The 561536-nt window shown below is 37.2% G+C and overlaps 3 protein-coding genes and 1 long non-coding RNA gene across 4 annotated transcripts; all 4 read right to left on the reverse strand.

Annotated features, from left to right (window-relative positions):
• Window positions 1-43226: 43226 nt before the first annotated feature.
• LOC114490797 (developmental pluripotency-associated protein 4-like) lies at window positions 43227-44542 on the reverse strand. Its single transcript, XM_036020111.1, is given in 3 exon segments — window positions 43227-43826; window positions 43828-44263; window positions 44266-44542. Coding segments are annotated over 3 exon segments (843 nt in total). The 3' UTR covers window positions 43227-43696.
• Window positions 44543-57059: 12517 nt separating this feature from the next.
• Window positions 57060-364618, reverse strand: CNTLN (centlein). The gene is given in 28 exon segments (XM_036021559.1): window positions 57060-58308; window positions 70969-71046; window positions 73448-73633; window positions 92181-92366; window positions 92919-93056; window positions 94607-94733; window positions 96321-96418; window positions 100453-100463; window positions 102799-102861; window positions 102864-102978; window positions 136874-137091; window positions 137189-137282; window positions 141173-141353; window positions 153013-153551; window positions 162505-162596; window positions 179679-179779; window positions 195899-196018; window positions 197365-197486; window positions 205340-205465; window positions 207324-207503; window positions 247202-247396; window positions 254802-254964; window positions 263931-264064; window positions 282054-282233; window positions 282822-282956; window positions 302305-302389; window positions 356964-357052; window positions 364118-364618. Coding segments are annotated over 28 exon segments (4218 nt in total). The 5' UTR covers window positions 364478-364618; the 3' UTR covers window positions 57060-58206.
• On the reverse strand, window positions 155933-162357 carry LOC114504729 (28S ribosomal protein S36, mitochondrial-like). The gene is made up of 2 exons (XM_036020015.1): window positions 162353-162357; window positions 155933-156379 (listed from the first exon to the last, which is right to left on the reverse strand). The coding sequence occupies exons 1-2, from the start codon at window positions 162355-162357 to the stop codon at window positions 156049-156051; spliced, it is 336 nt and encodes a 111-aa protein (XP_035875908.1). The 3' UTR covers window positions 155933-156048.
• On the reverse strand, window positions 329517-346245 carry LOC118499658. The gene is made up of 3 exons (XR_004902164.1): window positions 346233-346245; window positions 343907-343910; window positions 329517-329613 (listed from the first exon to the last, which is right to left on the reverse strand). It is a non-coding gene; the product is annotated as an uncharacterized LOC118499658 (long non-coding RNA).
• Window positions 364619-561536: the final 196918 nt, after the last annotated feature.

Here is a 561536-nt window from a genome sequence, read left to right on the forward strand (position 1 = left end):
ACAGCACTAGATGTCTTCTAATTTCTGGTAATTAGACACTTCCTACAGTTTTTTGACAACTGGGGAACACATAGGAAAGAACTTGAATGCCGTCCCCTCCTAGGGACCAAAGTTACAAGGAAAAGAAGACGGAATGAGAGAAGCCAAGATGAGAGACATTGCCAAGGGTGAACAGGCACAGCATGGCAGGATGGAGTACTAAAAACCCCTCTCATTACCTCCACAGACCTCACCTCCACCCTCTAGCCAGGCTGCTTGGGCACAGAGTGAACATTTGTTCAAGGGGATCCTCTCTGTGCAGCAGTCATACCCTAGATAGTGGGAACAGAACACAGAAAAGCAGTCAGGCGGGTGGTGGTGGATAACGAAGCAGTAAGAGCACATGGGCTAGTGGCCCAGTCTACAGAGACGATCAGAGAAAAGGAGTAAACCTCCTATGTACCTTCTTTGTACATACATAGTAGAACAGCACTTTCCACACACCTTGTGGTTAAATGAGCACACATGACAATTTTCCACAAGTGGGTTAGGAAGAAAAGTGATTGTCACTTCTTGGCAGAGAATTTAGCTGTTGGTATGAGACGCTGCAAAGCTCTTTTTCCTCTGCAACAGTATTCTAAATAGCTGTGTTCTGTCAACCAGAATCCAGAGTGAAGACCAAGCAGGCAAAGTCACCAGCTGATGTTCAACAGACATTTAGCATGAATGATAAACAAACCCGAGTAATTTTAATTCACAGGGTCTGGAGTTGTTACCGTGGCAAAACCAGTTAGTGTACCCTGACTGCTGCACAGAAAGCACACACTTGCCCGAGGGGACATTTTCCAGTTCCTGTGAGGCCCACGTGTTTTGTAGTTGTTGTTGTTGTTGTTGTTGTTGTTGTTGTTTGTCACTAGATGAAGTTGCCTGCTTTACTCTTACAAAAACCCTTGCTGGAGTTGGGAGAGCTTTTCTCTTTCTTGCTGCCTCAGTGAAAAAGAGAGGCAGTGGGGAGACTCAGCCCCTGGGCCTGAGGGTCAGAGGGAACGGAGGCCCCATGCACTGACCACACCCTGAACTTTTACCCTGCGATTTCCTTACCAGCCAGAGAGGGTGAAGAGTCAGCTCTGGTGAGCCATCCTACAGGAATGCCAGGGCAAGGGGTGATCTGTGTCTCAGAGAAATGTCAACAGGGAAAGATAGATGTCCTGCCCATCGATAGGTGGTTCTACTGACCTATCCAAATCTAGAACGAACCATTAAAGTCTCCTGATCGGGGCCCCGTGAGGTGGTATGGCCAGAGCATGCCCACTCACCCATAAGGCCCACTTGATGATTCCCAGCTTCCTGACACTAGGAATCTTTGCAAGAGTCTGGACTTACTGCATGAATAGGTGGGGCTCTAGGCTAGAGAGGTTTGTGGGTTAGTTAGTGTTACAATGACTGCTTTTGTACTCTGACAGTTTGATGAAGCCTGTGTGTCCACACATACACACTCACACACATGCATTCACACAACACACACTCACACACACAAGACTACTGGAAATGCTAATAATGGTCATGCTGCTAGAACAGTTTTCAAACTTCAGTGCATCCAAATCCCCAGAGGGCTTGTTAAAGTGCCCATGGCCCAGACACACCCCAGTTCCTGACTCACCGGGTCTGGGCGAGAACTGAGGATGTGCACTTCAAACGAGGCCCTGAGGGAGCAACCCTGTGAAAGCCACTGGGCCAGTGCAGAGCTATTAGGAGGGAACTTTTTCCCTGATTCTCCAAATTTTTAAAATGTTTTTCTGTTTTTCCATTTCCTACATAATAGGAAAAAAGGATTTTATAATTAATTTTTTTCTACCTGACCCCTGATCTGAACAGTGGAACATTTTCACAGAAGAATGGGCTTTGGTCAAAGCTGCTAAGAGGGCAACTAGTCTGAGATTCATGAGCTCTGGCCTTTAACTGAAAGGTGTGAAACTGGGGACCTGAAGAATCCCCCTAGGTCTTTGAATACTTAGCTGAACCCTAAATTAAACAAAAACAAGTCTCTACCTACCCCTGGTTGTTCATTCACTAACTTGGAAGGCGTACCCTGCTGTCCTGCAGAGAAACTGCCTTGGGAGAAAAGACTACCCAGGGACCTCAAGTCCTTTGGGAACCATGGCTAATCCTTGCAGGTATCCTCTGGATCTCATGGGAATCCAGTATTTCTGCTGAGACCACAGTTTGCACCTATAAAGACCTTCGAGATGTTACCTATGAAAGAGAGCAACGGTTGAGCTCCTTTTGATCTGGCCAGCAAGGGCAGCCTCTACTTAGTACCAGGATCTAGGTTCTTGTCAGGCAAGACGCAAAGCACAGAAATTTATTAAAGTGATAGGATACACTGAAGAAATGAGAGCAGGCAGCCTTGGAGAACAAGACACCCTGATGGGGTCTGTGTGGGAAATTCTTATTAAACATGGGCCAAGTGGGGGGAGGGTGGCCCTAGGCTTCTGATATTGGTGGGGTGACTCCTGGCAGGCTTGTCCTTGCCCCTCCTCTCCAGATAGTGAGTTTTGGGTTTTCCCAGCACTGTCATGATGTTTCCAGTTGGGGGTAGGGGGTGATCCCAAAGCCACAGGGCAAATTTATTATAAAATGTTATAATGGCCTGGTTGGGGTTTTTTAGGTCAGTATGGCTGTTGAGTCTGGTTGAGACTGGGTTGTGTTGTTGTTGTTGTTGTTGTTGTTGTTGTCTCAACTACAGGAAATTGTGTAGGAGGAAGTGGGGGAACAGGTGGTCAGTGGTGGAGGGGTGTGCGATATTCCAGCTAAAACAGAGAAGGGGAAGGGGAAGGGTGGAAGTCTTTGTTCCCTGTTCTAACTTTGCTGCATCCCTTTTATTAGCAGGCATCCTGGGAGGAGGTTTTGGGGAATGGGAAGATGAGATGCCAGGACCTTGAACTCCAAGGAGTTTCTAGGCCAGCAATTCAAAAAGCATTTCTTGTAGACAGTTACTGTGACTTAATTACAGAGGGATGAGGGATGAATGCACCAGGCACTAAAAAGTTATTTTCAAACATGAGTGCCCTCTCGGGTTGCCCAGAAGCCAGGACAGTGGCTCTGTGGAGACACGTAGAAGCACAATGTAGGAAAAGGGAAATCTAAGGTCAGCGAGGAAGCATCTTGTTTAATAAGAGGTGGTTGTAACTCAATACGCTGCCCTCTCCTGTCCTGAGATCACGTCAGTGTAAAGTGGTAGGTGAACCTAGATCTGCTTTAAAAAGTTCCAATTAAATGAAACCCCTACACTGCACCACCTCACTAATTGAGCAGGAAATTCATGGTCAGCAATAATTCCATCACATCATTCATGCACTATTTCTCCATGCATTGTGACAAAGTTTCTGGCAAGCACCAGACCTCTGGTTTGCACAGTGCCCCTGCATCCCTGGCGACTTTCAGAAGGCCCCTGTCCCCAAGATGTAGAGGACAAGTGGCAACTCTCACCTTTTTGCCCTTCAGCCCCTGACACCTCCCTCTGGCCCACAAAAGTGCAGCATGCTCCCAACTTTGTGTGTAAGCTCATTAAACACAAGAAACATTGCAAAGCTAAGGCATTCAACCCCCAACTTTTTGTTTCACAGATAAGAAAACCGAAGCAATGAAAGGAAGTGACTTACTCATTGTTACTTTTTCTACTCCTGCCTCTAGCCTCAAATCAGGGAAGAACCTCCAGTCATTGTTGATAAATATAGATGGGAATGAATGAAAGGAAGATAGAACAATTTGTCACTGCCACCGTTGCTGTATTCTTGCCATATTGGGCTGATGCTCAACAGCCTTCACTTGAAATAGCCAGGACTCAATAGTACGAGGACTCAGTGCTTTTGGTGTGACTAGCATTTAACATGAGATTTTGTGCCTTTGAATGCTACTGGCCCCTACCCAGCCTTGGACCCCTACCCAGCATGGACAGGGCTCACAAGCCCTTTCTTTCCTAGAGATGGGAAATCAAGGGAAAGGCCATTATCTTTTTCCTCAGGTTTATCACCTACCACACCACCCTACAACAGATGCACAGAGAGAAACACTTTTTTGGCTCTTGGAGGTGGAATGTGTAGGTCCTTCTCTCTGCTTCCCCTTACCTTTCCTTCTCTCCCACACAGCCCTCCAACCCCAAAAGGGCAGAGGCCTTTTCCTGATAAAACTTGCTCTTCATTTAGATAAACCCTATTGACCCAATCACAGGAGGAGGAGGGGCCTCACTCAAGTGGGTGACTCACTTTAGACTCACATCTGGGCCTCTTTCATTATCTACATTCCCATGTGAAATGCATCTTACTTCCCCAGCAAACTCCTGCCATCGCCAATGCCCATCCTCAGTGCCTTTCCTCTGAAGTCTTTCTCCAGCCTTCTAACTGTGGAATCCTGCAGCCCTCATTGTGCACCTCTGCCATGACCTCGGTCTAACATGTATTGTAGATACTGAGATATAGTATCCGATTCTTAGCTCTTTAAGTGTAGGGTCTTATGTTTACTTTTACAACTCTTAGCAGATCATATACACACCCACTAGATATAGACTAACTAAAGTTTAAAAGCCTGACGAATGATATTTTTAAAAGTTATATCCAGTAGGGGGCCAGAAAGCCTGGAAGTAGCTGAGCAGAACAGAATTTCAATGGTCGTTGTTGCTGCTCCCTGACTGCGCCCAAGCCTACACCTCCAGGTTCCTGTCAATTCTGAGTGTTCCCAATGACCTTCCCATTAATTTCCCTTTGTTCATTTGGCTAAAATTGCTTTCTGTTACTTGCAATCAACACACTCTAAATGATATATCCCCTTCACCCCAACCCCTGCAATAATATTCTAATGTCAGTTCTATTTCTTATTCAGATCTAGCAGCTCATAAACAGCAATCTAGGCAACTACCATTCTTGCTAAGCACTTTATTCGGCTTCCTTCTCAGACAAGGATGGACAGATTGAGTGACAAGGAATGTAGTCCTTTAGTAAGTGTCAATTCTGCCTGTAAGACATTGACATTCTCATTTACAAATCAAACCTTTCGTTTATTTGATTAGTATGTGTCAAGCTGCCAGCACTGGAACCTCCCAAGCCCCTCAGAATTGACAGCTGAACAAATAAATAAATGTCAAGCAACTGGGTTCTGAGAAAGCAGCATCCATGTCTAGAATGAGAACAAACTTAACTGTAATCATTAGGGCATCTTCACCATTGGCTTACTCAATCTATTCCTGGATGGGTACTGCCATTAGGTATTCTGAAGGCATGCTGTTAACCCCGAACATAGGATCTGGCTAGTCCGCCTGTTAAAGCGTGTGTTTAAAAGGCCAAATTCTATTTTAGTATCTAGTTAGCCATGCAGAGAAAAGCTATTCCTTAGTCAAGTATGCATTCTACTCTGTCACATCAAGGGCACATTCTCTTAATTACAGAAAAGCCTAGTGAGAAAGAAATAATTCAGTTTAGCAAAAAAAAAAAAAAAAGCAACAATATGAAGACTGCAGAATACAACCTTCCAATATTCTGTCAGCATCAGATTTATATAGGAAAAAAATGTATTCTAATTTACTAGTTTTTAGTAAGACAAAATACACTTTAAAAGGAACAAAAGTATAAATACTCTATATACTTTAAATAGATCACTTATCTTTGATTATTTGGGACCCTTGTTTTCTTTGCCTTTTAAGAAATTACTGGCAGTTTTATTACATGTGCACAACTTGCATGTTCTCTGGCCCACATGTATAAAGCTGACTCCAGTGGTAGGTCACCTATAAAGCACTATTTTCAAACAGTGTTTCAAACATTTAAATTAACATTAAAACACCACCCTCTCAAGAATACAATTTTCTCTCCAGACCGAGTCACAGAAAGTTTGCCACGTTGGAAATTCCACCCTTTCAGGACTCCCTCCAAGGCCGACTTTGTTATTTTTCCCCTAAACCTTCCCCAAGGGCCTACTAACCTGAGGCACTCAGACTGTGGTCTGCAGATCTGCAGCAGCAGCATGCCCTGGGACTTCACTAAATTAGTGAATTACAGAGGCCCCGCCCTTGACGTACTAGACAGCAACTCTAGGGTAGAGCCTTGCCATCTGTGATTTAAGAAGCCCTCCAGGTAGTTGTGATGCATGTTCAAGTCCAAGACCACTGGTCTCCAAGTGGCAGTGGTCATGATGGGGCAATAGAGAGTGAATGTCTTGGAAATTCTCCCCAGGCCAGAAGGCTCAGGCAACTAAACTTTTCCCTTATAGAAGCCCATTGGATCATTACAATGGACAGGTATTATTTAGCTTTTTAATTCTATAAGAAACAAAATTGAGACAAAATTATTAAGCAGTTTGGCTAGAGATTTGAGGCCTGTATCAGTTTGCTAGGGCTGCTGTAACAAATTACTACCACCCTGGTGGCTTGAAACAAAAGAAATTCATTCTCTCACAGTTCTGGAGGTGAGAAGTCCAAATTCCAGGTGTCTGCAGGGTTGGTTCCTTCTGAGGGCTGCGAGGGAGAGTCTATTCTGTGCCTCTCACCCAGCTTCTGGTGACAGCCAGCAATCCATGGGGTTCCTTATCTTCTGGATGCTGCAGTCCACTTTCTGCCTGTGTCATCGCATGGTGTTTTACCGCCCGTGCATGCCTGTGTTTAAATTTTGCTCTTATAAAGACACCAGTCATATTGGACTAAGGGCCCACTCTATTCCAGTATTGTTACAGAACAAACAAGGGGGGCCTGGGACGATATACTATTATTGAAAGAAGCCCCTGGGTTCGTTATATCCGCTGCCCGACGAAAGACGTCTCTCAATGCCAGAGATTCGTGAAAAGGAAAGGAAATGTTTATTTAATGCTATACAAACTTAAAGTAGTGACCTAATGTCTTCATCAAAAATCTTAAAGTCCCTTAAAACACCCACAAACAGACACAGTCCTTCCTTCCTTCCCCCTTTGCCCAGTCCAGAGTACCGTATCTCAGGAAAGGAAATAGAAATCCATGGCTCAGGCAGTCCTCTGGTTATTCCCAGTTAGTACTCCATCTCAACTGGGAGACCTCCCTGGGTTCCCGGCACCCTCAGCTGAGTCACCGGGATCTCTGCTAAAACCAGGTGGTGGTTCCCCTTCCTAAAGCTGGGGGGGGTCCCCCACTCTGGCAAAGGCACGTGGTCCTCCTCTCTCCCTGGGCCACAGGAGTCCCCACTCTGCCAGAGCCGCGTGGTTCTCCCTCTCAGGGCTGTGGGAGTCTCCACCCTGTCAAGGCCGTGTAATTCTCTCCCTTAGGGCCTAGGGAGTCTTCACTCTGCTAAAGCTGTGTGGTTCTCTCTCCAAAAGCTGCTGCACCTCGGTTTAAATCCCCACACCCATCTTCCTCTGCAGCCCCATTTCCGACTCCTCCCACACTCGGCTTCACATGCCAGAACTCATACCCATCCAGCTTTACTGGACTGCCATTAAGAGTCTGGGCAGGTGTGGCCCCATGTCCTGGAGCCAATCTTCTCCAAGCTCCCACGCAGGCGCTGTTAACTCAGGGGACCTGCCTCCCAGTCCCATCTGTGGGGTAGTTACTTCCATTCCCCAGGCTCTGAGCGTGGCCACAGCTATTTAACATATCTAAGCGACCAGCCAAAGGCTATAGATATGTTACATGACCACACCAGAGGTTAGCTGCAAGGCTGTTGCTATGCGAAACAGCTCTCAAAGGCCCTGCTCCATTTGTCCCTTCCCCCAACCCACACCTGTGGGGGAAGGGGTGAAGACATCTTAAAATCTCCTGGACACCTTAAGTTCTGGACCCCATTTCAAATGCCTATTTGGGGTCCCCACTCTTGGCTGCACCCTGTAACAGTATGACCTCATCTAAATGTCGCTACTTGTATCTGCAAAGAACCTATTTCCAAATAAAGTCACATTCTGAGGTACCAGGAGGTTAGAACTTCCAAAAATCTTTTTGGGGAACAAAATTCAACCCATGACAGGACCCTGACTCAGGAGCACTGTTGAAAACACTTTTTATTCCTCAGCATTCTTAAGTCACCTCCCTGACATCGGGAACACTTGGCAGATTCCCTCACCAAATGGAACTGGCAGAGATGAGGTGGCAGAGAGAGGCACAAAGAGGGGCCCATTACTTATGCCCTTCATAAAGCACGTGTCCCCAAACCAGTGAGGTTTATGCCCCTGAGCGTAGGATATTTTCTGGCGCCCTTCTTCCCGATTCCGTATCTGGTATATGTAAACATAAATAGTTTTCTCCTGTTTCTTAGATCTATAGCTAGCTATTTAAAGACAGTTTAAAGGAAAGAACATACTATCCATCGTCCAGCTTATATGTCTCTGTGCTCCCCCTGGCTTTAGCCACATAAAACAACAAACTCCGGGCAGTAGGAGAGACTCATTAGGCCTACAAAAAGAGAATTTAAGTTCAGAAGGTAATATATTCAGAACTACTCTACAGTTTTGGCTAAGCCCACAGATCTTCCTAAAGAGAAACTGGAGATGTTTGTAATCCACTTATGTTGTGAGTAATTCTAACTTGTAAGCATTAAACAGCCAGGGGGAGATTTGGAGCTGGTGACTGAGTATCCACCAGCTCACTTCTTACACTCCGCCTTCTGGAAGCACTGTCAGCTGGGGGTGCACTTTACACCTCAGTGACTTCTGTTTAAGAATTCTGCGAGCCAAATAGCAATCGAGCATTCAGACCTAGATTTTATCATGAAATTTCTTTAAATACAATTAAACACTGAGAGATCAACACTGGGCAACATGAAAGGAAGAAAGGAAGAAAAAAGGAAGGAAGGAAGGAAGGAAGGAAGGAAGGAAGCAAGGAAGGAAGGAAGAAGCTCCAGTTATTTCTATGAGTGCAATTAAAGTGCCTAAGAAACTAAATGAAAGGATCAACCCCCAAAATAATTACCTCTTCTAACTTTCTCCATTACATTAAACATAAAGTATCATCAAGTTTTCAGTTAGATTCATTGAGGCACTGATGCCTCATGGAATTGAAGCATTCTCTCCTATTGTGTTTCCTTTTGTATAGTATTTAACATTATGTAAACAACCAAATATAAACTTTTAAATTTTCTAAATCTTTTTTAATACTTGTGAACTGATTATTCTCTTTATTTGTTGTGAGGACTCTGAAATATTAATTTTTCTCAAAATATTTTGTAGTGATAATTTACCCAAAAACTTTCATTTTCTATCATAAGGTATTCAGGACAAATTTTAACTATTTTAACAATTTCCAAATCAAAAACTAAGACTCAATAGGAAAATATACAAAGAATATTACCTCACTAAAGTCATATAAATAATTATATATTGCAAAACTTTAGTATCACTAGAAATGGGGTTAAATAAATAATTCCAATTCCACTAAATTGACAAAGATTTTTAGTATAATATTTATTTTGATGAAAGTATTACAAAACAAGTGTTCTATATACTTCCAGGCAGAGTAAAATTGGTATAAATAATGAAGCAGTTTGGCACTACATATGGACTTTTAAAATGTACCTTTAATTCGGTAATTTTATATCTAAAAAACACCATAATTAAATAGAAATTCAGGCAATTAGCCATCAGGGAAATGCAAATCCAAGTTATGAGATACTAATTCACACCCACTGGGATGGCTATAATAAAAAATAGGTAGTAAGCATTGGTAAGGATGTGGAGAGCTAGAAAACCCCTCGTTGCTGGTGGGGATATAAAGTGGTGCAGTCACTGAGGAAAGCAGTCTGGCAATTCCTGAAATGGTTAAACATAGTGACCATGTGACTCATAGTCCCACTCCTGCTTGTAGACCTAAGAGAAATGAACACGTGTTCATACTAACTTGTACATGAATGTTCATACCAGTATTATTCAAATTATCTAACAGTGGATACAATCCAATGTCCATCAACTGATACATGGAGAAAGTGTGGTACAGCCCCACAGTGTAACATTATTTCGCACTAAGGACGACGAGTACTGATACCTGCTACAGTACAGATGAACCTTGAAAGATTATGCTAAATGAAATAAGCCTGTCACAAAGGACTACCTATTGTATAACTTCATTTATATAAAATGCCTAAAATAGGCAAGTCCATAGAGACAAAACATAGATTAGTGGTTGCCTTGGACTGGAGGGAGTGGGAAGGGATCATGACTGATGACTGAGAAGAGTGGGGTTTCACTGGGGGAAAATTGATGCGGACCCCGGCTCATGGGGTCTGCCACATTGTGGATGAGACACGAGACATTCACATGGACTACCAAGTCCAGTAGAGGATAAGGAACAGCATGGCTTTTTCTGTCAAGGGGAGCAAAAGCCACAGCCTCCACAATGACAGGCCTTTATTGGGTTTCTTGGCACTTTACATGATGGTCCTCATTTACTATGCACAGGTCCACTTTAGGTGGTTACCTTTTACAGAAAACAAAGGAGCTGATGATGCTAATCAAATCACAGAAGGATTTTTGCAAATTAAAAGGGAAGAGTGGTTGAACTGGTTACACTTGTCCATGGAAGGTTTCGCACAGGTTTTAGGAAGTTATTTTGCAGTAAACATTTGCTGCCTCAATTCAGGGTGAGGGAGTTTTACCAAAAACAAGTCTCAAAGCAGTCTAGGCACATTGCAGTCCTGATTCCACACAGGAGAACCTATCTGTGGGTGTACGTTCTATGCATCTCCGAGTGGGAGCTGGGCCCACGCCACACAGAATGGTCTCCTACATTTCCCCCCTTGTTTTTAGTTAGGACCACTATAGATCCCACAAAACTTGCTACTTGCTGGTCTCTTATGCAACCCTGGGAAAATAATTTGCAAATGCATCAAAGTACACAATGCATTATTAGAATCAGTAAACAACTAGTGACTCCAAAGACTCACATTCTCAGGTTAATTCTGTCAAACCAATTTTGGGGGGTTTTCAGCCAGCCAAAGTTATCATGGAGGGTCTGAAAAACCTCCTGCTTGGTTAAATGTTGAATGTCCTGCAGCTGCTGATGTAGCTCTAGCTACAATTTATCAATTTGTCCTTTTAAATTGGTAGAAAAGTCCCTCTTAGGTGATGTTGATTATGGCTCCAGGAGTACTGGCCAGAATTCCCCTGGAGTGTGGTGACACATAGCTTGAAGGAGTCTGGATTGGGAGGGTCCAGTGGGGTGGAGGTGGGTCCGTGCAGCCAAGGAAGCCTTTTCTGTGATATGGCTTCACCATCTTCGCCAGCAGTTCCAAAGGTCATTCTGGAGAGCAAACACAAGCATACCCTCTTCCCCAAGTTAATAGTTCAACTGGGCCATTTTCCTTCCCCTAATGGGTCTTTGTATAAGAAAAAGGGGTATGGGACTGCAGACCTGTTTTGCACAAAGCGTTTGTCTAAAGGTGACTTTAAATTATCATCACAATTCAATAAATTAGACATATATATTGCCAGCATGGTTAAATTCTTGGGGGATACCTGTTTTATGACAAATTCCACATTGTTCTAAGAAAGCCTGAGTGGCTTATGCACTATATTCTAGGCCATTATTAGTCTTGGTTTCTTGTGGACAGCCTAAGTGGCTGATGGATTCAAGCTCTAACGTTCTTTGCAGGTTCCCTGGTGAGGGGAGGGGCCTGTGGAGCACCTGAGTAAGTGTCTGCTGGGATAGACAGGGCCCCTGCTGTTTCTACAAGCTGCAATGAGTTTGAGCAGCAAGTTAATTGCCCTGTTGCTCTCAGGACCTGGTACCTCCTAGGTTCAGAGTTTTCAAAGAAAGTGAGAAAGTTGCGGGGGAGGTGCTCTGCTTAAATATGTTTTAGACAAAAGTGGTTACATGCCAAGGGCCTTTTGTGACTCAATTGACTAACCATTCCCTCCAGGAGAATAGCCAGTTCTTCCCCAAGGAAAGGATCAGTGTTTACACGTACTGAGTTAAAAAATGGTACTTTGTCTTCCATGGAGAAGGGATGGTTCTCCCCAGGAGACAGTATACCTATATTTCATTTTTACAATAAAGGGTCACAGCTCCGGCATAAACAAGGAGGATTCTTAATATTTTTTTTTAACATATCACACCCCCCATCCCAATTACAGCATGCTTTAGATTGACAATTTATGATCATAACTTTCAGAATCAGTTTTTTTCTCTATTGGCAAATAAATTTACTTTTTTGTTGTTAATTCTTATTGATTATTGCATTCCTTGAGCGTGCTCAAAAGTGGGCTGTCTCATTGTCTAGTGCCCTTGACAACTTGAGGGAGGCTGGAGAAGAGGGAGGGAGGATGCTAAGCTCTACACGCCTTGTTCCTAGGACTAAAGCAGTCCCTGGGCCTCCATAAGGAGGACTCACAGTGGTTAAAAGACACATTTTCTCATTATTTTTCTTCCTGTGCTTTTTACTGTATGAGGGAAGTGAGATCTTTTTCTTTCTTCAAACAATCAATTTAAATTCTTTCTGAGTAGAATCCTTATGATGTAACAACGTTAGAGATCTCATTCTATTTACCAGAGATTTAGCAAAATATTTTGAGACTCAGCTGTTCCTTTCAAGACAAAAACAAAAACAAAATTCAAGCAAACCAGTATTTTCAAGTTAAATCCTCTAAAGGAGGGAGTGAGATACTAACCTTAGAATCTTATCTCACACCACCTGATGTTATTTCAACTTCTGCCCAACTTTTTCCTAAATAACTAAGTCCAAAGATCCCTTATCAGGGAGACATTCAGCAGCCCCCCAAAAGCTGCTGAACTAAAACCTAAAACATTGCTCTTGTTCCTTAAAGAGATCATTCCCCATGGTTGAGGATCCTTAGAAACCTTTAAATAAATTCCTGAACAAATAAAAGAACCTTTTCTGAAATTCCTCCTGCAACAAGCACAGCCATTACCAAACTAGTTTCAGTTTTGCTTTCACTCTGCCTGCACCCTCAGATCCTATTTCTTGCTAGTGAAAAGAATGTAGTGGGTCAAAAATGTGCTGTTGGTGGAAGACAGTCAGGGAAGGGGTATCAGATTTTCCTCGCACCCAACCCCTCTTATGCGTCTCAGGTCCTTCCCCAAGAGTTTAAGACTGCAAGGGGGAGCTCAAAGTGCTAGGTGATCAACCTTCACATCGCACTTTCCTGGATGAGCCAGAAGTGAGACTAAGTGGTGTTGGAGGTCCCTATAAGGCCCCTGCACATCTCAGGAATTGATACCAGACACCCTTGCACGGTTCTGAGTCACGTGGGAACACCCGATTTCTCGAGCCAAGGGGAGGAAGTGCTTTTTGTCTTCCGAGCTTGGAAAATGCCAAAAGCTCTCGTACAAAACCTGGAACTAACACTAAATTCTCCTGGAAAGCGATCTTCGGAGTCCAGTCGAAACCGAAACACTCGTTCACTATCCACTTTTCTTTATGCAGGCAGATGGAGAGAAAAGGCAAAATCAAAAGGACCGCAAGAGGTGACTTAAAAGAAAATTTGCTGAGATACTTATAAACTGTCCTGTAACTAGTTGATGTTTTTAAAGCTGATTAAAGGGAAAATCTTTGCTCTTTCTCGCAAGCCTAGACCTAGTTGGGGGTTATGCCTTGGGGATCAGCTCGTGGGTATTTTTACAGCATTGCGGCAAGGGCCCTTGCGGCTGTTCACTGCTCAACCTGTGCTCTCGAGGTTGTGGCAAAAGTTTGGGAGAGAGGGCAGGGCTCCTGCTTACTAAAGAAGGTACAGTTGCAAAGTGGTCCTAAGAGAGGGCGACCTAGGAGGAAAACACTTTTCCTCTGAAATCTAACACACCCTACTACCTCCCTGAAAAGCACTTGGGGTCGTTGGCCCTTACCTGGGCTGATGCATGCCTGTGTGTTGTCCACAATGATGGCTTGTAGTCCTGGGTTCCTGTTTGTGGGCACCAGCCGTCACGGACACTGGCCTGCAGTGTCCTCGGCGTTATGGATGAGACAAGAGACATTCACACAGACTACCAAGTCCTATGGAGAAAAAGGGATGGCACGGCTACTCTCTCAAGGGGAGAGCATGGCAACCCTTGTATTAACACGCTTTTATTGGGTTCAATTTGCACAGGAATACAGATAAAGCTCATTAATCATTGTCAGGCAGTAAGGATCAAACCATAGAGAGCATACAAAGAACTACAAGGGCTTATTCTGAGTCAGGGTCTGTTAGCCAAAGGGCTGCAAAACTTTGGGAAACAAACTCATTTCCTGCTCGGACCCTTATCATTATTTAATCGAGAGCATTCTTAGCAAAGCAGGTTTTACAGGATTTTATGTATTCTTTCTTAGGCCTGATCACCCGAGGAACCCACCCTTTCCAGCACAGGGCTGCACCACCCTCTGTCATTGTTTCAGGCTTAAGTCAGGCAGGGGAAGTAAGGCAGCCAAGAGATTAGGAGACTTCTCACAGGTGGAATGAGAACTCAGTCTATGTCAAAGCGGAGGGGCAAGGGTCCATCACCTTCTTTTGCTATAGCCCCCCAAGTCCTTCCCTGGGGCTCCCTGTGATTGTACCTGTCTTAGGTTGTTCATTCCTTGAGGAATCTTACCCATCATTGGCTAACTGACCAAGAATTAGGGACCAGGTAGGGTGAAGAAAAAGGAGCGAAGGCAGCAGCCCTGCCAGGAAGATAAGCTTTGTCTCCTTAGTGGCTTATGGTCTGAAGGTCGCTCACTCAGCCTTAGTCATGGGGGGGTTACAGCTTCTGAAACCAGGCAGGGCAGTTCCCAACACCTCCCCCCTTTTTGTTTTTGAATTCAATCACAGTTGTTAAGCCTGTGAAACCTACTATTTGCTGTTCTCAAATGCGACATTAAGAAAATAACACACACACACACACATCATAAAGCACAAATAAGGATTAAGACAAAGGGGCACCCAAGGGCTGCCAGGACCCAAACTTGCAAATTCAGTCCATTGAAAAATGTTGCAAATGCAAGGGAACAACAAGAGTAACAGGTCTGGTTACACTTCAGTCCTTGGGAGAATTAGCACAGACTTCAGGAAGCTACTTTATAGATATGCAGCAAGGGCTTGCTGCCTGAACTCTGGGTGAGGGAGTTTTAGCAAAAGCAAGTCTCAAAGCGGCTTAGGTACATTGCAGGCCTGATTCCCCACAGGAGAACCTATCCGTGAGCATGGGTCCTGTGCATCTCTGAGTGGGAGCTGGGCCCACACCATGCAGAACAGTGTCCTACAGAAAATGACAAAGCTGTAAAGGGACTGTGGTGAGGGATTCACAACTGGTTCTAACCCCCGAATTTGCCATTTTGTGGTTGTATGATTACCTCTGCCACTTGGAAAAATGTTCTCTGAAATCATCAGTTGCTTCCCCAAACTCCTTTCCTCCTCCCATTCTCAAGTCCAAGTGAAACTTCCCTCAACACCCAGCCTGCTGTCTCCCTCTACTGTTCTCTTCCGTCTGCCCCTGTTCTTTTGTCTTCCCCAGGACCCAGTTTGTGTTGCCATGCACATCTTCTAATTCTACAAAATAGACACCTGGGAACTGAGCCGGCCCAGGCACATGTCCCCTTCAAGCAGACAGACAAAGAGCTAGCAATGAAAATCCCCTCTGGCTAGTCCAGTATAGGAAGGCTACGAACACACACGTATAGTCATTTCTGTCTCCATCGTCACAACCCAGTTTTCAAAAGAGTCCAGAGGACTCATCTTGCCCTCTGGCCCTGATCTCCTCCCTGCCCTCTTCTTTCTTCCTTTCCTCTTCAGCCTGTATTTGGGTGAAATCAGCCTGCACGTGAGCGATACAGATGCTTTCCCTGATCAGCTCAGGTGGGGATGAGCCCAGCTTCCTTGGTCCAGCAAGGCTTGATCTGAAACACTTAAGTCACTTTTGGGATTCTTAATGTAGTTAGTGGGGAGAGAAGACAATGTCTGAGTTAAGGTTGAAACATACACTCTAAAACAGAACTTAGTTAAGAATCCATCAATGTGAAATACTAATAGCTTCCATTTGAGCATCTTCCTGTGCATGCCATTTTTTAGACATGGCCCCATTTAATTTCCTCATGATGTGTGGGTTCTCATGCCTATAGATGGATGAGGACGCTGCAGTTTGTATAAACTAAGTAATTTTCCCATAGTTACAACTTGATAAGAAGTGGTGCAGGAGCTCAAACCCAGCTGTGTCTCTAAGGACTCTTCTCCCACCAGCTCTGCATCTCCTGCCCTAGAACCACCTGCCAGGACAAAGGCTTGCCTTCCTGGAGAGAGAGAGCAGTGGAATGCAATGTGGAAAGGAAATTCTTTCAGGAGCTAAACAGATGAAGTACAAGATTGTACTTCAATCTTGTACAATCTTGTAGATTGTACAAGATGATTAGACTTGTAGTGGGCCCACATGATGATTAGACTTTGGTGGACCCACATGATGATTAGATTTTGAGGTAGATTAAGTTGGGAACAATCCTACATCCTTAGGGGATTTCCACTAAATGACAATTCTTCAAGATAGAGTTTTTTTGTGTGTGAATCACAGACAGTTGCTGATGTGGAGTAATTCATCTTCTCCATGTTGGTGTGACTTCTCCCCACCCAAGCTTGTCTACACCAGGGGATGCACCACGTTCAGATTTGCTCTTTTACTCACCCAAGTTCCCTAGCCCCTGTTACTATTCAGTGCTCTCCTGTAGGAATTTATTTTTCTTTTCTCCTATCGATGAACACTTGGGCTGCTTTCATTTGGGGACTGTTATGAATAAGGCTGCTGAGACCATTCTTGAATGCATCACCCATGGCACACACACACAAGCATACCTTTACCCAGGAAGAGAACTGTCTGTCACAGGAGAGTGTATGTTCAACTTTATTACAGAATGCCAGACAGGATGACAAATGGGCACACTGGTATACAGAGTCGCCAGCAACATTTGACAGTTCTTCGTTCCCCATCCTCACTGGAACTAGGTATCATCATCAGTCAGTTAGGTTAGCCATTCTATAACAGCATCTAAGGATTGTAATTTGCATTTCCCTAATTATTACTGAAGTAGAGAGCATCTGTTCATATTTTCATTGGCCATTGAATATTCTCTTTTGTGAAATACCCATTCAGATATGTTGTCTCTTCCTTACTGACTTGTAGACAATCTCAGTATATCCTAGGATCAACCCATCTCTCAGTTATGGGACACAGGACAGGACACGTTTCTCTGTTCCATAGTCTCTCAGTCCCTGCTCAGAAGTGAGACTGGCTGTAGTTTTCCTTTTTCATACTGTCCTTGTCAGGTTGCGGTATTAAGATTATGGTGGCTTATTAAATCATGTTGGGTGTGTTTCCTTTTCTCTTATTCTCTGAAAGAGCTTATATTAATATTTTATTTCTTCCTTAAATTATTGGTAAAATTAACTACAAAGGCCATCAAACCCAAAGTTTTTCTTTGGGGAGGTTTTCAGTTATAACTTTACTGTTTGCCAAACTATTTCTTTTTGTGTCAGATTTATTCTCTTTTTAAAGAAATTTATAGATTTCATATTAGAATTTTAAATATATTAGCATTACACTGTTTATTATACTCTCATATATTTAATGTCTACAAGTTCTATAATAATGTTGCTTTTTTCATTCCTGACATTGGTTATTTTTGCCTTCTCTTTCTTTTTCTTAATCTGTCTCAGAGGGGTTTATCAGTTTTATTAGTTCCTCCAAGGAAGCAATTTTGGGTTTATTCATTTTCTATATTTTATATTTGCTTTCTATTGTATTAATTTCTGTTATCATTTATCTTTCCTTTTCCTTTTATTTTTTTTTCTAGTTTCTTGATGTGAAGGGTGAGCTTGCTGATTTTCAGATGTCCCTCACTGCATCCGAAGTTACTGGTTTCCCATTAAGCATAGCTTTAGTTTTAGCCCAGAGATTTTCATGTGCAATGATTTAATTATTCTGTTCAACATATTTCCTAATTTCTATTATAATTTTGGTCTTGACCCATGAGTTATTTAGAAATATATTGCTTAACTTTCAAATATATGGAAATTTTAAAAATATCTCTTCATAATTGATCTTTAACTTCATTCTATGGTATATGTAGAACACAGTCTGTTTGAATTGAATATTTTGAAATTTGTTGAGATTTGCCTCAGGTCCCAGCATACAGACAGTTTTTGTAAATGTGCTGTGTGTTTTTGAAAATAATGTCCATTCTGCCATTGACGAATACAGTAGTCTATGTATGCCTATCAGTTGTTTGATAATTATATTGTGAAATCTTCTATGTTATTGATTTTTGTCCATATGTTTTATCAATAACTAAAAATATTGTGTTAAAGTGACCCACTATGAATTTGAATGATTCTATTTCTGTTAAATGTCACTTTATTTTAAAGCTATATTATTAGTTGAATGCAATTTAGGTCCATTTCATATTTCTGGTGAGTAAAACCCTTCATTCTATTAGACATGTTTTTTACCTCAAAAGCTTTTCTAATGAAAAATATTTTATCTGATATTAATACTGATAAACAATGACTATTTTACATAAGCTTTCTTTTGGTTAGTCTTTGTATTTTAATCTTTTTGTATCCTCATGTTTTAGGTGTATATTTTATAAACATTATATACTATTTTCAGTCTAGTCTGAATTTTTCCTTTAATTTGATCATCTACTTACATTTAATGTAATTTCTGATATACTTGTTATGCTAAGTGAAATAAGCCAGAGAAATACAATTACCATATGATTTCACTCATATGTGAAATCTAATGAACAAACTGAACTAACAAGCAAAATAGAGACAGACCTTTAGATAGAGAGCAGGCTGACAGCTCTGAGGGAAATTGGGAGGGTTGGAGAGATGGAGCAAAAAAAGAGGGAAAGGACTCATGGATACAGACAACGGGGTGGTGATTGCAGGGTGATGGGTAAAGGTGGAAGAGAGTGTAGGGGGGGTAAATGGTAATGGAAAAATGCAATAAAAATATAATGTAAATAAATAAAATTTTAAAACTATAATATTACTATGTGTTCTCTATTTGTTTTACCTGCTTTATTTTCCTCATTTCTGATCTTCTTAACTTGTTTGGATTGGCACTGTGTTTGTTATTCCAGTTTTTGATACTATTAGATTCAAAGTTATTAATATAAGCCCTTTATAATAGCTACACACGAGACTGTCACATACACTCATGACTCATTGTAATGCATTGCCGATGGGCACTCTTGCCCTTCTCTTGGGCAACTCAAGGGCTCTAGATGCCTGAACTCCATTTACCTGCCTCTGACCTAGATCTGCAAAACATTTTCACTACTGTCTTATACAGACAATATTCATTCCAGTTTATTCATAAATACCCCTTTCTCTTGCCCTTCCTATGTTCCTGCTTCTCCCACCTTCCATCTATGAACATTTTTATACTGCTTGAAAAATAGCCCATGGTATTTTTTTTAAGAATAGGTGTGCTGGTGGTGAATCCTTTAAGTTTACGTTCATTTGAAAATGTTTTCGTTTCAGTTGCATTCTTTAAGGATGAAAGTAAAATTTTAGGTCAGCAGTTATTTTCTTTCATTTTTTCCCATTTTCTTCTGCTTCCATTATTTCTCACGCAAATTCAGCCTAATTTTTGTAATACGAGGGTAATAATGTCTTCATGCCTCCCCACCCATGGCTGCTTTTAAGATTTTCTATTTGTCATTTGTTTTTGGCAGTTTAACTGTGATGTGCATAGGTGTAGATTTCTTTTTATTTATCCTATTTAGAGTTTGTAGGACTTATTAATTTATGCATTGATGATTTTCATCAGTTTTGTAAATTTCTTAGCCATTATTTATGCAATTACCTTCTGCTTTGTGTTTTTGCCCTTCTATCTCCATGCCTCTTATTTATCTTTTGTCAGCTTCTTTCCTATGTTCGAATTTCCACTCTTTAGTTGTTGATTTTTTCGATAATGAGCTTTTATTTAATGACCTTGTGGAATCCATTTATTAATTATAATAGTTTATTAGATATACTTTAGGATTTTTCTAAGAATGCAAACATGTCTTGTGTGAATGGTGTTACTTCTCCCTTTCCCATGTTTAATTTTTTCTTTGACCTAACTGTACTGACTAGAACCTTCAGTGAAATGTTGAATAGCAGTGGTACTAGCTAGCATCCTTTCTCTTTTCTGCTTTCAGGTGAAAGTTTTTAATATTTCTTCCTTCATTACTGTATTTGTTTACTCTGTTTTTGTAGACACCTTTTATTCTGTTTGAGAAATTTAAGAAAATGTAGTTTGCTAAGAGTTTATTACAAACATGGTTAAATTCTATCAAATGTTTTGGCTTCGTTATGAAATAATTTTTTCTTTATTCTGTGTTGAATTACACTGATTGATTTTCAAATATGTGAATAACCTTGCATTCCTGGAAAACAAACAACTTGTTCATGTTGTAAGTGTACATTTGTATATTGATGGATTGAATTTGCTAATATTTTATCTAGGGTTTTTTGCATCTATGTTAAGAGTAAGTGGCCCTTTCCTTTCCTTTAACACCCTTTTCAGGATTTTTGTTTGATTCTTTCAGACATCTGAAGGCACAAACACTCTGGAATCATCTTAATCATTTTCAGGCATAGAGATGGTTCTCAGCTGGCTGTGGCTCCTGAGGGCACCAGACTAGTCCCTGCCTACCTTTCCCCTTGGAGAGACCTTCTCGATGTCAAGCCCAAGCATTACTCAGCACCACTGAATTGTTGTCTTCCTCAACTCTGGAAACTTGAAAAAGTGTTACTTAGTTCTCAGCTTGTAGCTGTCTTTTCTAGAATTTGCAAATGTCACCGAGGAAAAGCAGCTCCAAAAACCATGTTCACTTTTTCCATCTTTCAGTTGAAGCATGCCTCTTCAGTCACATGTTTCCATCTTTTCCCAGGGTTATGGTCTGGTAACTTTTCATTGCCTTATGTCTTCAACGTTTTGAAGCAGATTTACAAAACTACTTTGCTCAGCACTACTAGTTGACCTTAGCAAAAGAATGACCCAATTTCTTTGTACACCATCACTGGAACCAGATGCTTTTAACTAATCTGGTGATTGCACAAAACAAGGTCCTGAGAGTCGCTGGTGGCCACCAAACAATTCACTTCACAAGAGCTGCCTCTCTCTAGCGTGGTGCCAGGGGCAGCAGAGACAAAGAAGAGTTTGAAAAAATATAATATGCCACTGGTGATGTGGATGAATAAGAATTTAAGTCATCTATTGAATAATTTTATTTAGAATAAAACAATTCTCCTAAGAGAGAAATCTGCTTCTTCATTGCTGAAGAAGAATCAAATGTGTTTGTAGTGCTTAGCTACAGTATTGAAGATTTAGAATTTTTTTTAATAGGAAAAGTATTAGGGCTGGATTGGGAGTAAAAGGGAGAAAACTGCACTTGAACAATGATTAAAATAAAAAAATATATAAAAAATAAAATAAAAAGATCGAATCCCCCCCAAAATAGGAAAAGTATTAGATTGACATTTATGTAGGCAAAATATAAATAAGAAACTACTGAAAAATTATGCCAGTACTATTAATAATATTATGAAAATAACCAAGTCCTTGACTAATTCCACAGTCACAACCCACAAACGTCCACACTAGGCTGGTGGGTAATGGCTCTCAATCCATTCTATTGTAGAAAAAAATAGTTAATGGCTCAGATTGAGAGTCATAAGTCACATCCCCCACCGCACCTCAGTCAGGAAAAATTAGAAAGTAGATATGGCAAATGATCATGTTCAACACATTCCCTTTTTTATATTGCCTTATTTTTATATCTTAAACAGGTGCTTCCTTTTAAGAAGATGTTATCTGGGGAAAAAAAAGAAGAAGAGGCCCAAAAGTCTGTGCAAATGGAGAGTATTGAAATAAGCCTCAGAGAAACAGCTTGGGGAGACTTCCCACATGATGATCCATAGTGCTCGCAGCTTCCCCTCCATCCTGCTGAGGAGCAGAGACAGGCTCTTGATGAGCAATAAACATATTCACAGATAACATCGCCAAATCCTTCACAGTCTCAAGAGTGAAAAATGAGGCTTTAAAAGAACCTTATGATCAACACAAGAAATATTGAAGTAAAACAAATAGGATCTTGGAAGTGGAAAATGAAATGACCAAATTCCCAGTATAACAGCACGTTGTCACAGCCAGAATATTTGAATTTCTACAGAGCTCTAATGCTGTAGGATAAAAGGATCTGTTCCAAGTACTGACCAATATAGAAAAATTGTGTCTTAGAAGGAAACTGAAGAACAGATGCTTCAATCTATACTATACATGTCTTATCATCAGTGTCAGCGAATATTAATTGAGTTCTCAGAGTGCACTCAGCCATGCCTGAAAACACTTGCAGTAAAAAACACATGGAAGACTCAGTCCTTCTCCCCTCAGACATTTCATTCAAGATGAGCAAGATGTACAGCTCATTCTCTTTCTGTCACTTTCATTTTTGTTCTCCAATATGGGATTCTCCATCCTCCAGATGAAGATCAAATTGAGAAGATTTAAATGTGCCTTTGAAGAAATGGAGAAGAAAGCAGACTTGATGCTATGTACAAAAATGTTGTTTCAATTGTAGGGAATTTAAGGAATTATGAATTGTAGAACGAGAGTTCGATGCGGGCGCAGGTTAAGAAACCAAGCTCCAGGGACACAGGCCAGAATACACATGAAAAGACAGGCACCCTCTCTTTCTGTCTGATGCATGAGGTCCTCTCAGAATTTTTGTGTCTTTAGACCTAGAAGGTGAGAGAAATATTTCTCTGTGTTAAGAAAATGTATTGGCAAGTCTGATGATAAATGGTAGGTAACCCTCATTCCCAGTGTAGGGAGTACATAGGGCACAGGGGCACAGGCAGATCCAGGTCTCCGGAAGTCTAAAACTCATACAATTGTGGAGGCTTCTTTATAAAAAAAAAAAAGTGCAGAATTACAAATACAACACTTGGTCAAGGGCCTTGGAGCAGCAGAGTCCTGACGCTTGAGCTCCTGTCTTCCCAACATGTGCTTAATGTCTTAAGGACGCAGCCTCTCCTCAACTCCAGCTGTTACCCTTAGGGAACCTGACCGGAGCAGCCAGATCTTCTGATATTTTTTAAATAGCCAGATATCTGGATTTTTATGGTGAATTTCCCCCATTTTTAAATGTTGACAAAAATTCAAATAAAAAAAAAAGAAACACGTTGTAAGACCCAGTCTTTGTTCATCATGTCAGCACCTCTGACGAATGAAGTTATTCAGGGATTGAGGTCAAAGGAAGATTGTTGTCCACAGCACTCAGCGCCCTCTCAGCTCTACACCCTGGAGGGGGCTGACTCAGTGGAAGCACTGGCCCATGTGGGAAATGCCTTGAGCTTAGATAACGATCCAGGATGAGGAGCTTGAGAGGAGGGTACGAACATAAGGAAAATGTCAGAACGTGGTGGCAGAAGGAGATGACAGACTGAGCGTGGGAGGAGAAAGAGAAACTACTTCCAGACCCCTTTCTTTGGAAATAGACTGAATTATGGCCCCTCGCAGTGATTTGACAGCTGGGGTGCATGGAAAATGTGGTCCACAGCCCTGGAAGTCCTGTGTAAGTCTCTGTGAAGGGGACCCAGCAATTCACTTTAATAAGCACCAGGCAATTCTTAGAAAAAATGGCATTTGAGAAACACTAGAGAGAATTTGTTTGTTTGTTTTTAAATCTAGCCAATAGCTGTCTATGGGAATGGATACATGCGGAAGCTCCCAGACTTCCAGTTATCAGCACTGGTACTTCTGTAAGGGGTTCGTCAGTTGGTCTTCAGCCATTTACTGCCTTATCCACGGCCCACACACTTTTATTTCTAAACCTGAATGGCTCCCCAGGCTGCCAACAGAACAAGCCACTGATACTTTTAGAATGCCGTGCAAGTGAAATAGCCAAGTCCCTGAAGATTTGACTCTCTGACTTCCTCCTTGACATTCTTGCTGATACAACGCAAGCTCAGCTATATTTTAGTGACACTTAGCAGCTGAAGTGTCCTGAAAACCAAAGAGGTGCTTTATATGAATTACAAAATGCTTACCAAGGACAATGTCAATACCGGAGCCTTCTTATTAACACATTCTTGATTATACTAACTTTGTTTCCAAGCCTTTTGAAAAAAAAATAGATTTCAGGTGTTTCTGTGCTGCAGGAAGAATGTGGGTCCCCATAGGCCCCACTCCAAGGTAAGCCCCTCCTCCAAAGTATCTCAAGCTAATTAGCAAACTAATTTGTATTAGCAAAGTAATACAGTCACATTAACGAACTCTTCAAATGTGGAGGGCTACATTCCCAAATGGTCCTGGCCCCTTTCTTAATAGTGGGTCTCAGCTTGTGTCTGACAGTATGTCGGTCACAGCAGGGCGGAGTCGGCGGCCAGGCCTTAGGCAGCAGCTGGGCAGCCTGAGATCACCGATGCTGCCAGTCTCCCAGTGCCTGGGAGGAAGTCAGAAATTAAAATGACTAGTGAATTGTTGGTACGTTTGGTGTAGTTTTTCTCAAGCCCAGCTGCACATTAGAGTCAACTGGACAGCTTTGAAAACTACCCATGATGCTTCTACTTACCTCCCACACCCACCAAATGAATTGACTCAGAATCTCTGAAGGTAAGGCCAGGGGATCTGCACTTTTCAGTTCTCCAGATTACTATAATGTGCAGCCAGGTTTAAGAAGTACCAGGTCAGAGGATACATTTCATTTTGTTCTTTGTCTTTGGTGGAGAACCTCTCTGACACAACCAGGGGCATTTTGCTGGTTACAAAGGCTCATTTACTGCTAGGCTATAAGACTTGAAAAATAGCATTGTAGACATTTAAAAATGGCAAAAGCCAAGTGTGTGTGTGGCCACACGCTCCCACACTCACGCACAAACACAGCCATAACTTATAGACATCGAAGCTCGGTTCCAGTCTGCCACAATAACACACATATCCCAATAAAGTGAGTTGTAATTTTTTTGCTGATGCAGGTCTTGCCTTTTTGTAAAACATGCAACATCTGTGAAACACAATGAAATGAAGAGGGAAAAAACCAACCACAAGGTATGCCTGTATTCATAATTGTTATCCTGTGCTGGTCCTTTCTGGTTTATAAAGCACTTTCACCAAAAGGGTCTCACTCAGTCATCATGGATACTTACTACAGAAGTCTTATTAGTGATGTTGCCCCCATTTTACAGATGAGAAAAGTAAGCTTCATGGAAGGTTATGGGACCAGCCTGCACAGGAGGTCCCTCCCAGGCAAAGCACAGTGGGGCTGAGGTCAAGCCGAGGCCTTGCTTTCCAGCCCTGCCACAGGGCATTGCCCACCCTGAGGAACAGTGAGTGAGTTCTAAAGCTCACACAAAGGCATGGCCTGTGCCAGTAGCAGGCCCCCAAAGTTGAGGGGCTGGATAGAAAGTCTGAAATCCCTGCCCACCACTGTGTACTGCAATGTCAGCCACTGGCCCACCAGGTGCCAGCATGCTGCTAAGGCCTGAGGACCGGGGCTTGTGCGCACTCTGGCCAGCAGGCTTGTCCGTGCTGCCCCCATCTGAAGTCCGGGATCTGGGGGCTGGCGCCTCCTGAGGCAGTGAGACATTTGCAGGAACACTAGTCTCAGGGTCAAAGTCTTCGGGAGTGCCCCAGGGTCATTACTGTCCGGGTGGCTGTGAGCACCGTGGCTAATTTCTCTGGGCTTCCGTTGCCCTGGCTGATCCCATTCTAACATTCTGAATGTTTTAACTTATTATTACTGGCTTCCACAAACGCTGTCCATTAAATCCCAAGTCTTTATAGGAAGGAACAGAGAGTGACTAGCAATACCACTCTAAGGAGGCATTCATTTCCCCTGCCAAACTAGGAACCTGCCCAACCTCAGAGTCCCCAGAGGTGAGACAGGGGCTTAAGCAAGGCCACACTTGCACCCCCCAGTGACAGCAATGCCTTTGCTTTCTTCTCTTTCCATTGTCTTTAAATTGCAAAATTAAACCCGGAGTGTGACATTTATTATTTGTTATCTTATGTAGTATATAGTTCATGTATAGAGTTAGTTATAGAACATACAATTTAAAATCTTAAAGTTATAAAATTGGATTTTTCTTCTCCTCCCACCTTAACTGTTTTGGAGGTAATGCCCTGTTTCCAACGTGGTATAGCGCTTGCTCGCTTGCTCGCTTGCTCCCTTGTGCGCTCTCTCTCTCTTCCTCTCTCTCTCTCTCTCATTCCGTGGAGAGGTCACAATGTTGTCTCTGTGACATACTTTTCTTCCAAAGCCACCACTCTGGAAAAAACCCACGAGCACAAGCCTGTGCTGAGCCTTGGCTCCAGGGCCAGAGTTGTATGCAAGGACTGAGGCTGCTCATCCCTGGATGTCCTAACAAGGAGCATGTGGTGGAGAGGGGTGTGAAGACACTGGCTCTAAACCACGTTCTGGTGAAGGTGACTTTGAATGCAAATACAATTAACCAGGTATCTTGCCTCTCACCATGAACAAGCCAGGTAGCACAATTTGTCTCCTGGAAGATTTTCTGATCGTGACTAAGATACAAGTTGAAAATACACAGAAGCATGGTAGTTAAAAATAAAATAATGCTGTTTTTCTTTTGACATGTATGAATCTTAATTAAGCCTGTCAGCATTCTCACCTTAAATGTTCACCTCTATCATGGAGTCTGCAATGCCACCAAGTTAAAAATGACTGTACAATGGCACACCTGCTTTGGGAAACAGTCTGGAAGTCCATCAAAAGGTTAAACGTAGAATTATCATATGATGCAGTATTTCTGTGCTTAGTTATCTACCCAAGAGAAATGAAAACATAAAACTTAAACATGAATGGTCATAGTAGCATTATTCAAAATAGCCAAAAATAGAAAAAAAAGCTAAAATATCTCCCAAACTATGAATGGATAAATAAAAATGCCCTATGTCCATACAGTAGAATATTATTCAGCAACAAACAGGCATAAGTTACTAATACATGCTGCAACATGGATGAACCTTGAAAGCATTATGCCAAGTAAAACAAGCCAGTCATAAAAGACCATGTTATATGATTCCATTTACATTTAATGCCCATGATAAACAAATCTACTGAGGCAGAAAGTAGATTAGTGGTTTCCTCGGGCTGGATGTGGAGAGAGAAGAGGGAGGAAAGGGGAGTGACTGCCAACAGGTAGGATTATTTTTAGGGAGGGGTAATGAAAATGTTCTAAAATTGATTGTGGTGATGGTTGCATTAATTCCATAAATATACTAACAGCCGCTGAATTGTACATTTTAAATGGGTAAATTGAATGATATGTGAATTTCATCTTAAAATGTTATTTTGAAAGTAACTATACAGCTGCAAACCACTGGTGGGAAGAAAATGGAATCTCCAATGCAACCTGAGTGCATATTTTTCTGGTGCTTTATTTGAACACACCCTAAGACTATCTAATGTCCACAAATGTCCACTAACTCTCTAGTTCAGAAAATATGAATTATCAAGTCTGCTGCTGACTGTGCTTTGTTGTGAAACATCAAAGCCCCAGGGACAGCTAAGATGGAATGGAATTATTTAAGAACGCCCAGCCCCATCCCCGCCTCAGAGCAAGATCCTGACTAAACCCTCTACCTGAACCCATCACCAACACTTTGTGAAAGAAGATCACATCTCAGGATCAAAAGCAGCTCATTGCAAAACAGTGTGTGTATGTGTGGGAGGGGGCAGGAGTGGTGAGGGTACTGAAGTTTACATTCTGCCTGAGTATCACAGAAGTAGAATACAAGACTTTCAAATGATAGCATGTTGAGAATGAAAGGAAATATGAATATAAACCTGGAGTTGCATGCCTAGGGCTGGAGGACAGAGATACTGTTAGCAGGAACAGGAAGCACCTATTGTTCTGTGAAGACAATAAGGGCTACTACACCCCCGGGGGTGAGGTCGCTCTCAGGGTGCTTTGGAACACCCAGGCAGTGGCTGCCAGCAATCAGACATACAGAAGTGAAGGCAGAGCTAAAGGCCAGAATTCAATTGTTGTAGGATCATCCTTCATCCACTTTTCTGCTCATCCAGTCATTCACCCACTCAGCCACTCACTGAATGAGCACTTGCTGAGTTCCTACTAAGTGTAATACTGTTCTTGTTCTGGGGAGAGAGAGACAAGGATATGACAGCTCTGCCATCTGGCCTCTTATAGCCTCATGGTCCAAGAGCAGTCCTTGCACCCAGAGGGCCCCTTTGCACCTGGGAAGGGTGATAGCTTCTTATTTTATGTTAGACCTGAGAGATTTCAGAAGTGCTCACTGGTACGTTCTGCAATCTTAACAAACAGGCAAGAAAATCATCACCACTCTGCACAGATGAAGAAATGAAGGATTTTTTTTTTACGGGATTCATTCCAGGTCTCTCAGTGGGGGTAAAGCTGGAGTAGAATCCAAGTCTTCTGAGTTCTTGTCTGATGTTCTTTCTATGGCCACCTGAAAACTGATAATCAGAAAAAGGAAAAACCCAGTGCCCGCAGTCCTACAGCACTGCACAAAGACAGGGAACTCGTGAGGAGGCACAGGAATGCAGCTGCAGCACCTTCCCCGCGTCCTCTTTGTGGCACCTGGGCAGGGCTGTCTTGGCAGGCACAAGGCAACCAGGCAGCCCGATGTGCTTGACAACTCAGTTTTTCTGACTCAGCGCATTTCCCTGGAGATGAGGTTGGGGCACCTCCTTGGTCATTTAACTCCCACAACTCTACAGAGCCAGCTGGACAGGAATCCACTATCCCTAACACAACACGATTGTGTGGATGCCACATGCTGGCTTGTCCAACCCCTTACTACCCTCCTCCTTAGTTCTGTTGTGGTCAATAGAATGTAAATGAAAGTCAGCTGTGGAGTCTCTAGAAAAGCTTTGAGATTTGGGGGTGCAAGTGCTACCTACTATCCCCCTTCCTTCTTCCCTCCTTGAATCCTGCAACCATGAGGACAAGGCCAGGAGGGTCTCAGCATTGCTGTCTCCAACATCCTGGAGCCATCGGGCCAAGCCAGCAGCCACACGACTTCACACCGCCTTCATGTGCGAGCAAACACACACCCCGCTGTGGCACACCACCACAGACAGACTCCATCACTGTAAGGGTGCATTTTTGATTAATGTAATGTGTGGTATTTGAAACCAGACATAGTCAAATGCTGACAAGCTGGAAGGTAAATTACCTGATTTCTTTAATCCTTAGTTTTCTCATCTGTAAAATGGGAATAATAAAGTAGCCTCTTAGAGTTTTCAGAAGGCTAAAATAAGGTAATCACGAAGGTACCTAGACTATTTCTGAGCACATGGTATGAGCTCCCTCCCCTTAAGAATCCTATTTTTTATAGGATTCTTAATAATAGTCCAATAATTTTGATAATTGCATTACTGCTTCTTTTTCTCTTAAGTACATTAACCTAATCTGTCAAGAAACTGTCAATGATTTTTTAAGAATACATTAATAATGAAGATATACTTAGATTTTAAATTTTTCTATGTTTTAGGGAGTTCATAAAAAAAATTTTCCTATTATGACATATAGTACAAATATTTCTGAGAAACTATTTCTGAGAGGGTTATCTTTCACCCATAATGAATATTTACTGAAGCAAGATAATGCTGAATAATATTAAAGCGGCTAATAAGCAGTTCTTAGACACCTTTTCTTGGTTCAGATCCCTTGCTAAATATTCTAAATGCTAAAAAGATAATTTAAAAGATGTGATTCTTCTCAGGAGATGATTGACTTAAAGTAGAGGTATATAACAGTTTCTTTAAAGTTTTTGTAAGCAAGAAGTAAAATTAAAACAGTTAAAGGCAAAAATCCCATTATAAATTTCAAATGAGACTGAAGTAGTTCACTGTAAAACAGTATTTTTGTTCCAATAATAATATATGCATTCAAACAATTTATTATAGAAACTGAAAATAACAGTTTTCTTTCAGTCACAGAGGAAACTGTATTTTTCTTTTTAAGAGTGTTAGAGCGTGATGGCGAAGAGCACAGCCTCTGGTACCAGACTACCTGGGTTCAGATTCCAGCTCTGATTCAGATACTTAACAGCTAATATGTACTTGGCTGAGTTATTTACCATTTCCGCCCGCCATTCCCCACCTGGAAAATGGAGATAATTGTGGCACTTTACCCTGTAGGGTCATTCTAAGAACTAAATGAGTTTTGAACAGGGCCTGACCCCCTGCAACCACAGCCAACTAAACACTCACTATTTTCCAGGATAAAACTGTATAGTTTGTACTTCTTTCCAAACAGCGTTTTAGCTGCTTGAAGATGTCTTTCTCCTGCACTCTGCAAAAGTTTGTCAGGCAGCTTTCCGAAGGTTTGAGGCTCGGCATCCTCCGATTACTGGCTGATTTTCAGTGATCTTCCCTACACCCGGCCCCTAGAATCAAAAGAACTAAGCCAGGAGCAGCTGGCAGAGTTAAGAAGGTGGCTGCGGCACCCCAGACTTCGCAGTGACAGGAAAGCCAAAGTGTGGGTGCCGCTGTGTGTCCCGCTGCAGCCGCTCTGCACAGACTTCAGTCCGACCGCCACCGCCCCAGTCCCGAGGACGGTGGGCTCCAGGCTTGTGCGGCTCTCCATCTGTTCACGTACCACAGGTGGCTACGGGCTGCTTCCCCTCTCCTCCCTGTTGTGCCTTTGACATACCTCAAGGTGACCACAGCCAGAAAGCAGAGGCCCCTCCAAGTCCCGTTTAGTCACCCCTGTCGCCCTGCCTGTCAAGGAGAAGCAGTTTGAACACACCCCTCAGGCCCAGCCTGTCTTCTCTCACACCGGGATCGCCCAACTCGTGAACCCAGACAGATACGAGCAGAGACAGGTTTTGGTGAGCCTACCATGAAGTGGGACAAAATGGTGAAAACCAATTTTTAAAAAGTTTGTACTAATTTTGAGTCTAAGAAGTAAAAAGGCAAGTAATTTCATTTGGAAAGCCCTATCAATTGTTGATACCTGAATTCACAAACTGAATCAGATCATCTGATTGACTCAAGATCCAAATGAACAACTGTACAGTATCTCTTGAACAACAGAAACTATTAGGAAATCCATTTTCAAAGTGGAGGCGAAGAAAACCAACATTTAATTGATTTAATACTAGCCTGAAGAAAAAAGTTGCACATGCTATGAGATACTGCCCTCCAGTGGCCACAGACATTATTGACGCGTGTATTTGACTTGGAAAGAACAGCACTCCGGCGGGGACATGCTGACTTTTCTATTAATTTTGATAGATGTTTTGGTTTGTTCAATGTTCAGTGAAGTCTCCCTGTCTCCTTAGGTTGAATTTATAGATTAGAACAATGAGCCTACAAATCGAGAGAGAAGAAACAGAACAAAGCAAACCTGGAAGTGTGAATGGGGTAACTCAAGGGGCTGGTTTGAATAATATTTGAAAAAGAGAAAGGACCCCTAATTCCCAGTGAAAATTACTCAGGAAACTTTCTGTAACTAAGGCTTACTTGTCCTCCCCCTGGCTCCATTGCTTTCCACTATTTCTTAGCATTTTCTGCCCTGAGGCTTCACAGAGACAGGTAATCGCCAGCTCATCAGTTACTCACCACTTAACAGATGGCAGGTGGCGGTCACCAGCTGCACCTACTTCACCTAAAAATAACAAAGGACATAGAGATGGCCAGTAGATATATGAAAAGATGCTCAGTGTCACTAATCATCAGAGAGATGCAAATTAAAACCACAATGACACACTTCCGGACAAGATGGAGGTATAGGTAGACACACTGTGCCTCCTCGCACAACCAAACTAAGGACAACAAAAATTTAGAAATAAAAAAACAACAGTACTGACAGAAAATTGAACTGTATGGAAGTCTGACAACCAAGAAGTTAAAGTAGACACATTCATCCCGACCGGTAGGAGGGGCGGAGTCAGGCAGCGGGGTTGAGAGGAGTTGCAGCAAAAAATGTGGTGGATGGCAGACCCCGGGGATCGGGGCAGCAGCGGGCAGACCCAGTGAAGCAGCAGATTGTGGAGGGGTGTGGCATGCAGGGCAGCTGGTGGACCAATTGGTCACACATTCATGTGCAGATAAACTAGGTGAAACTGGGGCATGAGACAGACCACATAATCCAGGGCTCCATCACAGGGAAATAAAGCCTCAAAACACTGATTGAAAATACCCGTGGGGGTTGAGGTGCTGGGAGAGACTCCCAGCCTCATAGGAGAGTTCCTTGGAGAGACCCACAGGGCCCTAAAATGTACACAAGCCAACCCGCATGGGAATCAGCACCAGAAGGGCCCAGTTTGCTTGGGGAAGCAGCAGAAGTGACTGAAATCTGGCAGAGAGCAGAGCAAGCACCATCGTTCCCTCTCAGACCCCATCCCCACATACAGCATCACAACCCAGTAACATGTGTTACCCCACTTGGGAGAACACCTAAGGCTCTGCCCCCACAAGTAACATGTGCGTGAAGACAAAAAAAATGGCCCAAGTGAAAAAACAGATCAAAGCTCCAGAACAAACAACTAAGTGACAAAGAGATAGCCAACCTATTAGATGCAGAGTTCAAAGCACTGGTGATCAGGATGCTCACAGAATTGGTTGAATTTGGTTGCAAATTAGATGAAAAAAAAATGAAGGCTATGCTAAGTAAAATAAAGAAAAATGTACAGGGAACCAATAGTGATGAGAAGGAAACTGGAACTCAAATCAATGGAGTGGACCAAAAGGAAGAAAGAAACCACCAAACAGAAAAGAATGAAGAAACAAGAATTCAAAAAAATGAGGAGAGGCTTAGGAACCTCCAGGACATCTTTAAACATTCCAACATCTGAATTATAGGGATACCAGAAGGAGGAGAGGAAGAGCAACAAGTGGAAAAGTTATTTGAATAATAATGAAGGAGAACTTCCCCAATCTGGCAAAAGAAATAGTCTTCCAGGAAGTCCAAGAAACTCAGGGAGTCCCAAAGAAGTTGGACCCAAGGAGGGACACACCAAGACACATCATCATTACATTACCCAAGATAAAAATGAAGGAGAGAATCCTAGAAGCAGCAAGAGATAAAGAGACGGTTATCTACAAACGAGTTCCCATCAGACTGCCTGCTGATTTCTCAAAAGAGACCTTACAGGCAAGAAGGGGCTAGAAAGAAGTATTCCAAGTCATGAAAGACAAGGACCTACATCCAAGATGGCTCTATCCAGCAAAGCTTTCGTTTAGAATGGAAGGGCAGATAAAGTGCTTCTCAGATAAGGTCAAGTTAAAGGAGTTCATCATCACCAAGCCCTTATTATATGAAATGTTAAAGGGACTTACCTAAGAAAAAGAAGATAGAAAACATGTATAGTAAAAGGACAGCAAACTCAGAATTATTAACAACCACACCTAAAACAAGAACAAAAACAAACACAAACTAAGCAAACAACTAGAACAGGAACAGAACCACATAAATGGAGATCACATGGAGGGTTAGCAACAGGGGAGTGGGAGTAGGAGAGAGGGGGGAAAAGGTACAGAGAATAAGTAGCATAGATGGTAGATAGAAAATTGGGGGAGGGCAAGAGTATTATGGGAAATGTAGAAGCTAAAGAACTTATAAGTATGACACAAGGACATGAACTAAAGGGGGGAATGTGGGTGGGGGAGGGTGTGCAGAATGGAGGGGAGTGAAGAGGGGGGAAATGGGACAACTGTAATAGCATAATCAATAAAAAATAGTTAAAAACACACAATGAAATACTGTAGCACCCCACACTTGTTGGGACGGCTATCATCAATAAATTAACAAACAACAAGTGCTGGAGAAAAGGGACTCTTTTGCACTGTTGATGGGAATTCAGACTGCTGCAGCCACTGTGGAAAGCAGTATGGAATTTCCTCAGAAAACTAAAAATGGACCTGCCTTTTGACCTAGCAATTCCACTTCTGGGATTACTCATATATGCAAAGGAAGACAAAACACTAATTCAAAACAACATAAGCATCCCCATGTTCATCACAGTGTTATTTACAATCACCAAGATATGGAAACAGCCCAAGGGTTTATCAGTAGCTGAGTAGATAAAACAACCACAGGACATTTATACAATGGAATACTACTCGGCTGTAAAAAGAAGAAAATTGTACCCTTTGCAACAGCATGGATGGACCTGGAGAATATATGCTAAGTGAAATAAGCCAGTCAGAGAAAGACAAATACCATATGGTTTCACTCATGTGGAATCTAATTAACAAACTGAACTAACAAGCAAAATAGGAACAGACTCATAGATAGCAGGATGACAGCTAAGGTGGGGGAGAAGGGAATAGAAGGATTGAGCAAAAAGGAAAAAGAACTCATGGACACAGACAACAGTGTAATGATTGCGGGGGTAGGGAGGGGTCTGTCTATAAGGGATTACATGGTAATGGGGAAAATACAGCAAAACATTTAAAAAATAAAATTAAATAAATGGATTTTTCACATTAAAAAATCACAAATGGATCTAAATGAGATCTGGGTATTTCCTTAGATCCCTGTGAATCTTATGTCAACTTTTAGTTACCAGGCGCTGCTCAAGGTCGATGTTAGGGTTTGAAGGCACACACATCCTCATCAGCTATGCTGACTCACCAAATATACCAGATGAGCCCATGTCCTTCTTAACTCCTTTGAAAGGAGCTCACAAGGCTGTCAAATGAAGATGAAATAACTCTACCAGTGTGTGTGGATGAGTGGGATTTGTAATCATTACATGTATAGAAATCATATTTGTTCTAAATTATATTTATTTTTTATGAGCCCCTATTCTGTTAGGCTGTTGGGTATTTTAGTAAAGCTTATTACCTGGGTTTCCTGTAATGCACCCCCATCCTAGCCCCAGAAATGTCTGAGGTCCTGAGGGGTCTTATGCAGAAATAGAACATTCAGGAAATGTGTACTGGTCTTTGATCCACATCTGTGGTCACACATATGCTGTGGGAATGGGTGGGAAACTGAGTCATAAAGTCATTAGAAAATTTGCTTCAATTTTCACAGCAAATCCTTAGGAGAATCACTGCTAAAAGTTGAGTTTTCAGGCCACTCATGGAAGCTCACATACTTTTTAAAAAATCATATTTTTATTCATCTTTTCGGAATTGTAACTCATAGTTCATAGCAAGTTTTGTTGCATTACTCACTTCACCCTTACCTCCTTCCCTCAAACTACTAATAATGCCCATCACTTACTGATCTGTGCTAAGTATTTTCCATTTATGATTTGATCATCATATCGATACTGTGAGTGTTTTTATCATCCCTATTTTACAGACAAGGTTCAGAGAAGTAAGTAATCTGCCCATGGTCATATCGCCAGTAAGAGGCAGAGTTAGATCTACACTAGACCTAAATTAGATCTTGAGTTTGTCTGGCTCTAAAACCTATGTATGTAACTACTATGCTATCTTGCCTTTTCTAGTAAAATTAGGAGAAGGGATGAAGTCATGTATTTTTTAAAGACTAAATTGAATCAAAACATTAGGTTTTTTTTTCTCTTGGGAGAATTCTAGGTATTGTTTTACAGAACCACTGGTTAAAGTTCCTATGTTACTCTTACCTTTCAGTGGCATGCTAGCACAGTGGGTACATTCATCTCCAAAATTCAAGTGCGAAATTATGGCAGATGTATGATAGTGATTTAGAACGAATATTCTCAGGTTTCTTGCAATGAAAATATTACCAATAATAATTTAGCACTCTTATAGGGCAGTGTGGGATACGTATCTTAGTTCCCATCCTAGTACAATGATTACCTACATGTACCTTTCCCTTTTATCTCCATTTTAAGAGGCTTCTAGGATCGCGTGATGGACTTTCATAACCTAAGAAAAATCTCACAGCCCTTGAGGAAACATGAAGAAAATAAAGATCAAAGAAACATAGGCAACTTTTTTAAAAAGCGATTCAAAGTGACAAAAACCTCTTGTAATTTCACCTTCAAAGAGAACTTCGGAGAAGCTAAGTTTAAAAATGGAAAAATTTTTTATTCAAGCCTGCCACCTTGAGGTCAAATAGAGAAATACTTAGCCTTTGGGGAGGAATTCGTTCCTTATCGTAGGAGCAGAGTTGTTGGGAATGAGATTTTTTTTTTTAACTGCAAGAATAAGTAGAAAACGTAAATTACTCTCAGAAAACATAAATCCAAAGCTCTCCACTGCCGGCACGCGAGCAGTCATCGCCGATCGCTCGAACCCGGGTTTCGCCGCCGTCCTCCAGCCAGAGGCTGCCGAAGCCTGCGGGAGCCGCCGCGGCGGCGCTGCTGGGGTGGCAGGGACCGCGCGCGGGACGCGACGCGGGGTGTCAGGAAAGACGTGTGATAGAATTTAAGGCTTAAGAAAACGGGCTTGGCTCTGGATTGGATGCTTACATTTGCGGAGTGCATTTGTACATCAGCCGGTTTTGGAGAATTTATATTAGCCGACACCCACGGTTTACTCCCGTGTCCTTTGCTTTGACCTGTCTCCAGGACCCCGTCCGGGCGCCAGGGCACACTTAGTCGTGGTCGGGTCTCCTCGGCTGCTCCCGGTGCGGCGCTTTCTCGGTGTCCCGGGTTTCCGGTGGCCTAGGCGGCCTTGCGGAGCGCTGTCCGAGCATTTTATAGGCAGCCACCGGCATTCGTCTAATGTTTAACTCACGATCGAACTGGGACGACGAATTTGGGGGAGGAAAGCCACAGAGAGAAAGTGCTATTTCTATAGCATCACACCAAGGGTGCCTGCGATCCGCACGGTTTGTCACTGCGGGTACCGACCTGCGTGCTGTGTGTCCTCTCCAGGCCCCTCCACTGCGCAGGCGCCCGGCCCCCGCCCCCCGCGGGGCGTTCCTGGAACCGAAGGCTCTCTGCGCAGCCCACACTGGGTTGGGGACCAGCCCTCCCTGACGCAGATTATCTACGTAAAGCGCCTAGAATTCTCTGCACAGGAGATTTGTCAGTTCTCCCCATTTACTTATTCGATTACTTGTTTGTGTTGGTTCAGACTAACAGATATTTAGTTTATACTTTGGGTTATGACCCAATACTACTCTGTTTAATTTTGTTGATCAAATTGTTCCACGTTTGGCCTTTGGAAGTTCTTCCATTCGGCTCCTGAGTCTCTCTGATGATCTCTATCCACACAGGGGTTTTTCTTTGTTTTTCTTTGAGCACTTTCTCACGTACTGGCACTACAAGATGCTCCAGGCTCATCTTATGAATCCCTGCTGCAGTCCTAAATCAGCCATTCCTCCACGCTGCCTGGGTCTTTTTATAAACTAGAAACCAAGATCAAGGTGCTGCGTGTGCTCGTGGCTGCTAGGATGGCATTGCTTCTGGGCTCTCTCAGATAACAGAGCAAGGAAATATATGCATTAGAATACACATAACCACATACATATGCTCCTCTATAGAGATTTCTCTGCGTAACCACCGGTAACTATATTAACCCGAGCATAGTTTACACTGACGTCTCCAACTCTATCCATCACCACCTCCCATTGGAGAATGGATCATTCTAACTTCCTCCCATTGGCTACCTGTAAATTCCCTCTCCAACAGGAAGAAACTTGGCTTTCACCATCTGCTATCCATTTTCTTAATTCTTCAGTTCCCGTGTACATAGATAGCAGTATCAGAATTGTTAACATGTATCCCTATGGGAAACAACTTTATCAAGTAGAGTACAATAAGAGCTTATATTTTAAGGATAAATTTAAGTCTTTCAGAGCATAGCCTGCTTGAACATTTTTAGCTTTTCTCTTAAGTATGAACTGTTAACAAACATAATTAAGCCTAGGTTTTTTAAGGGGATGGGGAGAGTTTGGAAGTAGGGCCATTTCAGGCTGAGAAGGTTCCATGGGAACTAAGGGGTTTGGTCTGTAAAGATGCTGCTGGTGTAACTGTATCTCTGGAACGCACCAAAGGCCAGCATTTGCTACTGGGGGCTTAACAAAGCCTCCCGATAACAGGCAGATGAAACTAAATGAGGCCTTTCTCAAGAACACAGCCCCCCCACCCCCAACAAAACAAACAAACAAACAAAAAACCCTTATTAGGTTTGATTTGGTGATGGGAGGCAAAGTTTGTCCACCAATACAGGTCCTAGGACTCCCCTATGAACTCCTCAGCCCCCAGGGTTGGCTCAAGGACAGAGCTGAGATATCAGAGACCTACATCTATCCTGTACTTAATAGACTGTCCCTTGTAGATAACACTCAAGACACCCAAAACAAGTAGACAGACAGTCAAGACCTGCAGACAGGTTATAGTTGAAAAACAATTGCATAAAGAAACAATAAAAATCCAATCAGACAACCTAGGAGCTTTATTCCTAGCAATACAAGATAAGCCCAATGCTGACAGCCTTTAATGAAGTATCAGAGCTTATTAAGTGTGAATTTCTCTTTCAGGAAAGGGCAGGCAGAGAACAGGCAGAGAAGAGCCGTCTCAAGTGTGTACACTGTTACTGATGTGAGGGTCCTGGTGCGAAGCAGGACCACTTCATCTGAACCTCAGCCAAATTCCTCGTTTGTTAAAGCCTTTCAGTCAAGGACCAGCAGGAGCAGTGAGAGAGAATGCACAGCATGGGAACTACAGGGCAACTGAGAAGTGTCAGAAAGAACTTATTACAGTGTTCAGGGAAAGTTTAAGGAACAGGGGCTTTACTCTGGATCGAATGCTCTCAGGACATGGGAGGGATTCTATGGCTGAGCATCTTAGTATGTCATAGCAAGTGGGGAGACTACAGTGAGACTTCGTCTGTGCTTGGTAAAGAAAACAGCAGTCCCTCCTATTAGCCAGGATGGAGGATATTTTGGTCATCTTCATGGTAGGCTATACTCTTGTTTTTGTCTATGTTCAAACATAACTAAAGGGTGGACTTCTGTTTTCTTGAACCATGATGGTTACAGAGTGATCTTGTTTGATTTTGACATTCTGTGAAATTGTTTATGTTCAATAGGAAAATATCAAGGCCAGCTCTGACCCTAGCACCAAGCCCTGGCTGACAGCATCAAACTAGCTCCCAGATGTCAAGGGGTGGCTTTACTCTCTTTTAAATGTTTAGGACCAAAACCTTGGAAACACACAAACATGCATGCACATATGAATGTCTGTGTGCATGCCAAGGTTTTATTCTTTTTTTTTTTAAATTGATTTTACTGAGAGAGAGAGAGAGAGAGCAATGGCATATGGGGGCAACACTTCAACCAACCAGGCTACCCAGCCAGAGCTCAAGGTTTTATTATTTTTTAATTAGACTTTACTGACTATGTTATTATAGTTGCCCTGATTAGCCCCCTAGTCCCCCTCTACCCTGTACCCCCACTCCCTCAGGCAATCCCCCCACCCTTGTTCATGTCCACGGGTCATGCATGTAAGTTCTTTGACTCCTGCATTTCCTATACTGTATTTTACATCCCCGTGGCTGTTCTGTAACTACCTACTTGTACTTCTTAATCCCCTCACCTCTTCACTGATTCCCCCACACCCCTCCCATCTCTTTATCTTTACCTTTGGCATTTTAATTATGATGTGTTGTGGGGTCGACCTCTTTGCATCCATCTTGTTTGGGACTCGCTGTGCTTCTTGGACTTGGATGTCTATTTCCCTCACCAAATTAGGGAAGTTTTCTTTCATTATTTTTTCAAATAGATTTCCAATTTCTTGCTCTTTCTCTTCTCCTGGCACCCCTATGATGAGAATGTTGGAACACTTGAAAAATTTTCCCAGAGGCTGCTTACACTATCCTCATCCTTGTTTTTTTGTTTTTTTGGGTTTTTTTGGATTCTCTTTTCTTATTGTTGTTCTGATTGGTTGCTTTTTGCTTCCTTATGTTCCAAATCATTGATTTGATTCTTGGCTTCTACCACTTTGTTGCTGTTTCCACAAAAATTGTTCCTTTTTTTCAATTAGTGGGTCCTTTGTTTCTGATTGGATCTTTTTTATGTTGCTGAGGTCCTCACTAAGTTCATTGAGCATCCTTATAACCAGTGTTTGAACTCTGCATCTGATAGATTACTTATCTCCATTTCATTTAGCTCTTTTTCTAGAGTTTTGAACTGTTCTTTCCTTTGGGCCATGTTTCTTTGTTTCCTCATTTTGGCAGCCTCCCTGTGTTTGTTTCTATGTATTAGGTAGAATTGCTTTGACTCCCTGTCTTAGTAGCACAGTGTAACGTAGTAGGTGTCCTGAAGGGTCCAATGGCACAGCCTATCACCCAAGCTGGGTACTTGAGGTGTGCTTTTTGTGTGGGCTGAGTATACCCTGCTCTTGTAGTTGAGGCTTGGTTGCTGTTGGCAGACCAATGGGATGGATTTACCCAGACCAGTCAGCTGCAAGGACTGGCTGTTACCACTGACCACCAACCTCCGCCCTCCATGGAGGATCAGTTGTGCAGGGTCAGGGTGGTGGTTCTCTCGTGTGGTCTGTAGCTATCCACTGGGTTCACTGACTTTGGGGTTTCATAGGTGATGCCAGCCAAGGTGGCACCCACCACCCTGTAGCCAGCACCCACCTGTGTTCTGGGGCCACCCTCCCTGAGCTACAAAGCAATCTGAGATGGCTGTTACTTATGCTGGGCTTGGAGATTCCCAGGCAAAGCCAACCTGTGAATCTAGGCTGCTAGTTCCAGGCCTTGGGCTTGTTGAAGTCCTCTATTACTTGTTTGAAATGATTTAGGCATTTGTGAAGCATGAGCCAAGACCAGCCATTCATATGGAAAAGCAGCTTGAGTGGGCCTGTAAATTGTGTAGGGCAGAGTCTCTGCGGATCTCCAAGGCAGGCCAAAGAGTGTTAGCCAGGTTGATGGAATCTTAGACACAGCACCAGCCTGCCAACACTGGGGGGGTGGGCAGAAAAGGGACTATGGCCTCTGCTCATCTTGATGCCAGACACCTCGGCCTCCCCCTGCATGCCGCTGGTGCTACTCAAGCCACCACCCTGGCACCAGAGCCCAAAGGGAATGAGTCTGAGTAGGTGTGTGGTTTCGTTAAGAGGAAGTGCTTGGGGCTCCAGCAGTTTTTTCTACTGACTCAATCCCCACTGGTTTTTGCAGCCAGAAGTTGTGGGGGATTATCTTCCTGGCACTGGAACCCTGGGCTGGGGGCCCTGGTATGGGGTTGGGACTCCTCGCTCCTGACATATCCCTCCCAAATTTTGATCCAGCACACATGGATGTGGGACCAGCCAGTTCTGTGTCTGCACCCCTGCTACCAGTCTGGATGGGTGTGGTTTCTTTAATTCTGTAGTTGTTGGACTTCTGTTTAACTCAATTTCTGTCGGTTCTGAATGATGGTAGTTCTATATTTTAGTTGTAACTTTATTGTGGTTGTGCAATGAGATAAGTCCTGTCTGCTTACCTTGCCATTTTGACCAGAAGTCTCAAGGTTTTATTCTTAAAATCATATAGCCAAGGGTGTTTTGATAGAGGTACTGAATCATAATCAACAAGAAACAAGGTTTTAAAATTTGTAACAATAGCTTTGTTCTTAAGAACCTTAACAAAAACTAAGGATAGATGTTTAATCTGATTAAAATGATCAGTAATGGAATATTGTAAAGGTTAATTTTGTCAACCTGAGAGGGCCACAGGGTGCCTAGACACCTGGTCCCACATTATTCTCAGTGTGTCTGTGCGGGTGTTTCTGCATGAAATTAGCATTTGACCAGTCAGCTGAGTAAAGCAGATTGTCCTCCCCAGTGTGGTGGGCCTCACCCAATCTGTGGAAGACCTGACTAGGACAAAAAGGCTGAGTAGGAGGACACTCCCCCTGCCTGTGCTCAGGATGGGAACAGGAGACCCCTGCCTTCGGGCTCATCGGCTTGCCTGGGTCTCCAGCAGCTGACTGCAGATCATGGAACTTCTCAGCCCCCATAATAATGTGAACCACTTACTTAGAATCTGTCTCCTTATCTCTTATAGTGCATCATATAAACATCTATATATGATTATGTGTAAAGCATGTGTGTATATAATATGTGTGTATGTGTATAGATATGTATACATATAGGCATATACACATGTAGCCTACTGGTTCTGTTTCTCTGGGGAATGCTGACTAATATGAGTATCACGTTGCTATTAACTGGTATGAGTTATACACAGAAAGTCTATTTACAAATGACTACTTCTTGAACCTTTCCCATTTTAAGAAACATTTCACACACTTGAAATAGGAGTAAAGGGGAAAAGCAAAGGACTTTGTGAAACCTGTTCTTAATGTTCTTTACAGAAAAGTTTCTACAGACCCACAGGGGTCCACACTGTACTGGCGGGGCACGTTCAACTGATGAGCGCTCCTTAATTCAAGCTTTAGCTGATTCCTCCAACTGTCGCAGAACTGAGCTTCTCCATGGGCATCTCTCTCTCTCTCTCTTTTTTTTAAAAGTGCATATTTTTTATTACACTGAAAAAATGACTACTAATAATCATGCCTTATGGCTTAATCCTACTGAGTTAAGAACACTAACAATAATTTGTATACAACAAAATTTCCTAAACACAATATATGATTTTTACTTACACATTTAAGACATATTATATATTTATGACTAAGAAATAACCTTGAATGTTTTAAACAGCAGAACCATACAAAAGAGTTACAACTGATAAGAACACTATAAAAGTGCCCTGTGTTTTTATCCCATAGATACACCATAGGAAACCAGGTTAAGAAAACTTTGAAAAATATTTTGTATATTAAGCACTGACTGGTGTGGCTCAGTGGATTGAGTGCCAACCTGTGAACCAAAGGGTTGCTGGTTCAACTCCCAGTCAAGGCACATGTCTGAGTTGAAGGCCAGGTCCCCAGTAGGGGGCACATGAGAGGCAACCACACATTGATGTTTCTCTTCCTCCCTTTCCCCCTCCTTTTCCCTCTCTAAAAGTAAATAAATTTAATCTTTGAAAAATGTTCTGTAGGCCCTGGCTGGCGTAGCTCAGTGGATTGAGCACGGGCTGTGAACCAAAGTGTCTGGGGCTCGATTCCCAGCCAGGGTACATGCCTGAGTTGCAGGCCATAACCCCCACCAACTGCACATTGGTGTTTCTCTCTCTCTCTCTCTCTATCTCTCTATCTCCCTTCCTTCCCTCTCTAAAAATAAATGAATAAAATCTTTAAAAAGATTAAAAACAAAATTCAGCAATCAAGATACATAATATTTTAATGCAATATTCTAAAAGATTGAAGTCAATGCAAAAAATTCATGACGTATAAAATATCAAAATTTTAAATAAAGATAAGATTGGCATGTAAAAAATGTTTTGTATATTAGCAATGAGTTTTTTGGGAGGACAGAGAATAACTGTTTTTCCTTTGGCTAAGACAGTCAGCAGTTTGAAGTTATTAAACCCAGAAGGCAGCAGCCCCCGGGGGAGCCAGAGTTCTGCGGCAGGAACCCAGTGTGGGAGCACGCCTGTGTCTTCACTCCCCGCACAGTGTTCACTTGAGGTTCCCGTCGTGAAGGAGCTGCTGCAGTCAATTCTGATTCAGAAGGATAGTCATTGGGTGGTGTGACTTTGTCATCTTATCCACTGTGATGAAGGATAATTTGTAAAATGCTTTTCCATTTTAAAATGTAAATGTCTATATCCCAACAGACGAAGTGGCAGGCATGCTGGGAGTCTGAAGGTAACACCCGCTCCCGCCAGTCTGTGGGCCCTGTGAGCAGGAAGCCCAGAGGGTGTCTGAGGAGCCTGGAGTTCCGCGTCAGTGACACCACGGAGTTCATCGTAGTCACCTTTCTACCGCTAACTGTAATCATAACTGTATTCTTTTTTTCCTTGGTATTATAATCTCACTGGAGGCTTTTCGTTAATACCTTATTCCTATGAACAAATTTGGAGCACAACATATCGTCCTCCAGGAGTGAGGGTGGAAGGCTGCAGGCAGGTAGCAAGAAGAGTGCACACACTTCCTTCCCCTCATTTTTCAGGAACCCAGCCTTGCCCAGCATAAAACTGTAGCTTAACCCAACCTTCTGTGTCTGCTGGGAGACTTTGCCCATGGACCGCACACCACCTGACAGCAGAGGCCGCTTGTGGTGACCGCACTGTCTCCATCTGCCCAGCACTGGCTGCGATTCTGCTCCAGGAGGCAAACACAGCTTCTGGCGGGGAAGTTGTCTCGACAACACTGTCCATTCCCTCAAGGAGAGCAGCGGCCCCTCCAAGACCAGGCATCCCCTCCTCAGGGGGCGCAGTCACTTCAGGAAGACTGAGACTTTCCAGAGTCATTCCCTCTTTTTCCATTTCCCATTTCCTTTTTGATTCTTTCAACACCCTGGCCTCCTTTGAGGAGACAGGAATACACTTTAGATCGGGGTAAGCATATTCACACAGCCTCTCATATGCTTCTACTTTAAGCCTTTGGTGCTCAGCTTTAACTTCTGGCACCAAGCCCTCAGGATGTCTCGGTGAAGCAGGTCAACTGGTGGCAATGTAAGGAACAGCAGGGGAATTGGTATCTTCTTCCAAATTCTGACTCTCTGACTGTTTTGTGCCATCTCTTGTGGAAAGGAAGTTTTGTCATCTTTCACAGATCTTTTCCGTTTGGTTTCCTTTCCTGAGGTTCTTTTTGGTCTTGATTCACCAGCAGCCTGATATTTCTCTTCAGCTTTTACTGGTTGGAATTTGGAAGCCATTTCCTCCGCTGCCCCGACTTCTTTGTGGACTTACATTTCTTGCCTTTCACATTTTGCATATTCAGAATAGAACATGAGGTTGATTAAAAGAAAATCTTACTTCTGATATGGCCCCTGGCCCTTTATGGGTGTCTCTTAAGAGATAAAGCTGACTCCAGATATTCCATGAACCGTTTACTGAGATATAAACGTAAAAGTTCTGGAAGTCTCATAGATACTAAGCAAAGAAAAAAAAAAGAAAAAAAATGTATGGAGGCCAAAAATTCAGAATGCACTCTGCTGCTAAATAAAGAAAAACAAAACGGCCCCGGCTGGGTGGCTCAGCTGATCGGGGCGTCATCCTGTCAACCAAAGGTTGCAGGTTTGCTTCCCGATCAGGGCGCATAGGAAGGCAATTGAATGATGTTGCTCTCCCTATCTGTCTCTCTCTCTCCTGTCTCTCTAAAATCAATAATTATGTTCCTGGGAGGATTTTTTAAAAAGCAAACAATCCATAAGATAATCTTCAAATTCATTTTCCATTGTTAAAAGTCAACGCAAAATTATATTCAAATTGATTTTTAGGTACGAAAATTCTTTAAAGAAACCCATGTGTATAACAAGCCCATCAGAAGTCACCTAAAACCCCTTTTCAAGTTTTAGAAACAATTTTTCAGCTAAAATTGTCTAAAGTTTATTAGACAAAGCAGTCTATACATATTGGAGTTTCCAGATTGGCCATAAGGATGTTCTTGAAGTGATCAAGTTGCAGCATCTTTAAGAGATTCTAGGCACCGACATTCTAAAGATTTCCAACTCATGTACACATCCAGGGGTGTGTAAGTACCTTTTACTCAATGATTTTGGAAACTGAGCTACCAAAATATATGCGGCAATTTAGAAGGAAGTGCCTGTTGAAAAGAGATAAGACCCCAGAAGTGGGGGCCAGAATTCAATAGGACTTGGAGAAATGGGTCCACAGGATTTTGTCAGTGTGCCATGCAGCTGACAGGAAAGACAGAGTAGACAAGGGCAAGTTAGATGTGAGTGGGTGCATCAACCCTTAGAATAAGGGTATTTAAAAATATCAGTGCATTTCTTTGTATTTTTTTCTCCTCATAAGTGTTGTACAAAAGGCTCAACGGCCTCGATATTTCTGTGCCTTAGGAGAAAGGTGGGCTCACCTCAGCTGCACGCAGGCCCAGACTGCCTTTCTGAGTCAGTCTTCATCTCTAGGGCTTGGCAGTGTTGTATTGTAGTTTCAAAAACTACGTGTGGTAAAGCCACAGGAATTCTTCTCCCCTAGGCATCCAGTCCCCCAAGTGACTCAGAGTCTGCCTGAGTTATGGTAGGATTTCTTATTTGGTTTGAAGAATCAAAATCAGGATGACACACTGGTAAAAAGTTTGAAAGTCCAGAGGTTAAATATCCAGCTCACCCTCATATTGGCATGTTGGCTGTGAGATCTCGGGCAAGTTAGTTATCTGGGCCTCACTATCTTTACAGGATTGCCTTAGGGATGAAACCAGTTAGCACAGTGTCTAGTTCATAGCTCAACAAACAGCCAGCCCATCCTTATTAACAGTACCTACGTTGAACGTATGGAGGGATAGCAATTGACATTTAAATGGCATCTACTATGGGGCAGGAAGTGCACTAGTTATTTTCATGCATTAGTTCCTCTAATCCTTACAAAGTCCCCGGGGGGATAAATATTCTTCTTCTATGTCATCAGAGGCTGGAACTGAGATTGGATCACAGCAAAGTAGAGTAGAAAATGCACCGAATGGGGGAGGGTGTCTTATTAGATGGTTGCTAATTCCTCTTTCAGCTAACAGGTCATGATTCTATGACCCCGTATGATAAAGTTAATATGGATGGAGTTATAGTCAGGTTTCTCAATTTTGACAAGAATTTTGAAGGGAAAAAATGCCTTTGGGAAGCTGCAGTTACAATGAATCAGCATTTGCAGGGGTCTTTTTAGAGTAATACTTGGGAGAAACTGTCAGTAATTATTATTTCAGAACTTGTCTTAGCAGTCCAAAATCTGACATACATTTTGTCCTGGAAGCTATGGCTTATAATGTCAGAGAGAGTCCTAACTACAGTGTTATTCAGTGCTTGGAAGGAACAGAGTTTTTTCCACTCTTCTGCTTACCTGCAAAGTTGTGAGTTGCCACCTGGTGATAGCAGAGTTCCACGCCATCCAAGAGGAAAGGGTGCTCCTAAATATGAAGGAAGCCACAAAAAAATGCTGATTGGTTTTTGTTCAAAGAACAGGCTTTTCTATTTTTTAAAAAAATGTCTAAAAACTAGGTTATTAATTAAATAAGTATTATTTACCTAGATATGCTCAAGAGTGAATTTGGGGGCAAATCTTACAATTGAGCAAGTCTCTTGCTAGTTCTTCTTGCAGGAACCAGCTAAATCATTTTTCCGTTCTGCTTCATTACAGAACCTGGTCACAGAGCCGTTCTCCTGGCTCACTTACAGCCTCCCTCCACCCCCTAGGCTCCCCTGCTATTCTCCACGTGCCATTTCCCTCTCTTTACCCATCACCCCACTGCCCCTTTTCTATGGCTTTTCTAAACCACAGGGACCTCTTTTCTGCCTTCTGGGAACTCTCAAACCCCAAATAGTATAGAATCTTTAATCAAAGCTTGCAGTTTTTATTCTTTGTTTAAAAAACATTTTGACAATTATCTCATGCTCTCCTTAGCTAGATTATTTGCAGATAAATAGTTTGAAAGGTCATGTATTTATTTTACAAATTTTAATTGCAACTCAGTATTCAATTCTAGTACAAATAATAATTCATGGAAAGTTTCATGGTTCAGACCTGAATATGTTTTAGAACCAGAAGAAGAGGTCAGTTTTAATTAATTTCTTTATTACACAATCAATCACTCAAAGGATTGCCATTGTCTAGCCTCGATTACAAAGGCTTTAAGGCCCAGGGGCTGCCCTGACCATTAAAATATGTGTTTTCTTTGTTAGAAACACATGTCTAAAATCTACTGGCAATAATTGTAGGGAAAATTTAAAATACATCAGCTGACATTTTTCTCTTAACAAAAGCATCATGTACTAAATTCAATTCCTGATTTTATCTTACCACTACTCTGTACCCCAATTATGAGTTAAATGAACAAACCCTCTTTTCAGTTATAGAGTTCTCTTTCCACTGTGTCATCTCAAAAAGGGTTATCTGGTCATCTCAAAAAGACCACCTCTCATTCCAAGGTAAAACACCATGTTTGCCAGAATGCCCTTCTGCATGGTTTATGGTTTGGTTTTGGTCACTAGAGGAAATGCCATGGCTAAGCCATCCTTCTCAGGAGGTCACAGTGGTCATTGGTGATGGCTTCTTGAACTTGTGCTAACTCCAGCTTTCCTCCAGGCTCCAGTTCTTCACGCTGAAATCTCTGGCGAACTATTTCTCTGACCATCCCCCTGCGTTCAGAGCCTCTCTCCACCAGCTACGCCACATCTGTGTAAGCCAAGCCCTATGCTAAGCCCTAACTCCTGTAATGCTTGCAGTGGCTCTGTTTTCTGGCCTGGACCTGTTTCCACAATTAAAACTTGTACAAATAGTTGTTACAGAAGATCAGGCAAAGAGAAAAGCTCACAAAGTCCAGCAAAAATGTGTCTAGTGATGAGGGCAAACTAATTAATGGAGCAAATGGGAAAGATGAGTTTTCTATTTTTACAGATGACTGAATTCACACAAGCAAAAGTAAAATTTGAATGCAAGTGAGGGTCCTGTGTTAGGTGTCTTTTCTGATAAAAATCCTGGATTTTTACTTTTGAAAACATTGCTTTTCGCTGCTTGCTCTCCTGCCCTCTCTGAGAAGGCCAGCTGCATTGCCAGGTTCCCAGGGATTGTTTAGCATATTCCCCAGCATGCCTCTTGCCTCGCCTCAGCTATACCTTAGCTTGATTTCCTGTTTATTAATAGCTGAAATAGAAACTCTACTGACATTTAATGCATTCCACTGACATTGGCTAGCAGACTTCTTGTAATTGTCTGACCTTCTCATCCTCTCTGCATGTTAAAATTACTTAAGGAATGGATGTGCTCGAAGTTCGGTGCCCTACGATTGTTGGAGGAAAAGGTCACACAAATCCAATAAACACATCATTTTATTTTTCACTGGTGCTGCAGTCCATGATCCAGTATCATATGCCTTGGAAAGAAAGTGGAGAAGATCACGTGGCTTTCAGGGAGGGCTGGCAGGTGTCCCTAAGTCCCATACATTCACTCACACATCAATCTGTGTTTGAATTAAATTTCTGTCTCAGAGTTCTGCAGTAGCGAACCTTGTTTCATGTATGTTTTAAATTTTAATATGTGATAACACCAGGAAGAAGTTAACTATTAAACACCAAACTCAGAAAAGTTATTTTATAGTTATGTTTTAAATCTGAATTGAAGATTTTCCTTTAGAGGACTAGGTTAAATTAAAATTTAAATGAGAAGAGTTAATTTTATGCATCTGACTTTTCTCCCCATGCAATACCGTGTTAGTCAGGATGGGACAGGCTTCTCTATAGTAACAAACAACTCCCAAACCTCAGTGGCTTTTCACCGCAGAAGTTTATTTCTCACTCACAACGTGGTACATTGTGAGCCAGGAGGGAGGCTCTGCCTCTCACTCTCTCTCTGGCCTCCTGGTCACTGGACACCCCATTGCACCCCGTTTTTCTAGAATCACAGGAGCAGGAGGAGGTGAGGCGGGGACTCATACACCTACTCTCAAAGCTTCTGCTTGGAGGTGACACACAGAACTTCCATTCACACATCAGTGCCTAAAGCAAGTCACATGGTCTTGATTAACTTCAAAGTGGGTAGATAATCATAATTTTATCATAGTCTGGAGGGAAAACTGGGATATGTATTCAGGAGCCATAACTTAAGTTCTTTTTCAGATTCCAGAAACATAAATATTTTATTTATTGCCATCATCAGATTTTATTACAATCTAGTGTGCGTGTACACCTTATCGATGGGGCAGTGTTCCCTGGGGGCTGAGGACTGGTTCTTTGGAGGGGGGATGACAATAAAACTCAGATATTACAGTGGCCTGTGGCCAACCAAAGGGCCACATTATATAAACAGATATACTCTATGTTAAATTCTTATTGGTGAGGGGACTGATTGGGAAAAAAGTCAAAGGAGGCTCCTTACACGGCTAATGAAAATAAAGCTGAGAAGTACTGGTGTAGGAGAAAGCATACTGAATGTGAGAATTAGGAAGTGCATGTGTTCTAACCCTGGCACTTAAGTAGATTAATTAATTGATCACTCAACTTGAAAACTTAGTTCTTCTCATCCTTGTATTAGTTTCCTAGGGCTTCAGTAACAGACTACCACAAACTGGGCAACATAAAGCAACAGAAATTCATTGTCTCACAGCTCCAGCAGCTAGAGGCCCAAAACCCAGAGGTCAGCAGAGCCATGTTCTGAAGGTCCTGAGGGGAAAACCTCCCATGTGTCTGTCCTGGCTTCTGCTGGCAGCTGGCAATCCTTGTCATTTCCTGGGTTGTGGCGATGTAACTGCAATCTCTGCCTCTGTCATCATGTGCTCCTCTTCTCTCGGTGCATGTGTATTCCCAGCTCTCTCTCTCCCGATGAGACCACTGTGCACTGGATTCCACCCACCCTAATCCCACATAATCTCACCAGAACTTGATGACATCTGCAAAGACCCCATTTCCAAATAAGGTCTCATTCACAGGAAATGGGGGGTTAGGGCTTCAACATATCTTTGCGGGGGGACACAATTAGATTCTCAATACTCTCTGATTCCACAACTCTGTGTATGTGACATTTTTCTCACAGTCTCCACTGCAGTCCAGGCTCTGTGTTTGAGGTAGGAAGACTCCTTTGCTGAAAGCATATTTATTTAGTCCCTCCTGTGTGCCAAGCATTGCTCTAGGCACTAGGGTTACAGGCATAGGGTAAAACAAACAAAAAACAGGTGAACAGTTTAACAAACCGTGGCACATCCATAATGGAATATTACTTTGCAATACAAACAACAAATGATTGATGCATACAAGTTGGATGTATTTACAGGAAATTATGCTGAATGGAAAAATTATAAATTTTAACTCCAAAGGTTACATACTGAAATTCCTCTGATCAAACACTTTTGAAATGACCAATTTTAGAACAGAGGAAAGTTAATAGTTGCAAGGGTTTAGGCAGGGGAGTCGAAGGAAAGGTAGTGTGGTTATAAAAGGGCAACATGAGGGGTCACTGTCATTATGGAGCTACCCACTGTCTTGAGTGCGGTTCTGAATACCTGAATCTAAGCATGTGATAAAATCAGACAGAGCTAAACACATATACATGCACCATGCATACAAGGAAAACTGGGGAAACTGAGTAAGAGTGGTGGACTGAATCACTATCATATCCCAGTTTTAATATTATACACATTATACTGTTACACTGTTGTTTGGGAGGAACTGGGTAAAGTGTACATGAGTTCTCTTTGTTGTTTCTCACAACTGCATGTGAATCTACAGTTACTGCAAAAAAATTTTTAATTAAAATTTTATCTGGAAAAGAAACTGCACAGTAAGAGGCTTCCAAAAATAAAACACAAATAAAACACTACTGGAGGAGATATATCTTACTAGATATCAAGAAGCAATGAGAACTAAACAGACTGCTATAGTACAAGGAGTCAGTAACATATAACAGAGAATCCATAAGCCGAACCATGCACATTTGAGACAGCGTATTATGAAGGCTGCACCTCCTAACATTCGGGAAAAAGGAAAGGTTACATGATAGAAAAGATATTATTAATTTGGAAAAATAGATCTTTATGTCACATAGCACATGAAATAATTCAAGATAGATTCAAATTAATGTATAGAGCAAAGCTATATAGCTGGTCTTAGATGGAATACAGGAGGATTTGAAAAAAATATATAACTTTAAGGTAGGAATGAGGTTTTGGAGAAAGGCCAAAAATGGGGGAGGGGCAAACTATTTTAAAGGAATTATTTGCATACAATTAATATATCAAAACACTTTTGTTCATTAAATGTGGTAAGACCACAGTTTTGTGAAACTTCACTGGCAGTTAGTTTGCTATTTTGCAATGCCTAGAAAATAATTGACTCGCCCAGGTAAACTAATCAATGTGCCTTCATAGACAAGTGATTCTATTGCAAAAAATGACACTACCCTGACGTATGACTTGGTGGGTCTTCAATAGCCAGCTCAGGATGGACAGCTGTGTTCTGGTCCCTTATACTTCGCAGTTGTAACTGGCACCTCTGCTTCATTTGCCACAGGCTACCACTTTTTTCCAAGTTTCAAGGAGTCATTTTTATAGCACATTAAGACCAGTCTCAGGTGTCCTTGGCAAGTTGTTAAATTATGAGTTACAGGAGAGTGTCACATGTCAACAAATTCTTCCATATCTGGATTTATAGTCTGTTTAGTACCCTCAAGACCCATTTCAGGTATGCTCTCCCAGTTCTTGCTGGCATTATTTTAGCTAGATTCTGTAGTTCTTCTGTGAAATGTCTCTTTACTCCTCAAACCTGGGCAGCACCTCCACAGGCGAGCCATGCCGCAGCTTGACAGTAATTACTGACCTCAGAGCAGTGGCGGGGAAGGGAAAGACCTTGAGGAAGGCAAGCATCAGTTTGAGAGACATTTGTCTCACGTGACATCTTTGCCTGGTCTCTAGGCAAAGGAGGGCTTCCCTCCTTCAGCAAAGGAGGAGGGGGCATCTTTTGCCAGGCCAGAGGGTTCAGAGGAACCTGAGAGTCCAAAATCCTCAACTGCATTTACTCTGACATCTCCTGCTTCGTTCTCAACATCCCACCCCTTCCCTTTCACTATGTGCAGGGGACCGTGTGTAGGAGACTTGCTGGGACATCGAATTTTTAAATGCAGGAGAGCTGCCTGGACTACGTATTCACAAACACATTTTTTTTTGTCAATTGTTACAAACAGATTCGGGACCTAATTTTCAGTCTTGTGTGTGTCCTGTTGTTGCAGGAGATGAAATCTCTTTAAATATTGCTAAATACATTTTCTGGCTTGTTGATAGAGGCTGGCATTTTCTCCCTTCAATGCAGCAGTACCACTTAGTAGAAGCCACCAATTCTAGTGTCCTTATTATATCTCCCTATCTTTCAAATCCTAGACATATTATGGAAGTGCATCCCTTCCCACTTGTATACCCTCCCAACTCACCACAGTCTCAGTAATTGTGATACTGCAGCATGTGGGGTTATCATCCCCAATTACTGCCAATATTGGGGGCTTTGCCATCATCTGGACAGTGAATGGTGCAATTCCAGAACTCTGTCCTGAAAATCTGCTTCCTATTATCATTTCTGATATGCCTTTTTAGTTGGGTTCTTGCAGAAGCAGACCTCAAAACAAAGATTTGAATGCAAGGAGTTTATTGGGGAGATAATTTCAGGAAATAGCAGTAAGGAAAATGCAAGATAAGGCCCTAGCTGGGTAGCTCAGTTGATTAGATCATTGTGCCAATATGCCAAGGATCCGGATGGGTTTGATTCCTGGTCAAGGCACGTACAAGAAACAGCCAATGAATGCACAAATAAGCCAAACAGTTGATATTTCGATGTCTCTCTCTCCCTCCCCTCCTGCCATTCCTCTCTCCCTAAAATCAATGGATAAAAATTTCTTTAAAAAGTCAAAGATAACCAATACAGTATGCCTTACCACAGAAGGTAACATTGTGGAAAACCTGAGTTTAATTCCAAAGGGGAGATTATGTAAATGTGTGCCTTAGAGTTTGTCTCAGAAGAGGTTGGGGAGGGGTACTTATAGACCACTTCTGCCAGGGTTAGCTGAGGGTTGTTCCCGAGTGTTAGTTTTCTAGCATTCTGGCTGCTAATGGTTATGGGGTTTCTCTGAGGGTGACAAAAATATTCTTGAAGTGGAGGGTTGCATGAACTTGTGAATATACTAAAAACCACTAAATTTCATACTTTAAAAGGGTTAGTTTTCTTGTAGGTGAACGAAATTTCATATAATATATGCAAATGGTCACTCCACTAGATAAAATGTATGTAGACTTAATGCATTCCATTTAATAGTGCACCATAGATAAGACGTTCACTACACAGTCAACCATTTACTAAAAGGCAGTGACATTGTTTATTGCTTTTTGTCTCTACAAAGTATTTGTATATATTTATTCCTATTTGTTTATGCTTTTATTCCATAAAGCAGATTCCCAAAAGGGCCATTTCTGACCAATTTTTAGCAGATACCTTAAGTTATTTTGCAAAAATTTAACAACTCACATTTTCTCTCAGCCATATATGAGAGAACTCACACACTCTCACCAGCACTGAATTTTTTTCACTCTGAGAGGTAAAAATTATTTTTTTATTTCCATTTGAGATTCAGTATCGTTATATATGTCTATTGGCCTTTTTCAGTTTCTACTTTTCTTATCATTTGTCTGTACAATTTACTTTATAAAACCTGTTAAATTTTATCATATGCCACAGTATTTTTCTCCTTTATTCTGTGGGTATAATGAATTATATTCCTGATTATTACATTTGGATTGAAAATAATTTGACCAGAAAGGCTATTATTTGAATAACGAGAATTTCTGTTTTTTACTTAGAATATTTATATTTCTTCTAGTAAATAACATTGATTTATACTTCTCTTTTTCACTTATATTTATCTGGATTTTCCATTTTGCCTATCTTTGCTTCATAAATAAGACTTACAGGATCTTCTCATCTTTTTTTGTGAATAGTTAAAATAACAGGAATCATCTGTTTTGTGAGACTAGATAGATTTCAGCGATAAAATCACCAGGGCCTGCAGCTTTTCTAAAAGGCAGTTAGCTGTGTTTCTAATTTGTTATATGGAATGGTTTATTTGACTTTCTGCCACTTGTTAAGTGAACCTGGTTTATTTATATTTTGCCAGAAAGTCATACACTTCCTTAAGATTGACATATATTTGTGCATATTTTTATAATTTTTAAAATCTTGCATAACTTTTACAGTTCTTAATGTTTCATGTTTTCATCTTCCGCTCTTTTATCCTTAATAAGGTTGGCCAGGGTTAACTAAATTATAAGTAACAGGTTTGTTTTTACATCTTTTTAAGTTGTTTTTCTTTTTGAGTTAATTCTACTTTCATGAATTCTTTCCTCCTACTTTCCTTTTCTAAGATAGATTTTAATTTATTTTTTAAAGATTTTATTTATTTATTTTTAGAGAAGGGAAGGGAGAAAGAGAGGGAGAGAAACATCAATGTGTGGTTGCTTCTCACATGCCCCCCAGTGGGGACCTGGCCTGCAACCCAAGCATGTACCCTGACTGGGAATCAAACCGGCGACCCTTTACATCACAGGCCCACACTCAATCCACTGAGCCACACCAGCCAGGGCTTTTTATTTATTTTTAGAGACAGGGGAAGTGAGGGAGAAAGACAGGGAGAAAAACAGCAATGTGAGAGACAGACATTGGTGGTTACCTCTCATACGCACCCAACCCAGACATGTGCCCTGACCGGGGTTGGAACCAGCGACCTTTTACCTTGCGGGACAACATTCAACCAATCGAGCCATACCAGTCAGGGCCCTCTGACTTTCTTTAGGTTTATTTTGTTTTTCTTTTCTATTTGTCAAGTTGTACATTTAGCTTATTTTCAGTTCATTTTTTTAAAATAAATGCTTTGAGTTATTCATTTTCTCTTAAATACAGCTTCAGCTGTGTCTCACAGGGTTTTTAATAACAAAGTTTTCATTTTCATTACTTTCTAGATAATTTTCCATTTCCATTTTATTTTTCTTCAGGGATGGTTTAAAAAGAGTTGATAAAAGCTGTCTTTAAATTGAAAGAGAAATACATGTCCATGGGAAAATACTGAAACAGTATACAAGGATGTACTGTAACAAGAGAAAACTCATCCTAATCAGATTCTGGTGTTTCTCCAGTAATATGAACATACTGTACAAATATATGTTGTGAAATGAATTCCTTAACTTTTATTTTATTTTGTTAGAATGCTTCCAAGGTCATTGGTATGGTATTTGAGAAGCCAAGGGCTTGTTCTACTCTGGTCTTGAATCTCTAAGCCCTCTTAAGGTTCAAACTTAAGAAAGGGTCATAGAATGGACTCATATGGTTTTCTAAATTTGTGGGTACTGGTTTTACTTTGTTTGCTGTGGAAATCTAGAGGTGAGAAGTAACTACCTCCTTAAATTCATCTGTTAAGCACCTTTACAAGATGGACTCCACTCTTGGTGGAAGGAGTTCCTTCCGTTTATGTCCTGTGATGGTGGTGCCAAGAGGTATTTTCAGTTTTGCAGCCCATGAACTCTGTCTTCCTTCCCCAAACAACCACAAACAAAAAATTATTCTAAGTAAAATCTATGCTTCTCTTTCAAAGATGGCTTCAAGGCAAATTCTCCAGCAGGCTCCCTTCATCTAGATCGCCTCAACACTTGCAGCTCCTGGAATGGTTCCTAATGATCTCCACATCCTGTTACTCACATTCTTTTGAAATCTCCTCCGTGTGCATGAGATGAAGCAGATTGCCATAGGAAGAACCCATGGTACAAAGAACTAAGGGCAACCTCTACCAATAGCTAGCAAGGAGCTGAAGCCCAAAATCTAACAGCCTGCAAAGAACTGCATCCCGCCAATTACCTGAGTGAGCTAGGACGCAGAGCCCTTCAAGTTAAGCCTTGATATGACTGAGGCCTCCTGAGAGACCTAGTGTTGGAGAACCCCTGTAGGCTGTGCTCATATTCCTTACCCACAGACACTGCTACTATCAATGTTGTTTTAAGCCACTAAGTTTTAGGGCAATCTGTAACAGAGCAATAGATAACAAATATACCAGTGTTGAACAAATTCCTTGTAAAACCTGTAATTACTGGGAGTTCTTTTTTCAGGTAATTGGTTTGGAGAAAAGAGTTATGTGCCTCACACAACCCCAATCACCTGTTCCCATCTCATACTTGTGAGATCACCTGTGCTCATACTCATACTTTCTGAAAGGCCACACATACAGATTTTGGAGATAAAAAAAAGAAACAAAAATGATAAATGTGATCAGGGAAGAACAAAACTTAGACAAATACTACCATTACACCCTATTAGAATGGCTAAAATACAACATATGAGTACCGCTCCCCAAAGACGGTGAAGAGCAGCCCAACCTCTCAGACTCTGCAGGTGGGACTGTGAAAGGGTATAGCCATTCTAGAGAGCAGTTTTGCAGTTTCTTGCCAAGTTAAAAACACAGCCCATGATCCAGCAATCACACTCATGAGCATGACATGATGGGTATACACTGGTATTTAAAAAGTTGTAGTATAGTATATTTGTGGCACTTGAAATGCTGTCAAGTTATAGCTATGTCACAGTAATTTGCAGTGTGCCAAGCAATAGTGCAAAGTGATAGTGCACCATACACAGTCTCTGCCATAACTATGCATCTCCACTGCTGCAGTGTGAACGCAACCACAGATAACACATAAATGAATGAGCACTGCTGTGTTCCAATAAAACTTTATTGATGAACACTAAAATTTGAATTGTATATAACTTTCACATGCTACAAAACATTATTCTCCTTTAAAAAATCTGACAATATAAAAACCATTCTTAGCTTGTAGGCCACAGAAAAACAGGGAGCAGGCCAGACTTGCCAACCTCATGGCACCTATTCTGAGGGTGGGAAGAATACCAAGAAAATGAGTGAACAGATAAAATAACTCTGTGTTAAAAGAAAATTAAATAGTAAAATGGCCAGGGATTGTGTATCTGAAGGAACACGTAAGATGAACCTGAACGGTGAGGAGCCAGTCATGAGAAAAACTGAGTACAGAGTATTCTAGAAAGACAGAATAGCAAGGGTAGGCTAGAGGCAGGCACAAGCTTTGTGAATTAAAGGAACCGAACAGGGATGGCATCGCTGTTAAGAATTTAACTCTAATTAGTTGACTACAGTAGAATTTAGACTAATTTTATACACTGGTTTTGTGGTCCCTTGCTGATTTATATGACCACACAAAGAATAATGAATTTCAAAAAAAAAAGAGAGAGAGAAGGAAAAAATGTATTTATTTTGCCAAATTGTTCTAGGAAAAGACAGTATCTCCTATATGATCCAAGTATTCAGAACAGATACAGTTGGACCACACAAGTTATTTCCTTAAATGCTCACCCTTGAGTTACGCTGCTTCACTTTACATTTGCTTACAATGCAAACGTTTTGCTCACTGGATGATTGAAGGCCATTCATAGCAGTTTTCTGTAAAAAGTCATTTCTTTATAAAACTTAAAAGATTAAATCCTCAGTTTACATTTTTTCTTTTTATATTCAGACCAATTTGTGTGTGCCAAGCTTGTTCTGATTTCTTCTAACGCACTGGAAGAAAAATCATTTTTAAGTTTGCATTAGTTGGTGGCAATATTTGCATTCCACAATCAAATGCTACAGTATTTCCTTTTAAATGGCTATCACTTAATTAGTTTCCCTTGTTCAGCAATTAATTAGTTTCAGAGAATTCTTATTCTGTTATTGAACCTGAATACTGATAGTTGGAGCAGACACTGTATTGGGATTGCAATGCATGTATTCCAATCACACCGCATAGAAAGTTTCCACATCTGAAGAAAAGTTCTTCATTGTAATATCATCTAATATCTTTCACAATTGTGAAATACACTTCAACTAGTTTCTTTTTTTCATTTATTTTCTCCAGTACTGCTTGTAGTAAATATGAGGCAAAAGGAAGCTGTAAGAGAAACACAGAAAAAAAGATGATCAAAACTCTATATTTTCTTCAGTGCAAAAAATATCCTAAATATCATTAAACCATTAGAACTCAGCTGTCTGCAACTTTGCAACCATTATGATACCCTACTGGGTCTCTTTTCAACTGATCCTGCTGGTTAGTGTGGGTAATTTTGTCTTTTATAATAAAAATGATAAAAGAGCTGAAGTAAAATGAAAAAAGATAAACGCCTTATTGAACCATTCATGGTTTACTGACCATGTTAATGATGTAATCTGCAATACAAGCAGCTAAGCCATTTATCTTCAATCAGCTGATCAATAGCAGGTTCCAGTCATCCCCAGGGCCCACAGGCCCACAGAAGTAGGACTGTATGTGCATCACTCATAAGAGAATGAGAGAGATCTATCAATAACCTTGTCTGTGTTTGAGCTGAATATCTCAAGTTGTAGGGGAAAATTTCAGAGGAAAAAAATGGCAAAAGTATGTTCATTGATTAAGTTGTTATAGAAAAGTTTGTTTGGCATATCAAAGTGTAATACACATGTTGCAAACTGCTGAGTTTATGAAATGTTGAGTATATTTTTAAATTTCATAATTTATATAACTTTCCTAGTAAAGTTTTATTGTTCCCTGCTTCACTGGGTTGCCTATAGTAAAGTTTTATTGTTCCCTGCTTCACTGGGTTGCCTATAGAACTCCAACTCATCCAATCTGAACTGTTCCCCAAGTACCTCCCACAGCCCTATCAACTTCCTGTTGTCCTTCTTCCCAGCTATCTAGTCTACATAAAAGGTTTGTAATAATTAGTAAGTTCATTAAGTCATTTCTTAGAGTTGTCCTTTTGATTAGCCAGGGAAAGAAAATTTTTGTTATCAATGAGAATGCCTCTCATGCCCAGACCACTTCCCTACAGAGAAGTAGCAGCAGGTCCTTTTTTGTGCTAGGATGACAGTCGGCTGTATCACTATGTGACCGAAGACACTTCTGTATGAGTTGCTTAGCTGTGCTCAGCTCCACCATGCTCAGCTAAGGTGATTACAATTAGCTAAACCAACCAGGATAATTCTTTTCCAACTTTGAACTGGAGTAAAAAAGAAAAGACAGGCCAGCAGCAGTGAAAACAGTCCAGACAGGCTCATGCACACACACAAAACAGATTACTAAGCCCATGGAGGAGGAACCGAGACCAAAGCTGGCCCACAGAATTGCATCAGATCCTAACTTGCTAGTTTAACCTCCTTATCTTTATAATAAATCGCCTTCTCCTTAAGGAATTCTGAGTCTATGTCTGGACAGGCTGTATCTTTAGTCTGTATCAGGAGCTTCACATATTTGTCTTACTGGAAACCTACCACAATAGAAAGCACAAGATACCAAAATATCATATATGTTCAGTTCTAAGATACAGTTAAATATAAGAAACACACATTGACTTTTTTAAAAACAGCTTTTTCTGGGATAAAAACTCTACCACTTGAATATACCCACACTTCATACACATCCCAATTTCAGAAATGTACAAATGTGGGGACAGTGCATCTTAGAATCAATGAAAAAAAACATAGATTTGGTAGATTTACAATCGGAACTATACCTAAAATATGATGTGTTAGAAAGTGCTTTAAAAATTCACATGGTGTGTTTGCCATATTTTTTTAAAAATAAAAATGTTTTTAAAACAATAAGAAGACCTGAACTTTCTAATACTTTGGAGTCCAGATTAAGTTAATAGTCAATTAAATTACCTCCCTGTGATCAGGAGGGGCTAAGCCTCCTTAGAACTCCCTCAGGCATAGAGAGGACACAACCATTCTTCTAGGGGGAGGATTTTGGAGTTAAAGTGGCAACCTGATGGGCAGACAGCAAAGATTCCTTCTCATTTACCCTATCAAATATATTTTAAACAACAAACCCAACAATTATGCTGCCTCGGGTTTCACGTTGGGTGGCATGTGCCAGGGACTCTGAAGTCCAGAAAGCCTGCCTGACTCTTCCTTTTACATCAAAAAGGAGACACAATACTTATAATTATGACAGTGTAGCGTTACATAAGCTTAAGCTCTTTAGCATAAGAAGAAAAATGAAAAGGTGAAAAGTTGATACTGCGTGAGATTTGTTAGTATGAAAATTCAACAGGGACATCAGAATAATAATTGAGAGTTTTGCTTCTCTACACTGCAGCATCAAGGTGGGTCTTCTAGTCATTCTTGCTGTCCTGTCGTAAAAGGTGTTTCCTATCAATGGAGGGAACTGGTTTTCAGATTATCAGTGTCTCTTACATGGGAACACCTGCAGATGTTTGTCTTTAGCAACTAGTAAGCCACGGACAATCGCAGATTTATCACTTAAGCTTACAAATTGTGGCTTGATGTGGAGGTGTTTCTGTATGAAGGTAAGATATGATGGTGGTTGCAGGTGTTTGAGGGCCGCCTGGGAAACAGAACAAAGCCTAGAGATCACAACTATAAAACGTACAGTTATATACCTCAGAGCATCAGCACTGGCTGGAATGTACTCCTAATGATATAAATTTAGAAATTTTGTGTCAAAAGAAAAACACTGAAATAAGGGTAATTTTTAAAACTACAGGACAAAATTAACATTTTAATTATTTTCATTCTTATTTTTGGTTTGAAAATTATTATTGAAAAGATAGATATTGCTTTAAAATACAAATGACTTCAATCCAGCTTGAGTCAGACTGCAAGTGAAGATATTAAATTTTATGTATTATATCTACTTTTACAAAAATGTGATTTAGTGAGACAGACTTAAAGACACCAATGTAGTTTGATTATTGTAAAATGAATGGTTCAAAATTTAGTGTAGATATTTATACATACACAATGTATATATAAACACATATCAGTTTACATTATGTATTTATATATGTATGTTATACATACATTTAAAGATAGGATACACTCTATTATAACTGAAAGATTAAACTTGTTAAAATAAGAATGATATCAGAAAGAACAATTTATAATTTAAATTTGGCACTGAATTTTGAGTTGTTTCCTAAATGTTACTTATATTTTTGGCACATATTATATATATATATATATATATATATATATATATATATATATATATATATCAGTTCTGCTGAAAATTGGCACATATGACATATATATGTATATATCAGAGTTCTGCTGAAAACTGACTCACAGGAAAGGCAGTATTTACTATTCTCAAACTTTGGTAAAGGCTATAATTTATTTTCACTTTCATTTTGGCCCCAATTTTCTATAGTGGTAAAATACACATAATATGAAATTTACCTTTTAACACTTAATCACATATGTCTTCCTCCCCGCCGCCGGAAACATGAAAATAAGCTTGAAATCATTAAATTAAAAAAATCTCAGCAAGACTTTAAATGGAGAATCTTAAACTTTTGTTATTTCAGCTAAGTGTGAGAAGCCTGCATGGGTGACTGGACTGGCAGGTTATAAATGTGAGCCAGGGACACTGAGAGCGAGAGAGTGTGTGATAATGCAGCACGGAAAGCCGGAGAGTAAATATGTTCAGAGCTGAAATGAGAAACTTTCAGTTAACCTTCAGGCAGGAAGTTACTTTATTTTTCACTTTTTATTTTTTTACAAAAGCCAGGGAGATTTACAAAATCCTTTTCCCTGCCATACTGCAATACATTCCATAGAAGGTAAGCATATTTTGCAGAGAGGACACTGGGGAAAGAGCCATTTTAAATTTCAGCATTTGCAAGATCTGAAGCAACTAAAAGCAACAGGGATATTTAAAGCTAAAATACCAGAAGTCTATATTCTAAATTCTCAACATAAGGTAGAAAGACAGAATTTTTTTATATTGTCCTTGTACAGGAAAATTTATTGGGACCACGTGGACTACAAAGGACTGAATTAAGTTCAGAAAAGGATTAGCAAATAACAGAGAATAAGGCAACAATAAAACCGCAATTAAGATATTTTCTAGCCATTCCTGGCTGAGGTTTTTTACACAAATCCTAGTGAAGAACCATGTTGTGGTTATAAATGTATATTATTTGTTTTAAACAGGTATGCATACTTTATACTCATAATTCTGTTACTTATTTAATAATTTTAAAATTTATATATTTTAACTATTTGTTTATTGTCTTCAACCCCCAGACATGTAAGCTCTTTGAGGACAGTGATTTTGTCTCTCTTGTTCACTGCTGTGCACCCCAACCTGACAATACCTGACACACAGGATGCACTCAATAAATTGTTTAATGGATTCCATATAATCAGCTTTATCTCTACTAATTCTTTCCATAGCCTTGATATATTCCCAAGTACAAAGTACACAGTATTATTCATAAATAACTGACTCCTTATTTGAATATATTAGGAGATAGTATCAATTATAGTGAAATACAGAAACATCTGTTCATATGTCAACTGAAATTAAGTATCTCATTTATATTTAGTTATGGCCAGTAAAAAGAAATTCAAGTGAAAATGCACTTAAGGCAATCTTTTCTAATGCTGGGGACATATTATATGTAATATAAGATCTTTATTGAAGTTATGTAAAAATTTTTTTTTCAGTTACAGTTTGTAGTCAACATTATTTTGTATTGGTTTCAGGTGTAAGCATAGTGGCCAGATAATTATATACTGCACAGAGTGGCCCCCTGATATTTCCAGTGCCCACCTGGCACCATACAATATTGCTGACCACACTCCCTGTGCTTTACTTTACATCCCCACGACTATATAGTAACCAATCAGTACTTCTAATCCCTTCACATTTTCCACCCAGCCCCAAAACACTTCCGTTCTGGCATCCTTCAGTCTCTTCTCTGTATAAGTCTGTTTCTATTTTGTTTGTTAGTTTATTTTGTTCAGTCGATTTCACATGTAAGTGAGATCACATGGTATTTGTCTTTCTCTGACTTGTTTCACCTAACATAATACCCTCTAGGTCCATCCATACTGTCTCAAATGGTAAGATGTCATTCTTTTTTAAAGGCCAAGTAGTATTCCATTGTGTAAATGTACCAGAGGTTTTTATCATCCACTCATCTACTGATGGGCACCTGGGCTGCTTCCATAGCTTAGTGATTGTAAATAACACTGCAATAAACACAGGGATGCATATATTCTTTTGAATTAGTGTTTTGGGTTTCTTTAGATATATTCCCAGAAGTGGAATCTCTGGATCATAAGCCAGTTCCATTTTTAATTTTTTGAGGAACCTCCACAATGTTTTCCACAGCGGCTGCACCAGTCTACATTCCCACCAACAGCACACAAGTGTTCCCATTTCTCCACATCCTCGCTGACACTTGTTGTTTGTTGTTTTATTGATAGTGGCCATTCTGACAGGTGTGAAGTGATAACTCAATGTAGTTTTAATTTGCATTTCTCTGATGATTAGTGATGTTGAGCATCTTTTCATATGTCCATTGGCCATCTGTATGTCTTCTTTGGAAAACTATTTAGGTCCTCTGCCCACTTTTTAACTGGCTTGTTTGTTTGTTCTGGTGCTGTCTGCGTTCTTTATACATTTTGGGAATTAATTCTTTATTGGATGTGTCATTGGCAAATGCTTTCTCCCATTCAGTAGGCTGCCCTTTTGCTCTGTCAATGGTTTCCTCTGCTGTGAGAACCGCTCTGGTTTGATGTTGTCCCCCCTCGTTTTCTTGCTCATTTGGTTCCCTCGCCTGGGGAAACCCATCAGAAAAACACTGCTAAGAGAAACATCAGAGATTTTACTGCCCATGTTTTCTTATAGGAGTTTTATGGTTTCCAGTCTTTAATCCATGTTGTGTTCTTGTGTGCAGTGTAAGAAACTGATCTAGTTTCTTTCTTTTTCTGCAATTATGTGTCCAATTTCGGACACACATTGTGTGTCCAATTTATGGAACACATTGTCTTTGTGCCATTGTATGTTCTTGCCTTCTTTGCCAATTATTAATTGACCATAAAGGCACGGGTTTATTTCTGTACTCTATTCCATTGATTTATGTGTCCATTTATGTGTCTATTCATGCCAGTATCATGATGTTTTAATTACTATATCCTTGTAGTATTTTTTAAAGATTTTTATTTATTTATTTTTAGAGAGGGAAAGGAAGGAGAGAGAGAGAGAGAGGGAGAGAGAGGGAGAGAGAGGGAGAGAGAGGGAGAGAGGGAGAGAGAGGGAGAGAGAGAGAGGGAGAGAGAGTGAGATCAATGTGCGGTTGCTGGGGGCCATGGCCTGCAACCTAGGCATGTGCCCTGACTGGGAATCGAACCTGCGATGCCTGGTTTGCAGCCTGCGCTCAATCCACTGAGCTACGCCAGTATTTTTTTTTATATCAAGTAATGTGATACCTCAAACTTTCTTCTTTCTCAATATTGCTGTCACTATTCAGGGTCTTTTGTGTTTCCATTCAAATTTTTGGATTATTTGTTCTAGTTCTGTCAGAAACACTGTTGGTATTTTGATAGAAATTATGTAAATCTATAGGTTGCTTTGGGTAGTATGGACATTTTAACAGTGTTAATTATTCCTATGCATGAGCATGATATATGTTTCCATTTATTTGTATCTTCTTCAATGTCTTATAATTTTCTGAGTAAATGTCTTTTACCTCCTTGTTTAAATTTATTCCTATGTACTTTATCTTATTTTTGGATGCAATTTAAGTGGCACTTTTTCTTAGTTCCCTTTCTGATAGTTCATTATTGGTGTATAAAAATGCAACTGATTTCTGATGATTTATTTTGTATCCTGCTACTTTACTGAATTCATTTACCAGTTCTTGCAGTGTTTTGTAGAATCTTTAGACTTCTCTATATGTACTACCATGTCATCTGCAAATAATAACAGTTTTATCTCTTTCTTTCCAATTTGAATACCTTTTTATTTCTTCCTCTTGTCTGCTTTCTGTGGCTATGATTTACAGTACTATGTTGAATAAGAGTGGTGAAAGTGGGATCCCTGTCTTGTTCCTGATCTTAAAGGAAACAATTTAGTTTTTCCCTGTTGAGTATGAAGTTAGCTATGGGTTTGCTATATATGGCCTTTACTATGTTGAGGTATGTTCCTTCTATTCCAACTTTGCTGATAATTTTTATAATAAGTGAGTTCTGGATTTTTAAATAGATCTTATTTATTTTTAGAGAAAGGAATGGGAGGGGCAAAGAGGGAGAGAAACATCAATATGTCTTTGCCTCTCACACATCCCTTACTGGGAACCTGGCCTGCAACTCAGGCATGTGCCCTGACTGGGAATGAAACTGGCAATCCTTTGATTCGCAGGCCAGCGCTCAATTCACTGAGCCATACCAGCCAGGGCTGTGTTCTAGATTTTGTTAAATGTATTTTCTGTATTATTGATATGATGATATGATTTTCATTCCCTCATATTGTTTATATGGTGTATCGCATTAATTGATTTGTCAATATTGAACCATCCTTGCATCTTGAGAATAAATCTCACTTGATCATGGCATACAATCTTTTTAATGTCTTATTGAATTCAATTTGCTAATATTTTGTTGAGAGTTTTTGCATCTATGTTCATCAGGGATATTGGCCTATAGTTTTCTTTCTTTGTAGTGTCTTTATCTGGTTTTGAAATCGGGATAATGTTGGCCTTATAAAATGAGCTTGGGAGTCTTCCTCCTCTTGCATTTACTGGAATAGCTTGTGGAGGGTAGGTATTAATTTTTCTTTGAATGTTTGGTCAAATTCAACTCTGAAGCCATCCAGTCCAGGAATTTTGTTTGTAGGATGAATTTACTTTTAAACGTATTCCATTTATTTCTCTTTCAATATGTCTCATATTAAGGAATTAATTTTTGAATGGAGATATAAGTCATATAACACATCATTCACTATTTTTAAGTATATAATTCATTGGTTTTTAGTATATCCATAACGTTGTGGGACCATCATTACTATCTAATTTCAGAGCCCTGTACCCAGGAGCTGCCATTCTCCATCTCCTGCCTCCCTGGCAACCATAATTTACTTTCCATCTTGATATATTTAACTATTCTGGATATTTCATATGAAGGAAGTCATATTATTTGTAGCCTTTTGAGCATGGTTTCTTTCACTTAGCATAAAATTTACAAAGTTTTGCATGTTATAAAATGCATGTATCAGTTCTTCATTTCATTTTATGGCTGAATGATATTCCATGTATGCATATACCACATTTTGTTTATACATTCATCAGCTAATTGACCTCTGATTGTCTTCCACTACTGAGCTATTATGAATAATGCTGCTTTGATCGTTCATGTAGAAGTTTTTATATGTACACATGTTTTAATTTCTCTTGGGTAAATACCTAGGGGGTGAACTGCTAGGTCCTGTAATCTCTATCTTTAACTTTCTGAGAAACTGCCAGACTGTTCTCCACAGAAGTGGCACCATTTTACATTCCCATCAGCAAGGTATGAGGGTTCTAATTTCTCCACATCCTTGTCAACATACATTATTGTCCTTCTTCTTTATTATAGCCATCTTACTAGGTATTAAGTATATATCTCATTTTGGTTTTTGTTTTGCATATTCCTAATTTTAATAATGTTAAAAATCCTCTCATATGCTTATTGGCTATTTGTACATCTTCTTGTAATATGTCTATTCAAATCATTTTCTTTTTGCTGTTTAGTTGTAAAAGTTTTAAATGTGTTTTTAAATAGTTGAATTTCACTGAGATAAGACATAAAGAAGACTGGGCTGAGTTAGTGGCAAATCACAAGTCCTTGAATATTGTTAATGAAACATACCTACAAATTTTCTATGACTTCAATTATTAACATCTCCTTTCTACCAAATCTGATCTATCTCTTTTAGTTGTTAATTTATTGTCTTAAAGTTATCGTTTTCTTTCTCAACATGTAGGGTATTAAGCTTAACCATCTCTGGTTTCTGCTTTCTGACCCCTTCATCTGATCTTATTACTACTGTTGATTCAGTCACTATGATGAGGATCACATCTATCTCATCCTTTCTATTTCTATGGCCAGGGCATATCCCAGCCCTCATTGCCCTTTGCCTAGACTGGTTTCTTGCTTGCAGCCTCTTCTCCCTTCAAACCATCCTACACACTGATCTCATGTATTTTTCTAAAGCACAATTCTGAGTACATCCTTTTCTTACTCAAAAGCTTTTATACTTTTGCCTAGACCCATTTTTCCTGTATCTGGTTTTTCTCCAATTCACTAAAACTAAAAAAAACCCACAAAAACCCACAATTAATTGGGGGGGGGGTCTTTCCATCCTATCATAATCATTAATTTGCTTTTTCTCCTCTGTCATAAATTGTAAGTTTTAAAAAACATATTAATGTAAAAAGAAATTAATACAAGAAGACGTGTTCAAAGAAATTATAAGGCAGCTATGCCATAAAAAATAAAAGTAGATATTAGGAATATTTTCTAGTGTGATTCTTATTACTAGAAATCTGTGGGGATAAAGGGTAAGGTCAGATAAAGATCGAATATATAAAAGTACCAACTGCATTAGAAGTACTTGAAATAATGAGGACATATATTTGTATTCTATATTAAATACAGGTAATTTAATGTTTTAGACCTTTTAGTTCTCATGCACTTCTGGCTAACAGTTGCAGTAGGTAATACATTATTGTGTAGTCCCATATTGCCACATAGCAGAACAGTATTTTTTATTTTGCAGTTAATATTTTATCAGTATAAATTTTCAACAAATAAATGCAGAGAAAGTTTCTTTAACAGAAAAAAGCTCTGTGGCTTAACTCTTACACAAAAGATAAAACCACAAAACCAGATAAAATCCTATCATCTCAGGATTCTATTACATAAGGCAGCGACTTTCAACCCTTTTCACCTCAAGGCACACATACACTAATCACTAAAATCCTGCAGTGCACCCAAAAATATATTTTTGCCAATCTGACAAAAATATAGGTATATTTTTTATTAAATTACAAAAAAATAAAAAGAATAGTAATTACCCTTATTGTTCCAAAGCGACTTTAAAGAAAATCAGGTGCCTATAGTTGTATAAGGATTTCTGGTACCAAGAATTAACCAATCAACCCTATAACGCAATGTGACCAGTACGATGTGACTCTATTATATGACCTATTTATTTATGGTTCAGCACAGGGCATTCACACCAGAGAGCTATCGTTGTCATTTTTTAATTTGACAATCTAAGAGAAGTCAGTGCCCCTAACTACATAGGTATTGCAGGTTCTAAAAATTCTCGTGGCACACTGGGTAAACATTGCTGACATAAAGCACTTGACCCAGAGGGAGGACAGAAAAGGAAAGATTTTCTTAATTTTACCTTCAAAATATTTTAATAATCAAATAACAACACTGAATTATTTAGTATTATTTTAGGGAGTGCACACAATGACCTCACAGCTTATAGGTATTGCAACATCAGATACAGAAAGCTGTCTGCCATAAATGAAACAACACGTATGAATGGGCATACTTACACTTGGCCCACACAGTGCTGTGAGCATAACTGAGACTCTAAAAAAACTGGTGGACAAAGAAACCCCTTTCTAAAATTCAGGAAAAATATAAACACTGGAATTGAGAGAGAAGAAAAGTAGGCTAGAAAAAAGGAGATGTTTTCTATTTTATAGATTTTTCCCCCCTTGGGCATCATTAGTATAAAGTGACAGTCAAGTGCAACCTATGAAGTTTCTTTTTTTTCTCTCACAAAATTCAAAGACATCAGCAAAACCACCTATGTCAGTAATAAAAATAAAAAGTCTTTGACTTTTTAAATGTTATCATACTGTCACAGTGGAATAAAATTAGCTTGAAAAATGGTCTGAAGGCACACGCTGCAGTTCATTACGTGTAACAGCAACAGCAGCGGTTTCCCAGCGTTCATAAAGGCTGCTCAATTAAATTTACCTCCAGTCAATAATTAGGAGTCCACAAATAAACCTGGGCAATTAAATCAATACTGCCAGGCAATTATATTCCAGAGTCCGGGCTCAGTGGCACAAAAAGGCACTATATCAAACTACAGTATTAAGCAGTCTAATGCCACTTTCAACAGGATATTTTTCAAGCTCACTGGCCAGAATAAGCATACACCCAGATCCTGCAGACTGTGTGTGTGTACGACCACACGTCAGTCAAAAAAACCAGGGCTGGTGTTAATACAGCTTTTGTAAAATGTAATAAAGATCTCTACATATGAATTTGTTATTTTTATGCTCATAACTGATGATAAAATTCCCTTATTGAAAGATCATTTGAGTAAGTTGAACATTTAAAAAAGTCATTAAAAAGTTTACTGTTATTATTTTCAACTGAAAAAAAAAACCCATAAGAATCATTACCGAACTCCTTTGATCTGCCAGGCACTGGCCTGGGTGCTGGTGCTGAGCATGCAGTATGATTCAGAAATGGCATTTCTTCTCAAAACCAAGTTGTCACTGCAGAAAGCTGTGTTTAGTACCTGCACGTCTGCACTTAAACAACTTTAAGAAAAAGATTGCCAACCACCTTCTATTACTATTGAAGTGATTCCCAATGCTGTTCAAAATTTATATTTAAAACTGATACTAAAAATATGAATAGTTCATATATTATTTACTTACTTTTGGCTTTTTCAAAAGCATAGGTACCTCTATTTGTTAATATAAGTGTGAAATAATTTTCATTTAATATCAGCTTTTATTTTTTAAATCTTAGTAGAGAAACATTTACAACTTTTCATAACTCACAGTACAATAATGATTTTTTTTGCTATTTTGAGAAACATGGGTTAGCCATTTTTATTCCAGTTCATTTTTAAAATAAACAATTAGGTTGAATGAAAAAACGATTATGAAAAAGTTTTAGAATACACCGCATGCTGTCAGTGATGTCAAAACAAAAGCTGGCCGACTAGAAAAGCAGGGCTCTCACCTGCCAATAAACTGCCCTTGATCACTTACAAGAGGGGCACATCCCAGCAGACTGTATGGGTATTAAAAAAATACTTGAAAGGGAAGAAAAAGTATCACACAGGTCACAGCAGCAGTCTCAATAGACCCCTCAGGGAGTTCCACTCGTCTTGGCCTTGTCATCCTCTATGCAGCTCTCCACTCGGCCCAGAAAACGTCGATAGGAAAATGTTTGAGGGGCCTCTGGTGGAAATTTTTTCATTCTTTCTGCATTGACAGGATGCCAAATCAATATTTACTTCCCACTAACAAGCTGCTCGAGGTCTCAGTAGAAAATATTGTAGAGAATGCGGGAAGACACAGTAATAAACAGCTGTCTGGCTGTGAGGAAAACATGAATTGACTGGAAACAGGTCCATAGTAAAAGGTCACTGAAACCCATGAACTCCTCAGGTGTCCGTATCAACAACTAACTTTAAAGACACATAATAAAGAATCTCTTTTCCTAAGAGAGGGGAGAGAATGGATTCTTTTCAGTCTAGCAAGCATAGAGGTTGACTCAGTAATTTAATTAATGCATTTGCTAAGATCCATGTTGGCTCTTTCCCGAGGTACTTGCTTCATTTGTTAAGTCTGGAAGTACAAATAGAGGGTTAACTTTCTGGCCTACCTACTGGAATACTTCTATCCCTACCAGAAGTAAATAATGTGTGTTTACAAAAAGTTAAGACACCTAGTGAAAATGTAAGGCTTGGAATTCTTATCTAGAAGTTTTCATATATGCAGTAGAAATGGAATACCTGTCCTTCAAGAAGTTTCTGAATGTACAGCAGCCATTCCTTATCATTTTCAGCATCTACCTTTGTCCTTTCCAGTTCCTAAAGGAGGAAAATATAAACACTGGTGTGACATGCATTTAAATGAAATTAATTATACTATTAGTTATTGAATAAATCTAGAGAGATATTGGTAAAACTGGATTCAACAAAGAGCAGCCTGGTCTTTTAATTGTAGAGAATATTTAAATCCATATTCTTTAACATTTAATTTATAAATATTTACATACATGTGGGAGATAAAGCTATATTTCTATAATCACAATATAATCCTAGGATATTTTATTTCTGCCTTCACAGTGGATTTTAAGGTAGGGACTGAGGCGAAAGTAAAAGCAATTAAAATAAAGTGAAAAATAAGATGGAACTGTATGAAAGAATCATTCATAAGTGACCCTCACAATATAGCAAAATCTTTCATCAGAAATGTGACTTGTCAATACATAACTAAAGAGTAATTGTTATAATTACAAACAAAATATAATATGGCATGGCTCTGGTGCATTAGAATGGCTGTTTATTTGAGTTATCCAATGGACAGACACTCCAACTTTAGTGTCGGAAGTCACTAAATATTATCAACTAATTATTGAGGTAAAATATTTCTGAAAGTATCATTTATTCACATGCACAGTTGATTATTTACTAAAATCATGATTAGCTTACCAAAAATGGACTTTTCAAAAAGGAAGGTTTGGGAAACTAACATTTGTTGAAATTTACAGTACGCCAGGTATCTGACTAGGCACTTCATGTAGGTTATCACAATTTTTTACATGAACTCACTAGAGTTTGATGTATAGCTTAAAGAACATAACTCAGGTAGTTTGGGCTCTGCTTGCAAGTCAGTCAACTCTTTCAACCTCTGACAGATGCAGGGATCAGTCTAAACGGGTCTGATCTGTAATTAAATCTAGTAAACATATCAAGGGGTGCCGATCCTTCTCAGAGCAGTGTGTTTCTACTCGAGTCCTTTCTCTTCCTGCAGGACTTTCATTTCAGCCTGTGTGATATACACGTTGCAGTGCTGTGTCCTCGGCTCCAGGCTGCGTCTCCCAGAGGCAGGGGTGCCATCTCTTCACAGGGTGTGTCATCTACTCTTTGGCACTATAAAGAGATCCTTTTTTAATTTGTCCAATCAGAGGGGGTGGTTTTTCCTACTTTATAAAAGAGGGCATCTTTTGGGATCACACAAAGGCGAGGGTCCTGTCTCTCAGAATATGTATCTGTGTTTGTGTTCACATGTGTTTGCACACACATACACAAAAGGGATTTTGCTAAATCTTCTTGTTTCAAAAACTCCTAACAGCAGAGTCCTTAACTTTAGTTTTTGTTAGGTAATTAATGTTATAATAAGGTATAGATAACACCTTTGCCAGAGATACTATTGTTTCCTCTGTGTCTTATATTTGATACTATCTCTGATAATATTCTGTATGTCAAAGTTCAGAATTGGGATAGGTGCTGAGAAGAGGAAACTGATAATTCACTATCCTATTCACCCACAGGACCAAAATAATCTCTGTAGGATTCCTTTGATTCTGTTCTAAGGATTGTTGGCAGTTTAAAACTCTTTGCAAGCTGTAGTTCCACTCTGCTCCTGAAGTTCTTTGAGAAGCTGATGGGAGGACTGGAGTGTGTTCTCAAACAAAGATTTAAGTCTATCGTTTTATTTGCTGAGCAAGTATTTATTGGGAAGCTGCTGGTGCCATCATCTCTTTAATTTTCCAAACAATGAAAATTTAAATGTTAATGTATAAAATTTCAGAGACTTAACAGTGGAATAGGATTGAGTATTGTCCACAGGTTTCACAGTAGACCATGCACAGGATGAGATTCTGCTGTTCATGAAGTAATAGCTATGTCGAAATGCAGTGCCCTTCCCAGGAGGTACAGAGATGCCGCTGAATGCTTATATGCATACAAATTCACTCAGAGAGGAGTGTTTTACCCAATTTAAAGGAATAAATATATTTTTATATAACTTGATCAACAAAATCTTGAATTTAGCTACAAAGCCACTAGATTTACTACTTTTTCAAATCTCATGCAGGAGGACGGAATCTTCAAATCAGTGGTGACCCAGCTTAACTAAATCCATTCAAACTGGCTTAATAAAAAATACTAGCTTATAAGATATATGATTAATTAAATTACGGAAAATGGGGGCAGACAGGGAATGATAATAAACATGAATAATAACCAAGCAGTTCTAAAGGTTATAAGTACTGCCTTTTTTTTCCATATTGCACAGTTACATTTCTCTGAAAGTTTTTGACTTGGTTAATACTTTTAATGTATCTTTTGTTGGTGCATTAATAATCTTACCTTCATCAGTATTATCTCAAAGATAAAATTGTAAGAGTTCTAAAACAAATAAAGATATGTATTTAAATTCAGGATGCAAAAAGCTTTTCATTAATAAATATCTAAAGGATCTTACCACCTCATCTTCTGTGTCTAATATTTCCTCCAGATCTGCTTGTGAAATGTTCAGGATAGAAGCTGCCAAGGTCTGGGCTTTATGAGTTGAGGTTTTATGAGCATCCTTGTTTCTCTGCATTTTTTTAAGCTCTCTGATCTGTCGCCTCGTTGTATGGACATCAATTTGTAACTCTTTGACCAAAGCCTGTAACATATTAGAAAAAATGTGGCCTTGTGTGAAAGTAATATGTGAAGATAAAGCACTGAAAACATAATAATGTGAAGATCCTAGCAAATCTTTTATTAGGAATACTGTGTATTTATTTGGGAACATAATGGATTGCTCTTTATTTATCATCAGTATTCAGTAAGAGCTTTCTTAAATGACCATTTAACCAATTGGCTGGATTACCAAAGCTCTCCAATCCCTCCTTTAGATTCGGCCACGGCTCTCCTGGTTGGCGAATGCTGCAGCAGGCAGGCTACCTCCCATCATGCCGGAGCACAGCTACTCCCACCAGCTGAGCTGATGCCAGGAGTCAGTCCTATTTATTCCTAAATGTGGATATATTAGTTGTAACAATTCAGTTACATAATTCATTTAATGATTAAACAAACTGCTGAGTTATGCCTGCAGAAAGAGGGTTGTTTGTATTTTATTAAACTGGATTAGAAATGCTTTAGAAGAACTCAAAGACAAGTTGGGTAACAGTGCAATTAAATTATGTGTGGGAAAGACAACATAGGATTTAAAAAATAATAAATATGTAGGATTACTTCACAAAAGCCTTTCAGTCCTCTCTTTGAGAGGTTTATAAATGCTAGCCCATACCATGCCTCTATGTGCATATGAAAAAAAGGGCCTTTAATCTGATGGTCAGAGCCCTGCCTAGCTTTGTGAGCTGAGAGTAGACCAGCTAGATGTTTGGAATGATTTTGGTTTTTTGACAGTTCAAGCAACGTTGCAATAAATAATGGTGTTCATATGTACATTTTGCAACTCTAGAATGTATCAACAGCAGTGAAATCATTGGACCAAAGGATGTGTGTAACTATAATTTTGAAAGCTGTTACTTAATTCTCCATGTTAATACCTCCACAAAGCCTGTATGAAAGCACCCTTTTCCATTCCATTAGCAGAACACTAATCTGGTGTTTCAGTGTAGTGTGTCGTTTTACTGTATTTTTAAGTTTCATTTCTCTCATTAAAAACAAAGTTAAGCATCAGCTTTAAGAGGTAATTATCTTCCTTTGTCACATTTTCTATTTTTTAGTGATTTATAGGAATTCTTTATATATTAGGGGAATAATATATTTGTTGCATATATCTAAAGTTTTTTATACTTTGTATTTTCTTTTGACAGTAATTATAGTGTTTTATGCCAAGGGGAAAATATTTTAAATTTTTTATGTATTCAGTGAGTCTTTTCCTTTCTTACCTTTGAAATCAGTGTGATACTTTAATAAGCATTATCCATAATAAGATAGAAACACAATTTCTAGCCATGATTTTTTCTGCTACCTTTAAGATTTTATTGTTCAGTTTTAATATTTTTATTTATTAGTAACCATGTGAAAAATTATTACATAAAATCATACTCAGTTGCCCCACCACCACTCATTAAAGGTCCATCTTTCCCTAACTGACTTCATATGTGTTTAGGTCAGTTTCTGGACTTCCTATTCTGTTCCACCTCTCTTTTTATTAGTAACACTTTGTGATACATTATAACTAGTGAGACTTTACAATGAATGTTAACATCTGGCAGGGCCTTCACCTTCTTATTACCCTTCATTTTAAGATTTTTTTCTCGGTAATTTTTGCTTGTTTGGTTTTCCATAAGAAATTCAGATTGTCTAGATTCCACTGTCTTAAAAAATCTCACTGGTAATTTTATTTGAATCATGTCAAATTTTATTTGGATCATGTTAACATTTTAGGATGTTTGGTCTTCCTAATCAAAGATGATGGTATTCCCTTTCAGTTGTTTATGTCTTTATTTGTTTCTGAGGATCATTTTTAGGTTTTCTCTCTATAGATCTAGTTTATTCTTAGGCATTTTACTTTGGGGAGACTGCTTCTAATAATGATTATTGTTTGCATATATAAAGATTGTTAAATATATTTAGCTTACTGAAGTGTCTTACTGTAGATTTTTAGCTCATTTCTAGAAATTGTCATAGATGAAAATATTGATAATTTTATCTCCTAATTTCCAGTTTTTACACTTATTTCTTTCTTTTCTTGTTGTATTGGTTATTAAGTTTCTCCTAAATAATATTACACAGTAATATTAATGAACATACTTGACTTGTTCACTTTAATGGTAGTCTGTCTACTTCCTAGGAAATACTATGCCAACTTTTGAGTTGAGAAACATATTTTAATATGTCAAAAAATAGCTAATGCAGTTAACTGCTGACTCATTTTACTTTTACTTCTTATTAAATGAATATCAAATTGCCTTAAATCCATTTTAACATCTAGATAAACTAACATATAATTTTAATCATAAATCAATTAATATAATTATTAATAACTTTCTTAGTATCAAATTATATTTGCATTTTTGGAATAAATTCCACTTGCTGTGATACATTATTTTTTGTTATGCTGCTAAATTCTATTTGCTAATATTTTATCTAGGATTTCTATATTAATGTGAGATTGAGTGGTTTTAATTTTGTGTAATCTTTCAAAAATTTAGAAGGATCTTTCTCTTCTGTCGTAGTTTTAATGAGATTGAATTTGTCTGCTCTTTACTGGTGTGGTAGTAGTTGTTTGAACTTGGCTTAATATCTATTGCACATTTTAAGGATTAGGTTTAGCAAGATTTTGACAGTGATCTGCATCTCTGTAGCCACTCCTTCCTCAAGATATAGAACATCTTCATGTTCCAGAGATTTCCCTGATGAAGCAACATCCTCCCCCACACAGACAGCAGCTGTTGTGATTTATATCATCTTAAATTTGCTTGTTCTAGATGTTACATAAATGAATCCTCATACACTATATACTCTTTCATCTGACTTCTTTCGTTTCTGGTGTTTTAAAGAGTCATTCATATTGTTTTGTGAACCTGTAATTTGTTTTTTCTTTTAATTAAACACAATAATTTCAACATATTAATTCACATATATATAACCAACAATATATATTTTTCTGAGATAATTTCATTTTCTTTTACTTCTTTGCTTTGTCTGCTAACTTGCTTTCGTTTGCTCCTGTCTCACCATCTTTTACCTAAATTATTACATTTACTTCCCCCTTAGACAAGTGCTTTTAAGAGGAAATTATTTCATTAATATCTATAATTTATACTAAAGTATGAATTTGCTTTGCGGCAGCATTTCAGTGGTGAAACTCCTTTTCCTGCCATTTACTTTTTCTTCTTATTTCCACCATTCTTACTCTACTATATTTTTATAGATACTGTGTTGCTTCATTTTCAGGATGTATTTTTGAAGAAGAAAAGTTTTTCCTGGACCACCTATTATGTGGCATAAGGGCCTATGCCATGTTCCAGACTGGTGAAATCTTTTCATATGAATTTAATTTTTTCTGATGAATTCTATTAATGGGGTTTGTTTTCTTTTTAGAATGTAAGGAATCTCTGTTTTGGGATGCTATAAGAAAAGCTGCCTCCTACAGACAGGCCTCATTTGTGATTCTTCCTTAAGCTCTGCCTTCTCTTCTCGTTGAAAACAAACCAGTTCTGGGACGCTCCTCTCACAAATCGTAGTGGATCCATTCCACTGTTGCCAACAGGGGTCTCAGGGTTTGCTCCTCATGGGACCTTCATCTTCCAAGGGTATATTTTTGCTTGATCTTCCAGAGGTCTGAGGCACCTAACTATTCTCCCTTTGGTGCCTTATTTCTGCTGCCTTTGCATGTTTGCATCTTGCCTGGTTTTGGCTGCTCTTCCAATGTATTTTATAGTAGAGAGTTTTAGCTGTGACCTAGGTTTGCTGGGAAAAGGAGTTGAAGTTTTGTTTCTCATTCTCCTTATCTGTTGCATTGTTCCAAGGGAGAAAAGGGGAGAAATGATTTTATCTCTCTACAATCAAGTCAAAATTCTTCAAAGTGCATTTTCTCTAATCTTTTATTATGAAAAATTTCAAACATGCAGAAAACTTTAAAGAAATGTATAGTGTACAACCATGTACCCACTACCTATATAGTACAGTTAACTCTTGCTATACTTGCTTTATTACATGTCTATCTACCCATTGACCCAACTGCTGTGTTGATGCATTTCAAAGGAATTTGCAGATACCTGTTCAGTTCTCCACTAAACTGTTCAGCACTCACATCATTAGCTAAAGGTCAATATTTATAATTCTCTTTACTACTTTTTGAGATAAAAATTATATGCCGTGAGATTCATCAGTGTTAATTGCATAGTTTTATGAACTTTTGACAATGAAAACATGGGGTACCCACATCCAGATCAAAGTAAAGTATATTTCCATTACTCCAGAAAGTTCGCTGTGTCTCTTCCTAATCAGTCCCAACCCCTAACCTCAAGAGGCAACCACTCTCTGGCATTTTTTTTTCTCTGTAGATTAGTTTTGCCTGTTCTATAAATTCATGTAAATATAATCACAGACTATGTGTTATTGTATTTTGTGTTTGGATTCTTTCACTTATAATGTTTTTGAGATTCATCTACATTGTTATATGCATAAGTAGTTCATTTCTTTTTATTGCTGAGTTGTATTTTATTATATAATTACAATGCTGAGTTGTAGACAGACATCTGGGCCATTTCCAGTGCTTGACAATTATGAATAAAATGGCAATAAATATTCCTGATAACACATTCTGTGTGTATATGTGTATACACATATTCATTTCTCTTTGAGTAAATACCTAGAATTGCTGAGTCATACAGTACATGAATATTTTATTTATCACAAATTTCTGCAGTTTTCCCCAAAATCTTACATCACTAACAATGGATGAAAATCTCCAGTCTCCAAATTTTTTCCAATACTGGTGGCTTACATGTGTTTTCTTGAATTTATTTCTAAGAATTTTATTTTTGATGCTATTATAAATTGAAGATTTTTATTTCCTTTTCTAATTATTTACTGCTAAGATATAAAAATACATTTGATTTTTGTACTGTGACATTGTATCCCATGAAATGGCTATAATCTCTTGTTAATACTAATTTTATAAATCTTTAGGATTTCCAATGTAAAGAATCATGTCTTATCACAGAAATGTAAATCACAACAACAAGATATCACCTCACACACATTAGGATGGCTACTATTAAAAAACAACAACAACAGAAAACAGCAAGTGTTGGCAAGAACATGGAGATATTGGGACACTTGTGCAGTCTGGTTGGGAGTGTAAAATGGTGGAACTGGATTCTGTCCTAAAACTCTATGTACCTATGTCTGCACTAATCACCCTGTTTTATTCACTACAGCTTTGCAGTATGTTTTGATGTCCGTTAAGGAAAATCCTTCTCTCCCTGCCCATTCTTCTCCTTCTTCAGCTGTCTTCATCCCTTTTCTTTTACTTATGCTTTGGAATCAGTTTGTCTATATCTGAACTGCACAGACATTTAGATTAATTTTGGAATGAATTCTCACATTTGCAATATTGATTCTTCTCATTCAGAAAAACAGTGTATCTCCCCAGTTACTTATGGTTTTTTAAATGTCTTTCAGTGTTTTACCATCTGCTTTACAGGTTTCTTCATTTCTTGAAATATTTACTCCTCAGTATTTGACAGTTATCTTTATTACTATATGTAGAAATTTAAAAATAACATTTTAAAACATTATTTGTAAAGTCTACTTTATTTTACATGTTGACCTCGTTTTGAATGTGTTGAATTATCTGGCTAGTTTTACTAGTTTACAATTTTATTCTCTTGGATTTTCAAGGTACATAAACATGTCATTGACAATCAGTTTGATTGTATACATTCCCATAATTATACATTTTTCTTGTTTCTTTGCATGTTCTAAATCTGTAGAACAAGTATCGATAGTAGCAATGAAAGAGGCATCTGTGCCTCATTCCTAACTGTAATGGAAATTCTTCTAATGTTGCACATAAAAAAATGATGCTTATGTAGATTTCTGGTAGGTACCTTCTAGCTCATATATCAGATAAGACACAAGTTTCATTGCTGTTACACGGTCACAAATAAAAGTAGCAAAATAAATTGGGATTTTATTTCATTTTTCTGTAAAAGTCTAAGCATAAGCATTCCAAGGTTATATAACGGCTTCATAAATTTGGGAACCCAGTCTTCCTTCTATGTTTTTGGTCTGTCATTTTTAAAAACAGCTTTTAACTAGATTTATTGAGACATAATATTTTTATACTACATACCTTAAAGCTTACCCACTTAAAGTAATGTATTTTTATTAAGAACTTTTAAAATAGCTGTCATTTACCTTTTTTATATAACAGGATGGTGTTAATTAAAATTTGTATTATAAAACTGCTAGTGAGGGGGGAGGTCAGAGGGTATAGGGATTGAGCAAAAAGGAAAAAGGACTCACGGACATAGACAACATGGTGGTGATTGCTGGGAGGAGGGGGATATAAGAGGACTAAATGGTAATGGGAAAATATACTAAAGAAAAAATAAACACACATATACACAAAAATGCTTATAAATTATAATTAAGAAGTGATGTCACCAAAATAGTGGAGTACAAGACCCAGACTCCTTCTTGCCACAAAGACCAACAATTAGCTATCCACATACAAAAGTCCTGTAGTACAAAACTGCTCAGAAGTCCACTTAAGAAACTTCAACAATGCAATGGAACAAACACTGAGAATAACTGTGTACAGAGGAAGGAGCTTCATTTGCCCACTGCATCCTATCCTTGAGGCCAGCACCGCTTATCGCCAAGATGGAATTTCCTTTTGTCAATAAATGGAGAATGAGGTGAGCAACCAGCTTCCCTGGCCTTTCAGGGCACTGCAGAAATGACCCACTTCTGTTTCACTCCACCCAGAAACTGGCAGAGCTGAGATGTGTAGAGATGGCTTGGAACAAGGAAGAAGGGCTGTGGCTACCAATATCTGCCATACAGTGAGAGCAACCAGAGTTCACAGTGGCCTGCTCTGTGGAGGACCCCAACAGCTTTTGCCACAGAAGAAACTAATAGCCTGGACAGCCACCACAGACTCCCTGGAGATTTTGCAAGTCCGAGTTTTTCTCTGTTCCCTGAATCCCACTGGACCCCAGGACCTGCACTGAAAGCCCCCCTGGCCTCTGCCACTGTACAGGAGCAAAATGCCAGCCTAGAGCTCACAGTTGATCCTCACAGCTGCGCATATACATGAGGCTAACCCTTCCAGCACCTGCTTACCACTGGTGTGACTCCTGTCATTGGCTCCCAATGACACGTGAATGCCTGTGGTACAAGCTGGTAGCCACAGGACTGCACACCAACAGCCAAGGCCCCCAGAGCTGTTGTGGGCCCAGATCTGGCCCTGTCTCTTGTCACTGGCCTGTACCCCTGGACTCACCTGCAGCTGGCCCCTCCAGCTGGGCTCCTGCACACTCCCAGCCCCACTGCTATCATGGGCCTCCACTGTCATGTGAGACTATGTATTAAGCAAAAAGATCTCAAATAAAAAATATAACTTTTCACCTTAGGAACAAGAAAAAATTAAAAACCCAAGCCCAAAGTTAGTAAAAGGAAGAAAATAACAAAGATCAGAGAGAAAATTAATGAAATAGAGATGAAAGAAACAATAGAAAAGATCAATGAAAACTAAGAGAGTTTTTGAGGGGATAAACAAAATAGATAAAACTTTAGCTAGATTTAATAAGAAATAAAGAAAGGACTCAAAGAAACTTAGAAATTAAAGATTACAACTGATACTGAAAAAATACAAAGAATAATTAAGAGGCCCCTATGGACAGTTATACACTAACAAACTGGACAGCCTAGAAGAAACAGATAAATTCTTAGAACATACAACCAATCAAGACTAAATCATGAAGAAATATAAAATACAAACAGACCAATAATGAGTAAAGAGAGTAAATCAGCAATCAAAAACCTCCCAAGAAAGAAAAGCCCAGGACACGATAACCTCACGGATGAATTCTACCAAATATTTAAAGAAGAATTAGTATCAATCTTTCTCAAGCGCTTCCAAAAAACCTGAAACACAGAGAATACTTCCAAATTCATTTTATAAGGCCAGCATTATCCAGACACTAAGCCCAGATAGGGAAACTACAAGAAAAGAAAACTACGGTCAATACCCCTGATGAACATGAATACAAACATTCTCAACAAAAAATTAGCAAACTAAATTTAACAACACATTAAAAAAATCATACACCATGCTCAAGTGGGATTTATCCCTGAGGTGTAAGGATGGATGGATCAACAAATGCAAGTCAATAAACATGATACACTGTATTAACAAAATACAGGATACAAATTCTATGATCATCTCAATAGGTGCAGGAAAAACAATGGACAAAATCCAAGATCATTTCATGATAAAAATTCTCAATAAAATGGGTGTAGAAGGAACATACCTTAACATAATAAAGTCCATATATCACAAGCCCAAAGCTAATATTATACTCACTGGTTAAAAGACAAAAGCTTTCCCTTTCTAATCAGGAATAAAAGAAGGGTGCCCACTCTCACCACTCTTATTCTACATAGTATTGGAAGTCCTAGGCAGATCAATTAGGCAAGAAAACGATAAAAGGCATCAAAGTCAGAAAGAAAGAAGTAAAACTGTCTTTCTTTGCTCATGACATGATCTTATAAATAGAAAATCCTAAAGACTTCACCTAAAACCTATTAAAACCAATCAACAGTTTCAATAAAGTTACAGAATACAAAATCAACATATAAAAATTAGCTGTGTTTCTATATGCTAACGACAGAACATCTGAAAAAGAAAACAATTCCACTTATAATAGTACCCAAAACAATGACTCTTAAGACTAAATTTAACCAAGGGAGTAAAGGTATGTAAGAAATTGATGAAAGAAACTGAAGAAGACACAAATACATGGAAAGATATCCCATGCTAGTGGAGCAGAAGAATCAATATTGTTAAAATGTCCATACTACACAAAGACATCTATAGGTTCAGTGTAATCCCTATAAAAAATCCAATGTCATTTTTTACAGAAATAGAGCAAACAATTCTAAAATTTATATGCAACCACAAAAAACCCTGAATAGCCAAAGTAGTCTTGAAAAAGAATGACGCTGGAGACATTGCACTTCCTGATTTCAAACTACGCACATTCATACAACCCACTAGCCAAAACCCAAGTAATCCAATTTAGAAATGGGCAAAAAATCTGGAGAGATATTTTTTCAAAGAACACATACTAATGGCCAACAAATACACAGAAAGATGTTCAACCTTGTTAATCATCAGGGAAATGCAAGTCAAAACCACAGTAAGATAATGTCTCATATCTGTTAGGAGAGCTATCCATAGTATCAAATGGACAAGAGATAACAAATGGTGTCAAGGATGTGGAGAAAAGGGAACCCTTGGGCACTTTTGTTGGAATGTAAATACCATACTTTTCACACCACAAGACACACCTAGCTTTTAGGGAGGAAAATAGGAAAAAAATTTTTGAAACAAAAAATGTGGTAAAATATTTAATAACATAATATTTCACCAATGTAAATGTAAAGAGAACTCAACAGCAGCATTAACAACCATTATTCATCCCAAATTTGGGCGGGGGGGGGAATGTGTGTCTTACAGTCTGAAAAATATGGTAGGTGCAGCAACTGTGAAGAACAGTATGGAGGATCCTCAAAAAAATTAAAAATAGAACTACCACATGATCCCTCAATCTAATCTCTGGGTATATATACCCAAAGGAAATAAAATCAAGACTCCAAAGAGATGTCTGCACTCCCATGTTCATTGAAGAATTATTCACAATAGCCAAGATACGGAAACCACCTAACTGTCCATCAATAGATTTTAAAAATGTGGTACATATATATAATGAAGTAGTATTCAATCACAAAAAAAGAAAGAAATCCAGCCATTTGTGACAACATAGATGGACTCTGAAAGAGTTATGCTAATTAGTGGAAGTCAGACAAAGACAAATACCATGTAATCTCACTTATATGTAGAATCTCAAAAGCTGAACTTATTTGCCAGGGGGGTTGGGGGAGGGAAATGAGACGGTGGTCAAAGGGTAAAAACTCCCAGTCATAAGGAGAGTGTGGTCCAGGGATCTAAAACACAGCATAGTGACTATAGTTAAAAATACTGTATTATATATTTGAAAACTGCTATGAGAGTATATTTAAATGTCCTCACCATAATTACAACAATAAAATGGCAAGTATGTGAGAGCTAACCTTATTGTGGTAAGCACTTCATCATACACCCGTATACATGTAGCAAATCATCACATTGTATCTTTAAAAAACAATGTTCCATGTGATTATATCTCAATAAAACTGGAAAAAAGGGACACTAAAAAATCTTAAGAGACCAGATCAGTGGCCCAAAGTATTAACAATTGTACATATAAAAATAAAATTATAATGCTCCACAAATGTTCTCAATGAAGAAGCAGGAAATTTATATGCCCAAAACATCTTACTAAATCTTACCAAAGCAAGTACATACTGATAATTGAATGATTTGAGTTTTAGGCTAAATATTGTTCTTTGGCTGATATTTATTTCACAGCTAACAAAAACCATTGAGAAGACGAAATTTGGCATATGACTCTCACATACAAGACCATTAACAAGCCTATATCAGGGCTCAATCAAACTGAGCAAATACTTCTAAAAATTCCCCTTGTGTGTTTTATTCAGTTATTAAGAGAATTCAAAGCCTCAATTCTGCCACATCTATCCAGCCCAGATGCTCAAAGTACTTGATTTTACTCCAGGGCATAATTCCATATTCAAGACTAGATCTAGAACAGATGGCCACTCCACCTCTTCTATAATCTTGTTGTGCCCTATGAATAAATGAAAAGACTAAAGGGAACACAGATTCTACAACAGGGCCAGAATAAACATTATTACTATTAATACTACTAATAATATTTATTAAGTACTTTTGTGTACATGGTACCCTAATAGCTCTGCACAGAATGAGTCTTGGTGATCTAATGTTCTATGTAGGAACTATGTACATTCTTCATGCTCACTAAAGAGTTTTCAGCCTAAGCAGTGATTAAATAAGTGTCCAGTACTATTCTTGAAGCAGATATAACATCAATTCTTCAGAACTTTAGTGAGACTTATTATGTGTAAGTGCTTTGCCAATAATGAATGACAATGTCTCTGCTCTCCTGTTGGCTATAATCTATTATACTTGAAATAAAAAGAAAAATATGACCTCACAGTTACATGTTAATTTATGTGGTACATACAATACATATTCAGGAGACAAACGAGAGCCAGAATACTACTACTACTACTACTACTACTACTACTACTACTACTACCTGACACTTAGATAGCTCTTGTGATATACGAGGCAATGTTTTGTTTATCCATGTTAACTTTTTAAAATGCTCATCTCAGGTATGTTCCATTATTACACTCATTCTATAAATGGGGAGACTGAGGTGCAGAGGATTAAGTCACTTGCCTGCAATAATATAGCTAATAACTGGAGGATTAGGGCTTTTACCTCTTTTTTTTTTTAAATATATTTTATTGATTATGCTATTACAGTTGTCCCATTTCCCCTCTTCACTTCCCTCTACTCTGTACACCCTCTCCCACCCACATCCCCCCTTTAGTTCATGTCTATGTGTCATATTTATAAGTTCTTCAGCTTCTACATTTCTCATACTATTCTTACCCTCCCCCTGTCTCTTTCCTACCTACCATCTATGTTACTTATTCTCTGTACCTTTTCCCCCTCTCTCCTCCTCCCACTCCCCTGTTGCTAACCCCCCATGTGATCTCCATTTCTGTGGTTCTGTTCCTGTTCTAGTTGTTTGCTTAGTTTCTTTTGGTTTTGCTTTAGGTGTGGTTGTTAATAATTGTGAGTTTGCTGTCCTTTTACTATACATGTTTTTTCTTTATCTTCTTTTCTTAGATGAGTCCCTTTAATATTTCATAAAATAAGGGCTTGGTGATGATAGACTCCTTTAACTTGACCTTATCTGAGTGAATGAAAGCTTTGCTGGATAGAGTAATCTGGGATATAGGTCCTTGTCTTTCATGACTTGGAATACTTCTTTCTAGCCCCTTCTTGCCTGCAAGGTCTCTTTTGAGAAATCAGCTTGCCATCAAGTCTGATGGGAACTCCTTTGTAGGTTACTGTCCCCTTATCTCTTGCTGCTTCTAGGATTCTCTCCTTCATTTTTACCTTGCCTAATGTAATTATGATGTGCCTTGGTGTGTTCCTCCTTGGGTTCAACTTCTTTGGGACTCTCTGAGCTTGTTACAGGGTGCAGCTAAGAGGGGGGACCCCAAATGGGCATTTGAAATGGGGTCCAGAACTCAAGGTGTCCAGGAGATTTTAGGATGTCTTCACCCCCCCCCCCCGCCCCCATCCAGGTGTGGGTTGGGGGAAGGGACAAATGGAGCAGGGCCTTTGAGAGCTGTTTCGCATAGCAACAGCCTTGTAGCTAACCTCTGGTGTGGTCATTTAACATACCTATAGCCTTTGGCTGGTCGCTAAGGTATGTTAAATAGCTGTGGCCATGCTCTGAGCCAGGGGAATGGAAGTAACTACCCCACCAAGGTGTAACTAGGGGGCAGGTCCCCCGAGTTACAGCGCCTGCGTGGGAGCTCGCAGAAGATTGGCTCCATGACATGGGGTCACACCTGCCCAGACCCATGATGGCAACCAGAAAAGCTGGAGAAGACAGCAGATTGAGGGCAAGTGTGCCCAAGTGTAGGAGGAGTCGGAAATGGGGCTGCAGAGGAAGACTGGCGTGGGGATTTAAACCCAGACACGGCAGCGACTGGAGAGAGAACCACGCAGCTTTAGCAGAGTGAGGACTCCCACAGCCCTGCAAGAGAGAATCACCATGCGGCTTTAGCAGAGAATCGCCACTCGGTTTTGGCAGAGTGGCGACCTGCCCCCCCCCCCCCCCCCGCCTTGCAGCCATTGCACAGGGGGAGAACCACGCGGCCTTGACAGAGTGGAGACTCCCGCAGCTCTGAGAGAGAGAGCATGCAGTTTTGGCTGAGTGGGGACTCCCGTGGCCCTGGGAGAGAGGACCACGTGCCTTTGCCAGAGTGGGGACCCCCACAGCTTTAGAAGGGGGAACTACCACCTGGTTTTAGCAGAGATCCTGGCAACACAGCTGAGGGTGCCGGGAACCCAGGGAGGTCTCCCAGTCGAGATCGAGTACTAACTGGGAATAACCAGAGGACTGCCTGAGCCATGGACTTCTATTTCCTTTCCTGAGATACGGTACTCTGGACTGGGCAAAGGGGGGAGGAAGGAAGGACTGTGTCTGTTTGTGGGTGTTTTAAGGGACTTTGGGATTTTGGTGAAGACATTAGGCCACTACTTTAAGTCTGTATAGCATTAAATAAACATTTCCTTTCCTTTTCACAAATCTCTGGCATTGAGAGACGTCTTTCCTCTGGTGGCGGACATAACAGACCTGGGGGCTTCTTTCAGTAATAGTATATCATCCCAGGCTCCCCCTTGTTGTGCTCTGTAACAAGCTTCCTGGACTTCCTGGAAGTCTATTTCCTTTGCCAAAATGGGGAAGTTCTCCTTTATTATTTGTTCAAATACATTTTCAATCTGTTGCTCTACCTCTTCTCCTCCTGGTACCCCTATAATTCGGATGTTGGAATGTTTAAGGATGTCCTAGAGGTTCTTAAGCTTCTCCTGTTTTTTTTTTGAATTCTTATTTCTCCATTCTTTCCTGTTTGGTTGTTTCTTTCTTCCTTCTGGTCCACTCTATTATTTTGAGTCCCAGTTTCCTTCCCATCACTGTTGTTGGTTCCCTGTGCATTTTCCTTCATTTCTTTTATGGTAACCTGCATTTTTTCATCTAATTTGCAACCAAAATCAACCAATTCTGTGAGCCTCCTGATCACCAGTGTTTTGAACTGTGCATCTGATAGGTTAGCTATCTCTTGGTCACTCAAAAGGATGAGTTCTGGGGCACTGATCTGTGCTTCTGTTTGAGCCATCTCTCTCTCTCTCTCTCTTGAACTGGTTGTTCCTGTTAAGGTGAGGGGTGGAGCCTTAGGTGTTCACCAGGGCTGGGCACCCCAGTCGCTAGATTGTGACGTTGTATGTGAGGGTGGGATGGAGAGGGAACAATGGTGGTAGCTCTGTTCTCCGTGGGATCTCAGTCCCTTCTCTGGGATCCTGGGTTGCGTGCTTTGCCTTGCTCCACAATCGCCGCCTCACTGGGTCTGCCAGCTGCCGCTTGCGTACTCAGGGTCCATCTGCTGCGATCTTGCGGGCCCCAGATGCCTTACACGCTCCCGGTTACCTTATGCGCACTGTTCTCCACACCTTGACCTGGGCCTGGCTGCTTATCTCCGCCCCTCCTACCGGTCTGGATAAACAGGTCTATTTCAACTTCTTGGCTGTCCGACTTCCATTCAGATAAATTTTCTGTCAGTTCTGGGTGTTATTCTGCCTCTAAATTGTTGTTGTTCCAATCTTGGTTGTATGTGGAGGTACGGTGCATCCACCTATGCCTCCATCTTGCCAGAAGTCCCCCCGGCTTTTACCTCTTAAACACAAAATTAAAGAAGGGGTTTGTGAACGAGGAAGGCACTAAACTGAATATGAAGGATTTAGAGCAAAGAGAAAAGAGGGAAAGGTATGTAAATAGAGAAGCAGAACTTGAGCAAAGGCAGCAATGGGCATAATATGGGTGAAAATAGGAGAGCTGTATAAAAGATTAGTTGTAAACAGAATAGGGTCAAATTATAAAAGGTCTTACATTTTTAAAAAGGTGTAAGCTTAGATGTAATGCAGTGGGGTTTAGAAAGTCACTGGCAGTATGTTACCCAAGATAGTGGCTCCTGAGCATGCCTACTAGTCCTAGGGCCATAGGTGCAAGGAAGAGAAGACTGACATCGTCTCATCCTGAGAACCACATATCCAGCCATTGCCAGAGTTTCAGTTTTGGCATTAATTTGCTGGTGGCTCTTTATTAGAAAAATTTATTAAGCAGCAGAAATGGTGCCAGTATCAAATGCACATTGTCCCTAAAACACAGTTAGGAAAAACAAATGTCAAACTACCACTAAAGGTCCTAAGTGGTAAGGGGTTAAATACCACTGATGTTGTTAAATACCAAACTGATATTTTGTTATAAAGATTAAATTCATAAAACAAAATGGCAGTGTTTGAAAAACTGTATTCTGCATAATAATCTCTTAGTTAATTTGTTAAATGAAGATTATTGGGCCCCACCAGTTGAGATTTTGAGTCAATAAATTTGGGGTCAAATATTATGCATTCTTATTTAAAGGCAATAAAATCACTGTGGTTAAAACCACAATGAAATGCCACCTCACACTGGTCAGAATGGCCAACATAAACAAATCAACAAATAAGTGTTGGAGAGGATGCAAAGAAAAGGGAACCCTAGTGCGCTGTTGGTGGGATCACAGACTGGTGCAGCCACTATGGAAAGAAGTATGGAATTATGAAGCAAAAAGTCCAAATAAAGTTTTACATCATGAATAAAATAGTGAAAATATTCAATGAATACTTATGAGATAAAGAGTGAGACAATTCAATAAGCATTTGGAAGAAATGACATTTTAAATCTGGAAAAGGTAAATTACATTTAATTTAATTAATATTCTACAATCATTTAGGGTCTTCTCAGTTAAGCATTATTGGTTTGACTTTAGACCACTTAAAACCTTTATTCAGAAATAAAAGAGATTAATTCATTTATTTTGTAGATATTTTTAAAATTAAAAAACTCCTGAAGTGTCTATGGTTTCCAAAGAAACAAAGGAAGGGAATTGTTCTAAATGGGGTACTATTAACACTGGCATAAAATTCTGTAAGTTACTAATTTAAAGGGATGAAGAATGTAGCATTATACATAAGCTCCAGTTATTTGCTATCTTATATCCAGTATCTAAGTCCAAGAACATTATATCTTAAAATTAAGGTCAATACCTAAGGGGATAAGGGGACTTGAAAATATTCTACTACAGGTTGACCAGTGGACTGTCTCCACTGGGACATAAGAGATCCCAACCTACTCACCTATCTAGGGAGATAACCCCAAAAAAATTTACTTGAAAAACTAATATATTAATATATAAAATAATATACTTTAATATATGAGGTCTGTCTGGAAAAAGTTTAGCCATTGTCAATATAATGAGAACAGTTTGCACTACATTGATGTAACCTGGCAGCCAAGGAGAGTGGACTGGAATGCGCATGTGTGAGCAATGACGACTTCACTGTACTAGTCAGTGGGAATGGTAGTTGCCCTTGATCGAGCATGTGTACTGTGTGGCCCTTGCATTCAAAATGACTGAGCAAGTAGAGCAATGAATCTGCATCAAATTTTGTGTTAAGCTTCAACATTCCTCTGTGGAAACTATTCGGATGATTCAGAAAGCCAGAGTTATGGGCAACTGGTGATTGGCAGCTTCATCATAACAATGTGCCCATTCATACATCCCATCTCAAGTGCAAAGTTTTTTGGTGAAATATCAAATCACCCAGGTGACTCAGCCCCCCTACAGCCCAGATTTGGTGCCCTGTGACTTCTGGCTTTTCCTAAAACTAAGATTGCCTTTGAAAGGGAAGAGACTTCAGACCATCAATGACATTCAGGAAAAAAATGACGGAGCAGCTGATGGCGATTGGGAGACCTGTGTGAGGTCCCAAAGTGCCCACTTTGAAGGGGACTGAGGTGTCATTGTCCTATGTACAATGTTTCTTGTATCTTGTATCTTTAATAAATGTCCCTAGTTTTCATATTACATGGCTGGACACCTTCTGGACTGACTTATATGTTTTATATATATATACACACACACACACACACACACACAGCAAGTACAATTGTGTACATTAAATAATAGTGGGATTATATGGGAAAGGAGACACTGGTGATGTTTTATTCCATTGGAGGACACAGTTTAACTTCATTTCATAAAGATTACATAAATTGAAAACATTTTATATATTTAAGTAAATTTCTACTGCTATGATATGCTAGTTTTTAATAATGCAAGCCATCTGAAAAGAAAAGTACTATGAGAAACTTAATCTCATCCAAGATTGCCTAAAAAAAAGGAAAAGAGCCCTGACTGGGTGACTCGGTTGGAGGATCTCCCAGAAAGGTTGTGGGTTTGATTCCAGTTGGGGCAGGTATGAGAGGCAACCAAATGATGTTTCTCTCTCACATTGATGTTTTTCTCTGTCTTTCCCTTCCTCTCTGTTTAAAAACAGTAAGTATGTCCTTGTGAGAATTAAAACAAAAAGAAAAGAACATTGTAATTTCAGGAGAGTCATTCTCCCACTTATTTTTATATTTTATTATTTTTATTTTATTTGTAATCCTCACATGAGTATATGTTTACCAATTATATTTGGCGGGGGGAAGAGAGAGGCGGGGGTGGGGAAAGACACACACACACACACACACACACACTAATGTGAGAGAAGAGAAACATCAATCAGTTGCTTCCCGTATGTGCCCTGACTGGCACATACCCACAACTTTTTTATGTACAGGACAGGGCTCCAACTAACTGAGGTCATCCAGCCAGGGCTTCAGTTCTTATTTTTAAAAGCCAAAAGAACTATTATTAAAATTTCACATTCCTAATGGAAATTTAATTTGACTAATTAGTGATCATTATAGCACGTGACTCTTTTGAAAGGTGCTATGGTGCACAGCGTGGGAGCAGAGATTAGTAAAACATGTCCTGGACTTTAAGGAATGCTGAATCTATCTAGTGGCAACAGATATTTTCGCTAAATATAATACACACCAGAATAAACAGTACTAAACAGAGGTGTAAACAACTCACAGTGGGATTAAAGGGGGAGGAGTGATCGCCAGATACCTAGCTCTCAGTACCTTGTTTCTCTGAAAGTAGAGCTGCTGCTCCTCAGTTGTTTTCCTGGAGAGTTGAGGGAGAAATAATGCCTGAGTGCATGGGACCAGAGGTCTAAAAGCTCTTTTTAAAGACTTTCAAACAAATCACCAGTTTAGGCTTATATCTGTCCTTCCTCCATCACCCTCCACTTCTGTGGTTCCTTGTGGAGCCAACTCCTGAGCATTTCTGGGGTTTTTCAGCTTTCAGATAATTTCTAGATGGGTATCCCGTGCATGCACCTGGGCTTGTCTCCTTTTGTTCTGCTAAGTCATTTGCCATTCCTCTATCTATTCCATGTCTTGATAGGTGATGGATTGGGATTCAGATGCCTCCTAGCTTTAATGAACAAGTTTCTGTTTGTTTTTGCTTGGATGATTTTCAAAAGGACAGTGCAATGGAAATTACTCAATTCTTTCATCTTAATACTTGCCTTGATTATATGATTACTATAATTTCACAACTAAGTTAACATTAAGAAAAATAGTAGTTAGAATGAAAAATTCTAAACTCAAGCTATAAAAAAATTTTTATAGAGAAATTTTTGAACAATGTGGCAAGTAGATTAGGAGAAGATGCTTTGTGGTGTAGGAAAGCAGAAAGAAACTTCGAAGTATTCCCCCAAATTGTCTGAAGTAGGTTTCTGCCTACTCTTCCAGGAGAAAAGTACAAATTAGTGAGGCATAAAAAATTCAAACCTTCACAAACAGGGTGAACTCTTCCACTTTGTCATTGGCTATCAGCAATTTCTTCTGTGCACCTTCTAGGGCCTGCTCACTTTGCAATGCTAATCCTTGAAGATGCTTAGATGCTGCTGTTTCAATTTCTGCCATTGCAGATTCGGTCTCATTTATTTTTGATACGAGGAGAGAAAGCTTGAGATCCTGCAAGAGACCAGTACTTACAGAATAAAAATATTTCATAAACAGCTTTGGAAGAGTTAGTTATGCATGTCAGATAAAAGGTTTCATGATTCTATATATGTTTTTATTTTTATTTGGGAAAAACAGGGTTTTTTTTGTTTATTTTCAATAACTTATCCGGAGTTATATTCAATAACTATCCTGTATATCCTGATTAATATACATATTCTTATATATGTATATTAATCTTTGAAATTAGTTTATGCTTTTTAAAATCATAAATATCATATATAAAATGGATATATTAAATTAGTTTATAAGTTTAGGTGTGCCTAAACAATTTATATCTACTTGTGCTAATTATTAAAAACAGTTGTCATTTTTAAGAAATTATCAAGACACAAAATCTGTTTCAGATACTTAATGTTTCACGTACAGATAAAAGTATTCTTTGGATTTATCTTAACATTTAAGTGGCTCATAATAGTTTGGGGCAGAAAAAAATAGCAACTTTAAAAATGAAAAAGGCATTGTTATATTCCATCTCGAAACTAAAATATCGTAAAAGCATACCTTTTTTTCTAATTCCTCTTTAGTTTTCTGATACATCTGTTCATACTGTGACTTCTCTTTAACAGCAACACTAAGTCTTTGCTTTAGTGAATCAATTGATACCTTCTTGTTGGAACACTCTTCAGTTAATGTCTTCACCTAGTAATGAAAGTATAAAGGTTTATTATTGGTAAGGGCATTCTAGTAGTATATTACATTTATTTCTACAGAAGCCAGATGAATACATGAATATGTCTAATTTCATTTATTTTCTCATAAATGATATCAAATTCAAGTATAAGATATGTAGAACTAATACTATGAATGAGATTAATAGTCTTTAAACCAACAGCAAAACCGAAAATTGCACAAAAGAAGTATAAGCAATAAGCAATGTAGTCTTCTACCTAAAGATATAATATTAATTTCAACTACATTTCCTTTAATTACTAACCTGCACTTCCTTAGGCAAGAATGATTGTTTTTGATTCTTAAACAAGCCAAGTTCCAAGTTACAGATAATTTTCAGTTGTACTTTTCAAAAATACATGTACTTTTAAGAATAATAAAAAGTGATACAACATATTTATTATATGTTCAAAATAGAAGAAATATATTCAAAATAGAAGAAATAGTTTTTCTTTTTCCATTTAGTATCACTAAAGGTATATACTTACTATATCTGAAATGATTCTAAAGTTAAAAAATGAATACATTTTAAAAGATAACCTTGGAAAAAAACCCCACAAGAAAGTAATTATATTTTATGTGGGTGTGTGACAGAGAAAGAAAATCTATATACATTTGTCTTGCTGGTATAAAATTTTCTCTCTTAAATCCATTTGAGCTGATAGATAGTTATATTTTTATTTCCAACAAGTAAAGTAAGGCAGATGCTCTTTCTGGAGTGGTAACATGTAGTGAATGCCAAAGCACAAGCTTCTTTATGAGTTGTGCAAATAGCACCTTTAAATACACAGGGTCCGGCAGAAGGAAGGCTAGCTTGAGTGTGGTTGGTAGGTTACATGAATGTCTTTCACTAAATGGACAGCAATTCGACCATTTCACCTAAAATGTCATATGGTGTGCTTGAGTGTGACATTGTTATATTATAGAATCACATGCTTATGATTTTGTAATAAAAAAGGGCTGTTATTTGTGCTGGATCCTGTATATATCCTTGTCAGCAAATTGCTGATTTCTACTTTGGGGTCAGATATTATGCAACTATTTTAAATACAACTCTCCTCCCAAGTACACTGAATTAGGTGTATAAAAAGTATACTTTTAAAAAATTGTGGTATTATACTTTTTAAACACTTTTGATAGTTATTGGTTCCCACTTTTTTCATTTAAAACCATATGCTTGATTCTATCATTAATTTTATAATTTAAATAAAAGAAAATGCTGAATAAAATGGAATTATGTAGCTCAGAAGTATTCAAGAATTTTTAAAATTAAATTTGATTATCTTCTCATGGTATGTTTACAAATAAAAAGAATGTGTGCTATATTATTTATGAGGATTCAGAGTCTTTAATTTTAATACAAATAATGTACTTTCAGAGCAAATAATGTAATTATGTAACAAGACCCATATATTCCATGAATACTTTCTATAAATTTTATTAAGAGGGAATATTTGAGTTAAAAAGGTACATACAAGGGGAAGTGATTTTTTAGTATCAGGGAACATAGAAGTTCATACCTTTTTTTCAAGATTTTCTAACATTTCATTAGTAGACTCATTACTTTCCAAATTTACTTTCTGTCGAAATTTCAAGTCCTCTATCAAATGTCTTTTCATGGTTATATCCCTTTCCATTCGAGACATCCTTAAAAGGAGAAAAAGGAAATTTCATAAAAAGGTATAGAAAAAACTCGAATACTGATAATGTATTTTTTACTGTTGATGAGTTACAGTTGTCCCACTTTTTCCACATCGCTCACCCCTGCCCCATCTCATAGTGATAGTATTTTACCCAAAGTCACACCTACCATTAATCTTCAAATGTCATCTGACATTAATGAAATTGCAAATAAATAAAATAATTGCATGGGATAAATATTGCTCTATTAATATTTTGAGTACTCATAAAATTTATAATCCAGTTTCCATTTGCTAATCATAGTGTTATATAAGCATTAAAACAAAAAGGAACTGAAAAAAATTAATAAAATTTATGAAAAGTCAAAGTTATATTTAAATTACATTCTTACACTGCTAAAAAAAGTAAAAGTGATATTTAGAGACTATCAAAAAGTATAACACTGATAAGAAACAATTCTAAAAACAAATGTAAAATTTTATAATATCATTGTAAAGGTACTAAAATTAGACATGATATCTTCTAATTTAATATCATATGGAATTGAATTAACATATTAGTTTGGCTTAAGTTCATAACACGTTAAGCATATAATGGTAGATGCAGTGACAACTACTGTTACTATTACTACTATAATAAGAGCAATAGCTAGCATTACATGCCAGTGTCTGTGATAAATGCTTTACACCTACTAACTCATTCAATCCTCCTAAGAACGTTATAAGTTAATACTACTAAATTAAGGTACAGAGCTAGCAGGTTGAGGAACCAGGATTCAAAGAAAATTTCTCTAGAGCTTTCAATGTTAAATAATAAGCAAGACTGCTTCTTAATAGGTAAATAAACTTCAAGTAGTCTGTTTAAAAAATTAACCAATCTTTTGTGTTTAAGTCATCTTCACATATAATGTAGTTCAGTATGTATGTATGTATGTAGAATATATATATATATATATATATATATATATATATATACACACACACATATACACACACACACCTATATATATAAAATTATTAAGGGCAGACTGGAACTCTAAACAGGTTACCACTTCTAAGCTCTAGTATATGTATAGAAGATATAGAAAGAAAATCATTTTGAGTGTGTGAGGTAGAACATTTTAAGCCTCTTTTGTTAATAACACAAAATATACACTTTCATAATCTTCCAGGTATTTTTAAATACAAACAAAATTTTCCCTTTTTTAACTTACCTTTATAGCTTAGGCGTTAAATCCAATGGAAGATTAATCTACACATATATCTTTGGTAGAATAATTACCACCTTCCAAAATTTTTGGTTCACAGTCTTTGGGCCATTAATTGATATTTTCTCAAAATTAAATGTTTACTCTAAGAAAGATAATCTAACTTTACATATTCTTATTCTAATTAAAAAACAGTAACCATGTTGATATCAACCATGCTATATATAATATTCCTTAAATTTTCATTTTATGTAGGCTTATGAAGGCTTTTATGAAGAAAGGAAAACAATTTTTGACATGTCGGTATTATTTCTTGGGGTGCATTTAATAGAGTAACTGCCACTAGGTGGCACCAAATACAATAAATAAAAATATGAAAAACCTACTTCTCATGCATTTCCTTTATATGTTCTTCTTTTGCTAGGAGTTCAAATTTCAAAGACTTCATGCTTGATGACTGCTTAGTGAGTTCATTAGTTGCGTTCTGGATTAAAAATACATGTAAAAACAAATACACTTTTCAACCTTGTTCAAAAGAAGCATAAAAACTAAATGCCATTCTCATGAAGAGTAATAAATTTTCAATTACAAATAAATGAACATTTAAGTATTTTAAATGCTTTATTTTATATTTCACAATAGAAATATTGTAGTACACTACAGTTTTTATATTACATGCCCAAGCCATAAAGGTACACAATCATAAAACAATTGCAAAGAGTACACACCCAAAATACATTTTTGGGAGATATGGATTATCTTTGTAAAATGCAAACGTACCTGTGATTGTGTACTTTCATGGTTTAACAAGGTAATTTAAAACTAATGCTGGATTGTTCTAGTGCCCTGTAACAGACTTAGTATGACCACGGTCACAAATGCTTTGCTGCTCTTCCCATCAAGACATGGAATCCATCGCCCAACCCTCTGAACCTAGACTGGCCTGTGATTTGTTTTGACCAAAAGAATGTGGCAGAAATAAAACAGTGCAAATATCAGATCCTGGGCCTAAACCCTTGCAGCATGCATGTGTGCCCTCTTGGAATGCTACCCTGGGATCATCTTCCAAAGAACATAGAGGAAAGGCCATTTGGAGGAGTACTGAGTTATCCCAGCTTACAACCAGCTGATCAATTGCCAGGCCCATGAGTGAGGTTATTTTGAAACTTCCAGGCCAGGTAAATCCTCGGTTTCAAAGAATGCCAGCATATTAGAGAACCCAGAAGGTCATAAGAAATAATAAACTAAGAAACTATTTAATTTCTCAGTTTATAAGGTCTACAGTTTCTTAGGTCATAAGAAACTACTATTGCTTTAAGCCATGACATGTTAGGATAATTTGCCAGACAGTTAACTGATAACTGATAACGGAATCTTATGAATATTAAATACTTCCTTGCTTGATCTTATTAATAAAACTACTTATTACTAATGTATTTATACATAATTATTAGTTTTTCAAAGTAGAACAGCTTCATAATACTTGTCATCTGCACAGCCTAGGAGCCAGATGTAGCAACTAGAAGGTTAAGACTTTCTTTCTTATTATTTATTTATTTATTGGGGTGACAATGGTTAATAAAATGATATAGGTTTCAAGTGTACAGTTCTATGATACATCATCTGTATACTGTATTGTGTGTTAATCACCCCAAGTCAAGCCTCCTTCCATCACTATTTACCCCTCCTTTACTCACTCCTCTTCTCTCCCCACCCCTCTTCCCCTCTGGTAATCACCATACTAGATCCCTAACTTTCAATTTTGACTCAAGTTCCAAGTAAACATGTAATAATCTGAGACCTCACTTGGTATTTTGGTTTTCCACTTACAAGATAGTGTTGATATAGATTAATTCATTTCCTAAATTTTTTAAGTATTACATTAATATAAGTGTTTTAAAATATGATAGCTTTAGAAATATCTGAATTAGTTATTTCATTAATCTATCTAGTAACTACAATCAATCTTTTCTATTAGAACTATTACCAGTTTTACTGACTCATGCTAAAAAATGGAAAGCTGACAAGACAAAACCATTAATTATATAATGTAAATATGAATCAAATTCACTAAACAGACCTTAACTATCTCATTGGTATAGCATATGTAAATTAAAAAACTGAAATAATTTTATAGTCAACCTCCTGGATAGTAATAAATAATAAACTGCCATTTTTAATATCATATTTTTATATTGAATGATATTAATTTTCTTAAAAAACCAAGGCTACTTCAACATGGTAACTGTACTGAGTATTAAAAGTTTTGACTAATATGCCCTGGCTGGTGTGGCTCAGTGGACTGAGTGCTGGCCTGTGAACCAAATGGTCGCTGGTTCCATTCCAAGATCAGGGCATATGCCAGGTGCCCAGTAGGGGGTGAGCAAGAGGCAACCACATATTGATGTTTCTCTTCCTCTTTCTCTCTCCCTTCCCCTCTCTAAAAATAAATAAAAATCTTTAAAAAAGAGTTTTGACTAAATATTTGTGTAATGCAATCTAAATGTCTACCATATTTTACATGTTTACAGTGATGAACAGTGTCTTATTTCTAGCATTGCAAAATAAGATGTTCCATACTAGCGAATTTACCAGATAATTGAAGCTTTTGCTTTAATTCATTAATCTTACATTCTTTCTGGATTGAATATATATTCTTTATTACTTTAATATAGTGATAGTACATTGTAAATATCACTATATTAATTATGTGTCATATTACTGTATCTACTATAGTATCAGTAAGTCATTATATAGTGATGCCTTTAACAACTATCATGATATAAATGGCTACTTACCCCTACTCTAAATGGTCCCAGACTCCTGCTTTTCTGATTTTGTATTTTTATCTTAATATTTTTATATTTCCTTTTTCTCTGTCATAATTTCTTGCTTCTGTCAATATTCCTGTGCCCAATCATCCTGCCCTTTAATATGCATATCTCTAATTTGCTGCTTTTGAGTTATTTTTTGCTGAGAAGCTGAACAATTAAACTTATAAAAGACAACAGGCAATAAATGCAGCCTAACAGTGGAATAAATTAAGTGAATTTTAAGATAGCTGTTTGACTCTTTTCCATTTAGACTTAAAGGCTGTTATTTTAGGTGGCTCAAATGCTATAACACTGATTTCTGGATAATTGAGACATTACCAAATTATAATAAATGAAACCATGTCAGCATGGTATATACTTTTGCCTGTATCTCTAAATCATACAGCTACTTCATTTGATCCTAAAAAGTCCTTATTAAGTGTCAAGAAAGGTACCCCTGCTTTAAACCTCTGGAGAAGTTAAGTGATTTCCTCTGTCAGATCCTACCTGAAGGTAATGGACAAAGGGCGATCAAAACCTAGGTCCTCTGACCCTTTTCCACTTCCCACTACATAATACTTATCTGCAGCATGACTTAAAATAAGGAGAACACATATTTAAAAAATGTCACGATGGTGAGAATCCATCCTGGTGAAAGCTTCCCTATCTAAGTTTCTTAAATATGTATTTTTACATTTTCATAGTGTAGCGATTAAGAGCATAGAATCTGGAGCAAGATGTCTTGAGTTCTAATCTCAGCTCTGCCCCTTAGGAGCTATGTTGCCTTGGACAAGTAACTCATTCTCTACGTGTCTCAGGTTTTCCCAACTATACAATAAAGGGAGTAACAAGACTTATGTCATAGGGTTAAAATGAGGATTAAATGAGTTAATACTTTTAAAAGGCTTAGAACTGCCTGGAAATAGATTATACATTAGGGAACAGTAGTCAAAAAACTACCATTGTTCATTAGTAAGTTACGGGGAAACTGGAAGAGAACAATGTATGCAATGAAGGGAATACTTTCAACAATTAGGAAGGCAAAGAACCACAAACATAAATTGGAGTGCTATCCAATTCAGATTGCATAAAAAGTACAAATTAAACTAAATATAAATTACTAGAAGGAATTTATAAGTCTCTAAATACTTATTATCTATCTGTATAAAGTGGGTACCTTGAAGAAACATGTCTAATATGTGTAAGCCAAAATGCACATGGACACTCTAATTGCTGAGTGAACCGTGTGCATCTGGGAAGCAAACCTAACAGTTTACATAGAGAAGTCTAAGATCAATTGGATAAAATAAAAAAAGATGTATGTAGACCTTTAATAGTTTAAATCTCACCAGTTTCCCTTAAGCATAAAAACATCAGCTGGAAAATAAGTAATTTTTTGGAAAATTTTGTTAGCAATTTGATACCTGGTATAGGCTGAATTGTGTCCCTTCAAAATTGTCATATTGAAACCCTAACCCCCAGGACCTCAAACTGGGACTGTATTTGGATGGGGTCTTTAAAGAGGTAATTACGGTAAAATGAGGTCATATGGTGGGCCTTAATCCAATGTGACAGGTGTCCCTACAGGAAGCGATCAGGACACAAACCACACAGACTGACATCCAACCATGTGAGGACACAGCGAGAAAGTGGCCATCTACATGCCAAGGAGAAAGGCCTCGGAAGAAGCCAAACCTGTTTATACCTTGATCTTGACTTCTAAACTCCAAGATTACAAGAAAATAAAGTTCTATTATTTAAGCGCCCATGGTATTTTGTTATGGCACCCCTAGCAACTAATACAATATGGAATAGCAATTTGTAGTAGCAGAGAGTGTTATATATTACAGGAGACTGGTCTTGTAGAATATTCCCCTACTGAAACATGAGACAAAACAAAGATAAAGATTTACCCCTTTTTTGTCCCTGTGTAGCCTATCCCATGTTAAGGGACTCCAGGCTAGATACGGACAGTGTCACTTCAACTTACATCAAGCATGGTTTAAGCTGCTTTAGGCATTCTCACTAGTCTCACCTTTGTGACTCACAGAATCCTCCACATGAGAGAGAATTCATAGGTGAATGAAAACTTACACCATGGGAAATCATTAATGCCAATACACAGATATTCATATGGGCCTGTTATTACCAAAACTAGGTTAGGCCATTAGTAGGAAGTAATTAAATAGGTAATACATAAATCAACTGAAATTTTAACAATTTTAAAAACTTTTAGAAGTCAGATTACACATTATTGGATCTAACATTCTATTTTTGGCAAAAACTAAAGTTATGTTAGGATCATCAGGACTTAAACATAAGAAGAATTCATAGAACTATGAAGTAAAGATCTGTAATAAATAAAAATATTTCAATGATTTTACTCTCTATATAGAAACATTCTATTTGAACATATAAATATGAAATGTATTTATACATTTTATTCTACTTTATCAGACACAGAAACACATTTTAAGAGAAGATACATGAACCAAAGTCTAAAACTATTTTTTCTCACATTTCTATTATGTAAGGTATTTAAACTTATAAAATGTAGTGGTTGAGGCAAGTTCTGCACCTAAACACTGTCTGAAGAAGATAGTATTCAACAAGCATCTAAATTAATGTCAGTGTGTAAATCTGGTTATTATTAACAAAGCAAAATATTTTCAAACAATGATACATTCATTTACTTTAAACTTAATCTTACTTTATTAATAGTTGTTCATTTAAAGATATTGGAGAGTGCACATTTCATATTTTGAATTGAAAACAATTGAGCTATTTGACAATTCAATATTCTGACACTCCCTTCACAGTCATGGTTATTCCACTCCTGACGTACTCGAGGCATTTCCACCCAGAGTTTTCTCTCTGGTGCTTCTCATGATAGTGATAGTCTCATACACACTGTCCCTCTGGCTTCCAGTTAGCAATCCCCACTGAAGAAAATAATCAAATATGTCAGGCATATATGAGTTTTTTAAAGCAGCATGAAAATGAACTTTCCAATTAAAACTCAGAAATCCTGTTTCATACAGGATTAAATAGAAGTTAACTTAAATGAACTTAACTTAAATAGAAGTTAATTCTATTTAACCTAAGGTCAGCCTTACTTTTAAATTGTTGACAGTTTCATCTAGACTTAGATACAATTCATTATAAATAAAAGGAACACTGCTTTTTATTCTTACTCTCAGGTTTAACTTACTGAAATCTATTAAAGCAACCCACCTTTGCTCTATATTCTCGCTTCCCTCACTCCCCTCACTTCCCTTTACTTCCCCACCTGCATCAACAACAACCAAATCACAGTAGTAGCAACTGTGTAAAAGGGAAGCATTCTGCGTAACTCAATACATTACATGTTTGAAAGGAATTCTGTTCAGTGGAAGGCGGGATGGGGGCAGAGAAGAACTGAGTAATGGAATAAATGACAATGTCCAGTTTCCATCATCCTCTAAATTAGGATATCATGGTCTGTTGTCATTTTTTTCAGGAAGTAGTGTTGTGAGTTACTAGACAGAAGACTCATGGACATGAACAATGGAGGGGGGATTAATTGTGGGAGTCGGGGGGATGTGGCAGGGGAGAGCAATGGGAAAGAGGACAACTGTAACTAAACAATAATTTAAAAAAAGGTGGAAAGATTAAAAAAAAACCTCACAGACAAACAAATTTATGGTCATTACCAGGCCAGGGGGAGGCAGGAGAGAGTAGAAGGGATAAATGGTGATGGAAGAGACATGACTTAGGTAGTGAACATGACTAAGGTGATGTACTACAGAATTGTTCACCTTAAACATATACAATTTATCAATCAATGTAACCTCTATAAATTTAATTAAGAGTAAACTAAAATTGAAAAAAGAATCTACCATGCTTAAATAGGAAGATGAGGTTGAATATAGTTTTAATAATTTGGATATTTATACCATAACTTAACCTTTATTATTAAAATTAAATTAGAATTAATAAGCATGTCTTTAAGGATTCAGTAACTTAATATATGTTTCACCATTAATAAAATTATATTCACCTTTAGTTTTACACTGTAGTTGCTTCATTTCCAAATCCATGCTCCTTGAAGGACCAATCGATGTGACTTGTATCCGGGAACTGTTACCTGGGAAACTTCTTCTGCCAAACTTGTGATTTCAGATGAGGACTCCAATTTCTTTAATAAGCCTTCTTTTTCTTTTCGAAGTTCAGCCAAATCCAAACTTAGCCTCTTTTTTTAAAAAAATAAAAATAAATGTAAATGTATTACAAAAGTAACTATATTTGATTTAACAATTATCAGCTATCACAGAAAATGCTAAGGAAGAGAAATAAATTATAAAAAGTTATTACAAAAATTACAACCTCTGTGAGTTTTCTATCAAGGTCTCAGGACTAGCAAAGGTTAAAACAAAATGGACCAGCTGTACTCTATAGCTTTTGGTTGGCTGGTCTTTACTCGTGATGCGCTGTTTCTTTGCCTTCACATATACATGGGTGAGCTGGAGATGCACATGCTCGATAACCTTGACTTCAGGGCTGATGTACTTAACTAGTGAAAGCCAAGCTGGAGCAGGATAAGATAACAGATGTTAGTTGTTTATTCCACTGGGTAGGTCTTACCATTCTATACTGCAGCCAAAATGCTTCTCATTTAGCAACATAAATGTTAAGTCCAATTAGAAAAAGAGGCTTATTAGAGATTTAGTTCAAATAAATAGCATATAAACAAATTCACTCACTCTTATGAATTTGATTGATAGTTGACAAGTCCAATATGTAATGCTGAAATAGACAGCACTAAACTCCTTATATTTGAATTTTTAACAACATATACATTTTACTAAATGACATAGTGCTAATGCTTTTATGAAACAGTGTAGAAAAAACTGTCTTCACGTTAGCCCTTTTCACACCAATCTGTAGGCAACAGAATGCCACCATGCTGTAATGGCATAACAGCTCTACGCTCCTTTCAAGAGTAACTGCACTACTATTTTATTATTCCAAAGAAGCTTATAGTATGGTGGTTTAACATAAGGAACAATTAGACAAAATGGTACTAAAATCTCTCAGAGGGGGTAGAGTCTGTCTTTGTTAAGAATTCTAATTAGAAAGAGCAAAAGATATAGCTAACATGTACAGTAATATAAATATGGGACATAATAACTGAAGTATTAACACTATACTTCAACACAACTAGAAATTACACAAATAAATCTATAATTGCATATGTACTTGTGTATGCATGTGTATACTGTTAAATATGAACATTTCAGATCATGGATCAAAACTAGGGCTTGGTATATGTGATATATACTATGTTTTGATGAAATAAAAGTATGTTTGATAAAAACTATTTTTGGCTACATTTTTAACATAATCTAAAAGTGTGGTTCTATAGAATCTCAGGAAATAATCATTCATAAATTTTCCCAATGGTACCTAATAATTAACATCTAAAAGCAAACTTAAAATTGCATAAAGCTGAGAATCTTCCTGGTTACCATCCCAGCTTGAATTAATCTCCTCTCTGTTTATTGATTTTCTACAACCAATCAATTATCAGGTTCTACAAATTATGTAATGTTTCTCATATTCATTCCCTTCTGCCACTCTCCATTTGTTAAATTGAACTTACTGAACTCATACAGGTTTCAGATGTGCAATGCTGTATCATCCGCCATTCTATGGTTGGTTTACCACCCCAGTCTCCTTCCATCACCCTTTATCCCCTAACTGACCTTCTTCTTCCTTTTCCTAAATCGCCCTTCCCTCTGGTAACACCATACTATTGTCCGTGTCCAAGAGTCTTCCTTTCTTTTTTTTTTACTTTGTTTAATCCCTTTACCCTTCTCTCCCAACCCTTAATCCCACCTCCTACCTCTGAGAGCTGTACGTTCTCTGTATCCACCAGTCTGTCTCTACTTTGCTAGTTTATTTTGTTCATTAGATTCCACAAATAAGTGAAATCATATGGTACTTGTCTTTCTCTGACTGGCTTCTTTCACTTAGTGTAATACTCTCAACATCCACCCATGCTGTTGGCAGAAGGTAAGATTCCCTTCTTTTTTTAAGACCCAGTAGTATTCTATCGTGTAAATATACCACAGCTTTTTTTTATCCACTCATTTACTGATGGGCTGCTTCCAAATCTTGGCTATTGTAAATAATGCTGCATTGAACATAGGGGTGCATACATTCTTTTGAACTAGTGTTTTGGGCTACTGAGAATGAAATTAAAACCCTCCCTGCAACTTTCCCTCATTCAAACCATCTTTTATACAATTTCCAAAATCAACACTGACCCATTATTCCCTTATTCAAAACCCCTTCAAGGTTCCTTACCCATGTAGCATAAAGCTAGGATGTTTGTGCTCATGTCAAAGCTCTCTAAGATTTACCTTCCACCTGTGTTTCAGTCAGACATCATCTGAAGTCACACTTGCCTGTCATTCCCCAAACTAGTCTGCCATTTCTCCAGCAAGGACTCCACACATGGTGTTTCCTTCTGCCAAATTCCCTCTTCTGTTCAATGAGCAGACTGTTATTTTCTCCTTTTTGAAAAATCCTCTGTTCTTACTCTTTTTCTTCAACAATGTATTAGTAGCTTCCCCATTCTCTTAGCTCCCATAGCACTGTGCCTGTCCTCAACCTTGAACCCTAGAAAATCCTCATAAGGACTGTGCCTTTGTTCATCTATGTATGTCCTATAGTATCTACAAATAATGCCTTCTATATGGTAAGAACCAAAAGAAAGGTTTCAAAAATTCAAGTCTTCCTATTTGCAGTACAGATGGTGCTAAAAGAATATAGTAACTTCAGCTGGTATTTATAATCTACTAGTTTATCACTCCATAAAAATATACTTTTATTAGCAATGTAATATTATTAGCTTTTACTTAAGTACTATGCACTGCAGCATTTATCAATCCTGCATCTAAGTTAAACTTCTGAGATTTTCATTTGATAAGACCTAACTCATGACTGTAATTCTAGGTCAGTCTCAGGCAACTCAGAAAACTAAATGATGAGGCTCTTGTCTTCCTGTGAATAGCCCCGGTGGCTTCTCTCATTTGTTAAATTTGCATGTCATTAGATTTCTGTCTATTCCTTCCATAGTGGCAGATCCAGACACTATGAATATACCCTTCATGGAGGAAAGACCAAGTCAATAAATATATTTCTCTAAAAGACATGTCTATGTAGATTTTAACTTCATTTAACAATATAAAAATTTATTGAATTAAGAAATACTGATTTTATGGATACAATAAACCAAATGACTCATAATATATTAAAATATAAATCATGTTTAGATAAACAATATTTAAAATCTACAACATTTAAAATACACTTCTAATACTAGTTATTTATGCCTCAAAATGCTGTAAGAGCACTTGTCGCAACAGAGGAAACAGGCCATCAATGTGGAATCCTTTGATTATCCCTTAGAATTTTGGACAAATAATTATGGCTCTATTAATCACTTTGCTCAGTTTAAGCATTCTATTTCTTATTTGAGAAGTACCATGGATGAGACAAGAAGTATAAATAAGCTTTCTTTGTCTATCTACACTTGGTTTGGCATGTGAGACTACTACTATGGTGATCTTAGAGATTCGCTATAAAATTTACCAATAAATTGAGATGACATATAAAATTGTCATTTTTTAATCAGAAACATGATTCCCATTTCATATTACATTTTCATCTACAATCAAGGATTTAAGAATAAATATTTAACTTATATTATACTGAAACCATAAATGATAAGAAAACATATGAAGGAGTCATCATTTCTGGACTCTAGTTTTGGGTCTACTGCTTACCAGCTGGGTGGTGCTGAGCTAGCATTTCACTTTCTTATTTAAAAAAAGGGATGATGCTGCTTACCTAGCAAAGACAATTGTGAGTACAGATTTTTTTAAAAAAATCTATGATAGCACTCGGTAAATTTTAAATGTACAGCATTATTGTTAGCATGATTATCTTGTGGTAAATGCAACCATGTAATCTGAGAAGTGTCTTAAAGGCTGAGGACCTGGATTAATAAAAGCCTTGGTTATGCCCTGGCTGAGTGGTTGTTGGAGCATCGTCCATACACCAAAAAGTTGCAGGTTCAATCCATGGTTGGGGTGCATATAGGAGGCAACCAGTCAATGTTTCTCTCTCCCATCAATATTTCTCTCCCCACCATCACTCTCTCTAAAATCAATTTTTAAAATACTCAGGTGAGGATTTTTTTAAAAAGCTTAGTTATGTATGTATGATAACCCTATAATTTCTCCCATGACAGAAATTTTATTTTTGTTGTAAGAATTATGTATTTTATCTTTATTTAGGATCCCTACTAGGCTACAAGCATGTCGCAGACAGGTGCTTTACTTGACACTCTATATTCCAGCAGTGCAATGGCTCCACAGTGCATAGACTATTTCAATTTAAAAGTTAACTTTAATGAGAATAAGTAGTGAAATTTGTATTGAGTTATGTATAGTCAAGTATTCTAACCAAAGGTTATAAAATAGAACTTGACACTATAGAAGTTTAAAACTAGACTATAGTAACCAGAGGGGTAGGGAGAGAGGGGTAATGGGGGGAAATAGGGAAAGGTTCATCAAGAAACATGTACAAAGAACACAGGGACAAAGCCAAAGGGGGTAGGTTCCGGGGTGGGAAGTGGGGACGGCTGGGGTGGGGGGGGAATGGAGGGAGGGAAATGGAGATAACTGTACTTGAACAACAATAAAAAATAAAAAATAAAACTAGACACTAGTTTTTATTATTTATTTAAATATAACATTGGAGAAGCTTAAGTCTCCAAAAAGGAAAGACCCTTCTAAGCAACTATAAGAATATACTGGAGAACCCATTCTTCAATAATGGGCACAGTGGTAGACAGAATCCCCAGGCAATCCCCAGTGACCTATCCTTCTAGAATACCCTACCCTTGTATGTGGGTGGGACCCATGAATATGATAGGCTATCACTCCAATGATTATATTATTTGAATTGTGTTATATGCTAAGAGGATTCAGTAGATGCAAATTATGGCCCTTAATCTCGTAAATTTGAGTTAATCAAAAGCAAGATAATCCTGGCTGTTCCTGACTCAATCAGGTGAACCCTGTAAAGGAAGGCCAGGCGACCTTCCTGAGGTCGGATTCTCCTGTTGGTCTTGAAGAAGTAACCTGCCATGTTTTGAGAGGAGTATGTAAGGGGCTATAAGTCAAGGATCTAAGGAAGGCCTCAGGTATTAAGAACAGTTCTTAACCAAGCAGCAATCAAGAAAACGTACCTCAGTCCTGTGATTACAGGACCTGAATTTTCCCAACAAACACCAGAACTTGGGAGAGGAGCCTGAGCTCCAGAAAGGAAGGCAGCCCTACTGGCACACTGATTGCATCCTTGTGATACTTGAGCAGGGATCTCATTAAGGTGTGCCAGACTCCTGGCCCACAGAAATGTGAGGTAATTAGTGTGTATGTTGTTTCGAAGTTGATAAATGTGTGGTAATTTGTATGTAGTGTGGAAAACTAATGAATGCTATTTTTTTTAAATCAACCCCTTTATTGAACCTATTCCCTGTTCCCTTATCGTTATCCTGCTCTACCTTTAGCAAGTATCCTGACCCTCACAGTGTATAGCTTATAGAATGCCCTCACCCTAGTTTAATTTTCTTTCCTCACCCATAATTTTATGTTAATTTTATTTTGACTGCCTTTTAAAAAAATTTATTGTGTTTTCCCATTACCATTTAATTCCCTGATAGCCCCCTCCCCACTTGCAATCACCACACTTTTGTCTGTGGCCATGAGTCCTTCTTCCTCTTTGCTCAATCCCTCCATCCCCTACCCTCTCCCCACCTTAGCTGTCATCCTGCTCTCCATCTATGAGTCTGTCTCTATTTTGTTTGTAAGTGTATTTTGTTCATTAGATTACACATATGAGTGAAATCATATGGTATTTGTCTTTCTCTGACTGGCTTATTTCACTTAGCACAATGTTCTCCAGGTTCATCCATGTTGTTGTAAAGAGTAAAATTTCCTTCTTTTTTATAGCTAACTAGTATTTCATTGTGTAAATATCCCATAGTTGTTTTATCAACTCATCTACTGATGGCCCCTTAGGATTTTTAAAAACTGTTCCATGTTCTGTGCTAGAAATATAAATTGCCTCTAACCGGATCTACACTTCATAGTTTTGTTTTTTCTTGAATTTTTATTTACTGAAGAGAGGGAGAGAATGACCTGCTATTTCACTTATTTGTGCATTCATTGATTGATTCCTAGCCCTGACCAGGGATTGAAACTGGAACCTTAGTGTATCACGACAATGCTCCAACCAACTGAGCTACCCAGCAAGGGCCAGATAGCACTTTGTGGTTCAAATGCCAAGCAAAAATCCTCTAGTCAGAAGCATGCTTCCTTTTGCTGCTTTCAACGGTAACTATGGAATCCCATGAACAGGGTAAATAAGCCTCCCATGACATCTCTCCCTTGTTCTCTCACATGGGAGTTCATTCACAATTTTTTAAAAATAATTTTTTAATTTTTTAAAGATTTTATTTATTTATTTTTAGAGAGGAAAGGGAGGGAGAAAGAGAGGGAGAGAGAGAAACATCAATGTGTGGTTGCTGGGGGCCATGGCCTGCAACCCAGGCATGTGCCCTGACTGGGAATCGAACCTGTGATGCTTTGGTTCACAGCCTGCACTCAATCCACTGAGTTACACCAGCCAGGGCCACAATTTTTTTTTTTATATGAGCCACAGCTTAACATTTTCTGGAAAATTTTGATATAGAATATCTAGATTCAAAAACTGACTCAATATCTGTCATTCATTCTTTTTATAGATACTATGTCATAGAAACTATACTCTTATGTTTTCAATAATAAACAAAAAAGTTATAATTCATGCCTTCAGGTAGCTACTAGTCTATGACCTAGAAATACATAACAATAAAATACATTAAATGCTCTGAAGAAATAAAACAGGAGGCGGAGGAAACTGCTGCTGCCTTAAATCCTGTCTGGTAAATGCTGGGTATCTCCTGATTTCTTTTGTCAAGTGTTTCCTGGATGCTAGGTAGAATATTAAAGGCCATGGCTATACCAACAACCACCCTGATTTCCAGTTTTTACTCTAGAGAAAGTATCGCCAGTAAGCTGAGGGAAGTCCTGAGGAGATTAAGGATCTCTTCTACAGCAGGGAGCCTCAGTTAATATTTTTATTTTCAAGAATGGGTTATTAGTAAAAATCAAAGGCTTATGGAAAATATTCTATCTGACAGTCCAAGTAAAAAGAAGTAATAGAAAAGGCTTTTGTGAAAAGGACTTAGGAAAAAAAATCTAAGGAATAATTTCCTTAATCACCTCACACATAATACATTTTTAGATACTCTCAGATCTTGTTATCTCCAAAGAAGAAAATACTCAATATCTGCCTATTCAATAGATATGCTTGCTAATTGTGGCACATGCAATGAACATGCTTTTGAGTATTCAACTAGTTCAGGGGCAGGGCTCCAAGGGAAAGGAATGGGACGTCATATAGCTCTTCACTACTAATAGGAGGCAGATTCTGACCTGACATTTTCTCTGAACAGTAACCACACTATAACATTGAAAGACACTGTTCGGTTCTCCCCATATGTTTTTCACCACTGGGCTAGAAATTTAAAGTCATGAATCATTTAAAATTTTTGGAAAACATCTTTAGTTGGGATAGTGGAATGTGAAAAGCAGATAAATAGAAATTCTGAAAAATCCACCTAAATGTGAGGGTGAATGTCAGGGTCACAGGAGCAGGGTTTCTGGGAAGTCAATGCAGGAAATAGTTGGTGGTGGAAGGACTCTTGGCAGTCCATGATGGGGCAAAGGCTGGATGTCAAATGTTGGAAAAGGTCAGGTCAATCAGTAACCAGAATAAAAAGTGGGGGTCAGTTCCCACCTATAAGAATAGGGGGATCTGTTGTTTTTCTTTCTTCTTTGAAACAAACCCAAAGGCCTTGAGAGTCAAAGCAGGGAAAAGCAATCATTAAGTGGGAATAGTCTGTTTCCAATTACCTCACCAAAATCTTTAATCTTGAATTCTGCACAGAACTGAGTGAATATATAAATAAATTCATTTATAGCTCACAATCAGATTATTCTGGTTCATACTTGAGTACAGGCAGTGATTTTAAAAATCTTGTTATTGTGATTTTTAAAACTTATAACATCATAATTTTCTTACCAGAGTTAAAGCAAAAGAGTCTGAAGAAAAAAATTCTAGTTGAAAAATATCTATGTAAATCCTATGGGCAAGAGCCTCCTAGAAAGTCACCATGATTTTATTGATCGTTCTCCCTCTGTGAATATAATCAACATTCTTTCATTGGGAATATTATTCTCTTATAAGGAATAAAACTTTTAAAAAATTTCTGTATGTTGTACATTTATAAGACTAAAAGCATAGTCACTTAATTAAAACATTATATGAGTTACAAAGAAAATTACATGGGTTTCTAGGTCACTAGAAGAATATTTTCCATACAAGTACTTATCTACAAAAATAAATGGTTTACATTAATAACTCTTTCAAATTAGTAACAAGTGTTTTAAATTTAAAACATGAGTTTTCCTTTGTTATGATACTCGAGATCTTTAAGAAAAAGAATTAAAAATTTAAAACTGGGACCAAAAAAGAAAAAGAACAAAGATCTTAGGCAGGGATGAAATTATTAATGTAACAAAATTTCTTATAAAAAATACACTGAGTTACTACATCACTCATTTATAAACCATTTTCTGACAGATGCAGTTATTAAAAACCTACAGTATGTTTCACAAAATGTCAAGCAAATGAAGGTAATATAAAGGACTTTTTACCAATGCGTTTGCTAGTAGTTAGACTTCAGTAGCCTTTAGAGACCATTAAGTACCCTTTGGCTAATTGGCCAATGGTAGATTAATCCCCTTTTCATTCTAGCAGCACTATTTTAACACCCTTTATACTCTGTCAGTGTAGTGTCTGAATGACAAAATAATATTGTACATGAATAATAAGCAGAAAAGTTAAATTAACATTTCATGTTTCACATGCCATACCCATGTGTCAGAAGAACTTTCTTTTTTAAGTCATTGACATTCAACTTTTTTAAACAATCTCATGTTGACATCTTATTGAGGTGAATCTTCCTAATTACTGCTAATTGCCTACCAGGAAAAAACCTCCGTTCGTGAAGTGCAGTTGTCTGGCACGAATGAAGCCAGCTCCAGTGTGCACGTTAAAGACAACGCATGACACTTAAGGTGCTACTTTGTTGTAAGGTCATACTAAATATGGTGTGCCATTAACAAAGCAGTTTTTTATGATACTGAAAATGCCAATCTGCTCTGATGCGTTCAAATTATACCCTATTAGAGAAATATGGATATGTGCATATGGATAAGAGATGCTACCCTCAGTAACATTCACGAGAAGCAAAATTAATTCAGTGCCCTTACACTTTGTAATATAAGTCCTAGGTAATGCCTAATTAAAGAGTAATTTTGTAAATATGTTTGAATATGATTTCTTAAAATGAAAATCACTATTTTTTCAAGTGTCAAATTGTTTTTAAAAGTTTACTAATACTTTAAGTTCTCAAAACATCTCCAGATACTGGAAACATTTAACATGCATCTTCTAATTTAATAGTTTTGACATTATACACATTTTAATAAATATTAATCTGTGACGCTAGCAGTATAGTGTGTTTCAAAATAATGTGAAAACTAAACTAATGAATATTAACTGAGGTGAAATTAAACCATATCACTTAAACTTCTATCCCCACAACTACTGAAAATGAATCAGTAAAAATATATGTGAACTGACTTTGAAGTATTCATGGAAAAACATTTGACATAATCACAGCAAGAAGAGCTCAACAGTAGGTTTGTTGTCATTTCAAATCCTCTATTCTAGTTATGCAAATAAAAACCCCCTTGAAAATGACATACCAAATACTAAATAGGAGACAAACATTAGAAACCAAAAGTATACGCAGAATAATTCATCATCATTACTACCATGAGAACTCAGTGTTCATATGGTAACAATATCAGTTCAGTCTCAGCCCCTCTTAGACATTTTATCTACACATGGCATTCTTACTGATAACCATCAAGTTGCAATGCATTCCTGATTCTGAATCCTTCCTCAACAGGAACGAGAGAGGATGGCAGTCCCAGGTGATGTCCCAAAGGATAAACTGAGCAATGTCTTTGTAAAGCTCTTTTCACTCTCCTTCCCCTGCTTTATATACACTCAGCTAATCAAATAGAAATATTTATTCCTCATATGTACTGTCTACACATATCCTCTTTAATTATATTCTCCTCAACCCCTTTGTCAATATTGTTTTTGGTAACTTAAGTTTCATGTAAACAAATTCCACCCCAATTAAACTACTCAAACAATGAAGAAGAAAAAAATAAACATGCCAAATCATCAAAAATATAAGTTGGTGTCTGCAACAACAATTCAAAAGAACCTATGCACCCCAAAGTTCATAGCAGCACAATTTATAATAGCCAAGTGCTGGAAGCAGCCTAAGTGTCCATCAGTAAATGAGTGGATCAAAACCCATGGTACATTTACACAATGGAATTCTACACAGCAAAAAGAAAGAAGGAGCTCCTACCCTTCTCAACAGCATGGATGGATCTGGAGAGCATTATGCTAAGTGAAATGAGCCAGACAGTGAAAGACAATGCCATATAATGATCTCACCTGTAAGTGGAACCTAATCAACGAAATCAACAAGCAAGAAAAATACAACCAGAGACATTGAAATAAAGAACAAATTGACAGTAACCAGAGGGGAGGAGGGAGAGGGATAATGGGGAAACTAGGGGAAGGGCCATCAAGGAACATGTATAAAGGACACAGGGACAAAGCCAAAGGGGGTAGGTTCGAGGGTGGGAGGTGGGGGTAGGTGAGGTGGGGGGCTGTGGTGGGATGAAAATGGAGACAACTGTATTTGAACAATAAAAAAATGTAATTCTATATGCCAAAAAAACAAGCTACAAATGTTTGTCATTTTGAAAATTGTGATTGGTTAAATAAAATATTTACTTTGGAAAAAATATTTAAGTTGGTGTTTCAGGGTGATATTAAGACTGTATCTGTACTGTATTTAAGTAAAAGACAGCCATAAAATTTCAAGTGAAGTTACAGTGATGGAGTTATCAGGAACTACAGAATATCTACAGAAGCCTCATGAAGACTGTCTCATTCTCCTCTGATTACACTTGGTTTTCCTAAGCAAGATTTGATTGTTTTTCCATCCTACTGGGGTGATATTACTTCTTGTATTATATTTTTAATTACACAAAAAGGTCTTTGTTGACTGGCCTGAGGATACTAATACTCACAAAAAGTATTGTTACCAAATGGAAGTGAAACTCTAGAAAATTAAATATTGCTCATAATACTTAATTCTTACAAAGACTTCAAAAGACATTAATATTCTCTAAAATAATTTTTGACTTCTAAAAATTTATGTTAGACCATGATACATTTCTATAATTCATATTTTTATAAGATAAAGCATTTTCAAATAATCAGTCTCTAAAAAGCATGTATATGAACATTAACTTTGTTCACTTATACTGGAATCAATTCATAAGAATAATGCATTATCATGCTAATATAAAATATTACCAACTTTTGGGTAATAAACCCAAAGGCCAAAAATTGTCATTTCTAGCTCCAACTTTGTATATTCAAACTAGTAAAATGATATATATTATAAGTAGGTAGTAAATATAAATAGCATGTTAATACTCAGAAATTGAAATATTTTACTGATAGGGTCAGTAGTTAACTGCATGTCTTTCCTCAGATGTAATACATCTAAGCTCTGAAAAAAATTTACTTGGATGAAAGCCAGTTGGTAAATGAAAAAAAAAATCCTACGACTCATTACAAATTTAACAGCAGCATTACTAAGTCTTCATATGATTTTGATTAATTGTATAAATAACCCCTACTAAAACTCTCAAGGGAAACAATAATGTTTGTCTCTATACCCTGTGTAAGTTTCAGAGAGTACAAAAAAACTAACATTTATTTAAAGGAGTAGTTTTCACAGTGTTTGAATCTGATAAAAGTTACTGATACCACTTAAAATAGGATTCTTGTCATTAAAAACTATTATGTATGAAAATTATGAAAAAAATTACCTTTCATAGCATAGAGCAGAAATTTCCTCTAAAGGAATAATAGATTCACAAAGCCTGGACTTAGAGTATACTATTCAAGATGTTTCTCATATTGTTTTAAAAAGCCCCCTTTTTATTGAATTTATTGGGGTGACACTGGTTAACAAAATTATACACGTTTCAGGTGCACACTCTACAACATGTCAGCTGTACACTGTACTGTGTGTTCACCACCCCAAGTCGTGTCTCCATCCATCACCATTTATCCCTCTGCCTACCCTCATCCCTAGCCCTGGCTATTACCATTACCACACTATCGTCCATGTCCCTGAGTTCTTTCTCTTTTTCTTTTTTGCTCAATCCCTTCACCCTGCCATCCTGCCCTGCCCCCACAGCTGTCAGCCTGCTCTCTATGAGTCAGTCTCTATTTTGCATGTTAGTTTATTTTGTTCATTAGACTGCACATACGAGTGAATCATATGATATTTGTCTTCCTCTGACTGGCTGATTTCACTTAGCATAATGTTCTTCAGACCCATCCAGGCTGTTGCAAAGGGTAAGATTTCCTTCTTTTTTTTTTTTTTTTTTTTTTTAGGTGAGTAGTACTCCATTGTGTAAATGTACCATGCAGCCTTTGTATCCACTCATCTACTGATGGGCACTTGGGCTGCTTCCAAATCTTGGCTATTGTAAATAATGCTGCAGTGAACACAGGGATGCATATATGCTTTTGAATTAGTGTTTTGGGTTTCTTCAAATAAATTCCCAGGAGTAGAATCAAAGTCCCCTCTTTTTTTTAACACAAATTTTTACATTAAAACTTCTTCCATTGTCCTTCACTTCATTTTCAAGTTAGAACTATCTTTGGTTTATCATTTTTTCAAGTACTAAGTCTTGACTTAACAGAGTGGTCACCCAGTAAATTATCTGAATCTCAGTCAGTTGTGCTATATGATTCGTATAGATCTTTAGGAAGAAAATAGTCTGGAGTTTTTATTTTTATTAATGCAGTTGGTTTCTCTGCTTTTCTCCTGTATCAGTGATTCTCAAAGAGTAAATACTGCCTACATATGTATTTTGGAAATTAATGGGGGCACTTTTGAGTACCACAATGACTGACACAGAAATGAGGGAGAGCCAGGAACACTAGATATGCTACAATGTGTAGTTCAGCTCCACCCAACAGAAACTGCCTGTACCCTACATGACTTCCAAATTTCCTGCCAATTATTCATGTAGGTGAAAAATATGCATATAACGAACCTAAATCTTAACTAAAAATTACATATAAACTGAGTATTTTTTCCTGTGGCCCTAGAAACTTACGAACCATGTAAATTAAGGGGTCTAGTATAAGGAAAGGATGTTACCACATAGCTAGTAACTATAAACATGGATAAAGCTAGTCTGAGCAGAAGAGATGTGAGATAAAGAGAAACATTAAAGATATTAGAACATTTGGTTCCAGTTATCACTATTCTTCCCAAGTCTATTCTCTTTAGTTCATCCTTTGATTTTTGTGAGCTTTTTAAAAATTGTATTAGTTTGAGTTCAGTTTCTATTACTTGTTATCTGAGTTCTGATAAAAAAGCATTCTAAAAATCATTGAACGATCTCTTCTTGGTTGTCCTATTTTCAATTCCCTTATGGCATTTGACACTGTTGACCGATCATTCTTTTTTTTGTTAAAAACCATCCCCTCCCTGTTCTTGTATTACAGCACTCTCCTACCTTCTCCTTCACTGACTCCCCTTCTGTCCATACACCAGATACTCCCCCACAAACTTATGCCTTGCTGCAAAGATTTGCTCCACCTCTAGCATTCCTTCTGTGGGATAATGGCATCAGTAGGTTTCTTCCTTCATTTTTATGAAATATTTCAAATATGCAAAAGATACATGAAGGGAAATCTAATGAACACCCATATATCAACCACTCAGCAAAGACAGTGGTTTACCAATACACTTGAAGGCCATGAATCCCTCATCAGACTCATCAGAAATAATCACTATTCTGAATACCTTTGATGTTTATAATTCCCCTATATTTCCTTACACTTTTAATATATTTATGTATTTCCAATAAGCACAACTTTAGGACATTCCTTTTTCATATTTTAACATCTCTAAGTTTTACATTTAAATATCCTACTGCTCACTTGATAGCTTCACTTCAGTGACAAATTACTGCTTGGTTACAATGATAAGCTGTCATTTATTTTAGCACCTAGGTATTTACAGTTTTCTTTTTTCTTTTTTGCAAGTTCTGATGTTCCTTTATAAGGCTTTTGCTATATTTTATCCAATATTCATATCTAATATGAAAGCAATTATACTTTCATATGAGGTTCCCACCAAAAATATTTAGCATTTTATATTTTCACAAATGCACTCCATAATCTACCTTCTAGTCACTTTAATTAGAATCCTGGCAGATGTCTCAAATATTTCATGTTTTTAAACCCCCACCCCCCATGTATGACTGGTCATCAAACTCTGTTATGCCACTGTAAAATAACCTTGGTTTTTCCCTAACTCTTTCTTCTTCTATTAGCATTGTCTAGATACTTAATCAACTTTTGCCTCAATATTTAACCAATCTCTTATCTAGTTGTTTATATTTAATCTCTGTTCTCTCAAACTGGAGTTTCAGTCCTTACTTTACATCAGAACCACCTTAGAGCTTTTAAAAACTAGCAAAGTGCAGGGACCACCCCCAGCTATGGATTTAATTGGTCTAGGGTAGGGTCTTGGGCATAGATATTTTTAAAAGCTACCAAGTGAGGTAGCATGCAGTTAGGGTTAAGAACCACAGCTATACCAGATTACTCACTATTTTCAACAAACCACATTTAAAACTGATGCCTTTTAAAACTTTCCATTTTCTAATGGCTTTTGTTCCACACATACGACTTTCAACATCAACCAAATGTTAAGTCTACAGCCAAATGCCATCGTCTTCAAAAGCCTTACTAAATAATGACAGCAATAAATGACTGTCTATTCCATCTACTACATGTCCATAGTAGATTTTACACACATGCACACACACCAACTATGCTACATGTATCTCAATGTCTTTGTATTATGATTTTCATGTCTAACTCCCCTATTAGTATCTTATATAGAACAAAACCATGTTTAATTTGTTGTGGGATGGCCTATTATTGGAGTGCTTTACATATGTTATATGCATTAAACTACATTGAATTGCAGCAAACATAACACATATATCTATCCATGTGCAAACCAAATTCTAAAATATATGCCTATTTAAATTTAAAAATCCCACAGTGAGAAAAATGTTATAATTTGTCACTTCTTGGTATGTTGCTTTCTAATGAGACATACCTGGATGTATATTGATGCAAAGAATAAAACCATTCCTAGGAATATATTATATAAGAATATAGGAAAATACAATGGTACAAAACATTATAACACTGTCCATTATAAATAAAAATAAATACTGTGCAATATATTATAACTCTGTTCATTATAAGCAGGAAATAAAATTTCTGACTGATCTTATTTAGGTCATACTTTCTTAATATTTTCTGTGGTAAACTCACAAGTGCTTCTGAAAACAGAGTGTTAGTATGATTTTATGGTACAGAGACTTCTAAGTGATAATCATTGTTTCTTACAAAGTCTAATAAAAGAGACAGACATTCTATTAACAAATATCACTCAGTTCATCTAGAAGATAGAACGTAGGAATAAGACAGTCACGCCCAATTCCACATGGATTCTCAGCTCAGATCCTGGTTTTTGCACAGTTTACCTTGTGAACATGATCCGAGTGACATTTCACAAATTCCTGGATAAATGTTGCTACACTCTGCTAGGAGAGAGACAGGCTATGTCATGCACAGATCAATAATAGCACTGTGTTTCATCAGCCTCAAAATCAAAAGTGCTTTATCTGGCAAAAGCCATGGCCCTGGAGAATCTGACATATATAAACTGAATACCCTCCAAGAAATGTATATATACTACACAAGCTTTGGGGGTAAAATAAAATTCTGGAGAGAGTTCTCCAGGCCATATTTTGTACAACATTCTTTCTCTTACTTTTGAAAATACTGTCATGCCTCTTTTTGTGACGCTAAACTTTGGGGAATACATATAAAGGGAGGAACAGCTTTGAGGTGATAAAAGGAGTACTCTCTTCTTTTAGAAAACTTATAGGGCCACTGTGAAAATCAGAGTCCAGAAAATTAAATGCCTGTAGGAACCAGAAAGGTAGCATAAATAAGTAATATAGGCCTAGTAGGGTTTGTGACAAACAGGAGATGGTACACCTCGTTCTCCTCAAAAGCACCATACCACTTACCTTACTAACTTTCATATCAAATTCCTACTTTCCAACATTTTCACGGCACTATTAATCTGTTAGCTGGTTTGTCAACTTTCTAGTTAGCTCCTTCAGTGTCAACAATGCCTTCACTACTTTAAAGTGAATGAATATTCACTCTTGACCTATATGTATGGATTACTCTTCCATACATAGTATGTGTGGAATCTGCTCTTCCATTTCTAACTCTCAAATTGATTTTCTAGTTTCTTCTTACAAAAACCTATAGAATACTTTCACTTACCTGTCAAATTACTACCTCAAACTTAATAGATTACAACAGGATTTTTTTTTATTTTATGTTAATCTTAAAAGAAGATAAAGGCTCTGGGAAATGTTGCATGCAGCAAGTGATACATGAAGCAGGCTTTGAGTGATATGCTGGATTTAGAAAAATGTAGAGAGGAAGGTTCTTGACATAGAAAATAATTTTATAATCTTTATAAAGTATATGCATTATCATATAAGTGACTTGGTAAAAACTACTCAATAAGTCAAGCTCCATCCTTTTATTGAGAATTTACTATGTCCTTGATTATAAAAGATTCTGTAATTATACTTTTCAAAGAAGTATAGCATGTGCTTTTTTGCCCTTAAAGAGCTAATTAGCTATTAGATACAACAAAACTAACATGTTAAACTTTAAAACTATTAAATGCAAAAGTGAATAAAAAATAGCTTACAAAAGTAGAAAGATTATGGACTTAGGATTGACAGATAGATGTAGCACTGGCTACTGTGGCTCAGTGGATTGAGTACAGGCCTGCAACCAAAGAGTTACCAGTTAGATTCCCAGTCAGGGCACATGCCTTTATTGTGGGCTAGGTCCCCAGTGGGGGATGTGTGAGAGGCAACCACGCACTGATACTCCTCACCCTCTTTCTCTCTCCCTTTATCTCTCTCTAAAAATAAATAAATAAAATCTTTTTTAAAATGAGAGATAGATGTAGATTATAACTCTAGAGCTACCAAATTAGCCTGACCTTGGAAAATTTATTTCAATTACTTAAGCCTTAATTGCATCATATATATATATACACATATATATATATACACACACACACACACATATATATATATATATATATATATATATATATATATATGAGGATCATACCCTCCCAATAAGGTAAAAAATAGGCCTAATTGTCATTGAATAAAGGCTAGCTGATATTTTTTGTGAAAAGCAGTAGAGTGTAGGGCTTAAGAGCATACGTTCTGGAATCACACTGCCTGGATTAATCCCCAGTGCTGACACTTATGAGTTCAATAACTTTGGACATGTTATTTTCTCTGCCTCAGTTTCTCCACATGTATAAAATGATCAGACAGAATACCTATTTCTTTGAATCACTGTTTCGGTTAATTAATTAACACAGGTTAAGCATTTAGAGGAGTGCCTAAATCATAAATCCACAAAAGCACTGGCTAAGATTTGAAAGAATGAATGCATCAGCATAAACAAGATTAATGACAGTTTTCTAGAAAATGGATATTTTTGTCATGGCGCTGGGGTTCCATGTGGGGAAACAGAGGACTATAACAATAGGTTAGTTGGGCAGATCATGTAAAATCTTGAATGCTGAGTAGTTTGGCCTTGAAATGGTCATACATGGTAATGAATTGTATGTTCTCTAAGTACATAATGAAATCCACATTCTAGCGAAATTACTCCAGCAATAGGACACGGGAAGCAATAAAGAAGAGACTAGAGAAGCCAGCTAGAAGAATGTTACAGTACACAAAGAAAAGGAGATAAATACCGGTAGGTAGTAGGAATAAAAATTAAAGAGGAAAAAAATAGGTTTTGGCTGTAGATTTTATTTAAGGGTAAAAATATATATAAAGAAGAGTCAAAGATGACTCTGAGGAAACACATTGGAAGAGGACATGGTTCAGGGAAATTTATTTTGTTTTGTTTTGTTTTGTTTGGAACATGGTGAGTCTGTGGTAATAGAGAACTGAAGAGATAAAACCTATAGTAACCTATGAACAACTCTTCAGTCTATCATGGGGAACTTCTGTTTTAAGAAAAAAAGCTTTATATATTAGCACTGTTGAAAAAGACTTAAAAGAAGATAAATAAGGTGTTGCCACTATGAATCCTTCTTTGTATATGTTTATTGCATAATTCCATGTTTGGTTCATATATTAAGCTTTAAGCACATTAATTTTTATCATTATTACCAAGTAAAGTTAAAAAATTTTCACTTTTGGCCAAGACAGAGGCACAGGTAGACACACTGTGCCTCCTCCCACAACCAAAATAAGGACAACAAAAATTTAGAAACAAAATAACAACCAGTACTAACAGAAAATTGAACTCTATGGAAGTTTGGCAACCAAGGAGTTAAAGTAGACACATTCATCAAGACTGGTGGTAGGAGGGGTAGAGTCAGGCGACCGGGCAGAGAGGGGTCACAGAAAAAAGGGTGGCTTCAGGTACCCTGGGTGATGGGCAGCGGCTGGCAGACCCAGCAAGGTGGCAGACTGTGGAGGGGCGCAGCATGCAATGTGGCTTGTAGAAAACTAGGAGGTCCCACATTCACAAGCAGATAAACCAGGCAAAACTGAGGTGTGAGACAGACCGTGCAACCCAGGGTTCCAGCTCAGGAACCCTGAGGAAATAAAGCCTCAAAACCCCCACACCTGTGGAGGTTGAGGTGCCGGAAGAAACTCCCAGCCTCACAGGAGAGGTCGTTGGAGAGACCCCCAGGATCTTAGAACGCACACAAACCCACCCACATGGCAATCAGCACCAGAAGGGCCCAATTTGCTCGTGGGAAGTGGGGGAAGTGACTGAAAACCATCAGAGAGTGGAGCAAGCGCCATTGTTCCCTCTCAGACCCCTCCCCCACATACAGCATCATAATGCAGTGACGTGGGTTGTCCCACCCTGGTGAATACCTAGGGCACCACCCCTCACTACATAATAGGCATGTCAAGATAAAAAAAAAAATGGCCCAAATGAAAGAGCAGATCAAAGCTCCAGAACAAACAACTAAGCGATGAAGAGATAGCCAACCTATCAGATGCACAGTTCAAAGCACTGGTGATCAGAATGCTCACAGAATTGGTTGAATTTGGTTGCAAATTAGATGAAAAAATGAAGGCTAAGCTAAGTGCAATAAAGGAAGATGTACAGGGAACCAGTAGTGATGGGAAGGAAACTGGGCTTCAAATGAATGGAGTGGACCAGAAGGAAGAAAGAAACAACTAAACTGAAAAGAATGAAGAAACAAGGTTGATCCTTCAAAAAAATGAGGAGAGGCTTAGGAACCTCCAAAACATCTTTAAACATTCCAACATCCAAATCATAGGGGTATCAGAAGGAGAACAGGAAGAGCAACAAGTGGAAAAGTTATTTGAATAATAATGAAGGATAACTTTCCCAATCTGGCAAAGGAAATAGATTTCCAGGAAGTCCAGGAAGCTCAGAGAGTCCCAAAGAAGTTGGACCCAAGAAGGAACACACCAAGGCACATCATAATTACATTACCCAAGATAAAAATGAAGGAGAGAATCCTAGAAGCAGCAAGAGATAAGGAGACAGTTACCTACAAAGGAGTTCCCATCAGACTGTCAGCTGACTTCTCAAGGGAGACCTTGCAGGCAAGAAGAGACTGGAAAGAAGTATTCCAAGTCATGAAATGCAAGACCTACATCCAAGATTGCTCTATCCAGCAAAGCTTTCATTTAGAGTGAAAGGGCAGATAAAGTGCTTCTCAGATGAGGTCAAGTTAAAGGAGTTCATCATCACCAAGCCCTTATTATATGAAATGTTAAAGGGACTTCTCTAAGAAAAAGAAGATAAAAAATATGAACAGTAAAATGACAGCAAACTCACAATAATTAACAACCATACCTGAAACAAAAACAAAAACAAATTAAGCAATCAACTAGAACAGGAACAGAACCACAGAAATGACAATCATATGGAGGGTTACCAACAGGGGACTGGGAGGAGGAGAGAGGGGGAAAGGTACAGAGAATAAGTAGCATAGATGGTAGGTAGAAAATAGACAGGGGGAGGGTAAGAATAGTATGGGAAATGTAGAAGCTAAAGAACTTATGACACATGGACATGAACTAAAGGGGGGAATGTAGGTGGGAGAGGGTATGTAGGGTGGAGGGGAGTGAAGGGGGGAAAATGGGGCAGCTGTAATAGCATAATCAATAAAATATATTTATAAAAACTTTTATCAAGTATTTTTAGAATATAAAAAACCAGAACCAGGCATCTAGATCTGAAGATATTTATAGAGCATTTCTCTATTTTCAAATAATCTATGATAATAAAGGGTCACTGCCTCAATCTTACAAAAAAGGGCAAGAGTAAAATAATAAATATATTTTTAAAAAGTAAATAACAAAGAACATAATAGTTATAGTTTTTTAATTCATTTTATCTACACAATATTTTGACTCTAGAACACTAAAATAAGTGTCTTTCCCTCCAATAATTCTGTATCCTTTTTTAAAAAATGATTTTATTTATTTATTTTTAGAGAGAGGGAAAGAGAGAGAGAGGGAGAGAAACATCGTAGCATGAGAGATTTTGTAGATATCTAGAGATACATAGTGTATCTACCTCTTTAAATCTATTTTGTTATTTAAAAACAGAAAAATTAATAAAATAACTCATATGAATAAACAATATGGATTATTCTGCTTAGTCTAAACACATTATTTCAAGAGAGAGCTTTCTTTTTTAAAGATTTTATTTATTTCTTTTTAGAGAAGAAAGGGAGGGAGAAAGAGAGACACATCAATGTGTGGTTGCTGGGGGCCATGGCCTGCAACCCAGGCATGTGCCCTGACTGGGAATCGAACCTGCGATGCTTTGGTTTGCAGCCCGCGCTCAATCCACTGAGCTACACCAGCCAGGGCTAAGAGAGAGCTTTTTAAAAAATAAATTTTATTCTGTAAAATTTCATAAACATTTACATTTGATATCTATCAGTTGATATATATATATATATATTATTTACTATCTAACATAAAACATTCAAAAGGTTTTCTAAAAGGTGCATTTATGGGCAAAGCTTCATTTTCTTTTTTATTATGGATTCTGGTAGTTTGCTTCTGTCAGTCAATGTTATTTATGTCTGCATGATGACACACAGACACATATTTGACTATAAAGAAGCTTCCATGGTCATAATACACTTAAACTAGTACTACTGGAACAAAAATGGTTGACATTTACATCTTGTTATTCTTAAGATTTGGGACTCATTTTCCACATTTCAGATGAATTAAGAATTAAGTCTCTTAAGTCAAAGAACTGAGCATTCCAAACTGGAAAAGCTGGTCATTATTATTAGGTTAACATATTTCTATTCCCTGTTCATTTTTGCAATAAAAAACTGAATATATTGGGGAAAGAAAATATATTGTCTTAATTAGAGACTAACTTTAAGAAATTAACCTTAAATATATTTTACTTTGTCAAGGTTAATAATAATTGAAGTGCTTCATGTAATAGTAGGTTCTTTACATATCTAAAAATGTTACATCACTCTTATATTCTACTGTAACATGTATTACCTAATAAATTATGTTGGCAGTAGACTTTATTAATTTGAATAATTACTTTTATTGTATTATTCTGTTACCAATTAATGTATTATCAGCAAAATTCATTCTGCTACTAATACTACTAGCCTTTTATTTTCCTATTTAAAACCAACATGTTTAAAAAAAGGGTTACTGAGTTATAAATTCACATAGCACATCATTCACCCACTTAAAGTATACAGATCAATGTTTTTAGTATATTCACAGATATGTTCAACTATGACCAAAGTCAATTTTAGAACATTTTCTATCACTTTACAAAGAAACCTGTATACTTGAGTAATCACTCCCATATTCTTCTGTCCCTCCCAGTCTGAAGCATTTACTAATCTACTTTCTATCTCTATAGATTTGCTTATTCCATATATTTCATATAAATAGAATCACATAATATGTGTTCTTTTGTGACTTGCTTTTTTCACTAGGTTTAATGTTTTTAAGGTTCATCCATATTGTAAGATGTATCCATACTTCATTATTCTTTTATGGTTTAGTAATATTCTCTTATATATACATATCATAATTTATTTATCCATTCCTTAACTAATGGGCATGTAGGTTGTTTATACCTTTTGGCTATTATTAATAATGCAGCTATGAACACTACTGCCTTAACACTTACTATATCCTATACAGAGCCTCGTGGTAAGACAGAGGTAAGAGCCTAGGTTTCCTCATTTCTTTCCTGAACATACACACAGCTCTATGAATGCATGTGTCCTCCTGATTCCCAGGAATGTGTCAGAGCCTTTCAAAACTTTTATGGAGATCTCATTCCCCAGTTCCTCCTTTTAAACTACTTAGTTAATGTATCCATTGACCTAAACTAGAATCCATTACCTCAGGCAGGCTAAAGTTAAAACAATTGCCTGTAATTGTTTTTGATAATACCATCTCCTCACCACTTCCTCCTCTCCCCCAGGAAGAAGGCAGTTCCCACTGAAAGAGATCAGAATCCTCTTTTTAAATGGGGTCTTCCAAGGAACCATCAGATAATGACAAGTTAATGATAATGATAATGGTAAATTATGACAATTATTTGGGAATAGGGTTTAAAGGTGTTCCAGCTCCATTCTCTTTTTCTGGAAACTTCCAAGCTATATGGGTATATAGACCATCATATTTCTCAGGCTACTGCTGAGCTGGGAGAATGGGGGATGGAACTAAAACATATTAAAATGCTACAAGTTTCCTGTTCTAATTTAGATTCAGCCGTTTTGTTTTGTTTTTAATGAACACTCCCTAGACTGTTGCAAGGGTTTGGTTAATTTCCAGAGTTTCAGGGAGGAATGTAAGTGTTCCTCAACATGTACAAAGTCTCAATAAAATGCTTTATAGTTTTCATGTAAAATACTTTCATTTGATTTTCAATCATTTTAATAAAAAATTTAATCTTCAATCATTTTATTTAATCTTTATTATACATTTTCAATTACCATTTAGTCCCCTTATTTTATTCAATAAGGGATTATAGACTTGTAACTTTGAGTCATCAGTTAATTGCCTTAAGAATATCACATTAACCCTTAGGAAATTAGATTATCTACCCCTCATTATGGAAATGTTGATTTTCTGACTATTTTTGCCTGTTTTTACTATTTTTACAGGGGAGTAAAGTTTCAAAGTCCTTACATTAATAGTAATACATTCTACAACATGGAAAATTTTGAAAACATTATGCTAAGTGAAAGAAGCCAGACACAAAGCCCACGAAGTGTATGATCCCATCTATATGAAATGTCTAGAATGTCTAGGCTAAACCACATAGATGAATGGTTGCTTAGGGCTTGGAGAGATGGGGGAATGGAAGAGTGATAGTTAAAAAGTATAGGGTCTATTTTGGAGGTTATAAAATGTTCTAAAATTGATTTTGGTGATAATTATATAACTTTTCCAGCATTATAGTAACCACTGAATTAAATGAGAGAATTGTATGGCATGTGAATTATTTCTCATCAATTACACAAATAATAAGAGTGGATGATTTCAATACTTCACTCTCAATAATTGGATATGGATAAGTTCAACATCATTATTAACCACTGAACCATATATGAGGTCTATCTGGAAAAAGTCCAGCAATTGTTAATATAATGAGAACTGTTTATGTGACATAAATGTAACTTGGCAGCCAGGAAGAGGGGACTGGAATGCTCATGCATGAACAATGACAACTTCACTGTACTAGTCTGTGGGAGTGGTAGACACCATTGAGTGAGCATGTGTACTGTGTGGCAGTCACATTCAAAATGACTGAGGAGATCCAATATGGTGGAGGAGTAAGTGGAAGCTACACTAACCTCCTCCCAGGAGCAACCTGGAATTACAACTAAATTGTGGAGAAATCATCCAAAATACCTGAACATAGAGGGAGAGACACTTTATAACCAAGGACAGACAGAAGAAACAGCTTCACCACAATATGACTGATAGGAAATGCAGAGGAGGTGCGAGAGGGCTGATTGGACTCCCACAGGTGGCAGGTGAAGTGCTGGAGGAATATTTCAGCAGCCAGAGTGTTCCCCCTGAGAAGTGTAAGGTTCAAACCCCAAGCTGGGCTCCCAAGCCTACAGCACCAGAGTCTGAAAAGTACCTAGATAACATCCAGCTGCGAAAAGTGGCAGGATTTCTCTCTGCCAGGGCCAGGCAGCTGGAGTCTCAGAGATCCTTTGAAATGGACAATGTATAAAATTTCATTTGCAGCCCCTTACCCTGGGTTCTGGCAAAGGGAAGGCAGAGAGGACTAGAGGCTTTTGAGGTGAAACTGGGGCTGGTGTCTTTGGGGAGAGAATTGAGAAAGCAGCTGTCACGATCCTGGTGCTGAGTCATTCCCCATACTGCAGGAGCCATCTTGCTCAGGCAGACCACCCCCCTCCAAGTGGCATCAGTCGGTGGCAGGGGAAGCAATAGCCCTGCCCACAGAAATTACTATGCCCCACTCAGTGGTGCTTAAGCCTGGCTGCTGATTACAGAGTGACTATATTAACAACTGAAGGAGTCAGCCACAGATGTTGGATCCCTGGTAGTCTTGAACAGGCTGCCTAAGGCCAAATTGGGACACCATCTGACATCACCAGAGGTGGATTCAGAAAGAAAACATGGTGGTAAATACTAGACTCTACCACGATGAAATCCATCCTGGTCTTCTTCATGATTTGTGGTACTTTCTCTCCTGCACAGTTCATTTCCCATCCTTCAAGTTTATGAATATTAAATTACTAGATTTTATATTATAGTTTATTTTAAATCTCATATTATGCTCCTCCCTTCTTTTACCCCATTTCACTTTCTTCTTTCCTCTTCTTATTTTCAGTTTAAATTTTTTTTCTTTCTTGTTACAACTTGCTTCCATTCTATACTCTTACTGTATCTCCCCCTCCAGCCTCTCAAAACCATTTTTCTTGTCATTGGTCATCTCGCATTCTTTTTTCCACTCTTAAAATACCTGTGTTCTCTTTCCACCTTTACCAATCTTTGCTCATTTGTTGCAAATAGCACGACTGTTGTTGCATTTCTTCAATTTTATCTCTAGATCTTCACTATTTTGGTATTTCAAATCTCAAATTTTACCATTCCCTTCTTCTACTCCATTCTACCTTCCTTTTGCTCTTTCTTTTTTTGTCTGTCTCAAAATTTAATTTTCCCTGTCTTAGCCTGGCTTTTGTTCTTCACTCTTAGTATTCCTTCTCCTTCTATCATCTCAAAAATCACTTCCCTTCCCTCTCAACATCTCTTAAGCTTTTCTTTCTTTTTTCCGCCCTCTTATTCCCACTTCACCTATATTAGTCTTAGGTCATTTGTTGTTGATAGTGCTGTGGAGGGTCTTTTGCCCCAACTTGGTTCCTATTTTTAGAAATTTATTTACTTTGTTTTTCCTTTTCCTTTCTTTCTCATTTGATTTTCTTTTAACATTTCTGTTTAACCTAATACTATATGGTTCCCTTCTCTTGCTCCATTCCATCTTCTTCACTCCTTTTTTAATTTACGATGTAAATTTTACTTTCTTTCACTCTTCACCTTGCTCTGATTCCCTACTCTTACTTTCCCTTCTCCATCTACCCTCTCAAAATCATTTTTCTTTCAGTTAGTCATCACATACTTGTTTCTCCCTTCTATAATAGTTTTCATCTCTTTACACCTTATAAATATTGGCTCATTTTCTGTTGATAGTGTAATTGTGGATGGGGGTTATTTTTGTGGTTATGGGTTTGTTTCCTGAGCTGTTTGGTTTTGTTCTGGCATTACCTGCACAACAGTGGTAGGCAGAGTGACCCTCAGTCAGTCAGCTGGAGGGAAGGATCCACCAGAGAATAACCAAAGAACAACAATCAAAACCCAATTACAACCAGAGAGCCAACATAAACAGCATAAAGGGCATCCCAAGATATCAAGTTCAGTAAATTAAAGAGACTGTACCACTGAATCCCACAGATCTCCTACCATGGAAATTCATGCCGCAAAGAAACGGAGTCAAAGCAGATCAATCTAAGAAGCAGAAACAAACCAGAAGTCTCCCCTAAAATGGGGAGACAAAAAAAAAATCGAAAGGAGAGGAGGAATGTCCAGGAGTGCTAAATGAAATGGAGGCAAGTAAACTATCACACACTGAGTTCAAAATAATGGTTATATGAAAACTCAGTGAGCTCAGTGGGAACTACAAAGAACTACAGGGAAGCTACAAGGAACTTACAGTGAACTACATCAGTATAAAAAAGGCTACAGAAACTATCACTAAGAGCCAGGAGGAAATGAAGAATACAATTTCTGAATTAAAGAACACAGCAGAAAGAATTAAAAGCAGGCTAGATGAAGCAGAGGACTGAATAAACAAGCTGGAGGACAAGGTAGAAAAAAATTCCCAGACAGTAACAAAATGAAAATAGCCTCAAAATGAATGAAGAGGGGTTAAGGGATCTACAACACAAGGTAAAACATAATAATATCTGTACCACAGGAATACCAGAAGGACAAGAAGATGAACAAGACATAGAAAACCTGCTTGAAAAAGTAATGACAGAAAACTTCCCTAACGTGATGAGAGAAAAAAATCATACAAGACTAGGAAATATAGAGGGTCCCAGTGAAGATGAATCAAAGAGGCCCACTCCAAGGCATTTCATAATAAAAATGCCAAAATTTAAACACAAACAGAGAATATTACAGTCAGTAGAAAGAAGGAAATAAAATCAGAGCAGAATTAAATGACATAAAGACTAAAAGGACATTTAAAAGGATCAATAAATCCACTTCTGGCAAGATGGAGGAATAGGTGGACGAACCGTACCTCCTCGTACAACCAAGATTAGAAAACCAATAATTTACAACAATAATTTACTATCAGAATAACATCCAGATCCGGCAGAGGATTTATCTGAATGGAAGTCGGGCAGCCAAGAAGTTGAAGTAGACGCATTCATCCGGACTGGTAGGAGAAGATGAGCCGGCGGGCGCGGGGCTGGCTTGGGTAGGCGGCGCGCGGAGGTCGGGGGAAGGTTTGGCGAAATCGGCGCAAAAGCCATCGGGCGCGTAAGAAGGCAGCGGTGATCCCTGAGTACGCAAGCTGCGGCTGGCAGACCCAGAGGGGCAGCGATTGTGGACCAGGGCAGAACTCACGGCCTGGAAGCCCAGACAAGGGTCTGAGTGCAGGGGAATGGAACTACCGCCATTGTTTTCTCCCGCCCCGCTCCCGCTCCTGCCCCGCCCCCACATATAACGTCACAATCTAGCGACCGGGGTGCCCAGCCCCGGTGAGCACCTAAGGCTCCGCCCCCCACCGTAACAGAGCAACCAGACCGGAAAAAAAAAAAGGAGAGACGGGGGAAAAAAAAAACCATGTTTTCAACAGAGCAGATCAGTCCCCCAGGACTCATCCTTTTGAGCGACCAAGAATTAGCCAATCTATCAGATGCGCAGTTCAAAACACTGGTGATTAGAAAGCTCATGGAACTGGTGGATTTTGGACGAAATTTAGATGAAAGAATGCAGAGTACCATAAAACAGATGCAGGAAGACACGCGGAGGAGAGCCTATAGTGAAAGGAAGGAATATGAGTCTCAAAACAATACAGTGGACCAGAAGGAAGATAGAATCAACCAAGCAGGAAAGCATGATGAAATAAGAATTCAAAAAATTGAGGAAAAGATTAAGAGCATCCAAGACACCTTTAAACGTTCCAATATCTGAATTATAGGGGTACCAGAATCGGAAGGGGAAAAGCAACAGATTGAGCACGTATTTGAACAAATAATAAAGCAGAACTTCCCCAATCTGGCAAAGGGAACAGTCTTCCAAGAAATCCAAGAAGCTCAGAGAGCCCCAAAGAAGTTGGACCCAAGAAGAAACACACCAAGGCACATCATAATTACATTAGCCAAGGTAAAAACAAAGGAGAGAATCCTAGAAGCAGCAAGAGGTAAGGGGACAGTAACCTACAAAGGAGTTCCCATCAGACTGTCAGCTGATTTCTCCAAAGAGACCTTACAGGCAAGAAGAGGCTGGAAAGAAATATTCCAAGTCATGAAAGACAAGGACCTACATCCCAGATTGCTCTATCCAGCAAAGCTCTCATTTAGAATGGAAGGGCAGATAAAGTGCTTCTCAGATAAGGTCAAGTTAAAGGAGTTCATCATCACCAAGCCCTTATTTTATGAAATGCTAAAGGGACTTATCTAAGAAAAGAAGATAAAGAAAAGACATGTATAGTAAAAGGACAGCAAACTCACAAATATCAACAACCACACCTAAAGCAAAACCAAAAGAAACTAAGTAAACAATTAGAACAGGAACAGAACCACAGAAATGGAGGGCACACGGAGGGTTAGCAGCAGGGGGGTGGGAGGAGGAGAGACGGGGAAAAGGTATAGAGAATAAGTAACATAGAATGTAGGTTGAAAATAGATAGGGGGAGGGCAAGAATAGTATGGGAAATGTAGAAACTAAAGAACTCATAAGTATGACACATGGACATGAACTAAAGGGGGAAATGTGGGTGGGAGGGGGGTACAGGGTGGAGGGGAGAGAAGGGGGGAAATGGGACAACTGTAATAGCATAATCAATAAAATATATTAAAAAAAGGATCAATAAATCCAGGAGTTGTTTCTTTGAAAAGATAAACAAGATTGACAAGCTCTTAAGCAGACTCATCAAGAAAAGAGAGATGACCCAAATAAATAAAATCAGAAATGAAAAAGGAGAAATTTTTCTCCTTTTTCCAAACATTCAAAGAAGAACTACCACTGATCCTTCACAAACTATTCCAAAAAATTCAAGACAGAGAAGTTTCCCAAATTCTTTTTATGAGGCCAGTAATATCCTACTTCTGAAACCAGGTAAAGACACAACAAAGAGAGAAAACTACAGGCCAATATTGCTGATGAATATAGATGTTAAAATCCTCAACAAAATATTGGCAAACCAGATCCAGCAATATATTAAAAAGATCATATACCATGATCATGTGGGATTCATCCCAGAGATACAAGGGTGGTACAATATTTGCAAATCAATAAACATAATATACCACATAAACAAAAAGAAAGACAAAAATCACATGATTTTATCGATAGATGCTGAAAAAGCATTTGATAAAGTATAACACCCATTTCTGATAAAAATGCTCAACAAACTGGGAATATAGAAAGTGCATCTCAACATAATAAAGGCCATGTATGAGAAACCTACAGACAACATCATACTCAATGGGTAAAATTTAGAAGCTTTCCCACTAAAATCAGGAACAGGACAAAAATGACCACTTTCACCACTTTTATTCAACATAGTATTGGAAGTTCTAGCCACAGTAATCATAAAAAAGATAGACATAAAAGGCATCCAAATTGAAAAGTAGGAGGTAAAACTGTCACTATTTGCAGACTCATGTCTAAATAGAAAAATCCTATGGGTTCCTCCCCGCAAAACTATTCAACCTAAAAAGTGAATTCAGCAAAGTAGCAGGATACCAAGTCAATATTCAGAAATTGAAGGCATTTTTGTACACTAACAATGAAATATCAGAAACAGAAACTAGGAAAAAAATCCCATTTACTAAATAAAGACGCAAAGAATAAACTTAACCAAAGAGGCAAAAGACCTGTACTCAAAAAACTACAAAACACTGAAGAAAGAAACTGAGGAAGATACAAAGACATGGAAGTATATACCCTGTTCATGGATTGGAAGAATCAACATCATTAAAATGTCCATACTACCCAAAGCAATCTATAGCTGCAATGCAATCCTTATTAAAATACCAATGACATATTTCACCCATTTAGAACAAATATTTCAAAAATTTATATGGAACCAAAAATAACCCCAAAAAGCCACAGTAATCTTGAGAAAGAAGAACAAAGTAGGAGGGATCACAATACCTGATATCAAACTATATTACAAGGCCACTGTAATCAAAGCAGTCTGACACTGGCACAAGAACAGACACATAGATTAATGGAACAGAACAGAGAGCCCAGAAATAAACCCATGTCTCTATGAATAATTAATATTTGACAAAGGGGGCAGAATCATAAAATGGAGTGAAAATAGCCTCTTCAATTAACAGTGCTGGGAAAACTGGAATAGTACATGCAAAAAAATGAAACTTGACCACCAACTTACTCCATACACCAGGATAAATTCAAAATGGATGAAAGACTTAAACATAAGCCATGACACCATAAAAGTCCCAGAGGAACACACAGGCAGCAAAATTTCAGATATCTCACACAGCAATATTTTTGCCAATGCATGGTCTAGAGTAAGGGAAATAAAGGAAAGAATAAACAAATGGGACTACATCAACTTAAAAAGCTTCTGTACAGCTAAAGAAAACATCATCAAAATGAAAAGGGGAGACCTCTCTGGTGTAGGTCAGTGGATTGAGCAACGGCCTGCAAATCAAAGGGTTACCAGTTTGATTCCCAGTCAGGGTAAATGCCTGGGTTGCAGGCCAGGTTCCCATTAGGGGGTCCGTGAGAGGCAATCACACATTAATGTTTCTCTCCCTCTGCCCAAAAATAAAATAAATAAAATCTTTTTTTTAAAAAGGAGAAGGGAACCAACCATCTGGAAAAATATGTTTGCCAATGATATCTCAACAAGGGTTTGATCTCCAAAATATATAACTTATGTTACTCCAAATAAAGACCTTATATTACTCAATGCCAGGAAGACAACCAATCCAATTACAAAATGGGCAAAGGGCCTGAATAGGCACTTCTCCAAGGAGAAGATACAGAGGGCCCACAGGCATATGAAAGGATGCTTAGTATCACTAGCCATCAGAAAGATGCAAATTAAAATTGCAATGAGATACCACTTCACACCAGTCAGAATGTCCACCATTAACAAATCAACAAACAACAAGTGCTGGCAAGGTTGTGGAGAAAAGGGAAACCTAGTACATTATTGGTGGGAATGAAGACTTGTGCAGCCACTGTGGAAAACAGTATGGAATTACCTCAAAACACTAAAAGTGGAACTACCTTTTGATCCAGTGATTCTACTGCTGGGATTATACCCCAAGAATCCTGAAAAGAACAATTCAAAAGAACCTATGTATGCCTCTGTTCATAGCAGCAATATTTATAATAGCCAAGTGTTGGAAACAGCCTAAGTGCCCATGGATAAATGAGTAGATCAAAAAACTGGTACATTTACACAATGGAAGAATACTATATAGCAGAAAGAAAGAAGGGGCTCCTACCCTTCGAGACAGCATGAATGGATCTGGAGAGCATTATGCTAAGTGAAATAAGCCAGGAGGCAAAAGACAAATACCATATGATCTCACTGATAAGTGAAACCTAATTAACAAAACAAACAAATGAGCAAAATAGAACCAGAGGCATGGAAATAAGGAACAAACTGACAAGGGATCAGAGGGGTTAGGGAGGGATAAGAGAGGAAAGAAGGGGAAGGGCCTAGTTAAAAAATATGTATGAGTGACCCATGGACATGAACAGCAGGGTGGAAATTGACTGTGGGAGTAGCGGGGTGGGTGGGGCAGGGGAGAGTAACACAGGAAAATTGGAAGTATTGTAACAGAAAAGCAATTTAAAAATAAATAAATAAAAAGAAAAAATAAATTAAGAAAAAACAAAATGATTGAGCGAGTAGAGCAATGAATCTGCACCAAATTTGCCTTAAGCTTGAACAATCCTCCACAGAAACTATTTGGTAAATCCAGAAGGCTGCAGCTGTGGGCACCTGGTGACTGGCAGCGTCATAGACAATGTGTCCACCCATGCATCATGTGTCGTGCAGTTTTTTGGTAGAACATCAAATCACCCAGGTGACTCAGTCCCCCTACAGCCTAGATTTGGCACCCTGTGACTTCTGGCTTTTCCCAAAACTTAAATCACCTTTGAAAGAAAAGAGATTTCAGACCATACATGAGATTCCGGAAAATGTGATAGCACAGCTGACGGCGATTGGGAGAACTGTGTAGGGTCCCAAGGTGCCTAGTTTGATGGGAACTGAGGCATCTTTGTCCTATGTACAATGTTTCTTGTATCTTATATCTGCTTCAGTAAATGTCTCTATTTTTCATATTACATGGCTGGATACCTTCTGGACAGACCTCCTATGTATGGAACAGGAATCAGGTTTGGGTATAAGGCTACCTTGGAATAAAGCCAAAACACTTCTTATTAGTATAACAAGTATAACATTAAGATTGTTTTAATTAAAACTATTCTGAGTATGACTTGAATCAAATCACTAGATACTGGAAGTAAAGAATGTAAGTAATGGGTTGGCCAAAAAGTTCGCTTATTTTTTATCCCATAAGATGGCTCTAATAACACTCAGCTGTCTTTATCTTCATTCTAAACAATTTTGTTAGATTATATTGTGATGCCTGTCATATCAGTGTGCATTAAAAAACATAAAAATTGGTGAATTTTGTTTAGACATTTTAATACTGAAGATGGAAGAAAATACACATTTTCAGCAATATTATGCTTTATTATTTCAAAGAAAGTAAAAACACAACTGAAACACACAAAAAAATTGTGCAGTGTGTGGAAAAGGTGCTGTGACTGACTGTATCAAAACTGATTGTGAAGTTTCAAGCTAGAGATATCTCAGTGGACAATGCTCCACGGTCGGGTAGCCCAGTTGAAGCTGACAGCAATCAAATTGAGACATTAATTGAGAACAATCACATTATACCACATGGGAAAGAGCCAACATACTCAAAATACCCAAATCAATAAAGTTATTGGTGAAAATGAAAAATATATCTTTTATTTTATGGAAAAAAACTTACAGACTTTTTGGCCAACCCAATATCATTAAAAAATTTTTGTGATTATGATTTAAATTTTTTTTTCCAGAAATGTTTGAAAAAATTCTGTGTAAAACAAATATCCAAAATTCATTCTTGATACAAATACCTTTAGGAATGAAGACTTAAAAAATCTTTTTCATTTGCTCTAGGTAAAAATTATGATAACCAGCAGTAAGGTATAATATCTCCAAAAATTGTTACAGAAAACTCAATTCACCTGAATTAAAGAAGCACAAATAAGTTATAGGAACACATTAGTATGGATATTTATATTAAAATCTTCACATTTTAAATTAGTAATTGCAAATAGGAACTAAGGCAATTACCAATCAAGAATGTGATTTATGAGTATAATGACAAATTCAAAGTTTTAGACATGAGCAAATGGGCACACTACATGCATTTATGGAGCCTATATTTAAAATAAGGTATAATGCAATATATCAAATTGTTAAGGTTAGAAAAACTAAGTAAAACAGATATGCTAATAAAGTGTTTTTGTCTTTTTGATGGGGTTCTCCCCCTCATCAAATTTGTTTGTTAATATGACCATATTTTTTAAAACCTAGGTATTAAAATATTAGTTTGCACTGCCTGGAAATTATTTTTGTACTGACAGACATGTCTAACACAAATACGAACCAAAAAAACACATGTAAAACAAAAATATGTACTTTTATAATATAGTCTTTAAAGTTCCCTTTACCTTTATTGTCTGCCTGCTTGTCTGAAATCGTTGATCTGATACTTGCTGCTGATGAAGAAGCTTTTCATTGACTTCTTTATATTCTTTAACAGATAATTCTGCTGCTTTTTTGGCATTCTGAAGTACACTGATTTGTTGTTGCAAGGATATAATTCTTTCTCGTAATAAAACAGTATTGCTTCTTGTTTTCTGCACATTTTTCCATTTTTCTCTGTTAACTGAGAATATGTAACTGTTATAGAAAAATAATGTTTGTAATATTTTTAAAATCACATTCAATTATGAAGACACTATTAATTACATATGCATTCTTACCTCTGCTAGGAACTGCTGTATGTGAACTCTTCTGAATATTACCAGTCTTCTTTTCAAAAGTTGGCTTTTTGACATTCTTGTAATGAAAATAATCCTAAATTAAAGGATTTCATAAAAATTAGATTGTTACTCAATAACAACATCAAGTGAACCAACATGATACATAATATTTCTTCACTTAAAATACATTTATTTATGTAATTAAAATGTTTAGATAAAACTCTATAATTGATACCAAAAACTCATAAATGAATATAATATGTACACTAAAGTTGACCTTACAAGGTGAAAGATACAAATACAAAATTAACCCCCAAAGTAGTAGTAATTTAGCCTAGGGGCTACTTAGAACCATAAGGGTAAGTACAATAAAAGCAACAAAAATAAAATATTCAATAACCTATTCTCTGGGAATCTAAGTCCTTTTCTCAAATACTGTTCTCTGTTGCATGGAGACTAATGAATCTCTTCTGACAAATAAAGCTAAAATGATGTCGATGATAATAAAGTAAGTTTTCTTGAAGCTGTGTTTTCCTAATGACATTCCAATATACTAAGATTGAATAAAATAAATCTATGTTGACTTCTGTTCCAAAACATTTCACCAATTTCAAAAAGCTTTTCCAAAGCAAAATTTTAAATAGGAATATGTTTCAAAATATTATAAATATTAATAATAAAACATGGTCTTGTTTATGACTTTATTGTCTGGGAAACAAGAACAATATCAATCTAGAACACTCTTAAATTTTTTCAGAAACGCTAATTCAGGGACAAATAAATAATTACAGTAAAAATAAAAAGAAAAAATAAATTTGACCCAATGGTACTTTGACAATGAGCCTTATATTTTATGCTGAGGGATACATAAATTATATATAAGGCATGTCTCTGAAGTAATAAAATTGATTTGCTAACACAAATTCTAGAAACCCCTATCTAAGATAACATTTGCCTTTGAAGTAATTACTTTCTTTTAAACTAACATTCATTTCTTAAAATATTTTTGAAATGTTTCATTAAAACATATCTTCCAAACCAGTATATAAGATATATTTTTAAAAGTTTCATTGTTTTAGTAAGATTCAATTAAAACTTAAGTGCTATTACTGAGTGCTGTAAAAAGATCCAAAACATAACTGCCCAAGTTAAATAGTAGTCATCAGACATGGTTTCAAATAAACTATACCTAAAATAAAAAAGCACTAGACTTCTTTTTCCAGTATTAACTGACTAGAAATTCAGAAAAATTCTCATATTTTGAAATAAGCACTGTTCAAGTGTCTTGGTAACATGGGGAGATTCTGGGGCCAAAAATGAGGTAAAAGTGGGAATCAAGAGACAAGTGCCCAACAAAGTGCCCAATAAATACAGAACAATTGATAATCTGGCAACCTTGAAATTCTATGTAAAGAGCAACACAGAGTACCAGATAACAGGAAAGAAAGCCTAGGTCCCATATCAAGATGAGAAATTTGAGGTCACAAAGCCAGGACACTGTGTGTATCAATAGTTCCTACCATTTATATTGCGGAGTGGTATTCCATGGTGTGAATGTATCGCAGTTTGTTTAAACATTCAGCTAATAAAGAAAATTTTGGTTGTATTTTGGGCTATTACAGATAAAGCTACTATGATCATTCATTACAGGTTTTTTGGATAAATATACATTTTCATTTTTGTGGGATAAGTGTCCATGGGTGAAATAGCTGGCTTGTGTAGTAAGTGTGGGATTATTAGGTTTTCAAAAGAAACTGCCAACTGTTTCCCAGAGTGCTGTACCACTTTATATTCACACCCGAAATGTATGAGAGACCCAGTATTACTACATCCTTGTCAGCATTTGGAGTGTCACTATTTTTTTATTTTAGCTGTTCTGCTAGATTTGGATTTCATCAGTATCTTACTCTGCATTTCTCTAGTTATTAATGATGTTGAATATCTTTATATATGTGTGCTTATTTGTTATCCATTTATCCTTTTTTGTTGAAATGTCTGTTCATGTTGTTTGCCCATTTTCTAATTGGATTGTTTTATTTTCTACTGTTGATAGCATTAGAATTAAGATGTTCTGTTCCTCAAAAGATTACATTAAGAACCTTGAATAGGTACAGTATGGAGTACGGCAAGGTATCTACAATATATATAAGTAGCCAGAGACTTATATATAGCATTTATAAAAACTCATAAAAATAAATAAGAAAAATATAGACAACTCATTTTTAAAATGAGCAGAGACCTGAAGAGGCAATTTACTAAAGAATTCCATATGGTCCTGGCTGGCGTAGCTCAGTGGATTGAGAGTGGGCTGTGAACCAAAGTGTCGCAGGTTCAATTCCCAGCCAGGGTACATGCCTGGGTTACAGGCCATAACCCCCAGCAACCGCACATTGATGTTTCTCTCTCTATCTCCCTCCCTTCCCTCTCTAAAAATAAATTTTAAAAAATCTTTTTAAAAAAAGAATTCCATATGGTAAGTAATCACGAGAAAGTATTCAACACTTTATTAGTAATCACAAAAATGTAAATTCAACCCATAATAATATACCTGAACATATATACAAAAGGGGCTGAGATGAGAAATATTAACATACCAATTACTGATGAGGAGCAGTAAAAATTTTCATAGTGTGCTGGTAGATACAACAAATTGGTACAATGCTCAGAAAACACCATTATCAAATTAAAATCTTAGAAAAACTTAATCTATGGTACATGCATAAGAATACTCATTGCAACATTATTTGCAGGAAATCCAAACTGAAGGAACCCAAAATTCAGCAGTACAATGTGTAAATTGAGGTATAGTCAGACAAGGAAGTGCAATAAACAACAATAAAAGTGAATGAACTCCACATAATATTGAACAAAAGAAGCCAGACACAAAAGAAGATATATACTGTATAGAATCTATAAAATTCAAAAACAGGCAAAATTAACTATAATTTTAAGAGAGATAAAATTATAAAGAAATGGAGTTAGCAATTAAAGTTAAAATAATGGTTATCTTTGGAGTTAGTGAGAAATTCTATATTTTCAAAACAAAATTGCTACAATTTGGTCAATGTGTCTTTTTTCTGACTGCAAACAATATACATAGATTTATTCAAAGTAGTTTATACTATATTCTCTTATATAAATGGGATTATGAGTTATTTTTTATTACAAACCCATGCTACACATAAATGACTACAACTAAGGAAAATTCCCAACCAAGTAATATGTGGCAAAATAGCAGCTTTTACAAAATCTATCTATTCACCAGTCACTCAGTGAATTAGCAGACACTTAGCATATAATTTTTCATCTGAACTTCATTCTGGTGGTAACTAAAATAGATTTTTGTCATCCTTGAGCTTTTTCCTTCCAAAGTCCTTACCAGACCTCAAAAATTAAATACTGCTGGATTTGATTTTAAAATAACACTATAGGTTAATTAAAAGATGATTTTTTACAAGAAAATTATCTTTCCTCTGTATTTCACTGATTTATGATGAACAAGTAAACCTTTGGGTGACATGATATATACACAGTAAGAATTAATGACTAAATTGTTTAGAACCATTAATTTCTTTAAGATTTGAAACATATTAGAAAATTAGGTAAATACTAGAAATTTATAGATTTACTTAAAGTAAATAATTTTATCATCACAAAGACTAATAAAAAAACAGTATTTTCCACACTTGGTATATTTCATATACCTGAAAAAAATGAGCTTAAAATCACCTTTAAATTTTTTAGCTGAAATATAAATACCTGAATATTTATATTTAGAAGAATATTTTTTATTTCCATGTTATCTATACAAAAATAGTGACAAATTGGAGTTGAAAAATATTAAGAAGTGTGTATTTGCACTGCAAATATCAAAGGTTCACTTTTTAAGGATTCAAATTAAATCACTGGCAACAAAATTTGATTTGTTACAAAGATAAGATAAAATTAAAAACATAGCTTAGAATTAAGCAAAATGTGTCATACCTTTGGGGGTTTGCCATCTGTATTTGAATATATTTGTGCTATCCTTTTTCCCTGCACTTGGCTGTCTTCTGTTTGATCACCTTCCTTCTGGTCTCTCTTATCTTCCATAGGACTTATTTTCTGGGATGTTTCTACAACAACTGTTCCCAAATTTTGAGAGATGTGAGTTTCAGAATCACTGCTTTTGAGAAAAAAAAGTGGGGGACACAAAACCCAAGAAGAGTTGTTAAATATATACCTCTTTTAAGTTCAAGATCAAAAAATAATATAGCATATACTATATTATTATTATTATTATTATTATTGCACATACTATAGTACAGTACAAAACTGTAAGTTTAATTTGAACACTTACGGGTTTTCAGTGGTAAGAAAGAAAATTAATCTATATTTTACAAAATTATAAAAATCTCATCAAGAAATTAGATTATCTAGAATCAAATGCATACTAGCATCACTTCTATAGTATTTTTACTAACTGTTAACTCAGGAAGCACAAGTTTCAACAGTTGTAGGGTTGGAGTACTCACTACTTTCTGAACCAGGGTGGAAAACTTGAACATTTCTAACAAAGTTCTCCCTTACTCTGGGACAAAATCTGAATCCCTGTGGCTTTCACCCAGTTACCCCAGCTTCATCTCTAAGGCTATTCATCATTCAATAAAGTACTTGTTAAGCATCAACCATGTGCCAGGCACTTTGCTAGACATTAGAGATAACACAGTAAGTAAATAAAGTAGATAAAAATGCCTGCTGTCATATAGCTTTCATCCTAGTGGGATGAGAGAGGGGAAAGGTAACAAATAGGAAGTAAAATATATAGTATGTTAGCAGTATGTGTTAAAAAGAAAACATAAAGCAAGGAAAGAAAGTTACAAATGCTGAGTTGAGCAGATCATGTTAGTAAGCTCAATCATTTTTCCACATGGATGATCTTTTAACTACCAAAACACAGTAACATGATGCCTGATTCATCTCTAAGAAAAACATCCCTAGCTTTTCAAATATTTCTAATATGTATGTATGCTTTCAAGATGCTTTCTTACCCTGGTCACACTTGAATGTGCTCCAGCTTATTCTGATGTAGCATTATGTTCAAGACACAGTTTCATATTCCAAGTGTATTATGAGAAGTGCTTAGTAGAACTCCAGTTAGGTACAAACTAAAATTTTGAAAGTTCTCTGACATGATTACTGTACTGTAGACTCATATAGGATTTAACAAAGCCTCATAAAATATATTTATGTACACCACTGCAAAGTCCCTTATTTTTCCCATTGTATAGTTGAGCAAATGACATTTTATAGCCAAGCGAAGAACCCTGTAGTCTTGTGTATAACTGTATCTTCCCAGTCTTTTCAGATCCTTGGGGATTCTGATTCTATTTTATAAAATAGTTTCCATCTCTTTCAATAGTTATGTTACCCACAAGTTAGATAAACATGCTTTGCTGAAATTGTTTTTCTTATTTGAGGTATTAACAACTCCTGATTATTACCTGTTACTGAATGGACATTGATAAAGGTAGTTTGTATATTGGGACCCACAAAACGCAGGCTGCCCCAATGGCCCGGCCCTTGTCAGAAATTTAAATCTAAGTCAGCCACATTTATGGGAAATGCCTCTGAGGGGAGGCAGAGTTTGACACCCTCAATTATACCTTTTGGAATAATTATTTTAAGCTTGTTATTTTCAAGAAACAAAAGACTCAGGAAAAAACTTTGACCTTTCCTCTTATGACCTGAAAGAATTTACATAGATAATGTCCTCCAGTGAGGAAGATATAGTTATAGATAACAATAGTTTCATATGAACGAGTGTTTGATACACAGGAGGACCTACTAAGACCCCTATGATCCAAGTTCTCCCTGTGTCCTGTTGTTAAAGATGGCCCAGCAAACATTTATTTTCCAAACATTTGCTTTTCTTTTTTTTTTTTAACATTTTTTTTAATTTCAATCACTGTTCAAGTACAGTTTTCTCCCCCCTACTCCCGTTCCAGCCCCTCCACCCAAACATTTGCTTTTCTATCTCCATGTGAACTGCTTTTCTTCCCTTTGAAGCCCCAAACTACAAACCCCACATTTGCATGGAACCCCTGTATGGACAGACACAGGGTCTGACACAGAGAACACCCCTTTTTATTCATAAAAATTTTTATTACAATATCATAAGATCCAGTTCTATAACATAACACTATCACACTCAAGCACACCATATGATATTTTAGATGAAATGTTCAAATTGCTGTCCACCTCAGGAGAGACATTCATGTGCCCTACCAACCGCACTCAATGGCGTTACTTCTACTGGACCTTGTGATAGGGCATTCAAGAGTTGGAAAGAGTTTAAAGTAAATGGTTAATAAGCCTACTAAGTAAAGCATATGTTAAAGCTATTGTTTCAGAAACTACAGATAAGGTCCATCCTGGCTCCTGGGAGAGAAAGCTGACCTCCTAGGGCACTGCTAAAAATTACCACCTGGGGAAGAAGTGGAGGCATCCATGCCATTGTGTTCCAGACACAGACAGACCACCACCCACCCCTGGGAATAGCTAAGTGCCCAGGACGAGAATACTACAAGTTTCTTTTATCTAATTTTCCTTGAATTTAAAAACTCCTCACTGCACCTCGTATATTCCCTGTTATGAAAAGGCTGGCTTGAAAGAAAATGTAAAATGGTCCCTTAGGGTATGAACCCACTGTCTTCTCAGATCATCAGCCATCTGAATAAAGTACCCATAAAGATTCAATCCCTGTCTCTGCTTATTGGGTTCAGTATGTGACAGACAACACGAATGCCAATCTTTTCCAGTTTCACTTGTATAATAGATTTAGTCATTTCCTCCTGTTGATCTGTCTCATGTTAATTTAATTATTAGTCCAGTCAGAAGAATTTAGAAGGGTAGAAGAAAAATGAATTTTTCCATTGTATACCTCACTGTCAAGGAAACCTAACTTACCCCAATCACAGTTCGCCAACTCAGCTTTAGCTAGCTCACCTGACCCTAGAAAATAGGACATGCTAGCCTTATTAGGAAACACTCAACCCCCCAGCCAACCACGCCCTGTTTCTTCATTGCCCTTCTAATGCTCTATGAAACTCTCTCTCAACACAATTCCCTCAGGAAGAGTGCTCCACTGCTCGGTAGGCTCTGTTAACCCCTACTCCATGGATGTTACCCCTTGAATAAAGGGCTTCAAACTTATTACTAAATGGTATTACTTTTGTCATTTGACAGCATGCTTTATAATACGATGCAAGTATAGGACATTAGTACTATAAGGTAATAATTACATAATATATTTATATATGAAGAACAAAGCTCTATTTTTCTCAATATCTAAGTAAGTTTCTTATGTGGCAGGAAAAGAAACTGCTCTCTGTAACACTTGCAAGTTTTGTCGGGACAAAAGCTAAGTAAAAGTTATTTTTAGGTAAGGAGCCAGCTAGCAGAGTTGCTAAGGAACGATTATCTGAAGGTCACTATGCCCCTGCTTCTGAATGCTTGCTTTCAGCAGCTGGTTCTCCCTCCCTTTCTGACTGTGTAACTGGTATATAAAAAGGAGCCCGAACCCAGCCTTTTCGGCTCAGGATTTGGGAATTAACCCCCCTTGAGCCCTGCGCGCGTAATAAAGTTTGTGCTTCATTATCTCCCGAGTATGGGTGGATTTTCCACAACATTTTGGTGCATTGGCCGGGAAACCCCTCACATGAGCAGGTATTTTGCCTCCAGTGAAGGCAACCGGGGGAGCCCTGCCGCAGGGGAGGAGCATGTACCCTGGTGATTCCAGGCTTCCCAGGGCAGAGACTCCCTGTGCCTCGTCCCCGACCACTCTAACACCCAGGTGGAGGGGAGAGATGAACCACGAACTGTCAGAGGCGCCAATCAGGTATCGGTAAGTGCCCCAGGGACCAGACTCGAGAATCAGGGAGGGGCTGATCACCCCTCAACTGGAAAATTCAGGAGTCTGGGCCAAGACCTAGACCATTGGACTCCTTCTCAAGGGAGAACTGTGTGACTGACTGTGTGTGAATGTGTTTGTGACTCCACGGAGCCGGCCAGGCTTACGGAGTCTGATTGGGCCCCCCACCTGCAGCGGGCGTGTGAAAGATCCCCTTTTCCTTTGTTTGCGTCAGTTGGTAGAATTCATCATAGGTTGGGGGGGTTTCTGCCACAGTACTATATTGCATGTATGTGGGTGTGCCGCCATTTTGGATAAAATGGAGGATGAGCCACATGAGTGCCCCCCCCAGGGTGGAGGTGCATGGTTGTCCTCATCTTGGATGATAGGTCACGTGAGAGCCCCTCCATCTTGGAACTGGGCAAGGTGCCAGGCTAAGGGCTCTCTCCAGACTGCATCAGCCTGGTTCTCTGTGTAACTGCTTCTGATAAGAACGGCTCTGAAGGACATGTACTGAAGTTAAGGAAAACATCTGGCCTGTAGGGTTTTTCAGGGTCTGAGCTTCAGAAAACTGCAGAATGTCTCTGCAAATCTAGGGAATTTTTAGTAGAAGATACCTGCAGTCCTAGGGACTTTCGGCTGTTCCTCCCAGAGTGGGAAAGGAACCAGGATTAAAAGAATAATGGTTAAATCTGAATGAGTAAAATTATGTATAAAGAATGTAAAGTTTTAAACCTGGAGTAAAGGAAGCCTCAACTATTTGTTTTCTGGTTTTGTGGGAAAAGAGCAGTGTTGTTTCTGATCAAAAACCCTTTGTACTTAAAATCTGTTTAAGGTTGCCTGTAACTGGTTGGGGAGGATGCCTTTGCCACTCGGGACCCAGGAAGGGTCATTTGGGACTGATAAGTGCTTCAGCCAGAGGCAAAGCAGCATGTCTCTGCCAAAAGACCAGGCCTGAAGGAGCATGTCTTTGTGTGAGAGAATGACCTTACCTGTATACTGTTCTAGAAACTCTGTGTTTTGGGTTTTGCTCTGCATCTGCTCTGAAAAGGAAATGAAGGATTCCAGGGAAGGTTAAAACTTCACACTCTGTAGAAAAGTAAATAATATATATATATATATATATATAAATGAAGAAGGTCGGTGGGAAACTGTACAGATAAATGAAAAAGTAAAAGTTTTGGAATTATGTGATGTTAGTTAATAATAAAAGGTATAAGGCATGGAAATACACTCTTGGTGGACATCAGAAAATGTATGAAAAAATAAAAGGGTTGTAAATGTTGCATAAGTCTGTAGAAGTAAAGGTTTTAAGAAGCCTGGTAAGTATCAGAAGGGAAAAGATTTTCCTTCAGGCTTTGTATTTTTCTCCCTACCTGATCCCTCCAGAATTTGGCATTCTGAAGGAGTAAGTGAAAACATAAGGTTTCTTTGCATAAGACCAATAAGACCAGTAGTTAATAGTGGTTTTGTCTGGAACGTCACATCTGATAGAGGCATGTATGGGTTCTGGTCGTCACCAGAAAGCCCTGAGGAACTGGGATTGACTTGTAAAGCTAGTGTAAGCCCACGAGAAAAGCCTGGTACTTTGGTTGGTTGTGCAGTGCATGGCAGTCTTTCCAGGGAAGGAATGAAGGTTGCTTTCATGAAAGATGGCCAAAAAGGAACCTGTGGGCACAATGAAAACCTCAAGGATCTGGGTAAAACAACTGGTACAGGCAAAGCTAGATGGCGGATGTGTGGCTCTGCTTCTGTGCCCTGAGGGGCGGACTGAGAAGTCAATCTGAAGGTTCCCTGTGTGAGTTCCAGCAAAGCAGAATAAAAGATCATAAGTAATTCAGGCTGCTCTTGGTGAGTTTATGCAAGCAAACAGTTAATAACAGTGAGGGTGATCTTAGGAGAAAAATTATGGTTCAAGGAGGATCACTGTGCTCAGTATTAAACATCAGAATAACACAGCTAACTGTCTTAAAAGTTTGTTTTCATTTGAAGGTTAAAACTGGTTTTGTAATATCATCAAAGATATACAATTTACAGGTATGAAGGACCTGTCAAATTGCCATTGCTGAATGTCATTGCAAAAAGGAACTTGCAACTGAATGCCTTCCCAAAAGACAGTCTCACAGGCACCGAGACTGGTTTGGGGACTATTGTGTAAATTAACCTGTGTGCTCTTCTGTTTTCATAGGACGTATGCCTATGACTTCATTACCTGAGTGATTGGTTGCAATACAGGCCTCACTTAAGGAACCCATTTTTCATCATCACCCCCTGGAGCTCAATGGTTTGGCTAAACTAAGTGGTTGGGTTAGTAAGCAGTTTGGGCGATCTGTGGGCTTCACTTTAAAACTGATTTTTCCTTTTCTGTCTTAGTGGCTTGAACAGGAAAGGTTTAGATATCTGAAAGAAGGGAAATCATAATATATTCCCTAAGCCTGAGTAAAGTATAATGGACCACAAAAGCTTTGGATAAGTGTAGCATGCCTTGTACACCTTCCTCCAGATAAGCCATACCTAAGCCCCTGCCTTTGTCATTTAATGGTTATGATTTAATTGTGCCTTCCAACTCTTTCCAAATCTGTCACCTCCAGAATAGGACCAGGATGCCAACGGTTCAGTAATACCAGCCTTTGGAAACTGAGCCTGTGACTTCCTGGTAACAGCCAACTGACTAGGATTCTGTAAGGTCCTTCCCCTGACAGGAAGGACTCCCTCCGTGCTGCACCCCCTTTCAGAGCACCCCAAACCCACGGGTAGGTAAAACAACGTCCATTTCCAGCCGGAAGCAGTTACAAGAAGATGAGACTTTCGTCCATTGTCCTTTAAAAGAATTTAAAGTGGATATATATCTAGAATGAAAAATTGTTACAAGGTGCAGCTAATGGGGGGGACCCCAAATGGGCATTTGGGACGGGGTCCAGAACTCAACGTGTCCAGGAAATTTTAGGATGTCTTCACTCCTTCCCCACAGGTGTAAGTTAGGGGAGGGACACACAGAGCAAAATATGCAAGGCTGTTTTGTACAGCAACAGCTTTATAGCTAACCCACGGCATAGTCATTTAACATGCTTGTAGCCTTCAGCTGGTCACTTGGATATGCTAAATGGCTGTGGCCATGCTCTGGGCCAGGGAGATAAAGAAAGACTCCCCTGCCCAGGATGTGACAGAGAGGCAGGTTCCCCGAGTGGGAGCTTGAAGAAGATTGGCTCCATAACATGGGGCCACACCTGCCCAGACCCATGATAGCAGCCAGACAGGAGTGGGTACCGACCTGTCCAGGATCTGTGGGCTGTCTACAAAGCAGCCAACAGCCGCCACCCAGTGGTCCCGAACCCGTACACCCTCCCGAGCCAGCTTCCCCCAACAGCAACGTGGTTTACCTGCCTTAATCTGAAGGATGCCTTCTCCTGCATTCCTGTGGCACCTTCCAGCCAACCCATTTTTGCCTTTGAATGGAAAGATCTGCACACAGCGGTCAAGACTCAGCTAACCTGGATTAGACTGCCCCAGGGGTTTAAGAACTCCCCAATCCTATTTGGGGAAGCCCTAGCAGGAAACCCCTCGCTAAGGGGGGATGGACCTGACGATTCTGCAGTACATGGATGACCTCCTCCTGGTGGCCCCATCCCAGAAACGGTGCCGGGAGGGAACGCACACGTTGCTGAAGTGCCCCCTACAGCCATCTGCACAGTCCTCTGTCATGGCCCTTCATGGTGCATGGTGCTCCGTCGGGTTCGCCTGCCCCAGTGGCCTGCAAGCTCCCCTGGCACTCCGGCAATGTCGCCAGGTACAGAGCTCAGCAACCAGGCCTGCCAGAAGTACTCGCAGTGTGATCAGGGGTGAGGACAGAAAATGGCAGAGTTGCCAACGCCCTCCAGAACCTTGTCTGATTTCTGAGGAAAATGCTCGTTTTCCTAAGGGAAAGCCAGCCTGCACCCTGCAGCTGTGGAACTCGGCACTACTACCAGGCTTTGAAGGGTCCGGACATTAAGAAAAAGCCTTCCAAAATATTAAGAGGTGCCTCAGTAATGTTCCTGCCCTTGGACTGTCAAAGCCGGGGCGGCCTTTTAATCTGTATACCCACAAGAGAGACAAGGTAGCCCTTGGGTCCTGACCCAGCCTGTTGGACCATGGCAACACCCGGTGGGGTTCACCTGTCTAAGTAGTTAGCCCATGACGCCACCGGCTGGCCACCTCGTCTGAGGGCAGTCACTGCTGCCATAACCCTCTTGCAAGGGGCATAAGTGGCTGTCGAACCCCAGACTGACTCAATACCAGGGCATCCTCCAAGGAAACCCGAGGGTGCATGTTAAGACCATGAAACAAGTCAATCCAGCCACCTACTTTCTGGCAGAACTTAGAGAGCTGGACCAAGACTGTCTTAGAGTAACCGAAGAGGTCCACGCCAGCTGGCCAGACATCCAGGACCAGCCCCCCAGGACCAGCCCCAGGCCCAACCTGATGTTGATGTCACCCACTACATGGATGGAAGCAGCTATATGGTTAAGGGCAGGAAAGTCGCCGAATATGCAGACCAGAAAACTGGACTGCCCTGGACAAACTGCTGCAGGAGTCACCCCTTGGATCTACTACAGCCAGGCCAAGACAGCAGTAGATCCCGAAAACCCGAGGACTAGGCCTGTGCCAAAAACCCACGCTAAGACACTGGAGGATGCCAACCAGTAAAAAAGACACCAAGGAATAGACCGTTGTTCCGCAGGGTACCTGACTTTAATTGGCACCTTCGCAGGAGCATTGACAATTGGACTAGTGACTGTGGCCCCTGAGGAATGGAATCCCTGCAAAGTGGGTCACCCTAGAAATAGTTTGTCTCTGTTTAATGTCTATATTTGGGTTTATTGTATGCTTTGCTTAACAAATGCGGCCCCTGTCTCAGCCCCAGCCTGCAAATGTAATACCCCCAGGCATAGGATTGTGCTCAGCGGTAAAGTGGTCTCTTACTATCTCCCAGGGTCAGCTTTCAGCTCCTCCACTGACATGCCATCGGGTTGCGTTCAGTCACAGCAATCCCTCTGCACTTGGGGAGGGAAGGTATACCGGACTGGAGTAACATCCAGGACCATGAAGTACCAGACCTGGAGGTGTCAGGCATATAGGACCCTGCATCCTCCGGACCTTAGTCCAACACCTAGGGCTACAGTGACTCATAGGGCAGCTGCCACAGTGCTAGCCCTCCAGTGGTACCAGCACTAATATCAGCAGTTGTAACCCTCCCAAGGACCTCAGCCTTATAGCCAGGTATTAGTAATGCTAAAAGGGATAAAACACCTTATAGCATCAAGGGGGGAATGTGGCAGGAAAAGAAACTGCTCTGTGTAACACTTGCAAGTTTTGTCGGGACAAAAGCTGAGTAAAAGTTATTTTTAGGTAAGGAGCTGGCTAGCAGAGTTGCTAAGGAACGATATCTGAAGGTCACTATGCCCCTGCTTCTGCATGTTTGCGTTCAGCAGCTGGTTCCCTCTCCCTTTCTGCCTGTGTAACTGGTATATAAAAAGGACCCCTAACCCAGCCTTTTCGGCTCAGGATTTGGGAATTAACCCCCCTTGAGCCCCGCGTGTATAATAAAGTTTGTGCTTCGTTATCTCCCGAGTATGGGTGGATTTTCCACAACACTTATATTTCAGGTTATGACAAACTAAGGGAAACAGAATGTTCTGAAGTCCTTAGGCTCCACTGTGGGATTTCTAATTGTTGAAGAATTCTTTGCAGCTGAGTGATTCCTGAGAATATTCTGTCAGGCAAGAAATGCAACATTTAATCCTCACAGTGTAAAACTGAATTTCACTGCGAAATAACTTAAATAACTTAACCCTGTTTTAAGAGATAGTGTGTGATATGTGACCTTCCGCACATATCCTAATATGATAAAATCAAAATTATATTACTTAACTTTCATATATTTATTCATACATACATGCTCACACATGAGTAAAGTAGACCACTATATTATGAAGAATGAGGTAGGTCCAACTGGCTGAGATAGTAGCTGAAACTAGAATTTCCTTGAAATATCAATAAGGGCTTAGTGGGTTTTAAGCTAACTAGTATTTTATTTCTAATTGCTTTTAAGAACAGGGGAAAGAAACCTTACTACACGAGTTAACAAAGAATGAAAATGCAGACTTCGTCCTTCTTCCTCACCTTCATATATTTGTGAATTTTTTACCTGCCTGATGATAAGGGGTTTGACCCAATGATCATTTATGACAGTGGTTCCCAAACTTGCCTGCATATTGGAATTAGCTAGAAAGCTTCAAAAAATTACTGAAGCTTGTACCTCACTCCAGAAGTTAAGATAGAATTGCACCGGGGTGTGGCTTGAGCTTTGGAATTTTTATAAGATCCTTAAGTGATTCTAATATGCACACAAGTATGAGAACCACATTTTAAGATAAGTTTCAGTTCTATGTCTATGCTTAAGAAAACTATCCAGAGATATCCTGAAGGGACCAAAGTTTTGTCACCCCAAAGTGTGACTTTTGTGACATTGATTTTAAGCTGGTTATAAAAAAAAAGACTCAAAAGGAACCTGTGACCCTCACCTTTTTGTGCCGAAAGGAATTCAGAGAGAAAAACATGCTTCAGGAAGGGAACCTGAGCGTATTCACCTTAGCACACATGAATAAGCACATATCTGATGGACAGGGAGAAATCCAACAGTGTGTTTCCTTCTGTGTCCCACTATTTCTGGATGGTCCAGCAAGAACTTGTAGACTATGTGTTTGCTCTTTCTCCTACCTGTTAATTACCTACTTCCTTTGGAATCCCAGACCCCTGCCCCACTTCTTTGTCCAGAATAGCGTGTTAAGCCTCAACTGCTCAATGCAGTTTAGGTCTCATATCTTATGATATGCCCGGCATGTACATCAGAGTAGTAAGTCTTGGACATTTTCTCCTGTCTGTCTGCCTCTATTAATTGGATGATTAGCCCAGATGCAAGAACTTTCTAAGTAGGAAAAAAGTTAATTTTTTTGTGCACCCACAATCCTAAATCTAAAACAGACCACTATTTGGGACTTTAAAAAAATATTTAGGAAAATAAAGGAAATATAAGCCATTATAAAACAAGACAGAATTATAGAAGGTTGTTCAATTTGTCTTAGCAATTCTGGCCACATTAAACTTTCCTCCTATTTAAGTCTAAAAAGGTGTTCCATTATCCACTTGCCTTTGTGGTTACTGAGGTGCTTCAAGAGCTTATATGAATGTATAGCCAGGGATAAGGGCAAGAAGTATTATAGATTTTTATTATTCTCCTGTTACTACTCACTAGGGGTTATTTAACTTAAGACTAGGAATCTGCAGAGCTATAACTTTAAAGAACTAAATTTTAACCACCATTCAATTAAAGTTAGTACAATGACTGCATAATACATACATGAAATAATTAGTGAAGATGGTTCTTAATTTAAAGGATGTTAAACAGCTTGTAGACATCTGGTAACAAGCTGAAATGGGTCATTCAAAATTTATCTAACTAAATTAAGGGGGAAAAATGTTTCTCCTCCCAGGTTGGCATGTCACAAGATAACTAAACCGACTTAGTAGGCTTGCCTGGGAATCCTTAGCTGTCAGTGGTGAATATGCAAAGGGCCAGCAAATTAAATCAACCTGCCAAACTGTCAATTTCAAGCCTCATGACTGCATGAAAATAGCATCACTGGAAGAAATCAAGCATTGCCTTCTTTTGGGTTTCCTGGCACCTATTCAAATACTCATGCAGTTGTGGCTAATTTTGCATGCAAATTTCAGTCAATAAGCTCAGAACAAGACCTCCCAAGATATTTCAAAGGATCTGACAGTATTTTTTCTGAATACCAAATCGACAGTAGTTGAAATTCAATCTCCATTTGCTTGTGCTTTACATATGCACAGTGTCCCCACCACAGAGCCAAGTTAATGAGAGCCTTACCTGCTTTCACTCACATCCTCCCAGTCCTTGTCCTTGTCGAGGTTCTCAAACACATTGCTCATAACCTTGATGGAGTGATTGAGAATAGTGTAGTAACGACCCACAGAGCGCTTTTTCTTGGCAGTTTTAAATTTAACCTTGGTAGTGGTTGTTTTACAATCACATTGTCCAGATCTCACTTGTGTGGTGGCCATCTCGGATTTAGCTTTGTCTGCTGAATGCTGCAACTTCTCCACTGAATTCATCACCTCTTCATTTTCATTTTTCAACCTATTAGTTTCTGCCACTTGTCTCCTTAGGGAAGTGACTTCTCTCTCCAGCTCACTGATTTTTTCTTGAAGACCAGCTTTGTGTTTTTCTACATCTTTACTTCCCCTTTGTAGCTGTTCTAGCTCTTCTTCTCTGGCCTCTGCATTTTCTTCCTGCTGTTTTAAGAGCGATTTCAGGAAATCATTTTCTTTTGTTAATTTTTTATTCCCTTCTTGTAATTTTCTTGACCTTTTCTCAAAAGATTTTAGACGATTTTCCAATTCAATGACCTAAACAGAAGAGTTTTGTTTATTCTTTTACAAGTCCCAAACCATAACCCATTGTATTTTATTATCATTTCTTACTTAAATAAATAAAATTACATTAAGCACAGGGATAATATAAACCTAAAGTATTTAATTTCTAAATAATTCTCAGGTAGTACAGATAAATACATTCTAAAATGTGATAATATATCTGTGAAATAAAGGACAGATGGTAAAAGAAGTTAAAATTCTATACAAAGTGACAGAGAAGTAGGTATGTTAATAAAGTTAGTGGATTTTTCTGAGATTCTAAGTTCTTTGGCTATACAGTCTACTCATTGTGAATAAAATTTTTTTCAGAGAAAACCAATTTATACAAAATAGGTACACAGAAACTTCATTAATAAAATATAATTTTTTTCAATACTTAATAGTCATATGAAAAACTTATGGCTGAAATAAAAAAAATTTATGAAGAATACTTATTTCTAAATTTAAAAAATATAATTTTAGTAGTAGTCATGGGATCCTTAGTTTACACAATAAAGGAACATTTTACAAAAAAAAGTCTAACACATTTAAATTATAATTATTTCAAGGTTGCATATGAAATTTTTCATTTACTTCAATAAACAATGTTTACTGAAGGATACAAAAATGATAACAGCCTGGCCTTAAAAATTTCAAAAACTATTTGGAAAGACACTGGCATTCATCATTCTGATAAAGGATAAAATTTAAGTGCTGTAAGTCTGGGAAAAAAAGAAATAGCAATTAATTCTAAGCTATGAGTTTCACTGAAGAGATTTCGGTTTAAATCTTGAAAAATAATCACTATTGTTTGGAAAGTAAATTTTACCATTTACAAAGGAATTTTATAGCCATGACCTCTTTCTGATCATCTCAAAAACATGTGAGATAAGTAGAGCCAATAATTGTATTCCCAGAAGAGGAAATGAGACTCTGAAAAGTTAAGTAACACACAGAGGTAAGTATTTACTGGTTTAAACTGGGATTCAAACCAGGATTTTGTGCCCCTCCTACTATTATGCAAGCCATACAGGAGAGGAAGAGTTACCCAGGTATACATAGTGGGGCAAAAGTAGGTTTACAGTTGTGAATGCGTGAAACAGTTTATTCTTGTATTATTATTTCTTACTTATTGTATTATTTTCCATACAAACAACTGTAAACCTACTTTTGTCCCATCCTGTTTATGGAAAATAAACATAGAACTAGAGTCAAGAAAACACTGAGTTAAGCAAGAAATGTAAAATGTTGAAAAACAATATAAACTGATATTTACTTTCAAAACAAAATTCTTCAAAGGAGAAAATATTTTTGATGTACTAACAACTAATGATTTAAAATAGTATTTCAAAAATACACAAGATAAAACTTATGCATATTCTTAAAACTTTCCAGTTTACTGGGCTTCACTTATGATGGTGAAGTTTCCTAAACATGAGTTTAAGTCATCTCTGATTTACCTATCCTTCTGTGACCCCTTTCCTTCTTGTGAGTTCAACACCCTTCATTTATTTATTTTTAATTTATTTTATTTTTTTTAAAGGTATGGGAGAAAATTTATTTCACTTTATGAGACTTTACTTTCACAATAATATATACTCTTGGCACAGGAAGACCTTTTTAAAGTTTCATAAATTACCTTAAGGTAAATATTTAGGTTGATTTTATGAAGCTTTCAGACATTAAGTTTGAGAAAATTAATGGTTACCAGGATTTGCATACATTATTACAATCAAAAGCAAAATAAACCAAAGAACAACACTTTCTTAATACCCCTAAAAACATAAGAAATTGCCATTTTTGGTCAAACATTTATACCTATACTGTATTCACGTTGATCTCTGATTTTATACTGATTTTTTTTTCTAAAAATAGGTGACAAATAATATTTTGTGTTAACTCCCCTGTCTTACTAGCACAAAATCACTGGTTTTACTTTGGCTATATTTTTATCTTTCAGAGTAGGATGTGCTTATTAAGCCAGTTATACTCCAGTAGCTTTGTGAATGAAAAAAATTTTAAGAGAATTAACAATAAATAATGGAGCCATTATTTCACTGACGCTCATCCAATTTCAGGAAAATCACTTCCAAAAAGCAGCAATTCTGCCTGATAAACTCATATCTAAACAGAAACTGAAAGAAAAGTGAAATTATGGGAAATCTAGGATAATTTACTAGACATCGTGTGCTTTTAATAGTTTAACACTAGTAATACTTAATAATCAAGAGTAAAATAATAGGCTAACATTTTAAATGTGTACTTTAAGTATAAAGTATATAAACAATTATATAAGCTTATGGAGGAGCTGACCAAGATACATAAATTATGGGATGTTATAAGTGTCCATCTGAATTTTCTATATAGTTTTTTGTTTACAGAATATTTATTAAGGTTGTTTAATGTACAATTTCTCATTTGTCACATTGAAAGTCCTTTATTGTAAAGACTATCCTTTTGTGTGATGACGAACAACAGCCACTATCAGTGATTATTCTGGACCTCCACGCTGGATAAATTCCATTTCTTCTTGAGACATAGATTTCCTTCTATATTTCTGAGGTAATGTTTTTATTATTTCTGCAGTGTCTGGTGGACCCTGATGCATCAGCCAATCTGGCGATTTACTTCCCTTAAAATGCTGTGAAATTGAAGAAGAGTGAGACGGTAGTCCTGCTGATCTCAGAACTTGTGATACATTGGGTTTAGGATGGTCTCTTCTGTTAGGGAACCTTATTAATGGAGTATGTGGCCTGACTACCTGAACGACCCTGCTAGCAGACGCCATCTTACTGCCTACGATGACCCCCAAGAAGAGGTAGCTTCAACACCCTTCATTTAATTCACTGTCATTTACTGATTAGTTATACTGTCCTAGAACATGAATATTTCCTAATACAATATAAAGAATCTCAGTGAATCTTAATCACCTTTTTCCCTAGTATGTTATATTCACCTACTATTGGACCTATGTCTTTATAGGGCTTACTCTTGACCTTAAGTAGAAGTATATGAAAAAGTTTTTACCAGGCTATGGTAGACAACCTCTGTATATTTCAAGACAAAAAAAACCTCTTGTCCCCTCTCAATGCAAATCGTGTTGAAGACCTGGACAATGTGACAAAAAATACAGTGTTCAAAAATACATGAACTCTGGCTGAAACTTTTTTACCTCTTTCCAATCATTTGATCTCCAAATTTTATTCTCCACTTAGTAAAAAATACTACAAACAAATAAGGAATATCACTTTTTACAACCTTTTCAGTTCCAATGGTCTTCAGTCACTGCCCAAAACATTATACTTGTCATAAAAACACTTAAAAGTATTTTATCATGTTAGATTTCAGGGTGATGTAAGGTAGACTGCATATTTTTAAATGTATTTTGTGCAAATAATCATGCCTTTTTAAAAATCCTGACTTTGACAGTGGTAGTGAAATGAGGTGTAGAGGATGGGGGCAGGAGGAGGAAGGGTGTCACAGAATATTCCTCACAAACCACAGTTTTGCCGGTGGGAGAGGTGGATGATAGAATTAAGATACTTTGCATGTCTATGGAGAACTGGTAGCTAGCTAATAGCTAACAGTGTTAGTAACTGTGTTACTGCCTCAGTGTTACAGGGTGTAGCCAAGAGGGGGAACCCCAAATGGGCATTGAAATGGGGTCCAGAACTCAAGGTGTCCAGGAGATTTTAAGATGTCTGCACCCCTTCCCCCACACGTATGAGTTGGGGGAAGGGGCACACAGAGCAAGAACAAGCAGGGCAGCTTTGCAGCTAATCCATGGCATGGTCATTTAACATACCTATAGCCTTTGGCTGGTTGCTTAGATATGCTAAATAGCTATGGCCATGCTCTAGGCCGGAGGATGAAAAGGGATCTCCTCCCACGGATGTGACTGAAGGTCCCCCGAGTTACAGTGCCTGTGTGGGAGCTTGGAGAAGACTGGCTCCATGATATGGGGTCACACCTGCCCAGACCCACGACGGCGACCAGAAAAGCCGGAAAAGACAACAGATTGAGAGCAAGTGTGGCCAAGTGTAGGAGGAATCAGAAATGGGGCTGCAGAGGAAGATTGGCACGGGGATTTAAACCCAGACATGGCAGCCATTGAGGGGAGAAGCACATGGTTTTGGCTGAGTGGGGACTCCCGTGGCCCTGGGAGAGAGGACCATGTGCCTTTGCCAGAGTGGGGACCCCCGCAGCTTTAGGAAGGGGAACCACCACCCGGTTTTAACAGAGATCCCAGCAACACAGCTGAGGGTGCCAGGAACCCAGGGAGGTCTCCCAGTCAAGACGGAGTACTGACTGGAAATAACCAGAGGAATGCCTGAGCCATGGACTTCTATTTCCTTTACTGAGATACGGACTGGGCAAAGGGGGAAGGAAAGACTGTGTCTGTTTGTCGGTGTTTTAAGGGACTTTAAGATTTTTGATGAAGACAGTAGGTCACTACTTTAAGTTTGTATAGCATTAAATAAACATTTCCTTCCCTTTTCACAAATCTCTGACATTGAGAGACGTCTTTCCTATAGATGGTGGACATAACGGACCTGGGGGCTTCTTTCAGTAATAGTATATTGTCCCAAGGCTCCCCCTTCTTGTGCTCTGTAACATCAGGGCAAAAGGTATATATGTGACTTTCAGACTGTATCCTGACTCCTGAGGTAGCCAGTGGAGACCCCTGCATCACTGAGTCATGCTTGCCCTGATGAAATACGGTGGCCAAGACAAGGTAGAACATTACAGGGAAATTGGCAAATGTAGCTCACTGGGGGAAGAGCTACATGGGACATCATGTAGGAAGCCCTGGGTCAGCATTTAAAACTAAGGGCAGGCAGCCGTGAGGGAGCTGCCATGTGGTTTGGAGAGAGCCATGTTGCCAGTAGTGAAGAAGGAGAGCCATGATGTAGCAGTTAGGCAATTTGTAGTGCAGCTGGTCTGCAGTGAGAAGGGAGAAGTAAGCAAGCCCCTGTGTAGTTTATAGTCAGGATCCTGTCATAGGGCCTGGTGAAGTAAGGAAGGAAACACACTGCTGCTCTGATCATGCCCGCTTGAGCCGACCCAGAAGCCATCAAGGACCCTGCCTTGCAAGACTCTGGCCTGTTGCCTCACAGACTCAGACTCGATGTAAACTCTTAGGACTTGGGCCCCAGCTGGTGTAGCTCAGTGGACTGAGCACAAGCCTGTGAACCAAAGGGCCACTAGTTCAATTCTCAGTCAGGGCACATTCCTGGGTTGCAGGCCAGGTCCCCGGTATGGAGCACTTGAGGGGCAACCACACATTGATGTTTCTGTCCCTCTCTTCTCCCTGCCTTCCCTTCTCTCTAAAAATAAATAAATAAAATCTTTAAATAAATAAATAAACTCTTGGGACTTGGGACATACTCTCTCTGGACTTGTACCTTTCCTAGACTTCATCATGGTCCAGTGTAACATGGCATATGCTTCCCTGGACTATTACATGGAGGATGATAAGAACATACCCCCAATCCTGAAGGAGAGAGTTGCTGTGAGACTGTGTGCACAGCCAGCATAAGTACAAATAAGGATAAGGAGAAATTTGGTAGCTTTTGGCTTATACCCTTTTGGGGAGCAAGGGAAGTGCTAGGTCTTGTAGAAGAACAGGGCTCTGAGCCTCAGTACCCCCAAGGTTGGAATATTGTAAATAAAAACCTGTTTCCTCTAGCATTATTTGCTGGGTCACACACCAAGACGCTATGTGAATGGGCCCCTATCTGCTTGATTATAGTAGTATAAAAATAATAAAAAGTGGTGTGGTCTATTGGAAATTTAATTTTGAGTCCAGTTTGGGTATCACTTCCACCTGTGGTTGCTTTACCTGGTAAAATATTTAAACTATTCTACCTTTAGTTTTTTCATCTGTGAAATGGAAACAGTAACATTCATCAAGCAGGTTATAAGTATTACATATAATAATATACTACAATTTACAGCAGACGTACATTCTACAATTTATCATCATCATCACCATTATCATCTCTATTATTCTTCCTAACAGTTATTTAATGAAATTACTTGAGCTGAAATATAATTACTTGTATTAAATATTGTTGAACTAGCTATTAAATCAACTTTGTAGCTTTGATTAAAATATAACATTTGGTAACATTTTTTGTTACCAAAAAAAGTAACAAATAAACATCTTAAATTTAGGATTGCAATTTTGGATATTGGCAACATATTTTTTTCTTTTCATTAAAATCCATTTAAGTCTGGGCACAACTCATGAAAATGTTATATATCAATGGAAAAATGTGTGTTATATTTAAAGTATGTTAACTCCCTAATGTAAATCAATGTTTAATCATAAGACGTGGCCAAATTTATTTGCATTTATGTTTAAAATGGAGGACAACTAACAAAACAGAGAAGCTACTTCCAAAGACTTTGAAGAGGAAAGTCCGTAGAACGCATTAAAGTGCTATTCAAGGCACACTCTCAAAAACTGTTGTTCAACTGATTTTAAATCTCCAAAAATAGAAAGGAAAACTTGAATATATATTTTGAGAATGGGAGTCCAGAGATTTGTTAAAGGCATTGTTCTGCATGCTGTAAATCAATTTAAGTCCATACTTTTCCTCCAGTACTGGAAATGTTTTAAATTTAACAAAAAGAGAGCTCCTTCCAAATCAAACAAAACATGTGATTTGTGAAGTGTGCGTGGTATATGCTTTTCTATGGGTACCTAGACCGGACAGTTTAAACCCCAATAACCTCCTTTTGACTTAACTCATAAAGACCCCCATCTCCTAATTCAGTCACATCCTGAGACATTAGGAATCAGGACTTTGACATAAGAGTGTGGGGGCACACGATTCATTCCATAACAGTGTTTAATGTTAATATATTATTTTAAAATCATGTACTTATAGGTTTCATTTCTACTATGCACAAATACTGTTTTCATGTTGTTACAATCCTTAAACCCACTCTGAATAAGTTTTATATAGATTGTGGGGGCATAAAAGTAATTTTCCTCCCACCTTCTAAGTGCTTCTAGCTGGGCTAATAATCAAATTAACAGACACAGCTTTACAGGAGAAAATCAAATTTTAATATGCATGCATGGGGACTTCACGTAAGCATGAAAATTGCAAAGACAGTGAGGCAAAATGAGGTATATATGTCATTTTGGACAAAGGAGAAAGGAGGGAAGAAGCCTCGGATTTCGAAGGGGAAAAAGGCAATTCACAGGTAACTGAGATAGCAGCAAAGAAATTCTTGCTGGGCAACTCAGAAACAACGGGACAGAGGGGAAGTTAGTAATGGGATCTGTTTCCATAGATCCCTCCTGTCTACCAGACTTAATTCACATGTGCTAAAGTGAATGGGCTACCAGGTGATTATGTTAAGGTTCCCTTCCTAAAGCAGCATTTTCTATCTGAAGGTCTTTAAGAAGAAAAAGTAGAGGTAAAAGAAAAACAAAGACAAACAAACAAACAAAACAACCCTATTCCTGAGTTTGTTGGGCTTAAAATGGTTTCAGGTCAAGGGTGGCACCTTCTGGGGAGATCCCCACAATATACATCCACTTAAAACAGGTAACTCGACTGAAAGGGGTTAAATCATGGGTCATACAATTAGCATTCAGTTAATATAAAAAGTGTCAAATTAGTATGTTAATTTGAAATATAGTCCAATGAAAATAATTCCTGTCGGCTTTTTAGGATTTAAATGAATTTCTGAATCTACTGCAATAATAGTCATTTATGGCAGCGGGAATGAAATCGTGAATTTCTTTAGAGTTTCTACCCCAAAGCAGTAAGTAGTAGGCTAGTATTACATATCCATAAAGATAAAAATTATATAAAACCTGGCAAACAAAAATATCGCCTTGAAACAAAGAAGACAAGCTAGAATAAAGTGTATGACATTTTAGCTGGCAGTGTATACATTATTTCAATTACTCATGCTACCTTAAAAGAAATTAATGTGAGCATTTGTTCTCTATTATTTTGTTAACCTGATAATGGTCACTCAGTAATGATGGAATGACAGCCTTTGTTACAGGACCAGGTGGCAAGTGTTAGAAGCAGAAGAAATCCTATCATCTGCTGTAAATCACTACATTTCCTACAAGTCAGTTCACAGATGTGGGGAATGTTAAGTAGCCAGATTTATATTTCAGTTTACATATTTGTACAATTTCAGCTTTATCTAAGTATTATGTAGCCAAATAACAGTCAGTTATAAGAAAAATCTATTTAAAGAACATTTTCTTTGTAATAATTTAAAAAACTGCTCAACCAACTTGAACTGGTTGAATTTAACTTGGTAACAATGTATTTATACACATCAATGTAAATTAAGTATAAAATTATAAATACAAATATTAAGATTTCTGAAAAACATTTTACTATTAATGATAGGCATGATCTAAAGTAACTACAGGGTTTTATTTACATGGATGTTTTTTATTAAAACAGGGGTAACTATACTAAATCATATGGGTACAAATTTTCATCCAAAATGAGATGAGTCATTATATTTTCAAGTTTAAAATTATAATTATAAACATATTTAGCTGAAGCTAAAGCTGTCTCATATTTTTTAATTTAAATACTGTAAATTCATATGCTTGCTAAAGTGTAACAGAGTCTCATATGTCCAATTTTAAAGTGAAACTGTTGTTATAACTAATTAACATATACTACAAATTTTTATGATTTCTATTGCTGTCATTCTCATTTCATCTTTGAAAATATTTTTAATCTATGTCAACAGAAACACAAGTATTTCCCCATTTATTTCACTAACATTGATTTTTTTACCTCATTTTGGCAAGCCAATAATTTTGAATTATGAATTTAAATTAAGGATTCACACAAGGTTTAAGTTCATGCACCCTCATTTTAAAATACAATCCTTTATGTTAAAATTCAGATTTAACTTGCTCAGCTCAATATCTTAAAGATTAGACTACCTTCTGTAATGTCTGCTCCAACATTTCTTTCCCATTCTTCTCTGGAGTACTCTTCTTGACCCCATCATCTTCACCACAGCTGAAGAGTTGTTCTGGTGGAGAATAAATAATGTATTTTGGTACCTCCTATACTGCTAAAATGCTGCCCTTTCATTTTGAGGAAAGGGGTTCTATGGTTTCCCAATGGTAAATAATCTAGTCTATTTTATTGTCAAGTATTTGGCCAATAAATAAATGTTGACTTTTTTAAGATTTTCGGTCACATAATTATGTATCTTCATAGAGTCACATTTTTTTTTGCAGTGTAAGATCTTCAAAGGTACAACAGATCTGCAGGTTAACAATGCTGTACTTTTATTCCTATTTTCAATCTTTTGTAGACTATGCCCCCTTTGCCTTAAAAGCAGAGTTCATTGCTTTTTTTTTTTAATCCACACAGGTCACTACTAGTTTTGTTCTCTGGATCTTCCTCCCTGCCAGGAGGATCAGAGTGATGCTGAACAAAGCAAACAGTAACAGAATTAGGGTGGACTGAAACTGTAACATTCCCTATCACACCCCCCGCTTTTTTTCATGTAAAAGATCATGAATTGGGCAGAGTAAACCATAAAACTCACATTTCCAGAAAAACAGTGACTTTATAACAAATAAAGACTCTCATAATGAATAAAATTATTTCTAGAAATCATTCCGATACTCACCAGGAATTTGACTTTGAAAGCTTCTCAACCAAGCAAAAATATACAAGCAACATATTAACTTTTAAAAAATCATAAAACTTCAGTTGAAATACATTAAAACCTATAAATAATATTTTTGTTATCAGATAAATTACTGTGACAAATTTAACTACTCTTTTCTTATGGAATTATTTTTGGGATATATTATTTCTCAAAGAATAAAAAGGGGGCAAAAAGAGAATATATAAATCTAAAAGTACACATATCTGTGTTAGAGTGAAATGTTTTTGCTTCAAAGTATGCTTGGCTGCTGTAGGTCAGTGTAAAACTTTGATTTATCAACAAAGGAAAAAAACAATATTATTCTCTGTAGAGTAGAAATCCTCTTGGTATAAACAGTGACTAACAAGTTTGTTAGAGTGAATTAGGCATTTCTTTTGTCTTCAAAACATGACATATCCAATTAAAACTTCTGTACTCATGAAATAAATAGAACACTATCCTAAGGATAATAAAAGCCAGAATAGGTAGAATTTGCCACCTGGGGAATATGTACCTTTACCTTGATAATAATATATTGGTTCCCAAGTTTCATTTCTAGTCCCTTAACACAGTGGTGCTGAATTCATTTACAGTACCCTTTCAACAATATAAAAATAATATGCAAATACAATTCATCTGTTCTAATCATTTAAATATCTGCTATAGTTCTAGGTGTGATATTTACTCTCAAAAATATGAAGAACATAAGAATGCAGAGAGCTAACAATAACTAAATAACTCCATTAAAATAAAGGCTGAAGACTGATTTAAAAATAAATTTGGCTGCTGCTTTGTGCTCCTGGGGTATGTACAAGGCCCACTGGTGGTCTGGTTGACCATGCTTACTTGTGGTTGTGTGCTAAAAAGTTTATTTCTCACAGTTGTGGATTTTATAAAGAATGATCAAGTAGATAGGTCCAGGCATGATGAAAAGAAAGAAATCAACTCTCTGCCCTTGATTCTTTTCCCTGTCAAGCATTTTGGGATTTGGAAAATGAACAAAGAAGTGTAGTTAGAAATACACACTTCTATTTTTTTCTATGATGGAAGTCACCTTACTGGAGATTTATTTATTTTTATTTATTTTATTTTTATTTTAGAGAGAGGAAAAAGGAGGGAGAAAGAGAGGGAGAGAAACATCAATGTGAGAGAGAAACATTGACTCGGTTGCCTTCTGGAAGTGCTCCAACTGGGGACGGAGTCCACAACCTTAGCCTGTGCTCTGACTTGGAATCAAACCGTGTGATCTTTAGGTTTGCAGGACGACATCCAACTGAGCTGCACTGGCTATGGCTGAAGATTTATTTTTAAAATTTTATTATATTAGCTTTCCTTTCATTTTCATTACTATAAAAGTTCATTCTGACTTATATTCCTTCTCAGAGTTTCATCTCTCTCTACTATTTTTTCTTAACTTTTAACTTTGCTTATTCATAGTTTAAATTTATTTTATTCTAGCTTCTATGGTTTTCCTTTTCTCTTAACTATTTTGGATTACATTAAAAATTAATCTAAACTGATCAAGATAGTGGTAAATGTGGTACTGACATCCTCCCACATCAAAATTACCACTAAGCTACAGAACAACTATCACTCAGAACTGCCTGAAATCTGTCTGAACACAAGTCCTATAATTAAGGAGATAAAGAAGAAATGACATCAAGACTAGTAGGAGGGGAAAAGACTCAGAATGTGCTGGTCCCTCACCCACATGTGGTGGTTAAAAATCAGGAGAGATATCTCAGCTGCAGAGGTTCCCCTGAGGAGCTAGGGGTCACAGCCCCATTAGAAGCCCCCCAGTCCAGGGTTCCAGTGCCAGGAAAAGAAGTTCCTATAACTTCTGGCTGTGAAAACCAGCAGAGATTATAGCTGAGTGGAAGGAAGAATTACTGAAGTCCAGGCATTCCTCTTAAAGGACTCCCACACAGAATTACGGGGTCTCACTTGCTCTGAACTCCAGTGTGGGACAGAAGCTTGAAAGGCACCAGGGACATATTGTGAGGAACTGAGTTGTCCGGCTTTGGGGCATCAATTGGAGGGGTGGCTTCCTGCTAGACAGAAGTGCTGGCAGAGGCCACTGTTCCTTTGCTGAGCCCTCCCCATAGAGTTGGACAAGGGGCACTACATCTGAGTCGCCATCAACCAGGCTCACACTGTTTGCCCCACCCTAATGATAACCTGAGATTTCCACCCATCCCCCCCCCCCCCCCCCCCAAGCACACACAACTTTTGGGCCCACCTAGGCGGTTTCCAGTGGCTTTTACATATAAATAGCCTACCTTGGCTCATGCTGTGGACTTTCCTGAAATTTCTGAAAGGTTCACAAGCTCCAAACAAGTAGTATTTGGCCTTGTCATATCCCATACCTCTTTCTAAGTGGCCCCAGGCCTGGCAGTAGTGGCAGCCAGCCTCAGTTCACAGCTTCGCCTTTTCTGGGTATCTCCAAGCCTAGCACAAACAGCAACCATCTGCAGGTAGCTCTGTAGCTCATGCTGGGTAGCCCCAGGCAGGGCACAGGAGGCAGCTGACCTTTATCTGCACCTCCTACAAGGCCTCAGGGCCAGTGCACCCAGTGATCAGCTTCAGACCACACCACAGCACTATCCAAACACCTCCATGAGTGACACACTCAAGGGGCAAAATCACTGGGCACCAGAGCCCCAGTGAAGCGAGTCCTGCTCTGTCAGGTTGGCCTCAGCACAGCAGCTCTTCCTCCACTGCGGTTGAGCCCGTCCTCACAGCCCAACAGACTGGGGGTAAATCCCTCCCACTGACATGCCAACAGCCTTGATTTCTTTAGGAAGGGGCTGGTTATCCTAGAAACCAACCATGTGATTAGAGTTTTGGAATTTTCAGCCACATCCAGGGAAAGGGAAGGGGGCTAAAAATTTAGTTCAGTCACCAATGGCCAACAATTTAATCTAGCATGTAATGAAGCCTCCATAAATACTCCTAAATGATTGACTTTGGAGGGCTTCTGTGTTGGTGAATACAAGATGCTGGGAGAGAGCATGGATACTCTCCACCTGGCTGCCCAACTCCGCCCCTCCTACTGGTCTGGATGAATATTTCTTCTTTAACTCCTTGGTTGTCGAACTTCCATACAGTTCAATTTCCTGGCAGTTCTGGTTATTTTTTGTTTTTAAATTTGTTGTCTTTCTTTTGGTTGTGTGAGGAGGTAAAGGGTATCTATCTACCTATACCTCCATCCTGGCCAGAAGTTTAACATTTTTATTTGTGTTTCTAGTTTCATGTATATTTCAAATCATAAAAATTAATTTCTTTTTGTTTCAATTGATTTCAATATTACCTTATGCTCCTAATATTAATTCTTTTGATTCTTTAAATACTATATCTTAATTTTTTTAAGAATTTTTATTTTTATTTATATTCAGAGAGAGAGGAAGGGAAGGAGAGAAACATCAATGTGTGGTTGCCTCTTGTGTGCCCCCAAGTGGGGACTTGGCCTGCAACCCAGGCACGAGACCTGACTGGGAATCAAACTGCTGACACTTTGGTTCGGTGCCTGCGCTCAATCCACTAAGCTATATTAGCCAGGGCACTATTTCTTAATCTTAAAAGTCCAGTGTTTAATTTTCTATTTCACTAGTTAATATTTATAGATATATATATTTTTAGAGCAACTCAAAGAAAGCATGACCTTAAGCATAAAAGCAGCAACCAAAACATTACACACATTTTATATTAGAATACATTTTATATGTGTGACATATATAGAATACTTTGAGGGCATTAAAGAAAAAGTGAATAAAGGTGTAGGACAACAGAGTATGCCACCCCAAACTATGCCTCTCTGGCATAAGAATTAATTTCAGCAGATGATTTTTAGAAACAGCAGACAAAGGAGAAGCTTGGAAAACACAGAAATTCACCTTCTGTAAGGGTAATTTACATTTATGAAGTAAATCCCCATTTGTAAGGGTATCTCCAGCTCATACCAGGAAGTGGATACCTAAAACACCAGAAACTCATCAATGAAGAAGGTGCTGATTTAACATCACATAATAAACCTTACTCTTTATAAGCCTATTTTTTCCTAGTCAACTTCCCACTAGCTTTCTTTCCTCATCCCTTCATTTTTTGTTTCATCTGAAGATGGAATTTAATTCCCAATTCTAAGCCACTACCTTGGGTTATTTATTACCCCAAGTGAGTATCTCCCATATATGAGGTCTATCCAGAAGGTATCCAGCCATGTAATACGAAAAATGGGAGAGAGGTGGGGAGCACTGGGGAGGTGGGCTGGAATGGGAGTAAAAGACAGAAAACTGTACTGGAACAACAATTAAAATTAAAAAAATTAAAATAAAGAAAGAAGAAAAAGGAAGGAAGGAAAGGAGGAAAGGAGGGAGGGAGGGAGGGAAAAGAAGGAGCTGACAGTAACCAGAGGGGAGGGGAGGGGAGGGGAGGGGAGGGGATAATGGGAAAAACAGGAAGGGTCATCAAGGAACATGTACAAAGGACATGTGGGCAAAGCCAAAGTGAGTAGGATGGAGGGTGGGAGGTGGGGATGGGTGGGGCAGGGTGGGAGTGGTGGAGGAAAAGTGCAGACAACTGTACTTGAACAACAAGGAAAAAAAAGTGTGTCTAAATATTACACATTTTTAATGTAAAAAAATAAAATAAGTTTCTAAAAAAAGAAGCATTTTTGCTCTAGAAAAATAGAGGCATTTATTGAAGAAAATACAAGATACAAGCAACACTGTAGTTAGGAAAATGACACCTCAGTCCTCTTCAAAGGAGGCACCTTGTGACCTCACAGAGTTCTCCCAATTGCCATCATCAGCCCCATTATATTTTCCTGAATCTTATAGATGGTCTGAAATCTCTTCCTTTTCAATGGTGATTTTAGTTTTGGGAAAAGCCAGAAGTCTCAGGGCACCAAATCTGGGCTGTAGAGGGGTTGGGTCATCTTGGTGATTTGATGTTTTGCCAAAAACTCTGCACAAGACATGATGCATGAGTGAATGCATGGTTATGGTGAAGCTGCCAGTCACCAGCTGTCCATAGCTGTGGCCTTCTGAATCATCCAATTAGTTTTTGTGGAAGAATGTTCAATTTAACACAAAATTTGATGTAGATTCGTTGCTCTACTCACTAATTTTGAATGTAATGGCCACACAGTACATATGCTCACTCAATAGTGTATACCACACTCACTGACAAGTACAGTGAAGTCGTCATTGTTTATGCATGGGCATTCCAGTCCATTCTCCTTGACGGCCAAGTTACATCAATGTTGCACAAACCATTCTCATTACATTAATAATAGCTGGACTTTTCTCGGATAGACCTCGTGTATCTATATGCCATATATATGCTAATATACTTGTTTTTTTTTTAATCTTGTGAATTTTCCTTTTGCTACAGGGGAGCCAGTTACAAATTTAGAAGAGTAGAGGGAAAATTATTTTTTCCTCCTCCACAAGGACTTCAAATAGGAGATCATATTCTAATCTAGTCATTAAAGCCTTTTCCAGAAGATAAGGAAGTCTTTTCCAAAAGAACTGACAAGGAAAGAAAGGGAGTACTATGCATAATGGTTCAGAAGTGTTCAATGGTAAAGCACACATGGGGTTTATCTTGTTGATTCTTCCATCCCAAGATAGAAAAACAAGGCTAAAAATATGAAAGATAAGGCTAAAGAGTTAGGCAAGAGCTGTATTACAGTGCTTTATCCTCTATCTGTAGGAAGTCACTAAAAAAGAAAACAATATGAGATTGAGATGTCTACTCATTGACATCCAAGAAGAGGACCAGAAGGAATGGTCTTGTGCTAGATCAGATAGCAAGTATAAGTGGTGTGAAGCAAAACTGCATTCTGACCTTTCCTTCTTTATAAAATGTGTTGCATAGGTTTAGAAACTTATTTATTCTCTCTAAACTTGTAGGTACTTAAGTATACCCTCAATACATTAATGACTATATAATTAAATTATGGACATAAAGAATTACTTAAGATTAATTATTCAAAGAATTAAATAATATTTTGACCCTTTTATTTGTTTTTAAAGAATTTGGCTGTATCTTGCCCTGGCTGGTGTAGCTCAGTGGATTGAGCGCGGGCTGCGAACCAAAGTGTCGCAGGTTCAATTCCCAGTCAGGGTGCATGCCTGGGTTGCAGGCCATGACCCCCAGCAACCACACATTGCTGTTTCTCTCTCTCTCTCTTTCTCTCTCCCTTCCCTCTCTAAAAAAAATTAAATAAATAAAATAATAAAAAAAAGAATTTGGCTGTATTTGAAAAAACCTGAATGTCTCCTTTATTCATCTAGGAGTGAAAGTCTTAGATGAGATTTTCAAAGTTTTGAATATTTCAAGGCCTGATTTTTTTTATCATGTCTTTTTGGTATGCATCCACCTGTGATCTTTCTTTAATGGTAAGTAAACTTGAGCTGTTTGCCAGAAATTGTAAGCTCAATTTTTATGCTACTCAACTGCTATGAAAGTCCCAGTGGTTTATTTTCAGGTAATATTTATTAAGGGAAATCTGAAACACGCAATCCATTTTTTCTACCTTAGATACTTTATTCCTGGATTAAGCCAGACCATCTAGAAAGCCACATATTGTAACATATATAACTTCCACAGCATACTTTTTTTCATTGCTTTATACTTTTATATTACATTATGCTAGATTATTATTCAGCAAATGTTTACTCCCTCCTCCTCTGCCTTCATGGGACCAGTATAGATCCTGTTTCACTGATGTTGAGCTTGACCAAATGAGTTGCTTTGACCAAAGGAATGTGGGTATAAATGAGAATGTGCCCAAGATAAGCCTATAAATTAAGTCAGTTTCTGCTCTCCCCTTGCAAGTTTCCAACACTTTGTAAAGAACATGCCCTGGTAGTCATCGCCCTCTTCAGCCTTGCCTGAGACTGAGATATGTAGAGCACTATCAACTCAGTATGAAGTCTGAAGCTGAGATGTCCAAGTCAAGCAACAGAACTATAGCCTGAAGCACATCTTCCCTGGTTGATCTGCAGAAACAATAAGCAAGAAAACATTTCTGCTACCTTACCAACCCTCTTTTTCCTGGATCCAATCTTCCACTCTCTTTGAGTTTCAAAACTCTTCCAGCTCCATTTGATACCTAATGTGAGGCTTCCTCCTTTTCTGGTTTAAGGCCTTGCTTGTAAGTACTGGGTTAGTACTTAGGCCTACAACATTGCTGTTCAGCTTAGGTCTGATTCCTTTTGGACCTGAACTATGGTGTTCCATTGGAATTGTATTATTCAGCTTCTGGCTGATTCCTTTGGAATCAAGTTATTCCCACTGGAATAGTGCTTGTGTTTAGCCTGCAGGCTGTTTGGGCCTTTACTCTAGAGAAAAGTCCTCTGAAAAGCAGGACTCCAATTATCTAAACATTTTGAGGGTGCACCACCCCACCCAACACACAGGGCCCTCAACCAATTTTATGTTTTAAAAAGGTGGTCCATCCCATGTGAATTTATAACTAAATAGACCAATGTGACCAAAAGTAATTTAGAATAACAATCACCATTATGGGGAACTTCTGAAATCACCAAACTTACTTTTCTTAAAGTCAAATTGGACAATCATAGCTCTATAATTTACAAAACTCAATGGAATGCCTATTTTGACCAGTATTTTGAGGCTTCCTAATGCTACCTGGAGTCTAATATTAAATGTCAACAGGAGTCTAATATTGCTTCTTTGAAAAATAAAATTTTAAGATTAGCTGAGGTAAACTAATGATTAAAGAAAAACTAAAAAGGTTTTGAAGTCTCATGTTCCTCTCCTCCTGCACCACTGTTCCTCTCCCTCAGCTTCTTTCTATAAGGCTCCGCCTTCAGTCCCTTTAAAATGAAGCCCTTCTGAGGATGAAAAAGTTAAAGCCCCAATATCTTATATTCTCTGAAATAAGCTTGAACTGTGATCAATATGCAAAGATTTCCTCAAAGTAAATGAGGATCCCCACAGTTCTGCTGAGAAATTTAATATAGTCATTCAAACTTATTAACTTAGTTTCTCAGACTTATGTTAGCTAGTTCACAGGCTTGTCCATGAAGTCCAGGTTCAGCATTGGATGAAAACTGTTAATTCAAAAAACCCTGGAAGGTCTCTAGAATTACTACCCGGAGACTATCTCACTGACTTGTTATATGATCAGGCAAAAGAAATCACTAACCGCCATCATCAGGCAATTCCTAAGGCTTTTCCAAAGCCTGCTGAGTGGAATAAAATTCAGACTTGTTCACAAAAGTCTGATAAACCTGTTCATGAGTATTAAATTGACTTCAGATTGTTTTCCAAGAAAATTCTGGTCTTCTTTCAGATGTTGATTCCACTCAGGTAGCTTTTAACTGTATGTTTATTAACAGGCTGAACCAAGACTTTTTCTTTTATTGGGTTGGCCAAAAAGTTCATTTGTTTTTGTTTTTTATCTGTAAGATGATTTAGTAGGGCTTAGTTGTCTTTAACTTCATTCAAAACAATTTTGTTAGACTGTATTGTGACAGCTGTCATAACAGCATGCATTTTTTAAAGTTATTTTATTGTTGTTCAATTACAGTTGTCTGTATTTTCTTCCCAACCCTCCCCCAACCCCCTCCAAACCCACCTCTCTCCCTTGCTTCCACCCTCCCCCTTGGTTTTGTCCATGTGTCCTTTATAGTAGTTCCTGAAAACCCTTCTTCCCACTGTCCCCTTCCCTCTCCCTACTGGCTATTAGATTGTTCTTAATTTCAATGACTCTGGTTATATTTTGTTTGCTTTTTCCTTTTGTTGATTATGTTCCAGTTAAAGGTGAGATCATATGGTATTTGTCCCTCACAGCCTGGCTTATCTCACTTAGCATAATGCTCTCCAGTTCCATCCATGCTGTTGCAAAGGGTAGGAGCTCCTTCTTTCTCTCTGCTGTGTAGAATTCCATTGTGTAAATGTACCATAGTTTTTGATCCACTCATTTGCTGATAGGCACTTAGGCTGCTTCCAACACTTGGCTATTGAAAAAAAATTATCAAAATTGGTGAATTTTTGTGTAGCCATTTTAATATTGAAGATGGAAGAAAATACAACATTTTCAGCATATTATGCTTTACTTTTTAAGGAAAGGTAAAAATGCAACTGAAATGCAGAAAATAAGATTTGTGCACTGTGTGGAGAAGGTGTTGTGACTGACTGAATGTGTCAAAAGTGGTTTGTAAAGTTTTGTGCTGGAGATTTCTCACTGGACAATGCTCCACATTCAGGTAGGTCAGTTGAAGATGACAGCAATCAAATTGAGACATTAACTGAGAATAATCAATGTTATATCTCATGGGGGATAGCTGACATACTCAAAATATCCATATAAATAAAGTTATTAGTTAAAATGAAAAATGCGTGTTATGGAAAAAACCTAAATGGACTTTTTGGCCAACTCAATAGTTAAAAGGAACAGGATGAAATGGGAAACTATGTCCACTCTAAATTTATATTTGGCAAATCAGCTTGCTCACACTCTAGATAAGGCACTAAAAGAAAGACCACTCAAGTTCTTAATTTTCAACTCTGGCAAATGAAGGCAACTACACAAAATCAAAAGCTTCTTAGTTTCTGCTATTATTGCAATGAGCCAGGACACCAGGAAAGAGACTGTCACAAATTTAAGCACTTCAGACACCCTCAGCCTTCTTACCAGTCCTTCTAGTGTCCTAACTTCCAAAGACAGGACTCCAAGGAATACAGGGGTTTCCTCCCAATACTCCTCTTATTCAACTCGGAGAAACCTCTCTCCAGAGTGTGAATTCATCTGTCTCTATTGACACAGAAGCTACTCTCTCGGTGGTCAACCCTACTGCTATGAAGCAGTTCTTGCCTTAAAGTACTAAAGCAGTTCAAACAGTGGGGTTCTCTAATAAACTTCTAGTAAGTTTTTGTCTTTGAACCTATCTATTCCTTGAGATCCTCACTATTTTCTCCTTAGTTCCTCCACCCCTATTAATTTATTATTAGGCCAAGATTTGTTATAAAAGTATCATGTTAGATTTTTTTTCTTCCAAAAGAGGGAAATAATTCTAGAATTTGATAGTAGCATCAAATTATACAATTGGATGAATTAAATGACCCTTGGACAACTTTTATATTCTCTGACAGTACTATAGCTGAATCTGGGAGCACTGGTCATTGGCCCCTATTAGTTTGGCTGCCATCGCTCTTTATGGGCAAAATCTTCAACTGATAGTAGTAGCATCCACGGTGCACCTCTTATCAAGATTAGATACCTTAAAACCTTTTTCTAGAATCAATCAATACCCTACAAGTAAAGTAGCCCTCCAAAGTATAAAGCTTATAATTGAAAACCACAAAACTCAGGTTTCATTATCCCTTGCACTAGTTCCTGTTGTACTCCTCTTTTATCTGTGAGAAAACCCAAGGGCCAAGAGTGTAGGTTTATCCAGGTCCTCCAAGCGATAAACAACATTGATATCCTTTGGCATCCTATTGCTCCTAACCCTCATCCACTGCTAACATCCATCCCAAATGAAAGTAAATTCTTCATCGTGACTGAGGTAACACAGTGCATTGTTTAGTATCTCAATTGATAAAGCTAGCCAAAATCTATTGGCCTTCACTTGGGAAAAAAGACAATTCATCTGGACAGTAATACCTCAGAGTTCTACTGAGAGCCCTTCTTATTCCTCCCAAATCCCAAAGGCTGATCTAGATGACATGAAGTTCCGTAGGGGTTCTACTTTGTTTCAATATGTGAGTGACTTTTCTCTTTGCTCTTCTTTCCAAATCTCCTCACAGAAGCATCCACCTGCTAAAGCTTTTAGCCTTTAAGAGACATCAGGGGCCCTTGGAGAAAATGTAGTTTGTCCAAACCCAAGTTTGATATTTAGAGCATCTGATATCAGAACCAGGGCTGTACCTAGATCCAGATAGGCTTCATGGTGTCTTGAAGTTCCCCAAATTCCAAAACTAAGCACCAACTGCAAGGTTGTTGTTTTTTTTTGGCTTAGTTAGTTATTGCTGAAATTGAATCCCAAATCTCTCTCTTATGGCCAAACCTCTGCATGTTTTACTGAAGAACAACAACCCCAACCCAATTTTACAGAAATAAAAGGACAACACAGCCTTTAAAGCAAATGTACCTGCCCTTGGGCATCCCAAATACCAGGTTCCCATTTTCCTTTTCACATATGAAAAGGAAGGGAATGCCCTTGGGGTATTCATCCCAAAACATGGGGACAGCCATCAACCAAAGGCCATTACAGCCACCAACTGGACCCTGTGGCACCATGGAAATAAACCACCTAGCCTTAGAAATCATTATGGGGTCCCCTAACCATATTTCTACTCCATGTAGTAGAGGCTCTCCTGAATTCTCATCATACTCAACAATTTTTCAGTCACTTGCCTCATCTCCTATGAAGTCCTTTTGTTAACTGCTCTTCCCATAACTCTTTCATGTTTTTATAACCGTAACTCTGCTGCCCTTCTCACCTCTATCACCAACAATGCACTGCACAACTGCTTTACCCTGATGGGTCACCTCCTGACCACTAGTGGTGATCTATAGCAGGGGTGTCAACCTCATTTTCACCTGGGGCCACATCAGCCTTGAGATTGCCTTCAAAGGGCCAAATGTAATTTTAGGACCATATAAAGGTAACTACTCCTTAACAGTTAAGCAAGAGTTTGGTGCTGCTGCCAGGTAGAAACAAGGTGGAGGGCCAGATTCAGCCTGTGGGCCTTGTGTTTGCCACTTGTGATCTATAGGAAACTACTTTGAGTAACATCGACTTCTCATGGTTCACTGATAGTTCTTTTTTTGGTATATTTTATTGATGATGCTATTATAGTTTTCCCAATTTTCCCCCTTTATCCCTCTTCTGCCCTTCAACCCCTAACCCTCCAGTACTCCCCACCTCTTAGTTCTTATTTAATAAGTCACTGATAGTTCTTATTAAAAAGTGAACATGCAAATATTTTGCTGGGTATGCAATATCAACACACTTTGATGTAACCTAAGTTTGCAAAGGCAAGTTGCCTTTGGCTACTACAGCCCAGTTCTAAAAAGCCTTATTATAAATGCTCACACTTAATACTAATAAAAGACACATTTTTGGAGTAGTAGCTCATGATTTTGGAATGTTGTGGAAACAATGTAGCTTCCTTACTTCCAGCAGAAATAAAATGTAAAAATGGCCCATATGTTCAGGAATTACTGAATGCTATGTTTACTTGATGATTTAGCTCTTATTAAGATCCCAAGGTATTCTAAACTTGACTCTCTGGAAGCAAAGGGAAACCACCTTGCTGACACTTTCACAAGAAATGCTGCCTTTTAAAGGAACTGACAGCATATAAGCCTTTGTCATTGTCCAAAGGGGCATTTTCCCAAATGATAAATTAGAAAATCCAGCTATAGAAGCCCAAAAATTTGCCTCAGAGAAGGAAAAATAAGATTGGAAATCCAACAATTGTTGGTTTGATAAAAAGAGAAAGCTCTAGTTCAGGCCAAATAACCCAACCCCACCAAAGATTAAAATTCCCACTTCTAACTACTATATATAAAGTAAACCATTAGTCCACTCACAAAATGATAGCCTTCATGAATCAATATTGGTGGGGAAATATTAATAAGGCTGCAAAATACACTTACCTCACTTGTCCTGCTTGTCCAAAGTACAACCCATTGAAGCCTGTTCACACTGCTCCCAGACATTTTAGATTGCCTAATGGACCATTTGAGGGCTGGCAAATGGATTTCATATAGCTTCCCCTGTCTCATGAATATAAATGTGTTTTAGTCATGGTCTGTATGCTTCCTCAGAGGACTGAAGTTTTCCCTTGTACACAGGTTACTGCCTCTTCTGTGGCTAAAATCCCTTTGGAAAAGTTCATCTCTACCTGCAGATCCCCTCTTGAACTCTACAGTAATTGGAGAACCCATTTCATATATCAGGTGCTTCGACAAGTCTGTACTATTGGCCAGTTTTACAACACTTATACTCTCTTACCACTCTCAATCTGCAGGTTGAGTTAAAAGCACTAACAGTATTATTAAGACTCAGTTGCAAATTCTGTAGAGGCTCTCCAAATACCTTCACTAAAAGCATTGGTATTGGTCCTTGAAAATCTCAGATCCACCCCCTTTCCAATTCATAAACTCTTTACTTTTAAGATAATCACAGGGCACCCTATACACCTGGTCCTTGCCTCTTTTGATCTACAGCTGATGAAAAGAGATACAATTCAATATAATAAAAGTCTAATATCTTCTATCAAACCATGTTGTGGTTGGCAGAGCCATCTTTTCACCGAGCAATCCGGGAAGATGAAGATCTTAAGCAGTGCACTTTCCAACCTGGAGATTTCATCATCTACTAGAAAAGACACCTCCAGAAAGATCCTCTTCAGCCTTCCTGGAAAAGCCCCTATCAGTTACTGCTAACCAACCTTTGTAACCAAACTCCAGGGAATAGATGCCTAAATTCACGTGATACATCTAAAGAAAGCATCTAATCCTGACCAGACTCACACACCATCTGACGAACAGATGATAAAGATTTCCCTGATTTTGAAGTAGATGAATTCTGATGAGACAGTTTTCCCAAGATGTCCTAACCAGAACTGACAGTTGCCTGCCAAACCTTTCATGTTGACTCAGTGCTTCAGATGATCTCCAGTGCCTATGACCATGATAACATATGAACTTCAGATAAAGAGTCCCTGAGACTTTTCCTTTTATCCTTCCTTATTACTCAAACATGACCACAATAGGTTTCCAGTCTCTGCACTTCTCCTCCTATGATCTTGTTGTTTGTTTGTTCTGGGGTGAGGGTAGCTTTGAGGACACGTTTTTGCATTTGGACTCAGTACTCAGCACTTTTCCTCTCCAGGTCCTCCCTCTCTTCCCTCATCCAAAACCCAGGCCAACAAAAATGCAGGAGACTTTTGTTCAGGGCTCCTTTGGCAGTGTGATAACCCCTATGTCTGTGCTAATCCAACTGGATGGTCCTCAACTGGAGTGCAGTTCCCAGGGGGGAGGTTGAACAGGGGGAGTTCATGCTTGCTCCACTTTCGCCTCTTCCATATAGAATACGTGATTAAATGCTTGATAGTTACTTTCTTTTTGTCTATTACCTTAAATCAGCTACTTGGACACCTGGCAGCTCAGCTCTCTCCAGCTCAATTGAGCTCCTAGTAGAGATTATGTGGGATTATATTAAAGATTCACTACAATATGAGTTGCAATTTTCAGTAAAGAGAAATTTAGTGTGGGACGGGCTTAAGGTGGTCTAGAGAAGGTAGAAATGATTTGAGAGGTAAGGCAATGAGTTGTTTTTTAAATGTGCTTAACTTTTGATATCTTGTAGCCAGGGAAAAACAAGTAGTAGGAAATAAGAAATATACATCTGGTACATGGAAATATACATTTGATACTTTCTAGTCATATAGATTCGGAATTTTAATCTAGGTAAAACATGTTCAATCATAATAAAAGTAAGCTAGAGGCACCAGGTTTACCCTTCTACTTGTTATAACTAAAAACTAGACAAAATATATTATATAAAAATGGTTTTCAGACATTGGGCATAAGACAATACAAGGTAGTAATCCCCAAGAGAGGGAAAACTCATGAAATGTGCTCTAAAAGACTACAGACTAAACAATTTGAATCCCTGAGATCACCCTTTCCAGACCAGAAGAACAATCTCTATTAGATGGACTGATATGAACATTTAACAAAACACAGATTTAAAATCCAGTCTGGAAGAAAACAGGTAAAGTAAACAGAGAAACTAACAAAACCCTTAGTTTAATAAAATATGAGCTCAGAAAAGAGATACTGTATTTTGCAGAGTATAATGTGCACCCATGTTTTTGGCCCAGACTTTCAGGGAAAAAAATCTTTCATTTTAATTTTTTAATTCAATTTTTAATTTATTTATATTTAGAAACAAAACTGATTATCATATTCCAGGGTAATTTTTTTGCATACAGATATCGTTATTGCTTTCTAGAGTTACACTTTTAATACATAAGCATAAAGAAAAGAATTAAAAACATCTGTAGGTATACAGAACTAGTATTACCTGTGTATAATGAGAATATTTTTCTCTCAAAAATTTGGGTAAAAAGGTACACATTATACATAGCAAAAATTAATATCTCTTGAAGTACCAAATCATTTAACTAAAGTTCAACAAAAGTTCCTTTACTTATACATCTGTTTCTTTTTATTTGGTTGGTTCCAAATAAAAATATGTAAATGCCTTTTTTAAAAAAGAGCACATATTACGATTCGCGTTTTTCACAATTTCTCTATCTAGGCTTCTTTCTATATTAGTATGAAGATATTTTTTATAATTATTTAATACTGAAATTCTGATACTTAAGTGTTTGTGAATAAGTTTTTTCTTTGTTTTCTTCTTTTTATTTTTTCTTAGTGCTTAAATGTTTTTAAATATTTTTTCCAAAAACAACATACTATTTTTAGGAAGTAAACCAAGGTTAAAGTAATAAAGAACACCAACAGTTAAGAAAAAAATGAAAAGAAGTTCCATTCTTTTCATTTCCATTTTTGGAAGACTGGGAATATACAGGAAAGTAGGAGGTAAAACAGAAAAACCAATGTTTCAGAAACCAATGAAAGAGTAAGCTTGAAATATAATATAAATCAACAGTGTAAAATAAAGGGGTTCAAATATTGGCCTTGACAAATCACCAGTGACTTATGCAGGAACAATTGGAACAACAATTTTAACTGGGACAATAGCCAGATAAGTGGTACAGGAAAAATTTAATTATTAAGTATAAATTACTAAGTTAATTGTTAAGTATAAATTGACAACACCTTAACAATTAAGCTGTAACAAGGTTAAATTCTGTCTCCAATATTACTTACATTTTTTTAATAAGTATAAAACCATTACAAAAGTATGGATTCATGTCTTACAATAAATATAGTTATCTTGATTTTATTAAAGGAATAAATTTGCAATTGGAATGGATATATTCCTTCTTACCGAACACTTTTAGACTATTAGGCAGGCTGGTTGCAGAACTGCAGATCCCCAAGTTTCATTCTAACTCTAAAATTTTGATTTCAGAACAACTGATGAGAACTAAACAATTACACACATAAACGTATAACTGATATTGAGTACAGTAACTATATTATCTATAAAATTTTAAACAATAAATAATTAGTAAAACTTTATCAATGAATAATAAAACATTATGTTTCCTCCTTATAAAACATCTCACTTGAATTCTTAAAGATGACTGACTTTCAGGTGTCCTATTTAATCTCATGACAAGTGAAAATGTTAATGAGATATCAATGAGTAAAGAAGTAGAAAGAGGGGGAAAATGTAAGGTTTTTAGGAGAAACTAAAAATAAAACATCAAGAACTAGATAATTCAAAAATGCATATATTCAATATTTATTCTCACAAAAAAATTTACCTTCTTTCTTCTCTGCTATCCATGTATTCAATTCTTGTATTGTTGCTTTGTCAATAGATGCACGTACTTTAAGTTTATCCAATTCTTCCTGAAGATTCATCCTATGAAAATTAACATAATAAATAATTAAAGAAATAATGTCACAAAGACAGCAGATTTAAAAATATATGAATTATACAATAGTAAAATAAAAGCAAAAATACATTAACAGTAACAAATCCTAGAAATTAAAACTGAATTTTAATGAGGACTTGGAAATTAAAAATTTTAAATGAAGTTTAACTTTATCTAAATAAATATGTTAAATACTTAAAACACAGACTATATGATTTTTAAAAATCATGTATGAGTTACCCGACTACCTTCTAACATACAGGTATGCTACGTAAAACAATAATAAAAATGTTAACATATACCACTGAAAGCAAAGATAGCAAATCTCTAGATGCCAACACAAAGACTCCTTACTAGTAAAACAGAATTGAGATACTGCAGTGAGATACCTGGATCAAGTACTGCCCCTGAGGACCTAGTGAGGTCCTAAGCGAGGACCCAAGTTGGGATGAAAGTTCATGCCTAAGGTACTTTATGACTGAGATGGAAAACTCGGCTAACTTCAGAAACCTGAGAGACAAAATATCGCTGCATGAAAACCTGGATATCAGAGCTTATATGGTTCAAGTTCTATTAAAAGAGGCTTCCTGCCCCAGTCTGAGGACAGGATAGGGTCGACCATCTGAGATCAGAATCCTAACCATATATGGCTGGTTTCAAAATTAAACCATATATATTTGCAGAGACATAACAAATCAATAACAATGTATAAACTGGTTTATGGCCAGTGTACATTGGAACATTCAGGCAGACACAATCATCTAATTCAGAGAGGTTTCCACAAGCTGAAAGAAAAGGATAGGAGAAACCACCAGAAAAAAATACTCCTCAAAGAAGTCAAGTTTGAAGGTAAGAATAATATATATATATATTATTCTTTTTGAACATATATATGTATTCAAATATATATGTATTTAATATATATGTATTTAAAATATATATGTATTTAAATATATATAATTCTTTTTGAACATATATATATGTTCAAAGTCATGAATGACAGCTTACATATTACCACTCCTAAAAGAAAAGAATGAACAACAAGGAAACAGAGATAACAGAACAATTAAAAATGATTTTTATTAAAATTAACATTTTTTAAACATCAAAAAAGAGGTGACAAACATATATTAAAATGAACAGGGATTAATAAAACAAAAGAAGACATTTATATGGAACCATAAACGACCCCAAATAGCTGCTGCAATTTTGAGAAAGAAGAGTAAAGTAGGAGGGATCACAATACCTGACACTAAACTATACTACAAGGCCACTGTAATCAAAACAGCCTGGTACTGGCATAAAAACAGGCACATGGACCAATGGAACAGAACAGAGAGCCCAGAAATAAACCCAAGCCTCTACGGTCAATTAATATTTGACAAAGGAAACAGCAACATAAAATGGAATAAAAATAGCCTCTTCAACAAATGGTGTTGGGAGAACTGGACAGCTACGTGCAAAAAAATGAAACTCGAGCACCAACTTACACCATATACAAAAATAGATTCAAGGTGGATAAAAGACTTAAATATAAAGCGTGACACCATTAAAGTCCTAGAAGAGAACGTAGGTAGGAAACTCTCAGATACTTCACGCAGAAACTTTTTTACTGACTTGTCTCCTAGAGCAAGGGACATAAAGGAAAGAATAAACAAATGGGACCTCATCAAAATTAAAAGCTTTTGCACAGCTAAAGGAAACAGTATCAAAATAAAAAGAGAACCAACTGTATGGGAAAACATATTTGCCAATGATACCTCAGACAAGGGTTTAATCTCCAAAATATATAAAGAACTTACACGACTCCACTCTAAGAAAACAAGTAACCCAATTAAAAAATGGGCAAAGGACTTGAACAGACACTTCTCCAAGGAGGACATACAGAAAATCCAAAGACACATGAAATGATGCTCAATATCGCTAGCCATCAGAGAGATGCAGATTAAAACCACAATGAGATATCACTTCACACCAGTCAGAATGGCCATCATAAACAAAGCAACAAACAACAAGTGTTGGAGAGGTGGTGGAGAAAGGGGGTCCCTAGTGCACTGTTGGTGGGACTGCAGACTGGTACAACAACTATGGAAAGCAGTTTGGAACTTCCTCAGAAAACTAAAAATGGATCTGCCTTTTGACCCAGCAATTCCATTGCTGGGACTCTATCCTAAGAACACTAAAACACCAATACAAAAGAACCTTTGCACCCCGATGTTCATAGCAGCACAATTTACAATAGCTAGGTGCTGGAAGCAACCTAGATTCCCATCAGTAAATGAATGGATCAAAAAACTATGGTCCATTTAGACAATGGAATTCTATGCAGCAGAAAGAAAGAAGGAGCTCATACCCTTTGCAACAGCATGGATGGAGCTGGAAAGCATTATGCTAAGCGAAACAAGCCAGGCAGTGAAAGACAAATACCACATGATATCACCTTTAACAGGAATCTAAACAACAAAACAAAAAAAAACTAGCAAAATATAACCAAAGACACTGAAATAGGGGATAGTCTGACAGTGGCCGGAGGGGAGAGAAGAGGGAATTTCAGGGGGGAATGGGTAGGGTTTACAGGAACAAATTTGGAGGACACATGGACAAAAACTAGGGGTGGGGGGTAATGGGGGGGGAAGAGGGGAAGGTTGGGTGGGTGGGCTGGAATGGGAGTAAGGGGGAGAAAACTGTACTTGAACAATGATTAAAATAAAAAAAATAAATTAAAAAAAAGAAGACAAATTAAAAAGAACCAAATAATAGATATAGAATGCTAAATAAAACTAAAATTAATCATAATAATAACATAATAATCGAAATTTAAAACACAGTGGATGTATTAAATAGCACACAGACAAAGCTAATGAAAATTGGTAAAAATCAGAGACCACACAAAGAAACAAAAAAAGGAAAAGAGTAACAATATATAAAGTGTGTTGAAATGAGAAGTCCAGAAAGCACCTAATAGAAATTATTCAAGGGCAGAACTGAGATAATGTGGGGATAGGGAGACAATATTCAAAATACAAGTGAAGATTGAGAACTGAGGAAAAGTATGAATTAACAGATTGAGAACATATCAAAAATTGCAAACAGAATAAATAAAACTACTTAGAAACATAGTGAAACTGTGGGACACCAAAGAAAAAGACAATTTTAAAATCCAGTGGATCACAAAGCAACATCAATTAACAATTGAAAATTTTGGAATGACAGTAGACTTCTCAGAAACAAGAAAAGCCAGAAGAAAAATAAGTAGTATTTTCTACACTTTAAGGTTTATTATTCATGTATCATAGATAAAATAAGAACTATTAAAAATATATATTAAAAAGAAAGAAAATAAATGCAACAAATCATACAAAATAGGAAATAATGATGCAAGATATTTGTAAATGCATACATGGAACTAAAAAACATTACTATTTGAAGCAATCATAATAACATTGAACTGAAGGTAAAGATGAACTAAGGTACAACTGAAGTTCTGAACAACAAAATGATAGAAGAACAAGGAAAGGGTCAGACTTAAAGCAGTTTAAAATCCTTCCATTGAGGTACTAGGATAGAGGTACTGATGAACTTTAGACTTTGCCAAATAAATGATGTATGTTGTAATTTCAAGAAAAAGCATTTAAAGAATGAAAAACAAATATAAAATTTTCAAATCAGAAGAGGTCAAAAACAGAAATAAATTGTAATCAAATCAAGTTCAGATTTAAGAACATGGAACAAACTGAAGCAAGATAGCCTCATAAAGAAAAAGCAGATATAGCTCATCTCAATTTAGTTTTCCTTGGCTCTCAAATCACTAACCCAGCAGAACACAGGCTACCGTTGTTGGAAACATTATTTCTTGCTTCTCTAGAGATATTTTATATTTACAGCTTGTGCTCTTTTAGGAAGAATTTACACAATCCCTACTTCAGATAGAACGTATTTATAAACACTAGAGGCCATCTTGTTCTCAAATCAAACTAACCTCCAACAAACCACATCTAACTGTGTGTTTGAATGAGGGGCTCCCAGAGGCAGTGCCCAGGTACTCCTGAGCTACAGGAGTATTGTCTCTCCACTAGCTACCCACTTAATCTGGTGTTTCAAACTTATTCCAAATTTGGTGCAAGAACCACAATTCAGAATCTACTTCTTACTGGACAAATGATATAAAATGACTATTTAGACACTGGACAAAAGGCAGCAGAAAACTATGATGTGTTAGAGGTATGAAACCAACAAAGAGTGAAACTCAGAATCCTTATGAGTGATTAAATTTGATTTTAAATCCTAGCTCTAGAAATTACAGTATCTCCCTCCACCCACACTTAGTTTTTTGCCCAGATAATAAGCAACCCCTGAGGCAGCAGAAGAGAGTAAGCTGAGACCATACTAATGGCCACATGGTCCAGACCTCTGGAAGGCTAAAATTAGCATCTTGACCTAAGTTATGTTTAATTTCCTAAACCCTAAGGTGGAATGACCCCCTGGCTACCTCCCCATGAGACTGTGTTAGCCTGGGTAGCTAGTTAGGTATTAACAAAAGAAAATGGAGCCAGACATCTAATTAAGCTGGATTAACTAGGAAGCTACAGCTTCACCCCAGGAGACAGCTACATCCTCTGCCAAAGGGACTTAATCCCTGAGTAGGCAGGAGCCTGCACAAGACAAGCTTTCCAAACTCCTTGGGGAACAACCCATCCATTCCCACAGACTAGGGATATGGAGAGTAAGAACCAGCAAGGGGGAAACTCCTTTGCTGGGCACATGAGCAGTAGAAGCCACGATGGTGCAGGGGGAGCTCCTTTCAATAAGTGCATGTGCAGTAGAAGCCAGATGACAAAGTAGAACTTTGAGGAATGCACACTAGGAGCCAAAATCGCCAAGAAAAGATCAGTTAAGATAAGGGCAAGGAACTCTAGGAGATCCAGGAAAGGGACTGGATGGGGGTGAGCCTTGCACAAGCCCCTTATGAATTAGAAAAGAGATTGGATAGTTTGAAAGAAAGCTGACTCTCTCCCAAGCCCAAAACAATATAATCAAAGCTTAACAAAGGCCCAAGGGGCATTCCTGCATTCTCTCTCAGTAGCAGCCACAGGGGCTGAGCTCATCATCAAAAGCAGGCTGGACAGGAACAGAGACTGTGCTGGACTACTACAGCCTCAGATGGCAGGCTAATGACATGGCAGCTCTGGGTTGTGGCCCTCCTCCTGGGCTTGGTGCAACCCCAGAGGCTAGACTTCTTCCACAGCTGAATCACCTGGTTGTGAATGAGACATTGGGCACCTGGGGGCAGTCCTTTGTTTTCACTCTAATAAATCTTGCCACCACATCTCATCCTCCTATGCTTATATCCTTGGAATGCATTTCCTTTAATACTGTGAAATAATCCTATTTCCCCAGCACAATGATGCTGAGATGTGATGCTGGACAGAGTGATGCTGGAAAAGACCTGAAGAAATGATTTATCACACATACCTAACCCAGAGTGTCTTGTGATTTTGCCCTATATCATGTGTAATCTACATGCCATCTGGGGAGTCTGTTTGGTTAGAACACTCACTCTCCATCTCAGTTGACCAATTAAATATTAAACTATTTAAGCCCTGGCTGGCATAGCTCAGTGGATTGAGCTCGGGCTGTGAACCAAAGTATCACAGGTTCGATTCCCAGTCAGGGTACATGCCTGGGTTGCAGGCCATGACCCCCAGCAACCGCACATTGATGTTTCTCTCTCTCTCTCTCTTTCTCCCTCCCTTCCCTCTCTAAAAATAAATAAATAAATAATTTAAAAAATATATATTAAACTATCTTTTCTTTCTCTACTGTAAACTCTCATCTGTGCATTTCTTTAAGCCAGTGCACTTAAGCAGGAAGACCCAAGAAAAAAATGGGGGTTCCAGTAACAAGAAAACCCTTAAAATGACAGTCAGACTTCTGCCATGAGACAGTTGCCATACCATGATGCAGAGAGAAAGGATCCTCACTGAGTTGAGAGGAGATTAGGGTTTGGGAAAGCTGAAGTGGCTAGAATTTGTGAAGCACAGTACCCAGAGAAGAGGAAGCTACAAAAAGAAAAACTTACAGAAATCTGCTTAGGAATTCTTTTGAGTCTGTGGCTAATATTTTATTGTATATGCATAATATGAAACTAAATAAAGCAGGCAGAGAACAACCAGCACTACTAAGTAAACTGGAGCTCACATAGCACTGGGAGACATTTGAATTCTGACCAACTACAGAGGAGACTCTGTTGAATACAAAGGCATTCAACAAAGAATTCCACAGGGTCATTCTAACTTGTAGGGATAAGCAAGCATCAAGTAAAGGAAAACCTAAACCTGGGTTAATGAGGTGTTTAAAAAAACCCTGACAATGTTCAAACTGAGTTTTTTTTTTTAACACACCTCTTTCAGTAGTCAATAAAAAAGTGGGTGGAAATCAGTAAGGGTATGGAATATTTGAAAAGTACTATGAAAACTCTTGACTTAATAGGCATTTATAAAACATTTCACCCAATAACAGCAAGATACATATTCTTTTCAAGTGCCATGGCATTTTTACCAAAGTAAAACTAGATGCTGGACCACAAAACAATTCTCAATAAAATTTTGAGTTCTAAATCACGCAAAGTATCTTCTGTGACCACAATATAATCAAAACCAGAAGGATCTCTGGAAAAATTCCCAAATGTGTGAAATTACAGAATCTACTTTTAAATACTTTTTCTTTCAATGAAGTCTCCACAAGGAATTAGAAAATATTTTGAACTTGCAAAATATTGAAACACAAGATTTCAAAATTTGCTTATATGGACATCTATAGTATATGCTTATATTAAAAAAGAGGAAAGATTTACAATGATATAAGCTTCAAATTAAAAAAAGAGAGAAACAAGACTAATCAATCTGAGCACATTTTCATATGTGCTTTGACCATCTGGATGCACTGTTTTGCTCATATTTGTGTTCAATAGATTGTCCCTTTATTTATTCATAGGAATTCTTCATATATTCTGGATACTAGTCCTTTGATGGACATATGAGGTCTGTCCAGAAAGTACATAATATGAAAAACAGAGACATTTACTGAAGAAGATACAAGAAACATTCTACATAGGACAATGATACTTCAGTCCCCAAGAAGTAGGCACCTTGCCATCAGCAGTCCCATTTTATTTGCTGAATCTTATTGACAGTCTGAAATCTCTTCCCTTTTAAAGGTGATTTTAGTTTCGGGAAAGAGAAGTCACAGGATGCCAGATCTGGGCTGTAGGGGTGCTGAGTCACCTGGGTGATTTGCTGTTTCACCAAAAAACTCCGCATAAGATATGTTACATGAGTGGGTACATTGCCGAGATAAAGCTGCCAATCACCAGTTGCCTATACCTGTGGCCTCCTGAAGCATCCAAACAGTTTCTGTGAAGGAATGTTCAAGCTTAATGCAAAATTTGATGCAGATCCCTTGCTCTACTCGCTCTGTCATTTTGAATGCGATCACCATGCTCACTCAACTGAGTCTAACCACCCCTACTGACCAGTACAATGAAGTTGCCATTGTTCATGTATGCACATTCCAGTCCACTATCCTTGGCTGCTGAGTTATACTGATGTCATGCAAACCATTTTCATTATATTAACAATGGCTGGACTTCTTACAGACAGACCTCGTATATACTGCAAATATCTCTTTTCACTCCGTAAGTTGCCTTTTAATTCATTAATTAGTATCTTTCAAAGAAGACAATAAGTTCTTCATATTAACATAATCCAGTTTATCCATTTTTAGTTTATATTTAATCCTTTTTAAATCTGGTTGAAGAAACTTTTGTCTACTACAAAGTCAAAAAGATGTTCTTCTGCCCTGGCTGGTGTAGCTCAGTGGATTGAGCATGGGCTGCGAACCAAAGGGTCGCCAGTTAATTCCCAGTCAGGGCACATGCCTGGGTTGCAGGCCAGGTCTCCAGTGGGGATCACGTGAGAGGCAACCACATATTGATGTTTCTCTCTCTCTCTTTCTCCCTCCTTTCCCCTCTCTCTAAAAATAAATAAATTAAAAAAAAAAAAAGATGTTCTTTTGTGTTTCCCTTCAAAAGCTAAACTACGTAATCTTTCACATTTAGGTCTGCAGCATATATAGAATGGTTTTAAAAACTGAAGTTCCTGGGACTTTTAGCTATATAGTTATATCATCTGATATTTTGGTTGTGTCCAATTTTTCATAATTATAAACAATGTTATAGTGAACATCCTTATATACATTCCTATATGCAAGATTGCTTCAGTGATTTTAACTAAAAGTATAATTACTGGGTCCTTGATTATAAACTTAAAAAAAACAGAAAATATTTCAAAAATTAAAAAAGTATGGAGAATAATATAACCAACATTAATGTACCAACCATCTGGATTTCAAAACACTAACATTATGCCATGTTTAATTCACAGCTTTTATTTTTGTGAGAAGTAAAATGATCTGCAAATAGTACTACCCCCCAAAATATAGTACCTTTTCTTCCCTCCCTAGAAATTATCAATATCTTTATTTGGTGTGTATATTTTTGCTTCATGTTTTAATACTATATATGTATGTGTACATCATTATATAGAATTATATTTTTGTGGGTATATATGTTTACATATGTATGTACACATAGATCCATATCCACAAAAGTATAGTACTGTTCTATGGTTAAAAGTACTATAATTTTTTTAGGATATATCATAGCTTATATACTATTATTCAACTTTCTTCTTTTAACTCAACTTTTGCTTTTGAAGCATTTCCATTTGAATAAAAATAGATCCAATTTATTCATGTTAAATGCCATATAGCATCACATTCTATTAATCAACCACAGTGTACTCATATTAGCTACTAGTAGACATTTACGTTGTTGCTAATTCTTAACTATTACAAAAATACAACAATGAACTGTTGGGAACCGCCCTGTCAGAAGCTGTAACCCCCACTAAGGCTAAGGCTGAGGGAATGACCTTGGACCATAAGCCAGCAAGGAGACAAAAGCTTATCTCCCTGGCAGGAGCGCCACTTCTGTTCCTTTTACTTCATCCATAACTGGCCCCCAATGCTTGGTTGGTTAGCCAATGGTGGGTAAGATTCTCCAAGGGGGGAACAATCTAAGACAGGCACGATCACATGGGAGGCCCCCAAGAAAGGACTTCGGGGGCTACAGCAAAAGGGGCTGATGGACCCTCGCCCCTCAGCTTTGACATAGCCTGAGTCCTCATTGTCTGTGAGAAAATCTCCTAATCTCTTGGCTGCCTTACTTCCCTTGCTCCACCTAAGCCCGAAACAATGACAGAGGGTGGTACAGCCCTGTGCTGGAAAGGGCAGGTTCCCCAGGTGATCAGGCCTAAGAAAGAATATGTAAAATCCTGTGAAACCTGCTTTGTTTAGAATGCTCTCAATTAAATGATAAGGGTCCAAACAAGAAGTAAGTTTGTTCCTCAAAGTTTTACAGCTCTTTAGCTATCTGACCCTGACTCAAAATGGGCCCTCAGAGTTCTTTGTTATCCTTGCTTGATCCTTGTTTGTTTGATCCTTGCTTCCTGCCAATGATTAATGAGCTTTACCTGTATTCCTGTGTAAACAAACCCAATAAAAGCCCACTGAGGAACAGGCTCATGATCCTTCTCCTCTGAGAGATCTGCCACCTTTCCTCCCCAAGCAGATCTTGTCTTGGTAGACTTATTCTCATCCATGGCAGATGGGGGGCTCTGCGGACAAAGCTCCCCCACAATGAACATCCTTATTCATCATCCTAGTTTACTTATTAAAAACGTCCCTAATAATCTATCTCAGGATGAAATTTTTCTCTCAAGGGTTTTATAGTACCTAAATGGAATTGCTAATATTGAGAAAAATTATTACCAAATTAAATGTCCTTTGACATCTGAAAATAATTTTACCTATAACATTCCTATATTAATGATATATGATATCATTTATTTCTTATGGATCCTAAAAAGCAACTGACCTACACTGAAAATATACTATCCTAAAGCCTGAAGTAGTTTTTAAAATAACTAAACATTTTGTATTAGTTACCTAAACCATTCAAAATAAAATTTGATATTTATATATAATCTTTAGAACTCAAATCAGATGTTCAAACTCAACGTTATTGATATCTTCCATAGAGAAAAAATGTTTTAAGACAGACTGAGTTAGTACGACAAATATACTTATAGAAAGTAACTTTGACTTATAGAAAGTACAATTGACTGTGTAATTCTTTAAGTAAATACTATGTTATTCTTTAAGTAATTTAAAACATGCATATTTTATGTATATTTATATTTTTAATATATAAATGTTGCCTCAAATATATGAAAACAAATTAGGGCTGCAATAAATTAATACTATATTTATGGTGCTATGATCCCAATGTGTGCATCCCCTAAAATTCATGTTGAAATTCTAACCCAAAGATGCTGGTATTAGGAGGTGGAGCCTTTGGGAGCAGCTTAGCTCATGAAAGTGGAGCTCTCATAAAGGGGACCCAGAGGGCTCCCTTGCCCTTCCATCATGTGAGCATAAGACACAAAATCTATGACCTGGAAAAAGGTTGAGGGCAGCCCACCTCGGCCTTTCAGCCTCCAGAACTGTGAGAAATAAATTTCTACTGTTATAAGTTACCCGGTCTGTTGGTATTTTGTTATAAGAACTCAACAGACTAAGACTTATAACCTCAAAAAATAAATACTACATGTATATGGTCTTAAATGTATCAAAACAATAAACATCAAAAGTTAATATAAAGAAGGTTAGAAATTATAACTCTGAACTACTGTTTCTATTTACTCCTGAAATATCTGCCAACAGATGCAAAACACTGTTTTTTCTTAGCTCACAATCTTGTTAAACCTATAGGGCAACACATAATGAAAAATGCAATAAAATGTAATAGCACATAGGTGGGACAACCCAAACATTTATTGAATACAATAAACAAAGTTGGTTTAAACATACAATGTAAAATTGTTCCACCTTAAACAGCAGAAAAAAATCGACATGCTATAACATGGAAAACCTTGAAAACATTATGACAAATGAGATAAGCCAGATGCAAAAAGAAAAATATTGTTAAGATTCCGCTTATATAAGGTATCTAGAAAAGGGGAAATCCATAGAGGACAGAAGGGAGAAAGAGACAAAGGGCTGAGGGAAAATGGAATAGGGAGTTACTATGAACGAGTACAGAGCTTCAATTTGAGAAGATGAATGTTCTGATGATGGTAGTTAGTACAACAATGTGAGTATATTTAATAGCACTGAACTGTACACCTGAAAATGGTTACAATGGTAAGTTTTATGTTATACATGTCTTACCACAAAAACCATGTCCGACCATAATTTTGACTGATTATACAGCAAACAAAATTATGAACCCATTTGTATACTTTAGCCACATGGGGTGGCAGGAAAAGAAAGAGGGTGAAAAAAAATGGAAAGAATCGGGAAAGCACAACATAGACAGGCAGGCATAAAAGAGCTTTATCTTCAAATTAATTTAAAGTTTGTAATTCTGTATTTTTGTGCTTATTGATTATTATTTGTGGTGTCCAATAAACTAAAGCACTGCGAGGCCTGGAACCATATGTTTTGCTCAATATTCTACCTCAAGTGCCCAGCATTTTTAGAATTAATGAATGAAAGCACAAACAATACAAAGGGTCACACAGATTTTGTTATGTGTAACTAATATCCAGTAACTAAATTTAGTATATGTAACTAAATCTCTATGTAAACATGCAGATTTAATATTACAAACCTCCACAGTTTAAAGACATATGTATGTATGTATGTATTTAGAAAGTCACAGAGTTAGAACAAGTGAGCCAAAGAAGAGATGGGTTCAGGAAATAAGTTACACCAAAAGAAGGGCCCTTTAGCTTGGAGGCAAAACAAGGGGGACAAGAGAGACACAGAGGGAGAGAGAATGAACAGGAACACCCTGGGGAAAGAAGAGGGTGGGGAAGCACAGAAGTGTTCCATGGAGAGAGCTGCTTAGAGGTTTTTGTAACATATTATTTACTTAGCTAAAATGGTTTACTGGCTTCAGGCCCCAGTACTTTAACAGTATCTTGAGTGAATTCTTAAAACCTATCTATAGGACTTAAGTTGCACCACATTCTGAAGCATTTTAGAGATAGAAAAAAGAATATAAGGGGCTCTGGCCTTTATGGCTCTAGCTCAGCAATGAATTAAGTTTTATGCTACTCTTGTTCTGAAACTTCCCACTCTTACCTAAGAATACTTAAGAAATGAGTTTACTTTTGAAGGCTCCGATCTTACTGGATGAATGTTGTCCCTGATTCTCAATCATAAAGTAAGTAAGATGTAAAGCCAGTTGCCACATAGCCTGGGAACCTATTACCTTTCAATGGATACTGATAACTTGTACAACTCTTAATTACATTAATGTCCCAGAACTTAGAGTCTTCTTTGCCCTTGGCTTATGATAACCTGTGCTGTTACATGTTGGACTGATTTCTTAAGGACAGTTATATTTAAATTCTCATCTTCTTATATCATCTCATTAACTTTTACATACAGTAATCATATAGACTGTTTGTCAAAGATATATAAATAATGTCTGGGACAACAGGATATTTGCAAGCAAAAGAATAAAGTTGGTCCCCTACACCATATAAAAATTTAACTAAAAATCTAAACATGAGTTAAAACTATAAAACAGGAGAAACTGTGGGTATAAATCTTCATAATCTTGTACTTGGTGATAGCCATATAGATGTGACACCAAAAGCATAAAGAATAAAAGAAAAAATACATAAATTGGACTTCATCAAAATTAAAAATGTTTGTGCATCAAAGGATAGTATCAAGACAAGAAAGAGACAACCCACAGAATGGAAAAATATATTCATAAATGTCTGAGAAAAAGAATATGCAAATAATACCACAATGAGATGTCACTTCACACTCATTAAGATGGTCATAATTTAACTGAAAGAAAGAAGAAGAAAATAACAGGTATCAGCAAAGATCCGGAAGAAGTGGAGTCTTCCCTTCATAGATTGGTGGTGGGAATGGAACATGATGTCATACTTTTCAGACTATAAGACACACACCCCGTAATTTGGGAGGAATAATGGTTGTTAATGCTGCTGTTGAGTTCTGTTCACATTTACATTGGTGAGATATTATGTTACTTATGTTATTAAATACTTTACCACATTTTTTGCTTCAATTTTTTTTTCCTATTTTCCTCCTCTAAAGCCCAGGTGCAACTTATGGTCCAAGAAAAATGGTAGCCTCTATGAAAAGTTTGGCAGTTCCTCAAAAAGTTAAACACAGACTTATCATATAATCCAGAAATTCTGTACAAAAAATTGAAAACAAGTACTTGTACACAAATGTTCATAGTTACACTACTGACAATACCTCCAAAGTGGAAGAAACCCAAATACCCATCAATGGATAAATGAATACATAACTTGTGGTATACATAACTTGTGGTATACAATATTACTCAGGTGCAAAAATGAATGAAATACTAATACATACTACAGTATGGATAAGCCCTGAAACCTATGCAAAGTAAAAGAAACCAAAGACAAAAGGTCATTATTTTGTATGATTCTATTTACATTTTTCTATACACACACTACATGAGTTACAACTTATAAAACTATATGCTAAAAAATCAATGTACTATATAAATTCTTAAAAAGGAAATAAATCTGCCCTCATTAGCAAAATGAATAAAAACAAATTTCAATAGTCTTATTTCAGTGAAACAAGACTTGTGTTTCATATGTTTTATTTCACCATGATACTTTGAGTTTTATTTTAACATCATATTTCATTAGAACATTTAAATTAAACATGTTTCCAAGGAAGTTCCCTGAGGGCAGAAAATGTGACTGATGTTCTCATTTCATTCACCTAGCAGAGCACCTGTCACAGAGCAATAGCTCAAACACACTTGTTAAGTGAATACATTTTTTTTATTTTAATCATTGTTCAAGTACAGTTTTCACCCTTTTACTCCCAATGAATACATTTTTCACAAAATAACTCAAGCCTCCCCCCACCAAATGTTAGTATATGATTTAAAGTTTATATCATTATTTAGGATTTTTGAAAGTTTATCAACATAAGCTTCAGTATGTTTAAGTTAAAACTTATACAAGTGGTTATCACATCAATGAATTTAAACAGAGTTCAGGAAGAAAAAGTTCCATGCTTTTAGTAATGACTCTTGTATTTAATTCAAAGAGCTCCTTGTAATGCAGTATGTACACTACTGAGTGAACAGACAAAGATTGTAACAGTTCCCTCACTTTCTTAAAAAGGCCTTATTACTTCTTCTTTCATTATACTTCATTAATGAATAAAATAAACCCCAAATAACCCTACTTAGAGCTAATCTCTGCTTGAAATTTTCTTGAGATTAGATCTTGAAACTAGTTAGGTCTTCTCACCTAATTCACTTTGTCCAAAATTAACTTTCATTCATCTAAACAAAAAGAACATTAAAGATTATCAGAGAAAGTACTGATACATACTACAATATGAGTAAAATTTATGAAAACATTATGCCAAGTGAAAGAAGCTAGTCACAAAGGAACATATATTGTATAATTCCATTTCTCTGAAATGTCCAGAATAGGCAAATTTATAGACACAGAAAGTAAATTAGTAGTTACCTAGGGCTGGGAAGTGTGGATGGGAGAGTTAGGGAGATGACAGCTAAGTTGTGTTACAGTTTTAGGGGGTTTTAATGAAATCTTCTAAAATGAAAAGCTTCTAAAATGATGCACAACTCTTTAAATATATTAAAATCTATTGAATTGTTCACTTTACATAGTGAATTATATGGGTTGTGAATTATATTTCAATAAAGCTATTAAAATTATCAGGAAATGTTTCTGAGACAAATTTATAAAAATAATTTTCAAGATAAGAGACTATTATTAGTGCCAAACATTTAGCACTACTAGAGTGCAGTACATTCTAAGAGGTAATTGAAAGTATACATTTAAATATATGATAATTTCCTCAAATTTTACAATTATACACAAAAGTGGTGATTTAAAGTTACATGTGTTATCGTATAGTAAATAAAATAAGATTTTGATTTTCCACTAAGATAATTCAATGATGTTTAATTACATCATGCTAAATTCTAGTAATCTAAAAGACATCCAGACTTTCAAAAAACTGCATGGTCTGAATGTCAAAAATTAACTCTAAATGAAGAAATAGTTAAGTAGCAAAAGAGGCTAATTATGTTGATCTCTCTTTTTTTTCCAAAAAAAAAAAAAAAAAAAGGCAGGGGGGAGTGTTCTTTCTTTTCCAAGCTGAATATAATAGCCTGTAGATTATAAGATCAAGGAAGCAAACTGTATGTTTTCTAAAATATGAGTATCCTTCATCAAGTTTTATATTTAGAGTAGCTAAAAGACCTATGTGAGGGATCAGCATTAAGCCCAAAGGACAGGCAGTGTACAGCAAGAAAGAAAGCAATTCCCCCACGGTTTCTGCAGGTCACTACCAAGGACCATGTTAGCAGATCTATACCAGACCCTTAACAGGCAGTTCTGCTGCTACCAGTAATTAGCTTGGACAGCTCTGGCTCCAAGAGTAGCAGCAAGGCTACACCATAATGAGCTCAGCTGGGATTAGCAGGACAGGGCAGGGAACCAAGAGAGCTCAGGCATTCTGCATTGCGTATATATCTAGGAGATCAAACAAGGATGGCTGGCTAGGTTATCCCCTCTCCACCTCATTCCAAAAATGAAGCACGGCAGTGTCTAAAATACAGGCTAATGAAGAGCGACACCTCCAACAGATGAGAGCCACATTAATTAACACAATCCCTAGATCATATTATACAGTTTCAGCTAGAGCTAGCAAATATGCAACTTCTTATTGCATTATACATACATATATTTTAAAAACTAGTCCTTTTTTCCCTTTAATTTTATTGGCAAAAAAAAAACCCAGATTATTTCATTTCCAAATTTTCTGAAGTTTTTCTCTCATGGCCTTTAAGCCACAAAAACTTTGTCCCAAATATTTATCTAAGTCCATATTATTAAAAAAAAAAAGAAACTCACTTTTGAAGCATTAGTTCCTGATTTTCCCTTTTGAAATAGGCCAGTTCATTCCATACAGCATCAGAATCTTCTTGTTGAAGTTGTCGGGGATCTGCTCTCTTTATTTTTCTGATTTCAGTCCTATTTTTAAAGTAAGGTTGTTTTCTTCCTTAATATGTTCAAAGTGCATTAAAGAATTATTTAAATAATCCCTACAATTTTAAAATATCTATTGACCAAATTTCTGATTCAGGCTCACTGTTTACAGAATGAATTCCCTAAAACCTGAGTACATAGATATTAATATCTTATGTAATAATTTCCTAAAAAGCTAAACTGTTATTATGGAAAGCAAACTTTCAAACAGATACATGATATTCTTTTTGTCTCATTCATGCTACTAGTAATAAAGCATACATTGTAGGAATGTCACGGTTTCTAAAAAAGGATATAAGCAATCAACTCATCTAGAATTTGCTATGAACCAACCTGAATGTTATATATTTGTTCTATACTAAAACAAGCTATTTATTATCAGTGAATATATCAGAAATTAGTTTTCATCCTTTTAGTGACTACTAAAATATCAGATGAGCACAGTCTAAATCCAGGAAAATTGTTTTATCAATGTTTTACTAACAAACAATATGAAACATTTTTATTCTTCAAAGGAAAAGATTAGATGTAACAATTGTCTACAAAATATGCCAAATGCCCTTTACATTTTAATTTTCTGTACATAAAACAAACTCTTCATTTTTATTTTGTAAAAGTGCTGTACTGTCCAATTTAGAAATGGTGTTTCTCTATAGAAAAGACGAATGAGTATCATCAACATTGCCCTAAAGGATCCCTCTCAAAAGATGAAAGGGTATATTTTCTGTACTCATTTAGTCCTTTACTCTCTGGTGATACTGTTAGCAGGAGAGCCACTTGCAACTAACCAAGATCTGAACACCTCAAGAGCAACTGAACTGAGACCAACAATTCATTCAGATAAGCTACAGAACTATCTGATGGATAGAAAAGATTTTCAAATTACATACTAGGCTGAAGTAGGTTTAAGATAGTTAACTATGTACAGGAATTTCATATTTCTCATCTTTCAGTTAAAACTTAAACACTTTTTGAGTTATAAGTATTGCAGCACCAGTCTTTTATTTATTTAAAATACTTTTCAATCAGATAACTATGAACTATTCTTGCTTTACGTTACATACATTTATTAAGCTGCACTGTTGATATAAATATACATAAAAATTCATAATTGCCCACACTTATGATTTATATAAATGATATAAAACCTGTATTTATTGCTAGCATATTTCTGTTTTCATTTATCATATTCCCTATTTAAAATTTCACAATAAAGATTTGACTACCAAATAATTTTTTTAAATAAAACAAAAGCCATTAAAACACTTATATGATGCTACTCCATTCCATTTAATATTTAGGAAAATGCCTTTATGAGCTATGTAACTCACATGCCACTGCCTTCTTCCCACTGTTTTAATTGCTCTTTTACTGCCCTGTAGTTGGTCTGTAACATCTGTAGCCTTTCCTTGCGTTTTTCATGGGCATCTCTTAGCTCATCATTTTCTTGGCTCTGTAGAACACAAAAAGTGAGTACACAAGTTTGAAGAAAGTATTAGTAAAATGTTACAAATAAAAGGTTGCCTATCTAAAAATTAAATTTAAATAAAAATAGAATATACACATGAATAAAGGAATTTATACTACTGATTTAATTTAAGGAGAAGAATTCCTAAAGTCACTACATAGGTTTGCTTGATAAATTCAACTCTCACTGCTTTTTTAAAAGCTGGTTAAGTAATTTCAAATTTGTGCTAGCAAATTAGTTTTCTTTCCCTGCCATTAATACATACAAATATTTATGAGCCACTCTTGCAGATACTTTAACTTTTTTTGTTTTCAGTAGACAAATTTTTCCATATAATAAGCATGATTAGTTGTTAGTTATAAGTACACATATAATTTGTGTAAGCGACTAGTAAAACCAATTCTTCAACCCAGGCATTCATTTTTAGTCTGTTATAAGGCACAAGGATAACATAAGAGAATGAAATCAGTTTGGACCTATGTTAGGAGTGGCATAGTTTAGCCTTTTGGGTTATACCATTATGAATTACAATAAAATGGGAAAGCTGAACTTAATACTTTTGAAAAGGTCTTGGAATAGGCAGGCCAAACATTACTAGGTTAAACAATTATAGTCAATGACTTACAAATGTCTTAAATAGAGCACATGAGATAAATCTTCACTTTTATATATAACCACAAAATAAATTTACAAGGTCAAATTTTCAGTTCAGAGAATGTATTTATATTATTTACGAACTGTGTTTCTCAAAATAAAGTAGAAAAATCCTTGCATTTTTTTATCCTCAAGAATTTCAGATTTGTTTTTTAAACCCTTTTTTTCATATTTCTGTATGAAGGAACTTGTATACTTATTTGGTGGGGTCAACAGGTACCATCTAATAGTTTAGTGAGGTGAGTTGAGGGGGCACAAGGCAATGAGAAAGATATGAACTCCATTCTTGAAGCTTTCTCCTATTAGCTGCATGCATAATCTTAAGAACACTATTTAAATTAATGCAATTTCTTTTTCTGTAAAATATTGAAAAGGACATAGAGGTTTAAATTATGATGACTAAATTACATGAGGTAATATACAGGTCAAGTCCCTGGCACTGTGATTGCCCCACAAAGGCACTAGGCAAAATCCAGCTTCCCCCGGCTGGCATAGCTCAGTGGATTGAGCGCGGGCTGGGAACCAAAGTGTCCCAGGTTCAATTCCCACCCAGGGTACATTCCTGGGTTGCAGGCCAGAACCCCCAGCAGCCGCACATTGATGTCTCTCTCTCTCTCTATCTCCCTCCCTTCCCTCTCTAAAAATAAATAAATAAGATCTTTAAAAAAAAAAAATCCAGCTCCCTTAATGCCCTTATCATTTAGAAGCCAAATTCACTGTTTCCTTGATTATCTATCTAGCTTATCAAGAGTAAGATAATACATTATTTTATTATAATTCGACCTGTCCCAACAGTATAGGTATTTTGTCATTCTGCTTTGAATATATGTATAATAACTTCAGTAATTCTCTTAAGTAGTTATCAGGAAGCATCTGAGTCTTGTGTATACCAAGTGGACTGTATGCCATATGGAAATTGAAGTGCTTGATAAAAAAGCATGAGAATCACATCACTTGAAAGGGGCGATCAGAACAAATGTTATCCTGACAAATTCCAGTGACAGCAAACTTGCTGAAAAGTAGCATAGTTTGAATACCATGGTTAAAAATTCAGGATACTGAATTCAGTTTCAACCGAAGAACCATATATTAAGAACTTATTACATGTCAGATGTTAAGTGTTGATAACAGTTCAATTCCTGTTGCTTAAAGTTACTAAATATTACTCTGACATAGCTACTTCAAGTCAGTGTGTCTCAGTTGCCTCATCTCTAAAATAGAGGCTATTTATATACCTTCTTCTAGCACATAAAGAATGATTTAACCTTGACCTTGAGTTTTCCATACTGTTGATAAACAATCCAAATATCATTTCATTTCTTTGAACAGTAAGTTTTCCAATCTTAAATATGGGAAATAGTGCATAATTTAAACTAGCCAAATAGAAGAATAGTAATTAGTAATGTTGATATCTTCTCATAAATGAACATAAGTTCATTTACTATAAGTTTACTTACTAGGATTCCTTAAGAATAATGTTTATTAGAAGTTTAAACAAGATATACTATAAAATTATGAATTAAATAATTTAATTATAAGAAATTTAGAGATATTAGAAAAGATTCATATCAAAACATAATTTAAAGTAAACATAATTAAAACAGAGTACTTTATTAAAAGCCTCTAAAACAGCTAAATATAAGTATTCTTCATTGAATCAAAGCCCTTCTCAATAAACTCTTATTTTACAACTAATGTCTTAAAAATTATTACATACAATTTCAGTGATTTGGAATCATTAAAAGTCTATGTTAGAGTCTCTAGAAACTCTGAATCAACAGAAACTAAAAGATTGACCCAAAAGTAAAAATTAATAAAGATATCCAAAGTTTTTTTGTTACCTTTTACAATAATCCTGTTGAATTAATTGAACAAACTGAGATTCCTGTTATTAGTACTGTCATTATTTCAGTATTTTTCCATATTACCTGAGCTACCATTAATCCCTGAATTTGTACCCAATATTTTCTCTCTCAAATAATTAACTGTTTGTTATCAATCCAAAGATTAAGACTCAATAAAAATTTTTTGAGTCCAATATGTCAGTTCCATGCAATGCATAGTGGTTAAAGCACTCAGTGTGGCCACCTGTAATTGTTAACATGTTAGTGTAAATACTCAATATTAGGAAATAGTTTTGACTTTTCTATAGTAATTGAAATAAGTGGCTCAGTCCATCAAGTAGTAATTATGGGAAAATAGTTCTGTAAATAAGCTTTAATTTTACATGTTACTATAAACATCATTTACTATACCTAAAACTAGAATGTTTACATAATTCTTATAAAATTATTAACATCTAAACTATTAAAGCCAAACTAGATATTATTTGATAAATCAATTGATGGACACAAAAAATTTACAATTTTTTAAAAGATTTTATTTATTTATTTTTAGAGAGAGGGGAACGAGAGAGGGAGAGAAATATCAATGTGTGGTTGCTTCTCATGCACCCCCTACTGAGGACGTGGTCCGCAACCCAGGCATGTGCCCTGACTGGGAATTAAACCCCTGACCCTCTGATTCTCAGCCCATGCCCAATCCACTGAGCTATACCAGACAGGGAATTTTATAATTATTTTAAAATGAAGTTTCATCCATGAATTTGTGCTTTATAATGCTGATATCCAATTGTAACACACGGGTTCAATCAGTCCTAGAGACCATTGTTCTTTGGCCTACTTCAGAAACAGTAACATTTTATATAAATACTAATATAAAATAGATTATATGTAGTTCAAAAAATGTTTTTCCTATTTTACTGCAAGAACAGATGCTGACTGAGGTCTTCAGTCAAAAACTGGATACCTCAAAAGAAATGTTTAAAAGAATAATCAAAATGTTTTTTATAATATTCCAACAAATACAGGTTACCTGTAGCTTGGATTAGGAATCCTTAGCTCCCACTTGACTTACAATAGCCTAAGTCAAAACAATAGCAATTCATTTTGGCATTATTATCCCCAAAGTTCTTACAACAAAATCAAACATAAGGAATGAAAAATATATTTAATATCACTAATTACTACATTTTCCTAAGAAGACACACAAAAGTATGCAATGAGCAGTCACTGAACTAGACTCATTTATTAGATCATTCAATAAAACATTTACTGAGTACCATTTACGGATTTACAATTAAACTAGCTAAACTAGAAGCTCTAACTTCTGTGTACAAACAAGTCTAAATAAATGACTAAAACATTAGAAAACAGGAAAGTTGTATCAACTGACTTTTCTCAATGATGTATGCAATTCTACTTTCAGATCATGATAACAGCAATGATTCTTAGTCTATTTTTGTAGTTTGGTCAAAGGCACCTTGACAGGTGTACTGAGGGCATAAACACTGTTAATGCAATAGTGACTCAGTCTTCATAAAACAACAGTAAGGTTTTTAATAAAGCCTTTTAGAAAATGCAAGGATTCCATGGATGTTGAATTTCAGAAGAATGTACAAAGTTCATAAATATGTTAACATTAAAAATATGACATACAAACTGTATTCAAAGGATATATTGAAGTTATTAAATGGCATAGAAAAATGCTTATAGGATCAAGTTGCCAAATGCATGAAAGTCAGTAAAGCAGAGATTTGTGGCATTAGTGACTTCAAGGATACCATGAATTTCAGAAAGCTCTGATGCATTACTTTCTAAATTAGACTTTGTAAATTGTTAGTTCACTAGATTCATAATCAGAATTTGAAAATTGGCAGGATTTTTATAACAGCTTTCATCACTTCTATTACTATTGGTTCTTTTATTACAACACTGGTCATCCATTTGAAAACATGTACAACTGGCTGCAGAAGTAAGCTGAACAAGATAATGTGTTAATATTTATACAAAACTCATAACTAGTATTAGAATAATGTGCATGACTTAGTATTGACATAATGAAGAGCCTCATTTCAATGTATCTATATATATACACATATATGTACATTTTATATATATACATAATTATATATATATATATATGTAAATTAAAAGAACCCTACAATCACTCTTCTTAGAATTGCTTTACAATACACTTTGGATTTATGCACTTCTTTTATTAAAGGCACTTGATTATAGTGCCCTTTTTAAATTAAATTCTTTTGTCCTTTTAAAATAAGAAATCTTGCCCTAGCTGGTGTGACTCAGTTGGTTGGAGCATTGTCTTGCACATCAAAATGTTGCAAGTTTGATTCCTAGTCAGGGCATGTTCTTAGGCTGTGGGTTCAATCCCTGGTCAGGGCATGCACAGGAGGCAACTAATCAGTGTTTTCTCTCCTACATCAATGTTTCCTTTTCTTTTCTCCCCTCGCCTGCCCTCCCCTACTCTCTCTGTCTCCCTCCCTCCCTCTTTCCCTCCCCCTCCCTCCCTGTCCCTCTCTGTAAAAGGAATGAAAAAATGTCTTCAGGTGTAAATAAGTAAAAAATCCTTTCCTCCCTGGCTTGTATGGCTCAGTGGGTTGGGTGTGGTCCTGCAAACTGAATAGTAATTAGTTCAATTCCCAATCAGGGCACATGCCTGGGTTGCAGGTCAGACCCCTAGTTGCAGGCATGAGAGGGGATGTCAATCAATGCTTCTCTCTCACATCGATGTTTCTCTCTCTCTTTTTCTCCCTCCCTTCCCCTCTCTCTAGGAATAAATAAAATCTTTTTTAAGGAAGAGAAAGAAACCCTTCCCTACTAAATAATAAAATGCAAGAAAAAATTGCTCCCATTTTTCCCTTATCTTGCAAATCTGTGACAGAAAATATACATTTGAAATTCATGATGATATAAATGGACTTGGAAAAGGCATACAGAAAAAGTATAAATGAAAAAGAAATTATGCCCTGGCTGGCGTAGCTCAGTGGATTGAGCGCAGGCTGCGAACCAAAGCATCGCAGGTTCGATTCCCAGTCAGGGCACATGCCTGGGTTGCAGGCCACAGCCCCCAGCAACCACACATTGATGTTTCTCTCTCTCTCTCTTTCTCCCTCCCTTCCCTCTCTAAAAATAAATAAATAAAATCTCTAAAAAAAAAAAGAAATTGTATGGAAAAGAATTTTACTCTGGAAATGAACCTGAGGCCTCATGTAAGAGAGGTGTATTTAGTTAAAAAAATGAGTAAATAAATTAGTATAATGCTTCTAAGACTTTCTGAAATAAGAAATTTGAAGAGATGGAGGAGAATAGATCTAAAAATGTCCAAGTTGCTCTACTCCTTCCTGCCAAAAACAAGGATCTACCAAAAATTCACAGAGTTCTTGGGCAAATGAATATAGGTCCTCTACTACTGAATGGCATGTACAGTGGTTAATTTTCTGTGTCAACTTCACTGCCCAGATATTCCATCAATCATTATTTCTGGGTGTATCAGTGAGGGTGCTCCTGTATGAATTTAATGTTTAAACCAACAGACTAAAAAAGCAGGTTGCCTTCCCTAATATGATAGGCTTCATCCAATCCACTGAAGGCCTGAATAGAATAAAAGGGTAAGAAAGAATTCTTTCTTTCTGCCTCTCTTTGAGCTGCAACACAGATCTCCTGACTTCAGACTCACACTTGAACTGGAATGGGAACTTACACCGTCAGCTCTCCTCGTCCTCAGGCCTTTGGACTCGGAGTGGACCTATTCCATTGGCTCTCCTGGATCTCCAACTTAATGACTATAGATCTTGGACTTCTCAGACTCCATAATAATGTGAGCCAACTCCTAATAGTAAATCAATCTCTCTCTTTACATATATCTATCTTTCAGAATAATGATGTCTCATTAAGGAAGACTAAAGGGTTATATATAGCCTATTGGTTTTGCTTCTCTGGAGAGCCCAGATGCATACAGGATAGAAGCTGTGGTGTGTAAATTTCAAGAACTATGCAAAAGGGAGGAAAATGATAAACTGATTTCCAAAATATGCCCATAATATCCTGTGATACCCCAGTGTTTATACTAATACACTACATTCTATTTACCAATTCAGCATTTTCTTATCTAGAGAAAGGGTCTTAAAGACAGAAAGTCATCTTTTCTCCTGTTGAACAAAAAGTGGCTAGCACATTGCTTGGCTAATTGCATTGCTCAATAAGTTATGGAGTAAACAAATAAATGAGCAAATAACTCCGGGTATATAAATTTCAAGTAGGCTAACTGCTACCAAGCTGAGGTCGTAATCTAATCATGTTGCTTCTGGTGGAAACAAGAGATGATCATTTTTCTTTGTTTTAGGACTAACAGTTCTAACTCTAAATAAATATAAGTTAACATAATGTTTAGTGAAAAGGCAAAAAATTATTAATTTTAGCTATCATTAACTATACCTTTAAACCACATTTTATTCTGGAGCACATATAAAGTAAGTCAAACTTTTTTTCCCTAAGAGTAATCTATTATATGACAAAGAATCTAATCTTTATATGTATTAGATTCTAATAATATGTAAATTAAGCTTTTCATAGAATGTCATAAAAATGTTTGAGATTCAGTTAAATGGCAAAAATCTCAAATAGTGCAGGCCTTCAGTGTAGCTGTAAATGAAGAAAAACAAGATTAGCCATATTAAATTTACAAAAAAGTAAAAGCCCTCAATAGGGTCACAAAAAATTGGTTTGATATGTACAACCAACTTCTTCTTTGAAAGAGAATTCACAGAGTATAACTTGGAAAGTATAAACTCTCAAAGACAGCCTGAAAGGTATAAGTTTCTTAAGCACTGGTGGAATGCTAATTCAAATGTCATGTATTCTAAGACAAATTCAATTGAAATGAAAAAATAATGTAAATTTATTAGCCATTTTGAGTATGTAATTTTTCTGTAAAGGGCTATTTTTTAGTGGCCTGAGCTACATTTGTATAGTTTTTAACTCACTTGTCTTTTTATGTTTATTATATACAAAAACACAAGAAATTGCTTTTTACTTGCCATAGTTCTATTTTTTGCCTGTGAGAACCTATAAGAAATTTAATCCAGATATTAAGCCAAAATATCTATAAATAATATGTAAAGTGGTGAACAGTATTCAAATAGCATTTTTTATTACTTTATAATCCTCAGAAATCTTAAAACAAGATCAACTGATCACACATTTCTATACATGTAATAACAGTAAGGGAAGTAAATGATAAGCAGTAATTTGTGAAGTAAATGTTTACTTTAGTATACCTTTACCTTTGCAAGGTTATTACTAAAGAAATTATTTTATGTTCACCTTTAGTTGTAGTGCCTTCTCTAAGTTTTCAATCTTTCTTTCAGCTTTTCTCAGCTTCTTTAGTTCCTCTGAGTCTGTGAAAGAGCTCTTTGGGGACAAAGACCTTGAACGTTTCACAGGTGGTTCCTTGAAAATTGAACAAGGACATGGTTGAACTAGTTGGAACACTGGATTATGAAAGACATGCAAAATTAAAGAACAAGTAATTTTGAATACTAATAATGAATTATAAAAAAATCTTGCATGGAATACCAGAGAAATAACAAGCGGAATTACCACAGTGCTACTGCTAAAGGTTTCTCTGTGACTCGTTAATGAGAATATTCATTTACATTTACATTGTTTCTTTCAGAATAATGATGTCCCATTAGGGAAGACTAAAGGGTTATAGACTCAGAAATGCAAGAAACCTCATTACAAAGGAGGGGATAGAGGCTGGTCTAATTGCTCTATAAGGGTCCAAGGTTACACTTGATAGGACAACCAGAAACAAGAGGGAAAGAATTTTTTTCCCTTTGAAATAGTTTAACACACTGTGAAGTTGAAGGAACAATATGCTTGAGGAATATAAATACAACAGACAGTAGATCTTATACCATAATGACCATATGGTCATTAACTATAATGTGGCTAGCTAGAGACATGAATGTGTGTTTATATTATGTACAGCTTCATATACCAATCTGGAGAAGGAATGTGTAAAAGCAACTATTAAGCCGGGCAACATATTGTTCAAACTTACTGAATGTCCTTTTGAAAGAAAAAATTTTGTTCAAAATATTCCTCTTGTTTTCTTGACATTTGTTAAAAGCAAGAAACATCAAATCAGTACATTTTTAAACTTTAACAATACAGCAAGCAACCAAATTAGGTCCTGTAATGTTTTCTCTCAATTTTAAGAATGTTTTATTTCATTAAATGAAGCTCAATGCCATTAAAGCATTGTAAAATTACAAGAAATGTAAAATGCAGTTATGTTTAAATTTTAAAAATATATACAATATATATACATACATAAAGCTTGTTTTTCTGTAAATTACTAATAATAGAGGGAGTAAATAAAAGTAGCACAGAGATCTGAGTCTAATTTTAAATGCTTTCTTAAGATAGTTTGTCCCACTCAAGAAAGATTGAAAAGAACCAAAAACAATTATCTTGAAAACATGGCTTACTATTTTTATTTTTATTTACTTATTTATATATTTATTTATTTGAGTTACTACTTTTAAAAACATTATTTTCTATTGCTGAAGTGACAAGTGTGAGAATATATGTCTAAAACTACTTGTTTTTAGGAAAGTATTACTTCAATTTGTCAAGAAATAACATATCTACAATGTGATATTATAAAATTATAATATTAGTCAATGTTCATAGAATTTTTTGCACCATAACAGATGTATTAATGAATACTACAAAAAGGAAAAGCTGAGATGTTAACAGATAACAAACATGTTACAAAATTGTTTACTTTTCAGTACTGCTATGCCTTTAAATCTGAAAATGTATAGCTATGCATATTAATGTTAAATTCCATTTAATAGTTTATAATCCACATCGGCAGTATGTAAATGTCTCTGAATAAAACAAAAATATTAAGATATATTTTTTCTAATTAAAATATTGAGTTAATGACTAACACATCTTTAAAATTTTAAAGTAGACTAGTTTATCTGTAGATTACATAAAGAAAGGATATTTGCCCAAACTTTTTAATATAAGAATATTAATTTACTGCAAAACAGGTGTAATAATACTAATATACTTCATTAATTAAAGTAGGACTATATATTCTATCTTTAAAAAAGGAAAAACAATCTACTCTGAACAATTATTTTATTGAGTGTTTGGCACATGATATTTTTTTAAAGTTTTCAGAAACATAAGCAGAGAAAGAAGTAAATGCAGCTGTTTGTTTTTTACTTCATTGCTTGCCTTACCAGCTTCATCCTGAGAAATTCACAAAATGACAAAATACCCTTACCTTTTGTTTCCTTTCAGTATTTGTCAAGACGCTCTTTTCTGAGGAACTCTTATTAGGAGGAGATCTGTTCTCTGAGAGTTTTTCATTTGCTATTTTCAGTTTTTCCTGTAAATACTCAATTTCAGACTTCTGTGAGACCATTAAGGTTTCTAAACTTGATAAAGATGGCCGTTGAAATACCTATTTCAAAAAGTATATGTACAAATACAATTATGTCTTATATTACATACATGCAAATATTTGAATATAATATATTATATCATAAGTAAAATATTCAGAAAAAGAAAACTTCATTTCAATAATAAACTGTAAACCAGCATTAGCTAAACTTCTATCATCCTAACAGAATGGCATTTTTCTACAAAATAACCAGGAATCTGCATAAACATTTTCATAAATAATACTGTCATACAGATTTGCAAGAGGAAAAAATGTAAAGAATAGTTGCATGATACACACGACTGACCTATATATTATTTCCAATTTAAAATTATACACATATGTATTTCCTCACGAAATACTCAATCCACCATCTGATCAAGTGTTATGCAATACTATAGAATATAAAACTGGGGAAAGGAAACCAACAGCACTATAGGTCTAATTTTCTTTTAATGTATCATATTTTACTAATAACAAACTCAAAAAACTCTGATAGTTTTAAAGTTTATACTGTTCACAGCATTCTCTGAAATTTATTCCTATGCCAGATAAACTGTTAATAGTAAATACCACATTTTAACAACAGAAATCACAGGAAAATTAAGCTTGGAGGAAACATGTTCATGAAAACCACCATTCTGCAAAAGTCTGTTGCCAGTTTGATATTTGAAACCATTAAAATCCATGTATATATGCTATTTCAAATTAACAACTTCATTTACAAAAATCAAAAACACTAACTCATAGTGAAAAGTTTTTTGTTGACTTCCAGCAGTGTCAAATTTCATGATTCTAATATTATTAATATGAATCCATAGCTCTGGAAATAGTTTCACATAAAATGTAGAGAGCCCCATACTTCCTAAATGATATTCATAAAGGCTATGAGAAAAATATATATGTCTAACCTTTCTGAACCAACATTAGGAAACACTACCCTTTTCTGGTTTTGCCTACATTTTTCGTTTCTTAGGAGATTGACAAAATTTTCTTAATTCTAAGCAGTAATTTTTATACTTAGTGGGAGCACCCCTGATTTTTACTATTATACTTCCCTCTTATGTAAATCACATGATTTGTTTCCCAACCTTTATTCTATCTTACTACTATATATTTTCCTCATTGTTGTTTATATATTGTACTATTACCACACTTGCAATACAATAAAAACTCCATTACCTTGCTTTGAATATCAAATTAAAAGTTTAAGCACTTTTATTCCAAACTCTAGAGGATTTTGCCTTATTCTTTCCTCCTCCTTTTAGTAACTGTTTGAAGTTTATCTGTTTTTTCTTCAAATTTTGTAAGGTAATATATGATGTTTATAAATACATCCGTTTTAAATTTTTTTCCTTTTTTGCTGAATTTATTAGGGTGACACTAGTTAACAAAATTATACAGGTTTCAGGCACACAATTCTACAACACATTATCTGTACACTGTATGTGTGTTCCGCATACCAAGTCAGGTCCCATCCATCACCATTTATCCCCTTTATCCTCCTCCCTCTCCCTCTACTACCCCCCACCCAGCAATCATATTCTTTGATTGGGCTACCAATCTAAACAATTTTCAAAGACTATCTGCTCTCATTCAGATTTCATTAAATAAAATTATGAAGAATATATCCAAAATCTCATCATTTCCAAAAATTTCTAAATAAATTGTTCAAGATCAAATAAAAACTAGAATAAAATGGAAAAAAACATAACTTTAATGTAGTGATGTATCTAATAAGCAGTCCTATGTTCTTTATAAGTGAGTTTTCTAAGTCTCATTGGATTAAAAAGCAATAGATAAAAATACAAAAAACATGAATATTCAGCTAAGAAGCTGCAATGATAAATAATTCAAATATTCATGGAGACATTAAAAATGTTCCAAAAGAGGATATTGTCACTGAAATAGAAAAAGGTTTCATACTTAGGCACCAGTCCTTCAAAAGACCTCAATAACTAACGACAAAACTTTAAAATTAAAAATACTAAAATTTAAAAATACTATGTAATTAGTAATTAATACAAATTGATATAGGAGCCAGGAAAATAATATAAATAAATGAATACAATGGGTTGTGTTTAGTTGGTTTTAAAATCATAGCTTTAGAATTCATTCAATAGGCACTTTGTATAAATATTAAATATGTATTCTTCACTCCCACAAGGAAACTTATACATGCTCCCAGTTTTTAAACAATGTGCTTGCTCTCTCTGCCTCTTTCTTTTGCATGCACACCTTTTATCCCTTTTGCTAGATACGTGCACAAGAAGTATTTCACATTTCTCTTAATACAACCATTTTTAAAAGTATAAGTGAAGTGTCAAATGACACTCAAACAGCCTTACTACAAACGAGTAAGAGGCTATCTGTAACAGTATTCTTCTACTCCACCAATTGTTGGCATAGAGAAATGTGGCCCACTACTGCCAGATCTACTGATTTTTCAAAAAAAGTGAGGGATTTGGATTTTTTTAAAAAATCCTAATTTTAAACTACTGTCCCGACTCAGTTTATGACTCTTGTATTTTGAGAACATTATGGTGAGAGTATAAACTGCTACAAATTTCCAAGGGTAATTTTAAAATATTCATCAAAGCACAAGAAAATGTATCAAGTCTTTGACTTGCCATTTTACTCATGCTGAGAGTTGATACAAAAAATTAAAAATGATAAATAGTTAAGTGAGATAAGCAGGTTACAAAAGAATATAACATAGTATGTACAAACTGACTTCACTAAATATGCACAGGAAAAACATTATAGTGTTATTTTTGAGAGGAGAAATTATATGCAAATATATTTTTCATACTTATCTAAAACATTTCCTTAAATTTTTTTACAGTGAATAAGTAACTAAATGTTTTTCTTAATCTTCACTGGAGGACATTTTTTTCATTGCTTTTAGAGAGAGAGGAAGGGAGAGAGAGAAATACAGATATGAGAAAGAAGCATTGATCAGTTTCCTCCTGTACACACCTGGAGCAGGATTTTACATGATGACGCTCCAACCAACCAGGGCACTAAATGTTTTTTTTTCATGTAAATTTTTCTGCAAATAAAAGGAATTAGAGTTCCATATAAAAAATAAGTATAGATAGGGGAAATACATGAAAGTCACTCCATAATCTCACCTGTCAGAGTTCACTAATGCTATACTATACTAATAATGATATACTCAGATAGATGAAAAGTCTGGGTAATATATCCATTACCAAAAACAAAACAACAACAACAAAAAAACACTGTATCTGCCCTGTAACCTGCTTTTTAAACAGAATTTATTTTTAGAACAGTTTTATACTTAGAGAAAAACTGAGTTCTCTTGTACCTTACTTTCCACTCTTACACACCCCGTTTCCCGTTATGCACCTCTAAAATAACATTCGTGATCCAAAATCGGACATTTTTTAATTGTTGACACTGTTACAGATGTCCCCCACTTCCATCCAGCCCCTGCGCTCTCTCCTCTGGCCTTCACTGAAGTTGATAATTTATTCAAATTTCCATAGTTTTTACTGAGTGTCCTGTTCTCTTCCAGGATGCAATCTATGATACCATAATATACTTAGTGTAAAGTCAGAAACTTTTGGTTGTGACAATACTTATTTTTGATAACAGTGATAGTTTTGAGGAGTACTATTCAGGCATATTATAGGATTCCCCAGCTGTTGGAATTTGTCTATGTTTTTCTCATGACTAGACTGGGCTTACAAGTTTGGGGCAGGAAAATCACAGAGGTGCCATTTAAATCATATCATAACAAAGGGTACATACTATCAAAACAATTTGATGGTTGATATTGATCAACTGGCTAGACTAGGTTCTGTCAGGTTACTCCATTGTAAAGTGATTCCTTTATCCCCACCCATATGATACTCAATTGACCTGCTTTTTAAACTTAAGAATTATATGTATAATTATATGTATAATATGTAAACTTACTTATCTTTTTAAAGTGTTGTTTTTACAGGCTTAGGAAAACCAAGAAAACCAATCCCCGTCTGTGGAAGTTTATTCTATCTATTGCCCTTAAAATCCAAGAGTCTTTGGAAAGTTAGCTCTTTTTGCTAAGAATTATTAGTACTTTACAAATAAACTTCTCTAATATCAAAAATCCTGTGCATCTTTTCAGTTTACAAACTTGGAAGATAATGGTATGATGCTAGACCATAGTTAATCTGATGACAAATGATCAGTGCAGTATGTGTCCAAATGCCTCCAATTGGAACTAATCTCTTTAAATTGACCATTATTAAAACATAACTTCTTTTTCACATTGATCCACAGAGGTAATTTTGACTAAAAAGTCCTGCAGAAGATACAGAGTAGGAGAGGGAATAAAAGAAGACTTTAAATGTTGTGCCCATTACTATTAAAATATATATATTAAATATGTAGTCATGTTGCATTAAATTCAAGCAACATTGTGTGATAATACAGTGGAGGCTGAGGAAATATTGTCTAATGAATTGAAAATAATTTTAAAGCTATAATAGTTGCAAAGAATCATAAGATCAATTGTTTTGTCTTATTAGTAAATTTTAATTAAATACATCAGTTTTTTTCCTACTCTACTAAAATAATAATTAGCACTTAGTAAAAAGGTATAGTAAAAAGGTATTGAGTTCCTAGCTGTAGGTAAGCATTTAGCATACATTATCTCACTTATTTAAGAAATTGATAATTCCAAATCTGTCAACATATACAGTCTTTTTCAAAAAAATGTTTAAAAAGAATATGATACTTCAACAAATAGTAATAGTAATATATCACTGAAAATTTAGTAGAGGTTAAACATGTATGTGTGTTTAAAATCTGTGATATCTGTATACATAAAATATCTCACACACACACACTATATATATATATATATATCAGAGAAACTGACATCGCAAATGTTCTCTGAAAAATCAACTGAAATTCTCTTGGAAGAAGACAGTGTTAAAAATGTAAAAATATGCATGTACTTTACTAAACAGTGTAAGTATTTGTGTATGTATATATGTATGCATATATACATAATTTTCTTCTCACAAAATCCCTGAATGTCTCCAAAAACTTGACATTTTATTTGAAATTGACTTTAGAAATGCAGAAGTATATTGCCAATTTATAAAACAAACATTATTAGCTGAATTATTCATAACCTGAAAATGGATGGCTTTAAAATAATTGTATATTCTTTTTGAAAAAGGGAAAAATAATATAGAATCAACACAATACTGTAAATCAAAATAGTCTTACCACAGAAGTTCACAAAGGGAATTACTTATATGTACCAGCTTAAACTCACACCTTACTTTTAGAAAAACTACTAAATTGAGTAATAAATATCTAAGATCAACCAAGTCAGCTTTCATCCTTTTAAAAAATAGAAATACTTGCATTTCTTCCATACACTCACTTTTAATCCTAATGCCCTTAGACTGCATTTAGAGATCACAGAATATACCAAAATTATTTACTACATTTATAAAATTTAACATATCATCATTTCTTTTCATAAACACCATCTTAATGTCACATTATAGCAAAATTCAGTACTATAGTCAATCGAATTAAACTTTCCTTTATTATAAAGGCTTGTGTGGTACAGCCAAATTAGTGAACAGCAAAATAAAAGGTAAAAATTTAATTTCATAAATTTAACAACTGCCATACATCATATAAAGCTTAACACTAAGTGAGTTATAAATGGATGTTCTATCGGCTTACAATGACATCCGGTAGATGACAACAGTATCTTCGCTACAACCACAACCTAGTTATTTCTTCTATGGCATAAATATCACACTGCACCAACAAAAATTAGTGGTATTTACATGTCACAGGATTATAGTATTAATTCTGTAATATACACATTGACTTTTGATTCTAATCCCAAGAGTAAACTGATCCTGGACTTACTTTAAAATTACGATAAAAACACTAAGTGATTTTTTTATAGATTTGTTTTTTTGCGTTAAATAGCAAGACTAAACACAATTGGGTTTTTTCCCAAAAATGTTAGATGCCTCTTACTCTGCCAGAATTCTTAATATTTAAAATATGTCTGTTTACAGTGTCCTAAAATGAATTCCTAGATTCACGAAATTCAATTTCCTCTTCAGTATATCTCTAAATATGTGACTTTTAGGGATGATCCATTACTTATTGTAATGCATACTCTAAGTTTTATAAATATTTGACACTTATGTCACCAGTAAAAAAAATCAAAATGTGTGCACTAATGGTATAAGCAAGGGACTGTGCTTGTTATGCATTATCATCTCTATACATTAAAACCTCAATCATACTCAAACAAATTCACTAAAGTGTGGTTTTCAATCTGCTAACTATGCATTCCATAATAGCCTGTAATTATTAAAAACTGACAAGAAAGCTACGCCACCTGTGTTTATGTGAAGCCAGGTAATGAAAAAAACAACAACGCTGTCATCACCTCTCAATTCCTGATTGCATTATCAAAACTGTAGCCGAGTTTGGCATCTGGGTGTGACCTTGTTAACTGCTAGGGTAATTAAATTTATTCTATTGGGGAAAAGGATGATAAATTATTAGCAAGAAGATTTTGTTCACATTTTATTAAATTGGCCTGTCAAAGGGTTGGCCAAATTATCAAGGGCCTCATTTATTGGAGGCCAGCCATATTGCCACATCTGTTACAATTATTTATAATTTCAGCAGTTGAAAACCAACTGAGTTAGGCATCCGCCATGTAAAGTAATTTACAAATTATCTGATGAGGGAGTGTTTTAGCTTCTCCCTTATTTCTAGCCAGCAGAAAGCCGCGCTGTAATTACAGAACACGATTAGGTTCTTTGGGGAACTTATCTTGCACTCATAGTCATAGTAAGATGCAGCAAGAACATATGGAGGAGCTTGTGCTTCTACTCCCTGAAGCTCGTGACCCGCCTGCCGCTGAGCCCTTGAGTTGAATTTGAATGAGAGTGCCATGGCTAATGTTCTACACATGCACCATTTATGCCACAAAACAAATCGGATCACTGTTAATTATGAAGCAGCTATAATCAGGCCTTCACATCTGTGTAATGTGAAGCGCAGTAGGCTGTATTCCAATAATGTATGACTACCTTTGGGTCGCAAATTGCGAGCCATATTGCCTCAGTAGTAGTTACTGAATTCAAAGTAACTCCTTTGATAAAAGCCCATCACATGGATATTTTTATCCAGCTTTATTTTAAAAAAAGAAAGAAAAAGCGAACTCACAAGCTTTTCTTTATCAGCTATTGACCAGAACAGTTAAAGCATATGGCACAAGTTCATTAATGAACAACACAGAGCACTCTAATTTAATGAAACCACTTGAGCCATAAAAATCAGATTTAGTTAATTCCCTCTTTCTCATTTTTTTCACATTTAATCTAAAACTAGGATATACTTAATTTTACAAGTTATCAAGACACAAAATGTATTTTTTACAAATTTAAAAAGAATATGAAAAGCTTGTGTTGTACCACTATAACCTTTAAAAAGAAAGGCAATAACAGAATTTTATATTTTACAGACTGAATTTCATCACAAATCTCATGTAAGAAAGCATAAACTATTTGTTTTTTAGAAAGTGAAGCCTAGCAGCTGTATCCTAACAAAAAATATAGTTTTTATTCCAAGAGAAATCTTTCTGTAGAAAGGCAACTAAACAAGCTGCACCCAGATGGCAAACCAGCTACAGTTTAATTAATCCACTAAAAGCCATTCAGATTTCAGTAAGGGTAATGTAATTTTGAATAATAGTAGGGAAAAAATCACTAAAACATTCTTAAGTTTTATTATAGCAGCAAGAGAAGTGCCACTATAGAGTAGTTAAAGTTGAGTTGCAGTTTCCATTATATGTGCTTACTTTCAAGGTTTTAATATCTTGGGCTGCCTCATTCTGCTTGGAACTTAAAGCAGGCCTAAAATATCAGAATATCTATTAAAGGCCTTTTTTTAAAAAAAGTTTATTTTCTTGCATGTTAGGGAAGTTCTATGATTATAACAAGTTCAAATCTTGTAAATATAATGCACTAATGCTTTAGGAAAAAAGTTTATAGCTAACACTTATAAAGATTTCAAATTTTTCTTTTAAGTAAAAATGTTCTTCATTCATCAAGTTTAAAAATTATAACATTATTTTATTGGTAAGTTGTTTTCTTATGATGATTGATTAAATATGAAACTGTCAAGAGATAACTTCCCATATACTTCTGTGACCATGTCCACCTATACAAATGAATTAAAAATATAAACTATGCAATAGTTGAGTTTAATTAAATCAGGCAATAAATTACAAAGCAGTTTTCACTTAATGCTGCCAAATAAATCAACTTTTCAAAATGAGTTTTTATATGTAAATTAAAATTTAGTTAAGTATGAAATAAAATGATGATATGCATTATTTAAAAGTACTTTATATATGACATCTTGTCCTAATATTTACAAAAATCATTTTTGATGTTGTAACAGTAAGATACCTAGGAAAAGTATAAGATTGATGTTATCCATGTTAGAAATACAAAAAAAGTATATTGAAATGACAAAGTAAAAAACCATAAAAAAGCTAACCAATGATTAACTCTGGCATAATTATTTCCCAACTACAGTATGACAAGGTTTAACAGCATTGTGAGCCTACATTAAGGTACTACAATCTGATATCCTTATCAACTGACAAATTAAGATACTTTAATTGATGCCAAATAGTCACTATCAATACTAGACTCTCTGACAAGAAAACAAAGCTAATACAGACATTTTTTTCTCCTTTGTTGTGTTAGAAAACTGTACGAAACCATTTAGCACTGCTAAAGAAAAGACAACAGAATTTCTAGTCCACATGTAACTATTCCACACCACTAGATAATCCCTTGTAAAAGTTGACTCATTAAAGCTCCCACCTTACTGGAATTGCAGTGTCCAAGAATTTGATCACTGTGGGACAGGTTAAATGGGTATAAAGCCACGGTACACATCTTTTTATATGTTTATTCAATGAGTATTTACTGAAATTAAAATATCAATCACTGGAAAAAGCAGTGGGGATAAAAGGAAAAGAAACCAAGCATCTTTGACTTCAAGGAACTGAGAGTCCAGAAGAGAGACAGACAAGAAAAACAATAGAGTTTAATACCTGCTAATTCACAAGAGGCACACACCTCAATCTCATGACAAAAGCTGCAAAAAGTTCTCAACAACCAAGTCTAGAAAGTTTAGACAGCATTAACAAGGTTGACAAACAATAAACTGTGAAAACACCTATGATAAATATTATATAGAGCTCATTTCCTTAATATAAATTTAAGAGGTCAGGTACATCAATAAACAAAACAAAGGAAAACAAAAATACAAACTGAAAAAAAATGTACTAATACAAAAGAAAACTAAGTGAAAAATCTCATGAGTTTCAAGAGAAAAAACAAAAAGAATGAATGGCAAGGCTGTTTTTAAATGGTAATAAAGTTCACAAGGTTATGAAAAATGAGCACTTTGATACACTCTGGAAAGATAATTTGGTATAATCTTTCTGGAATGTAGTTTGGCATGGTATACTCAACAGCCTTTGGTTCATAATGTTTCACATAAGGATGTTACTTTCAAGAGTTTATCATACAGGAACAACCAGAGATGAGAATAAAGACATACAAATGAAATGTTCATTATAGCATCAAAATAAGAGGAAACAGAAAAAAACATATTTGAAATATGTTAAATGTCCCAGGGTAGAAAAATATTTAGGTAAAATGATAGATTTCTATGTTAAACTATTAGGCAGTCAAAAAAACATTTTCAAATGTTTAATTACAATGAAATGGTAATTGTACACGCAGGATACAAATTTATATATTGTATGATTCCAATTATATAGACTATGTATTCTCTACTTACTTTGTATATCCATTTTACACACACAAAGCCACATTCAGAGTTCGAGTAAAACCACACTCAGCGACTATGATCATGCCTCTCTTAGATGAAGGACAGGACAAGCACTGGGTCTAAGACCTAGTCTCCATAGATCTCTACCTCGACGATCTACACATCAAGAAATAATCCTAGGCACAACCTTGTTTATTCCCAAACATGCCTGGTGGCATGTAATGTCACCATTACATGCCTTGAATTCACTAGAACTAACCTCTTTATGCCTTTCATCCTGATTTATGTGAGACAGAAAACTAAAAAGTGAACCACTAAGAAGCTTAAAGAGTTAAAGTCAAACTGAAGAGATTGGAAAAAGAACTATAATATAGCTGAAGATTTTTTTTAATTAAATGGAATTCAGTTCTTCACAACAAATGGAAATTCTACATAGGTTAAAGACTTACATGTAGAAGTTAAAACTATATGTTAGATGAAAGTATAGGAAAATATATGTTCAAAATAAGGTAAGATTTCTTAAACAAGAAAATAAACACCAAGTTTAAGAATATATAGAAACACAACTACATTAAAATAAACACTTTGCTTTTCAAAATACACCATAAAATAAGTGAAAAGCAAAGCCACAAGCAAGAAGGTATTGGCAAAAATTACATCCAATAGCTGAAAACTGTTGATCTCTGAACTCATTTCCTTTCTTTGGAAATGAACACTTACTGCCCAATATTTGAGGCTTCATATTTTCCTATCATCTTTACAATGAGACAACATGTGGTGAAATAATTGAGTTATGGCCAACAGTATGACAGTGCAAATGTTAGGTGCCACTTCCAAGCCTGATTCATAAAAACTTTCTTCTATTTAATTTTTCTTATATATTTTCCCTTACCATTTGGTCCTCCTATATGCCCCTCTCCCCTGCAATCACCACACTGTTTGTTGTTCATGTCCAGGAGTCCTTTTCCCTTTTTGCTCAATCCCTCTACCCTCTAACCTCCCCCCACCAATAGCTGTCATCCTGTTCTCCTTCTATGAGTCTGTCCCCATTTTCCTTGTTAGTTCAGTTTATTTATTAGATTCCACATGAGTGAAATCATATGATATTGGTCTTTCTCTTGCTGGCTTATTTCACTTAGCATAATGTTCAGGCCCATCCATACTGTTGCAAAGGGTAAAATTTTCATAGATGAGTACTATTCCATTGTGTAAATGTCCCATAGTTGTTTTATCCAACTCATCTTGGGCTGCTTCCATATCTTGGCGATTGTAAATAACACTGCAATGAACAAAGTGGTGTTTATGTCCTTTTAGTACTAATCTAAATCTTTTGGGTTCCTTCGGATATATTCTCAGAGGTAGGATAGCTGGGTCAAAAGGCAGATCCATTTTTAATTTTTGAGGTATCTCCATACTACTTTCTACATTGGCTGCACCAGTCTGCATTCCCACCAACAGTGCGAGAGTTCACCTTTCTCCATACCTCCCCCAGTGCTTGTTTGTTGAGTTGTTTATAGCCACTCTGAAAGATGTGAGGTGGTATCTCATTGTGGTTTTAATCTGCATTTCTCTAGTGATTTAGTGACATTGGGCATCTTTTCATATGTCTATTGGCCATCTGTATGTCCTCTTTGAATAAGTGTCTATTCAGGTGCTTTGCCCATTTTTTAATTGGGCTGTTTGGTTTTTTTTGGTGTTGAGTTTTGTAAGTTCTTTATAAATTTTGGATATTAATTCCTTATCAGATGTATCAGCCAATATGTTCTCCCATTCTGTGGGCTGTCTTTTTATTTTGATAATTTTCTTCAATGTGAAAAAAAACTTTAGTTTGATATGGTCCCATTTGTTTGTTTTTTGTTTAGTTACCCTTGCCTGGGGAGATATATCTGATAAAATATGGCCACAAGCAATGTCCAAGATTGTGCTGCCTATGTTTTCTTCTTCAATTTTTATGGTGTTGAGTCTAACATTTATGTCTTTGATCTGTTTTGAATTTATTCTTGTGTGTGGTATAAGAAGATGGTCTAGTGTCATTTTTCTGCATGTATCTGTCCAATATTCCCAACACCATTTATTGAATAAACTACCTTTAGCCCATTGTAAGCGCTTGCTTCCTCTGTTGAATATAAATTGGCTGTAAAGATATGAGTTTATTTCTCAGCTCTCCATTATGTTCCATTAATATATGAGCCTGTTTTTATGACAGTACCATACTACTTTGATTACTATAACCTTATAGTATAGTTTGATATTAGATAGTGTGGTTCCTCCAACTTGTTCTTCTTTCTCAGGATTGCTGTTGTAATAAAGGCCATATATGACAAACCCACTGTCAGCATGACACTCAAAGGGCAAAAACCTACAAGTTGTTCCCCTTAAGATCAGGAACAAGACAGGGACATCTGTTTTCACCTCTCCTATTCAACATAGTACTGGAAGTCCTAGACACAGCAATCAGACAAGGAGAAGAAATAAAAGGCATCTACATTGGAAAGGAAGAAGTAAAACTGTCATTATTTACAGATGACATGATACCGTACATACAGATCCCCAAAGATTCCACCAAGAAAGTACTAGAACTGATAAATTAATTCAGCAAAGTAGTAATATATAAAATTAATATCCAGAAATCAGTTACATTTTTATATGCTAATAACAAAGTAACAGAAACAAAAATTAAGGAAATAATTCCATTCATAGTTGCTACAAAAAGAATAAAATACCTAGGAATAAACCTAACCATGGACATAAAAGACCTGTACTCAGAAAATTATAAGACACTGAAGAAAAAAATTGAAGAAGATATAAGTAAGTGGAAGCACATACCAGGTTCATGGATAGGAAGAATTAACATCATTAAACTATCCATACTACCTGAAGCAACCTACAAATTCAAAGCAATTCCTATCAAAATTCCAATGACGTATTTCAAAGAACTAAAATAAATATTTCAAATATTTATATAAAACCACAAAAGGTCATAAAAACTTTTTAAATGTGATTCTCTGGGACCTTCTTCCCCTTTGCTAGCTGCGGAAGACATTTGTAGGACAATTTTGGGGGCCATATTTAAAGCTAGTGGATCCAAACAAGGAAAGGGGCCCAGACCTCTAAATCACTGCTTAGAAGCTGAAAATTCAAGTAATAACCATATGTGACTTATGTGAATAAAAAATAAATTATTTGAAGGTATAGGGGTTTGGGGTTTGTATAATGAGGAAGCTGACATCATTTTAAATAGTATAATAACACAAGATCAGTGTTCAATATAAAGAACTTCAATAAAAACACAAACATTTTAAATAAAAAACTAAGCAAAAGACACAAACAGGTATTTCACATACATAAATATAGATGCTCAAGCCCATTAGCTATCAAAGAAATACAACTGCAATCAAAATGAGATACCATTTTATCACTTTAAAAATGTAATTAAGGATGGGACTTCCAGCAAGATGGAGGCATAGGTGGACGCACCGTACCTCCACATACAACCAAGATTGGAACAACAACAATTTAGAGGCAGAATAACACCCAGAACTGACAGAAGATTTATCTGAATGGAAGTCGGACAGCCAAGAAGTTGAAATAGACCCGTTTATCCAGACCGGTAGGAGGGGTGGAGACAAGCAGCCGGGCGCATGTTGCAGTGTGGAGAACAGGCAGAATTGGGCGCATAAGGCAACCAGGAGCATGTAAGGCATCTGGGGCCCGCAAGATCGCAATGGGTGGACCCTGCGTACTCAAGCGGCAGCTGGCAGACCCAGTGAGGCAGCGATTGTAGAGCAGGGCAGGGCGCGCAACCAAGGATCCCAGGGAAGGGACTGAGGTTCCACGGAGAATGGAGCAACCACCATTGTTCCCTCTCGACCCCGCCCTCACATACAACGTCACAAACTAGTGACTGGGGTGCCCAGCCCTGGTGAACACCTAAGGCTCTGCCCCTCACCATCACAGGAGCAACCAGACCAAAAAAAAAAAAAAGAGAGAGAGAGAGAGATGACTCAAGCAGACGCACAAATCAGTGCCCCAGAACTCATCCTTTTGAGCGACCAAGAGATAGCTAACCTATCAGATGCACAGTTCAAAACACTGGTGATCAGGAAGCTCACAGAATTGGTTGATTTTGGTCGCATATTAGATGAAAAAATGCAGGTTACCATAAAAGAAATGAAGGAAAATGCACAGGGAACCAATAGTGATGGGAAGGAAACTGGGACTCAAAACAATAGAGTGGACCAGAAGGAAGAAAGAAACAACCAAACACAAAAGAATGAAGAAATAAGAATTCAAAAAAATGAGGAGAAGCTTAGGAACCTCCAGGACATCTTTAAACGTCCCAACATCCGAATTATAGGGGTACCAGAAGAGGAAAAGGTAGAGCAACAGATTGAAAACGTATTTGAACAAATAATAAAGGAGAACTTCCCCAATCTGGCCAAGGAAATAGACTTCCAAGACGTCCAGGAAGCTCACAGAGTCCCAAAGAAGTTGGACACAAGAAGAAACACACCAAGGCACATCATAATTACATTACCCAAGATAAAAATGAAGAAGAGAATCCTAGAAACAGCAAGAGATAAGGGGACAGTAACCTACAAAGGAGTTCCCATCAGACTGTCAGCTGATTTCTCCAAAGAGACCTTACAGGCAAGAAGAGGCTAGAAAGAAGTATTCCAAGTCATGAAAGACAAGAACCTATATCCCAGATTACTCTATCCAGCCAAGCTTTCATTTAGAATGGAAGGCAGATAAAGTACTTCTCAGAGAAGGTCAAGTTAAAGGAGTTCATCATCACCAAGCCCTTATTTTATGAAATGTTAAAGGGACTTATCTAAGAAAAGAAGATTAAAAAAAAAACATGTATAGTAAAAGGACAGCAAACTCACAATTATTAACAACCACACCTAAAGCAAAACCAAAAGAAAATAAGCAAACAACTAGAACAGGAACAGAACCACAGACATGGAGATCACATGGAGGGTTAGCAACAGGGGAGTGGGAGGAGGAGAGAGGGGGAAAAGGTACAGAGAATAAGTAGCATAGATGGTAGGTAGGAAATAGACGGGGGAGGGTAAGAATAATATGAAATGTAGAAGCTAAAGAACTTATAAGTATGATCATGGACATGAACTAAAGGGGGGGAAGTGGGTGGGAGAGGGTGTACAGGGTGGAGGGGAGTGAAGGGGGGAAATGGGACAACTGTAATAGCATAATCAATAAAATATATTTTAAAAAATGTAATTAAGGAGTGTGCAATATGAAACAACCATTTTGTCATACAATGTGGCCTTTTGTTATAAGCCTGACTATTTGCATATTCATGACAGGTGATTTCACTCGTAGCAATATATCCTAGAGAAAGTCTTGCACATGTGTGTCAGAAGGCATGAACTAGAAAGTTCATAGCAGCAGTGTGTAAACATTCCTATACCTAAAAACAAAACAACAAATAAGTTCCTTGACAAAAAGAATGGATAGATGAAATATACCTTATTTATACAATGAACTGTTATAGAGAGGGCAGAAAGAATTATAACTACACTCAGCAATAAAGTGCTATCTTACAAAAATAAAATTCAAGAAAAAAACTAAGTCCCAAAGCATCAACTATATAGAAGACGATATTTCAAAGTTTAAATAAAAGCAATACTAAACAAAGTTTAAAAAAAAGCAATACTAAGAAAATAGTAAGAAAACACTAAGCAATACTAAGAAATATTAAGAAAATAATATAAGAAAAGATAGTTTTAATTGGCAGAAATTAATAAACACAATATCCAACAGGGTGATTATCTTTAGGGAAAGAAAGATGGAATCAGAAATAAACTCACATCTTTATAGTCAATTAATATTTGACAAATGAGGCCAGAACATACAATGGTTAAAGATAGTCTATTCAATAAATAGTGTTGGGAATATTGGGCAGATCCGTGCAAAACAAAAAAACAAACAAACAACAACAAAAAAAACACTAGACTACCTTCTTATACCACACACAAGAATAAATTCAAATGTATTAAAGTCTTAAAGGTTAGACTTGAAATAATAAAAGTCGTAGAAAAAACAAAGAGGAAAATTTCAGACATTTCTGATAGAGGTATTTTTTTTTTCTGATATATTTCCTCAGGCAAAGGAAACAATAGGAAAAAGAAACAAATGGAACTACATCAAACTAAAAAGTTTTTGCACAGCAAAATGAAAAGACAACTCACTGAATAGGAGAACATATTGGCCAATTCATCTGATAAGGGGTTCCTATCCAAAATTTATAAATAACTTATAAAACTAACACCAAAAAACAAACAATCCAATAAAAAAATGGGAAACAACCTGAATAGACACTTCTCCAAAGAGGACATACAGATGACCAATAGACATGTGAAAAGATGCTCAACATCACTAATCATCTGAAAATGCAAGTTAAGAGAGGATGAAAGATGGCAGCAAGGTAGGAGTGAGCGGATTCCACTTTATCCTACACACAGGAAGAAAACCTAGCCAATCTACAGAGGAACAGAGCAAATAGCCAACAGTACCCCAGCACATATGAAGATAGGAGACCAAAACCTGCAGCGGACACTGAAAAACCAGATGGTAAGGAGAGTGCTTCAGGACAATAAGGTCCCAGGAACCAGCACGGGACCAGGGCAGCTGCAGCCACAGGCCCAGTGCCTGCCAGGTGTACCACAGTGTTCTTGGGAGAGAGCCAGGTTAACGGCTCCCACCCTGGCCAAAGAAGGTTTGAGCAGCACTGGGAGAGACCTGGTTGCTTGAAGAAGCAGAGAGGGGAATAAGGACTAACTGGCAAACACACAGGGGCTATGAGCACCCACGGAGTCTGTGGACACCAGCTGGGGAGAGTTGAGAGTCGGCCGTGACCGTCTCCGAAATGGATAGATAGACCTTGGTCTGGTTGGAGAACTGGGCAGTGTAAGAGGCCAGGCCTCTGTAGGAAGTGGCAGGCTTGAGTAGGAGGAATTTCTCAAAAAGAAAAAGTGAAAAAAGAGACACTGTTTGGGGAATTCTCCCACAGCAGCAGCTCGAGCCTCCTCCCCACCCAGCGGTCATTGCTCCTGAGGTGGCTTGGGAGGCCCTGGGCACGCTCATAGCCCTGGGAAGGGTGCGCACCAGAACCTGAGAGACTGGAGGCAGCCTGGCCAAGCACACACATGTGCAACCCGGGGAGAGTATGCTCTGTGGAATGCTCCAGCCCACAGCGGTAAGCCCAGGGAGAGTGCGCTCTGAGAAAGGCTTGGATCCCACACCCAAAGCCTGAGCGAGAGGTGCCAGGCTAGCTCTGGGGAGAGTGTGCACCCCAGGCTGACCGAGTGCAGATCAGTAAGAGAGAAAAGCAAAACCAATTGCCTCTCACCCTGCTGCAGCTAGCAAGACAAGCAAAACCAGTTTGGCCAGTTTGAAACCAGCAAGAGGCTTTTTTTTTTAAGTAATTCTTTATTTTTTTATTTTTTATCTTTCGATTCCTTTCTCCTCTTTCCTTCTTTCTTGCTTTATTCCTTCTTTCTTTCTTTCCCATTTTACCTCTTCTTCCTTCCTTCCTTCTTCATTTTTTTTTTTTAATTCCCACAAGTGAGACAAAAAAACCTGGAACTGTGAAAAGACCAGAGTTGGACCCAAAGAGGGGTCATCACAACAGTTGAGACAGTGAGACAAATTTCACTTTGCTATTACAGAGAATGTGCAAGTTACTGCATATTTGTATTCCTATTTTTCATTATTCTTACATCTTTTAATTTAATAGTATTTTTGTATTAATAGTATTTAAGAGTATTTTCTCACATATTATACCTACTTACTATTCTTTACTCTCACCTTACCTGAGAATCTGACCTCCCACAACCTCACTGCTTTCTAGATCCAACTCACAATCCTTCCCTCCCCAACAAGAGTCTTATCTTCTTTCCATCCTTTCTAAAAAGTGGCTATTTGGGTGGAATATCACGGTTAATATCACGGGTGGCTATATCACTATATATAGCCAAAGGATCTCCTATCTCTTCTCTACCTGCGGCTACTGTAAATATCACAGAATACACTCTTGCTGTCTTAAACCATTTCGCCTTCCCCCTCCAACTGATCACAAAAAAGAATAGGTGAAAGCTGTGAACACTGGGATACCCGCTGGAAGAGGAAACCCACCAACAAAGGAACCACCAACAGTAACAGCAAAAGAAGGTGAAGGAGGGAGTGGAAGCCACACTAACCTCAATCCAGGACCTATCTGGAAATACAACTAAATAATGGAGAAATTACCCAGAACAAACAACAGAAAAAAAGCAACAGAGAATCCTCAAAACCTTGTACACACAGAAGAACCAGCTTCAACACAACCTTCCCATACCAGCATAACAAAATACAAAAGGTGGTGGACAGAGTGACCCTCAGTTAACCAGCTGGTGGGAAGGATCACCAAAGAAAGACTCAACAACAATCAAAACCCAAAGACAAACACAGAGCCAACCTTAATGACAGCCTAAGGCTAGCGAGCTCAGGAGATCAAGGAGACTGCACCACTGAATCCCACAGGTATTCTACCATAGACATTCACACCATAAACCCAGGGAGTCAGAACAGATACATTTAAGAAGTTGAGGCTAACAAGAAGAGTCTTACAAATAATGGGAAGAAACAATCCCCAAATGAAATGAAAGGAGGAAACCTCAGAAAGAATGCTAAATGAAATAGAGGCAACTCAACTATCAGATATTAAGTTCAAAGCAATGGTTATCAGGAAGCTCAATGAGCTCACAGTGAATTACCAGAAACTACAGGGAAACTACAATGAACTCACTGCAAACTATATCAACATGAAAAAGGAAATAGAAACTATCAACAAGGGCCAAGAGTAAATGAAGAATACAATTTCTGAACTGAAGAACACAGTTGAAGGAATCAAAAGCAGGATTGATGAAGCTGAAGATCGGACCAGTAAGCTGGAGGACAAAGTAAAAAAAGCACCCAGAAAGAGCAAGAAAAGGAAAAGAGGCTCAGAAAGAATGAACAGGGATTAAGAGAAATGCAAGACAATATGAAACGTAATAATATCCATATAATAGGGATCCCAGAAGGAGAAGGAGAGCAAGGGATAGAAAACCTATTTGAAAAAGTAATGATCGAAAACTTCCTTAATTTGATGAGACAAAAAGTCACACAAATCCAGAAAACACAGAGTCCCAATCAAGAGGAACCCAAAGAGCCCCACATCAAGACACATAATTAAAATGGCAAAATTCTAAGACAAAGAGAGAATCTTAAAGGTAGCAAGGGAGAAACAGGAAGTAACACATAAGGGAGTCCCGAGAAAGTTAGCAGCTGACTTCTCAATGGAAACGCTCCAAGCCAGAAGAGACTGGCAAGAAATATTCCAAGTAATGAGAACCAGAGGCCTGCAACCAAGGCTACTTTACCCAACAAGGCTCTCAATCAAGATAGAAGGCCAAATAAGAAGCTTCACAAGTCTAAAAGAATACACCTCCTCTAAACCAGCTCCGCAAGAGATGCTAAAGAGTCTGCCTTAAGAAAGGGAAGGAAAGAGAGAGAGGAACGCAGGTACGGAAATGGTAATGAATAAGTACCTATCAATAATAACCTTAAATGTAAATGGATGAAATGCTCCAATCAAAAGATATAGAATAGCTGAGTGGATAAGAAAGCATGATCCACACATACGCTGCCTACAATAGACCCACCTCAGGACAAAAGACTACAGAGACTGAAAGTGAAGGGCTGGAAACAAATCTAAAACAATTTTCTAAGCAAACAAACAGGGTAAAAAAGCCAGGGTAGCAATATTCATAACAGACAAAATAGACTTTGAAAAAAGGTCCACAAAGAGAGACCCAGAAGGTCACTTCATAATACTCAAGGGAAGAATCCACCAAGAAGACATAAACATTGTAAATACATAAGCACCCAACATAGGAGCACCCAAATACATTAAGAAAATCTTAAAGGACTTCAAGAAAGATATTGGCAGCAACACAATTATAGTGGAGGATTTTAACACTCCACGGTCAAAAATGGATAGATCTTCCAAACAAACTATTAACAAAGATATTGTGGCATTGAAGAATACCCTGGATGAAATGGACTTAAATGATATATATACAGCCCTTCATCCCAAAGAAGCTAAATACACATTCTTTTCAAATGCACATGGAATATTTTCAAAGAAAGACCACATGATAGCACACAAAACAAGCCTCAACAAATTCAGGAAAACTGAAATCATATCAAGAATTTTCTCTAACCACAAGGAACTAAAAGTAGAAACCAACCTCAAGGAAAAAGCCCAAAACACTCAAAATCATGGAGATTGAATAGCATGCTATTAAACAATGAATGGGTCAAGAATGAGATCAAGGAAGAAATCAAAAAGTTTCTGGAAACAAACAAAAATGAACTCACAACAACCCAAAACTTATGGGACACAGCGAAGGCAGTCCTGAGAGGGAAATTCATAGTGATACAGGCCTACCAAAAAAAGATAGGAACATTTCAAACAAACAACCTAACACTACGCCTACAAGAACTCGAGGAACAACAACAAAGACAGCCCAGAGTAAGTAGAAGGAAGGAAATAACCAAGATCAGAGCAGAATTAAATGACATAGAGACTAAAAGAACAATTCTAAGGATCAATGAATCCAGGAGCTGGCTCTTTGAAAAGATAAACAAAATCGACAAGCCTTTAAGCAGGCTCATCAAGAAAAAAAGAGAGAGGACCCAAATAAACACAATCAGAAATGAAACAGGAGAGATTACAACAGATACCACAGAAATACAAAGGATTATAATAAATTACTATGAAGAACTGTATGCCAAGAAATTTGAAAACCTAGGTGAAATGGACAAATTTCTAGAAAAATGTTATCTTCCTAAACTGTGTGAAGAAGAAACACAAAGCCTGAACAGACCAATAACAGCAGATGAAATTGAAGCAGTAATCAAAAAACGACTGGCACACAAAAGCCCGGGTCCAGATGGTTTCACAGGAGAATGCTACAAAGCATTTAAGGAAGAGCTAACCCCTATCCTTCACAGTCTATTCCAAAAAATCCAAAATGATAGAAGACTCCCAAATTCTTGTTATGAAGCCAGCATCATCCTAATCCCAGAACCAGATAAAGACACAACAAAGAAAGAAAACTTCAGGCCAATATCACTGCTGAACATAGATACTAAAATCCTCAGCAAAATATTGGCAAGCCACATCCAAAAATACATTAAAAAATCATACACCATGGCCAAGTAGGATTCATCCAAGGGATGCAAGGATGGTTCAGTATTCACAAGTCAGTAATTGTAATATATCACATAAACAAAAGCAAAGACAAAAATCACATGATCATATCAATAGATTAGGAAAAACATTTCATAGGGTACAGCACCCATTTATGATAAAAAACACTCATCAAAGTGGGAATAGAGGGAGCATTTTTCAAAATAAAGGCCATATATGAGAGACCTACAACCAACATCATACTCAACTGGCAAAAACTAAAATCTTTTCCACTAGGATCAGGAACCAGACAAGGCTGTCCACTTCCACAACTTCTATTCAACACAGTATTGGAAGCTTTGGCCACAGCAATCAGACAAAAAAAAAATGAAATAAAAGGCACCCAAATTGGAAAGGAGTAAACAAAACTGTCATTGTTTGCATATGACATGATAGTGCACATAGAAAACCCTACAGACTCCGCCAAAAAACTTCTCAACCTAATAAATGAATTTGGCAAAAACAGTGGGATACAAACTCAATATCAAAAATCAAAGGCATTTTTGTATAGCAACAATGAAACAGCAGAAACAGAAATCAAGAAAAATATCCCTTTTGATATAGCAACAAGAAAAATAAAGTACCCAGGAATAAACCTAACTAAGGTAAAAGACCTGTACTCAGAAAACTATACAATACTGAAGAAAGAAATCAAGCAAGACACAAACAAATGGTAACATATAACATGTTCATGGATTGAAAGAATTAACATCATAAAATGTCCATACTACCCAAAGCAATTTACAGATTCGATGCAATACCTATTAAAGTACCAATGGCATATTTCACAGACATAGAACAAACACTTCAAAAATTTATATGGAACCATAAATGACCCCAAATAGCTGCTGCAATTTTGAGAAAGAAGAGCAAAGTAGGAGGGATCATAATACCTGATACCAAACTGTATTACAAGGCCACTGTAATCAAAACAGCCTGGTACTGGCACAAAAACAGGCACATAAACCAATGGGACAGAACAGAGAGCCCAGAAATAAACTCAAGTCTCTATGGTCAATTAATATTCAACAAAGGAGACAGTAATATAAAATGCGGTAAAAATAGCCTCTTTAACAAATGGTGTTGGGAGAGCTGGACAGCTACATGCAAAAAAATGAAACTCAAGCACCAACTTACACAATGCACAAACATAAATTCAAGGTGGATAAGAGATTTAAATATAAGCTGTGACACCATTAAAGTCCTAGAGGAGAACATAGGCAGGAAAATCTCATATATTTCACACAACAACATTTTCACTGGTATGTCTCTTAGAGCAAGGGACATGAAGGAAAGAATAAACAAATGGGATCTCATCAAAATAAAAAGCTTCTGCACAGCTAAAGAAAACAGTATTAAAATAAAAAGAGAACCAACCCTATGGGAAAACATATTTGCCAACGATACCTCAGACAAGGATTCAATCTCCAAAATATATAAAGAGCTCACACGACTCCACTCTAAGAAGAGAAGCAACCCAATTAAAAAATGGGCAAAGGACTTGAACAGACACTTCTCCAAGGAGGACATACAGAGAATCCAGTATGAAAAGATGCTCAGTGTTAGTAGTTATCAGAGAGATGCAAATTAAAACCACGAGATACCACTTCACACCAGTCAGAATGGCCATGATAAACAAAGCAACAAACAACAAGTGTTGGTGAAGTTGTGGAGAAAAAGGAACCCTAGTGCACTGTTGGTGGGACTGCAGACTGGTACAACCACTATGGAAATCAATATGGAATTTCCTCAGAAAAGTGAAAATGAAATTGCCTTTTGGCCCTGCAATTCCACTTCTGGGATTACATCCTAAGAACCCTGAAACACCAATCCAAAAGAACCTATGCACCCCAATGTTCATAGCAGCACAATATACAATAGCCAAGTGCTGGAAACAACCTAAGTGCCCATGAGTAAATGAATGGATCAAAAAAACTATGGTACATTTACACAAGGGAATTCTATGCAGCAGAAAGAAAGAAGGAGCTCCTACCCTTTGAGACAGCATGGATGGAACTGGAAAGCATTACGCTAAGTGAAATAAGCCAGGTGATGAAAGACAAATACCATATGATCTCACCTTTAACAGGAACCTAATCAACAAAACAAAGAAACAAGCAAAATATAACCAAAGAAACTGAAATAGAGAACAGGCTGACAATGACCAGAGGGGAGAGGGGAGGGAATTTCAGGGGAAAAGGGGAAGGGTTTGCAGCAACAGGTATAAAGGACACATGGACAAAAACAAGGGGGGGAGTGGAAATGGGAGGGAGGTGGGGAGGGCTTGGGGAGAGGGCTGGGATGGGAGTAAAAGGCAGGAAACTGTATTTGAACAATTAAAATAAAATTTAAAAAAGGAATGCAAGTTACTTGGGGCAGAGCCCATGGAGTGGGAACCAAGCCAGAGCTGGAAGCAGAACAGAAGCAAGTTGGAGATGAGGCCCTGGAGTGGAGCCAATTGTGGACTACATGCCCAAGACGCCTCCTGTACCCATAGGCCCTGAGGCTCTGGTGGCCACCAACAAAGAGGGCAACTGAGTCAAGCCCAGGCTAACCCCCAGCCCCGCTGCACTCCCCAAATACCTACCCAATTTGAGGGACCCCAAGGCTGTGTCCAGTTTGCCCTGACTCTGTGGGGCCATACAGCCTCCCATGGGCATTTCAGAGCTCTGGCCATGTGCAGGTCCTTGACCACCTCCTAAGCCTACTTCTCACCCCAGCCTGGGTGAAGGGGACTCCTCAAGCTTTGGGACTCAGTGAGTCATAGTAGCAGTCACATGAATGCCGGGACCACAGCAGACATGCTGCCACTCCCTGGGCCCCCAGAGGCTGGTCTGTTTGTCTCCTGGCACCATCTGACTCAGGTGACCAGCTGAACCCATCACTCATTCACTGACTCACCCAGAGTAACTTCTAGTCCTGCAAACTGCATTTCATGGTACCATGTTTGCCACAACTTCTGAATCCACTGAAAGACATCAGCATTTCAGAACATAAAAAATACTTGAATACAAGTAAAATGTTCAGGCAATTACATACTGAGCTCTTCCTATTATAACTAGTCTGTCAGGAACACCATAAAATTGTATGTTTTGCTGTCTTGGTGTTGTTTGGTTTTTTCCTCCCTGCTTCTCTCCGATACTGCATCTTAACCCTTACTGAGGAGACAGCAACATAAACAGTCTCAGAGGTCATCAGAGACTGGCAGCAGGGCACAGCTAATCAATACACTATCCCGAGAAACAGAGTGGTATGACTACTCACAGGAGAGCCACAAAAATACCCTTCCGCATCTGGCAGACCTAAAATCTGGGTTCAGGAACCCTAATAGGGGCTCCATCCTGCCAAGTGCAGGGAGATACTCCTGGACATACTCAAGCTAGTGGCTTGGGGAAAGGGAACAAACTCACCATCTTCCCTGAAGTCTGAAATGTACCTAACACAGGAGATCTAGGAATCACAGCCCCTTGTTTCCACCAGAAATAGTCTGATCTGTGACTAGTCTAAGACTGACAGCAGGTTAACAGGCAGAGACTTGCAGAGGTGGATCCTGTGGTGACTTAGGATATTTGCTGACACACACCTGGACACAGTGCTGATAAAATCCAGCTTTGCAGAGCAACTTGGCCCAACCTGACAGCAGCCAAGCCCAGAGAGTCAGCCACAAACTGTGGCTCTCCTGTAGTTTCCAAAAGGTGGTCCAGGGCCAGATGTGGACAGCACCAGATATTGGCTTATATCAGACTCAGACATCAGAGCAGTAGTACCAAAGAAAGAAACCAGAAGGCAAGATTTAAACTGTGCTGAGACAAATCCACTTGGCTCTTTTTTCATTATCTTAGCTACTTTTTCATTTTCATGGCCATTTTATTTATACTTTCAATCTATTTTTTCTTTTATTTTTGGTGCTCTAATTTTTCTTTCACATCTCCTATTCTGCTCTTATCTTAGAGTATTCCACTGTTCCCTTCTTCTTTCTGTTTATTGTTTTTGTTACCTTTACTGTGTTGCTTATCCCTGTTTTCCTCTTTCAATTCATTACAAATAGCTTTCTTCCCCTTTCTCCTCTAATAATCACTTTTCTTTCCTTTGGTATTCTCATATTCTTTTTCCCTTTCCCCTTTCCCTGCTATTCCATTTCACTCTTTGCTTTTATTATTCTTTGCTCTCTTGTTGATATTGCTGTGGTGAACAGCAGTGTTTGCTTGTTTTGGTGTTTTGTGTTGTTTTGCTTTGTTCTGCCAGTACCTATACAACAGTATACAACACGTGGTAATTGGTAAGGGTTGGGCCTCATAGCCCATCAGACAGAGGGGAGCTCCCACTAATGAACAGGCCAGTAATAATAAGGACACAAACACAACAGGAGAGTCCAGATAATCCACACAGAGCTCATTCCCAAAGCATCCAGATCAGGAGATCAGGGAGTCTGCACCACTGGGTCCCACAGGACTCCTAATACACTAGGCCACTCCACAAGACAGAGAGTCAAAGCAAATCAATACAATACATAGCAACAAACACAAAGGGACAAATAAAATGGGAAGACATAGAAAAAAACCCAAACAAAAAAAGGAGGAATATCCAGAAAAAATGCTAAGCAAAATTGTGGCAAGCAACTTATCAGACATAGAGTTCAAAGTAATGGTTATAAGAATGCTCAAGGAACTTAGTGGGACCTACATCAGCATGCATCAGCACGTATCAACATATAAACCTTAAACAAGAACCAGATGAAAATGAACAATGCAATATTTGAAATGAAGAACACACTAGAAGGAATTAAGAGCAGGCTAGAAAAAGCATAGGACCTGCCCTGGCTGGTGTGGCTAAGTGGACTGAACATTGGACTGCGAACCAGAGGATTGCTGGTTCAATTCACAGTCAGGGCACATGCCTGGGTTGCAGGCCAGGTTCCCCAGTGTGGGGAGTGCTAGAGGCAACCACACATTGATGTTTGTTTCCCTCTCTTTCTCCCTCCCTTCCCCTCTGTCTAAAAATAAATAAATAAATAAAATCTAAAAATAAAAAAAGAAAAAGAAAAAGCATAGGACCAAATCAGCAAGTTGAAAGACAAGGTAGAAAAACACACAATCAGAACAACAACATGAAAAAAGAATTAAAAAGAATGACGATAGTCAAGGGCAGGATGCCCAACCTTTTGGCATCTCTGGGCCACATTGGAAGAACTATCTGGAGCCACACATCAATTACACAAACACTAATGAAAACTGATGTGCAAAAAATAAAGTTTTAAGTAAATATACAATTTGGTGTTGGGCTGCATTCACAGCCATCCTGGGCCACAGGTTGGACACCCCTGGTATAAAGGAATTTTGGGACAACAAAGTATATTAATATTCACATCATAGGGATACCAGAATTAGAAGAAAAGGAGCAAAGGACAGAAAACCTGCTTGAAAAAATGATGGAAAACTTCTGTAACTTGGTAAGGGAAAATGTCACACAAGTCCAAAAAGCACAGAGGGTCTCATTCAAGATCAACCCAAAGAGGTCCACTCCAAGATACATTACAATCAAAATGGCAAAATTTAAAGACAAAGAGAGACTATTAAAGGCAGCAAGGGAGAACCAGCTACAAGGCAGCTGCGATAAGGTTATCAGCTGATTTCTCAGTAGAAACACTACAAGCCAGAAGGGATCGGCAGGAATATTCTAAGTAATGAAAAGCAAGGACCTGCAACCAAGACTACTTTGTCCATCAAAGCTCTCATTAAAATGGAAGGCAAAATAAAGAACTTCCCAGACAAAAGAAGGCTAAAAGAGTACATTTCCACCATGTCAGCACTGTAAGAGATGCTAAGGAGGCTGCTTTGAGAAGAACAAGAAATCAAGAGAGAGACAGAGAGAAGAATACAAGTACAAAGGGAAACAATGGCAATGAATAAGTACCTATCAATAATAACCTTAAATGTAAATGGATTAAAATGCTCCAATCAAAAGACATAGGGTAGCTGAATGGATAAGAAAACATGACCCACATATATGCTGTCTACAAGATACCCACCTCAGAACAAAAGATATATACAGGTTGAAAGTGAAGGAATGGAAAACATATTCCATACAAATGGACATGAAGAAAAACTGGGGTAGCAATACTTATATCAGACAAAATAAGACTTCAAACAAAAGCAATAACAAGAGACAAGGTCACTTCCTAATACTTAAGGAAGTAGTCCAACAAGAAAATATAACTCTTGTGAACATATATGCACCCGATAAAGGTGTACCTAAATATATAAATAAAATATTGGAGGACTTTAAGAAAGAGACAGCTCAACAGTCATTGTAGGGGATTTTAACACCCCACTGTCAATAATGCAGATTTTCCAAGCAAAAAGTCAATTAAAACATTGCAGAATTGAACAACATTCCAAATCAAATAGACTTAATTGATATTTATAGAACATTTTACCCCGAAAAGCAAAATACACTTTCTTCCCAAATACATATGGATCATTCTCAAAGACAGACCACATGGTAGGACACAAAACAAGCCTCAACAAATTCAATAAAACTGAAATCCTATCAAGCACCTTCTCAGATCACAACAGCTTAACACTAGAAACCAACCTCAAGAAAAAAAACTCAAAACCATTCAAATTCATGGAGGCTGAATAATAGGTTATTAAGTAATAAAAGGGTTAACAATGAGATTAAGGAAGAAATGAAAAAGTTTCTGGAAACAAATGAAAATGAACACATAGCAACCCAAAACCTATGAGACAGAGCAAAGGGACTACTAAGAGGAATGTTCATAACAATACAGGTCTACCTAAAGAACATGGAAAAATTTCATATAAACAACCTAACCCTACATACATCTAAAAGATCTAGAGGAACAACACAAAGCCAGAGCAAGTAAAAATAAGGAAATAATCAAGGTCAGAGCAGAATTAAATGACTCAGAGACCAAAAAAGACAATTTAAAGTATCAATGAATCCAGGAACTGGTTCTTTGTAAAGTTAAAAATAAATGACAAACTTTTAACCAGACTCATCAAGAAGAAAAGAGAGAGGACCCAAATAAATAAAACCAAAAATAAAAGAGGGGAAATAACAACTGTTACCACAGAAATATAAAGGATTATAAGAAATAACTATGAACAACTATATGCCAAGAAAGTGGACAACCTGGGAAAAATGTATAAATTTCTAGAACACACAGTCTGCCAAAACTGAATCAGGAACAAGCAGAAAACCTGAACAGAAAGATAACAACTAGCAAAATTAGCAGTGATCAAAAAACTACGAACTCACAAAAGCCTTGAACCAGATGGCTTCATTAGCGAATTTTACCAAACATTCAAAGAAGAACTACCACTGATCTTTCACAAATTATTCCAAAAAATTCAAGAAGAGGGAAGACTCCCAAACTCTTTTTAAGAGGCCAGTACTATCCAAATCCCCAAACCAGGTTAAGACACAACAAAGAAAATTGCAGGCCAATATCTCTGATGAACTTAGATGTAAAAATCTTCAACAAAATACTAACAAACTGCATCCAACAATACATTAAAAAGATGACACATCATGATCAAGTGAGATATATTCCAAGGATGCAAGGATGGCACAATATTTGCAAACCAATAAATGTGATACATCACATAAACAAAATGAAAGACAAAAATCATATGACCTTATCAATACATAAAAAGCATTTGATAAAATCCAGCACCCATTTATGATAAAAAACACTCAACAAAGGGGGAACAGTGGGAGCATACCTGAACATAATAAAGGTGATATACAAAAAACCTACTGCTAACATCATACTCAGTATACAAAAACTACAAGTGTTTCCCTTAAGATCAGGAACAAGACAAGGCTCTCCTTTCTCACCACTCTTAATCAACATAGTACTGGAAGTTCTAGCTAGAGTGATCAGGCAAGAAGAAGAAATAAAAAGCATCCAAACTGGAAAAGAGAAAGTTAAACTGTCATTATTTGCAGATGCCATGACAGTCTAAATAGAAAACCCCACAGGCTCTACCAAAAAACTACTCAACCTAGTAAGTGAATTCAGCAAAGTAGCAGGATACAAAGTCAATATTCAGAAATTAATGGCATTTCTGTACACAAAAAAATCAACTATCAGAAAGAGAAACTAAGAAGAAAAGCCCATTTACTATAGCAACAACAAAAAAGTACCTAGGAATAAACTTAACCAAGGAAGTAAATGACCTGTACTGGAAAACTATAGAACACTGGAGAAAGAAACTGAGGAAGACACAAATAAATGGAAGCATATACCCTGTTCAAGGATTTGAAGACCAACATAATTAAAATGTCCATACTACCCAAAACAATGTATAGATTCAACACAATTCCTATTAAAATACCAATGGCATATTTCACACATCAAGAAAAAATATTTCAAAAATTTATATGGACCCAAATAAAGTACCCCAAATAGCCACAGCAATCTTGAGAAAGAACAAAGTTGGAGCAATTACAATACCTGATATCAAGCTATACCACAAGGCTACTGTAATCAAAACAGCCTGGTAGTGGCATAAAAACAGACACATAGATCAATGGAACAGAATAGAGAGTCCAGAAATAAACCCATGTTTCTCTATTCAATTAGTATTTTTGACAAAGGGGACACAAGCACACAATGGAGTAAAAACAGCTTCTTCAATAAATGGTGTTGGGAGAACTGAAATGGTAAATGCAAAAAAATGAAACTAGACCACCAATTTACACTATATACCAGAATAAACTCAAAATGGATAGAAGATTTAAATATAAATTTTGATACATAAAAGTCCTAGAGAAAAACATAGGCATTAAAATTTCAGATATCCTGTGTAGCAATATTTTTAACAAGATACCTCCTAGGGCAAGAGAAATAAAGGAAAAAACAAACAAATGGGACTACATCAAATTAAAAAGCTTCTGAATGGTTAAAGAAACCATCATCAAAATGAAAAGGGAACCAACTGTATGGGAGACTATATTTGCCAATGATATGTTGGACGGGGTTTAATCTCCAAAATATATAAAGAACTCACACAACTCAAAACCAGGAAGATAAACAATCCAGTTAACAAATAGGCAAAGGACCTGAATAGACACTTCTCCAAGGAAGACATACAGATGGCCCAGAGACATATGAAATGATGCTCAGCATCACTAGCCTTGAGAGAGACACAAATTAAAACCACAATCAGGTTATCACCTAACACCTGTCAGAATGGCTATCATTAATAAATCAACAAACAACAAATGCTGGTGATGATGTGGAAAGGTAACCTTACTGCACTGTTGGTGGGAATGCAGACTGGTGCAACTACTATGGAAAGCAGTATGGAATTTCCTCAGAAAACTAAAAATGGAACTGCCTTTTGACCCAGTAATTCCATTGCTAGGAATATACTCTAAGAATCTTGAAACACCAATTCAAAAGTACTTATGCACCCCAATGTTTATGGCAGTGCTATTTACAATAGCCAAGTGCCAGAAACAGCCTAAGTGCCTATCCATAGATGAGTGGATCAAAAAACTGTGGTACATTTACATGATGGAATACTATCCAGCACAAAGAAAGAAGAAAGGGGTTCCTACTCTTTGCCAACAGCATGGATGGAACTGGAGACTATTATGCTAAGTGAAATAAGCTGGTCAGTGAAAGACAAGTACCATATGGTTTCACTCATGATTGGAATCTAATGAACAAAATCAGCTAAACCAAAATAGAGACAGACTCATACATAGAGAGAAGTCTGATAGCTATTGGGGATGGATGAAAGAGATTGAGCAATAAAGGTAAGTAGAGAAAAAAATTATGGACACAAACAACAGCATGGTGATCAGTGTAGGGAGGAAGGGTGCAAGGGAATTTAGAGGGACAGAGTCCCCCTAATGATGGTGGACAGAGACTTGGGTTGGTGATACACAATACAATAAACAGATGATGTGTTATAGAAGTGTGCATCTGAAACTGTATTACTTTGTTAAACAGTGTCACCCCAATAAATTAAGTAAAAAGAAGATGGTATCAAGGTGAAGCACACAGGTAGTATCAGGAGTACTGGTGACAGCTACTTATGTGTCTACAGACATTACATTTATTCTTTTGAGATTTAAAATATTTTAGTAATAAAAATTTTCTTAAAAGTGAGAATGTAAGGAAGGCAACATACAGAAAGCCAATTTTCTACCACTTCAAAAAGGAAGAAATAAAGTATGAAAAGAAATAAAAATAAACAAGCCCATGGTTAAATTCACAACTCCAATCTTGTCGTCTTCTGTTACCCACATGAAGTGTATCTCATTTACAAATAAATACAGCAATTTTAAGGCTTAGTTTCTCTCGTCCTCTGTTGCGAAGTATTTCTCCAAGGCAAGAAACTGTCCTCTGCATGGAGAAGATAAACAATCACTCTGAGATAAGAGCAGGCAGTCAATCAGAATTCAGCTAGTTAAGAGCATGGTGCTAAGAAAGCAAAGGTCACAGGTTTTAGTCCCATATGAACCAATTAGCTTTGCTCTTTTCTATGGCATAGGCTATAAGTTAGGTCACCAATAATTCTGATTATAAGTAAGATCAGGGGCAAAAAAAGAAGACAAATCACCACCATTACAGGAAAACACAATCTCAAATTTACTAACATGATATAATCAGTGTTTCTGTATACAATATTAAAAGCTAACATGTATTATTCTAAATGCCCACCATTCATTGCCCCACATAATCTCCATAAAACTCCTATGAGGTAGCTACTATAATAAACCCATTTTTCAAATGACAAAAGTGAGACTTACCTTCTCTAAAGTTAAGTAACTTGTTCGAGATAACATGAATAAGTGATTCAGATTTCAGAATTTATGTTATCTATTACTCTGTAAATATACCCTCCAAGAAACACACACAGAAAAGTCCTGAAAACAATGTTTGAAAAAAGTAATCTACAGATATAAGAAATGAAAGAATACACTTTTCCTACCACTTCCCCTCACTTGCCTACTTAGTCTTTTACTAATCAAAGGTTGATCCCTGGACCAACTATAACAGCATCATCTAAGCATGCAAGAGAAATGCATAATCTCAGACCCCAAGCCAGACCTACTGAATCAGAATCTGTTTTATAGTTTCCTATTCTTGTTGGCTTGGATACATATTAAAATCTGAATAGCACTGAGAGACTATTCTTGATAATCTTTCTCATTTTTAGGACTATGCTTCACCTCCAACAAGAAACTTCTCAATAATTTTCAAACTGACACATTCCAATTTTTCTTTGAAGCTTTGACATCACCCCTCCTCTCCACAAACCTGTTCCCTGCAAAGCTTCTCTTCATGAAGCTCATACTTAGCTAATACTCCCATTAGAGCATGTTCGATAATAATTCTTTTCCTGTCTATGTACCCATCTAAAAGACTCATAGGAGCAGACTGTCTTATTCATCTTTGTATCCCTTCACACTAAAGCAAGTACCTAAAAATACAGTAGGCATTTAATAAATGTTGACTATATAACTGAATAATACATGAATAAAGACTGAATGAATGATGAATGGATAAAAGAATAGATGGATGAAGAAGTGAGTCTAGTTGGACTACATCCTGAAGACTTAAAATGTCAATTATAATGTCAATATAATAAAGAACATGTTACTAAGTCATCCATTTCTCTCCATTCCTCTTACTATTTCCTTAATTAAAAGCTTCCACTTCTCTTTATATAATTTCTGTGTGTTCCTCCTTCTTGCTGGGAGAAATGCTAGAGTAATCTTTCTTGCCTCAGAAAATGGCAAATCCATTCATCTTGGTAGTTGGGCCTGGAAATAGTGAAGTTTTTAATTCCTCCCTTCTCACATTTCACATCTAGGCCATCTTCAAGTCTTATGGGCTCTGTCTTTGAATTGTTTCCAGAATCAAACTATGACCCGTAAGTTTCATCTGGACTATTACAATTGCCTCTTAAATTCGTCTCCCTACTACTATCTTTGCCTTTTTATACTCTCATTTCTGCATCACAGCCTGAGTGATCCTTTTAAAACATTAAGTTAGATCTTATCATGCTTCTTATTAAAACACTCCAATGGCTTCCATGTTGTCCTATTTAAAACACACCAATGGCTTTCCATCTCACTCAGACTAAAGCCTGCATCCTTATGGTGGCAACAAGACCCTAGGAAAACTGACCCTACACATCTCCCTCTCTTAGGTCACTCTCACTCTTCTCCCCATAGCTCTCTTAGATCTAGGCACAATGGCCTCCTTGCTAGACAAAGAGCTTTGCTCTTATTGATCCTTCTGCTTGGAATGGCATTCCCTCAAATATACAAATAGTTCACTTCCTCCAGTTTTCTTCTTAAATGTCACTTGATCAGAATAGCTTTCTCTCACCACGATACATGAAATAGCACCACCATTTCTCTATTAAGCTCTGTCTCATACTGCAAAATTTTTCTTCACAACACATCACCACATCATGTGTTTGTTTGACAGTGACTCCCTGACTGGAATGTATGCTCCATGAGTGCAAAGACATTGTTTTGTTCCCTAAAATTTCTTCATCACCAAGAACAGTGCCTAACACATGAGAGAATATCAGTATTTTAAAAGTAAGTTTAGATGTGTCAATCAATAGAGTTTTGGGTAATAATATAATTATGTCATTTTGCATGAAATTTTAAAGAAAATGTACTTAATATATCAAAAACACCAATGTTCAATGCAAAATTTCTATCTTTAACCATCTACATCATTCTTCCTACATAACACAAGAGCCATTACATAAACAGTCCATAATATGTATGTATTTTAAGGTCACCTCACTATTCAAAAATTCTTATTCAGAGAAACATGATCAACAATTATCTCACTAACATTCACTCACTTCATTTTCAAAGTCCAGTCATATAGGGTTGGGATAGAAAAATTATTGAATTTTTTTCTTCATTGTCTCAGCCTGAATTTGCTCAAAGTTAAATCTAAAAACTAAAATGACCAGGCCTGAAAAAATGTATTGACAGTTATATCAAGTATGTCATATGCCATTCTTGCACCTAATATTTATGAAAAACACGTAAATACTTTGCATATAATTATGTATATATTTATTATAATTAACCATTTCTGTCTTAACTATCCCACTAATGAATCTAATAATCATACTCAAGAGAACAACAAATAGCACTCTATAATTAAATCAGTGCAGATATAAAAAAGTCAAGGTAGATTTTGAGAAGGGCCAATCAATGTGACAGACTCATGGGGCACATACACTCCTTCTAAAGATAATATACATCACATTCCATTTTAAATGAGATTTATTTAAATTAATATGTAAAAATAATATTAATTACAAAAATAAACAAACCTGTACTTGAAAATTTACTCTTATCAACAGTTATTGTCATTTTTGTCTATTAAAATTCATATTTCAAAGACACGGCATCTGTAATTGCTGACTATTATGTCTTCATTGCCTGGAATTAGTCCATTCAAACTATGCCACAGAGGAAGGAGGAACATACTCAGCTAAGTTTCGGGAAAATATGGCTAAATTTTATATATATATACACACACACACACATATGTATACATACACACACATATACATACACACAACTTCTAAGCTTAAAGACAAATGTTTTCATGGCTTAAGTGTTGTCATGCCCCTTGAAACTAACACTCCAGCAGAGTAACCTGATTATTAGTATGAGTAACCTATATACAAAAATACATTATAAAAAGAAATAACAGTGGTGGGAAAAAAGAAGGTAGCATAGGAGAATCTAGCTTCCCTATTTCCCCACCAAGATTAACAATTGGACAGCTCTGGGAGACCAGTAGGGTCTATTTAGTTTTAGCAACACAATGGAACAACAACAACAACAACAACAACAAAAAACCTAAGAATAATATTACAAGAAAATAAGGAAGACAATTTCATTTTGCCTGCATCATCCAATCCCCTAAGTTGGCACTGTTCAGCACCATGAAGGAACTTCCCACCTAGAAAGAGTTCCTCGCACCAGGAAAGAAAGAACAAGATGACCAACCAGCTCCTACAACCTCTCAGAGCACTACAGAAAAGTCCTGTTTCTCTTTTACCCTACCTAGACCAGCAAAGCTGAGAAATATTAAGCTGACTAGGTACAAAGAGGAAAAACAGAGGCTATTATTAGCAGACAGGCAACAGGAGTGATGGACAGTTCACAGAGCCCTGCTTTGCACACAAACTCAGAAGCATTCACCACTGATGAAGCCAATAGTTACCAAAGCCACCAAGGAACCCCTGGAGATCTGACATGGCTTTGCCTCACAAGTTTGAGCAATAGCCTGAATCTCTCCCGTCTCCCTCTGCACACTATCACCTTTCCTGCTAAAACCTAGGACCATGCCAGAGACATCTAAGGTCTTTGTAGCTGCACAAGTGTAAGACACAAAATTGTCTAAGTCCCTTTTTTGATGGTGGAGGGCTTACATGAAGGTCAAGGGAGGCCTCAACTCACTGGCTTTGTCCAGCTTCATGTCACCTCACAAGAAAGAATTCAAGACCAAGTTAGAGAGATTCATCAAAGCACATAGATTTATTCATGTGACAGTACACAATCAAGAAAAAGGGGAGTGTGGGCAAACTCAGAAAGTAAGTTGCTCCAAAAAGATCAGAGAGGATGTTCTTATCAATGTTATGGGCAAGGGGAGGAAGTGAAGGTGGTTCGTGGTCTCTCATGCTCAGGGTGGTCACAGCTCCTCTCAGTCCTTTCTCTCCAGATGGTGACGAGCTAGAGGGTGGAGCAGCTTCAAAACCACGATGTGAGTCAACATGGCTGTCATCTCTGGCTGAGAATGTTTTACTATTTGTGCCAATTATTTCTTACCCCAGGAAATTGGGAGGGTGGCAAGGAGGGGGGACAGGTTTATAGCCACAAGTCACATCCACAATGCTCCAATCCAGAAGGGTAGGCAGCAGGGGAGTAAGTGTCTAGCAACAAGTCACATCTGCAATGCCCTAACCTAGAATTAAAAAGGAAGGGTAGAGCCTGGGGCCTCTGTTCCATATACTAACTTTCTTGCCTGACTTTGACTACACTGGGACACAAGACCCACACCCACAACTGGTTTGGCCTTCTGTAGCTGCACGAGTACAAGTCACCAGCACAGGCAAGTAGGCACAATCCTCACACTGTCCCTCTACCCAATACCAGGTTACCAGTATTTCCCTAAAAGGAGATTGTAGACAGGTCTGACATCCCAGTTTTTGTGTCTACAGACCAGGGGACACACCCTTTGATCATTTGGCTCTGATAGCCAGCAAAGCTTGCATTCATAGGTCCAACAGGATTGTAGCAAACAAACAAATGAAAAAACCCAGTTCTTAACTAGCTATCCCCCTACAGTTCAGTGCTGAGGCAGCAATCAGAAATACCCAACTCCCAGGCTCTCTCAAAGAGGGTTACTTGCACATCTTAAAAGCTATACAGCTTTAGGGTCACAATTCCAACTTAACACACATCCATGGGTCAACCACAATCCTCTCCAGCACTATTCCTCTAACTTACTCCTGGTATATGTATTGTAGATGATGTATTGTAGAACTATATACCTGAAACCTGTATAATTTTATTAACCAGTGTCACCCCAATAAATTCAATAAAAAAGAAAGCATGTAGTAAACTGAGAAAAAAATAATAGATGGGAACTTCTTTAATGTGATAAAGTGTATTTACAAAAAAACAAAAAAGCAAACACAATGTTTAAAGGTGAAATACTGTGAGTTTCAAAAATAGGCAAAAGAAATCAATAACAGAAGTCAAAATAATGGTTACCTTTGTGGGAGTAGCTAATAATCAGGAACATTAGGGAATTTTATTGGACACTTATAATATGCTGTATCTTGACCTGTGGTATTTATACAGAGATGTTCACTTTGTGAAATGTCACTGAGTTACACACTTAAGGTCTGTACACTTTATTTATATATTACACTTCAGTAAACAGTTTATAAAAAATATCAAGCTTTTTTTTTCAGGAAACTTTATAAATTACCCTAAAAGTTACATTTAAGTGCTAAGTCCCAACATTGTCAAGGGAGTTTAGAAACACTAAGGAGGTAGGAGACTACCAAATACAGACTTCTGAAGCTATACTAATTAAGACAATATAACATTGCAGAGGTACACAAACAATACAGAATCTTGAAAGAAATTCACAAACTGAACGAGGATATATGAGAGAAGTAGCCTAGCACTAAACTAGAAAAAGGGGGATCATTCAACAGGCTGAACTGGAAAAACTGGTTATTATTTAGGGAAAAATCAATTAAAAATGGGTCCTCACCTTATAGTATAGGCAAAAGACAATTCTGACTAAATTATTAATACAAATGATACAAGCAAAACTTTAAAACTCTTTGAGCAAAACAGAGGTGCAACTATTTCTGTCTTTGGAGCAGAGAAAGATTTTTAATGAGATCAAACACTAACTATAAAAGATTAATTTGTCTAAATTAAAATTAAGAATTTCTGTTCATCAAATGGCACCTTAATGAAAAGACACACAATAAATCAAGATATATGCCACACACTTAAACACACTAGAAATTAATTTCAAGAACACATAAAAACTTTTTCAAATCAATTTTTTAAATCCAATGTAAGATTTAAAAGACATACATAGACATTTTGCACAGGAAAGTACACATTTGGCTAGTAATCATTCGAAGATATGTTTGATCAGTGATATGTACATGAAGATCAAAATAAAATTACTTCATACAAAACAATTGTAACAAACTAAGAAGTCTGACAATTCCAAGTATTGAGGACGATGAGAATCAACCATATCTCTTAAATACTGTTGGTGAGAGTAAAACTAATGAAAATCACTTTGAAAAACAAGTTATCAGTATTTCGTGAAAGTAACTTTTCACATTCTAAACCTACACTTTTCATTCCTAGATATTTTTCCACAAAAATGTTTGTACATGTGTATCAAGAATCATGTGTGTACAAAAATATCAATTGCAGCATTATTCATTACAGCCCAAATCTGGAAATAATCAAAATATTCATGTACAAATAAATGTACAATGGTTATGATATAAGCACATCAATATTTTAAATCATAAAAATAAATTATCAGTTATGCCAAATAACATAGATGAGTCTTAGTAATGTAATGAGCCAAAACTGCCAAACTCCAAGGTAACACTTTTATAAATAACAATACTAAACAATATGCTATTTCCTCATAAATATATGTGCTAAAACTTTTAAAAATCATCAAAATAATAAGCAGTTTTATAGTGATGTCTGCAGAGAGAATCAGAGTACCAGATAAAGGAACATAAAGGTGAATGTAAGATATTAGTAATATTATGGTCCTTGGGTTAGTTGGTGGAACCAAGGGTGTTTACTATAATAAACAAACAAATTAATTAAATGAATAAAATAGGCCTATGCATGTAGCATAATATTGTATCATGATACAATTTTTCTGATTAATGAAATTCTATTAACTTGATGTGCAAAAAATGCAATATAATAAAATATAAAGTTAAGAATTGTGTTAAGGTTGAACTGTTAGTTAGCAAGACAAAATATGGTAGGTTCAAAAATTAGTATTCTTCAATCACAATAAACATTTAATCACACAATTACCAATTTGTGTTAATTCCATTTCTGAACTGAATTAATAAGTACTAAAATTTAAAGGAATACTGAATGACAAAAACACTTAAAATAAATTTCTAGAAATAAGATTTTTTTACAATATATATTTAAAGCTGACACTTACCTTAAATATTATCTAAAAAGAAGCACCAATGAATATTTGCTATATGCCAGGCTCTACATTTAATGTACATTATTAAATCATTATTAATCCTTAACAACTGCAACACAGATACCATTAATATCAACATTTATTTGTGAACAAACTTTGGCTAAAAGGGTTAAAGTAATCTGTTCAAGTTCACAAAGCTCACAGAGTTGTAATTTAATCCCAAGTTTATTTGAATCTTAAACCTGCGTATTTATATACACATTTATAGTACCTCACTTAATAGCACAGTATACAGATAGAAAGTTCAACTGAACCGTCAAAATCACACATCAAGATAGTGGCAGAATCAGGCCTTAAAAGGTATTAGGTACCCTACACCAGGCATTATAAAAAGCACTTTATGAGACTTCCTATTCAGTACTCTTCCCATGCTATTACCTCATCCAGTTAAAAGGTCTCAAAATGGACATGACCAATTCATTTTCTCTTCATTAGTGTAAATCAGCAAACTGTTTCATCAGAAACAGTTTATGGTAATAATTATACCAGACATAACCTGTATTTCTACATTCATTTCTCTATGAATCTATATTGTGTATATTCATGTATCCATATTCATGTATCCAAAGAGTGTAAAAATAGCACAGCATAAAACTATCTGCCACAATTTATACTCTAATACTTGCAAAATTATATGTTTTAGTCAATTGTAGGAGAGGATTTAATATGATATTGCAAAGGGCAATGTTTCTAGAAAACATCTCTCACCTGCTCCGAGTGGTCTGAGTCACTTTCTTGAGGTAAAGGATATGGTGCTCTTTGTGATTCCTGAAGCTTTTCTTTTAATTTAGCATTTTCTTGCTCTTTTTGAGATAGCTGATCCTGAAGACTAACAACACTTTGCCGGAGCATAGCTTCACTTGATTTTGTGGTTTCAAAACAAATATGTAACTCATTGTAAAGCTGTTTCAAAAAATACATTCAAATCTATTAATAATCAATTAAAATAGTTACATCTGTGTATATATACAATATATACACACGTGTACATATATATCAGGATTATATATGACATAGTCCTTGGCACTCAAGTTATTTTAACAGTCTAAGAGGGAAAACAAGATATAAACACAGAAAACTAAACAATATCAAATATCAACATAAAAACACAACTGATATTTTAAAAAGCAGTATGTATTATTGGCCAGCATGATATAGGAAAATGTGCCGTATTAACCTTGGAGGTCTCCTTAAAAAAAAAGGATTTGAACTGAGCCATGGTGGTATTATAGAAACTGAATAAAAATAAAAAGTCATTCTAAAAGTGGCAAAAATGTGAAAAAAATTATACAGTGATAGGAAAGGCCAAAAAGGGAGCATAAAATATATCAACCTGATTGGACTTAGTATGTGTATACTTTGAAAAAGGAGGAAAAACAAGAGTCTTACACTGAGAGTTTATCAGGTTTGTTCTTGACTGATATATACATATTATCATTTTATGATTATATAAATATATACTTTACATATTTAATATACATTTATATATAGATTTTATCTATGTATATATAAAATCAGTTCTTAACTGATTATCCCATTTAGGGTAAATTAGCATTTACTGCTTAAGGAGGGGAAGAGGGGCAGAAGGAATAATAAGAGAGACAAAGTCAGGCAATATGACTATGAATGGAACATAATGACACCTGAGTGCCAGGTTAAGGAGGATGGACTTGTTCCTATAGACAACAGGGAATCATTTACGACTCTGAACAGAGTGTGATTAAAATAGAAGTAATGTTCTAAAGGCATTAGAGATTACTAATTTTTCTTAGCTCAAAGCAACATGCATTAAACAAATTTAAAACTAGAGTTTATTAAAACTGTGAGACAGCATATGGTACATAAGTGGTATCATACAGAGAATCAAATATGGTTAACAATGGTATGCCTCCAATATTCATAAATGTATTTCTGATGAAAAATCTTAACTTTTGATTGTGATTTAATGAGGCATAATTCATTTTGTTAACTGATTTACATAAAGAATCCATATGTGTATTTGCTGATGAGACAAGGAAAGTGATCTAAGAACTAAGATTCATGTTGCTGAAATTTGTGTTATTATATATATATATATATATATATATATATATATACATACACACACATATATATATATGAGATCCCTATGTACATGGCTAACAGTAAGATTTTATAACAAAAGTAAAATCCCAAATGAGAGAATCTCAAAATTATGTAGTCAATTTAGTAGGTTCTTAGATGGATGGAGAGAATCTTCTATTACTGGGCCTTGCTTTATGGGAAGAAACCTAACTACACAAAAGATGACAGAGTACTTTTCTGTATGTATGCTATACTTTAATTTCTAAAAGTTTAAAATTTAAAAAAGGCTTGTGAAGTCTCTTTCCATCAGCTTTTTCTCCAACATATATTTCACCATAAAAACAAGACTCTCCAAACCATTCCTCTGACATCTAATTAGCTCAGGATACTTTTTAACTTTCTATAAGGGATTATGCCTCTATATTATTGTAGACACTTTAAATAATCCATTTCTCTTTACAACCAAAGTCTAAGCAATATTAATAAACTTGTGTATATGGCTTATAAAGAATTTCAGGACAAAAATTTGTGCTTTCCTTTCCAATTACCTTTACACCAAGGAGTATGTCCAATGTCCTTTCCACGGCTGATACCATGATACTCTAGGAGGGAAGAGAGAGTAGGAACCTGACAGCTTTGAAGAACAATGAAGGGATCAGAGCTGGCCCTATGGTGACCTACCTATGCTATCTTGCTGCTTTCATGATGAGTTCAGGGCAGAAAAGAAAAAAGCAAAATCTGGAAACAGATCAAAGCTGACTAGAAAGATTGGAAGCTATGATGAGTGAAGGTTTGCCCAATAGCATACAAACATTCAGTTTAAAGGTTATTTAACCACTTTCTCTTATTTGTATGCTTATTAGGACTAACCAATTTTACCCAGTCGGCACAAATTAATCTCTTTAGGGGAAAATGATGGAAAACAATATTACTAAAGAATTTACATATTTCAAATTATACATCAGTAATAAAACTTTAAAAATAGTGCACAGATTTTTAATATGTGAGCATCTCATGAACATTGGTAAGTGTCAGCAAACTCCTAATTTCCCTCCCATTGCCCAAGGTGCAAGCACACTGATAGTGTGTGGTCAGGACTGAGGATCAATTTACTGCCTTCAGTGCCAAGTGTACTGTGTACTTTTCTTTTGAGTGTCATGTCTTAGGATCTTCCTTCAGATATAATGCTCTGTGTCTAATCACTTACGGAAAAAGGCTATTTTTTCCCATAAATTACTTTATTGTTGTTCAATTACAGTTGTCTGCATTTTCGCCCCACCACTCCCCCCTTACCCCAGCCAATCACTAGCCATCAGAGAGATGCAAATTAAAACCACAATGAGATACTACCTCACACTGTGGCCATCATAAACAAATCAACAAACAAGTGTTGGAGAGGATGCGGAGAAAAGGGAACCCTAGTGCACTTTTGGTGGGAATGCACACTGGTGCAGCCACTGTGGAAAAAAGTATGGAATTTCCTTAGAAAACTAAAAATGGAACTGCCTTTTGACCCAGAAGGCTCTATCTTAGTATCTCTTCTTTGTCTCTTCTCCTCTCCCTTCTGCTTTGTTTCAATACAAATGAAGACGAACAGCAATCTCCTTGTGTTCTCTACTTGGCTCTCTCTGCCACATACTTTATGTGATTGTACTCCTTCTTATTCAGAAGTTGCCCTGACTTGATCTGATACGACTGGGTGGGCAACTCTAGACACTGAGGCAAACTGTCTTTCTCTGAAAAATATCCATGCTTCCAAGCAACAGATAAAAAAGAACTGAGAAAGCCTGGAACAGGTGATCTAGACTAGCCCTGCTCCAGGAACTGGAACAAAGCCTATCCTATCCCTTTTTCATATTCCAATGTACACATCCTACTTGCATATTTTTTTTGATAGCTGGTTGGCCTTCACTTATTTAATAAGACCACTTAGTTGTGAACTTAGAGTAAAGGACACAAAGATAGCCTTTAGCCATTTCTAATTCTAGGGCCAGCCTACCAGTAAAGTTGGCTAAAACTGCCTTCAAGGAGGTTAAGATTATTTTTATTTCTAAGTACTCTGTGGTGATAAAGCTTTAGGATAACAGAATATTTCTCCAGGAGATCTTGCAAGTATGCAAAGGTTTAGTGTGTTTCAGTCCCCTACTTAAATACCATCTTATTTTCATCTCATTAATAATAGTAGAATAAGTAAAAAAAAAGTTCTCAATTGAGTAAATTAGGTAATATAACTAATTCATTCACCTGCACTGGTTTAGGCATCTTGACTTAAGTTTTTCCCTATTAGCAATCACAATTGATTATAGCAGTTTTCAAAAAGGCTGTTTTCTCTACAATTTCTTTAACAGTCAGAAAAAAATGAAGTGGATCATAGTCTTTTGCAAGATTCTGGCCCATGCAAATATTTAACCATATATTCCCCTATATACTTTAAAAGTATCATCTTATAATACATGAGTAACTTATTATGCTACTATTCTTCATGCTATCTTTTGTTGAAAAGAAGTAAAAGGATCTCCAAGAAACAGAAAGCACGTTATCTCCAGAGACAGGACCCTAGTCCTTTCATTTTCAGGGGTTGAGACTACAGAAGTTTTTCACCCATATTTTCATTAGTGTGGTGGAACAAGATATTTTATTTACCTTAAAAATAAAAACATATGCTCTGTGACCCAATGACTAATTTGTTTAAAGAATATATTTTCCATAAATAGTGTGCAAGTATACTAGTTGCTACTCTGATTGACACAATAAATTCTTCAGGTGAAATGTAGACCTGCTCATAGTAGAAAAATAAGAAGGAAAAATTCAGATTTAATATGCAGTTTAAACTAAAAGTATGTATAACCTAACTCCTTATTTTTCTGGATTGATATTAGTTCATGTCATGTAATTATCATTAAATAGAATAAACAGGTGGTCTGGAAATTATAAATACTGATACAATTCCCATCTTTATTTAAATCATACCCATGTATATAAATGATGTGCAAAGGTAGAAAAATGATTAGAACTTAAATAAATGGCTACATATTCACAGAGAAAACGCACTAGCTTAACTAGATTTCACTTGGGTGTTTTTCTTCCAGAGAAGTCCTCAACATTACTTTTTAGGTACTATCTCTTATAAAACTAATGATTTGTTATAGAGATCTTTGGAAAAATATGACACACTTCTATCCTATGCTCAAAATTCTTCTTAGTTTTCTCTCTTCACCTTTGTCTCCCCTCCTCATACCCTCATCCTATCTTTGTGGGCAACTGTTGTTTTTTTTACTCTCTTCAGATAGTAAAATAGATGCTATGATATAAACCAACTTAATAAATTGGAAAAAGAAGGAGAAATGGGAGAAGCAAAAACAATAAAGTGAAGACAATAAAAGAATTGAGAGAAAGAGAGGACCAGAAACTACATTTATTATAAACAATAAATTAATAATACCTAACTCTTAAAGAAATAAGCTTTGGAAGAATTGGAGGTAAACTATGAATATAATATTTTAGTTATTTTTTCACCTGAGTCTTACAGTTAGGTCACAATTACTATTTAGAAAAAATAAAATTAATTTATGTGAAAATATATTTAAATATCTTAATTTTAAAGTAAATAATTTATCTCATTGAATGAACTATTAGATTATTCAATTTTATTGGGAAAATTTTAGAAAAATACATGTGTAACAGGAAGAAAGAGAAGTATTAAGTAAAATGCTCTAGCAAGAGAATGAATAATTTAATATAAATGAACACTGGAAGTCTGAACAGTAGCATACTGTTTATTTATGACAAATAAAGTAGTGTGATCATTCCCAAATTCAAAAATCCTGAACTCCAAAACTAAAACATTTTCTAGGAAAATGAAAACAAGTCTAATGAAAAATCTGCAGGTCAAAAAGTTAAAAATTGCAATGTTACAGGATAAAAAAAAAGCAAATCCATGCAATCAGTGGCTGAAGAATAATGATTGGGGCTGTTTTCACAGAGAATGGTAACAAGACTATATTTGAATATAAACTGCCGTGGGTATGGGGACATTAAGCAAAAACTAAGAAAGAAATGTTTGAGTTCGATGTACAAGTAAAAAAGAGAAAAAATTAAAGTTTCTAATAAGGCCCAATTTTTCAAGTCATTTTATCAATAGAGACTGGTTTAAAAACAAAAGCACAAAGGTACGAATTGTTTCTTCTTTCTTTCTGATGCGTAGTATTCCACTGTGTTAATGTCCCACAGTTTTTTAAGCCATCTATCTATCTATTGATGGGCACTTAAGCTACCCTTTGCGACAGCATGGATGGAGTTGTAGACTATTACGCTAAGTGAAACAAACCAGTCAGTGAAAGACAAATACCATATGATCTCACTATAAGAGGAATCTAATGAACAAAATAAACTAAAGAGAAAAACAGAACAGGAGACCTGGACACACTGAACAGCCAGGCAGCTGCCAGAGGGGATGGGGGAGGAAGGAATGGTAGAAAGAACAGGAAGGGATTAGTCAAATAACATGTTAATCAATGACCCATGGACATGGGTTGATTGTCAGGAGGTGCTGGGCAGAGGAGGGCAAAGGGGAAAAAATTGGGATAACTGTAATAGAATAAATAAGAATAAAAAAATTAGAAAGCAAAGTTTAAAAAAAATTTTGAAGACTGTAAACCATTATATTTAATCAAACAATCATGCTCTAATATTTGTTGACTGAAGACAATGACAAAAACCTTCATTTCCTTTGAAATTGATTTCATTGGAGAGGATATGGAAGTATATGTAGAACTTTGTAAAATAAAAGGAGCATAAAATTAAAAAAAGAAAAAAGAAACAAAAGCATAATGGACAATCCCACTTTAAAAATAAGATGGAGCTGGCTCTGTTGAAATGGAGAGGATAAGTTCTACCCTTCTACTTGTTATCATTCATGTCCTGAGGGACATCTGAAGGGAACACATAATATAGATGGAAAAGCATGGTTACAAAGCATCATTTAAAAGTATGTGTTTAGGCTCCAGACAGGTAGCGAAGGTTGCAGGTTGCGGGTTTGATCCTCAGTTAGGGCACATACAAGAATCAACCAATAAACGCATAAATAAGTGGATAAACAAATCAATGTCTCTCTTTCTTTCTCCCTTCTTCTCTCTCTCTCAAATCAATCAATAAATAAAGTATGTGTTAAAGTTTATTTAATGGCTATTTATTTCATATTAATTATAGATACTGAATTTTCATGATGTTTTTAGATTGAAAAAATCCCAAAATAACACAGATTGCTCTATTATCCTCTCTAAGCCTTTGGTTGCCTCAACTATTATGAGGGAGGAATAACATCAATTTCACAGGATTGACCTATACAGGAACTAAAACAAAACTATAATAGTGTCTATTTTAATTATTAGCTATAATAATTGCTTCTGAGTCAGTCAGTATCCCTAAATACCTGGGTAAGCCTTCTTGAGGAAATCCTTGAACAACTGTAAAGTAAAATGAATACTCAAAGAAAACACAAAATAAAGAGAGAAAAATCCTTGGAAAATATTGATTCTAAAGACCTTATCATTGATCCTAAATACGGATCCTAAAAACCCATTTGTATTTGTGCAAATTTGTCAAGTAAATAATGCACAAATTGCATAATGAAAGACCACGTTAGGTTATAAACTAGAATCACACTTGATGAATAATTTCTCATACAGAAGGTTAATTCCATTCTCCAAATACATTTTGGTTAGGGGACTACAGTCCTAACATGTTTTATAGTAAATATCAAAACTCAAATTTTTTTTTAATATTTTATTTTTATTTTTAGAGAGGGAAGGGAGGGAGAGAGAGAGAGACAGAGGGAGAGACAGAGAGAGAGAGGGAGAGACAGAAAGAAACATCAATGTGTGGTTGCTGGGGGCCGTGGCCTGCAACCCAGGCATGTACCCTGACTGGGGATCGAACCTGCGATGCTTTGGTTCTCAGCCTGTGCTCAATCTACTAAGCTACACCAGCCAGGGCTCAAAACTCAAATTTATAAAATAATATCCTACAGAATAAATTCACATCTATATTTTAAATGTTTGGCTTTAACAACCATAAAGAAAACTCACAAAATATTAAATATCACCAAATCAAATCACATTTCATTTTTAATTTTGAAGGAACATGTAACAAAGAAATGTTGAAATCTGAAAATATAATTGAATTCTACATATTTTGTAAGTTCATACATGTCAATTTACATTTTTATGACAGAATAAAAGCATACTTTTTGATATGATATACTTTCTGCTGTATGAACATCTTCCTGATTTCTCAGTACTTTCTGTGTGTCCATGTTCAGAAGCTGCAGCTGCTGGATAAGCTCTGCTTGCTGTGCTGTATGCGCACTATTCTGTTTGTAAAGGTTCTGCAGTTCCTGCAACTCCTTTCTGTGCAAAACAAGCAATAAATAGAGAGAAGCATGCATAAAGATCATCTCTGTTAAATAATTGTGTTCACTAAGGTTATAAATTATCTTCCATTTTTTCATCTATTATTTTTTACTGCAGGCAAAAATACTAATAAAAGAAATAACATATAATGTATTTAATATTTATCACATACACCTATGATGTACTGATAGAACTACTATGACTTTCAAAGCCAAATACTTATCAATTTTCCTTTATAGCTTGACAGTAATAAAAACCCTGAATATATGGAGATAGTACCACCTTCTTACTGAAATGAACTTACACTTCAGTTTCAAGAATTGATAAGTACTGAGGCCAATGACAGTTATCAGAGAGTTCTGAATACAGGATAAGTCAACCTTTCACTGTATATTATATATAACTTTAAATTTATTAAAAATAGTCCCAAAGGCAAATAAATGAAGTTTTCAAACCAAAGTTCCTTAAAGCACCATCAGTTTGTAACCCCAAGGCCTGGCCTGAAATTCCTGTGACTCCTCTAATCTAGGTTTAAGGAAATGACAAGGCAAAAAAGTAAGAAGGAAGGAAAGCAAAACAGGGCAAGCCCAGTCCCTCCAACACACCAAGGGTGAAATTGGCAAGTAGGAGGTCAAATAAAGAGGTGATGGTAGTAATGACACTAAAGGTCCAGGAAAACCACACCTCTGTGAATGAGATTTCTAGATTCCTATAGTAGTGAATCCTGTGTGATACATGTCATGCAAAAATAAAAAAATTGCATATTCAATTTGAAGAGAAAAAAATATATAAATATATATTTTACAAGAAAACACTTCATGGTATATATTTTGGAGACTATTTTTTAGTGGAAACTTTACATATAACCTCAACATGGTGATTCATTCATGTAAGATGAATCTTAAAAGAAAGAAGGAACGAAAGAGATATGCAGTTTTTAAAGATGGATAAATATTTATATGGGAGAAATGAGCTTTACTTTATAGAGATTTTGTATATTAATGTCCTCCTAACACAATAACCCCTATACCCACACAGAAACATGTACACAGACCATCTGCCCTAGTCATTTCCAGCTGCTATAAGAAAATATCAGAGACTGTGTCTACAAGCAACATACATTTATTTCTCATAGATTTGTAGTCTGGAAGTTAGAGGGTCAAGTGGTCCCTCTTCGGGGTCATGAATTTCTTGTATCTTCACATGGTGGAAAGCACTTGGCAGGCAGCCCAGACAGGACTCTTAAGAACATTAATACCATTCATGAGGACTCTACCCTTAGGACCTACACACTGCCTATAGGGAACTGATCAGCATGGCAATGGTGAATGTAGCCCAGTATTGATCCAGAAAACCAATCAATACAAGGTGCCACACAGGAGCCAGGTGTGTAGATCGGCTTTCCCATGGGAAAGCAGGCCTGCATTGTACAAAGACTGCTATGAGGCTTGCTTTTGCTAAAACTCTCTCACCCTGAGTTAAGACTGAGGATGTTTAATGTATATCTCTGAAGCAACTCCCTAAAGTCTGTGCTAAGACATCCCAAGGACAAAAGGTAACCCAATCAATCATTTTTATCATTCCCTTGCATTTGTAACTTTTTCTCCTTCTTTGTTATGTGTAAGAAGTAATCACTTAACTAAATCTAGAAATAATGAGAACCTTCTTTGATGTAATGCAGCTGGAAACCAATAAAAGCCTGTCCAGGCAAGGGTCGGCGCACTCTCTGCTTGAGAGAGTTGCTGAGGCACTCATAGTTGCTCTCCCCTTGAGAGAGTGGTTATGCTGTCCCTTTTTCTCCACAGGACTCAGTAGTCTGTGTGTGAATTTCTTGTATCCCATCCACAATGTTGCAGACCCCACGAGCCAGGGTCCACAATAACTGCCTAAAGGCCCCACCTCTTGATACCACCAAATTAAGCATTATGATTTCAACATATGAACTTTGGGGAGACACATTCAGACTAAATTACCATCTGTAACTATTCAAAAAACTGAAACTTGCAGAAGATAACAGCTTGAAAACTAGGGAGATGAGAAAGAAGGGAATAATGGCACAATGCCTCTAGGGAATATACAATAATATTCACAAAAGGAGGGGAGAGGTGACCCATAGTAATGCTTGCTAAGTATTCTTCAAAAATACTTAGTGTTATTCTTCTAGAAATCTATTCTTCAAAAATGCTAAGTGTTATTCTTCAAAAATAACATTGGTAAAAATTATCAAAGGAAATAGGCAAGGAATGTAGGACAAAATTCCATCAGAATATATAGTTAAGACATGTGTGAGCCAGGAGATCTAAGTAAATATTATATTAGAAAGGGGGCAAATGGAGATAAAAACATAATCTTTTTGACATACATGCTGGTATTTGTGAAAATATCGATGGGTCTTGAGACTATCATGATAAGCAAAATAAGTCAGATGGAAAGAGTCACAACTATATGATTTCACTCATATGTGGAATATAAAACTGAAATCAACAAATAAACAAGACAAACAAAAACTTATACACAGAGACAACAGTACACTGGTTACTGCAGGAAAAGGGGGATGAGAAGAGATAGAAAAGGTTAAAGGGGAGTGAAATATATGGTGACAAAAGAAGGCTTGATGTTGGGTGGTGAACAATGCCACATACAGCTGATGTTGAAACCTGTGTAATTTTATTCATCAATGTCAGCCCAACAAATTTAATAAAATTTTAAAAAAGCATTTGTTTAATACCTAACCCAAGGGAAAAAAACATATATTTCAATACAACATAAAACACAGCAAATTTATATCTCCTCCAATGCTAGGAAACATTTGTTATTTCTTAAAGAGAGGATCATCATCAGTAGCTGGCTTGCATTTAAGGGTCATGTAGAACAAAATATATGTATCTTTAATGAGAAGAAACACAACAGTATCAAGGTGTACATGATGTAAGGCACCAGAACATTAAAAATCAACTAAGAAAAGGGCATATTCTTGACATCTCATGCTGTCTTCTGGACATACATAGTCTAAGTGCAATGGAAGCGTAATCTTATGCTATATAGATATATTCTTTAATCTGTGTCTCCCCACACCATTCTCTGAAAAGCAGATGTGATAGGCTGTACACCAATGTTGCAAGTATAAAACTCATAACATAATCAGTATCAAAATAAGTAACAAGGCATACAAAACTCACACATCTGGACCATGGGAAAACACTGAATTTGCCTACATTTTGCATTTTTGCCTCATTTGAAATGAGTAAAGAAAAACTAGCAGGGCTCTTTTTAAAGGGATGTACTTAGAATTAAGAAAAAATGAATTTTATTGTGCATACTCAAAGGAAATGAATACCTCTGAGCAGGAGTTACTTAAGGAATTAGGTTTAGAAAAAGTATGGAAAAAAATACATTGCGCCTCTCTGAATTTACTCATAGAAGGCCAAGATGTGAAGATAATCTCAATAAAATCTCTGTCAAGTCAGAAACATTTTTATTTACTGCTATAAACAGAGCACCTAAAATAATTTCATTCCCTTACTGCATATTTGTTTTTGTATTAGACACATCTCATGTGACTTTTCAGATTCAGCCTCACTTGCCTTTAGGTTCATAGTCTTTAGCTGTACCTCAGCCTATTAACCATTTCAGCCTATGAAATTCATACAGTTTATGTGGTGCCATTACTCAAGGTCAACCACCTGCATGTCTAGCACCTTTGTCTCCTTGTACCACTTCCAGATTAGGATAAAATGTTAACACACAGTCATGGTAAGCAGTATATTTTGACCAATGGAAGACAAACCAGACATTTCTTTTTTCTTTTTCCATCTGATGGACTGCAATAGCTCAAAAACAACCTGGCTAGCTAATTCAGTGCATGTGCTGTCTCTTCATGGTTCACAGTAAAACATTTTCTTGAATTGCTGTTTGGGGGGTTTTTTTGGACTTTACAGAAGAACTCACTACTTTATTTCTCAGTGTGATTTCTATTATAAAGTTGGAGTTAAGCATGTTTGTTTTTCTTTGAAGTATATTTTATTGATTATGCTATTACAGTTGTCCCATTGTTTTCTCCCCTTTATTCCCCTCTGCCCTGCACCCCACTCCCACCAGCATCCCTTCCCTTAGTTTATGTCTATGAGTTGTACATGTAAGTTCTTTGGCTTCTCTATTTCCTATACTGTTCTTAACCTCCCCCTGTCTATTTTGTACCTCATTGTTGTTTTTTTTTTTTATGCTTCCTTGCCTCAGATTCTTCTTTGCTCACTGTGTTTTGCCTTGAAACTGAATGCCCCAAATAAGTAATCAGTACATAGTCCTTCACTCAGGCTCTGTTTTCTAGATTATATGGGGTAAGACAGACGTTAAATAGATGAAATAAAAAGGATAACATGAAGAACTGTCAAAAGGGAAGATGTAATAACAGCATTAAAATTCATAATAAGAGCAGTTATAAGTAAAATGAATGTTATGGAAAACAATTTTAATTGGTAGGTTCAAACTTGAGAATTTCCTCTAGACCAACTTGAAAAAGGAATATAGGGAAAGTGTGGGTTGAGCTGAGAGGATACCGAGAATGAACAACATTTCTTCCCACCTCAAGAAGAATCTTAAGTTTTGTTAAAAAATATTGTATTGCTGAAAGATAAATCCAATGACCCAGTTACAGTAATGCTATTTGAGGAATTGAATGAATGATGCGACAAATTAGGAAAATCTCTTTTTTAAAAATTATTGTTCAAGTACATTTGTGTCCATTTCCCCCATCACCACTCCACCCCACCCTACCCACCCCTGCCTCGCACCCTCAATCCTACCCCCTTTGGCTTTGTCCATGTGTCCTTTATACATGTTCCTTGACAACTTTTCCCCTATTTTCTCCCATTATCCCTCTCTCCTAGTCCCCTCTAATTACTATCAGTTTGTTCTGTATTTCAGTGACTCTGGTTATATTTTGCTTGCTTGTTTGTTTTGTTGATTAGGTTCCACTTATAGGTGAGATCATATGGAATTTGTCTTTCACTGCCTGGCTTATTTCACTTAGCATAATGCTCTCCAGACCCATCCATGTTGTTGTGAAGTGTAGGAGCTCCTTCCTTCTTTCTGCTGCATAGTATTCCATTGTGTAAATGTACCATGGTTTTTTTAAATCCACTAATTTACTGATAGGCACTTAGCTCTCTTTAGAGGTCAAATTTGATAAATAAGACAATGGGTTTCAGACAGTTTCTCTAAGTTATTCTAAAGTTTAAAAAAATCTTCATCGCTTATACAAAGATTTATTGCCTGCTCACATTATGTGTGGATTTCCTGTTTTCTAAGACCCAAAATAGAGCAATTAACTGTATTAAGAAGAAGCCACTCTACTGGCATTAAGAAAAAGCCATACTAGAGGGCAAAAAGCAAAGGCAAATCAAAACGATGATTTTTAAAATAGGATGTGGCATATGTCACTTTCACTTTGGTTCCATAGGCCAAAATAAGTCACATAGTTAAATATGCCAATGTGGGAGAAAGTGTACTCTAGCAAAGGGAAGACCCTGGTAAAAGTGGGCCTTTGAGATGAATTAAAGTACAGGAACGAATACATCAGGAGTAAAAAGTGTAGTTATGAGCACTTTAACAATATATAAAACCAGATTTAAACATTTTTGAACACTGTGATTATGCAAAAGGAGATACATTTTATAAATCTTGAGACACAAGATGAGAAATAGTTAAAATGTTTGCATGTATATCCTCATTTCCAAAGTATATATAGCAAGGTGTCAAAACCAACTAAAGATAAAATGTAGTTTTTAAACAACAGCATAATGATATCAAACACCAGTTTCTCATTTCTTTCTTTCTTATTTTTCTTTATAGAGATAAAAAGGTAATGATTTTCATGGAGAAGAAACAGCTGAGATTTAATTAATTCTCTTAATTTCACATCAGTGTCATTCCTCCATTACATCACAAAACTTAAGTTACTACTATTGAAAGAACATGTTCAACCCAGTCTCTTTAGTCTGAAAACTTCTATCTAATCTTCAATCTATAAATATGGATTTTAAAAATCTACATTGATTCTCACAAAATTTTAAGGGTATTATTTTGTGTGATTTTTCCTCTGTCTTTTTTGTACTTTTCTGTACTCTATGTATTTTTTATAATTCACGTATCATTATATTAAAATTAGGTATTCATTTTATTTGTTATATAAATGTAAACAATAAAGAATAGCAATATTAATTTCAGAGGAATTAGAATTCAAGACAAAGATCTACACAGAAAAATAAAAAGCACAACCACAGTAAAAATGAAAGAACTATGAACACTTTACCCACCAAATCATAACACATCAAAACATGTAGAGCAAAAACTATAAGCAGTTAAGAGAAAAATGAATCAGCAACTATATAGGAAAGAAAGACACCATTTAAAATAGTAACAAAAAATATGAACTTGCTAGGAATAAATTTTAACAAGAAGTGTCAAAAACTGGTATGAGAAACAACATAAAACATTCTGTAAGGACATGGAGGTACTGAAACAAATGAAATGGCATGCCGTACTATAAGACATGAAAACTGGTATCATAATGATGTCAATTCTCTTTAGGTTTACTTGTAAATCTGATGCGCTAATACACAGGTGGCAAACACAAGGCCAGTGGGCCGAATCCAGCCTTCCACCTTGTTTTATCCAGCCTGGCACCTGGTTTCCACTCAGCAGCAGCGCTGAGCTCTTGCTTAACTGTTAAGGAGTAGTTACATTTATACAATCCTGAAATTACATTTGGCCCTTTGAAGGCAACCCCAAGGCTGATGTGGCCCCCAGTAAAAATAAGTTTGACAACCCCGCAATAAGATCCTCAACAAAAAGTAAGCAAGTTTACTCTAAAGTTCACACAGAAAAACTAATAAGCATTAAATGTGCAAGAAAGCACTAAAAAAGAAATAGCAGAGAATGTGCCACATATTTTCTTACCCAATCATCTCTAACCTACTCTCTTGTACTCCAGCCTACTCTCTAGACTAAGAGGTCAACCTCTATAGACTACATTACAGTGGCTCCTTGTCCTTTAGGTTTGACTGACTTTGATTAGTTTGAAGTGCTAGCCTGTGGTAAGAGGGTAAAGGAGAAAGAGGTAAAAGTATTTCTTTCCCTAGCTCCCACTCAGCTGAACCACAGATGGCAGAGCTTCTGTTCCTTTAAGGATAATTCTCCTATAAGTCTCCTTACCCCTTCCGGTCTAGGGGTAGTAATGGTTTCCCATTAATTAATGATAATGTGAACCTCAATATCTATTTGAAGTGAACTGACATCTTCATCGTATTGAGTCTTCCAAACCATAAACTTTATATCCCTGCACACATTAAACCTTTTATTTCTCTCAATGATGTTTTATAGTTCTCTGTATAAAAGTAAAACATATTTAAAAATTTTTTTTTAATTCAATTTCTTTTTTTAAAAAATTTTTAAAAGATTTTATTTATTTATTTTTAGAGAGGGAAGGGAGGGAACTAGAGAGAGAGAGAGAAACATCAATGTGCGGTTGCTGGGGGTTATGGCCTGCAACCCAGGCATGTACCCTGGCTGGGAATCGAACCTGCAATGCTTTGGTTTACAGCCCGTGCTCAATCCACTGAGCTACACCAGCCAGGCTTGTAAAACATATTTTTAATTATACTTTTCATATTTTTAGTCATATTGTAAATTACATTATTTTTAAGTCCATTTCCTAACCTTTTGGTGGTAAAAAATGCACTGGAATTTTATACACTGACTTGTATCTACCAAATGTGCTAAGCCCACTTATTAATTTAAACTGTTATTATTGTTTTTAATATTCTATAGCTTAAAAATAATTGTACCATGAGTGAATAAGCTGACCAGTCTATCATATATAAAGTTTATACTTTTCCTCACCCCTCTGAAATGAAGACTTAAAATGTGACAAAGTGAATTTTGCTTGGATAACAGGATCATATATATACATTAACTATTATCCAAGAAAAATTCCTGCCCCAATATATCTTGCAATATGCTACACATATGTACATATGTAAATATATAATATGTATGTATACTACTGCAATTATATATTATATATATTAATTATATGTATTGGATGTAAATATATAATATACATGCTATATGTAGCAGCAGCTCAGAAGATAAAACTGCTTTGAGAGGTATATGATAAACTTTGCACACATACATACATGTGTACATGTTTATACACATGGCATGTATATGTTTATGCATGTATAAATATTATTTATTCTAACACTATTTTCTGATAAAGGTAATTATAAATTATACTTTTAAATCTTTCAAAATGCCTAAAAACACAAGTTTTACAAGTAATCCTACTTTATAAAGGGTACTAAAAAATTAACTACTTTGATATAGAATTTTACTTCGCAAACTACAACTATTTGGAACATAAAAAGTTAAAATAGGTTTTTCATTATAACAATAATAAATATTATATAATATATGGCTAGGAATTTAAAAAGGAAGCAATAAGTGAATGCATTATTCTTGTTAAAAACTGAAGCAAGGCTACTCTTGGAGCATGTTGTGCTAGTAGTGTCCAACCTGTGGCCTGTGGGCTGCTTGCAGCCCATGATGGCTGTGAATGTAACCCAACACAAAATCGTAAATTTACTTAAAACATTATGAGTTTTTCTGTGACTATGTGTCGCAATGTATTTAATGTGTGGCCCAAGAAGAGTCCTCTTCCAATGTGGTCCAGAGATGCCAAAAGGTTACCTACCCTTGCTAGTGAGTCCTGTGAAATCCCTGGTTCTCCCCAGTCAACTATTCCCAGTTTGATGTATATAATTCCAGATAGTTACAATGTACAACATATGTACCCATTGGAGACACATTTTTGTCATTTTGGGGTATTAATAATAAATATAAATGTTGCTGTTATGAACTAATAACATTTCTATAATATTAAATTAAAAACTGAATATACTTGCCTGACCAGGGTAATATCCATATCCTTTTGGATAAGTTCAGTCTGTTTATTAGTCAATTGTAATGACAGAGCATTATATTTGCTCTGTGAAACTTCAATTTCTTTCCTTGCTTCAATTAAATTGTCTTCAAAGGCCTGAAATTAGAACACATGAAAATCTAATATAATAAATATCAAATGAATAAAATAAAATATCTGTTGTGTTTAACTACTTAGTCTAAAAAATAACAGTAAAAAGTAGTGTTTTTTTTGTTTTTAAAGATTTTATTTATTTATTTTTAGGGAGGGAAGGGAGGGAAATAGAGAGAGAGAGAGAGAAACATCAATGTGCGGTTGCTGGGGGTCATGGCCTGCAACCCAGGCATGTACCCTGACTGGGAATCGAACCTGCGACACTTTGGTTCGCAGCCCGCGTTTGATCCACTGAGCTATGCCAGCCAGGGCTTAAAAGTAGTGTTTTAAATTTATGTTTTTGTTTTCACTTTATTAAAAAAATTTTCAGTACAAGCAACAACTTTATAGTAGTCAGATACTTTTTTCAGAAACTGGAAAAGTATCACGACTTCCTTGTGTGAAAGTTAAAGATTTAAAGCAAATAAACTTGAAATTCTATGTAGAAATTTACTTACTAAAATTAAAATAAAGAAATTATAATTCAATAAAAAGTTAATTCCATGAACAAAAAAATGAGCTCATTTACTTAAGCAGAACAAATGGCAGATATTTGAATTTTTACTCTATTTTAAATGTAGTCACAGAAAGATCAAAATAATTTTACAATGTTTGAGATTCATATCATGCTGAGTTCTCCCAACTGTAGTGAAATTTCACCTATAGTTCTTCAAAGTTGGCCTTTTCCTCCTGATAATTCTCTAAATATGTTTCCATTTAAAAACTGATGTTAGTTTTTCAGAAATATTTTCTCAAGAATATATTATACAATTAATGTAATTATTTTCATAAAGCATTAAGTAAATTTTATATCTAAAAATAGAGCATGCCCACATAAACACTATACGATAATTATTTCCAAAAGTGAGCACCAGGCTTTATGTCAAGTACTACAAATTTACCCTAGCCAAGCTCACAAACTTCATATATTCACATATAGTAGGGAAAGTAATCTTTTAAAAATAAAAATACTGGCGTTCAACCAAGGTAGCACTGTGAGTACTTCTTAAATTCTCATTTATTATAAAAAGAAGAATGACAGATAAATATACAGGTATCCCCAGCTTTTCAGAAGTTCACATTATGCCAATTCACTTTTACTAAAGACCTACATTTGTACCTGTTTTCACTAACTAAAAAAAAATCCAAAGACAATTTTCACTTCTATGAAAAAATGCTGTAACCACACTAACGTAGGTCTTTCAGAGAAGTGAAGTGGCATAATGTAAACTTTCTAAAAGTGGGAACTACTCTTCACTTACATTATTCCAGCTTATGAAAGGTTTCATTGGAACACTACTTTGAGAGAGATGGAGAAGAGAGAGAGGGAGAAAAAGCTAAACAAGAAGAAAGAGAACAAGAATAAGAAGAGGAAGAAAGCAAGAGATAAAGAGAGCAAGAGATAAGAGGAGCAAGGGGAGGAAAAGAGGGACAAAAAGGAAGGAAGGAAAGAAGGGAAGGAGGGGGGGAGGGAGGAAGGAAATAACAAGTGTTGGTTGAGATACAGAAAAATTGGAACCCTTGTGCATTGTTTGTGGGGTTATAAAGTGGTATAGCCTCAACAAAAAAAAAAACAGAAAAGAGTATAGGGGATCCCTCAAAACTTTAAAAATAGAACTACCATATACTCCACCAATCCCACTACTGGGTATACATTCAAAAGAATGCAAAACAAGGTTTTGAAGAGATATTTGCATACCTATATTCAGAGCAACAACATTCACAGTAGCCAAGAGGTAGAATATCAATCCAAATGTCAGATGAATAGATAAACAAAATGTGGTATATACATACAAAGAAACAGTGCAGCCTTAAAAAGAAAGAAAATCCTACTGTATGCTACAACATGGATAAACTTTGAGGGCATTATGATAAACAAAATAAACTGGTCACAAAAGGATGATTACCACATGGTTCCAGTTAGATATTTACAGTAGTCAAATTAATAGATATACAAAGTAGAATAACAACTACCAAGGTCTAGTCTGAGGGAACAATAAAGAGATAGTAATTAGTGTTGCAGGTTCAATTCCCAGTCAGGGTACATGCCTAGGTTGCAGGCCATGACCCCCAGCAACTGCACATTGATGTTTCTCTCTCTCTCTCTCTTTCTCCCTCCCTCCCCTCTCTGAAAATAAATAAATAAAATCTTTAAAAAAATACTTAACCTTTAAAAAAAAGAGAGAGATAGTAATTAATGGTCACAGAATTACAGTTCTTCAAGTCCAAGTAGTTCTAGAGATCTCTTTCACAGCAATGTAAATATACATAATACTATTGAACTGTACACTTAAAAATAGTTAAATTGATCAACTGTGTTATGTGTTTTTTACCACAATAAAAAAGGAAGGAAATTTTGACTTACATAATAGTATGGGTGTACCTTGAATTTATTATGTGAAGCCAAATAAGCCAGTTACAAAAAACAAAAATACTATGATTCTCTACAAAAAAATGGGGGTTCAGCTGCTTGTTGTCATCACAAAACCCAAACCATGGGGCACATGCTGGTGTAAAAAGGAAGGAGGTTTTATTCCAGTGCTGTATGGTCTGGGTGAGTGGCAGACTCTTGTCTACTAGCCCATCTCCTCAGCAAGACTAGACAAAAGGCAGTACCCAGAGTTCCTGATCCGGTTTAACATATATTTCTTTGAAGCCCACAGATAGCTGCTAAGCGGTCATCCAGGTAGTTTAGCTTGTTCCCAGCTTCTCTCCATTTCAGGCTCCCTCCTGGAGCCAGCATGTGGAGCCTACTCAGCTATGGGCCATGCAGCTGCTAGGGCTGCAAGACTGAGCAAATGCACCAGCAAGTGCATCACCAGGTAGGGGTAGGGGGTGGGGGGGAGAGAGAGGGAGAGAGAGAGAGACAGAGAGAGACAGAGAAACAGAGAGACAGAGAGATCCTCCTGTAGGCCATGGTTCATATGGATGCTAAAGCCACGTGACCCATGGAGAAAACAGGCCAGTGCATCATGAGAGTGCAAGTCCCCAGCCACAAGCCATGAACAAGCGAGGTTTCTCTGTTCCCATGGGGCTATAGTAGCTTGGGTGTGAGGCAGACCAGATAACTTTCTAATGCTTCTGATAGGTCCACCTCCGAACCATTCTCTTCTTTCCCCAGGCTAGACTGGTAGGCCTCTTTTGTCTGGTATCTCCCACTCCTGCCTTTTTAACTTCTCTGGCACAGCTGTCTACATTCCCCTGGTCCCACCCTAAAAATGGTATCAGAGTGGGAAAGAAGGGCTTTTTCCTCACTCCAATTATCTTGCTAGGTTTGCATGAGCTCAGTGGAAGATCCTCCCCCTGCCACAATCTTGGCTGATGGGGGAGATTCACCTGGTACTCCATCAACTCCATACCCCCCATGCCCTAGTCCCCACAGGCAGGAAGTTGTCTGTACACAAAGCCAACCTAAAGAGAGCGACCAAACAAGAGGTTTAAGCAAAGGAACCCTGGAAACCCCACATGGCCTCTCAGGCAGTGCCAAGGATAGCCTCAGTGGGAGCAGTAGGGCACCTGTAGCCACAGGCAGGACATCTACATCAGGGACTAAGCATCCACAAGGAATATGATCAATTATCTGGGCAACACAGCCTCAGGCCTCACAGAAGTGCAATATGTCACTGTGCTGCAAAACCCAAAGTCCTCTCCATGACTCTGGGTAGCTTGTGAAGGCGTTCTTTGACCAACTGCATGCCCTTGGTACTCCAACCTCCAACCTCTATCCCCAAAGAGCTGGGCTCAGTGCACAAGTGGCTCCCAGGTCCCATTCCCATGGCCTAATTCTATCCCCTCAGCAGCTCCTCCTGTTCCCCACCTTCAGCCTGCTCCCATCACTGCTACAATCCAGAGGCTCCCTGGAGGGACTGTTTACTGGTAACAATTCTCCTTATATGAGGTATCTAGTCAAACTCATTGAACAGAAAGTAAACTAATGGAGTCAGGGGATATGAAAAGGGGGAAATGGGGAGTTATTTAATGAGTGCAGTTTCACTTTTGGATGATGAAAACTTTCTGAAAATTGGTTATACAGCAATGGCAATATACTTAACACTACTGAACTAAATTGGGTAAGATGATAAATGTGAGGTTATGTTTATTTTAGCAAATCTTTAAATATAATAATAACCCTACAAAGAGACCCAGATATGATTAGATCAGATGTCAGACAACTTGTATCCCAGAACATTGTCAAAACCAATAGAAAAATCAGTAAGCAATGTTTGGAGACCAACAGTGATAGACATATTCACAGAAAGATCAAGAGAACAATCAGTGAAGAAGAGCTCTGCTAAAACCATCATGAACATGGCATTAATACAGGCTCATCCAAGTGTGTGTTCTCTGAAAAGCAACATTATATGCTGTACACTGCAGAGGAAATATACTTTACTAACAGGTCCAGCCAAACTACTAAACAACCAAATGAACAAACATCCTCAAACTCCGAGTACAGTGAGAAATGGGTACCCAAACTTGCTACAGTATATAATTGTAAATGTGCACTTACAACAAAAAGTTACAACATTCAAAGAAAGAAGACAATAAAACACACATAGGGAAAAAAAGGAAGCCGGCAACAGAAACTGCCCATGAGAGGATCCAAATATCAGACTTCATAAAGATCATCAAAATAGCCATTATAAATATACTTAAATAGCTAAAATATCATGCTTTACAAAATAGCGTATCTTAAAAAAAAACAGCAAAATGACAAGGCTTCATGCAAAAGGAAACACAAATAAAGTGATATAAATTATTTTAAAACATCCAAATGGAAATTCTGATGCTAAAAAACAATATAAAAAATAAAAAATATATTCATTAGAGGAGCTCAATATTTAATGTAAATTGACAGGAATAAGAACAAACTTGAACATAAAACAATATAAAGAATAATAAAAATCAATAACCTCAGAGAGATATGGAATGCTAGAAATGCAACAACATAAGCACACTGGGACTACAAAAAGAAAGGCAAGAGTAAAAAAACAGAAAAATTATTTGAAGAAATAATAGCTAAAAACTACCCAACAATGATGAAAAAGATTATTATACACATGCAAGTAGCTCAATAAACTCCAAGTAGTATGCACACAGAGATCCACAGTCACATCATAGCAAAAATGTTGAAAGTCAAAGACAAGGATAAAGTCTTTGAAAGCACAAAAAAGAAATGACTCATTTTTCACAAGACCTCAGTAAGACTAACAACTGACTTTTCTTTAGAAATAATGGAGGCTAGAAAGAGTGAGATAACATATTCAAAGTGCTAAGAAAAATGTTTGACAAGACAAAGTCCAGTAAAGGTATCATTTAAAAATGAATTAAAATATAATAACAAAAATGAATTTAATGAGTCACATCAACAAAGGCAAAGTGTGCAGTGCCAACCACTCTTCTCCTGGAAGAAACATAAAAAAAGAAGTATAAACTGTCAAAACCAATGTTAGAAAAACCCCAAAAAGCATTCAAAGATTTACAGAAACCAAGCAAATGCTGAACAAAGAAAAAAAGCAACGTGAAAATAGGGTGAAAGGTTTGAAGACTTTTTAATTGCCACCCACCACCACACCAATCCATCCCCAGCCAGGGAATCTTAAAGCACTAGAATTTGAGTGGCAGAAGCCCATGTTCCAGATAGGGAATTCTGGATGCTGATTTGGAAGGAAGAATAGACTCTAAGAGAAAATTATTATATGTGTTTGTTCTAATTTTTCTGGGGGCTACCTGAAGGAATTGTGGAAGGGTATTATTTCTCTTATGGCTCAAATATACAAGGTAAGAATGAGTAAACCACAGAAACAGGAGGCAAAAGATTATTGATCAATATACACAATGAAATACCTAAGGCATGGAGCAAAAACTATAGGACATTCTTTGGGTAATTAGGACATTAAAAAAGTACCTATACATGGAGAAGAGTTTAGGAAGTCATATACATACTCAAGGAAAGAAATGTGGTCAGAAAAGACCAGGGAAAATCCAATTGTTCACCCTAGACTAAACTCTGGGCTCTGCAATTTGGGTAAGTATTGAATAAGGGTCTGAGCACAGGACCTGGGAAAGGAATTTGTTTTGTGTCTGTGTGTATTTTGGAGGGTTTTCTGTTTGCTTGCTTTAGTTCCTGGCATTCAAAGAAATCTATGTCACAACATGACCAGAAAACAGCTAACGGATACAAACTTCAATGATCACACAAAACAAAAAATAAAGTATTTGGAAGACAATCTAAACTGACTACCACAGCCTTCAACAATGAAAAAAGTATCAACTCATCTGATTTCCAAAGTTACCACCTTCTATACTTAAATTTCAACAACAAAAAACACAAGGCATAAAAAGAATCAGGATACTTCAAGAATACATAAATTAACAGAAAAAATTTCTGGGAAACAGCAGTATCAACTTTATTTTTTAAGTATATTCTATTGATTATGCAATTACAGTTTTCCAATTATTTTCTCCCTTTTATACCCCCTCCACCCTGTATCCCCCAACCCTCCAGCATTGCTCAGTTCATGTCCATGGGTTGAACATACAAGTTCTTTCACATCTGTTTCCTATATCATGCTTAACATCTCCCTGTATATTTTACGCCTATCAACCATGCTTCTTATTCCCTGTACCTTTCCTCCCATTCTCCCCTTCCCCCTCCCCACTGAAAACCCTCCATGTGATCTCCATTTCTGTGATTCTGTTCCTGTTCTAGTTGTTTGCTGAGCTTTTGGTCTTTGTTTTTTAGGTTCAGTTGTTGATAGTTGTGAGTTTGTTGTCATTTTACTGTTAAGATAATTGTTGATCTTCTATTTCTTAGACAAGTCCCTTTAACATTTCATATAATAAGGGCTTGGTAATGATGAACTCCTTTAATTTTACCTTATCTTGGAAGCACTTTACCTGCCCTTCCATTCTAAATGAGAGCTTTGCTGGTAATCTTGGATGTAGGTCCTTGTCTTTCATGACTTTAAATACTTCTTCCCAGCCCCTTCTTGCCTGCAAGGTTTCTTTTGAGAAATCAGCTGATAGTCTTATGGGCACTCCTTTGTAGGTAACTGTCTCCTTATCTCTTGTTGCTTTTAAGATTCTCTACTTCTCCTTACCATTGGGTGACTTAATTATGATGTGCCTTTCTGTGTTCCTCCCTGAGTCCAACTTCTTTGGAACTCTCTGGGCTTCCTGGAGCCTCTGGAAGTCTATTTCCTTTTCCAGATTGGGGAAGTTCTCCTTCATTATTTGTTCAAATAAGTTTACCACTCTTGCTCTTCCTCTTCTCCTTCCAGCGCTCCCATGATTTGGATGTTGAAACACTCAAAGTAATCCCAGAGGTTCCTAAGCCTCTTCTCATTTTTTTTGAATTCTTGTTTCTTCCTTCTGTTCTGGTTGAATGTTTATTTCTTCCTTTTGTTCCAAATTGTTGATTTGAGTCCTAGTTTCCTTCCCTTCACTGTTGGTTCCCTGTATATTTTTATTTATTTCACTTTGTATAGCCTTCATTTCTTCCTTCATTTTGCTCCCAAACTCAATCATTGCTGTGAGCACCCTGATTACCAGTGTTTTGAACTCTGTATCTGACAGGTTGTGTATCTCCTCATCATGTAGTTATTTTTCTGGAGTTTTGATTTGTTCTTTCATTTGGGCCATATTTCTTTGTCTTGGTGCACCTGTTATGTTGCAAGGGGTGGAGCCTTAGCTATTTGCTAGGGTGGGCCAACCTTCTTTGCTGTGTTGTGGTGCTGTCTGTGGAGGAGTGTCCTGAGAGGGAACACCACCACTCACTCGCTCTGTTCTAGCCCCACTTTTTATCACTTCTCCCACTTCCCACAAGCAGATTGTGCCCTTTCACGTGCTGATTCCTGGGTCAGTGGGTTTGTGTGAGTTCTTGGATCCCGTAGGTCTCTCCAACAAACTCTCTTGTGGGGCTGAGAGTTTCTCCCGCCATTGCAACCCCCATAGGATTTTACATCTAGAGGTTTTGAGTCTTTAGTTTCTCTTCAGCCAGCACCTGCCTCCCCGACAGGGTCCTCTGCCTTGCTGCAGGTTGTCTGCCCCTCCAACTGACCTGCATGAATGCTTCTTTAACTCCTTGGTTGTCAGAGTTACACTCAGTTTGATTTTCTAGCAGTTCTGGTTGTTTACTGTTTTTAAAATGGTTGTTATCCTTCTTTTGGTTGTGCAAAGAAGCAAAGCATTTCTACCTATGACTCCATCTTGGCCAGAACTCAGTATCAACTTTATAACAACCGTCTTAAATATACTCAAAGCGCTAAAGAAAATGATGAAAAAGGAATTAAAGGAAATCAAGAAAACAGTGTATAAACTTTAAAAAAACAAAATAGAAATTATAAAAAAGAACCAAATGCCAGAGATAAAAAGCAAAATAACAAAAATTAACAATTCACTAGATGGTTCAACAAGCAATATAAGAAGACAGAAGAAAGAACCAGCAAACTAGAAGATATAACAAGTTACATTATTGAATCTGAGCAGAACAAACATGAAGAAAAATGAGCAGAGACTATGGAAACAGTGGCACTTTTAAGCAAACCAACATACACATTACAGGAGTTTCAAAAGGAAATGAGAGAAAAGAGCACAGAAATAAGATTTAAAAAAAACAATGGCCAGACACTTCCCAATTTTGATGAGAGATATGCATCTAAAAATTTAAAGATCTCAACAAGCTCCAGGTAAGATCAATAGAAAGACAATTGAAGACACCATAATCAAACTTTGAAATTCAGCTAAAAGCAAAGAAAGTGTTGAAGCAACAACAGAAAGTGCCATGTTATAGTCAAGAAATCATTAATGAGAGATTTATAGGTGATTTATCATAAGAAATCATGAAAGCCAGAAGGCAATAAGGTTGCATATTTAAAGAATAAAATAAAAGAATTGTTGACACTGAATTTTATACCCAGCAAAATTGTCATTCAAAATTTAGAGTGTAAGGTATTCACAGATAAGCAAAAACTGAGTGAGTTATTACTGGATCTGTGCTATGAGAAAGCTAATCATTCAGATTGAAATAAAAGGATGCAAGAGAGTAACTGAAAGCCCTATGAAGAAATAGAATCTCTATTACAGGTCAATGTGTGGGCAAATATAAAAGCCAATATTATTGCATGCTGGTTTGTAGCTCTACTTTTCATTTCCTACATGATGTCACTAACAAGAACATAAAATTACAAATCTAAGCTATACAGCACACAACCATAAAAGTTTAACTTGTGATAAAAATAACATAAAGGAAAAGCAATATTGGAGTAAAATTGAGTATGCTACAGAAGATAAATTGGTATCAATTTAAATTATATAGATGTAAGTTTAGCCTGATAAATGTAACCCCCATGCTAACCACAAAAATTTATATTAATAAAATATAAACCAAAGTGAGAAGAAAATAAGGTGGTGCTATAAATATTCAACTGAATGCAAAGGAAGAAATAGTGAAAATCAGACAGAAAAAATCTATCAGACTTAGAGCAAACATATTAAAAACTGGCAGAAGTTAGTCTCTCCTTACCAGTAATTATTTAAATGTACAAAGATTAAGCACTTCAATAAAAAGGAGTAGATTAATAAAGAATAAAGAAAATATACAACTGTATATTTAAAACAGACTAATTTTAGATAAAAACAGATTGAAAATTAAAAGGAAGGAAAAATATACAGGAAAGGGAAAAAGTAGGCTTACAGTTGTTCATGTAGAAAGTAATATAATAATTATTAAATAACAGTATAAGAAGAAACTATTTTGCATACAAATGTAAACCTACTTTTGCCATACTCTGTATTACATGAAAGTAACAACCCAATAAAGAGCTGAGATGGATATAATAATATTGAACAAAATAGATTGTTACAAGAGACAAAAGAGAACATTATATTTTAAGGAATCAATTCATCAAGATACAATTACTATAAACATACATGCACCAAACAACTGAGCCCTAAATTTATATATAAAGTAAGCAATTATAGAATTGAAGGAGAAAATAGACAGTTCCACAATAATAGTTGTAGGCACTCCATTTTAAATAATTATTAAAACATTTCAACATAATGTCAAATAAGAATATAGAGGGCCTGATCACCAAGATAATGAAGTTCAACTAACAGATATACATAAAACAAAACACTGCACTCCCAAAAAGAAGAATACACATTTTTCTCAAGTACACATGGCACATTTCCCATATTAAACCATAAATTAGTCCATAAAACAGCTCCCAATAAATTTTTAGAGGAGGAAAGGGAGGGAGAGAAACATCAGTGGGTGGTTACCTCTTGCATGTCCCCTACTGGGGACTTGGCCCATAACCCAGATATATGCCCTGACTGGCAATTGAACTGGTAACCCTTTGTTTCACAGATGGGTTCTTAGTCCACTGAGCCACACCATCCAGGACCTAATAAATTTAAAAACATTAAAATCATACTAAGGAGCTTCTCAAACCACAATGGAATGGAGCTAAAACTTAGAAACAGAAAAAAAACCTGAAATTTTAAAAATATGTGGTAATCAAAACACACACTCTTAAACAACTAATAAGTCTAAGAACAAATCACAAGAGAATTATAAAATATTCAGAGGTGAATGAAAACAAAAATACAACATATCAAAAACTTATAGGATATAGCAAAGGCAGTGCTCAAAGAGAAATTTATAGCTTAGCTATAAATGCCAACATCAAAAAGAAGATATATATTAAATCAATCATCTAATTTTAAATATTGAAGAAACACAAAAGGAATAACAAAGTAAATTCCAAGGGACAAAATAATAAAGAGTAGTGTGGAAATTTTTTTAAAAGAAAATAGCAAAACAATAGAGGGAAGCAATAGTTGATTCTTTAAAAAGAGCAACAAAATTAACAAATCTTCACAAAGACTGACAATGAAAAAGAACAGATTAAATAAATAAAAATCCAAAAATGATACTACTACTAACCATAGAGAAAAAGGATTATTAAAAATACTATAAACAATTGCATATTAGAAAATTAAATAACCTTCATAAAATGAACAAATTCCTAGAAACACATTTTCCCTAAACTAACTCAAAAAATAAGAAAATCTCAATAGACCTATAATAAGTGAGAGCTTTAATTAGTCATCAAAACTTCCCAACATAGGCCCTGGCCAGTACAGCTCAGTTGGTTAGAGCATCTTCCTGTAGAGCGAAGGGTTGTGGGTTCAATTCCCAGTGAAGGCACATACCTGGGTTATGGATTCAATCTCTGGTCAGAGCACATTTTGAAAACAAATGATCAATGTTTCTTTCATGTCAATGTTTCTCTCCCTCTCTCTTCCCCTCTCTCTAAGATCAATAAGCATGTCCTCAGATAAGGAAAAAAAAAACCTCCCAAAATAGAATATTTCATGACCAGATGGTCATGTAATTCTACCAAATGTTTTTAAAAAATTAATACCAGTCCTTGTCAAACTCTTCCAAAGAATATAAGAGGCAATGCTTTCTAACTCATTCTGTAGGGCCAGCATTATCCTGATAACAAAACCAGACAATGATATTCCAGCAAGCAGAGGTTAGTTTAACATTCAAAATCAATCAAATAATGTAATTCACCATATCAACAGAATAAAAGATAAAAACCATATGATCATTTCCATAGATGTGGGAAAAGCATTAGCCAAAGTACAACACCCTTTTGTGATTAAAAAAAAAAATCCTATCAACAAGCGAGGAACACAAAACAACTTTCTCAATCTGATAAAAGTGCACCAACAAAAAACTCAACTAATATACTCAAAGGTCAAAAAGTGAATCCTTTCTCTCTGAGATCAGAAATAAAACATATATGTCCACTATCTCCTTTTCTATTCAACTTTGTACTAAAAGTTTTAGCAAGGGCAACACACAATAAAATGAGATTTAAAAGCATCCAGATTAAAAAAGAATACTAAACATTTCTTCTTGAAGATGACATGATCTTACACACAGAACATCTTAAGGAATCAATCTGTTCAACAAGTTCATAGGTTAGATGATAAATATATAAAAATTAACTGTGTATCATACATTAAAAGTGCACCATCTTTTAAAAATTAAGAAATAATTGCATTTAGAATAGCAATAAAATTATTAAATATTTGCATTTAGAATAGCAATAAAAATTATTAAATATTTAGGAATACATCCCCCAAAGTAGTGCCAAGTTTTATTCCAAAAATACAAAACACTGTTGAAAGCAATTAAAGACCTAAATTAATGAAACATCCCATGTTTATTGATCAGAATATATGATATGGTTGACGGTAATACTCCCAAAATTGATATTCTGATTCAATGCAATCCTTAACAAAATAATCTCAGCTTGCTTTTTTTGCAAGAAATAAAAGAGCTGACTCTAAAATTCATATAGAAATACAAGACACCCAAAATAGACAATCCTGAAAAATAAGAATAAATGTGTAGGGTAAACACATCCCAATATCAAAACTTGCTATAAACCTATAATAATCAAGAGAATGTGGCAGAGACACTGGAGTAAATGTATAGTTCAAAGGAACAAAATTTAATTCCAGAAATAAACCCTTATGTTTAGAGTCGACTGATATTCAATAAAAATGCCAAGACAATTCAGTGGTAGAACAATGGTCTTTCACCAAATGGTGCTGGAACAAATGAATAACACATGTAAAAGAATGAATTTGGATTCCTATCAAACATCATATTCAAAAATCATATCAAAACGGATCAAAGGACTAAATATAAGATATAAAACTATTAGAAGAAAACATAAGTGTCCATCCTCACCATCTTAAACTACGTAATAGTTTTTCTGATATGACACAGAAAGCACAGGCATCAAAAAGTAGATAAATTCAATGTCATCAAAATGTAAAACATTTGTTTCCCAAATAATGCCATTACAGAAGAAAAAAAACATCTAAGACAACTGAAGAAAATAGTTTTAAAATTTACAACTAAAAAGAGACTTATATACAGAATATAAGCAAAAGAAATGAATACACATTTCTTCAAAGATATACAAATAGCCAATAACACCTGAAAAGACTGTCAACATCATCAGCCACCAAGGAAATATAAATCAAAACCCAAGAAGAAACCACTTTGCATCCACACGAATAGCTATAATTAAAAAGGCAGACAAGTCAACAAGTGTTGACAAGGACAGAGAAATCACAACCCTCATATGCTGCTGTCCAGTATGTACAATGGTTCAGTTGCTTTTTTAACGTTAGTATTAATAAAAATTCTAATTAACAACAACTGCCAATAATGTGCATAATGTTAATAACAGGTGGATACAGTTTGAAGTAATGAGATTGGGAAGACACTACTTCCTTTCTACTCCAAGAATTTCAAGAAACAGTTCATATGCTATGTCTTTTTAAAAACAAGCTTAAAAATCTCCTGAACCCTGAAACTATCAACAATACACAAATCCTTATCATTATTTTGGTGCAGCTGCTTTTGAAAACAATCAGACATTTCCTCAAACACTTAAGGACAGAGTTACACTACGACCCAGTAATCTCACTTCTTACTATATACCTAAGGAAAATGAAGATACACAAGTATGTGTACATATATATATACACACACAAAATCTTATACACAAATGTTCATAGCAGCATTACTCATAACACAAATGTCCATATACTGTTGATAAATAAAATGTAGGACATGTATGAAATGGAATATTAATCAACAATAAAAAGAAATCAAGCACTAATACAGTACCTGATACAACAAGGAAAAGTCCTGGAAACATTATTCTAGGTCAGGCACAAAAGACCCTAAACTATAATTTCAATTATATTAAATATTTAGAATAGACAACTCTATAGTGAAAGAAAGTAGATTAGTGGTTATATACCAAATCTTAGTGGAGCTAAGGGTAAATGAGGAATGATTGGTTAAGGTTACAGGGTTTCTTTTGGGGATGATGAAAATGACTTCAAAGTAATTGTGGTAATAGTTGCTCAACTATGCATAAACTAAAACCACTGAACTGTACACTTTCAATAGATTAAATACAATATATGTAAATTATATGCTAATTAATATTTTAGAGAAGAAAGAATCAAAGTTTTCTTATTGACACAACATAATTATATGATTTAGGAAAATGTACAAATTATTAGAACTAAGACATTTGGCAAAAACTGTTGAAAAGAAGCTTAAACTTCCAGCCAAGATGTAGGTGGTAAGCAGATAGGCTATGCTTCCTTGTACAACCAAAAGAAAGATAACGAACAATTTAAAAACAAAAAACAACCAGGACTGCTAGAAAATCGAACTGTACGGAAGTCCAACAACCATGGAGTTAAAAAAGAAACATTCATCCAGACTGGTAGGAGAGGTGGCGACAGGAAGCCAGGGCAGAGAGGACATGTGGCAAGGTGGCAGCTAGCAAAAAGGGCAGGTAAGGTGGCAGTTTGCGGAAAGGCAGTCCCACGTATGTGTGCAAATAAAATGGGGAGGGGAACTGGGGAACAAGACAGACTGTGCAACCCAGGGTTCCAGCACAGGGAAATAAAGCCTCAAAACCTCTGGCTATAAAAACCTGTGGGGGTTGAGGTGGTGAGAGAAACACCCAGTCTCACAGAAGAGTCCAATGGAGGCACCCAACATACATAAGCCCACCCACCCACATGGGAATCAGCACCATAAGGGTGCAATTCACTTGTGGGTAGCAGGGAAGTGACTGAAAGCAGGATGACAGCTGGGCAAGTGGCATTGTGCCCTCTATGATCACTCCCCGACATACATCACCACACCAGAGTGAAGTAGGTTGCCCTATTCTGGTAAATACCTAAGGCTCTGCCCCTTACAACATAACAGGTGCACTGAGACAAAGACATATGGCCCAAATGAAAGAATAAATTAAAACTCCAGAAAAAACCTAAGCGACGAGGAAATAGCCAACCTATCAGAAGCAGAGTTCAAAACACTGGCAATCAGGAAGCTCACAGAAATGATTGAGTACGGGAACAAAATAAAGGAAGAAGTGAAGGCTATACAAAATGAAATAAAAAATATACAGGGGACTAACAGTGAAGGAAAGGAAACTGGGACTCAAATCAGCAATTTGGAACAGAAGGAAGAAATATACATTCAACCAGAACAGAATGAAGAAACAAGAATTCAAAAAAATGAGGAAAGGCTCAGGGAACTCTAAGACAGCTTTAAACATTATAACACCTGAATCATAGGAGTGTCAGAAGAAGAGTAAGAGCTTATTTTCAAATGGAAAACTTATTTGAAAAAATAATGAAAGAAAACTTCCCCAACCTGGTGAGGGAAATAGACATGCAAATCCAGGAAACTCAGAGAGTCCCAAACAAGTTGGACCCAAGGAGGAACACACCAAGGCACATCATAATTAAATTACTCAAGATTAAAGATAAGTAGAGAATCTTAAAAGCATCAAGAAAAAAGGAGAGTTACCTACAAAAGAGTGCCCAAAAGACTATCTCAAAAGAAACCTTATGGGCAAGAAGGGGCTGGAAAGGAGTATTTGAAGTCATGAAAGGCAAGGACCTGCATCCAAGATTACTCTATCCAGTGGGGAGGGGGAAGGGAGAGAGTAGGGGAAAGGATACAGAGAATAAGAATAATTGGTAGGCACAAAATGGACAGGAGAAGGTTAAGAACAGTATAGGAAGTAGAGAAGCCAAAGAACTTATATGTACAATCCACAGACATGAACTAAGTGGGCAGGCATGCTGGAGGGTGGGAGGCAGGGTGGAAGGGGAGAAAGGGGAGAAAAATGGGACAACTATAATAGCATAATAAAAAAATACTTTAAAAATGAATAAAAGAAAAGAAGCTCAAGACAAAAAAAATCAGTAATATACCTGCATTCCAGAATTAATCAATTAAAACTATAATTAAATATATTATTTACCATAACACAATGTCTTTTCTAATAACTTAGTAGCTAGGAATAAATCTAATAAAAGTAGATAATACTATTTTAACAAATTTACAAAACCTTATTTGATATTCATAAATAGTAGGATCACAATTCTTCCAAAATTATTTCATAAATTAAGTATAGGTTTAACCTGATTTCTAAAAGAATTTTTCAATAAAACTAATAAAATGATTCTTAAATATTAAAATATAGTGAAGAGGCACATATAAGGCTCATGATTTACAAAAAGAAGAACAAAGAAATAGACTTTTCTAACAAATAATGGGTTAAATTATAAAACTGCAATACCTAAAATCATAAATATAATAGGAAGCCCAAAACAAACCAAAAGACATGAAATTTGGAGATTGTATCACAAATAAAAAAACTATTGAGTAAATGATACAGAACACCATACCCAAAAATGAATTCTATATAAAGATTTTGGGATAGGAAAACCTTTAGCATACATGACTCTTAAAGCAAAACATTAGAGAAGAAAATAATAAAATTGTCAAAATTCATAAACTTTTGAAAGTCCAATTCACCTTATTCAAGATTGATAAAACAGAAGGTATTGGTAATATATATAAGAAAGCATTATTATCCAGAATAAAGTATGCCTGCAAATTAATGAGATGCCTATGAACTAAAGTATGCCTACAAATACCCCCCCACAAAAGAAGTCACAGAACAAAAAATCACAGCAATCACAGAATGGACTACATCAAAGGCAAATAAGGAAATGAACATTATCATTAAACAATCATGTATTAATACCTATAGGTAACACAAGGAAGCACCATTTACCCTTATTATACTACCAAAATGCTTAAAGACTGTAGGGAAGCAGAACTAATACAAGCATCAGAATTCAATTCTCCAAATGGCTCAGTCATTTCTCTAATTTGCACCAAAGGATTTCATGTATTTCCTTAAAAATCTGCAATGAATTGAATCAGCCACTCAGAAAGACACATCATTTCTCCTCTAATTTAAATTATCACACACACGTGAGTACAGACATACACACTTTCCTATACTTACTAGCTATATATGCACATATATACATATACTCACATTATATACTTTTCAATAATCTTTTAATCCACACCCAAGGATATGTTCACTGGTCTTAAAGAGAAAGGAAGAAAAAAGAGAAGGAGAGAGAGAAATATTGATGTGAGAGAGAAACATTGATCAGTTGCTGACCAGGCATCGAACCCTCAACCCAGGCAAGTGCCCCAACCAGAAATTGAACCAGCAGCGTTTTTGGTGTATGGGATGACACTCTGGTCAACTGAGCTACCCAGCTGGGTCTTATGTTATATATTCTTTTTATATATGCATACATAAAATGACTATCATATTTTTACTAGCACAAAAATCCATTTCTGGCCTTTTCAACATCTATGGAAAATAGAAACCTGAAATTTGATGGACAAAAACTGAACAAAAACACTCCCAAGACAGAGAAAGTTACTAAAAAAGTATTATTTTGAAAAACACTGACCAAAAGAGTATAAAAATATTATAGAAGTTGATTGCACTTTTATATTCTATGAAATAAAATTTTACTATGAATAGGTTCTCTTAAGCCAAAGAAAACACCACCCTCAAAGTACACATTAGTATTTTTTAACTGTCTTGTGTTTTTTCAACATTCTTATTTTTTAAGGCCTTGAAAATAGTCTTAAAACTATATAACAATGAATTCTAGCTGTATTTATAAATTTAAACCCTAACTGAAAAGAGTGAAAACTCATGATTCCAAATGTTTTTTAACATGTTTTATTTCAAAATGCAATTTCCTTTATTTTTTAATGATTACATTTTAGATAACTATTTGAAGTCGGTTTCCTGCTTTGAAACATCAATTTTTTAAAAGCTGCGGGTCTTAAGTGAAGGAATATAAATTAATGCTAGTCCCCACTGGTGGATTTGAATATATAACTTATTATTTAAAGAAAACAACATGTAATAAGGGTTGTATAAGAAATTGGATTCAAAATAAGCGCGTGGATTCCATTCTCAATGCATACCTTTAGTTTTGCATCAGTGCTATATTTTTCTTTTCTCCAATGTGCTTCCTGTTTCTTCAGTTTCTCCAGGTCATTTACCAGGTCAGTGCAGCGGGTACTTAACTTCTCATTTTCCTCTTCCAGATTTTTTATAAGCAGTCTGTTTTGCTCTTCCTTATTCTGTACACTCTCTTTCGTGTCCTGCAGAACAGTACCACAGGGCCAATAACAAACAAAAAAATGGTGAGAACTAATTAACAAATATAAACTGCAGTTTTACCCTCATAGCAGCTTCTATATTTGATAGCCAAGGTCACCTGTATATTTTTATTGGCCTCTTTTCATGCAGGTGGATGGGTCATATTTTTTCACTGGATGACAGCTTTGATGAGTACACATTTGCAAAGAGCCCATTAATTGATCAAGCTGCCTTTGATGCTGTCCCCAGCTATTTTTGAGACCCACACAGACATATCCTCCCAGACCTAGGTTTTATCAATTAATAATGCCAGTCCCATCAGAATCTAATTACAAGAAGCCACATATTCACACTCCTACTTTCTTAGCTCCATTTCCATCATTAACTATTTATCTGAAAGTTATAAAGCTTGGAGTATTAGCTTTAAAGCATCTTTCTCAGAGTTTTCTCATGTGAAAAATCTGTGGTACAGCAAGGCCTAAGGCAATTTTTCCTCCAAGCTTGTCACTTTCTGTGCCACAAAAGCTGACAAAGCTTAAAGTAGGACTTCAAAGCAAATAACACTGTAAAACTATGTTCAACTCACACACCTTAACTTCTTGCCTTTTATCTTTAAATTTCTTCTGCAAGTCGCAGAATTCTTTCCTTAAGAAAGCATTTTCTTCATCTACTGCAATCTTTCGTTTTACAAGGTCATTTATGTCCCGTTTTAATCCCAATTCTCTCTACAAAAATAAATAAATAAGTTATTGGTGAGCTAGTATTTCTAGGAAATACTCATTTTATTTAGAAAGATTCAGATCTTGATTAAAATATGAGGATTAACTAGCTTTCATAATAACAATGCTCATTTCCTTCTTGTTGGTATGTCCATAACTTTTTAAGTAAACTGTGCAAGTGTGATACCTAGTTATTAGTTGAAGATGAAGAATACCTAAAAACTGGATATCAAATAGTAAGCCACATTTAGAAAGCAAGTATTTGGGATTTAGGTGTGTAATAAGAGAAAAACAAAATTTTATGAAACATTCTATCTAATTAAGGAAAACTAATATTAGCTACAATAATATTACACTTTTGAGGTATCATTTAAAAGAAATATTTTTTAGGGAAACAACTACAGCTTTTTAAGGCATTAGTAATTTTAAAGAATAAAAAATAGCAAGTTCATTTTTGTACCAAAAATATCTTGCTCCACTGAAAGAACATTCAGAATAGTATAATACCACAATTTTTAACTGAATATTCTTCTTATCTGCCAGAAAAACCTAAATACCTAAATAATATCTAATTGAAGGAGGTACCCATGACTCAATCCTTAGTTTCTCACTCCTCTCATTATAGCTTTTCCCTCAGAAAATGCACCCACTCTCCTAGTTTATGGTCTCATCTTTGTCTAGACATCACCCATAATCTAGCCCTGACTCTCCCAATCTCCAATCCCACATTTCCAACTTTCTATGCAAACTTCAACTTGGATTATCATCTGCCACCTAAAATTAACATGATAAAACTGAAATCCATATTCTGATGCTATCTCTCTCTTAAACTTCTTCAACTTTTGTCAACCCATCCATTTTTTTCAACTGAAAATTATTAAGACTGCTATTATTAAAAGTATTATCTGGCATACACACTTTTTAAAAGCCTCCTAACCATCCTTAACAGCATCCTTCCCTCAAGCCCCATTTGCCTGTCCAGCCAAGAATCAGACACTTCAGATATAAACACACTGTTTTCTTATTAAGTAATATACTCAGTAGAATCTACCCCTGAACTTTATTCCATCTCTGATCTATCACTGATGTTCATCTAATCATTAAATGTCTTTATTTTGTATTCTCATATTTACTTCTAATAAATATTCCCCAAAAGCGTTGAGGATGAACTTAAAGATTCAGAGATAGGGTAAAAAACAGAGAAACACACTGATTTTAAAGAATAAAATGAGTGTATCTTCTATATCCTGATTTCTTAAAGCCATAATGTTAATTGATTTTATTTTACTTCTACTTAATATTTTATTTTTTCATTTTTTATTGTTGTTCAAGTACAGTTTTCTGCCTTTTCCCCCCACCCCAACTCTCTTCATCTCCCTCCCATTCTCCCCCCTGCTGTTATTGTCCTTGTGTCCTTTATAATTGGTTCCTGCACACACTTCACCCTTTTCCCCTGAAATTCCCTCCCCTCTTCCCTCTTGTCATGGTCAGCCTGTTTTCTATTTCAGTGTCTTTGGTTATATTTTGCTTGTTTCTTTGTTTTGTTGATTAGGTTCCTGTTAAAGGTGAGATCACATGGTATTTGTCTTTCATCACCTGGCTTATTTTATTCGCCATAATGCTTTCCAGTTCCATCCATGCTGTCACAAAGGGTAGGAGCTCTTTCTTTCTTTCTGCTGCATAGAATTCCCTTGTGTAAATGTACCATAGTTTTTTGATCCATTCATTTACTCATGGGCACTTAGGTTGTTTCCAGCACTTGGCTATTGTAAATTGTGCTACTATGAACACTGGAGTGCATAGGTTCTTTTGGATTGGTGTTTCGGGGTTCTTAGGATGTAATCCCAGAAGTGGAATTGCAGGGTCAAAAGGCAGTTCCATTTTTAATTTTCTGAGGAAATTCCATACTGTTTCCCATAGTGGCTGCACCAGTCTGCATTCCCACCAGCAGTGCACTAGGGTTCCCTTTTCTCTACAACCTCTCCAACACCTGTTGTTTGTTGCTTTGTTTATGATGGCCATTCTGACCAGTTACTTAAAAGTATTTTAAACAATAAATACAGTCATAGGCCACTTAAGAATGAAAGTATGTTCTGAGAAATGCACAATTAGGTGATTTCATCTTTGTGTGAATATCACAGAGTGCACTTACATACACTCAGATGATATAGCCTACTACTGTAACTTTATGTGCTATATATGTTTTGCAGTGCAGTAAGTGTGTTTACACGAGCATCACCAGAAACAAGTAATGCACTGGGCTACCATTATGATGGCTATGACAAAATTCCTAGGCCACGGGAATTTTTAATCATATGGAACCATATGGGACTCCATTATAATCATACAGGACCTCTGTAGTATATGCGGTCCTCCACTGACCTGAAGTTATGTGATGCATGACTGTACAGACAAAAATAATATGTGATAAGTGCAGAAGATATTAAGAAAAATAAAAACAGCACCCCTATATCCACAAGCATCCAACTAAAAAACACAACTCTACCATTATCTTTGAAGTCTTGTGTATGATCCCTGAACCTCTCACATGGGTAAGCACTGTACTGAAACTGTGGTTCTCACCCTTATCTTGACTTTCCTTACATTCTGAAGACTTATATATCCCTATTTAATGCACTGTACAGTTTAGCGTATATTTGAACTTTATATAAATTAAACCATACTACACATATTCTGTGGCATGCTATTTTTGCTCAATATACATTACATTCCCAAATCCATCCATACTGATAGATGTACCTATGGTTCAATTACCTTGGAGTGTAAAATTACTCCCTTATATAAATATACTATTATATACTTATCAATCTCTTATCATTGCATATTTCAGCTGCTTCACATTTCATGTATATATACTGGGTCATGAAGTAAAATGTTTTTTTTTTTCTGTATGAGGATAGTACTAAAAAAATTTTGGAAAACACTGCTCTAAATTATACACACTTTGAGGTGAAATTGCTAAGTCATAGGATAGATGCATTTCAGAGTTCTTAATAGCTAACACATCTTCAGCAACACTTGACTCTCAGGCTTGTTAATTTTTACGAATCCAGTAGATGCACATGACACCTCAACACAGTTTTCATTTCTATTTCCTATGTGTCTGACATCAATCAACCAGCATAAAAATAGATCCATAAATATGGCCCAACCACATTTCATAGCCCATTTTTCTATTTCCATCTAAGTCTTATCCTTCTTCAAATTCAATTTCTACCCTCTACACAAGCCTTTCCCAACTATCACAGTAATCTGGGACATTTCTAAATTTCTGTATTACATACATTAGTCACTTGGCATATAAGATACTACCTAGGCCTTTTAATTTTTCCCCTATGTATACATATTGTCTCTCAAACCAGATTAGTAAATCTTTATAAATGAGATTGACAATGAATTATAAACTCAATGAACTTAATTTTTAAATAAAAAGCACACTACAGTGGGAAATTAGTTAACCAAAACTGTCATATTCTGGTAATTCATTTAATAAATTTTATATTATATCACATAATCATTAAAGCAATAAAAAATTAGATAAAGATGTATTCCCGGTAGAGGAGGATTGATAAATTAAGCCCTTAAAGATTTGTAAAATCTTGTATAATTCAACATATTTTTCTAATAAAATATACCCTCAATGATCTACTTTAAATTATAAAAGCACAGGTATTTATAATTATAGTTCATTTTACAATTTAACTTTATGAAACTTTTTCAATAAACTTTCCTATGTAGAGTACATTCTTAATGGTCTGGCTTGAGTTAATATTAAAATAGCAAGTAGAACTCAGAGGAACCATAAAGCAAAAAGGGTGACAAGAGAAAGTATGTGTGGAACAAATAATCTATTATGAATAAGCCATGAAATTAATAATTCACATTATGGTCAAAGAAGTCTATAGACTAAGAAGAGAATGATAGTATGAAGCAGGGAAAAAAGGGCAGGGGCAGCAACATAAAGCTTGAAACTCTATCAGGCAATACTTGAGCATAGTTAATTTATTATTTATATGACCTACTTTCAAATGGTCCAGAAAGTTTTAATACAAACACATAAGTAGTAAAACCACAACTAAAACAATGCTAAGTATAGAAAGAGAAAGGGATAAGAGACCTAATTGTAATTGACAACCAAAACTTATTTTTTAGTTTTCAAGAAGGTAAGAAAACAGGAAAATATAATGTTAAAGAGCAATCATCATCTAATTAAATATAATATATGGTTATTAGCAGAGTCATGCTATCTAATGAAATATTAGAAGGAGGATTTATTATATGGCCTATAATAAACAGTGACAAAGCTAAAGTATACTCTTACCAAAATAAATTATATGACAATTGTATACTATTATCAATAAAATATCATATTAAACTGCACTTCTATGAAAGTTTTTATTCAACTAGCTAAAAACACAGTATACATGTATAACTTTCTAGTAATTTAAGGCTTATATAAGCTAAGGAATTGTCATTCTTAACTATTACTCTATTCCATGGGCTAGAAGTTTTAAAAATTTAGAACTATATATATAATATTACTCAGTGGAACAACAAACACCATGGAGGGACCCCTCCTGGTGTCCAATCCAGCATGTAAGGAAATTGTAAATCATCTCCCCTATTCACACAACATTTAAAAAAGCTGAAAAGACTGAAAATCAGCAACCCTTCTTAGCTGCGTTGGAGAAATGAGATCATCGGGCAAACTACTATTCCCAAAACTGGAGAGTCAAACAGGCAAATGGAGAGAACCACAATTTACCAAAGCAGAAATCCACGAGAAAACTTCATGGGAACCTTTACTGGGATAGGAAAAACCTTATCTATAACTAAGGAATTGCTGGAGGATCCGTGTAGATATGTTTGAGAGTTAACAGGTCCAGGAGGGCCCAGTTCTAGAGAGACAGGCAGCTGAGCCGGAAAGGATTGACAGCAAGGTATCAGACCACCCAGGCAAGTCAGGGTTGGCTGCACAAGAAACCAAAGACTCAAAGCTAGCTGTAAACTACAGTGGGGATTGCCATGGAGGGATAAACTCCCAGTCTCACAGGAGAGTTCACTGGAAAGTAGGACTAGAGTGGAACAAGTGAGTACATTGTTCCCTCTCAGACCCCTCCCCCACAAACTGCACCGCAACACAGCAGAGGGTTGGCATTCACATGTAAAATCCTGTGGGGGTTGCAATGGCGGGAGAAACTCTCAGCCCCACAAGAGAGTTTGTTGGAGAGACCTACGGGATCCAAGAACTCACACAAACCCACCGACCCAGGAATCAGCACGTAAAAGGGCACAATCTGCTTGTGGGAAGTGGGAGAAGTGATAAAAAGTGGGGCTAGAACAGAGCGAGTGAGTGGTGGTGTTCCCTCTCAGGACACTCCTCCACAGACAGCACCACAACACAGCAAAGAAGGTTGGCCCACCCTAGCAAATAGCTAAGGCTCCACCCCTTGCAACATAACAGGTGCACCAAGACAAAGAAATATGGCCCAAATGAAAGAACAAATCAAAACTCCAGAAAAATAACTACATGATGAGGAGATACACAACCTGTCAGATACAGAGTTCAAAACACTGGTAATCAGGGTGCTCACAGCAATGATTGAGTTTGGGAGCAAAATGAAGGAAGAAATGAAGGCTATACAAAGTGAAATAAATAAAAATATACAGGGAACCAACAGTGAAGGGAAGGAAACTAGGACTCAAATCAACAATTTGGAACAAAAGGAAGAAATAAACATTCAACCAGAACAGAAGGAAGAAACAAGAATTCAAAAAAATGAGAAGAGGCTTAGGAACCTCTGGGATTACTTTGAGCGTTTCAACATCCAAATCATGGGAGTGCTGGAAGGAGAAGAGGAAGAGCAAGAGTGGTAAACTTATTTGAACAAATAATGAAGGAGAACTTCCCCAATCTGGAGAAGGAAATAGACTTCCAGAGGCTCCAGGAAGCCCAGAGAGCTCCAAAGAAGTTGGACTCAGGGAGGAACACACAAAGGCACATCATAATTAAGTCACCCAATGGTAAGGAGAAGTAGAGAACCTTAAAAGCAACAAGAGAGACAGGAAGATGGCAGCTTTACTCTAGGCAGCGTTTTTCTCGGCTTCTGTGAAGAGGGGGGAAACTCACAGATCGGTGGAGAAACAGAGCAAGTGGGCTAGGTTACCGAACCACTTTCGAAAGCAGGACATCAAAAATTATTGCACTCACTGGAAAGCCAGACGGTAAGGAGTCTGATACAGGACAAAAGGGGCGCAGGGATCAGCGCAGGGTCTAGGGGTGTGCAGGCCCCAGGCCCGCCAGGTACTCCGGGGTCTGCCCCAGGGCTCCCAGGAGAGGGAAGTCACTGCTCCCTCCCTCCCCCGAATACGGGGGTTGACCAACTCCAGGGGAGAACGGGTTGCTAGAAGGAACAGATTGGCCAGTTGGACTGAGAAACAATCGCCCAGGGACTATGAACACCCGCCCAGAGACCGGGGAGAAGTGAGAGCCTCTAGCCAATAGGACCAGGGGCAGCCTGGAAGAACACCCACAACCCTAGCCCGGAAAAAGTGCAGATTGGTGGAGAGTACGAGCCGGGCCACGCTTGTCGCGCTCCTTAGGGAGGCCGGAATTGCGCTGCAATCCGGGAGGGACGTGGCGCCGGGTGCATTCCTACAGTAGTGGCTCAGAAATTTTCAGCCAGCCCAACGGGGGGAGCCGGGAAAGGCGCCAAAACCCAGTCGGAGTACGGTTCGGCTGGGAACACGGAGCGGGAAAGGGCTGGGCTCGCACACCGTAGGCAAGACTGACTCTCCCGCGCCAGTGGGTTCCGGAGCACCCAGGGTACCTGACAGACTTGCTGAGATCTGAGATCTGGCTCGGAGAGAGAGAAGCATTTCAAAGGCCCCTCAGCCAGCTGAAGCCAGCAAGATCAGAAAAACTGGTCTGGCCAGTTAGAAACCAACAAGAGGGTTTTTTGTTTGTTTGTTTGTTTTTGTTTGTTTGTTTTGTTTGGTTGTGTGGTTTCTCTGGCTGTTGTTGGTTGATTGACTTTATCTTGTGTTTTATGTGACTTTTTTTCAATTCTTATTATTTTTATCTCGCAATCCCTTATGTTTCTCTTCCATTCAACCTAGTATTATTCTTTCCACTCCAAATTTATCTCTCCTGCACTACATCTTCTGCTTTTCTTTCCTTTTTTTTAATCTTGCAAGTTAATGTAAATTTGTATTATCTTTTTCTCACTTTTCCGACATTTTTTTATTTTAATAATATTTTGGTATTCTTTTTCTTTCTGTATAATCTTCTTGGCTTGGCTGATTATACTGTCATTCGATAGGTTCCCCCTGGTATCTCAGTCACAAGGTGTTGATAAGTTAGTATCCTTCATCTGTGTTCCATTAATACAACTCTCAAGGTTCTATACTCTTTATTCTTGTTATCTAGACCTCATCGATTCTGTCACAAGACTGTCACTTTACTATTACTGCTAGTAAGACCTAGTCTATACAATTGTAAGTGCTTCTCAATAACCCTACCTGATCTCAGCCCACTTTGCAATTTTCTGAACTATACTATTGTGGGGGTTGTCTCTATTCTTTTACTCACTACTCCTATATACTAATCTTTAGTCCAACCCTACCTTAGAAGCTGACCTCCCACAGCCTCACAGATCCAACTAACAATCCTCTTCGCCCCAATAAGAGTCTTACCTTCTTTCCATCCTTTCTAAAACGTGGATAGTAGGGTGAAGGATCATGGTTAACACTATAAGGAGCCAAAGGATAACCCATCTCTTTTCTACTGGCTGCTAAAGTAAATATCATAGTATAATGTCTTGCTGTTTTAAACCATTTTGCTTTACTCCTCCAACTGATCACAAAAAAAGAGTAGGGGGAAGCTGTGAACACCAGGATACACGAAGGAGATTGCACCACTGAAACGCACAAATATTCTACCACAGAAGTTCACACCATAATTACAGGGAATCAGAACAGTTCAAATTAACAAACAAGAAGAAAAAAGAAGAAACCCACAAACAATGAGAAAACAAAGAAACAACCCCCAATTGAAGGGAAACAAGGAAGCCTCAGGAAAAATGCTAAATGAAATAGAGGCAACTCAACTATCAGACAGTGAGTTCAAAACAATGATTACCAGGAAGTTCAATGAACTCACAATGAGCTTTCAGAAATTAGAGGGAAACTACATCAGTCTCACTGCAAACTATATAAACATGAAAAAGGAAATAGAAACTCTCAACAAAGGGCAAGAGGAAATGAAGAATACAATTTCTGAACTGAAGAACACAGTAGAAGGAATGAAAAGCAGGATTGATGAAGCAGAAGATCAGATTAGCGAGCTGGAGGACAAAGTAGAAAACAGCATCCAGAAAGAGCAAGAAAAGGAAAAGAGGCTCAGAAAGAATGAAGAGGAATTAAGAGAAATGCAAGACAATATGAAACGTAATAATATCCATATAATAGGGATACCAGAAGGAGAAGAAGAAAAGCAAGGGATCGAAAACCTAGTTGAACAAGTAATGAAGAAGAACTTCCCTAATTTGATGAGAGAAAAAGACACACAAATCCAGGAAACACAGAAAGTCCCAATCAAGAGGAACCCAAAGAGACCCACCCCAAGGCACATCATAATTAAAATGACAAAATTTCAAGACAAAGAATCTTAAAGGCAGCAAGGGAGAAAAAGTAAGTAACATACAAGGGAGCCCCAAGAGGATAACAGCTGACTTCTCAATGGAAACACTTCAAGCCAGAAAAGAATGGCAAGAAATACTCCAGGTAATGACAACCAGAGGGCTGCAACCAAGGCTACTATATCCAGCAAGGCTCTCGATCAAGATAGAAGGCCAAATAAGAAGCTTCCCAGACAAAAGAAGTCTAAAAGAATACACCTCGACCAAACCAGCTCTGCAAGAGATTCTAAAAGGACTGCTTTAAGGAGGAGAGAAGAAAGAGAGAGAGAGAGAGAGGAACACACGTACATAAAAGACAATGAATAAGTACCTATCAATAATAACCTTAAACGTAAATGGATTAAATGCTCCAATCAAAAGACATAGAATAGCTGATTGGATAAGAAAAAATGACCCACATATCTGCTGTCTACAAGAGACCCACCTCAGGATAAAAGACCTACACAGGCTGAAAGTGAAGGGCTGGAAACAAATCTTCCACGCAAATGGACAGGAAAAAAACGCCAGGGTGGCAATACTCATATCAGACAAAATAGACTTCCAAAAAAGGTCCATAAAGAGAGACCCAGAAGGTCACTTCATAATACTCAAGGGAAGAATCCATCAAGAAGACATAAATATTGTAAATATATATGCACCCAACATAGGAGCACTGAAATACATAAAGAAAATCTTAGAGGACTTCAAGAAAGATATGGACAGCAACACAATTATAGTGGGAGATTTTAACACCCCACTATCAAAAATGGACAGATCTTCCAAACAAAATATCAACAAAGATATTGTGGCATTGAACAATACCCTTGATGAAATGGACTTTACTGATATTTACAGAGCCCTCCATCCAAAAGAAGCTAAATATACATTCTTTTCAAATGTACATGGAACATTCTCAAAGATAGACCACATGATAGGACACAAAACAAGCCTCAAGAATTTCAAGAAAATTGAAATTATACCAAGCATTTTCTCAGACCACAAGGGACTGAAGCTAGAAACCAACCCCAAGGAAAAAAACCAAAAACACTCAAAATCATGGAGATTAAATAGCATGCTATTAAACAATGAAGGGGTCAAGAATGATATTAGGGAAGAAATCAAAAGGTTTCTGGAAACAAATGAAAACGAACTCACAACAACCCAAAACTTATGGGACACAGTGAAGACAGTCCTGAGAGGGAAGTTCATAGCGATACAGGCCCACCTAAAAAGGTTACAAATATTCCAAACAAACAACCTAACCCTACGTCTACAAGAACTCGAGGAACAACAACAAAGGCAGCCCAGAGCGAGCAGAAGGAAGGAAATAGCCAAGATCAGAGCAGAATTAAATGACATAGAGACTGAAAGCACAATTCTAAGGATCAATGAATCTAAGAGCTGGTTCTTTGAAAAGATAAACAAAATCGACAAGCCTTTAAGCAGGCTCATCAAGAAAAAAAGAGAGAGGACCCAAATAAACACAATCAGAAATGAAACAGGAGAGATTACAACTGATACCACAGAAATACAAAGGATTATAATAAATTACTTTGAAGAACTGTATGCCAAGAAATTTGAAAACCTAGGTGAAATGGACAAATTTCTAGAAAAATATAATCTTCCAAAACTCAATGAAAAAGAAGCAGAAAGCCTGAACAGACCAATAACAACAAAAGAAATTGAAGCAGTAATCAAAAAACTCCCAACACACAAAAGCCCGGGACCAGATGGTTTCACAGGAGAATTCTACAAAGCATTAAAGGAAGAGCTAACCCCTATCATTCACAGACTATTCCAAAAAATGCAAAAAGATAGGAGTCTCCCAAACTCTTTTTATGAGGCCAACATCATCCTAATTCCAAAACCAAATAAGGACACAACAAAGAAAGAAAACTTCAGGCCAATATCACTGATGAACATTGACGCTAAAATCCTCAACAAAATACTGGCAAACCGCATCCAACAATACATTAAAAAGATCATACACCATGACCAAGTGGGATTCATTCCAGGGATGAAGGGTGGTTCAATATTCGCAACTCAGTAAATGTAATACATCACATAAACAAAAGCAAAGACAAAAACCACATGATCATATCAATTGATGCAGAAAAAGCATTTGATAAGGTACAGCACCCATTCATGATGAAAACACTCGGCAAAGTGGGATAGGGGGAGCATTCCTCAACATAATAAAGGCCATATATGAGAGACCTTCAGCCAACATCATCCTCAATGGACAAAAATGAAAACCTTTTCCATTAAGATCAGGAAAGAGACAAGGCTGTCCCCTTTCACCACTTCTATTCAATATAGTACTGGAAGTTTTAGCCACAGCAATCAGAAAAGAAAAAGAAATAAAAGGCATTCAAATCGGAAAGGAGGAAACAAAACTGTCACTGTTTGCAGATGACATGATAGTATACATAGAAAATCCTATAGACTCTGCCAAAAAACTGCTTGACCTAATAACTGAATTTGGCAAAACAGCCGGATACAAAGTCAATATCCAGAAATCAAAGGCATTTCTGTACACCAGCAATGAAACAGCAGAATCAGAGATCAAGGAAAAAATCCCATTTGCAATAGCAAAAAGAAAAATAAAATATCTAGGAATAAACCTAACCAAAGAGGTAAAAGACCTGTATTCAGAAAACTACACAACACTGAAGAAAGAAATCAAGGAAGACACAAACAAATGGTAACATATACCGTGTTCATGGACTGGAAGAATTAATATCATCAAAATGTCCATACTACCAAAAGCAATTTACACATTCAATGCAATACCTATTAAAGTACCAATGGCATATTTCACAGACATAGAACAAACACTTCAAAAATTTATATGGAATTACAAACGACCCCGAATAGCTGCTGCAATTTTGAGAAAGAAGAGTAAAGTAGGAGGGATCACAATACCCGACACTAAACTATACTACAAGGCCACTGTAATCAATACAGCCTGGTACTGGAATAAAAACAGGCACATAGACAGGTGGAACAGAACAGAGAGCCCAGAAATAAGCCCAAGTCTCTATGGTCAATTAATATTTGACAAAGGAGGCAGCAACATAAAATGGAATAAAAATAGCCTCTTCAACAAATGGTGTTGGGAGAACTGGACAGCCACGTGCAAAAAAATGAAACTTGAGCACCAACTTACACCATATACAAAAATAAATTCAAGGTGGATAAAAGACTTAAATATAAAATATGACACCATTAAAGTCCTAGAGGAGAACGTAGGTAGGAAAATCTCAGATATTTCACACAGAAACTTTTTTACTGACTTGTCCCCTAGAGCAAGGGACATAAAGGAAAGAATAAACAAATGGGACCTCATCAAAATTAAAAGCTTCTGCACAGCTAAAGGAAACAGTATCAAAATTAAAAGAGAACCAACTGTATGGGAAAACATATTTGCCAATGATACCTCAGACAAGGGTTTAATCTCCAAAATATATAAAGAACTTACAAGACTGCACTCTAAGAAGACAAGGAATCCAATTAAAAAGTGGGCAAAGGACTTGAACAGACACTTCTCTAAGGAGGACATACAGAAAATCCAAAGACACATGAAACGATGTTCAATATCACTAGCTATCAGAGAGATGCAAATTAAAACCACAATGGGATACCACTTCACAACAGACAGAATGGCCATCATACACAAAGCAACAAACAACAAGTGTTGGAGAGGTTGTGGAGAAAAGGGGACCCTAGTGCACTGCTGGTGGGACTGCAGACTGGTACAACCACTATGGAAAGCAGTATGGAACTTCCTCAGAAAACTAAAAATGGATCTGCCTTTTGACCCTGCAATTCCACTGCTGGGACTATATCCTAAGAACACTAAAACACCAATTCAAAAGGACCTATGCATCCCAATGTTCATAGCAGCACAATTTACAATAGCTAGATGCTGGAAGCAACCAAGATGCCCATCAGTAAATGAATGGATCAAAAAACTATGGTACATTTATACAAGGGAATTCTATGCAGCAGAAAGAAAGAAGGAGCTCCTACCCTTTGCAACAGCATGGATGGAACTGGAAAGCATTATGCTTCGCGAAAGAAGCCAGGCAGTGAAAGACAAATACCATGTGATCTCACCTTTAACAGGAACCTAAATAACAAAACAAAGAAACAAGCAACATATAACCAAAGACACTGAAATAGAGGACAGGCTGACGGTGACCGGAGGGGGGAGAAGAGGGAATTTAAGGGGACAGTGGGAAGGGTTCACAGGAACAAACTTAAAGGACACATGGTCATAAACTAAGGGGAGGGTGGTAATGGGAGGGAAGTAGGGAGGGTGGGAGTGGGGACTGGATTGGGAGTGAAAAAGAGAAAACTGTATTTGAACACTGATTAAAATTAAAAAAAAAAAGCAACAAGAGATAAGGAGACAGTTACCTACAAAGGAGTGCCCATAAGACTATCAGCTGATTTCTCAAAAGAAACCTTGCAGGCAAGAAGGGGCTGGGAAGAAGTATTTAAAGTCATGAAAGACAAGGACCTACATCCAAGATTACTCTATCCAGCAAAGCTCTCATTTAGAATGGAAGGGCAGATAAAGTGCTTCCAAGATAAGGTAAAATTAAAGGAGTTCATCATTACCAAGCCCTTATTATATGAAATGTTAAAGGGACTTGTCTAAGAAATAGAAGATCAAAAATTATCTTAACAGTAAAATGACAACAAACTCACAACTATCAACAATTGAACCTAAAAAACAAAGACCAAAAGCTCAGCAAACAACTAGAACAGGAACAGAATCACAGAAATGGAGATCACATGGAGGGTTTTCAGTGGGGAGGGGGAAGGGGAGAATGGGAGGAAAGGTACAGGGAATAAGAAGCATGATTAGTAGGTGTAAAATATACAGGGAGATGTTAAGCATGATATAGGAAACAGATGTGAAAGAACTTGTATGTTCAACCCATGGACATGAACTGAGCAATGCTGGAGGGTTGGGGATACAGGGTGGAGGGGGTATAAAGGGGAGAAAAATGGGAAAATTGTAATAGCATAATCAATAAAATATACTTTAAAAAAAGAGAAACTATTTTACCAAGTCTAGTGGGGTTTTACCAGAGACTAACCAACCTGGAGGAAAAAAATACCCAACTTAAATACCCTCTAGCTTTCCTATCTCTCCCAAGGGAGCAAAAACAGAGAAGATCTTTGAAAGTCACAGCCTAGGGGCACCTTAAACACTACAGAATACTTCCCCACTCCCTCACACCTCATCACCATATCAACAGGGCTTTTATATAATAACTAAAAAATTGTGTGTCCACATGACAATTACAAGTCTCTAGAGAAACCCAAATAAAAAAGGACACCAAAGTAGAGTTTAGCCTCTGACACCTACAACTACAACAAAGAGTAAACAGCCTAACCTGATCAAGTTAAAATCTCATCCTCAAGGCCTTTTTACCTCAGTAATTTTTACCCATTTGGTTAGTTTTGTGTGTCAACTTGGCTAGACTGTTTTTTGATCAAACATCATTCTAAATATTGCTGTGAAGGTATTTTTTAGATGAGATCAACACTTGAATCAGTGGAATCTGAGGGAAGTAGATAACCCCTCCATAATGTGATCAGCCTCATCCAATCAGTTGAATGAAGGCCCTAAGATAAGGAATATGGTCATCTGAAGACGAAATTTTTCTTCCAAAGTGCCAACAGCAACTCTTCCCTGAGTCTCCAGCCTGTCATGCAGAGTTCATACTTGCCAGCCCTTAACATCATGGGCCTATGCCTTAAAATCAATTATCTCTCAATCTCTCTCAATCTCACTCCCTCTGTCTCTCTCTCTCTCAGATTTTGGTCCCATTTAGGACTTTGTTCTTAAGATTTCAAGTACATGAATTCTACCACCAATTTGAATGAGCTTGGAAGCAGATTCTTTCAAAACTAAGCCTCTAGATGAGAATTCAGCCCAGTCAAAACCCTAATTAAAAAACCTTATGCAGTCCTCAGGAGAGGACCCAACAAAGCAATGCTCACATTCCTGACCTACAGCAACTTGATAAACATATGTGCTGTTTATGATAATGTATAATAGAGCAAATAGAAAACAAATATAAGTCAACCTATTCTGCAGAATTTATACTAGAAAATAATGGAGAAATGGAACATAAGCATTACAAATCTTGACAGTATATTAAAAAGAAACACAACCAAATAATGCAAAAAACAGGAAATGAAGTCCTCTCATTACTCTCTGTAAGTTAATTTTGAAATGCAGGAGAAATAATGGCTAAGTAAAAGTATGGTACTTTTCTAATTTTTTTTCCAGGGCACAATTGAGAGATACTCTAGATTTTTCCGAATGTTAGAATCAAGAGATACAGTGTTCAATATAACATATAAAATAATAAACTTAATCACAGGAACAACAATATAGACTCTAAACCTCCCAAATGATCAACATGAGAGTACATATACACATAAGCACATACAAAGAAAGAGAAGACATGTAGTGAATTTCAAAAACAAAAGAAATATTAAAAACAAAAGTATAAGGTCAGAGAACAAAGATCAAACAAATACGTTGTTCCAAAAAAAGCAAATGAGATGAACTTACCTTTAAAAAGGTAAATTGTATAAATTGAGTCAAAACACAAAGTCCAATCAAATACTATATGCAGAGGTTCATCTAAATATGAAATATTATAGGGAACTGTTCCATGTGTCATGGGAATGCAGCCCAGCTCCCACTGGGAAAAGCCAATGGGAAGTGAGATCTGGCACACAGGAGCCATGCCCACAGACAGGTTCTCCTGGGAGGAATCAGGCCTGCATTGTACCTAGGCTGATTTGAGACTTGCTTTAGCTACAATTCCCTCACCCTGAATTGAGACAGAAAATGCTTACTGTAACTTCCTAAAATCTGAGCTAAACCTCCCAAGTATGGAGTATAACCAGTTCAACCACTTTTCCTCTTGATCTGTAATATCCTTCTCTTTGAAGTAATTAGCAACACTCTTTCCTTTGTTATCTATAAAAGGTAATCACCTACAGGGAACCTGTGCATCATAAATGAGGACCATCCTCAATGTAATATTCCCAGAAAAGCAATAAAAGCCTGTCCAGGCAGGGGCTGAGGCACTCTCTATCACTTAGAGAGTGGCCATGCTGTCCCTTTTTCTCCACAGGACTTCTGTAGTCTATGTGAATTTGTCCATTGTGGCCACAACACATGGACCCTGCTGGCCAGGATCTGCATCACAATATAAAAGAATGAACAAAGATATAACACATTAATAAAAAAGAAAACTGGGAGAAAGATAATGATTTAAGAAAAAATAAAGATATACTGTATTTTGCCATGTGTGATGCGCACCCACATTTTTGTGTGCATATTATACACAAGATTATGTCTATGGTATGTAATCATTATGCCCATGCATAATGCACATCCTTATTTTTTTCACAAAAATTTGAGCAAAACAGTGTGCATTATACACAGCAAAATATGGTAATCTGAAAAAATAAAGAGATGAACAAGTTAGAATGAATGTGCTGAATCTTGTTATATTAAGCCCACAGTCTCCACCTTCATCTAGAATTCTGCTAACTCAAGTCCTCTTGCATTGTATATTTTTAATTTCCTTCACCATTACTTCCAAATATTTTGCCTAATATTTTTAAGTGCAGAATCTTCTTTTTCTTCACTGTCACAGTTCCTCATTCTTTTCCATTAATTTGTTAAAATTAACTGATCTCTTAAAACATCATATACCAACTTTCCTTGTGTTGCTTTCTAGAATCACTAAATATTATTGCTGAATTTAATCTTTTTCAAACACTCCACTTGCGGAAGCATTTTACAACTTGACCAACTTTCGCTTCTTAAAACTTTGTTTTCAATTCATGAGATATTGCATTTGTACCTCTCTTTTCTTCCCTGAACAGTCAGTTTATCTTTTACTGAACTTTACTCTTCCTCTCACTAACAATATCAACAATATCTTGTTCTCAGAATTCTCACTGTTTAAGCTCTTCCCTTAGCTATAACACTAAATATCTACATCTTAAAGAGAAAACTCCCTTCCAAAGGTCAGATTCATGCTTTCAAAAGTCTGCTAAAAAAATCTCTAAATAGAAATCCCACCAATAACTAAAACATAAATTATCTAAAAGATCAAAACCTAATCCTCACAGTAAGTTGTTACTGATGATAATAACCCTATTTCTGATAATAATGCCACTGTTCTCTGGTTTGTCCAGGCTAAAAACCTAGTAGTCACTTTCAAATTACTGTGAAGTCCTATGGTTATAATTCACATACCTTTCATTCCTGAATACCTAATAGTTAAGGTTCATGTCATTACTCTTAAGAGTATGAAAATACCTCCTAATAGATCTTTCCACTATTTTTTTTTCATTTTTCAACTGTCTATATTGATTATCTACTTTATTTTCATAGACTGCAGCTCAATTAACTTAAGTTCCCAATCAAAAACCTAGATAAATTTCTTTGGCCTATCAGTAAAATCCAATTTTTTTCTTTCAAGCAATCAAGGCCTTTCTTTAATATATATGCAACATAAAATTAGTCTTATATCAGCCTACATACCTAGATATTATCTATGAAACAAACAATAAATGTCAATATTACTCAAACATACTCCTACCTTCATGCATTTTGCTCAGTGTTCACTTTGGGCAAATCCTCCTACAATCTCTACCTATTGAAACCCATTTCAACACTTCAAGGTCTCTCCATATAATGTAATCAGTCCTTCCTTTGAATCTTTACAATATTTTGCTTATGATTCTCTCATGGCACATATAATACATTGTTTTTTTTCTGTTTATATTATACATTCAACAATATTCAATGAGCATCTATTATGAGCCAGGCAATACGGTAAATATTAGGTGTCAGGTAAACAACGGTCAATGGTTATACAAGATTCTCCACCCAACAATGATAAAAAATTTTTTAAAAAGAATGTCAATATTTTTTAAAAATGGATGCTACAGCTATCTAGAACTGAGCATTGCAAACTTAATGCCCAAGGATACAAAACAGTGCCAAAATCCATTCTCCCCTGTAGAACAGAGTTGTAACTGAGAAAGTGATTGCTCGGCTTGGATCCACAGTTTCCCAAATCCCCTGAATCTTGGGGTGTCCATATGACTCACTTTTCCCAATGGAATGTGAATACAGATGATGTTTGTCACTTCTACATCATAAAGCTGTATCAATTAGACAGCTTAGCCTAGCTTAATTAATACACTAGGCACATGACAATATATATCTTATAAGACATTTTTTGATATACAGATGGCAAATAAGAACTGGTTTTTTCCCCACAACAAACTGATCAACATGTAATTTCTAAAATTTCATCAATATAGTGTCAATTATGACCTCTACTTAAAGAAAACACAATGTTGCCCTGCCTAGTAGTTCAGTTGGTAAGTTGTCCTGCTACTCCAAGGCTGCAGGTTCAACCCCTGGTCAGGGCATATACAAGAATCAACCAGTGAATGCATAAATAAGTGGAACAGCAAGTCGATGTTTCTCTCTCTCTCTTTCTCTTTCTTTCTCTCTCTTTCTCTGTCTCTAGCAAATTCATGTTTCTCTTTCTTTCTCTCTCTCTAAATTCAATAAATAAAAAATTTTAAAAAAGAAAACACAAAGTTGCAAAGGGTATAAATTTCAAATTTGTATGTCAAATAGGAATCTATATTTCATTTTAAAAAGAGTTTATATGAAAGTAGAGAATGGATAAAATAATTGTATCTTTTATCTAAGTTAACTTCCACTTTTAGTCTTCTAATAAAACAACTTTATAACAATAACCAACCTAAGATCAAAGTTCTTGTGACCCTTTAATGAACTAGGAAGGAAAACAGAGTCAAAAGTCAGAAGAGAATAGTTGCCAAAAAGAACCTCCATGTAACCCAGAAAAAATTATAGGTCACTTAGCCCATATGAACAATTGGGTACAAAATTAATTTAAATATATTATGCATGACATAGGCCATTCTCATAACAAATTTCTTGCACCTTTATTTTGAAGATGTTTAATACCTTGAAAATAGTTCCTACAAGTACTGACCAGATGGATTTTCACAGTGATAATATACTGTCTATATAAATTATATGTAATGATGTACTTATATAGTTAGTATATTATATATATTTATTATACAGTACATGCAATAGTATGATTTACTGATTATACATAAAAGAGATCATGCTAACTCAAAAACACAAGTTTTCAAAAGATCAAAGAGAATCGTCCTATTTACTGTTGATCTTTTCTACAAATAAAACCATACTTAAATTTACAAGTTTCAGAAGTGAATGATAACTATTAAAAATAAAAGGCAAAATTCCATAAAACAATGAATAAGTGCTAAATACTGCTATAAAACTCTAACACCATCTTAAGAGTTTTAATGTATAAATAACACAGCCTATTAATTCAGAAAACAATAAGTTACAAGCAAACTACAATAACAAAGAATAATCCAACTATAGCAGTTTCAAAATAGTAATGGTTTTGGTATAATGATATTCTTACTGATATTCTCATTGAACATTATTGCAGAAATAATTTAAAATAATCATAAAAATTTGAAACAAATACAGTATTTTAAGTATTTGCTATAATACCAACCTGTTCCAATTCTTGTATTTTAGCATCCTTGACTTGCAGAATTTCTAAAACTTTTCTGTCTTTAGCTTCAGATTTCTGTTTCTCTCTAGAAACAAATTATATATATATATTTTTATACACATTGAGAGTTTATTAGTCATAATTGGTAGTTAATCCTTTAAATTTTCACATCCTGATAATGAGTGTCACTTTATAATATAGAAAATTAAGTTATCTGGGGTTGACAGCCCTTTCTGAATTAATCAGAAACCATATGGCCAGTGATGGCAACAACTCAGAACTGCTCACAACTAAAACAACTTCATATTAAAAAACAGTTTAGTTTCCAAATTTAGATGCATAATAAAAATACTTAAAACATATTTAATCTTCATTAAAATAACCATTGTATCATCAATTTAAAATAATATATAAACATGTCATTAACAGATACATTATATAGGAAATTATATTAAGAATAAAATATTTATCACTGTTTAAGTAAAGCCTTGAAAAGGGGGGAGCTTCAGAGTTACTAACAACCAACATTGAATAAATGAGGGAGAAATATATTGGACACTTATTTACATTTTTAATTTTAAAAATAGGTAAAATAAATAGAAATATGTACCTAAATCACTCATGATTCACAGAGTGTAGAGGTAAGGAAAAAGAAAAGAACCCTCCCTTGAGAAAAACTGAAATAAACTAAAGACCTTACAAGGCAGAGAGGGATATTAGAATGCAATCAGAAAAACATAGCATCGGTTATAAGAGTATGATAAATTCAGATAGTACATTTAAAAGAATTAGACTTCTAATACGTTAGCATAGTAAGTTCATACTCTGAGGCTCTTCTGTGTTCTCTAAGTTTATAATATTAATAGAAGAACATAGAAGAAAAAAATTAAGGCAACATGGCCACATCTCTGAGGATCACCAACTAAACAGAAATATATTGCTGTGGATAGGGCTGATGCAGACTAAGGTGGAAAGAGCTTAGCTCCTAGTGGATAATAGGAAATAAGCTTCCTGCTCAATTTGGAAAAGCACAGTGAGGCTCATTGTTTGAAACCAGAGATTAGATGGGGCTCCCAAATTCTTAGAGACTGAAAAAGCTTCTACCCATCCTTGCCTGGAACTCAGTCTTTTTTATATGAAAGTCTAGAATGGCAAAAGTTTATAGATATAGCATCCTAATCAGAGGCTGAGCCAAAATGCCCTGTGGCTCAGGTACTAAATATAGCAAATCCTCTGTGTCACTGTTGGCTAAGAGCCACAAACTACCAATACAAATCCTATTTCAGAGTGGGGGAATGGGATTAGGGTAACAATTTAATGGCAATCATAAATTTTCTAGATAGAAAAAGACACTAGACAGGGAGGGGTGGTGCTGAAAATAATAAAAGCAATCATCCCACTCAAGATGCACCCACAAACAAAAAAATCCAAAATACATTAAAACACATACTCTGTATGTCCCCCAACACAAGACATACACATACTAACTCAATAATCTTAAAAAGTAACACAGAAAATGAAAATAACACACTGGAAAAAAATTGAAATAAGGATCTTTAAAGATATAGAAGAATGATTAAAATGAAACTGAAAAATAATAAAGTGGATCTTAAAAAACTATTAAAAATCTTGAAAATAAAAATATAATCACTAAATTAAAAAACAATTAAACAGGCTAAGCTCAAAACTAGATACAAAAAGGAAATCAGTGAAATGGATAAAATTAATGAGGGACTCATCCAAAACACTGCATAGAAAATGATGAGGTTAAAAATATAAAATGAATTTTAAGACATGTAGCTTGCACTAGGAAACTCCACTATATTCCTAAAGAGTTCCAGAAGTAGAAAATGGTAAGATAAAATATAATGCATAATTTTTAGAAGGTAACCATTGAGAATGGTTTAGAATTAAACAGTTCTCAGATTGAAAGATATCTACCAAAACAAATATGGGAAAAAAAGAAAAAACACATCTATACATTAATTTATCATTCACTCAACAAGCACTTCTTACATGATAGGCACTGTCCTAGAGACTAGGAACAAGGCACTGCACTGAACAAAATAAAGCAAGAGGCTGTCTTTATGGAATAAACATTCTAGTTCACGTATCTTGAAAACACACAATGAATAACTGAATATACAGTATGTCAACTGGCTATGAATATAATAAAAAAAAAACTAGGGTAAAGAAGAAAAAGATATCTAGTGTTAGGGAACTGGTGAGTAAAAGGAAAGTTGCTATGTTTATAGGATAATTAACAAAGGTTTGAACAGAAACTTGAAGGAAGGAAGTGAAAGTCATAGAGCTCTCAAAGTTTCCCAGGCCATGCAACTAGTAACAAGTAGACAAAAACATAATTAACATATTTAGAGAATAGCAAAAAAGTAAATTTATCTCCCCTTATGTGGACAAGGAAAAAATGGTAGCTGAGGACAGAGAGATCATTGGGAATAAAGTAACATGCTGTCTTCCAAGCCTTTTGAACATTGAATCTGACTCTCAGTAAAATAGAAGACAGAGAATAGAGAGGTTTGAGCAGAGAAAGAACATAATACAAATTATTATTTTATGAATACCATACTGGCATTTGGGTTGAGAACAGCCTCGAAAGGTCAAGGGTAGAAGAAGAGAAACCAGATTGGAGGCAACTAAAATACCTTAGGTGAGAAATAAAGATGAATTGCACAAGATATACCTATAAGTATAGTAGTATTTAGAAGTGATAAAATTCTTCATATTTTGAAGGTAGAATTAACAGGTTTTCATGATACATTAGATATGAAATGTAAAAGGAAGAAGGAAATCAAGAATATTTCCCAGGCTTTTATTTGAGCAACTGGAATAATGGAGTGGACATTATCTGAGATATAGAGGATAAGAATGAGAGACAATTACGATTTGGGATTTGGACATGTTACATTTGAGATGCCTAATCAACATCCAAGATGTAGCTGGGTAAACAAGTTTAGAATCAGTTAAGAAGTCAAGACTAAAGATAAAACTTTAAGAGTCATCCAAATACATTTAAGACCATAAGTAAATGGCATCATCCAGGTAGTGATTTTGGATAGAGAAGCCTGAGAATTGAATCCTGTGGCACTCCAACATTAAGAGGTTAGTAAGATGAGAAAAAAACAGTAAGTCATACTAAGAAGGATAAGCAATCATGTAAAAGAAAAATTGAGAGAAACTAAGTGTATAAGTGTTTCTAGAAGAAAGGAATCAGTTGTGCCAAATGCTACAAACATGTTAAAGAAGATGAAGACTGAGAAGTGAATGCCAGAATTAGAAAAATTGAGGTCACTGGTGGCTTTAATAAGCTGTTTCAGAAGAATGGTAGGTATGAAGAATGGTAGCCTAATAGGAGTGAGTTCAAGAAAGAAAAGAAAAAACTGGAGGTAGTACAAACTACTCTTCGGACAAATTTTGCAGTAAAAAGAAACACAGAAACAGAACAGTAGGTCGAGGGAAATGTGAGGTCAAAAGATTTAAGATGGAAGACAAATAGCATATGTATATGTTGACAGAAATAATTCAGGACAATAAGAGACACTGACGACACATGAGAGAGAAGGGAGAATTTTAGGGTCCTTGAAGCTACAGTATACACATAGAAAGTTTGTCCTTGAGTGACAGTATGAACAGTTCTACTAAAGAAATAAAAAGGAAAATGTGAGTATAGATTCAGACATATTGGTAGATACGGTTATGAGAGGGATATAATCTCTCAGAATTCTAAAAGCTCCTATTTTCTCAACAGTCATTGATTGTTCACCTAAGCTACTCCATGGTATTGCTGACTAGGTATTCATTTGGTTTGTCTGAGCAGCCTGCAGTGACCTTAAGTTGACACTAGCCTCTCAATGCAAGTCTATGCCCTACTCAGCAGCCCACAGAGTCATAGCAAATTTAAGTTCCTGATACAACTTCCCCAACAGCCCTTGTGAGCAATAGTCTCCTCTACTTCCCAACACCTTTCTCTGTTGCATCCCTTAGTGAAAAACTTCTGTGGGGTTTACCAAAACCCAGTGCTTATAGTATGAATTGACCACTACTGCGTTAGCCCAAAAATCCCAGAGCACCCCACCTACTAACAGTAATAAAGGCATATGCCACAGGTCCTGTCTCTCTCTGTCTGCACTCCGCTTTAACCTTCCCATGCTGCCCCTTGAGGTACTTCCTTCAGGAACTGTGAGTAATAAACTTCTCTATTTCAATTTTTCTTGTGATCTGCTCTTGAACAATGGCTCATCATCCGGGACCCTGTGCTCCTCCTAATAAATGTCAATTTGACAAGTTCGTAACAGCTATCTATCAGCTAAGAGTGAGAATGAAAAACAAAATGTTAGAAGGTAACAAGGAAGTAAGCATAAAATAGTCTTCTAGGATAGTGGGACAGTAAATGAGCCAGAAAAAAAATAGGATCATTACCAGGCAAGTTAAGAATCACTGAGCTTAGTGGTCAAAAATTTACATAAGACCAGCCATGTTCAGTCCTCTGGATGTAGGCACAAATAGGTAGAAAGTTGGAATAAACCACATTGGACATTTTTCTAACATGTTATGACTACTATTTTTACTTTATCCTGCTTTATTATTTTATTTTCTATTTACCAAGCATTAACAGTACATTTAATGCCTAATCACAGGCCATTGTCTTCAACTGGGTTTTCTTTTTATTTGTGTTTCTTTTGTTAGTAGTAAAATTAAATATACTTTCAAATATTGAAATACCTTTTTTCTAATTCACCATTGCCTGTCAATGTCTGACATTTCATTTAGTTTTGTATTGACTTATAAAACTACTTTACATATTAAATATATTCTCTGCTTATTTTTTGTCACTTACATATAATCTCAAATGATAACTTGAATTTTTAATTTATCATTATAAAATCACAAGTATTACAAAAAAATACTATATATGCCTGTGGAGAAAAGTGCCTTCAAATCCAAAGAACAAGGCATAATGGGGTTTGAAGACCCAGTTTGAGACAGCCAAAACATTAATTCCAAAAGAAACTTCCTTCTTAAGTTCCTTTCTGGATATACTATGAATCTATTTTTAACCTGCCAGGAATCAGTTTAATTTACAGGGATAAAGTCTAATTCACTTTCCTATAATAAACCTAAAATCCCCACTAATGTCTAAATAAATTCTTATGGTCCTTTTTAAATGAGATTGTAGGCCACAATATCCAAACAAAAGCATTATTACAGCTTCCAAATGAGCTTGCTACCAGGCTGATTATCTCTTATGATACATGTATATAACTCATGCACAATCTAACCCAGTGGTTCTCATAGTGTGAGTAACCAAAGAAGTAGCATCAGCATCACCTAGAAATTTGTTATTAAGGCACCATCTTCCACGTACCCTGAGGGTAAACATTCGGAGTATAGGGCCCAGAAATATGTGTTTAACAATAACAAGGTGTTATGGACTGAATGTCTTTTCATATCCATATGCTGAAGCCCTAATTCCTAATGTGATGGTATTTGAAGGTAGGGCCTTTGGGAGTTTATGAGGGTAGACACCTCATGAAAGAAATTAGTGCCCTTACAACAAGAGACATTCGATTCTCATTCTCTCTCTCTCTTTCCTCTCTCTCTCAAGGGAAGATATGGTAAGATGGCAGCTTGAGGCAACAGAACTCTCACAAGAAATAAAATTGGTAGGTATCTTGGTATTAGACTTCCTAGCCTCCAGAACAATGAATGTTTATTATTTTATGCCACCCAATTTATGGTATTCTGTTATAGAAGCCCAAACTGAGTAAGACACAAGGCCTAAAGTGATTTTAATGTACACTAAAATCTGAAAGTCACTGAAATAACAGTAACTAATGCTTCTCAATAGACTACATGAGTGACACTAAATGCGTGAGACATAAATGAAATGTGAAACTTCAAATAGAATATAAACTTCAAAAACGTAACTCAGTGATGTGTATTTTATAACCAAACCCTCCAAAATTGAATGTTATTTATAGTATTAACTATTTTTTAATTTTTATTTTTTAATGTTATTAATTATGCTATTATAGTTATCCCATTTTTTTTTTTTGCCCCTCTATTCCCCTCTTCCCTGCACCCTCCCTCCCACCAGCATTCCCCCCTCTTAGTTCATGTCCATGGGTCATACATATAAGTTCTTTGGCTTCTACATTTCCTATACTGTTCTCACCCTCCCCCTGTCTATTTTGTACCTACCATTTTTGCTTCTTATTCCTTGTACATTTTCCACCACTCTCCCCTTACCCACTCCCCATTGATAACCCTCCATGTGATCTCCATTGTTCCTGTTCTAGTTGTTTGCTCAGTTTGTTTTTGTTTTGGGGTTTGTTTTTTTTTGGTTCAGCTGTTGGTAGTTTTGAGTTTGTTGTCATTTTACTGTTCATATTTTTGATCATCTTCTTTTTCTTAGATAAGTCCCTTTAACATGTCAAATAATAAGGGCTTGGTGATGATGAATTCCTTTAATTTTACCTTTTCTAGGAAGCACTTTATCTTCCCTTCCATTCTAAATGACAGCTTTGCTGGATAGAGCCATCTTGGATGTAGGTCCTTGTCTTTCATGACTTCAAATACTTCTTTTCACCCCCTTGCCTGCAAGGTTTCTTTTGAGTAATCAGCTGATAGTCTTACAGGAACTCTTTTGTAGGTAACTGTCTTCTTTCCTCTTGCTGCTTTTAAGATTCTCTATTTTTCTTTCATCTTGAGGTAATGTAATTATGATATGCCTGGGTGTGTTCCTCCTTGAGTCCAACTTCTCTGGGACTCTTTGAGCTTCCTGGACTTTCTGGAAGTCTATTTCCTTTGCCAGATTGGGGAAGTTCTCCTTCATTATTGGTTCAAATAAGTTTTCAAATTCTTACTCTTCCTCTTCTCCTGCTGGCACCCCTATGATTCAGATGTTGTAACGCTTAAAGCAGTCCCAGAGGTTCCTAAGCCTCTCCCCACCTTTTCGAATTCTGGTTTCTTCATTTTGCTCTGGTTAAATGTTTATTGCTTCCTTCTGCTCCAAATTGTTGATTTGAGTCCTGGTTTCCTTCCCTTCATTGTTGGTTCCCTGTATATTTTCCTAATTTCACTTTGCAGAGCCTTCAGTTTTTCCTCTATTTTGTGTCTGTACTCAACCATTGCTGTGAGCACCCTGATTACCAGTGTTTTGAACTCTGCATCTGAGATGTTGGCTATCTCTTTATTGCTTAGTTCTATTTTTGGAGCTTTGATCTGTTTTTTCATTTGGGCCATATTTTTTTGTCTTGTGGCACCTGTTTCATTGTAAGGGGCAGAGTCTCAGGTATTCACCAGAGCAGGGCAATCCATGGCCACTGTCTGTGGAGGATGGGTCTGAGAGGGAACAATGCCACTTGCTCAGTCTCAGCTGGCTTTCAGTCACTTGCCCCACTACCCACAAGCAAATTGGGCTCTTCTCCTGCTGATTCCCAGGTAGGTGAGTTTGTGTACATTCTAGAACCCTGTGGGTCTCTCCAATAAAATCTCCTGTGATGCTGTGAGTTTCTCCTGCTGCCGCAATCCCCACAGGGTTTTTCAGTCAGAGGTTTTGAGGCTTGATTTCTCTGTGCTAAAACCCTGAGCTGCAGGATCTGTCTCACTCCCCAGTTGCTTATCTGCATGCAAATGTGGGACCACCCAGTCTGCCAGCTGTGCCTCCCCTGCCCCAGTCCTTTAGCCACTGCCTAGCCTGGACTCCTCTCCACCCTGGGTGCCTGTCTCTGCCCCTCCTATCGGTCTGGATGAATGTTTCTTCTTTAACACTCCTTGGAGGTCGGACTTCCATACATTTCAATTTTATGGCAGTTCTGGTTACTTTTTGTTTTTAAATTTGTTGTTGTCCTTCTTTTGGTTGTGCAAGGAGGCAACGTGTATCTACCTTTGTGTCCATCTTGTACAGAATTCCTAAGTGAGATTAACTATTTTAATTATTTAAGTACAACTCAAAAATCTATATAAGCATTTGTCCAGCAGCTCCTCCTGTTGTGAAAATCCAGTATTTTCACAACAGGAAAATACTCCCAAGAGTTAACAGAGCTACACTATTAATGCAATATTGTTTACTCAGAATAATATGATTAAAAAAGTTGTTTCAAGTTTAAAATATCAACAAACTACTTGATCAATTCAATTATAATATATTCAATGTATTTACAAGACATAAAAAAGGATTCCTATAAAAAGAGATACTGTCAAGAAGTTGATGATGATCAATGACTGAGACAAACTCCTGTTTAGCTAATTAGAACCACTGATGTGCAATAATGACGAGAGCTAAGAATATCTGCAGACTTCTTTAGGATGAAAAATGAAGTGAAGAGAGGCTGTCAAATACATACAAGTTTAAAGCACCAATCACTTTTCTCAAAAGTCCTACCCATTTAAACATTTAACACTGCTGCATTACCCACATGATTTACCGTGTTTTTTACCATTTTTCTAAACTCAAAAATCTGAGAAATTATTTTAAATTATTAAGAATCAAAACTTTACTGTGTTATTCAATATGACAGAATTATATTTTCTGGGTTTGAGCCTATTTTTAATGAGATGACAAAAATGAAATATTTGAGTCTAAAAGAAACATTTAACTATAAATGATGTAATAATAATATTGTTCTGAATTATAAAATAATGAAAATGAAAACCAAACTTATTGATATTGATTATTCTTAACTAACAGATGGACAATAATGCACCAAATAAACCTAGGTAGACTAATGTTTTTTTTCATTTCAGTATAAAATCCATAAAATGTAGATTTCATACTTATTAATGGCTTTCCATTCAAATGCATTCTCAATTTCCTAATAAACATCAAGATTCTAAAACAGTAAGACAAAAAAATGGAAGTTTAGGCAAATTAAAATTATACCATTATCAAATTGTTTATCCTTTTAATTCACAAACTGTTTTATAATTATTTTCCTATCTTGAATATATGTAATAAATTACTAGAATAATACCTATGAATATAGAATAAGAAAATCTGAAAAAGAGAAAAACTTGAAAACTTAGTATTTTTAAAACACATTTACTTCCCAGTAAAAACAGCTATTGAAAAAATTCTGAATAAAAATAAATTACTAAATTAAATGATCCTAATACATATACAACCTTTAGCATTAAATATTGTAAAGACCAAAGTATAGTTCAAATATTTTGCTTTAGTATCAGCACATAATTTTAATACATAATCCGGAACTTCTAACTATTACATTTTATTTTTCAAATATATATACACAAACACATATTTTTTCAAACTTTATGTGAAAGGCAAAACTTGTGCTGGAAGAGTCAGCCTGACACATACATGAAAATGTGTTTTGTTTTGTTTTGTTTCCTGTTCAGTTAGGTAGTTCCAAACCAGAACAAAGAACAGAATTAGGTTACATCTGAATCTGAATTTGTAAATTATAGCACAGAGATTGACTCTTCAAACAAAGTAACCATTTAATAGAACATAGTTTAGATTTAATATATCAGTGAACAATGTACATTTATTTCAGGTATCCTTATTCACTCAGCATCATTTCTGAAAATACAAAGTTGAAACTCAAAACTTCTTTGGTTTTATAGTTAGAAATTAAATGACTTAGTTGCTGATTTTCTTGTTTCTTCTCCTTTAACTACATAGCCAGTTACATCTGCATGCACTCAACATTTATTATCTCAACATACACAAAAAAGTTGGAAAACTGTGTATTACATGTCTTTGATAATTGTGCAAATATTTTTCAACCAGAACCTAGAAGTCTCTTACAGTATTCAAAAATATCAGCACTTCAGAACAGACTGTTTTAACATCTGCACATCACCAGGGTTGCCCCCAAGGATTTTTAAATGATGCCTGCCTGTGCTGAATAAAGTGCTAACTTGCACCTTGCATTTCAAACTGTGTCCTGAGCAGCCATCCAGTTGGTACAACACCAGCTGAATTCCCAGAGGCCACTGTTCACTCAGGCTTGACTGCAATTATCATGTCAATATTTTGTGCTCTGATATGCAGATATGCACACATGCAAGCCCCGTAACACTTCCTTCTCCATGGAATGTCAACTTATGTTCAATGTTTAGGGAATTTTTAACAAAACCAGATATAAACTTTCAACAAATGAAGACAATTACAATCATTTTACCTTAAGAGCAAAAATTGTATTACTGTGTTACCTTCTGCAATGCATATAAAGGCTAATTTTTTAAAGTATCTACACTACTACAATTTGACAATTCTTTGAAGGTATTCATAAAAGCTAAACGACCATTTGTCAAGCTTATTGCACCTGTATAACAAGAGTTCAAATGTATTTTTTCATACTTTATTGTGCATTCTTTCACCTTAAACAGTACAGGGGATCCAATTAAACACCTATTAGATCCTTTGACCATCTTCCCATTCATCCACATCTCTGCCTAGGCATTTATGACTGTTGCAAGAGCTGCCTAGCAGCACTGCTGCCAGATGGAAGAATTCTGGCAGCTACACTTCTGGGGTCTCCAACCAGCCATGCTACTATCATGCTCCAAAATGCAACCCTTTTTCAGGCTGTGTTGGTTTAATACACATGGGGCAGTGTACAGCCATATAGCAGCTGTGCAACCCATGTGTTTAAGAGTTGAATGAAGCAGGAGGGAGGTTTTGCCAGTGATGAGAATATATACTACAACCTTATAATAACAGCCTGCTTATTAAGCATCTAAACTTTAACTGTAAATACAAATATGAAATAATCTCACATCTTCTATGAGATTTAATCATTAAACACCTATGTTTCAAGGGTATAGCATGCATATCCTAAACATGCAATAAATACTAAAAATCAGTTTGTTTTATTCTTTTTCATGGTTCTCATTTTCCCAATTTCCAAAATTAAGTTGTCATGTCCAGGCTAGAGGGAAAGGGAGGAAGAGGGAGAGAGAAAGAGAGAGACCACTAGAAACAGGAAAGTGGGTATGAGAAAAAGGTATTGAGAAGCCTATCAAATAGTAAGTATAAGTGTTAAAAAAGAAAGCAAAACATGTCTGCAAGATTCATGCAAATATAAGGTGTTTAGAAGTAAGAGCAAATAAGAAAGTAAAGTAATTTGTGTAGGTTTCACTTGAAAATGTACATATGAAAAAGTAAAAGGTACTAACGTTTCTAAAGCCTGATTATCTTTAATTTGGTATTTAGATATATTTCTAAATTTAAGTGTTCAAATTCAAGTATAATACACATTGTTTTAAGGATCAGTAAATGGCAAAAATAACACCAAAAAGGCTGAGAGTAGCTCTTGGGAGCCTATTATTTAGAAGATACTAATTGATTTTTTTTCACAAGACTTTACAAAAGCAAACTGAAAAAAATTTGAACTATAACATGAGATAATGATGATGAGTCAATATATGCAGAGCACTAAGAACTGTGTGTGAACCACAGTAAAACTCAATAAATATAAGCTATTATAATTATGGTTGTTCTACGATGTATTAAATCACAAACACACAGAATTGCAAGTATATCCTTATCATAATATTACATGAAAATATTTACCACATAGTTCAAAATATACTTCCTTATAAAATATACCTTTTAAAAAAATCATTTTGAATCATAGTATAGTTTAGTACCATTTAGTGGGCAGATATCTTTAAGGAACACTAAGGAATATCATTAGTCCATTACAAGACAATAATGACACTATGAAACCCAATAACAGCACAGTCTTAATTATTTTCCCTTTTATATCCCCATAATAAAAATCATCTTTTTCTTTTGTTTATTCATATTACCCTGTACAGTAATAATGTATTTCATTTTATCCCTTTTAATATCATGTTTTAGTATTTTATTCATGCACTATTTCTCTTTGTGTTCTAGATTATTTGTAAACATGGTACACAAGCCAATTTATTCAATTTTCTATGAAGCCTCTGCTGTAAATACTTTATCATCAAAAGATGTCAAAGATTCCTTTATTTCACCATTATAAAATCAGGATTTTTTTTGCTAATCAAGAAAAACCATAAAAGACTCTCTACCTTGAAGTAGAAAAATCAGAATACTAACCATGTCAGATTCCACATAAAACTGTAATGAACATTAGAAGAGAATGAATTAATTCAAGTATCCAGAATGTGTACCAAGGATCCCAGAGGTGCTATAGTGAACATTCAGAAGTACTGTGGGACATTTTAAATGTCTGGGGGAGACAGAGCAATACTTGGTATCTGTTGAACACTGCATGGACTACTAGCTAGAGGAAATTCAGGGTTTCAGTGTTAGATTGCACTACATTCCTTTCATGTCATCACAGATTTAACAAGTTGGGTTTTGATCATTGCTGTGATAAAAGTCAAGCTGAAAGCAAATAAGCACTATAGGAAAAAAATTGAGGGTGGCACTGTCCAATGTGACTCCAATTTTGAGACCTTGTCTAGTACCTAACAATCTCACATAGTCTATAGCAAAACTATGGTTATTAATAATAAAATTAAAATATATTTCCTTTTAATTTATATGTATATTTTAATGGCCATTAAATTGTTAAAACAAACACTTAATCAATGGAACACACATGTAAGTAATTCTCTTTGATTTGAAGTAACATGAAAAAATTACTGAAATATTAAGGGCACTACAAATTGAGAACATTTTGGAACCTTTAATTTTTTTAAAAAATCCATTATTTAAATGACTAAAGATTATAATGTATGAATACTTATCATAATACATAGAATAACAGAAATTTTTACTGGAGAGTCTCAAAACCCTGGTACTACCAGTACTTAATTGTTATAATTACAACTCTACTCAGTCTCATTCAACTATAACCTTGTTGCACCCTATACCATCTTCAGCATTTCATCATATATTCCTTTTCAAGTCTAAAACTGAAGAAGTGTCGAAATATAACACAGACAGTGAGAAGTAAGTCACATATGCTCAAGTTTCAATATAGATGCTTTGGCAAAATTTGTAACCACTAAGAATTTCCCGATATAAATATCATTACCTATATCAGCCAAGTAACTTCATTATGAGAGGGCTATTTGAAACTCTTAATATTACAACAAAATTTGTTGAATTTTTATATTTAGTACTTTAATGAAAAAATATAATTGTCATGTAAATAAAATAAAACTCACCAGATTAGAAAAAATACTTTCTTGGCATAATGTCAATTTAATATTAAGTTACTACCTGTTCACAGTGAATGATATAAATTAAATTGTCTCAAAGATCTGGGTCATTTTCTCAGCATATAAAGCTCAATTAACTTCTACTTCCAGCCACAGAGAGGAACTAGGATAGATTTGCCCTATGCCTTAAACGACCTGAAAACTATACAAAATATTTCAGACACTGGACACAGGTAACAAAGGCCTGTGGTCCCTAAAGGAAGAAAACCAATGAGGGAAGATGTATGATTCCTGTAGCTATCTAAAGTCAGTCTTCAAGCCACAATGAAGGAAGACGAAATACAAAGAGAGTGCAGGATCTCATTAAGTTGAGAAGACACAGGCTGAAGTTCAGGAAAGCCACAGTACATAGAATTTGTGAGGCAAACTACTAGAGGATGGAGTGAGAGCCAAGAGCGAGAGCCAGCAGGCTTCAGAGGTTTCCTCTTTGTTTGAGAATTGATCTGTCTATGCTTGAAAGGAAAGTACTTTGGGCAAAGGAGAGAATCACTGCAAAGCAGTAGACTGGGCAATTTCTAGAATTCACGGAGGAATGAAAACAGTTATGTTCCCATCAATCAAAGTGGAAAGACCATGTAATACACAGAGCATTAGGTAGAATCCCAGAAGGGTCATGCCCTAATAATGTGACTAAATTCACTATTGAGAGAAAAAATGGCTACTCTGAATCTATGCTAACAAAGTCCCCAAAACATCAAACCAATCCATAAGTAATTTAACTGCATAAAAAAGTCCAATATTCTTTATAGTACAACAATAATCAAACAGTAAATAGCATAAAATTTACAATGTCCAGAATCCAATAAAAATTACCAGGCATGCAAATAAGTAGAAACATATGATCCATGATGTGGAGAAATATCAGTGATGTAGACAATTGAATTAGGAAATTCAAGGACCTAAAATGGCCTTTATAAATATTAAAAATGTATTTAGGAATTTAAAGGGAAACATGAACATAATGGAGAGTAATGGAAGATTTTTTTTTGAAAAATAAAAGAATTTGTATATGTAAAAATATATTATTTGAAATGAAAAAATACACTAGAAAGGATTAGTAGCAGATTACACAATGCAAAGGAAAATATCATAAAACTTGAACCACGGGAATAATAATTATTCAATACAGAACCTAAGTATTTTCCTACCATTATAGATCCTTTACTTTTATTTATGGGTATCATATTACTTTTCCAAACAATATTGTTTAAACAATATTGTGTTCATGTAGATAATTAACAATTCCCACCAGTGAAAAAAAAGTCTTTTAAAATGAATGTCAAATAAAAAAGACAGTGGTCTTTTCTAGAGAGTACAGATGCATTCACAGTAAATATATATCATAATTTAAAAAAAATAAATCACTACTTTCACTTCAATAGGAAAAATATGCTCCATAACATATGCCCCTGTGGTAGAACCAAATTAATCTTCCAAATCTTTCATACAATACAAATAAAATACCTAAACACGTGATAATTGTTTTGATGTCTTTTTCTTTCTGACAACCACTTGTGGGACTTTTATGAAGAAGAAAACACTACACAACCAAAGGACACGGTAATTTTCTAGTAACCAACCCCAAAGAAATATTGATTGCCTGCCTGCCAAAGAATTCAAAATAATTATTTTGAAGAAACCCAGTTAGCTATAAGAGAACACAGGTATACAACTAAACAAAATCAGGAAAATAATACATGAAAAAATGAGAATGTCAACAAAAGAGAACACAAAAAGAAACAAATAAAAATTCTGGAGCCAAAGAACAAAATAAATGAAATGAAAACTGCAACAGTCAAGAGAAGACTCCATCAAACTGGAAAAAGTACCCATGAACTTGAAGATACATCATTTGAATTATCTAGTAAGAGGAGGAAAAAGAGAATAAAAAATAATAAGGAAAGCATATGGAATATCATAAATAAGAATGACTTATGCCTTCTAACAGTTCCAGAGAAAAGAGTGCAGAATGTTTATTTAAAGAACAGAAAGAAAGAAGGAGCTACTACCTTTCATGACAGCATGCATGGAACTGGAGAGCACTATGCTAAGTGAAATAAGCCAGGAGGTGAAAGACAAATACAATATGATCTCACCTATAAGTAGAACCTAATCAACAAAATAAACAAGCAAGGAAAATATAACCACAAACATTGAAATAAAGAACAAACTGATTGTAACCAGAGGGGAGGGGTGAGGGTGGTGAAAGAAGGGAGGGGTCATCAAAGAACATGTATAAAGGGCCCATGGACGAAGCCAAAGAGGGGAAGGATTGAGTGTGAGAGGTGGGGGTGGGTTGGGTGGGGGAAAGAGATGGCAGGAAAATAGAGACAACTGTACTTGAACAACAATAAAAAATGCAAAAATAAAATAAAATAAGCAAGTAGTAAGTGAAAACTTCCCAAATCATAGGTGGGGTATAGAAATCCAGATTCACAAAACTTGTAAGACCCAAGCAGGATTACACAGACACATATAAACCAAATTCTCAAAAAAATCACAGACAAGAACAATTTTGAAAGCACCAAAAGAAAAGCAACTCCAGATATAAAAGAAAAACATCATAGGATTATCAGTGCATTTTTCACAAGAAATCTTTCAAGCCAGGAAAGAAATGGAATGACATATTCAAAGTACTAAAAGACAAACACTACCAATCAAGAATACTATACCCAGCAAAGTCATCCTGTCCTTCAGCAATAAAGAAGATAAAGACCTCCAAAAAAAAACAAACACACACACAAACAAAAACCCTGAAGGAATTCATTACCACTAGAATTGCCTTACAAGAGATACTAAGGGTAGTTCAACTTAAAAAACACTAACGAGAAAACACATGAAATTAGGGTATAGTAAATTCAGAATATTCTAATATTGGTGGTACTAAGTTACTTTTAATTATAGTTAAAAAAAGAAAAGGCAAAGGTATTAAAATAAATAGAAACACAATAATCTGTTAATAGGTAAATAATACAAAAAATGTAAAGTGTGACACCAATAAAATAAACTATGTGGGTGAGGAAGTAAAGGAAAGTGTAGAGTTTTTATGAGACTGAAATTAAATTGTTATCAGACAAAAAAGGCCTGCTGTAACTAAAATCTGTTTTATGTAAGCCTCATGATAATGATAAAGAAAAAAACGCTAGAAGATAAACAGCAAAAATATCACAGCATATCACTGCCAAAAAAAATCATTATACCACAAAGAAAAGCAACAGAAGAGGAAGAAAGGAACAAAATACAGACAGAAGACAGTAAAATAGCAATATCACGTCTTTACCCGTGAAAAATGAAAATATGGCCCTGGCTGGCATAGCTCAGTGGATTGAGCGCAGGCTGTGAAGCAAAGTGTCGCAGGTTCAATTCCCAGTCAGGGTACATGCCTGGGTTGCAGGCCATGACCCCCAGCAACTGTACATTGATGTTTCTCTCTCTCTTTCTCCCTCCCTTTCCTCTCTAAAAATAAATAAAATTTTTAAAATCTTAAAAAAAATAAAATGAAAATATGCTGTCACAAAGAGACTCAATTTATTTTAACACAGATAGGTTAAAAGAGAAAAGATTTAAAAATATATTTCATACAAATAGGTCCATAACCAAGAGGGAGGTGGCTATTCAAGGTCTGTCCAGAAGGTATCCAGCCATGTAATATGAAATACAGCAACATTTATTGAAGAAGATACAAGACACAAGAAACTGTATATAAAATAGTGACCTCAGTCCTCTTCAAAGTAGGCACTTTGGGACCTCACACAGTTCTCCCAATTGCCATCAGCTGTCCCATCATATATTCCTGAATGTCATCAATGGTCTGAAATCTCTTCCCTTTGAAAGGTGAATTTTAGTTTTGGGGAATGCCAGAAGTAGCAGGGCACCAAATTTGGGGTGTAGGAGGGCAGAGTCATCTTTGTGATTCAATGTTTTGCCAAAAACCTCTGCACAAGACACAATGCATGAGTGGGTGAATTGTCATGGTGAAGCTACCAATCACCAGCTATCCATAGCTGCAGCCTTCTGAATCATCCGAGTAATTTCCACAGAAGAATGTTCAAGCTTAATACAAAATTTGATGCAGATTCATTGCTCTACTCACTCAGTCATTTTGAATGCAATGACCACACAGTACATGTGCTTACTCAACTGAGTCTAACTGCCCCCTCTGACTAGCACAGTGAAGTTGCCATTGTTCATGTACACACATTCCAGTCCACTATCCTTGGCTGCCAGGTTATACTGATGTCATACAAACCATTCTCATTATATTAACATTGGCTGGACTTTTTCCAGACAGACCTCATACCATGCTCACTCAACACCCCGACCACCCCCACTGACTAGTACAATGAAATTGTCATTGTTCACACATGCACATTCCAGTGCTCTCTCCTTGGCTCCCAGGTTACATCGATGCCTGTCACACAAACCATTCTCATTATATTAACAATGGTTGGACTTTTTCTAGACAGACCTTGTATCTCTCTCAAATCTACAATCCTTTGAAAACAGTGATGGGCACTTTCTTCTACCACTTCAAATTTTTGCCTAAGAGATCCCCTCAGATCCTACCCACATTCTAAATAAAGATATGCTTATTTGGGGAGGCAGCTGTGTTATGAATATAATTATTGATATATATTACTACTGTTTTAATGAACTAATCTTGCAATACCAACTATAATGGTAGGAATTCTGAAATAACTGTGTTGAATTCTAATGAAGTCAATCCGTAACACCAATGGCAACAGAGTCCAGGATCACAGAAATACACTTAACTTCTCCCCCAAAACAATTCACAAATCCAAAAACCACTTCTAACCTCATGCCTACCCATATCCACAACTAAAAAACTATCTGGTTTTAGCTTTTTGTATTTCTTCCCTTTATTAATGTTCACTCTTCAAAAGCAACTTATCTTATGCATAAAGTCAAATTTTAGAAATCACCAATTGTAAGTATTGCATTTAACTGCTTCTGTATTTTAATTATTAAGATAAAGTATTTTTAATTAATTAAAGTGACACTACAAAAATGTTTTATATGTGTATAATATTCATGATTATGTAATTTTATAATTCAAATTCTAAAATAGCAAGAGTTTTACTTATACATGTAGATTCTTGATAATTTTTTCACAGTTTATTTAAGATTCCAAGAACTCATTTTGTTGGTGATTTCATCAATATACTTTAAGAATATTTTTTAAATCTGTTTCAAAATTATTTATAATATTAATGTCTGTGGAAACTCATTTTAATGTAAAGTGTCAGATGATCATTGGGATAACTGACTGTCTTTCATACATTATAAATCAGATTATCTCATAACCTCCAAGTGAAATTTCAAAAAGTTCACTATTTTTCCATGAACCAGAAGCACTTTATCCTGACTGGTTCTTAATTACAGATTTAGACACAGCCTTCACATGTTAGGTGCATTTGTTTTCTAGTGAACATAAACCATATCTGAATATTAAAGGAAAATATAAATAATATTATCTTTGCTATGCAAATTAGAAATGCCTTTGGGATAGAACAAGGCCTCTAGGTATTTTCAAATAAGCAGATACAGAAGTATATTTCACATACAGTGTACTTTCCAACTACTTAAAATACTATTGATCTCAGCATTGTTATATATAATTATATCTAGTTCATTTTCCTTTGGAATTTACTTTTGATGATAACATGAAAATCTACCACAGGAATTAATGAAAAGGATAAGTAAAGCTTTATCAATGTTACTGAATGGCCAAAGATTATTGGTCCTGCAGCATGAGAACATTTTTAAATTACCTTTATATTTCTATTGCTTGGGATTCTATTTAAACACATATCTTTCCTTATTAAAAAACAAATATTTGTTCATAAAGTAGTTTTTAATGATACAAATGGTCTAATATATATATAGTAAAACAATACAATCCTTCTCAGTAAGTTTTTGTGGTCATCCTTTTCTTTATGGTTTATATTCTCCCAAATAACCTTATAAAATAAAAATTTGTAAGCCCTGACCAGTGTGGCATGGTTGGTTGGGCATCACCTCACAAAGCAGAAGGTTACCAATTCAATTTCCAATCATGGCACATACATGGGTTGCAGGTTGGGTTCCTGACCAGAGTGTGTGCAGGAAGCAACTGATTGAGGTTTCTCTCTCACAGCAATATTTCTTTCCCTCTCTTTCTCCCTCCTTGCTTCTCTCTCTTAAAAAAATACATAAATTCTTTAAAATAAAAATTTGTTTAAAAAATGAGGTTGCTCCATGATACTTCCATATGACAATAGATGTGCCTAACCCTAACCCATTACCACCCACACCAGCAAAGACCAAGTGGGGAACCTAGACTTCAATTCATCCAAGGCTCTATCTAATAAGGCTCCCCACCTCTCCTTCCCCACTGGAGCAGTGTTGAAAGTGGTAAATGGAGAGTGAGAACTTTCGCCACTGCCCAGCAGTAATAAGGCTTCCCTCTCTCACTACTGTCAGTGGAGGTCAAATGAGGAGGCACTGTTGTTCCTACCAGCCAGGGTGCATCAATGGATATCCTGTAGAAAGTGGTAACTCCCATGCCCATCCTGGAGTGATAAGTAACACTTACCTAGTCCTCAGGTGCCAACAGAGATCAAGAAAGGAACCTAAACATCTAACCTCTCCTGGCAGTAAAAAGGAAGCATCACCTCTTCCCTAATGGAGTGATATCAAAGAAAACTAGCTTAAACAGAAGGTTTAAATCCATAACATTACATAATACCCAAATGTCTGGATGCAATAAAAAATCAGTCATCATTCTAAGAACCAAGAATATACAAAACTGAATTTTAAAACATCAATAGAAGGCTAACACCAAGATTATAGAAATGTTAGAATTGACAATTTTAAAGTAGCCATCATAAGAATGCTTTAACAAACAGTTATAATGTCCCAAAAAACAAACTAGAAGCCTCAACAAAGAACCAGAAAGTCTCAACAAAGAGATATAGATAAAAGAAGAATCAAATGGAAAATGAAGGAATAAAAACTACAAAAACCAAAATAACTCAATGGATGGACTCAATAGCTTCCTATACAGAATAGAGGAAAGGAATCAGTGAACAAGAAGAGGGAACAACAGAAATTAGGACTCACTTCTGCTGAAACATTAACTTTCTTTTTCTCTATGAAAATTTCTAGAAATCTTCCAACAAACTATAACCATTCATTTTTTCAAAATTCTGGAAGCTCTTCCCTCAGGCTTTAAAGGACTTTTCCCTCAACTGTATGACATCAAAGACATCAGCATAAACAGATAAGATATTAACCATGTCAGAGGCTGTAATGTAAAGGCTTGTTTCATTAAATACTTTATGAAGCAAATGTATATACATTTATAATAACTACTTAACAATAAGTGCTCACATTCCTAAAAGGTTATGTTTGACCTACTATGTGTTTTAGTACATTCAGCTTTTTCTAAATAAAATTCTTCAATTTTAAGTTTTAAAAGTTTACATTCAGCCTTTTCTAAATAAAATTCTTCATTTTTAAGTTTTAAAAATTTAGTCAATTTTAGAATATCAAGAAAATGATAAGAACATCCACTGAAAAACCTGAAACATTCAAACCTTTTATAATTGTGAAAAACATATGATTTAAAGAGAGTAAACAACTCAAGTACTTGTAATTATATTTTTGAGTACTTGCTACCACTATACCTAACACTCATAATTTATTAATATGAGATTTTTAACATACCCATCAATTTCTTTACCTACTGGTATTGTCAATGATGATAATGAAAACTATTATTAATCATCTCCGGATGGGACTTCCGGCAAGATGGAGGAATAGGTGGGCACACCGTACCTCCTCGCACAACCAAGAACAGAACCACAATAATTTGCAACAATGATTTGCAGTCATAATATCAGAACTGTCGGAGGATTTATCTAAATGGAAGTCGGACAGCCTAGAAGTTGAAGTAGACCCGTACATCCAGACCGGTAAGGGACTACAAGCCGAGCGAGCGGGCGCGGGGCTGGCGCGGGTCGCAGGCGCTCGTAGTTCAGGGGAAATCTGGCGCAAAATCGGCGAGACAGCAATCCGGGGCGCATGAGCGCAGCGGTGTAGCGGTGATCCCTGAGTACGAAAGCAGCGGCTGGGGGAATCAGTGGGGCAGCGACTGGGGACCAGGGCAGAGCTCACGGCCCAGAAGCCCAGGGAAGTGTCTGACTCCAGGAGAACGGAAGGGTCGCCATTGATCCCTCCTGTCCCCGCTCCCGCCCCTGCCCCCACATATAACGTCACAAGCTAGCGACTGGGGCGCCCAGCACCGGTGAACACCTAAGGCTCCGCCCCCAACCGTAACAAGAGCGACCAGACCGGAGAAAAAATAAATAAATAAGTAAAATAATAGGAGAGACAGGGAAAGACGTAAGACATGTTTCCAGCGGAACAGATCAGACCCCCAGGACTCATCCTTTTGAGTGACCAAGAAATAGCCAATCTATCAGATGCACAGTTCAAAACACTGGTGATCAGGAAGCTCACGGAACTGGTGGATTTTGGATCCAAATTACATGAAAAAATGCAGATTACCATAAAGGGGATGCAGGAAGACACACGGAGAAGAGCCAATTGTGAAAGGAAGGAATCTGAGTCTCAAAACAACACAGTGGACCAGAAGGAAGATAGAATCAACCAAGCAGGAGAGCATGATGAAATAAGAATTCAAAAAATCGAAGAAAAGCTTAAGACCATCGAGGACACCTTTAAACGTTCCAACATCCGAATTATAGGGGTACCAGAAGGGGAAGACCAACAAGTGGAAAAGTTATTTGAACAAATAATAAAGGAGAACTTCCCCAAACTGGCAAAGGGAACAGTCTTCCAAGAAATCCAAGGAGCGCAGAGAGCCCCAAAGAAGTTGGACCCAAGAAGAAACACACCAAGGCACATCATAATTACATTAGCCAAGGTAAAAACGAAGGAGAGAATCCTAGAAGCGGCAAGAGATAAGGGGACAGTAACCTACAAAGGAGTTCCCATCAGACTGTCAGCTGATTTCTCCAAAGAGACCTTACAGGCAAGAAGGGGCTGGAAAGAAATATTCCAAGTCATGAAAGATAAGGACCTACATCCCAGATTGCTCTATCCAGCAAAGCTCTCATTTAGAATGGAAGAGAAGATAAAGTGCTTTTCAGATAAGGTCAAATTAAAGGAGTTCATCATCACCAAGCCCTTACTTTATGAAATACTAAAGGGACTTATCTAAGAAAAGAAGATAAAGAAGACATGTATAGTAAAAGGACAGCAAACTCACAATTATTAACAACCACACCTAAAGCAAAACCAAAAGAAACTAAGTAAACAACTAGAATAGGAACAGAACCACAGAAATAGAGGGCACAAGGGGAGGCTAGCAGTAGGGGTGGGAGGAGGAGAGAGGGGGAAAAGGTATAGAGAATAAGTAGCATAGAATGTAGGTTGAAAATAGATAGGGGGGGCAAGAATAGTACGGGAAATGTAGAAGCTAAAGAACTCATAAGTATGATATATGGACATGGACTAAAGGGGGGGAAGGTGGGTGGGAGAGGGGGCACAGGGTGGAGGGGAGTGAAGGGGGAAATGGGACAACTGTAATAGCATAATCAATAAAATATATTAAAAAAAATCATCTCCAACCAGAAATCCAAAAAAGACAAGGAATCAAGAAAAAGGTAGTTTGACATGCCTTATAGGAAATGTTTAAATAGCTACTGTTTTAATATTTCAAGAGAATCACATTTTTAAATTTTTTTAATCCTCACCTGAGGATATTTTCATTTGCTCTCTTAGAGAAAGAGAGCAAGGGGGAGGAAGAGAGAGAGAAGCAACAATGAGAAAAGCATCAATTGGTTGCCTTCATAAGCACCCAATCTAGGGATCTGTGCAGGGTCCAGGGATCATACGCATCAGGACAGAGAATCCCACATGCCTACACCCAGACCATGGATGAACCTGCAACCTAAGTATGTGCCTTGACTGGAATCAAACCCACAATGCTTCGGTTACAGAATGATGCTCCAACCACTGACCCACACCAGCCAGGGCAAAAGAATCACATTTAAAAAATAAAGCAACCCCAAGATCTCAGCAGCTTTACACCCAAACACATTATTTCTCACTCACATCATAGTCTGATAAAGTTAAGAATGGGTGGGAGAGGGAGAGCGTTCTGCTCTATTAAGTCACTCGGAGACACAAGCTTCTTACTTCTCGTGATCCTCTAAGTCCCTAGAATTTTCAGACATTCAGCTTATGGCACACGAGAGGTGGCAGAAAGAAGAGTGCCTGCCTAAAAAATACCTATCATGTGCCAGCCTAAAGGTATTATACATTACTAGCAGTCCCTGCTTACTATATTTTGACTTAATGATGGTGCAAGAGTAATACACACTCACTAGAAACTACTTCAAACTTTGAATTTTTATCTTTTCCTGGGCAGTACATATATAGTACGATACTCTCATGATGCTACGCTGTGGCAGTAAGCCACAGCTCCCAACCAGTCATGCAATCATGAGGATAAACAACCAATGCTCTATAGTATACTGTGTTACCCACATTTCTTGGATATTATGTTTTGTGTTGTCATATCTCATGAGGTCTACAAAATGCCCACCTATGTCTTCTTCATCTGGTGAGAAGAAAAAGGCAATTACTCTTGAGATGAAATTCCAGGTAACTGCCCAACTGTAGACTAATGTAAGTGTTCTGAGCACATTTAAGGTAGTCTAGGTTAAGCTATGATGTTCAGCAAGTTAGGCATATTAAGTGTAATTTTGACCTTAGAATATTTTCAACTTTCATGGGTTTATTGAAATATAACCTCTCATAATGCAAGGAGCAACTGTATTTCCACCCACAATCCATTTGCCAGAACTATCATAATCCAGGAAACTGGGAAATGCCAGTGTAGCTGTATGCCCAGAACAGAAACAATAGAAATGCAGGTGAGCTGTCTCTGCCATAACAACATTAGCACCTTCTTAAAAGTCTGCAGAAATGGCATAGTTATACTTGAAATATGTTCAAATCAAATTGGAATTCCTTATATTGCAGGCATAAGTATGGTTTGACCACCTGATTGAAGCACCAAAAAACTGTATTTGCTTTCTTCATGATTCCAGGTACAGTGCTAGACATCTCCCAAACAGTCAACAAATATTTGATGCCAAATTAACCAATCAGTAGAAAGGAACCATGTTAAAATTCTAATATTCAGTATCTGCTAACTAGCAACTTCCGACATAACAGTGAAACAGAAGCACTACTTTTCTATATAAGAAACAGAAGACTTGACTTTCAGTATAACTAACTCTGAGGAGTGGCAAAGAATTTTAACAGCTCTACTCTTTAAACTTAAGTCAGAAGTAGTATTTTAAGCTCTCCCCAGAAATGTATAAATAATCTAGTCTCTTTTATTTCTGATAAAATCATAAATTAGAATCTCTAAGTACTTCAATCTTTCCTTTCAAGTCACATACTCAGAGCCAGAGCCAAGTTAGTGATTCAAAAGGATGTACCCAGAATTCTCTGAAGTAATCAAAAAGGATACTAGTATTTACAAGACTATCATTATACTCTATCAGTTTTAGGATTATTCAGAATTCTAAATCTTCTCAAAGTAAATGTAAAAAATGAATGCCAGACTATGAGAGCGCAATTTTTTTTTTTTTTTATAAATCCCTGGCCTCACAGTGTGTGGGTGGAACTAACCTGGTCATCTGGTAAAACTATTACCCTCACTAGAAACACAGAACCTCAGAATTGATCACTCCACCCCACCACATCCCACATCTCTGTTCATAATCCTTGCCAATAGGCCTTAAATCTCTCAGGTTTCAAATACAGAAACCAAAACAGTAAAAACACAGGTCTTCAAAATAAATGGTAAACAAATACAGCAAAATATTTGTGATTAATAAATGTTACTGTAAGATTTATTGTACATATTACAACTTACGGTTTTCAAAATAATAAAAGGTCAAAAATCTGCTATGATAACATATAGAACTTTAAGATTAACAGAGCAACACATTTAGAATCAGATTGGATAGTCACATATTTTTATCTCTTATTTTTAGCCAAGGTATACAAGTTACTTTTTCACTCAAACATAATAACAAGATATAACAAAAAAAGGTATGCAGCACCACCCATAAATGCCATCCTTAAGTCATATAAATGCACACTATTTTTTGTTGTTTTTAAAATTCCTTTAATAAGATGAGGAACTGTTTTTTTTTGTTTCTCCTCATATATTTTACATATAATTTTTTACTATATTAAGAAAATATAACAGAGATCTACCATCTTAAAACAGTTTAAATGCACAATATACTATTGTTAATGACAGATCACAGCTGATCTCTAGAACTTATGCTTCTTGAATAACTAAGACTTTGTACCCACTGAACAGAAACACCCTATATATCCCCCCTCCAACAGACTCTGAAAAAAAAATCCACTCTGTTTTTAGAAGTTTGACTATTTCAGATAACTTCATATAAGTGGAGTCATGCTGTATTTGTCCTTCTGTGTCTGCCTTATTTCCCTTAGCATAATATCCTCCAGGCTCACCAGTGTTGTTGGACACTCCATTTTTTAATCCATTCACCCATCAATAAGCATTTACACTGTTACCATATCTTGGCTACAGTGATTATAGCTACAATGAACATGGAGTACAGATAACTCTTAAATATCGTGATTTCATTTCCTTTACACATAATACCTATAAGTGGGATTAGTGAATCATATGGTAGTTCTATTTCTTTTTTTGCACTTTATAACTTGTTCTTACTTTTCAATTTAAATTGTATTTTAGGGGAGAGTAATGGGGAGAGGGAACAGGGACAACTGTTAACTGAACAACAATAAAAAATAAAAGTTAAAAAATTATACTTCATTGTTTATGCTATTATAGTTGTCCCAATTTTTCTCCCTTTACCCTCTTCTACCTAGCCCCCACCCAACCCCTCAAGCAATCTTCACACCATTGTCCATGTCCATGGGTCATGTATATATATTCTTTGGCTGCTACATTCTCTATGTTGTCCTCTATATCCCCATGACTATTCTGTAACAACCAATTTGTATTTCTAAATCCCTTCACCTTTTTCACCCATCCTCCCAATACCCCTCCCATCTGGCAACCATCAAAATGTTCTCTGCATCTACGATTCAGTTTCTGTTCTACTTTCTTGATTATTTTGTTTTTTAGATTTAATTATTAATAGATAAATATTAATTGCCATTTTTGTTAATATTTTTATTTTCTTCTTTAACATTTAACACTTCATATAATACTGGATTGGTGGTGATGAACTTCTTTCACTTTTACAGGTCTGGGAAGCTCTTTATCTGTCCTCCTATTCTAAATGGCAGCTTTGCTGGGTAGAGTAATCTTGGTTGTAGGTCCTTATTCTTCATCATTTTGAATATTTCTTGCCAGTCCCTTCTAGCCTGCAAAGTTTCTGTTGAGAAATCAGTCTTATGTGAGTTCTCTTGTAGAAAACTACTTTTATCTTGCTTTTAAGATGCTCTCCTTGTCTTTAACCTTTTGCATTTTAATTATGATGTGTCTTGATGTGGGCCTCTTTGGGTTTATCTTGTTTGGGACCCCCCGCACTTCCTGGGCTTGCATATTTATTTCCTTCACCAATTTAGGGAAGTTTTCTTTCATTATTTTTTCAAATAGGTTTTCAATTTCTTGCTCTTTCTCTTCTCCTTTGTGCACCTCCATGATGCAAATGCTTGCACACTTGAAGTTGCCCTAGAGATTCCTTACACTATCTTCATTTTTTTCAATTCTTTTACCTTTATGCTGATCTGATTGGGTGTTTTTTGCTTTCTCATATTCCAAATCTCTGATTTGATTCTATACTTCATCTACTCTACTGTTGATTCCCTATAAATTGTTCTTAATTTGTTAGTGTATCCTTCATTTCTGATTATTTCTTTTTTATAGTCGATGTCCTTTTTATGCTGTTGAAGTTCTCTGAGTTCATTTACTCTTCCCCTAAGTTCAATGAGCATCCTTATAACCAGTGTTTTGAACGCTGCATCCAGTAGATTGCTTGTCTATGTTTTGTTTAGTTTTTTTTCTGGAGTTTTGTTCTGTTCTTTCATCTGGGCCATGTTTCTTTGTCTCCTTATTCAGCAGCCTCCCAGTGTTTGTTTCCATGTATTAGGCAGAGTTTCTATGACTCTCTGGTTTGGTAGAGTGGCCTAATGTAGTAGGTGTCCTGTAGGGTCCAGTAGGGTCCAGTAGCACAGCCTCCCCCATCATCTAAGCTGGGTACTTGAGGTGAGTCGACCATGTAGGCTGTGTACACCCTCTTCCTGTAGTTGAGCCTTAATTGCTGGTGACAGGTCAATGGGAGGGATGTACCTGGCCTATCAGCTGCAAGGACTCACTGTGACCACTGACCACCAACCTCCTACCACCTTGGAGGATCAACTTGCATGGGTCCACTCCACAGAGCAGGACTTACTTCAGCAGGGCTCTCGTACCCACTGAGTCTAGCCCTTGAGTGTGCCGCTTATGGAGGTAGTTGAGTGGTGCTGGTCCAAAATAGTCTGTAGCTATTCACTGGATGCACAGACTCTGGGGCCTCTCAGGAGATATAGGCCAAAGTCATCAGTCACCACCTGCATTCTGCCCTGGGCCACATGGCAAAAGCCACAAAAAGGTCTGCAGATGGCTGCTACTTGTGCAGGTCTTGAAGCTGCCCGAGTAAGGCCAAGGTGTGGACCAAGGCCAGCTGCTGCTAGTGCCAGGCCTGGGGCCACTTAGTGAGAGGCACAGGGCTCACTGAGGCCAGATGCTGCTTGTTTTGAGAGAATTTAGGAAAATCTGAAGCATGAGCCAAGACAAGTCATTCATATGGAAAAGCCACTAGAAACAGCTCGGGTGGGCCTGAAAGTTGGATGTGGCAGAACAAACTGTGTGAGCAGGTGTATGGAGTTTCAGATACAGCACTTGCCTTCTGGCTCTGTGGGTGTAGGGCTCATCAAAAAAAATAACCTCTACCAGCACTTCTGTTGGGGAGAGAGCTGCTCCCCAGTTCTTGCCCTGATGCCAGACACTTCAGTTCCTCCCCATTATGTCTCAAGTGCCTTTCAAGCTGCTGCCCCAGCACTGGATCTCAGAGGGAGTAAGTCCAACTAAGTCTATCACAGGCCCTTTAAGAGGAATTTCCTGGGTCTCTAGAAGTATCTATCTTCCACAGACTCTATGCCCCCTGGTTTTTACAGCCAGAAGTTAGGCTTACCTTACTGGCACTGGAACCCCAGGCTGGGGGGCCTAGTGTGGGGCTGGGACCCCTTGCTCCCAATATATCTCTCCCAGTTTCTAACTGCCACACATGGGTGTGGAACCAGCCCATTTCATACTTCTACCTCTCCTACTGGTCTTAATGTGGTTTCTTTTAATTCCATAGTTGTAGGACTACATTCAACTTGATTTCTGGCATTTCTGAATAATGGTTATTCTGAGTTTAGTTGTAATTTTGATGTAGTTGTGTGAGGAGGCAAGCCACGTTTACCTACACCACCATCTTGCCATAGTAACTTTCTGGTAGTTCTATTTCTAACTTCTTGAGGACTCTCCATAGTTTCCATAATGTCTGTACCATTTTAAATTCCCACCAACAGTGTTCAAAGGCTCCAATTTCTCCATGTCCTTACCAACACTTCTTTTTTGCTGAAGAAGTTCTATTTTTTATTATAAAAACTAGCCATCCTGTCAGGTATTGGATGATACCTAATGGTACTTGCGAAGTAAATTTTCCCCATTATTAGTGATGATGAGCATATTTTTTAATATGTTGGCCATCTATCTGTATGTCTTCTTTAGAGAAATGTCTATTCAAGTCCTTTGTTCATTTGTAAATCAAGTAATGTGTTATTTTGCTGTTGAACTGTATGTGTTCCTTATATATTTTGGATATTAATCTATTATCAGATATATGGTCTGCAAATGTTTTCTCCCATTCTGTAAACAACCTTTTGATTCATTTCCCTTTGCTGCACAGAAGCTTTTTATTTTGAAGTAATCCCATGTGTCTATTTTTGCATTTGTTGTTTGTACTTTCACCATTAAGTACGATTTGTTAGTTGTGGGTTTTTCATAGATGGTCGTTATGATACTGAGGTAAATTCCAGCTATCCTAGTTGGTTGATATATGTTATCAAGAAAGTGTAGAATTTTGTCAAATTCTTTTTCTGCATCAATTGTGTTTTTGTGGTGCATCACATTTATTTATTTGCCTATGTTGAACCATGCTAGCATTTCAGAGATAAATCCAACTTGATCATGGTGTATTATCCTATTAAAGTGTGCTGAAATCAGGTTACAGGTGGTTTGTTGAGTATTTTTCCATCTACGTACATCAGGAATATTGGTCTGAAGTTTTCTTATAGTGCTTTCCTGGCATTAATATCAAAGTAATGCCAACCTCATAAAATGAATTTAGATCTGTTTCCTCATATTCAAATTTTGGGGAGAATTTTAAGTGTTAGTATATCACTAGTGAAGCCATGCACTCCTGCAATTTTCTTTGTTGAGAGGCTTTTTATCACTGATCCAATCTCTTACTTCATTACAGGTTTTTCAGATCTTCTAATTCTCTATGATTCACTCTCAGTATGTTGTCTCTTTCTAGGTATTTATACATTTCTTCTAGGTTGTCAAATTTGTTAGTATATATATCTTCATAGTACTTTCTCCTGGAAATGTTCCATAGACATGAGAAGAATAAATATTCTGCTGCTGTTTGATGGAATATTGCTGTCAAAGTGCTGTCAAAGTCCACAGTTTCTTTATTGATGTTCTATCTAGATATCCTAACCATTTTTATTTTAATGTTTTACTGTTCATACTATTATGTTGTTGCAATTTTCCCCCTTAACCCTCCTCCACTGAGCCCACCCCCCATTTCCATAGTCAATGCCCACACTGCTGTCCATGTCCACTGATCCTACATATTGGGCCATTGTTGAAAGTAGGGTATTAAAGACTCCTATTATTATATTGCTCTCTCTATATTTTTTTCATATCTGTCAATGTATTGCTTATATATTTAGGTGATCAGTTGTTAAAGGCATATATTGTTATTATTACCATATCTTCCTGATGAACGGATTCATCACATAATGACCTTGTCTCTTGTGACAATTTTGACAAAGTCTATTTGGTCTGATATAGGTTTATTCATTCAGCAATTCTAGGTCTTTTGATCGGAGAGCTTAATGTACTTGCATTTAAAGTAACTGCTGATAAGTAAGGATATATTATATTATTGCCATTTTTTAAAAAAACTGTTTTCTGTTTTTCTTATAATTCTTTGTCCCTCTTTTCTTCTCTTGCTACCTTTCTTTGTAATTGTTGACTTTTTGTAGTAATATGGTTTAATTCCTTTCTCTTCTTCTTTTGTCTATTTCTATACACATTTTCTTTGTGATTACCAGGAATCAGACATAAAACATCTTAAGTGATAACAATGTATCATAAGCTTATTAACAACTTAAATCACATACAAAAACTGCATTTACTTCTCATTCACACTATGTGTTACTGATGTCACATTATGTTTTTTAATATTGTATATCTGTAAACACATTTTTGCAGTTATAGTTTTAAGACTTTTGTCTTTTAACATACACCAGATTAGGTGACTTATACACCACCAATACAGTATTACAATATTTTCTATTTGTCCATATATTTACCTTAGCACTGAATTTTATACTATTATATGTTTTCATGTTGCTTTTTAGCAGCCTTTATATTCAACTTGAAGAACTTTCTTTAGCATTTCTTTTTTAAGATTTTTTTTTCTATTGGAGAGATGAGAAGGGAGAAAAAGAGGGAGAGAAACACTGATCAGTTGCCTCTTGCATGCCCGCAACTAGGGACCTGGCCCACAACCCAGGCATGTGACCTGACTAGGAATCAAACCGGCAACATTTTGGTTTTTGGGACAATGCCCAACCCACTGAGCCACACCAGACAAAGCTCCTCTAGTATTTCTTGTAAGGCAGTTCTAGTGGTGATGAATTTCTCTTAGCTTTTTGATATAAAGACATGAGAAAGTCTTTATATCTTCTTCACTTTTGAAGGCTAGTTTTACAGGTATAGTAATCTAGGTTGGCAGGTGTTTTCCTTTCAGAATTTTGAATATATCACCCCACTGCCTATAAGCTTGTAAGGTTTATGCTTAGAAAACTAATAAGAGTCTTATGGGGACTCTCTTGTATATAACTAGTCACTTTCCTCTTGCTGCTTTCAAAATTCTCTCTTTAACTTTGAGTTTTGACAATTTCATTATACTTTTTCTCTGTGTAGAATTCTGTAGATTTATTCTATTTAGAGTCCTTTAAACTTCAACAATTTGGATGTTGATTTACCTGCCCAGTTTGGGAAGTTTTAAACCATGATTTCTTTAAATTTTCTGCACCTTTCTCTCTTTCTTTCCCTTCTAGGATTCCTCTCATGTATATTAGTCATTAATGTTGCCCCTTAAACTTTATTTGCTCTTTTTCATTCTTTATTATTTTGGCTCTGCTCACTAAATAATTCCAAATGGCTTGTCTTCAAATTGGCTTATTCTTTCATCTGCTTAATAAAACCTGCTATTGAACCTCTCTACTAAGTTTTCCAGTTATTCTATTTTTCAGCTCTGAGATGTGTTTAGTTTTATTTACAGTCTCTCTTTGTTGATAGGTTCTTTATGTACTTTTTTTTCCTGATTTCCTTTACTTGGTTATCTATGTTATCTTGTAACTCAGTGATCTTAAGGATAACTATTTGGAATTGTCAGGCAATTCAGAAATATCCATTTATTTAGGGTAGGTTACTACAAATTTATTTTGTTCCTTTAATTTTTATTTTTTGTTTAATGTTTACCTGATTCTTCATGTTCCTTATAACTTTGTGTTGATGTCTGTACATTTGAAAAGTATCCACCTCTCTCAGGCTTTATGAATTGGCTTTGAGAGGAAAAGACCTTCATCAATAAGCCCTGCTAGAGATTCTGGGAGCCTCTCAAACAACAAACAACCAACAACTTTTCCTTTGTTTTTAGTTGCCCCCATCAAGGTATGCCAGTTTCATTAGCACTCCTGGTGAGGTTAGACAGAAACTGGCCCCTCCCGCAGCACAATGAAAGGCCAAGACTTTGAAGAGATGCTTCATTAGTCTCCTGGCTTTCTGGTAGAGAAGCCCCAGTTTCTGTGCCTACTCCCAAACCCACAGGCTTGAGGCAACAACAAGCTGCTGCCCCTCTTCCTTTGTTCTTAGCTACCACAGGCATTTGAAATATACAGGTTCTACTGGCACTCAGAGATGAGACAGAGTCTAACCCCTCAGCAAGTATACCAAAGGTCATGGATGTTACATGGACTTTCCCTACCTCTTTGCCATCTCTACCTACCCCAAGGAAAAAGTCATGGGCTCAGAAAACCTCTTGGTGCTAAGCTTCACCTACTTGGGGAGGGGCTGATGCAGGTAAAGTACAATTTCTCCTAAACTGTTTTAGTACACTGTTCTTAGTTTTGTGCTCATCTTGTACTGCAACTTAATTCATAATCTAGACTTCTCATGAAGATATGTTGGTCTATATATAAAGTCAGTGTTTCTGTGGGGGAACAAGGGCTAGGGCTTTGTATTCTACCATCTAGATGTTACTTCTCCTTTATGTTATTTCTTGAATTTTGAATTTATGACATAATTTTTTACTTCTTACCCATCTCCTTCCAAGACATATCCTTTGAATCCAATGCTCATGGTAACAGATTTGGATATATTTTATTTTGTGTGTGATAGGGCTAGTATCCCTTTCTATCTGAACTTTGCTACTTGCTATCCAAAATACAAGAACCAAATAAATTTCAATAACTCAATATATCTCATTATCCAAGCTGCTACTATCTGTACTCATGAAGTGAATATTTAGACAGCAAGAAATGTATACAATTTTTCTAGTGTCTCCTTGCCTCCCATCACACCAAAGTGTTCCTCATCACTCAGTGATAAGGGTTATTCTCCAAGAGTCAAACATTTGTACCCTTGCCAAACTGCTTTATATTGCTTTTTATTTGTAAAGTAAAGATGACCGTGGAGTACCTGCACACTCACCAGGAATCCCCATTCTACCATTTTTCCAAAACAGTCTAACATCTCTGGGAAAGGGAGATATGCAGACTGATCCTTAGTTATCTTACTTTTTGGTTCCATCAATACTAATCATTTAGATTACTAATCATACATAATAATTATTGTTCACAACTGCGTATATAGTGTATTATGATTGGATTTCCTTTCATATGTAAATTGTTTCTTCTAGAGTTAATAAATGTCACTTAGTATTCAATGACTAAATTAATGTCACTGTTAATACATACGGGGGGACCCAAAGCAAAGGAATTTATTTATAAAAAATTGTGTATTTATTCTTACATGTTTAAACTTCAGTCACCTTCAAGGCACTCTCCATTTGATGCAATACACCTATCAAGACATTTTTCCACTGCTCAAAACAGTTTGTGAGCTCATCCATTGTGATGCTTTTTAATGTTTCTACCATTTTTTGTTTCACCTCTTCCACACTGGCAAAACATTTTCCTTTGAGGGCTTTTTCATCCAGGGGAAAAAAAAAGTTGCTCAGATTAAGATAAGGTGAATAGAGAAGGTGGGGCATGGAAGTCACGCTTTTTTTGGTCAAAAACTACTGAACACTCAGTGCAATGTGGGCAGGTGCACTTGTAAATCATCCATCATGAAATGGGCAAACATGTTGAAAGAGTCTTCAAAAAAATTCACTGAAGCCAAAAGTAGTCTCTCGCAACAATGCCAGATTGCACAAGGATACAGACGGATTCTTAGAACACTAACCTAGTGGCAAAAGCCTGTACTACAAGGGGACTGCCCTCCAGGATATAAATCTTGGTGTTCTGGGATTCCTCCTTGCATATGGCATCTCACTGGAGAATTTTTCAATTATTACCAACTGTTAAAGACAAGCAAAAAACAATTCTTCCTCACTTGCTAGTGCCCCTCTAAATGTATTTGGTACATTTTTCCTTTCACATTCTATCAAGCCTTTAATAGCCTTATCCTCATTACTTACTTCTACCATTAAATATAGCGCCACCAAGAGAAAGAGAAACTTACGCTGAACTCTAGGGCTCTTGAACTGTATGGGGATCTCAAGGAAAATCAGTATAAACCCCTCCTCTAATCTCTGATGTAAAAGGTAACATGCAGTAACTGAGGAAATGAAAAACAGGACATTGAAAAGGATTTTTAAGAAGTGGACTCTCTGGAATGGCAAATTTTAAAGGAATTAGGCTCACATTCTCCTCATGTTCAATATAACATCGCCCTTAAAATCTTACAAGACAGTGATGATTTAGTGGTTGTGTTAATTAATGAGATGAAGAGAAATCCTAAAACTCTTCTTCCTTCTTTAAAGAAAAGTAAAAATTGTATCACCTTATTTGCTCAGATTTTTATTTACTTATCACTAACTTCGGCATTCCCAAAGAGAACTGCAAAAACTTTTTCATATTAGTAGTCTGTATCAGTGAGCCTATATGGTCAAAGCATTTCAACCTGAAAATGCATGCTCCTTGAAGTCTGAGAAATTTTTTGAATTATATCTTTAATAATGTCCATTTCTCTATTCTCTACTTCTAAAATTCCTAGTAATCACTATTAGACCACCTAGATTGATTGTCAAAAGTGTTTTTTTTTTCTTTTTGTTTCTATTTACAACTTCTTTGTCCCTATTTTTGGAAGACTTTACTTTCCCCCTCTCTAGTTACTTCCTTACTTTAATAATCATATTTAATTTCCATATACTTTTTCTAATCCTTTCCTTCCTGGTCATGTTTCATACATAAAAAACCTCTTACCTACTTTAAGATATTTATCATAGGAGTTTTCTTTGTTTCCTTCTGCATGGCCTCTCTCCTCTAAGGTCCATTTTTCTGTTACTATTCACTATCCTTAGCTTCTTAAATTATAAATATGCTTATTTATTCTTATGTTCAAGACAGTAGTTTCCACTCCCTTGTATTTTGATATCATTCACTTGCTTATGCATTCATTCATTTACTCAGTGCCTTTGTGCACTAAATGAAGGAGAGTGTTAAGCACTATGGAAAACATGTATAATATGGCCTTTATCCTTATAATTGTTCAATAGGAAAGGCAAACTCCTGACACATATAAATAATTATAATGAAATATTCATATTGTTAAACCAGTATTCAAGAAGCTATAGACCCACATGAGCATAAGAGGTCTCCATACAATTTGCATGTTGATATTTAATAACAAAAAGACAATTAATATCAACTTAAATATGCTTTACCTTGCTCTGACTGCAAGAATAATACAGAAAGTGGGGGAAGGGTATACTTATCATGATAATAAAACAAATGCATTATTATCTCAAGATACTACACAAACCAGAAATCTACATAATAATCTAGATAACATTCTCTGGCCTAATAAAAAATCAATAATCACTGTGAGAAGTCATTCAATCCATTGAAACCAAAATGAGGAGAGCTTTACCCCACATGATTAGAAATGTCTGTGGCTATAACACATCTTTAGTAATCCAAAGTAAGGCTGAACAATTCAAGTACCTAATGTATTGATATTCTATGAAACTCCATATTACTGTTTTTCAATGTTTATCATTCCTTTCTACTAAAGTTGCAATGTTTCCTATGCATTCAAAGATAAAATATAGTGGTTGTACTTTTATGACATTAATAACATTCTGAACTGAGAATTTATATATAACAGCAAGGAAAAACTATATGCAGGACTAATAAACAAATAATATATCCAAAATGTGTTTTGGAGGGATCAAAAATGGCTGAAGTAGGTAAAAGTTACACTTATCTCCTCCCAGTTCCAAACTGGAATTACAACTAAATTATAGAACAATCAACCTGAATAACCAACTAAAAACTAGGTGAACAGAAGTCTTCTAACCAAGGATTTATAAAACAATCCACATCAAGACTGGCAGGAAGGGCAGAGACATGAAAAGGGCTGGTGCTGCACCCAGGTGCAGTGGTTGAGAATCCAGCAGGATCTTAGCTGCAAAGGTCCTCCCAGAGGAGCACAGGGTCTCAAGTACATGTCAAGCTCCCAAGATGGAGCAACAGAGCCAAGTGAGGAGCCAACATAACATTTGGCTATAAATGTCAGTGGGAATTTTGTCCACCAAGGAGAGACAGGAGTCTTCTAGAAACCCAAGTACTCTCTTAAAGAATCAGTGCACAAAATCTTCTTGGCCATTCATCCCGGGCTCTAGCAGGAGGGAAGATCAGAGTGGAGTAGAATCATAGGAGGACAGACTAGGTTGTTGGCTCCAGGCAGAGAACTGAAGGGCCAGTCACTGGCACCCCTGTACTATGTTCTTCTCCCACACTGCCCATGGACACCATCTTTCCTAGGTCAAGCACTCCCCTCCATTCTGCATCAGCCTGGAAGAATGTATTAGCCCCATCTTCCTGATTCCTGTCATGCTGCCCTATTGAGCTCATGCTCTGCAGAGGGGTCAGCTGCCTGGATCTGTGGTGTAGATATTCTTGGAGGGTTCTTGAGGGCAAACTCAGGGGTTGTCAGGGAATGGGTTGTGTGTCTCTCAGGCAGGGACCAATTTCCCTCCCCCAACCACATGCCAGAGAAGTGACAGCCTCCCATGGGAGATCCACTAGTCTCACCCTCCTGACTCCTGGTGGCCCTTCTCTACCAAGGTCACACTCTGCAATATTGTCATCTGGCTAAGGCCAGCCTGGGCCCATTATGCAGACTCTTGGAAAACTCTCTAGGAGGTCTACACTGATTCAGGGAGAGTTCTATGGCTCTAGGACAGGGGGGACATTTTATTCTTACCCACCCAACATGTACCACAATTCCTGTGCAAATACCTCCATTCATACAGCCAAATCTTGGCCTATTTGGGCCTGATAAACTCTACTGGCCTTACCCTGATTACTTCCTAAAACCATACACCACCACAAAACCACTGTAGGTACCCAGCAAGTGGCAGCTGGCCTTAGACTTTTACTGAGTGGCCTCAGACTCAGCACTGGCACCAAATCTGAATCTGTATCAGTCTGGTGAACACCACTTGCCCCTACCTGGTAACTCATGAGAACTTACCTCACACCACTGGTGTTCCACCAGAGACTCTTTTAGTGACTGAGCCTAACAGGCAGTCAGCAGGTAGAAGCAAGCAGAGACAGATCTTGTGGTGCCTTTGGCCTTTTGCTGATCTGCCCATGGGCTTGGTGCTGGTAAAAACTGACAATGGTGCACAGTTTGGCCCCTCCCATGTACACACAGGCCCAACAGAGGCTGCCACATTTATTCCTCCAAACAGGTTGTCCATGGCCAGACACAAGCAGTACCTGACATTGACCTATATCAGAGTTCTGCCCAAGAGGCCCCAGAACCACTACACTCAGTGGCAGGATTCGGACTATATCAAAGCACAACCCAATTAGTTCCACAAGTGGTACATCCAAAGAGAGACCTAAGCAGGCACCAGACTCTGCTGGAGCAAATTTCATTTTATGGATTTAGCCCCTCCACAGCAGCTCATACAGTGTGGTCAGGGTCGATCCTCAGAGTCAGCCAGCCAGAGGAGCAATCTCACCCACAGACAGACCAACAGCAATCAAGACTCAACTACAACAGGAGAGTTCGCATAACCCACACAAAGAATATTCCTGGAGCACCTACCTCAGGTGATCAGGGAGACTGCATCACTGAGCCCCACAAGACACCTACTACAGAAGCCCACCATAACAAGACTAGGAGCCATAGCAGATCTACCTAATAAACAGAAACAAATACAGAGAGGAAGCCAAAATGAGGAGACAAAGAAACATGCCCCAAATGAAAGAACAGGAGAAAGCCACAGAAAAAGAACTAAATGAAATGGAGGCAAGCAATCTATGACATGTAGAGTTCCGAACAATGGTTATAAGGGACACTAAAGGAACTTAAGGGAAGAATGTATAAACTCAGTGAGAACTTAAAGAAATAGTAACATATAAAAGGACACAACAACAATAAAGAAGAACTAGTCAGAAATGAAGAATATCGGAAATGAATACAATAGGAGGAATCAACAGCAGACTACGTGAAACAGATGACCAAATTAGTGGTTTGGAATAAAAGGGAGGAGAAAACACCCAATTAGAGCAGCAAAAAGAAAAATATAACTTTTAAAAATGAAGACAGTTTAAGGGACCTCTGGGACAACATGAAACGTAACAACATCTGCATCATAAGGGTACCAGAAAGAGAAGAGAGCAAGGGATTAAGAACCTATTTGAAGAAATAATAAATGGAAACTTCCCTAATGTGGTAAAGGAAACAGATGCAAAAGCCTAGTAAGTACACAGAGTCCCAAACGAGATGAACCAAAAATAGGCCCACAACAAGACATATCACGATTAAAATGGCAAAGGTTAAAGACAAAGAGAGAATCTTAAAAGCAGCGAGGGAAAAGACAGTTAATTTTACTTACAAGAGAGCTCCCATAAGACTGACAGCTTTCTTAACAGAAACATTTCAGGCCAGACAGGATTGGCATGAAATATTCAAAGTGATGAAAACCAAGAACCTACACCCAATACTACTCTACCCAGCAAGGCTATCATTTAAAATTAAAGGAGAAATAAAGAGCTTCCCAGATAAGAAAAAGCTAAAGGAGTTCACTACAAAAACATCAGTTTTACAAGAAATGTTAAAGGGACTTCTTTAAGAAGAATAAAGAAAAAAAGAGGAACATACTTATAAAGAATAAAATGGCAATAAATAGGTACCTATCAATAACCATTTTAAATGTAAATAGCTTAAATGCTCCACTCAAATTACACAGAGTAGCTGAATGGATAAGAAAATAAATAACACTTCCAGCCAAGATGGAGGCATAGGTAGACACTGTGCTTCCTCCCACAACCGAAAGAAAGACAACAATTAAAAAAAAAAAAAAAAAAACAGAACTGACAGAAAATCGAACTCTAGGGAAGTCCCACAACCAAGGAGTTGAAGAAAAACATTCATACAGACTGGCAGGAGGGGAGGAGTGGGGCAGCTAGGGTGGAGAGGACTTGTGGCAAGGTGGTGGCTAGTGGACCACGCGAGGCAGCTGATTGTGGAACAGGCACAGCCCGCAAGGCTGCAGCTGATGAGCAAGGTGGCAGCTGGCGGACAAGTGGTATCATATTCATGCACAGATAAACCAGGCACAACTGGGGAGTGGGACAGACTGCACAACCCAGGGTCCCAGCACAGGGAAATAAAGCCTCAAAACACCAATTGAAAACACCTATGGGGATTAAGGTGCCAGGAGAGACTCCCAGCCTCACAGGAGAGTTCATTGGAGAGACCCACAGGGTCCTAGATCATACACAGGCCCACCCACACGGGAATCAGCACCACAAAGACCCAGTTTGCTTGGGGGAAGTGGCAGAAGGGACTCAAATCCAACAGAGAGTGGAGCAAGTGCCGTTGTTTCCTCTCCAACCCCTCCCTCACATGCAGCATCACCACCCTGTGACATGGGTTGCCCCGCCCTGGTGAACATCTAAAGCTCCACCCCTCATACATAACAGGTGCATCAAAACAAAAAAAAAAGGTCCAAACAAAAGAACACATCAAAGCTTCAGAAAAAAAAAACAACTAAGTGATGAAGACATAGCCAACCTATCAGATGCACAGTTCAAAGCACTGGTGATCAGGATGCTCACAGAATTGGTTGACTTTGGTCACAAATTAGATGAAAAAATGAGGGCTATGCTACGTGAAATAAAGGAAAATGCACAGGGAACCAATAGTGATGGGAAGAAAACTGGGTCTCAAATCAATGGAGTGGACCAGAAGGAAGAAAGAAATATCCAATCAGAAAGGAATGAAGAAACAAGAATTCAAAAAAAATGAGGAGAGGCTTAGGAACTTCCAGGACATCTTTAAACATTCCAACATCTGAATTATAGGGGTACAAGAAGGGGAAGAGAAAGAGCAACAAGTGGAAACGTTATTTGAACAAATAACAAAGGAGAATTTCCCCAATCTGGCAAAGGAAATAGACTTCCAGGAAGTCCAGGAAGCTCACAGAGTTCCAAAGAAGTTGGACCCAAGGAGGAACACACCAAGGCACATCATAATCACATTACCCATGATTAAAATGAAGGAGAGAATCCTAGAAGCAGCAAGAGATAAGGAGACAGTTACCTACAAAGGAATTCCCATCAGACTGTCAGCTGATTTCTCAAGGGAGACCTTGCAGGCAAGAAGGGGCTGGAAAGACGTATTCCAAGTCATGGAAGGCAAGGACCTACATCCCAGACTACTGTATCCAGCAAAGCTTTCATTTAGAATGGAAGGGCAGATAAAGTCCTTCTCAGATGAGGTCAAATTAAAGGAGTTCATCATCACCAAGCCCTTATTATATGAAATGTTAAAGGGACTTCTCTAAGAAAAAGAAGATAAAAAATATGAACAGTAAAATGACAGCAAACTCACAATTATTAACAACCACACCTAAAACAAAACCAAAACCAAACCAAGCAAACAACTAGAACAGAACAGAACCACAGAAAGGGAGATCACATGGAACATTATCAGCAGGGGAGTGGGAGGAGGAGAGAGAGGGAAAAGGTACAGAGAGAATAAGTAGCATAGATGGTAGGTAGAAAATAGACAGGGGGAGGTTAAAAATATTATGGGAAATGTAGAAGCTAAACAACTTATAATACATGGACATGAACTAAAGGGGGGGAATGTGGGTGGGAAAGGGTGTGTAAAAGAGAGGGTAATGAAGGGGGGAAAATGGGACAACCATAATAGCATAATCAATAGAATATATTAAAAAATCATAGGTACATATGTGATATATACCTATGTTTAAGTTTACTATCCTTGATTATTGTAAACTCTTAAAATAGTGCAATCAGTTTCTCCTCAAGTTGCTTGTATTCTAATTCATTTTCTTCCTTTTGATAATCAGAATTAAGTCTTTTGTTGAAGTACCCTTGTAACTTCCTCAGTCATCCTTGAGATAAGATGTGACCACAGTCTATCTACTCTGTTTTTTAGCAGATGAGGTTTGGAAGTCTTTTTAAAATAAGCTTTCCAGGTAATTCTGCTGTAGTTCATAAATCACACTATGAGACATTGGAATTTGAGTTGACTGTTGAAATTAGAAACTTACAAGTGGCATTTATAATTTTATCATTATGTAAATATATCAAAATTATTTTATTGTTGTTCAAGTACAGTTGTCTGCATTTACCCCACACCACTCCCCCCCCACACCCCAGTCATCCCCACCTCCCTCCCTTGCTTCCATCCCCATTTGGTTTTGTCCATGTGTCCTTTACAGTTGTTCTTGAAAACCCTTCCCCTCTTTCCCCATTATCCCCTCCCACCTCCCCTCTGGTTACTGTCAGTTTGTTCTTAATGTCAATGTCTCTGGTTATATTTTGCTTGCTTTGTTTTGTTAATTAGTTTCCAGTTACAGATGAAATCATGTGGTATTTGTCCCTCACTGTCTGGCTTATTTCACTTAGCATAATTATGTAAATATTTCTTAAACAACCCTGTAGTATGTTTGGACCTGTTGATAAGGGACAGTGTTGTGTCATTCAGTCTACATCTGTCAAAGAAGAATACTCTCATTATCAAATAAACTATCTTTTTGTATATCTATTAATTGCCCAAAGTATGCCACACTTAAGTCTGTGTAATACAGGGTCCAGCAGAAGTAACACCTGCTTGAGTGTGGTTGGTAGGGTAATAATATGGGTGTAATAATTTATAGTTTTAATTTGAACATTTCACCTAAAATGTCATATGGTGTTCTTGAGTGAGATATTGTTATATTACAGAATTACATGCTTATGATTTTGTAGTAAAAGATTTTGTAGTAAAAAGGGTGAATTATTTGTGCCAGACCCTGTATTTGTGTCTTGGTCTTCCTTGAAAATATTTTTTACCACTGAAATTTCTAATATTCCTTTTCTTCTGCATTTTTTTTTAGTCATAAAGAATGTCTGTGTTCAGACCTTGGTATAATGGTTGAAGGCATTCTTCCCTAGGCCATGTGGCTTATGATTTCGGACCAGTTGCTTTCTAAATCTACTGATAACTGTCATCAGGCAAGTGGTTTTGAAAGTTGTCTTCAGCCATTTGCTGTAGGCAAATGCTGCAGTTAGCTATTCTGAATGTGGATGAGTGGGAAGCCCAACTTTCTGGTAAATGGTTCCTTATATTAGTCATCTTGATTCCTGGGTGCTTCTGCTGTCTGGGTGCTTCTGCTCTCTTCTTACTGTTACTAACTGGGTACTTAGAGCCTCTCTGAGTTTCTTTCAAAATTAACAGCTTCCTTTTCCACTATAGACACTATTTAGGTTTTGGATTATGATTTCTCTTCTCTGGGTCTGTCTCTGAGCCCATTCTTTTGTTTTTTAGATGTTTGCTAAATTTAAGGTTCATTTGAACCCCCTTTCCTGTTATACACACTCATAGGAATTTATTCAAGGCATTGTTATTGTGGATGTCATTGTTATGTTGTCAGTTCATCCTCTTCAAGAGAAAGTATAGTAGTTTTAGGTGTTACAATGTGTTCAATTATTGTGATGTACCATATTTATATTTAACCAGTGTCTTCCTATTATACATTAAGGTTATTTTATTTTTAAAAAATGTAGAATGATGCTGTGATGAATGGCCTAGTGAATAAAGCTTTGCCTGCATCATGGGTGCTACTGACATAGTGGACGAAGGCTGGGATTGCTAAACATCCTGAAATGATAGGATAATCCTGCTCAATTAAAGAATTATACTGCTCCAAATGCCATTAGTACTGTGTTGAGAAATTCTGCCCTTACTCATAGTTTATTTTTCAGACCTCTTGTACTTTATTGTATGTCCTTGTGTTTTGGTGAGATATCTTTATGTATGTTTGTATGTGTGTGTTTTACTTTTTGTTGAAGCAAATTTTAATTAGTTGCAAAGGCAGAGAAAATGCATTAATGAATTCCCATGTTTTAAAAATTAGCAACATATGACTAGTCTTGTTTCATCTATATTCTTCTCTTCCCTTCTGCTCCTCTGTTCCCTCTGCCACCAATGGATTATTTTGAAGCAAATCTAAGACATGTTATTTTACCCAGTTACATTAGTGTTTAGAGTCAATTAGTGTTATTCACAGCAGTTATTTTCTATAAAGTCATTGCGAACACCAGTTTAGCAAACACTTAACAATTGCTCATGTGTTAAATAAAACATTAGGTTCTTCTGAGATTCTGGTCACAGCATTTTTGTTAACTGATTAACGTATTACTTTTTTGTGTGTTTATATTTAAAGGTATCTTATCCAACTGAACATATTGTTGATTCATTTCTATTGACCATTTCTATTGGTCAATAGCATTATAACTGACGCCTGAACAAAGCATTCTTGCACTAAGGAACATGAGAAAGAGAAAGTACTTCAGTACTATGCTTGGTTTAGAAAGTTCCTTCTGTTCCTAGTTTAAGTGTTTTTATTATAAAAGGTTGTTTAATTTTGTTAATTATATTTTCTGTGTCTGTTAAGATGATCTTGTGATTTTTGTTTTCTAGTCTGTTGATATGATATGCCACATTAATTGACATTTTTAGATGTTAAACCAACCTTGCATTCCTGGGATAAATCCTACTTGGTCATGATGTATAATTCTCTTAATATGTTGCTGGATTTGTTTTGTTAATATTTTGGTGAGAATTTTTAACTCTCTTTAAAGAGGAATTAGTCTGTAGTTTTTTTCTTTGTGATGCCTTTTTTTTTAGTCAGGGTTTATATTTGCCTTATAATATGGGTTGAAAAGTATTCACTTCTATATTTTGGAAGAATAACAGTGTTTGAAGTATTGGTATTAATTCTTTTTTAAGTATTTGGTAGAATTCAGTGGTGAACTCATTCAGTCCTGGGCTTTCTTTGTAGGAATTTGTTTTATTATTAATTGAAATCACTTGTTGATTCAGGTTTTCTATTTTCTCTTGAGTCAGTTGTGTCTTTGTAGAAAGTTGTCCATGTCTTTTAAGTTACCTAATGTGCTGATGTACAATTTTTCATATATTTGTTTGTTATCCTTTTTGTTTTTATTAGGTTGTTAGTAATGTACACTTTTAAATTCCTAATTCTGGTAATATGAGGCTTCTCTATTTTCACTGTGGTTAATTTAGCTAAAGATTTGTCAGTTTTTTTTATGTTTTCAAGGAACCAGCTTTTGTTGTCATTTATTTTCTCTATTGTTTTTCTATTCTTTATTTCATCAATTTCTTCTCTGTTCTTTGTAATTCCTTCCTTCTGCTTGCTTTAGACTTAATTTGCTCTTATGTTTTTTCTCTGTATTATGTTGGAACATTAGATTATTGACTTCAGACCTTTCTTCTTCTGTAATATAGGTATTTATAGCTATAAACTTTCCTTAAAGCACTGGTTTAGTTACAACCCATACATTTTAATATATTGTGTCTTCATTTCCCTCATCTCAGAATACTTTCTGATTTTACCTTGTTTTCCTCTTTGATTGTTTATTTAGGAGCGTGTTGTTTCCCACTTTAGGAGTGAGTTTCCCATTGTTTCCATTTGATTTCCAATTTTATTCCATTGTATTCAGAGAATATCCTTTGTGTTATTCCTATCTTTTTACATTTATTAACATTTCATTTTTTTAAGTTGTAACATATGAACTATTCTGGGAATGTTCCGTGTAAACTTGAGAAGTATACATATATATGATCTGTTGTTCTGGGGTGAAATATTCTGATATCTATTAGTTCTAATTTGTTTACAGTGCTATTCAGGTCTTGTATTTCCTGGTTGATCTTTCTAGTTGTTGTATCCATTATTGAAAGTGGGTGTATTAGTCAGGATTCTGCAAAACACAGAACCAAAAGGATGTGTGTGATTATATATATGTGTGTCTGTGTGTTATGTGTCTCTCTCTTTAAAGACTTTTCTTACTTGATTATGGAGACTGATAAGTTCATATCTGCAGTTGGGCTGTCACATTCTAGACCCAGGGGAGCTGACAGTGCAGATCAAATCTGAAGAAAAATTACTTGTTCAGGGAGGCTAGTCTTTTTGTTCTGTTGAGGCCTTCAACTCACTGGGTGAGGCACACTTGCATTATGGATGGCATTCTGCTTACTCAGAATTTACCAGTTTAAATGTTAATATTATCCAAAAATACCCTTCAAGTTTGCACATGAAATTAACCATCACTGTGGGCTATTAAAGTCTCCAACTATTATAATTAATTTTTTTATTTCTCTTTTCATTTGTCATTTTTGCTCATGTATTTTGATCCTTTATTAGGTACATATATGTTTATAATTGTTATATCTTCCTGATGGATTGACTCTATTTTTACTATTTGGCTTTTTCCATGCTTTATTTTGAATGTATATTTGAGTCTTTGAACCTAAAGTATGTCTTATGTAGGCAGTATATTTTTGGATGACTGTTGTTTTTTTTTTTAAATCCAGCCTGACAATCTCTGCCTTTTGCTTCAATTATTTAATCTATTTACCTTTAATATTATTACTGATATATTTGAATCCATTTCTGCCATTTCAATTTTGTCTTAAATATGGCTCATATCTTTTTTGTTCCTACATTCCTCCTTTACTACTACTTTTTGGCATTCAGCGAATATTTTCTGTTGTAGCACTTTAATTTCTTTAATAATATTTTATTATATTTTTTTAGTGTTTTTAGTGGCTGCTTTAGGGTATTTTAACAGAATTATCTTTGTATTTTTCTAAGCTTATATCCAGTGACATATAAAAGCATTATTGAAGTATAGCCATATTCCCTTTTATCCCTTTTTGTGGTGATGTTATTATACGTATTATGTCTATTAATGTTACAAACACAACAATGCATTTTTATAATTATTGCTTTATGATATCTTATCATTCCTTAGCCCAATAAAACTTTGCTACCATCCACCTGATTTGTGCCGTTATTAGCAGTTATGTTACACATATGTTATATTTGTCATATGATTTAAGCCCATCAATATTTTATGTACATATTCTTTTTTTAAAGGTTTTATTTATTTATTTTTAGAGAGAGGATAGGGAGGGAGAGAAACATCAATGTGTGATTGCCTCTCATGTGGCCCCCACTGTGGACCTGGCACTCAACCCAGGGATGTCCCCTGACTAGGAATCAAATGGGTGACCCTTTAGTTCGCAGCCCATGCTCAATCCACTGAGGTACACAAGTGAAGGCTGTACATATTCTTTTAAGCAGTTCCTTTTCAAATCAGTTAAGAAAGTAGAAAACATACTTTTGAACAATTTACATAATTTTTGTAGGTGGGAATTAGGTTCTTCCATGGGATCATGAGAAAAGCATTTAAAGGACCTATGCACAGGGGATTGTGGTGTGGGTGTGGTTTATTTGTGTGGTAGAAGCTGCCCCTTGTGTTTCCACTGTCACATCTCCCTCTGTCCCACCATGGAAAAAGTCCAACTCTGTCTTCAGCAAGTCCTCAGCAAGGCCAAGATAAATGCCAGTGTCCAGAGTTTCTGCTTCATGTTAAAGTACAGTCCTTTGGAGCCCATAGGCAGCTGCTAAGATTCTCAGTCCCTATCTGGGTAGCTTAGATAATGTTTCCAGTTATACTGCATTCAGGCTCCCTCCTGGAGCCTGCATGTAGAGTTGCATGGCCATGGGCCATGTGGCTGCCAAAGGCCCCATGGTCATGTAGAAAGGATAAATGAACACACTGGGTTGAGTGTAGGTTACCCAGGCAAGAGGGACAGAGAGACAGAGAGAGGGAGAGCTCGCTTTTTTGTTCCTCTAGGATTATGTTACCTTGGGTGTGGGACAGGTCAGGTGCTTTTTCAAAATGACCAACTTCCCAGACATTTGCATGCTTTGGTAGGGTCCACATCCCAACCAATACATTCTTCCCCCAGGCTAGACTGACAGGCCTCTCTGGTTCAACACCTTCCTCTGCACCCTTTTGACTTCTTTTGCATATGTGCCTGCCTTCATCTTGCCCCACCTGGTTATCTGGCACTAGAGGGGGCGAAGGGAGAAGTGTTAATTCTCTCTGCAGAGAAATGCTATAATCCCATGGGGTGTGAAGCTGTAGCTTTCTGTCTAACAAGGAGGCTTATGCTTCCAAGTTTATTAATCTCAATATCTAGTTCCCTTTGCTCCCCTTTTCTAGCTAAATACTGCTGGTAACATAATTACCTTTACCAATGCTTTTTGCTTTCTCTTGTGAATTCAAATTACTGTCTCTGTCCACTTGGTGCTTCTGTCCCTTTTGGTCGCTGTTGCAACAGTGTCATCATACCTTTCTTTACTTCCAGGGATGTCCAACCTTTTGGTGTCTCTGGGCCACACTGGAAGAGGAAGAATTTTGTCTTGGGCCACACATTAAATACATTGTAACACGTAATCACAAAAAAATCTCATAATGTTTTAAGTAAATTTACAATTTAGTGTTGATCCACATTCATAGCCGTCCTGGGCTGCATGTGGCCCGTGGGCTGCTGGTTGGACACCCCTATAACCATGTTTCCTTTAGTTTTGTGAACGTATTTATACTACTTATTTTGAAGTGGTTTTTTTTTTTGATAAATCCAACATGTTGTCACTCTTCCAGCTTCTGTTGCCTACTTTTTTCCTGGTGTGTGGATTATACTTTTCTGTTTATTTGCATGACTTGTACATTTTTTTGTTAGACATGGATGTTTGAGATACTATATTGTAGCACATCTGGTTACTGTTCTTCCCCATCCCTCTCCTCCAGGTTTATTTGATCCATGACTAGCTGGATTATTCTAAACTCTATTTCCCCTCCAAAAGTGGTAAATTTCTGATATTGCTCCTAAGAAGGGTGCAGTTTTAGCTTTGTCAATTGACTGAGGATGATAGATTTTGGTCAGGCTCTCTTGTTTTCATTCCTTGACCACATCCAGGTGGTTAAACTTCACTAATTGGTGGCTGATTGTTTGATTGTTTTCAGTCATGCAGGCCCGTGGGTTGCTTGCATCTCAGGGTGGCTATGAATGTGGCCCAACAAAAAATTGTAAATTTACTTAAAACGTTATGAGGGTTTTTTGTGATTACATGTTGCAATGTTTTTAATGTGTGGCCCAAGACAATTGTCCTTCTTCAGTGTGGCTCAGAAACTCCAAAAGGTTGGCTACCCCTGCAGAGCATAAGGAACTCTACAAACCAATTCAGTATGTTTCCTGTGAAGTTTCTGAGTCAGTGTTTGATATTTTTTCCAACCATTTAAGTGCTCTTGCCAGCTGTCTTAGTTCTCATTTTTTCTCCTGCAAACTAGCAGGCCTATAGTTGAGCATTTATCATGAATTTTCTACAAGCTTGCCTTTCACCAGAAACTACACTGTTCTTGAGAATGCCTCTAGGCTTGAACTTCCCCATAATGTGTTGCAAATGAAGTCAGTTCCCTTTGAGAAGGAATTAGGACCTATATATTTTACATTGCCTCTCCAACCCCTTCCCCACCTGAAGCAAAATCTGAACCAGGCCTCAGGAGCTGTGATTGTGGAGAATATTATACTTCCCTCTGAGTGACACCCTCATTGTAGGAGTTAATTGTTTGGTGGAGGGAAGCAGCAGCCTCAGGTCCTCTTGGCCGAACCATTGCTGTCATAAGCTGGGGCAACGGAGTTTGGATCTTAAGTATTCTCAGTGCTCTATGCCCAAAGTAGAACCTTTCATTCCACAAATGGTGGGTAGATAGAAGAATGGAGTCTTCCTCTCTCAGTTGCACTTGCTTAAGACATGGCCTCAGCAACAATTAGCTGGGACAGGATGAAAAATGCTGCTATCTTGCTGCTGGGGAGAAGAAGCTGTCCTGGGTACTGGGTACTTGGGGGAGATGGAGGAGCCCTGTGTTTCTGCTGTACTATCCTGGCGTGTACTTTTTACCTTCCTTGAGGATGGAAGAAATGAATGATGTTGGTTTTGATACCATAAACACTTGCCTTTCTTACTGAATTTTTGTAATTTTGCTGAATAGGCATTTCTTCATTTGCTTTTAGCCCTTAAGACCATTTGCATAAGCTTTCAGTGTTTCTTTTTACAGTGTTCACCAGTTTTACTGGGGAGTGGGTCAGCAGAGCTCTTTATACAGTCATGTCAGAAGTTCTTCTCTATTTGTTGTTTTAAGCTTCTAGAGTTTGGGAGGATTTGTTATTTAGTAACGAGTGACTTCTACAGTAGATTAAAAGATATATACGGTTATAATTGTGATACATAGTGCCAAATTGTTGTGCCCGTTTATACTTCTAGTAGGAATATAAGAAGGTGCCTATTTTACCTATATTCTGGCCAGCCATCACATTGTTTTCATTCAAACTTTGAATGAAATGATCTTTGTTATTTAATAAGAAAAATATATTTTGTGCCCTGGCTGGCGTAGCTCAGTGGATTGAGCGCGGGCTGCGAACCAAAGTGTCGCGGGTTCGATTCCCAGCCAGGGTACATGCCTGGGTTGCAGGCCATGACCCCCAGCAACTGCACATTGATGTTTCTCTCTGTCTCTCTATCTCCCTCCTTTCCCTCTCTAAAAATAAATAAATAAAATCTTTAAAAATATGTATATATATTTTGAAATAGTTTTTGTTTGCATTTTTATTATGTATGAAAGAAGTCTAAGATACATTTTATATCCTTTTGTGTAAACTTTTTCTTTCATATACTTTGTTTCCATTGCCTGTGGCATTTCTAATTCATGTCCCACAATGCCCATCAAATTCGTTATATCATCTATAGAACTTGTTGGCTTCTCCTTTGAGTTTTTTTACTACTTAACTTTTTTACTTCCACAATCTTACCATTTTCTTACTTTTCTCCAAATTTCACACCTTGAGGGTAATCTTTGATATCTTTTGGACTGTTTTGAACAGAAAATCAATTCCCAAGTTCAGTCACTTTCTCTCAAGCAGTACCACTCAAATCCTGTAATTCCTCTGTGTCCTTAACTTCCATACCCTCTATCAAGGCTCTTAGCATACCAACTCTGAACATCTTATTGATTTCTTTTTCAGACATCAGCTACATTTTACATCTTCACTTTGAGGCAAGATATAAGGCACCAAAGAAAATAATTTATAAAATTTAGGTTAAAGGCAACCAATGGAAATTTTAGGACCTGTTTAATGGATTCTACAGGGAACATATCTTTAGGAGTGGATACCTAGGGGATACCAAATGTTTTAAGAAAACCAGATTGTGAGATTCAGAAATGTGTGGCCATTATTAAAGCTGCTATCTCCATGACATTTACTCATTTAAAAAAATATCAGTTGATGTCATCTCAGTGTCAGACACTGCTAAAAGTTAGAGAAAGATAGCTCTGTGCTTAGCTATTAAAGAGGACTATCTAGTCAAGAAGACATCGGGAGAAAGAGACAATTTATAAATAGAATTTAAGTATTATGAGTATGTTTGTATTAATATAATGATTTCTTTCCTTGATTTTTGGAAAAAAGATGTATAAACAGTTTTTAATAATCCTAAGTAGTTTTTGTTATTGATTGTACTTGAAGAAAAATAAAAAATAAAAAAATCTTTAAAAAGTATAAAAAATTAAGTAGGCATTTAAAAATTTTATAAGGATCCATAGCAAACGCAATCAGAATGTCACCAAGCTCTTTTGCAGACACCAACAAACCTTTTAAAAATTTTTTTGACAATGATTAAAATAAAATAAAAAAATAAAAATAAAAAAAGAAAGAACTTAGTCGCTATAAAAACAAAAAAAAATTTTTGATATTTTCCGATAGAAAATACCATGCCACTAGAAAACATTTGTGTATATGTAGAAAATACCATTTTCTATGGTTTATAGATACTTGAATTTACCTGTCATTTTATGAGTTTATTATGAACTGCTGCCGCCAAAAGCACATCTTTCATCTGTATGTATCTTTTGTTTTGAGGTTGGTCTTTTGTAGACTACACACACACACACATGCACACTTATTTTCTTTCTTTTTTAAAAAATATATTTTATTGATTATGCTATTACAGTTGTCCCATTTTCTCCCCTTCACTCCCCTCCACCCTGTACACCCTCTCCCACCCACATTCCCCCCTTTAGTTCATGTCCATGGGTCATACTTATAAGCTCTTTAGCTTCTACATTTCCCATAATATTTTTAACCTCCCCCTGTCTATTTTCTACCTACCATCTATGCTACTTATTCTCTCTGTACCTTTTCCCTCTCTCTCCTCCTCCCACTCCCCTGCTGATAATGTTCCATGTGATCTCCATTTCTGTGGTTCTGTTCTGTTCTAGTTGTTTGCTTGGTTTGGTTTTGGTTTTGTTTTAGGTGTGGTTGTTAATAATTGTGAGTTTGCTGTCATTTTACTGTTCATATTTTTTATCTTCTTTTTCTTAGAGAAGTCCCTTTAACATTTCATATAATAAGGGCTTGGTGATGATGAACTCCTTTAATTTGACCTCATCTGAGAAGGACTTTATCTGCCCTTCCATTCTAAATGAAAGCTTTGCTGGATACAGTAGTCTGGGATGTAGGTCCTTGCCTTCCATGACTTGGAATACGTCTTTCCAGCCCCTTCTTGCCTGCAAGGTCTCCCTTGAGAAATCAGCTGACAGTCTGATGGGAATTCCTTTGTAGGTAACTGTCTCCTTATCTCTTGCTGCTTCTAGGATTCTCTCCTTCATTTTAATCATGGGTAATGTGATTATGATGTGCCTTGGTGTGTTCCTCCTTGGGTCCAACTTCTTTGGAACTCTGTGAGCTTCCTGGACTTCCTGGAAGTCTATTTCCTTTGCCAGATTGGGGAAATTCTCCTTTGTTATTTGTTCAAATAACGTTTCCACTTGTTGCTCTTTCTCTTCCCCTTCTTGTACCCCTATAATTCAGATGTTGGAATGTTTAAAGATGTCCTGGAAGTTCCTAAGCCTCTCCTCATTTTTTTTGAATTCTTGTTTCTTCATTCCTTTCTGATTGGATATTTCTTTCTTCCTTCTGGTCCACTCCATTGATTTGAGACCCAGTTTTCTTCCCATCACTATTGGTTCCCTGTGCATTTTCCTTTATTTCACGTAGCATAGCCCTCATTTTTTCATCTAATTTGTGACCAAAGTCAACCAATTCTGTGAGCATCCTGATCACCAGTGCTTTGAACTGTGCATCTGATAGGTTGGCTATGTCTTCATCACTTAGTTGTTTTTTTTTTCTGAAGCTTTGATGTGTTCTTTTGTTTGGACCTTTTTTTTTTGTTTTGATGCACCTGTTATGTATGAGGGGTGGAGCTTTAGATGTTCACCAGGGCGGGGCAACCCATGTCACAGGGTGGTGATGCTGCATGTGAGGGAGGGGTTGGAGAGGAAACAACGGCACTTGCTCCACTCTCTGTTGGATTTGAGTCCCTTCTGCCACTTCCCCCAAGCAAACTGGGTCTTTGTGGTGCTGATTCCCGTGTGGGTGGGCCTGTGTATGATCTAGGACCCTGTGGGTCTCTCCAATGAACTCTCCTGTGAGGCTGGGAGTCTCTCCTGGCACCTTAACCCCCACAGGTGTTTTCAATTGGTGTTTTGAGGCTTTATTTCCCTGTGCTGGGACCCTGGGTTGTGCAGTCTGTCCCACTCCCCAGTTATGCCTGGTTTATCTGCATGCGAATGTGGGACTACCGTGTCAGCCAGCCACCTTGCCATCTTGTGCACCCAGGGTTTGTCAGCTGGTGCCTTGCGCACCGGGTGCCCCCACTGTTTTTGGCTGTGACCCCTCTCTGCCTGGAGGCCTGACCCCGCCCTTCCTACCGGTCTGGATGAATGTGTCTATTTTAACTCCTTGGTTGTCAGACTTCCATACAGTTCAATTTTCTGTCAGTTCTGGTTGTTATTTTGTTCCTAAATTGTTGTTGTCCTTATTTTGGTCGTGCAAGGAGGCACAGTGTATCTACCTACACCTCCATCTTAGCCGGAAGTCTATACCTATGATTTTTAAAAGTCAAAATCCAACAATATCAGAATGATCCCAGGGCAAGAAACTCCAAAGGTGAATTCAGTTCAAGTTAACAAAAAATTATAATCAGATTACATAATCATGATTCCAATAAACAAAAAGGAAAATGTATCCATATGCATAGCTTCTCATTTAGGAAATGTACTGAAATCTATTTTACAGATAAACAAGTGTTTTGATTGCTGTTTTAAGTGTCATGGGACTACTATATACCAAATAATTTGACAAGGAGTACCTAGTATCACTCCACTGTTTCTAATGACCAAGGGGAGGTCCAATAATCTATGGTTAAATGACTGGGCGCCTCACACAGGATAATAGAGAGTATAAAGTAAAATCCTTCAACCAATTCCAGAACACTTACTGTACTCTAGCAAGGCCATCCCAGGCTTTCAGATAAACACTGCAACTACCTTGGGAGAAAACTGAGCCATGTCTAGGAACTTGCTAACAAGGACAATCTCAGAGTAACAAGCCAAACAACAGGGACTTATAATTTTTAAAGTTGAGCTGTAATAGCTTAAAACAAACACACACACAGTGTCTAAATCACAGTTTTTCCTATGACCTACAAGCTTCCCAAATATGTCAGAATATGAGCAAGAGATATGACTTATTTATCTATTTTATCTGGTAAACTGGCATTCCTTAAAATACATGCAATAATTTTATCATGTTCCATATTCATTTGGAAATTAAATACATCTCTTTAGGGTAGTGATTTTCAACCAGTGTGCCGCAAAAGGCATACTGCTGTGCCACAAGAATTTTTAAAACATGCAATACCTGACTATTTAGTCAGGGACACTGACCTCTTCTCCCTTAGACTGTCAAATAAAAAAATGACAACTGCTCTGGCCACCTGGCTTAGTTGGTTGGAGAGTCATCCTGTATACCTAAAGATCGTGGGTTTGATCCTTGGTCAGGGCTCATATCTAGGTTGTAGGTTTGATCCCCAGTCAAGGTGCATACAAGAGGCAACTAGTCAATATTTATTTCTAAGATCAATGTTAATGTTTCTCTCTCTCCATTTCTCTCTCTCTAAAATCAATAAACATATCCTCAGGTAAAGGTTTAAAAACATCTTTTTAATGAAAACAGTCAACACAATAGCCATCCGGTATGAATGAATCAAAATATACTTATTTTTTGGTTAGACTGGCAAAAAAACAGATTTTTTTGGTGTGCCATAGGATTTTAGTTATTAGTTTACTTGTGCCATGAGATGAAAAAGGTTGAAAATCACTGAATTAAGGGATTAGTGCCAAGTTTTAATTTTAATAATGAAGAGAAACAAATTCAACAAACCAAATACTCATGAAAAAATAATTTGGGAGCTTACCTTTCCACAACCATACTGATTGTTTGTGTGAGATCTGGGTTTGTCACCTGGAGACGTTTCCACAAAGACCACACAAATTCTTTATCAGCCTTAAAGAAATAAAAGACATTCTAAATGCACTTGCTTTGTAGCTATAACAGAGAAGACAATATATGACATTAAATTAAAAACAAAAAAATTACATGATTGTTAGTATTATAACTATAAAATAGATTCTTTTTAGCAAGAAAGCTTTATTTTAAAAAGTTCTTATACTGGTAATCAACATTCACTTTTACTATTTCTACCTTTCACATTTTAGGGTATAAACACTGAAATGCTGAATATCAAGGTACATTCACTCTACACAGAAACTGTCCTCTATTTTCATCTCCCTTTCCAGCAACATTCCTTGAAAGAACTGCTTATAATCACTGTTTCCACTTCTTTCTCTCTCATTCACTCTACAATCTCCTCCATATTTCCCTCCCCACTATTATGCTAAAATCATTTTTCAAGGTCCTCTATAAAGCCAAATCCAAATGGACAATGAACAGTTTCAGTCCATAAAGCCTAGCCCAGTTATCAACACTAGTTGACTATTAGGAATCACTTTTGGGGAGTTTTTTGTTTTGTTTTGTTTTGTTTTAACAGTGACTATCTAGAGATACTGATTTAATTGGTCTCAGGTAAGGTTGAAGTACTTTTTAAAAGCTTTTAAGATGCCCTGACGGGTGTGGCTCAGTAGATTGAGCACTGGCCTGCAAGGCTAAAGATCAAAGGTCGAAGGTCACTGGTTCATTCCTGGTCAGGAAACCTGCCTGGGTTTCGAGCCAGGTCCCCAGTTGGGGGCCTGCAGGAGGCAATCCATTGATCTATCTTTTGCACATCACTGTTTCTCTCCCTCTCTTTCTGCCTCCCCTCTCTCTCTAAAACTAAATATGGTAAATAAAATCTCAAAAAAAAAAAGCACCTGAAGTAATTCTATGCACACAGCATTGAAAACCAATGCTCTAGGTTACCTCATTTAATCCATGGTTTTATATTTTACATATCGACTCTACAATGATGACTCCCCCATCTTTCTCTAGCTGTCTCCTCCAGCCCTAGATGCAGATTGGAATCTCCAAATGCCTACTCAATTAATTCCACTTGAATACCTAAGAGGTATCTGAAATTTAATTTACCCAAAATAAAATGTTTGGTTTCCTACGCTTTCAAAAACCTGCACCTCTGTGTCTCAGAATATGACACCACCTACTCATTTGTTCAAAGACCTAAAATCTAGGAGTCAATCTGGGTTGCTCTTTTCCTCACATTTCACATCCAGACCATCAGTAAATCCTACAGCCTTACCTACAAAACATATCCCAATTCTAACCACTTCTCAACTCCTCCATCACTATGACCTTCATCCAAGATCAAATCCATCTCTAGTCCAGTTCCCCACAATGGTACCCTAACCTCTTTACAACTCAAAATCCTCCAATGGGTTCCTGTCAATTAGGAAAAGAATCCAAACTCTTTACCAAGACTATAAGACCCCGTATTACCTGACCCCATACATACCTGTCTGACCTCATCTAACACTCTCCCCCTTGTTTACAATGACTTTCTTGCTCTACCTGTACCAAGGCCTTTGTACATGTACCATCCACCCGATCTTCATGTAGATTATTCTCCATTATATTTATAGCCACCAAAACACATGTCCCTGGTAACCCTTTGCCCTGTTTAATTTTTTTTCATATCACATTTAAAAATGCTGTATTTTATTGTTTGTTTGTATTTACTTGCGTTTATCTTTATTTGTAAATCTCTCCATCATCCATTCTCCCCCTACTTAGTAAAAGAAAACATTTTGGCTCTTTTCTACACAATCAAAAGACTTGTCTCTCTTGCCTGTGGGCTATGTAACTATGTTCTGCCAATAAAATATAAGAAATGTTGTTAGAAATGTTAAAATTAGATTTATATCTACCAATTCTGTTATATTTTTCCCAGTATGTTGTTGCTTATTTAGCTTTATGACGAATTCTTTAAGAAAAGATAGTTATAAACTTCATATATTCAAATTTATCTATCTTTTCTACTCTAGCTTGTGAATTTTATGTACCAATTAGAAGGCCCTCTCTACTCCAATATTAGAAATATATTTACCTATGCTTACTTCTAAAATTTTATGTTTTCATTTTTTAATGTTCAAATCTTCGCTCTATTTTGTTATATGCTTTTGATAGCATGAGTACTGGCGAGTACTATCTAACGATTCTTACACCTCGTGCTTTACTTTATCCTTTTAATAAAAGTAAGAATTCAACACTTGGGTTAAAGACAAGAAATGTCAATACAGGGGTGGGCAAAAGTAGATTTAAAATTGTGAGTGCAAGAAACAGTTTATTCTTATATTGTTTATTAATTATTGTATTATCTTCCATACAAACTGTAAACCTACTTTTGCCCACCCCATATATACACATTCGTAACTTGCTTGAAAGGGAAAAAGTATGCTACTACAACTTCATGTGCTCTAATCTCTCTACTTGTAAAAAAACAAAATCTCTTGAAATCAGCATTATCTATAAATTTATCTTATAGTTAGCTTCCAAATAAAATAGCAAAGATTGTCATGTATTTTCATCTCAACTTTTCTACCTAAAATACCAAGCAAGAAAGATTAATATAAATAAAAAGTAAAAAAACAATTTTCAACATTTATAAAATAATGGAGTTACTTCAGCTTCAATAAGTATGACTTACTAATAAAGGATTGAGCTCTAGCAGTGAAAATTACAATAAATCAATAAATAACTGATGAAAAAAACCCTTGCACTTTAATTTATCCTTTTTTCTCCTTTTCTTTTTACTGTTGTTATGGTTATTTCACGTCTCCTTTTCAATCCCCAACAAAAAAGAAATAAATTCTCCTTAAGCTGTTTTTATTATAGAGGCCAGAGGAAAAAAAAGCCTCCTCCAGAAGATAAGAGTCCCCCAAAACATTTTATTGTTTACACCCAATTTATACCCAAAAGTCATTTCAGGAAAACTTGCCAATTTCCGAATTTCTTTAAAGTTTCATTATTAATTTCTTCCTTTCATTTATGGTCAACAACAGTATTCAGATTTTGTTTTTCACCTAAATATACTCAAATGTATAAGTGATATCCAATTTAGAAAAAAAAAGTTCTATTGCGAACAATAAAAGGCTATGAATAGATTGTGGGACTGGTGTACATATTAGTTTTTGTGAGTTTGTTAGGTATTTAAATGCTATGTCATCTTCAATGTGGATTATACCTCTGGGTACTAAAAAGACCTTCTTTCATACACAAAGAGAAGTAAAGACCCCAGCAAACACAAAACTAGTTTTAAAACTATTCCAGACATTAAAACAAGAAAACTAACCATTGCCAATAACATCATTCTTATTATTTTCCCTTCCTTTGAACATTATGTTCTTTTTTAAAAATTAAAAATAAAAACCTTTAAAAATTACTCATAAAATCTCTTTATTATTACTACAAAACTTCTACACAGAATCAAATAATTTCAAATTTAAATTAAAATATCCTACTCTTTCTCACAACATTTATTAAACTCAGCCTATGAACAAGTTGACTAATGCTAAGGGATTTGGGCCTACATTATTTTAGTAGTGGATTAGTTTTGACTTTTACTTATCAGCTCGCATGGAAATAAATATCCCCTTCAGAGACATCCAAAACTGTCTTTTTCACTGGGTATCTACTCTCCCAGCACCTAAGTTAGTGTCTGGCAACATAACAGGCCCCCCAACTGACTTTACTGGAGGAATGAATTCAACAAATATAAAAAATCTATTTCCTATATTTAAATAACTTGCCTATCAGAACTCAGGGAAGACAATAAAAGTTTAATTAAAAAGTATAGCATAAAGTAGCCACTCAAATTATTACTATAAAGAATACTTGCACAAAAATATTCATCTACTAGAATACAGATACTAACAATGAAAAAGATTCTAATTATACAACATGTTTTCCATTTCTTTTCTCTGTGAATGACTAAACAAGTTTACAACACAGATAAATATCTAACAAAAAATATAACTTCATGAGTTCTCTCATCAGATACTCTTAATTCCAACATCACATGCTGCTATGAAAGTTTAAAGTTGGAATAATGAATATATATTTCATTTAAATGCCCTAAGTAATTTTTTACCTGAAACTGGTTTATAGCTTTAATAAAAATTTTTGATTGCTACTAAAAAAGGAAATAAGCTTTGAAATATATATACACATATGTGGAGATATATATTTATATATACATAGATATATAACATACTTTTTCTCATCTGATATTCTGTAAGGGGTGATAAATGTGTACATACACATACCCACATCATCCCTTATTACAAATAGAACACATTTTTGTTATCTTCATCTAAGGACTATTTTTTCATTGCTTTCAGAAAGAGATGAAGGGAGAGAAACACTGATACAAGGGAGAAGCATCAATTGGTTTTTCTGGGACACACCTGGACCAGGGATCAAACTCACAACCTAGGTATGTGCTGTGACTAGAAATTGAACCCACCAACTTTAGTTATGGAACAAAGCTCCAACCAACAGAGCCACATTGGCCAGGATAATAGAACATATTCTTGAAATATACAATCGAAATTAAGAGTATGGTGAAGTTAGGTTTTAAATCAATGAATAACACATAAATGTCACGGACTTAAATCTACCCTTTGGAGCATCATTGAACATTTCTTAGAAAAAAACTACATTTGGAAGCTAACATCCTATCTTCAGTAAGTCCACCACAGACAGCCTTTCTATCACATTGTAATTAATCATGTTTTCTTCAACTAAACGTGTGTGTACAGTGCTTGCTAATCTGGGGCCATGTGAAAAAAAGTTTTAAGTAAATATACAATCACATAGAGTAGGATAAGGTTCTCATATTCAGAGAAACACTTGGAACTGAGATTTTTTTTTTACATGCTTATTCTGAGTCATCCCATGGAGAGGACTGGTATAAGGAATCACTCAAATTTTCTATTTCTCCAAGTACATATAATTAAATTCGTGTAAGTTGAATGTGGAAAAAACCAACTAACCTAAATGAATCTTTAATTATAACCAAAGACTAATTAGCAAAGTTCTTTTCCCCAAACTGTGTATTTGGCCTGTTACTAGGGTGTGAAATTTAGTCAATCTGAGCTGCATTTTTCTAAAGGAACAGAATTTAAAAGAAAATACCAGAGTTAATAACACAGAGTAAGTCATCTTTCTGAAATTACATGTACATGTATGTTTTGTATATTTACTAGATTGAAATGTCAAATGAATTTATTTTGGGTTACAATTTTGGAAAGATTTTAAAAATATAGGGTAAATACTACATATTCTTGGATAGTGTGATTTCTAGCTGAATTAAGTGGAAGAGCAAGTAAAAAAAGTGGACAATTACTTAGATACCTCTTCACAAAACAGTTTGAAGTTCATTATTGTTTTCCATGTTTTCCGAAGAGGAGGATGGTTTGACTGAAGTTTTATGGTATAGGATACTATCGATCTTGTCTATGATTATCTAATAGTGTCAATATTACAAAAATCTCAAGTTCCATTGTTCTAGGCTAATCATGGCCATCTCCGTTCTTACACTGCCTAGAATATTTCATTCATCTTCCTAGTCCATATATGTCCAAGGTCACAGAGGCCAGCACTATGTTTGAAGCCACACTTTTTAAAGAATATAGTAGTGAATGAATTTGGGGGAGGGGAGGTGGTCATTGGGCTGCTTCAAACAAACTGATTTTCTTAATTAAGTCAATAATAAAAAGCAAATATCCTAGTTCCTTAGCCACTAAGGGCACAACAATAGGAAATGTGTAGTGAGGGCTCTAGAGCAAAGAGTGTAGTAAATATATGGGCAAATGGAATCTTAGGACCTGACAAAGTAACAAAGGCTTTTATCATGGTTTCCTATCTTTAAACTACCCAAGGTTGAGGTGTACAGATGACATGCTTCAGTTCATTAGTATCTTCTATTTACCACTTTGGTCCTTAACCACTGAGGAACAGAAAATGGGAAAGGAAACGGGGAAAATAGAAAAAGGAGGTAGCCACCTAATATCTACCCACCTGTTTAAGAAATGATACTCAATTTCAACAAATTTTCCTGTTTTTAAAGCCTTGCCTCAGTCAGCAAGGACCTCCAAAAGGGGCAAAATAATCCAATAGAACAAATTCTAAGAGAATGAACTTCATGAATTTTTATTAATCTAAACAGATACTACTCATAATGATACCTCGGTGTTATGCAGTTCCTAATTGGTTCTATCCTGAAAACTGTGCCTCAAATTTCTACTACTGAGTGAATTCCCAACATTTAATTATGCAATCCCGTCTAAAGTCTCTGGTTAAATCACAAAGGAATGGTAAGACTGAAAAAATAAAGGGAAATCAAATCTCTCTGAACATGAGTACAGTCGAGCTATCTCCATTACACACAAACTCTACAAATCACAGTAAAGTGATGTTAACCCAATTGACCTGGTAAATGACATGAAAATAAATGTCTCACTCAAGGACTACGGAATTGGTATGGCTGGTTAATGAGTATCATCTACTTTGTGTTCAAGTTCCAGGCCCAAGGCTCCCTAAAAATTATTGGTCTGTGTTTACAACTTAAGTTGACTTAAGAACAAGGACAAGAGTGGGTCTGAAAATTAAAGTCTCTTTTATCGGTGGATTTAATTTTAATAAAAATGTTTAAACTTTCCTAGTCAACACTTCAACTTGGCCACTGCACTCCACTCCTGCTGCATCAAGTACCACTACGGTTACGACGGAGAACTTGGGCCTGGGGGCTGGAGTGCAGGGTGCGTCTGCTCCTTCTGGTGGTATCCAAATGAAGAAAGCCAAACCCGGGGAACCCAGACGAACTCTGCCGGCCGCTGTCCAGAGAGGGGCAGAGGTAGGACAGCCAGGAGACAGCGTTCCTCCAGCGACGAAAACGGGAAGCGCTGGGTGTGGGAACCGGCAGGGAGCGCCGCCGGGCGGGGCGGCTGAGTCCCCAACCCACGCCGCTACGCAGCCCAAGGCAGAGGAAGAGGGTCGCGCCTCCCCCCAGGCCCCGGCCCGCTGTGGAGAAGAAAGGCCGGCGACAGGAGTCCTCGATACCTGACACAGGGCCAGCTCCTCCTTTAGGCTGCTCAGCTCTTCCTCCAGCAGCTGCGTCCGGGTCACCACTGCCTCCTCTACCGAGATGCCCTCTAGCCGCTCGGACCCCTTGGGCGCGCTGAGGAGGGGAGCCTGAGCCGGAGCTGCCCCCTCTAGCCCTCGCCGGCCCCCTAACTCTTTTTCACCCCGTCTGGATACATTGCTTTTGTCCACAACGCCCTCCCCCGCTGCGCCGGCCAGACCCAAGGCCTCGCTGCTCACAGCGGGTACCACAGTTCCCCGCCCAACACGTGAGGACCGGGGCCCTGAAAGTCGGGCAGAGGACCGAGGGAGCGCTGATGGCGAAGAGCGCGCCGACATGGCTACGGCTGCTAACGGGTCAAGTAGCTTCTTGGAAACTCCACCTCCCCTTCCCCATCCCGGCGAGCCTGAGCTCCAAAGTACGCATGCGCGAGCCCTTTTCCCGCCGTGGCACGCGGGGTCTCGCGCCGCGGGTCCTGGCGGACTTCCCAGGAGCTGAGCGCCCGGCCTGAGCTTTGGACTGCGCACGCGCCATGCCCCAAGAGGTTAAGCAGGCCCTCCTCGAGCGCCACCACCTTGTGTTTTGCGGGAACCTGCTGCCCTCAACACCGTACCTGCCCACCCATCTAAAACCCTACCCGACAGTTGAGTCTAGCTAACGTCTCCCATTTTAAAGTCTTCCTTGACAAGCCCCTACCTCCAAATGATCCCTTATTGTGAACACTTTGCCTTCAAGGCCCCTGCCAACTTGCCTGTCTTGTTTCACTGGCCACCCTGGAGTGTTAGCTACACAGCTAATCTTTCCAGCAGGGTTGTAAACTCCTTGAGGATCAGGAGTAAGTTTTACACTTGTGCTTTCTTCACATCCTTTAGGAAAACCGCTTTATGTACAGCTGACATCCCGCTGACTGACAGACAGCCTTGTGCTGAGCTGGAACTGTCAGGCAGGTTTCCCATCTGAATTATGATATTTACATACCCTTTGTCTTTTGTTTTGCAAGAGTCATGATTTCCTTTGAATTTTTGTCAGCTTCTTTATGTGTTGGTGGAACATCAGAGTGTGACCTACATTGCCTGATAGTTTGGGTCCTTGGAATAATTTGAAATCAGTTAAGCTGGTGTAGGGTTTACGAAATAAGACCAGCTTTCTTTACCCTTAATCCTTTTTTAAAATTTGTCTTCCCACTATCTCTTTCTTTTTAAACTTCAAATAGGCAATAACATGCTCTTTCTCTGTCATTGTAACACATACACTAGTGACAAGTTTAGTAAGGAGATGCACATTGAGCCAGCAACAGAGTTGCACCAAACGCTAGATCTGCTCTCTTCTGGAAAGAAAAAAAAAGGTTCTAGAATATTGGAGAGCTGGGATGGGGAGAAGACGGCTGTGGAAGTAGGAAGCTAACTGCTTTAACTGATGACCTCTTCATTTAATCAAAATTACAGCTCTATAGCATATCTAGTTAGCCTTAAAAAAAAAAACACTTCCGATTTTAGAAGTCTGTGAAGGCAAGAGAGTGAGCTTCCATCCCACTGAAGGTGAATGAATAGCTCACAACATTTATAAAAGGATTACATTAGAAAAATTGCATATGAGCCTGTTTTAAAAGAAGTCACTGCCATATCAAACTTTTACAATATGCTGAGTCTATGACTAAACACCGTTCATATACATACTTAATCAATTCTTACAATATCACAGTAAAATAGATATTATTCCCATTTTACTGGTGAGACTCAAGAAGTTGTTGTTTCTTGCCTGAAGTCTCACATCTGGTATTAGAAACGCTAGGATATGAATCCACTTAACTCTAAAACTTGTGCGTTTGATCCCTACCCTTACTTCATATCTGTCACTTGAAATACAGCATTAGGTCTGATAGCATATAATAAGATTTCACTGGGCTGAAGATTCACATGTTTGGCACAAATCAGTATGAATGCACATTTTAAATGGCTATTTGTTATTCACTCAAAAGTGCATCATGGCATCTGATTATAGAAAGATTCTTTTGAAAAGCAATGAAAACTGTTATGTACACTGGGTAAATAAACATATTTGACTCAAAAAAGGTTAATATCCTGGATCTATAACTAGGCAGACAATTTTTTAACTTTCTTTTTATTGTGGTAAAATACACATAACATAAAATTTACCATTTATTGTGAAGTGAGTGAAAATGAAAAACAATTCAGAATCATTGAGCACATTCACAATGTTAGGCAACCATTACAACCAGTTCCAGAACATTCTCACCACCTCCAACTAAAACCCCATACCCATTAAACAGTCACTCCCCATTCTAACCCCGCAACCCCCAGGCTCAAGATAATCACCAATCTGCTTTCTATCTATATGGATTAGACTATTCTATTTCAAATAAATAAAACCATGCAATACATACATAGTCTTTTATATCTGGCTTCTTTCACTTAGAAGAATATTTCCAAGCTTCGTCCATTTTGTAGCATGTATCAGTACTTCATTTGTATGGGTATATCACAATTTGTTTTTCAATTCATCCATTGATGAGCATTTAGGTTGATTCTACTTTTTCCTATTGTGAATAGAACTGCTATGAATATTCACTTATAAGTTATTTTTGAACATTTATTTTCAATTATTTTGTGCATATACCTAGGAGTGGAACTGCTGGGTCATATGGTAATTTTATGTTTAAGGTATTAAGGAACCACGAAACTGCTTTCTACAGTGGCTGCACAACTTTACATTCCCACGAACAATGTATAAAATTCAAATTGCTCTGCATCCTCATGAACACCTGTTTTCCTTTTTTTTAAAAAAAGAAAAATCTGTTCTCTTTATGGCCATACTAGTGGGTGTGAAATGATACCTCGTTGTAGTTTTGGTTTGCATTTCTCTAATAACATTGATCATCTTTTCATGTACTTGGACATTTGTTTATCTTTTTTGGAGACATGTCTATTTAAATTCTTTGTGCATTTTTTTATTTGGGTTGTTTTTGTCTTTTTGTTGTTGAGTTGTAATTGTTCTTCGTTGGAAGACAGTTTTTAACAATAGAAACTTGCACTTTTTCAGAACTGTACATAGAGTTGTTTCATGTATTAGTTATTTTCTGAAATGACAGAAATGTGTGAAACATTGAATACTAACATGTGTAACTCAGGAAGATAAGTTAAAAATCTGCGATACTACCTGAATAAAAATGTACAAAGTAATCAATTCTTTTTTAAACATTTAAAAGTGATGATGTCTATTCTGCAAATATATGTAATAAAGCCTGCTGAGAATGAAGTATATTAGAATATAGAAACACATAATTCCCTCCATATCACCATTGTAGATTTGAAATACTGAGGGAAATGTACAAATTAATGAGGAATTTAAATCACACCTATCACTCTAATTTTAAAAATGTATTTCTAACTTCTGTTCAAAAGGGGAAAAGATGTATGAGTTTCTCAGCCTTTATGTTTCTTTGTTTTCAGAAAGAATGCCAAATTTTAAGGCATGTTTATGTCTTTACCAATTTAGTATAATCTTTATTCGATCAGCAGAATTTAGTTATTACATTTGAAACCACTATTAAGTAAGTATTGGTAAGTCTTTAAATATCATATATTCACTTTAAGTTATTTGAAACCTCTCAATTTTTAGGGTTTTGCCATATCCCAGAAATTTAAATAAAAAATAGCCTGCTGCCCATTCCTTTAGTAGTGAAAAGAATCCCACAAGCTACAATATGGCAATGTGTTTCTTGAATCAACAGCAGACTTACTATGTCAGTCTAGTGTGGACAAATTGCACTTGTAGGAGTTAGTTTGTTGATTCACAAATCTGAAAAGTTGTTTCCCAGATGTAATCTAGAACCACACTTCTATGACATGAAGGCAGGGAGAGTCCCAAGAAAAAAGTCAGACTACTCCACATCGGTAGGTGCCAGGTTTAATAAACAAGACAATTTACTTAAGAGGCTTGTCTTGGGCAGCAAAAGGATCAGTAATTTTCTGCACCCAACAGCCAAATCCTAAAAGTTTGTATAGAGACCTTAACAATAGGATTCAATCAGGCCCCCTGTCCAGATAGTTCTCATAACCATATTACTGACTCAAGGATGTGTTCTTGGGCAGCTTCTCATTCAGGAAAGGCAAGCTGAGCACAATTTCCAAGTACAGAGGACGGAGTGTGGAGCCTCCAATCGCCTGGGTCCATATCATGGGTCAGACCGGGGGTCATATCTTCATAATGACCTTTCCCAACATAGTCAAAGTAAATCAAGAAAATTGTTTTGTTCTAACAAATACTGCAATTTTGTCTGAGTGATTCTTGGCAACTATTGATTCCCCTGATCAGTCCTGAGATTGCTCTAAGTCAAGATCATAGGCATCCAAGGTTGACATCATCCACTCCAGCTGCCCCATGTGCTTTTCACACAGTTCAAAAATGATGACTATACAGTGAGATGACAACAGAACTTCATTTTATATTTTCATCTTCGATGATTATATTAAAGTCCAAAACTGTTTAAATAACTGTTTTTTTCTGATTATAGGGTTTTCTAAAATTATCTCCATTGAATCTAACTCCCAGTGCAAGTCTTGTTCTGGGAAACACACACATATCTCCTGTGTGCTTTAGGTTTGAGTAACTTCTATCAGTTCACTTAACTCAGCAAAGTTTTGTCAACTGATAGTCTTTGCACCAATTCAATGCAAACAGGAATCCACAATGTGGGGTGCAGTGAAGAAGGAAACTTTATTCAGTGTAAAACAGCTTGACTGTGAAAACAGCACAGCTGTGAGGCAACCCTGGGGCCACGGCCCTCTCTGGCTAGAAAGTTCTTCTCTGAAATCCACTACCTTGGTGTGTCGGATCAGCCAAGGAGAGACAGTGTTCAGTTTTCGGCTAATATGGACAGGAATCTTTGACCCTGTCCCTGATTCGTCTATTCTTATGCAAATGAGCACTCCAAATCTCACAGTTTGATTGGTCCAAAAGGAACTGACCTGATTGATCAAAATAGAGCTTGTCTGGTTGGCTGAAGCAATGAAGCTCCAATCGGATGGGGAAAGCCTCAGTCCTGTCTGTGGAAGTAGGATTCCAGGAGTTTGTTTATAAGTGCTAGCTCAGATGGCAGAAGTACAGTGCAGACAAGCAGGCAGTTCAGTGTACAAGTAAGAAATTCAGCAGAGAGGCAGGCAAGCAATTCAGAGCAGAGACAGGCAGCCCAGCACAGGCTTCTCTGTGTGCAGTGTAGTTTGTGTGAGAAGCTCCTGTATGGAAATGACTGCTAGACTCTGTTTTTAAAAATTAGAACCCAGACCTGGCTGGTGTGATTCAGTTAGTTGGAGCATCATCCTGTAACTGAAAGATTGCAGTTTGATTCCTAGTCAGGGCATATACCTAGGTTTAGGGTTCAATCCCCAGTCTGGGTGCGTATGGGAGCAACCAATTGATATTTCTCTCTCACATCAATGTTTGTCTCTCCTCTCTCTCTAAAACCATGAAAAAAAATTCTCAGGTGAAGATAAAAAAATTAGAGCCCAGTTAACCACCAGGAGTCCTTCTCAGTAGATGTCTTTTTTCTCTCAGGGGTTGCGGTTTGAAATACAAGTCCCAAATTCCCTAAGGAGTTCAGCTCATTGAATACACAGGGTTGCATTGTTCCAAGCTCTTCATTTTAACATATGACCAGAGTGAGAAAACACTCTACTTTTTTTAGCCTTCTTGTCTATATTTTAGTTTCTTCTTCCTGATAGATGGAATGATAGACCCATAGTCCTGGGTATTTCATCTGAATATTTTTTACCCTCAAGGCAATATTGCCAAAGTATTCCAATTCTTCCATCTTATTTTACTCCTCTGGTTTTATCCCAAACACAAAGGCCTTCCTCCTCCACCACCAGCAACCTAGTTTAACATCTGTCTTGCCAATGCTTACCTATTCCCTATCATAGTTGCCATCCACTATTACTGTGTGCATACACACACACACACACACACACAGGCATTTTGCCTTTTGAAAGCCCAGAATGGTACGTCCACAGTCACCACCATGACTTTGCCCTAGGAAGTGGTGTTATTTCTCAAACCAAGAGATCATCCCGACATGTCACATACCCATTTATGACATAAACCATATTTAAATAGCAGCAGTCAATCCCAGGCTTTTCTGACTACCTTAGTTCCTGTCAGTAGTTGACTTTTATTTTTAAATATATCACTTATACATTTTTAGAGAGGGCAGAAGTGGGGAGAAGGAGAGGAAGAGAAACATCAATGTGAAAGAGAAACATTGATGGTTGCCTCTTGCACATAACCCCAACCAGGGACCAAACCCTCCACCCAGGCATGTGCCTGACTGAGAATCAAACTGGCTACCTTTCACTTTGTGGGACAATGCCCAACAAACTAAGCCACACCAGTCAGGGCAGTAGTTAGTAATACAGGAGAATTTTATCAAATATCCAAGAAGTTGCAAACTTTTGAATGTCAAAACAATTTATGTAATCCATACAAAAGAACTGGTTCCAGACTAAAAAATAAGAGAGACACATGTCACTTCACCACCAGAGGGTTAGACTCTGATATCCTTCCTTCTTGGCAAGGTGACCAATTAGAGTCTCAGCAGTAGGTTTATGGCAACACATGTTAAATAGTTTGAGGAACAGTTAAAACAGAGTAATTACAAATGCAAGGGTAGAATTGAAGGAAAGCAGAAGAGATAGTGCAATACCCTAAGGCTAATCAAACATGGGAGATGTTATTACCCTAAGTTTCTAGGGATAAGTGGAGTGAGCAGCCATGGACAAGGAGACAGAAAGGGCTGTGCACAGAGATCTGCCTGGTGAGAGACAGAAATCCAAGAGACTGGGAGCCAGGGAAACAAACACTCCACCCTCACTCTCTTCCCTCATAACCATCTTCTCCCATGCTCCCCACTCCCACCACTGGACCCAACCAGGGTAGCCAAACTGATAGGGTAGCCAACTAGGGCACAAGTATGGTAGAAAAATATCAAAAGACCATCTGGAGGACATACAAAAGGTATCCAACTAAAAAAAACAATGTAGTTGCCCTGGCCAAGTTACACATTTGGTTGGAGCATTGTCCTTTCACCAAAAAGTAGCAGGTTCCAGATCTGGTCAGGGCACATAAGTAAGTTGCAGGTTCGAGCCCTGGTGGGGTATATACAGGAGGCAACCAGTACATGTCTTTCTCTCACAATGATGTTTCTCCTTCTCTCTTTCTCCATTTCTAAAATCAATAATAATAATAATAATAATAAATGACAACAATAACAACAATAATAATAAAATAAAAAGAACAATGTAGCAAACTAGCAATAAGGCTGAATAGCATTCTGATATAGCAAGTATATGATTTAAAGTGACAACCCTTATGTCTTTTACCTGGCAGCTGATTGGACATTAACTTACAAATCCATGAAAAAGAAAAAGGGAAATAATATGTTATAAAGAAGGAATAGAATCCAAGCAAGAGTTAGGTAAAAAGTTTAGGCCTTGTGAACAGAAAAGCACCAAGAAGAATGCAACTACTTTTTTTTATTGACTTCACATTCTGCATTAAAACTCAGTTTCCAAAATTCTAGGCATTCTATCTAATTTGATTATCCTAAAATGATAATTAATAATAATAACAAAAACATATAATTATATCCCAAGTAATGTTCAGTTTGCATTTTGCATCTATTTTATATTTTACATCTCTCATAATTTTGTAATCATTCTCACCTATCATACACACACAGTTTATATCTGCAAATAGATTGTAGGATCCTAGAAGGCAGAAAAAGCCTGTTTTTCTGTACCCCTTCTGATTCCTGCCACAATACCCTAACACAGGAAGTAGTTGGGAAATGTTTCTCAGCTAGCTCCACATTGTTTGTTACTGTGGGGCTTGCAGCTCTGGGTATTCTATTCAAGAACAAGTCAGTGGTTACAGTTAGGTAGTTTTATATACTTGCATCAGGTAAAGGACACAGGGGATTCACCCTGATCATTAGTATATAAATTAGAAAAACTGAGTGCCTTAGAAGTTACATAGCTTCTCCAAATCTTTAAAGAGGCAAACTTTAGCCCTGGCTGGGTGGCTGAGTTGGTTGGAGTATCAACCCATACAAGGTTGTGGGTTCTATTTCCCCATCAGGGCACATAACTAGATTGTGGATTTGATCCCAGGTAGGGCACATACAGGAGGCAACCAATCAATGTTTTCACTCTCTCTAAAATCAATTAAAAATACCCTCGGGTAAGGATTTTTTTTAAAAAGAGGCAAATTCTAAAAACCATACATAAAACACAGACACAAATCACTTTCAGGAACCATGATCCAAAGATATATTTGAAAGGTAAGATCTCCTTCATCAAAATTAAAAAAAAACAAACCTAAACTTTGATTAAGATGTGTACATTTAGGAAAACACTGACAGTTAGAAAGGGTTGTAGGTACTTTGAAGGAGCATATTTTCTGAGGTAACAGAACTCACAGAGCTGCTCTAAAATTTTTCCTGGACACAAGAGACAGGCCATCAGTGGTAGCTCTTGGTGGAGGAAAGTGAATTTGTCTGTACTCATTACCAAAGTCAAACTGAGCTTGCTTCCTACCATCTTGCTGTGACCATCCTTCCACTACGCTTCATGCATTGTGGGTTTAGGAAAAGGTAAAGGCATTTTGATGCTTCTTTACTCCTGGTGTGGTGATGTTCCAGGCTCTGGTGATGTTCCAGGCTCTGGTGATGTCCCAGGCAGGAGGCAATGTCCTTTTGCCACATGCAGTCCTCACTGGCAAGAGATGTATACACCCAATAGAAGGGAAATAGGGAGGCATGGCACTTTTTTTTATTAATTGGTTCTAACAATTTAATTAAGAGGGATGGAGTCCTCTAAGAATATAAAGATGTTCATTTCTGAATGTTCCCTATATGACCTGGTTCTTAAAAGGCTCTCCCTTTTATCTCCCTCTGAGTAAAATATTGGGCTGTCATTAGGCCTTCCCCAATTTTCTTTGCAAAATGGTGAGCAGAAAAGCTTTTTTAAAATTACATATAAAAACAACACAAAACAAGTGCAGAAGCAACTTTAAGAACAGACTTCCTTTATGCAAGTTGAAATGACTTGGGTTTACAGTTCAGGAAAACAGCCTGTTTCTTAAAAAAAAAATAATGTAACTGCCCAGACCTTGAGACCCTTGTCCTATCTAACACTATTAGTCACATAGAGTTTTACCTTCAACAATTTCCAGACATTCCTGAAAGGTCATTAATTATATTTCACTGGAATTTTTTTGCTCTAAGCAGGAAACATTTTTAGGGATTATAGGCTATCAAGGTCAATATCTGAGATAAATGGATCACATGAATGCTCACTATTGGGGAAAATGAGTGCTCATGCATGGGTAAAACGGTTCCTGGTGCCACCAACATTCCTCTTTCCTAAGTGATGCTTCCTGGTGTTGCAAAATACTTTGGGAATGAAACAGGAAGAAAGGGAGGAAACTTGGGACCCCTTTTTAGACCACTGTTACTCATTCCTCAATTTTTTCAAAAAATATGTATTGAATATGGCTAGTGATACAGCACAGAACAGTTGCAACCCCTGCTTTTACAAAGGAAACACATTGTAAACAAGTAACTACACCTGTTAAGTAGTCAGAACTTATGTCAAGAGAAATAAAGAAGGGAAAGGGAATAGTGAGTGATGGCAGTGGCTTAAGTGTCATTTTAGATGGAGTTGTGGGAAAGCATTTCTAATAAAGAACATCGAAGCAGATGGTAGGTAGTTGCTTCAGTTGAGTGGGAAGCACACTAAGCACATATTTGGAAGACTATCAGACAACAAGGAAAGTGAAAACATAAACAAAAACCAAAAGCTTGTAAGTGAAATCTGAATACTGCTGCGCTTTATAGGTTGTACAGATGACAGACCCACTCGTGCTGTTTCCCAGGAAATATCTGTTATCCTGGAATCCCAAAGAAGCCCATCCCCATGTGAATAAAAATATCCACGTGGCCAGGAAACAAGTTTTGTGATCCAAAGATAAACTCCAAATTTGAAATGTTTTTTATAAAGCATTTGGTAAGGACAGCAAAGGGACCATGGGATCTCCAGAAACATTTCTTGGAGAAATCATGTGAAATGGAATCACACTAAAAGACAGTAATAAAATAACAAAGGAGATGATTTGAAGTTTAAGAAAAAGGGAATGATAGTTACCCATGGTTTTACCATGTTATTAGTATATTAGAATCAGCTAAAGGAGGTTTTCTAAAGATACCTGAGTCCCATCTCCAGAGGTTGATTTAATGGAGGTGGTCTGAGACACTAGTGCTATTATTACATGTTAAAATCTCCCCAGGTGAGTCTAACATGGAGCCAGGATTGACAATCACTTGGTTAAGCTGTTAAAAAGAAATGCCAGGCATTTCTTCTGGAATACAAAAGCTATCCTGTAATTATTCACTTAGTGAGCCATGAAATTATGTATGGGATACCTACTATGTGCTAGAATTTTAGTACTGGAGATGAAGACAGTTAAAAGCAAATGAGTCTTTATCTTCAAACTCAGATTCAAATAAGTAAAGACAACTGACAAAAAAGTGAACAAGATAGTGCAATAAGTGCTAGAATCAAAAGAAAGCATGATAAGATGGGGAGAGTATCTAGGTGGGAACTACTTTTATTAGGCTGATTAAGAAAGGCCTCTCCAAAGAGGTAAAATTTAAGCAGAAACCTGAAAGATGAGAAGAAACCAACTATTCAGAAAGTTTGGAGAGTGAATGGCAAATGCAAAAGCCCAGAGATGCCAAGCCCCTTGGAGTGTCTAAAAATGAAGAGGAGGCAAGTATTACCAGAGTTAGAGACAATGAAAGAATATGTGTAAGAGGAAGGGAAAAGTTTGGATTTTATTCTAATACTAATAGGAAACAATGGAAAGATTTTATTTTATTGGCAACTTTATTTTTAAATTTATTTTTATTAAATATTTTTGAATTTTATTGTTGTTCAAGTACAGGTTCTGCCTTTCCCCACCCCGCAACCCTCCCCACCACTCCAACCATCCCCACCTCCCTCCCCTGTTTCCACCCACCCCTTATTTTTGTCCATGTGTCCTTCATACTTGTTACTGTAAACCCTTCACGATTTCCCCCGCATTATTCCCGCCCATCTCCCATCTGGTTACTGTCAGTTTGTTCTTACTTTCAATGTCTTTGGTTGTATTTTGCTTGCTTGTTTGTTTTGTTGGTTAGGTTCCACTTATGGGTGAGATCATATGATATTTGCCTTTCACCGCCTGGCATATGTCTCTGGACCTTCTGTATGTCCTCCTTGGAGAAGTGTCTGTTCAATTCCTTTGCCCATATTTTAATTGGGTTGTTTGTCTTCTTAGACTGGAGTCCTGTGAGTCCTTTATATATTTTGGAGATCAAACCCTTGTCTGAGTTATCATTGGTAAATATGTTTTCCCATACAGTTGTTTCTCTTTTCATTTTAATGCTGTTTTCTTTAGTCATGCAGAAGCTTTTTATTTTTTTAACTTTAAAAAAATTGTTGTTCAATTACAGTTTTCTGCTTTTTACCCCCATCCCAGCCCACCCCCCAGCCCTCCCCACCCCCCTCCTATTTCCACCCCCCTCTAGTTTTTGTCCATGTGTCCTTTATATTTGTTCCTGCAAACCGTTCACTCTTTCCTCCTGAAATTCCCTCCCCTCTCCCTTTTGGTCACTTTCAGACTATTCTCAATTTCAGAAACTTTTTATTTTGATGAAGTACCAATTGTTTATTCTTTCCTTTATGTCCCTTGCTCTAGGGGACATATCAGTGAAAATATTGCTGCGTGGAACATCTGAGGTTTTCCTGCCTATCTTCTCCTCTAGGACTTTTAAGGTGTCATGACTCATATTTAAGTCTTTTATCCACCTTGAGTTTAATTTTGCATATGATGAAAATAGGTGGTAGAATTTCATTATTTTGCACATAGCTGTGCAGCTCTCCCAACACCAGTTGTTGAAGAAGCTATTTTTGCTCCATTTTATGTTCTTGCCCATTTTATTGAATATTAATTGACCATAGAGACTTGGGTTTATTTCTGGGTTTCCTATTCTGTTCCATTGGTCCCTGTGTCTGTTCTTATACCAGTACCAGGCTGTTTTGATTACACTGTCTTGTAATACAGTTTGGTATCAGGTATTGTGATCTCTCCTACCTTGTTCTTCTTTCTCAAAATTACTGTGCCTCTTCAGGGTCATCTATGGTTCCATATAAATTTTTGAAATATTTCTTCTATATCTGTGAAATATGTCATTGGTACTTTAATAGGGATTGCATTGAAACTATAAACTGCTGTGGGTAATATGGACATTTGATGATGTTAATTCTTCCAATTCATGAACATGGTATTTGCTTCCATTTGTTTGTGTCTTCCTTAATTTCTTTCTTTGGTGTCATGTAGTTTTCTGAGTACAGGTCTTTTACCTCCTTGGTTAGGTTTATTCCTATGTACTTTATTTTTCTTGTTGCTGTATTAAATGAGATTTTTTCCTTATTTTTATTTCTGATATTTCATTGTTGGTATACAAAATGCCTTCAATTTCTGAATATTGACTTTGCATCCCACTGTTTTGCCAAATTCATTTATTAGGCTGAGCAGTTTTTTTGGTGGAGTCTATAGGATTTTCTATGTACACTATCATGTCATCTGCAAACAATAACTGTTTTGTTTCCTCTTTTCCAATTTGAATGCCTTTTATTTCCTTTCCTTGTCCAATTGTTGTGGCTAGGATTTCCAATACCATGTTGAGTAGAAGCAGTGACAGTGGACAGCCTTGTTTTGTTCCTGATCTTAGTGGGAGAGTTTTTAGTTTTTGTCCATCGAGTATAATGGTGGCTGTAGGTCTTTTGTATATTGCCTTTATTAGGTTGAGGAATGCTCCTTCTATTCCCACTTTCCCACTTTGCTGAGTGTTTTAATCATAAATGGGTGCTGTATCTTATCAAATGATTTTTCTGCATCTATTCGTATGGTCATGTGATATCATTTTGATCAGATCAAAAGTGATATGATCGTATTTGCCTTTGCTTTTGTTTATGTGATGTATTACATTTATTGATTTGTGATATTGCCCTGGCTGGCGTAGCTCAGTGGATTTGTGATACTATACCATCCTTGCATCCCTGGGATGAGTCCTACTTGGTCATGGTATACGACCTTTTTCATATATTGCTGGATACATTTTGCCAATATTTTGGGGGGGATTTTAGCATCTATGTTTATCAGCGATATTGGCCTGTATCTTTCTTTGTTGTGTCTTTATCTGGTTTTGGGATTAGGATGATGCTGACTTCATAAAAAGAGTCTGGGAGTCTTCTGTCTCCTTGGATTTTTTGTAATCTATAAACAATAGGGTTAGCTCTTCCTTAAATGCTTTGTAGAATTCCCCTGTGAAACTGTCCTGTCCAGGGCCTTTATGTGTTGGGAGTTTTTTTTATTACTGCTTTAATTTTGTCAGCTGTTATTGGTCTGTTCAGTCTTTCTGCTGCTTCTTCATTCAGTTTTCGAAGATTATATTTTTCTAGAAATTGTCCCCTTCATCCAGGTTTTCAAATTTATTGGCATATGGTTCTTCATAGTAATTTCTTACAACCCTTTGTATTTCTGTGGTATCAGTTTTAATTTCTCCTCTTTCATTTCTGATTGTGTGTATTTGGGTCTTCTCTCTTTCTTTTCTTGATGAGTCTGCTTAAAGGCTAGTCAATTTTGTTTATCTTTCAAAGAACCAGCTCTTGGATTTATTGATCCTTAGAATTGTTCTTTTAGTCTCTGTGTCATTTAATTCTGCTCTAATCTTAGTTATTTCCTTCCTTCTACTTGCTCTGAGCTGTCTTTGTTGTTCTTTGAGTTTTGTAGGTGTAGGGTTAGGTTATTTGAAATGTTTCTATCTTTTTTTGGTAGGCCTGTATTGCTATGAACTTCCCTCTCACGACTGCCTTCGCTGTGTCCTGTAAGTTTTGGGTTGTGGTGAGTTCATTTTCATTTGCTTCCAGAAACTTTTCGATTTCTTCCTTGATCTCATTCTTGACCCATTTGCTGTTTAATAGCATGCTATTCAAACTCCACGAGTTTGAGTGTTTTTGAGTTTTTTCCTTGAGGTTGGTTTCTAGTTTCAGTTTCTTATGGTCATAGAAAATGCTTTGATTTCAATTTTCTTGAATTTGTTGAGACTTGTTTTGTGTCCTATCATGTGGTCTATCTTTGAAAATGCTCCATGTGCATTTGAAAAGAATGTGTATTTTGCTTCTTTGGGATGAAAGGCTCTACATATATCACTTAAGTCCATTTGATCTAGGACATTGTTCAATGCCACAATATCCTTGTTGATATTTTCTTTGGAAGATCTGTCCATTTTTGACAGTGGGGTATTCAAATCCCTTACTATAATTATGTTGCTATTGATATTTTTCTTGAAGTCCTCCAAGATTTTCTTTATGTATTTGGGTGCTCCTATGTTGGGTGCATATACATTTATAATGTTTATATATTCTCGATGGATTCTTCCCTTGAGTGTTATAAAGTGACCTTCTGGGTCTCTTTCTATGGCCCTTTTTTTTAAGTATATTTTGTATGATATGAGTATTGCTACCCTGGCTTTCTTTTCCTGTCCATTTGCTTGGAATATTTGTTTTCAGCTCTTCACTTTCAGTCTGGGTAGGTCTTTTGTTCTGAGGTGGGTCTCTGGTAGGCAGCATATGTGTGGGTCATGACTTCTTATCCATTCAGCTATTCTATGCCCTTTGATTGGGGCATTTAATCCATTTACATTTAAGGTTATTATTGATAGGTATTTATTCATTGTCATTTTTTTCATACCTTTGTTCTTCTCTCTCTAATCCTTTTTCTTCCTTTTCTCAAAGCAGACACTTTAGCATCTCTTGCAGAGCTGGTTTGGTGGAAGTGTATTCTTTTAGACTCTTTTGTCTGGGAAACTCCTTATTTTGCCTTCCATTTTAATTGACAGCTTCGCAGTGTAGAGTAGTCTTGGTTGTAGGCCTTTGCTTTTCATTACTTGGAATATTCCTTTCTATTCCCCTCTGGCTTGGATGTTTCCATTGAGAAGTCAGCTGCTGGCCTTATTGGGGCTCCCTTGTATTTTACTTCCTGTTTCTCCCTTGCTGCCTTTAAGATTTTATCTTTGTCTTGGAATTTTGCCATTTTAATTATGATGTGTCTTGAAGTGGGCCTCTTTGGGTTCTTCTTGATTGGGGCTCTCTGTGTTTCCTGAATTTGTGTGACTTCTTCTCTCATCAAATTAGGGATGTTTTCCATTATTACTTTTTCAAAGAGGTTTTCTATCCCTTCTACTTCTTATTCTCCTTCTGGTATCACTATTATACAGATATTATTCTGTTTCATGTTTTCCTGCAGTTCTCTTAATATCTCTTCATTCTTTCTGAGTCTCTTTTTGTTTTCTTGCTCTTTCTGGGTGTTTTTCTACCTTGTCCTGCAGCTCACTGATTAGATTCTCTGCTTCATCCAGCCTGCTTTTAATTCCTACTAGTGTGTTTTTTTATTTCCAAGATTTTATTGTTCATTTCTTCCTGTTTCTTGTTTATAGTTTCTATTTCCTTTTTCATATTGTTATAGTTCTCACTCAGTTCCTTGTAGTTGTCTATGAGTTCCTTAAGCATCTTTATAACCATTATTTTGAATTCTGTGACTGATAGTTTGCTTACCTCCATTTTACTTACCTATTTTAGTGAGGAGTCTTCCATTCCTTTTGATTGCATGTTCTTTTTTTCTCTCTTCATTTTAGGTGACTCTTTTTGTTTGTTTCTGCATCTCCTGATGTTTTGCTTTGCTAGCTGTCTTTGTAGGGTGAACTTATATGGTAGGAATTCTATGGGGTTGAGTGGTGTGGTTTCTTTGACCTCCTTGTCTGGATGTTCTAGGTTTGTCCTTTCTTCTGTTTGTGTGGGCTCTCTTGCTGTACTTCAGTTTTTACCTTTTGGTGGTTCCTTTGTTGGTGAATTCTCTCCTCCAGCGGAGATACTGACATTCATAGCTCCCACCTATTTTTGTATATGATCAGTGGCAGGGGGTGGACAAAATGGATTAAGACAGCAGGAGAGTATTGTACGGGATTTAAAGTACTAACAATAGAGATGAGATAGGAGATTCTTTGGATAAGAATAGTGTTAATTGTGATATTTCACCCAGCTATCCACTTTTTATAAAAGGTGAAAGAGAGATAAGACTCTTGTTAGAGGGGAAGAGGATTATGAGTTGAATCCAGAAAACAGAGCATTTGCACAAGGTTAGATGATGAGAGATAGTGAGAGTAAAGGATAGAAAGTAGGAGTAGTGTGAGAGAGAATAGAGTTAACCACAACAATAATAATGCTCAGGAATAAAATGAAGTGGGCTAAGATCAGGGAGGGTTGCTGTATAGTACAATTGTATGGAACAACAATTATTTACAATAGTACTGGAACATCAATAATATGACAGGAAATATATGATTTAGATAACCAGAATAGAAAGTACACAATCAAGAGTAGTGTGTTATTGGAACACGAGTGAAGTGAAAGAAGGAAAATTAAAATACAGTAAAGAGAGAATAAGGAAAACCAGTCAAACAATGCAATTAAACAAAGAAATAAAATAAATAAAACTAAACATAAGGAAGAAAAATGTTTAAAATACTAATAAAATAAAAGTAGTAAAAATAATGAAAAACAATAATAATATACATAAACAATGAAATGCCAGTTCTATGGGATAGCAAAGTGATTTTTGTCTCAGTTTATCGGTTTTGGGGATTAGCCTTGTGCTCCCCCTTTGGATCTGTCTCTGGACCTTTCATAACTCTGTCTTATTGTCTCACTTGGGGGAAGAAAAAAAAAGAGAGAGGAAAGAGAAAAAATAAGCCTCTTGCTGACTTTAAACCTCTTGAGAGAGTTCTGCTGGTCTTCCTGGATGCCACAGGAAGAAGGGGGCTGGGCTTTGCTTTTCTCCCTTCTTATGGTTTTGGGAGAATGGAGACCAGGTCTGGGCCACAATATTCACAGTTGCCCATCTTCCAATCAGGTCCTCTGTGAGCTGCCCAGCTCAAATCAGCCAGTCAGTCTCTGGGCTTACAGCATGAGTCAGTCTCAGGCATTGAGGCCAAGACAAGCTAGGCGCACGCGGTTTTGCTCAGCCACTCAGTGTCTGGGCACAAGCAGCTGAAATCACCCTCAGAGAGCACCAGCCACTGCTGAGAGTTCTTTACAAAGCAGCTGCCTACCATTCTTACCAAGCGCACAGTGTTTTACATAGCCCAACTTTCCAACCGGTCTGGAGGCCATCCGAGTAAGGGTCTGACACAGCCCAACTCCTCCCTTCTCCAAGTGTTGCCCAGTACCCCAATTTCTCTGGTGCCAGCGTCCACAGTCCCAGTGGATGTATACTGCCTCTATGTGTCTCTCACTTCATCTCTATTCCCCTGGCAACTCTCAGCATCCAGGTCCCTCCTGGTGCCAGGCTTCCCTCCCTGCTTTGGTAGGGGAGGGAGCTGCTGATCTAACTTTCCTCCCCATGTGTTGCAGCAAGTGCAAGGCTGGGGGCCACAGTGGCCTAAGTCACTGCACAGAAACCAGGGACCTTACCATCCCATTGCAATCTGCTCACCATCTGTTTTTCAATGTCCCCTACAATTTTTAGTCTCCAAACTTCATATAGGCTGGGATTCCATTAGCTGTTTACTCTGTTCCTCAGAAGATTGGCTAGGTGTTCCAGCTGGACACAGGGAGAACTGGGCTCCACTCCCACCTACCTTGCCATCATCTTAGAAAGTCAGAAAGATTTTAAACAAAGGACAGATAAAGGATTTCACTACAGTATTGAAAGACCACTCTGATGTTGAGAAGAATGGATTGTGTGGTTAAGGAAAGCAAAAACAGAAGCAGGAATACTAGTTCAAGCAAGAGATGATGATAGTTTGACCCAGAGTGTTTGCAGGGGATAAAGAGGCATATGGTGGTATTCAGGATATATTATAAGGATTGAGTCCACAGGATTTGCTGATGCATTAGATGTGGAAGAAGAGAGAAAGAGAGGGATCCAGAATGACTCTTAAATTTTTGGCTTAAATACCTGAATACTTAGAGTTCTTGAAATAGCAAAGACTGTTGTATGAGCAGGTTTCAAAACAGAGAACCAAAAGTTCTATTTGGGATCTACTACACTTGAAATGACTAATAGGTATCCAGTTAAAGATGATGAGTAGGCAAATGAACATGCAAACTTGAAGTTCTTGAAGGTGTTCTGAGATGAAAATATACACTTGGCAGTCATCAGTATATGACTGGTGTCATACATATGACTCACAGGTATACAGGGGTTAAGTAAATATGCATGAAACTCATGGTATCTGAATGAAAAGCATCAAGGCCACTTCTTGGAGATTTAATATTGTTTTAGAATTTGTGAAATAAGATGTTCTTGACTAAAATCCAGTGGTAAGAAAGGACCACGAAGAAAGGACAGTTTGAACTGGTGACCCCAGGCTCCATACCAGAGCAAAAGCAATTGTAGAGTAGGACCAGTTAGGACACAGTGTGTGGCTGAGGCTAAATATTCAACATGACTCCTGTTGAAGGTGGATCTGGGACAATAGCTGCACAGTTGAATGTAAACAAAGAGCTATCAACTTAGAAGTTCAAGTGTAATCTTGGTCCAAGATGTAGCTAGAGAATATAGGATTATCCTCCTATGAAAAAGACGACTGTGGCTTGTGCAGCATTCTGTACCTAAGTAAGTGTGCCATTTCTACTTCAGATAAGAAAGCTGTATTAAACTTCACAGGGGCAGTTCTCAGTCACAGATAAGGCAGCAAGAAAAGCAATGACAGCTGTAAACTGGAACCTTTAAAATCCTGCAGAGATTCTCCAGTAATCCTCTTCCCTTGCTTTCAGAATCAGAATGAGCCTCTATTGTTAAGAGTTAGACTCTGGGCAACTTAATGCAGAAACCTCCAAGCAGATACTGGACATCTTGTTATCTGAGCTGGTGGGTTCTCAAGTATTTGATTTGCTTATTATAAAAATAAATTATCTTATTTTTATACTAAAATAGTGAGGTACTTCATATTAAATATGTAAGTATAGAAGTTTATATTTATTTTTTAAAGCTATTGAGGCAACATGATTTAGTAAAAGGTAAGAGTTTAGGTCTGAATTTGAAGCCTGGAATCATCACATATGATTTGTTTGATGCTGGGAACATTATCTTACCTTAAAATGAGGATTAAAATAAGCTTCATGGCATAATATAAGTATCAAATGATATAATGAAGGTAAATCACTAAATAGCACCATTTCTTGGTCAATGTTCAATAAATATTACTTATAATTAACTTTTTGTTAAGCATTATTAATCTACTATTTAAATTCACCTTGTTAGAATCACCCCATTGTTTTGAATTCATTTTGAATTCTACTCTGCTCAGCTTCATGCCAGCTGAGAATTTGATTAATGGCATCATTTATGTTCTCATACAAAATTTTTAAAAATGGTTACAGAACAGGGCCTCTAGGTCATATTAATCTCTTCCTTCCCTCATCTATGCAATTCCAACCAATTATAGTTGTTAATTGCACCCTAAATATTCCATATGCCTTAATCTTATCTGCCTAACTGATCTTCATCTCTTTTTCTTCATCTTTCTTACCTTCTTTCTAAGGTAAGAATCAGGTCTTATTGCACCACTGAGTCTCACAGAACCCCTACCACAGAAGTTCCCCCTAGAAAGACATCAAGCAAAGAAGAGCATCTGGAATCACAGAAACAAGTAAAAAAAGGTCACCTAAAATGGGGAGACAAAGAAAGAACTCTCAGTCAAAAGGAATGGAAGACTCCCCAGTAAAAGAGCTAAATAAAATGGAGGCAAGAAAACTATCAGGTACAGATTTCAAAATAATGGTTATAAGGATGCTTAAAGAACTCCCTGACAACTACAAGGAACTGAGTGGGAACTACAACAGTACCAAAAAGGAAATAGAAGCCATAAACAAGAACCAGGAAGAAATGAACAACATAATATCTGAGATTAAAAATACTCTAGAAGGAATTACAAGCAGGATGGATGAAGCATTGAATCAAATCAGTGAGCTGGAAGACAAGGTAGAAAGAAAAACCCAAGTAGAGCAGATGCATGAAAAAAGACTAAAAAATATTAAGATAGCATAAGGTAACTGCAAGACAACCTAAAATTCAACAACATTCAAATCATAGGAATACCAGAAGGAAAACAAAAGGAGCAAGGGATAGAAACACTATTTGAAAAATAATGACAGAAAACTTCCCTTCCCTGGAGAGGGGAAAAGCCACACAAGTTCAGGAAGCACAGAGGGTCCCAATCAAGAGGAACACAAAGAGACCTACTCCAAGACACATCATAATTAAAATGCCAAATTTTAAAGACAAACAGAGAGAATCGTAAAGGCAGCAAGGGAGAAACAGGAAGGAACATACAAGGGAGTCCCAATAAGGCTATCAGATGATTCCTCAACAGAACACTGCAAGCCAGAAGGGAATGGCAAGAAAAATTCTAAGTAATGAAAAGCACAGGCCTGTAACCAAGACTACTCTACCCAGTGAGGCTCTCAGTTAAAATGGAAGGCAAAATAAGGAGTTTCCCAGACAAAAGAAGGCTGAAAGAATACACTTTCACCAATCAAGCACTGCAAGAAATGCTAAAGGAACAGCTTTAAGAAGAGGAAGAAAAGGAGTGAGAGAGAGAAATACAGGTACAAAGGGGAGAAAATGAATAAGTACCTATAACCTTAAATGTTAATGGATTAAATGCTCCAATCAAAATGCTCCAATGGGCTAGATGAATAGATAAGAAAATATAACCTGAACATATGTTTCCTACAAGAGACCCACCTCAGAAAAAAAAGACCTACATAGACTGAAAGTGAAAAAAAAATTCCAAGCAAATGGACAGGAAAAAAAAACCTAGGGTAGCAATACTTATATCAGACAAAATAGACTTCAAAACAGAGGTCATAAAAAGAGACACAGAAGGACACTTCATAATAGTCAAGGAAAGAATCCATCAAGAAGACATAAACATTATAAATGTATATGCACCCAAAATAAGAGCACCCAAATATATAAGAAAAATCTTTGGGGACTTCAAGAAAGATATAGACAGCAACACTCTTATACTAGGGGATTTTAACCTCCTACTATCAACAATGGATAGCTCTTCCAAACAAAATATCAACAAGGATATTGTGGCATTGAATAATGCCCTAGATCAATTGGACTTAACTGAGATATATATATATATCTCAGTTATATATATATAAACTTTCATCCCTAAAAGCAAAATACACATTGTTTTCAAATGCATGTGGAACATTTTCAAAAATAGAACACATGATAGGACACAAAACGAGCCTCAACAAATTCAAGAAAATTGAAATTATATCAAGCATCTTCTCAGACAACAAAGGCCTAAAACTAGAAACCATCATCAAGTAAAAAACCCAAAAACATTAAAAGTCATAGACTTTGAAAAGCATGCTTTTAAACAATGAATAGGTTAATAAACAATCAAGGGAGAAATCAAAAAGTTTCTGGAAGCAAATGAAAATCAACACACAAGAGTCCAAAATCTATGGGACAAAATGAAGGTAGTCATAAGAAGGAATTTCATAGTAACACCACCCTACCTAAAAAAGAAATATTTTAAATAAACAACCTAACCCTACATCTACAAGAACTGAAGAAACAACAATGAAGACAGCCCAGAGCAAGTAGAACGAAGGAAATAATCAAGATCAGAGCAGAATTAAATGACACAGAGACTAAAAGAACAATTCTAAGGATCAATAAATCCAAGAGCTGGTTCTTTGAAAGATAAACAAAATTGACTAGCCTTTAAGCAGACTCATCAAGAAAAGAAAGAGAAAGGACCCAAATACACACTATCAGAAATGAAAGAGGAGAAATTACAACTGATACCACAGAAACACAAAGGACTGTAGGAAATTACTATGAAGAACCATACACCAATAAATTTGAAAACCTGGGTGAAGTGGACAAATTTCTAGAAAAATATAATTCTCTAAAACTGAACCAAGAAGAAGCAGAAAGCTTGAATGGACTGATGACAGTTGGTGAAATTGAGAGAAGAGGGAATTTCAGGGGAGAATGGGTAGGGCTTACAGTAACAAATTTAAAGGACACATGGACAAAAACTAGGGGAAGGGTGGTAATGGGAGGGAAGTGGGGAGGGCTGGGTGGGTGGGCTGGAATGGGAGTAAAAGGGAGAAAACTGTACTTGAACAATGATTAAAATAAAAAAAAAGAAGTAGTATTCAAAAAACTCCTGGCACACAAACACCCTGAACCAGACAGTTTCACAGAAGAATTTTATAAAACATTTAAGAAAGAGCTAATCCCTATCCTTCTCAGACTACTCCAAAAATTCCAAGAATAGAGAAGATTCCCAAACTCTTTTTTATGAAGTCAGCATCATCCTAATTCCAAAACCAGATAAAGACACAACAAAGAAAGATACAGGCCAATATCGCTGATGAACATAGATGCTAAAATCCCCAACAAAATATTGGCAAAGTGCATCCAGCAATACATGAAAAAGGTCATAAAACATGATCAAGTGGGATTCATCCCAGGGATGCATGGATGATACAATATTTGCAAATCAATAGACATAATACATCATATAAACAAAAGCAAAGACAAAAATCACATGATCATATAATAGATGCAGAAAAAGCATTTGATAAGCTACAGCACCCATTTATGATTAAAACACTTAGCAAAGTGGGAGTGGAGGAAGCATCCCTCAACATAATAAAGGCCATATATGAAACACATGCAGCCAATATTATACTCAATGGGCAAAATCTAAAAACTTTCCCACCAAGATCAGGAACAACACAAGGATGTCCTTTTTCACCACTTTCATTCAACATAGTATCGGAAGTTCTAGCCACAGTGATCAGACAATATAAAGAAATAAAAAGCTTCCAAATTGGAAAGGAGAAAATAAAACTGTCATTGTGTGCAGATGACATGGTAGTGTACATAGAAAATCCTATAGACTCCACCAAAATTACTCAACCTAAAAGTGAGTTTGGCAAAACAGTGGGATGCAAAGTCAATATTCAGAAATTGAAGGCATTTTTGTATACCAACAATGAAATATCAGAAATAAAAATAAGGAAAAAATCCCATTTGATACAGCAACAAGAAAAATAAAGTACGTAGGAATAAACCTAACCAAGGAGGTAAAAGACCTGTACTCGGAAAACTACATGACACTGAAGAAAGAAATCAAGGAAGACACAAACAAATGGAAGCAAATACCACGTTTGTGGATCGGAATAATTAACATCATCAAAATGTCCATACTACCCACAGCAATTTATAGATTCAATGAAATCCCTATTAAAGTACCAATGACATATTTCACAGTTATAGAACAAATATTTCAAAAATATAACCAAGACCAGAAGGGAGAGTGGAGGGAATTTCAGAGGAAAAGGGGAAGGGTTTGCAGGAACAAGTATAAAGGACACATGGACAAAAACTAGGGGGGTGGAAATGGGAGGGAGGTGGAGAGCACTGGGGGAGTAGGCTGGGATGGGAGTAAAAGACAGAAAACTGTACTTGAACAACAATTAAAATTTTTTAAAAATGAAAAAAAATTATATGGAACCATGGATGACCCTAAAGAGCCACGGCAATTTTGAGAAAGAACAAGGTAGAAGAGATCACAATACCTGATATCAAACAATATTATAAGGCCAGTGTAACCAAAACAGTCTGGTACTGGCATAAGAACAGACACATAGATTAATGGAACAGAATAGAAAGCCCAGAAATAAATCCAAGTCTCTATGGTCAATTAATATTTGACAAAGGGGGCAGAAGTGTAAAATGCAGTAAAAATATCCTCTTTAACAAATGGTGTTGGGATATCTGGACAGTTACACACAAAGAAATGAAACTCGACCACCAACTAACACCATACACAAAAATGAACTCAATATGGATAAAAGACTTAAATATAAATCACAACATCATAAAAGACCTAGAGGAGAACATAGGCAGGAAAGTCTCAGATATTTCACACAGCAAGATTTTCACTGATATGTCCCCTAGAGCAAGGGACATAAAGGAAAGAATAGACAAATAGGACTTCATCAAAATAAAAAGCTTCTGCACAGCTAAAGAAAACATCAGCAAAATGAAAAGGGAACCAACCGTATGGGTAAATATATTTGCCAGTGATACATCAGACAAGGGTTTGATCCCCAAAATATATTTAAAAAACTCATATGACTCCACTCCAGGAAGACAAAAAATCCAGTTAAAAAATGGGCAAAGGACCTGAACAGACACTTCTCCAAAGAGGGCATACATAGGACTCAAAGACATATGGAGGATGCTAGCATCACTAGCCGTCAGGGAGATGCAAATTAAAACCACAATGAGATACCATTTCACACCAGTCAGAATGGCCATCATAACCAAATCAACAAACAAGCGCTGGTGAGGTTGTGGAGAAAAGTGAACCCTAGTACACTATTGGTGGGAAAGCAGGCTGTTGCAGCTACTATGGAAAACAGTATGGAATTTCCTCAGAAAACGAAAAATAGAAGTACCTTTGATCCAGCAGTCCCACTGCTGGGATTATGCTGTAAGAATCCTGAAACACCAGTCCGAAGCCTACGCACCCCAGTATTTATAGCAGCACAATTTACAATAGCCAAGTGCTGGAAGCAACCTACATGCCTATCAGTAAATGAGTGGATCAAGAAACTATGGTATATTTACACAATTGAATACTATGGGGCAGAAAGAAAGAAGGAGCTCCTACCCTTTGCAACAGCATGGATGGAACTGGAGAGCATTATACTAAGTGAAATAAGCCAAGAGGTGAAAGACAAATAACGTTATGATCTCACCTATAAGTAGAACCTAATCAACAAAACAAACAAGCAAACAAAATGCAACCAGAGACATTGAAAAAAAGAACAATCTGACCGTACCCAGAGGGGACAGGGAAGGGGGATAATGGGGGAAAGAAGGGGAAGGGTCTTCAAGTAACATGTATGCAGGTCCCATGGACAAAGCCAAAGCAGGGTAGTATTGAGGGTGGGAGGTGGGGGTCAGTGGTCAGGAGAGAGTGGTGAGGGAAAAATGGAGGCAACGGTACTTGAACAACAACAATAAAAAAAAGAATCAGGTCTCAGTCTTCTTCTTAAAATTATTACCACATCTTGAACAGTACTAAGAATGTAAAAGCCAATAAGGGCTTACACTTTTATTTAAATATCCTGTGCCATGACCAGCATAGATCACTTGGTTGAGCATCGTACCATAAAGCGAAGGGTCACAGGTTCAATTCCTGGTCAGGGCACATGCCTGGGTTGTGGTCCAGGTCCCCCGTTGAGGCATGTGTGAGAAGCAACTGATTAATGTTTTTCTCATACATCAGTCTTTCTCTCCCTCTCTTTTTTGTCTCTTCCTCTATCTTTAAAAATAAATAAATAAAATATTTCTTTTTAAAAATATCATCCTAAACAGAATTTGCACATAGGTATTGATTATTTTCTCTTTTTCATTTATTGGCCCCTAGAAATATAATACATGTACATATACAAAATCACAATATCTGTGCACCAGAACTTCAAATTCTTTCTCTTTAAAATGAGGTGACTATACCAGACAATTTTTAAAGCCTTTTTCAGGCCTAAAAATATCTGATAGTATTTTTTTACCTGTGTTTTTAAAAGTTTCCAAAGATAATGAATACTTCATTCATTCAATTATTCAACAAAATACTATTTGAAGGCCTACTATTTGCCAATCACTTTTCTAGGTACTGGAAAAACAGCAGTGAACCCCATGGAGCCTTCATTTAAAAGGATTCACTTTATTAAAATCTTGAACAAGGAAATTTTGGAGTCAGGAGGAAAAAAGATACAGTTCATCATCAGTGTTTTAAACTTTAGAAAGAAATCTTAATCTGCAATATCCCTTTTCCATTTTATTCCAAAAGAAAGAAACCCTGATTCCTAGCCAGCCCATGCATTTTCCATTCATTCCATCATAAAAATGTGAAAGTCCAAAATAGACAAGCTCCTTCTCCCAAACCACCTGCATTTACTCCACACATCAGCACCTGCCTATTTTGCCTTGAAAATATCTCCCACTATTCACTCTTTCCATCTATTCCTATTGCCCCTGCCCTGGTTCAGGCCTTCATTTATTCTAACCTACATTGATAAAAGCATTCTAAGACTCACTCAACTGCACTAGTAGAGCAAGTCCTTGCTTGATGAAGCATAGCTCTCAGCATGGCACTCACTCCATTACTCAGAAACTTTCAGTGGTTCTTTTTTGCCTTCATAATAAAAATCTCAATTTTTTAACCTGGCACATAAAATCTTTGACTATTTAGCTTCAACTGTGCTTTAAAAATATTTCCCTTTACTTCTTCTTACATACGCTTGGTTTGAACAAAAACAAACCACTTATTTTCCACCCTTACCTTACACCAACATACCCACTACTTCTGATCTCTGGGATTTCTGTTCCTTCCATCTGGAATTTCTGCCCTTCCCCAACGATGCACACCCATACCTATCAGTAGCTTTAAAACACGTGTATTTACTTTCATATCTAACAAGAAACCTGGACTTTGGGAATCCACACTGCTCAACATCATTAGTGACACTGGCTTTCTTCTAAATTCCTATTCTTTTGAACTAGCAAGTGACTTTCGTCTTCATGACGACAAGATAGTTATTAAAACTTCTGGGATTATATCCCCATGCCTGGGTGGAAAAAGAAAGGAAGAGGAAGAAGATGAACCTACATCATGAAAGCAAAACGTTTTCCAAAACTTCCTGGTAGAGTTTCACTTATAACTCAGGGGCAAGACTCTGTCACCTGGCCACTTTAGGAAAAAGGGTTGCTTTTTTAAAATTTCATTTATTTATTTTTAGAGAAAAGGGAAGGGAGAGAGAAGAAAGAGAAACATTAACACGCGGTTGCCTCTTATACTCCCCCTACTGGGGACTTGGCCCACAACCCAGGCTCGTGCCCTGACTTGGAACTTAACCAGTGACCCTTGGATTTGCTGGCCAGCACTCAATCCACTGAGCCACACCAGCCAGGGCAAAAGAGAGGTTTTTACTGAGCCCATTATCACCCCAAACAAAAACCAGAATTCCCTTAATAGAGAATATGGGAAAAGTGGAAAGCAAGGTACTCTTAGTAAGACAACTTGAAGTATCTGCCACAGGTACTTGACAACCAAAGGTATCAAACATACACAGTCAAGTCAGTTTTACTCACAGTGCTCCTAATAGACACCATTGTGTGATTTGGGCTCCACTTTTTCAACTCTAATAAACAACAAAAGCAGAGATAGTCCTGACTGCAAAGGCATGGCTTACCTAGCCAGGGCCTTGTTTTCCTGCTACTCCATTCTTTCTACCTTCCCAAGACACCGTATTTTCTGATTTGGTAAAGGGAGCAATTGTTCTATTAATTTTATCTAGAAAATGAACACCACAAAACTGACCATCTGCTCTCCCTCTTTGTGATGAAGCAACATATTTGAGTACAACTTCAGTTAACTTTTCATTGTTTCACAACAGCTAGTTGTTGGTCTTTCCACTTGTCTCCAAGTTTCCATCACTTTGTAGAGATGATTATGATCAGACAATGCTTCAACTGTATTGTAAAAAGCTACCCACATACCAAAAGTTTTTCCATTTTTTGATTCCTGGGTAGTGTTTTGGGAGAAGATGTAGTTAGGTGAGTGTAGCTATGTGAGAGCAAGAGGAAGTGGGGGGGAAAGGTTGATAGAGTGTTATTGTTCTTCTGAGGAAGGTGGTTTATGATGTCCAAAAATCACTGATTGTTTTGTTTATTTCTTAGGGAATAATCAACATCAACTTGATATTATTATGGCCCTTTAGCTATAAAAATTAAGTAAATTTCATGCAAAGAATTTCCCTATTTAGACAGGAGGAAACTACTCGTTGATGAAGATGAGCAAAACTTTCTAGTTTACTACTTTCGGTGAGTCCCAGAATCACAGATGATTACTCCCTTCAAGTCCAACTACTGTAATTATGTTAGTGCCCTCTGCTGTACATGTGCAAAATTACAGAAAGCTATGTGATATTTCAGATGTCTAGACATTCTTGGCTTTGGCATTTTCCAGAAGCAGATCCTCAATAGCATCCTTATTTAATTTTAGGGGGACAACTTGAACATGTTGCATAAAATTCTTCCCTCTTGTAATTATTGGCTAATGTAAATAGAATAATGAATAGTGTGTAAGAGGCAGCCTTTACAGGCATTTTTTTTATGCTAAGGAAAATACTAATTACCTTTGCAAAATGATTTAAATTAATGTAAATTTAATTTACTTCTTGATATGGCAATTATTTAAAAGCTGGCCTTTTATAATCATTGTGCTCCAATCATATTCTCCTTGACCTTCCTTTTGTATATCCTCCTGTGTTTTTTATTTAAGTCAGAGTCAATTCTGAGACCCATAAACCTTTTTGCTTGCTTATGGAACTCAATAATTGTTCTATATGATGTTTGTTTTGTGCCATTGATTTGTTTCTATGCCCTAAATTAAAAATTTCTGCTTCTGTCTGAATTTTATTAACTAAAAATAATATTAGTAGGCTGAAGCGTTGGCTGTAAGTGGTCTGCTGTCAACCACTTACCTTTTTGCTTATCTCTCATTCCAGATTATGCAGTTTTAAGCATCACACTCACCTTTAAATAATCATTCCACATCTTTAGAGCAGTGTACTTCATTCAGATCCACATGCTATATCTTAATTTTGTGAATTTTCCCTCTATAAATAAAGAAATATTTAAAATGGTATAGTTTAAAATGGAAACAAGGATTTGTTTATACATGCTGATTTTGGTAATAATCTGAGTCTGAGAAATGAGTGTTTTAAATTTATTTTTGGCCATCTGATAGTGAATTTTTTTCCTTCTAAATCCACATACTTAATTCATATTTATAAGTATTTAGAGCAGGTTTAGGTAATATGTAAATCTGTATTATTGCCAAACATTTTTCTTATGTTTAAGATATATGAATATATTTTAGGAAGTAACTTTTTGATATGAAAATGTATACCATATTTTTTAAAACTAGAGAAACATTTAAAAATCATATTAAATGTACAAGTAGAACAACAAGACAATGGATCATTTCAAACATTAATGGACTTTAAAATTGATTTTCAAATTTGGGGGAAATTAAATACATTTTCAGGTATAGCTTAATGCACAATCACAATAAACAAATAAAACAGGACTAAGGTAAAAATAAGGTGAATAATAATGGGAAATTTTTTATAATAATACATTCTGTTGTCCAGCTAAGTACTTTTCCTCTGAATATATCAATAATTTTCTGTTTTAGGTGCTTCAATCTAGAGGGATAAAACTAAATAGAAGGAAAAATATCACAAATGCTGACTCATAATTTCTAGATTCTCTGCTTTTTATTTCACATCATTGAATTCACTAAGATACATTCTAAATGTAAATGTAGCATACATGCATTGGGATAGCAGCATGTTTTATTAAAAGAGTATTTGTATTCTTTGGGCTTAAAAATACATATTAAAATACTTTGTGTTCAACAAGGAACAGAAATGCCACCAGCAAAATGCCACATGTGACCTGAATACTTCCAACAGCAGTGTCACATAACACACAGGCTGCTCTTCCCACAAGCATTCACACTCTGTCCGCTTAGGATGAGAGTCTGCCTGCAGAAGTCTGGACATTGACTCAAACCTCATGAAAGGCACTCAGGATGGCTAGTGCTCCAATTTCTGACTTTGTTTTGAAGAAAAATGCATTCTTAAAACAGAAAGAGTATATATGTTGCTGAAAACAAAATGATTGCTAAGAAAATTGAAATGTTAAATCCCCTTGACAAAGTAAACTTGTCAAACAAAGACTAAAATATTGCTCTATACTTTCCTAGGAATGATTCCTTTTAAATTCAATGTATGTTAAATAACTTGAACAAGGAGAATAACGATATTACATAAAATTATCAAACAAGTTATTTAATTTTTCTACACACAAAGAATGGTTACATATGTTCTTAATGTAAAGGTAAAGATAGCTACAAATACCCGCAATATCAAAGCAGAGATAGCCAGTTGCATGTCCAAATATCCACTCTTTTTCTTTAGAAACAAAACTTGGCTGTGTATACACATATGCACACACACACACGTGTGTGTATGTTTGTGTGTTCAGGCAATGTGTCCAGCGAAAAGGCTAAAATACACAGCCTTCATTGAAAGTAGGTATTGTCACATGACTAAATTCAATCAACAAGTGGATGCTTGCTCAAGATAATCTAAGAACATTAGATTCTTATAAGAAATGCATTTTATATAAAAACACATTGATAGGCTGCATTAAATGGGGAAAAATATACTTATTCAATCACTAGCCAAAAGAAAGATGGAATGGTCATATTAACATCCAAAAAAGGATAATTTTCCTCCTTCCAGTTTTATTGAGGTATAATTGACAACAAATCAAATCATATATCTTTAAACACAATTTTATATACATTGTGAATTATTTACCACAATTAAGCTATTTAACATACTCATCACCTCACATAGTTACCCTTTGGGTGTAAGTGCTAAGAATGCTTAATATCTATTCTTTTAACAAATTTCAAGTATACAATATAGTAGTTATTATAGTCATCAAGCTGTACATTAGAACCTCAAAACTTATTGATCTTATAAGTGAAAGTTTGTATCCTTTTACCAACATGTTGACTGTTTCCTTTGCTGTACAGAAGATTTTTAATTTGATGTAGACCCACTTATTTATTTTTACTTTTGTTGCCAATGTCAGGATTTTCCCTCTCTTTTTCTAGCAGTTTTGTTAGTCTTAGGTCTTATATTTAAGTCTTTAATCCATTGAGTTAATTTTTGTGAGGAGTCCACTTTCATTTATTTCCATGTGTAGATACACTTTTTCCCACATTATTTATTGAAGAGACTATTCTTTCCCAGTTGAGTGTTCTTGATACCCTTATCAAAGGTTAGTTGACCATAAGCATATGGCTTTATTTCCGGAATCCCTATTCTGTTTCATTAGTGTATGTATCCGTTTTTATGCCAGTACATATTGTTTTGATTGCTATTGCTTTGTACTATAGTTTGAAATTAGGCAGCATTCTGCCTCCAGCTTTGTTTTTGCTCAGGATTATTTTGGCTATTCAGGATCTTTTCTGGTTCCATACAAATTTTATGATTGTTTTTTCTATTTCTGTGAAAAATACTACTGGATTTTGATTGTGAGTGCTTTGAGCCTGTATATTACTTTGGGTGGCTTTGACATTTTAACAACATAATTGTTGAAATCCATGAGCACAGAATATCTTTTCATTTACATTTGTGTCTTCTTCAATTTCTATCACCAATGTCATAGTTTTTAAGTGTATGGGTCTTTCATTTTATTGTTTAAATTTATTCCTAAGTACTTATTGATGTTTATGTTATTGTAAATGGGATTATTTTTTACTTTCTTTTTCAGATAGTTTCTTTTTAGTGTATAGAATGAAACTAAATTTTTGTATGTTGATTTTGTATCTTGTTACTTTATTAACTAATTTATCACTTTTAACATTTTGGGTGGAGTCTTCAGAATTTTCTATTCATAAGACCATGTCATCTGCAAACAAGGACAATTTTACTTCTTTCTTTCTTTTTTGGATGGCTTTTTATTTGTTTTTCTTGCCTAATTGCCCTAGATAGGACATCCAATATTGTGCTGAACAGAAGAGGCAGGAATGGGGATCCTTGTCTTGGTCCTAAACTTAGAGAAAAGTTTTCAACATTTCATTATTGAGCATGATGTTAGCTGTGGCTTCTCAAATATGATTTTTATTATGCTGAAATACATTCCTTCTCTAATTTGTTGAATGTTTATTATAATAAAAAGGTGTTAAAATTATCTAATGCTTTTCTTGCATCTATTGAGGTGATCACATGATTGCTATCCTTCATTTTGTTAATATGGTGTATTACACTATTGATGTGTATGTTGAATCAACCTGCATTCCAGAGGTAAATTCAATGTCATGGTGTATGATGCTTTTAATGTACTATAGAATTCAATTTGTTAGTATTTTGTTGAGGCTTTTGTGTCTGTGTTTCTCAGAGATATTGGTCTATAATTTTCATTTTTGCGGTGTTCTTGCCTGGTTTTAGTATCAGGGTAATGCTAAGCCTGTAAAATAAGTTTGGAAGTATTCCTTCCTTATATAATTATTTGGTTAGAAGTCACCAGTAATTCATCTGCATCTGGGCTTTTTTTTCATTGAGAGATTTTGATACTGATTTAATCTCCTTACACATAATTGGTTTGTTCATATTTTCTATTTCTTCATGACTCAGTCTTGGTGGGTTGTATGCTTCCAGGAACTTATCTCTTTCTTCTAAATTACCCAATTTGTTGGCATATAATTTTTATAATATTCTGTGTGGTACCAGCCACATGCTTACTAATAATTTCAAATGACTGGTGTTTAAAGTTCACAGATTCTTTCTTCTACCATCAACCATCTGTTGTTGAAGCTTTTTTCACAGCCATTTTTGTCCCATACCTTCCTGTGTATTCTTCAGCCTCATAGTTGTATTTTTATTCCTTTCTTATGAATCTACAGCTTTCTAGACTTCATGCCCTAAACCTCCCATCTTGTTCATGTGTTTTCCTGATTTTCATTGAGGTTGTCATATCTCCTGATGTCTTCGCCAGGCCTCACTACGCTCCTCACAATGCAATTTGGTGAGGCCAATTCATAAGTCTCTATTTCTTTGTTGTCATTGTACTGGAAAAAACAATCGTAGTCCTTTTCTTGTGGAGTCATGCAGTTCTTTGAAGTCTGACATTGATATCTATGCGATTGTGTCTTAATGAATGCTTTGGCGAGATAAGATACCTTCACTTGTCAATCCACCCAGGTATTCTGAGGCTTTCTCAGACTTTTTCTATTGATGTGCTTGCGTCACAGTTTTTGTTTCCTATTGTAGGTGTGGGATGGGAATTCTTAAGGTTGTATGCCTTCTTTAAGTCCTGCAAAGCCAGGACAGGTACTTTGAACTTCCTGTTTATTTTCCCTATAGCAATATTCAAAAATGCTCAAGTTTGTGAGCCTTCTCCCAATCCCCAGCCAGGCTAGCTTTCAGCACTTGCTTGCTAGTTGCCTTCCTTTTACTATCCATGGGAGCCCATGCTGAGAGCCAGACACAGGGGGAGGAGAAGAAAGATGGAGGCTCTGGGTGAGGCACACAGAGTGATAGAGGTGCCTGTGGGCCAGCTGAAGGGATCTGCCAGTGAGATGTCCCCATCTCATGGCTAGCAGGTGAGCTTTCTGGTGTGATTTGGTTAGTAGGAAGAATTGTGAAGTGGTTAGTAGCGTTATTTTGATGAGTTCTGATCCCTAACTACTTTGCTCTTAGTTTCTCCCAGTCCTCAATCTTGCAGATTACTTGAGTAAAACAGGTGAAGCAGGCAAGAAGTAGGCCTCTCATATAGTGTCCTGCACAAATGGGGAAGCTGATACTCATACACTCTCACTTTCCCCTATGAGAGAAATCATGGGCTGCCAGAGTTTCTCCAGGTACTAAACCACACTGCCTGGGAGAAGGAGTGATGAAGGCAAAGTAACACTTTTTTTACCCCCTTTAATGTGTCTATTCTTGGATTTTTATTGTGCTAGAAGTTCTCCACTAGAATTCCAGACTCTCTCAAAGATACTCTCATCCCTGGATAACTGTGAAAATTGATGTTCTATGATTCCCATTCCACCATCTTGCAGGTGTCAAAAATAAAATTCGGAAGAAGGAAAATGATCAGAGATAAGAAGGGACCTTACATAATAATAAAAGGGTTAATCCACCAAGAATATCTAGCTATCCTTGATATGTATGCACCTTTCAAAAAACCTTCCAAAGATCAAGCAAAAAAAAATCATAGAACTGAGAGTAAAATTAGAAATATCCACTTATAAAGTTGAAGATTTCAACACTCCTTTCTTAGTAATCCACAGAATGACAAGACTAAAATCAGTAAGTACAGATAATACCTGAAAACCCACCAACAACCAAACTGTCTTAATTGGAAATTGTAGACCATTTGACCCAATAACAACTGAACAAATATCCTTTTCAAGTGAACATGAAACATTATAAAATAGGCTGTATCTTGTGTCATGAAACAAACCTTAACAAATTTAAGAAAATAAAACAAAGAAAGTATGTTCTCTAATCATAGTGAAGTTAAACTAAAAACCAGCAATGGAAAGATATTTGGAAAACCCACAAATACTTGGGAATTAAATAATACATTCTAACAATTCATTGCTCTGAGAGGAAGTCTCAAGAATACTAGAAAATATGTTACAATTAATAAAAATTAAAAATAAAACAAAGTATCTATGCTGTTGAAAAAGGTAGGAATTCCTTCTTTCTGTCGTTTGTAGTATTCCATTCTGTAAAGATACCATGGTCTTTTGATCCACTCATGTAGTTTCCAGCATTTGGTTCTTGTAAATAGTGCCACTATGAACATAGGGGTACATAAGTTCTTTTGAATTGGTCACTCAGGATTCTTAGGGTATATTCCCAGCAGCATAATCACTGGATCAAAGGCAATTCTATTTTTAGTGTTATGAGGAAATTCCATACTGTTTTCCACAGTGGCTGCAGCAGTCCTGCATTCCCACCAACAGTGCACTAGGATTCCATTTTCTCCACACTTGTTGTTGCTTTATTAATTATGGCTATTCTGGATAATGTTATGGAAGTAAAATAAGCCAGTCAGTGAAAGACAAATACCTATGATCTCACCTATAAGAGGAATCTAACAGACAATAACTAATGAGAAAAATAGAACCACAGGCATGGAAACATGGAACAAACTGAAAGTGACAAGGGAAGGGGGAGGGGATAATGTTTGAAAGAAAAGGAAGGGACTAGACAAAGAACAATGAATGAGTGACCTATGGACATGGACAACAGCGTAGGAATTGACTGTGTGGGTGGGGGGTGTGATGCATGGAGGAGGTCAAAGAGGGGAAATTGGAACCACTGTAATAAAATAACAATAAAAATGATTTTAAAAAATAAGAAAACATAAAGTTTGTGGGATGCACCAATACATTACTGAAGGGAAATTTATACCATTAATTCACATGTTATGAAAGAATAGAGATATCAAATAAACAGGTCTAAGTTTCTATCTTAAGAAACAAGAAAAAGAAGAGTAAACTGAAACCTCAACAAGTAGAATGAAAGAATGATAAAGATAATAAGTTGTCTGTCTACATAGAAATACCAAAAACCTACAAAGAACTCCTGAGTTAGCAAGGTCACTAGATACAAGGTCAGATATAAAAAATATATATGTCAACTACAGTAAGCAATTATGTATGTATGTATATAGAATCAATAGGCAGTTGACAAACAAATTTTAATACTATATCATTAAAAATATCTAAAAATAAATTCATATGTAGAATCTTAAGAAAAATGTATAAGTCTTTATACTAAGAACTACAAGAAATATTGATTAAAGAATTCAAATACCTGAATGAACTGATAAAAACACTATGCTCATGATTAAAAGAGTCAATGTTGTTAAATTATAAATCATTCCTTCCTAAACTTTTCTATATGTTTAACATAATCCCAGTGAAAAAGCCCAGCAGGACTTTTATAGGTACACATAAGCTAATTTTAAAATTTATTTGAAAAGCAAAGAAATTAAAATTAACAAAGCAGTTATGAAAAAAATGAAAACAAGATGAAAGACACCACTACCCCCACTTTAATTTAAAATGATAGTAACCACGACTAAATTGTAACAGTGAAAGGATAGGCAGTTGATAAGAGGAACACAGAAGATATCCAGAAATAGATCAATCTAAATATCATCAATTGATTTTGACAAAGGTATAAAGTCAATTTAACAGAAAAGAATAATCTTTTCAACAAATGTAGCTCATTGTTGAAAAACTGAATATATATGTCAAAAAGAGAACCTTAACCAGTACCTCACACCTATAGAAAAATTAACTGAAAATATATCATTGACTTAAATGTAACATATAACAAATTTTTTTGGAAAATAATAGAAAAAAATCATTGTGAGTTTGGATGAGGAAAAGAGGTTTTAGATATGATACAAAAGCACTTATTCATTAAGAAATATTTGAGAAATAAAACTCCATCAAAATTAAAAACTTTTGGTTTGTGAAACACACTACTAAAAGAATGAAAAGACAAGCTGCATTAGAGAAAAAATTACAATTGCATATCCAACAAAGGATTTCAAGATAGAAAGATAAAAATTATCTAAACTCAACAAAAATAAAACAAGTAACTTAATTTTAAAAATAAGCCAACAATTTGAACATACTTCACCAAGAGAAATGCAAATGGCAATAAACACATAAAATGACCCTCAACATTTTTAGTCATCGATGTAAATTTAAAAATTACAATGAATCCAAATCCAAATCCCAGCAAGTTATTTTTTCTTCTTTTTTTTTAATTTAATTGTTGTTCAAGATGCTAAAATCCTCAACAAAATATTGGCAAACCACATCCAGCAATACATTAAAAAGATCATACACCATGACCAAGTGGGATTCATCCCAGGGATGCAAGGATGGTACAATATTTGCAAATCAATAAACATAATACATCACATAAAAAAAAACAAAGACAAAAATCACATGATTTTATCAATAGATGTGGAAAAAACATTTGATAAGGTACAGCACCCATTTATGTTAAAAAAAAAAGCCACTCAGCAAAGTGGGAATAGAGGGAGAATCCATCTACATAATAAAAGCTATGTATAAGAGACCTACAGCCAACATCATAGTCAGTTTGCAAAAACTAAAAGCTTTCCCACTAAGATCAGGAACAAGACAGGGATGTCCACTTTCACCACTTCTATTCGAGATAGTATCGGAAGTTCTAGCCACAGCAATCAGTCAAAAAAAAAGAAATAAAAGGAATCCAAATTGGAAAGGAGGAAGCAAAACTGTCATTGTGTGCAGATGACATGATAGTGCAAACAGAAAATCCTATAGACTCCACCAAAAAACTATTTAACTTAGTAAATGAATTTGGCAAAACAGCAGGATAGAAAGTCCAGCAAATTGTTTTGTAAATACCAACAAACTGAGCCTAGCATTTACTTGGAGAGTCAAAGACCCAGAATAGCCAACACAATATTGAAGAAGAGCAAAGTCAGAGAGGACTAACACTACCTAACTTCCAAACTTACTATAAAGCTAAGGTATCAACACAGTATGGTACTGGTGAAAAAAAATAGAAAGATATATGGAACAGAATAGAAATCCCAGAAATAAATCCACATAAACATAATCAACTAATCTTTGATGAAGGAACAAAGGCAATACAATGGATAAAAACAGTCTTTTCAGCAATGGTACTGGAACAACTGTACGTCCATGTGTAAACAAAACAAAATAAAGCAAACAAACAAAAAAAAAACAATAAATCTAGACAGAGACTTTAGGACTTTCAAAAAATCCACTCCTGAATTGTGAGAGTTTGGTTGGGACAGAGAAGGACAAAGGGGAAAAATTAGAACAACTGTAATAAAATAAACAAGACTTTTAAAAATCCACTCAAAATGGATCTTAAACATAAATGTAACACAAACTATAAAACTTCTAGAAAATTACATGGAAGAAAATCTAGATGACTTTGGTATGGTGATGACTTTTTAGATACAACACCAAAGGCAAGAAACCTGAAGGAAATAATTAATAAACAAGACTTCATTAAAATTAAAGGCTTTGCTCTGTAAAACACATTGTTAAGAGATAAACAAGTCACAAAGTGGAAGAAAATATTTGCAAAAGACATAAAGGATTATTATCCAAAATATACAAAGTACCCTTAAAAGTTAACAATAAGAAAACTAACAACCCAATTTAAAAATGGGCAAAGAACCTGAACAGACACCCACCAAAAAGATATACATGTGGCAAATAAACTTATAAAAATTATCAATATCATGTCATTAGAGAAATGCAAATTCAAACAACAATATGATGCCACTGTACACATATAAGAATAACCAAAATCCCAAACACTAACACCACCAAATGCTATCATTTGTGGAGCAAAAAGAACTCTCATTTATTGCTGGTGGGAATGCAAAACAATAAAGCTACTTTGGAAGACAGTTTGTCAGTTCATTACAAAACTAAATATACTTTAACCATATGATCCAGAAATTTACCCAAATTTCTGAAAATTGGTATTTACCAATCTTGGTATTTACCCAAATTAACTGAAAAATTATGTCCTCATCAAAACCTGTACACAGATTTTTTTTAGCAGCTTCATTTATAATTGCCCAAATTTGAAAGGAACCAAGATGTCCTTCAGTAGGTGAATGGATAAAACTATGGTGCATCCAGGTAATAGAATATTATTTAGCACTTAAAATCAGCTATCAAGCCTAAACAGAAATGGAGAACTGTAATGCATATATTAAGTGGAAAAAGCCAATCTGGAAAGGATATATACTGCATAACTCCAATTATATGACATTCTGAAAAAGGCAAAACTATGGAGACAGTAAAAAAAGTCTGGTTGATCAGGAGTCAGTTTCCTGATTGTAATATTTTCTATAGTGTACAAGGGATGAAACTGGGAGTACATTGGGAGAAAATGGGAGAAGGGTGTATGGGATGTCTCTGTATTATCTCTTACAACTCTATGTGAATCTATAATTCTTTCAAATAAAAATTTTAAATATTCATCATTTCTATTCATCATTAGGCACAATAAAAGCAGTGCAAAGACAGCCACAAGCTAGAAGATATTTGCTTTACCCACTATGGATTAGTATACAGAATATATAAAGAGTAATAACAAATAAAAATATATGTATCAATAATCCAACAGAAAAATGGCAAAGACATTTCAGAGAAGATGACAAATGACTAATATTCATATTAAAATCTGCTGGATCTTATGAGTCACTAGTTAAATACTAATTAAAATTATAATGATATAAGATATCACAACAATCTGATTATAGTTATGTATATATATGACCATATCAAGTGTTGGCAAAGGCATGGAGCCTCAGAAGCTCTAACACACTGCTATTGAATATGAAAATTTTTAAAAAATCACTTTATAAAACCATTAGATATAATCTAGACATTTTGAACCTGGTACATACCTCATGATCTAGTCATTAGCTTCCTGGGTCTCTATGTAGAGAAATTCTTGCTCATTTTTGCAATAAGACATGTTGGTATTGCTCTTTTCTCAGGGGCTAAAATTGAAACCAACCTTGGTCCTTTATCGGTAGAATGGATTGATAACTAATGGTATGTTCATTCAATGGATTGCTCTACAGAGGTCAAAATGAATGAACCACAAGTGTACATATCCACATGGGGCATAATAGTGACTAACATAAACAAATGCAGCACAAAACATACAATATGATCCCAATAAATAGTGTAGAATCATGTATAGGTGGGAAACTTAAAACAAAAAGAAAAGAAAGTGTCATATAAATGTGTATTACAGTTATCATTGGGAAGGGCTGGAGGAGATCTCAATTAAGAGTAGCACTGTGAAGAAATTCTTAAGGTGAGGGAGAAAATGGATACTTATTTTATTATTACTTTAGAAATATACTGGAACATCATATACCCCCATATATATATATATATATATATATATATATATATATATATATATGCAAAATTAAAAAATAAAATTACAAGATAAAGAAGTGACTCAAGCTGATGACCTAAGTGAATAGACTCTAATGCCAGCAGTTTGCTCAAATATCTATAGAAACCAATTGAGTAAAGAGAAGAATGCACTTCAGATAAAGTACAGCTGGGAACCCAAGCTTTTGTTTCCTTAAGTGAGCATCTAAACTTGTGTCTGGCTGAAATCCTTATGTGCAACAGCTTCATAATTCTTAAAAAATCTTTAGATTAGATCTATGAACAGTTCTTGTAAGCAATTAAACCATAATATAATAAGTGTGAATGCCCCAACATATTGTGCACCCTAAAGCTGTTTAGTTTTATTGATGTAGCTTGTATTTTTTCATTTTTCCCCTTTTCAGTTGAATTTGTGTCCAGTTTTGTAGCTACAATAAACAGCAACTGAAAGCCAAGAAAAACTGATTTTAGACATAATATTCTTGAGATAAAGTTTCAGAGAATACACATTCTACAACTCACATCTTGGAAGTGTCATAATAGATTGGTGGACATTTCACTGGCAGTGACATTCAAAACAGAAAGGTTACTGTTCAGGATCTGCCCTGGACTCAGACAACATCAGCAATATTTTGCACCCTATTCTTTTATTACTAGGTCTGCAAGAAATGAAAAATAGTGGTAAAATCTTGAATAGATCATTAAAACAAATAACCAGGAAAAATCATTGTCCTAATAGTATTGTGAAATGCCTTGGTGCTGGACAAGAGACACTCCATTAATGCTGACTAGAACAACATAGCTTTGAGACTTGGATCACAGAAGCCCTCCCTCATTAAAAGAAGTCCATATGGCTCCAAACCCATCTAAGACCCCCAACTATGTGCTTTCTTCAGCCTCAGATCTTTAATCAACACAGATGCTGAGATTTTAGCCAAGGTGCTTGCCCTGCATCTGAATAAACTGCTCCTGCAATTAATTAACCCAGACCAAGCAGTTTTTGTGCTGGTCGCAGATCCTCTGGCAAGCAGAGGAGACCCTCATCCATCATCTCACACCACCAAAACCCCCATTTATATCCCATCCTATGACTCTGAGGCATCTGAGGAGAGAGTAAACCTCTTTACATCTCAAACATTAGCTAGATTTGGTGTAAAATGACTTTTCTTTAATTCTACAGGACTCCATCTCCTTATATGTTATGAAATGGGACTTGTTTCTTATTTTAAGAAACAACCAGAAGTTTCTTCATCTTTTCATTGTTCAATATACCTAAATATTTTTCTAGATAGATGTATACATTGTTATGGATAACAACTAAGTATTCATACTGTTAACATCATGTAACCCACACTAGCAAATGAATTTGATTGATTACTGATCCACTTTCCACAACATTGAGGTTTCCCTGAAAACGGTTTTAAATCTAATTACTGTCAACACTGTTGAATTTAAAAAGAAAAGAGATTTCTGTGATTCTTCTTGATGTTTTGATATTATTTTGATATTATTTTCCCAAATATAGAGTGAGAACAAGACAGAAGTAGGTAACATATTTGGAATTCCTTAATATATTAAGGCATCAAACATTTTTTCAATTAACAGGTAAAGATTAAGGAAGGACTAGAAAATGTGCATGAGTGTTAATATCAGGGCAGCAAAATAGCAGTGGGAAACAAGAGTATCAACACCCTACCCTATTCCTTTATTGTTAATGGAGCGCGTTTCATATTCTCCTGCCACTGACTTAAAATTCTCTCCCCCACGCTAATAATTTCAATTCCCAGTCTTCTTGCAGTTTCATTAAGATATCTTATTAGTATTTATCAGAAAAAAGTTGTTTTTATATTTTCTCTTAAGCTTATTCATCTTTCATTGATAAGGGTATATATAATAAGTGTTTGGACTAAGATGTTTTTTATTGCAAGAAATCCTTACCTTCAAGACAAAAAATATAGAGAGAAAAACACAATTTAGTAGACACATGCTTAATGGAAAAAAATACTTTTATCAAACTTAGCTATTCCAAATTTCTGTGGACCCTTGAATTGTACATTGTAATGAGTGACTGTCATGGATGCTGCTGGTCATATTTATTTAGTCAGATAAATAAATTGGGACATTTTCATTGCAGGTCAGCCTACTTACATTCTTCTGCTAGGTTCCATGTGAAGTGCCAAATCTTTCCAAGCAAATGTTAACATTAAGAAATTCTGCATGTTAAAAAAAAATACTCCTTCACTTTCATTCTTAATCACAAACTTTCAATTAAATTCATTAAAATAAATCAACTAATATCTTATTTCAAGAGTCATCAGGAAGTGAACTAAAACCAAAGCACAATTTAGTAAGACAAATTTAATGTAAATACTACCCCAGAGTAACATATAGTTGAACTTAACTCACTAGAATAAATTTTATAACCCATTTAGAATATGGGGTCAAAATCTGTTTGTGAAAAAAAAAAACACACCTAATTCCTTTCAGGTATTTTTTTTTTACCATAGCAAATTATGCAAACTATTGAACCCAAAAATAGTGTTTTTATTATTTTAGAAATATTGGTAGTAATGCCATATAGGATTTATAACCCCCTTATATTTCACATATTGGGATTTACAACACATAAAATCCCTTACAAAAGGTATCATGATTCATATACTAAAAGTGTTGAAACTAATCAGAATTGTAGTATAAATAGTAATGCTTAAAACTTTTTGCATTGCACCTAGTTTGAATTAGATTAGAATGATCACAATAATGCCATCAAAGATTACCTTAAAATTAAACTTAAAAAACTTGGATAATTTAATGAATAATATGCAGAAAAATCATAGAATGAAATTTAAAGGGGAAAATTTTTAATGACAATGTTTTTCTAAATAGAACTTCAAGAAAAAGTCTTTATAACAGAAAAGTTACAAAATACAATGTAAGACTTTTAGGTTTCAAATCTATGCCAGAAACATATGGAAAAAATGTTTTTCTTAAACTAGTTGGAAAAAAAATCAACCTTCTTTTTAAAGTGAAACCTATTTAAATTTAGTCTGCTTTCAAGAACTAGCAAAATAAATACAGTGATACATCACTCTAAAGGATAAAAACATAAACATCACAACTCCTCAAGTTGCAATTAATGCAAAGATTCTGGTTCATTACCTTGTGTGTGTGCATGCGCACATGTCTAGAAAATACTTGCAGCTCGGTTTCTCTGGGAAAGAATGAATGAAGAAAAGCTTCCTACTTAATTCTAAAATTACTGGATAGGACATAATTTTCTAGTTTCAGTTGTTTATAATTACCACGATCATTCTACCACCAGTGAGTTTTACACTAGACATTGTAGTACTGATGTAGAGTAATAAAGTACAATTAGCATTTCTTACCATTTAATAAAGATCTCTTTGGAGAAGATCATGGGGCCTCTATGTGAGAAAGATAGGCTTATATATAAAGATTCTTTTGGCAATTTTTAACTTAACCCTATAAAATGTCATGTAAATACAAAACAGTCTTATTGAAATTTGTTCTTTAACAAATGAGGTCGTATGGTGGTTAACATTACTTGTACTCATACAGTGGATGACTACCAGGCAGATGTATTCTAAACCTACCTACCAAATGACTTTTAAAATAAATACTCTGGCCATTAGTTTTAGAATTAAAAATTCTTATAGATATTGTTTCCTGTTTTGTTTATTTAGCAAAAAAAAGTTTTATAAATATTTGCCTGAAAAATGTTATTTTTTTATTTAAGGAAATAATGCCAAAAAAAAAAATCATCTGGAGTACAGAGGAATCCAAAGATGTGTAAAAAAGTTTTTATCTCAGTGTTTAAATTACTGATGTGATTATTTTAATTAACAAAACAGTGATTTTTCTTAGAAGTAGGAATGTTAAATTTTCAGAAAATTGTTGAAGATAAAAATTAGTTAACTATGCAGCTTTTTAAAAAAGAGATTGTTTTGAGAATCAATCTGGGTGATAAAAAACTTTTGAAAACAGATGATAGTGATGACTGCCCAACGGTATGAATATAATTAATGCCATGGACTGTACACTTAAAAATGGGTGGGTTATTATGTCTAATAACATAAGACAAATTTTATGTTATGTATAGTTTATTACAATTCCTTTTTGAAAGGAAGAAGAGACTGATTGGCTCTGTGATGAGGACCTATCATGCAGGCATCACTGCCTGAGCTTCCAAGGGGCTCGCTTCTCTCTGGGAACTCCACTTACATGTCCTGTCCCTCACTTTCTGTCTGGCAGTGGTTGTCTTTTCCACATCCACAGAAGGCTCGTAGAGGAAAATGCAAGGCATTATAAAGAATAAAGTTAGTCTAGAGAATAACCTGAAAGAGGAAGATGGTATTATACAAAAGATTAATGGTACATTTTGGAAGATATATGATTTTATTTACTTGTTTACGCCAAATTTTTATCATAAATATGCAAGGAAACATGGAACAGATAATTGAGTCAATGATTTTAGATCAGAGGCTTACTGGTATAGTTCAATCAAATTATTTGGTGAACATTTTCTTCATGCATTCATCCAAAAACCCTAAACAAAGGGGATACAAATACAAACATGAGATCTATCCTAAATACCATATTCTGGGAGGGGGGAGAAACAATGTGTGGTCAGCAGCATTTTCGCCCTATTATCTTCACACCTTCGCATTATGTCTGTGAATATATTACCTTACATAGGGAAAGGAAACCAAGTTATAAAATAGAATTAAGGTTGTTAATCAGTTGACCTTAAAATAAAATTATCCTAGATCATCCAGGCAGGCCTAGTATAATCATATGGACCATTTAAGTGGGACAGGGAGGTAGAAGCATGAGACAGAGAAACATTTTCAGCATGAGAATTTGTAGCATGAGAGGGGCTCCCAATGCAGACTTGGAAGGTGGACACAGGAAGGCCACAAACAAGCAAGGAATGTTGGTGGTGGTCTCTAGAAGTTAGAAGCAGCCCTCACCTTTTTGCCAGCAAAAAAAAATAATTAATTAATTAAATGGGGGGAGGGACTTCAGTCCTAAAACGTCAAGGAAATGAATTCTGCCAATGACCTGAATGAGCAAGAAAAGAGATTCTTTCTCCTTAAAGTCTGCAGAGAAGAACACAGCACTGCTAACAATTTGATTTTAGCCTGGTGAGACCTGTCCTGGACTTGTGACCTACAGAGGTTCACTACAGTTGAGGCCAGAACTCGGTCAGGAAGCCATATAAACTGCATAGGGCCTGGGAAGCATAGCTGAGCAATGTGCTTAGGAGGAAAGTGAAATGAATTTGCTGAAGAGCTAGCCTGTCTCTGAAGCATGACTCAATCAAAAAGAAACCAAATGTATGAACAGATAATTTGTAAAAAAAATGGAATAAATCCAATAATTTTTAAAGTGTTTAATATCACTATGATTCAAAAATACAAGTTAAATAAAAACATTACAATTTCTCACTTACCAAATTGGCAAAGACTTTATTATAATATCTGATGTTCGATGAGAAGAAAATAGGACTCTAATACAAGGCAGGAAGAAACACACACCCTTCCCCGCCCGAGGACCACTTGGCTGTGCATGTCAAACTCTCCAAAAACGCAGACCCTGAGGTGCACTGATGTGGCATCTAAAAATCATTTTAAGGAAAATATTAAATATCATTCCAAAATTTTACTCTAGTAATACTTAAAATGGGGAATGTTACTAGACAAGTATACATCTGAATCTGTATATTATTTAATTGGGCATATTTTTAAAACTAGCATGTATTATCTGTGTAGTGTTTAAATGAAAATATTTTTAAGTATATAAATTTTATCTAGGAATTAATTTTTAGGAATTTAACCCAAGGAAATAGTTAAGAAGTATGAAAGACTTCCCTAACATTGTTAAAAGAAGCTCAATAGTAGTTTGGTTAAATCTATGTATTTAATAAACAGATATGAATATATCACATCTCTTCAGTGGAATACATCACACTCATTAAACACAATGTTGTATAGTATACTCATTAACATGGAAACTATGAAATACATATATTATTAAGTAGAAAAAAGGTTATAAAATATGTACAGTGTTGATGATTCCTTGTCTATAGAAGAATAAATGTACATCTGCCTGTATTATAATGTAGCATTTGCCTAGCAAAAAGTCTGAAACACATTTATATTGTTAGAATAGAATGTGGAATTATAGGTGCTATTTCTCCCTATTGATTTCCCCTTTTAAATAATATTTATATAATAATCACATTTTATTTTATAATGTAAAATATATTATAATAAATGAAAATACAGATGAGGAAAAGCTTCTAGAATTCAGTTTCTGTAAACAAAATGTCATCAGTCTAATGACTTCACGATATACAACACACTTTTAAGTCTTCAATCTAGAATATTCTGTTACAATAGCCTCCAAGCCTATGATCTATTTTGTCCCAATTCCTTGCATGACACTGTTCCTAGAATCATGACTAGCCACAAGAATTATCTGGAAGTAATCTAAGTGATCTGTACACTTTCAGCTAGAGGGAACAAAGGAGGTCGGACTATTTCCATGAAAATGTAAGTCTGTTGTTCAGAAAACATTGCCTATACCTATGTACATGTAGAACAGCAGTCCCTACTACTAAATATTAACTGTATTTAATATGAACTTCTCTTTCCAATTTCCTTCACAGAAAGAAAAAGAATAATTTCCGGTTTACACTGGTAGGATTAGAAAAGGCATCTAGCAATAAGTCAATCAAACAAGATTTTAAATTCTTACTATGTGATTTATAGGGAAGGCAAATGAACAAGCAAAAACTCTAAGGCTATCATCAAGAATTTGATCTACAGTCTGGATACAGTAGTTGCTCCTTTGGAGTCTCGCACTGATCATCCTTATGGTCCAAGACTGCAGCATTCTGGTGTATGATTTATGAGATAGAGCAGATCTGGGAATGACAAAGCCTAGGGTGGGGGTGAAGTATTGATAAGGTGATGGTCATCAGAATGAGAAGATCAATTATGGGGAAGGCAGAGTGTTGCATGGGGCTTCTGCATGGACACAAATTAGCCAGAATGCTGACATAGGGAAAAAGGAAACACCATTTCCCAGGTGCCAAAAATTCCATAAATGTGGAAACATAGTAGAAGGGAGGGAGATAGAAACTTCAAACAAGAAAGAACTTTTGCTTATAGTTCAAAAGTACTAGGTTGGATGATAGTGACTGGGGTGTTAAGTCTTCCTAAGACTGGGAAAGCTAGACTTGAAAGACAGAGCCACGTTCGTCTGCACTGTTTGAGTTGTCCTAAATTTCAGCTGAGGTCAGGAGAAAAGGCTTAGGAAGTAGGGGTGGAGGGAGGTATTGTAGAACAGGGTTTCAGAGACAATAATATGATGGAAATAATATTAGCTAACAACTATAAAGTGTATACTATGTGCTTGACTTATTCACTCTTCTCAATAGCCAAATGTATGCAGTAATATCCCCATTTTCCAGGTGAGGAAAGAGGCATGAGAGATTAAGTGAATTGCCCAATATCATATGGTTTGTGAGTGGCACAGATGGGATTCAGACTAGGCAGTCTGGTCCCAAAGTTCACACTTTGAAGCACTCATTTCTTCTCTAACCAAAAGGTTTGGAAAGAGAGGAAGAATGGGGGAGAGACTCAGGAGAGGAAGCAACACAGCGGAGTCCCAGAAGCAATGTTTGACAAAACAAGCAAGACCAGGGAGACAAAATCTAAAAAGGGTGGGAATCACAAGAGATGCATGTTCTATTTAAAAATCTGACTGGATATACATATATAACATTGATTATGACATTACTGATACTTAAAATTTTAAATATTGCTACATGCATTCACTTCCAAATAGCATTTTCAATATAACATAACAAATTATTACTGAGTAATCTGTATAGTACACACATACACACACATACATCAGAGGTTGTGATTTAATATGCTTAAATTTGTTGGATGCACTTTTGTAATGTAATTTAAACAAATATCTCCTAAGAAACTACATCTCTAGAAAATACAATGATGTTCACGCTTTACTGGTTCTATAAAAGGGAAGAACTAAAATAAAACTCTGAGAAGGTGGCCATAAGAAAATCAACCTTCAAAGTATAAAGCCATAATTAAATTTTATTTATAAATGTAAATAGATTTTATGTGTTTTGTTTTTAAGCTTTTTAGCATAAAGTACAAGGTTGTGTAATGTATGTAACTTTGTAATTGTATGAGTAAAAATGACAAAATTAGAAAAACTTTGACAAATTTATTTAGTATTTAAAACCTCATTGTATTCTTAGAATTTTTTCAAACCATCTCCCATATTATCCATACTATTTATGAATATGAAAATTATTTCTATAAAACTATGCTTAAAATGATGAATCAACATTTGTGCAAAAAGAACATCAAGTAAAAGAAAAATGAGATACAAATAACAAAAGAAAAATTTTGGGGAATGAAATTACATTGATTCTGCCTCAATTCTTTCTTCTTTTGTAGACCTGACCTCTGACAAAGGTTTTAACTAACAAGCAAATTTAACACTTCAGCTGTTTACCATGTCTTAAATCTGACCATTTTGGAGCTTCTTCAAATGAGCCAGATGAGAAACTACTTAATTAGGATTTTAATTATTTTCTTGCATTCTGATAGTATCTGGGAGTCACTGAGAAGCAGCTTGTTTCTGCAGTTTCTCAGCTGCTAACACCGTTCCCCAAGGCAGTGCTTGTGGGTAAATTCCAGCTCCAGGGAGCGCCAGAGAGAAGCTGTGCACTGCAGAGCAGGGAGGTGCTGCGGTGGGCCTGCCTGAACTTTTGTCATACCCCGAACTCCATTGTCTCAGTGGGATACAACTGTCTCCTTCTAGCAGGATGGAGTTAGTGTATTTTGGCTTCAGAATCATGTTGTATCTTTGAACTTCTCTGTGTTCCTGCAGTGATTGAGTTCTGAGTAATAAAGTGCGAGTTGGCTGTTGATGATTCTAGCTTTTAAGCAGAATCAGATAAAAAAAAGTGCATGTGTGTGTGAATGTGTTTGTGTGTAGTTCATGTATTTAAATATCAATATTTTCAGCCCACAAATGGATTTTTAATGAATGAGATAATTAACATGATTATGAAAATTTAAGATTTAAGAGCAAAGAAAAAATCTCCATTAGTATTTAAGAGTTTCAGAAAACAGAAAGGTGGGGGATCAGATAGACATTTAAACCTTTTGTTATTTCTCAGTGAACTTCATTTGTGGATTACTGTGGAATAGTTTGTGTTCACATAAAAATAAATAGGTTAACTCCTTTGTATTTGTTATGGTTTGTGATTTGTTCTCGAGCCTTGCTGTAACATCATCCATTAGAAGCCAGACTTTAATTTAAGGTCCACCTTTAATTCTGTCCAGAATTATTGGGGAAACATCATAACGGTCTCTACTTCATTTCTGTACAGTCAAGCTTGACCTTGGAGCTCAACTGTAGAAGGTAGCATTCTAAAGACAGTCTGCCTAGATTTCTGTCCCTGGTTATTCAGTGCTAATGTAGATACTACTGTGAAGGGGTTTTGCAGATGCACAATCCTGATCTGATCACATGAGTCCTTTTAAGAGCAGAGAATTTTCTCTGACTGGTGGCAAAAGGAAGAATCAGAGAATAACAAAGCTAAGAATTTGACATGTGATTGTTGGCTTTGAACATGGAGGAGCCAGGGGCAAGAATCCGAGCAAAGACAGGCCTCCATCTTCCCCTGATGTTCCATTTAAGAGCTCAAGTGTTTGACATCTTGTGAGACCCTAAACAGAAAACTTTGCTAAGCATCATAGGACTTAATACCCACAGACAGAGTTAATAGATGGGTGTTGTTTTAAAGTGTTAAATTAGTGGCAATTTGTTATGAAGCAATACAAGACTATTACAATAGTGCTTAAAGAATATTCAGATCAGCAGCTTTTTTTTTGCCAATTCTGACCTTATTTTATAAGGACTCATTTTATCCAACTCTGACTTATTTCTTTTTCTCTGCTCATCCTTGTTTGTACCTCACTTATACCTCTTGGTCCACTTGTTAGTACTCTTGCTAGCAGATAAGAACAGAAAAGATTGAGGTCAGTATTTACATTGTGTTTTCCAAAGTGTAGGCTGCAAATAGCCAGTGGTATCTATTACCATGGTTTTAGGTGGTTCCCAGTTTCCTGTGATTTTGTTTGGGTAAGCTGTAATGACCCCAATAAGCCCTGCATAAAACTCCAATTCCTTCCTTATAGCACAGGTAAGTAGAGTTACCTTTGTGAAATAGCGTATTGTCCCAGTAGTCACTGACTTATCTAGAGCATACATTGATCTTTAGTTTCTGAGATTTAAGGCACTACGAAAATCACAAAACCAAACTAAAGGAGCATTTTGAAAATGAGTGAATGTGAGACATACATTTGGAACCAAGGTGGAGATTACCTTTTTAGCGAATGTGTTTTCTTTGCACCTTTTCATCTGTTTTATCCAATCTAGGACTTCAAATAGTAGCTCTGAATCATTATTGGCCATCTGTGCCTTTCATAGAAACAGGGTCAACTGCATGCCCTGATGGCCTGCTCTGGGGAGAGGAAAGGCATGTATGTGCTCCTTCCTTCATTCTAGACTTCTTAGGGTAAAGCAACATTGAAAAGTAAGCAGTGCCAATGGCAAGTGTATGACATTGTGTTTCATCATGGAAGCAGAATCACTATGGGTGTTATGGAATGAAGTACTTATTAGCGGGATTAAAAATTACATAACTGTGGGAGCTGGGGAATCTACAGAAGTATGTTACCTCTGTATCTGCCTGTAGGTATTAAGGGTCAGTACGGTTGGCATTCGGGAAGATATATTGGATGTGACTCTGGGGAGAGGAGAAAAATCAGAACCTGAGAGGACAAGTTGAAGTCTGCATATCAGCAATAATGTGTACAAGCTGTAGCATTACTGGTGCCCTGCACCAACCCTTAGAACATAAGGGCTCGCTACCTCACTTCCGCCTTCCAAATTTTGTGCAAATTTCCCTGATCATCATCCCTAACCTGGTACCACATATGCAAGGAGAGTCTGGGAAAAAATGGTTCAAACCTTGCTAAATTGACAAGGTACATAACCACCAGAGTAAGGTAGAAACCAACTGCTGTCAAAGATCATAGAGCAGAGATAAGCCTAGAAGGAGCCTCCACAATATCTAGTCTTTATGTATTCTTATCTCCCATGTACACAAAAAAAATAAAAAATAAAAATCCTATTATGGATTTTCAACATTTATGCCTAATAGCTAGACTATTAGCTATGAGACACTGCTTAGGATTTTCAGTCAAACTTTGAAGGCTGGTCCCAGAGCTAAATGGCAAAATCCTATAGTAGCTCCCAGGTCCTAGAAAATAGCCAGCTCTTCCCAATAATGGTATGACAAACATCTGAAAAAAAACCCTCCTGTGGTACATGTACACAATAGAATACTACACAGCAGTAAAAAAAGAAGTAATTCTTACCTTTTGAGACAGCATGGATGGAACTGGAGACTATTGTGCTAAGTGAAATAAGCAAGTTGGTGAAAGACAAATACCATATAATCTCACTTATAAGTGAAATCTAATGAACAAAATAAACAAATTAGTGAAATAGAACCAGAGCCATAGAAGCATGGAACAGGTTGAAAGCTATAGGAGGAGAGGGAGAGGTGGGGACTGATTGAAAGAAGCTGAATGGATTAGTCAGAGAACATATATGAAGGATCTGTGGACATGGACAATGGTGTAGGGATTAACTATGGGACTGGGAGGTGAGCAGAGTGGGCAAAGAGAGGAAAATTGGGACAACTGTAATAGCACAAACAGTAAAATATTTAAAAAATAACTTCTGGATTGGATAAGTAGAGAATAGATAATGGCAGGATAAAGCACCTCATATCTGCTGGGGGGAAAAGACAAGAGGGAATAAACCAAAGGAACAATTTAAGCAGATGCTTTTAAAATGAAGAATTTCAAATAAAGCTGGGAGAAACCTTATAGAATACCTCATCATCCTCAGATTTGTCCAGATGGGAAGCACCTGAAAATCCGTGGTATTCTTACAATATATTATGAAATGCTGATACATTATTTTCATATAAATTGAGGACCATTTTGTGGGAAGAAAAATAAAGCTATACTGCATGTATGCAATATGAAGTCCCAACTACAACCACATATGAATAGTGGTTCTCAGACTTGCTCAGATGGAAAGCACCTGGAAGTCATGTTATTCTTTTCAGAATAGCATAAATATTGATAGATTTTTAATACCATGTGAAATGAGAAGTTTTTCTTCAAGACGACAGAACTATATATGTATAATATGAAATCATTACGATGAGCACACATGTCTTCAAAGCTGAAATAATCAATTGTTTCCAAACATTTCAATGTGAAACCATTTACTACTTGTTCATATGTGTTTTTCATCTTCTAATCCAACTAGCCATAAAATCAAAAAAAGATTTAAGAAAAAATTGTGGGTACAGACTCTTAAATTTAGAAAAATATATTTATTCAGTACCTTTATTTTTGAGAATTGGGAAGAGCCAGGCTGTTATCCCATTTGAGCATCCAGAAACTTCAGTTACACAGGTAAAGGGTCCATGTTCCATAGGATCATAGTTTGAAAACCATCAATTTAGATCAAACCCCTTAATACAGATGAGAAAACTGGCCTAGAGAAATTCTAACTTGCCAAGGGTCATACAAATAATTGGTGACAGACTTGGGGCTAGAAATCTTGTCTCAATTCCTAATCCTGTGCTTTTTCTAAATTAGCTTGGATCTAATTTAACCACCCCCTGGGATCAGGTAGTTTCCTTAAGCAGGTGCTGGAAGAGAACTAAGAAGAAGAATATATATGGAATACCTAGGCAGGCTCTGCTAGTAGTTCACCCAGCCTCAAACAAAAACACCCTTCAGATTGCAGAGAAATCTGGTAGACTTAACATGGGTGTTAAACTGCATTCAACTGCATTGCACTGCATTCCTTGCCTTCAGACTTACATAGAAGTCATTGAAGGAATATGAAAATGTGAAAATGTCCATGGGAAGAGCACTAGGTACATGACAGAAAACACGAAAGAGTATCTAGAAGAAACAGGATGGATCAGCTTCAAGTAGAGACACCTAAATACAGCCCTGTTAACACCCATGATCTTGTCAGAAAATGTCTGACAGAAAATGTCTGCCAACCCCTGTCCTAATAAGTTGAAATGTTGCAGTGTACAGTATTTCCAGCACAAAAGCAAATAAGTTTTATCAAATGCTTTGATTTTGATCATTTGAGAAGTGGTTCCCCAGCTCACTGTGTGAAGGGAGGTCCTGGGACTGTAAGTCCCTAGGACACTGTGACTTTCGATTGCTCATTTTTACCATGTGTGTAGAAGGGCTACTCTCTACACACATACTGTGCACTCACTAGTCACACACACTTTGGATCATCAGAAAAGACTGTGGCATTATTTACACTCTACATTTTCCAAAAAAATTCTTAGCTATGGTCATCAAATGGCTATCATATATTTCCATACTTGTGTCCTGTTCGTGTATCTTGGTTATACATGATTATTAATGCAAATAATTATGCTCCCGCTTTATTTATTAATGATCCTACTGGTTATACAACTTTGGGCAAGTTACTGAGCTTCTAAGCCTAACTCCTCATCTGTAACATGGGCACAATTAGAAAGTCTACTTCACAGGGTTGATGAAAGGAAAAATGAATTAATTCACATAAAGCACTGATCAAAGGACTAGCAATAGTAAGTGTACAATAATTAACCATTATTATTTCTTTTTTACCTATGAGGAATGTGAGGCTAAGTGATTTACCAAAGGTCACCCTCTAGTAACTGGAAGCATTCAACAGGGTGATCACTAGCTGGTGAAAGTGAAGGTAATTTTTTAAAAATTTTCTTCTTTGTGCTGTATAGTAGACATGCAGTAATTCTATAATCAGAAAATAATAAATTTTACAGATGCTATATAAAAATTTAAATATATCAAAATTAAAAAGATAAAATTGTCACATGTGAATTCCTGCCCTTCTGAAGATTATGTGTACCTTCTAACGTCTCTCTGACATTGTCATGAGTGTCTGTTCACGGTATATTCTTTCCTGCAAGTCAGCCAGGTGACCGCTCTGCTCGCTGCCTGCTGAGCAGCCCAGCACCAAGGAATAGACAAGAGTCACACACAGTAACTATGCTATTCACTCAGCTTTTATTGAGTGCAGGTTCACTCAAAGTAGAACACCAACATACACTAATATCCTACTCACACTCTAGCAATCTAAGAGAAATATAACACACGCAGCAATCAATGGGGGATAATGAACCCGAGTCCCAGAGTCTCAGTCTGCAGGTCTGGGAGACAGCACAGTGGACAACAGTGGGCAAGGGAGTTATCAGCGTCATGCAAGGAAGGATCTCCGGAGCCAGGTGGGCAGCAGGGCAGATGAAGTCTTCAGTCCTGCAGGGCAGAGCCTCAGCTGCCAGTGCCCAGGGAGATCAGTGTGGCATGGAGCAGCACTCTGTTGTGAGGAGCTCAGCTGTCTCAGCAGTGCTCTGAAGCCTGCTTCAGTTATACCTTGAAAGTGGTGTACTCCACCTTTCTGGGCCTTTTCATAAATGTCTTGGCACCCAGCTGGCAAATGTGGAATTTCCCCAGAAGCCTGTCTGTGGGTGGTCCTGTTCTGCAGACACGGTTATTCTGATCACCTGTGCAGATATCTTAGGTGTGTCTCCTTGCTAGATGTCTTTACCCTGATTTAGGTAGCTTCCCTCTTGAACGGAAGTGTCCTGGCTGACTGACTGTCATTTTGGTTGACATGAGTGACTCCACTTTGTTTATATATTTTATGCTGTCTTGATCTGACCAATGGCATTTTATTGATTCTGTTCTCTACAGAGATCTCAAATGTTGACCTGATTAAGGTCATCTTATTTCATTTTCCTTCAGTCTAATAATAATTAGCCTTTCTACACTTATTTAAAAAATAAAGAGTATTGTCAAAAATATTATCTCACTCCTCAAAGTAATATTTGGGGCTTATACTATTATTTCTATGATGCCCATTTTATAGATGATACAAAACAGGCTTACAGAAATCCAAGGTCACTGTGCTCCCCCAACCTCCCAGGACATTCTGATTCCTACTTAACCACTGGGTTCTGCATCCTTACATCACCTGTATGTGCTGGTGGCCTGTCCATCCATCACTTCCTAGTGTCTCCTCACTGTGTAGCCATTTAGGCAAGAGAAGTAGTCAGATGGCACTTCATGTACTGGTGCAACTTTTATAGAAGGAATATTGTGAATATGTATTCAATGCTGTAAAAAAGCATTAATACTCTGATGCAGCAGTTCCACTCTTAGGGAATTATATTATATCCTTTATACTAAATAAACCAAATGAACAAAGGTTTACATGAAAGGACGTTTATCACTGTTTTATAACAGCTAAAAATTATAAGCAACTTATATGCAAAACAAAATGCTATTAAGTAAAATATGGGACATTCATATGATGGAATACTATGTAGTCATTAAAATCACATTATAGGAGACATTTAATAGCATGGAAAATTTTCATCATTTATTATTAAATGAAAAAGCTTACAAAACAATATGGGCAATGTGTTCCCAATTTTACTTTGTTTCTATGGGTATAGAAAATAGATTGAAAGAATAAAGACTAAAAGGATAACTCTCAGTGACCCTAAATGATGATATTATGAGTAATTTAAATTACTTATTTGTGCCTTTATATTTTATCATTTTTTACAATAAATGTTATTTTGTAATTGGAAAAAGATATACATAAAAAGAAAAATTGAGTAAAGATGAAAAAAGGCTATTCATTTCATTTATACCCTAAGACAAATTTTAAATGAAACAGCCTTCCTTAAAGTATGCCTAGAAATCATTCCTCCTGTACATGTTCAGAGAGAAAAATTTACTTTCACATTAGCCCATACCTTTAGTAATGTTTCACTGGATGCATACGGTTATCAATAATGCAAGAAGAAAAGTAAAAAATCATAGTTCTCAAAATTCAATTTTATTTTATTTTCCATTTTAGGGCTATATAGTTTTGCTATAAAATGATGCCTTTTACTTGAGTTTTTCAAAACATGAAAACTGTTAACTTGGCTGACCAGGCTTTTTTTGTCACTGTTACTCTAGATTCCTAACTCATTATTACTGATGTTCTGCATTACATAGACTGTAAGACTCCAGAGGGCTGTGTGGAAGAAAACTATTGCTACACTGTTTTGGAAAAACATTGCTTTGCAATGTATTGACCTTAGTTTCCTTATGTCTTTAGGTAATATAGGCTTAACATAATGCCTATCCACACCCTATACCTCTTTTGTCCTTGTAGCTTTTCATGTGTTTCTCTCTAGCGGCCGAATATTTGTGTCTTTTAATTACCCATGAATATAATCATCTTCCAAATACAATTTCAACTTACCCTCATCCATCCATTTGTGTTATTCTTCTACTCTTTTTTGTATCATCTGCTAAATTCCTCTTTCAACTCATTAACAATTTGTTAAACATGGCTAGCCTTCACACCAACCACGCCTTCAGACAACCTGCTGTATCTAAAACGTCGGCATGTATCATTGCTGATACTTACATGCCTGGAGCCAATCTTCAATACCTGTAATAGTAGTCTTATTCCAGCCAACTTGAATTAGCTTCATCAGTAATTCTATCAGACAGTATATATAAGAATTTATAGTAGCATGATTTTTATATAATTTCCACTGTATTTCATTTTCCACTGACTTTGTAACTTTTCCCAGGATGGCTTACTTTAAACGAACCCTGCCATTGGCATGTCTAAAGCTAATGCATTCCCCTCCTCCCTAACCCTCTGAGGCCTCCTCAGTCCGAGTTCCTTTTCTTTGTCATCACCAGTCACCTAATTCTGTAAGAACTTATTCTTTGTTGTTCTCTGTTTCAACTCCTGTCCTGTCAGTCACAGCATCTGCCACTGCTCCATACTGTGACTGCCAGTGATGGTTTCTCTACAGTGCTCTTCCTCCCTTCCTTCACTCGCAATATCCAAATCAGTCCTCAGAGTCCCTTACTTACTTACTCTGTGAAAACTTCCAAAATCACCCACCATTCTTGTTCTGCTGCTCTGCAACCATCCCCACCCCTTGCAGAATTAAACACTTCCTCCCCGTGTCCCCAAGCTCCAGATATTGTGATCTGAGCTCATAAAACAAAATGAGATAAATGGGCAAAATTTAAAATAACAGATAATGCCAAAATTATCTACACTTGACTTCGTTCTCCATGAGCTCACTTTAAGAAATACAAAAAAAAAAAAATTATGCTGCAAAACTGACTTGGGACCACATGACAACTGTCTCACTTCCCCATTCTGCTTCCTGAATCTCACTTCATGCCGGGATAAAAAGAGCTGCATCTTAGACCCATAAACCTCACAGCCTTGGGAAGAATGGCTGTGGCCTCTGTAATATTCCTATCCTCTGTATACACTCGGTAATGTCAGTTTTGAGTTCAAAGGCCTTTTCTCCTGTGTGGCTGGAAGTACCATTCTGATGAAACAGATCAATTAGCAAGTGGGCATATTTTCAAATGACCCCTGAATCTGTGCCCAGTATTGTACTATAAATGCTAGAGAAATATTTTTCAAATTGTGGGCTGAAATTCAATTTAGGGTCATAAAACCCACTTGGTGGGATACAACTAGAACTTTTTTTTAAAGAAAATGAAACAAGAAGGAATCAAATAGAAAACAGCAGAGCACATTGTGTATTGGGCACACTGGGTCCCAAAGCGAAGCGTGCTGTTCTGTGGGCCACAGTAAAAACAGGAGTATGTTTCTGGCCTCTACTTTGTTTGAAGTCTACTTGAAAAGACTAAAACCTGGGAAGATGAAACAATTCTATCACCATACCTAATTCAATTCTGTTTTTCACATTTTATAGATAGATATGGATTTGAACAACTAGGAAGTTTTGATAGGTGAGTTGGTACCATGGCTGGTGCCATTGAAGTTGGGTAAAATTTGGATTTCTGTGTAGGTATGTTACTGAACAATGGAGGGGTGCACTTAAGGGCAATATACTATTATCAAAAGGAACCCCCCAGGTTCATTATGTCTGCCGCCTATAGGAAAGACATCTCTCAGTGCCAGAGATTCGTGAAAAGGAAAGGAAATATTTATTTAATGCTGTACAAACTTAAAGTAGTAACTTAATGTCTTCATCAAAATCCCAAAGTCCCTTAAGACACCCATGAATACACATAGTCCTTCCTTCCCCTCTTTGCCCAGTCTGGGATACTGTACCTCAGAAAAAGTAATAGAATTCCGTGGCTCAGGCATCCTCCAGTTCTTCCTAGTAATTCACCTCGACTGGTAGGCCTCCCTCGGTTCCTGGCACCATCAGCTGTATCACCAGGATCTCTGCTAAAGCCAGGTAGTGGTTCCCCCTTCTAAAGCTTCAGGGGTCCCCACTCTGGCAAAGCCACATAGTTCTCTCCTTTCTAGTGACACAGCCGAGTGGTCCTCTCTGTACAATGGCTGTGGAAGTCTCCACTCAGCCAGAACCGCATAGTTCTCCTTCCTCAATGGCTGCAAGGAGAGTGGTTGCCACTCTGCCAAAGCCGAGTGGCAATTCTCTGCTAAAGCTGCATGGTGATTCTCTCTCGTAGGGCTATGGGAGTCCCCACTCTGCTAAAGACTGAGTGGTTCTCCCTCTCCTGCCCCAGCCTCATGGTCCTCCCACTATCAGCTACACTTGCTAGCCCTCTCATAACCCACCAGCTTTACTGGGCTGCCATTGTGAGTCTGGGCAGGCATGGCCCCATGTCATGGAGCCAATCTTCTCCAAGCTTCCACACAGGTTCTATAACTCAGGGGACCTGCCCCCCAAGTTACGTCTTGGTGGGAAAGTTACCTCCATTCCCCTGGCTCAGAGCCTGGCCACAGCTATTTAACATATCTATGTAACCAGTTAAAGGTTACAGATATGTTAAATGACCACACCAGAGGTTAGCCTCAAAGCTGTTGCTATGCAAAACAGCTCTCAATGGCCCTGCTCCAGATGTCCCTTCCCTGAACCCACACCTGGGGGGGCAGTGAGGACATCCTAATATTTCCTGGACACCTTGAGTTCTGGACCCCATTCCAAATCCCTATTTGGGGTACCCCCTCTTGGCTGCACCCTGTTACAGGTAGAGAGAATTTTCTAGAAGAGCCATCAGATCAGCCAATGCTTTAGTGGAACAGATAAGACATTTAGAGAAAAACTCCAAAGCAAAGTTTGCTAAAGTTGATCATATGAGTAAGTGACTTTTATACGTGTACTGTAATAAAACAGGACCATCCTGCCCCCTCACCAACTGGCCAAGTCGCCCCTGCTCTAAATTGCAGTTTGGATCTACTTTCCTTAGTCCGGTGGTTCCCAGGCAATCTCCTACAGTCTCCGTCGTCTGGCGCCATGCTTAGCACACAGAACTGGTATCTCCCGTTTGCTTTTCTCCGCCTTCCACTTTATGGTTAACACCATGATGCCAGAAGATGAATCCCCTGTGTTCACCTTTGCGTTGAGTCTATCTAACAGAGGGCCACACACAGTCAACACTCCACAAATACTAGTTGAACAAATGATAACAAAAGTTACTGTTATTATTTTAGAGTGTTACTAATGTTCTGCTTTTAATAGTAGTTACCATTAGAGCTGGGTGATGAACAAGGATTTTTCTCTCTTTGCAAGTCTGCGTTATTTGAAAATTTTCTAGAAACCAGTAATAGTTTATAATTTTAAAGCAGTAATGTTCGTTGTTGCTGTTGTTGTTGTTTGTTTGTTTCAAATAAACCAGGTTGGACTAGAGGTAAAAGAAAGCCTGACAGAAATCAGCCAATAGGGATTTCCTCTCTCTCCTGGGAAAAGGCCCTCCTTGGCACTCACTGCCTGAGGCACTGTCCCTGCTCCCAAGCACTGTTACCTCCATCCAGTGGATGTTTGGTACTGTGGGTTCTTAAAATTGTATTTAAAAATTTCTCAGCCTGAGAAGTATGATAATCTTAAATCAAAAGCACCAATCCATCTCCTCCTCGCACATGAGAGGGGCACGTCTGTGTGAGGTGTGGTACATGTTATCAATGGTGGAATTCAACTCACCGTGCAACTCTGAAATCACAGATTAATAATGATCAGAAAGAATCATTTAATGGGATAACAATGAAGACAAGATAACACATATATTCCCTATTTTACAGCAGTGGTTTTCTTTTAAATCTGTATTGGAGCCCAAAATCCTTTTGAGAAGTTGATGTAAGCTCTCCAGGAAAATGTGCATAAGGACATTCACACTCAGTTCTGATACAATTTCAGCAAAGGCCCCAACCAGCCATGGGTGCCAGAAGCCAGAAAAAGGACCTCCGTTTTTCAATTGTCATGGTGGTGTTTCCACACATAATCTCACTTGATCCATGTAAACTTCCTACAGTTAGGTCAGGCCAGTTATCACCATTGCAAATGGGGAAAATAGACATTGTAAGTGATTTAAAGTGATTTCTTCCCTATCACACAGCTGGTAGCAGAACCCAAATTTGATTACAGATATACATAATTTCATACTTTTTCCCCTAAAGGTACCTAATTCAAGCTTTCATAAATAAAACATCTACAAAATGCTTTTTATAGCCACATTCTGCAGGAACTTCATACGTATATTTTGCTAATGGGAGGACAATGAAGTTGTCAGAGTCCAGCATTGTCACACACCTCCTTCTCCAGGGTGACTGAGCACACAGTGCCTGCTCTCCCAGCCCCCGCCGGCTTGGCAAGCCGGAGCAGGAGAGAAGACTGCAGGTCCACCACATGGCAGGCCAGCATCCGCTCTCCGGGCCAGCAGGCCGGTCTGCTAATGGGCTTTTGTATTTTGTAATTAAATAAAGCAGCCATGTAATGCATGCTTATCTCTTCACTTGATGGAATTCTGCTTTCTTGAACTACTTACGGTATGTATGTCATCAATAAGTTGCTAATATATTTAAAATGCTTGTAGATTTCTGTGGGATAGGGAGAGTTTATTGCCCTTTGGGGAAAATTTAGAAAATTTGAGGAAAGTCCTTAAAGTAATATTTGCAATTTTTACAAAGGGAGTAGCACGTGCTAATGCTTTGGTTCCCCGTGATTTCTGCTTTGACAGTTCCTGACGCAAGTACCAATATCACTGCATCATTATGACTGATGATCATTTGTGGAGTAAACAAAAAACAGGTCCCAGGATACACCACTTCCAGAAGATCTTCTGTCTCTAGAGCCGGTTGCCGCATTGTAAACATGACAACAAATGAATTGATGATAGCATCTGCTTAATCTGGCTTTTGTCCACATGTCACAACTGTAATGTCGCTAATTGAGACTTTTTAAATTCGCACTAGCCTACTTTCTTTATTCCCCACTCTCCAAACTGAGTTTAATTTAATCAATGTTAACTGAAAAGCTGTCAGTTTTAATGGTGCTACATTTTCAAAAATCTTTGATGTTTAAGAAACATACAAACCAAATACTGTCGTAACCTAAAAGAGTTGGGTTTTCTGACATCATAGTAGCATACCAAGATTGTGTCTGATGCTTGTTAAAAACTAAGAACTTTCACTTGATGGGATTGTTCAGAGTATCTAGAAGGTGCTTAATAAATATTAACTGATATTCCTGGGGTAATTTTTTATGCTAATATGTAAAGTCAATAAAGTAATAAATGACAGATTTATGCTGAGTGACTTTAGCATTGATTTAATTTATGAAATAATGAATTAAGCTAATGATTCATTTAAATTAAAAGTAATTTTTAGGCCCTGACCAGGCAGCTCAGTTGGTTACAGCAGCATCCTGATACACCCTAGTTGTGGGTTCAGTCCCCAGTCAGGGCACATGCAAGGAGCAACCAGTGAGTGAATACACAAGTGGAACAACAAATCAATGTCTCTCTCTCTCTGTCACTCACTCTCTCACTCCCTCATTCTCTCTCCCCCATCTTTCTCTCTCTCTAAAATCAGTAAGTTTAAATTTTTCTAAAGCACTTTTTAATCCTAGAGACAAATGATAAATAATTCAATAAGAAATCACTCTCATCTTTCACTAGTATATTTAGTGAAAATTATGAGTCCTACTAATGGAAAATAGGTAACCTATCTACACTAAAAGAAAAGCCATTAACCTATTAAAAATTTGCAAGGTATCTTTCTTTAAGTCAGGTTATTCTACAGTCAAGACGAAATAAAGATAGCTTAGTCATTCCTCTAATACTCATTTATGACAAACAGACTTCCAAACTAATTCCATTTATGTTTTGGATAGTTTTTATGTGGCACTACTTGAATCTTTATTTAATGCTATTAACATCAAGTTGGTACATCAACTATCAACTAGCATATAAATTCAATTTAAAATATAGAGTTTATGGTTTAATCACAATCGATAGATGATTATAATATTTTAAGTATATGCTCTTCCAGATTAACATTAAGATCTCATTTATGTCCGTGGTTATCATGAAACCCAGCCATGCCAGCACACATTGGATGTTCAACAAAAATTTAACTGTGTGTAGAGTGATGGATTCCATAGCTACACTGCTCTCTACAGGAGAGTCATATCCCTTAAGTGTATGGCCAATGTTGCCCTCTAGTGGTTAGCATGCCTAGGTGAGTCTTGGTACATCTGTTCCACTAGAGGTTCCTACTACAACATTCTTTCCTATTAGTTGTATATGATAGACTGCTAATTTTTTGACAAAGCAGTATCTTTCTAATATTGTAACAGAAACCTAAAAAAAGTATGCAGGACATGATTTGATGGGAGAACATTGGTTATACACATCTTTGTAATGAGTATCAGGTTTTAATATGCCATGTAACAGTAATCCCTTATTTTGTGCAAAGTCTCTAATCAGATTGAATTGATGTGGTTCAAAGGAGTTTTTGAGGCACGTGGCAAGGGTGCTTAAAAAATCTATTGGAGCTATCAAAATCTATCATATATTTTAACACTGACTTTTCTTATGTAGCTTTCAAATTAATATGTTCACAGTATGAGAGCAGCTCATCTAGAGCTATATTCACTTTCTTTTTTCTGTTCTTAATGTAGATAAGAGAATGTTCTTTCTCTTTTCATTATATTCTCAGTCATAACCAGTGACTAGCATGGCTGTTGTACAGTCACTTCTCTGCACAACCGCAGGACAGGGTGTTTCTGGATCAGAGGATGAAGGCTGAGCTGAATGGACAACCAGCCATAATCCCTAAACTATATGGAAATGTAATTCTTGCTCATGAGGCCACTTTCCTCTCTTGCTGGGAGACTCAAGCACTTCCCTCCCTTTTTTCACTTGTCTATTCCACATGGCATGCAAATCTAGGAGGGACAGCACAGCTGAGCTTTATCTGAGCTGATCCCACACACCACTTGCATGGAGGAAGAATGGACTGAAGCATGCCTTTCAGTTTAGCATTTGCTTTCTAAAGAATCAGGATGAAACCAAAGTTATTCCCTACTCAAAAATTAAAAGGTGAAAGAAAGAACAAAAGAATAGTATTGTCATTACTAAAACTGAGAGTGCTTGCTCATGTGCGGGGTACAATACTATTAACAACATTGGCGAGAATCTGGCCCGGAAATATGTCCCTGGCAAGTACTTTGTGCCCTCCAGCTGCACTAGGCACAACTCTGGAGAATCTAATTTGCATTACTCAGCACTAGACCTGGAAGGACCTAGCTCATCCATCAATGGCCAGACACCAGCGGCATTTGAGGTATAATTTGAAGTTGATGAACATTTGTTGTCTAGGACTATAAAGCTATTTTCTCTTTATGCAAAAGAATCTGCACCTGTCTACTGCAGGCAGGCCAGCCATGAGTAGAACTAATTTGTTTGTAGTATAGACTTTGCTCTCCACCATGGCAAGCTCCTGGCTACCCCAGGCCTCTTGAAGGGCCTCGTGCATTTATGTGGTGCTTTATGCTCAACATGTTTTCATTTCCCCACCTCATTGCCCACTACTCCTTCTTCTACTTTCCCGTTCCATTCTCTAACACACTCCCACCAATTCACATCTTGCAATTTTCAAGGACTCTCTACCACCAAGTGGTGATGAGTTAATCAAATAATGGAGATGAGTTAATCAAATTAAATATATTCATTTATTACTTAAGTAATTTCTACAAGCTGCATAATTCTCTAGCTGAGGCAATAACTCCACAGATCCACAAGGCCCTTAAAGGGTAAATGTTAAAAGTGGAAATTTCAAGTAAAACTTCATGGAGTAGGCAACTTTCAGCAAATAAACAGTTTGGACCTCTCAAATAATGCCTGATGTTACTGTACTTAACCATGGCACTGAGACCTGTGACTACTTATAACAGATTCAACACAAGATTCTTCTTGAACCTTGGTTAAAATATAAGCGATATCAAAATTCAAACCAAAATCTAAATGTGACATCACTATGCACACAGAATGGCTAAAATGTTCATAAGTCAAATGAGAACTGCTGGAGAGAATGTGAAAAACTTAATCTCATGCACTAGAGTGCACATGAGCACACAACCACTTTAGTTGGCAGAATCTGCTAAAGCAGAACATTATGACCCAGCACTTCCACTCTCAGGGAGATATCTAACTCAACTTGTGTTCACCAAGACATGTACTAGAATATGCAGAACAGCATTATTGTAAGGTCCCAGATTGAGACTGCCAACGTGCCCATTGACAGTAGAAGGGATAAACTGGTCTATATTTACTGAGTGGGATTCTGTGCAGCAATTCCAATGAATGATCTCAAACTACACACAGTGATTTGGGTGTATCTCAAAAACAATGTTGAAAGACAAAAGAGGATACGTTGCATGATTCTATTTATATAAAAGTACAAAATAAAATTATAAAAAAGAAAAAAGTATAAAACCAGGTAAAACAATTATGCTGTAAAAGGTAGGATAATAGTTAAAAGAAAGCACAAGGGGGCTTCCCTGGTGCTGGTTCTACTCTGTTTCCTGATGAATGTGTTACTGCTGTGAAAATGTACCAAGTGATATACTTAATATGTACCTTTCTCTATGTACATTACATTTCAATCAAAAGTCTTAAAATGTATATTGAGTCTTATAAAAGGTTAGGAATTAACCCCAAAATAATGAATTTCATTATGTGCCTATCAATGAATTCCACTATGTGCCTATCAATCACAAATTTTTTTAGAATCATCATCCTATTTGTGAGTAATAATTAACCCACTTTTCAGATTTTTCAGGATAATTCCAATTTTATATATTTTGTTCTTGATCATATATGTTCTAATTTGGGGTTCAGATAATGTAGTCCCTGTGTTATCCTTATAGTCCAGTGGACAAGGCTATGAATATTAATAATCATATATTTATCAACTTTATTTTTCTGGAATATTTCAAGTCAATTCCCACACGTAGTCTATGCTTATTTTTACAAAACAGAATTGTTCACATATTCTTCCTCTTACCTTATTCTAAAAGATGATGATCCAGACAAAGGAAGCCTACAAAAATAAAAAAATAAATGTTTTAAGAAGAAATGGGAAACATTCCTGGATCAATGCTATTAACAGTTAAAGTGGTAACATCAAGCATCATGCCAAAACAATTAACAGCTAATCATGTCTGGTGTTCCATGGGTTGTCAATGGGAGTTAAGAAAATGATGAATAAAAGTGACAGTTAAAGACCAAAGCCAGTAGACCGGTGTGCTAAAGATAAGACTGCAAGTTATCCTCACACCTGGTCAGGTTGAACTTCCTCCAGTCAAATTAACCCCTTGCCTCATCATTTCACCCTCCTTAACACCTTTACTCATACTGTTCTGTCCAAAAATAAATGCAGCTCAGCTTGAGAATACAAGTTTTGGTAATTACTGACTTCCACAAGCACTGCTTCAGAAAAACGCTTTTATATTTCTGAGCAAGACGAAGAAAGAGTGGTATTCTCTGTCCGGTTGCATCACTGCTGCATCACTGACTTGAATGTACACACCAATCGCTCAGAGAGTTTTAAAACACAGACTCTATTTCAGGAGGTCTGTCTGGTGTGTGGCCCAAGATTCTGCATTTCTGATGCAAGGCCTTGGAAAACTTGAAAGAATCACTCCAATCGAGGTTATTACACATGATTCATAGGCAGGATTTCAGAAATGTAGACTAGTACTACAAACAAGAAGTAAACAAAAGACTATCATCCTCAATGGCTTTCAGGTCAGGTGTGTGGTGAACAGTGGAATGTTTTAATTGTTAGAAGGACTCCCTGCCAAATCAAACAAAATCATAATGCTAAGGAGACCTTTCTGAACAAACGTGTTCCTAGTGACACAAGAACATATTAAAATGGTTTGTGCATGTTGTGCTTAATTTTGGATCCAGAGATTAAAGCACAGATAGAGAAGCTAAAAAGATATACAGGACTTGTATAATGAGGGAGATTTAAAGCTACTCTATCCCAGACTAAATCAATAACTGGCAACCTAACTGGGCTAGATATTGAGAGAACATGATTTGCTTTTCCCTTTCTCTGTTTTAATGGATTCTCTTGCCATTGGATAATTCTAGCCTTACAGATTTGATTTTAACAGTTCCCCAAGACAGAACTCCATTTAAGCAGATAATGTGTATGTAGAATAATTATGATACCTGAAATCTAAAACCCTTTCTTTTTGCAGGTAACTAAAACAGTTTTAAAAAATGTTTTTCTTATTGGTTACTTTAACAAAACATCCTGCTCTTGATATATAGTGTGTGAATCAGCTGGGCCTGACCAATATTAGCACTAATGTGTTCAGGGTGGCTATTTGGAAAAGAAATTAGAAGACATTAGTTAAATAATCAAGAAGGCAAGGGGGACCCCAAGGAACATTGCTGAAGGGGGAGTCATCAGCAACCTCCTCTAACCTGCTTAATATGTACTTTTTAGTCTTTTCTTGAAATCTTTTTTTTTTTTGCTAAATTAAAAAAATAATGATGTGAAATGACATAGAAATCGTTTCCAGGTCTGGTCACTTTTTTTTTCTCCTGCACTTTTCACTCCACTTGACGTGTACCTTCACCTCTCTGGGCTCGTCTCTTCCTCTCCCTCTCCTTTCCCTCATCTCTCCCTCTCCCTCTCCTTTCCCTCTTCTCTCCCTCTCCCCCTCCTTTTCCTCTTCTCTCCCTCTCCCTCTCCTTTCCCTCTTCTCTCCCTTACTCTCTTTCAAATTACTGGGGTGATTTCATACACCCAGATTGCACCAGAAAATTGCTGAAACCAAGGCGTCATCTTAGAAAACTGAGAGCTACAGAGTAATCAAAACAAGCCAATCACATATCGATCTATTTATGATTTTCCTTCCCTTTTACTCTCCAGGCACCAATGGAAATATTCAGACCAGACAAAAAGTGTTGTTGTAACTAAAACCACTAGTACCACAGCCCTGGCCAGAAGATTGATTTTTGACCACTGTAACATGTACTTCCCTCCCATAAACACCATGCACGTAGTCATTGGCTACATGTCTTCCATAGACTCCAGATCACATGGTGGCTCAGAGCATGTGGTAAACTGCCAGGACTCAAATCTCAGCTCTGCCATTACCAACGGGAGGACGCTGGACATGCTACTTTATGTTCTTCTGCTCTGGGTCTCCTATTGGCAAAACTAGTGATGACAGTGCCTACCTCACAGAGACGTCACTGGGATTAGATGAGTGGACAGACTTCCAGCATTTAGAGTGCAGACAAGCAAGAGGAGACAGTGACTGGGTTCCAACTCAGTCAGAGATCGCTTAGGGAAAAGTTTTGTGTAAGCTTGGCTAAATCACGTATAGGCATATCAATACTTGATAAAATTATGCTACCCAAAGAAACTGTGTTAGTAATAGGTTTCGTTGTTGGAGAAATGCTAGAGGGACTGTGAAGTGGGGGATGGGGATTAGAAAACTGCTCTAGACCTGAGAAGGGACCCAAAGTAGTGACACTGGGAGGGTTCTGGAAAGTTCTCTGATGGGAGGGGAGAGGATATACAGAGATCGGTTGCCTGGAGTCTCAAGTCTTCTCACCCCACTGCTTCCTCCCCTACCTGCTTTCTCCTCAGTTTCGCTGCCAAACATCTGGTCCCCAAAGAAGCACAGAACTCCTCCACATTAGATGTGCCTGTCCATCTCCTCAGCCTTGCATCTAGGGATAACTTGGGCAGGAGTCTGAGGTGAGGTGTTTACAGACACTATATCAGTAAAAAACAGCAATGTCCTACAGCAGAGGGGCAGTATAACTGACAGTGGCAGCCAATTACGGGCTTGTCGCATCACTAAAGTTTTCAGTAGGGCTCTCCAGGACAGGGAGCTTCCCTGCTCATGGAACTCCTGCACTACCATCTGTAATGAGAATGATAACAGTCACCCCATTGTTATGTATACTCTACACGCTTTACTTTATTTCATCTTTACTTCAACTATACAAGGAGTGTATTTTTTGTCTGCATCATAAAAAAATTAAGGCTTGGACATATTCTTAGTTGGCCAAAGTCATATCAGGTATAAAATTAAGATTTTTGAACAAGGTATTTCATCATGATTCTTTCTACACAATTTCATAGGCTAAGTTAAAGTGCCATCTCTTCTGCGAAGGCTTGTATAACCTCCAGAGCTGTCATGTACTCCCCTGACTCCCACATACTCCACACATTCCTCTTCTGGAACCCTAGAAGACTGAACCATAATTATTTGAGTACAAGACTATAAACAACTCAGTTGTAGAGACCATGACTTCTTTCTGCCAATGCTTAGAACAAAATAAATGTTCAATAACTGTTGGTTGAATGAATTACTAGATGAAGCATAAAAAAATTACAACCCTCTCTTCAACCCTTTCCCATGGGTTAATACCCTCTTATATCACTGTAGACCTCTACAGAGATACTTGGCAGGCAAATAAAAACTGGCTAATAAATTAAAACTAGTGTATCTAGGGAGGCTGTATTATGTAATAGGCAAAAATCCCAGTTCATTCTCTAACTAGTTCTATGATTGGGAAAAGTTACTTGATTTTTTAAAGACTTCAGTTTCTTTGCTCTGGCCAGTGTGGATCGGTTGGTTGGGGAATCATCCTGCAAACTGAAAGGTCACCAGCTCAATTCCTGGTTGGGGCATGTGCCTAGGTTGGAGGTTTAGTCCCTAGTCAGGGCGTGTAAGACAAGCAACTGATCAATGTTTCTCTCCCTCCTTTCTCCCTCCCTTTCCCTCTCGCTAAAAATAAATAATTTTTTTGAAAAAGACTTCAGTTTCCTCATCTGTAATGTACAAATGATAATAATACCTACATTTTAGAGTTATTGTGTGGAATAAAGAAGCTAATGCATGTAGTATAATTTTAAACTTCTGGAAATTTACCATTTTGAAATATTTTTTTAAAATCATTACTTCTGAAAGCAGTGGGCTACTTGAGTGTCTGAATTTGTATGTGGCAAACAAGTGCTATTCATACTTATTCAAGCAGCAGGGCACCTGGAAGTGCAGGTGTTTACTATGAAACCTGTGATTAATTTAAAACAAATGTATAATTTACAACTAAAGCAGATACCATTTAATATTTGATTTTAATATAAGCAAGTGGTCACAGGTGGCCAAGTTTTAAAAAACTTAAAATTGAAAATATGTCCATTCGCTTAATTTGCGGTAACCTCAAGTGGTAAAAGACTTTCATTATTTGAGTGGCGGGAACAAGTAGGCAGAGCAGGTAGAATATAAAGGAGTGCTTGGTTTGGGGCCTTAATTTTGAACCAAATCGGCAAGTCACTGACACAGGTTACTTTGTGACACGGAATCATTCATTTATCTGTTTATCAAGAGTGCCAGCCACGTGCCATGCATGGTGCTGGTCCAGGGCTGCACTGTGAGCACTGTGGACAAACAGATTGCAGGTCCTTGATCCGGAGGAGTCTATAGTCAAAGACAAAGAGAGACGCATTTCAACGGTATGTGAGGGAGCCTAGGATACGTGTGGCCATTTTACAGGACTAATGGTGGGAGGAAGGAAAGGTAGAAAAAGTTTCCTACAGAACATGATAATTAAGCTGATAGCTTACAGAACACTGTGTATTTTGTATTCATCCATTGGTAAGGGAATGGATAAATAAAATGTAGTATGTTTATATAAAGAAAGACTATGAGTCTTGTATAATGAATGAATTAAATGAAATAAACCAGATCTATATGTGTAAATAAATCTCTAAAACATAATAGTGAATGAGAAAGCAAAGTTACAGAATGATATGCGCATTATAGTGTCATTTGAGCCATTTTGAAAACATACAACAACACTAGTTTACGTGTGCACTCAGGCAGTGAAAGTGTAGAGACGTGGACTCAGCGTCGGATGCATGTCCAGTGGTGAGTACACACGCCTCTGGGAAAGACAGAGATAAGACTGAGTAAAAAGAGGCTACAGTTGCATCAGTAATATTCTAGTTTAGAAAATAAGTGAAAGAAATATAGAACGTTAACATTTATTCATTGTGGGTGGTGGTACAACATTTGTTACATTATTTTTTTGAATTTTTAAGTATTGAAAATTTAAATTAAATTTAAAATTTTCCTAATTTTAAAACATTATACCCCAAACCAAATTTAGAATTAACATTAGGAAAGAGTTCAATTGCAAAGTAGGAAGTAAACTTTATATAAATTATCATCAAAAGTAATTGATAGTATTTTTGCTGCTCATAAATTTTTTTGTTTATTTACATAATCCAGTATCTCTTCATATCTTATATAACAAATATATGGTTACAACACTGAAACTGATAAACTGAAGTTTCATTCTTGTTTCCAGAAGTTATGGGGTAAAAGACAAGGGAAAGAATAAGCAGAGAGGAAGACACAGGCCTCAGAGACTGCAGGGAGGCCTTGGCCTGTGAGTAGCATCCCCCAAACCTACTGGTAAGTGCTTACTTTGCTAAGCAGAGGACCCTCACTCTACCTATCCCTCCATTCCAAATTATGGCAGGAAAAAAATTGGCGATCATTGTTAAATACCACTACTCAGGCTAACCCAGGTAGGGATGTAAATGATTATATTAACAGCTGTTTAAATAATAAGGAATGAATGTTTGCTATTTGAGGCACAAACAGATGTATAAAAATCTACTTTTACATGGGGAAATTATCAGGTACAATTTTGTTAATGAAAATACACATCATCTTTCACCATAGGGTTAACTGAACAAATCACAGTGAACTAAAACATGGATGAAGCAAAACTCACAGTTAAATTAAAAATTAATGAAAAAGCTAGAATATTGGCAGTTGAAAACCATGGAAAGCTCCAATCAACGCTGATGATGTGCAGATAACCATGGTAGGAGTTCCTAATACCTAACAGAGTACAAGCCAAATTAATGTGCCTCTGCCAGACTTATTAGTAAAATGCTGAACTAGCCTTCAGCAAGCACTAATAATTTGCTAATTTTAGTTTATAACTGCCAAGTATGAAGTTATGAATCTGTTCCATGCCACTCAGGTAGAGGAAAAGTTGTATCACTTTTAAATTCCAGCTCTGAGTCCCGAGTTGCCAGGTTGTCGGAGGCCCAATATCATTACAGCAGGCGAGGGCCCCCACCATTCCCCAGGTGTGGTGGGCGGCTCTGGACTACTGCAGTCTGGAGCATCTGGGGAATGGCCCGCCTTCCGTCCATTACTGTCACTGCCGAGCTGTATGCTAAGGCAGACATTAGTCCATTTTGAACATAAGCAGGTGTCTCCAGTCCTTCAAGCCAAAACTAGGCCCCAAAATCGTATGCAGTTTCCAGGCAGCCAAGCCTGTTGTGTGGCCTCGCCAGGGTACTGTCCACCCACCTTACCAGAGAGCAAATCTCACCGGAGCTTCTGCCGGACTCACAAAGCCCCAAGTTTGTCCCTTTCTCAGCATCTTCTTTCTCCCTTTAGTGCAGTCAGTTCAGCCTTCCCCAACTCCCAGAGCCCATATCAATCCCTTTAATGGTCCTGAAGCACAAAATCAATTTACTTGTAGGAGTGAGATAGTGAGTGCATAAGGTGCTAGAAACTTTAGAATAAGATTGGAAGTGTGTTTTTTCCTGGGGCAGAGGGTCTGGGAAACAGATGCTTTATTCTTCTTGGGTTAGTCTTCAGCAGAAAAACAAAAAAGTTAAATCAACAGATAAAAAAGTGTGGTATTTTTTCCTCAATAGCTCATTTTTTCTTACTATATTTCAGTAACTCTTAATTAGCATTTGTTGATAAGCAGCACTTACACATATACATAAAAGTTTAAGGAAACATGCTACTGCACATAAGGATTTTAAGAAACCATTTTTTATTAGTTTGAGGTCCATGATTATACCACACTTGGGCTGAGGACAATACTTTGAGAAGAATGAGCTGGTAGGGGAGAAGATCCTATAGGCTGATTGCTTCTGTCTCCTGTAATGCCCCCTCCACCAGCTGGAGGTGTTGGCTGGATGACAGAGACAGGGCAGCCAGGCTCCTGCTCTGCACCCTTATTCAAATTGCTGCCTCCCTGGTTTGCAAAACCTCCATCCTATTCTCACTCTACACCCTCATACAGGTTTCACTTGAACTTGTCTCTGATTAGGGGCAGGGGCAGGGCCTCAGGACATTTCCAAACAGAGGTGTTTGAGGATTAGAGAAGATGGGTTGGATTCATTAGGAAGTGAACATCCTAATAACCAAGAAAGTCTAACTAATGTAGACGGTGTTAAAATCTCAGTCAATAGTGTGCAAAACGATGACTTGATATTTGTACACATTGTGAGATGGTCACCACAATATTTCTGGTTAACATCTGTCATTTGCACTTGTGTCCATTCATTTATTTAACAAATATTTATTGAATCCCAAACAATGGCCAACTTCCAGGGGTAGACAGAATGATACGCAGAACAATATAGCCCCTGTTCTCATGAAATGCATAGCAGAGTATGATATTTTCATTTCAAACCTCATCTAAGATGAAATGAATCAAGGTCTCCTGACTCCCCTAGTCTTCATGATGTAGAACTGAGATCGTGCTATCTAGGGGCCTTGGAAAGTTTTAGGAAAGGTCATTGGAGGCGGCTAGGCATGCTCTGGACCTGTCCTCTTATCGCCTAGTAGTGCCTCATGCTCCTGTGACCAGTGATTTCTGGACAAGGTAGTAGGGTAAGTAGCTGCTTACTTGGTATAAGGTAAATGGTATGTTAATACTTTTAGAGCTGGAGGTAGTTTTAATGCTTACCTAAACCAATACCCTACCTAGTTTTACAAATGAGACAACTATGGTTCAAAGAAGGTAAATGGTCTAAGTTTGTATCATAAGTTAATGACAGATTCCAGACCAGAGCACAAAGCTGATCAAGTCCTCAGTGTTCATACCCCTCCAAGGCCCGGCCCCATCTACCTCTCCAGCTTCATCATCCATCGCCCTCCTTTCCTGCCCTACGCTACAGCCAAACCACTCACAGTAGGCTGGGTTGCATCTTCCTCCAGGTCACTCACTGCAACTTTCAGGAAGGCTCTTGCTTGCAGGAAACAGAAGTATGTTCATGTTACCTTCAGAAATGAGGACTTTAGTATTCATTTAAAAAGCCATGGAAATTCAGGGAGAATAAAGCCGATTCAGAAAGAGTGGAACTGAGAGGTAGGTTTTGCATCTGGGATCGGTCTGGAGGCCTTCGTAGTAGCCTGTGAAATTTGAGTTAAATATTCTGCCATTAACATGACTCGGATTCTCTCTGCATCCATCTCCTCCCTACTCACTACTAACAGACTTCCTCTATTCATGTGGCTTACTCATAAGTTCTGCTCACCTGGTAGCCCAAACCATTGTTCTTCCAGCATTTTCCTGTGACAGGACAATTCAGCCCCAGCTCTAATGCTAACTAAGATGCATCATTCTCTCAGTGGGTCCGTCTTTTAGGAAAAGTTTCTTGGTATGTTCTAGGCTAGTAGAAGAGCTCAGAAACCCCCCAGTGTCACTACTAGTACTAATAGTTTCAGCTACACCTGCAGAACACAGCCTTTCTCACACCGGCAAGAGTCTGGTTTGTGACACAGCTCCAGCCGTCTTAGCTCTAGAGGCTCTGAGAAACAGAATGCCAGATTCAGTGTTTTTCTAACGAGTTAATAAATTTTTGTTGCCATAAAAGTGATAAATGTGTATACATTTAAGAATTGGATAAATCAAAGTACTATAAAGTGGAACACAATCACATGAATTCATATTTCCTTATCCAGCAATAAGCCACTGGCAACAGACAGACACAACACCCACACAGATATATAGTAATTTTGAACAAAATTGGAATGATATTATATGTATTAATTTTACTCAATAGTACATCAAGGGCCTGTTCCTATGACACTGCATGTCTCTAGCAATCCCCTTTCTATGGTAGTATAGTATTCCATCCTATGGATACAAATTTATGCTCACTATTGTCAAGCATTTGAGATCTTTATGTTTCCACTGTTACAGATAGTGCTTCATGAATCAATTTGTACATAAATCATTATGCACATTTATGATTATTTCCTTAAAATAAATTGTTGAAAAAGAATGACTAGACAAACACTGTAAAAATCTTTAAAATGATTAACACATTCTCAAATGACCACACAGGAGAGTTGTATGCTTCCTTTAGTATGGGATTCTTGTAAAAAATGGATATTATTCCATTTTTTAAAGCCTTGTCATTTTGACAGGCAAATTTTAGTATCATATAAATTAATTTTTGTTCTTTTAATTCCTAATAAGCTTGAGCATATTTTGTGGGCCATGTACAGTTCTTTTGTGAATTGCCTATTTACATTCATTGCCAGTTTTTAATTGGGGTTTTGGTTTTCTTTTTTATTGATTTGTAAGAACTTGCTGAAAGCTAAGAATATGAGAAGTAAAACTATCTCTGTTTGCAGGTGAGATGATTTTGTATACAGAAGTACTAAGGCATCCACTCAGAAACTACTCGAACCAATGAATAAGTTCTGCAAGTTGTATGCATAAGATAATTATCTAAAAATCAATTGAAAAAATAAAAGAATTAAGAATTAGTAATTCCATCCAATTAGTAATTTCATTAGCACCAAAAATGTAATATTTAGAAATAAATTTAACAAATAAAATGTAAGACTTACACTGTGAAAACTATGAAAAAGGAAAAAGTACTCATGGACATGGACAACAGTGTGGTGATTGCAGGGGTTGAGGGGGCTTAAAGGGACTAATACTAATGGAAAAATACAATAAAAAATAATATACTTTCCACAAAAAAATTTGAAAGAAATTAAGAAATAACTGAATAAATGGGAAGACATCCTATATGCATGAATTGAAAGACTTAATGTTAAGATGGTAATTTTCCCAAAATTGATCTGAAGATTCAGCATAATGTTTATCAAAATCCCAGCTGCATACATTGACAAGTATATTCTAAAATCCATATGGAAAAACTCAAGGAACATGGAATAGCCAAAACTATCTTGAAAAAGAAGAACATAAAATTCCTGATTTCAAAGTCACTACTGCAGTAATTAAGACAGTGTGGTGCTGGGATGAAGTTAGTCAAATAAATGAGTAAAAGATAGTTAGAAGTCCAGAAATGAAGCATTACATTTACTGTCAGTTGGCATTTGACAGGAATGCCAAGAGAATTCAATGGTGAAAGAGTAATCACTTCAACGACTGGTGCTGGGACAAGTGAATATCTACCTACATGAAAAAGAATTAATACCATGTACAAAAATTAACTCAAAATGGATCAGATTAGCGATCAGATCTAGCAATTCTGCTTCAGTGTATACCCAAAAGATATAAAAAACATATATCCACAAAAATCTTCCACAATATTTTGAGATGAATGAGCATGTCAATACTATTCCTAAAAGCCAAATAGAAAAAAAAAAGTCTAACTAGTTGAATGAATAAATAAAATGAGGTATATCCACATAACAAAATATTATTCAGCCATAAAAAGGAATGAGGTACGAATACATGCTATAGCATAGATGAACCTTGAAAAGAGTATTTTAAGTGAAAAAAGGTAGATGTAAAAGTCCACTTATTGTATGATTCCATTGACATGAAGTGTCCAGAATAGGCAAATCCATACAGATAAAAAGTAGATTTGTGACTCTAGCTGGTGTGGTTCAGTTGGTTGGGTGTCATCCCATAAAACTGAAAGGTCAAGGGTTTAATTCACAACTGGGGCACATACCTAGGTTGCTTGTTTGGTCCCTTGTCTGGACACATACAAGAAGTAACCCGATCAATATGTCTCTTTCACTTTGATGTTTCTTTCCCTCTCTTTCTCCTTCCCTTCCCTCCTCTCTAAAATCAATAAGCATGTCGTTGGGTGAGGATTAAAAAAAAGAAGAACAAAAAAAAGTAGGTTTGTGGTTACCAGGGGCTAGAGGAAGGGGTAATTGAACAGTGACTGCCACAAGTATGATGATTCTTTTGGGGGTGATGAAAATGTCTGGATTGAGAGAGTGCTGACAGCTGTATAACTTGGTAAATATACAAAAAAGTGAATTGTATACCTTAAAATGGTAAATTTTATGGTATACCAATTATATCTCAATTGAAAAAATAGAAACCAAGTATTGATAGATGGTACAACATGGATAAAATATTGGTAAAACATTTAGAAATATTATGCTAAGTGAAATAAGCCAGTAACAAAAGACCACTTTTTTGTGTGATTCCATTTAACTGAAATGTCCTCAGTAGGCAAATATGTAGATTCAGAAAGTGGAAACTCCCTAGAACTGAGAGGATCAGAGGGAGTGGGACTTTTAATGGGTACACATGTTTCTTTTTGAGGTGATAAAAATATTCTAAAATTAATTGTAGTGATGATTGTAGAATCCTCTGAACATACAACAAAAACATTAATTATACACTTTAAGTGGGTGAATTCTATGGTGTGTGAATTATATCCCAATATGTTAAAAGTAGTTAAAGATATAAATCATTTGAGTATCATATACTTTGCAAATATATTTTTTCATTTATCTTAGGCCTTGCTTTTGTCTATGAGTTTTGTTGAGTACAGAAAAGTTAAATATTCATGTGGTGAAATCTCTCAGTCTTTTCCTTTATGTTTTTTTTCCTTTCCATGCTAAGAAAGACCATCCTACCATCATAATCAGGTAAAAATTTATTTTCCTAGGTCTCTTTGGATTGGATTTTTTTTTACATTTAACTAATTCCTGTGGAGGTGGTTTACATATTTTTGCAACTATTTCAAGGGCCTTTATAGGATGGTATTCTTAACTTCAGTTTTTCTTTTCTTTCTTTTTTTTAATATTGGGAAACCAAGATGACCATTAGTGACAGTGCACCCAATCCAGCCTTATTTCTTATTCTTTGTCTGCTTTGTGTTCAGATTGGAATATGGGTTTAGCTGCTGTGATAAATCAGGAACCGTCTCCCCTCCACCCTCCCTCCACCTCCGAATTATACTTGGCAAATTATATTGTTGGATATGTTACTTGTTGAGTTGACTTCAGAGCTATAATCTGGAAGTTCGTCTAATTGGCCTGATTAGTTTTGGTCTTGTGGTCATGAAAGAACCAAGAAAGAAGTCTGAAATATCAGATACATTCATCAGCCAAGATAGGGAGGTGTTGATGGCTTCCCTTTCATGTAAATCCAAATGGCTGTGGCATGTTTGGCTCATATTCTTTTGATTTGTGATTTAATTTTTACAAACTGTAGGAAGAAAACTGTTGCCAATGTTATGGTTTGAAGAGCTGGCTTTTCTATCCAAAGGCACAGAAAATGTAGTATAATGACTCGACTCAGATAATGAGGCAGGAGGAAAGAAAAAAAAAAGGTTGGCAAGAGAGTATGTCCCATTTCTGCCATTTCATGGGAACTCAGACATGGCAAAGAATGAGAATAAAAATCTGCTCATTGTTCTTCTCCCCAAAGGCTTCCCCAAGTCTTTAATGAGCCTTGTGTTGCTTCTTATTCTTTCTTTGAGCACATTTAGCCTGAAGGACACTACCTGGGGGCATTTGCTGTACCTGAGATAACTGAGCCAACTCAAACTTTGTAATATTTAGAGTCTTGCTAATGTCCTTTTCTTTCTTTCCCTAGATACAGCACCCCTCTCATCTATGAGGCCATTAGGACCTGGGGTATTACTAAAATGATGCACTGACTCCCTGCCTTAGCAATATCTCCAGAAATGAACCTGGGTTTTGTGCCTTCCTCATCTCTTTCTAGACTGTGTTCTGGCTCACCATTCAGCTCAAACTGTCTTTTCATAAGTGACCGGTTACGTCTTGGACAGAAATCAGATGGCCTTTCCTCAGTTCTCACTCTCCTCTCCCTTATAAGTAAAACTGACCCTTGTCCTGGCCTTTTTTGTGGAATTCTCCTCTTCCCTGTCTCATGGATGCCTTGTACTCCTTGGGTCAGCACTATGCTGAGGTTAAGAGTAAGGCCCTCGAGTCAAATCTTGTTTCTACCAATTAGGAATCATGATCCTAACTTCTCATAACTTTTGTCCCTCTGTGTAAAATGGAGAGAATAACTTTGTCCATCTCATAGAATTATGAGTATTAAATTAGTTAATATCCTTAAAGAGCTATGGCTACCACCTGATTTATCTACATTTATAGAGTACTATTATTTTCCTACCCTTTAATGCCTTTTCATCGGGCTCTTGTCATTCCTTTCTCTGGTTCCTTCAGACTCGTGAGTGTACACATGTTCTTGGACCTCTTTTTTTTCCCCTGTTCTATGAAGAAAAATCTCACTGGGTCAGATGCTTTTAAGGTATTACTCAGATCCCCTAACCCTACTTTCACCTCAAGCCAGTGCTGTGGTGACCAGTCCTCACAGACTTCAACCAGCTTCTCACAGGTGCGACTCAGTACCTCACTGTGGGTCTCTGCTAGCTCTTGCTTCCTGCCATGGGCCATCTGCAGGAAACTTGCAATACAATCATGTGGGCAAATACACATTTCTGAGGCCATCCTTGGCCAACAGAGGACAAAAGATAATGGATCAACACTTCCGTCTCCCTTTCAGTCCTTAGGTGAATGGTTCTGAACCTCATTTCACACAGCTGCTCACAAGTTCCCAGGACAGAAACACCAATCGCCCTCAGCAGTAAACAGTTTGGCAGTGGGTCTTTGAGTTAGTTTTCCCTCCTTACCTGTTTTCACTCCCTTCTATCTCCTGCTCCAGGGATCAAATTTCCTGCTGTAAACTTTTTTCACAGGTTCTTTTGGGGAAAATGAGGCTAAGGCACTCATCAATTAGGTCAAGCAATACTTAACTTCAACAATTATTTCTCTGTGTAGTTTCCTCTCTAAATCAGAGACTTCCATTAATTTTTGGCATAAGATTGCTGTTTTGAAGGGGAGGTGGGTCACAGGAATACATCCTGGTTATGGAAATGAAAAGGAAGTAGCCACTCTTGGTCCTGGGAGAAGCTGAAGAGTGTCCTTCTCTGAGCACTGATATTTGGTGTCCTGAATTCCTGCATACATATTCCTATTCACTTCAGAGAGTTTGTCTGAGTTTCCTTTGCATTTGTTTTGTTCTGAGGAGATAGGTTTGTTATTTGTTGGGAGGTGGTTTTTGTGTGTTTGCTTAAGATGGAGATGAGGAGTCAGGAAGAGAAATGTTGGGTATATGGCATCATGAGAAGGATGATTTAAAGAAGATGAGAAATGAAAGGAAGCAATACAAGAGGCAGCTTTTCTGTGAAACTTTATGGGATCAGTAAGGGTAAAATTTTTTGAGAATGGAAGACAAAAATTGACAAGAGGTTGGAGACTGGGTTCTTGTCCCCTCCTTTGTACCTAACTTCCACTCTCACCCAGAACAGTTCAGACACCCCAGAAATAGTGGCTTTGGCAGCATCAGAGATCCAGACTTGACTCAGACACAATTGTTTCCTGAAGAACAGCAGAGGCGATGCCTTTTGGGGGCAACTCAGGGCCTCGGCATCAGTTGAAGGAGCCAAACTAGAGTGAGCACAGTAGATGAAAGGGAAAACTGGTTTGTGGGCACATATTAGACATTCTTTGAGGAGTCTCAGAACTTATTGGGCATATTTAGGTTGTATATTTACCCTTCAAATCCTTTTGGCTTTCCCTATCTTCAGAGCCTTTATTTTTTAAAATTAATTAGAGAGAGACAGAGAGAGATAGGCCCTGACCGGAGATCAAACCCACAACCTTGGTATATTGGGACAGTGCTCTAATCAGCTAAGCTCCCTGGCCAGGGCTTATCTTCAGAACCTTTAGAAATTTGTTCCCACCCAGTCATTGCTTTAATGACCAGCTATGAGTCCATGCGATGGAACCCATGAGTTTTCACCTCATGCCATACCTCCCACTTTTTGCCCCTTGCTCCAGGGCACCCTTATTTACATTGTATCTTCAGAGGCCATGTAAGGGAGCCATTATTCCATAGTGCACACCTTAACCTTTGTGAAATGGAGTCAGAGAATGAATTAATCTCACTTCTTCCCCCTGGGTGCTCCTGAGAACTAGTCATTGTTATGGATTCTTGGAAGACTGAGTAATCAATCACCCTTGATACCAAGGGGTAGCGATGTCATCAACCCATTCTTATGTCAGCTCCTCTCCTTTGCTGCCTCACTCCCCTCTTCCCTCATCTATGTTACCTGGTGCTGTAGTCACTGACAAAGAAGTAGGGCACAAGCATTTTCCTTTGGTTCTGCTTTCTGCGGAACGAAGAATAAGATAGGGCACAGCTGTCATTGGGCAATGAATCAGTGAGGCTGGGGCCAGTGTAACTGGGGATATTAAAATTTAAGATTACCTCATTGTATGCTTCTCTGTCTAGTGAGGTCAGGTAATTCAAGTTGCGTCTACTCACTAAATCAAAATATGGAACCCTAAATGCTCCCACATGCAAGTCTCATCTTTTTTGCACACTCGACGTGTCTGCCTGGATGTGTCTCACGCACTTCTGACTCAGTACAGAGTGGGCATAAGCAGGTGTACAGATGTGAGTATGTGAAACACAGAGACTTTTCTTGTGTTATTACTTATTTGTATTATTTGTCTTATTATTGTAGCTATTACTTTATACCCTTACTTATGATTTGTCTTTTAGGTAATGATGGATGATGGTAATGGAACCTACTTTGCTCACCCCTGTATCTCTACAACTGATGTCATGCTTTGGGTTACTTAACCTTCCCACAAACTGATGAAATGATTCATGTTGTATGTTTCCTGTTTCAGTTGTCATTTGTAACCTAATCATTCTCCTAATCTACCAGACTAGAAAACTCAAAGTAAACTTTAATTCTCCTCCTCTAGAATACTCCACGACTTACTGTTCTCTATTTGCTTCTGCCCCCTCCACTTCCTCCACTGGCCCCTTACTCCCTGTCCTTGCTGGATGAGGCTGTTATCACTTACTTCTCATGTTGTGAGAGTCCCCTAACTGGTTCCCTGCTTTAGTCTTTCGCCTCCGAGGTCCATCTTGTCACACCCTCCAAACCCACAGCTGTACAGCAGGTCAAATAACATTGGTTCATTCAAAGTTTTTGCATTATAATGTTGATTAAACATCGAAGGAACTTTACTCTTGTTTATATAAACTAGCCTATGGTAAAATTGGTTTCGCTATACATTGTTTTACCACAATTCCAAGAACCATCAATGTCATTAAGTGAGGACCTAACTGTATTCATTCATGCACCAAAAGCTCCACAAAGTTACCCCTAAAAGTTCCTTAAACATTTTGCCTTGTGAAGCACTGTAGGAAGTATTTTTTCCAAACATACTAGCAAGCAAACGTAAGTGCATTTATTTTATATCTCCCAGTAAGTCCAGCAAGCTGGTTGTTCTTGCATTAGAACAGATTGTTGTGCTCAGGTTAAACACACTCTGGAGTGGTTGATTTGTGTTTAAGGGCCATGCTGTATGAAATACGCATATCTTTAAGAACGATGGTCACCCTCAGTGAGGTCAGATGCTTACAACATGAGAATCACTTGAGCTCTGAGACTGCTGAGGAAAAGAAACCTTCTCAATGCACCCATCTCACACTCACTTTGGACGTGGTGCCTCTATCAGGGAAAGGTAGGCAGAGCTAGCTGCTCCCTTGAAGTTGTTCTCCCTTGCTCTCTCTCACACATTTTACAGAGCCTTAGCTAATTGGGATAAGGTAAATACACATGTAGCATGACGTCCATAGACCCACTGAGGTGAACTTCGTGTAGCAGGCACTCAACAAAAGCATACACATGATAACACACTGAATCAAAAACTTGAGTCTAGTCCTGGTTCTAGCACAGAAAACAGTGTGGTTTTGGAAAGTCATTTCACCATCTTATGACTAAATTTATTAATTCATAAAAGTACGTAACTTTTTAAGACCACTTTTTAAAGTCCCATGTGACTCTTCTGCTCACATAGAGGGAAAATGTAAGTGAAACAGACTGATTACAGTTTTTGTAAATATGCTGTACATTCAGTGGCTGAGTCTTCTGAATTACCTTCCTACTCAGAATTGTTATTTTCCATGTTTTTCCATAAATTCTGTCCTTTGTACAGCAACAGCATTATTGATGCAGCATTTCTTAGCAGAATATATATCAAAGAATTAAACCTCTGGTCTTCTGTCATTAAGCCTGCTTTGCAATTATGTAGCATTAGCTGACGTTTGACTTCAGCTTTGGAGATACTGCTCCCTACATCTGGTGCATCACCTCCTTAGCCAGTCCCTATCACCATTTAGCTGCTAAGAGTTTCAAAATGTCCCACTGTCTTCTGTATTTGTAATTTTCCTCCAAACGTCCCATACCCACATTGCAATTTTGATGCTGGCACTTTTTATGTTTATACATCCACAATGGTAAGTAAAATGAGACAACAGTTCTTTCCAGTCACTATTGATTACAAAGCACATCTAATTTCAAAAATGTTAACATTTGGGGGAGGGAGGAAGGGAATTTTAGAATTGGTGAAATCCGTCAACTGCAAGGTCACAGACAGAGGAGTTTCTGCTTCAGAATTCTGGGTTTAAAGAGGAGGAAACTACTGTCTCAGAACAGGTAATTTGCCTAAGGTTACATGATCCCAAATGATTCCAAAGCAACCTCTACAGTGTCACACTGCCTCTCCTCAGAATCCTAGCCCACCTGCAGTTTAGTTTTTACCCTGAAACAACTCTCCATCCCCTATTCTTGTACCTTAGTAGGGTCATCAGCCATCACCATATCAGTGACTGGTAATCACCTCCACAGTGACCTCAGTGGGTGTTGTTGCTGTTTCTCTCAGTGTCTTTGCAGCCTCCTGTATTTATTAGCATAGAGACCTTCAGTCTCCAAGAAACCAGATGAAACAAATAACATCACATAGCCAAAATTAAGACATTTTTACCAGAGAAGAATGAAACACAGCAGTTTCAATTGACCAAAGATTTGGCAACACGTTTTATGGATTTCATTGTGCGCCACTCAAACTGTTGGCAACCAATGAAACCAAGTGCAAAATTCCAATTATTGCCTCATTTTTACCTAAACTCTACATTTTTTTTCTGGTTTCCCCCTAATTGTAATACTTTCATTATACATCTGAAAATCTGGTCTAGATTTAAGTATTTCCAAAAAACATCAGGGGTTTCTGTTAACTTGCTATACTTTTGTATAACTTGATCATGGTTGACAAACTTTATGTGTTAGCTCTGCCAGTGCTGGTTGAGTCCTCACCCACTGTCTGTCTGTAGTACGTGAGAGGCCACCTTTCAGGAGGCATCTACTGCGTGTTTCCTGTGTATACTCGGCAACACATGTGACAAGGATGAGACTCCCACCCTACTGCCAAGAAGGAAATATTCTTTGTTGTTTAACATGCTATAGGCCTCAGGCCTCTGTTTTAACAATTGTAGTGATGGATAGAATGGTAGGACTGAAGCCACTAGAAGCACAGAGTAGATCAACATATAGAGGAAAAACCACTGTGCTGCTCTAGAAGGAAAAATCTGCAAAGGGAGAGAAAAAGGAAGAGATTACACACTGCCTAGAATTTAGAGGAAGACCTAGAAAAGCTCTAACAAGCTACTGCTAGAACAGGGCACTTAAAGTAGAGAACAATATATCAATAATGAGAATTTTTAGAATGTTCCCAGTATTGTGAGATGTAATTCTTTCCCTTTGCTGAATCTTTAAAAATACTTTAGTAGAGACATTATTTTTCAAGACTTCAGAGGATTCAGATTTACATTTTCTTTGGGAGGGATGCTTTACTTAAAAAAAAAAGACTTAGAACAAGAGATAGAAGGCCCCTGTTTATGTTACAACACAGACCCTCATGATTCTTCTGCCTGTTTTCTGATGTCACATTCAATCGAGGACTTCCAAATCCTAGCTAGCACCATTACTCTCCATTCTGGAATTAATAAAGATGAATGACTGCCCACACCCAGGTCTGTCTTCTTTTCTAAAGCCAGCCAACAAATCTCCCGTGTTAAAAACAGGAGTAGTGAGAGGAAACAGATACAGAGTTAAGAGCAAAAACATTAAATAATCTCTGTGCACTGTCCTCTGAACAGTGCAGGTTGGAGGTTTCAACCCTCCTCTGACTTCGGTGATCCCTCTCAATAAAATTCCAGCAGAGGTGAGAGTGCCTGCAGTTCTCTATGCTTTCCTTAAATTGTAGGGAAAATAGGAGCTCAGATGGAACATCTATTATAAATATTAGACAAGCCAAACATATTAACAATAAAGTTCTCAAATATTTTGCCAACCTCATTTTTTCAGAGGTTAGTTTAACACTCCTCTCTCTTACCCTGTGATATTATTGTAAGTGCTAAGTAACACTTTATTACATAAATATGGCCTGCCAGGTCTAATTGCTATGTGCAAAATTTGCTAAATCACAAAGTAAGGGTACATATGAAGCTGCTTATAGAAAATTGCAAAGTATTTAAGTGATGGGAAGAGAATGTTATGATTGGCAGAAATATACATTTACTCTACCTAAAATTGAGAAGGCTATGTAAACAAAGTCAAGTTTCCATACACAAATGATCTTTTCCCCAAAATTTTGTAAGTAACACCAAAAATGAAAAGAATAGCCATGAAAAGTGATCCTTGTGAGACAATGTATGACATTGGCATAATATAACATGTAAATATCTTTTTTTGTTAGACCGCAGGAAAACACAGCCCTAAGACAGTCTGATTTTGAATTTCATTCTTCATTTATCACTGCACAGTCTGTAGTGAAATTTTTAAACAGTGACTAAAGCATGGAAATAATTACGTCTGAAATGACAGTCATTACAGCTCTCAGAGGGCTAAGTTCTCCTTCCTAATACCTGGAAACCTCTATTTTCCTTAGAAATTCAAAGATACTTAGGCTCCTAAATGGTGGCATTAGTTCAACAACACGCCAGGGGTGAATGAGAGAGCGTTGCATTCACGGAACCTTCCTACAAGCATTTGTGTGCAATTTTAGAGAGAGCACTGAAGTGCTCTTTAGGAAAGACAGCAACATTCACAGTTATGCCATTCCAAAGATTAGCCTGGTTTTCACCCCAGAGTTCCTATGTGTCTCTAAGATATATATCTTTGTATTTTAACCCACAAAAAATTTTACTTTGTCACACTATCTTCAGATACCTAGGCTAGGACCTATTATGCTGAGATTTGCACACACCCTTGCAAACCACAACTTCCAAGTTGGGTTTTTTGTTGTGTTTTTTTTTTCCTGCCAAATGTCTCCCAGACATTGAGAAACTGCCACTACTTGCTTGGTCTCTACTTGTTGGGAAAATAATTCATCCCTAGGAATTTCCTTGAAAGGGTTGCTCCTTCATATGGGGTCAATTAAGTATGTGTTGCTTCCAAAAGAGACTCACTCCACTGGTGAGACAATGGTTTCTCTAGTGGTAGCCAAACAACTTAGGAAAGCATGTGAACACTAGTGTCCCGTCCTTGGGTCGAGTAGGTAAGGTTGTCAGCACTGGCTTGCCTCAAGTAAAGATAAGAGAAGTAGCATAGTTAACTCATTATTGAATCAAAGGCCTGATGGTGAGAATTTCTAAATAATGGTATGATTAAGTATGTCACCTAATATTTATGATCACAAGATTAAGCACAGGGGATTTTTATTGATGACATTACAATTGGCTTTTATCACAATTGACTATTAAAATTTGATTTTCAGAAAAGTGAGGTAATTTGCATAAAGTTACATGACTAGTAAGTAATATGCCCAGGGCTTAAATCCAGATTATTGTTTCTATAGGAGTGAAATTTTATATATGTATATATAAATTTATATAATGTTATATATATGTATATATGTACATACATACATAATTTTTCATAAAACCAATTACTGAAATATTTCCATTTTTAAGTACCAAATCAGTTATGAATTCTACTTAGCTGAGAAGTTATATCATTCCACATGTTTCTGCTATAATTCTTTCCTTCCTTTTCAAAAAGCTAAAAGTCAAATTTAACATGAAAATCATCATTATTTATGATACTGCTGAGGGGCACTGGGTTTTTTTTTCTTTTTCCTATAAAAGAAAAAGGAAACAGTACCTATAAAGCCTCTGGTAATCTTATACTAACCTTTGGTGAATAGGCACTTCCTCACGCACAGATATCAATTTGGTGTCATTTGTCTTCTCAGAACAGTCTGTTTTTGCTCTCTTCCAGGTACTGAAGTGAATGCCAAGGAATTCAAAATACTGAGTGAATACTGAGGAATATCAAAATTACATGTTTCTAGGAATCTCAGCTTAAACAGTATAAAGATGGCATTTCAATGCTATGGAGAAAGAATGGATACTTTAACAAATAATATTTGTACAATTGGCTATCCATCTAAGAGAAAATTTAAACACCTACTACATTTTATATACACACCAAAACAAATGAAAAAATCCAAATGAATTACAGATATAAATGCAAACAAAACTATAAGATATTAGAAGAAAATTTAGAATATTTTATATAATTCAGGATTGAGGAAACTTTTTTAAGCAACTCAAAGAACTAAAAAGCTATAACAGAAAAAATAGGTTTGTCTATGTCAAAATTGAAATTATTGTGTGAAAAAGTACACCTTGTTTAAATCTAATGATAAATGGTAAACTGGGAGAAAATATTTGTTATATATCATAAAACATACAGCTAATTATTTTATAGACAAACAAAGCACTTATGAATTAGTAATAAAAAGACAATCTAATAGAAACCTGGAAGGCAATAATTAGGAAATTTGTGGAATAGTTAGTGCAAATAGACAATATCATACATATAACAAGATCCTTAGCCCTATCACAGATATTGTAAAATACTTGGAGGTCATGAAAAGATAAGATCCCCATCTGTGAGGAACATAACTGCCTGAAACCTCTAGCTGACTCTAGCTGACACCCAGGAAGGCTGAGTGCCCCATGCAGCCTCCAGCCATGGCTGAGCACACAGAGGTGCTGACAAGTCCTGCCTGTGACACACACAACTCTGGCTAGTCGCTGGCTGCAGGATTTCCCATTGAAGTATGGGTAGTAAACAAGTTGGGTGGTAGACACACAGGGGTTCAAAATGATTCCTTTAACATCCCTTTTTTATTATAGATTTTCTTTTGCACATGTGGTATATTTTTACAGTTAAGAAATAAAGAAAAATGAGTCACGTTTTTGCCCTTTAATAAGTAGTAATACAGGTGAATATTACTAATTGCTGATGAGTATGTGAATTGCTACAATCTTTTTACAAAGTAATGTAGCATCATCTATTAAATTCAAAGTACACATAATATTGACTCAGCAATGTCACACTAGAGATCCATCCTGAACAAGTGAAAGCATTAATACATGAGGCTGGGTGTGTATGCTTGGGCATGTGTATTGGGCAAGATTTTATTTATTACTGCATCATCCACAGTGACCAGAACCTGGAATCAACTTGAATATGCCCTAATAGGAAAAGGGTTGAATCAATTATGGTCTATCCATACTATGTAGTATTATGTGGCTATTAAAATATTAAGTTACAGTGTTATATGTTAACCTGAAAAGCTTTCCATTATATATTAAGTGGGAAGAAATTACAGAGAACAATAAATAGGATCACCTCATTTCTTTAAAGAAATAGGAAAACTCCTACATATTTTTTAAATTTTTATTTTTTAATGGTTGTTCAATTACAGTTGTCCTCATTTTTCCTCCATTACTCTCCCCTGCCCTCCCCTCCCCCATCTTCCACATTCAATCTCCTCCCTTGTCTTTGTCCATGCGTCCTTGATATATGTTCCTTGACTCTTCCCCTTCTTTCCTTCATTGTCCACCTCCCCGGTCCCCTCTGGTCACTGTCAGTTTGTTCTTTTTTTTTTTTTAAGATTTTATTTATTTATTTCTAGAGAGAAGGGAAGAGAGGGAAAAAGAGAGGGAAAGAAACATTAATGTGTGGTTGCCTCTCATGCATCCCTATATTGGGGACCTGGCCTGCAACCCAGGCATGTACCCTGACTGGGAATTGAAACAGTGACACTTTGGTTTGCAGGCTGGTGCTCAATCCACTGAGCCACACTAGCCAGGGCAGTTTGTTCTTTATTTCTATGTCTCTGATTCTATTTTGCTTGCATATTTATTTTGTTGATTAGGTCCTGCTCACAGGTGAGATCACATGGTATTTTTCTTTCACCACCTATCTTATTTCACTTAGCATAATGCTCTCCAGTTCCATCCAAGAATGGTAGGAGTTCCTTCTTTCTTTCTTTCTGCTGCATAGTATTCCATCATGTAATATTTTCCATGAGCACAGAGAAATGTGTTGAAGGATATATACATACATACTGACCTGTTAACTGTGTTTATTTCAGTAGGGGTTGGAATGAGAGAGGTAATAAGAGAAATGATTAACATTTCTTTTTTTTAAATTTTTATTTACTGACATTTTCAGAGAGAGAAAGAGACATCGGTTTGTCGTTTCACTTATACAGTCATTGGTTGATCCTTGTATGTGCCCTGACAGGGGATCACATATGCAACCTTAATGTATGGGGACAACATTCTAACCAACTGAGCTACCTGGCCAGGGCAGATAAATGTTTCTTTATATGCCTCTGTATTATTTGACTTAAACTAGTATGTACTGTTTATAATTTAGAAAATTGTAAGTAAATTTTTAAATTATTTGTTAGTTATACTTTTTTTCTTTTTCTTTAGTCCATTATCAGAAGAGGATGAAGGGGGTCAAATACATGGGGACAGAGAAAACTAGGTTTCAAGAGGTGAAGACACAATACAGAATACAGCTGTATTATAAAATTGTACACCTGACATTTATGTAATGTTATTAACCAATATCACCTCAATAAATTTAATTTAAAAATGTTAAACTATAAATTTCAAGAGAGACCAACCCTTTGGACTAAAATTTTTCATATTCCTGAAAGGTGCTTCATTCACTCTGCAAAACAGGAATGGGATGTGGGGAAAAGCCTGAAGGAGCTGGATGGTCAAGAGCAACTTTGTTACGTTATTGGAAAAGCTAGGAATACCTAGGACATCAGAAACACCTCTGTAATAGTATTATTCCAAAATCATTTTTCAAAGCCCAATATAAGAAAATCTGGTTAAACTAAATTTCCCAGAATTAAGTTAGTCAGACATTCTAATTTATGAAAAAAATCTTATTCCAGCCCTTGATCAGAAAATCCTTCATTTCCCTGCTATGTTAAGTGATAGTTTCAAAGGAGCTTCACAGAGGAGGCCCAACAACTCCCCGCCCTGCTGTCTGTGCCTACCTTGGAGAGTCACCCTTTGTGAAACCATCCTTCATCTACCTACCCACAGTGAAACCACCACACATGGGACAGCAGGTAAAAGGAGTCCTCAGCTCTTCTCCATGGTAAACTGAAGTCATCTGCCTTTGGTGGATCATTTCACATCCAATCTCTCATTTGGGTCACATTGGAGAAATCAGAGCATGAAGAAAATCCCACATCTGTGAACTATTTGCCATAATTTGCTTGCTTTTCTTATAATTAAAGCCACAGACCATACAAATCAATCTTAATAATTCAAAATCCTAATTATTTTTGTTTTATAGTTTCAATTGATTATTTTTGAGTCATGTGCTGTTTGAGAATTTACATCAACTGGTTCCCATTCTTACACTCATTCCCCAATACAAGAAATACTTTCCAACACAAGCTCCAGGCATTGTCCTAAACACTGGTAATATAATAATTAGCAAGACAGACGTGGCCCCTTCCCCTTGGGGTTTTCAGCTCAGACAGTTAGAATTGACTGAGAAGGAAAATGATAACACGGAACGACAAGGCCCCTTGAAGCCAACACAGCTGTCCCAGAATGCACGTGGCAGAAGATGGAACTGCATGAAGCCAAAATCTCTTTCCACTCCAATTTCTCATAATAGTGTAAAAACAACACTAAGTTTTCTAACTTTGAATATGAACATCAGTATTTCAAAAACTCTGTGGTTCGATCTGTTAAAAGTACTAAATTAAATACCAATATTGGTAAAGATCCAAGTTCTGGTTTGAATTTCCTAACCTAATATTGGCAGTCAGGATTTGAATTTTCTGACCTAATTTCAGAAATAAAAGCAAGCACAGGATGAATTTGTATATAAATGAAATAAAATGTTAACATGAAAGTACAGTATAGGCCATTTTAAGTATTGGGTCATTTACTGAACTAGAAAAGTAGTATACCAAAAGGGTGAATTTCTAAAATGTTATTAATAAAAAATATCTACATTATGAAAAACCATGCTTCATTGCACACAAAAATAAATTGACTAATTCCTTCCATCCTGAGGTGTGAGCATTGTATTACTAACCCTTTTAAAATAAGAATTTATACCTTACATAATTGTAACCTGATCTTTTTTTATTTCTTCTCAGTCACTTTACCTACTTACAGATGGCCTTCGTAGCAATAATATTTATATTACTTAGGCCTACGCCATGGTTTTCAAATGAATTTTCTTTTTGCTTTGGGAGTTGTCCATGTTGGTTTTTCTGAGAAACTCCCTAGTTTGAAGGTCAAGGAGTAAAAAAATAATAAAGCCAAACAAAAATATCAGATGTTTTTCTGTGTTATTCTAATTATTCTTACTTTGGATCCAGTGACATTTTAAGATAATATTTATCAATTGGTCCTCCCAAGAGTTAATGATAAGAATGACAACAGCTGACATTTATTGAATGCTAAACATGTGCCTGGTACTGTTCAATAAGCTTGGTATGCATTGGCAGATTTATCTTCCTAACAGTCTATGAGGAAGGTAATTCTATAATCTTCCTTTTACAGATGGGTAACTTGAGACAAAGAAAGCTTAGGCAACTTTTCCAAAGATCTTGATGAATGATGAGTAAAGCTACAATATTAAATGAAGCAATTAGATCAGAATCTATGATCTCTTCTCCTTTTCTAGAAAACTCTGTATTAAACTGTAACATGGAGAAAGGAACACAAATGATGAGTGTGCAGCCCAGTGAATTTTCACAAAGTAAACTCAGCTGAGCAACACCATCCAGAAGCCCTTCTCTGTGTCCACTTCCAGTTATTATTTCCTTCCCAGAGGTAATGACCATTCTGACCCCTAACACCATAGCTTAGTTTTGATTCTTTATGAACTTTATAGAAATGGGAGCATACAGTATTTTCTCTTTTGGATCTGTCCTCTTTCACCCAACATTATAATTGTAAAAGTCATCCATGTCATTGCATAGAGAAGTGTTGAATAGTCATTTTATTTTTATTGTTGTATAGTATTCTAATGTATGACTATACCACAATTTATCCATTTTACTGCTGAGGGAAACTTAAGCAGTTCCTAGTTTGGTTTGGGGGCTATTAAAAATTTAAGCAGTTCCTAGTTTGATTTTGGGGCTATTAAAAGTAACACCACTGTGAAGATTCTTATTCATGTTTTTTTGTGAAATGGTGATAAATGTGTGTGTGTATTATATGTGTATATATATTATGTCTATAAGTGTATATAAATATATATATAATCAATTGCAGGGTTATAGGGCATGTGTATTCTAACTTTAACTGAAAACTTCAAACAATTTTCAAAGTGTTAGTAGCAATTTACACTTTCACCAGCAGTGTATGAGATTTTCAATAATTCTACATCTCATCAACACTTGATATTGTCTGTTGTTCTCTTTGACTGTTCTTCTAGATTTATAATAATACTTTATTATGGTTTCAATTTGCATTTCTCTTATAACTAACAATGTTGAGCAAATCATCGAATACCTGTTCAAGTCTTTTGCCCATTTTTCTATTAGGTTGTTCATTTTTTGCTCATTGATTTTTTGAAATATTTATATATTCTGAACATAATATTTTGTCAGAAATATGTCCATCTTACAACGATCATATCTTACTCTATTTTTCCTTTTCACTCTTGTAATGATGTCTTGATAAGCAGAAGTGCTTATATCTTTACCCACCACACTATACTGCTTCAATTCTGGAAAAGGAGAGTAATTTTTAGTGTCATCATAATAATGGATATTTTAGAAAGTCTTCTCTTTAATTGACATTTTAAAGTGGTGTTAAGAATAGTATGGAAAATGGAGAAGCCAAAAGAACTTATATGTATGACCCATGGACATGAGCTAAGGTGGGGGAATGATTGTGAGAAGGGGTTGGGTACAGAGTATAGGGGAATAATGGGGAGAAAAAATGGGACAACTGTAATAGCATAATCAATAAAATGTATTAAAAAATAAGTATAAAAAGAAAGTGTTTCTCCAGTGTTGCTTAATAAATCATGATTGATTATTTATAATTGAGCAGACTATCTGTAATGATAAAACTGGACTTTATGTCATGTAGAATGTCTGTCAACAATTATGTGCTTTGGTTTCTTTGGTCATAAAGATATAAACATAACCTCACCCAGTAAAACCTTTCCTCAAAAATCACATTGGTACAGAAAACAGAGTCATAGTTACCAGAGGAGGGAGTGAGGGGAGGGAAAAGGGGTGAAGCTGCTCAAAAACTTTGGGTGTAAGTCCTAGGGATGTAATGTACAACATGGTGACTGTTGTTAACAATACTGTATAATATATTTGAAAGTTGCTAAGAAAATAGATTTTTAAAGTTCTTATTAAGAAAAAAACTATAATTGTGTGAGGTGAAGGATAGTAACTTATTGTGATAATCATTTTATAACACACACATATATGAAATTTATGGGAAAGAATCACAGTTGCAATGATCCTTGATGAAGAAAAAAATTTAAAATAAAAAAATTTCGGGAGACTTAACGGCCAATATGGAGGCATAGGTAGGTAGACACCAAAAGAAGGACAACAACAATTTAAAAACAAAAAATAACCAGAACTGAGAGAAAATAGAACTGTGTGGATGTTCGACATCTAAGAAGTTAAAGAAGACACATTCATCCACACTGGTAGGAGGGCGGAGATAGGCAGCTGGGCAGAGAGGACTGGTAGCAAGGTGGTGGCTGGAGGACCAAGCAAGGCGACAGCTGGTGGAGTGGGTGGTACCCCATTTGTGTGGAAACAAACCAGGAGGAACAACTGGGGAGCGAGAGAGATAGACTGTACAACCCAGGGCTCCAGTGTGGGGAAATAAAGCCTCAAACATCTGTTTGAAAACACCTGTGGGGGTTGAGGCAACAGCAGGAGAAACTCCCAGCTCATAAGAGAGTTCATTGAAGAGACCCACAGGGTCCTAGAAGGTACACAAGCCCACCCACCCTTGAATAAGCACCAGAAGGGCCCAATTTGCTTGTGGATAGCGGGGGAAGTGATTGAAATCTGGCAGAGAGCAGAGCAAGCACCATTGTTCCCCTCCCCACATATGGCATCACAAAGCAGCAATGTGGGTTACCCCGCCCTGGTGAACACCTGAGGCTCCACCCCTCACTATGTAACAGGCTTGTCAAGACAAAAAAAAAATTGCCCAAATGAAAGAACACATCAAAGCTCCAGAAAAAATACAACTAAGCGATGAAGAGATCGCCAACCTATCAGATTCACAGTTCAAAACACTGGTGATCAGGATGCTCACAGAATTGGTTGAATTTGGTCACAAATTAGATGAAGAAAATGAAGGCTATGCTAGGTGAAATAAAGGAAAATGTACAGGGAACCAACAGTGATGGGAAGGAAACTGGGACACAAATCAATGGTGTGGACCAGAAGGAAGAAAGAAACATCCAACCAGAAAAGAATGAAGAAACAAGAATTCAAAAAAATGAGGAGAGGCTTAGGAACTTCCAGGACATCTTTAAACATTCCAACATCTGAATCATAGGGGTACCAGAAGGAGAAGAGGAAGAGCAAGAAATTGAAAACATATTTGAACAAATAATGAAGGAAAACTTTCCCAATCTGGCAAAGGAAATAGACTTCCAGGAAGTCCAGGAAGCTCAGAGAGTCCCAAAGAAGTTGAACCCAAGGAGGAACATACCAAGGCACATCATAATGACATTACCCAAGATGAAAAATAAGGAGAGAACCCTAGAAGCAGCAAGAGAAAAGGAGACAGTTACCTACAAAGGAGTTCCATCGGACTGTTAGCTGATTTCTCAAAAGAGAACTTGCAGGCAAAAAGGGACTGGGAGAAGTATTCCAAGTCATGAAAGGCAAGGACCTACATCCAAGATTACTGTATCCAGCAAAGCTATCACTTAGAATGGAAGGGCAGATAAAGTGCTTCTTAGATAAGGTCAAGTTAAAGAAGTTCATCATCACCAAGTCCTTGTTATATGAAATGTTAAAGGGACTTATCTAAGAAAAAGAGGATAAAAAAATATGAACAGTAAAATGACAGCAAACTCAGTTATTGACAACCACACCTAAAACAAAAACAAAAGCAAACTAAGCAAACAACTAGAACAGGAAACAAACCACAGAAATGGAAATCACATGGAGGGTTATCAACAGGGGAGTGGGAGGGGGAGAGAGAGGGAAAACATATGAAGAATAAGTAGCATAAATGGTAGGTAGAAAATAGACAAGGGGAGGGTAAGAATAGTATAGGAAATGTAGAAGCCAAAGAACTTCTATGTCCCATTGACATGACCCATGGGACATGGGCATGACCTATGGACATGAACTGAAGCGGGGGAGATGTGGGTGGGAGGCGGTGTGCAGGGGGGAGGGGAGTGAAAGGGGGAAATGGGAAAACTGTAATAACATAATCAATAAAATATATTTTAAATAAATTTAAATGACTTTTTAAATGGGTTCCACCATTATTCGGTGGGAGTGTCAGTAGATAACCAACAGTAGATAACCAAATTGAGTAGTTTTTTCAGATCAACCTTAGATGATATACAATTGATCTGGCTAATTCTACTCTCTTGTTGTTTAGTTTCTGATATTTTTCCCATGGAAAGGGCTTAACTTTATTTTTTGGTTGGCTTTTAAGCAATGAGGCTTCTATATTGTTCATGTTTATTTGTTTTTTAATTTTTTTTACTTTTACTCCTTTGGGGGTTTTTGTGTCTTAAAACTTCTAAAAGAAGTAGGGATTTTAGTTGATCAATTTGACAGTATACGTAGTGACACATATATAAATGTATTTCCAAAAACATGCTTTGTTAAAGGAAGTAACATTTATTTGAAATTGAAAATAAAAGCTTATTTGCAGACTTTAGTGTCTACCCCATGTTTTCAGTGTACCCCACCTTCTTAACTAAAATTGCTTTGTATAGTGGAACCTTTTATTTATTAAAGCAATGTTTATTTTTTGCATGTACTTTGTGAAGCAAAGCTTCCTCTCATAGTAGGTAAACTCGGAAATTTCAATAGCTTAACACAGCAATTTTCAACCAGTATGCCACAAGACTTTTTAAAACATGCAATACCTGACTGTTTAGTCAGGGGCACGGTCTTTTCCCTTAGACTGTCAAGTAAAAAAAATGACAACAGCCAACACAGCAATAGCTGTCCAGTGTGAATGAATCAAAATTATACCTATTTTTGTCAGACTGGCAAACAATATAATATTTGTTGGTGTGCCGCAGAATTTTAGTAATTAGTTTATGTGTGCCATGAGATGAAAAAAGTTGAAAATCGCTGGCTTAATATAATAGAAGTCTATGCTGGTAATTCTGTGTGTAAAACGGGGAGAGAACACTTTCCATTCCATAGGATCTATCAGAGACTTAGGCTGATAGAAGCTCTGCTGCCTTCAACACCTGTTAATGGCCCAAATCTAGTCAGAACGTGGGGTAGTGAAAGAGTGGAGAACACAGTGGGAGATTTTATCAGCCCGGCCCAGAACTGATGTGAATCATTTCCATCCACATTTCATTGGCTTGAACTCAATCTCATGTTGCCACCTACAAGCAAGGGGGGCTGGGAAATGAGGTTTCTGTAATAATTCTGTTTCATGGATGGGGAGCCTGAACTTTAATGGAGAGCCAGCCATTTACAACTGCCATCATTACTAAGTTGGACACAGAGAGCTGCAAGTCTAAGACAGGAAGGGGCATTTTTTGGAGCTGGACCTTTTGCCATTCAAAGAGGCTCAGATTGTCCAGTGAAATTATTTCTAATTTCTTCTGTCTTAACCTTTTCATGGCCTGTTTTTCCTGTTAGTTTTTAACCTCAGAGGCCCTATGAATTTTATCTCCTGAATCTACTCAATCAGAGGTTCCTGCTTATCATTTTCCCCGAGAATAGTCCCTGCTCATCACCTTTTGGTCACTCCCATTCCAGGGCAGGCCTCCATCTCCTTCCAGCTTTCTGATTCCCCACCTTTTCTGGTACCCAAGCACTGACAATTCCCAGCAGCCAGTCCGGCAGTTCAGGGCATTAAGCTTCACTGGGCCCATCACCTTTCTGTTTTGCTAGTGTGCTAGTTCAGTTTCTTTCCTCAGACAGCAGATGAGGGATGTAGAGGAACGTTTAAGCAGCTAATGAGTGCTTAGCACTTCAGATAGAAATTGTTCCCTTATAACAATGTCTTAGCCAGCTTTTAATAGACATTTTTGCCTTGGGTAGTATTTTTCGAGGGCTGATTCCTAAACTAACATTATAGAAGAATCTCTAAATTTATATTACTTTTCATAGTACATTCTTACAGTTAACTGCAATGGCCAAAGTCTAAGCTAAGCAGTATCTTATGCTTCGTTAGCCAGATTTGCCCTTCTCTCTGCTCTCATGTCTGTTCCAACTAAATACATGTCTCTACTGCTCTCACCTGGAGGCCTCGGATTTTTTACATCTAAATACTTAACTTCGGCCTCAGCAAGAACTGTATACAGTGTGACTATAAAGCAGGGGTTAGCAACTTACAGCCCATGGCCAACGTTTGTAAATAAAGTTGGGTTGGAACACAGCCATGCCCATTTATATACATATGGTCTGTGGCTGCTTTCACATTACAATAGCAGAGTTGGAGGCTGTGACAAAGACCACTCAAAGCTTAAAATACATACTATGTGGCCCTTTACAGAAAGTTTGTTGGCCCTTTCTCTATAGAGACGACTTCCTATAGATTTGACATATGATCAGGATTTTGAATAAGTAATATTTTATATACAGAGGTTAAGGGAAATGCAGAGAGAGTGTTTTTGTTAAAAAGCATAGATGAATGAAACAGTAATATGTGTGAGAACAATAATCTGCTTTGTTTTGTCAGAGCATAAAACCCAGGGAAAATTGATGGGAGAGGAGCAGCAGAGGCAGAGAGGGGCCAGGCCAAAAAGACCCTTAACAACTTCAGGTTAAGCAAGACAGATTTTCCTTCCATAAGTTAGTATTTCTCAAAGTATTTTCAGTCAATGTTGATAGATTTTATGGACGAATAAAAGAGGAGGTGCCTTGTGGCTTACAATATTTGGAAATCAACATTCAATATTTGCTGCAGGACTTCTCAGAGCCTTTAAACTTTTTTGGCTAATTTCCTCCCAGAACTAGTACTCGCCAAAACACTTTGGAGAATCTTGCTTGAACAACAGGCAGCCAATGGAAGGATTTAGGCTGCAGGAAGATGTGACCAGACTTGAGTTTTAGAATTGCTTTGGCAGTTGTATGAGGAATGGGTTGTCAGGAAGGAAGACCAGATGCAGGGAGACAAGATAAGAAGCTAGTGCAGCAGTCCAGGGGAGAGGTGATGGGGAATAATGTATTATTTCCCAACACTGATTTGTGTGGCATGTCTGTTATTTAACAACAACAACAACAAAAAAGTAACAGTCTTAGCTTGTATGGAGGTTTCCTGACTGAAAGTTCCCTCAGAATCAAGATCCTCTGATTGCCAGGAACCACTGAAAATCTGTGGTTTAGATTGCTTGCCTTAGGTCTCATCCCTAGTCATTCCATGCATCCAGACCTGACACCTGGTTCCGATTTTCAGTTCTTGCAGATCACCTGGGTTATCACTGCTTTGGGGTCTTTGGCCACTTTCTTTTTGCCTACAGCATCTTAACTCCCTGGTGTCTGCCTCACTCCATTCCCTTGCCTTGCCTTCCAGGACCCAGGCTGCCTGCTCAAGAGCTGGCTCTGCCACCTTGCTTGTGTATGCCTACCTGGCCTCCCAGTGTCACTGCCCTGTTTGCTGACAACCTGGCATCATTGCCCCACAACAGGGCTCCACCCTACTTCCCTGGCCCATGTGCTTCCTGAGGTCAGCCTGTGCTGCCTTTTTCATCTTCCACACCAGGTTTTACCATATGCAGAAAATCCATTTCTTAATCACCTGCTGCTTCTTTCTGCCTGGAACAGCTAATGTTGCTGCAATTCACTGAGCCAAAAATTTGACAATAAAGACAAAATCAAATTCTACCTGATACTTTTTTCCCCTAGGGGTTTCCAAGACTTCTTTTTTACTTCCCTCAGGCTTCCCTTGGACTGAGTGGTTTTGCTTTTTCCAAAATTTCTGCTAATGAACAGGTTTGGGGATAAACCCTCTTGAAAATGACTGTACCCATACTTTATTCTCCCCTTGTCCCTAACTGCATTTGAGGGATGCTATCCTGTATTTTTACCTTTATGAGGAGAGAAAGAAAGGATGAGTCAGGGCATCTCAGAAAACCAGACTGGGATTGGGACTCTTGAGGAGAATCTGATTCTCCTCCAGTCTGGCCATTACGACTCCTCTTTTATTTCTGCCATGTGGCCTGAAGGCACTCCTGTCACAGGGCTATTCAACCTTGTCCAGTTAACCTTGTTATTCCATGCAGAGCACACACTGTCCCAGGAGTGGTCCAGTTGGGAGGGGCCAGAGAGGTGCTAAGCCAAGAGATTCCAGGGAGAGTAGAGGCCGCTCAGCAAGAAGGGGTGTTAAGAGCCTTGGTCAGAAGCCGGCTGGCTTGGAGGAGCACAGAGTGGTTTGGCTGGAAGGTAATGGACACACTTTGTCCTGCAGAGACTACCAGATCCTGCCTCTGGGCTCAGCAGAGATCAAGCTTGGGTGTGTTTCAGCCACATGCCTTCCTCAGTACCCCTACAGTTCCTGGCTGTGGTCTGGTCCTTTGCTGGGCCAAACTATGTGATTTCTTTCGGTGAGCTGGCAGCCACACGCTATGAGCTGGACTGAACAGTGTATGTCCCTGTTCCCTTGCCTCGTTATTTTACAACTAAACAATCAGCATATTTCTGTGAAAGCCTGTCTCCTTTCCTGAGTTGTGAACCACTATTCATTCAGGAACACATTTTAAACTTTCTTGTCTTAATGAATGTCAGACACATGTTGGGGAGAAGAAAAAGGATGGCTCTGTAAAGGAACAGTTACCTCTAAGTGATAAAAGATGTGAATGGGCTCCCAAAGTACTTGCTCCTAATTATTCCACTTCGGAGAGGCTTGACTGTTAAGACCCAAGCTAGCTCTAGAAACATTTGAAGCTTCGTGTTTCCATCTGGCCAGGATGATGCTGAGCTTACAAAATTCTTAGCCAACTCAGACTTTTCTTTAGAATTGAGACTTGAGGAGGGCATTTCTTTTTTTCTTTCTTTCTTTCCAGAAAAGCAACAACAGTCAGTGTCAGGTAATTCTTTTCAGGGAGTGTGGTGTTCTGTTAATTTGATTTTTAAAACCTCAGGTAAGAAAAGTAGACTGATCTCTAAAAAGTCAATCAAAGTTGATAGAAACCACATTGAAGGGAAAGGCTACCCTGTTCCTCTGAGTTCTTCTGACTGATTTTACTTACCAGTCTCTTGTGTATATGCGAATGGAAATAAGAATTTCAAAGGTCAATCTTCTAAAAGTACTATAACAATGAACTATATTTAAGCTCTCTAAATTTCTTTCAAGATGGGATAAGCAAGTAATATTTTAGTTATATTTTGGCAGATCCCAGAATATTTACATGATCTGCCCAAATTACTAATAATGATTCAATGGAAAGGAAGAGAGAGAGACAGACATAGAAACAGAGGGAAGGGAGAAAGGAAGGGAGGGAGGAAAAGAGGCGGGGTGGGGAAGGAAATGAGGGAGAAAAGAAAAAAAATAAGTAAAAAAGGAACGAGAGAGACATTAACTTGTGTGGAAAGTAGGTGAGGCAGCTGAAAGGGACCAGCCAATAACATGCGCAGCTCTCCATACCTCAAATCTTCTGAAAATGGAAAGTCAGAGAAGAAAGGAACAAGAGCATTTGGAGGGTGATCAATAGCTTCCCAGAAAGTAAAGAACCCAAATGTTATTCCTTTTTCTTTACATGTTTTTTCCCAGGCCTTAGAGTTGGATGAAGAAAGGATTTCATATAGTTATCTCTGATCATTTCCTGAGAACATACAAAAGTTGGAATCCTGTACATTCCCATGTTCAGATAAGTCATTGTTACTATACTGGTCATCTAGAAAAGACTGTCATTTACCATTACCTCTCTTCAGCCTGAACACCTGTATTTCAAGCCATTGTCTCTTCCTTTCCCTTGTTCCCCATTCCACACACACTTACTCAGGGGGTTTATAGTGGTAGATGTCTTCCAGTCTTTTTAGTATTTAGTATTTATTTATAAACTCCAATTCCTTCTTGTCTGCCTTGAAAAATGTCCTGAGTTGTAAAGTGGGTTCTAAGTATTTTTTCTATCTAGACTTCCTTATTTCTAGATTCAAGATATTGTGATCAATTGCTAATATCATTTGACATTTTATTGACAATTTTCGTTCTAGTGACCACTGGGCAATTACAACAATGTTTATCACTTATAAAGTATGACCCACCCCTCCTTCCTCCCTGATTTAATTTAATTTGATCAGTAGATGGTACATGCTGCATGGCATGCTTTGATATAGAAGACTAGAAAAGCAATAAATAACGGGATTATAGAGAAAAGTTTGGGCCTATTTGTCATTTCAGTCTCTCTCTAGATACTGAAAAACCTCTGTGGAATAAGAACACTGATACTCCTCCCTGGTTAGTTTTATTCCTAGGTATTTTATTTTTCTTTTGCTATATCAAATGGGATTTTTTCCTTGATTTCTGCTTCTGCTGTTTCATTATTAATATACAAAAATGCCTTTGATTTCTGGATATTGACTTTGTATCCCGCTGTTTTGCCAAATTCATTTATTAAGTCGAGCAGTTTTTTGGTGGAGTCTACAGGATTTTCTATGTGCACTATCATGTCATCTGCAAACAGTGACAGTTTTGTTTCCTCCTTTCTGATTTGTATGCCTTTTATTTCCTTTCCTTGTCTGATCGCTGTGGCTAAAACTTCCAATACTATATTAAACAGAAGTGGTGAAAGTGGACATCCTTGTCATATTCCTGATCTTAGTGGAAAACATTTTAGTTTTTGCCCATTGATTATGATGCTGGCTATAGGTCTCTCATATATGACCTTTATTATGTTGGAGAATGGAAAACAGTATGGAATTTTCTCAGAAAACTAAAAATGGATCTGCCTTTTGACCCAGCAATTCCACTGCTGGGACTATATCCTAAGAACCCTGAAACACCAATCCAAAAGAACCTATGCACCCCAATGTTCATAGCAGCACAATTTACAATAGCCAAGTGTTGGAAGCAACCTAGGTGCCCATCAGTAAATGAATGGATCAAAAAACTATGGTACATTTACACAATGGAATTCTATGCAGCAGAAAGAAAGAAGGAGCTCCTACCCTTTGCAACAGCATGGATGGAGCTGGAAAGCATTATGCTGAGTGAAATAAGCCAGGTGATGAAAGACAAATACCATATGATTTCACCTTTAACAGGAACCTAAACAACAGAACAAAGAAACAAGCAAAATATAACCAAAGACACTGAAATAGAGAACAGGCTGACAATGATCAGAGTGGAGAGGGGAGGGAATTTCGGGGGGAAAGGGGAAGGGTTTACAGGAACAAGTATAAAAAACACATGGACAAAAACTAGGGGAGGTGGAAATGGGAGGGAGGTGGGGAGCAGTGGGGGAGTGGGCTGGGATGGGAGTAAAAGACAGAAAACTGTACTTGAACAACAATTAAAATAAAAAATGTTATCAAAGGAAATTTTTAAAAAAGAACACTGATACTCCTGTTCACTGCCCACTGAACTCTAGCAACATCTTCAAATAGAAGTCGATAATCCAAATGCAAAACTTGTCTTAGTGTTTCATCCATATTAATCCATATTATTACTTTTAAATAAATACAGGTTGAACAGAATAGTTACCATGCCATTTTGTCCTCAGTAAGAGACTTAAACATATATATTTTCTCCCTATGCATTAGTGTCCAAAAAGAAAAAAAAGCAAAAATGTATAGATTAGCAATCCCCTATTAAATTCTGTAATAATCTGGCACCACACATGGAAGGTGAATAATTAAAATTGTTAGTTTACACAAAGGTATATTACACAAATATTATAAGAAAATCATCCACCTGGATAATACATGGATAGGTGTGATAGGTACATGAGTGTTTGTTTAAATAGCACCACAAAAATATTCTTAAAAGGGGAATAATCATAGCAATATACAGGAATTTTTGATTTCTTAATAGATCAGAAAATTTAAATGTTACCATTTATATTGCAAAAGCAATAAGTTTGTTGACCTGCAAGGCTCATTTGAAGGATCTCTCAAAGACTGGACATTCCATAAAAACTAAATGTGGGCAGTACATGTTTTATTAGTCCACAATGATAGACTTTCAATGGTTAGAAAACTTTTACAAATGTTAACTGACTAATCTTCACAACAATTCTGTAGGAGGCAAATATTTTTAATGGTTTCATTTTACCAATGGAATATGAGTCAGAAAGAGATTAAATGACATGCCAAAGACTGCAATTAGACAAAGTGTTAGAATGAGGATTAGGATACAAAAGATTCTGATTTTCAGTTCTCATTATAAATCACAGAAGGAAGATAAAATACATGATAACAGTTATTTTTTTTTTGACAAATGAGATCTCGGGAACCTAAAACTTCTAATGCAAGCAATTTTTATATTGCCAATAATAAATGTCTATACTAAGTAAATCACATAATTTATCTCATATCTATGTTGAAAATAAATCTAGTAAAAAATGTAATTCAAAAATCAGAAATTAATATATGACTAACACAATCAGTTCTCAGCATGGTGATTGTGGTGGTTGCTCTAAATAGACACAGTCTACTGTGCCCTATGCTATAAACTCATGATATCCATACTTTTCATGGTAGGAACCCACCAGGTTCTGTCCAGGTACCAATATCATGAGTGACCTCAGGTTCCCATTATAAGCTTTCCTTTGTTTATTACTACCTCTAGTCTGAATCAGCTAAACTAATTTGAGCAAAGAAGGAAATGAAAAAAAAATGGGGGAAAGAGAGAGAGAAAAAGAGAGAACATTTTAAGATGATCACAGATGTGTAACATTTTGAAATTTTATTCTATGCATGTATATTATTAGTCTGGGTTCTTCAGAGAAATAGAACCAATAGTAATACAGTTTCAACAACATGGGTTTGAACTGCATGGGTCCATCCATGAGGGTTTTTTTTTACAAGCATACAGGCAGCCTTCTGTATCACTGGGTTTTGTTTGTATCCATGGAGGTCTAGCTTACATATGCATTGATCTATGCCATTTTACAAAAAGGATTGAGTATCCATGGATTTGGAATTCCACAGGGGTTTTGGAAGCAATCTTCTGCAGATACTGAGGAACAACTGGAGTTAAGTTTTCAGGGAGTCAAAAGTTATATGTGGATTTTCAACTGTGAGGGGTTGGTTTCCTAACCCCTGCATTGTTCAAGGGTCAGCTGTATAAATAATATAAAAAGATTTATTATAAGGAATTTGCTCACACAGTTATAGAAGCTGAGCAGTCCTATGATCTGCAGTCAGCAAGTTGTAGACCCAGGAGACCAATGATGTAGTTGTAGTCTCAGTTCCAAGGCCTAAAAACCAGGAGGGCCAATGACATAAACTCCAGCTCAAGTCCAAATCCAAAGTTGGGAGAAAACCAATGTCTCAGGTCAAAGACAATCAGGAGAGAGAGTGAATTTTCCCTCCCTCCATGTTTTTGTTCTGCTCAGACCCCCAATGGAGTGGATGAGGCCCACCCACACTGGGGAGGGCCATCTGCTTTTCTTGATCTATAGATTCAAATGTTAATCTCGTGTAGAAACACCCTCACAAACCTATCCTTAATAATGTTTAACCAAATATCAGGGCACAACATAGTGCCATCTAGTTGACACATAAAATGAATGATCACGGCATCTTTTTCCAACTCAGATAATATAAGGCAAAAAGGATAGAAGAGCTAATAACTTTTACAGTTAATAAATTTATTTTTCAAATGTAACCAATAATGCATAATGTTTACTATGTACAGGCACCATTCTAAGTACTTTATAAATGTTAACTCCATGCCATAACAACTCCATGAGACAAGCACTATTATCATCATCCTTATTTTCACAGCTGAGGAAACTGAGGCAGAGAGGTTTCCAGTTCCTAAAACAGTATGCAGTAAAGCCAGGATTCAATCCCAGCAAGTCTGGCTCCAAACTCTATGCTCCTAACCACTGCGCTATAACTTGAAATTCATGGCAGAGCATGGTTTGAGAGGAAACTTTTGGAGGCCCAAAAGGCACAGTCCTGCATAACTCTGAGCACATAGTTGATGCTATAAGCAATAAATTTAGGAAAAAAATGATGTGATGATGATTGAAGTATGAGGTTCGTCATGCCCCACCCCCCAAGTTTTGCATTGCCCACGCAGAATGGAGACCCAAGCAAAGGAAGACTGTGCCTCACTTCCCAAGTGGAACCTGGATAGGCATGAAGCCTCTCGTTGCTTTGCTCCCACACCCCTTGGCCAACACAAAAGCAGACAAAGTAAAAATGGGGCCCAATGAGCATGTCAGAGCAGCATGGGCATGATAAAGCCCCTCCAAGTTTCTCAGTGCCCAGGAGCAACAGAGGTGGGCAATCTGACATTTCTGTGCTTCCCTGCGTCCCACCCTAAGTGGGGTGAAAAGGATAGGCTCAGGGGAACTGCAAGCAGCCTTGCAGTCTTGCCAGGAGTGTGGGCTGGAAATGTGAGTCCAGAGGAGAACAAGGCTATCTTGAGGATGTCAGCAGGGATGCATACTATGCCCAGAGACCAGTGAGTGCCACTGTGAATAAAGGATCATTTGTGAAGACCACTAGTCTCCTCTTAGCTCATGTACACCATGGTACGACTTAAAGACTCAGAACTTGGAGGTAACCCAAGGAAAAAAGGGTGGGAAAAAATCCTGAACTGGCTGAATAAATGATTGACTGAATTAACTTGAGTTAAATAAGATTGATATTAAGTTCAGTTAGAGGAAAAAAGTTACTTTTATTTTTTTGCACAGCTGATTTTGCAGCCTCAGACTTGTACTTCCTCGGCTATAAAGAAATAAAAACTTGTTTACCTTTGCAACCATACTCTCTCTCTAAAGGCCAAAGGAAAATCTCCAAAATTGTTTTGAGAAATAACATCATTATTGGACTAAGTATATGGCTTCCCAAAGGGATTACTTTATAGAGCAATGCTCCTTTCTCTAAGTGCTCATTCTGTTCTATTTCTTTAAAATGTTAGTCTCATTAGCTCCAACCAATCCTCATACTACAGACCTGGTCCTGAAAATGATTGAAAGTAGTTTAGTGATGGTTGCTGTCCATTAATTTGAATAAAATTGCTAGATTTGAGGCTAGGATGGAAAAAACTTAAGATTTTGTGAAGTCGGGATCTAATTCAGCTTTGAGTTTGGCTACTACTCAAGCCAAAGCTTTGAAGCTTTTTGACATAGTGAAACAACATTATGATGAAGGATCAAAGGATGAAAAATCCAATGCAAATAAGGGTTAGTTCATGCATTTTAAAGGTAGTGATGCCTTATATAACATCAGGGAGCAAGATGAAGCCGGGAGTGCTGAGGTGGCAGTTCCAGAGAGCAGGCTTTCTGTCTGGGACACAGCAAAAGCACTTTGTACCCTAATACCCATGCTAGCCACAGGTCATAAGTGATGGGAACAAGAGAGTAACAAAGCTGTTATTGCTGAATCCATTTATTTAAAATACATCAAATAATCCTGGTCTCTCAAAAATGTGCTTAATGTTGCTTGTGAAAGTTTTCATAAGAAAATATTGTTTTCAAATTCTGATTAGGTGTTTTCTTAACTCCTGACTTGTTAAAAAGTAGTATAAAGATACTGATTTGTTAAAAGTAGTACCAATGTGACACTGTTATAATGTGAAAAAAAATAGATTTGTTTGGTTTAAATGATTTTTCCTTATAGGAACTTCTGGCAGAAATGTAACTCATCATACGTGTAAGGAATATTTCTAAGAGCTGGCACACTAAAACACAATTAAAGGATCAGTCTTTTAGAAATACATGTTTTCAGGGAAATTAGTCATTAAAACAGATGATATAAACCAAATATTATAATTGTTGATGTTCAAAACTCTGCAAATTTAATAGATTTACTTTTGAATAATTCAGGCTACTCCCTATGACTTTAAACAGATGTATTAAAGAAAATTCTAGGACTACATCTTTAATACTATCCTATTATACCTTTCCGAAGCAATCTACATGAGTTACGGAATGTCTATGAGCCTTCAATTTGGTTTTTATTAGTATTTGTTGCTTTAAATCAGACCTTTCAAATTATTTATATAAGGTTTTTTTATTTAATATTCAAAATGATAGAACATATACATTGAACCACAGATAGGAACGTAATTCATCCTAGTATGAAGCATGCCTTATAACACTTAAGTGGTTTATTAAACTAGTCTGATCTTATATTGGATAAATTCTACCCTTGACATCAAGACATGTGTATGATACATTTATCATGTTTAGGATTCCCCTAAATTACATAAACCATTTCTTCTGGGAATTGCTAAGAATTCTATCCTAAAGTTAAAATACACCAAGTATCCAAATATTTCTCTTAAATATGAGCTAGACTACCACACAGAATTATTTTAGTGGTCTCAGTTCCATCCCTGGTGGACAGTAGTACATAGAAAGAGAAACCACCTCACATAATTTGGCACTGTTCAGAACCAGCAGCTCTGATCAGGAGGAGCTCGTAATGAGCCCAAGGAGACAGAATGGCCTCTTATTAGAAGGAGCACTGTCTCTCTCAGGCAAGGCTGAGGTTGGAAACTCTGGGAGGATCAAGCTGCAGCTGCTGGCTTCCTTTTTGACTCAGGGAAGGTAGAGGTCTTACTGGGACCGAGCTACCCACTTACTTCACAGATGGAGAGCTGGTTATTAAAGGAGAATGAAATGAAGGAGCTTTTTGTCAGTATAACCTAGTGAAGTTTATCATTTGAGGGGGACAGCAAGTAACAACCTTCATTTCTATTTAGATAAGATAGGTACTAGAACTAGAGAATAGGGAAATAAAATGTGGTAGCCCAGGAAGGAACTTGAACTCAGTTTAGTTACAACACTGATAAATGCATGGCTAGTTTATCATTTAACTCTACTCCCACCAATGTTTTATACTTATTTAAAATAAACACACACATGCTTTATTTTAATAAAAGAGCAAGCCAGGTAATTGCTATGGAGGAGAAAAGCTTCTTGTCTAAGATTATTAATCAGGAACAGATTTTCTACTGGGAGAAAGGATATTAAAGCAAAAAGATCAAGGGATCAGTCAGCTTTGGGATCAGTCACACCTGGGTTTGAGCCCCAGAATCTGGGTAGGAAGCCCTCTGCATCGCAAAGTTCTCCTTTGTAACATGGGGTCAATATTACCCACCTCACCAAACTGCTCTGAGGTGAAGTGAATGAATGCACGAGACCCTGCACAATGCCTGACGCAGAGAAAATAACCGAAGTATAAGGGCCATTTTCTGCACTAGGGCTAGAATTCAGGACGTTGGTGAATTTGGACAGAAAGGCTATTACATTACTACTTTCACTAACCTTTAACTGAAAAGTAGCATTTCTTAAGTAATGCATGTAAACAATATTAGCACACATAGTACCTGTGACATTGATACTAATAGAAATCATAGGTGTTTTTATAACACAGTACAGCTACTTCAGATATTTCAAAATTATTATTTACATTCATCCCTATGTTGAAATTATGGTAATTACTAGACCTGCTGCTAGGTCTTGTTCTTTAATGCATTGATGAAGAAGCACAGGCACCATACTGCCTCATACAATCTTTCTTAATGTTTTGACAGCTATATTTCAGTAACTGTTCTTTTGTAACATTATCTATTTTACTTTATTCTCTTAAAAAATGCTTTAGGTGAAAATTTAAAACATTCCAAAAAGAATTCCAGAGGTTACCAAACTGCCAATGGGTTTGCCCTACCATCTGCTAGTGGTGTTACAGTCAGCCATCAGAAATGAACAAAGGTTCTGTGGATTGGGGCGGTGAGTAGATGTGACCATTTTCCAGATGGATCTGACTTGGGCTGTTTTCTGCAAAAGTGATCAGTTTGGACTTGCAATTGATATTGGTTGATACTCAGCTGTTACTCATTTGATGAGACTTTTCCTTGAAATGCAGAATGAAAAGCACCCCTTGGATTTCGTCTTTTCTTGATCACAAGCAAAATGGAAACAAGGATGTGTCCAGGTCCTTGACAGTTACTGTCACATTCACATGTCCCGAGGATCTTAGAGACTCATTAGGACTTTATGACACCAATTTGTTGGCTTTATTTGTGATAAAGGTACTGTGAAATAGATAAGAATCAGTGGCTTGTGAATCTTGTCTCCCAGCCATTAAAAATAAGGAATGAATTCAACCATTAGCTAGTTAATGTTTTCTTACATTTCACTGGTTCTGAAACATGCCAAAATATGCCTACTTGCAACAGCTGGAAAGTTATACTGCAACTAAAATTATATTTCTTGGCTTCGTATGGAATGCTTTTTCTCTGACGGCTCAGGAATAGTCCAACCAGTGATTTTTTAAAAATCTATGCCAATAATCCAATTAGAAATGTCACCAGTTTTTGTGATAGGAAAAAATATGTTTTACGATGCTACTTTTCTTTAGTATACATTTATGGCATATTTCTTATTCTAATATGTGGGTAAAGTACATGAAAAATAAATATCAGCATTATAATTTAGGATGTGGCATATGTAAATCTGAATCTATTTTTCTTGGTTTAGTACATATAAAGACAGGTTTCACTCCTTTTCATATATAGAGCCTTACAAATAAATAAGACAACATAATATGTATTAATTAATATTCTACTTATAGCAGCATTTATTTCAAAAGGAGATAGAATTTGACTAATGTTCAGTGCAAAATGGTTTTAAATGGCACCAACAATGTCCTGTAAAGTACTGTTGAAACAAATGTGCCATTGACTGTATGCATCTGTCTGCACTTTGCAAAGCGTCTCTGAGGCAGATAGTTTTTTAATCCAAAAGACCTTCTCTCATCTTCTTTTAATTGTTCCCTTCAATATTTACTCTGAGCTATAGGAAAGTAGATTCCCACAAAATGCATTTCCTAGTCTGGCTTTCAATGTAACCTTTATTTTTGCCACAACTTGGTCTACTTTATACATTGAAGTAGAGAAAGACTTCATTGAGTACTTTATTCTAAAAGAAGGCACTTTATGTCAGTAATATAGTTCAGATGGAGTCCTCCCTTTGTGGGATTGGCATAATAGAGGTTGGGCAAAATTTTCCTTTCTGTCTTATTCAAGTATTTTGTCTACTACAGAATAGAAATTCTAGATATTCAACTTCTGCAACAATTTGATCCTTTTCTTGCCAATACAAATCACCACATGGTGTTCGATGTCTCCTGTGCTCTGTTTATTCACCGCTTTATTCATTAACTGAACATCAAAAAAATTGCTGTACCTAGATGAATAAATGAATTGATTGCAGCTCTACCCTTGGGAAGATTTTCCCTCTTCACTGTCTTTCAAGAAAACCACTGAATATGGCTATAATATAGCTACCACTCATTTTTGGCTTGCACCCATATACCAAGCTAGCTTATCTGTAAATCAAACTCAGATTTGTTATTCCTTCTTAAGGTGTACAGAATACACCTTTGCATCCTCCCTGTACAAATATAGATGTGATTAGCAGAGAGGTCCTGGTGTGACTGTGGTGGGTGACAAGGGGATCTGAGCTCCCTGCCCAAGCAGTTTGTCTGAGCTGTGCCATTTCCAGCTTAAGATAGACTGTTGCTGCTGCTGAGCCAATCAGACTTCATGACTTGGTAGTTCTGGTAGAACACAGCCAATACTGGACAGCTGTAGGTGCACAGTTGATTGGTATCCTACAGTCAAGTGTTTTGTCTCTACCAGGGTCTATTAATCAAAAGGCATATAATTCTCTGCTGTAGAAGACATGGCCTTGTTCCAAAAATCCCAGGGACCTCCACTGCAATTCTTACACAGGGGTTTGTCATCTCTCAACAGCTTATTTCTAGTGGCCTTGGTGAGTGGTGTGTCCTCTGGGCTCTCTCATTGACAATAATCCTCTAGTAAGCCTTTTATGACATAATACATCTGTTCTAGCTTGACTGTTTCCACTAGACGCTGTATTCCTTCCTGTATCATGTGCTGAGACAATTCAGGCACTTTCATTTCACTCAGCATTGACTAGCACTTCCTCTACACTTCTACAAGCCATGGTAGCATTGAATTTATCCTTTTCCCTGGGGTCCTTGCCAGCATGTTAAACCTTGTATCTCAAATCCAATTAATTCTTGGTTATTAGGTCATACATCCTGGCTCCTTGGTCAAACACCTTCAATATCCAATCCATTGGCACTTTCCTTGCCAATGCTGGTATAAGCTATCTAGTTTTTACCACTTTATCAGTGTATAATCTCCTTCCTCTCTTATCAAGCCCAACATATCCCTGACTGGTGATGCTGGAACTTAACTCTAGTGTTTGATTTGACAACCAGACCTGGTGGAAGCAACTCCTGAAGGGAAGACCTGTTGCATTTCAGAAACGAGTTCTTAACATGTCAGTAAATAAGGGGATCAAAAAACCATGGCACATTTTCACAATGAAATACTATGTAGCAGAAAAAAATAAGGAACTCTTACCCTTCACAACAGCATGGATAGAACTAGAGAGTATTATGCTAAGTGAAATAAGCCTGGCGGTGAAAGACAAATACCATATGATCTCACCTATAAGTGGAACCTAATCAACAAAACAAATGAGCAAAATAGAACCAAAGACATAGAAATAAAGAACAAGCTGACAGTAACCAGAGGAGAGAGAGGAGGGGGATAATGGGTGAAAGAAGTGGAAGGGGCAAATCTAGGAACATGAATAAAGGACTCATGGGCATGGACAATGGGAGGGATTGACAGTAGGGGGCAGGGCAGGGGAGAGCCAGGGGAAAAAGATGCGACACCTATAACTGAACAACAATAAAAAATGATAAAAATAGAAGTTTTTATCATTAATTAAAAAGAAAAAAGTTTTTGTCATGTCTTCTAAAGTGCTTCCTGGGGAGATGGAGCACCTATTCAATCTCTGAAGGTCCAAGTTGGTCTTCAGAGCCAACATCCTCAGGGTCATTTGTCCAGAAGTCCCTATCCGATGTTTGAGGTCCAAGTTTTCTGATCAGGGCCCTGACTTGAGCAGAACAGACCTGGTTTGGCTGACCATTCAAACATTAAATATGTCTCGGAGTCCTGGGACTCTAACTATCAGATCCTACATCTGCCACTCAGCTATGTATGCTATTCCATTGAAGGAGATAAAGCCCTCTCTGTAAGCTACTGAAGAGGACTTCTGGCTCTCCCACTTAGCCTTTAACCTTGTTAACAGCCCTCATTCTCTCCTTATCCCTCTGCAGGGTGTCAAAACAATTTAGCAGTATCTAGTCAACTCCACTGCCACTGTGAGCATTGCCCATCCCTCTTCCCACTTTTTGTCAAATGCAGAAAGCTTTGTACACTCATTGGTGTTCTTCTTTACCAGGACACTTTCTCAGCTCACCATCAGTGAAATCTTTACCAATGGGCCACCACTTTGTGTTAGGGGTTATCTGCACCCCACATGTCACTCAGAATGGTTTTTTTGGACAGGTGGTGAGTGAGTAGTCTTCAATCCCCATCTTGCTACCTGTTTTGTCAGATGACTCAGGATACCACTTGTTAATTCAGGTCCTCTGAAAAGCAAGCACAGAGGATTACTGTACAAAAGATGCCTGTAAGGTATAAAGGGGAGGAAACTAGACATGAAGAGCCTGGGACCAAGTCTAACTTCTGTGAATGAGAGAGGTGGGGATGGCTGGGCAGGCAGAGCTACAAGTTCTAAGATAGTTTTAGTCGAGTTGCTGGGGCTCCTCTTGCTTTTTTTAGAATTGACTTATTCTGTAAGTTTAAGGTCTAATGTGGTGATTAAATACATGTACATATTGTGAAGGACTTACCACAATAAGATTAGTTAGCATACCCTCACCCCACCCAATTACCACTTTGTCATTGTTGTAGTTATATAGTTAGAACAACAAAGCTCTCTTCTAGAGCAACTGTCAAGTATACAATACAGTATGGTTAACTAGAGCCATCAACCTCCTTGGAACTCATTCATCATATAACTGGTAGTTTATATACTTTGACTAAACATCTCCCCATTTATCCTACTCCTTAGCCCCCAGAAACCACCATTCTACTCTCTGCTTCTGTGAGTTTGGAGAGTAAGCCTTTATATTTGTTGCAGGAATGAGCTTGTTGTGCTCATTGGCTGAGGGGAGCAGCTATTGAGAGGTGTAGTCTTAGTGCTAATGTGGAAATGGATGCAGAAGTGCAGCAATGGACCATCAGTCAAAAATGCACCCCACAACCAAAGTTTGGCATGGTGCATTTTCTTGGCTGCTATGTCATGGAATTGTGTTCGTTTCCTTCTGAGCACTTAGTTACTGTCTTCTTCACCAGATTATAAATATCATGAGAGCACATGCTGTTTTGTTCACCATTGTATTTCCAGGTCCTAGCACAATGCCTGGCCCATACTGATTCTCAAATCTTTTTTTAATAGCTGTTGAAAGATAAGCTACTCCAAAACATACCTTTGTTACTTTGCTTTCAAAACAAGGAGATGTTCTAATACTTGAAACAGAGGGTATTGCCACCAACATCACAGTGTGTGTTGGGCCTAGAAACCTGAAAAGGGTGAAAGTCCACCCATAAGCCACCTTTGAGCCAATGGTAGAGGTAGGACTTATTTCCAGAACTGCAGTCTTGTGTCCCTGCACAGGCTCCCTTTTGAGCATCACCCCCTTTTCCTGTCTTCTTACACCCTCTTGCTTTTATTCCCAGTCAAAATCTCTGAACTAAAACAGAACTTTCTAACATGGTGGGGCTATGGAGGAAGAAACAGATATGTATTTGGAGAGAAAGCAAAATCGTGATAGTATACTCTATTACTGCCTGTGTTACTGTATGAGGCCTTGCAATCCCAAAGTAGGCTGTTAACTCAGCAGTCTAACCACATTTTCTGGTCTAAGACAAAAACTTACAATATAGGAAAGGGATCCTATGCAATACTTGCACTAGCAGTAAGAAGAGATCCACATTTTTAAAAAGCTTATGGAAATGAAGCAAGACCAAGAGCTATAGGATATCACTCTGAAACTGCTGACGAAGCTCAGTTTTAAACAAGTTCCTTACTAGGCTGCTACAGTCGCTGACCGGTCCCCCAGCAGCAACAAACCCAGAGTGTACGTTATCTATTGCTGTGTTGACAATGGAAATGCATGTCAAGACAAAAATTATATTCACATCTCTATTAGTGCACATAACATGTTGCTTTGAAATTATTTGTTTATGGCTTTGTTTCTCTCAAAAGGAGGAATTTCTCAAAGGCGAGGTGCCAACTTACACATGTTTATGGCTCCAGGGGCTAGGCTAGTGCCTGGCATGTAAGAGGCTCTTAGTAATTATTAATGAGTGAATAATCGAATGAATAATTATTATAGAGAAAGATCTCAGACAAGGCCCTCACAGCCCAAAATATAGTTGTCCAGAGTGTCAGAAGTGTGTAAATAATTCATTCAGACTCCTCCTTGACCCTCCCAAACTACATAATTCATTACCATCTCCCCCCATCCATTTTCTATTTGGTAGGGCCGGCTTTGGTGTTAGGTAATACATATGTAATAGAAATTCTAATTACCAGTTAGACTCATCTGCTTATTATGATACTAGTCCTTTATTAAAACTAGATTTTACTTTACCATGCTCTTGGCTATAAAATAGAGCTCTTTTACTTTCTATCAATTCTATTGGCACTCCTTTTTAATTCAAATACTGCTCTGGGATCAACAATGCAATAAGACATAATTATGTTTTAAGATCCATGAATTGGTTGTGAAAATGCAGGTATTTTCTCTCTAGGTAGTTTGCTCCAGGAAATACACTGAGAAGTATATTTTTATCTTGATGTATGGGGATTTACATAGAAACATACCCCCTTAGACTTAGAGGCAGTATGTTGTAGAAATGCCGGAACAAATACCACCCATCACCACTTTATTATGTTCACAATGTACTCCATTATCATCAGTATGTGGGTATAAATCCTCATAAGAAACCTCCCAGTATTAAAAACCATAATTATAACATGTATTTATTCCAAACATATGTACCACCGTTTCAAACTACCCACCAGCTGAATATATTTTGCAGCTTTCAAACTTTGACTGGTGCGAAGATGGCTTTTATGAATGTGATTTATGACAATTTAGGTGCCGAAAACCATCGTAATTACAAGTACTGTAAATGTTTTCTCTCTGCTTAAGTAGCCTCGCTGAGGAGGACAGCCTTCATTTCCTGTGGGCTGGGCCTTTTGGCTCCAGCCTTCCCCGCAGCCAACAAGCTGCTCTGTTCCCAGTTCTGTTTCACCAGTAAAAGATTAACAAAAACTTTTCAGCGCTCAGTTTTCTTTTCCCTCTGGAGCTATCCATTTTCCCATCTCCAAAGAGGGCAGCCTCTCCTAACATATGTTGGAAATTGTTGTTCAACTTCACAGAGTATACAAACACAAGACTTTTCCCCGTTCGCGGTGCCAGAGCAGACGTTTCAATGGAATATTTCATTATAATCAGAGCCTTTGTGCCAGAAAATAGGCTTTTCAAATGAAATTCATGATTTTTTTTTCCACCATGTGGTATCTGGGGTTTCTACAAAGCACAAGAGACTTGACTTTTGGTATAAAAAGTTTAAACTTTTAACCTACCTGGATTTGAACAGGATAATAAATTGTTAAGTAACGACTTTTTGCCAAATGTTAATAATCTTCATAAAAAGTAAAACCAGAGTTCTGGAAAGGCTATGATACTCCGCACCTTCACGGCACCTTCCATGTCGTTAACTGAAAGCCGCACTCTGTCTTTGGGAGGGCTCCCATGCAGCGCCAAGTCACAAAAAAAAAAAAAAAAAAGAGAAAGAAAGAAAAGAAAAGAAAATCAAGCGACTCACCCTGGGTTACAAAGGGAGTCTATAGGAAGACCGATGAGAGAACCCAGGATTCCTGATTTCCAGTTCCGTGTTGTAGTCTAAAAACCCCCAAACACTGCTCTTGTAAATTATACTGTCATCGGTGCCTTCTTATTACTCTTTATTTTCAGTAGCTATAAACTCAGTAGTTTAAGAAAGGGCTTTGGGACAAAATTTAGCCAAAAATGTCTCTAGCTTAGAGTCAATTATTTCCAAAAGACAATGAAAGAAACCTGTAATTCAGCTACTTTGAGGGTATAGACATGCCAAAATCCAAAGTTCATTTTCTTCTTGGTATGTCTTTGAATTTATAGGGAAATTAGAGATAGGACTTATTAATGTGTTAATTACTGATTTTTGGTTTCATTACCAAACCAACACAAAAGGAGAAGCCTAATCTAAAAATACACAGTAACTGCTATCAGATAATAACTTTAGCTTGACATAGCAGCTTTACTCCTAAGTTACTGCATAAGAGAATATAGAGAGATTTGCATACAGACTTTCCATGGAGACTTCCTGTACATCTGAAATACAGAGAAGCACGGCTGGAAAGACTTGGAATCTGCAGGAGTGCTAGGCTTTTCTTTCCCCTCAGCCCTCAGAGATCCGCCTGTAAGTCCGATAGCTTTGTGAATCAAATCTTAGCCACCAAGTAAGGCAACTCATAAATGTTTCTGGCAGTATAGAATGTTATACTACAGCATTTTACTTTACAAACATTTTTTGCATTTGTTTAAATAGCTAAAGAGCCATTCATTTAAAGTCAATAGAGGGATAGGAATAACATGGAAAATGACAGCCACTAAAGAGCAGCCACAACCTGTTGTCAAATAGAAAATGAACAGAGAATGTAGTCTGATTTAGTATACAATTTGCAATTCCTTGAAGGAGTGTTTCTTGCAATAAGAGATTCACAGATGATGCAAATCAGAAGTCCCTTTGGCTTCTGCTGTTGTCTTTATGAAATTTCAGTTGTGACAAGCTGGCTACGTTGAACCCAAATGTTAAAAAGCCCATGGAATTTCCCCCTCTCCTTTTTATTTTTCTATACACTCAAAAAAATTATTATGTGCATGTATTATTTTTATTGTGAAATTACCTCTACTTAAAAATGAAAAATTAAAGTGGTATTAAAATCAACATTATATATCAAAGAACAATTATAATTTTAGTGTGGAAGAGATTGCTAGACTAAGGATATTTCAAACTAACAAATATGCACTTCATTAATACCCTTTCTATAGAAAAAACAAATGCTAAGCATAATTTTTTAGCTTAGTCAGCCACAATGAATATTGAAAGGGGCTTGCTTCTGGTAGAATATAAACCCCAGCGACTATTCCAATTGAGAATTCAATCATTTCTCAATATTTTCTATGTATTATGCACTTGAATTCCAGTTCCTCCACTGATCTATCACAATCACTTGAAACATTCTGAGCATCTTAAAAATTATATTTTTCTCCATTTAAACTTGAGACAGTTAATTCTCATAAGCTAAGTGTAAGTTAATGCTTTCCAAAAAATTCCACACTGTCTAGGAAAGGGAGGTGTAAAGATAAGAAAAAAATTGGAGATGCTTGGAGGCCAAGCGTCACCTTAGAGGCAAGATGGCAGAGGAGTGAATGGAAGCCACAGTAACCTCTTCCCAGGAACAATCTGGAATTACAACTAAATTGTGGAGAAATCACCCAGAAAAAACAACTGAACAATAGTGAGAGAGAAGCTTTGTAATGCCCAACAGACAAAATAATGATTTTCAGCACAACCTATCTGGTAAGGAGCATGGTGTAGACTCGAGAAGGCTGGCTGGGCATCCACAGGCAGCAGCACCAGAGGGATAATTAAGCAGCAGATTGGATCCCCCTGAGAAGAACAGGGTCTAAACTGTAACCTGGGATCCCCAGCTTAGAACACCAGAGCTTGAAAAGTACATAGGTAAGAACAGGCGGCCAAAAGCAGAAGGATTGCTCTCTGTCAGAGACAGAAAGCTGGAGATGTAAAGAGCCATTTAAAGAGCCAATGCACAAATTTTCATTTGTAGCTATTTACTGACAGCTCTGGCAAAGGCAGGGGCAGAGTAGGCTAGAGACACCTAAGGAGAGACTGGGGATGGAAGCTTTGGGGAAACAGCTGAGAGAGTAGCTGCTGGGATCCAAGTGCTGAGTCATCCCTCATATGGCAGCAGCCATCCTATTCAGGCAGACCACTCTCCTCCAAGCTGCAGCAGCCTGAGGGGGAAACAATAGCCCTGACTCCAGGGAGGGTTCTGCCGCACCCTATGGGGCTTAAGCCTCAAGGCTGACTGCAGAGTGACTAGATTAACAACTGAAGGAAACAGCCACAGTGGATCCCTGGCAGTCTCAGAGTAGTCTGCCTAAGGTCAGACAGGGTCAACATTTGACATTACCAGTGGCAAATCCAGAAAGAAAAAACAGTGGTAAGTACTAAAGGATACCAAGATGAAATCCACTGTGGTCTTCTCCATGATTTGTGATATTTTCTATTCTGCATAGCTTTCTAACATTCCTTTCTGGTCCATCAAGTTTGTGCATATTAAGTCACTAGAATGTATACTATAGTTTATTTCCTTCCTTTCTTATCTCTTAATCTCTTAATCTTAATCTCTTAGTCTTAATCTCTTTACACCCTTAATAATACTGGTTCATTTGCAGTTGACAGTGGGATTTTGGGCAGGAAATATATTTGCAGATGTGGGTTTTTTCCCTGGGCTTTGTGGTTTTGTTCTGGCAGCACCTGCACAACAGCATACAAAATGTGGTGGGCAGAGTGACCCTTAGTCAATAAGATGGAGGGAAGGACTCACCAAAGAATGACCAACAATAATCAAAACCCAATTACATACAAAGAGCCAACATAAACAGTATAAAGGGAATCCCAGGAGCATCAAGTTCTGGTGATCAAGGAGACTGTACCACTGAATCTCACAGGTCTCCTACCATAGAAGTTCACACCACAAACTCAGGAAGTGAAATCACATCAATTTAAAAAGCAGAGGCAAACAAGAAGAGTCTCACAAACAATGGGAAGACAAAGAAACAAACCTCAAATGACAGGAAAGGAAGAAGCCTCAGAAAGAATGCTAAATGAAATAGAGGCAAGTCAAATATCAGATATTGAGTTTAAAACAATGGCTATAAGGAAGCCCAATCAGCTCACTGATAATTACCAAAACAACAGGGAAACTATGAGGAACTCACTGCAAACTATGTCAACATGAAAAAGGAAAAGGAAACTATCAACAAGAGCCAAGAGGAAATGGAGAATACAATGACTGAATTGAAGAACACAAAGAAGAAATCAAAAGCAGGCTAGACAAAGCAGAAGATTGAATCAGCAAGCTGGAGGACAACAACAACAAAAAAAGACTCCCAGAAAGAGTAAGAAAAAGAAAAATACTCAAAAACAAGGAAGAGGGGTTACGGCAACTGCAGGACAACATGAAACGTAATAATATCCATATCATAGAGATACCAAAAGGAGAAGAAGAGGAAGGGATAGAAAACCTCTTTGAAAAAGTAATGATGGAAAACTTCCCTAATTTGATGAGAGTAAAAGTTACACAAATCCAAGAAGCACAGAGGATCCCAATCAAGAGGAACCCAAAGAGGCCCAACTTCAAGACACGTCATAATTAAAATGGCAAAATTCCAAGACAAAGAGAGAATCTTAAAGGCAACAAGGGAGAAACAGGAAGTAACAAACCATGGAGCCCTGGTAAGACTAGCAGCTGACTTCTCAATGGAAACGCTCCAAGCCAGAAGGGAGTAGCAAGGAATATTCCAAGTAATGAAAAACAAAGGGCTGCAACCAAGACCATTCTATCTAGCAAGGCTGTCAATTAAAATGGAAGGCAAAATAAGGAGCTTCCCAGACAAAAGAAGGCTCAAAGAATATAACTCCACCAAACCAGCACTGCAAGATATGCTAAAGCGACTACTTTAAGAAAAAGAAGAAAAAGAGTGAGAGAGAGAGAAACATAGGTACAAAGGGGGTAAAATGGCAATGAATAAGTACCTATCAATAATAACCTTAAATGTGAATGGATTAAATGCCCCAATCAAAAGACAAAGAGTAGCTGAATGGATAAGAAAGCATGACCCACACATATGCTGCCTACAGGAGACTCACCTCAGGACAAAGACCCACACAGACTGAAAGTGAAGGTTGGAAAGTAAATATTCCAAACAAATGGACAGGAAAAAAGAGCAGGTGTAGCAATACTCATATTTTGGAGTCTAAATAGACTCCAAAACAAAGGCCATAAAAAGAGACACAGGAGGATATTTCATACTACTCCAGAGAAGAATCCATCAAGAAAACATAAACATTATAAACACATATGCACCCAACATAGGACCACCCAAATATATAAGGACAATCTTTGAGGACTTCAAGAAAGATATAGACAGCAACACACTTATACTACAGGATTTAAAATCCCACTGTCAGAAATGGATAGATCTTCCAAACAAAACATCAACAAGGATATTTTGGCATTGAACAATGCCCTAATCCAATGGACTTAACTGATTGATATATATATATATATATATATATATATATATAACCTTTCATCCAAAAGAAGCAAAATACACAGTCTTTTCAAATGCACATGGAACACTTTTAAAGATAGACCACATGATAGGACACAAAACAAGCCTCAACAAATTCAAGAAAATTGAAATCATATCAAGCATTTTCCCAGACTACAAGAGCCTGAAATTAGAAATTAACCTCAAGGAAAAAACTCTAAACCACTCAAATTAATGAAGACTGAATAGCATGCTATTAAACAATGGATGGGTTAAGAATGAGATCGAGGAAGAAATCAAAAAGTTTCTGTAAACAAATGAAAATGAACTCACAAAAGTCCAAAACTTAAGGGACACAGTGAAGGCAGTCCTGAGAAGAAAATTTATAGCAATACAGGCCTAACTAAAAAAGATAGAAACATTTAAAATAAACAACTTAACCATACATCTCCAAGAACTGGAGAACAACAACACACAAATCCAAGAGCAAGTAGAAGGAAGGCAATAATGAATATCAGAGCAGAATTAAATAACATAGACACTATAAGAACAATTCTGAGGATCAATAAATTCAGGAGCTGGTTCTTTGAAAAATAAACAAAATTCACAAGACTTTAAGTAGACTCATCAAGAAAAAAAAGAGAGAGGACCTGAACAAACACAATCAGAAATGAAAGAGGAGAAATTACAACAGGTACCACAGAAATACAAAGGATTGTAAGAAATTACTATGAAGAACTGTATGCCAAGAAATTTGAAAACCTAGGTGAAATGAACAAATTTCTAGAAAAATATAATCTTCCAATACTGAATGAAGAAGCAGCAGAAAGCCTGAACAGACCGATAACAGCTGACAAAATTGAAGCAGTAATCAAAAAACTCCTGACACACAAATGCCCTGAACCAGATGATCTCACAGGAGAATTTTATAAAACATTGAAGAAAGAGCTATACCTTGTCCTTCACAGACTATTCCAAAAAACCCAAGAAGAGGGGAAAGAGTCTCAAACTCTTTATGAAGCCAGCATTGTCCTAATCCCAAAACCACATAAAGACACAACAAAGAAAGAAAACTACAGGCCAATATTGCTAATGAACATAGACACTAATATCCTCAACAAAATATTGGCAAACCACATCCAGCAATACATTAAAGATCATACACCATGATATAGTGGGATTCATTCCAGGGGTGCAAGGATGGTACAATATTTGCAAATCAATAAACATAATACATCACATAAACAAAAAGAAAGACAAATATCACATGATCATATCAATAAATGAAGATAAGCATTTGGTAAGGTATAGCACCCATTTATGATAAAAACACTCAGCAAAGTGAGAGTAAAGGGAGCATACCTCAACATAACAAAGGCCATATATGAGAAACCTACAGCAAACATCATACTCTATGGGCAAAAACTAAAACTTTCCCACTAAGATCAGGAACAACACAAAGATGTCCTCTTTCAACACTTCTATTCAACACAGTATTGGAAGTCCTAGTCACAGAAATAAGACAAGAAAACGAAATAAAAGGCATACAAATTGGAAAGGAGGAAGCAAAGCTGTCATTGTTTGCAGATGACATAGTAGTGTACCTAAAAAACCCTATGGACTCCACCAAAACACTATTCAACCTAAAAGTAAATTTGGCAAAACAGCAGGATACAAAATAAATATTCAGAATCAAAGGCATTTTTGTACACTAACAATCAAATATAAGAAACAGAAATCAGGAAACAAATCCCATTTGATATAGCAACAAGAAAAATAAAGTACCTAGGAATGAACCTAACCAAAGAGGTAAAGACCTGTATTCAGAAAACTAAACAACACTGAAAAAAGAAATTAAGGAAGACGCAAACAAATGGAAGCATATGCCATGTACAAGGACTGGAAGTGTTAACATCATCAAAATGTCCATACTACTCAAAGCAATTCATAGATTGAGTGCAATCCTTATTAAAGTACCAATGACATGTTTCACAGATATAGAACAAACATTTCAAAAATTTATATGGAACTACAACCAACCCAGAATAGCCTCAGCAATTTTGAGGAAGAAGAACAAAGTAGTAGACATCACAATATCTGATATCAAACTATATTACAAGGCCACAGTAATCAGAACAATCTGATTCTGTTACTGGTACTGGCATAAGAACAGACACATATCAATGGAATAGAATACAGAGCTCAGAAATAAACCTAAGTCTCTATGGTCAATTAATATTCAAAAAGGGGGGAAGAAACATAAAATGGAGTAAAAATAGCCTCTTCAACAAATGGTGTTGGGAGATCTGGAAAGCTACATGTAAAAAAAATGAAACTAACCACCAACTTACATCATACATAAAAATAAATTCAAGATGGATAAAATACTTAAATAAATAATGACACCATAAAATTCCTAGAGGAGAACATAGGTAGGAAAACCTCAGATATTCCATGCAGCAAGATTTTCACCAATATGTCCCCTAGAGTAAGGGACATAAAGGAAAAAATAAACAAATGGGACTTCATCAAAATAGAAAGCTTCTGCACAGCTAAAGAAAACATCAACAAAATGAAAAGAGGACTGACCATCTGGCAAAATATATTTTCAAATGATACCTCAGACAAGGGTTTGATCTCCAAAATATATAAAGAATTCACACAACTCCACTCCAGGAAGACAAACAAACCAGTTAAAAAAATGGGCAAAGGACCTGAACAGACACTTCTCCAAGGAAGACATACAGAGGATCCAGAGACATATGAAAGGATGCTAGCATCACTATCCATCAGAGAGATGCAAATTAAAACCACAATAAGATACCACTTCATACCAGTTAGAATGACCGTCATAACCAAATCAACAAACAACAAATGCTGGTGAGGTTGTGGAGAAAAGGGAACCCTAGTACACTCTTAGCGGGCATGCAGACTGCTGCAGCCACTGTGGAAAATAGTATGGAATTTCCTCAGAAAACTGAAAATGGAACTGCCTTTTGACCCAACGATTTCACTGCTAGGATTATATCCTAAAAATCCTGAAATACCAGTTCAAAAGAAGCCATGCACCCCAATGTTCATAGTAGCACAATTTACAATGCCAAGTGTTGGAAGCAACCTAGGTGCTCATCAGTAAAGTAGTGGATAAAAAAACTGTGGTACATCTACATGATGGAATACTATACAGCAGAAAAATAAGGAGCTCCTTGCCCTTTGCAACAGCTTAGATGGATCTGGAGAGCATTATGCTAAATGAAATAAGCCAGGTGGTAAAAGACAAATACCATATGATCGTACCTATAAGTGGAAGTGAATCAACAAAACAAACAAGCAAGCAAAATAAGCCAGAGACATTGAAATTGAGAAGAAATTTTTAGTAACCAGGGAGAAGGTGGGAGGAGATAATGAGGGAAAAGGAGGAAGGGTTGTCAAGGAACACATATAAAGGACACATGGACAAAGCCAAAGGGGTATAGAATCAAGGATGGGAAGTGGGGATAGCTGGGGTCAGGGGGAGTGGTGGTGGGGAAACAGAGACAACTCTACTTGAACAATACTAAAAAAGGAAAAAAGGAAAAATGTGAAATATAAAAAATAGATTCAATAAGCTTCGAATGTTTATACTTATAAGTATAACAATGTGTAGATATTCACTTAATTAATCTTTTCTCTAAAATCAGTAAAGGAATAGGAAAAAGACAGAAATAACCACCACTGAATTAAGAGCAAACTCAAGCAAGTTGGCACATAGAAAATTAAAACAGCATGCAGTCTGACCACAGTCTGTAATTCCTTAAAGTATATACTCTCTTTTATACTTATATTCACACACACATACACACACACACCAAAACATTCTTCCTAATAACTATTTAGAATGGAAATGCTCAAATGTAGGGGCACTATTTATTTAGGATAAAGGAAAAGAGAAACACTAAAGAGTTTATGTAGGGTGTCCTTTTTTCCCATTGCCCCCTTTATTCTCCACATCAGACTCATTCCTTGTAGTCAGCCAGATCTCTCACTGCATTAGGGCTCTGAACATATTTTCTCTTTACTCTTTTACTTCTCCAATCATTCCGATGCACTATATCAGGATTATGACAGCGCAAGTTGTGGGTGATGTCTGCACATTAAGCGAGGTGTTTATTGCTAACAGAAGCCACTTTCTGACTTTCTTCCCCACTACGTGGAATTTGTGGGTTTCCTTATCAGGATCCCTGAAGTCCCCATTATAAACATTACAAGTTGGGCTAATGCTAGAAATACAATATTTATAGATGTATGCATTTCTCAACTGTTGGATATTAGCTCCCACATTTGTGGGAGACAGCAACAAGTCTCAGCATACCCTTCACAAAAAGGGTCAATAGGACGAAGTTACGTTCCTTCCAATGTGCTCATATCTTTTCCTGCTTGGCAAAAAGTGGAACCTCAGTAAATGCCTGTCAAATACATGGCTGAGTAAATAGATTTTACTATTGTGTCAGGATTACAAAATACTGTTGAGCAAAAGAGATTGGAAAAATGTTTGTTATGGAAAAACTTTGAGAATTACTTTGGTTTAAAAGTAGTATGTGGTAAGGTAATTTGAGACTAGTAAATGGACCAGCTGGATCAAGCTTAAGGAATTGAAAATTCTGTAAGCATGAATATTATGTAGAAAATATTATTGCATATTTTTATTGTTTGTCATTTTATTCTACATACTTGGTATTTATTAATATTTTAGTATTACCTATAATATTATTTGAGATAATGTTTCCAGTGAGTCATATCTACAACTGACCAGTACATATCAAGGAAAAACAGACTAATTTAATTCAAACTTGATTTAATGCCAGCATTACTGGAACTCATCAATTCCTTACTATTAAACATGGTATATCTATAAAAATTATTAGTCCTATAGACTTTTTAAATCATATACAACTTACTTCCAGGAAATAAGAACTTCAGTATAATATTGCCAAATTAAGTATTCATAGGTGTACAACTTTTGAAAATTAGATTATAAAATGAATCTCAGGTACATATAGTCTCAAACTCTAATTTGATAAATAGACCTTAAGGGGTTAATAATAGTTTCTGACCAATCAAAGTAAAACTCAAGTTTTCCTAGTTTCTAGCCTGGTATATATTTTCATCCTTTTAAAGGTATCCCCCTCATAGTCACAATTTATACTTTTTTTCTAAATGTTTTAAAAGCTAAGCTACTGTGTTTGTAAACAGCTGAATGGTTGAAATAAAGTGAGCATGATTTAGATATCTCATGCAGTAATCTAGTAAGTTGTGTTATTATTTGAAGATTTGCAGACACCTTTTTTGAAAAATTTTTGAATTGGCACAAAAACAATTCAAAGCCAAGAGTGAATGCACAGATGAATCCATACTTGGCTCTATTTCAAAACTGTTGACAGTACATAGTGTGTGTGTGCAGCAGGGAGGATTGCATAGTTCTCACTCAATTCACTCACTCATTAATTAAAATGGTTTATCAAAGGCCAGCTGTGGTTGGCACTGAGCTAAGCACTGAGGATGCTATGGTGAGCACATGTACTTGGTGCCTGCCCTCAACAAACTTAAAGTCTAATTAAAGAAGACCTATGATAAAGAGGAAAACAAATGACTGTAAATAAAAATAAAAGTTGAGAAATTTGTTTTGATGGTTGTGAACAGAATGCTATGACTGGTAACACAAAGAAGACTAACTGAGACATTTATCTAAATAAATCACACTAGTATATTTTCAAATGGTGCAAAAGCTAAGAAAGCAAAATAGGTCTTATGGGAGCACTGGTTCTATCTGAGGCATCAGAGAGATCATCCCCAGGGGAGGCCATGTTTTAATTCCATTCTGAAGGATGAATAGGAGATGCCTAAGAGGAGGGAGTATGTTGGTAGGAGAACTTGCAGTCAGAGGGAAAAGCACAGACATTGAGCCTACATAAAGAAGGAATGAAGTATATAAACAACTGGAAAAGGCCAGTGCAATTGGAAAGCAAGAAATCCAGAAGGAGTGCAAAGGAGAGTGAACAGGACGAAGTAAGGGGCACTTCATATGTGGTCTTTTGGAAGGAGGAAATGTCAGGGTTAGTAACAGTAGCCCTGTCAGTTTTACATGGTGCATAACAAATTACCCCAACCTTGGTGTCTTAAACAATATTCCATTTATTAGCTCACAGTTCTGTAGGTCAGAAGTCCAGCATAACTCAGCTGGGTTCTCTGCTCAGAATCTCACAAGGCTAGAATCAAAGTGGCTAGGAGAGTCTGGGGAGAATTCCCCTCCAGATTTATTCAGATTGTTGGCAGAACCTACCTACCTGTGGTTGTAGGTCTGAGATTCCCCATTTCCTTGCTGTCAGCCAGATGTCACTGTCAGCTCCTCCAGGCCAGCAGATTCCTTCTCATGTGGGCCCCTCCATCGTTAAAGCAACAATGGTTTACAAAGTCCTTATACACTGAATCTCTGAAACTTCTGCTACCAGACAGAACACTTCTGTCTTTAAAGGATTTATGTGATTAAATTAGTCACACTAAGATAATCTTCCCTTTTTTAAGTATATTTTATTGATTATGCTATTACAGTTTTCCAAATTTTTCACCCTTTATCCCCCCTCCACCCCCCAACCCCCAACCCTCTAGCATCCCCCCACCTTAGTTCATGTCCATGGGTCACACATATAAGTTCTTTGAGTCCTCTGTTTCCTGTACGATTTTTGATCTCTCCCCATCTATTTTATGCCTACCAATTATGCTTCTTCCCTGTACCTTTTCCCCTCTATTCCTCTCTTCTCCCTCCCCACTGAAATCCTTTCACGTGATGTCCATTTCTCTGATTCTGTTCCTGTTCTAGTTGTTTTCTTAGTTTTTGTTTTCATTGTTTTTCTTTTCATTTAGTTTCATTTGTTGATAGTTATGAGTTTATTGTCATTTTACTGTTCATATTTTTTATCTTTTTCTTAGATAAGTCCCTTTAACATTTCATATAATAATGGCTTGGTGATGATGAACTCCTTTAATTTGACCTTATCTGGGAAGCACTTTATCTGCCCTTCCATTCTAAATGAAGGTTTTGCAAGATAGAGTAATCTTGGAAGTAGGTCCTTGCCTTTCATGATTTCAAATACTGCTTTCCAGTCCCTTCTTGCCTGTAAGATTTCTTTTGAGAAATCAGCTGATAGCCTTATGGGAACTCCTTTGTAGGCAACGTTCTCATTTTCTTTTGCTGCTTTTAAGATTCTCTCTTTATCTTTAATCTTGGGTAACTTAATGATGATGTGCCTTGGTGTGTTCTTCTTTGAGTCCAACTTCTTTGGGCCTCTCTGGGCTTCCTGGATTTTCTGGAAGTCTATTTCCTTTGCCAGTTTGGGGAAGTTTTCCTTCATTATTTGTTCAAATAAGTTTTCAGTTTTGTGCTCTTATTCTTCTCCTTCTGGCACCCCTATAATTTGGATATTGGAAATTTTCAGGTTGTCCCAGAGGTTCCTAAGTCTCTCTTCATTTTTTCTGAATTCTTGTTTCTTCATTCTTTTCTGGTTTGATATTTATTTCTTCTGTTTGTACCAAATCACTGGTTTCTTTCCTGTCACTGTTGGTTCCCTGAATATTTTGCTTTATTTAATTTTGGGTATCTTTCATTTGTTCTTTCATTTTGTGACCAAGCTCAATCAGTTCTGTAAGCATTTTGATTACCAGGTCTTTAAATTTTCCATCAGATAGGTTGGCTCTCTCCTCGTTGCTTAGCTCTCTGTTCTGAAGTTTTGCTCTGTTCTTTCATCTGGGCCATGTTTCTTTGTCTCAGCACACCTGTTAAGTTGTAAGGGGGCAGGTCCTTAGGTTTTCACCAGGGTGGGGCAACCCTCCTTGTTGTATGGTACCTTGTGGGGGAGGGGCCAGAAAGAGAGAACAGTGCTGCTCACTTGCTGGGCAATGGCCCCACTTTCCAATGAACTCTGATGTGAGACTGGGAGGTTTGCTCATCGCAGGAACTGCCGGAATCCACAGTCAGCTCTGAGTCTCAGTTTCCCACTCAGCCAGCCCCTCCCTCACTGTCTGCAGCCTTGCTGCAGTTTTTTTTACCAGTCTGGTTGTTGCAGTTGACTGTTTCTTTGATTTCTTGGTTGTCTGAGCTCCATGCAGTTTGATTCTCTGGTAGGTATGGTTATTTGTTGATTTTAGATTGGTTGTTATATTCCTTTTGGTTGTGCAAGGAAGTGAAGGGTTTCTACCTACCTACATCCTCATCTTGGCCAGAACTCAATAATCTTCCTCTTACAATTAACTGATTAGAAACCTTAGTTATATTCATAAACTGTCTTTCCCCATAAAACATATCATAATTATGTTAGTAACACCAGAGGGCAAAGTTCATAGGGCCTTCTAAAATTCTGACTATCACAAGCTCTCAAACTATGCCTTACAACTCTGACATCACTATTAACAATCTCCAGAACTTGGGTTTGAAAATCAAAAAGAAAACATTTCACTTAAATAACACATTAGACCAGATGAACTTAACAGTAGTTTATAGAGCATTCCATCTAACAGCAAAAAACAGAATATACATTCTTCTTAAGTGCATGTGGAATATTTTCCAAGATAGACCATATGTTAGGCCACAAAACAAGTCTTAATACATTTAAGAAGTCTGAAACAAGGTCAAGTGTCTTTTCCTGACCACAATGGTATGAAAATAAAAATCAACTGCAAGAAGAAAACTGGAAAATTCACAAAAATGTGTAGATTAAACAACATGCTACCGAAAAAACAGTGGGTCAGAGAAAAGATCTAAAAAGAAATTTAAAAAAATATCCTGAATCCAATGAATGAAGAAACAACCAAAACTTATGGAATGGAGCAAAAGCAGTTCTAATAGGGAAGTTCATAGTGATAAACAGCTACCTTGAGAGAAAAGAGAGAGGTCAAATAAACAACCTGACTTTACACCTCATAAACTACAAAAAGAAGAAAAAACTTAGCCCAAAGTTAGTGGAGGGAAAGAAATAACATGGCCTGGCTGGTGTGACTCAGTGGATTAAATGCCAGCCTGTGAACCAAAGGACAATTAGTCCAATTCCCAGTCAGGGCATTTGCCTGGTTGCGGGCCAGGTCCCTGGCTGGGGGTGTGTGAGAAGCAACCAGTCAATATATCTCTCACACATTGATGTTTCTCTCTCTCTTTCTCCCTGCCTTCTCATCTCTCTAAAAATAAATAAATAAAATCTTCAAAAAAAGAAATAAAAATGATCAGAGCTGAAGGAAATGAATCAGAGACTAAAAAGACAACAGTGAAAATAAAAGAAACTAAGATCTGCTTTTTCTTTTTAAAGAGAAGCAAACTTTAAGGTCACCTTACCAAGAAAAAAAAGGAGGACTCAAATAAACAAAATTATAAGTGAAAGAGGAGACATTACACCTGATAGCACAGAAATACAAAGGATCTTATAAAACGGATGTAGGGCTGGTGTTACCAACCCTGATGTTCCTCCTTCCAAAAGACAACATATGAAGTGCCCTCACTTCATCCTGTTCACTCTCCTTTGGGCTCCTTCTGGCTTTCCTGGTTTCCAACTGCACTAGCCTTTTCCAGTTATTTATATACTTCATTCCTACTATTAACAATTATATGACAATAAATTGGACACCTAGAAAAAATGAACAAATTTCTAGAAACATGCAACCTATGAAGACTGAATCATGAAGAAATATAAAATACGAACAAAATTATTAGTAAGGATATTGTATCAGTAATTCAAACCTTCTAACAAACAAACCAGGATCTGATGGCTTCACTGGTGAATTCTATCACACATTTAAAGAAAAATTAGTACCAATCTTTCTTAAACTCTTCTTTAAAAAATATAAGAGAAAACACTTCCAAAGGCAATTTACAAAAGCAGCATTAACCTGCTGTCAAAACTATGAAAAAAATTACAAGCCAATATCCTGCTGAACATAGAAGCAAAAATTCTTAACAAAATATTAGAAAACTGAATTTAATGATGCATTAAAAGGATCATACGCAATGATCAAGTGGGATTTATTTCAGGGATGCAAGGATGGTTCCACATTCACAAATCAATCAATATGATACACCACATTAACAAAATGAAAGATGAAAATTATGTAATCATCTCAATAGTTACAGAAAAAGCAACTATTGACAAAATCCAACATCTATTCATATTAAAAACTCTCAACAAAGTGGGTATAGAGGAAATGTACCTCAACATAATAGAGGCCATATATGACAAGCTCACCGAGAATACCACACACAACACTGAAAAGCTTAAAGCATTTCCTCTAAGATCAAAAACAAGACAAGGATGCTCACTCTTGCCACTTATATTGAACACAGTACAAAAGTCCCAGCCAATTAGGAAAGAAAAAAGAAATAAAGGCAGGCAAATCAGAAAGGAAGAGTAAAATGTTTCTATTTACAGATGACATCATATTAGATACAGAAAACTCCAAATACTCCATCAAAAAACAATTGAAACGAATAAATTAAGCAAAGTTGCTGGATACAAAACCAATTTACAAAAATCAATTGCATTTCTGTACACTAACAATGAATTATCTGAAAATGAAATAAAAAAACAATCCCATTTACAATTGCATCACAAAGAATAAAATACATAGGAATAAATTTGACCAAGGTTGTGAAAGATCTTTATACTGCAAAATGTAAAATGTTGAGGAAAGAAATTAATGAACACACAAATAAATGGAAAAACATTCTACGTTCATGAACTGGAAGTATTAATACTGCTCAAATGTCTCTGCCACTCAAAGTGACCTCCAAGTTCAGTACAATCCCCATCAAAATTCCAATGACATTTTTCTTAAAAGTCTAACAAACAATCCTAAAATTTGTATATAACAACAAAAGGCCCAAAATAGCTAAGGCAATTTTGAAAAGAGGAACACACCTGGAGGCATCATACTTTCTGATTTCAAACTGAAGTATGAAACAGTATGATAAATCAATGGAACAAAATACAGCCCAGAAATAAACCCATAAATAATGACCAATAAGTTTACAGCAAAGGATCCAAGAATATACATGGGGAAAATATACTCTTTAATAAATGGTATTGAGAAAGCTGGACAGCCATGTGCAAAAGGGGGGGAACTATACCCTTATCTTATACCATATACAAAAATCAACTCAAAATTATTAAAGCCACAAACATAAAACATAAACTCATAAAATTTCTAGAAGAAAACATAAGGAGTTAACTCCTTGACATTGGTCTTGGTGATGATTTTTTTGGATTTGACATTTTTAAAAACTGCATTATATTTGAAAGTTGCTGAGAGAGATCTTAAAGTTTCTCATCACAAGAAAAAAAATTTTGTAGCTGTGGGAAGTGATGTGTTTTAACTAGACTTATTGTGATGATCATTGTGCAATATATACGCACACACTGAATCATTATGTTGTACCTCTCAAACTAATACAAAGCTGTATCTCAATGATATCAACCAAAAGAGAGAGAGAGAGAGAGAGAGAGAGAATACAACAGAGCCAGAGATTCTAAATCCTTCAAAAAGATTCTCCAGAAAAGTGCAAAATGAGAAAATGGGAGGGAGGAAATAATCTAAAACCATAGTAAAAGATTATTTTCTTGAATTGGAAAAAACATAGATAATCCCAACTGCCAAGGCTGACTAAGCTCCAATTTGCACATTTGTTAGAAGACATCCCTAGACAAACAGCTAAACTTTCTGAAGCATAAATACCAGGAGAGCTTCCTACCTAAAAATTTAAACTATGCCTATTCAGAAATGTAGTTTTAAAAAATCCTCCAAAATTTTAATGCTTTTCATAATTTAAAAACTGGAGGGAACATTTTGGAAGTAAAATATTTCATTTTGAAGTAGTATTTATCTGAAGTGTAGCAAGCTGATAGTGGATCAAGAAATAGAGTTTAAGAAGCCATAAGAGTTTAGCGTAGTGAAATCTTGATTCCAGTATAATTTGAGGACTGCTTGTAAGATCCTTAGGACATGGTCCCCAGGAATATCTCTTCAGTGAGAGAAGTTCACTAATCATTTATAAATTCCTTTATGTTAACCACTGATAATTCCCAGTGTTTGCCTTTGAAATATAAACATTGTACTATATTGCTGGCAGGATTACACATTAAACCCCCCACTCTTAGTTAAATGAGTATCCTCAAACCCCACTACACCATGAGAGCTTTAAATAAATTTTTAAAAAATCCACAGGACTGGGACAGATGTACAGAAGATGAAGCATCAGCATGAAGCAGAAAACCACTAGACCCAGGGAGCCTGGGTTAAAGTTACCATATGCAACTTACTAATTGTGCTCACTACTTTCTTGAGACTTACTTTGCTTTCCTACAAAGATAGAATAATGGTATCCACCTTACAGAAATTTGGAAGATTAACTGAGATAAGATGTGCAATGCCGGGCACTTAATAGTAGTGTAGTTGATGATAGTGAGCTGCCTGCTAATTTTATTTGGGGTCAGGCCTGAAAGCTTTAAAATCTCCTATTGTTTGTAATGTAGTCTAAATAACAGTGTCCAAAACACTTAGCCAGGATTCCCAAATACAATCATCAATCCTGTTAACTATTCCTTAAGTAAACATTAACTGCTAATTCTTACTCTTCTGAATGTTGTAGCTGCCTAAAGTGCTAAGACACTTTTTTTTTTTTCCAGAAATATCGTGGTTACAGAAAAACTCAACCCTAGGCTCAGCCCTCCTGCTCCTTCTGAAGTTCATTGAGAGAAAGAAAACCACACCCAAGATAGAGTGCTCTAATTTAGTCACATCCTGGGGATAAACCAGCTAAATCTGGGGTAGGGCACAGTCGGAAGAAGAAATTCAAAATCCCTTTAGTGAGAGCACGTTAGGTGCAAAGCAAGGAAATACCTCATATACCTTTATTTGACCATATTCTCCCAACCCCATCTTCCAAATCTGACCATTGAGAATTTTTTTACTCTTCCAGGGTAGTATTGTGAGCAAAATTGATGAGCCAAATGAAATACTTGAGAAGAATGATATTGAATAGAGGTGTTCCAAAAAATGAATTCAAGTTAATATCATATTTTCTACATTAGTACTTTGCTTTTCTAATTTTCCAGTTATCTTCATGGGAGTTGATTTTGTTCATGAATCCATGTCTGATTTTTCAGTGTACAAACATCATTATTTTAAATAGCTCTAGTGTATTAATAAGGTTTCTTCTACTAATCCTCATGTTGTGTGTTAGCTATTAGTGGATTTTTAAGCCATCTTTTTTACTGTTCACAGATTTGTCGACATTATTGAGGGGCAATAATTTCAGATGACAGCTTGTGTTCTTATTAGAAGACTTTTTAAAAATCTTCTAAAAGCATACACTTTATTAGAGAGTATATATTAAAATTGTGCTCATTTTTTTTTCCTTTTTATGTTCCACAAATGCAACAGTAACTCAAAAACATATAATTTTATTATAAATACTTTCAGAAGTATAAATTCTCTTGAGACATTAGTTATATAAGCTAAAGATACCCTTCCAGAAGAGATGTTTCAGCTGAACATGGAAGGACAAGCTTGATCATCAGGAGGACAGGCTGAAGAAGGATATTCCTGATGAAGGAAGAGTATTTGTAAAGGAACCATGAAACTACTATACTAGCAATGTTTGGGGAACTACCAGGAATAGAAAGCATGCATGCATGGTGGTGGAGAGAGGGGAGGGTTAGAGACCAGGTCTTTGTGACTAAAGTGTACTAGAGTGAGAAGAGGAAACTGAGAGTAGAACCCAGACACAGAGTTTCCTACATGCAGTAGTTATCTAACATACAGAGATCAGAGGAAGAACAGAACCTGGTGAAAGAGGCCCAGGGAAGGGCAGCAGTCAGTTGTAGGGTTCAGGGTTTGTTTTGTGTTTTTTAAAATCTCTTAGTTCTTCTTTATGGACATTTGAAACTTATTATTTTATGTTACCTTTTAGAATACTCTATAAAGTCTTGCTGATTGAAATTTTACTCTTTCTTCCCTTAATTTTCTTGGTAGAGCCTCACCCTCTTGGATGTGTACATTGTATCCAGCAACCTGAAGTCAACACCTAACATTTCAACCCTAATGCCATCAATTGATATCGGTGATCAAGTCCTTGGCTCCAACGACACTTTGTTTTTCTCCTGTATTTATGCCTATCTGGCTTCTGCAATTTTAAAATTCTTTCTTTTATATTATTTTAGTTATTTGTTTATATTTTATTGTTATAAAATACTACACATAGCATAAATTTATTATCATCACCACTTTTAAGAGTACAGTTCAGTAGTGTTAGTGCATTGCCATTGTTGTGTAACCATCACCACCATTTATCTGCAGAACTCCTTTCATCCTGCAAAACTGAAACTCTGCATCCATGAAGCAACTCATTCCTCCCACCTCCCAGAATCTGGCTAACACCATTCCACTTTCTGTCTCCATGGATTTGACTACTCTAGTACCTCATGTACATGGGATCATACAGTATTTGTGCTTTTGTGACTGGCTTATTTCACTTAGCATAATGTGCACAGTATTCATCCATATTGTAGCATATGTCAGAATTACTTTCGGTTCTAAGGCTGAAAAACCCATTTTGTACACACCACACCTTTTTTTCATCTATTTGATTGTCACTGGACATTTGGGCTGCATCTGCCTTTTGGCTATTGCCAATAATTCTGCTATGAACATGGGTGTGCAAATATTTTTTGAGTTCCTCTTTCTAATTGTTTTGGATGTATACCCCAAAAGTGAAATTTTTGGATCATATGGTAATTCTATTTTTAATTTTCAAGAAACCACCATTGTGGAAGAACTGGAATTCTAATACTCCACTGTGGGAAATGTGAAATGGTATGGACACTTTGTAATGTGGCCACTTTCCTGGAATGTTAACATGTACCTACATATGATCCAGCCATTTTGCTCATGCAAGATATGTGAAAGCATGTTCCTGTGAAGATTCAGAGTAACCTCATTCAAAACAGTCAAAACTTGTAAAAAAAACAAAAACCAGTGTACAACATCGGGGTAGAGAGACAGATGAACACACAAACTGTGGTGTATTTATAGAATGGAACAGTACTCAGCATTTTGAAGGAATAAAACCAACACAGGCTAAAATATGGATAATTCATAAAGTAATTATGCTGAGTGAAAGAACCCAAAATTCTAAAAGAGTACATGTAACTCTGTATAAAAATCTAGTGTGCACTGATAGAAGGTTTATCAATGGATGGTGAAGGGATGGAGGGAAGAATTACAATGACTCATAAGGAAAATTTTAGGGGCGAAAAATATGTTTATTATTTTCATGTAGTGATGGTGTCATGGGTGTCTACATATGCTAAAACTTAAATTCTATACTTTATATGCAGTTTATAACATGTCAATTGTATCTCAATAAAGCTGCTAAAATCTGTAGTTATAATAACACATATGAGATAATTAAGAATTAAAATGAAATATAAATGCATATTATTGAGTTAGAACATTTTGGTAAATAAGGTACATGTAAATGTTGTTTGAAGACTTCCTGTTCAAGAAAAATCACAACATTAACAATCCCCCTTTTTCTGGTGTTAGAGTGGATACTGGGGCTGTGGGACAGAAATGATATATAAGTGATTCCCTCAGAAGGAAGGCTAAGGGAAAATAAATAACCTGCCCAAGGTAAAAGCTAATTGAGAGACATGGATTTGTTGTTGTTGTTGTTGTTGTTTTTAATTTTATTGTTGTTCAAATACAGATTTCTGCCTTTTAACCCCACCCCTCCCCATAATCCCAACCCCCACCACCGCCCTCCCCTGATTCCAACCCCTCTTGGTTGTGTCTATTATAGTCTTTTATAGACTGTGTCTTTTATAGATGTTCCTGAAAACATTTCACCCTTTCCCCCTCATTATCCCCTCCCATCTCCTCTCTGGTTACTGTCTGTTTGTTCTTTATTTCAATGTCTCTGGTTATATTTCGATTGCTTGTTTGTTTTGTTGATTAGGTTCCAGTTAAAGGTGAGATCATATGGTATTTGTCTTTCACCACCTGGCTTATTTCGCTCAGCGTAATGCTTTCCAGTTCCATACTGTTGCAAAGGGTAGGAGCTCCTTCTTTCTTTCTGCTGTGTAGTATTTTGTGGTGTAAATGTACCATAATTCTTTGACCCATTCATTTACTGATGGGCACTTAGGTTGCTTCCAGAACTTGGCTATTGTAAATTGTGCTGCTATGAACATTGGGGTGCATGGCTTCTTTTGAATTGGTATTTCAGCATTCTTAGGATATAATCATAACAATGGAAATGGCAAATCAAAAGGCAGTTTCATTTTTAGTTTTCTCAGGAAGTTCCATACTGTTTTCCATAGTGGCTGCACCGGTCTGCATTCCCACCAACAGTGCAGTAAGGTTCCATTTTCTCCACAACCTCACCAGCACTTGTTGTTTGTTGCTTTGTTTATGATGGCCATTCTAACCAGTGTGAAGTGGTATCTCTTTGTGATTTTAATTTGCATCTCTGATGGCTAGCAATGGAGAGACATGGATTTGAATTCAGGTCCAACCATACTGGAGTGCACTCATTTGCCACAGGTTCACTTTTCATCCTCTCTAACCTGCCCTAAGTCATGGGAGATTAACCTGTAAGGACCACACCATTGGTCTAGGCTCACCACGGGCTTCCCGTTGGGTTTGGCCAATGTGGAGCACCAGCAGGAGGTGAAAAGGAGGAAGGAGAGTGAAGTCCACATATTCATTCTCATCACTTCCTTTCTCGAGGACTCTCTTGGAGTCATCCAAGGGCTCCCTGTGTCCATACACTGAAGTTTTATATATCCTGTCAGGTGATTGTCTTCACACAATTATTTCTCTTCAGGTTCCAGGAGATACTCCTTCTCCTCACCTGTTCAGGCTAGAGGTGTTCACTCAGTTTCTACCAGCCTGGTTATTCTGCACCATTTCTTGCAGTTTCATTACAAACTGAAAACACCTTCAAAGGCAGTCCCTTTATTAAACTTTCCTCATGTCACCCAGATCGAGTATGCCACCTGCTTCCTGTCTTGAGCCTCACTTGTACAATAATAACAAAAATCCATCTCTTTTCCACTTCAGTTTGATGAGAACACATCATTTTTGCCCAATAAGAGCAAGATCAGTTTTGGTGCTAGAATATCCATACAGGAAGGAGCAGAAAGCTGGTTGGTGAGAAAAACTTTGGGTAGTTATTGTGAAGCAGCATCTGCAGAGGAAGCACTGCATTTTTCCTTGGGTTGAGTGCTGATTTGATGGGTGCTTGTGGGGGCTTAGTGCCACTAGCACCTACAATTCTCTGATCAAACTGGCCCACCAGTTTCCTCCACTTGATTCCATATCTGCTTCTCCATAGTCATAGGCAAGGCCTTGGTGTTTAAGTTCAGCATTATAACACTACTACACTACTTTACAAAGAAAATACACAATTTCTTCTGGTGATGAGTTTGCCTTTGAACCTGGGACAACTCACCTTTCCCTACTTATGTCACCTGAAGCCCATATACCTCGAGGGAAGTATGATAAATGGCATAACAACTGATGGTGAATAGTCTATAAATTCCTCTCGTTCTCTTGAGATAGGTGCTAGATCAATGAAACACTTTATTCATGTTCCATTCTGTTCTCCCAGAGGTCACCAGTGAAGTGAATTTCCCCCTTTAATGCCACATTCCTTCCACTCATAGACTGTGCCCCAAAGGCACAGGAATTACTGAGGAAGTTTTGGTATAATATAGTTTTCATCAGCTCATGTGCAAAGGGTCCCAGCACAATTCAAAAGAGCTAGGGGGTTTTATGTCTAGTACTTAGGATTTTGCCAAAATATACTTGCTAGTGCCAGAAAGTACATATTGACAATGTGCTGTTCTTCTATCTTGGTCACCTCGCACATCTCTGTGAGCAAACATGTTTCATTTCTTTTCCCACTGTTCATGGGTTCACACACTCAGCAAGGAAATGCAGAAAAAGAACAAGTCACCGGTTTTAAAAATTTTTTTAAATCTTCACCTGAGGATATTTTTCATTGACTTTAGAGAGACAGAAAGTATGGGGGAGAGGGGAGACAGAGAAACAGACAGACAGACATCATTTGCCTCTGGTACATGCCCCAACTGGGGATCAAACCTGTAAACTAGCTATATGCACTGACCAGGAATCAAACCCTCCACGTTTCAGTGTGTGGGACAATGCTCCAACCAACTGAGCCACCTGGCCAGAGGCAAGCCATGAGTTTTTATAACACAGGCCTGCCCTGCATATCCTTTCCCCCACCTTACACCTTCAGGAAGCTCATTCAAAAAGAACATGCATCTGGAAATGTAGGCTTGTTCTTGTCTGTACGATTTTTACTGGAGGCAAAGTATAGTCAGCGATAATGAACTGGCACCCATATATTTTAACCACTGCTGAGGTTCCTGCCTGTTCAGCATGTTTCTCATCACAAAGCTAAACCAAAGTTACGTTTAGGTAGCTTAGACTTCAGGAGAGGAGAGTAGCTCAAAATACCTTTTGTTCCCAATAGACTAACTTCTCTAAACAGCAACACCCTAGATTGGCATGCTGAGGCACAGTCACAAACCACAACTCTGGTTCTTAAACTGGTGCCAGGAATGGGAAGGAAACACACACACACACGCGCACACACACACACACACACACACACATACACACACAAAGCTCTACTGTGTTGTAGCAGCAGCAGCAGGAGTGGTTGGCTATTCATGTTCTTTTATTCCTAGGCTAGTGTATCACTTTGCTTCTAATATTTTCCTTTGTAGAGAGTGCACTCTACATGCCTCTGTGTGTGTGAGTGTCCCCACTCAAACCTCCATGACTGTAATGATCTGGTCTCCAATGTTTGTCTAGCGTCTGTCTCTTTTCTGGGTTTTGTAGAAATGACTCCATTGTTTCATTCACTGGAAAATCTGGATCTGATCTTTGGAAAAAGGATTTGGAACATAATGACTGTGCCTTTTAATGAAGAGATTAACAATGCTCCGGAGCTGAATAGCCCTGCATTTGTTTAGAATGGGCCCAGCATTTTGCTCTTTTGAGGAGTAACATACAAACTGAGTCATGTCCCAGATTTATATACCATTCCAATCCCCTTGCCCGTGTTCTAAATAAAGGTGGTATGACTATATGTTTGAAATAGACATAACTCCAGTGTGCTATGGCTTTGTTTATATAAATGAATGCTAGACGTTTTCTTGGATCTTTCTGAGAAATGACATCCTATACTGATGCCCTTTCTATAATCATAACACTAACCACTTCCAGTCCCTGGTATTGTATTGCAGCATTTTGATGATGTTTAGTTTTACACTTATTAAAGAACCATGTCCCTCTTGATTATCCTTTTTCCTGCATTGCTGGCAGAGCACATATCATCTTCGTCTGTACAGGATTACACACACTTCCACTGATTTTGCTGGCTGAGCGTCGGTGATGCAGTTTGGCCAGGAATCCTCAGTCAGTCCTTTTCCTAATTTGGTACTACTGTCAGCCTGTCCCTGGCAACACCATGACACCCCACTCACTCCTCTGGTTGCTCACCGGGGGAGAAGACACGGGGGACTGAGTGTTGTTGAGGAGGAAGTGAAGTGCATTCATTTACTCTGCTGCTGTACACAGACAAGAAAGGCCAAAACCAGCAGTGACACAGCACACTGAACAGTGCTGAGACATCTGGGACATTCTTCCAGCCGGGACTCCTGCTCTGTGAGACCCAAATTCACAAAGGTGGCTTTCTCCCTCCCTTTCTCCTCCCAACTATGCTGGTTACGGATATAAGCCCTTCAGAAGGAAGATACTATAAATCATGAGACATGAAAATTTGAAAGTTATCTTAGAGATCATTCAGTTCGTTGGCTTTTAAATTGTTCTGAAAAGCTCCAGGATCCCCCAAATGCCCCTCGGGGCTATGCCCCCACCCCCACCAGTAGAGAAAGGGCTCCAGGGCTCTGTGTTACTCAGCCCCTTCAACTGAGGCAGCTCTGCTTTGATCTGTTTTATATATTAACGTTTTTTATAGCATTTCCTCTGCAAAAAAAAAAGGATTCTGTACTTAAAAACTAGGGAAACCGCTGGGGATGAAGAAGGGAGTGGTCCCAAAATCCCAGGAGTTGGATTAGGACCAAGGAGTTCCAGCTTCTCAGCCCTACAGTTTTCCTACCACACCCCCACTCCTCTGGAGAAATTGGATTAATCAAATACCGCATGGATGTGCAGCTATAGCACAGAAAGCCATTTTCCTCCTGTGTTTTATAGCAACTCTGTCCTTGCCAAGTAAAAGGGTGCGGTGGAGAGGTTGTCCTCACCATGCTGGGGAGCCTCAGGTTATGGCGGCCAGTTTCCTACCTCTAGATTTTTGGCCCTGGATTACAAGAGAAGATATATTTAAAGCTAAGCGAGTTCCAAGTTGGGCGGCATTAATAGCCCAAGGACAGTGAGTGTGCTCTTAGATCCCCTAACCAAACTTCCCCAACAGCAACAGAGGACCTTGGTGACAGAGGACCCTCTTCTGGCTCCAACTTCCTATAAGGCTGAGCCTGAGGGAGTGGGTGTCACTGTCACTTCTCTGGAGAGAGCCAGGCTGGCTGGAATGTGCTTCCCACCTCTCTGTTCCTCCCTGTCCACTCCTGCCTTTCCTTCCTCCCGACCTGCGGTGACTCAGTTACCGAGGTGCAGCTTTCAGTGATCCTTTCCCCCCCACACAGGAGCGAGCTTCCTCAGTTCCCTTATAAATATTCATGGTGTGCTACCTGCTTCCTCAGGTCCCTCCCCAGGTGAAAAACGACACCTTTGAAAATGATTACAGCCGTTATTTGTCAGAAGCAGCCCAGGTTCCCCTACTTGGGGTCTAGAAGATCTCTCTGTTCAGCAGAAAGAGCTGGCCTGGCTGAGAATTGGGAACACCTGGCTTCCCAATGGGTGCAAAGGCACAGAGAGTCCACTGGGCTTCTTCTGTGCCTGGGAGGAGGGGATTAATCCGGAGTGGGGCCTGGAAACTCAAAGTAATCCCATCTAGAGTCACCTGTTATCCCCTTCCTGTAGGAACCAGGAAAAAAAGAAAAGAAAAAACTTTTTCCTTACTCCACTCTCTACTTCAAATTCGAGGGGAGCAAAATAAAATAGAGGGTGGGGGGAACTGGTCTGTAAAGTGAATCTCAAATTCCAGACAGGCAGGCAGAAAATCAAATCCTTACCTTCTGAAGCCCCGCAGAAAGCATCCTGGTCCCAAGTTGTGGAGAAAAGGCTGGGGGCTACCTGGCAATGAGGGGCCAAGGGCAGGGGGAGCTGAATGGAAGGGGGTAGCCTTCAGACATTCCTAGAGAAAATGTCCTGCAGACACATCCTTGCAGACAAAGTTAAGGGGAATTTTGAGGTAATCATATTTTGTTTGAGGGTGGAAATATACACTTTGCCTGAATTATCTGGGTGACTGAGTTAGAAGGGAAGGTTTTACCTTGAATATTTATAGCACCTGATTAAAATTGTTTCCTTTCCCATTTGAATGGCACAGGGGATGATGCAAGTTGGCCTCCGGTCCTCCTTTTGTCCTTCCACTTCTCACTTTAGAATTCTTCTCTCTCCTGTCTTCTGCCATAAATAAACTTCTTATCTTAATGCCCTGTGTTAGAGCGGCTAAACTAGAGTTTAAGAGGTTTACTGCTCCCCTTACTTTCCATTTGGGGATCTTAAGATGATTCTTCAGATGAAAAATTATTTTCTTTGTACTTTCATTTGGACAAAGATAGAGTTCGAGGCTCTGTTAATGGCCCAACAAAGTGGTTGGGTGATGATTGCTTTCCCGGCATCCAGGTGCGGGGAGATCCAGAAACTTGCCCTTAATTCTTCCACAATCAAGTGGCGGGTCAGGTAATGGGGCCGTTCTCAGTTGCGATCCTGCCATTCCAGGCATCCATTCCTTTGTTACCTGGTCTGTCACTATGAGTCATCAAAGCATCACACTTTTAGAGAAAAGTGTATTTACTAAAGACATTAAATTTATTACAGCATGTTTGTCTGGTCATTCGTTTCAGGGCTTTACTCGTAGTTTCCATTCTAAATGCTCTTTAGCTTGTCATGCTGTCAGATGGTAGATATGGGGAAAGACATGTGTTTGCATTTGTGTGTCAGCTCCTGACATTTGTATTTATGTGTACATATGTATTTTGTTTGTTCAAATAAATGTTTCATCAGATGTACTATACAGTAGGGAGACTCAGAAGGAGCTGGTACAATTCAAAAGTAAGTGAAATATTTTTTCAATAAGACTCGGAATTCCAACTCCTGGTTAATTGTGAATATGATCTGCAGGAAGAAGCAACATGGCAGGGAGCTAAGGTCTGTATTTATTTTATGTTATTGTTATGTTATTCAATTTACTGCATAAATAGTTAAAATGATAGTAATAACAATTTAGGGACCATCCAACTATTGCACATGCTCTATTTCACTGATACTCACTTTCAGAACTGTGCAAATCCTCAACCATTTCCCAATTAATGAACACACAGTGGTAAATTAAAAATAAAAATTTTTTCAAATGGATAAAATTTTATTTTAGTTCATTGCACTTAAAAACATCCTTCGTCATTTGTTCACTAAAAATCATTCAAAGTCCTAAAAAACTGTTTTAACTACTGTCTTTATAATACATGTTTTAACACTGCAAATTTAATATGATATTACTGGGCAGTAAAATGAAATCTTTAAAATTTCATGATAATTATTGAACTTCAGGGGATATAGATTGTTGTGTTTACCTGAATCTTTGGCTATCTGTATGTGGAAAAATATAAAAGCTAAGAATATTAAGGTAACAATTTTCACAGGTATAAAGGAGAACAGTGGTCAGTGTAGGATTAATATTTTCATACTCTATGAGGAGAACTTTTCATTTCTGCAGGTCTTATTATTCTTGGTTTCATAAATGAACCATTATGCTGAAATGATTCCTTGAGGTTATGCATAATAACTCATTTATCTTTGTATCTCCAGTATCTAGAACATAGTAGATGCTTGAGAAACATTTATTGAATAATTTCAGTGAATATAAGTTAGCCCTTTCTCCCCACCTCCTCCTTTGATGGGAAATTGGCAGAGGACAGAAGGGACTAGAAATAGACAAAATGAATTGAAACTTGACTTTATATTAGGCATTTTCACACTGGGAAGTTTTTGATAACTGATTTGTGAGATGTAGAGAATAAAAGACTATAGAAAAAAATTACAGGGGTATATATTCCCTAATAAATTTAACTGCGATTATGGGACACTTTTGTGCAAATGGTTGGCCCCATCCTCACAATTAGGGGAGTTTTTATCAAAGCTACAAGATTATTTTTGTGAAATAATTGCTTTCTTATTCACCCTGTGTGAATTCTTATTCAATAATAACTTCAACAGTCATTAAAAACTGTCGATAGATTGGTCTTTTCATTATGGTTGTTTTAATTAATTCTTATTAGCTAGATTTTAAATATTATAAAATTAATATGTGCTCATACTAAAAAGTTAACAAATTGTACCAAGAAATAATAGTAAAATGTAAATGTCTTTTTCTCTATCCTTCAATTCCACATGTTCCTTGTCCCAAAGGTACCTACTATCACTAGTTCCCTATCTTATCAGGACTGGGTATGTTCTTTGAATGTATATATATGCATACACACAAAGGTGGACAAAAGTAGGTTTATAGTTGTGAGTAGGCAAAACAGTTTATTTCTGTATTATTTATTACTTATTGTATTACTTATTTGTGTTACAACTCTAAACCTACTTTTGCCCACTCCTGTATATATGTATATAATTTTAAAATTTTATTCAAGCAAGAGGAAACACTATGGCAATCCACCTTATTTACTTAACCATATATAGGAAGTAGTATTAGCATAACTGCAGCTGAAAAAAGGCCTCCTAAAATAGAGACTTAAATATAATAATTAAAAGTTAGAAAAAGATTTTATTTGGACTTAATCTTTTAAAAAACCTAAAAATCACAAAAATGTATTTCTCATTTTAAACAAAATTTAGATTATAATTGCAACATTGTGGTATTTCCTGGAGAAAAGAAATCAAATGTTGCTGGGTGTGAAAGGTTGGGTCCTTCACCCCTCCAAAATTGTATGATAGCTCAGTATAATAACTTTCTACTCACATTTAAACTTCACAGCATTGTCTTAAGGACTGTGATTTGTACAAAACTATTTCTGGCTTTAGCTATTTCTGGCTTTATCTTTTTCCTTGAGCATCTCAGTTAAAAATCCTTTGACATTCAAATTGTTTCCTTTTTTTAAATTTTATTTTAATCATTGTTCAAGTACAGTTTTCTCTCTTTTACTCCCAATCCAGCCCACCCTCCCAACCCTCCCCACTTCCTTCCCATTACCACCCTCCCCCTAGTTTTTGTCCATGTGTCCTTTAAATTTGTTCCCATAAACCCTTCCTATTGTCCCCTGAATTGCTTTCATTTGAAGTGTCTATCTTGTCATCCTTGTTATTGTTTTTGTCTTCTTTAATTGTTAGTCTCAGACTATCAGACCAGCATTTGGATTGGGTACGACTTGAGCTGTTTTCATCATCTGAAGGGCAGAGATAGCGAGGGGAAATATTTGTGTGGCCAGTTATTTAGTGAATATGTTCAGGTTATGATGACTTTTACTTCACCTCAGAATTTTGTTACTACAAGGGCCCAAATGACAGACATGTAGTAATTCATTTAAAAGAATTCCCTCTAGTGCTGGACGTATAGAGCTAACGTTTTTTTTTTATTCTTACCTGAGGATGCTTTTTCATTGCTTTTAGAGAGAGAGGCAGGGAGAGAGAGAGAGAAACATCAACATGAGAGAAAAATATTGATTGGTTGCCTCCTGCACACACCTGGACTGAGAATCAAACATGCAACCTAAGCAAGTACCCTAATAGAGAATCAAACCTACAACCTTTCCCTGTACAGGCCAATGCTCCAACCAACTGAACCATCCAGCCAGGGTGAGCTAACAACCTTTTTAATGTGCTACATAAATTTCCTACTTTGCACTATGGGCATGTTCCATCATTTATTTAACCAATTGCCTCATTAAAAGTACTAACAATGTTGACATATATATTTGTATATAGATATAGTGTATGAATGCTATATATATAGTATATAGCATATATATATATAGTGTATGTATATATACAGTGTATGTGTAGAGAGAGAATAGTGTGTGTGTGTGTGCATAAAGCATGCATATATATAAAATGGGTTTTTTAAAGTGGAGTTGCCAAGCCAAAGTATATATTATATACTACATAATATATATTAGTATATATTACATTTTGTAATTAGTATATATTACATTTTGATACATTTTGATAGATTGCCACTTAAATGGTTTCATTAATTTATCCTCCTTCCAACAATGTCTGAATGGGCCTATAGATCATACCCTTGACAATACTGAGTATTATCACATTTTAATTTTTGACAATCTAATGTTGAAAAAAATCTTATTGTCTTTATTATTTCTTGAATTATAAATGATATTAAACCTGGATTTTTATTTTTTCTCTTTCACCATTTGTATTTTTCTGTAAACTTTCTATTCATGTTCTTTATCTGCTTTTACAATTGAGCTATTCATCTTTTTCATATTCATTTATATGATATTTTTGCATATTGAAAAATAGTCCTTTGTTTTATAGATATTTTTCCTCAGTGTGTCATTTGTCTTTGACTTTGTTTCTGGTGTTATTGTCACACAAGCATTACATTTTTATGTAGTCAATTTTAGCAGCCTTTCATTTATGGCTTCTGGATTCTGTGTTATGTTTAGTAAAACTTTCTCCACTGTAAAATTATTTGTTAACTCTACTGTGTTTTCTTCTAGAACTTTTACATTTCATTTTTGAGCACATTAAGTATGCTTAAAATAAGAGATCTTAAAAATAATAGCTTTCATATCACTTACAAGTTTTATCATAACCTTAAAACTAGAGTGGTCACCACTATATCCCTATTTTAAAGGATAAGTGTAATAAATGGCATAAACACCATTGATTCCCTTTCATCTGCTAGCATGGAGAACATATGTGCCTCCTAAACTTGTCTGATTACAAATTATGACTGAAGGAATCTGGGAAGGGTTTTTGTGTATACAAGTCACCAGATGTTTTATAATGATTCTGTTAATATGAGCCTCAGGATTAGACTAGAACCAGTGTTACAGGTCAAGACTAAAGCTCATTGACCAAGCTACGCAGGGAAGTTTGTGCAGTGCCTGCTGGCACAATACATAAATATACAGATTTATTACTCTCTGTTTCCAGCACCGAATTTGCCCACAGATTTATGAAAAGGAAAACATGAAATTGAGATTTGTAAATATTTGAAGTTTACTTCTGAGATCTGAAAAGGCAGTAAGAAGGCTAGTAATAAATTCAAAATACAGGTTAGGGAATGCAGTAAGTTTGCAATTATAGAAATATAACTTAAGGAAGGAATCACAAACAATAAAACTTAATAATTTCACCCTTGGTTCATAAAACACTGAGCTCCAACTGACATGTATTATTACCTGAGGGAAAAATGGAGGTAAGTGAATATGGATTGTCACAGAGGAAATCATTGGTAGACTTGGCAACTAGAGTTAGAATCTCCAGTTCTTCTGACAGGATGGTTCTCCTTGCAAGTCAGTAAAAACTCGAAGCCTTGAAGAATTTTTACCAATATCATATGCTCAGTGTCCTTTACCCTATGTACAACTAACGACATCTTGGAAGCCCCTCCCTAAAAGTAATTATTTCAGCAGTTTGATCAGATTTTTCATTTTTTATTAATCAGGAGTCTAGTTCCTTCAGGAATCAATTTCATGTAGCTTGTAGGATTGTGAGCCTGTGTCAATTTGCAGGGCTAATATTATGCTTTATTTAAGAAAAGTACAGTAATTAGACCTGTGATGGGAATCTGGGCCTCAGAATCAGAGAATGTAATTCTCATATGCTGTTTTGTAAGTTAGTAGCTGTGTAACCTATGCAAATAATGCCCCCACATCTTGGTTTCCTCATCTTTAGAATGAGGTTATTAATGACTTTCAGTGGCCGATTCAACTGCATGCCTGCTAAATGTCAAACTCCATTATTATCTTCTTCATTAACACGCCAGAACTACTCCTAGCTGGTACTGGGCCTTTCTGTGATTTATGAAAAGGCAACCTAATAGGCAGATCAACTGAAAAGTGGTATACTTCCTCTGGACTGACATAAAAGGGTCACACAACTGAAAATGCAGGCTATACAGAATATGGGCTGATTCCAGCCTCTGCTGGGCACCTTTGTGCAGGAGGGTCCTGAATGAAGTCCAGGATTTTTTGTTTGTTTGGTTGTTTGGTTGTTTGGTTTGGTTTCTGGGCAGAGATTTCTTGATCTCAAGGAAAGTAGTTAGGCACAGTGTCTGGCCTAGGGACAAGCATGGTGGACCAATGAGATAAAAAAGAAGGTCAGTTGGACATCTTCCTTGATAATAAGAAGGCCCAGGAGAAGAAAAGTTTTGTTTTGCTTCCTGCTTTTGAATGCAATCCTGTGATGGTACAATGTTCTAGGCTCTTTTGTGCATTCTATGATCATGAATGGAAGACCAAGCAGTTTAGTTTTGTGCTGCAGGGAGCTGAAAGTTTTCCTCATTGTTGGAGGACTGAGCAAGCTCTTAAAAGGATTAAATGAAATGATATGATTAACTCTCTTGGGAACACAGAGTCAAAACAAGGACTCAGTAATCAATGGCTGCCATGACAATGGTGGTCATGACGGTTATAATTTTGATCACCTTAAGCAAGACAACTTAAGGCAAGAAACTGGGACTGAGATAAAACCTCCCCAGTTTGAGTTTCCTGCTTTGTCTCTTGGGCAAATTTCCTAACAGAAGGCTTAATATACAAATCTGGAAAAAAGAGTTAACAGCAGTGCTTTTCTCCCAGGGTAGTAGTGAGAATCCAAAAGGAAGGTGTGTGAAAAGCATTTTACAATCTGTTCAGTGACACAGAAGTTAGTTGTTCTTGTAGTATTTTAGCCATTAGCTCCAAAGACAGGATAAAAATTACCCTCAAATTAGAGATAAAAGCAATTAGAAATGACTGAATCTGATTTTAGACAATGGTATTGAGAAATAAGAATTAAAAATAACTTTCAGCTCTGGCCATTTGCTAAGTTGGTCTGAGCATCACCCTGTACACGAAAAAGTTGGGGGTTCGATCCCTAGTAAGGACACATACCTAGTTCAGAAGGCAACTGATTAATGTTTCTCTTTCATTTCCATGTCGTATTCTCTCTCTCCCCCCCCTTTCAAATCAATAAAGAACATATCCTCAGGTGAAGATTAAAAATTGTTTTTATTAACTTTCAATCTCTTTTAACTGTAAAAGATCTTATCTTTATACCTGGGAACCTAAAAAAAGCAATAAAATCACCTTACCTAGAGTGGAAAAGGTAAGTTATTTTCCCTCCATAGCTTCAGTGCACTATTAAAGAAACCATGACAATGAAAAAGAATGAGAAATTTTAAATTGGAAGGTGATACAATGGAGAACAGATTACAGAAATGAAGGCCAGATGTTTTCTGGGGGGAGAGGTGTTTCATGAGGTATTCAGTGGAGAATTTGGGCTCAGAAAGGATCCAAGAAAGTGGGTAAATTACGTTATCATGTATGTTTTTGTGTTCTCTGACTCCAGCTTCGGTGGGCATTTCCAGCAGAGACAAGTGAGCTATGTGCCACAAGCAAACAGGGCTGAGACTTGCTTAGGCCTATTCAGTAAGGGTTATTATTTAACAGATCTGCTTATTCTCCACAGTGTCTTAAATATAAACATACAAACACTACAAAGTGCAATCAAGATGTATAATAATTAGAATTGGTATCTGGTATTTTACCTCTTACACTTCTACACTAAGGCATTATAAAATTCTTAGCCAAGAATGACTAAGAAAATGTCTCCATGCCTGGTTTGGTATGAGTTTTTATTTTGTCATCCTGATTCCAAGTAATTCAGTAATTCTATGTCTCCAAACACTCCAAATCCCACATGGATTTGTTTATTTCCTTGTAACACAGTAGAGTCATGAATTACTAAGAAATCTCTGAGTAACAAACATTAGTAAAAGTCCATATTTTTTAAAATGAACTTCATCAATTGACAGTGTTGGTTTTATTTCTTGCTGATTTGCAATGCTGAGAATTCATATAAATCCAGGAGGTGGGCTTTTTCTGTGATGTGTATTCTATAAAATCAAGCTCCACAATGTCCTGAAAACTCGAGTATTTGCAGCTGGGTGGAGGTTTGTTGATGACAGACTTTTTGTAAGAAAGAAACAACCTCTGGGTAAGTACTAATATCAGGTCATCTTTGTCCATTAATCAAAAAAACAATGTTTATAAGGTTATTTCCAAGCTACATTTGTACCCCCACTAGGGGTTTCCTTTTCTAATTATTTCATGCCCATTTCAATGTAAGCAAGCCAGCAGACAGATTGAAGTGCTATTCCTAGCACTATTAATGTGTTAAACATTTAATTCTGAAAGACTGTCCACTTGCTCATTTAGTTCTATTAATACTAACCTATATGAGTCAGTGCACATGAGCAGCTGCTGAGCTAAAGATACTCCCACTTACAATGACTGAAAAAAGAAAGAAAGATGTTTCTTTCTCAAGTAACAGTCCAGAAGTCAGTGGGCAGCTCTATGCTGGTAGGTGGCTCTGACATGCTCAACTTGCGACACCCACTTATGAGTCCAAAGTGATTCCCACAGTTCTTCTCATTTCACGGCCAGAGGAAAGACCTAGATGTTTTAAAGGCAAGACTTGGAAATGGTTCCCATCACTCTTCTGGTCATCCCATTGGCCAGAATACAGTCTCACCCAGTTGGAAGGGAGGTAAGTAAAAATGGAGCTGAGAAGTCACCAATGTGACCAGCTAAGATTCTATTATTATGGAAGAGGGAAAGAATGGATGATGAGATATAACAGAAGTCTGCCACACTATTTAAACTAGAATGAAGCTTCTCAAAATTTAATATGCATGCAGGTTCTGATTCAGTGGGTCTGGGGCAGAGCCTGAGACACAACATTTTCTAACAAATTTCCAGTGCTTGATGCCAATGCTACTGGTCTGTGGAACATGCTAAGTAGCAAGGAACTAGATAACTCTTGATTGCAAGAAATAGGGGTTTCTTTAGACCACCTTAAAGAATTATTTACTGTCAGGATGGTTGTGAAAAATCAAGGAAATTCTAGGTATCTCAACTCTTTTTTGACCATTGGATATTTACCTTTGCGTGAATGTGCCCTTCTCTCATGCAAAACTGAATTATTCTCTACATATTCTCTAGTCCAAAGTCTGACAGAAACATTATTGCTTCCATTAGACAGGGGACCTCCCCTAACCAAGTGTCATGATTTCATGGGCCATGTGGAAGCCTGTAAGTGGGACAAACTTTGGTTTAATCAGTAGCCAGATCAGCACAAACATCCTGACTTGTCTTTCCTAAGCAAGGAGCAGTGGGCATCACAGCTTAAGCTTTATGGAAAGCCATACAGAAAACTATATATAGTTTCTTTCTTTCTTTTTTTAACATAATTGTGGAGAACGGGGACTTAACACTTTGTGGATGAAAAACTGAGAACTATAAAGGCAATACAGATTAATACTTTGATATGATGGCATATAATTACTGTAATTAGTAAATTCACTGTTTTCTACTTAAAGAAATAATTGATGTGCATTGTTTACTTTCTACTGAAGAGTATAAGGAAAACATGATTTAATTTCAGTTAATTCATAATTTTTCAGATTAACATTAAAGTGTAGGAAAGATAAAGAGTACTAACTTATAGAAAAAACAAAAGAAGAATATTTTAAGTGGAAAAGGCACACTGTTCATGCTTTTTACAACTAATCATGCTTTGCTCAATAGCAGTATATTGTTATTTAATGACACATTAGGATGACTTTTACACTTAACTACAACCCACTTTAATTAGTAGATCTGATTCTCAGAGTTTTCAGACTCTCTCCATACTCATCTTGGCTTCTGGTTAATTCCTCTCTCCATAAAAGCCCTCCTTTTTGTTTCCTGCCTTCCGCCTTTCCTATGCCCTCTGAGGAGAAAGTATACATTAGCACGTTTAAATGCAGCTGCTTTTAATTAACCCCTTCAGCTGTCCTCCAGATGAATGATTCAATATGACTTGGCAAACTGGTGGCTTCTAAGGAGTCATACATATTTACAACACACCAATGATGCTTAATCAAGTTAACCCATCTTACACCAGCAGAGCAAGATTAAACCAAAGTCTCCACCCTATTCATAAAATCCAATTCAGGTGACTAACCAGGTCAGAATGTTACTTCTCAGTGAGATGAGGCTGAGGCCTCACAATAGGAGTTTAGGGTTCTGAAGGATCCTTTTTCTCTTTTGGGTGGGAGTCAGGTAAGGGCTCAGCAGGACCTGAATGGACTCCTCAAGACTACTGTGAGGCCTGGAAAACGAGCTCCTCTTGCCTTTGACCATGTATTGTCAGGTGAAAGGGCATAAAAAGTCAGGTGAGGACTGGTGGTTGGAACCAAGGCATCAATCAGAGGACCATGCTGAACACAGGAGTCAAACTGTGGAAGCCAAAGCAGGAGTTCAGGAAGATAGGAAGGCAAAGATTACGAAGTCATGAAATGAACCAGAAGCTGTAAGAAATTCCAGGAATAAAGATGGAATTTTCCAACTTCACAACTCCAGGTGACTTTTTAAGTATTTCTCTTGCAAACTTGAATGAGTACCTACAGAGACTTGTTGGAAAGAATATAGGAGAATAGGTAGAACCAAAATTAGTCTCTTCCTTGAAGGAAGGAGGCAATAACAACACCAGATAAACCCTAAGAGTATCTATGTTTTCATGAATGGGTCTGTTTCCTTTAGCCCTAGGCTTACCTTGCCTGGAAATTTTTCTTTATGTATTCATTCCACAAGCACCTATTGAATAGAAGTAAGTTAGTAAAAATATGAATTAGACACACTTCTTGCCCCCTCAAAGACCATATATTCTTGTTGGCTTGAGGGAAGTCTATAAATATAATATGAGGTAAAACGTATGTCTCAGACTCCAAAGAGGGAAGTTGGGATCTAAAGGCAATGCCAAGACCAAAATCAAGGAGGATTTCCCCTATGTTTTCTTTTAGGTGTTTTACCATTTCAGGTCTTACATTTAAGTATTCATTCCACTTCAAGTTAATTTTTATGGTATGAGGTATGAGTCCAGTTCTATTCTTTCACATGTAACTATCCAAATTTCCCACCACCATTTATTTAAGAGACTATCTTTTCCCCATGGAGTACTCTTGGCTGCTTTGTCAGATACTAGCTGACTGTATAGTTGATTTTTATTGTTAAGACTTGAGGAAAACTTTATAAAGAATATGACATGTAAAGCTGGTCTTTGAAGCATGGGGAAAGATGAGATGGTGAGAAAACAAGTCCAGGTAGAAGAAACAGAGAAATACAGAAAGTATTTGGTATGATGAGCAACGGAAGGCACTCCCCTGTAGCTATGGTGTAGGTTGCACACAGGGGAATGAGTGGGAGACATGGACAGAGATACAGGTTGTGATGATATATAATGATATATAAACAAGTTTAGAATTTATTCTATAAGTAATGGAAACAACCAAAGGGCTCGAGGATGGGCAGTTTTTAAATTTATGTGCCTAAAACCTATGACTCACTCCTCTCATTTTTGCAATTCTGAGATATACACCACAGAAAGCAATATTAATTTTTAATAGCTTCTAACAAATGTCCAATATTTCCTTACCCCGATATTTCTGCCAATCTATTGGCTGGAAACCCCATTTTTCAATTTCAGAGCCTATGTGGGATGTACAGTTCCTAACCACTGATTGGCCAGATCCACAGAGCAGAGCCAGCTGACTTACCTGGTCAGGTACGGATAGAGATGTAGGAGCAGGGAAGGAGGCAGACACTGCCCAAGAGCTGGAAAATGGAGCACACCTGTCCATCCCTAAGACACTCATTTTATCTGGGAGGGTCTGGGTGCTCTGACTGACTAGGCCTGGCCATGTGCTTGGAGCTGCCAAAACCATATAGGGTGGCATGATGGACTTTGAACATTCTTACTTTTTGTTATTAATGTATTTGGGGAATCTTGGAACACAGCCTAATTTGAGGATTTCAGGCCTTGGTGGTAGGGTAGGGGCAACTGTCTGCAGAGGAAAGCAGCTTGAAGGCCTTGGGCAGAGGAGGGAAAAGTCTATGAAAGAGAAGGTAGCAGAGCGGGGCCAGTCCCAGAGACAACTACATGACTTGACTGTTTTATTTAGGGCTTCCTGGCTTTGTCTTTCCAAGACGAGACCTGCTGCATGAATAGCAAAATGTAGTATGTATAACAGATATACAGAACGTAGATTTAAGTGTTTTACAATGCTAGCCTCTTTTATCTACACCCATTTCTTAGCCAGGTTCCAGTGATAAAGTCAGGGGAGCTCCGATACAGGCTCATTCTTCAGTGAGTCACTTCAAACTTCAAATAAAGAAGGAACATAAATATTTTCAAATATATAAGGTGATGCAAAAGAGAAGTCAAGATCCAAATAAAATAAAAAAGGTGCAATGTATGTATCAAGTAAAGAATGCTTTGGAGGGGCTTCGTCCAACCTGCTTATATTTTTAGTCAAGGAGCTATATACTTCAACAAAGGCCACATCGTCATGTAGTGACAGAGCTGGTACTAAAATTTACATCTCCTGCCTCCCAGTCCTGATCATGTTTTATTACATCATCCAACATCAGCCAGACACTTCTCCTGGGAGAAAACTGTCTAACCAAAAGGTCATTCTAATATGGTCCTGTATTTGTTAGAGCAGCCACCTAGTGAAGATTGGGTGTGGTTAAACTAGAGTTAATCCTGGATGCCTACGAGCACTGCTAGAACATTTGAAAAAAAATCAATCCAGATTCATTTAGCTGCTTAAATCAGACCTGTGCTTGATTTTGTTATTGTTTGCTATTTCATGGAATTTCTTTCATTTACCCCAGACTCCCAGAACTCAATCCTTTTTTGCAAATGATCCCATAGGTCAGGGACCACTAGGATTGAACATCAGTAGATGGAGAAACAGTCACTGCCATTGAAGATCAAGAGACCCTGTCGAAAGAAGTAAATGTCTAAATAGGAAACTGTCACAGTGGTAAAAGAAAGCAGGGAGAAATCCCACCAGGGGATGCAGATCAAATAAAACAGAAGAATATTTTATTCAGGCCTATTAAAATAGACAATTAAAAACAATACAGTTGTCCCTGCAGGGAAACACTGAGCAGCTCCTCACTTACATATGCAGAGCACAGCGCACTTCCGTGGCTCTTTTCAGACAGGCCCTTCCCAGGCTCTGGCAGCACGCTGCCAGCATCACTAAATATGCCAGCCTCCGTCAAAGTAACGCAGGGATTATGGTTTCCATGTTATGTGATGCCTGGAAAAGTCTAAGTCTGGCAAGAAAGTTTCACATTTAAGAAATGAGTTAAGTGCACAGACTATTCATTTTTGTAGACTTAATATGATCAAAAAAATTCCTAGGAGAGTCATTTAACAACTACTAGGTATTGCCAGCTGAATGACTGCCCCTGAGCTTTCAGTTAGTGTTTGTAATTATCAAGCATCATTCACCACCAGGACACTAGTCATTTATTCAACAAATGTTCCTTGGATATCTACTAAGTGTCTGACACTATTCTAGTCTAGTCCTGGGATACATAGAGAAATTGGAGCCCTCATTGAGTTATGTACTAGTGGGGAATGTTCAAGCTACCCTTATCTCCTAACGGTTCAACTGCTCCTTCTCTTGCCAGACTGACATCAGACTTGAGCAAGGGTAGTCCCTGTGCTGGGTCCCTGTGTCTCAAACACACATATGCACACACACAAATAACTCTATTCAATGGGTACTTTTGTCACTGGGGATCAGACTCTCAGTACTGACCCTGCCCAGCCTGAAACCATAAACATAACCCCTGCCCCGCTTGACTAGCACCACTCAGATATAGGGATAGGCTTCTCCACAGCTTTTTCCATAAATCTTTATGAGACAAAAGGTGATTGTGTCCAAATACCATGAAGATTGGAGGATTGTGCCATTGCCAACTTCAGAGAGGGACTCTGCTTCAGGACATAAGAAAAAAAGCAAAATAATTGAATTGTCAAACTTTTCAGAGACAGCATGAGTTTAATAAATTGTTGCATAAGGAAGTATACTTTCCCATTAGCCAAATGTCTGAATACTAACTTCCCTTTTAATTAAATCTCACAGTACCAGACAGTTCTAGAGATAACCATGGCAGTTAAATAAAGTTCTGTAAAATTAAATAATTCCTATGACCTTACATTTGTATACTAATATGACTAGACAGTACGTGCATGAAGTGGGATACTGATTACATTGTGAATGAGGTAGACACTAAGCACTGTCCATGAAAGCTAAATCTGAGAATAGCTCTGTTTTACAAAAATTCTAATAAGATTTAAATAAATTTTAATTTTGCCTTTAAAATACATTTGAAATAAATAAAATGTCAACTTACATTTTTTAAGCTTAATTTAAAATTTTGAATAAAATATTCAGACCTATGGCATGTGGGCCTTCACTTTCACGCTCACCTCAGCACCTGATAAGGCTGAGCCTGTATCTTCTTCCTACTCCCATGATCATGTACAAATGAAATAATTGATGAGTAAATATTTGGTATTTCAAAGGTGTTAAATACAATGATTAAATATGAGCAAAGGCCAAAACAGAGACAAAGTGAGTAGCAAAAATAAGTTGTTTTAAATAATTAAAAATTAGCTCTTCTAAGTGCAACTGATAGGTTCACTTTGGCACATACTGTGACCCTCTCCTTGATAGCATTGGACCCCTCCTCCTTAACTCTCCTATCTTGACCTTCATAACATAGTTTATACATTGTCCTTTATCTTCCAAAATCTTATCTTAAAATTTCTTGTGAAAGAGTTTTCCACTTCTTTTTAGCCCACACAGTGCTATGTTTACTTTATGATAACATTAAATAAAAGGTTATGAATAAGTGAATATAAGCAATCATTCTAGAAGCATATTACACGGGGGCATACACCTTGCTATCACCAGATTCTTTTTCTTTAACATTTTATTTATTTATTTATTAAGGTATATTTTATTGATTATACTATTAAAGTTTTCCAAATTTTCCCCCTTTATCCATCCTCCACCCTGCACCCCCAACCCTCCAGCATCCCCCCTTAGTTCATGTCCATGGGTTGTACATATGAGTTCTTTAAATTCTGTGTTTCCTATACCATTTTTATCTCTCCCCATCTATTTTATGCCTACTAATTATGTTTCTTCTTCCTTGTACCTTTTCCCCCCTATGCTGCCCTCCCCCTTCCCCACTGAAAACCCTCCACGTGATGTTCATTTCTCTGATTCTGTTCTTGTTCTAGTTGTTTTCTTTCTTTTTTTTTTTAACTTCACTTTAACTTTTTATTTATTTATTTATTTATTTATTTATTTATTTATTTATTAGAGAGGGAAGGGAGGGAGATAGAGAGAGAGAGAGAAACATCAATGTGCGGTTGCTGGGGGTTATGGCCTGCAACCCAGGAATGTACCCTGGCTGGGAATCGAACCTGGGACACTTTGGTTCCCAGCCCGCGCTCAATCCACTGAGCTACGCCAGCCAGGGCTTCTAGTTGTTTTCTTAGTTTTTGTTTTCGTTGTTTTTCCTTTTTTTTGGCTTCATTTGTTGTTAGTTGTGAATTTGTTGTCATTTTACTGTTCGTAGTTTTTGATCTTCAATTTCTTAGATAAGTGCCTTTAACATTTCATGTAATAATGTCTTGGTGATGATGAACTCCTTTAACTTAACCTTATCTGGGAAGCTCTTTATTTGCCCTTCTATTCTAACTGAAAGCTTTGCTGGATAGAGTAACCTGGGATATAGGTCCTTGCCTTTGATGACTTCAAATACTTCTTTCTAGCTTCTTCTTGCCTGCAAGGTTTCTTTTTAGAAATCAAAAGACAGTGTTACGGGCACTCCTTTGTAGGTAATTCTTTCCTTTCCTCTTGCTGCTTTTAAGATTCTTTCTTTATCTTTAATTTTGGGTAACTTAATGATGATGTGCTTTGGTGTGTTCCTCTTTGGGTCCAACTTCTTTGGGATGCTCTGGGCTTCCTGGACTTTCTGGAAGTCTATTTCCCTCTGCTTTGGGGAAGTTCTCCTTCATTATTTGTTCAAATAAGTTTTCAATTTTGTGCTCTTGTTCTTCTACTTCTGGCACCCCTATAATTCAGATATTGGAATGTTTCAGGTTGTCCCAGAGAATCCTCAGCTTCTCTTCATTTTTTTGGATTCTTGTTTCTTCATTCTGTTCCACTTGGATGTTTATTTCTTCCTTTTGTTCCAAATCATTGATTTGAGTCCAGCCTTCCTTCCTGTCACTATTGGTTCCCTGAATATTTTGCCTTATTTCATTTTGGGTATCTTTCATTTGTTCTTTCATTTTGTGACCAAACTCAATCAGTTCTGTGAGCATTTTGATTACCAGGGCTTTAAATTCTCCATCAGATAGGTTGGCTATCTCCTTATCACTTAGTTCTCTCTTCTGGAGTTTTGCTCTGTTCTTTTTTTTTATATATAATTTTTTTAATATATTTTATTAATTATGCTATTACAGTTGTCCCATATCCCCCCTTCTCTCCCCTCTACCCTGTACCCCCTCCCACCCACATTCCCCCTTTAGTTCATGTCCATGTGTCATATTTATGAGTTCTTTAGTTTCTACATTTCCCGTACTATTCTTGCCCTCCCCCTATCTATTTTCAACCTACATTCTATGTTACTTATTCTCTATACCTTTTCCCCCTCTCTCCTCCTCCCACCCTCCTGCTGCTAACCCTCCATGTGCCCTCCATTTCTGTGGTTCTGTTCCTGTTCTAATTGTTTACTTAGTTTCTTTTGGTTTTGCTTTAGGTGTGGTTGTTGATATTTGTGAGTTTGCTGTCCTTTTACTATACATGTCTTTTCTTTATCTTCTTTTCTTAGATAAGTCCCTTTAGCATTTCATAAAATAAGGGCTTGGTGATGATGAACTCCTTTAACTTGACCTTATCTAAGAAGCACTTTATCTGCCCTTCCATTCTAAATGAGAGCTTTGCTGGATAGAGCAATCTGGGATGTAGGTCCTTGTCTTTCATGACTTGGAATATTTCTTTCCAGCCCCTTCTTGCCTGTAAGGTCTCTTTGGAGAAATCAGCTGACAGTCTGATGGGAACTCCTTTGTAGGTGACTGTCCCCTTACCTCTTGCTGCTTCTAGGATTCTCTCCTTCATTTTTACCTTGGCTAATGTAATTATGATGTGCCTTGGTGTGTTTCTTCTTGGGTCCAACTTCTTTGGGGCTCTCTGAGCTTCTTGGATTTCTTGGAAGACTGTTCCCTTTGCCAGATTGGGGAAGTTCTCCTTTATTATTTGTTCAAATAACTTTTCCACTTGTTGCTCCTCCCCTTCTGGTACCCCTATAATTCGGATGTTGGAACGTTTAAAGGTGTCCTGGATGTTCTTAAGCTTTTCTTCGATTTTTTGAATTCTTATTTCATCATGCTTTCCTGCTTGGTTGATTCTATCTTCCTTCTGGTCCACTGTATTGTTTTGAGACTCATATTCCTTCCTTTCACTATTGGCTCTCCTCCGTGTGTCTTCCTGCATCTGTTTTATGGTATTCTGCATTCTTTTATCTAAATTTCGTCCAAAATCCACTAGTTCCGTGAGCTTTCTGATCACCAGTGTTTTGAACTACGCATCTGATAGATTGGCTAATTCTTGGTCACTCAAAAGGATGAGTCCTGGGGGACCGATTTGCTCTGTTGAAAACATGGTTTTTTTTTCCCCCTGTCTCTCCTTTTTTTTTTTTTTTTTTTTTTTCTGGTCTGGTTGCTCTAGTTACGGTGGGGGGCGGAGCCTTAGGTGCTCACTGGGGCTGGGCACCCCGGTCGCTAGATTGTGACGTTACATGTGGGGGCGGGGCGGGAGCGGGGCGGGAGAAAACAATGGTGGTAGTTCCGTTCCCCTGGACTCAGACCCTTGTCTGGGCTTCCGGGCCACGAGCTCTGCCCTGGTCCACAATCGCTGCCTCTCTGGGTCTGCCAGCTGCAGCTTGCGTACTCAGGGATCACCGCTGACTTCTTATGCGCCCGATGGCTTTTGCGCTGATTTCGCGCCAAACCTTCCCCTGATCTCCACGCGCTGCCGACCCGAGCCAGCCCTGCGCCCGCCGGCTCGTCTTCTCCTACCAGTCCGGATGAACACGTCTACTTCAACTTCTTGGCTGCCCAACTTCCATTCAGATAAATCCTCTGCCGGATCTGGGTGTTATTCTGATAGTAAATTATTGTTGTAAATTATTGGTTTTCTAATCTTGGTTGTACGAGGAGGTACGGTGCGACCACCTATTCCTCCATCTTGCCGGAAGTCGAGTTTTGCTCTGTTCTTTCACTTGGGCCATATTTCTTTGTCTTGGCACACCTGATAAGTTGCAAGGGGGCAGGGCCTTAGGTATTGAACAGGGCGGGGCAACCCTCCTTGCTGCACCACAGTGCTGCCTGTGGGGGAGGGGCCAGACAGGGAACAATGCAACTCACTTGCTTGTCTCTAGCCCACTTTCCAATGAAGGGTCCTCTGAGATTGGGAGTTTCTTCCTCCAAGGCAAACCCAGCCTTAGTCCACAGTCAGCTCTGAGTCTTAGTTTTTTGTTCAGCCAGCCCCGCCCACGCGGTCCACCACCTTGCCATGGGTTCTCTCAATCCACCTATCTTACAGGTCTGGTTGGTCTGGTTGACTATTTAATTCCTTGGTTGTTGGAGCTCCATGCAGTTTGATTTTCTGGTGCTTCTAGTTGTTTATTGATGTTAGATTGGTTGTTTTCTTTCTTTTGGTTGTGCAAGGAAGTGAAGGGTTTCTACCTACCCCTCCATCTTGGCCAGAACTCCCCCAGATTCTAAATAGATACATCTTCAGAAGTTTTTCCTCAAAATTCAAATCCAAGTTCATGGTTAAGGAAAATTTTCCATTGTCACGCAGATGTGCCGTAACAAGCCAGAGAAAGAAATTCACTAAAGACCACTTTAGTAAGAAAGTCACAACAGGTGGTATTATTGAGAACATTAAGAATGCTTATTGGAGAAATAATGCCCACATCAACTTTAAAGAGCATGAAACTGAATCTCACTAGGGCAGTTCTTTTCCTTCTATTTATCTGTACCCAGGAATGAATGAATCAGAAAATTTTGGAAATGATTTATGATTTCCTTTATATCTGGAAAGGGAATATAAATAAGTATAAAAATGAGCCAAGAAGCTATGTGGATAAATGCGACCATAGAAGATGAGATGCAATTAAGAGAAAAAAACACATCATACTGATGAAATCTCAACCTTAGACATATTTCTGAAGGAGATCAGATGTGACTTATTGTCTGTTAAATGATTACTTTCTGTGATTCATGAATAAGCACCTAAACAGTACACTAAACAAACTCCAAAATGTGTGTCTAGCTTATGTGACATCTTTCTTTTGAGAACTGTTCCAGCTACCCCTACCATAGGCTGCTAGGGGCTACTGGTCACAGATAGTTGGACCAGAAATGAACTTGATATAAACTAGACCAATCTAGTTATTTTCAGATCTGTAAATAGGAGTGAGATAGAGTAAATTCAGGAGCTTTTCCATCATGTGCCCTGAAAGCCATAGACAACTAACCTGGAGATGCACAGAAAGAAGCTGAGCTAGCAATGTAGAGCAGTCTCATCCATATGACTGCCATGTGATTCACCAGGTTCTGCATTTAGTCCCTGGGCAGGCCAGCTGTCTTTGGATTCTTTGACATACTTCCACATCCTTCTAATTAATTCCCTTTACTGCAATATTTAGGTACATAGTTTCTCTTACTTCCAACAAAAATAGCTTAGCTAAGAAATGGGAAGTACACACACTCTAAGCACATCTATACTGTGCTGGAAACCTCATGTGATGTAAAGGTTCAGGCCCCTGCCTTCTGTAGAACTCTTCAGTGAATCTGAGAGGAAATAGTTAAGTATGAAATAAACATGAAATCTTTTATCTTCAGTATCTAAAACTGAAAAACAATAAAGTTTAAGGGAGAAAATTGTAAATGTTTAGTAAATTCTTATAAAACCTAGGGAACTTTAAAATTCATGCACAGACACAGAAATGAAATGGGAGGTCTAAGGAATGAGGGAAAAATCCAGAATTTAAACTTTTCTGCCACTTAGACTAGCAACATTTGGTATATAATTCATGCAGTATCTTCCTCTAAGATGGATATGAATTTGCTCGCAGGGGAGTTGGAGATAATGTCACTATGAATATTAAATCAACTAGCAAGAGGTGGGAAGGTGATGACACTACAGATAAGATCAGCTACAAACCCAGTGAACTCTTAAATAAAGAAACAAGTGAGCCCAGCAGGGCTATAAACAACCACCAAAGTGAAAGGCAATAAAAGAGAAGAAGGAAAATAAGATACTCACATGTAATGAAGCACGACTTATAATGACTAGTGCCTGAAATGGCATTTTCAGTAATATAAGCTTCTGCAACCAGAGTGATTAAAGAATATATTTAACTGGTTGCCTAAACCTTTGCTGGGATTAACCTGTATGAATATGGCTTACATTATTATGAGGTGTTTTTCCTAGTTCCGTAAGAAACAAGGACCAGAGTAAGAGAACACTGACCCGGATCTGGTCAGTTTCAAATGGACCTTGTGCTTAAGTGGACAATGGGTGACACGCTCCAGACCTGTCATGAAGAGGAGGAGCTTCCCTCAGTCAATGGAGTACATCAAAGGGAAAAGGAGCTTTAAGGTTAATGAACAAGACACAAAACTCACATTTGCTACATTCCGCAATTAAGGCCTGCAATATTTATTCAAAGTGTCTCAGTTAATCAGAAAATTCTTAGTATACAATCAAGTATAAATAAGTATGAAATCAGCACAGTGCGCACCTTGTACTTTCACAATGTTATTCATTAATTATATCTCAGTAAAGATCAAAGAAATTTAAAAAGTAGTAGGTGCATAAGTTCATTCATATGGGAAATGAATAGAAGAGCCATGAAGGTGGTGATGGAGATATGAAATCTCTTACATATGCCAAGCGTGACACAAGAATCTGCCAAGTATTTTTATTAATGTTCATAATTATTAAAGCCATATAGCTTTTATATCATTTTGTTAACAATAATAGCAAAACAAACTGAACTAGCCTGTGGTCATGTTCGTTTTTAGCATATCTTATAGATGCACTGCACTTCAAGAAAGCTATACTATGGCCCTGGCTGGTTTGGGTCAATGGATTTAGTGCTGGCCTGCAAACCAAAGAGTTGCTGTTTCGATTTCCAGTCAGGGCACATGCCTAGGTTGCTGGCCAGGTCCCTAGCAGGAGGTGTACAAGAGGCAACCACGCATTGATGTTTCTCTCCCCGCTCTCCCTCACTTCCCCTCTCTAAAAATAACTAAATAAATTTAAAAAGAAAGAAAGAAAGCTATACTATAGGTGAAAAGTCTCTCAACATTAAAATTATATAGGTCTTTATTAATCATTGAACTCTAAAATATGCTGGATGTACAGAATATAATCTCATTTTGGTTGTGATTACCCTGAAATCAATACAACAAACCCATAACATTTTAATTACTATAAACAAGAGATACAATCTATTTTTAACACTACTAGTTGAGGAAAATTATTTGATTGGTATACTAGTGAATTTTTTTTTCAGGGTTGGGAAGACTCAATTATCAATAAAGTTCAGTTCAATATATATTTAGTGATACCCTACTGACAGCAAAACTATGTCCTACTTGTGTACTGCTAGTGGTGGTACGAACTGGCACTCCCCACCCAGGAAAGCAATTTTAGCAATTTGTACAATATAAAGAGTTTCCCAAATGCTTATATATTTGACACAGTCTGTGTCCATGGGCTATGCATAAATGTATATATATTCTTTGGCTACTCTCTTTCACCAATTCTTTATAAACTCTTCCAAAAATTAGAAAAGGAGGGAATATTTCCCAATTCATTCTATGAGGCTCTGATACCAGCACCAAAGAAAGGCATTGCATTAAAAAAAAAGACTAAAGACCAATATCTTTTATTAATATAAACACAAAATCCCTCAAAAAATACTAGCAAAGCAAATTCAGCAACATATATGAGGTCTGTGCAGAAGGTATCCAGCCATGTCATATGAAAAAGAGACATTTATTGAAGAAGATATGAAATACAAGGACCATTATATGAGACAAAGATGTCTCAGTCCCCTTCAAAATAGGTACCTTGGGACCTCACACAGTTCTCCCCATCACCAACAGCTGTCCTGTTGTATCTCATTGGTGATCTGAACTCTCTTCCCTTTAAAAGATTATTTTAGTTTTGGGAAAATCCAGAAGTTGCGGGGCACCAAATCTGGGCTGTAAGGTGGGGACTGAGTCAACTGGGTGATTTGATGTTTTCCAAAAAAAAACTCTTCATGAGACCTGATGCATGAGAGGGTGCCATTGCTGTGATGAAGCTGCCAATCACCAGTTGTCCATAGCTGCAGCCTTCTGAATTATCTAAATAATTTCTGTGGGGGAATGCTCGAGCTTAATGCAAAATGTGATGCAGATTTGTTCCTCTTCTTGCTCAGTCATTTTGAATGAGATGGCCACACAGTACACATGCTCACTCAAGGGCAACTACTGCCCCCCACTGACTAGTACAGTAAAGTCATCATTATTCACACATGCACCTTCCAGGCCACTCTCATTGGCTGCCAGGTTACATTGATGTTGTGCAAATCTTTCTTATGTTAACATTGGCTGGACTTCTTCCAGGCAGACTTCATAAAAAGAAATATACACCCAAATCAAGATTGGTTTAACAGTTGAAAATCAATTAATAATACAGCATATAATTAGAATAAATAACAAACCCACAGAATCATCTCATTAAATACAGAAAAAATATTTGACAAATCCCAACACACTTTTGTGATAAAAAACATTGGACAAACTAGGAAGAGAAGGAAACTTACTCAATATGAAAAGAACACCTATAAAAAGTCTACAACTAACTTCTATCATACTTAGTGGAGAAAGACTAGATACTTTCACCTTAACATCTGGAGCAAGAGAAAAATGTTTCTATTTGCCATTTTTATTTAACATTGTCCTGGATGTTCTATGTAGGGCAATGGTACAATAAAATACATGCAGATTGGAAAGGAAGAAGTAAAACTATTTCTATTTATACATGGCATGATCTTACATAGAGAGAATCCTAAAGAATCTATAACAAACTGCTAAAACTAACAAAAAGGTTCAGCAAGTTTAAAGGCTACAAGATCAATATGCAAAAATAGATTATATTTCTGTACACTTGCAATGAAGAATCCATTATGAAAACAATTCATTCCTGACACATGTGGCTCACTTAGTTGGGCATTGTCCTGAAAGACAAAAGGTCACTGGTTAGATTCCCAGTCAGGCCACAATGCCAAAGTTGTGGGTTCTGTCCCCGGTCAGGACACAAATGAGGGGCAACTAAACGATGTTTCTCACATAGATGTTTCTCTCCCTCTCTTTCTCCCTTCCTTCCCCTCTCTCTAATAACTAACTAACTAAATAAATAAATAAATATTTTTTAAAAATAAAACAATGCTATCTACATTCACATCAAAAAGAATAAAATACTTAGGAATAAATTTAACCAAGGAATTGTAAAACTTATACTCTGCAAATGAAAAAAAACATTTTTGGAACAAATTAAAGATGAACTAACAAATAGAAAAACAGTACACATTTATGGATTAGAAGACTTGATTATTGTTAAGATGGCAATATTTCCCAAATTGATTTAAAGGTTCAACACAATATTTACCAGAATAACAGCTGACTTTTTTATATAAATTGATAAGCTAGTCCTGAAATTCATATGGACTCAGAATAGCCAAAACATTCTTGAAAAAGAACAAAGTTGAAGAATTCATACTTTCCAATTTTTAGAACTGACTACAAAGCAAAAATAACCAAGGCATTCTGGTACTGGCATACAGATCAATGGAACAAAATGGAGAGTTCAGGAATAAATTCATGTATCTAAGGTCAACTGGTGTTAGACAGTATGCCCAGACCATTTAATATGGAGAGAAGAGTCTTTCCAACAAATGGTACTTGAACAACTACTATATACATGTTAAAAGATGAAGTTGGACCCCAACTTCACACTATCTGCAAAAATTAACTCAAAATGCATCAAAGACCTAAAAGTAAGACCCAAAACTCTTGGAGTACTTCAAAAGACACTTTCAAGAAAGGGTAAAGACAATCTATAGAATGGGAGGAAATATTTGCAAAGCATGTATCTGATAGAAATTTCCATCTAAAATACATAAATAACTTTTAAGACTCAATGATAAAAAAGACAAAAAATCCAATTCAAAAACAGGCAAAGCATCTAAGTCAAAAGTTTCTCCAAGGGAGATACACAATGGGAAAGAAACAATCATAGAGGTGAATCAATTGATAAAATGTATGCTCACTACAGCAATTTTTATTTAATATCAAAAGAAAATAGGAAGCAACCTAGATGTCCACATTGGGATTTAATGACATGCATTATATCACATAAAAACACTGAAATGTGATATAGTCATTAGAAAGACTTATGGAAAAGCAGTGTAGGGAAATAATTAAGCACCAGAGCACTGGAGATAGATTGCTTGGGTTTGAATCCCAGTTCTAAAACATACCAGGTTCATGTTCTTGGTCAAATTATTTAACATATCTAAGCTTCAGTTTCTTCATCTGTAACTTTTGTTTAGGATTAAAGATGTTTATGCATGTAAAGTGCCTAGCACAAAACATGGCACATAATGAATGCTAAATAAATATTTGAAAAATTAGGGTATGCTCTTATTAATATGTTGACATTCTAAATATATGATATTAAGTAAAGAAGTAGGGTATAAAAGTATACAAAAATATTCAACAAACTTTGAATGAATGGTTAGATAGATGAGTTAGATGAATGTGTAGGATGGATAAAAGAATGAGTACAGAAATATATAATGAAATATTATATTATTTCATGTCATTCCAGAAGTAAGGCAAGTCATCCTAGTTTATAATTATTTCACAGTTCATATGTCCTTTTGGAGGATCCTTCTTAACTTTACATGCTCTTTTGTTGTGTCTTATCTGATTTTGCTATTGGTGTCTGCTAAGGGGAGGTGACACCACCAGACTCATTCATAGATCACAGAGAGAATAGACTGTTTTATATCTACTGAGAAAACATAGTTAGCCCATCATTGTTTCCTTGCTGGAGGCAGCCTGCTGTTTGTATGTGCTACAAGTATATCCCTTATTCAACTTACTCATTTTTTTAATCCCCCCTTGTTGGCAATTAGCAATCAAATTCTTAATTAGCTTAAATCCACCTGGCTATTTTGTGACTGATAAATCAATTAATTCAATTCACATAGAGGGGATTGTATTTAGTGCCATATTTCAGACGTTCCTGACCATCATTGTGTGTGGCTGCTGTGTCTACAGTGAAGACATGATAGCCAAGTGGAATTTTTATTCTCCACTGTTTTGCAGTCTATCAGATACGTGGAGAGTGTGGTTAGTGTTTTTAATGTAGAAAGGGATTTAGTAACAGGCCTCACAAGACTGAAACAGAATTTAGGAGTCTAGTGTGTATCATAAATAGGTTCACCAGTTGGGTTTCAACCTTTCAAATATGCCTAGTAATGTGCAGTGTCATTCATTTCAGACTCAAATTGTATTTGTTCAGTAGAAATATTGTGATATTACATTCTCTGACATTGAAATAAAGTTTGTCAAATAGTGGGATAGAGGTTATAGGAACATGTCAAGAATGAATTTCACATAATTACACTTTGCCCCCAAGTCTCTTAGTGGGTGTGGAGTTTGGAGAAAGAAGGAAAATTTAAGATTTCATTTTAAAAATCAACTTGAACTTTCAAAAAGAAACAAGTTTCTTTTTACCATTTAATATTGTTTATTTCTTGAAGGAAAAACTTTGGGGAAATGGTAGTAAAGTAGCAATAGACAGACAATTTTAATGATCAAAATAAAATCTTTAAAAACAGGTTAAGATTTTATACACTTTTACATGTCAAGAATTAAAATCAAGAATCTTAATTATTCTAGATTCAGATTCTTGACCTAGTGACCTTGATTGTTTTTGTTTACATCCCAAAGTAATCAATATATCAAAATATTTAGATACATTTGAAATACACTGCTGCAGCTTAACAGTGTGTATTTCATTCAAGAGTCTGAAAATATTATGCTGACTAACAAAATAACGTTTCACTAACCTAGATTCAGGATTGTCAAAAAACTATGTAGGAACCTCAGAATTCAATCTGGGGAGGTAGGGGAGTAGGAAAATGAGGCAAAGTCTAGTGAACCAATACCCCTGCAGAGCTAGTTCTTATGCAAGTACAAACCTGAGTGTCCCAAGGAATGAAAGGAAATCTCACATAATACTTTTATTTTACTGCAGCTTAATTGAGATGTGATTTGCATATAATAAAACCCAGCCTTTTAAAGTGCATGATTCAGTGGTATTTAGTCTATTATAGAATTGTGTAAACATCACCAATATCTGACTCTGAAGCATTTTCAACACCTCAAAAACAAGCCTCACACCCCATTTCCCCTCCCCCAGCCCCAGGCAACTGTTCGTTTGTTCCTCTACATGCAGAATGGGACAAAACTAGGTTTACAGTTGTGCGTATATGAAACATGGTGTTTATTCTTGCATTGCTATTTATTAATTATTGTATTATGTTCTATATGAACAACTGTAAACCTAGTTTTGCCCCACCCAGTATTTCCCTCTCTGGAAAATTCATATAAATGGGAACATACAATATGTGGCTTTTGGTTACTGGCTTCTTTTGCTTACCATAATGTTCTCAAGGCTCATTTGTGTTGTAACATGTTTCAGTACTTCATTCCTTTTTACTGCTGAATAATATTGTTACAGAACAACAAGGGGGGGGGGCAAAGGCAATATACTATTACTGAAAGGAACCCCCCAAGTTCTTTACGCCTGCCGCCTATAGGAAAGACTTCTTTCAATGCCAGAGATTAGTGAAAAGGAAAGGAAATGTTTACTTAATGCTATAGAAACTTAAAGTAGTGACCTAATATCTTCACCAAAATTCCAAAGTCCCTTAAAACACCCACAAACACACACAGTACTTCCTTTCCCCCTTTGCCCAGTCTGGGGTACCATATCTCAGGAAAAGAAATAGAAGTCTGTGGCTCAGGCAGCCCCCAGTTCTTCCCAGTAATCCGTGCTCAGCTAGTAGGCCTTCCTTAGTTCCCGGCACCATCAGCTGTGTCACCGGATCTCTGCTAAAGCTGGGTAGTGGTTCTCCCTTCTAAAGCTGCGGGGGTCCCCACTCTGGCAAAGCCACATGGCTCTCCTTTCTATTGCCACAGCTGTGTGGTTCTCTGCAGTGTCACCGCTGAGTGGTCCTTTCAGTACAATGGCTGCGGGAGTCTCCACTCTGGCAAAGCTGCATGGTTCTCTTACATGTCCACAGCCGTGTAGCTCTCCACAATGGCTGTGAGGATGGGGGTCGCGACTCTGCCAAAGCTGAGTGGCGGTTCTCCCTGCATAGTGGCTGCGGGAGTCTCCACTCAGCCAAAACCACATGGTTCTCCTCCCCCACCCCAGGGCCATGGGAGTCCCCACTCTGCTAAAGCTGCATGGTTCTCCCTTCAATGGCTGCCCTGTCTTGGTTTAAATCCCTGTGCCAATCTTCCTCTGCAGCCCCATTTCCAACTCCTCCCACAATCGGCTACACTTGCCAGCACTCTCATATCCTTCCAGGTTTACTGGGCTGCCATCCTGAGTCTGGGCAGGTATGACCCCATGGCATGGAGCCAATCTTCTCCAAGCTCCCACGCAGGTGCTGTAACTCGGGGGACCTGCCACCAGTTACATCTTGGTGGAGTAGTTACTTCCATTCCCCTGGCTCAGAGCATGGCCACAGCTATTTAACATATTCATGTAACCAGTTAAAGGTTATAGATATGTTAAATGACCACACCAGAGGTTAGCTGCAAAGCTGTTGCTATGCAAAACAGCTCTCAATGGCCCTGCTCCACTTGTCCCTTCCCCCAGTCCACACCTGTGTGCAGGGAGGGGTGAGGATATCCTAATATTTCCTGGACACCCCGAGTTCTGGACCCTATTCCAAATCCCTATTTGCAGTGCCCCCTCTTGGCTGCACCCTGTTACAATCCCTCCTTTCAGATATACACCCACTTTATAATCTTATAAAGGACAATGGACGAAGGTCTCATCTTCTTGTAACTACTTCCTGCTGGATATGGATGTCGTCCTACCTACCCGTGGGTCAGGGGTGCCCTGAAAGGGAGGGGGGTGCATGCAGCATGGAGAGAGTCCTTCCTGTAAGGGGAAGGACCTTACAGAATCCTGGTCAGTTGGTTGTCACCAGGAAGTGGCAGGCTTGGTGTCCAAAGGCTGGCATTACTGGACCATTGGCATCCTGGTCATATTCTGGAGGCGACAGATTTGGAAAAAGTTGGAAGGCACAATTAAATCATAACTACTAAATGACAAAGGCAGGGACTTAGGTAAAAAAAAATGGCTTATCTGGAAGAAGGTGTACAAGGCACCTATCCAAAACTCTTGTGGCCCACTATACTTCACTGGGCTGAGGGGAATGTATTAGGATTTCCCTCTTTTCAGATTCCTGGGTCCTTTCTGTCCAAGCCATCAAGACAGAAAAGGGAAAATCAGTTCTAAAGTGGAGCCCACAGATCACCCGAACCCTTCACCAACCCAACCACTCAGTTCAGCCATACTATTCAGTCTCAAGGGGTGATGATGAAGGTGAGCTCCTTAAGTGAGATTTATATTGCAACCAATCACTCAGGTAATGAAGTCATGGGCATACATCCTATGAAAACAGAAGGACACACAGGTTAATTCACACAACAATCCCCAAACCAGTCTCTGTGCCTGTGAGACTGTCTTTTGGGAAGACATTGAGTTCGAGGCCCTTCCTGCAATGACATTTAGTGATGTCAATTTAACAGGTCCTCCATACCTGTAAATTGTACATCTTTGATGATATTACAAACCCAGTTTCAACTTTCAAATGAAAACAAACTTTCAAGACAGTTGCACCATTCTGATGTCCAATACTGAGCATTGTGATTTTCCTTGAACCACAATATTTCTCCTTAAGATCACCCTCATTGTTATTAAAGGGGCTACTTTGAATCCTGATTTTAATTTTGACTGTTCATTTGCATAAACACATTAAGAGCAGCCTGGATCACTTATGATCTTTAAGTCCACTTTGCTGGAACTCACACAGGGAACTTTTAGATTGATTTCTCAGTCCGCCCCTCGGGGCACAGAAGCAGAGCCACACATCTGCCATCTGGCTTCGCTTGTACCAGTTGTTTCACTCAGATCCTTGAGGCTTCCATTGTGCCTGCAGGTTCCTTTTTGGCCATCTTTCAGAAAAGCAACCTTCATTCCTTCCCTGGAAAGACTGCCATGAACTGAACAACCAACCAAAGTACCAGGCTTTTCTCATGGGCTTTTGCTAGCTTCACAATTCAATCCCAGTTCCTCAGGGCTTTCTGGTAACGACCAGAACGCAGACATGCCTCCTTCAGGCGTGAAATTCCAGTGAAAGTCTTGGTTAACAAAACCACTATTAGCGACTGGTCTTATTGGATTTATGCAAAGAAACCTTATGTCATCATTCACTCCTTCAGAATGCCAAATTCTGGAGGGATCAGGGAGAAAAATACAAAGCCTGAAGGAAAATCCTTTCCCTCCTGATATCCACCAAGATTGCATCTCCATGCCTTATACATTCCATTACTAACTAACACTACATAATTCCTTCCTAAAACTTTCACTTTTCCATTTATCTTTACAGTTTTCCTTCTGCAACATTCACAAACCCTCTATTCTTTCTTTCATACACCTTCTTCATTTACATATCTTTCACTTTCCCATTTACTTTCTTACAGAGTGTGAAGTTTCAACCTTCCGTGGAATCCTCAATTTCCTTTTCAGAGCAGATACAGAGAAAAATCCAAAACACAGAGTTCCAGAAAAATACACAGGTAGAGGCATTCTCTTGCACCAATGTATCCATCGGTGTCTTGCAGAGACATGCCCCCTTTGCCTCTGGCTGAGACACTGGTCAGCCCCAAATGACCCCTCCTGGGTCCCGAGTGGCAAAGGCATGCTCCCCAACCAGTTACTGGTGACCTTTCCTAGGTCTTACAATACAGAAGGTTTCTGATCAGAAACAAAACCAATGTGAGAAATTCACTCTTTTCCCACGAAACCAAAAAAACAAGTAGTTAAGGTTTCCTTTACTCCAGGTTTAAAACTTTCACATCCTTTACACATAATTTTACTCATCCAGATTTAACCATCAATCTCTTTTAATCCTGGTTCCTTTCCCACACTGGGAAAGACTACACTTAAACTCTGTACTCAAACTCAGCATAAGGCAGCTAAAAGTCCCTAGCACTACAGGTACCTTCCACTAAAAGTCCCTAGATTTGCAGGGATATCCTGCACCTTTCCGAAGCTTAGACCTTGCAAACACCCTATATATCAGATGCTCACCCTTGGACCTCAGTTCATGACCTTCAGAACCAGAGCCATTCCTATCAGAACCAGTTACACAGAGAACCTGACTGATGCAGTGCCCACACAGCAGCAGCATACAGCCCATAATCTGGAGAGAACCCTTAGCCCACCACCTTGTCCAGTTCCAAGATGGCAACACCCATGCACTCTGGGTTGTCCAAGATGGCGGCACCCATGCATGTTGGGTTGTTCAAGATGGTGACAACCATGCATGCTGGGTCATACAAGATGGCGATGCCCATGCATGCTCAATCCTCCAGGTGGAGCACTGACGTGGCTCATCCCACATTTTACACAAAATGACAGTGCACCCACTAGGCTTGTTGTCTGATCCCCACCATACATGCAGGGTCAGCTTACAGAGCCTAGGGGTTTGCTTCCACCCCAAAGATGAATACAGGTTCCCTTACTGCCATCTGGGCTCACCAAAACTGTAAGTGAACAGACGGGGGCAACCTGGGAGCAGCATATTAACCAAACCATTATCCACAGATCCATTATTCCAAAATGGTGTTCAGAAACCAGTTTTCAACCAAACCATTTTCACATTTCTGCTCCCTTCCCCATTTCATTTCCTTTTCACCTTTCTAGGCGTGATAGGTGGCCGATGCCCTCAGGAGGAGTGTGGAGGAATTCTCAAGACTGGGAAAACTCCGAAGTTTCACTCTCTCGCACCTGAGGGGGACAGTCTGCCACGGACAATTATCGTCCTGGCGGAGTCACCAAAAACTGTCACAGAACAACAAGGGGGGCCTGGGAGGTGGAGGTGAATATACTATTACCCAAAAGGAACCCCCCAGGTTCGTTATGTCTGCCGCCAGAGGAAAGATGTCTCTCAATGCCAGAGATTAGTGAAAAGGAAAGGAAATGTTTATTTAATGCTATACAAACTTAAAGTAGTAACCTAATGTCTTCACCAAAATCCCAAAGCCCCTTAAAACACCCCCCCCACACACACACACACAGTCCTCCCTTCCCCCTTTGCCCAGTCTGGGGTACCATATCTCAGGGAAAGAAACAGAAGCCTGTGGCTCAGGCAGCCCCTGGTTCTTCCCAGTAATCCGTCTCCGGTGGTAGGCCTCCCTCGGTTCCCAGCACCATCAGCTGTGTAGCTGGGATCTCTACTAAGGCCGGGTAGTGGTTCCCCCTTCTAAAGCTGCGGGTGTCCCCACTCTGGCAAAGTCACATGCTTCTCCCCCATAATAGCTGCCCCCATCTGGGTTTAAATCCCCATGCCAATCTTCCTCTGCAGCCCCATTTCCGACTCCTCTCACCATCGGCTACACTTGCCAGCACTCTCATATCCTTCCAGGTTTACTGGGCTGCCATCCTGAGTCTGGGCAGGTGTAGCCCCATATCATAGAGCCAATCATCTCCAGGCTCCCACACAGGCGCTGTAACTCGGGGGACCTGCCCCCCTAGTTACGTCTTGGTGGGGAAGTTACTTCCATTCCCCTGGCTCAGAGCATGACCACAGCTATTTAACATATCCATGTAACCAGTTAAAGGTGATAGATATGTTAAATGACCACACCAGAGGTTAGCTGCAAAGCTGTTGCTATGCAATACAGCTCTCAATGGCCCTGCTCCACTTGTCCCTTCCCCCAGTCCACACCTGTGTGCAGGGAGGGGTGAGGACATCCTAATATTTCCTGGAAACCCTGAGTTCTGGACCCCATTCCAAATCCCTATCTGGGGTCCCCTCTCTTGGCTGCACCCTGTTACACCAGTAACGAATGCAGTTCCAACTTCTCCACATCCTCACCAACACTTGTTACTATCTGTCTTTTTTATTACAGTGATCCTACTGTGTATAAAATGCCATCTTATTGTGTTTTTATTTGCACTTCTCTAATGGCTAATAATGTTGAATATCATTTTATATACTTATTGGCCATTGGTATATTTTTTTGAATTAGTGTCTCTTCACATCCTTTGTCCATTTTTGATTGGATTGTTTGTGTTTTAATTGTTGAGTTGTAAGAGTATTTGTATATTCTAGATAAAAGCCCTATATCAGATATGTAATTTATAAATATTTTCTCCCATTTTCACCTTTTGGATGGTGTCCTTTGAAGCACAAGAAGTTTTTATTTAGACAAAGTGTAATTTTTCTTTTTTCTTGTCACTTGTGCTTTTGGTGTTATATCTAAAACCATTGCCTAAATCTAAAGTTGCAAAGTCTTATGCCTATGTTTTCTTCTAAGAATTTTGTTGTCTGAACTCTTACATTTATGTCTTTGATCCACTTTGACATAATTTTTGTGTATGTGTGAGGTGGGGGTTCAACTTCATTCTTTCGTACATGGACATCCAGCTGTACCGGCACCATTTGTTGAAAAACTATTTTTTCTCACATTGAATTGTCTCACTACCCTTATTAAAAATCAATTCAACACAAATGTAAGAGTTTTTCTGGGCTTTCAGTTCTATTTAATTAATCTATATCGTTATCCTCATGCCAATTCCACATTGTTTTCATTACTGCAGTTTTGTAACTGAGAAGTGTGAGCCTTTCAATTTTGTTTCCAAAGTTGTTTTGGCTACTCTGGGTTCCTTGCAATTCCATGTGAATTTTAGGATCAGCTTGTCAATTTCTGCTAAAAAGTCTTGCCTTAATCTTAGTTTACTCCACCACCCAACAGTTTCAGCACCTGTGGAAAGGACATAACTGAAGATATCCACAAGCAGAAGTGATGATTGGATCAGTTGCAGTCTCCTGTTGCTGGTGGTCAGGTCAGTCCTGATGCCCTCAGCAGCATTTGGAAGAACAAAAGCAGGCCTCAGTCCCTCCAGGGAGAAGAGAGTTTGTAAAATCTGGGCAGAATAGAATGATCAGAGCCAAGAAATACAAAACTCGAGGCCTGGAGGTCTGCTATAAGAAAGAGCCATTGACCCTAGCCAGTGTGGCACAGTTGGCTCCTGACTGGGACACATATTGGGTTGAGTGTTTGATTCTCCGTTGATAACCTATTGGTGTTTCTCTCTCACACTGATGTTTCTCTCTCTCTCTCTCTCTCTCTCTCTCCCCCTACCCCCTCTCTCTCTAAAATCAATAAACATATCTTCAAGTGAAAGCTGAAAAAAAGAAAAAAGAAAGAACGATTGTACACATCAGGTAAATATGGCCAAAAGCACTGTGTGCTGGCTATTGTGCTATGTAAGCATTCAACGCACAACAGTGATCACTACTATAATTACTTTGTCAAAGAATCATTGATATAAATGGCAGTCATGTTAGTTGAGTGGCTCTTCCACAATTTAGCACATAATAATTATAACCAATATTTGAGAAACACTTTTTAGTTTATGGCACTAATCACATACACAATCTCACATGATCCTCATAACAACTTGCATGGTAGTTATTTACAGATCAGTTTTAAAACATTCACTGAAATTCTTGATGACTGCTTTAGACACCAGGGATAAAAAAATAAATAAGGGAAGTCCCTTTCTTTCAGAAATCAACTTAGTAATAGAAATTCAGAGTCTGATAATTATATGTGTCAACTAGTATTAAAAGGGACACTAATGTACATTTGAGTCAGGTGCTCAAAGGGAATATAAAGAAGCTCCTAGTCTGAATGAGAGTGTGTACTCAAGGTCATAAGGAGTAAATAAAGCATTAAAATTAAACCTAGATGTGATAATAATATAACCTATTATATTAGAGTTCTCCAGAGAAAGAGATACAATAGGATCATCTATCTATCTATCTATCTATCTATCTATCTATCTATCTATCTAGATTTATCATAAGAAACTGGATCATGCAACTCTGGGGTGAGACTTCCCACAACTTGCTGTCTACAAGCTGGAGATCCAGGAAAGGAAGTGGTGCAGTTTCAAGGCCTGGGAGCCAGAGAGTGAGATACGGATTCTAGTCAAAGTCTGGAGGCCTGGAAACTGGGAGTTGCAAGAGCAAAAGATGACTGATGTCTGAGCTCAACAGACAGGCAGAGAGGGCTAATTCTCTTCCTCCAAACTTTTTGTTCTATTCAGAGCAAATTTTAATAGTAGTCCAAGTTCTATTCTAATTATCTGCTGGAGCTTAACAAAGGATCCCAAACTCAGCAGCGTAAATAACCATTTTATTATGTTCATTGACCTGTGAGATAGGAATTCTGAGAAGGCAGAGCAGGAACACCTTTTCTCTGCTCCATAATTCCTTGGGCCCCATCTAGAAAGACTGTAGAATGCTATAAATCACCATGGGTGACTCAAGTGCCAGAGGATTGGAATCATCTGAAGGTTTCTTTACTCACATTCTCAGTCTGGATGACTCTAAGGCTGGGCTCAACTTAGATTGTTGATTGAGATTTCCACAGTATGATGGTTGGGTGCCCAAAGGGAATGCCCAATGAAGATGCATCTAGAGAGTGAGTATTCCAGGAAAACATAGTAAGGCATGCAATTCTTAGGATCTACTTTTGGAAGCCACTTTGGCACCATTTCTGCTATAATCTCTTGGCCAATATAGTCATAACTCCACCCAGATTCAAGGAGAGGAGACATATATATCACACCATAATTGGAGTAGTTTCCAATAATTTTGTGGCCACATTTTAAAATCTCCAGAACATGTTTGGAGAATTACAAATAGTACCAGAGGGTAAAATGCCTCAGAGGGAGGTAGCTGGACATATAGGCAAAGCTATACTAGGGAGGGTGTTGCTTTACTTGAAACTCCTTTTAAAAAGCTGAGATTTTGTTTTATGAGTGATTATACTAATTATCAACATCACTATAGGCAAGGAAAATCATTTAACTTTTAAGTAGTAGAATGACCTCAACATTCTAGCAAAATTACTGGCACATGGCAAGCTTTTAAGTAGATATTTTTGGTTGCAAGTAATAGAAAATGCAATTTAATCTGGTTTAAAAAAATAAAGGTGACTTATTGGTTCTCAGAACAAAATTCCTCAAGAGAGACTGTAGGTGAAGTCTGAACCAGTTTCTTGTTAAGGCTCTGGCTTCATTTCTCTGTGATTCTTTTGGCTCTGCTCTCCTCTCTCTGTCTACTTTTATCTTCTGACCACGTCTCCTCATAGAGAAAATACAACTATTACAATTCTAGGCCTCATGTCTGCATACCACACCATCTAGAGAGAAAGAGAACACCCTTATCCTAACATTCAAAGCGGAACTTAAGATTCACTCTAATTGACAGGCTTAAATCAAATGTCACATAGGAACTGACTCAAGTGTTAAAGCAGATGGAGTAGTCTAGGCCACATGCTTCTTTCTACTGTAGAATCACATGGATTTCAAAGTGGAAACAAGAGGCTTACAGAACACAAAAAAGAAAAAAATAAATGTCAATGAGTAAACAGCAATGTACAAGTCAGCCCCTGTAAATATTTGGTAGGTAGACAAATAATTTCCAGCATTAATGATATTTGTAACCTAATACAATCTCTCTGGTATAAATATAAAGGAAGTAGCTTAGGTTAGAAGACTAGAAGCAAGGGAATTAGTAAAGAGGACAGCAATAAAGTGATGTCCAGAAGAATAAAAAGTGAGTATAACACTTTTGAGATTGTATTTCATTAATGATATAACTTAGAAGCTCTGTTATGTGCTATTTCCCCCTAATAATTTTAAAATTCCCATAACCTCACCTCTCCCTCTATCACAACTGTACAACACATTCCTATCTGTCCTCTGGCTACCATTGTTCTCATAAAAACAATTTTCTCCAAAAACACCAACAGTCTTAAGTTTGCCAAATTCAGTGGGCATTTTACAGATCTGTTATAACAGCACCTTTTGCTATATCTGAAATTCTCTAAAAGTACTAAAACTTTGTATGACCTGGATGTCTGAAGCACCATGCTCTTCTAATTATAACTTGTTTTTCATTCTAGTTTCTTTATCCTACCTGAGAACCTTAATTATGAATGATTTTTAGAGACCTCTCCTGGTCTTCCTGCTTTTTTAACTCCAGACCATCACTGTCCACTATAGTAGCCACTAGCACTTGTGGCTCTTCAGCATTTGAAATGTGCTAGTCCAAACTGAGATGTGCTCTTAGTGGAAAATACACTCCAAATGCTGAAGACTTTGTGCAAAAAAAAAGTAATGTATCTCACTAATTTTTTATATTGAATACATATTGTATTTGTATTTTATATATATTGGGTTAAACAAAATATATTATCAAAATTAAATTCAACTCTTCTTTCATTTTCTAATGTCATGGGTTCTTTTTTAATTCTTCTTGTTAATTTGTTTTTTATTTTATTTTTTACATTATAATTTACCCACCTTTTACCCCCTCACCTCCCCCACAATCACCACACTGTTGTCCATGTTCATGAGTCCTTTTTCCTTTTTGCTTGAACCCTCTACCCCCTAATCCTACCTGTCCCCACTGAGACCTGTCAGCCTGCTCTCTATCTATGAATCTGTCTCTGTTTTGCTTGTTAGTTCAGTTTGTTCACTAGTTTTTACATATGAGTGAAATCATATGGTATTTGTCTTTCTCTGACTAGCTTATTTCACTTAACATAATGTTCTCCATGTCCATCCATGCTGACACAAAGGGTAAAATTTTCTTCTTTTTTACAACCAAGTAGTTTTCCGCTGTGTAAATGTCCCATAGTTGTTTTATCCACTTATCTACTGATGAACACTTGGGCTGCTTCCATATCTTGGCCATTGTAAATAATGCTGCAATGAACACGGGGATGCTTGTATTCTTCTGAATTAGTGTTTTGGGTTTCTTTGGATAAATTCTCAAAAGTAGAACTGCTGGGTCATAAAAATGAAACTTCATTTTTAATTTTTGAGGTATCTCCATACTGCTTTCCACAGTGGTTACACCAATCTGCATTCCCACCAACACTGCAAAAGTGTTCTCTTATCTCCACAATTTCACCAGCACTTGTTGTTTGATGATTTATTGATGATAGCCATTCTGACAGGTGTGAGGTGATACCTCATTGTGGTTTTAATTTGCATATCTCTGATGATTAGTGACACGGAGCATCTTTTCCTATGTACACTGGTCATGTGTATATCCTCTTTGGAGAAGTGTCTATTCAGGTCTTTTGCCCTTTTTTAATTGATTTTGGTTTTTTGGTGTTGAGTTTTATAAGTTCTTTTTTAATTTTTAAAATATTTTTATTGATTGTGCTATTACAGTTGTCCCATTCCCCCCTCCCTTTATTCCCCTCCACACTGTACACCCCTTGCCACCTGCATTCCCCTGCTTTCATTCATGTCCATGGGTCATACATATAAGTTCTTTGGCTTCTACGTTTCTTATATAATTTTTAACCTCCCCCCATCTATTTTCTACCTACCATTTATGCTACTTATTCTCTGTACCTTTTCCCCCTCTCACCCCCTCCCACTTCCCTGCTGATAAACGTCCATGTGATCTCCATTTCTGTGATTCTCTTCCTGTTATAGTTGTTTACTTTGTTTTTGTTTTAGGTTCAGTTGTTATTAACTGTGAGTTTGTTGTCATTTTACTGTTCATAGTTTTTATATTATTTTCTTAGATAAGTCCCTTTAACATTTCATATAATAAGGGCTTGGTGATGATGAACTCCTTTACCTTGACCTTATCTGGGAAGCACTTTATCTGCCCTTCCATTCTAAATGAAAGCTTTGTAGGATAGAGTAATCTTGGATGTAGGTCCTTGCCTTTCATGACTTGAAATACTTCTTTTCATCTCCTTCTTACCTGTAAGGTCTCTTTTGAGAAATCAGCTGACAGTCTTATGGACACTCCCTTGTAGGTAACTGTCTCCTTTTCTCCTGCTGCTTTTAAGATTTTCTCCTTACTTTCATCTTGGGTAATGTCATTATGATATGCCTTAGTGTGTGCTTCCTTGGGTTCAACTTCTTTGGGACTCTCTGAGCCTCCTGGACTTCCTGGAAATCTATTTCCTTTGCCAGACTGGGGAAAGTTTCCTTCATTATTTATTCAAACAAGTTTTCAATTTCTTGTTCTTGTTCTCCTCCTTCTGGTACCCCTATAATTCGGGTGTTGGAATGTTTAAAGCTGTCCTGGAGGTTCCTAAGCCTCTCCTCATTTTTTTTGAATTCTTGTTTCTTCATTATTTTCTGGTTGAACGTTTCTTTCTTCCTTCTGGTCCACACCATTGATTTGAGCCCTGGTTTCCTTCCCATCATTGTTAGTTCCCTGTACATTTTCCTTTATTTCACTTAGTGTAGCCTTCATTTTTTCCTTTAATTTGTGACCATATTCAACCAATTCTGTGAGCATCCTGATTACCAGTGTTTTGAACTGTGCATCTGATAGGTTGGCTACCTGTTCGCAGCTTAATTGTATTTTTTCTGGAGCTTTGATCTGTTCTTTTATTTGGGCCATTTTTTTTTTGTCTTGGCATGCCTGTTATGTAAAAGGGGCGGAGCTTTAGGTGTTCACCAGGGCAGGGCAACCCACAGCACTGTGTTGTGACACTGTATGTGGAGGAGGGGTCCAAGGGGACACTGCTGCTTGCTCTGCTCTCTTCCTGTTTCTGGTCACTTCCCCCGCTTCCCACAATCAAATTGGGCCCTCCTGGTGCTGATTCCCTGGGCTTGTGTATGTTCTGGGACCCTGTGGGTCTCTCCAATGAACTCTCCTATGAGGCTGGGAGTTTCTTCCACTGCTGCCTCAACCTCCACTGGTGTTTTCAATCAGAGGTTTGGGGCTTTATTTCCCCATGCTGGAACTCCAGGATGCAAGGTCTGTTTTGCTCCCCAGTTGTTTCTCCTGATTCATCTGCATATGAATGTGGAACACTCCCCAGTCCACAATCCGCCACCTTGCTGCTCCTCCAGCCACTGCCTTGTTGCAAGTCCTCTCTGACCTGCTGCCTATCTCCAATCCTCCTGCCGGTCTGGATGAATATTTCTTCTTTAACTCCTTGGTTGTTGGACTTCCATACAGTTCGATTTTCTGTCAGTTCTGATTTTTTTTTATTTTTAAATTGTTGTTGTCCTTGTTTTGGTTGTACGAGGAAGCACAGTGTGTCTACCTACACCTCCATCTTGGCTGGAAATTATAAGTTCTTTATAAAATTTTTATATTAATCCCTTATTGAATGTATTGGTGAGTATGTTCTCCCACTTCATGGGTTTACTTTTTATTTTGTTGATGGTTTCCTTTGCTGTGCAAAACCTTTTTAGTTTGATGTAGTCCCATTTGTTTACTTTTTTCTTTTGTTTCCCTTGCCTGAGTAGATATACCAGACAAAATATTGCTATGAGCAATGTTTTTATTCTTTTTTAATTTCAAAAATCTTAAATTACATGTGTGGCTTGTGTTGTATTTCTCCTGGACAGTGCTGCTCTAGACATTCTCCCCAGTGATCTCATTCAGTATCATAAATTCTCTCAAAACTCTGTGAATTTAATCTCCCTTCTCCTTGACCTTCAGATTCATATATTCACCTGCTGGCTTGGCATTTCTATATTGGTAATAGGTAATAACAGCAGAAATTTATTTACAGCTTTCTATGTGGCAAGGAAGCAATGTTCTAAATACTTTACATGTGTCAATTCATTTATATGCAACAAAAACTTTATGGAGTAGGTACTATTATTACCCTCTATTTTATAGATGAGGAAACTGAAGCACAGAGAAGTTAAGAAGTGTGTCCAAGTTCTCACATCTGGTAAGTGATAAATCCCAGATGCAGATATAGGCAATTCTGCCTCTGAGTCCATTCTCTCACTAAACATTATGCTACATATCCTCCAGAAATTGCTCTCAAATCTCAAACTCCACCTATTTATACCAGTGGGCTTCTTTACCCTCTGCTTCGGCTCCCAGTTGAGCTTGGCCACAAGTGACCTCAGTAGGAGCTCAGAGGGAGAGCCCAGATGAGTGTTTAGCTCTCTTCCTTCACTTCCTTGTGGGGCTGCAGCAAACTGGCTACCTCCATTTTTCCTGGACTGAGGTTACTGGAACCCTCTGTCTCTAGGTTCCAGTAGTCTTTCCCTTAAGGTCTTGAGTTGATTGCAGCATTCCTTCTCTCACCCCACTGTTATTGGTGGCAAGGGGTCCATAATTCTTCATGGTTTCTTTATACCCTATCCACGCCCTTATAAATAACACAGTGACTAAACCCTCCTCAAATTGTCCAACCTGAGGGTGATTCCTGTTTCTTGTGGGAACCCTAAACAAGACACACATAATCCTTTTTCTGTATTTATTAACTCAGTTTGTAGGACCATAAATACCCAGTCACCTATACTAAAACTTGGGAGTCAAGCTTCATGTTATCCTCTCCTCAGCCTCTCCTTGACTCCCACATATAACCTGTATTAAGTCTAGCTAATTTTGCCTCCTCATGACACTGTCTTCTTTAGGCCTCTGCCATATCTCCCTACATTGTGGTACCAATCCCAATGAGTCCTACCCAAACCCATCCTCAGTACCCAGACAAAATGGGCTCACTAACATGAAAATCTCAGCAGGACTCTCCCTTACTTAAAACCCTTCCACACCTCCATGCCACCAACAAGCCTGGCTTCCTCTCCAAGACCACATCCCATCAATCTTTGCCTTATAATTTATGCTCCTAAAGTAGCAGACTGTTTGTGGTTCCAAGCCTTATACCACCAACATGTTGTTTCTCACCTCTGTGCCTTCCTACTTCTACTCAGCACCTCCACCACCACCCCAACTGCTGGCCTGGCCAACTCATCCTCATCCTATACCACTCTGTTTGGGGAGAGGACTGAAGTCTTCCAAAGAGCATCCCTCACGCATGCATTCACATGGCTTATTCTGAGTACAGTACCCTTTCATGGCCATGTGCATGCTTCTCCATTGCACTTACCACACTATCCTTTCATTACATCTTTTTCTGTCATTTTCCTCTGAAGGGTGACAAAATATGCCACCTCAAAGGTCACCACCTTGGCATAAGAATTATTTTGAGCTAAAAAAAAGTTGAAAAACAACAGGTGCAAGAAAGGCACTCTGACCTACCACCCTTTTCTTCCAGAAAGCAGGAGATAAAAACTCCCACGTGAAAGATGCCCTCCCTATTCCAAGAAGAGGCAGAGAGAATTCTGCACACATAGACCTTATAAAGGAACTCTTATCTCCTGTTAGTCTCCCCATGTGTTTTAGCTACTTTCCACAATTGCCTCACCTTGTTTAACCTAATATATAAGCACTTAGGTTTTGCCATTTTTTAGGTGTTCATTTGTTTATGAGAGTTCCCTTGTCACATAAAACTTACACTAAATAAATGTATATGGTTTTCTCTTGCTAATCTGTCTTTTGTTACAAAGCCCTAGCCAAGAACTTAAAGTAGGTAGAGAAAACATTTTTCCTCCCCATACCCCATTCACCTTCACATTCTTGAACTAAGCCCAGTACGCAGCCCCTAGTACATGCTGAAAGAGTGAACATATGTAGGATAAGTATTATAACCAACCACAGAGACATTGAAATTAAGAACAAACTGACAGTAACCAGAGGGGAGGTGGGAAGGGATAATGCGGGGGAAAGGGAGGAAGAGTTGTCAGGAACATGTATAAAGGTCACATGGACAAAGCCAAAGAGGGGTAGGATCAAGGGTGGCAAGTGGGGATGGCTGGGTTGGGGGGGGGAATGGAGTGGGGAAAATGGAGACGACTGTACGTGAACAACAATTTTAAAAAATGTGAAAAAAAAAAGAAAGTGAACTCACTAAGGCAGAGGTGTCAAAGTCATTTTCACTGGGGGCCACATTAGCCTCATGGTTGCCTTCAAAGGGCCAAATGTAATTTTTGGACTGTATAAATGTAATTACTCCTTAACTAGGCACAAGGAGCTCAGCGCTGCTGCTGGGTAGAAATAAGGTGCCAGGCCAGATAAAACAAGGTGGAGGGCCGGATTCAGCCCACGGGCCTTGTGTTTGCCACTTGTGTACTAAAGCATATAATTCTTATAGTGTAATTTCAGATTCAACTTCTACCTCAATTTTATGGCAATTCCAGGAAACTGTCTTTTGTAAAAATATAATTCAGTTTATATTTAAAGACTCAACTTCAGTTTCATCAATTACTTCAAGCCAGTGTCTCTATACTGGCTATACAGACATAAAATCTACCTTTCAAGATATTTAACATATTTTTTCTAATCCTTTCCCCTAAATTGTGTTTTCCTTGAGCAGCATGCTTTTCTATGTAGCTAATCCTTCCCTCAGTTTTCTGTTCTCTATTTCTAAAATGTACCCCCCTGTAGTTCTTCACTAAATTTGAAAATTTGCCATGCTTGATCTGCTGCTTATCTTATTGACTGTATTTCATACTTTCAAAGGCAGCTTCTGCTTTCCACAATGACATTTAACAAGCAAACTTGACCATCAGCCCTGGTGCAAAGGAAGGCATCATTCCTCTGGGTGACAGTTTTATAGCATTCTTTCTCTTCATTTCTTCCACCCTAGAACCCACCCAAGGAAAACTGATCACTTCATTTAAAAGCTCTAAACCACATAGCTTATTTATTTTTCAGGGTTCCATCAAGTGTCTATCTTTTAACATTTTCAAGCTATGGCTTATTTAACTTGTTTATTTTTTTTAAATGCCCCTTCATCTATTTTAAGGGCCCTGAGTAAAAATCTACATGGAAGCTAAGAAGGCAAAAGAAATAGTTCAAGGATTTACATTTCTTATATTCTTTACTTGGCAGTAGTTAAAATCTTAGCAGAAAGGGAATCTTTTAAATTTACCTCTAAAATATAATTATTCTATTTAAACTGTTTTTCCAGAAATATCTCCTTAAGAAAATTATATATTTTTTAACATTTTAAACAATTTTTCTATAGTTCTACATAGAAGACATGTACTATTCTTGGGGTTTCACCCTTCCCCTATTTCTCTCCTCACTTCTCTAGTTTTTAGGTGAATAGAGTGTGCAGAAACAAAGACAAATTCCCAAGACAAGTGCTTCATTCCATGCCCTATCTAGGCCTTTCGGTCTCCTTCAGGGTGAGATTCTAGCTCAATCTACCAAGCAATGACAGCTACCAAGATCATAGGTCAAACATATTTTTCCTTTGGAAAAAAAAACCCCCACAATATTGTTACTTTGCCTTATTACATTTACATTTGAAAAGATTTCATATGATCATTGACTTAAATAAAACACTTGAGTAGCTTTCTAAAAGGAAATAGCTTATAGCATTTATGTGCCTATGTTCCTATGTTTTGTCTCTTGTTGCTTTGAGTGAATGATAACAAAAGCTTCAGGTATCCTTCCAGAAGCTCCTTAGCCAGGCATCAGTAAGAGGGCCAACTCCACACTCAGTAAGAATACTGGCCCCCTGGTTACACCAAGGTAAGTTTGTTGCTGATGGTTCCTGAGCAACTATGAAAAGCAAGGTAGGGTTCATGAGCTTGTGACCTGAATAGTCTTGTAGGCCCCCCACTTAGAAGGGCCTTGCATACCCATTTATGTTCTGCTGCTGCTGCTGCCTTGAAATTCTTAGTAGTTTTTTAACAAGGGGCCTTAGTTTGCATTTTGGACTGGGCCCCACAAATTATATAGCTAGAATTGCTAGGAGGTAGGAACGAACTAACAAGCACAATATGGGATGGGGGGTGAGCATTCCGAGTCCTCTATACATTCTTTTCATACAGTCAAGCCAACTACACTACAGAGAGCAAAAGGATTCCCTTCCTTCACTTATTTTCCTCACCTAGATCATTTGATATGAAGATAAGGACAGTATCCTGAAGAAAGTATGAGAAGGATCAGAAAAAGAAATGATCAGTTGAAATTATTCTTATATTAGAGAAAGTAATACTAGTTTGGGGTAAATAATTCAGTCAGTGACTTTTTTTATATAGATAATTTAAGTGGGACCCTTCAGATCCCACTTACATACAATATACACATAAGCCACTATAGCAACTTGTAGGAAACAACTACACAGATTACTACCTTTTCAGTACTTAAATGTAGTAAAGACTTAAATTTACTTAAATTTTAGGGAGGACTCTTTTCAAAACTTTGATATTTATGAATTCATTGATTTGGAAGTGAGAAATGTGATGGTTTTTATCCCTGCTCTACTCTGGGAGGTGGTAGAACATGGTGTAAAAATCAAGGTCTCGGGAATAACGGATTTCCATCCCAGCTGAGTGTCCTTAAGCACATACCTTCAAGACTCTGAAACTCAGTCTCCTCATCTTTAAAACTGGTTGGCTGATTCACATAACTGGTTGTCCAGGGTTGTTGTGATGATTAAACAAGATCATGCAGGAAAAATATCTGACAAATTGCCAGAATTTCCATCTGCTGCTCTAGTTATTATTGTCATTATTATTTCTCTCTGTTCTTCTCTTCTAACAGAAGCACTGTCTGAAGAGACCTAGTCTTTCTGCAAATTTGAATACAGTACTTAACATTTTGACACTACCATATCCTCATTTGTGAAATGGTTGTTAACCTAGCATAGCACTTGGCGGTGGTACAGGCACTTGGAAAACAGTACCGTGTGAGCTGGGGTTCAGGGTTGAATAAAACTTTGAGAATGTGTGACACATACCAGGAAGTGTACATGCCATCTCCCTGAAATAGTTCTTACCTCTTAACTTAGCGTGATCTGTATTTGAAATTTTTTGAAAGATTAATTTTTTTAACCAAAGCATACAGTTTTCTCAATTCTCAAAACATTTTATAAATTATCCAGGCTGATGAGTTCACACAGCTGGTAATGACAGAGTCTGGAACCCAGCTCTCAATTTTGTGATCTTTCTTCTTCATCACTTATTTGTTCTACCAAATATTTGGAGACACATTATAGTGCTGTCTTCAGGAAAATTACTTGTGCCAGATTACTTAAATAAGTAAAAGCACTCTATAGTCAAGAGTTACTCAGTGCTTAGAAACTAAGTTGCCCTCTTCCCTCATCTGGTGTCCATGTGTCATAACGTTCTCAAATTGAAGAGAACAGGATCTAGACTGGGGATACGGAGTGCCATTCAAAAGTCAGTGGGGACGTACTGAAGACAAATTCACTTGCATTTCAGTTCTATCTAAAGTCAGCCCTGAATGTATGCAGTGGTGTTTGTTTAAATTCCTAATTTCAGAAAAGCCTTATTACCAAGCACTGAATAAAAGTACCCCATCCCCACAATAAAACCCTGTCTTAACCCTATAAACAGTTTTCCATGGTGACAGCACTTGGGAGAGATGTGTCTAATCTCTTAGATGCTCTGTCTTCTGGTGCTGGTCTCACTGCATTTGTCCTCAGTTCTCTGTTGGTATGGAACCCTGTGCTCCAGTCCAAACTCACCTCGTTTGGGTTCAGTGGCCTTGAGGCCAGTCAGGCAGAGCCTGGGATCTCTTACAGAGCTGCATCTTTTAGGTGTTTACTCTTTCCTGTGGATAATGGCCTACTCACCTCATACCTTTCCTGCCCCCAACAGGACCCAATTGGAATGGATCATACTCTAAGACAACACTTCACATTATTGTCTTGGTGGTTGGCTTGCTGGCAGAAATTAACTCCTCCCTACTAGCCACCATACTATGAGAAATGATAGAGAGAGTTCTTGTCACAGATTTAGTTTCTCCTTTTTTGCTCATTAAGTGTTAGCTATTTGTGTAATAGTGATAAACGTAAAGCAGTCATGTGAAAATCACTGCTGCATATATTATAAAACTTTTGGATATTATATTTTAACTAAGTGGTCCCTCTAGAAGTTTCCACAAGAGAATTTTTTTTAAATTTAGTTATAGAAATAGAGTTTTGACCTCCTCTGGTAGAAGCAGAGCAAGAAAGACCTCATACTTTCCTTTTTACCTTGTCAGCAAACTCAGAGATACTATGATAACAGTAGCAACTCCTGTGGTTAGTGTATTTGCCTCCTCCTTTGTTTCAATTTTCCATTTTATTATCTTTTCAAGTTGGTTTGGGCCATTTTTGAAAAGAGAAAAGTAAAATTAAACCATTACATATATGTATGTAATGAAAATTTAGAGTTTTCCAAGAGCTTTCAATACACCAGAAAGAGAAGGGTCCCAAATATTTTACAAGTATACTTGGGTAATAAACAGGCAGACTAATCCCTCTTTACCCTCAAATCCATGGCCTGGAGCTGTGGTTCTCAAATTCCAGGGAGCATCAGATTGCCCTGTAGGTAAAAACCAGACTGCTAGGCCCCACACCCCAAATTTTGACTCAGTGGGGCTGGGATAGGGTATGAATATTTGCATTTCTAACAAGTTCCCAGGTGATACTGATGCTGATGATCAGGAACCAATTTGAGATCTATTGACCTGAAATAACTTTTTAGAGCAGCACATAGGTAAAGAAGTTATTGATGTAGGGTCTACTTAAACATATGGACAAAGTATAGGGACATAGAAAGTAAGTACCAAAGAGTAACACAGATATTGGGGAAAATAATGGGCAAAGCAGTTGGGGAAGCCAGAGACCTGGAGCTGCCCACAAAGACTTTGGAAAAGATCAGGTATGAGCTAGACCTGAGATGAAAACCACGAGGAGAAAGCAGGTCAAGTAGGGGGGTAGATTTGAACAAAGTCAGGAAGCAGAAATGTTTACATCGTGTCCAGTGAACAATGTCCACAGAATGCAGCATCCGAAGAGCCCAGTTAACATTTGTTGAATAAATGGACAATGAAGAAATCGATTGGTGGAAGCAAGAATTCCTTCCAAGAAACAGTGAGGATAACAAATATTAACAAGAAAGGACAGCTTTGAATATAAAATCAAAGGGTTTGACTTAGTTTTTTAAGCAATGAGAATTCACTAAAGTTTTTGGGTAGAGTACTCACTTGAGTAACCAGCATTTTTTAATATCTTTGCTAATGATATTATATTAATGATTTCTTGTAGCTTACTACCCATAAAATCAATACAAGGAAAAGACATTTCAAAGGAGGCATTAGAAGGAATTGGTCATAGGCTGGTGGGTAGTGAGAAAAAGAGAAAGCCCATACATGTCTATATTTTCAAGCCTGGGTGAAAAAGAGAAAGATAGAATCACTTAATAAGAAAGTGTGAAGTAGGAGATAGGTTTTGCAGAAGTAATTATGAGTTTTGTTTTAAAGCAAGACTTCAGGGTGGGGTGGAGCTGCCCAGCAAGCACTAAGGTTGCCCACTTTAGTTTGGTGAGATCGGGTTGAATGTGTGGAGGCATTTGTGACAATCTAGTCATGAAAAAAGTGACACTAATTCTCATACCAGCCTTTCCTTCCTGACCCTTAGGTCTCTCCTGAGAACACCGACAGCTCTGGGAGGGTGCAGCTGAAAGCCTTCCCCTCCAGGCCCATGGCCTGGGCTGCCTGGAAGAAGCACTTGGGTTGCACAGAACCACCCTTGTGGTCTGGCTGGCTCCAACCTGGGTCCAGAGGCCACAGGGCTTCCACAGCCTCCACAGGGCCTGGAACTTAGCAACCTAATTCTATGACAACCCTGGGGGACTCCAGCTGGCAGCAGTGGAGATGGCAACAGCAAAGCCCTCTGTCACTACACCCTGGGAGCAAATCCTGCCAAGAAGAAGAAGGGTCAGGCCAGGGCTGGAACCCATACAGGCAACCAGCTTCCACTAGATTGTAAATGCAATTGGAGAAGATACTGTCCTGGCAGCCAAGGCCAGCAGGAATGTCAAGGCGGGGAGAGAATGTGACTGATGGCATTGAGAGGAGCTCAGAGATAAGAATCCAGAGGACCTTCTGGTAAAGAGAGAGGATAGGAAGGCAAACAGGGGAGATGAGAATGGATAGTTCCTTCAAGTTTAGAGAAGAGGTAGAAGAAAGAGGAGCATGAGGACTAGAAAAAGGTTTTGAGAACAGTATTATTTGGCATACTGGAGGCTCTGGGGAAAAAGCAAGAGTGTAGTCATCAGAACAGGAGGACTGAGAATATGCACAGTGACTAAGAGTAAATTGGAAGAAAATAAGGTCCTTAGAAGATGTACAAAATAAAACAAAAGAAAAGTGAGTATTCCTTTATGTCTTTAAATTAGAGGTGATTTAGTCCATCTAAATGTATGGCAGATCACCATGCACATTCCTGTGTGCTTCTGAATTAGAATCAGCACAATAATCTAAACACAGGGTGAGACAAAAGCAGGTTTACAGTTGTGAGTACGTGAAACACAGAGTATACTCTTATATTACTATTTATTAATTATTGCATTATTTTCCATACAGACAACTGTGTACCTCCTCTTGCCCCACCAGGCAGATATATTTATGCAACACGCCCATTGTGTAAACAGCTTTCCAGTGTTCCTAATGTTCAGCCAGTTGCAGAACTGATACGGAGGACACTGATCAGGTACCTTGATCCAGGAAGCAATTTCATCTTCCCGGAAAGAAGAACCAGGGGAGCTGGTGGGGCCAAGATTATTAGTTGTGTGATATAAAATGGAAAGCAGCATTTTGAATCTTTATCAAGTTCAAAGAGTGGGGGCCTGGAAAACAGCAAGGAAGCCCTGACCATTGAGTCCTGAGGTAATTGAGCAGTAGGATTTGGACAAGACAAATTTACACTTTGAAAATGGCCTGAGAATAGAGGACCACTTTGCTAATTATACCAATATACCTGTGGAAAGTGCTAAGTGTCTACTTTGTGCTAAGTACAATACAAGTAGTTTTATAGTCATGCTTTCTATTTAATCACAGTGAAGACTCCATAAGACAGGTGTTATCACCGTTGTACAGGGGGAACTCTAAAAAACAAAATGTCTAGATTTTTTGTCCAGTTCTGTGTTCGTTCTGTAACATCATCCTGCACCACAGAATATTCTTGTGTTCCTGTTTATGTTCCTTAAAGCCAGGCTAGTGGAGACAGACTGGCTGATAAGAACCTTAACTCCACTTCTGCAGCTTGTGGGGTTGAAGGAACACCAAGATGATTGTAAGACAGGAACATTGCTATCTATCATGCTTTCTTTTATGATAAAAGAATACCATACTTTTCCTATTGACATAAAAATAGGAATTAAACAAATGTATGGGGTACAGTATTGCTTTTCTTCCATAATAGGAAACATGGGAAAAACAAAAGCAGACTTTGAACTCTCACTATGTTCTGTAAAGACATGTTACTTTAAAGTCAGAATGAGTCAGCCAAAGAGAGGTCATTCTTAGCTTTTCCTGAAGCTCTGTTTTCTCAAGCATACTCCCAAATATTAGACCCTGAAAAAAAGGGTTTACGATGTCCAAAGTAAACCAGCCGGAGGCAAAGTAGCACTCAAATGCCTTTTTAATCATTACAACTTTTCCTCCTACTTCTCAGCATGTAAATCTAACTGCCAACCCACTAGGTGGTTGCGACAAGCAATTCAGTAACTTAAATAAATGTAAGGACATCAATATCACCAACAAATTAAAATATGTAACTGTTGCCCAAAGGAAAACAGTATCACAATGAAATTCCGAAAATAATACGCTTTTGATTTCCTTCAGTTTATTTCTAGAATACACATCTGTGTGTAAATATAAGTGTGTATGGTTACACACATGCACACACTTTTTTTCAGTTCTAGTATAGAAATGGTGATCTAAAAAAGTGCTACAAATATAAGGCTAGCCCCTAAACCTCGGAGGCAGTGGCAGTATCTGGGAAGAAGAGAGAGGATTTTCAACAGGTTTCAGCTATAACCTTGGGTCTCTGTGAACTTCCAGGGGCAGAACAAAGGCGTGTGAAGGGCCAGGCAGCCTTCGCCATGTTGGCAGTCAAAGTTCAGCATGCCCTGTTTTCATCTTCTGTGGATAGGACCTGAGAGCCAGGTGTGATTCTTTGGTTCCCTGCCCAGGTTTGTAGGGATTGCCAGTGGTGCCAGTCACACTCAGTCACGGCCAGAAAGAGGATCCTGATCCTGGGCATATTGTACTGAGTCAGAGGAGGCCCCAGCCGGGCACAGAACTTTGAAAGACAGAGAGTTCTGGGCACTGTTTTAGGAATGAGGTAAAATATCCTTAGGATCCAAAGGAATACATCTTCCTTAGGTTTTAATGCAGGAAAAAAATAAAACTAATTTTTACACTTGAATTGCATGTGTGTTTTTCATAATGATAAATTCCAAGTATATTCTTTGCCCTTCAGTTTTTGCACTGGTAGCCTTTCACACATGCAACTGGATTGTTTTAATTGATTTTATGACATATTGAAATACTATGATTTCATGAAAGAAAAAAGGAAACTGACGTTCTGCAGAGCATCCCATCATGAGCAATGTTGATGCTGAAAAAATTTGACTGATCCTTCCTAAAATGGTTACTTGTTCATTCAAAAACATTTCTCCCCTTTTAAGTTTTGGGGAATTAAAAAGAAAAAAAGCAATGACCCATATTAAAATGATTAAGTGCAAGGATGTTTGCTATTATAGAGACAATGCTTCAGAACTGAATAAATGTAAAAGTGAAAAATTTTACTCATTGTGTCGTGGTGTTTTCATTTTGAAAATCCATAAACTTCTCAAAATATATTCTTTAAGTCCTCAAGAATGTATGACTATGGAAAAAAATAATTATCTTTTCAACTTAGAGAAGGAAAACTGTTGGAACAGTTTAGGCAATGCCTAGCCAATAATAAAAAAAATGTTTCTTGGACCACAATTCATTCTCTAAACCTTCAAAAGCCTATCATTTATCATTAATTTTGAAATAAAACAGGAAATACCTGTACTAAGAGAACCTTTGAAAACAAGCAGAATAATTGGCAAGGAATATTTTGGGAGGCACTGACAATAATGTAATGCCTGGATTAGTCTTTCAAAAAAACATGAAATTGTAGCTGGGAGGCATATGTAGCTAAAGATTCAGCATTCCTGTGCTGAGCATTGTAACTCAGTTCTCTTGATATTCTGACATATTATTTAACAAAAAGCACATGGAAGATGTTCCCAGAACCCAATTGCAGAGTTCTTATGTGAATCAAATTTTTGCTGCTACAGAGCTCGCAGATATATGACTGGCACAAAGATATTCAAGTGCTATTGTTCCAGGCAGCTTTGACAAAGAGGAAAAACACTCGTAAGAGAGGTTACATATTTATGTATATATGTTTGTATGTATGAGTGTTTATATGCATGTATGTAATCCTAGACTGCTTCATTCAGAAAAGGACTCAGAGATGTCTGCACTTATTTGCCTTTTAATTTGGCTTCATTCTCCAATTGCTAACATCAAACTTTAGGATGTAAAAATTTGATGTAGAAATGCCACTGTGATATCCATCTAACATGCCTTCCCTTGCTTTTCCCCAAAGAGCCTTTGCATTTTTCCCGCCTCTGTGTCTTTGCTTAAGCTGTACTCTTAATTTAGAATACCCGCCCTTTGGACTCCACACAAAGTTCATCCAAATGGTGTATCCTCTCCTGATATCTGCAACCAAATATGATCTCCTTTATTCTGTTTTTTTTTTGTCCCTTTTATGACATATTTTACTTTACCTTAAATTAAGCTTATTAACTACTACGTTGTTTTCCTTTATTTCCCTTCCCTCACCCCAACAAAATTAGGTGCTACATTTTTTAGAAAGTTTTTAAAAAAGATTATATTTATTTTTAGAGAGGAAGGGAAGGAGAAAGAAGGTAGAGAGACACAGGTGTGTGAGAGATACGCAGATTGGTTGCCTCTTGAATACCCCCCACCCCTCCAAAATGGGGACCTGGCCTGCAGCCCAAGCATGTGCACTTACTGGGAATTGAAACAGTGATATTTGGGTTCGCAGGCTGGTGCTCAATCCATTGAACCACACCAGCCAGGGCAGGTAGTACATTTCTTTGAAGGAAGATACTTTCCAACAATTGAGAGTGCTTATCACAGTGACTTTGCATATAGCAACACTTGACAAAATGTTTGATGAATTAGAGTGAATTTTCCTGAAACTGAATTGCTGAACTTTTTGTGTTCATTGTAATGAGAGAATTCACTTTTGATGGTTTTGGGGGTCTTAATTATTCAAAAATCATTTTTAAAAACATTTGATTGGTATTTATTTTTCCCTTTGTTTTCCCCATTATTACTAGATCTCCTCCCTCTGTCTCTTCTTTCCTACCATCCAACATTAATTGAATATCTGTCATCTGCCAGGCAGTTGAAAGTCACTGAGAGGAATAAGAAAATATAGATCAAAAGTTAGAATCTAATAATCTGGCAAAGCTACAGATTGTATTCTAGAGTAAGACAAAGATGTATCCAATGTATTTATCTTAACAAAAAAGATATTTTAAAATGGTAACCCCACAAAATGCTAAGTAGTCAAAATTTACATTCATTTTAAGTCTTCTCTTAAACCAGCATCGCTTTATGCCCACAATTTTTTATCAGATAACATCATTCATAATGACAATGGCTTCATCCTAAACTATAAATCTTAGAAAACAGACTGAGAGAAGTAATTTTGTATCATCCACCCCCCCCAACAACACTGTCTCACTGTTAGCATTGAAAAGGCAAATTGCTTAATCATTCTAAACCATCTCAAAGGTTAAAGGGGAGTTATTCAGTCATTCATTTACAAATATTTGTTGAACACCTACTGCATATCAGACAAATGAAATTTGATTTCAGGTCAATAACAAATAAAATTTTAGTGAAAGTATGTTCCAGGCAGTATCTGGGAGGTACTTAACCTAAAAAATTGTTTAACTAAAATTCAGATTTCACTGGACACCCTGTATTTTTGTTTGATAAATTTGGCATCCTTAGTGGGAAAGCACTGTCTGTGTTGCTGCCTTTCCTTTGCAGAAGATGGCTGGGGCTAGGGGATGGAGAGCCTGGACAGAGAACCCAAAGTGTAGCAGGCTGGAATGAGGAGGATGAGGCTTGGAGTATGCACGACTGCATAGTGAGGGCAGAGAACAGAGAAGTAGGTGCTGACTACTATGCATAATAAAATTGTAAATCATTTGGGCGGCTGACACTGAATAAATAAAAGGAGACATTGGGTAAGGTAGTGAGATGCTGGAGACCAAAGAGAAAAGTTCAGTTTTAGTGGTTCATACTGCTATGACAACTATTCTCCATCATCTTCCCGAGTCTATGGCCAAGTCTGCTGCAAATACACATTTATGTGTATTTAAACAGAGGAACAGGGAATGTTTTGTATAGTAATGCTCACTTCAGTCTTCTGAGCTTTAACTAGCTCTGTGCAGTTCCAGGCACATTGCTTTACCAGGGATGGGAGTGAGGTAAACTAGACCAAGCAGTTTTCAGTTTAGTTCTACTTTGTTCCTGGTGCACAGCTAAAGCTACAGAATGCTCGGTCTTCTGGAGCTAAGATAGCACTTCACCCAAATGCCAGTGGTCTGTGTCAGTTCTTGCCCAGGGTCCACAGCCATCCCACATATTTACAATAAGTACCCAGAAGAAGTCTACCTTTCCCTTCCAAAAAAGTTTTACCAAACTTCATGCTTGTGGCTCTCACTCCTGAGCATGTGAATAAATTGTTCCCATGGGCTGGAGCTGGTGCCTGGTCTTTCCATAGCATTGTCAGATGACAGGTCCCTAATACCAACACAGAAAGATCAGCCACATCTGCCTGGCCTTTTTTGATCAGGGCTCTCAGTTACCTGCAGTTTCTCCACACCCTCTAGATCTCTGTCTGGCCTTCTCGATCCCAGTTGGTCGTGAGGTAGGATGCCCCACCAGCCCAGTCTCATGTCCTTATGCCGCAGGATGCACCTGGAGAACCTTGGGTACACCCTTCACCCACACTCAGAATGCTCATTCTCTCCCAGACACAATTCTGAAAACTTGCCTTTTACTCTGTTCCTTTCAGTTTGGAATCTCTCCCTAAAATCTGGAATCTAAAATACATTGGATTAATCATGGTGCAATTTTTCAGCTTCTCTCTTAGACAACCTCTTTGGCTCCCTTTTTGTCCACACACCAGCAATCTCTTCCCAAGAGGCTCATGGCTCCCTCCCTCAACCTTAGCTGCCAGCATAATTTGCCACCATTTAGTGTTGTCCTCTAACTTGCCTCCTGAACAAAGACAATCTGACACTCCTTAATTCCGTATTTTATTTTCTGTCTTGGACCTAAGAAGGATATGCCTTAGACAAAGTGTCAGCACTCCCTTGTGCCTCTACCAGAGTGAGTGGAAGGAAAAGATGGAACGTAATTCATGCTTGCTTCTGTGACAGACAAATGTACAAACATCTGTGGCTACATACAATAAAAATATTTGTTGCTTACATAAAAGAATGTGTTAACAGCTGGCTTTTCTGCTACATGGTAACTCAGAGACAAGGCCCTTCTATCTTGTGGCTTCACCCTCTTATAGGGCTTCAGATTTGCATGCACTGAGTCCACAGATGGGGCAAGAGAGGGTGAAGAATACAACACACACCTACTTCTTAAAATTCTCTGGTGGAATCACATTTTTACTTAGATGCAAGAGGGAAATATATGTGGTCCTGGTGTGATGGGCAACCGCCATGTTGAGCTCCTGTGCTTTATTCTTTGTTTTAGCCAAATAAGGTAACTAGATCTAACTTCCGCATTTGGGCTTCTGTAACCTTTCTACACCACGTTGGCAGGAAGCCTGGGGCTATTTAAACCCTGGGAGGTCAAAGTTCGGGGCTCAGAATTTGGGGTTTCTCCTCTGAGCCGGCTCGAGTAATAAAGGATCGTGCTCCGCCATCTCTCCCGCATGTGTTATTTTCCGCAACACTGGAACTAGCTGCCACCATCCAATGACGACTCTATACCATGGAAGTGGATATTGGGCTGTTTCTCAATAGTCTCATTCAAAAACACAGCTTCCATCCTAAGATAAAGTTAATATGTAAAAATGTTAAAATATCTGTTTTTAAAAATATATTTTTAATTTTTACCTGATGATATGTTTTTATTAATTTTAGAGAGAGAAGAAGGGAGAGAGAGAAAGAGAAACATTGATCAGTTGCCTCCCATTCGCTCCCTGATCAGGGATCAAACCCACAACCTAAGTACATTCTCTGGCTGAGAATTGAACTCACAACCTTCACAGCATTTTGGTGTATAGGACAACGCTTCAACCAACTGTGCCACTCAGCCACGGCAAGTCAGCTTTCTTCAAAGAGGCTATACAAATTGTGAATAAAAGGTTCAAGTGAAAGAGAAATGGAAAACAAAGTGATTTGAAGATTTTG

This window comes from Phyllostomus discolor, chromosome 3, assembly GCF_004126475.2.
Source record: "Phyllostomus discolor isolate MPI-MPIP mPhyDis1 chromosome 3, mPhyDis1.pri.v3, whole genome shotgun sequence".
Lineage (NCBI taxonomy): Eukaryota > Metazoa > Chordata > Mammalia > Chiroptera > Phyllostomidae > Phyllostomus > Phyllostomus discolor.